Source organism: Pseudopodoces humilis, chromosome 7 (genome assembly GCF_049639895.1).
Source record: "Pseudopodoces humilis isolate 2021_Gansu_Grassland_sample_001 chromosome 7, ASM4963989v1, whole genome shotgun sequence".
Classification (NCBI taxonomy): domain Eukaryota; kingdom Metazoa; phylum Chordata; class Aves; order Passeriformes; family Paridae; genus Pseudopodoces; species Pseudopodoces humilis.
This window is the reverse complement of record NC_142206.1, coordinates 15,380,360-15,957,075: the sequence shown is the minus strand read 5'-3', so window position 1 is coordinate 15,957,075 and position 576,716 is coordinate 15,380,360. Positions and strand designations below refer to the sequence as shown.

At 42.0% G+C, this 576,716-nt stretch overlaps 7 protein-coding genes and 1 long non-coding RNA gene across 18 annotated transcripts; 5 read left to right on the top strand and 3 right to left on the bottom strand.

Annotated features, from left to right (window-relative positions):
* Positions 1–13,756: 13,756 nt before the first annotated feature.
* On the bottom strand, positions 13,757–30,384 carry TH (tyrosine hydroxylase). Its single transcript, XM_005522338.3, has 13 exons — positions 30,295–30,384; positions 25,646–25,849; positions 22,303–22,477; positions 21,442–21,530; positions 21,160–21,227; positions 19,397–19,447; positions 18,453–18,598; positions 17,969–18,104; positions 17,765–17,834; positions 17,408–17,464; positions 16,730–16,825; positions 16,435–16,568; positions 13,757–14,152 (listed from the first exon to the last, which is right to left on the bottom strand). The coding sequence occupies exons 1-13, from the start codon at positions 30,382–30,384 to the stop codon at positions 13,993–13,995; spliced, it is 1,476 nt and encodes a 491-aa protein (XP_005522395.1). The 3' UTR covers positions 13,757–13,992.
* Positions 30,385–87,614: 57,230 nt separating this feature from the next.
* On the bottom strand, positions 87,615–88,136 carry ASCL2 (achaete-scute family bHLH transcription factor 2). The gene has a single exon (XM_088058092.1). The coding sequence runs from the start codon at positions 88,134–88,136 to the stop codon at positions 87,615–87,617; it is 522 nt and encodes a 173-aa protein (XP_087914218.1).
* A 9,243-nt stretch (positions 88,137–97,379) lies between these two features.
* Positions 97,380–128,383, top strand: TSPAN32 (tetraspanin 32). 4 transcript variants are annotated; one of them, XM_005522336.3, is made up of 8 exons: positions 97,380–97,570; positions 99,603–99,717; positions 101,010–101,107; positions 107,823–107,897; positions 120,173–120,274; positions 121,761–121,853; positions 123,919–124,002; positions 126,156–128,383. In XM_005522336.3, the coding sequence occupies exons 1-8, from the start codon at positions 97,505–97,507 to the stop codon at positions 126,249–126,251; spliced, it is 729 nt and encodes a 242-aa protein (XP_005522393.2). In that variant the 5' UTR covers positions 97,380–97,504; the 3' UTR covers positions 126,252–128,383. The 4 variants fall into 4 exon arrangements, with proteins under 4 accessions (XP_005522393.2, XP_087913926.1, XP_087913927.1 ...); XM_088057800.1 differs by lacking the exon at positions 126,156–128,383 and adding an exon at positions 124,936–125,567; XM_088057801.1 differs by lacking the exon at positions 126,156–128,383 and adding an exon at positions 124,451–125,071.
* Positions 128,384–136,718: 8,335 nt separating this feature from the next.
* Positions 136,719–169,932, top strand: CD81 (CD81 molecule). The gene is made up of 8 exons (XM_005522335.3): positions 136,719–136,846; positions 146,844–146,958; positions 158,831–158,928; positions 161,815–161,889; positions 164,801–164,908; positions 165,350–165,445; positions 165,780–165,869; positions 166,541–169,932. Exons 1-8 carry the CDS (start codon positions 136,781–136,783, stop codon positions 166,601–166,603), a joined length of 711 nt encoding a protein of 236 aa, XP_005522392.1. The 5' UTR covers positions 136,719–136,780; the 3' UTR covers positions 166,604–169,932.
* Positions 169,933–176,158: 6,226 nt separating this feature from the next.
* Positions 176,159–180,632, top strand: TSSC4 (tumor suppressing subtransferable candidate 4). 4 transcript variants are annotated; one of them, XM_088058085.1, is made up of 4 exons: positions 176,159–176,252; positions 176,705–176,832; positions 177,658–177,730; positions 178,837–180,632. In XM_088058085.1, exons 2-4 carry the CDS (start codon positions 176,747–176,749, stop codon positions 179,920–179,922), a joined length of 1,245 nt encoding a protein of 414 aa, XP_087914211.1. In that variant the 5' UTR covers positions 176,159–176,252; positions 176,705–176,746; the 3' UTR covers positions 179,923–180,632. The 4 variants fall into 4 exon arrangements, with proteins under 4 accessions (XP_087914211.1, XP_014107645.1, XP_014107646.1 ...); XM_014252170.2 differs by lacking the exon at positions 176,159–176,252 and having other exon boundaries at positions 176,704–176,836; positions 178,797–180,632; XM_014252171.2 differs by lacking the exons at positions 176,159–176,252; positions 177,658–177,730 and having other exon boundaries at positions 176,704–176,836; positions 178,797–180,632.
* A 1,673-nt stretch (positions 180,633–182,305) lies between these two features.
* On the top strand, positions 182,306–205,815 carry LOC148183982 (uncharacterized). Its single transcript, XR_015772968.1, has 3 exons — positions 182,306–182,360; positions 204,646–204,772; positions 205,341–205,815. It is a non-coding gene; the product is annotated as an uncharacterized LOC148183982 (long non-coding RNA).
* TRPM5 (transient receptor potential cation channel subfamily M member 5) lies at positions 182,885–218,125 on the bottom strand. The gene is made up of 24 exons (XM_005522332.2): positions 218,009–218,125; positions 216,875–217,055; positions 215,506–215,672; positions 212,512–212,692; positions 210,033–210,097; positions 207,992–208,183; positions 206,575–206,677; positions 205,602–205,720; positions 204,619–204,969; positions 202,438–202,569; positions 201,210–201,333; positions 199,607–199,752; positions 198,767–198,879; positions 197,330–197,425; positions 194,779–195,037; positions 193,536–193,654; positions 193,030–193,162; positions 190,462–190,636; positions 188,338–188,503; positions 187,480–187,658; positions 186,940–187,072; positions 184,917–184,989; positions 183,999–184,089; positions 182,885–182,985 (listed from the first exon to the last, which is right to left on the bottom strand). Exons 1-24 carry the CDS (start codon positions 218,123–218,125, stop codon positions 182,885–182,887), a joined length of 3,516 nt encoding a protein of 1,171 aa, XP_005522389.2.
* Positions 218,126–240,186: 22,061 nt separating this feature from the next.
* On the top strand, positions 240,187–571,982 carry KCNQ1 (potassium voltage-gated channel subfamily Q member 1). 5 transcript variants are annotated; one of them, XM_088058080.1, is made up of 18 exons: positions 240,187–240,595; positions 281,324–281,414; positions 319,425–319,551; positions 321,326–321,404; positions 322,319–322,415; positions 322,953–323,093; positions 328,856–328,966; positions 331,443–331,538; positions 333,759–333,875; positions 334,885–335,026; positions 336,323–336,349; positions 338,677–338,742; positions 341,034–341,154; positions 462,554–462,629; positions 468,992–469,086; positions 469,748–469,794; positions 470,602–470,663; positions 569,897–571,982. In XM_088058080.1, the coding sequence occupies exons 1-18, from the start codon at positions 240,198–240,200 to the stop codon at positions 570,098–570,100; spliced, it is 2,097 nt and encodes a 698-aa protein (XP_087914206.1). In that variant the 5' UTR covers positions 240,187–240,197; the 3' UTR covers positions 570,101–571,982. The 5 variants fall into 5 exon arrangements, with proteins under 5 accessions (XP_087914206.1, XP_087914205.1, XP_087914208.1 ...); XM_088058079.1 differs by having other exon boundaries at positions 333,759–333,881; XM_088058082.1 differs by lacking the exon at positions 569,897–571,982 and adding an exon at positions 520,774–520,871 and having other exon boundaries at positions 333,759–333,881.
* Positions 571,983–576,716: the final 4,734 nt, after the last annotated feature.

Below are 576,716 nucleotides of genomic sequence, written 5' to 3'. Positions count from 1 at the left end.
AGGTCATCTTCAAACTTCCCATTGCTCAGACTTTTGAGACTGAAAGTGCTCAGGACCACTGAGTAGGAAACATTTTCATCTGTTTGAACTCTCTTGCTTGCTTAACTTAGAATAAGCCTGATTCTCCACACACAGGACAAATCAGAAGGAAGTTCACCGAAATCAGCACAAGGCCTTGAGATTCGAACCAGGCCTTTGATTCCTTGAATAGTCAAAGCAATTCAATCCATCAACGTTTAGGAGGTAGGAAGTGCCATATGCCCCCGACTCGGCTTTGAGTGTGAAGTATCGTATGTTTGCTAAATGACTGTGATTGCAAAAAGGCTCCTGAGAAGCGCTAAATCTCTGATGAGCACACAGGGACGGGACCCATTTGCTCAAACGGATGCAAGGCAAGGTTATCAGTTACATCCCCTGCCATGTCGGTCTTTCAGCCCCCTGCTAATAAATCCAAGTTGTGATGCTCAACTACAGTTAATAGCATTTCTGCACAATGTGTAACTCTATCTCTGACTCTCTTCCCCTCAAAAAAGATATTGGATGTACTTGAATGACCTAGTGGCATACCCATGGAGAGGGGCTCAGGTTTCAGCAAGATAGGAGTTCAGGGAATTCACTTACTGAGACCTTCTTACTACTGGGTAAAGGTGGGGAATTAGCAGCTACATCGGATAAAACCTGGTATTTTACCCCAACTGAAGTAGGTTGCCAAAGCCAGCAGCAGGAGTCTTGTGTGACTCATGCTTCCTCCAGAGCAGGGACCATGCACCTGGAATCTGACACAGAGGACAACCCTCAGAACTGCCCTCCAAATCCCCTTGGCAATCATTTTCCTGCAGTCATCACACTGCTCGAGGTTCAGTGGACCTCAGTCAAGTGATTGCCTTGGAAAAGCTCCTGAGCAGGGTGTTCCCCAGGTTAATCACATGCTGAGATTTGCCATTTAGGGCTTTCCTGCTTGCACTTTTGAATGTCACCTGAGCTCACCTGAACCCACGTTTTATTGACAGAGGGACTTTGTAAGGAGGCTCCTCCATACACTATTGTCTCCCTTCTAGGCAGCTTCCCTGCCGGGCTCTCCCCTTCCCTGAGGCTTACACCACTGATGTCACAAAAAAAGCCACTTTATTTTGCTTTGAAACTGCCATGTTCTTAGCTTGTTTCTTCTCTTACTCTTGGCTAACCAAATCCTGGAGGTAGCTTCAAAAAGCTCGTGGCATTCCTGCAGCATGCCACAGCAGGGGAAGGGCTGACTGTACCCGAGCGTTCAGGAATTCCTCTTGGCTCACTGTAGTTTGGGTACAGAAATAAGCCAGAAGATTTATTGGAAGGAAAAAAGATATCATGCTGGCTCAATGTTCAGCACAGGCTAATTTTTTTTTTCAAAAGTTTCCTTCTATGATTTTTTTCCCCTTCCAAAATATGATCACTTTGATTATTTATTGGAAAATGGATTTTCTTACCATAAATGGTCCTCTGGAATATGAAAAAGTGCTAGCAGTCATATAAATGGATATAAAACTGATACAAACTGCGGAAAGTTTTGTCTTAGAGGGAAAACTCCCGTGTCAGCAGCAAACTGAGAGAGGGGGCCGACAGGGGAGCCCATTTCTAGGTGGAAAAGCTTTTTCTACAGAAAAATCTCCCTTCCAGGCTGGGCTTCCCCATGATTTTCACGTCATTAGGCAGTGATGAGCCAAGCAGTCATCCATTGTTTCAGCTGTGCATGCCTCCTGTGATCCCCCCAGATCCTCACATTGGGCTCACTTGGCTGCAGGGAGGGAGCGGCTGGGTGGGAGTGGGCTGCTCCTGCCCTTCGTGCTGAAGCACCTCCAGATGTGACTCAAAACCACCTCCCTTCCTCACATCCCCCCCAAGCCTGAGCAGTTGCATCAGTGGGAACAAGGTTTAGGCAATCCCCAGTGTCATGTCATCGAGTTTTACAGTCCGCTGCCAGCACAATAAAATCTTTACTACTGTAGATGTCTTGCATTTTCAAACCCTGTCCTGAAAAAATAACAAGCCCGCTACGGGGGAACTAGTTAACAATTACAAGTTTGTGCAAGTCTTAGTGATAGCAAAGGTCAAGGCTGGAGGCAAGCGAGTTCCCAGCACCCAGGGACCCCAAAATGCCACCCACATCCCCCTTGCTGCTTGACTCCTCCTCCCTCTGGGGTGAATTTAGGGCCTTGTGAAGCAAATAGCCCCAGTGCTCCTCTGTGCTGTGCCAGCAGCCTGCTGGAACACAGCCCAAATCACCCTGAGGGGTCTGCATTCCCAAGAGCAGGTTTTGGGGGTGACCAGCATCCTTGGTGCTCTGTGTTTCCATGTGGTTTCCAGCTGCTTTGCTCCCACTGAGGTGTCCAAACATGTGTGCAGTGCCACTGGTGTGACGTGAGGGACAGAGAGGTGAACCTGGCACTGAGGAGGGGAATTAATCCTGAGAATACTTGCAAAGATGCCCTCGAAGGTACGTGGCCTTGGGGAGAGAAGGTGCTGCTATAGCAAAGGGTGAGGCTTTGGCTTATCTGGAGCCACACAATGAGAAATGCCCTTGCTTCAGAGGGGGCATTGTGCAAGCTGGGCAGGGGGATGCTCACTGGGATAGAAGTAATCTCGGCTGTTTCCATAATCTAATCCGGGAGGCTGCCTGGCTGCAGGGCATGTGAGCCACCCCCATTGCTCCAGTGGCCACCAGGCTCAAGCAAAATGCTCCTGCTGGACTGTGGACTTCACCATTTTCCAGGCTCTCCCAGGCCAGGGACACTAGCTGCTTAGAGCACAAAGGATGGGGTTATAAAACAGCAGGGGGTATCCCAAAACTCAGTGTAACCAAGCAGGTCTGACCCATCAGTTCCACTCAGCTCCCATCAGATCCCATCAGTTCCCATCAGTTCCCATCAGTTCCCATCAGTTCCCATCAGCTCTGGGTTGGCTGCAAAGAGCAGAGAGGGCTGTGAGTACAGGGACACCCCTGGAGATGCAGCTCACTGGCAGAAGATGCTCCAGGGAACAATTCCAAAGAGCCAGTAGCTTTCCTTAGGGAAAGCTCCCAGGTGTGCTGCAACTCTGAGAAAGCCTCCTGAGGCTCAAACCCTCTTGCCACCCGTTCTGAGTACGTAATGCCTCTCACAGGGAAATGGTAACCTTTGGCAAGGCCAGCTCACCAGGGACCACAGAATTTGCAAATTAGTTTGGCTGCACCTTGCTCAAGTCCCCCTGGCCTCTGCAGGCTCAAACCTCCCCCCAAGTGCAGCTACCCAAGTGAGCTCAACCAAATTTAATGATCTCCAGGGTAAAGCTCCCAAAATCTTTCCTGTACACTTTGGGAAGAGCATACGCAAGGTTATAAATAGAGATGGAAAAACCAGCTATGCTTCTTTTAACCCTATGAAAATATTAACAGCCACATGTTGTTTTTTTTTAAGGTAAAGAAGAAAATAGCACCTAAGAGCCGTTATTAGTTCCTAGAAACAGCTATTAGCAGACACAGCAGAACAAATTAGTTTGTTTATCAATGAGGAGAAGATTAAATCTGTGGCTATTAATGGCCCAAAAGTAATCCTTGGTGGAGATGGAGAAACATTAGAAGAGGTGATGACACCCTGCCAGAGGACAAGTACTGAGAAACAAAAGTAACAAATAACTTCCACTGAGTGGAGGAGCGCTGGAAAAGTAGCCTGATCAGCACCAATCTAAAAATACCCATTTTCAGCACTGATACCATGTCTGTCCTTCGTGTCGTTGAGTCCATGAGAACAAACAGAGAGGATCTCGACCCAGTCCTCAGGAAACAGCCATGAGAGGGACCACTGAGTGTGTCAGGGAGTTTCTGCCTGTGTCCAAAATTGTAGGCACTAGTCTCATAGTGCCACCACCGTGGCTTCCACAGCAGGTGGCATCACAGGTACCCCTTGGGCATGGGAGAAGCCTTTGGTAAAAGTGGATGAGCTAGTCCTTGGTCGTGGTGCTGGAAAGGATGGGCAGACACAGCAGAAAGTGCTGGGTGCTAAAACTGGATGCTATGAGCAGTCAAAGCAGCAAGCGGGTAAGGAGGGAAGTGCCAAAAGAAAAAGGAATGTTTTTTCCTGGCTCAGACTGGATCTGTCCCAACTGTAAAGTGGTCTCATGGATTGAAAATAAATCATTGTGTCACATACTTGTATTTTTCTCCACTGCAAATTGACCTGAAACTCCATTTTTCCCCATGACTTCTGGAGGTGCTGCTCGCTCCTTCACCTTCACAGGGTACACACTGAGCTTCAGCACTTCAGGCTCCTCCAGCTGGCTTGGGACCTGAGACAGCAGCTGTAATTTTTTTCTTCCTTCCCCATCACTCCTACAGCATCATCCACGTGGCATTTGGTGCTTTGCCGGCTGGTGCAGCTCTGTGCCAAAGCACCTTTGCTAACACTGGCAGTGAAAACAAACCCAGCTCACCATTGCCCTTATAAGCTGTGGTTGCTCCCAGGCATCCATCTTCCTGGCATTGTCATCCCTCACTCCCAGGATGCTCCACAGGGCCAGGAGGTGCCGAGGACTCGCAGAAGGGCTGCCCCTTTTCCTGCTCGTGGTCAGCAGGACCCCACTGCGGAGTGCTCTGATCTCCCCTGCCAGGGAACGGGAACTCCCAGGTCTGATACCATTCATTATCGCTGGCTAAGTGGATTGTTTCGAGCACTTAAAGCTACTTTAGGGATTTGGATGCACATCGGTAACTAGTCCATAGGCTTTCCTATGGGTTCCTAGACAAGGAGGTGTAAATCCTGCTGATAAGGCTTGTTAGTGATAGGGGGCTGGGGAGGGGAAGAAGGGGGGGTGTTTGGAGCCAGGCACAGGGATCTCCGGGGCCGGGAGGGTTAAGCCCACTGCTGCAGCCCCCTCCTCCTGCTGGAGAGCCCCTGGCTGGGGGGAGGCACTGGGGTGCTGCGGGCAGTCGGGGTCAGCCTGATTTACAGCAGCAGAGGAACCGGGGCTGTTAATTCAAAGTTGCCGCTTATCGGTGTTTAGAAAGCAAGCTCCGATCTGTTGGTTAGCGATTTGGCCTTTGCTGTAAATAGAGGGGCCCCGTGCTTTGCTCTGACATTTCTGTCGTATTATCTTGTCTCAGCCTCCGAGGGAGGTGGGAGAGTTATTTAAGGCTGACCTTAGTTGAAGGAAAATGAACAACTCCCTTACCCCACCCTGTTATTCTCTCACAGTCCTGGGTAACAACTGTTGCATTGAAGTATCTGTGCAAGATACTTAATCCTCCACCATCCGTGAAAATATTTGGTAGATCAATTCATCCTGCTGTGCCCAGAGAAAATAATCACAAAGACACCAAGTAGAACTAATGTCAGGAGTAAAAAAAAAAAAAAAAAAAATCATTATTCCTCCAGAAAATCAGTGAGAATGGGCCTTGAATCCATCAGAGAATGGAGTTCACCACTTAGCCTGTTCAGTCTTGCATTGCTGTAGTTAAGGTTTAATTCAAATCTTTGTATCACAAGTTTGAAAAGCAGTTGCTTCATCCCAAGCAACTAAAGATAAACCTCTGAACATAATATACAAAATCATGTATACAGTGGCTGGTTGGAGCTGGATAAAGTATTTTGGATTTGGGAAAATTCAGATGGGGACCCAAACTCTCTACAGCCTCAAGGTAAAGCATTCAGGGGATGCACAAGGAGTCTTTGTGAATCCCACCCATCCCTGTTGGGATGTGCATGGGTTTTGGGAGGTTTGCTGTGTACAGAAGTAAACATGTGCATGTGCCACAGCTGCCCCTGAGTGATCCTCACCTTACACAAGATGTTCAAAGTGAATTGGTTAAGAGACACAGGAAGAAACCCTTGTCCATTTGGAGCACAGCACTTGCTAGACTGAAAAACATCTAATCTCCAAATGCTTGTTTTATTGACCTGTCACCGCCAGCCCCACCAGCTGCACAATGAGAGCTGCAAGGCTACAGTAGCACATCTGGGGTGCAGACACGTGGGGTTTGTCAATCCCTTACCTAATCTTTGCAAACATCTCTATTCAGTTAAAAACAACAAAACCAGAACAAAACAAAGAAAAGAATCACCACCCAAAACCCCCTCCTGATCAGTTTTCAAGGTATTTCAGATAGTTTCTGCTTTCAGCTGTGCCAGAAAAATGTCAAAAGATCATCTTTCCACCGAGAAAACCTAGCGCTCTTCCAAACACTGTAATGAACAAGTGTCAGAAAACTGAAAACAAATTCTATGCAGTGGAAAGTGCAGTACCCATTCTGGTCCCTGGGGAAAAAACCAAGTCTGATTTGAGCTGGATTAGCAGCAGGAATGACAGCTCAGGTCAGCCGCAGCCTTATCCGAATCAATTCCCCTCTCCGGGGAGGCAGTGCGTGTGTGTGCACATACCTGCGGCTATAGGATTTGTAAATAATTGAGTTCTTCTGATCCCTACCACCACGGCACAGGAAGAAAGATTTGGTCCTGAGGGGGCTGACAGAGGTTCAAGCCCCAGATCTGCCACTTAGACGCTTCTTCCCAAAGCTGTTTAGGCATGTAATTACTTTTCCGGCTCTGTGCCTGGTCTGAGTCTCTGATTCTCTGCCTCCTTTTATCTGTCAGCTTTTTACAGGGACAAGAGTACTCCTCTACCTCCCAAACATGTAATGAAGATGAATTCATTACAGCTGTAACACTTTAATGAGCATTCTGAAGATACAGGGTATCCTTACAAGTCCTAAATTGGGAAACTCCCTCTCAGAGTGGGCTACGGTGCCTGGATGCATGGCCCAGATTTGTGCCAGCAATACATTAATCCACCTCTGTGCATGATTCTGGAAGGGATTTTAACAAGAGAAGGGGTCTGGCTTTCATGTAAAAGCCAAGCTTGCAGTAGTGACTGGAATTAGTTTCCTTTAACATGAGGATAACTCCGGAGCAGGAAACACTTATGTGATTGAGTGTATCTTCTGGTCTCCCAATCCCTGGGCATCCTGTACCCCATCCACTTGGATGCAGCAGACACAGAAATAGTGAGAAATGCTGGGAGAAAATGTATTCGGTGAAGGCAAGTCCCCTGGTGTTTTACTGTTTAAAAGAGACCTCCCAACTACTGTTTCATGCATAATTGTGCAATTGGTAATATCCTGCCAAAGAAAGGCTTAGATCATCTCATCTGCAAAGCATTTTCCACCTCCAAATAAACATTTTGCACGAGTGCAAGTTTCAGGTCTTCCACGTTATGGATGTGCCCCAGGCTGGATTTTGCATACTGCCCACAGGCAAGGCAGCTGACCTGAATCTGGACAGCAGAAGGAAGCAAGAGGCAAACTCAGGATGCTAGACCAGAAATATATTTTTTTTATTCTTAATATCATGTGAGCAGCAGCACGATTCCAAAATGAAAAATAATTCTGTTTCATATTTCTTTACACAGAGAGACAGACAGACAGACAGACAGATCCACCCACAGCAGCAGCAGCAGCAGCAACAACAGTGAGACTGCTCAGCGAGGCACCGAGACAGGCACACACCAGAGGGGGTGGTGGGGCCTGGCTCTGAGGAAGGCTTTTTCCCCTTTCTTCCTCCCTTGCCAGCCCATGCCCCATCTAGGGGAGGGTTTAACCTGGGCTGACCCATCACTTTGGTTTTCCCCAGTCACTTTTTATAGAGCTTGCAGTCACGTTTGGTGAGGTCTGGGGGAGCAGTGCGAAGGATCCCATGACCCACCCAAGGGACACGAGCTCGTGCTTAGCTCTAAGCAGCCACACAATCCTACAAATCTGCTCCACGGTTAGGAAAAAGGAATTCATGACATCTTTAGGTGAAGGGTGTGACTGGGTAGATCCTCAAAGTCTTTTTCTCTGAGTGATCTCGAGGCCAAGCTGTATGGAGCTCTGAGTAACCTGGTCTAGTGGAAGGCTCCCTGCCTGCACCACAGGGTTGGAACCCAAACCACTCTGTGATTCCACGATCTCGTTCAATGCAACTCTACAAACCTAACCAGCCTTGTGCACAATACTTGAGGGAGACCTTAAGACAAAATTAAAAGCATGGGAAAAATCCAAGACAACTCAGGAAAAAGCCTAAAACCAGGAATACTGGAGGGCTGCAGGAAATCCCAACAATATCAGAGATTACAACAGGGGCTGTGGGCGCCTCTCTAGCCCACAGGAAGCCGATGGGTGATAGAGACCAAATGTTTCCCGATATGAGAGAGTGGATGAAAAGAGACTCAAGGATTCACCGCTTCTATTAGTGGGACTGCTACGGGAAACAGCAATAATCTATACCAAGGCAACACCAGGACATCAGCTGCTTCAATGGGAAAATTGTGTTTGGAAAGGGTCTATCCAGTGACTTGAAATAAGCTTGTCTTTAGAAAAGGAATACCATCTAGTGGCCCAAAAAGGCAATAAGGATGTACAATGGCAGTTAGAGAATCAGATGAATTTAGAGAAAGAGAAGGAAAAACTACAGAAGTAAGGAGGGTGATTAACATATATAGTGCAGTGATTCGCCCTGGAGCAAGGGAGAGCTCAAAAGGGACCTGATCATAGTAAATGCAAAGCTAAAATTAAACACTTGCAAAAGCAGATTGGGACGCAAAAATTAAAAATAACTGCTGGAGTTCCAGAAAGTGGTGTAGAGAACTGCATCGGGAGCCATCACAGGAAGATGATTGCAAGGATGATATGGGCAAATGGGAAAAGAAAGAGAAGTTGAGAATAGCAGCCTATCCCACAAAGACTCCAAATGCTGTCCCAGGGTAGATGGATATGGCAGATCAAACTGCTGTAGCTGTTAAAATGAAAAAAAAAAATGACCCCAAGGCAGGTAGCTGCAGATATGAAGCCAGTGAAAGGAATCACAACAGTAGAGAAACTGCTTATATTTAGAATTAAATGGGGATTAAGTGGTAAATTGATTAGAGCACGTGCTCCACCAGCTTTTATCTGTTGTACATCGGGCACCTCTTTGATAAACCTTTAATCTTGCCACCATGGGCATTTAATCCAATTGCCCAGCAGGATGATAAGACAAGGATCCAATTGGCACAATCTCTGCCAGTCCATAAGCTCGAGGAAGACAGAGAGGTTAAACTGATAGGGAGTTGCTTGAACTTCATGGATGTGAGCAGCAGGACATGATAGCATGGAGGCACCACCCACTCCCAGTGGAGCACAGGTGCCTCCATGGTCCCTGGCAGCCCTGAGGCTGAGTCAGGCTCCTTGGACAGCGGATGAATTCGGAGAGGCAGTGGCACAAATGCACCCCCACGATTCACACTAAGCTTCCATATGGCAAAATGAAGGGGAAGAAGCAATTGACAGAGTTGCTTTCACATTAAGAGGCAAACAATATACCTTTACTTGCATCCCACAGGGCTGAGCACCTGCCCTGCTGCACCTGCTTGTGTGAGCAAAGGGTTTGAATGATGTGTGCAGGGGACAAAGAAAAGAGATTGCCTTATGGGATGATATTCAGGGAACTGCAGCTACAGAAGAAGAGGAACAAGAGAGATGTAGCTGAATTTTAAAACTGATAGACCAAACGGGATTCAATGTCAACTTGAATATGGCACAGTTAAAACAACCTCAAGTTAAATGCCTGGACTCTGAAACTGGTGAAACAAGAAGATGGATAAGGGCTAGAAAGGTTAAGCTTCCTGTGAAATAAAGACTCCCACTAATCAATCCTAACTCTGAAGAGTGCTGGGAGAATTTAATTTCTTATGGCAGCATATCTATAGCTGTGCTAGTATCTTATGGCAGTGTATCCATCTTTGCTAATACCAGCAGAGCACTATGGAAATGACAGGAAAAGAATCAGGGAGGGAGCTGGAGCAAAGACCAAGGCACTGCTTTATCTGACATGAAAGAAGCTGCTTGAAAAGCTTCTGCACTCTAATTCCCAGTTAAAGGAAAATTATTCATAACAAGAATTTCAACACAAGCTGATACTGTGGGAGCACTGCTATTACAGAAAGGGTGGAGGAAAATGGGTACCAGCAGCATATGAGTCCTCTCCAGTGGCTGGACCAAAATTTCCCTGACCACGAGAAAACCTGGTTAGGGGCATTCTGGGCTGTGATGGAGCTCGAAGCTTTTCCCCTCAATAGTGCAGTTGCTCATAACTCTGCTCTTACACACAAAGGGAAGAAAGGGATATTAATGTGGATATCCTTGAGTGGAAATCAGGAATGAACCAAAGGTACTGCACACTCATGTGTGTGCTACACATGAACAAAGAGGAAAAACAACCCAAGACACTCCTATCAGTGGAACGAGGGAATAAATAGTGGGTACACTAGAGAAAGGATCATGCCAAGGAGCTTACAATCTGGGAGTAGAAGACAAACCCTTCTACAAACATCTCTCCACAAACAGCTACCGTCTGGTAGTAGAACAAAATACTGGTTGTGTAATGGGGGGGAAATCAACTGCAAGCACATGGTGGGACACCTATGAAGAAAACAGGAGTTCTATTTTACAAGCTTAGAGGGAAAGGGAGAGTAAAATATATGTAAAAGATGTTAGAGTAATGTGAAGACTACAAGCAATACTGAGAAATAATTTAGTGAGCAAGTAGATGGATTAACTCAGACTTTGTTTACTGCAGCCCCAACCAGGTGTCAGCTAAAAATATGGGGTGATGAGTGTGGCCAACTGAATAAGAATACTCTACATTTCTTTGTATAGCTCGTTATGACAGTCTAAGGTAATTGTCATAATGAGCTACATAAAAAATTTTCATTTTTGAAAATGGGTGCTCTGAAAAGAGCGCAAAGAGTTTATACTTGGCCTCAAATGAAGTAGGAAACATAGGACATAAATAAAAATTGCTTAAGGTGTACAAAAGTGGATTAGTAAAAGAAAGCTGCCAACTCCACTGCATTGGATAAACTAAAGGCTGTGACAAATACTGCCAAGGGATCACCATCACCTGTCACAAGCTTAAGAAGGGTATCAGTATCAGCTTGCCACAATAAATACCTTGCCTGGGTGGGCTGAGGTTCTTCGTTCTTCCACCTAAAAAGAATACAACTGCTGGAACTGTAACAATGCTGTTAGAGAAAATTGTTCATAGGTGTGGAACAGCACCTGAGACAGGATGAGATGAACAGAGGGGAGGGTTGGGAAGGGGGAGGTTTTAAGTGAAGAATTCAACTCTTAGTAACTATCCTGGGGATTAAGTGAGGACTGTATAACCACCTGCAATCATTCAGAATGGTAGAAAGAAATTAGTTGGACTATTAAAAAGAATCTAAAGATAATTGTAGGACAATATCCAAAATGATGGGCTAAAAAGTTAACCTTGCTATCAGTAGCTTTAAAAGCAGTGATAGATTAGGGATTGGTTTACAATTCTACTCATATTTTTTTTGGATAGCCCGTCTCTTAGTGGCCCTGTGTCTAGGAGCCTAAAATATTATGGCACGATAAAGAAGAAAGCAATGCTGTGGTAGAAGAAGCAGCATGAGGAAAACGTGTAAAACGGGAGAGCAAGGATCCAATTTATAAATGGCTTATGAAATAAGGAGCCAAGTAATGTATTTGAAAACAGATAAAAAGGAACAAGGCTTCGAGACAAAGTGAAAGGGGACCTATTAAGTTACTAATAAGATAAATCCTCTAAGATATTAAATAGATGAGGGCAATAGTAAATACAAACAGGTTCATGTTTCGCAGATGTCTCCCTAAGGGGCCAAAAAATTCCGGAATCTGTCATGAATTTGTCAAGAACAGAGACATCAAAAATAGTCCAGAGAGGGACCTCTGGCGCCTGTGCAGCCAGAGCCTCCACACTCAGAGCCTGCTCCAGCTCAGCCTCGTGTTCCAAAAGCAAGGGAGTGCAGCCCTCCTGGTGCTCACCTTCCCCCAGCTGCAGCACATCTGTTTGTGTGCTTGCATACTCGTGGCACTGGGTTAGGCTGTAAGTTTTGCTTATTTGCTTTTTTTGCAGGACAGCAGATTTTGCTACAGCTCCTCAAAAAAGCAGCAGCTGATATAGTCAGGGAGCAGCAATGCAAACTCCAAGGCAAGGCAGAGGAGCTGAGGTCTCCTGCAGCTGCAAGGATTTCTACATCAGTTTTTCACTCCATGTTAATATGTTTGGTCTTTTCACAAATTGCATTATTTTTTTTTTATATTTATGAAGGCAGATAATGACCGTGAAGTGCTCTGGAGACCTAGAGACCTTCAGACCTTTACTGTTCTGGAGGCCAGACCAGAAAGCAAATGCCTCCACAGAGATTCCCTGCCTGGTCCTGATCAGGAGCCTGGCATTGCTGCAGGGTTTGGAGCATCCCTGCTGCTCTCACAGGCAGCAGCCCAGGAGCTGGACACTACCAAAGGCGAGGAGAAACAGCGACCTGCAGACCAGTAGAGTGGCACTGCTCTTGTTAACAAGGTCATAACCCATGCATTAACTGTACAGACTTAATTCTTCTAGTTTGCTTGTTTTGGTTTTTTTTGTTTGGTTGGTTGGTTTTCGTTTTGTTTTTTTTGTTTTGTTTTGTTTTAGTCTGTTTTACTGAAGTTGCCAGTAGGATTTTCACAGCTAGATAGCTGAACTATGGCCCAGCCTGTCTTAGTCTTGCATAGCTTGCTCCAGCTACTTAATCTAATACTAATATCTGAAGAACCCAAATGAAAAATTGTTACAGCTCTTAAGGGAGCCTTGAGAGTTACAGCTCATGATCTGGATCCACCCAGATTGGGAAATCATAGCTGCAGCTTTGGAAAAAGTGCTCTAAAATGACAATAACTGAATGAACTCAGTAGTTTTATCGGTTTACAGGAAAATCTGAAGAGAAGGAACAGCTTGAGGAAAAGCAGCTAGCCCTGCTGTCGAACTGCTGATTTCAGTAATGGCCTTTTAAGCAATTTAGGAGGAATTTAGGAGGAAGGGTCAAATAAGAAAAGAAACAGAGATTGAAGCAGGCAGGAGACTAAGTGCTGTCAGTAGCTAAGGAGTTAAAATTTGAGAGAACTGGGGGTTAAGCCCATATATGTGGAGGTCTGAAATGGGATAAAGAGTAACGGATTGTAAACTATTATGACTGAGCCACAGTAGAAGTAAAACTGGAGAACAATGTTAGCTGTGTTAATAGCCAAAACTTCACTGCCAAATCTTGCAGTTCTTTAAAGAGGAAATTATAAAAATCATATATCGTGGATAAGGATGGCAAAAGTTGACACAGAAATGTTATAAATGATCATGCAAACAACTCTGTGTAATTCTCCCCTTCGCTGTCCCCCACAGCTGTTTAGCAGCCTCCACACACCCCAAGCTCAGCTCTGATACTGCACAGCTGCATAACCTTGGGCCAAACTTCTGAGCAAACCGCTAAGTTATGAGACAGCCTGAAAGAAGATAAGAAGGGCAAAAGCAGGGGGAGGAAAACCAAGAGCTTTGGGTCAGATCAAGCCATTAATATCTACACTGAAAACTGCATGAAACCGAGTTTGAGCATCCAAACCAGACGTGTACCTTCCTTGGAAATGGCCAGCAATAGCATTACTCACACACCTGAGCTGCATCAGGTAATAGTAATATTAGGATAACTAAGAACAAGACTCATGGAGTTGTTTTGGAAATAAAAAAGGGCAGATTAAATTTTTCTCTCAAATTGCAATTAAAAAAAATTATCTCATTTTTATTTTACTTTTTTTTTCTTCTTCTTTTTAAATAAAGTTGATTTTCTCCTCTTCCTTGCACTCAGGAGCCTAGCACGCAGCTCTTCAACTTTTTAGCTTGGCCATGCTTTTTGTCTCTGTTTAAGCCTCTTCCAGCAGCCAATAGAAAAGCTACCCCAAAAGCCTTGGGTGCTTCCCGCTGCCCTCCTCCGAGCTGGCCCTACATACAAAAGTGGAAAGCTGTTGGGGTCGCGTGGTGACAGGCAGAGGTGCCAATGTTGGGAGAAGACAGGTAGGAATTATCAGCACGGAGCTAGGTGAGGGCAGGGCGGGCACGCTGGGGGCTGGCAGGGGACGGAAATCGCTCAGTTCTTGTATTAACTGATAACATTGAGCGCGTTAATCAGCGAGTGAAGCTCATCCCTTACGCTCTCCAGTGAGTGGCAGATCACCTGAGGGCTGTCCAGGAGCTCGATGCTGTGCGTGTAGGGCTCGTATTTCACCGAGAAGGGCCGCTTGATGTGCGCCGCGTAGCTCCTGCAAGGGAAGGGCGCAGGAGGCTGGGTACAAGAGATGGGTCCTGAGTCTCCCTCCTACTCATCACCATTTACCCAGGAAGATCACCACAAGTTAATGCCTCCCTTAGGCAGAGTTTCCACCTTTCCAGCCCCACTATAGCAGTAGTTGAGATCCCCTGTTTGCCAAGGAACACAATGAGTTTGACTGTGGCTTTCTGTGGGCTGTACCAAACAGGAGGGTACATCAAACTGGTCAGCTCCATGGCCAATGCCAGGTATCCTCTGCTGCAATTCCTTTTTCAAAAAATGCCAAGGAGATTTAGAAGCTAATTGCGGGGAAGCCCGAGGTATTATCGTATTATATTACTAAATCCTTTCTGACATGCATTTATTGACTAATCTCTGCTTGGGGAGGGGAGAGCTAGCTGTGTGGCATATTAAGGGTAGACTTGACAGGCAGTGGCTCAGACCTGAGCCAGAGGATGAGAACAGTGTCACCAGAGCCTTGTGCTTCAGCAAAGCTGCACTGCTGTACCCAAAGCCAAATGCAGCCTAAATCTCAGTGATGAGCTTGACTTTGCCTGGTTTCTCTCAAGAGCAAGACCTCGTTGCTGCTTTTCTAAAGGAGAAGTATGTGGTCAAGTGAAAGCAAATCAAGAGTAGGGTTTTCCCAAAGTTGCCCACACTCACTTCCAGCGCTAAGATTTGTATACTTGACAAGGTAGGGTTTTTTTCATCTGGGGGTTGTGTGAATACGGAGCTGAAAATCTATAGTTAGGTGCTTGTGGCTGCAGTCCCATGCTGGAAAGGCCTGGGAACATGAGAGGACAAACAGCGCTAACAGAGGCATGCTCCTCTCTGCCGAGGTTTCACCCTTTAGCTCCTGAATTGCTGAGCTTAGGCTACCCTCTTGTGGCTACCGCAGGTCTGCTCTGGCTCAGGGCTCGGGGAAGCACAGCCCTTTCCCAGATGGAGACAGATGTTTCTACAGCTGGTACTTCATGCCTAGGCCGGAATTGGAAGGATCTGGAGGTAAAAACAGCACAGAGGGCCAAGGGGAAACATGGCACAAGCTGGCCCTGGCAGGGAGCTGCCATGCCATTGCAGGAAAACAACGAAAAAAGTGTAAACAAAGGAGGTTTCTGCATACTCACATTATCCTCCTCCTAAAAGATGTGATTCCTCTCAATTCTACCAGGCAAAGTCCCGCTCACCCCTCTTGTTAATGTCATGAGCGACAGCTCATAGTGCAGCTGCTAATGGCTAGAAACCTGTCCTCCAAAATGGGTGTACTCACTTGGACACCTTTGGAAGCATATAGGTACAGCATGGCTGCTTGGAAGGACACTGGGGGAGTGTATCCTTTCTGAGAAAAGAGGCTTTTCTCCAGGCGTAACACTGATAGCCAGTCCCGTGGTGGCAGCTGCCAGTAGTGCAAAAGAGACCATGCTTGAATGTTTTCACCTCACAGAGTAGCATCTGTGTGGTCTCTGAGCTCTTTAAAGGGGAACATTTACATTACTTGTCACAGTCAAGACCTTCTAGCCTAATCTTGGTGTATTCGGTGTATTTTCCCCTTTTAAATGCAAGGAAATGACTCATTAGGCAGCAGTTGGGGTTTTTTTAAAGCAGCCTAGTGTGTGTGTGTGTGAGCCCAGGCTCCCCCGGTGCTTGCTTTTGAGCAGCTGGACTCCAGGCTGTAAGAACAGTGCAACTGAGGGTAATAAAAGCAGAAGTTGAAATATAGCACGTTGAAATATAGTCCTCACCACGTTATTTATATTAAATACCTCTCTTGCAGGAACTGTAAAGTCATGTACGTCATGTTCACCTCACCCTGTCTCTTTCCTAAGTGAAGATAAAAACGGTGTAGGCAAAGTTTTCCTCTGTCAATCAAAGCAATCCAAGGACTGAGCTTTCTTCCTGTGGGCAGTTCTGGGTATGACTGAGAAAGTGCCCTTCTGAACAGATGTCTGTGGGTAGAGCTGACCCTTACCTTACTGTTTGCAGTCCCATGGGATGGGGAAACCCAGTTACCTGGTGGGATAGTCTCTGGGGTCCACTAACACTAACACACCAGCCTAGAAGGGAAAAGGTAATTTCTCCCCCTGGACAGATCTATTCATGTCAAACATGTTCCCCATAGGAACTGGAGAACTGCTTTACTTCGGAAGACCTGGTCAAAGTTTTCAGTGCACTTCTGAGAACTTGGACTGAAAGCAGCCATAATGTCAAGCCCTATTTCAATATCAAACATCTTAATTCCCTATTGTTTGGGTCTCTCTTATTGCCCAGCCCTACCTCAATTTATTTTTGGCATCACTGAAGCTCTCAGACACAAAATAAACAGGCTGGTAATTCTGGTCCTGGTAGGGCTGAACAGCTGCAGCATCAGGGTCGAAGTCCCGCACCTCTGGTTCGTCTGACAAGGAGTGCTGTGAGCACGGCAGAAAAAATCCAGCATGAGACAAAGGGGATTGGAGAGCACATATGGGGTAGGCAAAGGTGGAGAACAGATTGAGGAAAGTCACTGTGCAGAAGTAGAAAGTGTTTTTCTCTACAGTCTAGAGCAGAGGCAAGTTATGGCATGACTTACTATGAGCTCCCCATAGGAAGAGAGTAGCCCAGCTCCATAGGCTTTGACTATTCCATTCTGTCTGCAGAGCCCAAACTCCACTGTAAACCAGTAAAGCTGTGAAACGAAAAAGAAAAATTCCTGAGGGACACAGCTCCTCATCTTAATCTCTCTGTCACTTCTGAGCCCTTGCATCATGGCTGGGATGTGGGGTTGTTTAAACAACCTGCTTTTTTGTCCCCCCTCCACACTTTGCTTTCGGATAGAAGTGCTAAACTAAGTTGCTGCTGCACCAGGACAGAGTCTGTGTTCCTGGGCTTGTTCCATCTGCTGTGAAATGCTGCTGTTTGGTGTCCTTGGAGCAGGATGGGTCACCTTGCTGAGGAAGAGCCAAAGGAAGCAGATGTCATTTAATCCTATCCCAAAGAGTCCCAGCAGTGCTGCTGTTGGAAATACGATGCTTGATGATACTACTGGTGCCCGAGAAAATCGGGTTAATGTGCAAGCGAGCTCTGCTGTTTAACTGATCTCTGTTCTGCACAGTCATCATGAAAAGAGCAGGGCTGGGGCAGCTTGGGTGGGAGCTCTGAGCCTGCAAATCTTGGAATACCAGGCTGGACCAGTCCCCTTGATACCACAGAAGTACTGCTGGAGGTGTTGTGCCCCCCCCCCCCCCATCCAGCAAAGGAAAAAACTTACTGTTGCTAGTTTCTCAATTTCTTCATCAGTTGCCCCCAGAGATGCCAGCCCAATGTCCTAGGAAGAGAAGGGAAGGGGCAAACATCAGGACAGGTTTGGTCTGAGGGCCTTAGACATTGATTGCTCTGTTTTATTGCCTCAGGACCACACATATTGCTGCCCAGCAGTGCCAGGCATCTGCTGGGACTTCATCATGCTCAGACTAAAACCACTTTGTCACAGAGAGTGTATTAGGGTCTTGGACAATCACTAGAACACTGGAACATCATAGTTAATAAAAGCAAGAAAGATTGAGGTGGCAACAGCGGGGTTTGGATTCGTACGTCTCAAGGAGGAGAAAGCAGATAACCACCTTACCTGAGAGAACTGGGCAAATGTCTTATCAGCCAGCATCGGGACGTGCCCCAGCAGCTCGTGACAGCAATCCCTGCCCGACGGGAGGGGGGAAAGGAGGAAAACACAGTCAGCAGCAGATAGAGTGTGTCTGTTGGGGAAAAAGGGTGAGTGCTGGCCAGCTGGGACTCAGTGGGCAGGGAGGCCATGGGGCCGGGCGATACTCACGGCTCGGGGGAGTGCATGGGTGAGGACGCGTGGCGGATGTACTGCGTGCACTGGAAGACGCGGAAGGCCAGGCTGGCCAGGAAGTCCCGTGCTGACAGCAGGCCAGCCACCGGCCGGAGCTGGAAGCCAGTCCTCTCTGAAACAGCACACACCCTCTGTGCGAGCTGCACGGCCCACGGGCTGTGCCGCTGCTCCCAGAGCTGGGAGCTACAGGGCTACACCAGCCTAATCTACCTGCTCCTGCTAGGGAACAACACCTGCTCTGCAGCTGCTCAGCGGGATCATTTGACCCCGGGCTTGCCCTTCAGTCACAGCCCACTGTGTTTAGCTGCAGTCTCCACCACTTGGGCTCTGCCTCTGTCCTCTGTGGGCAATGCACAAACCACCAGCTCCCCTCCTAAATCCCCACTCACACACTACTCCTTTGGGTTCAGGCTTCCCATCTGGCAGACCCCGAGCCCGGGTCCCCTGGGCTCGTACCCACCTTTCAGGAAGCGGGAAACCTCCTCCAGCTGAGGGATGTTGTTCTCATTGTAGCCACAGAATTTCTCCAGTAGACTGAAAGCTTCAAGGTACTCCTTGCAGGCATGGGTGGGGTACAAGCTCTTCAGGGTGCTGTATACCTCCTTCCTTCAGGAGGAGAGGTGGCAGACATTCAGTGGTTAATGTGTCCAGTCCTCTCCTGTGCTCTGGCTATGCACTATCAGGGACTCATGTCTCTAGGCTCAGTGTCCTTTTGCCTTTCTCCACCTAAGTCTATGTCTCTGCATATTGATAGAGGTATGTAAACATACAGACACACATTGAAATGAACCTACAAAGGCAACAGCTGTGTCTGCGCAGGCCTGTTTCTCACTTAGAGGTCAGAAGACTGTATAAAAGGTATTAACTGGAATTAAAATATTCCCAGTAGGTTAATTCCTGAAGTTGCACTGTGAAGGCAGTCAATAGAACCAGGAGATGACCTTGTTGAGAAGCCTGTGTACTCAGGTCATATAAGCTGGCCTTGTTTTCAGAAATATTCCTGCAGCAACACTTCTGGAAAAATTCTTGTTCAAAGGGAGTGCTTTCCTAAGTGAGGCCCATGAGACACCACACAGATATATTCACCATGGGCCTTATACTTCCTGCAGCTGCGATGACTGCTCTTTGTTTGAGGCTGCTACTGAGTCAGGACCCCTAGAGAGGTGGGACTCCAAATTATCTACCTTGGTCTGTCAGGAGGCTCCATTGGAGGAAAGTCCTGTTGGCTGCAGCATGAAAGTGTCTTTTACCACAAGCCATTGAGTAGGATGCTTGCACTCCTGACTTGCATTTTGATTGCATTTTTCAAGAGGTTGTGCCTTAAATGTTTGGGTGTTTATTTCCAGCTTCTAGTGGTGAAGCACTAATAGTGAAATCAGCACTAATAATGAAATCAGCACTCACCAGGTAGCTGTCTCCTCCGCCGTGTACTCCACGTGAGGGATCGGGTCCCCACTGCAAGGCAAAGGCACCATTACTGAGCAGAGCCCCAGCCAGGCTTCTCTTCCCTCTGAGAAGGAAGCACTTTGGAGAAGCTCTGCATGACATTCAGCAACCTTCTTTAAAAACCAAACAAGGGGGTGATAGGAAAGACAAAGCCTTAGTACTGGGTCACTTGCACAGGTGCAACAAATACATAGACACAAAGAAAAGCATGAGTCTAGTCAGAGATTATGAATGAACAAGGGAAGAGCAAGAGTTTAGCAGGCATAATATTCATCAGGAAAAGAAATAGTTTTCATTGGAAAAACTGAAAAAAGTTTGTGTGTGAAAATAAACTCATTTAATGTGTCTGAACTTCAGGGAGCTGATGGATCCGAGAATGAACCAGTGGCTGGGAAATAAAAGCAGCTAATAAGGAAAACTAAACACATTTGAGCTGCAGGAAAATATATGGTCAGTAAGATTAAGGATGGCAGGAAAATTGATATAAATGGGCATTGATGAAAGAAGACTGACAATTTTGCTTTTTCTCATCATAGTTATTAATTTTATTTCCTGAATCTTTCTTTTTTGTGTTTGGACAAATGAGATATTCATATACTGTAAAACACAGTTCCTGAAGGGTTGCCTGAAGAATGCTACACAGTGGCTCATAAATGCTAACCTGCAGGTGAGATGTTAGAGAAGACCTCCTAAATTGGTGCCTCATCTTAGGACAGAATTTATCCCTGTGTCACTTGGGACTCTTCCTCTGACACAGTGACTTTCTGTGCATTTAGCATTTGAACAGGATAAAAACAACAGTGTCCATAATCTGGGCTTCAAAATGGCAGAGTACATGAAAACCCACAGCAGAAACCCTTTCTGGGATCACACCAGTTGCAGGGGTAGCTCAAACAGCTGACCCATATAATTTCTGTAGTCTGCTTTCAGCACTTAAAGTCCTGCTCAGAGAGAGAATTCTACAGTAAAAGGCAGTGGCACTGAATGGCATCTAGGGAATATTTTTCAAACCTAACTGAATATTGGACTCTGTTTGATGTTGTAGTGAACACACTGAGTGTTATCACTGCATATATCAGAATAGAAGTATTAAGTAAGAGTACAAGGCATAGTCTTAAATCTATGCAAGACGATGATGAAAACATTACTGGATTTTTTTTAATTTAGCAGAGTAGGAGGTGAATAATTTAGCCTATAAATACCCTCATACCAAAAAAAAAAAAAAGTCTGATAGCAATATTTTGTCTAGTAGATGAAAGGCATGTGTGCTACATTGGGTAATAGCTAAAGCTGTCAAAGTCTACCTTAGAAATGAAACACACATTTTTTCATGACCAGGATAATGGACCCTTGGAACAAATTTTCTGGGCATGGGGCAGCTTTTTCAGTACTTGACACACTGAAGTCAAAAGTAGATGCCATTCTAAAGAGATGCTACATTTCCAAATGAAGATTGAGGTCTGATAGATATATATCTGGCTTTTGTTATGCAGGAGGTTTATTCTTACTATACTCTTACCAATGTATGAATTAATGACCACAGATATTTTTTAGTTCAAGAGAGACTGGAATGTAAAGGGAGGAGACACAAAGGAGCTGGAAAGGCTGAATGGGGAGACAAAACATAAAGGAAGAGAAGTGTCATACAGGTAGCACAATGGCTTCCCAACAGGTTCATGGCACGTCATAATCCCCTCATGAATGTTAGGAAGGAGACTTACTGCTTATAGTGAAAAGCAATCTCTGCTATTGATTTCCTTCTCTGGCGATATACTTGGTCAGAGTAGCCCTGTGGCGACAGATGGGAACAGAGACAGGACTTTTAATCAGTTACTAAAGTTTCTCACCCAGGAAAATTCATCACAGGCTGGAGAGACATCTCTTAAGGCTGCAATGGCACTCCAGTCTCCTGATCAGCTGCACTAATAGGTGTTCTCAGCTCCCTGCTTCTGTGGGACGGCTCTGGAGTTCAGCGTGGAGGGTGCACACACAGACTGACTCACCGGGTGATCCAGATCCAAGTCAGGGTCAAACTTGGTGACCAAATGGTGGCACTTGTCCAACTCACAGATTTTTCTGGGAAACCAGTGAACTACAGGGAGAGAGAAAGTGACAGTCTGACTGTGGAAGTGAAGATCCCCTGAAGAGAAGGGGCTCTGAGGCTGAATAAGATACACCTGATCTGGTGTACCACATGCACACATACAAATGGCACAGCTACTTCTAGGCAGTAGTTTCACAATCTCAAGGCTCTTTCCCTAGATCATGTCTATTGACATGATCTCCAGTGAATGACTTCCTTGCCCGTCTCTCAGCAGAGTTTTTTGTGACAAAATTAAAGAAGAATAAAATTAAGTTTTACTGAATGATTTGTGTTAAAAAACACCCAGAGAAGCTGCTGTTCATAGGTGTCTAGGGATATTTTCCTACAATATTATTCTACAATAATTATCCTATCTTCAGAACAGGATGGCACAGGAAGTGTCTTGTAGATTAGTGCTGGAATCTGTACAGAGGTCCTAACATGTAGATAGGAAACTACCTTGCATTTATAATATAAAATGCTGGAGTAGGGATGGAGAACTCATTAGGAGAGATGTGAGCAAAGCATGAAATTTAACCACCTATTTATATTTTTTTTCAATCTTTCACCAGAAGAATAGACTGTGAACAATGGAATCTATTGAGAACAGGACAAGGAGGGAAATTACTTTCAGGATTCAGAGGCAGTCAATCCCTTCTGGTTTGCTCAAGTTCAGCACACAGCAGCCCTTTCCCTTTACTGGGATTAACAGTCTCTACTCTGTTTCTACAGGGAGAGCTCAGCCTCTCTGCTCAAGTGAAAATGTTTGTAAGTTCCTTACATTTGTCTTCCTTAGTGGTCCTGACATCTTCTGCTACCCTCTTGATGGAGCTAATGAAAGTATTGAGGTCAGAGCTGTAGACTTCACAGCGCACAAAGTATTCCAGTTCAGCGGTCCCTTCACGGGGCTTTCGGCTAAGCCTGGTCTCCAGGTGGTGAATTTTAGCTTCAAATGTCTTTTGAGACATGGAAAGGAAGAAAAAAGAAAGCATTAAACAAGATTTGAAACACCTGCTACTACCGAAGATGTCTATATGGACACAGAACAATGGGATGGTTTGGGTTGGAAGGGACCTTAAACCCATCTCATTCCAACCTCCCTGCTATGGACAGGGACAACTTTCACTAGACCAGGTTGCTCAGAGTTCCATCCAACCAGACCTTTAACGCTCCCAGGGATGGGGCATCCACAACTCTGGACAACCTATTCCAGTGCCTCATCACCCTCAGAGTAAAGAACTTTTTCCTACTATCTGACCTAAACCTACTCTCTTTCAGTTTGAATCCATCCCCTCTGTCCTGACACTATGTGCTCTTGTAGAAAGTCTCTCTCTGTCTTTCCCCTAGATCCCCTTCAGTTATTAGGAGGTTGCAATTAGGTCACCAAGAAGCCTTCCCTTCTCCAGGATGAACAATCCCAGTCTGGGATGGATTCCTACGTGTTGTTTTCTTCATGCCTCCACCTCCCTCCCGTAAAAACACACTTACCCATTGATTCCACATTTTTTTATCTCCTGCACCAACACTGAGGCTGCTCAAAAACTACCAACAGAAGACTTCCACCATGGTGAAGAAGACCATAGAAACAGTTGATGTGGCAGGGTGCCACGTTTCGTTTTCCTGTCCCAGCCACTCCCGAGGCGTGTGATGGTGGGGTCTGTGATGGGTGGTGTGCGGGTCTGGCGGGGTCCCGTGGGTCTGGCGGGGTCCCGTGGGTCTGGCCGGGTCCCGTGGGTCTGGCGGGGTCTCGTGGGTCTGGCGGGGTCCCGTGGGTCTGACCGGGTCCCGTGGGTCTGGCCGGGTCCCGTGGGTCTGGCGGGGTCTCGTGGGTCTGGCGGGGTCCCGTGGGTCTGACCGGGTCCCGTGGGTCTGGCCGGGTCCCGTGGGTCTGGCGGGGTCCCGTGGGTCTGGCCGGGTCCCGTGGGTCTGGCCGGGTCCCGTGGGTCTGGCCGGGTCCCGTGGGTCTGGCCGGGTCCCGCGGGGCCGGCGCTGCCCGGGCGGGCGGCAGAAGCGGCGCTAGCCGTGGTGCTGAACGCCAGGGCTGCTGCGGCCCGCCCGCCCCAGCGCTCGTCTGGACTCGCTACCAGCACCGGTGTCATTTGGGTTCGCTATCAGAACTGACCTCCCCAGGGAATAAGGAGACAAAACGATGTTTGTAGTCTCCCAAAGGGCCCTGGTAAATCTGTGAGTATTTTCTTTAGCTCACTGAAAACTGGCAGTGCAAGCCCAAGGCCCTAGGCAATGACCCAACCGTCCCAAAGTTCCCGCAAGACCTTTGACAGAGGAAGGGACACGATTTCTTTTGTTAATCAGAGGAAAAAAGATGAGAAGGAACAGATGCGATGCCACAGGTAAATTAAATTTAGGGCGGTGTTTTTTAATGTACCTACCAACTTCACTATTATATTGTCCCCACAACAATCGATACCTTTGCATTAATCTGACAGTTGTGATTGCATTACCTATGCTTCAGCTGCATGTAACACATACAGAAGAGTGAAACCAGCTTCCCTGCAGCCTGGTTCACGATGAGGCAAATGTCATTATGCCCGTCTGCTTTCATATCTTGTACCTGCATTGCCAGAGGGATCTGGGTAATGAATCTTCCTCTGTTGGGACTTGACATGCTTGTCTTTTTATTATATTTAAAGCTCTCTCTGTGACAAGCTCAAAGAGCTTTTTAGCTCCAGGAAGAAACAAACAATATTTGAACATAAGCTGCCGCAACTTCTCACTTGATGTTTTAAAAATTGTTTAAATTACAGAATTTGAACGCAGTATAACATAAAATCTACCAAGTACAAGAGCTTACACATCTTTTTCATACCCACTGAGCAGCTGTTGAATGTTACCCTGCTGGATTTGCCATTCTTTGACTGGCATCTGTGTGCTTCTGGGAAGGAGACCCCAGTCATTGCAACACATGGGTTTTGTCTGAAAAGTTTGTCATAAAGGTTCTTTCAGTCTTGAGACAAGAACTATGTCCCCAGAAAATAGCTTTTCTTGCAACAGTCCTCGTAGAGGAATTGTATTTGCTGAAGATCTAAATGTTTTTCATAAGATTATCAGAGGTAATACTAAATGGCAAAGAATAACTAGAATGACCTACAATTTCAAGGAAATACTTATCCCCCAAATACACTTTTGGTATGTTTACAGTTTTTAAGCAGCAGGTTTACATAGAGTACACAGCCCCAAACAACCTGCTGTGACTGAACCTGTTCTGAGCAGGCTGGACCAGAGACCTCCAGAGGCCCCTTACAAGCCACGTGACAGATTAATAGGAACAAATTGTCCTCTTCTCTCACTGCTGAAGTCAATGAAATTAAACTACCATAGATAAAACCTCAGTTTGCAAAACATTTTTGAATCATTCTGAAAGAAAACACACTACATGAATGCAAGCTGTCATGCTTGAATTACTGTTTAAATAGGCAGCACTTATCTCAGTCTTTCCATTCATGACACTGAGATACTATATAATGAAACAGTACATTGGTGGCCAGGGGGGAAAAGCTCAGTTACCAGTTTTCCTTGGTATTAAAGGCATAGATGGGATGAATCTCTGAGGGGAACCAACAGAACCTTTAACATGTGAATTAGAATAATCTTTAAAATAGAGAGATAATTTTGAAAACAATATGCTAGCTTTACACCCAGTGCAGAGTTGTTTCTGTAAATATTTGACTGAGGACCAGTGTGGTAATGACCCAGAAATGAGATGAGTTTGGTCTGTAGACAGGCAGGGCACACAGCTTGCTTTGAATGTGGAATCAGAGTCCTGTGCCTGAAGTGCTGAGCAGCAGGGAGGGCTGTCAGAGTACACTACAAGCCATAAAGGTGTGGACTAGAGCGAAAAACTGAAATTAATGAAGAAAAATAAAGGCCAGAGCTTAACAGCACCGCAAGGCAGAGGTATGCCTTCCTCTTAGTGATGATAAGTGAGGACACACTGGGGCATGAGCAAACCTTGACTTCAGAGATACCAGAAAATTAACTGATAATTTGACATAGGCAGACCAAGTCTGAGTCTTCTTTATTACACTCGAGTGATGCTTCTCACAACCCAGTCATGAAACCTGAAGTGTGTTCCTTGAGTGCCACACAACAGGTTGGGTACTCACCTCAAATACCTTAAGGACACGGGACAGTGGTGAAGTCTTGGCTCCCTTGAGCATGAAGAAGAGGTTCAGCATGGCTCTCCCATCCTTCTCCTCAAACACAATGGTCTCTGTAGACTCTGCGGCATCAGTGGCTGCAGCCGCAGCCTCTCTTTCCTTCCTGGCATCTTCAATGAGGCTTTGACGTCTTCCAACAAACCGTGGAGACTGAGGGCAGAACAGAAATAAGTAACACTCCTCACAGAGATGTAGGAGATCACAGGCATTCCCAGTACCTGGGATGAGATGTGATTGGTATGTGTCACGAGGAGTACCACTGGTATGTGGTATGAGGAAGCAGGGAAAGGCTGGACTGACTTGCCTGGCTTTGTAGAGGAAGATCTGCTCATGAGGACTGAGGTTTTAGAATTGAACTTTCAGAAATGTGGGGATTTGGGAAAAAAAAACCAACTAAAAAACCAAAAAAAACCCAAACCTGTGTAAAATATCTTTCTAGCATAACTGGAGAGTGGGCTTCTCCCCTCACCTCCCCTAGCAACAATTTTCAGTATCCTCCAAAAAACAATCTTATGTGGTTTTCAGGTGTCTGATGAACTCAAGTGGAGAGACATCAGATAAACTTGAAGTTATCTGAGAAAAAATACTTTGTGAGGGACAGGTGAAGCCCACAGCTGTGGCCTGGCCAGGAAACATGAACTGTTTGCAGGTGTATTAGTGGGGCAGCTTAGCAAAACTGCTCCCAGGATCCAATATGACATTTACTTTTGACATTAAGTGGATGCTTATCCATTGAAGTGTAATTGAAACCACAACCATATACCCCAGAAAATAAATTCCTCCCACTTATCTGTAGATTTGTTTTGTCTCAACAAACTCCTGCAGATCTCTGTTACTTGGAATTGAACCTAAAATGTAACTCTGTGCCTGAGGTCATGTTAGGACACCTGTTTGTATTTATAGTGAACTACAAACTATTTCAATCACTGCTGTTTCTTTTGTTATACAAATAGCTCGTATACCAGCTTATTTGTTCTTGGTCTTTTAACAACCAGTTCTCTATTTTGAGGCAACCCATCTGGTTCCAGTTTTCTGTGTTCAAGACCCAAACCAGATGACAAACCTCCAGAGCTTGCTAAAAGAAACCTGGGGCAGCACTGAAAGGATATAGAGTGGGACTGGCTGCAGTTTGCCCTGTGATTACATTGAAGATATTTAGAAAAGAGATACATACTAACTAAGCAGTGCTTTCCCTACCTTATTAAAATTAAAAGTGTTTTCCTTTTAAAAAGACAGCCTGATTGACTACTAAGTTTATTTTCTCTCTGATTTTCAAAGTCACTATCAGAAATTTATGTTTCCTGGGAGAATCCTCTTGAATGCTTTAGCAGTGTAAAGCTGACATTTTAAACACAGCCTCAAGAACTCAGCACATCGAGTCACCAGCCCACGCACCTCTATCTGGTCCTGTTTCAGTAAAGATACCCCTCTGAAATTACGTTTTCTGATCCACCCTTTATTCCTCAGGGCACAGAAAAACACCTTCTAACAAACAAGTGCATGCTGCCTAACTTGGTTTTTGTGCCCAAAGAGAGCAGACATCTAACAAGTGACCTCGGTCTTAACTTTAAAAATCTTGTGAGCATGTGCTCGGCTTTAAGTGTGTGTTTTTTATCACTGCAGTGTTTTTCGCTCAGCTGGTGTTTACCTTAAAGTGCCTGCAATAAGCAGGGCAAACAGCCCTGTGCCAGCCACAGAAAATGACCTCCACAGCCATCCCAAACCAGGCAGTGCCTTACTTAAGGGTGCTTTGTCACACTGTGCCCCGAGGCGCAGCAGGATTTTACTTCTGGTTTGGAGAAGGGGAGTGGAGGGAAATTAGACCTCGATATTTAAGCTGTAAATCAGGTTAAAATCCAGCTGGGTGGAGTTTAAAATGCCAGAGCTGGGTGACTGGAAAGCTGCACCAGGGGAAGCAGACTCAATCAGTCCCACACATGTGCTGTGGACCCTGGCAGGCAGGAGTGGGGGCTTTGGTCCCTGTCAAGGGGTCCTGGAAGTTTCTTAGCTGAACGATGGCATAGTTTAAGCAGGTAAATTGGGAAAAAAAAATAAAATTAAAACACAGCAGAAAAAGGCTGAATTTTGCTTGGGAGAAGAGGGCTGGGAGGGGTCTGCCTGCCTGCTGCCTCCTGTGCCAGGTGGAGGCTGCCTGGCTGCACGTGCCCCACCTCACTGTCCTCAACTCTGCCCCTCACATTTATGCTCATTGGGCTATTAACTCCATTTGCTGGAAATTAAGAATGTGGCATATATAATAACCAAACTGACCTCATGATAAATGCCTTCCTTCCTTCCAAAGGCACCATTATATGGTATTTCTGAATTGCTTTGCAGACTTGCTCCCTGAGTGCATATCTGGCTACAGTGAGAACTGTAATTTGATTTTGCAAAGCATTTATTTTCCTAACCAGGGCCTGACCCATTCACCTCTTCTGAAGGCTAGTTTGCACCTCTTATGAAGGGTTTTTAAATTTTTTCTTCCTCAAGTTTGCTGCCCAGCCTGCATATTGCCATTAAAAATACTGTCTTCTAGCTATTTCGTTGATTTTTTCCCCGGCACATTATTTGCAGCAATCAGGAAGGGTTGTAAAGACTGGGGACGTTAATGTCCCACTCCTGCCTTCCTGGGTGCTTTTTCCTGCTTTTTTGGCACCAACTGCTGTCTCCTGCCTGGCTTTGTAACCAAACTCTGCCCCAGCTACAGTCACAGGGTCTCCTGCAAAAACTATTAGCAGCAGAAAAACTTACTATGTAACCAAAGATTTTTGCACGGAGTTTGATGTTTGGCTGGCCCAGCTGACATGTAAAATACCTGCTGGTGTAGAGGAGTTCTGGGGTTGCAAAGGTCTGGGTTTTCCCCCCAGTTTGCAGTTTTCCCTGGCAAGGGAACACCTCAGACCTGCTGGAGGTGATGTGGTGGTGGGTGACGGCTGTGTGACAGATCACCCACAGTCACAGCACGAGGGCCAGGGACATGTGATGTCACACACAAATGCAGAGTCATGCCTCTTGCCTGGTAGAAGCCAGGGTTATGGAGTTCTCCTGTGCTAAGTGAGAGCAAAGAGAAAAGCTTTTCATGCATCCCACTCTCAGAGTGATCCTCACAGGGCAAAGTTTTCATTTTATTTGTTTTCCCTTTTCTGAAAATTTTCATTCAAAAACAAACACAGGCTAAGGTTTTATGTACCCTCCAGGCTGGAGGAGCCACTCATCCCAAGCAGGTTGCCTCAGTCCTGTCAGCCCACCTGCTGAACCTGAACTCCCCTGGCCCCTATGCTCAGTGGCCCATTTTTTCTTAAAACACAGAGCAGCATCCCAGAAGGTGTAATAACCAAACACTCTTCACTTCTCCGGACACTGAGCTTCTTAAATACTGGTTTTACAAGTTGCCTGGAAAATACCAGGTTTTCAAGGGCCACTCAAGTGTTCATTATTTTGCCAGAATGAAAAGCACCGTGTGAGAGGGAAGCCTCCCCTGATTTCCATTTATTAGAGAAAGCAACCTCTTTTGTTTCCCAAATGTTTCCCTTCTTTTCTGCAAACTCCATTCTCCAAAATACCTTTCTGCCAATGTAGTGGTTGATTTTAGTAAGGCAGAGCATTGCACAGGGTTAAGAGGAGAGTGGGTGAAAAGGGAAACAGGCATAAGGGAGAGAAATGGGGAGGTCTAAAAAGTGACCTGTTGGAGTCAGACTGCAGACATCTGCCAAACATATCTGCTACCTAACCCATCTCTATTCCTAACTTTCCTCCTGCCAAGCATCCCAAGGGGTCCCCTCCTGGTGCAGCCATTGCCACTGGCTGCTCTGACTCCTGCATTGTCACCTGCTGCCTATCCACATCTTTGCCCCACAGGACCATCCAGTATTGGGAGACTTCAAGCTCATCTTGCCTGGCAAGGCTTTGAAGTTAAGAGCTGAAATGTCCCTGTCCCTACAGCAAGTCTGATGTGTTGGCCAGGCTTGGCTTTCTACAGACATTTGACAGCTCAGGGGGAAGTTTTCCTCTCCCTTCCCTGACACATTCAGATCCGGTGTGTGCAGAAGCTTTCCCTGGGCTAAACACAGGGCTGAGAACACACCAAGGAAGACTGGGAACAGAAATGGGGGAAGGATGTTCTGGGAGATAAACTGGATACAGCAGCCATGAACAAACAAGTTAAACTGCCTGTGCCTTTGTGTGCTGTCTGAAATGACAGCCCCCCTTTTTTTGTTATACTAGAAGAGATGAAATCTGCACTTTAATGCCTTGAAACCTGTAAATCCTTAAGATCTTCAAATTGCGTTTTACAGGGGATTCCTTGCTATTCTTGCCTTAGGTCTGTGGGTTATTCATCTTACTTTTGGTTGAGGTGGTTTCATTATTTCAAGTTTTCACCCCCTTAAATGTTTTCATTTCACACGTATCAGTATGTAGAGAGAACTGTTGGAGTCATTTCCCTTTGCCAGTCTTGAGCCCGGATGTGCCCATGTCGGGGAAGTCCCACAAACAAAGTGTTGGTCCATCTATCCCTGCCTGCTTCTGCCTATAGCTGTGGAAGAGGCTGTGGTTTTTGGAGGGGGAGGGAAAGAAGTGGGGTAGGGTTGTCTTACCATGATGGCCTCGGCTTGCTTGGAGTCCAGCTCTGACACCGCCCTGCGGAAGCCTTTGGCTGCAGAGGTGGAGATGTTCGGGGTTGGCATCTTTGCTCTTCCACGAGCTCTGCTGTCTGCTTTTCAGCTCCTTGCCAGCTTTTTATAGGGCAGGGCTGACGTCAAAGACTCTTTCAAATCTTCTCTTCCCCTGCCACCTCCCCATCACCACCTCCCTCCTTTCTCCCCCTCGGGCTGAGAGGAGGAGGGGATGTGAAGGAGAGAAACGTGTCTGTCCCATTAAATCTAATCGCTACAAAGATTGCAGACACCCTGCCTTCACAGACCAGACAATCCCCCACCTGTTTGCCTGCATCCAAAAGATTTCTTCTCTAATTTACCCCTTCTCTCCTTTCCCCCTCCCCCCACTTCTGGATGGAGTTCACTCTCATTGCATGGTTCAGTCCGACACATTTACTTCCCCAGCCTGGGAATTGCATGAAAGGATTTTGATCTGTGAAAGGATGAAATAAAAGGAAGGGAGAGATTTAGCCCTCCCCAGCCTTTTTTCCCCCCTTGTTTGCCTTGTCATGGAGGCAGTAAAGTAATAGGAAAATAACACTGATTCCCGCAAGGCAGCTGCGGGACTGGATGCTGTTCTCATGTGTGCATCTCCCGGTGCCCGGCTACTGACAACGCTGTGCCTTCCAGGGCTCCCCCACCACCTCGGAGCTTGATTTGGCCATGTCACTCTGGCAGCAGGAGGGCAGAATCTGACTCCTCAGAAATGAAAAAGGCTTTAGAAGAAATAACCTGGGAAAACCCTCTCATTCCTGACTTCTTAAGTGCTTTTCTCCTCTTGCAGTAATTCCTAAGAGACCAAATGCTCGAGTACAGCTGGGGCTGTGACAGTGTGCGACAGGTCAGACCCATCCCACAGTCTCTGCCCTGTTGTGAGTAAAACTGGCATTTTCCTCTGGTTAGATTTGCAGCAGCTGTGCCACACAAACAGGTGCTGCAGGAATGCATGGCCATGCTTTCTGTGAGCCACCTCCATCCTGGTGACAGGCAGGCACAAATCCCTGGGGCAGGGAAGCTGGTGGCCTTTCACCAGCTGATTGCCCTATTGCTGGCCACGGCACTGACATCTGGTAGGGTTAGTGGCTCATCCTGCACTCTGCAGGACAGCTGAGTTCATCCCAGCCTGCTGATGACTTCTGCAGTGCCAAAAGCTGCGCAGGACCAACAACCCATTGGCCTCCTTGAGGGTGCAAAGCTGTTGATGTTTACCAAAACCAGGGAGCAGGCAGCGTGACCAACACTGCCAGCCCCACCGAGGCAGCTTGGGAAGCTCATTGGTAGGAGCTGAAGCTAAGTAAGCAGTTTGCAGCAGCTAAAGATTGGTGCAGTAGTGTGACAAAATTGATTTTAAGTCATGTATAGTATCTTCTCCTATTGCAGATGCTGAGGGTGCTCTGCTGTTCAGCACAGTAAAAAACAGAGGAAGGTGTTGAGCAACAATCATGGCTAATCTATCCCCAGCTTCTGTGTCCTCCCATGTAGTATCACCTCACACACTGACAACAGCCCTTGCTTTTGCTTTAATTTCATCCCTAATCCCCTCTGAGTCTCCTAAAGTGTCTACTTGCTCTCTGCTAAACCCTGGATGCTCAAAACACAAGATAAAACCCCACCAAACTGACGGAGGGTAATGCTACCTGGTGTTGCAAGACTTTCTCAGACAACATTTTGGGAGCAGGTTCCAAGGCACTCCACTGCCCAGAAGGTAGTCAAGGAGCAGCGCTGCAGGCCCACCCACCTGCTGTCTGCTGGGGTGGCTTTGGGGACTCTCTTACTGGGGGGTACAAATTAGCAACACAATGCTGTGGTTGGCTTATTTTTGTGTCGCTGGCTGAGGTGAACCAAGGTTGCTGGACAGGCTGGGATGCTGGGAACAAGGCTCTGAAGACTGTAAGGAAAAAAGAAACCACTCCAAAAGAGGCAACAAAAATAACTCTCATGCACCTTGTGTGGTAGGCATCAGCAAAGAGACCTCAGTGGGGATTCTGTAACACCATTAATGGCAGGTAAGTTAACATATAAAGAGGGCAGAGAACACAGCTCTTCCTCAAAATCTAGGATGAAGCCGCAGAGGTATTAAAGATGAAAAGCTATAGTTATGCTAGGTACTCCAGAAATATTTAGTTAAAACTATTCAGAGACTTTGCTAGTGAAATACCCCATCAAAAAGAAGCATTGTCAATGAAGGGCCTTGCCAAGACTGGACCAGCTTTGCTGGGATTTCATTTGGAAAGGAAAAAGGGACTTGGGTAGGAGGAGGATTACAAGAATTGCATTTGAATATATTTACCAAATCAAGTTTTAACTGTGGATGAATTATTCTGGCTTGCACTACCTTTTAAAACAGCATGTAGAATATGGAATTACAACATTTTTCATTTGAAGTTTTCAGTTCAATTTAAGAACAAAGACAAAATTTAAATCAATTGATTAATTTAATCCATTTTCCTTCATGCTGTTTTCTTACCTTAAAGTCAGAAAGAGAAATCATTTTGTTAGACTTATTATTTTTGGAAACTGACTTAGTTTAAAGGTCTCTTTAAAGTAGTATTTGCCTGTGTTGATAAACCTAAAATCAGCCATCACAGCAAGTTCCAGTTACCCAAATCTGTAATGAATTTGCTAAGAGGATAGGCTTAAAATGTCAGTTCATGTAAAGAATTGAGAAAATTGGCAAAATAATAAAAATGGGAACAGAATGAGCCACTCCACCTTCCTGCAGGCTGTAACCTATTCAGAGATCACATATGAAAGTTCTTCTGACAAGCAGAGGCTTTAAAATGCACTGATAACATCAGACAAGTTTTCAAGATTATTGTATGACTCAATGGAATTTCTCAGAATATATTTTGTGTTTTCTTTTTGTCTCGTTACATGTTGTTACCTCCCTTGTGAAATTCAGTACTTTATTCAAGATCATCAGTCCTTCCACTCAGTTATCTTATCCCAAAGCCCTTGATTTTTAATTCCTTGTCTTGCTACTGTTGGCAAATTAGGCATACAACTCTCTACTTCTTTAAGCCCTGCTAATCTGCCCGCCCCATGCAGGTCTGGTGATGAGAGTCCAGCATTGTATGGAAATGCTGTCCAGCATGGAGCTGCTTTCCATGCAACCAAGGGCAAAGCATCCAGCGTGCCATGCAGGAATTGCCATGGTAAAACTTCAGTCTCTGATAAGAGTGGAAAATCAGGTTGGATCTCCTGTCCTGGAGGAGCTGGCACAGGAGGGAAGCTGAGAGAAACCATGTGGCGGCAGGTCCTCCTTTTGAGCAGCAAAGTGGGTGGATGCCCTTCGGAGCAATTATCAGCATGGCTGCAAGAGGACAGGCATTACTTTTTCCCAGACAGCCCAGAGCAAAGCTGTTCAGCATATTTTCCATCTTTTTACCTTCACAGGCAAATTCCCATCTTTCTGGGAACCAGACACAGCTTAGAATTTTTCATCTCTTTGTGTGTCCACATCTCCATAAACCACCTGCCTGGGTCCATGTTTAAGTTCTGCTGATATCAGACATGTCTTTTGGAGGGGTGTAAGCCTATTTGGTTAAACCAAGACAGGTTTGTCTCAGCTTTTGTCATGTTTGACTAATAACCAGATTTGCTAATAGGGAAGAGGAGCCTTTAGGAAGCTTTACAAAAGAAATACAACAGATGGATGGGTCTTCATCACTGCTTTGTTTCTCATACTCCAACCACATGACCATCCCTGAATGTGTGTGGGTGCCGTGTGTATCCAGCTGTGTGTTTCAAGGGATTAATCTGACATAAAGCAGCCACAGCAAACACAGTTGGACACTGTTTCACTGCACTTGTCCCCAGACAGAAAAGTCCATAAGCTGGGATGCTCTGACTGTGCTTCACCTCGAGGGTGAAGCAGACCAAAAAACAATCCAGCAATGGCGTTAATGTACAAGGTAGTGCTGGTCCTGTTGAGGCTCGTTTCACCTGCCACTGGCTGCGGGGTTGGTGGTGCAGAGATAGAAACAAGATGTTCATATCTGAGGCTGGATCCCTGCAGCCAGTTTGTGCACCCTCAAGCACTGTTTACAATAATCACCATTTCTGGGCACCTCAGGGATAGGGGGGCAAGGAGAAACCCCACCTGCCAATCATCCACCCCTAATTGTGGGAACGGGAGAGGTCTCCATGAACCAACCTGTAGTCTTGATGCAAGTCTGTCCTGGGGTTTTCTCCCAAATTTGCCCTAAGCTAGGACAAAGTCCCAGGGTGAACCAGTGGCAAAGACACTGAGGGTCTCTCTGGCAGGTCAGGGAGCTGCAGGAACGGGGTTTGTGCTGTGGCAGTCCCTCAGCAAGGCCCAAAGAAAGGGACGGTGTACTCTGATGTGAGGGCGAGCTGCCATCTCCCATCACAGCCAAGGCAGCCCTGAAAGCCATGAGGGGTACCCAGGCCCCCTCACTGCTCCTCCTTCCACCCACCCACTCTCTCTCCCTCTTCCCCTCCACAGCATGAATAATTACAGTCTGCCATAATTTTGAAGCAATTATAGGGGGGTGAGCCAGCTCCATCAAGAGATGTTTTTTCCTCTTCTCCCTTCACAGCTCCATTCAACATCCCCAAGTGCCACAAAGGAGTTTAATAACCCATAATGACACCTCAGGACTTCACATCATTGCATCCTCCCTAAGACTGGGCCAGCACTGGGAGGCAAAAAAAATAAAAGAGATAATTAAAATCCTCACCTCCCTCTTAACTTTGCAGCCTCCTATTATCTAGAAGACACGGACTTTTGTGCTCACTCTGTCTCACGAGAGATGAACCCTGGAGAAGGGGGGCTGCAAGCAGCAGAGATGTGCTAACTCTCCAGTCAGGGCAGCAAGATGCTTTGTGCCACCCTGGGAGAAAAGCTCTGCCATTCTTTCCAGTGCAGGGGCAACCTGTGGGACACGATGTGTCTCCATGCAGGGGTTGTTCTTCCAAAGCAAAATCAAAACAGCCAACCATGTTTAAAAAAAAAAAAAAAAAAAAAAAAAAAGCAAAACATGCACTTTTTTGAGATGATGGAGTAGGGCTATGCAGCCTCCTCCAATGACATTTTGTCTCAGTGTGTGCCAGTACCTTTCCACAATGTACAGGAGAGATCTGCTCCAAAGATGCCAACCAATAGTTTAAGGACCAAGGCCAGCTGAATGCAAACATCCATGCCAGAGATTCTGTATTTCAGAAAGCCAGATTAGCCTTTAGCTAAACCTGAGAATATTCCTACAACCCACAAAAAATGTCCTTCTGCCCCCTATTTTGAAGCATGGGGCCAGCTGGTCTCATAATTCTGTTTTCATCGTCACATTCAGACACAAAATTCTGTATTCATGTTGTTCAAATCTTGCCTCAAAACCCATTGAATATCCACTCACTGGAAAACAGTGAAAGTAGAATTCTGGGATTTTTGCAGCAACCAACTTTTCAGAGGAAAATAACCTGATTTCCAGGGAAACAGGAAAAGGGTTTGGGGAAAGGGTTTTCAAAGGGACTGGAGGCTACCTGGATGGAGGGGGGAAACAGCCTCTTCCCAGGAACTGAAAATTTAGCCCTGAGTTTTCAGAAGCAAACCCAGCTCTCTCTTTCAGCAAATGGACCTGGAGCAGGAGAGTGAAAATTCAGAAATATTGTATTGATAATTCACGTGCCAGTGCAGAATCCAAAACAACCATCTTGTCTCAGATCAATGGGGAAGCACTTAGGAGCAATTTTCTCTTTGGAAATGTGGCCAGCGAGCAGAGAGTCAGGAGCAGGTGGAGGAATATAATGCACACCTCCTGGAACATGCCATTTAGTGGTGTTGTAAAATTAATTGATGACACCTCTGCCCCATTGTATTTCAACTTGTGGACAATTTCTTCAACAAGATCATCAGGGAATGTCATCTTTGTGCAGAAAGGTAATTTATGTGTATTGCAACAGATTTTCTGCACCGCCAGTACTCCTGATTTTATATAAGTCTGTGACACCAAATATTTTACTTCCAGTTCCTGGAGTTTACTTTCTTTAAAAAAAAAAAAATTAAATTCAACCGTTTCAAGAAGCAAGAAAAGACTGAAAAGAATTCTATGAGCTCCCAGAGAGGTAGAAAAACTTTAAAGGAACAGCAATTATCATATGGAGGTCTGGAAAAGAATTTTTGAACATTGAGTTTGACAATGAATTTTGTTTTTTGGAAAAAAATAAAAAGGTTGTGCAGCTAAAGAGCAGCCAGAAAACATCCAAAACATTATGACAAGAAGAATCAAATGTCCACAGCTAATTCTATTGCCAGCCACAAACACAGAAAACAGGGGCTGCCTTTCTGACAGCTCAGCTCATGGCCGTGGGCAAGTCATTTGACTCACTGCTTCGTTTCCTGCCTTCTGCCACCAGGCTGGTAATTGCTGTGACCTTCAGCTGTGAAGAACCAGTTAATGGTGGGCAAGAGATGCAGAAATCAATAGAAATATTTGTCTCTCACCTCCTCTCACCTGATGTCTGATAGTCCATCAGGTCTTTGCATGAATACATGTGGAAAAGGGATTCCTGCTACTGCTTATTTTCCTCCAGACCCTTGGAAGTCCCAGCACCAAGAGGTTTTCAGTGACCTTAATTCTTCAGCTCTTCCTGTAGATGAAAAAAGAAAGTTAAGGACGTGTCCCCATTTTATTGCCAAGTTCATTAAGTCCCAGTCCTGCTGTATTCTTTCCTGGAAGCTGGTTTTGGGGAATTCAGTCTCTTCATGGCTGGTGACCATGGTGTCTGGCATGTTTAACCTTCTTGCTTATTCACCCATGCCATGGAGTAAGACAGAAATTATGTAACTCAAAGCAGCATCAGAAAGGAGAAAGATGAGTTTTGGTGAGGTACCAAGGCAAGTTCCCACTGCCTTTCCAGTGTCCTTCACTGTGTGTCGGACTGGTCTGAGCGTAGCCAAACCATGATGACATGGGACCTGAAGGGACTTCAGGCCATGATCACCTGTGACTTAGGACCTGACTGCAGGGCTACACAGTGTGTCTGGATGGGTCTTGGCCCTATATCTGCTCTTGGTCCCTTCCTCTGAATGTTGTTTTCCCCTCAGTTTCCTGGGCACCCATCCCACCTGTTCCAGCTGTGGAAGCAAATGATGCTAGAAGAAGACAAGGGTTTTCCATCATCCCTTTGTTGGTGTTTGCCCAACACACTCCATTTTCATGAACATGTAACTCCTTTGACATAGATACATAGATCCTCTTAACCCTTTTCTCATCTTCCGTGGCAACAGCTCGGGTCACCAGGGTGGACCAGTGAAGTGCAGCTCAGTGCTGCTTCCATGTGAACAGCAAATCATCCACTTCTTACCCAGTCAGTTCCCTCTCTCCTCAGGCACTGCAAGATAAAAACCATCCACCTGTCAAACAAAAGGTCTGATGTGATTTTAGCATTACGTGTCACACAAAGGGTCTCAGACCTATGAAAATGTCACCATATTGACTTCATACAAACGTTTGCTCGTCGTTCTGTTTATACACAGAAAGATGTTTTGCATTCAGCATAAAAGAGTGAGATTTATTACAAAGACACCACCAGTTCTCTTCTGAAAACTATCACCATCATTTCACAGCAAAGTCAGTGCTTTCCTACTGATTCACATCTGCTTGGGATCTCATCTGTTATTCCTAACAGATAGTCATCAAGTAAATAAACACATGAAAAAGAGCATGAGAAAATATTTTCCTCTTCTTTTCAGAGGATGAATGTAAATGCATCATCCATGGCAAGGTTCATTCCACCCAGCAGGCTTAAGGGGATGACTCATCAAAGCCCTGTGCTTCTCCTCTGGATCTTCAAGGTGTATCAACAATGTTTTATTGATTCACAGTCATGGAAAGTAAAGAAAGAAAAGAGTCTGGAACAATATGCCTGACTTCAGAACTTCTGCCATTAAGCTGCTGGGATGACACCATGGAAAAGCATTTAGGAGATTATTTTTCATATCCTCTGAAATGGTGGGACTGTTGGTTACACATATGGATCCCTAGGGATCTTTAGATTCATACAGGTCTTAGTGGAGAAGAGAAAAAGATCAATAGCTGAAAGTTAGGCAAAGAGGAAAGGTTCAAGTCCGCAGTAGGCAGTTTGTTTTTAATAGTGATGGCAAGCAAGCCAAACGGGCATTAGGAATGCCATGTTCCACCTTGCCTGAGCTGTCCAAACCAGAACAGGCACCTCACTTGAAGGTTTTGTCTGAAACAGGACAGGGTAGGACTAATGGGGATGGACAGCCTGTGTGCTGTGCAGGAGGAGATCCAGCTGTAATGACCCCCAAGGCACAAAGCTGGGAGAGGAGCATCTACTGTTCCCAGCCAGGAAACCCCAGGAAGGCAAGGTAGACGCCTCCCAAGACCCACTAGCACTGCATGGCTGAGGTCCTTCCACCTTGCCAAGACTGGTCTCAGAAACCTTGCCTTTTTCCTGAGAAAAGCCAGGTAAGAATACATCAGCTCAGCAGAGGAAGTTTTTGGCCTTTCCCTGTGTACCAGCTAGGAAAATTCATCTCTCTGCGTCACTTAATGTGGTAGAAATTACGTAGTTTGAGTACTCATCCTTTCCCCTTTCCCTTTGGTGCTGGCAGTGCCTGCATCAGGAGGTTTAATAGTACTTTCACTTATTTAATTTACATCAGGGACATGCTGGATGGCAACGAGGTGGGATGGTCCAGGAGGAAAAGCACTACAGAGAAGAGGCTAAAAACTCCCCAGATCTTCATTGCTCTTTCTTCCTTCTCATTCCTACTTCTGAAACATCATCAAAAGCAAATAAATACCTTATAGGAGGAGGCAGGATGTGATTTTCTCCTCTTTCTCATATTGCTTCCCTGCCTCTCCTGTGGGTTTGCCTTCCCCCACCTCCCCGTTCCCTTCCTCCCTACCTACATTTGACCTGAACAGCAGCAGAAGCCTGACCATAGCCTGAAGGGATTTGCCTTGTGCCTTTAGTGGGATGGAGTTTGGTTTTCCTTATCTGTCCCCGGTAGGGCCATGTGTTTTTTCTCTGCTCCCCCTCCCTGCAGATCCATGTTGAGGGCAACAAGAGACAAGGGGTCCTTGTAAGTGCCTTATGATAATTGCAGAGCAGCGACTGCTCTGAAAATCTAAATTCCTCCCTGACATTTCCAGTCTAAAGCTCCCACTGACTCAGCTGCTGCTTGTGATATTTAAACAAGGATTATCTCCTTTTCTATTCTTTTTTTTTTTTTTGATAATGGGATGGCAGAAGGTTAGTTTAACACTTTCCTAAGGTTGGTTTGGCTGTTACAGATCCCATACTCTTCAGGACTGTAACCAAACCTCTGCTTCCCAAGTCACTCATTTGGCATAACTGAGATGATCAAAGGCTCCTGTCATATAAAACAAGGATCTTTCCCTGGATTTTCCAAATTTTTCTCCAGAGTGAGCTGTTTTAGCATACCTGAAGCTTTGGGTGTAAGAGGACTCATCCCATTGGCTTCAGCACAACTGCACCTAACTTCCCTCCAGATCCCCAAGCATTCCAACTTATAGCAGCTTTCTGTCCACTAGAATAGATTTAATTTCACAGGGATGCTGAGAAGCATCTCCACAAAAGAACCTCAAAGAAAGTGTAGGGCACTTTTTCAGAGACACAAGTGCAGCATCACTAGGAGAGAACATGCACTAATGAGAGCTCTCCATCAGTTCAGGAATTACCTGGCAGGCAAAGGACAGCACAGCAAGTACGTAATACCACATCCAGCCCCCATTCCCATGCTTAAAAATGGTGTCTGAAATGTAGAAATGTAGGTCCCCTTCATGACAGCACAAAAGAGACAGCCAGCCCCAATTCTTCCAAGAGTCCCCATGATCCCAAGAAAGGTCTCCATGTCCTAAAGGATGTTCTGGGCTACACAGGCTCCAGAAGGCTGAAACAAGGATCATTCTTTTGGAGCTGCAGGAGAGCTGCAGCCTCCTCTCCAGCACTCAGAAATGGGAGCAGGATATGTGGCTGATAACCTGTTATTAAGGCATGCACTGAGTCAGAGTCCCCTGCCATTAGCCAGAGGTTTATTCCTGAAATTGGCTGAGAAACTGGTGAGGATGAGGTGAGTAGGAACCAAGGGGAGCTCAGAGGGGGTCTAGAGCCGGGTCCAATCCCAGCACCACATGCAGGACCAGCTTCCTTCCCTTGTACTGGGGTTTTGCAAATAACTGAGTGAAAGATGAGTGGTCCTTTGTGCTTTATCAAAGAGATTAAGGGGTTAGGAGGTGGGGAGGGGGCTTCCCCACACCCCATTGTGGAGGCTAGGGTGGGCTGGACTGGACAAATTTAAGCAGTGCAGGTGTGTTTGAAATCATGGATGAGGTGGGCACATGGCCATGGTCTGGACCCAGTGAGACTGAGGATGGGAGCGAGGATCTGCCTTTGCACACACTGTCCATAGCACTGGCAGTGGCAGTGGGGAGCAGCAGGGGCCCTGATGTCTCAGCACGTTCCCTGTCACACTGCCACAGTCAGGCAGAGCAAACATCCCTAAATGGAGCTGTTCCCACTGCGCTGCCGATAAGCAGCGCGGGTCAGGAGCAGGGACAGCTGCCTGCTTTTCCCCATGTTTCATGATGCAGGGCTGCTTTTCTGCCCCAGCAGTTCCTGGAGAAGGCCTCTGTTAAGCCTCTGTTTGATCAGGACCAGCACTATTTGGAATGCCTCCCTGCTGCCGGAGGATAGTTTGGGACATCTTAAATGAGAAAATGGTGAAGAGCTGGTGTGGCTCCACTGCCTGTTTTGGGTCACGGTCCCACCCTGGTCACCCCCCTCCCCAAGTGCCAGACCTTTGTCACATGGACTCAGGGACACCATCCAGGGCAGGAGCAATATATTCCATGCCACACCTTGGATGGGCAGAACCTGGTCTCCTTCTCGTGGTCCCCCCCAGTTTGAGCACCCTTTTCCAGTCATGGGGTGCCTCCATGGCAATTTGCAACTGCCAGGCACTGGAGATCATGGCTGAAATAAAATGCTGCTCCCTGGTTTACACCTTGAGGATAAAATTCCAGAGAAGGAGTGCTCTTCTCTTCCAGCCCAGCTTGGGGACTCAGCAGTGGGATATAGCTGTGCACTGGCTGTGCACAAGACCTCCTCTCCTGGCACTATTCTCCCACCTAGAGAGCAGCAGGCAGACACCAAACCACAGTCATAGAAGTGAAGCTCAGGCACAGTGCTATAACGAGTGCTAGGACAAGATTGGTTATCCTTAGATTATCCTTCCTAACTTCTTGTTTTCACAAATTAGCCTCTCTGTCTGGTCCAGATCTATTTGAAAGGCTTCTGTGCAAGCAGCTCTTAGAGCATGCTCGGGCTGGTCAGGTGAGAAGGTGCTTAGAACTTCTCTGTCAGAGAAATCCATGCTCCAAGATGGAAAACATTTTGTGGGTAGTTCCCACTGGTCTCTTTTTTATCACCTCTGCAGACCTCTACAGGCCTGGAGGACTCCTCATTCCCAGGAAGGGCTTAAAAACTAGAATTGAAATGAGGTTATTCTCCATTCCCCAGGTGACATGTGACACACTGGATGGCCAGATGGCTGTGGTGCCCTTCCTAAGGACCTTCACAGGCTGAAGAAGTGGTCAGCTCCAGCAAGTGACAGTGCAAAGTCCTGCCCCTGCAGGGGAATAATCCCACGCACCAGGACACACTGGGAGCCAACTGGCTGGAAAGCAGCTTTGCACAAAAGGCCCTAGGGGTACTGCTGGGCCCAGCTGGCAGTCCCATGCTGCTGCTCTGCCTAAGCAGGGAATGGAACAGGGCAATCTTGACACCCCTTCCAACTTCAACCATTCTGCCATTGTGGGATCATCAGTGGAGAGGGTACAAAAAAAGGAATATATTGGAAAAAATCCTCTTCAAAAGCTCACCTGAAAAACCCCTCCCCCAAAGATTTAAAAAGCCCAAAAGCAAGCAAAATAAAAGAGTGAAAATAGAAAGTCTCCTTCCCTCCAGATGGTCAACACACTTTTCAGTTTGCTGGGAAAATTTTTATCTAAGGAGCACTTAGTGCCCTTGTTAATAATATGACGCCTCACTACCTTCTTCTGATTGCCATGGCACATTGCAGCCTCTTCCAGATCAACCATGGGGCTCTGTACTCAGCCCTGCTGGGTCCCTGATGCCTGTGGGGACGTCATGAGCTGTGGAGATGGACTCTTGGCAGGGCCAAGAGCACGGGAACAGGTGACTGGCTGCTGCTTGTGACGTGCCTGCTGCCATCTCCGCTGGCACAGAGTGACTCAGTGCTCCAGGCTGGCCCCATGCTGAGTCACAGCCAGGGAACCTTCCTCACAGCCAGGGAATCTTCCTCCACATCCTCCAGCCACTGTTAGCACAGGGGGACCGGGACAAATGGTGGCTCATGGATTCTTCAGAAGGTGGCTGTTATTTGTCCATCACTTTAAGGGCTTTGGAGTTCCCAGAGCACGAAGGTGCTGCATTTCTGCTCAATGGTAACATAAAAAGTCATATTGACATCCTTTCTAAGGCTCTTCTGTAATCATGACACCACACACTGCTCCCTTCTCTGTCTCCCATAATGGTTGTTCTATCACGCCTCCACCACAGGGTAAGAAAAATAGGCTGAGTTTCCCAGTGGTGCCTCACCAGCTCTCATGATCTCTCTGTTATTCTCCTCTCTCACTGTAGGTGGTAGGATTGACCACAGGTAGGTCAGTCCCTGGGCTCCTACTCTTGCTAGCAAGGCCTGAAAAGCAGACCAGCTTCTCCCAGAGTACACAGCTGTGCTGTGTGTAAATTCCTGCTCACACCCCCTCCTGCATGGCTGAAAGAAACCCCATTCTGGTGTTTCTTGAGTACTGGCGGCCTGGACAAGTCTGCAAGATGGTCCTAAACCTGAAATCCCCTTCTGAGGGCCAACTTGCCTTAAAATAGGAGCGAAATCTGATGTTTCTGTGTTTATTCTGTATGCAAATCAGATATAAAGTCCCACAGCCATCTCCACCCTGCCTTTTGGTCAGTGTTATCAAAATTCTGTTAGGTCTCAAGGAAATGTAATCAGAGATGCATCCAGGAGGAAGTGAAATCCAAACCATCCTCTCAGCTCCCCTGACTCACCATCCACAAAAGAAATTGGTCAAAAAATGTTCCTGATGTTGCAAGTTTCTCCTCACCTTCTCTCTGAAGCCTCCTTTCTGCCCCAGGTTGCTGGTGGTCATCCAGGGCTTGAACTGGGAGGCAGAAAGCTGGAGCTGCTCCTGAAGGCACTCATGCCAGGCAAGACAGGCAAGCTCTGCTTTGATGGGGGGACATATCAAAGGAAGATTGCAAAACTTTGGCAGCACTCAGGCATGCTCCTGTCCTTTCTACTGACAGATGATTCTTACCAACTCAGGAGATGTCCCTAAAGAAGTGGTTTCCTGAAACAAGAGGGACTTGGAAGAGCTTTCCGCCTTTCAGTAAACATTCATTTGTTTAATGATTGGAGATGGGCATGAGGGAGCCTGAAATCTCATTCCCCTGTTGAATTTCCAGGAAGCCAAGCATGCTGAGTCCAGCTGGACACACAGCCCCAGCCCACAGAACCCTCCTGTCCCTTGTCTTCTCATGACAGCATGTTTGCTCACCCTCTTTCACCCTCTATTTCACACTTCCCGTGGGATCCTGCTTCACTTCAGGGTGACTGTCAATAATCTCTGGGAATGGGCATCTGCTTCTCCTTCCCCATCAGCCCCACCTGCAGCCTGGGGATATATCCTGACAGCAGACAGGGAACAGTTCCAAAGATGAGCATATTCCATGGCCCCGCAGGGCAGGGCTTGCCACTACCCCTCTCCCGTTCTCCACACTCAAAACCCATGCCGCCCAAACAGGTTTCAGTTCAGACCCCAGTATTCTGGGCCCGATTTTTGGAAAAGCTGGACACTTAGGTAACCTTTGAAAAATTATCTGTCTGCTGTGAAAAACAGGGCCACGGGCTTAATCTGAAACTGTTTCTAAAATTCCTTAAACCCCTTTCCTTGTAATGCATTTTTAAGCCTTCTTTTCCCTTCTTTTCTCTGCTGTTACTACTTTTCTTGTAAGTGGAGGCATGGGTCAGTTTTGCTTCACTGCATTTCTTTTCAGCATTAAACAGTGACCTGCTGAAGTGGCTCAGGGATGTGCTGGCATTTTGCAGCCTTTATTAGGCAGCAGTCCACTTGTGGGTGCTGAAGAGGGCTTAACCACTGTGGTTGTCAGGAGGCAGGGAGAGGCGAGGGAAGGGTAATTGAGGGTTTAGACAGCGCTTTGCTCTGTGAGGCATCTGCAATCAAACCCAGGCAGAGCTATTGATCGGCCTCTCAAGTGGTCTGCCTCTCCTATTAGCACTGTCCTGGGCAAGGCACAGGCTATTGAAGAAGTATAGATTTTTGGTTGTGCTTTGTAGTGTCTCCGGAGGCAGGTGGAATTGGGAGGCACAAGAAAATAGCAGGACATGATCTCTTTATGGGGAAAAAAGTGTTTTGTTTTGTTTTTTTTTGCCAGTGCAAAGGCAGGTCTTGATGGTACCATCACCTTGGGGGTAGCAGTGCATCCAAGATGGTTTGGGACAGTTCCGTGGTAAATCCCTCTCAAATAATGTATTCTTAATTGAAAGCACCCCAAACTACAGACTGAAAGCTTTTCTGTTTAGGGACACGAGCAGTTAAAATGCAAAGAGGAGTTAGTTGTGCAGTTAAAAACCATGGAAAATTAGCCCTAAAGAAAGCATCAATGGTAAAAGAGAGGACAGCATCCTCTCTGACCAAGGCAGTTTGATATCTTAACCTTTAATTCGATATCTTAACCATGGGTCTGAAAGAAAATGGTGATGACTGATAAACTTTACAGGTAGGAATGACCCGGGGGTGCAGTAAATGCGGAGCAATCTGTAGTTTTCTGTGTAGTGTTTTAAGGTGTAAAACAGACGAAATAGATGACCTGTGCAAGACAGGGATAATCTGTGCATGTTTGAGGCTATCAGGATAGCGTGGGCTGTGATGAAGAAGTGACTTCCCCGCAGGGGAGCCCCCCTTCCATGGAGGCTGCAAGGTGTGGGAGGAGGAGCCGGGGTTGGAAGGTGCCATCCCAGCACCGAGGAGACCCGCACTAAAGCATTCTTGCTCCTGTGAGCTGCTTCCCTGGGCGGGTATCCCCAGCCTGCTGAGTGCACAGGGAGGCTGTGCGAGTAGTCCGTGATGTGTTGGATCCCCACCTGGACCTCACACGCTTTGCCCAGGTGATGCTGGACAAAATCAGGGGCACAGACAAAACCAGTGACAGACAGGGCACGGCGGGAGCTGTGCCTCAGCGGCAAGGAGGGCTGTTCTGCTGCTCTTTCACCCCGGGGAAAGCGGAGGAGGGGCCGGAGTTTTGGGCGATGCGGTCCCGTAAGGTGTGGGCGCTCGGCGGGGCCGTGAGGAGCGGGAGCAGCAGCGCAGTGCGGCGGTAGCGCACCGGGCGGCGCTGCGGCTCCGCCGGCAGCCAGGGCATCCAGCCCTCGGACCCTTCCTGATCCCCGGCATCCAGCCCTCGGACCCTTCCTGATCCCCGGCATCCAGCCCTCGGACCCTTCCTGATCCCCGGCATCCAGCCCTCGCACCCTTCCTTCTCCCGGGCATCCAGCCCTCGGACCCTTCCTGCTCCCCGGCATCCCGCCCTCGCACCCTTTCTGATCCCCGGCATCCAGCCCTCGGACCCTTCCTGATCGCCGGCATCCCGCCCTCGCACCCTTTCTGATCCCCGGCATCCAGCCCTCGCACCCTGCCTGCTCCCCGGCATCCAGCCCTCGCACCCTTCCTTCTCCCGGGCATCCAGCCCTCGGACCCTGCCTGCTCCCCGGCATCCCGCCCTCGGACCCTTCCTGCTCCCCGGCATCCCACCCTCGAACCCTTCCTTCTCCGGGGCATCCAGCCTTCGGACCCTTCCTGCTCCCCAGCATCCAGCCCTCGGACCCCTCCTGCTCCCTGGCTGTGTGTGTGCAGGCAGAGCCGCTGCTGGCCCGCAGCAGACACCAGCAGACAGGAGCCCCTCTGCCAAGAGCAGCAAGGGTCAGTGCCAGCCCGACCTGGGTCTCCCTGTCTCGGGGCTGAAGCTCTTGTGCCAGTGGGAGGGTACAGCTGCAAAGCCCTTCTCCAGGCCCACAGCAGCCCACACCCCAAAAGTTTCATGGTTTACTGCAAGAAATATGACCTGGCTTTTTTCCTTTGAATGTACGTGCTGCAAACGGGCCATGAAGATGATTAGAGAGCTGGAGTGCCTCTCCGGAGGAGACAGCCTGAGAGAGTTGGCATTGTTCAGCCTGGAGAAGAGGAAGCTCCAGAAAGATCCTAGAGCAGCCCCCCGGTCCCCAAAGCAGCCTACAAAAAGGCTGGAGAGGCACTTTCCACAGGGGCATGGAATGAGAGGACAAGGAGGGAAATGGCTTTAGACTGAAGGAGAGCAGGCTTGGATTACTTATTAGGAAAAAATTCTTTACTGTGAGGGTGGTGAGGCACTGGAACAGGTTGCCCACAGAAGTTGCGGACTCCTCATCCCTGGAAGTGTTCAAGGCCAGGCTGGATGGGCTCTAAGCAACCTCATCTAGTGGGAGGTGTCCTTGCCCATGGCAGAGGGGTTGGAACTAGCTGATCTTTAAGACCAACCCAAACTATCCTGTGATTCTGTGAAATGCCCTAGGACATGGTTTGCACTTGCAGTAATATTTTTGCAGGGGAAACAACCCAAGGAATGAGCTTCTTACTTGAGGAGTGACAGACTTCTAAAATATAATGCAAAGCTTTGGCATTCCTATGTCAGACTCCTGAGGTTGAAATTATTTTCATTTTGTGACAATCTGCCTTAAAATCTCTGAGGAATTTTAATCTGAATTAATTTAAACCAAAATTTCTACAAAATTTGTTTTTTTTCTTTCTGCTCCCCATCCAGCCTGCCCAGGCACCCCATGCCATTGCTGAGCTCTGATGGCTTCTGATCAATGGAGACTGTCAGGGACATGGGAGCACACAGATGACAAGATGTTCAAGAAGGCATCTGAGTGATGATTTGCAGCAGTCCTTTCCCTAGATGCTCAGTGACCCCTCCTTTAGCCTGGAAATGGAAGATGGGATTTTTTTTCAGTGAACAGATCTCATTGGCTCCATCCTCTCTCTTGGGCCAGATGGGTTTGAGGGATTGAACCATGACAATCAGCAGCCCAGGTTTTTAGGAGGTGGGCACCCATGGCCACACCTCAGACATCCCTCACCATGAAGTAAAGATGCTTTTGCTGCTGTTTTGACACTGGTTGAGCACTGACCCAAGGAAGACCTTATCCTTGACTGGCCACAGGAGAACACTCCTGACCAGGCACATCCCCAAAGGACACAGCAGTGAGAGCCATGAGCCATGCCCATGCTCTCTCCTCTCTTGATGCTTCCAGCCCTTTGCAACCCACTCTTTCACACTCTGAATACCAAGAAAAAGAAGCCTTTTCCTGGGACATGGACATTCATGGTTTCTACTCTCTTTGTGACTTTGTGGCTGCAGGAGCTCCTTCTGCCAGCACAGAGGAACTGTATGGTGCTTTCTAAACACGCTGAGCAGATGCACCTGCCCAGGAGGGCACCTTTACTGCCATGATGCTGGCTTCAAAAATATTGGGGTTTTTAAAGGTACTTAGAAGCTTTCAAGGCTGTCTTAAGTGTTTGGATTTCAACTCCAGCAGTCAGATCTAGCCACGTACCCAGTCTGTCCCACACCACAGTTACCACTGCAGGATTAGAACCTTTCTCTCTCAGTGATGCATTTCTCAGCCCATGTTACTGTGCCATGTGCTCCCACTCCTTGTTGGTTGCAGTTTTCCAGTTTCAGTCTAAGTGCTTGAAGGACTGTAGGAATCTCGCCAGGCTGTGGCAGGTGCAGGCTGCTTCTCTGTCTCTTTGCATTTCCACTGCTAAGCTGTGGGAGGGATGCAGCCCCTCTCCTGAGAAGTGACTTGCAGGTAGGTGAGGTGGGTAGGTGAGGGAAGGAGGGGAATTGAGGAAGGAAAAATTACGTCAATGAGAAGGTGTCACAGTCCTTTTTTGCCTGTGGGTCCCTTGTCACACGGCTGGGAGAGGGGACAAATGTTTCCCCCTTGGTATCAGCTCCAGCTGATGAGTGTGCATCTCCTCGGGGAGGAGTGGCTGAGGATCTCCACCACACCATCACCCCCCATGCCTGCCCCTGCACCCACTCCTTTCTTTTAGCTTTTCTGTGGGGAGCAAAGAGCTCCAGCACTGGAAAACAGGAGGCTGAGGTCTAAAGACAGTCATTGCCCTTGCTCTGCTTGCGTTGTATGGGTTTGCACATAGACTATCTCCATCCCAGCAGCGCTTTCCTGGGATGACCAGGAAGAGATCAGAACAAACAGGTTTGGAAACTGTCAGGCAAGCATTGGCAAGGTCATCTCATCTGTGACTTATTCAGGCAAGTGGGAATCAGAATCTGAAAGGAGAAACATGCTGTGTTCAGTAACTGTTACCAAACTGGCACCTGTAATCAATCAGAACTGCAACCGGCATATCTCCAAGACGCACACCACTGGCTATCAAGCCTGTAGGGTAGGGCCTGTCCAGTCCCACATATTTAGCCATCATCTCCTTTAATACATCCCTCAAAGGCAGATTCGTGGTAACCCTTAATAATAGGAATAGCATTAACTATGAAAATGAAGAATAAACCGTTCACTTCAGAGTTGGAGGGGCAGGCAAAGTTTTCAGGTTCACAGAGAAGATGTGGGGTGGGAGAGGTGGGAAGGCAGCAGAAGCTGCAGTGATGCTCCATAGCAGGGACTATGGACAGTCAGTGTGACAGTGAGGGGCTCCAGGAATTTGCCCCAGCCCTGCTGCTGACCTGGGCATGGATGAGATCCAGCTACATTTTCCACAGCATGTGCATCTTGCAGAGCTGGAGGCTGAGATCTGCCATGGGGCAAATTCCCGTCCCATGAGGGAGAATATTATTTATCTATCAACCTTGCAAACTCCTGCTGGGTCTCACAGGACTTTTTACAGACAATATCTTGTAGCAGGTTTCCCTCAGCAGCCGCACACAACTTTTCTTATCACCTCTTGCTGCTGTGTATACCTGAGCAACACGCTCGTCCTCACCATCTGTCCCTGCTTATGGCAGTGCAAGCCCACTGCTCGATCCATGTGGTGGGCTGAATCTCAAAGGTGCTGTCTTTGCAAGGCTGGGAAGCACTAAATGTCACTGCTGCCACAGCCAGTGGAGGGGACTTTGACAGCCAGGTGCAGCAAGGCTTCTTGTTTCACAGGAGCCCCTTGGCAGACACTGCTCTGCAGAGGGGACCCACAACTGAAAAAAGGGCAGGGTGAGAGTGGGAGAAGGTGAGGGAGGTACAATTCCCACCAAAACCCTCCCAGGCACTGCAGCAGTTCCCTTAAAGTCCCTGAGAGCCCTCTTTCTGCAGCGTATAAATGGTGACCACAGGCATCACTGATGTGGGAAGCTTTGTTTCCCAACAGCTCCAGAGGAGCTTCAGCTCCTGCTTCTCTTCAGTCACAAGGGTCCCCGTGGATACACAAAGCAGGGGGTTTAGAGGTCCTCTGATGCCCTGCCAGCCACTTACTTGCACAAGAGATGAGGGCAGCAGGGCCACCTCCTTACCTGCTTTCCATCTGTAAAGAGGCAATTCTTCCACCATTTAAAAATATCTCTGTGGATATCTCTTGGTTGATTTTTCCTGGCACTTGCAAAGTTGCCAGGGAAGCTGAGTGCCACTTCTGTAGATTGCTCAAGCAGATGCTGTGTGTAAAAGTGTCTTCTATGTTAGAATAGCATCCTGCTTCCTTGCCTCCAGGCTTGTTGGGAAGGGTTCAGGCTTCCAGGTGATCTGGCAGACATTTGGGCTTTAAGAATTTCTGCTACTAATGTACAGCTTGCGCCAGAGCAAACCCAGCCAGAGGAGCACAGGGATGCCAGGGGTTGGGCACCTCTTCTCAGGGCTCCTGGTAGGTGCTGCCTGCCAAACAGAAATTTGCATTACTGAACCCATAGTAGCTTTCTCTTCCACATAATTTTTTCAGCCCTTGGCTCCCTTCAAAGAGCTATGGAGAATAGCAAAAAATGAAGAATATTTAGTTTTTACTTCCCTTGGACCTAGATCTGAGCTGAGCAAGGAGTCACAAAGGGGTTTCCTTGAAGACTGACATCCTTTTCTTCTCCAAGTACTCTTCCTCCTCCTTTGTGGGGATCTTACTGCAAATAAACTGCAACTGCAGCACCAGCTCCAGCAGCTGCTGAAAGGAAGGTGAAAGGGGGGATGGATTCATCCTCCAGAAATGGGAAAAACATTTCTGCATGTCTTTCAGGCTGTAAATGGTTAAGTGTTGGGAGAGATAGGAAGCAGCTCAGAGACTCGCCTAGAGAGCAGCACAGGCACAAAATACGATTAAAAGAGCAAAATGACAGCTTGTCACTGGAGGGCTTCAGAAGCTAGAATAAATTATTTAAAAAAAATAAAAAATAGTATATGGATCCATGAGGAAGTTCCCACAACAGCTGGGAGTGAAACCTTGACCCTCTGGCAGATGGGGGGTGTTCCCAAGTGTTTTCATCTGCATTCTGCTGCCCCCCTCCCTTTTCCTGCCTCCTGCTGGATGCAGCGACTGCAGCGGGCGCCCTCCACAGCACCGCAGTGGACAGAGCTTGGCTGTGCTGAGAACTCAGAGACAGAAGGAGAAGAGAAATGTCAGGGTGTCACTCTCCCAGGGTCTGGGGACCCGTCAGCCCATCATGGGAGCAGATTCAGTGGGGGGAGCTCAAGCAATGTGGAGCCTTCTCTCTGCTTGCCCCTTCCACTGCAGTGCTCAAAGAGCAGCTGGGCTGCTCAGCCAGAGCATCCCTAAGGACAAGGACAAGCCCAGCTAAGCCAAGGGACACCCACATACAGCACCTCCCTCTCTGCCACACCATCTCTTAGGAAAGAGCACAAAAGGGGACTTCATGGAGCTGTGCTGGAACTGGGAGGGAGCCCAGGTCAATGGTCAGCCTCTGGAGCTCCTGTGATGAGTCCCTGGAGGATTCCCACTCAGGCCCCCATGCTCGGAGCACCAAACAGCTCTGGGATCAGGACTGTTATGTTCCTGATGCCACTCACCTTTGCACTGTAAGTGGGTGGACACAACTTGTCCTCTTGTAAAAATGGTGTATTAAATCCCATGGGAGGGTTCCTAGCAGTTCTGAGGAAACAAAGGACAGCATGGATGCTGCTGAAGTATAACAAATATTTATTGAGTGTACTTTAGTGGTTACTCCTGTCCCAGAAAGCTGCTTTTTCTCCTTCTCCCTCACAGGCAGCACAGGCAGTTCCTGAGCCCCAGAACCTGTGCTAACACCAGCTGGCTGCCTGCCCCCCACTATTTCTGGGGTGACCCTTAGAGAGTGTTTTGGACCCCAAAGAGGTCCTTCCCACTACAGAAGCACTAAGGTATGTTGCCCAACCTGCGGTTCAGTTAGCAGCTCGAAAGCAAATTTTCTGAGTCCTCTGAGGCTTTTCTCACCTTTTACCAAGATCTTGCCTCTTTTGTAGGTTGCTCTTGAGTCACTGGGGCAGGCACAGGGATGGGCCCTGCACAGAGATGCTTTGATGCCCAACTTCTGCTTTGTGACTCCTCCTGGACAGGTCTGTACTGTGATGGTGGGGGCTGCAGCCTAATTTTAGGGCTTCAGCACACATAGTGAGGAGGCAAGGGCACAACACAGGGGCTCTCGAGGCCACAGGGCAGCCAGAAAGGAGTTTTTCTTCCTTTCACTCTCCCTAAAGTGCTGGTTGTGCAAGGAACTCAGGGCATGGCAGAGAAAAGATCTTATGCCCAGGGACAAGAGCTTTCTTCCCCTTTCATCAAAGGGCAAGTTTTCCCCTTGATCCTTTTAGATTTTCCCTGCTAAAATCCCACATCTCACAATCCTATGGGCTGCCCACAGCATTCCCATGCCAACATGCCTGTTAGAGTAATAAAGCCAAGACCCACTTGTGTCTTTTTTCTTCCAGCTTCACTTCCAGCATGGTGATGGAAATGGGACAGAGACCTCACCAGCAGCATCTGCACAGGCTCTGGGTTTGAGACTATTGATCTTTGGGTATGGCTGGGCTGTTTCAGGCTGGTGTTTAGGCAGGGGAGAGCAGTTTTTCCCCTCAGCTGGTTGGCAACTGGATGCTCAGGAGTTCTACAGCCAGTGCAGGGATCCTGGCCCTGGGCTGCTCTGATCAGGGTGAGTGAGATACAGCCTTGCCTGGGGCAATGTGTTTTTGAGCCTCTGCCTGCCAAGGTACAGGCTTCACAGAGCTGCCTGAGGAGAGAGTGGGAGGGGAGAGTGAGCTTGGTTTTCTTCTGAGCCAGCTCCAATTTTGGAAAAGTTGTGCCTGTATTTCAAGCCTCAAAGCATCCCCTCCCCTTCTCTAGGGGCCTAGAGTGCCCCTGCATTAACCTCTCCCTTGTGAGGAACCCCCCCCCACCCCTCCCCGCCCCAGGTTTTGAAACTTTAATGTCATAACCTGTTTGTCCTGTTTAAAGCACAGGGTAGGGCTGGGGAGCTGACAGACCCTGAGCAAGCTATGCCTCCAGCTACCCTGCATCCTCATGGCTCAGCAGGGGAGAAAGAGGGGGAAGATAACTCTTAGAGCCTCTACATTTTGCTCAGGGTGGGTTTTTTGCCCCTCAAAAAAGCACCAATATGGCATTTGGATGCAGGCTTTGAGAAGGCTCAGTGTTGTGTTTATCTGCACCTTGTTTATCTGCACCTTGTTTATCTGAGGGCTTTGCCCTCAGACCTCAGCCCACGTGTGAAGGCTGCTCACAGCCATCCCTGAGATGAAAAGGCTCCTTCCCTATCTCCAGAAAAAGGCTGGCATCTCCCACTCTGATCCATGTCAGCAACCTGTGCACACAAAGCTGCAGGGTTGAGAGTGCTCTGGCGTAGCCACAGTCCAGCTCTCGGCACCAGCAGACCTGGCTGGGCACAGGCACAGGCCAGCAGCCAGGGCTGGATATGGAAAATGCCCTTCTTGCTTCATCATCTGTCTTTGCACACCCCTGCCACTGCTCACCCTCAGACAGAGCCTAAGGAAGTCCTTACAGCAGACAGCCATCGATGGCAGCACAGCGTACACATTGTTGCTTCACTGGAAGGATGCTGAGCATCGCTGTTCATCCAAACACACCCTGGAAATGCTCACTGTTTCCATAAACCCTGTATTTACACCTTGATGCAGTCGTGGCATGGCTAATGAGGGAGGTGGACTACCATGCTCTTGGCATCTATAAGATAAACAGTCAAAAGAGATAAATCACGTTTTTCCTGGCAGCAGTGCTGTGTCTAGCACACCTTTTCTGGGATTTCTGCTACTTGGGATGTCTGAGATTTTTGATGCAACTTGGCACTTGAAAAAATGATGAGGCTTCAAAACTTTCTTAATAGAACAGAATTTTCATCTTGACATAGTCAAAACTACTTTCAAATACTTGAAGTCCTATATATTTGTAATACACATGTAGAAATAGGGGATTTATGTTTTGTTCTGTTCTTTAATGATAAAGATAGTGGCTGTGTATAGTTTTGTGCCTGGGTGTGATAAAGTCTGTTCCAGGCTCCCAGGTGAATGCAGTCTGGAGTGGGCCAGCACTGAACCCCTGGAGAGTGTCCAGGCACCCAGGCTGCAGGATTTGGTAAGGTCACAGGTCAGGTCAGGTGTAATTCTCCACCTGTTTCTGCTCAACACCAGACCTGAACCTGCTATGAGTAAGATGTCTGAGCAGTTGGCCAGAAGAAACTTTAAAACCCACTTGAAATGGCAGTGGGCAGTAACCCATTACCACACCTTGCTTTCTTCAGCGAGTCCCTCTGTCTCCTCTTGGAATTTGTGTTTTTAGCCCAAGAACAGATATGAAAGTCCTTTGGAACAGGCTCAGGCACGTAGACACTCGAAGCCCTCGGACCTGGCACCTCCTGGGGAGGCAGCTTTTATGGCTTGGTGGCTCAACACATGCTCCAAATGGTGCCAAGCACCTTTACCTTTTGGAAGCAACAAACAGAAAGCCAAGCACTGCCACCACCTGACAGGAAACCAGGAAACATCTGCAACCAGTGAATCATAAAGCAAGCAGGTCAAGTTTTATCCCTTTTCTTTTTTCTTTTTTCTTTTTTTTTTCTTTTTTCTTTTTCTCTTTTTATTTTTTGTTTCCTTTTGGTTTTGGGTGGGTTTTTTTTTTGTTTTACGACAAAAAATAAAGTTATAAGTTCACTTTGAAACTCCTTCTTGACTTTAGTGCCTAGGAACTTAAAACAAACTGGTTTGTGCCGCCCCCCCCCCCCACTCTGATATCTCTGCTCGCAGGTGGCAGAGGCAGGCTCAGCCTGATAAGATTACTGATAGAGGGGCAATGTGGCACAGAGCAAGTGTGCTCATTAAGCAGGAATCTTAAGAAGCCGGGGATATTTGCCTAATGCCCTCCTCCCCATTCTCTCAGGGGCCAGGCCATGGCTGGTGGAACAGGAGGGGGAGCAGAGGGGCTGGAGGCAGAGCCAGGCTGCCCAGGCACGGCCAAAACTCAAGCAGGCACAAAGGGTAGCAGGACTCAATTGGTCCCTTGCCATCAGGACTGCAGCCCAGGACAGATGTGGGTGCCTAAAGGTACTCAGGGCTGTCTGGTGAGCCTGAGCTGAGCAGCTACACCAGCCCGGCTCTGGCACAGCACCTCTGAAGACACCACTGCAGAGTGCCTCCAGATTTGGTGTCATCTGCTTATGCAGTGCAATAACTTGCCCTGGTCCAGCACGTGATAAAGGTCTTAGTCATGGGGAGCAAAGATAGGGAACAGGCCTGCAATAAGCACAGCTCTGTTCCACCTTTATTTGAAGACCAATTGTTAAGCAACCCATTTTTGTTGGCCATTTTAATGGTTTAGTGGTTACACCAGACATGTTTCACTCCTGCCTTTTTCTTTTCAGGAGGGGATAAAACTGTCACGGTGAAAGGAAATTAGTTCCTCAAATGGATTTCTCTCCGCTTTCTGCTTTTTGGCCAAGCATTTCCATACGCTTGAATTCAGAACTTCCTTCTTCCTTATTTATTGTTAATTAAAATAAAAGCAACAGATGTTTGCCATGATGGAAATAAGAGAGGAAGGCACTACATGATGCCCATTATGGGTGGGTGTTCTCTCCCTCCTTGCTCTGCCCCTTCCTTCCCCTGATGGAGAAGGTGATACAGCCAGGGACACCAGGGCTCAGGGGCTGCTCCACCTTGATCAGTTTGAAGTTTTACATGTCACTGGGGAGATACAGTCCTAAAGAGTATAAATGTGGAGTGTTTCAACTAAGCTAAAAGGATCTCAGGGAGAACAGCACCATGTTAGAAAGGACACAGATTTGGGAAGCCCAGAGTCCTTCATGAAAGAGGAGTTCTCAGGTTTCCACAAGTTTATTTGCTACCCAGCAGCAGTAACAACACCGAGAGAGAAATGCCTGGAAACTCAAAGTGGGACTGCTATAGTCAGGTATATTTATAACTTGGTTTGATTGCATTTCTCAGCTTGACTCTAAACTTCCTTTGGGAACTTACCAAGATGTAAGGATATGCCTCAATCTCCATGGCCTCACCCCTCTCCATGCCTTGTGTCCTCTCTCTGACACAGCCTTCTCTCACCACTTCTCATCTGTCAGCTCTTTGGCAATTACTTAGGGCAAAAGATAACATGCAAACACCTAATTAGTATTCAAAGTACCCTGCAACATCAGCTCATGTAACCACTATATAACAAAGCATGGGGACCACAGATCACAGCCCATTGCACAGCCCTGTGACTTGCCCAGGGAAGCAGTACCAGATGTAAACATGAAAGCTGCACAATCTCTTTTGCATGTTAACCAAGCAGGCTGGGCAATCAGGGACACAGGAACACTGCCTTGGTTTCACTGAGCCTCCTGATTTGCTCCTGTGGCCCATACTTGGAGATGTTTCACCTCTGTCTCCTCCAGGCTTATCCTTAGAGTGGTTCAGGTATGCTTCTCTTTCATCTGCACAATCAAAACTACCGAGGTTTTTCCCATCACTGAGCCCTCACTGAAATGCACTGCTTGGTGCCTTGCAAAACCCACCTCCAGCAGCAAGACATGGCCCAAGGGGACCAAAGGAGGGAGGTTTCACAGAGCTCTTACCAAAGAGAGTTGCACCCCTTTATGTGCCATGCCGAGGACTGCACAGTTGAGTTGCAAGGTGGAAAGGAAAGGTGTCATCTCACACTATAAAGCACAACCCTGCAAAAATAAGGAGCAAACAGGGAGGGATGTACGGAAACAGAGTGCAAGTGAGGGATGGGAAAAGGGGTTGGTGTGGCCTGGAGAGATGAAGGACAGCACTGAGCTGGGCAGGGAAGCACAGGCCATAGGAATTTCAGGGGGAGACGAATGGCACAGACCAACTCCTTCCCTTGTTAGAACCTTGCTTTCTGTGTTCACACACGTGGGCTGGTGAGGGAAGCGCTGTATCTCCTGCAGCAGCACAGGTGTGGCAAAGAGCCCTGCAGAAGCAGACCCTTTTTCCTTAAAAGAGCACAGTGTGCTGGCCATAAACAGGGTATCAGTCTGGCCCTTCTAGAAAACAAACAAAAAACCACCCCAAGTGAAACTCACTGACATTCCAGAAATAACAAATCTGCATCCCTCAGTGTCTAAATCACACAGGCGGGAGCTCAAGCTGGAACACGCTGGCTGGTTTCTGCCCTGTGCCGCGTTTTAGCCAACTCTCCAAAGCAAACTGAGAGCCTGGGCTCCTCCTCCCGGGGAGCTGAACAGCCAGCAATAAAGAAAGACACCCTAAATTACTGCAAGCAGAAGAAGTCTTGCTCAAGGCTGTGCGGTGCCTCAGCAGGGATCCATGTAAAGCAGCCGGCGTGAGAGGACGTGACACGACCTGCCGCAGGAATTGTACTGAAACTCGGAGCATGTCAGAGCAGGAGAGCATCAGGGCAATGACTGATGAAGATTAGCCCAGATAGCGAGGAGGAATGGTATGTCAGAGGAGGGGGGGAAACGATATGGCTACGGGGAAGGGAAGGCAGGGTGGAGCCAGCGATTCGGGCTGGTGCCCTGCCAAGGTACATAGATGTTAATTGAGCAATCCTGTTCCTCCGCTTCCCTGGCAGGCAACAAAAGGCGTGCACACCTCTGTGGAAAGGCTGCATGAGGAATGCTCCACCGGCAGCACGGCGCTGGGCCCCAGCAAAGCCAGCACCAGACAGGTGCCCCCTGCCCTAGCACGGACCAGGGTTCACTGCAAATACTGCCAAACCATAGGGGAGCTACCTGGAATAAAAAATGAAATAAAATAAAATAAAATAAAATAAAATAAAATAAAATAAAATAAAATAAAATAAAATAAAATAAAATAAAATAAAATAAAATAAAATAAAATAAAATAAAATAAAATAAAATAAAATAAGATAAAACCATAAAAGGCTGGTAAGCCAATGGCAGATGTGTAGGAGAAGGATTATCAGCCACATATGGCAGGACAGAGGTGGCAGGACACAGGGGTTTCAGGGTCGCTGAGGATGAGGAAGCTGGTCAAAGACTCCTGCTGAGCAAGGAGAAGCTGGCTGCTGCCTCAGCCAGGGCCAGTGCTTCACCCAGACACCTTTACATCCACAAAGGCAGAGCTGTGTGGCCGCTGTCTCCACCACCATTGTGCACCCTCTCCCCGGTGGCCTTCAGCCCTGGGCTGCTGCCTCTGCTCATTAGTTCTGGCCCTCCAGTCTGATGCCTCCACCAAGCAGTGGGAATAACTGGGATTTCCTGGCACTGGGAATAACTGGGATTTCCTGGCACGGAAAAGGAGCTTGGGAACCTGCCCTCTCTGAAGAGCTGTGCTCTGCTGCACCAGCAGGCATAAGGAATATTGCCAGTCTACTGCAGATTAACTCACCGGGCTGCAGCACTCCTCATTTAAATCATTCCCTGTAGCTTTGCTGCTGCTGTGTAGGAGGAAAGGGAAGGGGGAAGGGGAAGGGGAAGGGGAAGGGGAAGGGGGAAGGGGAAGGGGAAGGGGAAGGGGAAGGGGAAGGGGAAGGGGAAGGGAAGGGGAAGGGGAAGGGGAAGGGGAAGGGAAGGGGAAGGGGAAGGGGAAGGGGAAGGGGAAGGGGAAGGGAAGGGGAAGGGGAGGGGAGGGGAAGGGAGGGGGAGGGAGGGGAGGGGAGGGGAGGGGAAGGGAGGGGAGGGGAGGGGGAGGGGGGGAAAGGGAAGGGAAGGGAAGGGAAGGGAAGGGAAGGGAAGGGAAGGGAAGGGAAGGGAAGGGAAGGGAAGGGAAGGGAAGGGAAGGGAAGGGAAGGGAAGGGAAGGGAAGGGAAGGGAAGGGAAGGGAAGGGAAGGGAAGGGAAGGGAAGGGAAGGGAAGGGAAGGGAAGGAAGGGAAGGGAAGGGAAGGGAAGGAAGGGGAAGGAAAGGGAGGGGAAGGGAAGGGAAGGGAAGGGGAAGGGAAGGGAAGGGAAGGGAAGGGAAGGGAAGGGAAGGGAAGGGAAGGGAAGGGAAGGGAAGGGAAGGGAAGGGAAGGGAAGGGAAGGGAAGGGAAGGGAAGGGAAGGGAAGGGAAGGGAAGGGAAGGGAGAAGAACTTTACTGTACAGGTGACTGCACACTGGAACAGATTACCCAGAGAATTTGTGGACCCTCCTTTACTGGAGATATTCAAGAACCATCTGGACACAGTCCTGTGCCACAAGCTCTGGGATGGCCCTGCTTGAACAGGGAGGTTGGACCAGATGACTCCCTGTGGTCCCTTCCAACCTGACCCATTCTGGGATTCTCTGAAAGGCAAGGACAGAGACTCATGATCTAAAGTTGGGGTTTTATCAAGGCCAGCAGCAGCCACTGCAATCATTGATGCTCCCCCACTTCAAACTATCTTGACAGCCACTCAGACTCATAAGTCAGCACATTAAAGATGGTGAAGGAAGACTTTGTAACTTCTATGTCCTTCCATGTATTCAAGCCTTTCTTTGAAAGTATTTTTTCCTGATTGTCATGGCTTGAGCATGTCTTTCCATGGCCACTAAGGGTGCTGAGTGCCTGGGAGGAGGGTTTCAGAGCAGCCCAGCACCTCTCTGTCACAAAGCTGCAGTGCTGGTGCCCTTTGGTACCCAGGCTGTCCTCTCAGAAGGAGAACCACGAATGTCCCCAGAGATGGTTGAGGTCTAGGGCTGTCCTTGAGAGCTGTCATAACGCATGAGCCTCGCTGTCGAGTCTCCTTTAGATATGCACTGGCTTTTGTTGCTGTTGGTATTATTAGTTTTGTTTTCTTATAGCAAATCCTGATGGCACGATTCGGATGGCAGGAAACTCTCCCTCCTCTGAGCCAGTGAAGAAAAGGGTATTAATTTTCTGTGTTGCTTGCCCGCAGCCCACACATCACAGATGATCCTTTCTGATGGAAACCCAGGACTGGGGGCCGTGGAGCAACCCGGGGCAAGACCTTTTGTTGAGAGGCAGTGCTGCCTGCAGGAGGAGTGGGGCAGGGGCCAGCCAGTGGGTTGGTTAGCACAGGAATAATCCCTGGGGCCACTGCTGCTCCATCAGGGAAACATGCTGCAAAGCACAAATTAATCCCAAGTAGAAGGGGTTCTGGTGGCAGCTCCCTTTCCATCCTCCCAGGGATTTCTGCTGGTGTCTGCAAGCTGTAAACAGCTCTTAAGAGCACTTACCAAATAGGAAGCACTTGTACCTCTCCACACAAGTATATATTCCAGACAAGAGGTGCGCAGGGCTCTGGGAGTCTTGCTGCACTTCCGTGCTGTTGGGAAGCACTGAGACAGGTTTCAAGGAGAGGCTGCATCAGGCTCATTTCCAGCTCTGTTGTTTGCCCTTGACTAAGGAGGGCTAAAATACAAATAGGGCACACAGAAATAAGGCATCTGTAGGCTTACACTGCTCCGTTCCTAGAAATGGTGCCAATCTTCGCTGCCGCCTGGCACTGGGAGGGTGAAAGGCATAATGCATGGCAGCAGAGCTATCTGAGACAAGGGGTGTCCTGAGCTGGAAGGCCTCTGACTGCAGTGAGAGTGATGGGTCTCTAGCCCTGTCTCTCTAGCTGGCCAATACAGTATGTGACATTGCTTGGTATCAGGCACAGGCTGCACAGGGCCACTGGCACCTTCTCAGCTAGCCCAGGTCACCCTGAGCAATGAGAGCTGTGACTCACATGCAGGACTCCCGCTGTCCTTTCCTCAAAGCACCGAGATCTGTGACATCCAGGCAATCCAAAACACACCTTTTGTACATGCATTGCAATTTTTGGGGCTGTCAGCAGGTCACCTGTTGGTCACAACATACAGGTGCTGTCACGGGTTTCAGTGAACACCACTACCTCGTCCTCCTCTGAAACAGCCACCATCAGACATTGCTGACACCCAGCATTTGCATGCATTTGATTATGTGGCAAAGTAAACTGGAGCCCTTCTGTTAAGAAGCCAGGGGCAGAACGTCTCATTTGCCTCTCCTCTCATTCACTTCCTGCCTATGTGCAAACTAAATTTGAGTGATGGTGCAGCAAAAGGCACCCTTGGCAAAGCGTAGCCCAGGAGGAGCACGAAGCAAGGGAAATCACAGTTCATTATTTCTTCACCGCAGTGTGCTGTGCTCAGGCTCCTTGTGGTGTGCAAGGCAGCAGGCAGGCCAGGTTCACAGGATCTCTGTCCAGCCACCAGCATTTCTACACCCTCCTGACCCAAAAGCAAAATGGTAGTGATGACTTGCCAAGAAATAATTGCATGAATTTTCATGAGCCCGGTTTTCTTTCCACTCTTGCCTATGTCCACTGTTTGACCCTTGGGGAAAAGGCATAAATGAAGATCCTTCAGACAGTTCTGTCACACTGATGGATCTATTTTGCCATTTGAATGCACAAAGGAATTGATGCTTTCACATTAATGGGGTGAAATATGCTCTGTTCCTTGAAGTCTGAGGCAAGAGCAGAGCCTCTGAGCTGTCTCCTTTCAATAGCTACAAAATACCAAGAGAAAGTGGAACTGACCCTCAATGCAAATTATGTGATACGAGTAAAACAGGAGCACTTCAGCCAGAAAGGTTTTAGCTCTAAGCAGCACAGAGTTTTGTTTGCTGTGAGGAAAGCATGAATATGAGAAATCAGGTGTAGTGCTTCGGGCTCTGCTTAGGTCCTACTGTGGTTTGACACCAGCTCTGCTCCCACTGAACCTCTGATTTCACACACACACACACACACACACACACATCTTTTCCTGCTCTTTTGTTTTCACCTGAGATGAACAACAACAAATGGTCATAAACCAGCAAAACAAAACAGCAAGGGAGAAGGAGAGAGGACATGCATGCTCCTGGTGGTGAAACAGTGTTAGCAGGAAGGAAGGTGCAAAAGGCACCACTGCAAACCTGATAAGAGGGAACTCACATGCTGGGACTGCTCAGGCTTAGGGAGTTGTTTATAGCATCTGTGTCATCATTAGCCCACATGTCCCATACACAGAGAAACAGCATGGAGCAGAACGCTAGCAGGTCACAACTGCAGGGTGGGAGGGAACATAGCAGGACAAATGACAATCATCCTCATGCAGGGACCAAACACACAGGTCATCCACACAGTGAGAGCAGCAAAGGCACGGATGTGGTGAGTGAGCTGTTGGATTTCTCAGTACAGTAATGTCATCACAACTATGCAAAGCTGGATAACTTTAAGTGGCACAAGACTTTGGGCAGTTGAAACATGTTCTGTTCAAGAAACAATGGGTAGTGTGTGCACAGGGCCCAGTGCTCACTGCACAGCTCTCCTTGAGGATGTGCATGTTTTGGGCCCACATTTGAGGCACCTGTTTCTGAAGACATAGCCCCAGGGCTTAATTTTATAGCTACCTTCAGTGATAACCAGTACATCCAAACAGTCAAAGAATGCAGTTACACACGTGGCCAGCTGCAAACAGAGCAATAGCTCATGAAATCTTTCATACTTTGCAAACAGAGACCAACCTTATCATCTCTGTTGGTATATAAAAAAAAAAACAAACCAAGGCAGGGCAAGGTGGACTGAAGTTCCACAGGCTGTGCAGAAATCAGTGGTGTGCAGTGGCACGTTGGCTGCAGCCTTTGGGTACACCAGTGACCTGTGCACAAAAGAGATCTCAGGAGCCACCCAGAGGACTGGATTTTTCCCTGGGCACCTGCTGTGGTTTAACCTCAGCTGGAATATGAGCACTACAGAGCTGCTCACTTACTCCCCCAACCAGTGGGATGGGAGGAAGAGAACTGGAAGGGTAAAGTGAGAAAACTCATGGGTTCAAATAAGAACAGCTTAATAACTGAACCAAAATATAACAACAATAATACTAAATTGTAATAAAATGAAAATAATAATAATAATAGAGAGAAATAAGTCAAGCATTGACAGGTACCTAAAGACTCAAATAAGTCAATATCTAGAATTGCAGACTATAATCTAGAATGCTACAAAAAAGGTCAGTAGGCGTTTAGGTGCCTCATGGGTCTGAATCATCTACAAACCCCAGACCTCAGCCAGCACTGCTAATACATTCTTGGCCAATGTAGCAAGTCTGAAAAAACAGTTTAATGCATGTTACATCAGTAAAATGTTACAGCATCCAGTATATCTCCTTTGAAGAGATCATTTAAGGACACAGGTAGCAAGGGAAGCATAAAACATATCTGCTATTGCAGGAAAGGTTATTGCAGAAGAAAAACATGACAGACTATTGTTACCAGTCCTCTGCTGTGACAATGAACTGCAGCTGGGGGTGAAAAATTTCTCTTTTCCTGGGTCATATTTGGCGAGATCTCAAATCAGAGAAACTAAACCACAGCCCATGGTGAGCTTCCTCCTGTTTCCTTGATTTGCTTCACTCACATGACCTTTCACAATCAAAACTTCACCTTCTGCTCAGCAATACTCTGAAGAGGTGGGCCGGGAGAGCTGAGTGCTCTGCTTTGAAATGTTTCTTGTGACAAAGCTCGGTCACTCGCAGTGGGGTGAAAATCATGCTTATTCTGGTCTTGGCATAGCTTAAACTGAATAATAATTTCACAAAGCTACTATTGGGATAAATTTGTAAATGCAGTGAACAAAGGTGTTTTGAATTGAGTAGATTATGGTATGCATGCTGTCAATAGGGCTTTCCTCTTCTGTTTCCAAAGAAAGCTCTCAAAATAGGTCAAGGTCTGGGCCATTTTGGGGATTCAGCCTTTGTCTCTACTTGCAGAGGTTGGCACCAGGCTTGCACCAAGCCACATTTGCTGGTAAATGACAAACACCTTTGTTGACAATTGGTGGGAGCACGGTGGTCCAGCATCACTCCAGCAGGGCAAGGCTGAAGGAAGGAAGACCACTGGGATGTCAGGACAGGGTTTAGCTTTCCCCCTGTCGATTGGAGCCCTCTATATGGCTCAGGGCTTACATGTGGCACATCCCCAAGGGACAGCTTCCACTACCACGTGCCAACATTGCAACCCATCCACAGGAGGAAATTCAGGGGAGCAGTGAGAGACACGGGCTCACCAAAGGCCACATCCCCCTTGCCTGGGGCAGAGAGGATGAATGGTTGGGAGGGTCCGTGGGGTGGTCGGGAGGTACAGTCAGATAGGTTAAAACCACACATGATCTCTCCAGTCTGACTCTTGTTTCCTGGAAGAAGTTTTATTGCCACTGAAATGCTTCATGCTCTGTGAAGCCCTTGCCAGCTGGAATCGTCTCTTTGCACCTGTCTTTTTGTTTACACAAATCCCTTCTCTAATAGAGCTAATCACTCCGCTTTGATAAATCTGCCAGGCCCCCGATATGAGCTCCCTCCATGCTAAACAAACAGACCATTGTCTCGGCAGGGCCAGCCAGCCTGTTAATGGTTAAACTGGGAGAGGGCAGGATGGGGGGAAAGAGACATTGGCCAGGAGCAGCCTCTTTCTTTTCCTGCCCCCAAACCTGCAGGTTTCCCCATGCATTGTGGGGGCTCGAAACTCTGCCTGGGCGCCTGATGTCAGCTGGGGACACCAAGCATGGTCTGACTGCTTGGGGATGTGCAATTCCCTGGGAAGCATCCAGGGCCAGGATCTAAGGTGGGATGGCCATCCCCAAAAGAGGAGTAATGGGGCAGAGAAGTACATTTAGGACATCCTGAGGAGGACACTAGGCAGGAGAGAAAAAAAGTTAAGTCAGTCTGAAGCCAGAACAGAAGAGTGTCCCAAGTAAGGAATGCAGACTATCAAGAGAAGAAAGCTGGAGACAGAAAAATGAAAGCTTGGGCATCAAATGACAAAACTTAGGTAAAAGCAAGGAACAGGAGATATTTGACTTCACCAGTGCTTTCTTCCAGCAGAACTCCTCCAGCTTTGCAGACCTGGTCAATGCCAAAACCTTGGAGTAATGCAGCACCAACAGAGCACCACATTGCTCCCAGTGCTCTGCTGCACCCACATAACCCTCATTTAAAATGGGTGATGCTACGACAAACACAACTTTGCTGCAGATTTCTGTCCCTTGAAGAAGCACTGTAAGAGCTGCTCCCCATCACAGAGCCTTGGCTGGTCATTTTCCAGCTTGTGTTGCCGAACTGACGAATCACCTCTGGTGACACCGCTATCCAGACTCTTCTGCACGGATAAAGTGAGCAAATGCAGAAGTTTTGACATGTTGTTTCATGGTAATTGAGCAATGCCTGCAACATTTGGTTGTGCCATGTTGCTCCAAGGCAGAGCAGCAAACAAACATTAGCCGACAGCCCTCTGCTGATATTAGCTGCATCTGTAGGAAGATCTTTGCATGCAACAGCCAGGAAAGCTCTTTAGCAAGTTGCAATCAGCCTTGTGGTGTTCAGATGAAACCAGTATACCCTTTACACCAGCTAACAAATCCATCAGCACCGGTGGATGATTTCTGGATTGCTTTGCTTGGGCCTGCTGTGTGCCTCAGGCAAGCATTATTTGTTTAAGCAGGGAGACAGGAGGTGCCCCGGAGGCAGCTCTGGCAGCCTCAGTTACACTCCAAGCACCAAACAAGGACTCAGCCTTGTGTCCCATCTGCATTTGCATCGTGTCCAGCCCACCCACATGCCCACCACCATCCAATAACCCTGTGTGCTTTGATGTCCTTCATGGCTATAAGGGAAGAAGCGGGTCCCAGGTAATTGTTTGCAGATGCCGTGCATAACGGGTACCCTTAAGATCCCAACCTAAAATGTGTGTGTACTTGAGTGTCAACGCTTTAGGTCCTTGCAGCTGTGCTCATGAGAGGCAGAGAGCTCTTCAGCCGAGGCTGGCACAGGCTGCAGGCTGGGAAGGGGTAGAGGGAAATGGCACCAGAGCTGCCACAGCATCATCCTGCCCTGAGCCCCTGCAAGCACGGATGCTGCTTTGCGGGAGGTGCCACTCACTTGAGACCCGGAGATTAACTCCCTGCTGGGAGGGGTGAGGTGGTTTACCGTGAGATTGCCAAACTGTATGATTAGGGACTTGTTCGTGCACGGTCTAATCCTTCTCCGCTGCTTGTGTGGGTGCAGCAGCCTTCCAGCTCCTTTATACCCACCTCCAGAGCAGGACAAAACTTGTGCCTGAGGAACTCGGCGATGCAGGGGAGCTGCGAGGTCAGGAGCCTGGCAGCGCCCGGCAAGGGATTACACACGGAACAGGGAGAGAAAACAATAGCAGGAACCAAGGGTGATATAAGACACTAAGAGGCTTAAACCACCGATAGCTTTAGCAAGCATTCGGATCCTCAGGCACCGCTCAGGAATGAAGCGGTAGAGGCAGGCAGGGAGATGCGGGGTTTGGGTGCCAGAGCTGCCTTTCCTGCAGCACCCAGCGCTGCCGAGCATCGGCCAGCACCAGGCAGCGCCCCCGCCTCCCCAGCCCCTCGGGCACGGGCACACAGCGAGCACACGCGCGGCAACAGGAGGGCTTTTTTCCCTTCTTCCCCGAACAATTAATGTCAATGCGGAGAGGCAGGTGCTCCTGGCGCCCTGCCCTCCGTTCTGTTTACAGAACACTCCTTGAAGATTATTTATGTTGAAATCTTTCAGCTTTTCTCTCTCCCCGTCTTTTTTCCTCCCCCCGCTCCCCGCACCTTGTTAGCATTCTTCCAGGCAGTTTTCGTGCCCCGCGGGCCCTGGGCGAGCAGCCCGGCTGCGCCCGGGCAGCGGCGGAAGCGCCGGCGGGGCCGCCCCTCGCTCTGCCCGGCCCGGGGGCAGCCGAGCGGGGCTCCCCCGCCAGCGTCCTCCCGCCTCTTTGTGCCCGCGGGGAGCGGAGCGAAGGGGGCCATTGTCCAAGGGCTGCTGCTGACCCCGCCATTTCCATCTCAAAAGCCGCTTTCAAGGGAAAGGGGCAGCTCCCGTGCCCTCGCCTCGCCGCCAACCCCCGCCTTCCACCTTTCTCCTCGCCGTGCGCTCAGGCTGCCTGCCCCTCCTCGCCCCTCCTGTCCTTCCTCCTCTCCTCTCCTTCCTGCTCCCCCTCGCTCGGTGCCCAGCATCCTCATCCCCTCCCCCTTCTCCTCCAGCTCGGGGAGCACCCGTGCAGGTTGTCCCGGGTGAAAGAGAGGGGAAAGAGGTGGGAACGATTGGGGCAGCTCCAGCCGAAGGCCTCGGTGGGATGCAAGATGCTCGTCTCTCCTTGGAGCATGAAAAATCCCAGCTGTGGCTCTGCAGACCCTTTTGTTACCCATCTCAGCCATAGAAATCCTTCAGCCATGTTTATAAAGAGATAGCACGGGGTCAATGGAGTAAGCACGGCCTCTTTTCTTCCAGCCCTCTTGAAAGCATGCCCTTTTAATGGTAAAATGCATGAAAGATTAGATAGCTGGCTGTATCACCTTCCTGAGGCATAGGTACAGCAAACCCAGGGTTTTACAAACAAAGAATCACACAAGTTCCTGCACTAAACCTCTTTATTGCCTTTCAATTCCACTCACTTGGGTGCACATTTGTACTCATCACCCCTACGAGGCTGGAGGCAGATGGAGGTGAGGCTTCAGGGTCACTCCACACTCCCATCCATCCCTGGTTGGTCCTCACTCTAAATCCCACTCAGGGACCACAGAGCCACCATCATGGACCTGTGGCATTTTGGAGTGAGTCACCCTGGTGAGACAGACAGTCTATAGGGAGCTTTATGGTCGTCTCCTCACCATTTCAAAACAGAAAGCGGCTGAAACAGGTTTGAGGCAGTGTTTGAAGGTTGCAAAAGATTGAGACAAAAGACAACAGTGCGTTCCTTTTTAATTTTTTTATGTTTTTATTTATTTTTAATGAAAACTGACACTGAAACTGAAATCTTTCATAAAAATTCCCATTGATTTCATCCCCACCAAAATTTTGCTCCACGTGCTGGGGAGGGCTCTGCTCAGCAGCTGCCTGTGATCCCCCTGCAGGGCTGAGGGGGGCTTCCAGCAGCTCCCCATCTGAGAATCCATCACTAAATGCTGAGTGAGCATCCCTAACATTCGCTCAGAGGAGGAAGGTGACCTTGAATGGCATCTGCATCCACTCAGCACCTCCTCTGGGCTCCCAAGCAGCAGTGGTCAGGCTGAACTCTTGTTCCACCCAGTCACTGAGTTTTGATAAACAATGATGAATGCTCTGGTTAAACTGTTGCAGCAGGATAGCTCGGCCAAATATTTCTCTGCCTGTACAACAAGCAAACAACCAACTGTTTAAAATGATTGGTGGCAGGAAAATAAATGGCATATTGCAGAATAAAATCCCGAGGCTTTAAGAAACCATGTGGAGAAACTGTCCAGCACAAAATGAGGCACACAAGCTTTTATGCTTTGCAGTATACAGCCAACACGTGAGTGGGACAGCTGAGTGTAGTGGCAGCAGATAAGAGATTTAACACAGACTGGTGCAACGTTTCCAGCTGGTTCTTTAGTAAGAGAGATGTTTAAATCTTCATCTTGAAATGACAGGCCAAATGACTTTCTGTCACTTCGTTATCGTCATGTTGCTTTCTCTGCTGCTTCTCTTGGTCCTCACACAGCAGTCAGCATTTCTGCTAACAAAAGTAAGTCTAACTGCACTGATTTTGATAGTCCTTTGTCCCATTCATCCTACAGAACTGGGATCAACATCTCTGGCAGATTTGTCATGGCAGAGATATTCCAAGCAGCCAGGCAGTGAGGGCAAATGCCCCATGAGCCCTGGGCCGCTGCCCAGCAGCCAATGCAGCCACAAAAGAGCTGCCCTGGAGACTACAAAGGGCTCCTCTGCTTGGCTGAGGCTCTCAGCTGGGCTTGCAGGCAAGTGAGGGACCTCCAAAGCCACCATCATGTTCCTGGAGCTGCAGTTCTTCCCTGACAACACCAACAGCACCTGAACATGCAATTTCATGGATCAGATTTTTTTCTTTATTTTTAGCTTTAAGTTTCATTTCCTACCCACCCTGGAGCACTGCAGGCTGTGCCTTTGTGGGGGATTGCTGCACAGCTCAGATGCTCCAAGTCACCCCCTCTGGAGAGCCCGGTGCCCCTGAAGGTCCTCGTGGCAGAGCCAAGTCCCCAGCAGCAGTGTGCTGCTTGTCAGGTTGTGTTGCTCACACAAAGCACCCAGAGCTCGTCCCCACTGCCACCACATTTCCCCTGGCAGGAAGAGCATCGCTCCAACACACTGTGCACAGGCACAGCATCCCTCCCTGTGCCAGAGCCAGCATTGTCCACACACACACAGAGGAAATGAGACTTGGCCTCCTCCACACCCTAAGTGACAGTGCAACAGCAGCAGGGACCCTGCCCACAACATGGGATCTGCCATCCTGCACCTTCTTCAGGCATTGCCATGCCAGTGTCAGGATAGGGCTAGAGAGCTGCCCATTACAACGCTCTCCACAATGAGGAAAGCAACTGAAGTGTTCCAAAAGCGGCTTCCTTTTGAAAGCAGAATAAAAGACAGCGAGCAGTTCCAGCTAATCCTTTCCTCATTGTGTATGTTGCTTGTGTACACGGCTGGTTGGCTCTCCACGTGTGCACAGGGCAATGTTAAACCCCCCCAAAAAGAGAAGAAAGCTGGTCAGAAAACAAATCCCCCAAGGAACACTGGAAATCAGTGAATGGGTCTTAGCTGTGCATTTTGTTACCCAAGAAAGGCGGCTTTGCAAAAGAACTTTCTAACTCATCGTCTGGGCCCAAGACTTCCTTGTAAAAGGCTGCTGGGCTTGTTGCAACGTATTCCAGGTGTGTAAGTGATGCCCTGCCTTGTGCCTTTCGCAGTGCAGAGCCTGGGGCCTTGAAGTGAGCAGGGAGGAGAAGGGAGGGAGAGGTGCGTGTGTTCAAATTAAATGAAGCAGAAAGAGAAAGCTGGAACCCACAGCGCCTGGGGCACCACTAATTGAACAGGTTGAACCTGATAGAAGTGCAAAGGAAGCAGCAGGAGGGATCCTCGAGCTGGTGATAGAGAGCCAGAGCCAGCCATGGTACAGGAAGCCATGCTTGAAAAGCTCAGGTGGTGGGAGAGGGGGGACAAGGTGATGAGGCAGCTAATTTGGGGCAGGAGGAGGAAGACTTCAAAAGAAAAGAACTAATTCCTTGTAAGCATGACAAAGGGAGACAAATGAAAGCAAGGACAGGCATACACTTACTCTGCTCGTTCCTGGGGTCCCCAGATGCAGATCTCAGTGGGTGCCCCTCCCTGGGATCAGCTCTGTCTCACAGGGGCACATGGGGATGCAGGGATGTGCAATGAATGAGCACAGAGCTGCTCAGCAGCCCTGTGCCCAGGAAACCTGGGGGCTCCTGCCTGGCCTCCTCCTCTAGAGAGCCCAGATAACAATACGTGCAGTATCCATTCCATCCTCAGCAGTTGCAGGGGTGTTGTCCAAAAACCAGGGCACAGGAACAGCTCTATTCTCCTTCCTAATCTCAGAAGAAACAAAAAGCATCCTACTCTGCAAAGTACCCACACCACCACTTTCTCACCTGCGAGGTTCTCCTTGGTGCTCTGTCCTGTGTGGGAGCCAGTGCTGATGGGGCACTGCAGGGGACCACGCTCACACTTCTGTGATGCCCTCACATCCATTCTCAGTTTCTGCTCCTGTCTTGGCCCCGCTTGGAAAGACAAAAGGATTCCTTGACTCCCAGACTTTGAAATGATTCCAGGGCCTAGAAGATCATGCCTCTTTAATTTTTTATTTTTCTTTCTTTTTTCCTTTCTTTTTTCCCTTCTTCTTCCTGTCTGTGGTGCCTGCATCACAGAACAACGAAAAATAGCCTGAAGGGAGAAAACATAGCACCGTGGAGACCTTTGTTACTGACTGCAACAAAAACAGGTAATGTGGCAACCCAGTGTCCTTTCTGGGCCTGGTTCCCAGCCACTCTGTGAGCTCTGCATGTCTCCCCCACCCTGAGTCCCCACTGGTGGCCACATGGTGGACGTGGTCCAGCGTGGTCCTCAGGACACACCTCTGATCCCTGCTGCTTAAAACAGCACAGTTCATCTGCACCTCAAGGAGAAAAGGACAGTTTTGTTGGGATGAAAAGCTAGCTTGAGGTCCTGCTGACTTTGTGGGTAAGCTTTCAGGGCCTGGCCTCTGCCCACCTGGATGCTTGCTCTCTGGACATTAGTGACTCCAGCATGCTAATTCAGACCTGTAAGCATTACTGCAATATAAACTGCAAATAGTCATAATAATAATTAATAAGCATGCCGAAACAAAAACATTCTGTGTTTAATTAACATCAGTCTTCAGCAGCTTTATCTTGGAGTGAGTGGCTACTTTGTTGGCACTCTGCCTTCACACTGTGCCTTACACTCTGTGGCTGGGGCAGGCAAGTCTTCACTGTGCAAATGGGAAAGTTTCTTTTTTGCTCAAGCTCCTACCAAATGACTCTGAACCAGCATCTTGCAGACTGCCTCTCACCTGAAAGTAAGGCTACAGCCAAAGAAATAGTGGCCAGGGAAGCCTAGTAGCTATTTTTACCTTGCTGTGGATAATCTGAGTACATCCAGGGACAAATGTTACAGCCAAAGAAAAACAAGGAGTAGAAAGGTTTTGAGTGGTCAGGCTCATAAAATAATTCATGGCTTGACATAAGGAGCTGGTAGCACCCTGGGACAAGGGACAATGTGGCCTGAAGGAGCACAGCATTACAGGATCAGGAGAAGGGGGCTACTTGCAGGCTGCAGAGCCTCCTCAGCATAAACCAGGCGCTGGCTCCTGACAGCCAAAAAACCTCAGGTACAGGTGGGGAGCCACAAGCAATAGGTGCTGAGTAGCCACCCATGTCCCCCAGGTGATAGCTAGGTTTTGGATGGGTGCTGAGCAGCACTTGGTAAAGTCTCTGGAGCAGGAGCTCTGTGACTCAGCCTCCTCATGCATGTGTATTCCCAGCCAGGGACGCGGCACTGGCCGTGCCAAAAGCCAAGCTGAGGCAGCTGGAAGCTGGCAGTGAGCTCCAGCCTTGCTCATGGCTCCCTCATACCCCACTTATCATGGGGGATGAAGGCTCAGCCCTTGACCCCTCACAGGCAGATGGGGAGGAAAGGCATCCCCACGGGCTCCCATGGCCCTGGTGAGAGCAGGGTGGGCGTTTGCCTGTCCCATACTCTGTTCTCTGTTGCTTTGAAGAAGCACATCTGTAATCTTTATGAGGCCTTGGAGATAGGAGCATTCCATGTACATGTTAAACCACACTGGCCATCTGCTGCCCTCTCTCTCTGCTTTACCCCAAATCCCTCCCCAATGAACCCAATTCGAGCTGCAGCTATTGCTGTCTCAGTGAGTATTTATAGGGGTGTACCTGCCAACAGTGAGCCAGGTAAGTTCAGGGTCCTGGGTTCCTTGCCTAAGGCAATGGGGAAGGAGGTAAAGAAGAGGAGAACAGAGGAGGGATACGTGTGCTGGGGAGCCTAGCAGCGTGGACAGCCAGGATAGCAGGACAAACAGACAAGCAAGGCTGGAATTTGGATGTCTCTTGCTTGGCTTCAATCTGCTCCCATCCTAAAGCTTTGTGCCTCCAAGAAATGCCCTGCTCTGCTGCAGGGATTTTGGGGAAGTGTGGATTAGAGCTGGTGCCAGGATCCAGGTAAGTGTGTAACTTCAGGGCTCTTGTTGCTGCTTGGTTCTGAAATGGATGTTAAACACATAGAGCACACATCATGTAGGGCAAAACAGGGAGTAAAAGGGAAAACTGAGGGCTCTTGACATCTGAGCTGCCTGGCTTAACTGGGCTCTTGGTCCAAGCTGGACACTGGTGGCTGCAGAGTCATGTTCCAGCAGAACTCAGCCTGGGCAGACAAACAGTTTGGGCTTGCCAAAACAGGGCCAGGACAGGGGTGCTCTGGCAGCCTGATGTGGGCAGGCTCCACCGTGGGCCAGCCATGCCTTCTCCCTCCGTAGAGATGCAGGAGATAGGGCTGCTGCTGCCTATGTACACCAGGGATGAAGAACTACATGCAGGCTCTTGCAGGATCAGGCTTCCTGATGGGCATCTGCTGTCCTCCTGGCTTTTTAATGAGCGCTCCTTGTAAGCAGCCCTGTAAAACTCAGGGTGGGGAGCTGTTACTGATTAACGTTCCTTGTCTCCAGGGAAAGTGGAGCAGGGGATTTGCTGGCAAAATCAGCGTCAAAGGAGCTGCAGCACGGCATGGTATGGCAGAAGTACACACCCCTGCACGTGTGTGTACCCACACACGTCCTCTGGCTGGCTGCTGTGAGGTGCCATCAGCAACCCTGCCAAAACGTCCTTTGGTCTCTGTGGGTTCTCAAAGTTCTTTGCAGCCGCCTGAGAAGTGAGAATGATAGCAGAGGTGCAAAAGTCCTTTCTGGTGATTAATACATCATGTGTACAAAGAAGGTCTGTGGTAAACGGAGGCTGGAGCCGGGATTAATTGCATACCTTGAAGTGGAGAGATTTATGTAAGGAAACAGACTTGGCAAGCTGCCCTGCTCTGGGCTGTGTTTACCTGCCTGTGCCTCCCCACACCTGTTGTGCTGCAGCAGCAAAACATTATTTAATAACATTTGAAGGGAGATCTTAATAATCATGTGCCCTCCCTGCCTCGCCCCACCTCCCCAAGTGCTGTGGAGGAGCGTGGCTTGCTTTGCCAGGCTCCTGGGCAGCCAGTCTGTCCACTTCCCACCAGAGCTCTCCTGCAAGGGACAGCACCATGGCACCCTTCAAGCACCCACAGTCTGCGATGAGGAGGGATGGGATGGCTGCAGAAGAAGATGAAACAGGCTAATGCTGGAGGCCAGCCCCTGAACTGATGGCAACCCGAGTAGTTCCGTGCCAAATCCATGAGCAAAGCAACTTTTCTTCCTCCTGAGCTTGAAAACACTTGCTGGGCACACAAACATTTGCATGCATGCAGGACTGCATGTAGATGTGTGGGTATAAAAATGTATGAACAACAGAGTTCAAAATGTTCATAATGACCATTCAAATGAGAGACAAATAATGGGTAAAACCCTGCTCAAAAATGCTTGAGTATAAGGCTGTTTCTTTAAAGGGATTTGGCTATTAATTGAAGTTCGTTTGTTAATTTGCATCCTTATCTACAAGGGACAAGACTATAAAGGGCCCCATGGGCTTCTAAATGGGAGCACGTGAAGCTTTATTTCTTACCAACAAAGCCTTTTGGTGATTATAAGCAAATGAGGGAGCACTAAGGACTTTTGAAGGAGCGAAAGCAGAAATGTATCCCACTCACTGGAGGATGTCCTCACTCACCAGAGCTTCCCTCCAGGAATTACAAGCCCTAGATTGATCTCTAGTTGTCTCTACTTAAGGTGCTGGCTGTTTCACCTCCCACCCTGCTGCACAACAGGTGTGTGCCCCATGGGATGATCGCCCCGAGCTGACAGCACTGCCTGCCTGAGAAATGCCAGCCCCAGCGATGAGCCACCAGCACGAGCAAACCCTCTCACCCAGAGGCCTAAACCTTGCCCTTGAACACCTCCAAGTCAAAACCACCCAGCGTCAACTCACACTGTGGCAGTGTGTTAAGTGCAGGTGTAGTTCAGATGGTGTCACTGGCTTTTCCTCAGCCTGCTGCAATGTGCCAAACCGCAAGCTACTGCTCTGGGGAGAGCCACACTGGTGTTTGCAAGGATGTTGGTCTGCTCCAGCCAAGCAATCCCAAATACAAGCACTTGACACAAGCAGAAATGGGAGCACCTTCCCTTTGCACTCTCCTCCAGTGGCAGGGATGAATAATCCAAATCTCAGCTGAAGCCATGAAAAGGCATTATAAGAAACTAAGAAATAATTGCCATCACTTTTTGGAAGCAAGGGCTCTATTCCATCCTGTGTCGGTACAGCACTAGCAAAGCCACGGTTTGCTTCACGGACAGGAGAGAAAACAGAAGGAGGTCAAGCGAAACTCTGTCCCCTGTGTGTAACTACCCCATGGTTTTACACTTTCTCTTCTCCCACGAGGCAGGTGAACCAAGTCCTTTTGGCACTACTGTTCTCACTAACCTGACTGTCACAATCCTGACTCCCCTCTGCATTACTGAAGGAAAACACCGGGGTTCGGGATTCTTTTCACCCCTGCAAACAAAGTTCAAAGTAGCGATTGAGAGCTCTCCATTTCAATATGAAAAGAGCAGGGGACCTGTTTTCCAGCCATCCCCCCCCCATACAAACTCATCCCGCCTCATTTCACCCGATAATCTCAGTGGGGGGCTCTGGAGGGGGATGGCCAGGGACAGGGGGACAAGGTTCTCCAAGGTTAATCGCAAACTGCTGCCGCATTCATCGCAGCCGTGCCTGATTGATGGGCACCATTAATCACTGCCCAGAGAGGCTGGAGGTAAGGCAGAAGCAGGGGGGAGAAGAGGGAGGGGTGGCAGAGGGGTGTCCTGTGGGGACAGGGAAACGGTGCCAGGACAGGAGCAGTGACACCAGACCAACATGGGTTGGGAGACATGGAACGACCACATCTGTTCACCTATAGAAAGTACACATGGTAGGGCTTCTTTCAAGGAACAGAAGTGTATCTGTCCCCTCACTTGCCCTGCCATATATACATGCCCTCCTGCAAAGCAGAGGGCAGGAGCAGAGGCAGAGAGATCTCTCCAGCCTTTTAGAAGTTCCCCTGGCTTTCAGTGGGGAATAGTGATTGGGGATTCTGGCAAGGAGGAGGGCACAGGGCAAGGTAGGGGTGGGCTTGTCTTGCAGCCATGAGGCAATTAATGGATTTTCCATCTTCTTTATGGACTGAAATGGCTCTGAGGTTTTTACAGAAACAATGAAGGCAGTAACAGTGAGGTCAGATGAGGAGCTTGTGTGGGCGAGTGACTCCATTTAGAGACAAGATACTGGCATATGCATTTTCTGTTGTTCCTGACAATTTAATATACTCGTTCTTTTGTACTGACCCAAGCTGTTGCTCACATTTCTAGGCAGGCTGAGGGTCTGCCTGTAGTAATGAAATGTGCAGCAGTGTTACTTACCTGGCTGCAAGCGATAGCTGGGACTGGCAGCGGGGCTTCACACGCTGCAATGGGGCCTGCTGCATTACAGGAGCTCCTTGTGCTTTGCACTGCAGACATGGGCAGCTGTGCCAGGAGGCTTGGGATGATTTGCTTGTCCCACTGCAATTGCTTCTGATATGGAAGAACTATGGAACAACTCATACTACTAAATAATGTGACATTTCTTAGTCGTCTTGTTTATCCCACCTTCTGCCACCTCTTGCTTTGGATATAGGAGTCAGTGCCTTGAGAACATGTACACAAACCAGTCCTTCTCTTAAACCTCTTGTCCAAAGCAACAAGAAGGAAAATGTGGTTTATAACAGGAATATCCTGCAAGTAAACTTTTTTAATTGTTTCCCTTTAAACAGCTGATGTGCCATTTTCAGTTTTGCTCTTGCAATGTCAGAGGCAGTGTAACATTTGAAACTCGTATGACTGCTAGGACACAAGAAATAGATCACCCAGCTTTTGTTGGATGCATTTAGTGCCATTTCAAGCTGAAGGGTTGATGCCCAGTGCACGAGGCTGTGGGCTTTTTCAGTCTGTCCCATGCTGATCAGGTGTGGTGACCACCAGCAGGGAACTGGGGTCTGTTTCTGATACTGCCTCAGAGGGTACAGATGCCATGCAAAGGCCACTGGAAGCTACAGCAACCTGGATTTCCATGAACTTTGGGGTGAATAGGTGTTTTTTCAGAGATGACTTCTGGGATGGGGGGAAGTGCTTCAGCCTCCATGAGCACCCAGGTGTATAGGGCAAGAGGCAACCCTTGACCACCTAAAGCTGGCTACCACTGACGCATCTCCTCACCACAGACCCACCTATGGATATTGGGAGGGCCAGGCATCACCCATGTCAGTCATCCTAGGGCAAGCAGAATGAATTCTGCTCTCAGAAAATGCCTCTGTCTTTGTGGGCTGCTAAAGTAGATGAGTAGTCAAATGACTAACTTAGACACCGCACTCCTAGGTGGCTGAAGGGAGGTATTTTGGCTGGATTTTTATCCTCTCCCATTATACCCAAGAGCGCCATTTTCACCAGAGGCTGCTGACTTTCAGAGTTTCTGCAACATCCACCAACAAATAAGAAAAAATCATCAGAAAATGTGGTTTTATTTGATTGTACTCTATTCTTTCCATAACTAAGGCTGTCAGGCTTGTGGACAGGGTCGGGGTTTTTTAAGTATGGCCACCTCTGATCCTCCAGCAGGGCTCTGTAAGTCTGGGATTATGCTGAATTAATTTATTCTCTGGCAGCTATCTCCTCCCAGCAGCACATCTTCCTTTCTCTGCTTCTGGCCATGACTGCATTTAGTTCTTTCACAAAGAGCATCTCTCAGCAAAAGAGCTTCCCTTCAGTTAATCATCAAAAGCTACATTACTTTGAAAGTTTATTTTAATCTGAATTGCATTCCCTGTGTTGACCAGCATTATAAGAGATGTAAATCCCTGTTAAAGTGAGAGCCATCATTTCTCAGTTGCAGCAATTCTGGGCACTTCCAGCAGCATCCACAGCTTTTGTGGACCTATGGAAAAACTCAGCTCCATAAGGAACCTGCACTTAGGCAGCCTGGATGAATGCATACCCTTTGTCATCTCCACCCAGCTTTTACTTTGGGATCTTACTAGTGAATCTACTAGTGAATCCCACTTACTAGTGGGATCTTACTGCCTAGTGAAACCTGCCTGTTGATCTGCATAAACAGGGATGAGGGTGTGCTGCGCATCTCAGAGCGGGCGGCTCCTTTGTGTGAAAGGAGGCATGGTCTTTGGGTCTGGAAACATCTCCAAGTTGTTTTGCCATCCTTGGTGCATGTTCCAACGGCAACATTATTGTAAAACAGCTTTGTGTTTACTTTGTGTACAGAAAAGATAAAATCAGCATTTATATGCAAACATGAACCAACAAGGAATTTCAAAATCCTGCCGTTTCACTCTTCTGAGAAGAAGAGCCAGAGTTATTGTGTAACCAGAAACATCTGAAAGCTGGGGATTTTCTGGGTCTAAATTCAATTTAGATTATAAGGGACTAATTTAGGATCTGACTGTATCACCTTGGGCAGCCAAAATAGGTCTTGAAACACATAGAGACTAGGGCTTTGGGATGGAGAGTTCTCTATGTCGGACAACCTGGGGCACTGTGTGGATCTGAGCTTTCCCTTTATGAATAAAGCTGGTGAAGTAACACAAGCCAGATGCTCAGCCAGGGTGAGCCACCTGTGCCCACTCTGACACCCTTGTCTGCCCTGGGGAGTAGGGGGTGTTCCTGTGTCCATCCTAGTTCTGCCTTTCCAGTGTGCATGGCTGCAGCTGAACTCGGCACAGGCACATCTCCTTGCACGTCAAGGTCTGAAAGCATCAGGCGTGCAGAATAAAGGCTTTTACTGGGAGTTCGTAGCACTGTGACTGCACTGAGCCACAGTGCATTTATGATTGCTTGGGACCATGTGCCAGGCTGGGGGCTCTGTGAGAAAATGTGGCAGCCAGCAGAGGTGAAGCCCCATGCAGGACCCGAGCCCTGGCAGGTGACTGAGCTCTGCCAAAGTGAGCAGGGACTAATAAAGATGGATAAACCAGCAGGAACTGAAGGGGAACATTCAGGGGGGAGAAGAGCCAGGAGCAAAGTGAGCAGCCCTCAGGCACAACAGGATGGGCTGTGAGTAGGCTCGTGCTGCACAGAGCCCAACAAATTTTTTCTTCCTTCCGTGTGAATGTCCCTGGTGCAGGCTGTGGCTGGACATTTGCTCTTCAAAGGCCCATGTGCCCACATGCAAGTGCTCTTGGCTGCCCCAACTCAAGCCTGGCTCTGCCCCTCCTATGGGCCTGGCTGACATGGGCATTTAAGTGAAGTGCAAGTAGGGATGCACTCTCTTTTGGGGTGAAACCTGCATTTCCACCTCACTGTGGGATGCTGGGCAGACTGATCGTCCCTGGTGCACAAACCACTTCCCAATAACTCATGCTCATACCCCCACCTCACTGGGGCTGGTGGGGCTGCCAAAGGAAGCACCTGCCCCAGGGCCAGCTCTCTCCATCCCAGCTTCTATCCATCTCTCGCCCCAGGGTTTATTTACCCTGGGGGCACAGGGATAAATGAGGATAAGAAGGTAGAAAAGGTCATCTGGGTAGTGGCTACAAAGGGGAACATTGTGCCTCCAGGAGGGGGTGGAAATGCCCGAGGAGTCGGAGACACGGGGGCACTTTGATGCAGTCGGGATGAAAGCGGGGAGGGGAGGGAAGGGAAGAGAGGAGGGGGAGCAAAACAGGGGGAGGGGGCGACACCAAAACCCAAAAGGCAACAAAACCTCTCCCAGCTGGGACACAAGTCAGGATGGTCCCTTTATTTAGATGGATAGAGCCAAGCACAATGTGGGGCAGCCGGGGGCCACCCTGCCCCTGTCCCTCTCCAGCCCTTTCAACCCCTTCCTCCCCGCTCCTCCCCTTCCTCCTCAGCCTCTCGTTTTCTTCCATATTTTCCACTTTCTTTTTTTTCCTTTGCTCCCTGTGCTCCACCTCCCACTTCCAGCTTTCTCCCACGGTGAAAGCACTGAGAAAGAAAGTGGGTTGATGTCTGATGCAAAGTCAATTTTAAGTAGAGCTGGGGGGGAGCAGACCAAAGGCACTGGAGAAAAATGGGCTTGGGGAGGACTCTGTGAGGAGAACTCCTCCCCCTACATAAGCTGTGACATCTGTGTCGCAGCAGAGTCTTCTGGTCCCTGCACAGTGTGCTGCAAATCCTACGGCGGGGCTGAATCTGGGGCAGAGAGCACTCAGGGCTGTTAATGCCACACAGATCCTGACCCCTGAGATGTTTTAGGAGAATATTTTGAACATCAAAGCTACCCCCGTGGCTGGAGGACTTTGGGGACAAGATGTCACACACATTCGTACCTCTACTGTTTCCAACTTGCTGTTTTCCAGCTGACCACCTGATTCTTTCTCATGCTGACTTGCTATCATTTTGTTAAGGAAGAAGCAGAGCCCAGAATTTTTCTGGTAGCTCAAATGTCATCACTGCACTTTGATGTATCTATAGTTCAGAGGTACCTTAAAATGAAATTTTAAAGTTGACCCAGAGTGAAGTCTTTTCTTCAGCAAACGGTCTGCTGTACATTTTGACCAGGAAGAAATTTGTCAATCTCAATAAAATATTCAACATTTTGGAATGAAAAATCATTGCATTCAACAACTCCCAGAATGGACCATTTTCTAATGCAAATGCTCCACTTCTAAAATCCTTCTTATTCACTGTATCTCCCTTTTTACAAAGAATGATCCCAAGTCCTGTCTCCCCAAACACAGCAGAAGAAAGCATCTTGTAGGCAGCCTGTGTGGCCTCCTGCCCCAGACTGCGTCCCCAGAATCTCTCATCCTCTGCGCTCTCTCCAGCTTTCTGCTCTGTCCATGATTTCTGCAATGTGCACACTAAATGCAGCCTGTGTCCTGCAACCCCAAATTCCACCAAGGAACATGACACTGTCCTCGCTTTCTCCAGCAGGTTTTACTGCACAGAGTGGGTTGTTTATGATTTCTGCTAGGCCTGAATGAGTGCCCAGAGGTCCCTTTAACAAGTTGTGTGTTTCTCTTTAACAGCAAGACTTGCCTGCCGGCAACCATTAGCACTCTTCAGCATCATAAACAGTCAAATTCAGCTTACACCACGTCTGAACTTGGCTTAGGCACTAGTTTTTCTGCCAGTACATCACTGTTTTCAACTCCAGTCAGCACTGTTTGGAAGTTATTACTGTCTGGTGGCTGGGGTTTTTTTGGTGGTGTATGCATCCTAAATGAGCTTTGTGGTCTCCCCACCTCAAAAGCTTCTCTGCTCTCACCTCCCCTTACTGGCTGTCCTCTAGCAAGACCAAAGACCAAAGGGTATAAACCATCTCAGCAGCACTCAGGGTCTGTGCAGTGTGCAGGGGTGCAGCCTGTGGGACACTCCTGGAGGCTGCTGGAGGGAGGGTTCAGGGAATCAGCCAAGGAGATGCTGCAGAGCTGAGCTGGTTCACCCAGACCTGCTCCCCATCCATGCCTCCATTCAAATCAGCCCCAAATGCAGCGTGTGCTGCAAACTTCAAGCTGCTGGAAGAACATCTCACCCTCTCCATTGCCCAGTTTCCTCTGGTGTCTCCTGGGTGAGGAGAAGAAGGCACAGAAGCACCCTTGGCACTGAATCACATGCAGGTGTTTCACTGAGGGGACCAGTTGCTTCCAGTGACACCAACTGGCTCTCCTTTGATATAAACAAGCCCATGGTGAAAGCAGGCTGGTGCTAGGAAAATGGGAGTCAGCAGCCTGTGCAGAGGGCTTTGCAGGTACTCTGCTGGTAATACTTCAAAGCTACACTTCTATTTATTTTATTTATTTTATTAGTGGGTTTCATCTGCTTTTTCTGTGGATGGCTCTGCTAAAGTGACTGTGGCTCCTTTTGTGGAGTCTTGAAGGAATTGTACGTGGGAAACAGAGTGAAAGGGAAGATGTGTTATAGTATTGCAACACTTCCTACTAGTATTTAACATCTTGACAAAATTCATCTTTTCTACAAAAAAAAAAATCAGAAAAAAAAGTCTTGAAGTACTTCATTCAAGGGAAAGATATTTGCTGTGTTATAAAAGTGTCAACATTTCACTTACAAATTGGTCATTCTTTTGGCAGTGACTTTAACAGAAAATTCCCCTTGGGGCTATCATGCCTCTTTGTTGGTTTCTCTTCCCTTAAAAAAAAAAAAAAAAAGGCAAAACCAAACAACTTAAAAAGCAAGCACAATTTACTGGGTCTGGTGACTGGATAACTGTTGTACTGCAGGCTGTAAGTGCTGGGGCTGAGGCCAGGAGATGAAAGGAGACAACTGAGGCTTCTCCAGCAGCAAAGTGGATGCTCGCAGGTCAAAGCCTGAAGCACTGCCCTGGTCCCTGAAGCCAAACAATTGCCTTACCACAAGTTTCTTTTTTTCTGATGTTTATGCTTCTGCTGTTATTAACATCTACCCATAAACAAAAGCATTTATGGAAGGGGAGGGAAGGGTATCACAGACCAATACTTGAAATCATTTCCCTGTGCTTCTTGCTCTGATTTAATGCACCGTGCTCTCCACTGTTGACCACTTTCTTACACTTGCTTCTCCTTTCCATATCTATGTTTCTCTACTTGACTGTTTATTTCTCCTCTCTTGTACAGCAATACTGATGGCTTTGGTAGATTACAAATGTCTGTCTAGTCTTGGGTTTTCCCTGCTCACCGTGTGTGGATGCTGGTGTTGCAGCCTACCATCTGGCTGGGGTTTCTCTGAGGATCTCTTTCCTGCCTCACCTGTAGCACAGCCATGATGAGACTTGTGAGAGTCACTTCATCTATTCTTTTGCCACCTTGTTGTGCCCGGGGACAAAAGAGAGGGGACAGCAGGAGTAAGGGGACAGGCAGTGACCTGCAGAAAATGAGAATTTAGTTATCCTGATCTGAACAGTCATCTCTGTCTGATTGTAGGGTCTCAAGACCAGGAGAGACTTTCAATTTAATTTATAGCAGAAATCTCAGTCTCTGATGTTTTTGCAACACTTTCCCTAAGCCAAGGATGCTGATGCTCCCTTTCAATTTTCCCTTCTTGAAGATGATGACAGCAGAGGTGCAAACGAGCCTCTCTTACTGGGAAGAGCCTTAACCATGCCACCTCTCTCTTTTTTGTACCAGCTTTACTATTATTCTCAGTAGATCTTTATTATGGGAAAATAATGGGTGGAAGAAAGTACTCAAATATAATACAAAGACTGAGAATCTGTAAGTGTAAAACGCCCCCATGTTCTCAGATCCAGCCACAGGAGCATCCACTCACTTCTCCACAGAGCAAGTCCCAGACACCGGCTTGGAAGACTTGCAGAGAGTCCCAGGGCTGCTCTGAAAGCACCTGGCAGAGTTCCTGTGCTCATGTGTGCCAGAGTGTGCACAAAGCTCCAAAGGAGCTGGGCCTTGATGTGTCCCTGGAATTCTCACTCATTTGTTGTACTGCCCGATAGCTTCCTTAGGGTGTGACATTAACTTGTGATTACACCTGGGGCTCCTTTCATATTGTTAGTCCCATTATTCTCAGGTATGCCTTTGGCTAATTCTTTGTTGGTGGAAGTTTCTGGGAAGCAAATCGAACTCTCGCAGGCCAATGCCCGAGCCGGGCAAAGCCAGGCCAGCTCTGCTTTCTGCCGTCAGCTGTGCGAGGGGCTGCCTTTCGCTCCCAGCTATGCACCCTCCCAAGCTCCTGGCCCGCATCCAATCCAGATAAGAAATGACTGAAAATTGTTGCTGTTAGCCAGCTACTCTGTGACCTGCATGAAAAGAGTGAAATGACCTCGGGACCAGTCTCGGCACACAGCCGTGGCAGCCCAGCAGCCTCGGTGCGCACACCAAAGGCCGGCTGGACAAGAATTGTCTTGGCGGCTGCTCCTCACCGATGGGAGGGGAGGCAGCAACAAGCTGATTCACGGGAGCTCGCCTCGCTGCCTGCCCTCCGGAACAAGATCTTTATGAGGTGTTAATGTAAATGTGAGTTGTTTTACATTGAAACCAATCGTGGGCTATTTTCCGCAGGATGATCTGTGGCAAACAGGGATACCTTGTGGTGGCAGGATCGGGAGAGAGCCCTTTTCTCCTGGACTATTATCTCCTAATGTTCTCTTTTCTGTGTTGCTGGGCTCTGCTGAAGCCACTCTCCCTGCAAGGAGGACCAGCGATGTCATTCTGCCATGGGGATGCTGCAGGGCATGCTCCTGCCTGCTTTCCAGGTCTTCCTGTGGTGTACAAGCCTTCAAGCAGGCTGCACAGGCTCTTCCTTCAAAATTATTTTTAGTAGTATGTGAAGAAATTTAGAAGGAGTATAGCCATGGACCCGAAGCTGAGGTTGCCCTTGAGAGACATCATCATTTAAACATCACCAGGCAATAATGCATGGGATTATTTTTTACCACGTACTGGGCTTTAATTGCTTCTGCTAGCAAGAAAAGCTTCAGTCTGAGCAACAAAAAAATGCCAAGGAGGGGAGAGTGGTTGAAAATTGAAGGGTTCTTTCAGCCTGGGGATGGGGGCAGCTAATCTTGACACCATCCTGCAACTTGTTTCTACTTTATTAGCCATGTCTGAGGCATGCAAAATGCTGCTTGGGAAAATGGGAACCCCTCGGTGGATGGAGATGTGAGAGGTTTACAGAAGTGTGCTTCGTACCTGCACATTGACAAGTGTGTGCCCTCTGGAGTCCCCACCCTTTTTTTCCCCCTTACTTCTCAGAATTCCTCAGCATATTTTCTTTTGCCTGAATCTGACTATGACTCTCCTGCAGCCCTGTACCTTATGGCTGGGTTTGTGTCTTGCTAGGAGCTGGGGTTTCCATTTTAGGCACTGAGTTTCTAGTTGTACATCTAAAGAGAAATGATGTTCTCATCAGAGGCATTCCCCGTCCCGGCCACAAGTGTTTAGTGTAGCAGTTTAGGCAGGCACCCAGGCTTCCTAGAATCCCTCAGGGCAGCTCTTGTCGATGGCAGCTAACCCAGACACTGCGGGTCCCATCATCAAGTGTAGCTGGCTCCTCCAAGCATGGGAAGCACCTGGCTGAGAGACAGATCTGCTGTTACTCTTGCTGCTGACAGGTGACTCTCATGGTCAGAGGGCTTTCATCTCCAAGTCTTTGAACTGGCATATATTCTGCATAAATGGAGCAGATTTCTAGGTGCGAGGTTTTAGGGTCAGAAGTCTCCTCAGCAGGGTCCAAGCAATCTTCAGGTGGTGCTGAAGATGAGTGAGCTGGACTGGCTGAAGGTATGTGCTGCAACTGCCACAGAACCTACCTTGCATCCTCCCTAATGCTTCCTTTAAAGGGCAGAATGATTCAGTACCCTTGTCTCTGGTGTAGCAGAGGTCTCTTCAGCAGGTTGGTCTGAGAATCTGCTAATGACTTGTCACCATGACCATGGCTGGGGAAAGGAGTCCCTCTGTCCATCCCGTGTTTCTAAAACAAACATACATCCTTTTTCCTGCACCTTCTTCCCCCACAGCTGTTTGGAAGACTCATGACCACTCTGGGGTTTTTAAAGGAAAATTGTACCTTCCTGATTTCCCTCTAGTTTTGACTGAAGCACTGACTGACAGCATTAAGGTAACTTGTGATGCTGACTAAGCTCTTTTTTCCCCCCCCCTTAATATTAGTATTGCTAAAGTGAAAATTGCTTACAGCTAGTTTCTTGCCAATAGAGTTACAGTTGATACTGCTTCAAAGTTGCTGCAATGGTATCTTGGGTGATCAGATGAACATGGCAACAATGCTGTGAGTTACTTACTTGACTGAGAGCCAAATACTGCCTTTGGTAATACTAAAATGATCAGTGCACCTTAGGAAAGAAAACAGATGCCCTGCCAAGCAGTAGTAACATGCTTTAAACAGATGCATTCTGCAATAATGGGACACTTCTGCAGACTAATGCAAACGATTTCTGAACAACTTGGAAAAGATGACATGATGCTGGTTTAGGCTGAGAATAAATATGTGGGAATCTCTATGAGTTTATGTTTGGCTAATTTTTTGGAGGTCATCTGCGAGGATGAAGCCCTTAAAGTCTCTCTGGGGAAAGGTACCACATTACTCCCCCATTCCACTAGCCCTCCCTGATGGTGCCAAGCACAGCCCAGGTCAGCTCACAGCTCTTGCACCTACCTGGGGTACTGTTGAAGAGCCTTTATGGCTCTTTATACCTTTATGGGTATAAAACCTTTGCAAGACATTTATTAAGAATTGAATTCCCTGTGCCTTTCAAGGGGACTGTTTATTAGAGCAACTTTTATTAGGGAATGAACTTGATGCACAGTAACTATTGCTTTTGATTGCAGGCTCATAAATGCTGCATGCTCTTAGAGCCTTCATTTTCCCATGACTTGTTTTGGAGGTTTTTCTTTTCCTCTTTGAATGGAATCATGTATGTGGAGTATTCTTACAGATCTGGATTACAGAGCATCCACTGCAATTACTGAACCTGGAATTACAGAATGACACTCCTGAAAAATTTTACCTTCCCCGTACTAAGGCAGCAGAGACTATACACAAGGTCCTCGTAAAGTAGGTCAATTTTAATAACCATTTCTGCTTTGTGTTCATTCAGCGTATTCTACAGGCCAGCCCATTTTGCTCCATTCAACAACTCCTAACATTCATTAGAGCTCTTTAAGGCAATTCACAGTCTCTACCATAGTTTTTCACGCCATCAGCCCTGTGTTTTGCTTCACAGCATTCTTACCTTAAAGACACACAGTTTTTACCTCTGACTCACCTCCTCTGAAGCAGGTCCTCAGCATGACCCCAAACATAAGGGACAGAGCTTATGAGTCTGACTATGGGTTACATGTGGTTTTTAAAGGATAACACTGCTCTCAGAGATGCTGCTCCCGTGAATAAAGGCACCCCAACCTACCTCCTGAGAGCTGCTTCCAGGACAAACAAACTTCAGATACCCACTTCCTCTGTACCTTCCCATGACTCTCCCATCATCCCAGGCAGGGGCCATACAGCCTCCTGCAGCTGCACCTTGTGCACATTCAGGGCAGGGGTTACCAGCACCAAACCTGCCTTGTCTCCTATGCACATCTGCAGCTCCCCCACATATCTTACCTGCAGGACCTGCTCCAAGTGCTGAATTTATAAAACTTGAATGGGGGGAAAAAAAAGTAAGCCTGGAGTTTATGCCATGCCACTTCTTATTCCCTTCTGCACATGAAACCTGGTCCAGGGAGAACTGCCTCTCTGCTGTATTGCTCTGTTACTCCCCTCTCCCACCCCTTCAGGCCACAGTTAAGTCACCTTGGGCAATTCTGGCAAATACACATATTTTACACCCCTTGAAGCCATTTATAAATAGATTTTTATTTATAAAGTCAATTTACATAAAATATGATACTCTCTTAAAAACTGTATGTACAACTTAAGAAATCCTAGCAAGTGCATAGAAAAATGCCTTCAATACATTTTTTTTAAAAAACTTCAGTTTTCAGAGAGGTGGACCTTCACACCAGGCAAACTCAGACACCACATTAAAACACAACATAACTTTACAGTCTTTTACCAAAAAGTTTGGAGAGAATAATTAAAAAAAAAAAACAACAACAAACCTAACAAACACCTTTTCATCTATACCGTCTATGTTCCCAAAACATTCCAGCTGGTAGTGTTCAAGAACAAGTGGATAGGACCCGCTAAAAATAGAACCCTTTTCTCTAAGGTTTCTGGTACAAAAATAAGTCTTCATACACCAGTGTCCCTATAGGCAGTTCAAGTTACATATAAAATAGAATCTGACATGATAAAAAAATTCCCTCCCCCTCCCGAAACAAGGAAGCATCAAGTGTTTCTAATTTCTTTTTTCTTTTTTTTTTTTTTTTTCTTTTCCACCCCTTCAAAGCAACACCAGACAGCAGCGGCGGGGGGAAGCAGGTTCGCTCGCGCATCCTCTCTGTGGGTCGGCAGCTCCCGGCGGCCAAGGAGGGGGACCCCGCAGTCAGCTACCCCATTGCACTTTCCACAGCCAGAAGACGATGGCTGAACCCGGCGAGAAAAGCAGCCAGCGGGGCCCCGCCGGGGTGGAGGTCAGTACCCTCGGGGGGCCGCTGCTGCCGCCGAGACCGCGGATGCCGACGTGCTGCGGGCTGAGCGCGGCTGCGGAGAGACGGGAGGAGAGCCCCGGTGGGTTGGTGCCCCGCTCCCCCGAGCGCCGGGGGAGGAAGCGGTGCCCCCTCCCCGCCGGCCGCCCCTCACCTCCCGCCGTGTCAGTAGCTCCCCAGCCAGCTGGTGAAGTCCAGCAGCTCCCGCTCCTCGGGGCTGAGCGCCGCGTCGTATCCGCTCTCCTCGGAGGAGCACGGCGAGCCGGGCGCGGAGGAGGCGAAGGAGGGAGAAGCGGAGGAGTAGCCGCCGCCGCCGCCAACTTCCCCGACGGCCACCCGCCCGCGGCCGGCGGGGAAAGAGGCGGCGGCGTCGTGCTCGTCGAGGAGCCGCTGCAGGGCGCGGATGTACTCGACGGCGGAGCGGAGAGTCTCCACCTTGCTCATCTTCTTGCTGGCGGCGCCGTGGGGGACGGGCTGGCGGAGGGGGGCGGAGCGCAGGATGACGAGCCGCACGCGGTTGCGCTCCCGCTCGTTCCGACGGGCCACGGCGGCCGCCGCCGCCGCCCCGGTGCCCGGCAGGGCGGCGAAGGCCAGGCGGCGCTTGCAGCGCAGCGGCGGGGGGGAGGCGGGCCGCCGGCGGCCGCGGGCTGCGGCGGGGGGCAGCGGCGGCAGAGCCCCGCCGTTCATCGCCGGGCGTCCACGGTGGCGGCGGGAGGGGAAAAAAAAACAAACCAAACCAAAAAAAAAACCAAAAAAAAACCAAACCAAAAATTTAAAAATAATAATAATAATAAAAAAAAATTCACAACTAAATTTAAAGCGAGACAAAGCAGGCGGGGGTGGGCAGCGCGGGGCAGTTCACCCCCATGCCCGTGCTCTCCCGCCGCCGCTCCGCGTCTCTGCGGCGAGTCCCGCTGCCGGCCGGCCCCTTATCAACGCGCCGCCGCCGCCGCTCGCGGGCCCCCGCCGGCCGCACGCGCCGCGCACGCCGCGCCACGCGCGCCCGCCCCCAACGGCACCCCGCCCCCGCCCCCCCCCCGGCGCGCCCCCCCCCCCCCGCGCGCGCCCGGCGCGTGGCGCCGCCGGCACCCGGCATCCGCCCCCCCCACCCCTCACACACACACAGACACACAGACAGACACAGACAGACACAGACAGACACACAGACACAGACACACACACACACACAGACACACATAGACACACATAGACACAGACAGATGGACACACACACACAGACTGAGACACACACACAGACACAGATATACACAGACAGACACAGACACACACAGACACAGACTGACAGACACACACACACACAGATACACAGACACACACACATAAACACACAAATAGACACAGACAGACAGACAGACACACACACAGACACACACACACAGACAGACACACACACACACAGACTGACAGACACAGAGTCACACACACATACATAGACACACACACACACACAGAGACACAGAGACACAGAGAAACTCAGACAGAGACTCAGACACACACACAGACACACACAGGTACACACACTGACACACAGACACACACACACACACACACAGACACACACACACACAGACACACACACACACACAGACACAGACACACACACACACACACACACACACACACACACACACACAGACACACACACAGACACACACACACCCACACACCCACAGACACACACACACACAGACACACACACACACACACACAGACACACAGACACACACACACACAGACACACACACACAGACACACACACACACACAGACACACAGACACACACACACACAGACACACACACACACACACACACACACACACACAGACACACACAGACACACAGACAGAGACACACACAGACACAGACACACACACACACACACACACACACACACACACACACACACAGACACACACACAGACACACAGACACAGACACACACACACACACACACACACACACACACAGACACACAGACACACACACAGACACACACAGACACACACACACACACACACACACACACACAGACACACACACACAGACACACACACACACACACACACACAGACACACACACAGACACACACACACACACACACACACACACACACACACACACACACACACACACACAGACACACACACCACACACACACACACACACACAACACACACACACACACACACAGACACACAGACACACACACACAGACACACACACACACACACACACACAGACACACACACACACACACACACACACACAGACACACACACACACACACAGACACACACACACACACACAGACACACACACACAGACACACACACACACAGACACACACACACACACACAGACACACACACACCCCGCCGGCCCTGACCCTGTCCTTTCCCAGCCCCTCTGGCCGCACTCCCTGTCCCCCTGCGGCAGCCCTCCCCTCTGATCACTGCCTCTGCCCTGGCGGTTTTTAACATTTCATTTGAATTCCGTTTTTATGATTACTTCGGGGTGGCTCCCCACTCTCCCCTCGCCTCCCCCGCTCCTCGCAGCGGGCAGTGAGGAGCAGCCGGGACTCCCCGCTGCTGCCCGAGATGAGCTGGAAGCCCTGGGTCCTGTCCCTTCAGGTGTGCCACAAGCCGCCCCCTCCCCACACCGGGAACCTGGCGGGCAGTGGCCCGGCAGCTCCCAGGGCTTTCCCTGCGGAGCGGGGAGTGCAGGCACCTGGCTGCCGGTCGGTGCTTGCCTGACAGACGGGACACACCGGGGCTCTGCTTTGTTACATCCACCAAAAATGTGTAATAACAAAGATTTATAGTATTGGCGTGGGTCGTCTTACCAACGGCGTTCTCCATAGACCGGCTTTTTGGGCTTCAGTGGTAGTTTAAAAGATAAAAGCATGGAGGCAAGAAGGAAAATGCAAAGCTTTTGTAGCTCGGGGGTTGTAGACTGGCTTCCCTCTGCCGTGCCAAGCAATCCTACTTGGCTCTCCATCAAGCAAGCCTTGTTTCCAGCTCTAGTGGGAAGAGCAGCAGGATAAGGTGCATTCAGATAGCTGGATGGAACGGGAATGACAAAGGCTCATCCTCTTAGAGTCCTGGGGAAGTCCTTGTGGAAAGAAATAACTTGAATAGTGTTTTTCTAAATAAATAGGATGGATGGAGGGGGAGCTACATGAACCCACTGCCCTGGGGTGTGTCCACTCAGCTTCAGCACAACTTCAGGATGTGCTGTCCTCCGGGCTTTGCTCCTACCCTTTAAACAGACAAACAAACAAACAAACAAACCCCAAAAAAATAACGGTGTGAGGCAGTTCAGTTACAGGGCTTCACTTTTTGGGGGCAAACATAAACCAGTGTAAGGAAAATGCTTCAAGCTGGTGTCTTTGCTACCGTCTTGGTGGTGGGGATGTATCATCACATGCCAGCAAGCCTCTGCAGCACGATATGGATATCAAAGGGTCTGTATTCCCCTGGCTGCCCTGAACCACTTTGCTGCTGGTCCTCAGGTGTATCTAAGCCAAAAATGATCAAAGAGCTATTCCTGATTCCTTGATGTTACACAGGGGGCTTTTTTTGTACCCGTGCGGGGTATTTAGGGAGCAGCTAGGCTCCGTTATGTTGAAGATAAATATTTTCCCTGGGTATTGGTTGCAGTGGCAGTGGCTTGAAGGAGCCAGCCCCACTGCAGTGTCACAGGCAGCCCAGCTGAAATTCCTGACAGTAAGGACTCTGTGAGCACTTTGATTTTCTGGTAGTCAAGCAGCCAGGAGCCTTAGCACCCAAATTCAGCAGCTCCTAAGACATTCTTGGCCATGCTGTAGACTTGGGGCAAAGCAATGAGCAGCCCTACAGCTTCTCTGGATGACTTGACCCAAGAGGAGCAGCTCACGGCATGCAGCGCATGAACATTTTTCCTGGTGGATTCCCAGCAGCGCAGTGGAGCTGCTTGTGCCTTGTTGGGAGTGCACAGACTGCTTGCTCAGCTCAGACTATGTCATGCACTTGTCTCCAGCATGTGCAAAACTGTCCTGGCTGGAGCAGGAGCTTCCCTTGTGCTCACTGTCAGACATAGCTTAGTCAGTAGGGGCATCACTGCAGTGGAGTAATACTGATGTTCTTTTATTACCTTGTCTCTAATTTCTGCTGAAAACCTTTCTCACAGGAAAGAGGAAGCTGCTGCCCTTGAAACTTTTCTAGAGAAAGCCTTCTGTCTCTGCCACGCTCAAGAGTAATAACTGGATTTTTATCATACAAAAATAGCTACAGGGAATTTTTTTTCATTAATAATGCACACCAGTAAACCCAGTCTCAAGGGAGAGCACAGACCCTCCAGCCACAGAGATTCCTCGCTCAGGGATGAACTTGACTTGTCCAAATTGGCTTCAGGGCTGCTGATCATGACTTTTGTTTCCAGCCAGATGAGGCCATTGGGTCTGGGCCTGAGCACAATACACAGCAAGTGCTTATACTTTCCTAGTAGTGCAGCTGGCTTCCCAACAGTCTGCAGGAAGGTAGGTAGGTACATCTTGTACTCAGAAATGCAATCTCCTTTGAAATCTCTTTATAAAGTTAATGACTATGTAAGGATCCAGTAGAACAAGACATCATTAAACACTGTCTGTGTTCACAATCAACTTCCTGATCACAATCTGGGGAGAGAGAGCATCCAGCAATGTGCTACCCATCCCTAAAGAGTGGGGAGAAGAAATTCTCCTCTCCGGGAGCAGGTAAGGCAAAAATAACTGCATGGTTGGTGTGGACACTTTGCAGCTCCATCTGGCTTCAGCCAGTGTGATGCAAGGCAGCCAAATGACGCTCAGGGAGAAGGGACTTTGGAAAGGGCCTCTGCACTACATGTTACTTCTTGCACCTGCCAAAGGTGAGAGCAGTGCTGCCCCTGACTTGGCACATGTGCCAGCAGGAAGGCTGTAGGTGGGGTGCTGGGTCAGTCCTGGTGTCATGCATGCATTGCAGCCAGCTGACATGAGCTTTTTAGGGTATTTTGCCAAATCTTTCTGGACTTCAGTGGAAAGCAATGAGGGTCCTGTTGCTTGAGATAAATAAAGCTTAAGAGGTTGAATGGCAGAAATAAAGGGTGATGGGCAGTTGAGCAGTCCTGTTCTTAGTGAGCCCATTTACCAGGCTGGGCCGTGCTCACGCTGGTTTTGCCAGAAGCAGGGTTAGATGGGGCAGGGTTCACATTGTGTCTTCAGGTCAATCATCTGCACAGCTGGCTGCTGGGCAGTTATGGCTTGCAATTAGGTAGCATGTGAAAAAGAAAAAATAATTAAATTTGAGTAGAGCAGGGTGCTTTAGAGCTATGAGTACAGTTCTTTCACTTTCAGTGGAGAAAGAAGTTATTTGACAGGGAACTAACTCCCTGTCTTCAGCTTATGCTCTTTTCCAATGTAATCTTTCTCTGGCTTGATGAACTATTTTTAATAACTCTTCTGACATTTTATTTGCTCATCTATAATAATTTTAAATTACCTGGGAATCACTAGAGGATTTCTGAGACACACTTTGAAAATAATAAGTAAAGATGTGCTTTGGAAATACAATGATTTCTCTCTGGTTTTGTCTTCCAAGGCAGCCTCCAGCCAGCCTTGTTTCCATTCACAGTGGAGCTGCGTGTTGCATCTGAAGCTTGGCAAAGCCCAGCACCTCCCAATTTTCTCCTCTCTTTCCTTTTTTGAAAAGAGATGGCCCCGGGTTTAAAAGCTGATTTTTAGCTTTGATTGTGTGTATGTGCTATATGAATGCTAAGCAGCCTTTACAATGCATCCTTGTGATGTGCCCGGGAAGGCAGATGCAGGCTGTGAGGTCTCCCTGGCTTCCCATCGTTCCTATGGCTGCGGTGTGGTTTGATATGGACATGTTTTATTTACGAGCGAGCTTTAGGGTGAATCCAGCCGTGTTACGGGCAGTAGCTGAGGGACTGAATGGGCTGAGCCACTGACACTTGTAAATCTGACACATTTGGAGCTGCTTTCTGCTGCGGAGGGGAGGTATTTTCCCCAGTGGTGCTGTGGGCTGGAAAAGGAGGAGGCTCCTGAGAGGCAGCAGGGACCTGGCACAGGTGTGTCCTGCCTGGACGATGGGCGTAGTTTTGGCTTCTGGGTGACATCCTCCTTCTTGCTTACAGCCCATCATTTCTCAGGAGTGTCGCTCTATTAGGAACGGCAAGAACCACACAGACTCTCTAGGGAGTCGATCAGGAGAATGTCTCGTAGTTTATTACTTCAGCTCTGTTTTACAGACTGATACATGGACAGTACAGAAAGGAAACTCTTATTGGTTAGTAAACTACTACATTGCCATCATTGGTCAGTGGGGCACACACCCCCAGACCTTCTCCTGCAAAGAAAACAAGAGACAGATAAACAGCACCTGTAAGGCTGTTTTCTGTCTTTGAGGATTGTTTTGAATCCTCCCATGAATTTCCCAGGCCAGCTTCTCAGGCAAGACTGAGAAGCTATATGGCCTGCAGTTTCACAAGCTCTCTGTTTCAGAGTTAGCATCCACACAGGAGCATGTGTAGTAGTGCCCCAAATACAAGGGGGAAGATTCTCTTCCCTGCTGCATCAACAGAGTTCAAACAGCTGAGGCTGGGGTGCTGCTGTTCCATCACTGGTGGCTGCACTGACAGAGTGAGAGCCAGAAAAGTGGATGTCAAGAAAGCACCAGCACAAATTTAACCTCTTCTCCTCCATTTGTGTTTAGTGTCCCAAGTTCACCCCATGCAGCATTAACACATCAAATCCCTCAGCTCTTTCAGAACATCCCTCTGACAGAGTGGGCGTTGTTTCCCTCCGGCTCAGAAGAGGGTTGGGGGTTTATAGCTTTGCAAAAAAATATGATCTGGCTTTGTTCCCTTTTTAAAATCAATCCTCCCCTTCTGGATGAGGTATCACTTCCCTCTGAGACCCATGCAGCTGGGGATGCTGAGGTATATTTTCATAACAGAAATCAGCAAGCTGCCACAAGGCTAGAAAGAGAGCACTTGTGCTCCCTGGGGTATTTTCAGGCTCACTACCATCTGTCCCTGCTCCAACTGATAACCAGAGATAAGGTAGGAAGCCACAGGCAGGAGCTGTGGTCACCTGTGGTTTTTGCACAGCTTTTGGGAGTGATAAGTTGTGCTCTTGGAAAAGGAACCAATTGATGAACCTGCCAGGGTGGGCAGGAGGCTGAGTCTTGCTGGAAAAACCTAGCTGCCATCCAGCCCACATGCTGGCTGTGAGGGTGGTTCCCCAGCATGCCACCAGCCCTGCCTCTTTTCCCACTGGGCTGAGGCTGAGGGGATACCCTGCTTCTCACCAGTGCTTTCTGGGCAGACAGGTAGCTGCCTGCTGAGGAAGGTGTGTGCCAACAGCAGGGCACCCAGAGAAAGTTTAATCCCACAGAAGGTGAAGTGTTTCACAGATTGCCTTGCTGATGGGCACAGGTAAAATGAGCACAGAGCCCCCTGTTCTCCCTTCAGCAGTGCCCTTCCATGTGCCAAATATGCCTTCCTTAATCACAGCCCAACATCTTAATATCCCAGCTCTACTGATGCTCCTGCTTTCTTTTGGGTGAGGCAGTGACTTTCCTTTTGGCTTTTGAGCGTGAGGCAGCAACTCCTTTTGCTTTTGTTATTTTTGTAATGTTAGAAATCCACATATGCTGTGCTCCAAACAGGAACCTTTCAAGGCATACCTGTATGGGATAGAGGGTAAGAAAGAGGAAAGAGAAACAGCAGAAAATCCCTCCACCCCTGAGCCCAGCAGGCAGAGCACTTGGCGGACAGAGTGGGCACAAAGGTGAGGCACCAAGCACTGCAGGTGGGAGAAGCATCAGAAGATATGGTCAAGCTACTCAGGAATAGTAATTTTCAGCCAAAACAGAGGAAGGAGCCGTTTAAACACAGGTGTTAGAAGTTACAGACCTGCTTTCAGAGCTCCGTGAGTCAGTGAAGGTACCCGTTTTTATGGCTGGAGACAAAGGAGGTAGGACATATTTCGTGGGGAGACTAGCAGCCCTTGCAAGGCACGTAGATGACGATTTTGGGACCTCTCAGGTGGACCTGAGGTGAGGTGTGAGGTTTCTACAGGAACGGAGGAGACTTTTATGGAACTGGGGAGGGAAATGCCCTTCAGAGAGCCCACGTCGATCATCCCGCCCTTCGGGAAAGGGTTCTGCTGGCCTGTGGGGACCTCTAGTGTGAGACTTGGCTTGGCACAGGTCTCTGCGGCGGCAGGTGTTTAGGACTGGGGAAGGAAATGGGATCTAGGGGGAAACGGAGATGGGCTCCATGTTATTTTCCCTGTCCGCCGCTGTGAAACAGGCTCCGGGTGTGCTCAGGCCAGGTGACACGGCTTGGTGGCTGTCGGTCGTGGCTGGGCTGACGCGGCTTGGTGTTACAGAGCTGGGCTCATGCTTTCTTTCAGCCCTTCCATATTTAACCTGTAACTCCACCGGTGGGCCAGCTCCGTTGTCTTTGTACCAGGGATCCCTCTCCTTGAAAATGCAGGTGACAACACCCCCGTCTGTCCTCTAGTACCAGAAGTGATGGGATGCCCACATTTCTGAATTCTGATGCAATCCTAACTCTGACAGTGTCTTACAGGGCATTTTCCCCACCTGGTCTGTTCCCGGGGGTCCTGCTCCTGAAATTGGCATCAGCTGCCTCACCAGCCTGTTGTCCTCTCCCCACTGTCCTCCTGCCCTGCTGTCTATCCCAGCTGGTGGCCAGAGGAGGAAAGTCTCTGTCTGCACATGGGTACCTCAGTGTCTCATCCTGGGCATGAGGGCAGGACTGCTGAGCCTCGGGGACACTTGTTTTTAGCACTGGCTGTGGCAGCTCTCACTGGTGTCTCAGGAGGCTGCAGCCAAGATGATCTGCAGGAAAGCTTACAAGAAAGCTAGTGATGTAGTCAGAAAACCATGACATGATTTTCCCTGTGCTCATGGCTTTGTGCAACTCTCTTTTCTCTTTGCTTTGCAATATGCATCTTCCTTCCTTTTTCACTCCTCTCCTCCTCCTTCTTTGTCATCTTCCTGTTACTGCAGTTACTGTTGTGGGATGGTTTTACTTTTTTACTCCCTTTGCTTGCCACCTGGGGGGAGTGCAGTTATTTTTCATTAGTCTGCTTCACCTGTTCTCCACCAGTCTGGTGGAGAACACCACCACTCAGTCATTCAGGCTCACTTTGGCCAGATAATTCTTGAGGCTTCTTTGTGATTTAAGAAATATGCATTCAGGGAGCAGCTGGTTTTGAATACCAGGAATTACCTGAGTCTTCTGTGGCCGTGGGTCCATGGAGTCTTCAGTGCTAAGAGAAGGGAAAGGAAGAGTTAAAATGTCCATGGACCGTGAGGGTCTCCTGAGCAGGGGGTTATATGTTCATATAGCCATTTTTCCTGAGTTAAGCACTACCAAATGTGTTTTTTTCCCTTATCTGCAAATGCAAGTTCTAATAGAAGCTCAGCCAAAGGTTATTGCCATGTGGTTTTACATGGGGAGAGAAGGCTTTTACAGAGATCTGTCTGGGGAGAGAGTTTAATCTCTTTGTTAAACAATAGGTTTTTTGTTGTTGTGTTTTTTTTAATGTTTTCCTAGACGTTTTCAGAAAATATAATTTATGCAGATTATAAAAAAATGTTGCCAACAATGTTTATTAAGCAAAATTGTATCCCAGTGGAAGTCAAAATCAGGATATTTTGACACTGACTCTTGACTGAACAGTTTAATTTTTTTTTTAAAGGAGTTTTGCTCTAAACTCTATGAAAGGTTGTTTTTCTGTATGCCTTTCCTTCTTTCCCAGCTGGCTGTGCAGGAGCTGACAGCAGCTGACTGAGAGCCTGTGCAGAAGGTGACTGCCCTAAAGAGGATTTAATAATCAGGCAGGAGGAGGTGCATCAGCACGTGGTGGGGACTCCACTTCCTGAGAGGCCCCGCTGTGGCCATGCCTCCCTTTGGTGGAAACCCAGGCTTTATCAAGAGCTGGAGGGACCAACTGCCAGCTTTCTCTGGGGACAAGCTGCCATGGGACTGAGGTGCGGCATGAGGACCACCAAGTGCCAGCTGCTGGTGACCAGCCTCTGTGTCATGGTGAGCAGGCAGGTTTGGGGGGGATGTCTGCAGAACTGAGGTGAGCTGTTGCCTTTCCCATCCCCGCTCTGAGAGGGGATCGTTTTCCCACGTTCTGTTTTTGGCGGGTGGAGGGCAAGCACAGCCAACTGCCTGAGTTATCATTGCACCATGGGCGGTTATCGCTGGCCACCAGCATCGCCCCCCCTCCTCTGACAGACTTCTGGTTTCTCAGGGCTGTGACACCACTGCAGCTCTTTCACAACTCAGCAGCTGCCTCCAAGGAGAAAGAGAAGGTCGCTGCTGGCAGAATGGGTAGTTCTCAGCAAAAAAGGTATTTGCTCCTGTCTCCTTGGAGCAAAAGAGAGAGGATGGCCATGCTGCAGTCACACTTGCTGCTGGGAGGGTGGTCGACTGCAGGTGGGATCAGTGAGGATATGAAACTGCGAGACTTTGGTGGAAGTGTGTGTGAGAAACCTGTGGATCGCCACTGCAAAGGGGAATCAATTCCAGGGACTCTTTTTGTTAACTTTTGAAGCAAATTTAAGGGGAGTTTATGGACATCTGCTGTTAGAGCTGATGGGAAATGGTGGAAACTAGAGAACACTTCTCATGGATGCTTTGACTTGTATGTTCTTGTTGCATTTTCACTTCATCAAATCTTGCCAGCTTAATAATAATAATTGTAACAACAGCAATAACAATTATCTGTATTTAGCTCAAAGAGGGTTGGTGGCTTGCTAAGAGTGTAATTAAAAGGTAATACCTTATTTTGGGCCACGAAAGAAGTTTGTAGTTTTTCCAAATGTCAACATTCCAAGACTGCAGTGGCTGTAAGGTGTCTCTCTCTTCCCAATAACAGAATATGCCACTTGGAGGAAATGAAAGGAAGATTGGTACCAAGCACGTTTAGAGGAGACATTAAGGCACAGCCGCTGTCGATGGTTAGAATCACATTCTTGCTGTTGGGAGGATTTTAGACTGGTGTTTCTCAGAAATCTGAGCTAACTGATGTTGCACTTCATATTTTGCTGGGCGTGAGTCAAGATACGCAGTGATGCACGGTCTGAAAGATCAGAAGGTGCCACAAATTAGGTTAGACAAAGTGCTACGGTTTGGATGGATTTAGTCTCTGAGACCATAAGCCTCCAGCAAAAGCTATTAGAAAATGTCACACAGTGGGGATTATGTTGAGATTGCACTGTCACGTTTGACACAGGTATAGCTGCCTTGTGTTTTCATATTGTAAAGGCACAAAATGATGAAACCTTATCTTTGGAGCTAGGAGTAGGCTTACATTTTGTGTTTTCTAGGATCATTACACTAGATTTGGAGCTGGTTTTGCTGCTGGTGCCTTTGTCACAGCTCTGCCACCAGTCATGCTGCAAGGAGGCCAGCCCTAGAGCCAGGTGCCATCAGAAATTTTCCCTCTCCATCAGCTGGAGAGGTGATGTTCAAGTGGTTACCCCATGGCTTAGGCATACTGGGACTCTCAGGGGAGGGACAGAAACAGACTGAACAGCAAAACCTTGCAGAGACAGAAACCACCACAGACAGCTTACAGTAGTACAGGACTCAGATCTTTGCACTCTACCATAGGAAACAGAGCTGACAGCAGGCAATGACACTGGTATTGCAAAGCAGAGAACTTCACACCTGCTCAAAACCCCTCTTGAAGCTGGCAAGCCCTCACAGCCACACATGCAGAGTCTGCAGAGTGGGGTGGCACTGCACAGGTGTGCTGCAAGAACGTAAATCCTCTCAGTTTTCTTCATGTGATGGGAATTTAATCCATAGACACTAGCCAAGAGATTGTGGGCTGGACAGTGTTACATGCATTCATTATGCAAGAGAGAAAGCCAGTTTTAGTATTTTTAAGTATCTGGGGTTTGTCTTTTATGTGCATTTTGGGGTACATGTGGTGGTCTCTGGATGATGAGGCTGTCTGCATTTGCATGGGGCTCAGGAGTATCCAGGTATACCTCAAACCTTTGCGTATACCCAGCAAGAGCTGCTGCCTTGCAAATCCCTTCCTGAAACCCTTCTTTTCCAGCTGCTGGGGCTCTCCATTGCCACACTGAGCACAGTCACCCACTATGGGCTCCGTTTCACCCTCATCAGCAACATCTCCCTGGACAGCAATGCCTACAGGGCCATCCACCACACAGGTATGTTGTGGTCACATCCCAGTGAAACCTTTGGTGATACCCAGAGCTTCAAAATTCCTTAAAGCAATAGAAGAAAATTCAGGTGTATCTCAAGAGGAGGAAGGAGCTGGGTTTTGGAGGATGCATCAGGACTAACAGTCCCTCAGGCACTTTCTTTCCCCATATCAGACCTGCATGCCTATAACCAAAGGATGCTGTGGGTGCACGGGGTGCTCATGTGCTTCTATATTTGCATGTGTTTCTCTATTCTCGGGCCCCTGTGCTATGGTGAGAGCTCAGGAGGAGGTTCCCAGTCACTTAAAGTGCACTGGCACTGGCAGAAGACTGGAAGCACAGGAGTTACAGGAATTGAAGCAGAACATAGGAAATTGAGGCTGGGAGGAGAAATGCTTGGCAGCACCTCGAGCTTTTCTGAGGAAATGTGTGGTATTCTTGCTTTCACAAGGGAGAAGTATAAAATGAGTTTCAGGTACAAGGCTGGAGTAAAGTTAGCCCGGATACTAAAATACCTTCCTCACCACTGCTGCACTTGCATCTGCTGCTTCTCCTGAGCTGCACTCTGGGCTTAAACACGCTCATATCCTCTCAAAGGAGGACCTCTCAAAGGTCTCCAAGACCCTGGTTCTCAATTTCAGTTTAACAAGGCAGGTGTAAAACCTATGTTAGTCCAAGGCTAAGGTACATTCTTTCCCTGTTCCTACACATATATATTAGCACTGCCTGCAGCCTTGCAGGCTCCCCCACCCCAGCCACCCATCTCCAGCAACACTTCCACTTGCTTTGTTTGCAAGCATTACCTCTGCATGGTTAGGCTAGCAAAACCCTTTTCAGCGCTGTGGTCCCTCAGCCCTGCCCCGGGGAACTGGCTGTGATCCTGCCTGAGCCAGGGGGAAACCAGAGGGTGAGTGTTGCACCAGATTAGCAGTGCTGGAGTCCCGATAGAGGCTGTGGGACAGCTGCTGCACCAGCACCCCCATTTGGGGGGCGGGATCCTTATCAGAATGCTGAAGTAATTGGCAGCTTCTGGTCTGTTGGGTGGACTAACACCATCTTAGGCTGCTTCACTCTGCTGGAGCTGTGGGAACCACTCAGAAGCTTGCAGCCCTGCCAGACACAGATAGCAAAGCATACACAGATGGGGGTATTGAATTAATTACAGAAAAATTTCAGTTCTGCAGCCTGGCCCTTTGGGGCCAGCTCCCCAAAATGCAGTTTTTGGCCCTTCTCAGGGTGAAGCATCAGACTAGGCCTCTGGCATCTCACCACAACTCCCATGTCTGTCTTCCTTCCAGCTTTCTACTTTGGGATCTGCCTGAGCATGACGCTGATCCTGGCAGCCCTGCTGAGCTCCGCCGCCACGGTGCGGGAATCGCAGTGCCTCACCGCCATGGTGCGTACCCACACCTGCAGGGACTGGCTGGGAGGGGCTTTTTGTCACCGGGGGCTGGCCCCCACAACGTGCAGTGCTGGGGGCTGCGTTGCCTTATGGCTGGGAGAATGCACGCCTGGGGAAGGAGGTCCTGTTGTTCCACCTTGTGCTGCAAGGGGACAGTTTTGAAAAAGCGTGACCTTGCAGAGCTCTTCAGGCTGAGGATTGCATCATTCTGTGCCTAGTTTCTTTTGCCAAGGTCCTGTGTAAGCAGCATTCAGAGGGAAGGTGTTTATCTGCCAAGCAACTACAATGATGACAATTCCCAGGGTATTTTTTTTTCTCCTCATCAAGTCAAAACATGATTTGTGTGGGGAAACCTTAGCAGTGTGATTTTGAGTCTCACATGCTTCCCCCAACTTGTGATAGCAAAATTAGCCCCTCTTTTTCCTACCTCACTGCAAACATCCATACAAAGCACAGCAGCGGGCATGGAGGATTTGGGCAGGACCCTGAATTTCAGCCTACAAGGAGAAGGTTGAGAAGTAGCGTAAGAGTTGAAATTCCCCCTTTCTCTTCTCCATCAGCCTGTTTGGGCCTGGACCATGCTGACAGTAGTAAACTGCACTGTGAGCTAAGTTCCATTTCAAAACAGAGCCTGCATGCAGGGCTTAGCCTGCACAGAGCAGCTTCCAGCCTTGGAGCTGGAGGGATGAGTGGTAAAGTGCCGCTCACTGCGTGTTTTCCCATGGGAATGGCAGGAGTTAACAGGTAGGTTGTTGAGCATGAAATCTTGCTTAATATAAAATAATTGCATTGCTGTCATACACTAACTTTAAAAAGATTTATTTAATCTGTGTAATTGGGGGAATTATACTGATGGCAGAAATGAGAAGCTGATACCAGAAAATTCAGTGCAAAGCAGCCACTAAAATTAATGTTTTCACCTTCTCAATACACCATCTTCCTTTCTCTGTTTGAGATTCCCAAAGGGGCCTGAATTAAGGGCCCATGAATTAAGCAGAATATGTGTAACACCCCTCTCTTCTGCTGACGGTGTCTTTAATGTGTGCCTGCAATTACCACATCTAAACCAACAGACAGGTATGTACAGATCAGTGGAGAATGTCATGGCTGCCTGAAAATACAGTCAAAACTTCTCTATAATATTTATTTGTTGCCTTACTCTTTGGTATAGTTTGGGGCATGCCACTCCATAGAACAGGCTATTAACGTACTCACCATTTCCTGAAGCAATTGTTAAAGAGCACCAACACATACTGAGTGAACCCCAGAGCTGCTGTGCAAAGAGCACTGTCCAAGGGCCGCGTGCTGCTGCTCTCCTTTCCCGTCGTAACCTGGGTGATCCTTTCCTCCAGCCACCCATCACCTCCGCCAGCCTGGCTGGTTTGGGGCATCACAGCCAAATTCTGCCTGCCAAAGCAACTTCTGGCTGGCAGACCCCTCAAAGTGGCTATTTATTTTTGTGGCTCCTAGTGCATCCTGTTGGCTTGTCTTTAGCTCCCACAGTTGGGGTCCTCTAGGGGATGTGGCCGCCTGCATTTTGGGCCCCTGATGGCACGTTTGTAGGGAGCTCACGGTATCGCTGCCTTGCGGGGAGCAGAGGAAAGGTGCGAGGTGCCTTCCCCGCCGCTGTGGCGACGAAGCTTCATCGCACGCCGCTCTCGGAAGGGATAACGGGATGTCTCTTGGCTGCCTTGAAGCTCCTTTTCCGCCGCCTCCGTGCCGGTCCGTGGGGTCGGAGGCGGGAAGGCCGGCGGCAGCCGCGTGGGGCCGCTCCAGCGCCGCCCTTCGCTCCCCCGGCTCCGCTCCCCGGGCCCCGCTCCCCGGGCCCCGCTCCCCGGGCTCCGCTCCCCGGGCCCCGGGCCCCGCTCCCCGGGCTCGGCTCCACTCTCCGGGCTCCGCTCCCCGCTCCCCGGGCCCCGCTCCCCGGGCTCGGCTCCGCTCCCCGGGCTCCGCTCCCCGCTCCCCGCCCGCCCCAGGAGGTGCCGCGCAGCGGGAGCAGCCTCACTGACCCTTGCCGGGTGGCGGCACGGCCCCAGCCCTCAGGAATTAACAGGAACCCTGCGAGACACTCAAGAGCTGGCCACTAGCAAGGGTGTTCTCGGCTCCAAGTCGTTCAAGGAGTTCATCGGCGTCTTAAATCACACGGCCTTTGCCTATTCCTATGAATTGCCCCCTCCCCTCCCAGCCGTGTCTTCCACCAAAGGGCAGCTCGCTGCTTGTTTTCCCCCAGTTCCTACTCCCAAGGCACACATTTAGTCTTTGATTTGCCAGCAGGAAGCAAAAGCAGGGAGAGCCAGCCCTGACGGCTGCAGCGAGGTGTATTCGCAGGCAGGAGTGGGGTTTGGCCCTGTGGGGCTCCAAAACTGGTCAGTGTGTTGTCAAGCCCTGCTGATCCCTGCTGTGCTGTAGCTCACAGCAGTGATCAGCCCTGCTGCTTGGAGCTTTTTTCCTCCTTCTGCAATAGAGAGAATATTTCATCTTCCCCTGCTATTGATTTTAAAGGACTTTTCCTCCCTGCATAGAGTGTGTCTTATTTAGAAGACCATTTAATTCACTCTTTAATCAAAGAGGGAAAACAACAGACTATTTGCCTGACATCTGTGGCTGTCCAGGAAACCCAGCCATGTGTGGGGGATGTTTGCATCAATGTGGCTGGTCCACCACAATCTCACTTGGTAAGCCAGCCACTCTGGAGAAAAGCTGACAAGGATGCAGATTTGGTTTACAGGAGCATCTTTTGTCTGTTTGGATTATATATTGTCATGCTGCCTGGAGGTTTGTGTGTCTACAGAGAAGAAGTCTTTGCAGGCCTTACTGCTGCTGTTCTAAAAACAGTAATGGGTGCACAGTGGTTAGAAACCAGGACAGGTCAAACTTGTTTAAGCACACAGGTCTCAGGAGATTGTCTTCTAGCTGCATTAGCAGCATCATGAGACCAGACAGATGCCACTGTGCATCCGGTGCTGCTTATGAGGAAGCTGGTTCCAAGAAAGTAATTGAGAACTTAAGGATAAAAAATTATGTTCTAAAAATCAGAAATTTTACACCTAAAGCTCCTCTTGAACAGGGAGAATAGCAACAAGCTTATTGAGTCTCTTCCAGCCCAGGCAAACTATGCTTTCTGGTGATCTATGGCCCATCATGCAGTCAGTCCTCAATGTAAATATCCCACAGCTCTCAGAGCCCCTGGAGGCCATGTCGCTATTGAAGGGGAGGAAAAGGAAGAAAAACAGCTGTTTTCTTAGTGCTGTTTGCCCAAAGGAAAGACTCTGGTACTGGTGAGGTTTAAAGCATCATGTGCTTTTACCTGGTCAGACAGAAAAAGGGAAAGAAAAAACAGGGAGCAACATGCCGACCATAATATCCCAGCTGAAATTCTCCCATCTGAATTTTACAGTCTAAAACCCGACTAGTATAGAGGAAAATTTGTGTTCAGGATGGAGCAGATGTTCCAAAAAAATCCAGTGGAAAAAGCCTCAGTGAATGCCCAATATAACCCAGTTTTTCATCAAGATTGATGAGCTAGTAGGGCCAGCACACAGAGCTGTTTGCTTTATTATACCCAGGTGTAGGCCAGCGTGTAGAGGGTTCTTAATATCACTGCAGCACACTTCAGCATCTTCCTTTCTAATTTAAGCTGCCTCCTGTGCTCTCCCGCATGGTGCAATTCTGAGTGATGTGTCTGTGTGCCAGTGGCAGAGCTGGTGCTGAGGACAGGTTCCTCTTTGGGACTGATGTCACTGACTCGTGTTAGCTCTGTGGAAGGGCAAACACGTTGTGTGCTTTTAGATGAACTGGGTCAGGCAGGGAGGGACACAACCTGATGGATGCCACCTGAAGTTTTCCCCCCTTTCCTTGCCCACGGGCTCTGTGGTCTGTCAGGGAGCTGGCCTTTGCAATGACCACAGCAGCACCAAAAAGCAGCTGGAGCAGAGCAGAGCAGAGGTCAGCTCCTTCCCTGGAAGTGTGGGAGTTTGGCAAAACACAGCTAGAGAGCACAGTCTGAGTTAAAGCATACCTCCCTCATCCAAAGCAGGCCCCCTTCACCAAAGGGGGAGCATCAGAAAGGTGAATTAAAAGAAACACCAGCTAACACAACAGGGTGCTGTTCCTGCGGATTCTGCCAAGTCTGTCAAAAGAGAAACTGTTCCTTGCAGCAAGGATGGAAGCAAGGTCATTCATAAAAGAGTAATTGATGTCTGCCTGGTGACAGCTCTCCACGGGGCTGATGTGGCTCTTGCAAAGGGAACAGGCAGCAGCCTGTGGCTGGCTCCGAGGAGCTCCAAGGGTCTGGGAGATGGTGAACCAGCCTCAACCCTTCCACATTTTGTATGCAAACTGCACATTGCCTTTTTCTTTTTTCCTCCAAATGTCTTCTAATGTAATTAGAAAGTTGCTCTTCCAAAAGCCTCTTGGCTGGGAAGGGAAAAAGCAGGCTATAATTCATTTATAAGCTGTTCTCGAAGCCATGTAATTGCTGTGCACCGGCTGGATGGAGGGGGAGCTTTCCAAAGGCAATTCTTGGTATTCCCAGAGAAACCAGACAGAAATAAAGGGAGAGCTGATGCTGAAGGACTGAGATGTGGGGTGGAGCTGAGGAAGGGAAGATGAGAAGGAGGATTTTTGTCTGCTGGGGGTTTTGGCCCCAGAGAGATGTAAGTGCTGGAGCTGGTGGGGGTAGGAAGGGAGAGCACAGGGGGAGAAATCAGGGTTGTCACTGGCATCCTGCTGTTCATGCTCTCTGGGTTCATGGTGGGTCACCTGAATTATAACTTTAATGGAATGATATGCAGAAAGAAGAGTGGTCACACTGCTATCAGTGCTGGTTTTTCTACCTGACTTTCTTTTTTTTTTTAATGTTCTTCTATTTGAACTTGATTTTGGTGAAAATGCTGTTTATTTGGTGCGGAAGTTGGAGGCAGTGCAAAATGCAGGGTGTGGTCCTATTGAGGAGCAACCTGACATGCCTGTGTAACTTCACCTCCTCCTTCCAGTTTGTGCAGGGTTGAACCCCCCACTCCAGCTGGGTTTTGGTCTGAGATATCTTGCCCTGTGAGCTCTTTCACATCTTCCTGACTTTTAACTACCTTGTCATGTCAGTGTTTGATCAGACTTTTCCTCTCATCTTCTTTAGGGTCTTGGGTAATCTCATTTTAGCTCCTAGCAAGGCAACCAGTGATCTCATCAGCTATATGGCCAGGCAGCTGCCAAAAAAGTAAATGAAAGGAGAGAGTGGACATACATTATTTAAGGTTTTTCGTAAGAGCTGTACCAGGGTTTTCCCTAGTGTCTGATGCAGAGCCTGAAACAAGGCAGCCCCCAAAAAAAGCGGTGAATACCAGTGGCAGTCTTGTTCCAGGAGCAAAGTCCCTAGGCAGGGCAGAGAAACAGAGCAGATGGACAAGAGCCAGAAAAAGGGTTTTACTGGCACATTCACTTTCATTTCCAGGACTTGAAGTAACATATTTTCCTTTCTTGCTGCTTATGCATGAGTTTGGAGCTTTTATTTTTTGAAACTGCTTCTACCAGTTCTGCTTCACAAAAGAAATTGCTTAAAAGATATAATGTTCTTCTTCCTCTCTTAAGCTTGAATTTGGTAAAATGTCATGAAAGATTTAAACTTTTTTCAAGTTATTTCAGCTATATAATACAATGAAAACAGTCATAGAAAAAAGTTAGAAATCAAAATAAGGTGCAGTCATCTGGGTAAGTTTCCTGCATAGTGTTGTGTTGAAAGAGGCACAGTTGCATGGAAAAACTTGTAAGGGCATTAATTTCAACCGATGCTTATTCATCATCTTTTGTCATTCCAAGACTAAGATGTGGATCCCTGTTGGACGAGCCCATTTAGCCTTCAAACGCTTTACAGGCACTTTTCCCTTCCTTTTTTCTTTTTAATGTGATCATTTGGTCCAGCTGTCACAGCAGGCGAGTGCTTTTTATATCAGGGTGTGTGGGTTTTTTGGTCCAGATTTGTTCAAATAAAAACACAAAACATGTAACTTCCAGCTCTGCAAGCCTAGGGAAGAAGACAAAAGTCAAGCCATGTCCTGCATTGTTGTTACTGTTTAGACATTTCAGGGTCAGTTTCTGCCCTTGATTAGATTTGTGTCATCCTGTTGTCTAACTAGGATGGTGCTGATCTAAGGAAGGCAGCTTGGCTGTGCAGCTGCCACCTTGCTCATAGGATAAGTCCAGCTCCTCTTCCAGAGCAGGTTGATTTCTATCTCTATCCTAGTTATTTGCTTCTTTATGGACTATTCATGTGGGTTTTCCCCTCTTTGATGCCAATAGCCAAGTTTTAAATGCCGGGGGTTGAATCCCATGAGTAAGGAGATGCTATTCTGGACCACAGTCCTGCAGCAGAAGGGAAGCATACTGTAAATGTAATGTTTTTTACCTCCTTTTCTTTGTCCAAGAGGAAATTGGGCAGAATAGAATAACTGCACTGCAGGAAGCTGCCTGGTCTTTTGGTCAAACTCTTCAATTTGCCACAGTGTAATTTGAGGGCTCCTGATGGAGAACCACATTATTGTCCATCTAATTTCTTTTAGGTAACTGACATTATGAGGAATATTAAAGGAGGCGATGTTTAAACTTTAATGAAACTTGCTCAAAGAAGCATATTAAATATGTCCTGGTTGTGTTTGCAAATGGGTATTTTTCTCCCTAGGCTGTAACTCTTGGTATTTTTCCTCTTTATCCTCAGGGATTTTTCTGTTTTGCTTTGGCCTTTTGTGGATTGATCCCAGCTGCCTGCTGGAGATACACACACAGCACGGAGGTAAGTGTTGGCTCCTAGGAAATACCACCAGCATCTCATCAGAGATTTTTTTTGCTAGCAACTATTTCTCCCATAAAAGGGACATCTGGTGTTAATTAAGCCATCCATATTGAGGTCTATCAGATCCATGCTCTGTTGCATCCGTCCTTTGGAAGAACAGGGTCACCTTCATCAGCTGCCTCTTCAGTGGGATCATCTGAAGGGAGATGCCCGTGGAAAACCTCATGCAGGGAAAATGCTTTGTGCTGAAGGCAAAACAAAATTCAAGTCTCCTTAGCTTTGGATTTTTTTTTTCCTTAGGGGATGTTTGCTTCGTTTTGTTTTGTTTTGTTTTAAATGAGATGCATGACTTTTACAAAGTCATTTCCAGCTGGTTCTAATTCCTGCTAACATCAATTGGGAGCCTCTATTTGAAGGCAGTGGCAGGTTGCTCTCCTGACAGTGGCCAGGACAAACACCCAGGAGAGGTGTTGATTAACATGCAGTAGTGGTACATGAAAAACACAAGAGTGAAAAATGGTGTTTTGGGTCACTATCATGCTGAACCAGAAAGAGAAGATTATAGGAGGCTGAATTTGGAAGAAAGTTGGGGTTTGAATTGTTAGCCCAGTGGTAGATGGGTGGTATAGGAAATGCATGGTGCTGAGTAAGTCCATCTTTATTCCCCTTTTTGCATCCCTGCCCCTAAAGAATACAAAATTTAATGTAATGTCAAACATCATCCCAGTGAATTAGGGATTGATACTGCCAGCTCATCTTTTCAGGGTTACATATATAGAGGGTGATCAAAGACCAGTCTGAAGTGTCAGAAGGTTAGCCTTGAGATTTCTTTCTGTGATGGAGGAGCACAACTCCATCCAAGTTCCAGAGACTCAGTCCATACTAGGACTGTGGCAATTGCTTTTGCAGGCACAAGGAGCCCTGTCCTGTAATGGTTCAGCATCCTGTGCATAAATTAAAACCCAGTCCTTCTGAAAGCGGGAGTCAAGGTTAAGGTGAGGGATAAGGTCCTGATTCTCTAGAAAGTTTTTCCAGAGCTGGCCAGTACCCACAGTAGTTGAAAATCCTTTGAAATGTGCCGGTGGCTACACTGGACCAGGCTGAAGTTGTTGGCCAAGGTAGGAGCTGTTGGCCAAGGAGATTTTTGGCTGACCTGCTGTTAGCCAAAGTAGCAGCATAAAAACCCAGCAAGCACAAAGCAATGCTTTTTCAGATGCCAGCAGCTTGTGGCCCAGGTGTCTGCTGGTGGCACCTGCTGGTGCCTTTGCCTTTCATGTTCTCCGTGGGTTTTTCCTCTGTGAATTTGTCCAACTGCTTTGGAAATGGAGTGAGTTCTGATGGCACAACAGCATCTTTTCCCTGCACACTTAACTGGGCTATAGGAGATTCAATCAGAACTGAGATATCCATAAAAAAAAAAGTCTTTCCACAGCCTCTTTTTTTTTTTTTTTTTCTTATTTTTCAGGCAAAACTATTAGCATTTATTACATTCCCACTATCAGTTTAATATGGAAATAATTTGGTTTTCATAACCGAAGGGAGCACACTTTCCTCCTTCTTCTGCAGATGTTAAATTGTAGATTGAAGCAAAGGCTGTGTCAGGAGAAATGGCACCAGAAACTGTCTGGTTGGCATTGTGAAATTGTGTTTTCTAAATAGACTGTTTAGTTCTACTGTTAATCCACATACATGGTGTAGAGCATAAAAAGACTGCAAGAAAAAGGTTGTATTTTGGGTTATGTAATACAGGGATGTGCCTTGTATATTTCTTAATCACTTCATCTGTTTTTACTTCAAATTATTTTCATAGGTTTTCTTTGCTCCGAGTGCCCTGCCCACAAAGGCACCCATGGTTATGGTTAGCTTTGGTAATTGGTTTGGTTTCTGTAAGCAAAACAGCTTCCGCTAGGCAAAATTAGGGGGTTTTGTAAAAGGCCGACTTTCTGGGCAAAGAAAACCAACAGTGTTCCTGACAACAGAAAAAAAATACCATAAGAAACCATCTTGTGTTTCTCTGCTTCCTAAAATCCAAGGAAAAGCAGAGAATTCAAATGAGCAAGATTTAATTAGAAGTGTCACTTACAGAACATATGGAAATTTAGTTTTGACTGAAAAGTAACCTGTCTCACTAGAGAGAGAAATGCAGATATGAAAGAAAAATACAGGTGATGGAAAGAAATGCAGATATGTCTGCCCCTCCAGGACAGGAGCACAGTACAGTGATAGATAAAATTGAATGAAGTAGGGAGAGGACTTCTGAAGTCTCATTATAGTGCTGTTTGTTTGCTTGTCTTTCTCAAAATAAAGAACCAAATTCAAGCAGGTGTCCTCTGCTGCCTACTGCATGTCAGTACTCTCAAAAATAGTTAATTGTGGTAATCTGGTGGGGGGTGGAAATCAAACCCAGCCAAGTGGGTGGGTGTCTTGTAAGCCTGATAGGAGGTGCACAGCTATCGAGAAAGGAACGGAACTGAGGATGTAAAACTGAATATGGATGAATATGGCCATTACACGTGCCTGAATCACTAAGAGCATCGAGGACATTCATGGCTAGAACAAAAATTTCAGTTTTCCCCATGAAAAATACATTGACTTTCCAGTGGAATGCTAGACATAAAATTAGGCTGTTCATTTTGGAGATGCCAGCTGGGAGCTGGTGTCAGTAGTTCCTCCCTTCTGGCAAGGTGCTGAACACAGGCAGCACTGAAAACAGTCCTCCCCTCCCTTTGGAAGCTGGGGATGGGAGGTCTCCCCTGCACTAATCCATGGCAGATGCTTCAGTGGTTTATTCCTGTTGGTAAAAAAAAGAAATCTACATTTTCTTCATAAAGCAGACTCCTCTTACAGAAAATCATCTGAAACACTAAACCCCAATACTCGGTTGAAAAATTGTTTTCATGGTTATTATCAAGAGACAGTAGGTGGAAATGTTGTTTGAACATGATGAAAACGAGATGCTCTTTTTGCCTGTGTGGCTCTTTCAGGGTCTTTTTTACAATACCTCCTACAGAGAAGCTGGGCTGGGAGAAAAGAAGAATTACTTGTAAATATTTTATATTCTCAGACCTGGGCACCGTAAACAAAATTAATCTTCTCCTTTCCCATTCTTTTCTGCTTTCATGACCTTCTGTAGCTTCTGGACAAATTCTTTTAGACAGATGTTGAATGTTTTAATTTCAAGTTATCCGCATTCCAGATGGACTCAATGTCACCATAGTCTGTTTTCTTAAAGTGATGTATGCCAGACATGCAGCAGTCATGAACCTGAGATTTATCATGCTTTTTTTTGTTGCATCCCAATTGTTCCTCCTCTCGGTGGGAGATGTGTTCTTGGTAGGGAAGTGTTGCAATCCTGTCTGAGGAAGGACAGTGATGCAATCAAAGAGAATGAGAGACTGACGTGCATGGGAGTGCAGAGGGGCTGGGAAGACCTCTGTGCAAGATCTTTGCTGGAACTGCTGTGGTAACCACAGAAATCATGAGGTTTTCGGCCACATTGGGAAGTCCTGGTTCCTGAAGCTGAAGAGCTGAGTCTTGTTTTCCAAAGTTATTTTTATGGCAGTTCCTTTCCCACAAACTGCTGTCTAAGTGAGGTCCCTCTGTCATTCACAGCATGGCCAAAAAGAGCCGGGATGTGGAATGCAGAGAGGGATGTAGGAGAGACACGCCACATCTAGCACAGCTGGTGGAGAGGGCTGCTACTTCCTCCTCCTGCTCCCCAGCTTCCTTTCTCTCCTCACCCATTAACTGCTGCTTTACAAACCTGTCTGCAGAGGCTGGAGCAAAGCTGTACTTGCTACTGCCATAGAGAAGACTTGGTACCCTTACTGACCAACACAAAAACAGAATCAATAAGGTTGGAAAAGACTCTTAAGATCATTGAATCCAACTTTCGATGGTCAGCTAGACCAGAGCACTTAGTACCATGTCCAGTGATTTCTTGAACACTTTCAGGGATGGTGACTCCACCACCTCCCTGCACAGCCCATTCCAATGCCTGACCACCCCTTCAGTGAAGAAATTCTTCTTGATGTCCATCCTGAACCTGGAATAGTTTAAGGCTCTTATGCTGTCGCTTGTTACCTAAGCGATGAGACGAGCCCCCACCATGCTATAAGCTCCTTTCAGGTAGTTGAAGAGAGCAATAAGGTCTCCCCTGAGCCTCCTTTTCTCTAGGCTGAACTACCCCCAGCTCCATCTCACTGGATTTCTTCTCCAGATCCTTCACCAGCTCTGTTGCCCTTCTCTGGACATGCTCCAGTACTTCAATGTCTTTCTTGTAGTGAGTGACCCAGAACTGGACACAGGAATTGAGATGTGGCCCCAGCAGCACCAAGTACAGAGGGACAATCACTGCCCTAGCACTGCTGGCCACTATTTTTGATACAAACCAGGATGCCCTTGGCCTTCTTGGCCACCTGGGCACATGCTGGCTCATTGTCAGTACCCCCAGGTCCTTTTCCACTGGGCCCCTTCCCAGGTACTGTTCTGTAAGCCCGTAGTGCTGCATGAGGTTGTTGACCTCACTTGACCAAAGTGCAGGACCTGGCACTTTGCCTTGCTGACCCTGATGTTTGGGGTTATGTTCTGGGCCCTGCTGTGAAAGAGGCCAAAGGAGTTTCTATTCCACATCACCTTCTGCTGTTCCCTTTCACTGCAGCAGCTGAGCAGGTTGTTCCAGCAACTCTGTGGCCCTGGCTCCATAAGCCAAGATGGTAGGGTGTGTCAGTGACACTAAAATTGCTGCAACATAAAAGGAGTTTTACAACAGAATGAACATTTTAATTGCAGCGTAATTAAATTAAATTAAAATTAAATTAAATTTAATTAAAAGCATAAAACAGATTAAATTAAAATCTACCAACTTAGGAATTTGAAACTGGTGCAAATAGTTATCCATATTTCTGTGAGGGCCTGATTCCCCATGTCATCTGAATGAAGAGGTTGCTTGGATTTGCACTAGCTGCAATGATATGGTGATCTCTTAATTATCAGGTGGTTTCTCAGGTTGCTGGGTGATTTCAAAACAAGTTTCACCTGTGACTTTTGGCTCCACATGAGTGGAAAGGCATTAGGCCCTCTGAGCTGCACTGCTTGTACTTCAATAAATACAAGGATTTAGCTTTTTATGGTAAGGGAATGAATACAAGCATCCCAATTCTCCTGCACCCTTTCTCTGCCTCCTTCAGAGCAACTTGGCTGTTCTCCCCTCCTCATGTTGGGAAGTGGAAATGGAGACTTCCATGCTTTGTTAGCAAACAAGGTGGTACCTTTTGATGGTAATTTTCTAACCTGTTAGAAAATTCCAGCCTGGGGTACACTTCTGGAATTAACAGCTGCAGCTGTTAAATAACAAACATTGCCACACCTGTGTCTTGCTCTTGAATAAAGGAGCTTCCCTCCTCCCTTCTCTGCATATGGAACCAGCACTGGTCTTCTGTCTGTAGGTTTCCCTCCCAAGCAGCACCTTTGCAAAGAAAAAGGCAGCATTTCCTGGGTCTCCAGGAGGGAAATCATCTCTTACTGTACATAAAACCAGCACATGCATCTTATTTCTGCAGGTATGTAAGGAACAGCCCATCACTTCCCAGTAAATTTCTTAAGTGGGATTGTAGAGGTCCTTCCTCTGTGAATTTATTAGGGTGTGTTTGTGTCTGCTGTCACTGCCTGTGGTATGTGTTGGGGCAAAGTCTTGCAGGGGCTTAAATGCTTAAATGTGGGCTGGAATCCTAGAGATTTTAATGGGACTTAAGCACAAGCTGAAGTTGTGCTCAGATGTTTTCTGAAACCAGACCTGAAGTGTGAAGGTAGGTTCTTTTTGGGCCTTGATTTAGGAGATTTAGGATTGTAGCCCCCTCACAGGGGTCTTCCAAGAGCATTTACAAAAATCACTGATGTTGCTGTGAAAATGCTGTGAACTATCTGACATGCTCCTCGCTCTTGCTGTTAATCTAGGAGGCACAATCCCTTTAAAAGCACCGAGCTTTTCCCAGTCTCTGAACTCCATGGGAAAAACAAAAATGGGGGGAAACCCCTCCCTCTTCCTTAACATTTTTAAATAGTGTGCCTCTTTCCCAGTGTTTATGTTCTCACCACCCAGCGACAGCCCACTCCCTCCAGCGGGACACTGCTCTCCTTTGTCTGAGCCTGCACACAGCCATTTGCACTCACGGCTTCTATAATTTATGGCTGCCCCGGCGCTGAACCCACGCGGCCCCGTTTGTGCCGCTTTCTGTGGCAGAGCTGGAGCTGCCATCTCCAGCAGGGCCAGCCGTGTCACCTGAGGCCACTCTGCTGGTTGTCACCGCTGCGGCACACCCAGCCTTCGTGCTCCTGTAGGATGCTCAGCACAGCCACCACCCGCTCGGAGGTGACAGCGCTGCCCTGGGACTGGCTCTGCTGCTGATACCGCTGGTTTATAAGCTGTTTTCAGGGTTGTGCAGTGCTTCCTGGGCTGCTCTTGGGAAGCAGCCTTGCCTGACACTGGTTTCGAGTGCCGCAGGGATGGCTGAGGTGATTTTTGACCACAATATTGGGGAGAGGGTGTTCACAAATTGGTGGGTTGTGTGTTTTGAAAGAAGGAGTGCAAAAGCGTCAGTGTGGGCCCTTGGCAGCCTGTTGAATTTACAGTTCTGTTATAAAAATGAATTGAAATATTAAAGTTTTTATAAACAAACAAAAAAAAAAGCCAACAAACAAAGAGCAAACATAAAAAAGCTAATCCAAAAAAACCCAAGAGGACTTTGATATACTGGTGAAATTCACAGATGTGCAGCCACAGACCTGGAGGATTTAGGGGGAAAAATCCTTGTTGCTGTTGATTAACTGCCTGCCTGGGTTTTCTGCACTTGCTTATAAATCATCTGGTGCCCTGACACAGACACAGAGCGATGCTGCATCTGAGTGGCACAGAGGTAGCCTCTGGGTTTTATGGCTTGGCTGAGCAAGAGGCTCTGATGTCCCTCTGCCCATGGGCCAAGGGGGATGTATAGCACACACACAGCTAGAATCTGCTGCTCTTTTGGGGATGTGGAGATGGGAAATGAGGAGGTGAGTGGTGTAACAGCTCAGCAGTTTCTCATGTTTTAAGTGTTTTGTGCAAGAATGGGATGGAAGCGCTGAGGCTGGAGAGAAAGAGCTTTTGCTGAATTTTTTTGTCCCACGGCAGTTTTTGGTCTGTCTCCTGCTGTGCATATGGCAGAAAGTAGCAGGAAGTAAATATGGTTTGGCTTGGGAGTTTTTTTATGCATGTATGTATAGATACAAAATCTGTATGTATATACAGATCTGGGGGGGGAAGGTGAAAGCCAACTGGCTAAAAGCCTCATCTGGATCTTCTGGCATCGGTGGTCTCCAGTGACCACTGTCAGTCAGACAGGGAGCAGCACCTTCTTGTCTTGTGCCATTTTCCACAGGAGACATCAAAGGCTGCTCTGAATTGCAGCACTGGCTGTATTTCTGCATCTGGGGAATGACTAGAGGAAGGCTCTAAAGGAGAGGAGCTGATCTGCAGTGAAGGAGATAAAAACATTCAGCAAGCTGCAATGACTCTGCTAGATGAGGCTTGGTCGAGCATGGATGGGGAAAGCTCATCTTACCATGTGTTCAATCCATGTGGTGGGACTTGCTCTGCAACCTGGCCAATGCCCCCAGAGTGGCTTTCTCTCCTGTTTCACTGCAGTTGCATCATTGCTTTGCCCAAACCCAAGGTGTTGCATCTGTCTCCACCCCTGTTTGACACGCTATGAACACATGTGTTTCTGCACACTGGGGAGGAAAGGGAAGACAGAGACAGCAAAATGCAGAAGTGTTTTCCTTCCTAGAGCAAGGATGAGTTTTGACTGAGTTCACTAGTTTATTCCAGTTTCACTTCTTAACTGACTAGCTTGCGGTTCATAGCTGAGTGTGGGAGTCTGCAGTAGCCACCTCTAGAGGGACATTTCTGAGTGAGGCTGGTGAGCAGACCTCCCTGGTGATGCTGAAAACATGAAGTGCTGAGGTTGCAGTTTCTTCTGAGCTGCATCTGCTCTGTTTGATTCCTCTAAGGCACAAAGACTCAAGGAGAGGAGGATCCTCCTCCTGCTTCCCATGCTTGTCTTCTTCCTCTGCCGTGTCAAGAGTGTTCCTGTTTATCGGAAAGGAGGAAGGTGGGTTTGTCTTTGAGGCAACCCTGACATCTCCTTTCACTGTATTCTCCTCGAGCTTTGCAGAGCGATTTTTACCCAACAGCAGTTGCAAAGGTGGTTTGCTAAGACTCAGACCATTGTTCTTGGCACAGGTGCACGTTAGTTTCCACCTAAGAAACAATTCCATGTTGCCTAGACACAGGCATTCACTGGCAGCAGGATTGGGATTCATTGGCACCTTTGGCTTGCAAAGGCATCAGGAATTGAGAGCAGACCTTATCTCATCTTTCTGTTCCAAATCCAGTTACAGGTAAAAATCATCCTGATAAATAACCTAAGTCAAAAATGTCAGTATTCCTCTTGAAGGAGGTAAGGTGGAAATTTGCTTCAGTTTTAATAGCCAAGGGCAAGAACTCTAATTGCTTAGAGTCTTCCCGCAGTCATACATTCTGCTTCTTGGGGGATAAAGGATTTAGAGATTATAAACAATCTCAAAATTCCTTTTTTCTTTTCCTTACAGCAAAAAATGGTACTTACTGAGTCAGTTGGAGTCAGCTGTATCAATTTCAGTGGTGATTTTCCATTTGTTGTATCCAGCAACCCATCAGTATCATGCCTAAATGAATATTTGATTAAGGAATGCAGACAGAAGTGGGAGGCAGCAATTATTTACCTGATACAGAGCTGGAACATTTCACCCAGCTTCTTCCAGGAAAAGAATTACTGTGAAGTGTGACCTCCATATCACTCAAGCTGGAGATTTTTCTTAAGCAGAGCCCAGCTGTTGCTTTATCTTCAGCTCTTGGTGTTTCATACTGATGAGCACTGCAGGCTCAGTCTGCCTCCAAGGGAGAGCTTTGTCCAGCAGAACTCCTCCAGTGGATCACAGCATGTCACTAGGGACAGGAAAATCCACTTGATTGTTATGTGTGGGAGGAGTGAAAGACCTTTCAAAAAAACAGATGGACTTTGTCTTCTCCATTCTCTCATATCTGCCCATTGCATGCTAATTACTGTTTAAGTGATGGGGCACATCTCTTTATCTTAAAGCATATTCTTAATAGTATCAGTGTAAGCACTCAAACTGAACAGTCATCCTGTTGATTAAACATGAGAGAAAGCACCCTGATTATTTTTTATATTTTTTCCCCAACAACTAGATACAGGAAAAGAAAATTGTCTTGAGGCAATGGACTCAAAGTTGCCCATCCAGGGGCATGTGTGATGGGAATCTGTTGAGGATGGCAATTGAGTACAAAGCAATACTGAAGTCTAGCTCTTCACTGTGTTAGGAGCTGGATCAATGGAAAATATGGGGACAAAGTTCTGCTGGAGCTAGCAATGTTGCAAATAAGTCATGAAACCACCTGGTAACTGCCTCACACTTTCAGGTTTTAATTTTCACATCATCAGGCATGCATGAGAGAGCATGGTATTTTGGGCTGGATAGATGCTGCAGTGCATGACCCATGCTTCAGAGCTTGGCTGCAGCTCTGAGTATAAACATAACTCCATCCCAGGCAGCTAAGTGCGATGTTTTGCTCTTCTGTGTCTTCTCTTATTAAACCAGACCTCTTGTATGCTCTGGGGCACAGTCTTCTGCAAAGAAGGAAACAGCCAGTGATAAATACTGAGATTTTCTGCTGTCTACCTACCTCTGAAGTACTTAAATGAGAAAACTGTCTGCAGTAGTCTTTGAAAGCAGACCACTATATTGTATGAAAACAGCAGTTTTTCCCTCCAAAATCAAATGATCCTAGCAAAAATCAGAAAGATGATGTGGCAGAACTGCAGGCAATTCACTCTTTAAAAAATGAATTTAGAGTTTGACATTCCCTTACTAGGATCTGAATAGCCTGTTTAGATAATGTCTGGATATAAATGCTAGATATAATTGCTAGATAGAAATGCTGAGAATGACTAATCAGCAAATTGTACTCTTAGGCTTGCCCAGACACACATTCTAAAAGGAAATTATTGCTATTAAACATTTTCCATATCATGACTTGTGTTTTCAGCTCTTGGAGGCTGCTTGATAAAATGAGAATAAAAAAATCTGTAGGTAACTGAGAAGTCAGCTCACAAGCAATCTCAGAAATGGTGCAGTTGAAGTCCTTAGTAGTCATTATATACCTGGAGATTACCATCATCATTTCCATCACTGTAGTTGAGCTGGCTGTGAAATGATGACTGCTTGTGGTTTCTTCAATTATTGTTTCCAGCAGCTGAAATAATTTTCAACCACTGTTTTGTTATGGGCATCTTGTTCATTCTTTCCTACCCACTTTTACCTTTCAAACAGCTACCTCTCCCAGTATTTCCTGGCCCAGATTTCAGGAGCCCTTTAAAAAGTAGCTAAACTTCTGGATTGCTTTCACCCTTTGAGCTCTTGCTTGAACATAGGCACTTGCTTGAAACCTGTTCTTTTTTTTTTTTTTTTTTTTTTCTTTTTAAGTCATCCAAATTTAGGCCTTTTGGATGAAAGGTCAGCATCCTGACCCTCGTGGTAAATATGAAAAGACAAATATTGTGTGTGCAGCACTGTTTCCCTTAACAAAACACGTATGTATGTTGTCACGGTACAAAATAGTTTTTATTCCTACATCTTAGACTGGGATCAGGATATTCAAAAGGTAATAATTTCTTATGTTAAGAAGCCTGCTGCTCTGTTGTTCCTTCCTCCACCAGAGGAGCTCAAAAGATTATTCTTCTTTCATTATTCTTAATCCAATTCTTCAGTGGAAATGAATGTTCTTTTTATTGAATCCATTTATTTAATTGCTGCTTCAGGAAAGCTATTTCATGGCCCACAAGAAGTTAGAAAAGCTTGGATGTTTTCTATTTTATTGGGTTATAAGGTTTACTGTGAGGAAGGTTGGTGCAGAAGTCATCGGGAAATCTGGTCTTACTGTTGCATCCACGCCCCTTTATGCACTCTGATATGCCAGAAGGACAAATGGAGCATCCTCCTTCCTCACCTGTGTGGGACAGCTCAGTGTCACACATTTTGCTATGGAGTATTTTTTCTTGCCCCATAATATCAGTGACAGGGAGTCTGTCTGTCACTGGACACTCTTATGCCAAGTTGATAGCCGTAGAAAAATCTTTTGATGTGTGCCTTCAAACTCTGTTCCTGGAGGCACAGAGCCAATCTGGATACAAATAATCTTCTCTCCCCCCTCTCCCTGCCTGGGTGATAATCAGGGGTTATCACCCTTTGCTTGTTGTTTGTGTTTTGGACAGCTGGGCAGGACAGAGCAATATTGCAGTAATAGATGTGACTATTAATTAATTATTAATAGATGTAACATTTAGTAATAGATGTTTTACTCCTGAGCAGAGAGTGTGGGGTTTTTTTTTCCTTAGAGTAATTTCCAAGTGTGAACCCTTAGATTGAGCTGCAAAGCCTCGCTGAGCAATGGCTCTGTTCCCAGAGACTTCTCAGTGTGGCCACCCGCTCTGCCTGTCTCTCCCATTGATTTTCCTTCCTGAAAGACAAGCACTGACTGCAGGCCCACTCAGACTGGTGCTGCTGAGGAAGCGAGGGAAAATGAAAGGAAGAAACAAGGTTTTGACTCCAGGCACTGAAGGCAACTGTCTTTTTTTTTTTTTCTGACACCCGAGTGGGAGTTGGCTGGGATCTGTCAGGCTTCAAGTTCTCACAGATTTGGTAAATATTTAGGATCTGACTCACCACTGAATCAGTCCTTTTATTTTTTTTTGACTCTGTTCAGAGAAACAGCTCTGCCGCTTAGATAACACCAACCCTCTGAGGTCCTCTCACTTTTGTATTTTAGCATTTCGTGGTCATGTATGCCTGTCCTCACAGTACTGCCTTCAGGATGGGAGATGCCATCAGCCCTGGCTGGCAGAGGGTCTCAGAGGCACAGTGGTCACAGGCACCTGAGTTCCCCTCTGAAATCCAAAACTGGCTGAAAGCTCCAGCCATCAGCTGGTGAGACCCCAGCTCCTTAGTGTATGGTGAATCACACACCAGCTCCTGATTCTGCCTGAGGGTCATTTAGTAGCTGCACTGCTTGTATTGCTATACCAGGGAGAGCTTCTGTGGAAATCAAGAAGAGCACAATTCCCCCCCAGAGACGACTGTGATCAATGTTTTGTATGTACAGACCTCTGCTTTCATTGCAGGTGGAAGACAGCATGATGGATGTGTATGATTTTGTGTACGAGGAGGTGAGGAGGAACACCTCCAGCTCCAGGAGGCACGAACTGACTGCCATCCATGAAGCAGTAAGTTGTCTTTCACCTGCAGGGGAAAACCTCGCCCTGGGGTATCTTCCTGAGGGTTTTGGCAGGCTGGGGCTGACATCTGTGCTCTCTCATGAATGCTGCAATGCCATTTTCCCTCAAGAACTGAGTCCTCCAGCCTACCATGGAGTCTGCTCCTCCCTTCCTATTCTTCCTTTCTCAGGTCTGACCAACCAGATTGTCAACAGGGAGAAAGGGTCACCTCTCTGAGCATCACTGTGGCACGAGATCTACAAAGCTTATGCCCTGCAGCTGCCATAGTATTTTCTGTCTCAGCAGCCCCTGTGACTTGCTCCCCATCTGTGGTACAAGAGTGTGGACATGTACCTGGTCAAGTAGAGAGGAGGGGCCAGGAATTCCATGTAGTCCAGAAGTAGTATTTGCATGTGGTTATTCCTATTTACCTTCAAGTTTGTGTCCGAGGAGTACCGGGACGTTCATGGCCTCTTACAGAGCTGGAGACTGCTATCAGGCTCCCAAAAACCACTACCCAGGATGCTGTTGGCATAGGGCACTTCTCTATGGCTCAGCCAGGTAGTCAGGGGTGGTTATCCAGAGCACAGGGAGGACACTTGCCCCCAAAGCCACGGGAGATGAGTGAGAATGTCCCCCACAGGGAGAAACTCCCAAGTCCCTGCTGAGTAAAGGACATGCCATTCCCTCACACAGCAGGGCTTGTTTGGAGAGTGAGTTCATGGCACACAGCAAGGCTGGATGGGGAGGTCAGCTCTGCTCAGCTGTTTCCAGACACCTCCCACACAACTCCCTGTATCCTTCTGTGTTTTCTTAAATCATCATAACAAGTACTTTTCAAAGCTGTTTCTATCTGTGGTTCTGAAAACACAGAAGAGGGCAAGTGTTCCTCTTTGGTGGTGGTGGCCCCCAGAGGCATGACCAGGCATGCAAGTGCTTGCTCTCAAGGTTGTGGAGCAGCATTCCCAGGGTCCCATTTGACAAGGAGAACCAGTTGACTGGCTTCACCAGTTGCTTATTTTAGTTGCCACCTGAATTGATGGAGAAGCAGTCTTTATACTCCTGGGTTTTTTTTTTTTTCCCTTCTGCCAAAGCTCCAAACTGTCCAGTGCACCCCAGCTTTAGGAAACCAGCTCCACAGTGGGTGTTGCTGGGGATACCCATAACAATCACTGGAAACATGAGTTCAGAATCATGAGCATCCCTGGGCTTTCCAGAGCATTAGTATGACCACAAGGGGAGGGCTTTTGCCCGGTCCCAGGCAGCAGTCCTGGAGGAGCACGGGCAGGTTTGAGTGCAGATCCACCCGCCTCCCCTGAATGTAGCCTGCATTGCTGCAGTTGTTGATTCCTACGTGCTTTGCTCCTTGCCACCCTGGGTGGGTATCCCTGCCTGGGGCAGCAGGGGCCCCTTGCCAGCACCTCCTGCTGCAGCAGCTGGTAGCAAGGGGAGAGAGCCCTGGGGAGCAGCTGGCAAACTTCTCCCTCTCTTCCAGTTCCTGTGCTGTGGGAAGCACTCTCCTTTTGGGGACACAAGCAATGTTGAGAACGAGATGTGCCCACCCAGCCAAGTGCACAATGAAGGACAGGTAAGGGAAAGGTTTCTCCTACACCAAAGTGGGGTTGTGCCTCTTTCTAGCTATCAAAACCTCACCAGTGCTAAAGTGTTAATGAGAATTGTGCTTTTTCATGGTTTGGGGTTGAAATGGTTTGGGATTTGTTTTGTTGGGGTTTTGTTGTTTCAATAACACTGGACACAGTATGGGGGTAGTGCCTGGGGTCCAGCACAGGCAGGACATCGACCTGGAGGAGCAAGTCCACCAATATAGTCAGAGGGATGGTGCATCCCTCCTATGAGGGATGGCTGAAAGGATTGCTTTTGTTCACCCTGGAAAAAAGACGGCGGGGAGGTGACCTAATTGTGTCCTGCTGGAAAAGGAGAGAGATGCAAGAAAGAATGAGAGGGACTTTTTGCACAAGGGTGTAATGACAGGGCAAGGGGGAACAATCTTGAAACTGACAGGAGTTTTAGATTAAATATTAGGAAAAAATTCTTTACTGTGAAGGTGGTGAGGTACTGGCACAGCTTGCCCAGAGAATTTATGAATTCCCCATCCCTGGCAGTCTTTAAGGCCAAGAGGGATGGAGCTCTGAGCAACCTGATCTAGGGAAAGGTGTCCCTGCCCATGGCTGGGGGGTTGGAACAGATGGGATCTTTAAAGTCCCTTCCAGCCCAAATCATTCCATGATTCTGTGAATTAGGAGGAAGGACCCTGGTTGATCAGCAGGTCTCAGGCCCACAGGTGCCATTTCCTTCGCTGCTCTAGAAAGCTTTCAAAATGCTTGTGTTTGCAGCCTGTCACTTGCCTGCAGCTTTCTGCTTATCTCCTGTGCTTGCAGAGAGCGTGAGATATCACAGACATGTATCAGAGCACAGAAAAACTGTTTGACTTTTCCACATGACACTAATTTCTGACACTTAAAATGTGTTCCAGTAACAGCAAATGTGGAATTTGATGTAATTCCTTTTTTCCTGAGGCATTAAATACGTATTAAAATGAGAAGCTGATGAATCAGGGTGATGATGCCCAGCAGTAGCTTCCTCAAGCACGCTTCATTGTGGCTCTTTCAAGTATCTCAGTGAGGCTGCTGGAGATGCCACCAGTATTAGACCGTTCTGTGCTGAAGCTACAACTTCATAGTCTCTCAGCAAATCTACTGCACGATCGTTTTTCTTCCACCAGTGTAGCTAAAGCCACCAGCATCAATATATGGTGTTTCTAGGAAAAACAAAACCACACTGCTGCAGTGATACAAACAGGCTGTCAGGTGAAGATGTCAAGTGCTAGCAGCACAGCTGATGCACAGGCACACGTCAGCTCACAGGGGCAGCGTTTCAAAGCACAGCCTCCAGGAATGTCACATCCCAGGGCCGAACTGGGCTCAAGGAGCAGGAAAGGAGAGCAGAACAAAGCTGGGCACTGTATGGGCGACTCATTCCTCCCACTTAGTGGTCTGTGTTTCCCTCGCTTGGGAGCCGAGGAAGCGAGTGGGAGGATGTGCTTTGTGTAACACAGGAAACCACAGGGTTTGGTGGCCACACTACATTCACTCCTGGCCGTGAGTGCTCTTTCCTCAGTCTGCAAACCCCTTCATCAAGGGCATGCTCTTGCATTTCTGAAATGGCTGTCTTGGCTAACACCTCGGGGATTTCTGTGGGGCCATTGGCATGCTTAAAGCTAATGTATATTAATGCTTGCAGCACCTCACAAAAATGAGCTGTTCATTAGTAACCTTGGGGAGTGCATTTGGCACCACGGTGTGCTCTGCTTTCCCATTTCCATTTCCTTCTTTCCATTATTCAGTGGGTGAAAAGAAAAAAGCTTTTGCATGACCACACTTAAGTACACATCCCCCACAGTCCAAAATGCATTGCACCAATAAATGTGTTGTAGCAACAGAAAAGTTATCACAGATGTTTGTCTTCCCAAGCTGCAGCAGCAGCAGAAAAAGGAAGAACTGCCCAGCTGAGCAATGCTGCACCCCTTTCTTGCCTCCTTTTCTCTCTGAGGCTGTGGAAGTGCTGTCATGGGGATAAAGCCCCCCAGCAAGCTGCTCCTGTGCTGCAAGGGGTGTTTGTTTCTCTCTTCCCAGGACTGCCTGCGAGAGATCCAGGACTTTCTGAAGAAGCACATGGACTTTGTCTTCTCGCTTCTGGGCATCGCCATTGGCTTCACGGTAATAGTGCCTGTCCTTTCACATTTTGGCTCTGAAAGGCAGGATCCAATGAGGAAAAAGCAAAATTAGCCCCCAGAGGCTAGGATTTTGGATGTTTTTGGATGCTGGCAGCAGAGAAACAAGCAGTGGTGGACTCTCCACCATGGAAACTGGGAAAAGATCAGGAATCTGGCCAGGCTGATAGGTGGAGGGGTTTTCCTGCAGGACTAGGCTCACTGCATGGTTTTCGTGCCCTAACGAGGCATGGCATCTGGGAGTGGGGAGGAGGAGGCAGCAGCAGCAGCATTTCATCCACCCAGGCTTGCCTGCATGACTTCTCATGAGTGAGGTCCATATCACCTGATGACATGAGTGAGAGGCCGTTTCACCTCGCCCGGGGCTTGTGGATTATGTAGGAAGCCAGCAGCAATGGCTGAAAAGGAGATGCAATAAAGCCTTCATATTTTAGGAAACTTGCTGCCTCCTAGATCAACCTGGGAAGTTGTTTGTGCAGCCAGAGCTGGAAGGTCTTGGAAGCTACTGAGCCCCAACAGTGGAGCTGGAGAGCTGTGCAGAAGGGGAAGGTCTCATCCTAGTCCTCGCTCATTAGTGAACCTGATGAGGTTCATCTTGGGCAGTGTGTGGGTAAATCACAGGCTCATAAGGAGCAGGCTGCAAAGAAGAGGGGAAGAGTGTGTTGTCTGGGCTCCCAGGTTCTGTCTTTGAAGGAGTAACATGCAGAGGAGGGGTGAAATCATCTTCAGATGGTGGCTCATGTAGAAAGGATCTGCAGTTAATTTTGGGGAGAACAAAAGAGAAAATGAAATGCTGTGAGAGAAGCATGTTTGTCAGTGGTGAGGGAGTTCAGGGGCTGCATGGGGATGGTCTCTTTGGAGATGGAGAGGGCCACTAATTAAAACCAGCCTTCTTGTTTGCCCACCCACTGCTTGGCAGAGGTGTATCACTGTACACAAGGACTCTGAACATGTGGTGGTGCACATCAGAAAACAGCATGTGCCAGGAGACTCCTTTCTCCACCGTGAAGGCTGGTTTGATCTGCTGTCATATCTCCATGCTGCTCCCCAGCTGGGATGACCTTTCTTGACTGAAAGTAATTTGAAGATTGTGCCTTGTATCCACCTTGGCACAATTATGGATTAGAAGATTCTTCTCCATCTAAATAAAACCCAGAGGAACAAATTATTTGTATTTAATACTGCTAGCAGTAAATTAGGAAAACCATCAGGCATTGATATGGAGCTGTAAATGTAAAGTCATGTGTGAATATTTGGTGTCACTTTCCAATTTTTCTCAAGTATAGGGAGAATTTTACTGCAGCTATATTCAGATAAAAGTAGGAGCACTTATAATAGATACACTTTTTTCACAGCTTGATGCTGTAGCCAGATAAGGCAGCTGTCTTTGAAGCCTGGGCTAGAGGAAATCTCGCTGCACGGTTCACTATTGTGATGGCAGGATGCAAGGGAAGCACGTAAAGAGGGCTATAGCTGCTCTGATGTCACTGTCCCTCAGCCAACAATGCACACACATCCCCAGATCAAGCTGCAAGCAAAGGCACTAGCACATTAGGGCATACTTGAGGAAAGAGCACATTGTTACAGGCCTCATTATCCTTCCCACAGCAGCCTTACCTTGGACATGTTGCCTTGGATGTGTTAATCCTGATGTGTGATACACGAGGCAGAGTATGACAATGGTGAGGAAATACACTGTCCTCTGCATTCATAACTGTTTGGGGTTGGTTTAGGGGTTTGTTTGTTTGTTTGGGATTTTTACTTCAAACAAGACATGAGTGTTGTGGTTTTTTCTCCCTATGGTACCTTTACAAAAGGATATTATTATGAGAGAGATATGTTTGTTTGTATTCCTGTCTGTGGCAGGAATTGAAATTTCCTGGTTTCATCTTATTTCTTGGTATTTTTAGGGCTAGGTTTGAGCTCTGCTGTGCTAATTCCAATCAGATGTTTTAACCATGTGTTGCTTTTGTTTTTTAACTCCCGTGTCAGAAATGGTGTTCACCACTTCACTGAAAACCAGCTCTCTTCAGAAAAATGTGACAACAGGCAATATTTATGACTGCTTATTTGCACAGATGGAGCATCATAATCAGTTACACACTTAATTGTATGCCTGTCTCATTTATTTCCTTTTAGGTTTATGGGATGATCCTAACTTCGTTCCTCTGGTTCTCCATCCACTTCAGCAGCAACCTGTACCGGAAAGGCAAATATATCCTACGGGAGAGGTAGAAACCTGATGCCTGGGCATCCCTACCAGGCAGAGCCAGCTCTTGGCACAGGAAGATGTCTGAAGTCACCCACAAAATGCCCTGGAAAGGTATTGCGTGGAGTCAGGTGGTGGGATGTGTGTCACACATTTCCCTTTCCTGCACTACTTCTGGGCTCAGAGATGCAGATTCCCTCGATGGGAGATGTACGGGCTGTGGCTCCACAAGGAGGACACAAAGAGTTCTTTACAACCAAATGGAGAGAAAAGCCCAGCAGAAATCACAGGATTAAACCAAACTTCTCTCGTGCTGTCATCTGAGTAGTTCCCTGTGACCCTCAAAAATGCAGTGTTTCTATGAGGATGGCTTTGGATCACAGCCCAGGATCAATGTTGCACTATCAGTAAATAAATGACAGGGAGTATGTCACCACTGATGGAAATGTGCTCTCCCAGCCTGGACACTTGCAATGATTAACTTTGGGCATGTTTCTGATCGTGCTGGGGTACATAGGCATCCAATGACTGTCAGCTAGTTTTCCCATTTTCAACCATTGCCAGATTTATAGAACTTTTGGTAGATATCAGGACAAAAAAGTCAGAAGAAAGTGAATGAACTTTGAAACAACTGACCAACAGAAGGACATATTTCTCTTTTATTCCTCCTTGCTAATGCAATACAACTTTTTTTTTTTTTTTTATTCTTAGGATTTAGTCAGCCTCCTAAATCTTGATGCCATACTGATTTCACCGGCGCTTGTTAAGCTGCACCTTGCATGTTGCGTCTAATTGTGGGCCCCTTAATTTAGGAAGGATGTTGAGATGCTCAAAAATCTCCAGGGAAGGGCCAGAAGGATGGTGAGGGGTCTAGAACACAAGCCTCTCTGTGAAGAGTGGCTGAGGGAGCTGAGGTTATTTAGCCTGGAAAAAAGGAGCCTTGGGGTGATCTTATTCCTCTCTACAACTCTCTGAAAGGAGTTTGTAGCCAGGTGGTGGTCAGTCTCTTCTTCCAGGCAACCAGTGACAGGATGAGAGGACACAGTCTTAAGCTGTGCCAGGGGAAGTTTAGGCTAGACATTAGAGACAAATTCTTCACAGAAAAAGTGATTGGGCACTGGAATGGGCTGCCCAGGGAGGTGGTGGAGTCACCATCCTTGGAGATGTTTAAAAAAAGATTGAATGTGGCACTCAGTGGCATGGTTTAGTTGATAAGGTGATGTTAGGTCATAGGTTGGACTTGGTGATCTCCAAGGTCTTTTCCAACCTGGATGATTGTGTGATTCTGTAACTTCCAGCCCAGCTCTATGTTTATCAGGCTTTCCTAACCCACTGTGCTCCTGTGGTAAAAGGACTTTGATATTACACACACAAACAGAGGTTTAAATCTATAAGAGAGCAGGACAGATCTCCAGCCAGGTTAAACAACATAATGTCCAACTCTATGTCCTTTTTACATCACCTTATCAATAATAAACAGAATTTGTAAAAGGCTGTCAGTCTAGCTGAAACAACAGCTCCCTGGCATGCTTTGCCCTCATGTTGAGGAGGCGGAGCTGCTTCTGAGCTGAAACCCATCATTGCAATATATGTAGCACCTGCTGTAGATTACACAGCTCTGTGAAATGTCTGTTGAGCCAGCAGCAGCTTTCATGCCTCCCATACATAGTGGCTTTTAGGCATGAAAAATGGTAAGTGGCAATTGTTTACTGAGATAAACATGGACAACCCTGTGCTGATGTTCAGTCCTGGCCCACAGGCAGGGGCTGCTGCATGTACAAGAACAGCAGTACACCCTGCAGCACCTGGCTGGCTTTTTAACCTGGGCTGAAAATACATTGCATTGGAAAGAGTTGTGTTGTGGAGGGCTGAGGGAGAGCTGTCACTTCTCATTCCATGCCTGTGGAACCAGCAGAGCTTCACTGTTGACTTCACTGGAAGCAAGAACTGTCCCAGTGTAATATTCAAGCTACTTCCTGGCAGCCACCAACACACCTCAGTCTGGCAGGGAACTGGGTGTCATATGCACTTCCCAGCATATGCACTTTCTAGGGGGGGGAGTATTCACTTGTATGTCTATATGTATCATCTATGTATCATCACATATATTGTCTCTTTCCAGAGATCAATCTCCCTGGTGAGCTCCAGCTGCTCCTGTCAGGCCACTGCTATTGTCATTCCTCAGGCAGCTGGCAGCTGATATGACTCATGGTTGCTTCAATAAAGATTAATTTCTTGCAGAAGGCCATCATTCCTCCTCTTTTTTGTGCTGTGCATGAAGCTGCCTGCATAGCTTGGGGTTTACATCATGGTGGGTGGACTCAGTACTTCTTTCGGTGCTGGGAAGAGATATTCCCCAGGCAGCTGGTGCTCGTTTGTCCCAGCAGTGTGCTGGAGGGAGAGGATGACATTGGTCCTTTGGGGGAAAAGGAGCAGCTCCTCAGCCAGTTGATGGGACAGCAGACAGGTACCTCTCAGGGAGCAATGCAGAGGCGGGAGAAGTGCTTAAGGACATGTTTAAGCTGTAACAAGCAGAGTATTTATATGGAAGAAATGTCTATGGTTTCAGCTTTTTAAGGATTAGGTAGAGGTCTCACACATTGCTCTGCATTGGCTGGTTAATTGCTGATACTCTACCATGTCAAAAAACATCACAGACAAATTGGTGGAGTCAATGTCATTGGTGTGGGTTACCTACTCAAGCCTCATCAACATTGTACTTGTTAAACATCTCTGTTAAAGCATCACCACCAGGACTGCTGAAGCTTTAGGTGCTCCACCTTCCCAGGTCAGTTTTTAATGTAGAGACATAGTTATAGACAGGACTAGCATATATATGATGAAGTTAGCTGCTTTTCTGCTCCTGAAAATTACAGAGGGATCTCATCACAGGGCAGCAGGAGCCCCTGCAGCTACACACAGCACAAGCTCTGGAAGAAGACTGTGTCCAGCCACTGTCAGTCCTGTGAGCTTTATTTCCATTTCACTGGCTGCTGGAGCTCCCCTGCAAGGAGCAGCACCTTCAACAAGGAGGTGACAGAGCCATGCCCAGTTGGACAGAGTCTTCTCCCAGAGTTTGTGTTGTGTGTGGCAGCAGGGGCTCCTGCCACCCTGCCATGAGATCCTGCTGTGATTTTCAGGAGCAGAAAAGCAGATACCTTCAGCTCCTTGATTTTTACAAACCCATTACAGAAATGTGCAGTGTTAACATTTTATTCGCAGTTGTAGAAGTGGCAGCACCGAGGGATGGCTGGATGGAACCTGCAGGGTGGGTGAGTGTTACACAGCGTTTTTACACCTCTGCCAACAAAAAATCCCTGTCCTACAATGAATGTTTTTGCACTTACTAGTCCCTAATTTTCTGCTGGCTAGGGGCAAATTACAGTTCTTGTGCAACCAGAGTAAAGCCCCAGGAACTTATTGATAAGTGGTGCTAAGATTTACACAGTGCTGAGAAGAGCATGAGCATTGGGGATGCAAGCCAGCAGCCAGACTAGGAAACACCTGCAGAGCAGCGAGCCTTCCTGGGGCTTGCTCTAGAGGAAGCTGTTTGTTATAAGCATGTCAACACTCACACTCTGCTAGGAAAGAAATCCTATTTATGTAGGCCTATATGGGAGAAAAAAAAAAAATAGAATTTTCAGACCAAAGGTACAAATATTTAGTTGTGAATTGGTTCCAGCTACTTGTCAGTTAAGTTTTGGCAATTATCAGTTATTTCCACTAAGGTCATCTGGGCATTTGCAGTCTGCTTCTCTCTGAGCATGTGTTAGCTTCTGCTCATGAGTTACCTTTTTCCTTTTACTTTAGACAACCCCCCGTCTCTATCTGAGGACACAAGAGGGACCAGTATATGGCCAGGTTTCTCTGGTCTGTGTGGCCACCTTTGGGACTACCTATAAGCCTGTTGGGCTGGGGTACATTGGCCCATGGCAGCAGCAAGCACCTTTTGTGCTGCTCTCCACCTTTCACTGTCCATGCACTGCTCTGCCAGCAGGGCCATTAAATTCCATCAAGGCCCTCCATGGGCTTACCATATGCTCATGGCTGGACTGACCTCAGCTTGCTTATGAGCCAGAGGAGCTTTCCCAGTGTCTGCTCTGATGGCAGTGCATGATGCTTAGAGCACTTGTGGATAGCACAGGTTAAATAATACAGTAACTCTCTACCGGGATTTGGTGGTGAGGAGAGTGAGAATCCTTCACCCTTATGGTGTGCTGCCTTGACTCCAAACTGGTTTGCTATTTCCTGCCCTTTTGGCCATGTGTTTGTGAGTTCCTACTGTCCTTGAAATACAACTTCCTCCTGCAACAACCCCTTCACTATGCAGCTTGGATTGAAGCCTGCAGCATGCTCCTAGAGAAGACACTGCTGAGCTTGTCCTTCCAAAGCCTTAGAAGATGGCAAATCTGGGTGGACCCTTGCAGTGCTGGAGTGTAAGGAAGCCAAATCCTGCCAAGGTAAAGCTGTGTTTATAAGCTGCCGACACACAGAATATTTTTGGAAGTAATAGTTGATAGACACATGTTTTTCTAACCAGGTGCAGAAATAATTCCTTTGTGGAAGCAGCTGGCTATAATTCTCCCCTAGAAATGCAGCCAGAGGTGGAAGATGCCCCACACAGATCTCGGCCAGCACAGCTGAAAGCAGGTGTGATCAGAAGCTGCTGTGAATACACAGATCACACACATCCTGCAACTTTCACATGAAGTGTCATTGCAGCTCTCTCTGTTAGTGAAACGCAGTTGGGGAGAAAAGTGATGTATTTCTTGACTATGTAGTTTCTCTCCTGGGAGAACAAGCAACTGTCAGCAAGAATCAAAACTGTCCACTGAAAGATGTAACAATGTGTGTGACAGTGGGAAAGAGCCTCAGAGTGAAGAGGGAGAGCTCTGGAGAAGGCTTGGAGGCTGTTTTGGGAAACACAGGTCATATGTGTTTTGCAGCTTTTGGCTGGAGCTGTTAAACCCATGACTGACTGCAAGCCTGCTGCTGAACCCACTCCACTCCCCACCATGCCATCCCTCTCACCCCCAGCACAAAACTACTGCTACCTTCATCCCCTGGCATTTGAGGGTCCATCAAACAGACTTATACCTGGAGGCAAACTGCATAGCTACTCCTGCCAGGAGGGTCAAGGGGGGAAAATTGCACCGCTTTACCTGGAAGTATACCACCTGGTATGTGGTGTTTGTTCAGCTTGCAAGGAAGTGGCACATCATGGGAGAAATAAGTTCAGACTAGCCTGGAGATGCCCACCAACAGCTAAAGCCCTGCTGTCTTCTAGTTGCTATTCCCTTGGACTCAAGCAAGCAAAGAAGAAAGGTCCTTCCCAGGATTTCTTGCCAGGAAGATGCATATCCCTGTGTTGCTCACCCTGGAGTCACTGGAATTCAGCTAGCTGGGTTGTGTTTATATTATCCCAAGACAGAATCCCCCCAGTCTCCCCTCAGCATCACTATGTGCTATTGTCTAGCCCCTGTGTACAGCAGGGACGTGCTTGGTTTCTTTTTAGCCCTGTTACATCAGCAATAAACTATTCCAGTCTTTATTCACCTACTAATGAATTATACATTGATTATACAATAAGAGCTCTCTGCATTGATGGGCTGGGCTATTGCTTTCCCACATAGCACCTCCCAAAGCACAGCTCAGCCCAGCTGTGGCCCAGCCTTCTCTGATGCCCTGAGAAAAATTAATGTTCACTTTCTGGGCTCGTGAGCTGAGAAAAGAGAGTGCCTGCTTGGATGGGAAGCCTGCTTGGGTTGTCTCTCCCTCGTCTGGAGCTCCAGCAGGAGCTGATGCTGTCCTTCCCCCCCACTTATATAACCTGACCTATCACCATAGATACATTGATATAAATATTTAAAGATGGCAGAGAGACAGGCCAGGCAGATGGGAACCATTTGTTGAGTTTATTAGAAACAGAAACTTCAAGCTCAGCTACAGGTCTCTGCTTGCTGCATCCCTCTCCCCTGAGGCTGCAAGGCAAGTGCAACCCCCCACATTGTCACAGTGCTTCAACTCAGCTTGCAGAGATGAGCATGGGGATTTTTGGATAAACTGGTACCATCCACTCCTTCTAGGGCACAGAAAAGTTATTCTGAAAATGTCCATTTAGACATGGGGATTAGATTTCTCATGCTGTTTTTTTCTACTCAAAATGAAGGTATTGGCTGGCTCCCCAGGGGTGTAGATGGGTCTCTCCTGAGGTGTTGGAGCTCCATAGGCCATAGGCCAGTACATACACTGCAGTTTGCCTTTGCTCAAGTCTCTTCCTTGAAAAGCAGCATTGTGGGGTGTTGGGTGCTGCCAAAGAAGTTACCCCTGTGTGCTCTGGGACTATTAGCCTCCCACAGAACAACTTTCTGAGTTTCTTATCATGCATCTCCAAAATGTCCTATTTAAAGATCTTTGGTGATGCTGCTATTTGTTTGTTTGTTTTTGTTTTTAATACCACCAGAGCTAAATTGGAAATTCAGGCTCTTCCTGTTGTATTTTGCAACAAAAATAAGAAGTAGTGGTTAAAAGCTATCTAGGACCTCACCAGCAAGATGATGTGTGTTTTTTTCCTGTGGCATATCCGTCAGTTTTGAGCTGGCTGAGGAGGTCAGGGGGATTGCTATGCAAAGCCAAAGCTTGCAGCCAGGGTATGACATCAGCTGTGGTACCCAGTGGATAAGGGATTCCCATCTGCTCTCCCAAATCTCCTGGAGACCCTGGTCAGTAGGTGTTTAGAGCCTGCCTTGATGGTAATCAATTCACATCCTGGTTGCCAGCTCTTCAGGCCTGTGTGAGAGCCGGGGAGGATGTGTGTCTGTCCTCTCCCCTCATCCCCCTCCCTCACTTTTTATAAAGCAAAAGGGTTTTTAAGGGGAAGCTGCTGGAAAGCAGGTGGGCATCTCTCTGGGATAATCAGGCTCAAAGTCCCAGGGGTTGGGTTTGCTGAGTCCCCCTGGTAATGGATGTTCTGCTAAACTTGGACTGGGAGGCAGCATCTGCTCTAACAGACCCTGGTGAGTCATACCCAGAGGTGCCAAAACCCACAGGCATGACACTGGCTTTTGTAAACAGGTTCACAAAAAACCCCAACAACCCAAGCCAAACAGGCAGAAAAAAACACTGCAAGTGCCTCCACTCTCAATTGCTCCACTCTGCCTGCAAACCCAGTTGCAGAAGCACTTTCAAATAGCTGCTTAGGGATGGGTTTATTTTTTTTAATTTGGGGTTTGGGGGCTTTAGTAAAAAACATTTTTAGAGCTTATTTTTTTTTTCTGTTTCAGGGATGAAAGGCTTGGGGGGAGGTAGGTAGCTTCTTCACAGCCCTGCCTGCAGCTGGCTGCTCTGTGAATGACTGCACGCCCTGAGCACTCGAACCAGCTTTTCCTCCTGAAGAGGGAAGTCATCAGCCCTATTCATAGCACTCACACTCAGTACTGGCATGTGACACCCAGACACGAACTGTATTTTTGCAAATTAGCTTTACTTATTAATAAAGACCTGGTAAAGCCACTGAGAGGCTTGGAAAGATAGTTGTGGTACTTCATGGGCTGTACAGCAAGTAATGCAGTGTGAGAAATGAGTATACGAAACATGAGAAATGAGTACACAACACCTGAAATCACACACAGTCCTGGGAAACAGTATATGTTATCTTGTCACTGTGCTTTGGTGATGGCATCTTTCTTAGTGTACCTAAAGGCCAAAGGTTGCAAATATACCCAGCTGAGCTGCTTGAAATAACAACAAGGAAAGACAAAGCTTGAAATACTTTTCCACTTCCAACTTTTGGAGAAGACTTTGTTGGCATGGCCAGTTTAAGCCCAGTAGGCTTTAGGCTGTAACTGGGAGCTTCTGGTTGATGGTGAGACTGTGCCCCTGCTGCCCCTGCCACAGCTGTCCCTGAGCAACACGTGCTCCAACAAAACCTGAAGGAAGGTCCTAGAAACAGAACTCTGTTGGCTCCAAACCAAATTGTTGCCTAATGCATTTTTTGGAGGATAAAAAAGGGTTTATTTCTTGTTTTCCATTTTCCTTCACTACTCAACATAGGAGGAAAAAGGGCAGAAAGCAAGAAAAGAAAAGCCATGGGGTGGGGGTGGGGGAAACAACATGCAAAAAAAGCAGCCCTAAGCTCCCTGGAAGCAGTATCAACGCCAGCCTTGTGCCAGTGATTGCAGCTGGGGTTGCTTGCTCTCCAGTGCACAAAAGTTGATTTGAGAGTCATTTTCCCTTCTAGGTGGTGGGGCTGCTGCTGCTGAAGGCCTCACTGCTTCTGGTTCCTTCCTCTCCCACTCACAGACTCTCCAAGCAGCATCTCAGAGATTTTCTGGGAACAGCTGCCTAACTGCACAAGAGGCTTCTTACATATAAGTGCATGTTCATATATTCTCCTGTTTTTAACCTCCACTTTTGTTTTTTCCCTTGGGTAGGGGGGATTGTTGTACTACTTATAGCTGTAAAGAACAGAGGTGCAGAAAAGAAGATGTTGTAGGGTGCTGTGATGTGGCATGTGAGCAGCTTTGGGATCCTGCTGTTATTACTTGGATTGATGAGCAGGAGGCACACAGGATTACAGCTATTGCCGTAACCAGATGGGTCATGCTGATAATTCAGGACAGCAGTTACATGCATAAATAGCCTGGTGAACCTCCGGCTTTGTTGGTAAGTCTGGGTGAGTGAATGTGGCTTAGAGACAAAGGGGTTATGAATCCATGGCAAGCCCACAATCGGGGACATACTCAGCATGAGTAATTAGGGAACGGGGCCAACTTCTATTCATTCCTGGTCCCCGCTGCCATGTCGTGCATAGGCGGTTACTGAGGGGCACAGAAAGTTTTGGTGAGCATGACAGAGCCCTGGACCAACTCATCCCTGAGGGTAATGGGATGATTTTGGAGAAAGCTGACTTGATTTCAACATACGGTTGTAGGAAATGTGTGACAGCTAAGAGCTCACTCCTGACTATTGGATGCATGGCTGGGAAGACTCTATCAGAGTGTGAAAATACTTGGCTCAGAAGCTGCGCCCTGAAATCCTTCACTGGCAGGAAGTGCCCAGGCAGGAAGAGGGCAGGTTTCCACATACGACGCTGTGGGCTGCAGCCAGGTTCATATTTAGCTCGGTGAGGTGCCAACCTCGGCTGGAGCTGCTCACTGATGCCTTTTCCAGCTGTCCCCCTCTGCTCTGGTTGTGTCACTTACTACCCTGCCCCTGGAGAGGTGAATGAGCTTCCTGGAACGGTAACGTGGGGTGAGAAAAATTTGTATTTCTAAGGATGAGCGAGTGGGTCAAAGTGGATCTCAGCCAAAAGCTTGGGAAATTTCATCATGTTTCTACTGTGTAGCTTTGAGAGGGGAGGGGGTTAACTAAAATTCCCAAGCCTATTGATATGTGTGACCCTTTTTTCTTTACTTTTTTTGGGGAAAAAGAGGAAAAAAGGAAAAGAAGAGTTACAGGAAGGAAATGGAAACAGTGGGGAAGGAAAAAAAGAAATGAAAAAAAAAGAAGAAAAAAGAGGGGATCTGGTGGGCAGCTCTGAAGCCCCCCTGATGCTCTTGTTACCCAGTAACCAAGGGAAAACATCTTGAGTGGTTCTACTTGATGCAATTGCTTGCAGTACCAAAGCCACTAGCTTAGACAAAAAGTGTTCAGCAGAGCAGATTTAGAGATAAAACTAGAAGGGGAAATGAGGAAATACTCTGAATTTCAAACTGATAGTTTTAACACAAAAGCCCTTTGCTCTTACTTTTTGAAGGGGGAGGGGGAATCCCCTCATGAATGCACCCTCAAACTTTTCTGTATAGAAATACAAAACCTCCTGCAACCTATTCACAGAGGTTTCTCCCTGCACCCCCGGATGACGTTTAGGAGGTGGCAGTGAGATTTAAGGGATGGTGCTCAGGTCTGGGCGGCAGCGCTCCTAAAGCTTCCCAACACCTGGCCCGTGGCTCCTACCTGTGTGTAGGAAACTTTGTTGTGAGCTGCTCCCAGAGAGCAAGAAGAAGGGGAAAACAAAGAAATAAATAAGAACACATATAAAAAAGAGGAAAAAAGAAAAATGGGGGGAAGAGATGAGAAAAAAAATGCGTGAAGATGTAAGAAAGAGGAGGAAAAAAGAAAAAGGGAGGAAAGGAGAAAAGGAAGATGGGGAAAGGAAGAATTAAGTAAGAGGGAAAGAAGGGAAGAGAAAATTCAAAAGAGGAAGGAAAAAAAATTAAAAAGGTGGATAATAGAAAAAATGGGGGGGAAGCAAAAAGGAAAAGAGGAGTTAGGAAAAAATAGGAAATAGGAAAAGTGGGGAAGAAAAAGGAAAAAAAAAAAAAAAAGAAGGGAGAAAGCACAAGAAAGGGGCAAGCAGCCGAGCCCCAGTTTGGGGAAGGCGAGGGGGGCTACATGTGGCAGCCCCCAGCCCTGGGGCGTGTCCGGGGCGTGTCCGGGGCGTGTCCGGGAGGCGTTTCCGGGGCGGGGCTCGGGGGCGGGGAGCGGGGCGGGTTTTCTGCTGCAGCCGCCGCCCCGCTCGAGCAGGCAGCACAGATTTGGGAAAGCCGTCGCCATGGGAGTGGAAGGCTGCACGAAGTGCATCAAATACCTCCTTTTCGTCTTCAACTTCATCTTCTGGGTGAGCGCAGGGGTGCGGGGAGTGGGGGCTGAGTCCCCCAGCCTTTAAATAAGAGGACTGCAATATGGCTCGTCTGCCTGAGCCTGGGTTTAGCCTCCTTCTTGCCCCCCAGCATTGAGATTTGTTGTCTGGGATGTGCCTTGGGGACTGCATCTTTTTTGGTTTTTTTTTGAGGACAGAGGGGCTGATTATACTTTGCTTTTTTATTTCAGTGCATGCGTATGTATGTAATTGTACGTGTATATCTATTTATGTCTGTTTTTTAAATAGATATGCAGAGAGGGAGGTAGAAGACCTTTCGGATGCTCGCGTCCAGCCGCTGCGGATGTTTATGGGCGGAAAGGCGGGGGGCAGAGCCGGGGGGGGCTCCCGCAGCCCCTCTCGCTGTGGGTCTGCGCTGGGGAAAGCGGCGCTCCCCGGCCGGCAGGGAAGGAGGGAGGGATGCAGGGATGCTGCCAGGCGGAGGGAGAGGAGGAGGGAAGGGGAGGGGAGGCGCCGGCCCTGCCGCCCGCCGCAGAGGAGGGGGCGTTCGGCAGACCCGGGCGACCTGGGGCTGGCCCCGCGCCCCCCGCCCCGCAGCTGGCGGCAGAGCCGGGACCGGCCGCCCTGGCCCCGCGCCGGGGACCGCTGCCCCCGCCGCCCGGGGAGTTATTTTAGGATGCAAATTCTATCCAGGCTGCCTTTCTTGAGAAAGTTTCTCGTGAAATAATCCGTCCAGACGTGCGGCTAATTTAGCAAAAAGCGGCGTATCCCGGTTTCCCTGCAAACCGGGTTTGTCCCGGTTAGAAACAGCCTCCGGCAGCCCGAGGTTGGCTGGCAAGAGTCCCTCTCTCCCTGCTCCTGCGCTCGGGGGCAGCGAGATATGCCCGAGCAGGCTGCTGTTTTCGTGTTTTAAATACTCTGGTTTCCGTTCCACGGAGTGCTTTTTTGTCTTGGGAGTGAGTCCAGCCCCACCCTGCCAGGCAAGGCACCGCTTGGATGCCCCTTCTCCAATGCCCTGTGCCCCTTGTCGGACATCCCGCTCTGTTGTCGAGCATTTATTGTTTTGGTTTTTTTTCTCAATGCTTGCTTACAGCAGCAAGAGGGGCTGGAGAAGTGGGAAGGGGCCCGATGGCTTCCAGAGCAATCCCTGCTTTGGCACCTGGAGTTGCGCTGCCTGGCTGGAGCCTCTGCCTGCTGGCTCCTCCCTGGGGGTGCCTGGGGCAGCTCTTTGGCGTCCCCAGCCTTGGGAGGGGTCGGGCTTAACCCAGTGGGTGCTCACTTGAGGCCTGTTCGCCTTGTTTCTGGGTGTAATACTGACCGGGGGACATGACAAGCTCTGGTAACAACGGCGTTAATTGATACCTGATGTGTGGCCAGCTGCGTGAATGAAGGACAGTTCTGGGGTGGTTTTTTTTAACCTTTTCCTCCACCCTTAAAATGGCCGGATGGAGGCGGGTACGGTTGTCTGTGAAATGTTGTTCCTTCCGAGTTATCGTGCTTATCCCAGGTTTTTTTCTTGCCTTCTGCTCCCGATTTCCTGCCATTCTTGTTGAAGAAGCTGCCGGCTGTGCTTGCGAGGGAGGAGGAAGGGTCTCCTGGGTGGTAGGAAGGATGCTGGGGGATCCGCACTTCTCAGCGAGACCAGTTGTTCGCCTCAAAGTCTTGCAAAAGAGCTGATCCTTTATAAATGGGCATTTTTCTTGCAAGAGGAATTGACAATCTGTATAATTTCCCCGTTGCGACTTTCTGGTGCCTTGCCCTGCCCTTTTGAAGGGTGCTCCCCGTCAGTGGGGGTAGATGCTTCAGTTCCTCTCCAGGAGAGATGTCTGTGAGCTGGGACCCACTGGCTCCCCAAAACAGCTCCCAGGGCTGGACTTGCTAGTCCCCTCACACTGCCTCCTGTGCAGGCTGGGAGCCTGGACTTCATTAGAACTAACAATGCTTTCTGCGAGGCTGGCCAGCTGAATGGTGGTTGAATACCAGATCCTGGCGTTTACAAGCCTTTTGTGTTGTTTTTTAAAGTAGTAGTTGAGGGGAATTTTAGGTTTACCACAAAGGCAGGTTAGCTGGGGAGGGATACTGTGGTTAACAGCAAAGTGCGATGGTCCTTTTCACCAGGTGGCATTTTAAGGTCAGAATACGGTGCTGGGCACCCTTGCTGCAGGCAGGCTGTGTTGGGAAACCACCTCTGACCGCAGGGAGGTGTGAGACAGGGCACCTGCAGCCCTTTAGTCCTGCCAGCCGGTTGTTAGGCGAGGGCTGATGGGCTCCCCGTGTTTATTTGCTTATGATTTGCCTTGTGCGCAGCTGACGCTGGGTGCTATTGATGAAAACAAACCAGAGGCAGAGCCCAAAGTTTGGCAGGCGCCATGCTGTGCTGCACAGGAGCTTGCTCTAGTGCCCAAGAGGAAGAAGGAAGTAATTCTCAGCCTTAGTTATTCTGATAACTTTTTTATGTAGCCCTGCTATCCTGCTGCAGTGTAAATAAACTAACACCCCTCTGGCTTCCTCCCCCTGCCTTCCCCTGGCGGCACAGGGGGAATTTCACAAGACAGCTGTGTTGAGAAAGGAAAAGGTGACCCTGCTGCCAGCTCCTCATTGATTGTATGTTTCAGTTTTATTTTATATTTTGAGGTATTTGGGATTGCTTTTCCTTTGTGCATGCATTCTTGAAGAAGATTCCAAGATTGTGCTTGGTCCAAGATGGCTCTTGATGGAGCAGTGGATGCTGCGTGGACCAGATGTACAAACGAGTGCCTGTCCCAGGAGAGAGGGCCCCCACGTGTTTCACAGTGGCACCCACCTACTAAAGTAATAGAGGAGGCTATGGTCAGCACCTGGGGGCTTCACCTGGTTAGCAAAACACAGGGCTGGAAAGACAAAAGTTTTTCTGTGCTGCCAAGATCTCCTGAAACCTTGGGGTGTCTGGTGGTGAGTGGATGCTCTGCACTGTGAGAGGGAGCAGTAGCTCTGGGCAGTTTGGCTGGTGTGATGGGCAGCCCGAGCAGGGCTGGGCATCTGGCAGGTGGAGCTGCTTCTCCATCCCATCCCTAGAAGGTGGCTGGGCTTTGACTGCTCTCCTGAATTTTCCAAACCCGACAGCAAAGCTCAGTGTGTGGGGCTGAACTGACCACCGCTGCAAAGAGTCCCTGGGGAGGCCAAAGGAAGCCAGCGAGCTATTTTAAAATATAATTAAACATAACCAAGGAGGAATTGACTTGCTTGGAGAAGGATCGCTCAAGCTTATTAGCTAATACAGCCCATGGCAGCTTTCCAGGTCGAGAGCACCACTGGCTGCCCTAGCAGAGAGAGAGGTGTCTAATTAAAAGGAAGAGCTTGCTCCTAATGCCATTTTCCAGGCACTGTCTAGCTCTTCTGTGTGTTGAGGGGGTGTCGTATAGTCTGGGTGCAAAGGGAAGGAAGGGCAGCAACAGAGGGAAGGTGGAAGTGAGAGTCTGTCTTGACAGGGGTGGCTGAAAGGGAAGAGGCAGAGGAGCTGCCTGTTTCCTTGTGCAACACCGGAAGATCTGTTAACTGTCCCCTGGAGTGTGCAAAGCCTGCACAGAGGTACCTGGTGTTGGTGATGCGAGGTGACACTGTGGGGAGGTGGCAGCTCTCTCTGGAGGCTGCCCTATGACCCTCCCATGGTGGTGAGGAGGCCGGCTCTGTGCCACTGCTCACAGCTTTAAATGAAGAATGGGAGATCTCATGGTTCCTGTAGCTCTGAAACACGGGACTAACAAAGTAGCACATCATTTTGTTGGGTGCAGGCGGGGGCTGAGCACTGCTCCAGAAGCACTGGTGGTAGTGCCTGGCTGGTTGTGCTGCTGGTCTTCCTGGGAATTGCAGAGAGCCTGGCGAGTAGCAAGGACCTCATGCTGGCCCAGCATCTTCTTGCACAGATTTTGTGTGGTATCCTGGGACAACGTACAGGCCAGCAAATTTCCATGTGTGTTTGACCCTGCAGCTACTTAATACCCATCTTTGAAGGGCAAAGGAGAGGTTTCCTTAGCAGGCTCAGTGCCTACACTCAAGTTATGTTGCTGATGTCTCTCTGAAATGTTTTAGAGCACTCTGTCAAGTGAACACAGTCTTTCCATCACCTGCAAAACCTCTTCTGAAGTCTCTGTGTGCAGAAGGTTTCTCGAAGAGATGGGTGCACCCTGCCCTATGGGGGTACCCGACTGCACTTAATGGGGGGGCTGCAGCTGAAAGGAGGAGCACTGCTGGCTGGAATGGGGATTGCTCTGTTTTCCTCACGTTATTCTCCTACCAGCCACTGTAATACTTCTGCAAGAGCATTAACAGTGAGAAACACTTTGATCCTGCACTGTGGAAGTGCCTTTCACTGTACTAATAAGAAGGGAAAGCAGTTGTATCACTGTTGTAGTTAAATGCTTATGGATGGGGCCAAATTAATTTTAAAGCAGTATCTCAAATTGTTTTCTTCTCTGCTGAGGGCAGTTAAACCCTGGGAAGTGCTACTTCTGTCTGCAGCAGGGATCAGGCTGGGGCAGGCTGGGAGCAGCCTGTGGGCACGATGCTCCCCATCATAGGATTTTGGTGCTGGATTCCCATTCTCCTCCCATCCATCAAGCTTTATTTGGCCTCTGGCATGCTGCTCCTCCGGGACTGTTCCTCTGGAGCTTGTTTTGAAAAGCTCTGCAGTGTTGTAGGGCTGGTAACTATAGGCACCAGTGGAGAATTTGCTCTGGCTGGCAGCTCTATTAATAGCCGTGCTGGAAGGTGTGCTGCTGGGAGCAGAGCAGGGCTGCAGGCTGCTCTCCTCCTCCTGCCTGCAGGGCTTGGTGCTCTTCCCAAGTGCCTTTCCTGCAATTCCTGGGCAGGCCTTGCCTGCAAACTTTCAGGCTGACCTTTAGTGGCCGTGGAGCAGCATGGATGTTGAAGGCAGCAGAAGTGCCTTGCTTGTGCTGTCACAGGGTCCTATCTGCTGCTCCTGCCTGTGAGTGCCCCTGCCGGGATAACCTTTTGTTGTGTGCCTGTCAAACTGCAACTCTGTGTCTTATTGAAGTCCTTTCCCCTGCTTACAGCCTCCCAAGGGGCTCCAGGGCATCCCACAGCCCACTGACATGCAGCACAGCAGTGACCTCCAGCACATCTCACCTTGAAATTTCAAGTGACTTTTTGGTGTGAAGACTTGACATTGTAGCATGGAAATGGTCTCAGCATTGAACCCAAGTTCCCAGGTTCCTGGGCCACCATTCACCTGTCAGCCCTTTGCTGCACCCCAGGCCCTTTCAGCAGTTCCATGAGGTGCAGCTGTTGCAGTGGAAAAGAAATTATTTTTCTGCTTTCCAGGAGGCCAGGTGCAGGCTGTGGGAAGGTGTGGTGCTACCTGGGCACATTCCATGTGTCCCTCTTTTGTCTGCCTCCGTCCTCAGGCTGGTAGTGCAGGACCTGTAATGTGCTAGCACAGATCTTGCAAGGGCTTGTACTGCCCTTCCAAAGGTAGTTTCCATCAAGTGATGAGTCTCTATCTCCCTGCTTTTTCTCTACTCATGCGCTTCACCTAGAGACCCACAGATTACCTGGAAGCAAAGCATTCAACACCAAATTAGCAGTTCATTCCTGGCCGTATGAAGGGCTTCTTGCATGGGAAGGTATTTCCATCTTGGCTAGCCACTTTGCTTTTCTACATCCTGGTTCCCCACACCTGAAAGGAAGAGGATTCACTGTTACTCCATCTCAGCTGCTTTGCAGGTTGTGCTGGAGAGGAGCCATGGGGAGCCCTGGTTGGGCTTCTGGGGTGGGGTCTGGGTGCTGCCCTCACCAAGGGCTCTGCTTCCAGGTGGTGTAAGGGAAATTGCAGACCTCTGCAGCATGAGAAAATTCTACAGTTATCTCTGTTTAAAATCTCCAGTCATCTACCTTAATAATAAACCAGCTCAAGTTCATTAAGCTTTCTGGCAGCATCCTGCTTCTTGTTAGTAGCTGTGGTATTTCCCAGGCATCATCGCGTGTGTTCTGCTGGCAGCATTTTTCCAGCAAGGGGAGAGCCTCTCCCGGCCCTTGGGCTCTCACAGGTTGGGAAGCATGACCTGGAGGCAGGACCAGCTGTGGCAGTGGGAAGTGGCACTGCTGAAATAGAGCATGGTGAAACTGCTGGCAGCTCCACTTTCCTCCTTGGCTGACTTGAGCCACAGGATGTCTGCCTGCTTTGCTTTGGCATGCCCGGCAAGCCGCCCCATAGCCAGAACTTCTTTCTTCTCCTCCTCCCTTCCAGGAACTCTGTTTCAGAGAAAGGTGGAAGGAAGGGAGCAGGAGGAAAAAGACTGGGGGCAGTGGAAGGGACTGGGGAGGTGATGCACATCCTGGCATATGTGAGTTTTGAGGAGCAACAGGTTAAGGTGGGGGCAGCTCAGAAGTGGGGTACATGACCTTAAAAGGGGAAGGGGGTCATTCCTTGCACCCTAAATTCATAAGAATGTCTTGTGGAGAGGAGTGACTAAGCTGTGAAAAATGGGTTTGTTCTGTTGCCCCACAGCTGGATCTGGAAATTTTAGAGTGAACAGCATGTCCATTGGTGAGGCTCTGTCTGGGAAGGAGCCTCACTATGTGCACCATGGATTGGGCAGCAAACCAGGACTGCACACCTGCTTTCATCATAGTGCTCATCTGGTGATACCTCCTCATGTGGGATACCATCGCATCACCTCTTGGGGACACAGGGTCTGCCTTTTCCTGCCCATAGGCAGCATTCGATGGGAACTTTCCCTGCTGTGTCAAGCAGGAACAGCATTCCTGAAAAAGCAAGTCTTGAGCAGGCAGGATCCAGCTGGAAAAGTCTAGCTGTCTGTGGAAGAAGCAATAAATCTCTGGAAGCTGGAAAATAGCAGTAAAGAGGAAACGTCGGAGCCTGCAGCACCACCTCTGCTGTGCCAGGAAGCCGCTCAGGGCGTGAGCTCTGGGGCCAGCCCCATCCTGGGGAGTACCACTGATGTGCCTTCTTTGAGTGCCATGGTGCTGGCAGCAGAACAGCAGGCTGGGCAGCTTGGCTTTTGGAAAGCAGGTCAAAGTCCGACAAACTGCTGGCATTGCTGAAGTTGCAGCTTTCAGATTACTGCAGTCCCCAGAAATTTAAATGGAGAGCTGTGCTGGGCACTCGGAGTGTAGCACAAGTGATGGCCCCAGGCTCTGCTGTCTGACAAGCTGGGAACACAAGGATCAGTGGGATAACCTGTGTGAGATTAGAGATATCCACAGCTGAAGAAACCAGTGATATGTATGAGGATGTGCAGCCTAGAGACCAGCGTGACGCTGCCATCAGTGGCTGGAGCTCTTCAGGCTCTCGTGTTGGCAAACAGCAGTTGTAGGATGGAAGGGGGAGAAAATATCAAGCTTTTATCTGGAACAAGTTGTTCTATTAAAAATGAGATTATCCCAAGAAAGGTACAGCGGAAGGCACAGTTACTGTGGCAAGTTGACAATGTTTTCTCCCTCTTGTTTTCTTTGCTCTGGGAAGAAAGAGCCTTAATTCTGCTTTGGGCTTCTTGGTGGTGGGAGGATGTATGGTTTTCATGGAAAAAGTTACTCATTGTAGCTCAAACCCTGTTTTCATTAGTAAGCGAATGTCATTTTCTCTTAAGAAATCCAGCTGCTATTGGATTAAAGCTTCCATTCAGAGGTCTTCCATGCTCTGTTAAAAATGCAAATGGAGTCAGGCAGTGTGGGAGGGATATGTGATGTTCCTGGGGTGCATTCAGGATGAAACCAGGAACATCTGGAGTTGGTTCAGCTGGCTGTTTTAGGCAGACCTCACTGCTGGGGTGGGTTTGGTGCATTAGAAGAGGCTCCATGCCTCTAGCTGATGTTCCCAAATTATTAAAAAATATCTTGAGGACCACTTGCAATCTGCTTTCAGTTCTGTCAGGCATTTTAAGGCAAATTTGGTTGGGAAGGAGCTGCTGGTGGCAGCCACGGGTGGCAGGGCATGCTGGGGTGGCACTGCTGAGTGTGGAGGGCAGCATGTCAGGGCATAGCAATGTGTCCTTGCAGGAAGAAAACCAAAACAAAAAAGGCTGCAGCCTTTTTTCTTTACCTCTTCCAGCCAGCACAGAAATCCAGACCTTCCTCGGGATCACTTCTCTCCTAGCAGCTACCACCAAGAGAGCTTTACTTCGAGTGGCATGGATTAATTTGGGGACATACTCTTTCCTCTGAGAGTAAAAACACAAACTTTGTTATGCCCTCAGACAATGAACGAGCCACGCCAGGCTGGATTTGGGTAACTTTGTGTGAAGCCACAACCTGCCTTATTTGGAGCTGGACTTGAGCACAGACCGGCTTTCGTGACTTTTCTCCATAGCCAGTGTTTGGAGAACCTCAGGCTGGCCCCAGTGCAGGAGGGATGAGGGACTGTGCCAGCGGGGAAGTTGCATTGGTTCCTGTGGCAGAAGTGCTAAAATCCGATCACTTTGGTGGCAGACTGGGGAAAAGCAAAGATTTCCCTTCCTCTCCTGGAGCTGGTGGGGATTTTCTCCCTCTGATAGTGGAAAAGCCCTGAGAGCAGTTTGCCCTGTGAGTCTGGAAATGGTGTGGGTTTGCCCCAGCTTCAGTGGCAGTCCTGGAAAAATCTTGTGGCTGGAGGAAACCACTAGTTGAGCTCCCAAGGGGTAAAGCCAGGCTCCCATCGACAGCCTGTCTTACAGATCCCAGTCCTCCTGTGTTCCCTGTTGTGCTTGTACAACTGGAGACCTTGCACCTTTACTGAAAAAGCCATGCTTTTTAAAAACTTTTATGTGACTTTCTATGACAGCTACCTGTCATGCCTGTAGCTGACCTGATTCAGACTCTTTTAGAAAAGCATGTTTCCACTTCTATACTCTTTGATAGTTTTCTTCCCTTTCTTAAGATGAATGGCTTCAAGGACTTAGGATGGATGCTCAAAATTAAATTGGCATTTGAACGGGTGGTTTCAACATTTCACAGCAGTGATATTGAAATTCTTAAAGATTTGTTTTTTTACCCAGATGTTTATATTTTTTCCCTCTCATGCTTTTTAAGTGGAAGGGGGATGTCACAGAGGACACAGTGAGTCCTGCTGGAAAAGCTCTACCTTGAGTTCCTCTCGGTGACACCTTCCCTGCTGTAGTGCCCCATATCTGCTCCAGCTTCTGTGGCCATTCCCAGCCCCTCCCTGAAAGAGAAAACTGTGAGGAAGTCAGTCATAAAACTTCCTACTGTATGTACATAAATATCCCAGTGCCTGAGTTGATGTCCCATGTGCAGAATGTCTCCTCCCATATCTGGTGTGTGTTTTTGTCCTTGCCCTGGTCAGTCCTGCATGTGCACACGTGGGTGTGGGTGTGCTGCTCTTCTGATGCTCGACAGTGTGGGCAAGGCACCAGTCTCGGCCTGGAGGCCCCCAAAAGTGGTGTGGTGATGCTTTGGCCTGACCCCAGGCCTTGCTCTGCTTCAATTCCTGTATTAGGACATTAAGGAAAGCTCTGTGTGCCTGAGGGACAGTAGGTGTGTTCGACTGGAAGCCTGACCCTGGATGGGAAGTAGTGTGCATGCAAAACTTGGGAACAGAGGGGAAAAATGGACAGTTCCCCCACTTTCTGTTTGTGTCACAGAGAAGTGAAACGAGGTGATAACAGCCCACTGGAAAAGGAGTAACTGGGACTGGTCCTATCTTCTGTTGAAAAGCTTTCCTGAAAACCTTAGTGGCACATCTCCTGCTTGGGTAAGGCAGAGCCTTCCACTGAAAATAATAATAAAGCATAATAAATACTTTTTGGGAAAGAAATCTCCTTCAGGAACTGGAAAGGGCTTTGCACATCCCCAGAACGAGGAGTCTTCTGATAAAGCAGGGAAGATCATATGGCTCCAGATCTACGGGGCACAAAGCATGTTGCAGGGTTAGAAAGCATGTTCTCATATATTTGTGGGAAGATGAAAAGCAAGTCTTCTGCTCCTGGCTGAAAACTGCTGGTCTGGCCCCGATGTGGCTGGAACAGTGGATAACCCTTGCTTCCCTCTGTTTTCTCCCCAGCTGGCCGGAGGCATCATCCTGGGAGTGGCCCTGTGGCTCCGCCATGACTCACAGACAACAAATATCCTGTACCTGCAGCTGGGGGACAAGCAGGCCCCCAACACCTTCTACGTCGGTGAGTAGCTGTGGGGGTGCTGGCATTGCTGCTTGGCTGTTGTGCCCCAGGGTAGGCTGCCCAAGGGCCGGGAAGAAAGCTCCAGGTGAGCACCAAGGAGATAAAACACCTCCTGCTGCCCTTGTACTCTCCAAAATATCCCCTGCTGTGCCAGCCAAAGCCTTCCGTAAATGTTGGCTGCGGCCCAAGCGCAGGGTCCAAATCCACATCAGCTAAAAATGCAGAGAGACGTGCTGTGATGTAGTGGGTTTTCTCCAGAGCACATTTGGGAAGAGGGGGGACTTCTTGGAAGCGTGTTTTGTTTCCTATCCAAAGGGACGTAAAAGCAGCCGACAGAGTGCCTGGCAGCAGGGAGCGAAGCTTGGTGCGCGTGTGACTCATGTTCTCCAGGAGGGGCAGGTGGAGCCTCCGCGCACTACGGTTAAGCTTAGCGTGATTTTTGTTAACTTGACAGCATGCCCCCTGGTTTTCCCCTGTTCTCCAGTGATCCCCCACAGACCAGTTTGTGAGCAGTTTGTAGGAGGTGCTGGCTGCCAGTCAGAAGCTGGCTTGGAGCACAAGCTGCTGGGGCTGGGAACATCATCTGATCCCATGTCCTGTTCTCACCTGTAGCTAAAATTACTTTCTGGAAAGGGTTTTCCTTTGTGTTTCCCTGCTTGCCTATGAAACAGTATGCCTGAGCCCTCTCCCTGGCTGTCTCTGGTTACAGAAGATACTCCTGCTGTAAATAGCTGTGGGGTTTTCTCCCTTGCTGTCTCTCTTCTCATACCTTACACCCTGAACTCTATTTGCAGCATTTCCCCTTAGTAGATCTCATTTTTAAGAACAGAAAAGGGAGCTCACAAGAAGTTAAACTCTCTCCAGTAACCACTTCAAACCTCTCCTTTTGGGGGGCTAAGAACCAATACCCACCTAGTTAACATTTTCTCCCCAAACCTGGGGCAGAACATAGGGCGGAGTCCTTCCCTCCTGCCTGTTGACCATCTTTTACTCTTCCACCCTAATTTTGTCTTTGTCCTCAGCCTTTGTTGTTTAGAAGGCATTGGGGAAGCACTGTGGGTCCCACCACCACACTGACTTTCCAACACCCGTGAGCAGCCCGTGATTTGAGGCTGGCTGTCTTTTTAAAGTTATATTCAGCAACAGATTGGCCTGGATTCCTTCTGGCAGCTGTTATTTCCATGCAGTAATAACAGCAGAGCATTTCTTTCAGTTTCTGCCTCTCCCAGCCAGACCTCTGGAGTCTGAAGGCTGGGATTTCTTTTTGCTTCCCCCCCACCTCTGCTTCTCCTCCCCCCCCCCCCCCCCCCCAATTTTTCCTCTCTCCTACTACTGATACTCCCTTCTTTTTTTTCTCTGGCATGCAATATACACATGCACACAATGTTCCTGCATTTGGGAACGGGAAACTCTTTGGGCTTGGCCTCCAGAGCTCTGTTGTTTTGGTTTTTTTAACTTCGCAAATGACTTTTTGGTGTCTGGCACAGGGTGCTGGTCCCAGGATTTGTCAGGAGGCTTTTATAGGCCAGCCAGGCTTTGCTGTGGCGCTGCAGGAGAGGGGGAAGCAATAAACACTGTTGAGGGAGGAAAACTTCCATCATAGGGTGGGTAGTGACCGAGAAGGGGGAAGTAGGAAAGAAGGGATTTGGTGTCTCCTGGTTTCTTTCTGTGTCCTTTCCCCTACCCCAAAACTGGAGGTGTTTGTTAAAGACTGTTTTTCCAGGGTGTTTGAGTGTTATGAGAGAGGAAAAATAACGGATTTGAGGGTAATGGCCAAGTGGGAAAAAGAAGCTGTGGGGAACAGCGAAGCTACAGGTACCAGGCATGATACTTCAGGCTGCAGCAGGATGAGAGGAGCAGTCCTTGCCCTTGGCTCCCAGACCTGACCGTCACAGCAGCCGCCCCTGTAGCCCCCCAGAGCACAGGCAGCTGTTCCCCTGCTCTCCTTTCCAGCCCCCAGGATGGAGCTCCTGCGGGCTGGGGCTTCCCACAGGCACTACCCCTCCTCCTGAGCACTCTGGCACTGCATGCACTAATTGCCTTGTGGGCTGGCTTGGGAGGTTATTAAACGGGCCCTTGTTCTTGGGCTTTTCCTCAGCACGGCGTGCAAACCATCTGATCCCCTAACCACTTGTTGCAGTCCTGGCTTTTGACACTTCCATTTTGGCTCTGGTTCCAATGCTCCAGCAAATGCTTTAACTGCTTCAGCAGTGTAAAGACCAAGAAGTACCAGGGATGGGAATAGCTGGAGCACCTTAGTTCCATGCTTTCATAACTATAAAGGAAAATACTTGTTCTTCATCTGAGCTTGGCTTGTGGTCTGGTAGGCATTTATTTGCTTTATTTGAAGTTCAGAAGCGAAAATCCTTCTTGCTCTTGGATAACACTGTGTCTGGAATGCTTTGTCTGTCTGGAGGCTGGGAAGATGTTGGTCACAAGGCTGAGAACATCCTTCAAGATAGCTAGAGGCATTGATAAATTGCTAACAACTGGCTAACCACTTCTCAGATATTTACTGATCCTACACATAAAGTACCATTGTAAAAAACCAAACAAACAACAAAACTGTGATTCAGGGTGTTATGAGAGCCCATAGAAGGCTGAGCTGGTCTCTCTCTGCAGATACCAGTACAAATTGGAACAATAAGTTAGTGCTGTGGTGTAGCTGGTTTTAAGAGCACCTGGGGCTCTTGAAGTGACCCAGGACTTACTACTTTTGCCCTTTCTGTGTGGGATGACAGTGGGAGGAAAAAGCCAGGTTCTCCATCCTTCAAAGATTTGGTTATTATATCCTTCAAAGATCTGATGCCTGGAGATGGCTGTTGTGGATGAAATACTTTGAGGAGGGCAGGAACAAAAACCTCATCTCTTCTTTGCCTTAAATCCACACCCCAGGATTTCCCACTTTCCCCTTGCTGGGCTGCCTGTGTGCTGGGAGCATCACTGGGTGCTGGTTCCTGCTGCTGCCCTTCCTGTGCTTTTCCTCAGGCTGCCCGGCAAGGAATGGAGCACAGCAGCCGGATGGTCTCGGCTTCACTCTCTCCTGCCAAAACCAAAATAGGAAATCTGCCTCCAGCTGCTCACAGCAAGTGACAGGGCAGCACGACCTGTGGCTCTAATTAGCTCGGCCCTGGGAGCGGGGCCAGCCACGATAAAGAGTGCAAAAGCGTCCTGAGCTGGGGTGCGGTTTTCCACGTAGCTTTTGGGGTGAGGAAGGTCTTTGCTTTGCTTCTGTCTAGGTTTTGTGTGTCTTACTAGTAAATCCTCTGCTGGGCAGTGTCTACTCCCTTGGAGCATGGTGGACACAGGAGAGGAGTGTGAGGTTTTGGACAGGCATACAGTGGTGGACTAAGCCTGGCCACCAAGGCTGCTGCCACCGCTGCCTCTCCCTGTCATCCTGCTGGGTGTCACTGTCCCAACAGAAAGGCAGGAGGGTTTTTTTGGTGGGGGAGATCCCTAGGTAATGTTTATCCAGCTCCCAAGCCAGTCAGGCATGTGGGGGGCAGTAATGGCTTGGACCAAGGTGGTGAATGTGCCTGCGAGTCCTGCTGAGGCGTGCAAGGGACATCGGCTAACGGGAACCCAGGCTTCCTTACGAGGTGAATCAGACTGTCTTCACCATCCTCCTTGGAACAAATACAATTCAGGATAATGATTTCTGCCCTGGAAACAAGTTCAAGCTGCTTTTCACACAGACTGGTCTAGAATAAATGGGCCAGAAAGCACAGGGAGGCTTTGAAGTCTTTCTTACAAATGAGTACATATCTGAGTTGAAGTGCAGCTGCTCGCAAGCTTTCATGGGTGTCTTGAGGATTTTGGAAGTCCTGTCATGAGATTTTAGGCTCAGGGAAATCTGACCCTTGCAGAGAGTGGCAGTGCATAGGGTAGGGATGGGGACATTTCTCTGAGCTTTCCCCAGCTTTGCCCATTGTCCTTACAGCACATGAGGATGTCTTGGCCACTCTTGTCATGGGTCCCAGACGTGGCCAGCAGTGCAGAGCCTCCCAGGCTATCACCCACACAGACTTGTGTTGGGTAAGTGGTTGTGGAGAAGCTGTCCCTTGCATCCATAACTTAATTAGCCTTTTTAGATAATTTAGCTTCATTAACCTTTTCAGGACTGCCTGGGATGAAAAGCAGTGATTTCTGGGAGGTTTCCATTGCAGAGGGGGCTCAGCAGAGCTCCAGTGTGTTGCAAAGGCTCTAGAGATGAGCAGTGCTACAATGGCTGTGAACCCACCATGAGCAATGAAAAGTTCTTGGTTTCTGTTCCCACTCCCATCCTTGCCCCCATCCCTCTGGAAATGTTAGGCATCTTCTAGTGATGGTGCCAACTCCCATACATGGTGGGGTTAGACTCAACAGCACATCTTTTGCTAGACTTGCTGTGAAAGGGCTAGAGAAGACCCTGAGGCTCCTGGTCTGTAGGTTCTGTAATAAACACCGGTCAAAAACCACCTTTAGTCTTGGCATGAGTTGCTGCAGGGATCCTTGTGGATGCACACAGCTGGTTCAGGACTGGTTTCTTCTCTCACCCATTTGTGCTCTACTTTGTCAAGGCTCCCTGTGTCGGAGATTTTCCACCAGACACACGAGCTGTGGCCAGGCTTGCGTGCTTGGCAGTGGAAACCAAGGTTTTCATTTGGCCTTGAATTGCACTGAGCAAAATGGATTATTTAAAAAATAATATATGTGGATTTTTAAAAATAGAAGTACATGCATTTTTCTGTCTTGGAAATAAACTAACTTACAGTTAAGGACAATTTAATTATTTAGTCCCTTAAAGGAAAAAAAGCCAAAAAGCTGAGTTTTACTTGTTCTAGATTTTCCTCTAATCACTGTCAGATCAACTCCTTCAATAATACTGGAATTATTTTTAAAATAGTAGTTTTAAGGCAAAACACTTTTTTAGTACTTTCCTTTCTGGCTTACACCATGCATCTGACAGTATAGGGTGGGGTTTTTTTTTTGTATTCTTCTTATTGCAGAATTCAGTTTCTATTAAGAAAACAACATGTTATTTCATTGCATTTCCATTTAATTTCCATTTAATTGTAATTCATTCTACCTTGGTCATGACCAACCCCTGTGCTCCATTTACTCTGCAGACTAAAACTGGTTATGTCTTTAAAAATGCATTGGTAGCATCAGGTTATTTTGGTTCAGATCTATCCAAGTATAACTAATGTAGTTGTTTTCCTTTGTCCCCTCCCATTGGCTTTGCTGCCCTGGACCTGTGCCAGAGGTGGCTCCTTGCTCTTCAGAGCAAGCAAAGCTATAGCTTAGACAGTTTTCCTTAGAAAACCTGCACCATGTTTGAAACTTGCTAAACCTCCAGTGGGATTTGTGGGATCCTCCAGTGGGGTTTGTGCTCTTTTGGTGGGTGAGATCCCAGGGCACATAGAAATGTCCAGAAGTGCTGTAGGCTGGGGCAGCAGAGGATGGACCAGCACATTCCAGCCTGGCTCTCCTGTGCTGTGCCACCATTGTCCATCTCAGTCCTGGAGCTGTGCCATAGACTTCCTCCCAGCTTTTGCAGGTGTGCTGAATTTACAAAACTTGAGCCTCCTTCCAGTGTTTCCTGGGTAGGCAAAGGAGAAGAAACCTGACTGTGGGATCTGTGTGGAGTGGATTTGGGTACAAGTGTGTGCACACAAGGACATTCTTTGTGGGCTTTCCCCACCACCCCTCTATTTTTCTGACAGAGGGGTGCTCGTGGTTTCCTGCCTTGTTCTCGCAGATGAGGGCAGCATGTCCAGGCTTTCATCTCCCCGTGAGAGCTCTCCATGCTTTGTGATCCTGTTGCTCCATCTGGAAGTCATTAGCAGCTACAGAGCAGCAATATTTTCCTTGGGAAAGGGGGTGGAGAGGAATGGAGGGGCTTCCCACTTGTCATCTTCCAGCAAACCCTCTCTTTTTCCAGTCCCCCTCTCTCACCCCACTTTGAAGAAAGCACTGCCAGCTCTGCTGGGCCAGTTCCACCAGGCAGCTGGACAAAAATGTCTGGGAGACCCTGCTTTGCTGGCTGGCTCACACAGACATCTTTTTCCTGCCTCAACCCTGCCCTGGAGGGACTTTCCACTCTCTGCCTGTATCTTTCCCCCAAGCTGCCAGGGAGAACATGACAGTCATTTCTTTGGCTACTGGGAAGGGTATTCTTCCACAATGTGTGGTGTCGGGTAGGAGGGAGTCTCCCTGCCATTGTCTAATGGTCCCACCCTTCCCTGCAGCAGCAGTGGTGATGGGCTCAGTGAAGTTCAGCATCTCCAGGCCAGAAGCAGCAGCAGGGTGGCACTGAAGCCTCCTTCCTTTCCTCTGAGGCTTGGAGAACTCTTGGATGTGCACACTCTTTCTGCAGGAGCCTGTTGGGAGAGTAAACATCTCTCTTTTGTCTATTCTCAGCCCCCTTTTAAAGCCCACCCCATGGGGAGGGCAGGCACAGCTTGGAGAGCTGCCTGGCCTTCCCAGGAAGCATGGTGTCATGTTGGAGGGGGGGATTTCTTTTTTGATTTCTTTTTTGTGTTTTAGAAATATTGCCATGGTGATCTGGGGGCAGTGGCTGGCTTCCATTCAGTCTAATGAGTTAAGGAGGCTGGGAGAGGATTGAAATGGGGGGAGAAGTGTCCAGGAATGCCCATGCCTGGAGCTGCACAGCATCTCTGATGGGCATGCTGGGGCATGGCAGGAGAGCTAGCCAGGGCAGGCCTGCTCCCTGCTTGTTGTAGAGGGACGCTCCTGTGCTTGTTCCCTCTTTTATTTGTTTTTTCATCATGTCCTTTTTTTAAGACTGTTTATTTCTTCTTGGTTTCTTTATTTCTCAGCGGGGACAGGACATGGGTTTTACAACCCTGCAGGCACCAGCTATGCTGCTTTAATGCCAAAGCAAGTATTGACACTGAATACTGCCTTTTTTCTCCCTTCCCTGCTCTCAGAACTGAGCATCCTGCTTCCTACCTGCCCTGCAGGTAAAGGGCCCTCCATGAAGGCATCATCTGCTTGAGCTGGAAGCTAAGGTAGCCTCTTGGTTGTGTTTTTTACCTCTTTCCCACCTAGCATCAAATCAAGAGAAGTGCTCAATTACTTTCAGTTCCCTGGCTCTGATGTTTGGGGGCTTTCCTAAGGCTTTACAAGATCCCTGCAGCCCAAAGCAGCACATGCCCTGGTTGTACTGGGGAAAGAGGGATGGTGTTTGGTCCACTGCTGCCTCTTTCTCTGACCATTATGTCCTGGTCTTGATGCTCTTGAGGGAGGAGATGATGCTATGGTTCCTGTGCTCCTGCTTTGAATTCAGATGAGGAGGTGAAGCTAAGAGTGGTTGGTCTCTCTCCTAAAGCTTTCTGCTCTAAGGCTCCATCTCAAAAGGGGATAGAGGACTCCAGGTAGTATTGACACCACTCCTCTGACTTCTCCAACTCCAAGATGCAGGTCCTGAGGCTCACAGCTTGCTTTGGTGTGTGGCTGGTTATGTGTGGCACTTGTAGCAATCTTTCTTGCTGCTGCTGCCTTATCAGAGCACCATGCCATAGGGTTAGAAATCACAGTGCAGTGCTGCTCAAGGATGTGGAGGTGCCCTGGTGCCATGAGCAGCTGTACATGTGTTTGCTCACTGTACCTGTTGCTGCAGCTCCAGCTGTTCCCAGGGTTATGTACTGCTGCTGTGTGAGGGGGCAGCATGGCTGTAGGCACTGCACATTGCAGTTCATACCTCTCTTGTTTTACTTTTTGTTTACAGCAAACAGAGCTGCTTGCTGTAAAACCCCAGAGAAAGCTGCAGTAAAAATGAGCTGGGAAGTGGCATGTGAAAGGCAGATGGAGCCTTGCTCATGCCAAATTGTGCCAGTTCAGGTGGAGCCCTGAAGGAGCAAATACCATTTTAGTCAAGAGCTGCTCACCCAGGAGAGGATTTTAGGGGTTAATCAGTCTCTGGTGCTTACACAGAGGAGGGGGAGGCTTGTGAGGAATCTCCTCTGACTTTGAGGAGGGTAATGTGCCATTCAGGATGGGGATGGCAGGTGCCTTGCTCACAGACACAGAGCTCAAAACCACACTAGGCGTCATCGTCCCTGTGTGCCAGGAATGAAAGCTAAGATGTGTCAGGCTGCTTTCTGGGAAAAGGGCTTGGTTGTTCCAGTCTGGGCCGTGACTGCTGTGAAATAGTCCCCCAGCCACCTGGCACCCAGTCTGAAAGCGGAGACCCCCCCCACCAGCCCCATTCCTTGAGGGGAAGGATGGGTGTGGGAAAACAAACACCATTCAAAGCATGTGGTTGGGCCCTTGGATTGCCTTCCATTGCTTTCTCAGCCTTCAGCGTGCCATTTCTGTGGAGAAACACCGCTGGCATTCCTCGTACAAGATGCTATTGTTGCAGTAAATATTTTGTGCCTGTTTTTAAATAAACTCTGGTGCAGAGTCCTGCTCTGCTGCCTTCCAGGAGAGGCTCTGGCCCTCGGTAACAAAAGGCAACTCCATAACAGCCGCTTGTTTGTGCCTGGGAATGAAGCTGGCCTTTATTCCAAAATCCTTCCAGGGTTATTTTGTGGTTTGTCGAGCTCAGGCCACTTATTGCTGCCCTCTCCCCTGCCTGGCTGTGCATTCCTGCTGCTCCCACCGCACCGGTCGCATCCGCTGTGCTCCGGTCAGGAAGCTGCACGTGGCGCACGTCTTCTTCCCTCCCCTCCTTTCCTCCTTGCTGTTTCCTCACTTGATAGTGATGCTGGCTCTGATGAGGAGCTGGTGAAGTGAGAGCAGGGAGAGAAGCGGGAAGCCAGGGCCTCACTTGACAGTCCAAGGTCTGCACAGCCTGCTTGGGGTGGGAGTTCAGCAGGTCAGGATTGGTTTTGTTTTATTGAAGCTGCCAGAAATCCCAGCAAGAAGCAATTACAGAGGTCACTGGAAAACTTCTCTGAAACAGCAAATGTCTGTGTTTCCTCTTAGTCTTCTCCATCAGTTGAGGGTCTCACTGGACTTTCATTTCCTAGTTTTCAGAGCAAAATTTTCCTAGTCACCTGTATTTTCCTGATAATCTCAGTATCAGAGAAACATATTTTGCAGTGAGAGCAATCATTCACTGGAAAAACCTCCCCAGGGACACTACAATAGAGTCCCTATCGCTGGAGGTTTTCAAGATATAATTGGGCAGGGTTCTGCATAATCTCTCAATGTTCCCAGTCTCACAAAAGTTGGACCAGGTGATCCTTTGAGGTCCCTTCAGCCTGGGCTGCTCTATGACTGTGATCTGCTAGCAATATTTGCTCACCCCAGAAGGTGCCTTCAGTGTTTATTTTGAAAAAACTGAGAACAAAACCTTCTGTCTGTGGTGACCTGCTTGTTGGGGTCCCAGCATCATGCCGCTTGGTCTTCGCATGTGCTGCATCTGCTTGTTACCCATATACTAGGGTGGTTAGGATGAAGAGTGACTTGTCAGACCTGGAAATGACTTGCCTCTAGCACAGCTTTGTCTTCTCTCTACTGTCCTTATGGGAGAAGAAGTCAGAAACTGTTGCACTCAAGGATGAAGAAAGTTGATTTTCTGACTTGTGATGAAACCTGTTGAACTACCCAGTGTTTAAAATATAAAAATCTGCCATGGTTTGGGTTGAAAACCCAAGCCAGCAGCTTCACTGGTACAAGCTGGAGTGGCAAAGGTTGGTTCCTGGCCATTAGCAGCTTCTGGGGACTGTAAGCAGACCATTTTTTGGGACACCACTACGGATATGTTGTTCTTCGTGAGACAGCAGTTATGCAGCGTCTGACAGTCTCCATCAGTCTCTCTGGGGCTTGGCAGGCATCCAGCAGACAGCCTTCATTGTACAGGGTTCATTAATGCCTTCCCACCACCTCCAAGCCCTTTGGGGCCCCTCTGTCCTGCACAGAGCCCAGCCCACTGTTTGCCATGCTGTCTCCCTGCCCAGCTGCTACAGCTGCTCCACCTCTTGTTATCTCCAGCCTTTGGGTCAAAAGCACCTCCTTCCACTTCAGGCAGGCCTACAGAACTTAATCTGCTGGCCTGTTCTTCCCAAGAAACTCTCCTGGGAGGTTTATTTTGCCTGTTTCTCCCTTTCTTTGCACACCTTTGCCTAGGGAGGTTTCTCATCCTCACTTTTGTGGCTCCTGGGCGCTGCTGAAGCCCCATCAGAGCACATCAGGAGGTTCACCTCGCACATCCGGCCCCCGTTGCTGACAGTGTTGCCGCAAGGATGTTGGTGTCTCCGGCCACAGCTCCCGTCAGGTTTTGTGAAGAGGGGCTTCCTGCGGGGTCAGCATGCTCCATTGTGGCACTTCCCCTGCAGCTGGCTTCCTCCCTTCTGCCTAAAAATAGAGTGAGCTCGGTGCTGCTGAGAAACACCGGAGAGTCCCAGCGCCAGAGCCGCTGGGGCGGCGTTTCCATCACCGCCGCTCGCCAAGTCAGCCCTCACATTGGCGCTTGTGCTTGTGTGAGCTCTGCTTCAAAGAGGGAAGAAACGGGAGCCGAAGTCCAGCCTTTCCCGAGTCTGAAGGATCTGTAAGGGAATGTTGAACAAGTGGAGACTGTTACTGTATATCTGGTGTTTAAGAGAAGGGTTTACTTGACTCTGCTCTCAGTGCATGCCCTTTAGACTTTGCACTTTAATTATCAGAAGATTGTTTAAAAGCTACAGAGATAAGAAAGACCTTAAACATCATGAGCATGTACAAACAGTTTTAATCTGGAGCTCTGTTTATATGTTAGGGCTGTTCTTAAAGGAGGGCTGACAGTCTGATTAATAACTATAAAATATTTTTGCTCATAGCAGAAGAAAACATTTCATTGAAGGGATGTGTCTCCCAACCACTAGTAAGATTCACTGTGTTGCTGTTACCTCGGGGATGCCCCATGTTCTTTTATCCTCATCGTGATTCTTTTTTTTTCTTCACTGTCTATTAGAAATAGTGACTGCAGTCTTACCTGATTTGTAATTTTTTGCACGTATCAAATCGATTTTGAATAGGAAATAAGATTCACTTAGACGGTAGTAGAACCATGATACTTGAGAATATTAGTTAACCAAAAATGCACTAAATATAAGGGAGACCAGTGGAAAGCCGTGTCAAATTTAACTGAGCTGGAAGTGTTTGGCTGAGTAATCACCATGGCTTCACCAGTCTCGTGGTTGGTGAGACCATGGTGATTACTCACAGCAGCAGACTTGAGCCTTGAGCTAAGCTCTTGTTTCCTGAATGAATAAACTTTTATCCCTCTGTTTTCTGAACCACTCCCGATGCCTCATTTCAAGCTTTGAACTAGTTATGGTGCAAGTTGTCTGTGCAAATTCAGTAAGTTAAAAGTAAAAAACGTTTTATTCTCTGTGGAAGAACCTATAACAAAAAAAGCACCAGATTTTAAGTGAGATGCTTAAGCAGTACTTTCCCCTTGGTTTTGTGGTTCATCTGCCTTTAAAATGTTAGCCAGATAAATATTTGTATGATGTTTAGTATAAATAAACCATGTTCCTTACTGTTTATTTTACAAGATATGCTAACTAATCATTTTTATCTCTGCTTAAATATTTAAAATGGCATGCCAGGGTAACTCCACACTACAGCTCTGAGGATGCTGTAGAACCCTTGTCTTGCCTCCTACATCCTCTGCCTAGTGCTACTCCAGCGTTTCCTCTCATTTTGGAGGTGATGGAGTTATTAAAGCTCCAGTGTTGGCAGCTTCAAACGCTTTGAGACCCAGCTCATGTACGTTGTGCTCTACTGTGTCTGCTGCCACCTCTACTCACACCTCCTCAGCCTTAATTCTGCACACCCATAATTATCCTCCCCAGGAGCCAGAATGTCCAGCCAGGCACGAGGGTGCTGCTGGACAAAGCTGTGCAGTAACGCGTCCGCCTCTCACTTTGCCTTGCAGGAATCTACATCCTGATCGCAGTCGGAGCTGTCATGATGTTTGTGGGATTCCTGGGATGCTACGGCGCTATTCAGGAGTCTCAGTGTCTTCTGGGAACGGTAGGAGGCACAAAGCTTTGGAAGTCACTTGGCACCCTGATTTCCCTGCTGGATGGCACGTGGCTGTGCTTCCCTTGCTGGGGTCTTTTCCAACAAGCGGGGCTGGGAGGATGTGTGAGCACGTAGGTGAGAACGAGGTGACCTTTGCAAGGAGCAAGGCAGTGCTGTGTGGCTGAGGGCATCTCTGCCCAGCCTGTGGAGCTCTGGCTGAGCTGGCAGGCGTGCTGCAATGTCCTGTCTGTGCCTGGCTGCAGGGCAGAAGGGGTGAGATCAGCAGGATTCTTAGAGACTCTTTCTCTGTTATATGTGAACCTCCACCTTGCTTTTATCCCCTCATGGTCTGTCTGTCTTACCAAGCACCCACTAAACCCTCTTTCTTACCTGGTGTGCCCTACAGCATCCCTTCTCACTCTGTTTCAAGGGTGCCTGTAACAATTCTAGTTCTTTTAAAGAATCATCTACTATTTTTATCTGTTTGGACAAGGAAACAGCGAAGACTTTCCATAATTTCTTTGTGAGAACACCTAGGTACATCCTGGAAAATCCATTACTGGAGTGCTACAGGCGTCCTTGATGTGAGGCAGCAGCTCAGAATTCCTGGCACAGGATGAGCTTAATTGGATAAACTGTAGCCACACCAAAAGCCTTCACCTTGGGAGCAAGGGAGACCCATTTATTTAGAGCAAGTTCTCACATGTGGTTCAGTTTAAACTAGATGCATAAAAAGTAAAACTGGAAAGGTAAAACATATTTTTTAAATTTTTTTTATTTTTAATTCAAATGACTTTCCAGCACTTGGCTTCATTTGGCTGAAGGAATCTTGGTGGCAGTGTAGCAACTCATGGGTGTGGGCTCAGCTGGGACAGAGGGAAATGGAGCTGCTTTCCCTCACTCTTGCAGATGACTTCACTTCTGGCTGCTGCTGATTCCCAGTAATAAGGGGATGCTTTTCCCCAGTGTTGATAAAGCGCTTCCGAGTGTAGTGGATGGGAACTCCAGCAGGAGTTTGCAGGCATTGTGGGAATACAGGGAGCCTGCACACAAATCTGACAGGGGTTGTTGGAGCACAGTTTGGCAGCTTTGGATTTTATTTTGTTTTGTTAGTGCAAGTGATTACCGACCCTGAACTACCCCTCACTCCCTCCTGAAGCTAGAGGATTAGAAGGGCAGATGGTACAACGTACCTGAGGTCCGACAGGGAAACCGGCTGCTCTGGCTGAAATTAGCAGCTCTAGCTGCTGTGCACTGCCCGTGTTTGCTCACACCTTGGCTTGCCAAGAAAAGTCTGGAGGTGCCCCATGAAGGCACTTTCTGCTGGCCAAGGCTCCCACTGTGTTCCAAGGACATTTCCAGGAAGAATCCTCACGGTGTTTTAGGGAAGCAGCCATGCTCTTTCCTCCACCTAGCTGAAGGGGTGACTCTGGGCTTACTGCAAAAAGGAAAAGTACCAGGTAGCTCCATGCTGTTAAAATCCTGTGCCAAAGGTGGCATGGAAGCTGAGCAGCAAGACCTAAGGAAGACAGGAGGGAGCCACTTGGCATGGAGAAGGCTCTGCTCCCTGGAAAGGGGCTGGGACACAGCCAGCTGCCCGGCCCAGAACACCACTATGTTCCCAATAGCATCAAACTGCATCTCCTGGTGGTCTGCAGCCAACTTACAGAAGAACTGAATCTGCAGGAAGTAGTACCTCCAAATCTGGGATAAATGAACCATCCTTCACTGAAGGGTAATCACTGCAGTAGTGAGCCCTAGAGCTTAACCAGGCTTACAGTGGCATTGCACCCACAGTTTAGCATGATGTGAGTCCCTGGGGGGGATTTGGAACCTAGTCCTTCAAAGGTGTTCCTACAAAATTAGGGATAGATAGATGTTCACATAGGAGTTGAATGTTCAGGGACTGAACAAAGATGTTGGAAGTCCTTTCCTACTATCAGGTTAATAGTCTTGTTTCTATTTTGCTGATAGCCCTTTACTCCTGCATGTGAGAGCCAGGTCATGGCATCATTCTGTAAAATCCTGTTTCCTCTGTTTTTGGAGAAAATGTCCTGAATATATTTTGGACAGAGACTGTTCAAGAGCCAGAGGCTGTTTTCCTACCCTATACTGTAATTTTGTCTTTCCTTGACTGCATTCACCTCTTTTGCTTCTTGACTTCCATTGCAACTTCTCCCACTTTGGGGCTTTTCCCAGGAAGAAGTCACTGAGTGACGTTGTCACAGAGGTGGTGTTGGCCACATGTGGACCATGCCTCTCTGTGCCTTCTCATGTGACCCTGATGTGAGAGTTTACAGCTTCCCAGTCCAACTGACCAACCATCACAATGTGTTCCCGCGATCTGAACAAAACAGGGGGGATGGCAGGGAGGACTGCTGGAATTGCACAAACAGGGTGGGACTGTGGGAAAACGTCAGGGTTAGTATTTATGCAAAAAACTGCGGTAGTCTTGCAGGGCTGTGGATGCCAGAGAGCTGGCCATATATCATACCCTGACACCCCCAGCTCCTCAGCAGCTGAAACGTGCTTTTAACCCTGCACTGGCAATTCCAGTCCTCAGAGCATTTGTGGCAGAGCAGAAACCTTGTCTGGATGGTCCTGCTGGTGCATGAAGCAGAGCAGTGTGTCTCGTGGTACACAGGGCATCTCCATCCCTGCCAGTCCCTTTTTAGGAAAAGTTTTGCTAATCCCTGCTCAACAATCTGGACATGGGGTGATGTGTGATGAGTTACAGGAAAATGTGTTTGGGCTCAGTGCATGTATGAGAGAGAAGATGGTTTGAAGTCAGATGACGCCTTGCTCTGATTTGTCAGTGGAAGTGCTGTTCTACACCTCTCCCCACTTAATTGCTGCAGATGTGTTAAGGATCCCTCTCTTGATTTGTCTTTGCAGTTCTTCACTTGCCTGGTGATCCTGTTTGCCTGTGAAGTTGCGGCTGGAATTTGGGGTTTTGTCAACAAAGACCAAGTAAGACTCTAAAACCTGTCTTTGTGGGCCTGGGGGGCTGGGGCAGAACCACAGCAGATCCCAGCTTGAGCTGTTTTGCTCACAGACTTCTCCCAGACTGAGTAATGGGGCTTGGATTAGCGATGTGATCCAGGCAGGCCACCTCTCTCCTCTTGGCCAGGCTGACAACTTTAAATGTGAGCACTTGACAGTAGCAGCTGCCCCTTAGGGTATGTAGTTTGATGTCTCTAATAAAAATAGCCTGTCTCGCTTGGGTCTCCTCCTTGCTGCCATGCTGTCAGTCACAGAGGGAGTCGATTCACGCATGAAGTTGTGAAGGAAAGCCATCTGCACATCCTCAGTGCCAGGGAACAAAGAGCGAACCCAGCCGTAGTGCCAACGGGTGGGAATACCAAACAGGGAGAGCCTGAATTAACAGGATTGCTTGGTGCTTCCTGCTCTTCTCCAGTATCATATAACCTGCTTCAGGCCGTTTCTCTGCCAGCACTGGGCTTGCTGTGATCCATATGCTGTGTACACATGTGGGGTACAAGTCCTGTATCTGTCCCAGGTCAGGGACAGATCTTATCCCAGATGAGGTTTCCTGGCTGGAGGAGCTGAACTGAAGGGTAGAACTGAAAATTGCAGTTTTTCACCTTCTGTTTCTGCTTACCTTCCCTTCACTACGGTCACATGTGCTCACACACACAGATTTGGTCTCGAAACGCAGATCTGCCTGTGTATGGGAACCACAGCTTGCTGCAGCAAGCAGCGGGCTGGGTGCTGATCACGGGCCTCAGGGGTTTGGAGGAGAGAAGGGGACTGCTTGTGCTCAGAGCCAAGGTTAGACTCCCTGGCAGAGTAGGAAATGTGTTTACTTTCCTAAGAGACGTTAGCCAGCTGTGCAGGTAGGTGCTGGCCTGCTCAGCTGTCACATGCTTGTGGGCGGTGGCTCACAGGCTCGGCCGAATGGGAGCACCCCTGTAGTCATTCAGGAGAGAGCATGACTTCACTGGAATAAACTCTTCTGTGGCTAAACATATTATTATGCAGGCAGGGTGCTGTTTCCTAGCAACTTTAGAGAACTAATTAACCTTTGCAGAGGGACTGTGCCTCCTGCAGATGTTAGTTTGTGAATCCTGAAGACTCCAAGATGTGCAACTGCAACTGACAGCAAAAAAAAAGTGAAGGCTGAGTAAGGAGGGACCCCACAGCTGTTGTGTCCCATCCTGGGGAGAAAACATTTGGCCACCAGAGCATAAAGCTGGGAAATGTAGGATTTCCCAATACAGAACTGATGACCTCAGCCCCTAAAATTAATTTTGCAGTTTAAAAGGAAGGGTGGCAGTCTGTTGGCATCATCTAGTTTTGCAGCCTTGATGATGAATGGGCTATTTTGAAGTCCCTGCTCACAAGGCAGGCTTGCTTCTCCCTGCCTTGGTTGGGAGCAGTACAGGCTGGGAGGGAAGCACTGAATGATCCCAGCCACTGAGAGATGCTTCCAGAAGGGACACTTTTTCACAAAGCTGAAGGAAGGCTCTGCCTCAGCCTGCCTTCTTGGAGATGCTGTAGATTCAGAATGGGGAGGCAATAAATAGGATTTTAAATTTTTTTTTATTTTTATATACCAGTGTGAAATGGTTTGATTGGAAAACATCATCCTCCAAAGCAAACTTTTTTGAGTAGCAATGAAGGAATTCTGGGATAATTGATTGAAATCATGCATCATATTGCTGCACTTTCTTTTTTTGTATGCTAATCCAGCCTGTGCTGCCAAGAGCAGATGTTCTAGAAAGCATTTTCCCTTTCTTGCTTTTATGTTTTTCTTTTGCTTCTCTTGCATGGCCTTCTTTCATCTCTCTCTCTCAAATTACTGAAGGGTGTTAGAGGAGAAGTCACAAGGCCAGTTCCCCTAAAAGTTAGGAGACTTTTGCACTGTGGATCAGGCCCTCATGGGTGGCTGCAGTTCATCAGCCAGGTGCAGGGTTAGAGTCTGGATAAGATGTTTCACATAATTACTCACAGGACAGTGATGTCTGCAGGGACCCAGCCAGGGTTTTATATCCATCTAAATGCATCTAAGCTTCCTGACCCAAGTGAGCTGTCTCACAAGGCTTTAGTGTGCAGTCCCTCCCAAATTCCTGCCATCCCCTCAGAGCCGTTCAGTAAGCCGTGGTGCCCATATTTGCAGACAGCCTTGTCTGTGCACCCCACCTCCTTCTGACTTTTCCAGCATGTCCAGCCTCTGCAGCCTCAGTGGGAAAAGTGTTGCCTGCCTGCTTTGTCTATGTGTGGTTCAAAATGAGCTGTTTCTGCATTTCTGAGCCCAGCAGCACATCCATGTGGGCTGAAGGCTATCTCAACTTGTGGGTCACCCTCCAGGCCTTGGCTGTCTTTATCTCCTAGACAGAGCCTGTGGAGCCCTTGAATAGTGTTGGCTGGAATCTGCTGGCTGGTGGATGGGCTTCTTAATATTTGTGACAGCTGGAGGGGCTGGAGCCCTATGAAAGACAGGCCTTTTTTCATGTGCAGACAAATGGAGTCCAAATCTATTCAATAACTGCTCATCTTACTCTAAATGCCATTAGAGGGAACCTGTCCTTCAGGCACGTCTGCTGGATAGGTTTTCTCCTCCTCCTCCTCCCTCCTCCTCCTCCTCCCTCCTCCTCCTCCTCCCTCTCCCTCTCCTCCCTCTCCCTCTCCTCCCTCTCCTCCCTCTCCCTCTCCTCCCTCTCCCTCTCCTCCCTCTCCCTCTCCTCCCTCTCCCTCTCCTCCCTCTCCCTCTCCTCCCTCTCCCTCTCCTCCCTCTCCCTCTCCTCCCTCTCCCTCTCCTCCCTCTCCTCCTCCTTCCTCCTCCTCCTTCCTCCTCCTCCTTCCTCCTCCTCCTCCTCCTCCTCCGGCTGAAAGGGAGTTTTTCCCATGTCTTTCCTAGATAGCCAAAGATGTGAAGCAGTTCTACGATCAAGCGCTTCAACAAGCGCTCATGGGAGAATCAGATGCAAGCAACGCCAAAGCTGTAGTGAAGACCTTCCATGAAACGGTAAGATGGTGGTGGTTGTGCTGGAGAATTAGTAATGGAGGTCAGGAAAATGGATGGGAAAAGCAGAGTCTAAAGCAGATGATGCTATGTGCAGGTCTGAGCCTATCAAGTTTGCTGTTCTTACATGTTAAGAAGCAGAGTTGTGCTCGTCAGTATTCTCTCCATCACAAGGTGCTGGGACGTCTGGACAAAATTCTGATTAAGTTGTCTTTCATGTACCTCAGCACCCCTGATTTAAGTAAAAATTTTAAGTTAAAATTTAAGTTAAAAATTTAAGTTAAAATTTCATGGAAGAAGAATGTAGCTCTGAGGAATTAATTGTGATATTCCCCCTCCAAGATGCCTCCTCGATCTGGGGTGGCTTCAAGAATATGTAACAGTGGGGAGAGCCTTGCATAAGTGTTGGCTTTCCATTGTTTCTTTTTTCCTCTCCCCATGTAGCTGGACTGCTGTGGTTCTGATATTGTAACAGCGACTTTCACTCCTGTGTGGAGGGATGACCTCTGCCGAAAGGACTCCCTGAAAAGCTTTTTTGAGGTAGGCACAGCTGCTCTTCAGTCAGCACAGCTGCTTCAGAAAACCTTGGCTGCCAAGGAAATTTGGGGATTTATTGGGAAATAGATAAAGGATAGAGATTTCATTTATTTGAGGATGGTGTAGAAGGATGTTAAAGGTTCCCATTTGGTTCTTCCTTTGCTGTTCCTGCTTGAGGGGACTGACAGATGCAGAGGGGTGAAATCTGGTTGGAAGTCTTGGGGCCAGGACCTGGGGAACATAAGTGGGACCAGGGAGATGCTGACCTGCCTTTCTCAGTGCTGGGGGTGGGTGAGGGGGAAGCAGACTGTCTGACTGGTGTGCTTCTCTGCCTCAGAACACGAACTGCCACAAAAAAATAGATGAGCTCTTCTCCGGGAAGCTCTACCTGATTGGTATCGCTGCCGTCGTGGTTGCTGTGATCATGGTAAGTGTGACAGCCTGGTGGGACAGGGAAAAGCCACCTCGGGGCACCCTGGTCCTCTTCCAGCTGGGCTGGATGTGTCCTTCTCTGGATGCCCCTGCAACTCGGCATGCAGCATCAGCTCTATGCTCCACAGAACTCTGGAACATGGCGAGACCAAGGGCTTCATCATCCCCCTGGAGAGTTGGGATGTGAGGGCAGGCACCTGGCAAGCTCAGTAGAGCAGGAGCACCTGCAAGCCCGGCTGAAAGAGTAGAGCACCACTGAAACCTCCTCTAAAGCCACTCATTCTGCAGACTACCATGTTTTGTTGTTGGCGTCTGCAGTGGGAAGGGATTTGCTTGTTTTGCTATGTTGAGTTTGCTCCCTAGTGAGGGCTGGATGCTGTGGGGGTGTAACATGGCATCTGTGCAAAGGCTGAGCTGTAGTGCTGGAGGAATCAAGGCATTTGCTATGTAGCTGGCAGCCAAAAAGCTTGTCAGGTACCACCACTGCTGCCAGTGAGAGATGGGAGGATGGTGCCTTATCTCAAACTGGCCAACTCCATATGACAACAGCAACAAAGACGTAGCATCCCTGCCCTTACCTCTGGCATGAGAGTGTTAATGTGGAGTGGGGGAGCTCCTGCATCGTACTGGTTGTTGCCTCACTGGTGCTCCTGTGTCTCTCAACAGATCTTTGAGATGATCCTGAGCATGGTGCTGTGCTGTGGCATAAGGAACAGCTCCGTCTACTGAGCCGTGAGAGCCGGGCAGGGGAAGGGGGGAGCAGGGCGGACGGCGCTAGAGGGGACCCCAAGTGCCACCGAGTGACCAGGAGACATTTCAACAACAGACAAAGAAAATTATGTATATAAATGCTTCCAATATTACCATACAGTACTTATCATTTTTATTTTGAAGTACTTTTTTTTTTTTTTAAATAAATAAAACTTTCCCGTATCTTTGTGGCTGAGTTAGTTACACATCAGTTTTGTGTGATGGGAAAGCTGCTGTAGCAGGAGATCAACTCCTTTCTCCCCATTCCCCACCCCCAGTAACTCAGAAGTAACATTGGTGGAATATGTACGGAGGAGAAGGGTGCTGCCTGGTCTCAGAAAATTTTGCCTTGGTTTTACCAACTTTTTTAATTGGATGTTGAAGCAGCATTTAGTATTTTTGTTAATTTGTACTCATCTTTTCCAACCATCACCCCAGCTCCCTGGTGTTTCCAAGCTGTCTGTAGGGAAGCTTGCCTGACTGTCCAAAGCCTAGGAGAGAGGAGGGGAAAGGATACAACCTCCATCACCTGGGTGCAATGTATCCCAGGGGAAACACAGGCATTATTCCTCTCCAGCCTGTTTCCATTGGTAGGTCAATCCTTAACAGAAGTCATGCTGGAACTTTTTTACTCTCTAATGTAAAAATGTTTTTTGGTTTTGTGATTTATTTTTTTTTTATTTTATTTTTTTTCCTTAGGACAATTTATATATTGTCTCAGTTCCATTGATTCATTGCATTAAGAGGTCAGTGTCTGGGGGTGAATTTTAGTCCCAGTTTTTCAAATATAACAAACTGAAAATTAAATTACTTTTCTAATGTACTTCAGTGTTTCATTATAGACATATATTTCAAGGAGAATCTAGTTCTATACCAAGTTTCCACTGTTAAGCTAATGCTCACATAGAAATAATATTGGAAAAAGAAGAAATTGTAAAAAAAAAGTCTTTGACTTTAGAAATCCTGCTTTTATGTACTGCAGGACGATGCTTGGGTGTTCCCAGCCATATGCGTATATGCTTAAAATTTCATCTTTGTATCACTCTCTTGTTCAGTGAAGTTATTCTTAATTATAGCATATTGTCACACACTGTAATATTGCTGAGAAATTGTCATAATCTGATTCTGAAATAAAAAAGGCTATTTTTAAGACCTTCCAGTTATATTAACAGCAGATCAGCTTATAAAATCAAGGTAATTTAGCATGTTAGATCGCACCAGTTGAAACACATTCTTGTGATCTGGTAACTTTGATTATCACTTTGATGTCTGTGGCTTATTTTAAATGCCACTCTGTCACCGTGTAGATAAAGGGGGAGAGTGACCCAGGAGCTATGTAATAAAATCAGAGTGTCACTAAAAAGATGATCTATATGTATAGTTCTATAGATATATATTTTTAAGCAAAGCCTTTTCCTTAGCCGTATGGGCACTTGAGCTGGAAATTATAGTATCTTTTGCCACCTTGAAGCAGGTAAGGGGAGGAGTTTAAATTAGTGATCATTTTCCCCACTTCAGGAGTATTTTTGCTTCTTATACTCTCCCAGTTTGTCACAACCAAGAGCTTCAGATCTGATAGGGATCATCAATCATTTTAAACTAGTACCTTGTCCACTGCAGGTGGCTGTCACAGCTGTTGCCACTAGAGAATAGAAGATTCCTGCACTGGGGCAAATTGATCCATTCACAAGTTTTTCTTCCCTTCTACTCCCTCCTTTCCTCTTCCTGCCTTTTTAGTATATAGGGCCTTTAAAAAGTATATAGATAAATATATATAGATATATATATATCAAGTTGTGCTGGGTAAAGAGGAGGAAGTGCTTCAACAGATCTTCATATTGAGGGGTTGGACAAGAAAAGATTCAGCCTTAGAAATAGCCTTAAAGCAACACTGCCCTGAATGTCCATGTTGTGCACATTGAGAATGAGATGAGGTTTTACAGTAGATAACTCCTTCTCCTGCTCCCCAGCGTAGCTCCTTCAGGTCATCTACTCTGTTACGTGGCCATATGTATATGCATCATCCAAGCATGTGTGTTTACATCTGTGTGCATCAGGATTGTCAGCATACAGAATGGATGTGTAACTTGCCACCTTTTTTGTTGACTGTTGGTAAATGTGTATAAATATGCCATTAAGCATTTCAATTCTGTTTTCTTTTCCTTATACCGTATTTTTGATATTGTTCAGTATTCAGTTGATGCTGTGTACATAGCTGGAGCTCTGTTTGAAGACAGACTGGGTCTCGATGCAGGTCAGGTGTGTCCTCAGACACTGTACTTTAAGGGTTTGAGTTGTCCCACGCAGGAGAAACTGGGAGAAAATGGTACTTGGAGAGGGAATCTGAGAGCTGTGAGAGGAGGAAGAGCAGGAAGTTTGCTCAGACAGTGTCCCACAGGGGTTGCAATTCACCCTGTGGCTCATTTCAGAGGTGGCTTGCCATTGTGGAGAGTTCCAGAGGCAGCTTCCTGGGCCATCTCCTGTTTCTGTGGCTGCTGCAGGAAAGGTGCTCAAGGCAGGGAACAGCTAGGGAAGGGTCGTGAGAGCAGGGACAGAAAAATGTTTGCAGAGGGGACAATGCTTTCTTCAGTTATCAGCTGAGTGCCCACACTTGATGGAGTGATCCTGAGCTGGAGGAGTCAACCCTGGGAGAACAGGGACAGAGAGGAACCATCATGCTTAAGAACAAGGAAGTAGTTGAGAAGCCCTCTCTGAAAAAAACTACCCACTTGGGTCTCCCGTGAAGCTGGACCTGAGTTAACACAAACTAGAACGGGAGTGGTGAAGGGCTGAGGGGACTCTCCCCGTTGCAAGCCCTCGGGATCCAAAAGCCACAGAGCTTTTCTTGCCAGTTGGTCAGTCCCAAAGCTGGCTGAGGTGAAAGGGAAAAACCCACTAGTCAGGACCCCTGCTCTGCCCCAGCACCTCTCCTGCATACCTGTGCCTCTGTGCATGCAACGTGGCACTCTGTGCTGCTCCTCTCCATGCCCCAGGGAAGAAAAGGATGGAATTGCAGGCTGTAAATACAAACCCCTCCCTCTCCATGGAAGCATGCCTCCTGGAGCTAGTGGCAGCTGAGAAAATGGTTGTGAGCTGAGGTGGGAATGAGGAGTGTCAACTGTCCAGGTCTGAGTTCAAAGACCGCATCGAAAGGTCAAACAGAGCCACTTACAGCTTAACTGAATGCTTGGGATTTTTTCATACTGTGGAGCATGCCACAAAGCAGTGTGTTTAACTTCTTTCTGCCTTTTTTTCTTTTTTAAAGAAATGAAACAAAAATCAATTTAATAAACATTTCTCATAGTGTGCATAGTGTGATGAACTGCTGCAATTTTACAACCAGTTAACCTTAACAGCAGGATGCTTTGTGAACCAGGCTTCAACAGCATGGGTTTTTACAGCCTCTGGGAGGGGGGCCTGCAGACAGGCTGAGTGTGCATCCGGACTGGTGCTGAGGGAAGGCAGAAAGGTTGCTTGCCAGAAGTGCTGGCTCCTGCAGTTGTGCCCCCCCCTCAAGGGAAGGGGGGCACAGCTGTAGGGGAGCTAATGTGGATTGCAAAAAGAGTGTGCTGAAATTCGGCAGAGGGAGGGGATGGATGGTGGCAGTCCTGCGCACACTTGAGGGGCTCCTCCTAAAGTGAGCTCCTCCAAAAATGACCCAAAGTGCCCTGTGCTGCCATCTGAACAGGGACTGGGCTGCTCTGCTTTCTGTGGATGGTCTGGTAATGCCACCGTTGCTGCTCCCACCTTCCCCTTGGCAGCACCAGGGGAGAAAGCCTGGCTGAGAGCGAGGTGGGAGGCTTTGATCCCTCCGTTGCCTGCCTGCCTCTGTCCTGTTCTGGTCTTTGCGCTGTGTTTGAATGTCCTGCGGCGGCTGCCAGCCATCGCCCGTGCTGGTACAGAGAGGGAGGGGGGTGCGGGAGGGAGGACAAGGAGGGAACACAACGTTGAGCTGCTGCAGAGAAAGGCAAGCCCCACTCACAGCGGCTGTGACTGTGCTGCGAGATCATGTCCATCTGTTGTTCTTTCACTTGTTTACCTGAATGTTAATGGAGTCGGACATAATGACTTCTGGAAAAAAAAAAATAGATATTTAAAAACAATAAACAAAAAATGAAACAAAGCTATTCCCCCTTGTTAGTGGATTTTTAATGATGTGTTGTCAGATCTTGTTTCCTTCCATCACGTACTGATTTCTGCCACGTCTTCCAAGGGAACAGGCTTGTCTCATTCTTGTATTCAGGCAAAATTTGGGCTGCAGGGAAAACCTCAGCTGACCCTCTAGGTGGTTTCCCATGAATGTGATGCTCTTTGCTTCATGCAAAGATGAAATGTTTGGATTGTGACACTGCATTGTTGCTCCAGATGGGGATAAAATTATTCTAGCCTCTGGAGCTAGGATTAAGCTGATGTGAGTCACTGTCAGACCCAAGCTGGTGTTCAAGGGGGAAAAACAATAGTAGAGACTAATTGGTAAAGCACAGTATGTATTTGGCATCCAGAGTGTGTGCCTTGAGACCTCAGCCTGGAATTATAGCTGGGATCTTAAACCTCCCCCAGCTAAATGTGGTCCCCTTTGTTTTGCACTTCAGGTCTGAGTATGAGCATTGATCTGCTTGAAACAGATGAGCTGAATATGATACTGGGAGAGGACTGGGTAAAACAGGCCCCTTTAAGGTTGTGTGGAGATAGGGGTTATCCTTGGAAAACAGCAGTCCTGCCATGTCAGAGCATGTGAGGCCACGTGGATAACCCACTGTGAGGGGAAGGGTGGATGGAGTTTGCAGCTTGCAGCTTGTTTCTGCTCATATTGCACAGACAACCCTGGCTTACACTTCTCTTCAACGTTTTTCTCCAGAGGTCTGAAGGATGTGGAAAGTCACTGGAGACCTTGCTGTGGAATTCCACTGCCTAGGAATGTGACTGTGGAATCTTTTTTTTTTTTTCCTTGTGAAACAAGATTTTTCAGGAATTAAAAATACAAGCATGAATTTTTCTAAACTAGACCACACCAGGATTTTTTCCAGTGGAAATTCTTTTCCTCCTCCTTCCCAAGCTGGTTTGTTTTTTTTCTTTTTAAAATCTCCTAGAGTGTTTCTAACAAGAAATTTTGGAGGTATTTTTTTGCTTTGGCGGACTCTGTTTCATAAGCTTCTTCTGGGCTGTTTGTTTTCTAAGCAGCAATGAGCCTAATTGTCTCGTTCTAAGACAGCTGTGATTAACTTGCATAAATTGCTTTTGCCATTCCCTAATCAGAGGTTGTCAAAGCTGTAACCAAGAGTTGCAATATTCTCACAGGAGGGAATAAAGCCAGCCAGCTCTCCCATGCCAGAGCTGTTTATGGTGGAGGTTTCTTCAGAGGCAAGCACCCTCCTCTGCCTGCCAGCTGCCCTTGCCGGGTTCAGGGATGAAGGATGTGTTTGTGGCTGTGCTCACATCCCTGCTCTGAACCACTGTTTCCTTTGCTGGGCATGACAGCACCGCCCTTCCAGTTAGGGAAGAAAAAAAGGTAACTGTTTAAACAATCTCATTCACTGTCGGGGCTGTGGTGGGGCTGGGAACTGTGAAACTGGGAACTGCACCAGGGAGTCGGCAACAGCGGAATTACAGCCCCGAGGGAGGAAACATCTGCCACCGGTGGTGCTGAAAGGGAGAGGAAACAATGACCTATCTGACCAGTTCTTGGTTAAGTGGTAGACACAGGCTAGGAACCCCAAGTCCCGTAAGTACCACACTGTGCACCTGAACTAGATAGAGGCTGCATATTTTTCCTGACCACTCCTCAGCTGCATCCTGGGGAGCATCACACTGCCTTGCACAGGGCATAACCTGAGTGATGGCACGCACAAGTGCTGTTCTCTGCGACCCCTTCAGCTGAACTCTGGCGGCCTGATGCTTTCACTTCAGTGCTCAGGGACCTGACGCAAACAGAAAACACCTGCCAGGTGCTAAAACTGCAGCAAACTGAAACCCACGTTGTTTTCACACTTCCAGACACATTAGAGGGCAACTACTGCGGACTGCCTGGTGTTCCTCGGTGGATTTAGATTGACTCAGCTCATGTGCCAATGGTTGCAAGTAACACTTCTAACTACAGTTTAATCACACCTTTTACTTTTTTCTTTTTTGGAAAAAAAGTATTTCTTGGCCCTGCTTTGCAAGGGCATTCCCTCATGCCAGAACACAGCTTTGCTGAGTACTGAGAGAGGTGTTGGTGTTGGGCCAGGAGCGATGACATGCACACAACACCCTGCCTGCTGGCTGCAAGGAGGCTGCTGAGATTTCCTCCAGCAGGGATTCATGCTCTTAATGCCAGGCTCAGTGTTGGTTGATGGAGCTCCCACAGGTCTTGTTGGAACAAGAGGTCTGGGGAGTTTTAGGGTTCTGTGGGGGTTTTTTTGTTAATGTTAATTTCAAGGCCCCTCAGCTGGTTCCAGTGACCTTTTTCAGCCTTTCATTACACATTTTTTTAGTATCAGGCACTCTGGGGCAGGGATAGGAGAAAGGAAAAAGCAGCAAGATTGGGAGAAGAGTTTTCTTAGTGCAGATATTCTGTGGTTAAATCAAAATGAACAGACACCCCCAACTGTTTTTGTTTCTTTTTAAAGATTGGAATAATTGCAGAGAGTATTAATTTTGCTCATAAAGGGCTTCAGTTCCCTCCCACACATGCAATGTCTCTAACAAAAAAAGGGGTTGTGGTGTCTCCCTGCAGGTCCTCTATAGGCTGGCAATAACATTGGTATTGTGAAGAATAGAGTTGATAAAGACCTTCATAGCTTGCCTGCATTAAAACTCACTCCACGGGAACTAATTTTATGTAGTTACCTTAGGGGAAAATAGCACCAACATGGGTAAACAGCACTGGAATAAATCTAAGCTGTTTGCAGGACCAAATGAAAGTACAAAGTAAAACAGGTAAGTGAAGCTCAGTGTAGAAGAGAGGTGGTATAAAGCACTGAATTCTGAAAACCCACCCCACAAGGAATTTCAAGGCCATTTGTAGGACTTCATTCTGGTGAATGGGAGAGGACAACTCATTTATTTCCTTCAGGCTGTACCAGTCTGGCTTAGCGTGACTGCCTTCTCCCAGCAGAGAAGGTTGCGGTGGTTATGACTGTGCTTTTCCTTTCCCACCGCACCTCCCCTCAAGAGCTCCAGCATCAGCTGCATGTGGCCACAACTTCCATGCTCCTTCCAGATGCAGGAGATGTTGAAAAATGCATCTTATTGCTCCATCTGGCTTGCAAGATCTGGGTGGCTGCTGGGGAATGGCATGCTGTTTTTTTCTATAGCTGTGAGGAGAGGGACCAGTGGTTCCTGCCCTAGGCTCCTAGGGCAGGAGCAGCAGCAGGAGCCTGCCAGGGAGCAGTGGAAACAGTCACTGGATGGGGCCAAAGGACAGATTTATATGCAGGAAAGGAGCATGAGGCGCCTGTGATGGGGTTGAGGCTGCTGAGCATTTTCACATGCCACCTCCACACACACAGGGACGCGCTGGCTTCCTGCAGACACATGGAGCCATCCTTGCAAATGAGCGGCCCCTCGGAGCCTGCATGCTGGATACAGCCCGCTCATTTGGATGATGGCCTGTGCTGCAGCTCAGTTCCACCTTCCAGCCCCCTCTTCAAGCCACCTCAGTTCAGGCCAGCAAGGGGAAAACACTTTACCATCTGTTGGTCTTCAGACTCTGACTCATTATTTTTATTTCAGCTGTCGCCAAGCAATAGCGAAAGTCCCAACACACCAGCATTTCCACTGCTGCAAGCTGCCTTGTCCTCAGCCACCAGAGAATAAACAGCTCAGCCTCCGTTCTCCACTGCATGCAATACTAAATATCACAGATTCTATCACAGAACAAGCTGAGTTGGAAGGGATCCACAAGGATCATCAAATCCAACTCTTAAGTAAATGGCCTGTATGGCGATCAAACCCACAGCTTTGGGTTTTATTAGCACCATGCTCTAACCAGCTGAGCTAATTTCATGAATTAAAAACAAGGAAGGAGAAAAAGTGTGCATTCAGGTTCCCTAGTCATCAATACACACATCATCCAGGCAAAAAGTGAGAACTTGTAGCTTCTGAAAACGGAGACATGGGGCTTGTCCCTGAAGGAACCCACAGGTGACAGAGACACTGGAGGTGGTGTTGCCCTCTCCTGCCCCTTTAAGCCCATGCTCTAACTATGAACCAAGGTTCAAAAGAAGACAGTGCCATTGCCTGCACCAGTCTGTTGTACCCTGTCTGTCTCCACTCTTACAGAAATGGGACATGCCACCACTTTCTCCACATCCTTTTTCCTGCCTGCTCCTTATTAAGCTCCAAGACTCTACTGCTGTCTCCCCAACAGCCTAGACCGTGTTACAAAGCACTGGCAGCCTTTACGCAGGTTTAGTCTTCCTTTCGTTTGCCCATTTACTGCTCTCCTCCTTTCCATTCCTGCTCACCTACTACAGGATTCATGTTTCCCTTTCCTCCCTCCATCTGGATACTCATTTGAATGCCTGTGACCGGACTACCATATGCAGATACATAAGAAAAAATAGGATCACCAAATGGGGAAGCACCTCTAGATCTGTTCTAAAACTACAGCTAGACAGAAGACATTTTGCAATAATGTCATCACTGCTGCCAAGTGTATTCTGGACACAGACCTTGTGTCATAAATTACTGTAATTAGCAACACTCCAGCAGGCAAAAGTATGTATTTAGAACCTGAGGATGCATATGAAGTGGCTGCAGTTTATATTTCGGATGAGTCACGGCGAGGCCCAGCTTGGAGGGAGCCAGTGAATCCTCTGCAGCCACAATATTGTCTGACAAAACCACTCAGCATAGCAAACCCTTTTTCCTAAACATTGGGAAAACAAGCTGAATACTGAAGCCTCTTGGGAAATGTATTTGCACTGAAAAGTTGAACTTTTTGCTGAAATAAGGGGAAAAACAAAAATCGAGCCTCTTTGGCCAGTGCCAATGAAACATTTTCAGACGGAGCTCCACTTCTTGACACATGCTCAAAAAATGTTCATCTGGGATAGAAAATGGAAACTTTTTTTTTTTTAATTTGGATGGATAGTGGTTTTATTCCTCAAGGGACTTGGGGTTTGGGTTTGCTAATTTTAAAATAAACACGTAAGAGGGAAAAAAACCAAACCAAAACAAACAAAAAAACTTCGGATGTGTTCGCGGTGGCCGATCCCTGCTTTTCGATGAGAACAAAACCCGTGTCCTGCTCCTCACGGTGCCGGACAGCTCCGGGGCGGCACCGCGGCTCTCCGGGGTGCGCGGCCCGACACCGAGCCCCGAGCGCCGAACCCCGCACCCGGCCTGGCAATAGGCACGGCCCCGCGCAGGCCGCGAAATGTCGGCGCCGCGGTGCGCCCTGGGAGCTGTAGTCCCGCCGCTCAGCCCCGCTCCCCAGCTCGCAAAATGTCCCCCGCCGAGGGAAGGCGGCCGCCTACAATTCCCAGGAGCCCCCAGAGAGGTGGAGCGGGGAGGGGGCGGGAGGAGCCGGCCCTTTCCGTGCCGCTCTCCCCGCCGGGAGTTGTGGTCCTGCCGCAGCCGTGGCCGCTCCCTGGAGCCCGGCAGGGACTCGGTGTCCCGGCGCGCCGCGGGCGGCGGGGCAGAGGTGGGAAGAGCGGGCAAAAGGCGGGCGGTTGCTGCGGCAAGTGTTGGGGCTGTGCGGTGTCGGGGTACGGGGGCTCTCCATTCAATTTTCTCCCCCTCCCCTCCCCGGCGGTTCTCTTTGTGCCCGGGCGGGTGGCGGTGCCCGGGGTGCAGGGCCAGCGAGGGCCGCGTGTGGTGCGGGCGGTTCGCATCCAGCAGCGTCCCGGGCCGCGAAGGGCGCTGGGGCCGGAGCCGACGGGCAGCACAGCTGGGGCTGCGCCGTGGCCTTCCCCTCAGCGGGGCGAGTGTCCAGCGGCCGATGTTCTTTCCCTGATCCTCTTCCCTATTCCCTGGCGCGGGGGCCTGTGGATCCCTGTCCCGAGGGACTGCGTGGGCTTTGGTGCGGTGGTCTGCACCGTGAGAGCAGGCCCGTGGCCGTGGTTTGCGGTGACTGAGGTCTCGTCCTCCTCACAGGAGGCAGCAGGAAGACGCACAGTGTGTTTGAGCAGCACCAGGATGGAGCAGCCCACTGGGAACCTTCCCACCCGGAGAGACGTCATTCTTTCCGAGTCGTGCTGGGATCACATCACCATAACAAATCCGTGAGTGAGTCTGGTGTGCTGTAAAGGCCAGCATATTTGGCCACTAACTTTGTTAAGGCTAAAACATCTCCTTAGGAGCAGAATTTCTCTTTTCTGTGTAAGTGCTCTCAGACAAGAGATGCCCATGATGAACACACTTCTATTGCTGTCTGAAAACAGCTATTTTATTTAATTATGCACTTCAAGGCCTTTCCTAAGTTGTAGTCGTTAACGTTTCATGTGTTCCAAAACTAAGTAGAACACTGTATCATTTAAAGAAGATTATTTCGCGCTAGGGATTACATGGAGGGCAGTGTTTTCAAAAGCAGCCGTCAGATCCTTTCTGTCAAAGGCAGCCAGACTTGACATGGAACGCAGCACTCCTCAGAAGATTCTCTGTGTTTTATGCTTCATGAAAATCTTTGAACATGACCTTTCTTTGGAAACAGAAGTCTGTGTTACCCGTGATCTTAATACTTAGAAGCACTTAATGTTTGCAATGCATAACTATTATTATTGTATCTTCTTAGCTGCATTTAATACTGTTTATTTAGTACTGGCTTTCTGCACATGCAAGTTAGAGCTTGAATTTTTTTAAAACCTCTCTTCTGTTCTACAGGATAAAGTTGGCAGTATGAATGTGGAGACTGGGTAAATATAGTGGTGCCTGCCTTATTAGGCTGTCTGCTGTTCTTCTGCCAAAAATTCAGTATCTGCAGACCTTTATACCACCATGAGTTTGTGTCAGATTTAGAACCCAGTTTTACAGCTTTGGATGATTGAGGGGGACAGAATTATTTTTAAAACTACATTTCCAGTATCATGATGGAAATGTTTGTTTTCTAGGGTGGAAGTGCTGAGATCTTTGGTGGCTTTAACTGACCCTCAGGAGGGGAAGCTGACTCAGTCTCAAGAGAAAGTGAGTGACTAACAGACTTTCCATGTCTGTTTACTGCATTGTTTCAGAAGAGCCTATAATTAGGTAGTCAAGCTTATCCTAATAATATGTTGGAACTGTTTCCATAATTCACAAGAGCTGAACCAAAATGTGTGCATACGCCAGCTCTGTTTCCAGTTGCCCAGCAAGTGGTAGCATGATCACCGACCATCTGAATCCAGCAAGGTTCCCTTTGAGCACATGGCACTGTCAGGTATTCCAGCTGCTTCTGAAAATCAGGCTTCAAATCCCACTGTCGTTTACTGACTGAAGGGCCAACTCTTGCAGGCCTGTGATTGCCACCTCTCCTTGTTTCCATGTGTGAGCATGGCATGTGTGATTAGTTTTCTTAATCCAATGGGATTGATTTCTTGAGCTGGCTCGTTTTCGAATTCCTGGAATCCATTAATGACTTGAGAGCTTAAAGCCAGAGGAAGCAGTGGAGCTTGTACTTTATGCCACATTAAAGCAGACTTGAAACAGTGGCGCTGATATTTTTGTGGGTTTTCTGTCACTGATGGGGATCAGTCATAGTGTCCTTTGTAATAGGCAGAACGTGATGGCTATTAGAACAGCAGGTACAGTGCTAGTGCAGTAATGATTGTACTGGCCAAATCAAAGAGTGAGAAATTGAATGTGTTCCTGTGCATTTTTACAGTGTGAATAAACACAGGGTGTAATATGCAGAGGTCATTGCTGTCTCTTGGAAGATCTATAAGACAGCTTTGGGGGGATTCAGATTAACTCAAGAGCTTTATGTTCATCTTTTAGTAATTAGACCTGATATATCCCAGCAACCTCTAATGAAATTTGGTAGCATTACTTTCAATTACTTCATATTCTTCTATTCAGTCTTGTGTAAATCTTTAATTTTAATGTGCATTCATTCCTTAAATAATGTTTTCATTTGAAGCAAAATTGCTTGGGAATCCCTAAAGCACAGCTAACTATTGTATTGCAGTTATAATTACTTTGCACAACACAGAGTGATGGTCTCATCCTTGGTTCTCATTTCACAGTTAAGTTTTTATGCTCCTTTATATTTTAGGCACTAAACTCCCTGGGCATTTGGAAAACTGTATTTAGAGCTGTTCCTGGGTCTGCATCAAAGACCGCAGTGGAGTGACAGCTCGAAGATGGGAGACCAGGAAGGAGGTGAACCTTTTCTGGGGATAGTGGCTGATGGTGCCAGAGACTACGAAGGAGCTCTGCCCTCAGACACGGTGTCACTCAGCGATTCTGACTCTGATGACTTGGGGCTGGCAGGTGAAGCAGAAGTTGATACAATATCTCCAGAGGAGCCATCTGTAGATGAAGGGGATTTCAGATTAGGAGACACACCTGGCTCTTCAAACAGCGGTCACAGATCTCCTGTCCAGCCATTCCATCTGAAGGGCATGAGTTCTACATTCTCCCTCCGTAGCCAGAACATTTTTGATTGCCTGGAAGAGGCAGCCAAGCTGTCTGTGCCCTCAATGCCTGATGATAATGTTGTTGATGGGAGGTTTAAGCGTCCATTGCCTCCGACCACAATTTCAGGTACCCTGGTCCCAGAAAACATGGGGAGGCAAGCCAGACCAGTGCAGGCTCCCAGAACCTCTCCTGCAGTGCCTGACTATGTGGCACACCCAGAGCGCTGGACCAAATACAGCCTAGAGGGAGTTTCAGAGTCCAGTGATAAGACTAACAGGGCAGTGGCCATGGAATTTCTAGGTGGTTTGAAGAAAAGAGGGGAGCAACAGAGCTCGGCTTCCCAAGATAGTTATGCCCCATCCTTCAACCAGGACCCTTCCAGCTGTGGAGCTGGGAGGATTGTCTTCACCAAACCAATTAAAAGAGGTGTTGATGGACTGGAAAAGAAAAGATTGACAGGAGAGGATGATAAGAAACAGATGAAGACAGATCTGAAAGGAAAATCTCTTAGGAAGACTGATGACTTGAAGGAAGAAGATAAGGTTGAGCTGGGGCACTTAGACAGTGACAGTGGAAAAGCAGCAGAGGAGGAAGAGTGTGTGATGGAAGGGGACCTGAACACAGAATACAAACCTGATGCAAGGCTTGGTGATACAGGTGAGGAGCCATCGCTGGGACCAGTTGGATTCCACTGCAGTAAGAAGAAGAGCAGGAAAAACTTCAGACATAAAGTAGATGAAGGGGAGGAGGAAGAGTCCTGAAGGTTGAAGCACATTGGAGACATCCCAGGACTTGTCTTGTTCTTTTTTTTTTCCTTTTTTTTTTTTCTGGCCTGAAAACCATGTGATAGCATTTTGTCCAACAGCTTGCATTATAGCCACCAAGAATATTTTATACTGTTAGAAATTAAGCTGCCTAAAATAAATTCCAGACTTTTGTTTATGAGAAGTCCATGGGCACAGGATAGTTGCATCCTGGCAGGACAGAATAAAGTGTGCTTTGTTTGCTTGAAAAGCTCCCTGGATCTTGCTCTGGAGCTAAAGTATCCAAAGAAACAGAAGTGTTGGCTAAAAGGCTGCAGGGCTTCCTAGTAACTCCCAGTTTTGATATTGTTCCCAAATCCTGTGGAATCCTGGAGAAAAGGTGATGAGCTCATTATGTAGAGATTTTTAAACAATGAAAATAAAACCTAGTCTTCCACTGGATGTGATTTCTCCTTGCCCCATCCCAGGAAGGAAAACCCTTTAATTTTTTTGTTTAAAAACATCCTTCTCTCATTGCCATTGAGGGTGAAAGCACAGCAATGCCCTGTTACATGACATAATGATGTGCATATTTGTATGTGCTTTGCAGGAGGTGCTGCTTCCATATTGATTCTGTATGTGGATTGGGGTGTTTGTGGAAGTGTTTATACCAGAACTGGAGACTTTTTTGTTCTATGCGATACAATAAACTTTTCGTTGTAGCTTGATTTCACCTCTGAACCATGCTGAGTAATGCAGCTGTAGAAGTTCTACCAAACATTTTATTTGATTTTAAAACTGTCTTGAAAACCTTTTAAAGTGTTACTCTAACTTCACCATCTTGTTAACTTCTCCCTCAAGTCTTACAGATTCTAAACCTCACATTTTTAACATTTTCAATAATTTTACAATGTATAATCCCCTCATAGGATGAGTCATTTCATACAATGAATCACATTGTAAGCAATGTCAAATATAGTGGGGTTTTTCCACAGTGCTAGTAAATTTAATAAATAAGGCTGAAAGATTAAATTCTTTGAAAGGTTACATGATTTGAAACTCAGATTAGTTCAGGTCAGTTTGAACTGACATTTTTTTTGTCAGTATTCTAAATGAACCAATCCCAAAGGGTAGTATTTATAACTGTGTAGTGAAATATTCATTCTTAAGAGTTTGTGATGTTTCTTGGTAGATTGTGCTTGCTCAAACTCTAAAGAGTGTTTGAAGGGGTGACTTCCTCTGGAGGGGGGGAGTCCATCTTAAAAATAATTAACTGGGAGGCCCAAATCACTTTTCTTTGTGTTTGAACTGATGCATCATTTGGCAGAAGAAGCAGAAAACAGTGTAAAAGAAGCAGTTATGATCCATTTTTCTAAACTCACGTGTTAGTTTTCAGAGCAGAATGTATTTTCTCATGAGCGTGCAGTTGGATGCACATAACTTAGTGGGTCGTTGTAAATACATTGGTTGTTCCAGTGCATGGGAGTGGACACACACACAAGTCCAAATGGATAGATTTTTGGATTCCAGTGGATAATTGGTATACTGATCATGATGAAAATAGTAGTAATTTCAAAGTAGAAGCTGCTGCCAAGAGCAGGGAATGCTGGTCGTGAGATATCTATTATTTCTTAACAAAAAATGCAGCTCAGTAGTACAAACTTGCTGGGTTTATGAGTTCTGCTTGCCCAGGGTGAGGAACAGGTAGGACTATCAAAATTCCATTGCTGCTAATGGGAGTCATAGGCCTGGGGCACAGCTGAATAAACTGGACAAATGCCTGTTTCATGAGGCCATCATAACAAGATTAATATCTGTTAATAAAAGGCTCATTTTTGTCAGAGCTGAGATTTATTTTTTTTTCCACCTCTGGTAACAGAAAGCTTTTGTGCTTTTGTGCAATTTACAATTACATTGCATAGAGACAATATTATATGGGTGAGGAAATAAAGTTGAAGCTTATCAGAGTCAGACACAGCCCAATACTTCCCCCTTTTGATGCTGTTTATATTATTCCAAAGAAATTTCCCCTTAGAGGATGGTATTGATATTTTATTGGTGTATCTTGCAAAATTCTAATAAAGCCAGTGAGCTTTTTTATGCTAAAAATGTACAAGCCAGTTTAAGTAATGGAAAAAGCCACAAACAGCCCAGATTCCTAGAGAGCAGGATAATTCTTGGTACACGTTTTTGTTTTAAAGTCTTAAGTGATTTCTTTTTTCCCCCTACCCTTGAGAAAGAAAAGTAAAATGAAATCAGGTGCTTAGATGTAGAGGAGGCACTCCATGTGGTGTTGTACATGGAGGCAAAGGCTCCTTTCCAGCAGGAAACTGGCAGCAGCTGTGATGGGGCATGGGAACAACAAAACCAGAGGATTCGTCTCTGAAGCTGAGAGAGGAGCCCTTAAGAAGGAGTACCAGCAAGGAGTACCAGAGCCAGCCTGGGAAGAGAAGCTGGTAAGTGCAATTGTTTGAGAGTTGCAGGAACTCCAGGAACTGCATGGACTGTAATGTCTCAGCATTCAAGCCCTTTCCTTGGAAACTATTTTGTGTTTTCCTTTTCTAAGCAGCTCAGGAGTCCAAGCTTGATTTCTTGGCCAAGGAAGGAGCATGTTTTTAAGTGCGTAAATGATTGCACTTCCAAAGGGAGACTCCCTTGAATTTGGCAGTGATGATGGTGGATTGAGGGTGTGGTATCTGGAGAACAAATGGTATTTAGAAAATAAGGTGGTAGTCACCCTGGAGAAGAAGGCTTTAGTGCTGTTTATGGAATGGCTTTGGAGAAAGGACCAAGTGCTATGGGAGAGCAGGAAAGAAAACCCAAGAAATTGAAGGAGAAAGACCAAGAAATCCTCAGTAATGTCAAGCATACATCATGCTTAGCATAGAGAGTTTGCCCTTAGGCCTTAAAGAGATTAGGATTTTACTTCTACAGTAGTTCAGTAGGACAAAAGGTTTGATGTGAAGAAATAGAATAAAATTTAATTATCAATGTATTCGATGTCAGTCTCAAACTGATCTGCACGCTCTTCTCTTTCACTTCTTTGCGGCAAAGGGGCTTCTGTGTTGGCTCTCTTCGCGCCTAATAGGATTGGAAGAGTCATGTGCTCACTTAAAAGCCTTAGGACAAGGGGCACAAAGTAGTAATTATTTAAGAAACTTTAAAATGCTGAAAAAAAAGACTGTAGATTGTATTACTTTGCATTTGCTCAGTAAATAATAAACACAGGCTTATTTTTCAGCTATTTAAATTTCTGATTTTTATGCAGTTACAGTATTAAAGTGTCTGGGAAGCCTTCTACAAGATGGAGTTTTTTTATTGGAATACTGATCATGAAGCAACTCACATAAATATTCTATAAACTTCTGACAGAATTAAGTAAAGCTTGAGGTTAGCTCAAATCTGAGTGACTTGAAGTCTTGTCACGACTTTGAGTTTTCCAGCTACTTCTTTTTTCCATGTAGTATACATATGTTCAGTTGATGAATTTTGGAAGTTATTTTGTGTAATAGATAGCAATAGGTAGATTAAGAAGGATATCCAAAGTCTTTCTTGTGTTGGCTATTCTGCAGTGAGTGAGAAATAGTTTGTTCCTGTCTCTAATGATTTAAACTCCATACGGTGGAGTCCTGGGACACAGGACAAAATTCTTGACTGACAGAAATAGGTGCAGTTCTAAAAGCAAATGAATTCTGTTAATTAAAAAAAAAAATGAGACTTGCTCAGTTTTTATTTTTAATGATTATTATTATGCATTGTAAACACTTTTGTTGAGGATTGTCTCATGGACTCAAGAGACCTCCAAGGCAATCCTCTGTTGTAAATAGATACTTGTTTATGTGCTTGAACAGGGTGAGATTATTCTAACTCACCCTAAGTGACAGTCCTTGTCCCAAAGCTTAAATGCATTTTACAAAGGGTAATTTTTTTTCATTCTGAAGTAAGAACATTCTGTTCCTTTTTTATATTCCCAGTACCTCTAGGTATCTCCTTATGGGGTTATTTTCCAATTATTTTTTTTCTGCCTTGCATTTTTTGTATTTTATTGTTCAGCTGTATTAATTAGCTTTTCTGTGATTGTTTTCAGTACTTACCTGTATAGTTTGGAGCTGGTGGAGTGCACAAGAGGTTGGTTTTGGTTAAAACCTCTGCCATGGAGGAGATAACAGCCGTACAGTAGCAAATCTACAAAATAGGTAGTGATTAAACACCTGCCCTTTTTTGTGAGTATACTGCATTACCTCAAGCTGGCACAAACTTACTAAAGCATTCCTTGTGTGTTTCTGTTGGACCTGTATAGCCTGACTTTTTTCAGGAAGCCATAAAAGGGATAAGAAGGGAGCAGGAAACTGTAGCAGGAGTATTAAGATAAAGAACTTTCAGTGAGGCCAAAATTATCAGGAGAATTGTAGAGATAAAGAAAACAATAAGAGTTGTGCTACACAGCAGGTGGTTTGACATTTTCAGACTGTGTAAAAAATGTTGTTTGTTTATATTGCAAGGGTTTGTCATCAAAAGTGCAAGACAGAATTTCCTGCTATTATTTGGATTTCATAATTGTATGCTGGACACTTCCCTTTTGAGATGTTGGTACTTGGTAACTTTAGAAAATTAGAAAAACTGATGTACAAGAAGATTAGGTTATATCAGACAGAATGCATTTTCCAAGCTGACATTTAAAAAAAAAAAAGAAACAATGAGAAGGACAAGAATGGAGGGAGGAAAGATGAAGCATTTTGCATTTTGTTCCAGAAGCATCCTTAACAAAGAAAATAAACACTCTCAAGTAAACTACCAAAGAGGGCAATAAATGTTGTATTTTCTTTTCTCCTTTCTACAGGAGTTTAGAATTTTTTCTTTATATATGTTTAATACCAGAAAGCAGTAAGGAAAGTGAAACCATAATACAGATCTGTTTTTCTGTCCCTAAGTAGGGTCTGCCAGACCATCATTAAATGAGAAAGATGGTGAAATCCTAAAGCTGATATAAATGCCTAGAAAATACTATTTACCTGAGCTTCCAGAACTTTAAATCGTTTTTCTTGTTCTTTCAACCCACTAAAATATTTAGACAAGTTATCCACCCTGTGGAAACAAAGCAAACACCTTGAGGAAAAAAAAAAAAAAAAAGGGAGGCCTCAGAAGAAATCATAAAACACAAACCACTTGTAACTTTACTACAGCCACAGTCCTTCACTGCAGTTCTGTGCTTCTTAGACATCCCACAGCCCCTTTAAAAGTTTTGTCCTTTTGAGGTGTTCACAGAAGTATTTTTTGGGCAGAGCAGCACCTCTGGAACACTCCCATGCACCTGTTGCCCAGGGGCTCACAAATGACAGATCAGGGCAGCTATTCAGCTTCTGGTGAGGGCCACTTAGCCTCAGTTGCTGGAGAAATCAAGGACAGATTCAAAATCAAGCAGAAAGGAGCAGCTCTGTCTCTCCAGCCATTTGTGTCTCTCCCACCTGTACCAAATGGAAACTGATCCTGGTGTGAGAACTGAGGCCACAATGCAGATAGGCCACTTAAAATCTATGCAAGCTTTTGTTTCTGCAAACTGTCTTGACAGTCAAATATATTTTTTAATGCAGTCCAAAGGGATTTCTTCATGAACTTCCATACATTGCCTCCAAATTATCCCCTTGCTTTCTGCATCCTTCATCTTGTTCTCCCATCAGTTCCTTATTCTTAGCATCTGATTCCTCATAGGCTTGGCAAATCCTTCCCTGGTTTCTCCTGGCTCCCCTTTCAAAGTTTCCCTCTCACAGGCTATGTTCCAATCCTATCTATGTGAAAAACCTGCTGCTGGGTGGGTCTAATGCATTTGAGTTTGGTTCAGTGCAAACAAAGTTCAAAGAATCACTTCCTGAAGGTTTCCTAAGATCCCAAAACTACACTGCTACCACCGAAGAGCAAAAAATAAAAGCCACGGGGGTAGTGGTGTTCATCTGAATCTCTTTTAGTCTTTCTCTGGCTCTGCTGTAGCTGAAATATTGTGAAGCCAGATGGATTCTCACTTTTCCCCTCCAGTAACTTCATCTGCAGTGTACCATCTTTATCCTTTATTGTATAAAGGATGTAGTACCCTTTGTTGGGAAGCAATTGTACATATATTTATTGCTTTATCTCAACAATTAAGCTCTCGCTCCTGGGGCTTGTCAGTGATCTGCTTATGAGAATAAAGTTTAAAACTATATAATAATTTTAAATTATTGTGAATTAAGAATCTATGTGAAGTAGAGGGAGAGGAGTATATTCCAGGAATGTAAGTATGTTGTTCTGGTCTCCAGTTGTTCTGTGAGTTGGAGAGATGGATGTTTATTTTGAAAGAAAGCAGCCCAGGAACATTTCCATGGAACTTTCTTATTATGGTAACGTTCACACCTATTGTGCCTCTATTTGAAGTCTGTTTGATTGTAAGAGAAAACAGAATAGGTGTTTAAAGCTTCTTTGAGAAGTGATTTTCTATCTTAGATATTCTCCCTGCATATAACTACTTTGTGTTTCACTTAAAGGTTTGAACCTCTGAATAACAATTTAGGACTTGTACTTCATCAGGCTTAACCAATTCAAGTGATATTTATAGTGGGGAAATACAGAGAAGTTCACAAATGGAGACTCAGTCCCATGCCATGAAGGCATAAGTATTTGTTCTTCTGCATCTATGGCTAATTAAAGGTATCTTAAACTTCCATTCAAAATTCTGTGTTGTATTCCTACAGGGGATGAAATTATGTGTGGTGCAGCCCAGCAAACACACTGTTTTTCCACCATTTTCTTCATTAATAAGATTTTCATTGAGCTTGGCTGCAGATTTGGCTGGAACTTACAGGTCTATAATTGTACATACTTCAGGAGTGACAAACACTCTAACATTGTAGTGATGCTGGCCTCTCACATTTTTTCATGGACTGTGTATTTCCTAACTGCATTCCAGTTGGACCATTTATATAAACTTTACAAGAACTTCAGTGCTGAACTCCTTGAAAGCTGAAGGCTTGCAAGTTACTCCTACTGTGGGTCAGAATAACTTACTTATTAGATGTGGCCTTCAGCCTTTCTTCATTGCTTTCTTTCTTTTCTTGCTCGAGGTTTACAAGATAATGTTCTTTTTGCACCAGCTCCCATGTCATGATTTTTTGATCGAGGCCCAGTGGAAGATCTCTTTCTGTAGGAAAAATAACATAAGAAATAAATTTTACCCCTTTTTCTCTGATACTAGTAGTGAAAAGTTGATATGCTAAAGGAAGGTTGTTTTTAGGGTTAATTGCTGAAAAACTCAGGAACAAATTAAGTAACTTCCTTAAACCTATCAATTGTTGAATCTTCAGAAATCAAATCCCTATAACCCATTTTAAATTGCTACCTTTGTTGTAATAACTATGGTGCATCAAGAAATGTACTGTGGGAAACTGCTTATAGTTTAAATTATAAACCTTAATTTTTGGCTTGTCCTCTCCTGGCACTCTTTGTGACTTTTGGCCAAAGGAAATCCTCTCCTGTTTTGTGTATGCACCATGTCCTCAGAGAGAGCCAGGCACTACAGTTGCTTGATCACATTTGTTAACAACTCACCCAGGTGCTTTCTCTTGTGTTCCATTTTGTTGAAGAGTCTTCTGAGAACCAGAGTAATGTGGTTGATAATGATAAATGGTGGTGCTAAGGCAGGCCGGCCATGGTATTCCACAATCAGGTTGTAGCGCTGTACTTTCCAGAAGATGTCTGTATTGCCCTGGACAACTTGAAAAGTGTAACTGTAATATGAGGGGAGGGAATAAAAGCATGTAACTCTTCCCACCACAACAAGCTAAATATGAGTATAACAAAATTTAGTCCTGTATTTACCTTAAAAAAGGAACAGCAAGGTCAGCAAGTAGTGTTAATTTAATCTAAAGTTTGTGCAAATTCTTAGATATTACAGTAGTTGCAGTTTGCAAATGTTAAAAGATACATTTGTTTTGTTTGGCATTTTTTTTTGTTTTCAGAAAGATAATTCTACTTTGCTCAGGAGAGATCAGCAAACATGCCACATCAGTTCTTCAACCAAATGAATCATTATTAGCTGTGTTGATAGCAAGCATTTCCATGATGTGCGAATCACCCACTGTAAAGTCTGCCAAATATATGGCTGCTGTGCACCTGCAGATTTGTGATTCCACACAGCCAGGGACACAGACCCTTCTGTGCATGTTTTGTTGAATTTTTAGCAGTAAAAGAGGCTTCTTTTCTCTTTGTCTCCAATGTGGCTAGAGAAAGGATGATAACTTAAAAGCTATCTGATCAGAGGATTCTCTCTATCAATCCCTGAGTAATATTCATTAGGAAAATTACAAGTGTATTCCAAAAGGAATAGCCAGCAGTGAGGTAATAAATGTGGGCATCCACTTAAAGCTTTGCAGCCTCTATTCTGACACTTAGTGAAATCACTCTTGCCTGAACATAGCAATCAGGAGGTTCATAAGGAGGACATTTGTGACAAGTAGGAAGATGACCAGCAGGAGTATGACGAGCCAGTTGGCGTAGCTGTTAGGGCAGGATGGCGTGTTCTGCAAAGTCTGCAGTGGGTTAAACGTGCAGTTCCTGGGATATGTTCGTGATGCTGCAAAGGAAGATGAAGGAAAAAAAATAGTTAGGACAAATCCTAATGCCATGTTTCTTTCTTTTATTTTGTGGAAGTATAATCGTGTTGTGTACATGAAAAGACATAGCATTGTTGTGCAAGATATTTGCAGCCCTAGGACACTGCAGACCTCCACAGCTTGGCTGCTTATTTAGTGGCAAGATTGTAGTAAGTGTTCATCAAAAAAGGGGATTGTGTTGAAAGGGCTGTATCCTTTTTAGACTAGTTTTGAATTTCAAAGTCAAACCACCTCTGAGTTGTGTTCCTCCACGTTCTTGTGTCCTCGTGCCTGGCATGTGCATTAGAGGAGAAAACTCAATAAAAGCTGGGAATGGGGCTCCTCATTCTAGATTTAAAGTGCTTTGTGTATCTGAGCTTGAAGTTGAGCTTAGGAAGAAGGTCTGGTTCTACTGCATCACACTAGAGGTCTAGTGCTGTCGTCTCTCTCCAGCTATGAATTAAACCCACAAGTTTAGAGCAGCATAATGATATTTACTTTTTTTCCCTCCATTTTTTTCCTTATAAACCTTTTCCCTGGTGCCACAGATAATCCCCTGATTACATTCATTAGAGCATGTGGTTATATCAAAGCTCACCAAGCTGGGATTGCTTTCACCAAGGGTACTAGTTTATACTTATCTACACTGAATTTCATTCTATTCAGCACTCATGAGGCTCCTCTGTCTCTCTTAGGTGTCAATTTTTGTCTTTGCTACCCAGTGATATAGTTTTGTCAGCAAATATTGTCCTCCTCATTACCCCACTCCCTTTCCATATATTTCATAAAGATGTTAAACAGAATAAGACCCAGAGGGCCCTAAGAGAAATTAATCCCTTCTGGAAATTGCCCATGTAATTGGTTCTTTTTTTCTCTATTACTCTTGACCAGTTATTTATCCAGGTGGAGACACCCACTGGAGTTTCAGTGGAGAGAAACACACTTTTCTAGGGAGTGCTACATCTGACTTTTTGGCAAATGAAATTTGAAATTGAAAAATGAATATTCCAGAAATATTTCTTTCAAATTACTTTAATGGAAATAAGAGTGACTGATTGTGCTGTGCATGCTTACACCATAGGTATTTAAAATGGACATGAATCACTCCTGTGTCATTCAGGTTTTTGGCTTTTCTATATTTTTTTCTTATTAAGCAGAGTGAACATGAAAGAATACTGACTGGTTTGCTTCTGTCTGTGTCTTTTTTTTTGGTTCTATTTTATATTACTGCAAGTTTGAATCCCACTTCATTATTGCCAGTGACATTTAGCACTGGCTAAATGCTGTGGTGTTACTTCAGACTTCTTTGGGAGGTGACCTATTCTTTATTTTACCTGCTTACCTATCAGAAATGTTGCCTTTGAACTTTTATGTCTAATTATTTCAGTGTCCTGTGATTATTTTTATGTTGCTTTGTTTGCAATGCTGCACATAAGCAATTACTAGCTTTATTTTATTTGGGCAGCTTTATCCCCAGAGTAAATAAGTGCTCTGGAGTAAATTTTATTCTAAAATACATTTGCTTATAGGCAGAGTAGTACTGCTTTAACACTGCTGCATTACACTACTGCCGAAATATGTGGAGGTGCTGTTATTTATTATTTGAGTTTACAAAGGGTTATCTGGGTCTAGGTTAAACTGAAAGGAAATGGATCAAAGTGAAAGCAGGTATGCCAACCTTTAAAACTGCAAATCCTTGCTTATTTCTGAGACCTTATCTAAATAGGGCCAGCCCTTACAGTCTAGTGTAACTCCACAATGTCCATTATCTCTTTGCAAATACACTATTTGTGTAGCAGTAATGTGTAAGCTTTGGCCTGTAGGACAAAGATTTAAAAAAGCAAAATTAAAAAAGGGCAATACTTGGAAGGAATTCCACGTTCTAATCAGAAGTGTCCGTTCAAAAATGGCCAAGTTAGGGGGAAAGAAATTTTCTCACTGTCTATTTCATCCAGTGGAATCTGGCCAAATATTTGAAGGTAGGGACGATAAAGAACCCTTCTGAATATCCATTCCACTCGGCTGTCATCAGGATGAAGCAGAGCTTGAGTTGTCACACCGTAGGCAATGAGCCACACACTCAAGAAAAATAGAAAGAAGAAAACATCCTTCATCTGCAAAGAGAGGGGAAGGGAGAGAAGGAGGGGCAGTGACTGTGACAGCATAGTCCAGGAACAGTAGTCTTTCTGTATGAATATGGCTCAAATAATTCTGTTTCTTTACAAGCTTGTTTAGGTTAAAGGAGGTGGAATAGGATACAGTTCCATTCACAGAATTCCTTGTCTGACCTTGCTCTTCCCATATTGTCCTTGGCCTACAGTAAGCATTCTTCTTTGATAGCTCATTTAGATAAAGGCACATTTTAAATTAAAATCTTGCTCTCCAATCATCAAACACTTAAAAATGAGAGCATTTAAAAATTAAATACATTTTATCTCTTAAGTGACTGTCACATTATAAGTGCATATTTTCTGTGAGCTATCTCAGTACCATGGACTACTTTACTGTGAATTACAAGAGTTCTGCTGCAGCAGAGAATCCTGGTAGCAGTCAGTGCTCATTGATGAATACTGAGCTACTGATACAGCAGGCAGTGAAGGCTGCAAGGATCAGGTTCCTTCTGTCTTCAGTTTTCAAGCTAAGTGATGCATCTGAAAGATTCTTTTTGGGGCTTCCTGCTTTTAAACATTGTGTTTCTCTACAGAAGCAGAAGTAATTGAATCCTAAAACACTTACTTAAAAAAAAAAAATCTAATATGCATTTCAAGTGCAATAATTTTTCCCTGGTGCAAGAGGAACACTTCATCCTCTCCCCATCTGATCTGGCAGAGTTCATTAGGGACTGTAGATTCATTTCAATTAGATTAGTGGATTGTACAGTTACCCAAAAGTACAGGCATTTCAGAGCTCCAGGATGTTACTTGGAGTTGTGATAAGAAACATTGGCTCTAAGCCAGACAAGACAGAGTTGATGTCTGACTTCCATCAGTCTATTTTGTTTTCTGGATGATGTAAGATTTAGGAATACTGCAGGGCTGTAACTGGATCATGGTGATGGGAGGATGGTGACAAGTCTGGAACTATTTTTTTCCTCTCTGCAGTGTCTCTGGAAGTATGGTTCTGGAATGAACACTGTTCTGGCGTTTTAGAAATTACCAGACCTGTTCCTGCAAATCTGTAGCAAGGGTATAAAGGGGAAAGACCATAAGAGACATGGGATTCGTCTTCAATGTGGCTTCTCCATTAAATAAAGGAGATGATTTTGTGTGAACCCCCTTGAACCCTTTAAGCAGGTTTCCTTTACTGAAGTTACCCTCACTGTTTCTTTCTTTGATGTAAGGTTCAACACTGAAATACCAAAGCTGAGGCATTGTGTTGGCTTGAGTGGGGCAAAGATAAAAGAGCCTATGTTAGGGTTTTGTCTAGGCTGCTGTTTATGTTCCTGTTTGCATCTTCCCAATCCTTGGGTTATCTTGTAGGACTTGTTCAAGACCCTGGTTTAGCTTGGCAGGCAGCGAAGGAAGGGTTAGGAGCTGTTCATCTGACTTGTTCTCTTACAATAGAAGTCTGCTAATGCCATAAGCTAGATAATGAACAAGAACAAATATTTATTTGCCATTTACCCCTTTGCCAGTCCAACCAAATGTCATGTTAGAGTTCCAGTTATTGCATTTATAGACAAAATCCACATAGCTTGGTAGTTATGTTTATTCAATGTATGGGCTTGTTTAGACTGTAGAGCTTTTGCTGAGTTCTGCTGTGAGTCACAAATCAAATATTTGTAGATTCTGTAACGGTACTCACAATTAGATGAACTCTATTAATCAGTTAGTATGAGCTAATTGACCTGGAGGATTAACATGCCTAAATAAAAAGCTACTTTGGCATACCAATGCATACCCAAGCACAGTAACTGTAATCCCAATGTCTCATTTCCCACAGGAGAGTGATAATAAATAAAAATATTTTATCAACATCTTCCAAAATCTGCTTACAAAGTACTAATATGTTTTCATTGTAACAGGGAACTAAAAAGTACAAGTAAGAATAACTCCTGTAGGAAACTTGTAACTATCCTTTTTCAGTGATTTTTCTTTTCCACACTTGCTGCAAAAACCATAATTTGTTTCCCCAAGTCATGCATTGGAAGCCCTGCGCTTCTGTACATGGCCTGCCATCTGCCTGAGGTGTTTGCCCTAGATGCACACAGCTTAGGAAGTAGGTGGAATAGCAGTAAGGCAAAGACTGCTCTTCATTTGACAGATCTGAGGATAGATTATTAGGTGAGGTATAAGGATTAGTAAATTGGGACCAGCTATAGAGGTCTTTGACATGATCTATTTCAAACATTGCATCTTATAAAATACAGAAATATGCAAAATGACAAGCCTTAAAAATGTAAAAATAAAGACAGATTATAAAGGTATTTCCTTTCTAAATACAAGATTTCATATCCACCATTTCTTAGAAGGCACAAGTATTTATCTGAGACAGACTGCACACTTACCATCCTTTCCACGATTATGATCTTTGGTCCAAGTTGTTTGTGAATTGCAAAAATATGGATAAGTCTAAGTGTAAACACCATAAAATCAATGGCAAGTATTGTACGACCAGCTTGAAAAGTTGAGTTCAGCATCCTGCAGAACACATGCAATGAAGTGTCAGCTCTCAGCAAGTACTGCTAATGTCTGTACAGTGATGAGAAATAACCAAAAGATGGAGGAACACTCTTTTCTCTCTCTTGGCTTCAGTGAGATTTATTAACAAATAAAGAGACAAAAGGTACCTTGAGAAAAAGAGATTTTGGAAAACAAACAAACAAAGCAGAGCTTTTCAGTACATGTGTTTGAATATATCAGTTTTAGGGGCTCCTACTGCAGAAGCATGTCTCAAAGTTTGTAAAAATGAATGTGAGAGCCTGTCCTCTCATGCACATGAAAGTCAGCTGTCAGTTGACATACACAGCCCTTGCTACTGATGCTGACCATTTCATGTGGAGCAAATATATACCTGCAGGTTACCCCAATTATGAAGAGAAAGATGGTCACCATATCACATTTATTCCAGTTATCCTCCACGTACAGTTTAAATTTTTTCATTAAGTTTGTGTCTTCATCTGTATAGAAACTCTGAAAAAAAAGAAATAACCATTGGTATTAATCACTTTTCACTTTCACTCTTTCCTTCTGAGTTTTAGCATAATACCTGTTGCCTTTTTCTCTTTCATTGCAAAGAGGAAAAAAAAAAAAGCTGTTAAACAATGCAACTTCCAGTCAGAGTTCAGTTTCTAGGCATTGCTATCTAAACAGCATGAACAGATTTGCCATTTGTATACTGGAATTGTCAGTTGAAGGCACGTCTGATTATCTAGGCAAGGAGTTGGCATTCTTAATTGTGTTTTAGACTGGCAGTCTTCATGTTTTACAGGCTTATAATGAAATGTTTTTTGATCCAGATATTTTCCATGTCCTCCTCTGGTTATGGCCTTGCTGCATAATTTCAAATTGTGACAAATATCCCTGTGTGTTTTGCTTAAATAATGAACACCTACTGTTTCTTCCAGGGTAAATTATTTTAACTGCTTTTATTTTTGTGTCTAAAGAGAAGAACTTTATGCACCCACAATTGGCAACACACTTGCACTGCTGTTATTATTTCAGTTTTTGAACTGAAGTCATTCCAAAACCAGTAATAGGAGACTAATGGAAAAGGGCTTTTGGGGGTTGGTGGTTTTGGTTGGTTGGTTTTTTTTAAAGAAAAGCAAGCCCAAAAGAGATATGCTAATATTTTGAGTTGAAGAGTATTTTAGGAAAAGCCACAAATAATCTGAATTCATTTGCTTGTGATTTTTTAAACAGTCCCTAGCAAGGAAGAGTCTCCTAAAAGGATGTAGAGCTGTCTGCTGTGCCTCCAGGTGTAGAATATAACTTCCAACTTACATTATTTGTGGTGGGAGGACTTAGTTCTGGGGAGTGAAATCAGAGAGGGACTTTACAAAACAAAGAATATCTGAATGCTGGTAGCTCACTTGGCTTGGCTAAGACTGCAGTAGGATGGAAAAACAGAGGTGGAGGAAGAGCTTGCTCTAGGAGAGAGAGGTGAGATATTTAGGATAGGGTAAGTTCTGTATTGTTCACCTGTGCACCTAACACTTGAAATCTCCAAGCTTGTACAGCTACACAGATTGTAAATCTCCTGAAAATATTGCTGCAGGTTTTGCTGTGTTTGTACTAAGGTGATGCAGGTTACTCACCTGTCGGATCTCTTCCAAGACAAGGGTAAACACCCAGAAGTAGAGTACAATTTCTTTAACAGATGGACCCTGAGGCGGAGGTGGTTTAAAGTCCAGTAAAAGGACATAAGTAAATAGAAAGAGAAAAGCAAAATACATGATAACATTCCCCATAAACACAGTTACAGGGGCACTCCAGAATTTTCTCCACCGGGTAGACATGAATGTTGCCCATGCTGTGTTTGCAGAAGGGTTCTGTTTTTCCAGTGTGTCATTTCCTCTGCAAACCAAAAAGAATACATGCTTGGTGACAATCTCCTAAAATTAGTTCATGGGAATAGGCTCAATATTATTCTATATAAAGCTTCTTGTAAGATAGTAACAGGCAGATGCTGGGGCTGGCCAAGGGGGAAGGCTGTAGAAGTCAGAGCAATCACATTACCATAGCAGAAATATTTCAAATCAAAAAGGTTTTGAAAAACAAAGTCACATCAGAAGTATGTGCACATTTTTGTGGTTTCAATTTAGCTGGATTAATTTTATTCGTTAACTTGATTGTGTTCCTGCATGGAGTGCAAATGCACAAGGAGAGGGGGAAGGGTAATTGCTCTTTATATACCTATACAATAGGAAAGAAAAGAAAATGGCCAATGAGATTTTGTGAGTCAGCTCTTAATTATCTTTGCTTTAAGATTTTCTTGCAGTGTTTGCCTGCAGAAGTTCTTGTTGCTGCTGTGACTTTAAACTTCTGACCCAGTCTCTAAGTGCTGGATTGTACTAAGCCTGTGTTTCTTGACTATCCTTGCCGGAATCTGACAGACCTGCTGAAGAATACCTTGCTCCTTTACAGAACTGGCATCTTTCTCCTTTGTGATTAAATTAGAGTAAGTTGCAAAAAAAGCAATATGGAAGCCTTTTAGCAAAAAGAGTTGACTTCATATATTATGTATTTAGGTTGTCTTTGAGCATTGTGGAATGACACAAAAGTATTTTGGTAACTGAAGGGAAATTTGACCTGTACATCTACAGCTGTTTTGCTGTGTTTTGGAACATGAAGTGATATCTATTGGCAATGGAAATTATCCCGTGAAGAAAATGCAAGTCTGATAGCAATTTGATCTTTGTGTGAGATTTGTTTCCACATAAAATGCTCTCCTGTGTAAGCTAGGGATGTTATTGGACCTTTAATTTTGTGATTCTTACTCTGAGAAGTTTGATCTCCAACAAAGGATGTGCACACTAGGGTATGTTTTCAATTTCACCTCACAGAAAATAAACAGTGACTCTTTACTGGTTTTTAATTTCCTCTGACAATCTTGCTAATTATTAAATACATTTGTTACAAGGAAAAAGTTCTCTTTGCGGCCAATCTTTTCTATCTGCCTGATTCAGTACTACCTCTCAATTTATGACATCATGAGATACATTCCCATGGTAACAGGCTAATATCATAAACAGATAATTGCAGCTTTACTGTAAGATGCTGAAATAGATCTGGGGGAGAGAGCCTCTTTGTTAAAATAAATTGCTAGGATAATAGCAATTGGAACGTGGAATGTAATGACCAAACCATGCTGCACTCAGGATATGGAAGTGCTTTATGATATTGCTTACAAATAGCTCCCAAGAGGCAGATGCTTTTACACCTATTTTATAGGTTAGGGAGGGAGAGAAAAGAACTAATGATTTTCTCCAATATACCAGCAGTTAAATGCCAAAGGTAAAAATAGAACCTAATAACTCTGACTTGGTCTAGGACTTCATACTGCAGCTGATGCTTCCTCTCTGCCTCTGTTCACATATTTCTGGAGTTCTCTTTAAATCATGGAAAAGATAAGTGGTAATTTAGCACTCTTTAGCCATTAAGAGGACTTTGTGCCAATCAAAAGTCTACTTATCCTGACTTAAGTCCTTGTGTTCTCTCAGATTTTGGTGATGAGTGTGTGGTAGAGGTATGGGGGTGGGGATTCTTTTCTGAATCAAAGATCTATGACTGACCACAAGCAACTGACAAAACCTTTGTGCTCAGTTACCCATTTGCGTGATGCTGCCTCTAACTCGTAAAGTTCCTCAGGGCTCATCTGTTAAAATATAAATTAAGAGCATGAGAAACTGACTCAGCATAAAATTCCCTGGTACTGACGGGTGTAAGTATACCTTTGTAAGAAAGTACGCAGTGATGTAAGGTTTTGCTGAGAACCTTCTTTCTGTTCAGCTCAGTAATCTGATAACTTCCTAAAGTCCATTGTGTATTGGTCATCACGAGCTGATGGGAATGTCAGGAAATGCTATTTGATTCCCAAGTAAATTCCTTGTTCTGTAGACATTACCTGCTCAGAAAAAGTAAACTGGTGTCTCCTTAAAACAGTGCTATATCCCTGTTTATTTTCTATATTCCTTTGAGAGAGCAACAACAGCAGTAAGCCAAGGGCACAGCACTTCCTGAGGAATAATGACTTTCTTGGCCCTTCAGCTGCTCCTTACATCACTAATTGGTCACTAATCCATGAGAAGTGTCCTGTTCTTTGACTGTTTCATTGAAGTTACATTAGCTGATGGGTTTTAAACTTACCTATCTTCTTCCTTGGAGAAAAACAGAGTCCTCTCTGAATCCAAACTGTCCAGCTCTCTAAATGGCTCTGGCTCATCCTTTGATTGTTTTTCCTCACTGTAAGGAAATAAACTCATTAGTTAAAAGATGATGCTTAGCCATTTTTCACTACTGAATTGGCACTGATACAGAACTGCTAGCATGTACTTATCTTGGATCTGTTCTGCTGGGGAGTTATTAAATAGGGCATAAACTTAATCTTTATTAATTCTGTTTATTTTTAAGGAGGAAGCTGAAGTCACCCACAGGATTCAGAGAAATGGTAATTGATGTGCTTCATAAAAATGGAGCAGGATGCTCAGTTTCTTCAGACTAATTATGACTTGAGCAGAAATAGACCCCTCAGTCAGGCTTAGAAGAGAATTGCTCAATGCTCCTTTCCTAGTTACTCTTAGTAGCAATTAAGAAGGGAAATGCCAGAAGAAGTAGGGGGCATGTGACATGTGCATGTCCAGGGAAAGGAGACAAAAAATGGAAATCATCACATTGAATGAATTTGTGAATCTGATAGCTGAAGATCATCATTAGTGATACTGGCTGAAGGCAAATCTTAAGTCAGCATTGCCAAACTAGTTTTCCTCTTGCTTTTTATGTAGATTGAGTTAAGAAAAATGTATTTCATATTAACATGTCATTTCGTATTGCCAATTCTTATGATTTGTGTATGATTTTCTGGATGTTATGAAGTTTTCCTAAAGTGTCAGAGCCCAAATTTTCGACCATCTGAGCAGCTTGGCTGCTCTTCTTTCTTTTCTTTTCTTTTCTTTTCTGTTTTGTTTTTTTTTTTTTTAATTTTTTTTTTAGTTGGTTGGTTTTTGTGGTGTGGTTTTTTTTATTTTGAGTTGTTGGGGTTTATTGTGCATGGCCTTGTTTTCAAGAAAACCTAAGGTTTGTAAGGCACTGAATTTGAAAATCTTAATTGATTGATTGACTGATAATTTAATGTCAGTCCTGTGTATTGTGATAACAATCATGTGTTATGATTATCAAGGCTTATGGCTGCTAACACTGCTTTGTGATGGCTCTTTTCCTTGGATAAGATACTGAGGTTTGAGCCAGACATCTCCAAATCTACAAACAAATGGTGCTACAGCTGCAAAATATTCTATGCATTGCTGTGAAGAATCTGGAGCTGACAGAATTCTAACAGGCTTTCCTGTAGACTGCAAAATAGAATGATCTCTGTGAAACTGTGGCATTGATATTTTAAGTATGACAACAGGCACTAGCACAGGACACACAAATCACGCAGCCCTGTAGAAAACCGATTTGGTTAGGTGATATTAGGTGATGTTACTGTTTTAATCACTTCAGGGAGAAATTTTGAGTCTGGATACTTTTAATGGCTTATTTTTCATCACTTATTTATCTCTTGGACCCAAATAGTTATGTTTATACCTGAATGATATTAAATTTGTGTAGATTAGGAAAGGACACCAGAATGCACAGATTAACTTGAGGATCTGTGTGCTTGTAGACATGTCTCCCCACCATATTTTTGTCAGGAAGGCCTGAAAGTCAAGAAGAAAAGAGATGGCTTTAATATCACAAAAAGGTACTTGCAGATAAAGTACTCCTATGTTCAGCGACTCCTAAGATGGTGAATGCTCTGAAAACCTCACAGCTTCAGAGCAAACAGGTTCTCTGTGTGTCCTGCAGATGTTGAGTATGCAGAGTTATTTGGAGACCAGTGGAAAAAACAGCAAGTCAAATGGAATTAAACAACATCTGTAGTATTAAGGAAGCCCAAGTCAGTCACTGGGAGATAAAAGCAGCATCACTCTTAATTTAGCTTTGTGTATGCAGAGAAAAGTCAGGTTGTGAGAGCAAAGCTGAACAGTAATTTAATTTAACTTTTATCAGTGAGCTCTCTCTTGAATCTGAACAAAGAGTTACCTCATATCTTGGAGCAGCTTCATTATGCCCCAGGCAGATTTACAGTGCTTTTCTGATATTTCTCTGTGAGCGAGGAAGGAATAAAAAGCAAAATGCACACGAAGGATTAAGGGCTAAACCTTCTCCTCAGCACGCTGGTCTGTGTGCCAACTGGATGAGAGGGTGGGGAAAGGGGGAACTGGGCTGCTTTGGCAAGGATATTGTATAATGTCCTCTTTGTCTATTGCTGGGGGAGAGAAGGGTCCCTTCTCCAAAGGATGGTTCTTAGGGAAATACATTCATTGGGGTTGTTGAGTCCTCACCTGTGTCCAACTTAAGGCCCCGGGGGCGTGTGAAACTTACCTGGACACCGTCATGTGCAAAGAAAGACTTTGTGTCTGCTTCTGTGGCCAGCTGAAGGCATGTGGTTTTACTCCAGTACTGATTTTTCCTCACCAACAGTGCAAACGCTCTCTCCTCACTGTTGTGGTAGCATTCACTAAATAGTTCTGCCATACGAAGGAAACACAGACAAAAAAATGTATCTCTTGGGTGATCCTCTTATACTTTGAAGGGTGAGTTTTCATGCTGTCCTTACTCTCCTGAACAGACTAAAGAAGACAAGCAGCTCAGCTTTGTCTTGTAGACAACAAATCCTTCATTTTAAGACAAAGCTACTTGACATAAATTAATATTAGACCTGGAGGAGTGTTATGGCATAGTTGTTTCCAGAGAAACTGGTCCTGGAGCTTAGAAACCAGGATAAATTTAAACAGTCCAAAAAAAAAAACCAACCAAACCAAGGTCTTCTCATCAGACAAGATCTGACTTCCCATGTCTGTTCCATTCTACTGATTCACTTGATTATCTCAGTACCTTTCCTAAGCTAGCCCATGCCTTGTTACATTGTGAGGCTGGGCAAAAAGATCAAGTACACTTAAAATGATATACAGACATCTTTTCTAGTTGCTGTGGTATTTACCATTCTTAAAGAAAGTATGCTTTGCATAATCCAGGCCAGAAATTAAAACTGAGGATCTGATCTAATACTTATCAAAGCCAAGAAGCAGAACTTCTATGTATTGGACTAGGCCCCATAATTCATGACTAAATTACTTGAGCTCTGTGATTATATGAGAACCTAATTTTTAATTTTTGTAAGTAATAATCTCCCTGTGAGAAGAAGGGAAAATGTGATTTGTATGTAAATAATGTAGCAACGCCTGCATGAGCCTTCAGCTGCTTGATGAACTATCTCAGAGGGAGAGGAGTTTTTTTCCATGTGGGGCATATTTTAAAGCCCTTTTCTCACAGCAGTGAAGGTATGGATTGGACTGAAGTCAGATCAGCAGAGAAGCTTGTGTGCACACATCTGTTTCTAAAGCAAGCAAAGGGGGGAGAGGGCTCAGCGTTCCAGCATTGCGGATGCCTGCTTCTGACTGCTGTAAGGGAGGGGCATCTTGTCTGCTGTGAAACCAGCCTGAGCCTCACTGCAGTTTGCTGTGCACTTGGCCCTCTTCTGGGTGAGGTAATCTCAAATTATTTTTAGCTGCAATGACAAAACTTTAAACTTGTTGCTCTAGTGGCCCTTACAGAGCAAGCTTGATATTGCAGGAAAGGCAGGCTGCTGTGAGCCTGGAAGTGCTTTGGTTATTCTATCTTCCACATCACTGTGGCAAACCTTGTACTGAGATCAGACAATTAAAATACCAACAAGCAGCAGGAGAGTATCCATGCATCCCAGGGGGCCTGTCTTGCACCACAGATTTTCCCCAAATTAGTGGGTTTTAAATCTTTCCTCTGTATCTGAATGTTAGGGACTGCTTGTGCTGCAAGGCTGTTGAATTATTCATGGAAGTTGACCTTTCACAACTGAAACAGTATTTTTCTTTTTTTCCCTTGCTTGCTTTCCAATGGCAGTTGCTTCTTAAATTTTCAATGCCATTCAAAAAGTGCCATTACTTACCAACAGCGAGCTGCTCATACTTGGCCTCTTTCATTATAGAGGCTGCTTTGGTCTCTGTCTCCAGGCGGGACATCTCTTTGAGGATCTTGCAGGCTGCCAGAGCTGAAGCTACACCCTCCTGACCCTGTAGGATTGAAAGGGGTGCTGCTGTCACCCTCCACTGGAGCACATTTCTGAATGGGGAAGGCTCAGCTATGCAACACATTGAACAGCAACAGCAAAAAGTTCATGCCTGTCAAGAAAAATCTTTCCTCCAATACAGCTTTGAAAGTCGAAAGTGCTGATCAAAATGAGAGTTTTGATGATAGCTGGGAATTAAAACCGCCTATTGTGGATGCCCCATTCTTGGCAGTGTTCGAGGCCAGGCTGGATGGGGCATTGAGCAAACCTGTCTAGTGGGAGGTGTTCCTGCCCATTGCTGGAGGTTGGAGCTGGATGATCTTTAAGGTCGCTTCCAACCCAAACTATTCCATGGCTCTTTATTGGTGGTCCTTCTGCCTTGTAAGGCTGGAGACTTCTGGCTCTGATTTAGGATAGCAATGAAGGACTGTAAGGAGAATAATACGCTCTGGAGGCAGAGCACCACATTCTCGCTGCGTGGAGGTGCCTCCAGCACGGCTGTGCTGTGGCACAGATGTGCGAGGAAGGAGGGCGCACAGCTGGCCGAGGCTGAGCGCTGGCACGGAGCGGGCCGGGGCTGCAGAGGTGTCCGCACGCACACAGCCCGGCCCGGGCTGCCCCGGGACAGATGCGCTCCCCTCTCCCTCTCTGGGGGCAGGGAGGCTCCCAGATGCGGGGGACAGCGCTGGGCTGTGGAACAGGAGCCGATTATGCCAGCTCGAAGCTCAGCCTTGGAGAGCGTGATGCTGCTCGCTACGCATGGAGCACGTAAGCGAAAGATGCTGCATCGCTCCGCTTCCCTCCCGTCACGCTCGGAGCCGAACAATTGGCCATTGTCGGAAGCACGGAGCCCGCGGCTGGGAGCCGGGAGCCATCGGGAGCAGCGAGCCGAGCTGCAGCCCGGGCCGATCTACACCTGCTCCGGCTCTCCCCATGGCCCCCGAGGGCTGGAGCCACGCAGAGATAAAAGGCCCTATAAATGCCAAGTTTCGTGTTATGGAAACAAACCTATCTGTCATCTGAGCTGCAAAGCTGAGCAAAAAAACCCATCTCGTAAACTTGAAATATGCCAATACTTCACCTGAAGCGGCCGCAGCTCAGAGCTTACCATAGCCCAGAAATAGTTTGCCATCTTGTGCCGGTTTTGAAGTACTGCCCATATAAACAAATCCCTCCAAGGATTTTCGTTTTTCTGGTTCATGTCCAAGGGCCCAGGTAATCGCTTTGTGTTCGTTTTGTCCTGAAATATGGTTTGTAGAATTTAAAACCTGATTCACAGTCTCGCTCCGTGCAAATGACATGGTCTAAGATGCTCTCGGCCTCGCTGGCTACTTCATATTTCTTTGACTTTTCAGTAGGACATCAAGATAATTAACTCATTCTGTAGTGAGTTAAAGGATCCCTGTGTCCCTGATAGAACCCAATACGTGTGAGAACATTCTGGATGAAAGGGTGACTCCTTTGAAGCCAATGCTAAGGTTTTCATTGACTTGATTAAGGCCAGGGTTTCACCACTGGTGTGTAGTATCAGACAAGACAAACCTGTGATTAACTAATCTGAGCTTGCCTTCAATTATATTGGACTCTGCTCGGCTGCCACAGAGGACACAGCTTCAGAGAAAAGGGAACAAAGGGCATTTTATTTCACCAGAAATAAATCTCACCAAGGCCCTGTACAGGACAAGAACAGAGTACATCAATACCCCTTTTTATTCTTTCCTTTGAGAAACCTTTCCCTCATGCAGAGAGCAGTTCAAGTAGAACACTGCTTATTCCTTTAGCACTTGATTAAAAAAAAAATGTCTAGAGGAAGTGTAGCCACTTAGGTCAAATTCTGAGTTTTAAATATATTTAAAAACTACCTTTTTATCTATTGTGTTGGTTAGAAGCAGCCAGGGTGTACTTATTTTTAATTAAACAGGTTTTTGTGAGAATAATTTTTTTTTATAATTATGTGATTTTGTTCATATTTATTTTAATGGTACTTTTGGGGGATGTTGGGGGGTGTTTCTTCAGTTTGTAGTGAGCTATTGAATCAACTGAATTGCATTGAAAACTTCAGAGGAGACAAAGATATCCTGAAAGTCTCATCTTTGTTCCTAACTTAAAAAAAGACACACAATTTGGCTGCAGTGATGCTGATATCCCAGTACTGTGATGCTCTTTCTGGTGTCAATGATAATGGAATTCAGCCATGGGAAGAAGCTTTAAAAGAATAAAAGCTGGTAGGCAGCAGGAGCTGATCTCTGAATTGGGCCTTATCTACAGCACTGGGCTTTAGCTCACCTGCTGCCAAATGCCAGAAAGGCTAAGTGAGGCTTTGGGGGAAAATTTTTATTTCTGGCAACTGTGTAAGTCTGGAATATGCTTAGTGACTTCAGAAGTATCGCCTCAATTTGTTCATCCTTCTGAATGAAGAAACCCTGAGTAGATTCAAACTTATATTTTCATACTACATACTACTACTAATTAATTTAACTAGGTTTTACCAAAGCAAAAGTGATTTAAAGTCGCAAATAAGATTTTTTTTTTTAAATTAGTTTCTAATTTTAACAATTTTTAAGGTATAATTATAACTGTGAAAATACCAAAAGGCTTGGTTGTTTTCAGTTTGTCTGAAACAGAACCCTACTGAAATATCTTGATACATCTTTGTTTTGAAACCTTGTGCCCAAACCTATTTTCAGTGCTTTTGCAAGAACTTTGGTACTTGGGCTTTTTAATGTTAAATACACTGTCAAAATGCAAAAATGATGATGCAGCTATTGCACCACTGTGAAATACCACATTGGTACCCCCATCACATATTATCCTTATCATATATTGGCCAGCACACTTTCCAGGGCCACGTCACACAATTGTTCCTATTTCTTGCTCTGTGTTCTGGCACTCCATAAAAAGACAAAAATGATCTCAAGGTAAATATCAAATACTGGATATTATTGAATATCAATACTGAGTATGATCTACTCATACAGAGTATAAATCTGAGAATAGTTTGTGTACAAAGATGACCATTTTCAGACCCGGGATTGAAAATCTCCATTTCTTGCTTTTCTTTCTCCTAGAAAAAATTGCCCTTCCAGTACTACTTCTTGAAGTTCTGTATGATAAAAGCCCACTAGTTTTATGTCTAATCCCTCCTTAGTAAATATAAATCTTATTTGTATTCCCCATACATCTCTAACTAAATCTGCTCCCTTCCCCACCGCTAAGACTAGACCTAGTTAAAATTGTACAGATTCTGAATTGGAGGGGAGCAGAACTACAGTGCAAAGCTGAGACTCACAGCCTTCTTCTTGCCTCCATGTCTGAGGTCTTGATAGAAACCTTTGCATGCATCATGAAGAAAATCCTTGAGAACTCTAGAGACCTCACTGAGAGTGAAGAGGGGGCACATCTCCTTCTGCTCATTTTGCTGCTGACCAGTCAGCCCTGCCAAGGTCAGTTTGCTTTCTTCATGTTTCTTCAGAAGAAGCTCATAGAGGAGACATTTCTGAGAAATGGAACAGTAGAGTCTCTGTAGACGACTGTAGGTCAGGAATTCATATATGTTAGCCCCATTGTCAATAAATAACTTTACGAATTCTGGTTTGTTGTTGACCAGAGCATCCATCATCACTTCTTCCAGGTCACAGGACTAGATTGATGAAAGGGGGAAAAAAAAACAAGCCAAAAAAGGGAAATTTTGGGGGGTAATCATGGATGAATGATGAGAGAGGTAAGATTTAACATGAGGACATGCACATTTTGTCTTCCACCAGTCAACAGTGAATACAATGAGAAAGAGGTGGAACTCTCCATTTTTCTCTGACAAAATGTCTATGCCAGCATTAATATTAAAACATCAACATAAACATAAATTGTGTGCTGTAGGACTTGATGTAAGGTACCCACCCCATTGAGTATTTATATAGCAGTTGAAAGCAGTGACATTCTTCATGCCACCTTCTAACAGTAATATCTGCCTGCTTCTTGTGCTTTGTAAACTTTGGTTTGTTTGCTTTAAAGGTCTGTACAGAAGAGGAGAAAGATTGTTGCTCTCCAACAGCACAAGAAAGAGAAGATGACCACCGAGTTATTCCTCTGTCTTTAGCCATTATCATATGTGGGGCAGAAAGACAAACAGCCTCAGGAAGCATAATACCCCTGCCTAATCTCTCAGTAGAGTGTGCAGAGGGTATTAAAAACTGAAGCCATCTTTTGGGATGTTGCAGTGTCCTGTACACATTGGACACACTGGGTGTCCTCTAAGGCAAAAAAACCTCGTACCTTCCACTCCACGTCCCCATTGAATATTTCGCTTTTAGCAATGTCAACCCTATTCCAGGCCACTGCCAGTTTCAGTTCATCCAGATATTCCTTAGCCTCCTGGCTCTGACTTTTACAGGCTGGAAAAAAATAGGAAATGCAAATAAAGTCAGTACTTTACAGTTATGTTTAATTTAATATAGTATTGGTACTTTGATTAGCTGTGCAAGTCCTCCTTCAGCTATCACAGATCCATGGGTTGCTTAACCAGAAACCCTTCACAGCAATGTTTTCCTAAGTTAAAAAATACTAATATTCAAAAACGTTATTTTTTTCTAGATGAACTCTCTATTTAAAGCATTAAGTTTGAATGGCTTTTGGGTGTTGAGAGGGACCCTGGCCTGCAGAAAACAGGGGACAGGACTGGCTGTTGGTTTTGCCTTGTGTCAATTAGCACATCAGGAACAGAATGTCTTTTTTTTTCCCCCTTCCCATGCTAAGTTTAAGCTAACACAAACCATTAAGTTAACAGAAACTGAAACAGATGGCAGCACAAGTAATGTCTTCTTTCAGAAGATATAGTGGAGATTTCTTATAGGAGAAATAGACTGTTTCTGAAATAAAGGTGGTTTTGGTCTACTTGTGAGTTTTGGCTTTGTTTTCATGGAATGGTTTAATTGGAATAATATACTGCTTCTGTATATTTCAATTCTTTTATAACCTCTGTTAATAACAGAGGCAAGTAATGAAATAAAGGAGTGACTAAAATAGTACCATACAATAGCATGAGATTAAAAAGCAAACACTAGTTTAAAGAAGGCTTACAAGAGCTACAGTAACTACCACAGATAATTTGTCAATAAACAAACATAAGAACGGTGCACCAGAAATGAAATCTAATCCAACAGTCAACTGAACTTGCACTGAAAAAAGAAATATATTTATGGCATAGAAGTCAAGACAAACATTGCAATGTTTGTTTATTGTATCTTACCTTTTACTAAAGCTTTTAGAATGACTGTGTCTAGCTCTTCTGAACCATCTTGCTCAAAGTTGTGCAGAGTTAGAAGATTCTGGTGTGAAATAATGTTCTGAATCTATTTAGACTCAAAACAAAAGTAATTTTACACATTGTCCTTTGGATGTATATTAGTGCCCAAATGCCCAGTGGAGATCACCCATACAGTATTTCCCAAAGATATATGTTGTAATTGTAAAGCTGAGGTTTGGCAAGAAGGCAAACATTATTAGTTTCTGATGTATAAAGAACTCCTAAGGCAAGGAGGGAGTTGCTGCCTTTTCCAAGTGACCCACCAGGATAGGAGGAACAGAACATGGATATCCTGAGAACCAGAGCAGTGCTTTAATCAAAAGATCCTTCCTTAACTTACATTCTTATTTGACTCAAAGTCATGTTATAGGAAGCATACCACTAGTTTCATTTTACCTCATCCTGCTTTGACATTTAAGTTTTGTTCTCTGAGTTGTTTATTTAAAAGCATAGTCTCTAACTCTTCTCTGAGTAGAAGTCCTCAAATATTGATATATATACAGTACTCTTTCCTTCTCCTTCTCTATTTATTGAGTTTTCTTTCTTGCAGTGCAGCTGCACTGAGACTTTGTGAGCCTCTGGCAATATTGCTTCTGGATGCCTTTCATCCCCTTTTGTGATCTGGTAAAGTTCTTCCTAATGGAATTAGTATGTGGAACTTTTAAAGCTGAGGATTAAAGCAAGGAATGTAAAGGACAAGTAGTGGGCTAGGTCAGGTGGACTTGGTTTATCTCAGAGGCACCCAATGCTCTTCAGTCTTCACACAAGGATGATCTCAAAGTGGGTATTTGTTTCTAAAAGGCTTATGCAAGTGTACCCCAAGACAAAGAGTAATGAGGATCTCTGAATCTGCTTTGTCTTTCTGTTTTAAGAACAATAATTCTTAAAGACCAAGTAACTGACAATAGATAAGATCATTTCTAAGCACGCTTCATTCTACTTAATTTATTCATGCTTATCCACAACTAGGTTTCCATTTAACAGCTGTAGATCATGAATTAGGTCTCTTCTGTTGCAGCTGCACAAGCTCCACAGCTGTGGATATAAATAATGCTCCTTGTCCTACAAGAAGGACTGTCGGGTTCCTGGATGCTGGCTGTTGCTTGAGGAAGTAATTGAGGAAGGACAGAGCCCTAAGTGTTCAGCTGAATTACTGGGGCAACAAAGTAGCTTGCAGGATCAAATGACCACTTGATTTTTAATGCTAGAGAAGCATTCTATGACACCAGTGTCAAAGCACTGGAGTTCCCAAAACTTCTGAGCAGCTTCTTGCCAAACCTGTACTGAAGGGGCTACCAAAGCTACAGGTGTTAGGAGACAGCTTTGTGATCATGATGACTTATCAAACATACAAACTCACTGTCACTGTCCACTGGAGAATGTCCTTCCACGAGAAGCTCTCTGCCGGGAATTTCTCCTTAAATTGCTTTTCAACAGCTTCTGGCATGAGAAGCTGTGGGTCATTCATGAATGCAGCTAAGATGTCAGCTGTACCTCCAGACCCTGCTAAGATAAGCCAGGGAGCAGAATTTTCCAACCCACTGCAAATTCTCTGTAGTTTAAAATAGGAAATTTTTAGAATTCATAAGTGGAAAGAAAATGTTATTCAAAAGAAGGGCTTCTAGCAAACCAGGAATAAATGTGTCTCTAAGTCAGATTCACTATGGAATCAGTCCAGACTCCTCTAAGCTATTAAGATTTTTTGAATTCTGCTGCAGGTCATCCATGTATAGGCCTCTGATTATGCTGCTTTTCATGACACATCTGCTGAGTAGCTAAGCAACCTGATTTGGACAAGCAATGCATAAAATTTTTTTTGACCCTGACATTTTTTTTTCCCCTTAAGTCTCTGTTTCAGCATAGTCAAGTGCAAGAGTAGCCCTATGCAGAAATTATCAGCAGGCTTTTTTGTATAAGCCTTTTTTTCCTGTCTGCTAAACCTGGCAATATGTTCTGAAAACCAGGAATTTGCCTGTGGGAATACAACATTGGACTACAGGAAAAAAAAACCAAAACCACTGAATCATTGCAACTACAAGAGTTAAAGGCTACTAATTCTATTACTTGTGCAATTAGAATGAGTCAGGCAGGTTGTTGAGAGAGGAAAGCAGAGGCCACAGCATGATAATTGCAAAAATGTCTATTTGCTGCCAGTCTGTTTCTTCCTCTGGAGTTATACAAGACTGCATTGATTGAATTGTGTTGCAGGGGCTTTTTTTCTTCAGTTTAGGTATTGAGGTTTTTTAAAATTGTTCTCTGCTGTGTATTATCCATTTTAAGATATCCATTTTTGAAACTGATATTCTAAAAAAGTGCAGCCAGTTATCCATTCCCAGCACATGTCAGTTTAGAGCAGCTCCAGCCAGTGACATTTTGTCTTCCAGTCACACTGTTCTGTAAAACTTTGTAGAGAGGATTTACATGTCATAACATGGGATTTTTCTAAACCAAAGATATAGAAAACACTACAATATTTAGCTTCTTATGGAAGAAAGCAAGCAAGCTCATGAGGTGATATAATCTTTGTTTAAACACTGAGATTTCTAATATGAGTATGTGTTTTAGTCCAGCTGACAAAAGTTATGACAAGATAGGAGAAACTGAAACTAGAAGGCATCCTCAGAAAGGAGTCATTATACTGAAAGATGTTATCAGGTTGCATGTCACAGTCTCATCACTTGGAAACTTTAAATTATAGCTAAATTATGTCTCTCTAAAGGATTTCTAGACTGAGAGTATTATAAAAAAGAAAAGTAAAATAGAATAAAAATCAAAAACTATCTCCTTGTTAGCAGGCTCTTTGAGGAAAAGAATCAAAACTGATCCTTTGCTGAAGAAGATTTGGGATCATTACCCATTTTGATCATTTTGATCATCAAATGATCATTTGGGATCATTACAACACTCCCACATTCAATCCTACGATGTACTTTTGCTCATTGGAACCAGGACACTCCCATTTTAAATAGCATGTCCTGCAAACCTGGTCTTGTGCTTCCTCTGAGCTCTGTGACAGACAGTTGTGTCATTGTTGTGAAGAGCACTGCAAGATTCCTCTCCTTTTTTGTGGATGTTCTCAAGTAATAACACAGTATTTCTCTTTCCCTAGATCTGGAGCTGGTTTCTGTGGGTTTGTTTTGGATTTGGATTCTTTCTTTCCACTGGACAAGCTGGCAATGGAAGTTTTAATGATCAACTTCTGCCTATTCAAAAGGAAATATTTCTCCTCAAAAAATACTGGCAAATTTAGTATTAACAGAACTCAGTTCTTAACGGTGTATAGATGTGAATTTTGACTTTATGTAAGGTGCCAATGGATGTGTTTGTCATCCAGCCAAATTTTCCATTAATTACTTGGCACCAGTAAATTTATTTTTCTAAAGCTGGAAACATCTTCTTACCTCAAGTGTGCCTGGTCCTCCATTTACCAGCAAGCAAAGCACAGGGATCTCGATGCTACCTGTTCCTGTGAAATAGATGGTTTAATTTTTAAAAAAAAAATTAAAAAGTAATAGCTTCCATTGAAAATATTTCTCCTTTTATGAGAAGATGGCTCTTTTGGTCTCTATGTGAACCCTGCAGAAGGCAGGCAATTGCAGAAAGATGTGCAAAGGAAGAGAATAACACTGTGACCCAGCAGATGGGGTCCTGACCTAGGATTCAGGACAAAGGCACCTTTGCTTTGGAAATTTTGTGTGAACCCAGGCAAGCAGTCCAGGCTGTTCTGACCTCAGCTGCAAAATATGGATGTTGGCACTTCTGTGTGTCATGCCACTGCTGGCTTTTGAAGTTATTTACTGCAGAGTTGTCAGGTTGGGGAGAAATGGAGATGCATTAGGGTGCAGCACAAGGCTGGTGGGTTTCCAGGGAGGCATCTACCAGTGTTTATAGTAAGACAAAGTTAGAGGTGAAAAGCTCTCAGTTTGTCCTGCGTGTTATGCATGTGCCTAGCGTGTGCTGGAAGGGGGACTGGAATCCAGGACAAAAGCCTTAAGAAAGGAGGATTTAAAAATATGAAGAGTCTGGCTGTGAAGACTGGGCAGGATGAGTCAGATGCAAGTTGATAGGAACCATATATTTATTACTCTGCTTAAACAGCTTAAAGTTTCATTTGCACAGCCTGGTGATGTGTGGTGATTAATAACAACACAGTCTGATACTTTAAAAAGAAATGCTAATGAAATATTTAACATGCCATGGTATCAGGGGAAGAAATGAAGTCAGGATCCCTGTCCTAAGCCATTCTCCCACAGGGGCCCACATAGTTTTGGATGGCTTTTACTTTAAATGCTGAGCTCTGTAATGCAAAGGTGACATAGATTGGCCTGAAGGAACTCAGTCGAAACAGTAATACAAGATGAATGCCTCTTTCAGCTGGAAGATAAAAGACATTTGGTTCAAATAATTTTTTGATGTTTCCCTTTGTAGATCTCCCAAAACTCAATATGGATCTCTGCTTGCTATTTGTTGTATCTCTTTTGGGATGACTACAGAGATAAGGTTGGACTGAGCTGTAGTCAGGATATGGTTGGCAAGAAACTTAATTTATTTTATTGAATGGCATAATATTGTTACACCTCTCTAATGTGGTGCTCTTTGAAGAGTGACCTCTGTGCCTACAGGTTCCTCAAGGTATGATTAAGGCTACAAATATTCTTCATTTACCATAGATTTGGATAAAATTTAGCCAGAGGAGAAGTCAGGTGGATTCTGACTTTACACTGTGAATCTGGGAAGTCCTCAATTGCAAAGAATATTCAGTGTATAAAGAATTTCCTCTAAAAGTCTTCTACGTGCTTTTTTTTTTTTTTAATAGGGAAATTCTGCATGACCTTATTAAAGTATTTTACTTCAGTATAGCCACATAGCTTTGCTCAGCTTGTTTATAAATGAGCTTAAATGAATTACATGGGTTTTGTTTATAGAAGATAACACTGAATTCAGTATGTTCCAGCAAAATATTTGTCATATGAATCAGCATTCTTTGTCAGAATTATGTTCCCCTGAGATTTGTTCAGTCAGATTTGGTTTGTGAGCAGAAAGAGGCTGCTTTGTAACTCTCAGCACTGCAATCTCAGGCTACCCTTACAGCCTGCCTGCCGCTGTTCCTGTCTGAGACACCAGGTAAGGCCTCTTCAGGTGCACCGGTGCTCTCAGGTACCTCTGTGCCTCCACCCCATGGGCTGTGTAAGTGGATATTCCACTGATGCACACAGCTGTGAGCAAGTGAGCTCTGCCTCCCGTTTCAGCTGAACTAGCACTGCATGTATGACAAAAACAAAGCAAAGGTAAAAGTACTGGAAAGGAGTGTATTATTTCTTTCCACAAATAGCAGTAGGAGACCTGCCCAATACTCAGTTCTTATTATAAAAAAAAAGGTCACAGAGATTCAGATGGACGTTAGATGCTACGGCGTTTACCCTGGATAAGATTTTATCCTGAAATAAAAAGGGCTTAAAATATTTCAGAGGGCTCTGGAACAAGTCTTTTCTTCCAGTGTGGGAAAGAAAATGTGTGAGAGGGGATAAAAGTATGCAACAATGACTATCAATCTCTTAGAACCACTGGTAAAGGCACTTGAAGCTGGATTTATTTTCCATATGTTGTCTTTTAAGGCAATTTGAGCTGTTCTTTGAAGATCAGCTTTGAGCTACATTTAAGGAGATGCAACAAAAGTCCAGATTTTTGGTTCAAAGAGCAGTTTCCTCAGCTTCAGAAGTTACCGTCGTTCAGCCTCTTACACGATGACGAATGTGTTGACTTGGTCTTGCCTACATTGGCCACTGTCTGATTTGGGAGCTGGAGTTCCCTTTGATAAGGCCAGGGGCAGCTGTGCTGTCAGTGTTGTTCACACTGGGTGCCTCCAGAGACCCTGCTTACCCCCATATCCCGTGCGCTGCTCCGAGATGTACTTTTCCAAGGTGAAGAGGAGCTTGGTGGTTCCATCCGGCTCGTCTGGTGTGGTGTGGTCCACCAGAATAAAATGGGAGTGGTTGTGATCCAGGGAATAGGGTGGGCCTTGGATGTTGTCGTCTGAGTGGTAGTGTACAAGACTTTCACTCTAGAGAGAGGAGGGGAGATGTCAGTGCTCTCTGCAAAGCCCAGCCTGTGTTTTAATATCCTTCCTGTCCATTTCTGTGCTGTCTGCACCCTGACACCACCTGTGAGACACTCGCATAGACCCTCAAAAAAGGGTGAAGATGGAAAATTGTTCCTTCTGAAAGCAGCCAGATTTGGCAGGACTGATAGCTGGGGTCCCTGAAGTTTGCTTCTTGGCCTCTGCAAAATATAGTGATATCAGTCATCACCTCTGGAATGCAGGTTTTGGAATTGTTTATTGAGACCATGAGACCTGATAATAGTGTTTGGAGATGTGATTCCTCAGCTGGTTTAAAGAGGGGCAAACTATTAATTTCAGTAGTGTTTTGTCCATGTTTAGACCTGTGAATGAGTTAGCTTAGTCCATGTCCCTGTCAATTTATACACAGCCTTACTTAATTGACAGAGTTGTATAAAATCTGATGGTTATTCTCAGTTTGGAAATTTCATTCTAAAAGAGAGAGTGGCAGACAGATTTTAGAAAGGGGAATCCTCTTTTATTTTGGGTGCGTAGTGTGATACCTTTAAATTATTTATTAATGTCTGGGTTTTTGCATAACCTCATCTTCTAGGTAAAACAGAACCCCTCCTACAGACTTTTGTCTCAGTATTGCACTACACATGGGCTTCTATACGTACACTTTTTCAAACTTTCTTTCTTAATACAGCTTTCTTTCTCTCTGTTGCCCATCCACTTTGATACATCATTTCAGGCTGTAAATGTCTGATTATTCTTTTTAATTTTCATAATCATTGTCCTCTTGTAAGCAGGTAGATTAACACTCTGTTTAAAATTTGCATTTCCTTCTCTAATGCCTCTTTTCCAGTTCCTGCAGTGTTGCTGGGCCAAGCTCAGACTGTCAACTTGGCAGCTGCCACTGTGTATTGTATTTTCCTCACACAAAAAAGCAGTAAACTTGCATGTTTCTTACAAATGGTGAGTGCCACAAATTTCTTTCACTTTCTTCTCTCTGTCTCTCATTCCTTGGGGAAAGCTTCTTGACATCATTAATTTCCTTCAGATTTTGCTTTGACTCAGGATGTGCCTCTATTCTGCTGCCATGTAATATTAAGCCTTCTCACCAAAGATCTGGCCTTTGATTAGGACCCGGAGGCACAACAACCAATTTAAAAAGGCCTTTGGGAATTTTTGTCTTTATTCTCTGAAAATGTGGAAGTGATCTTTCAATGATGTTTAAAGCATACCATTAACACAGAAGAGATGGGTGGGATCCATTGATTTCAGGGCTTGTTTTTCTCCTTGCTAGTGTGGGTTGTTAGCTCTATTTTATACAACAAGCTGCTTGTGTTAGTGCCAAGTATAAAGAGAGTTGGGTTTAGATCAACATCCCTATCTGTAGTTCCTTTATCTTAAAGTTACTGACTGAAATCCAAAATATCTTTGGGTGGAAGCTGTGCCAGAAGTCATAGGGTCAGGAATGCTCTCTGCAAAACATCCCTTGACAAAGAATTTGGGCTTTAGTTGAGGGGGAGAAAATAAAAAAGAGTGCACTTGTTTTGTAGCTGTTGATAGGGAAAGATCCAGATGCATTTTGATCACTTAGCCTAGAAGGGAGGTGAAATAGTTTGCATTTACAAACTTTCCTAAACACAACAAACCAAATTCTTTCCCTTTTGGCCGGGTTGCTGCACAAATAGGTTAAAGTCTTCCAGCTAAAGAGTCCCACCTGGCAGAGCACACAGGTAGCTGTAATTGGCAAAAAACCAACAACAACAAAAAAAAACCCGCAAAAAACAAACCAAAACAACAAAAAAAATGCCACAAAATGACAACAACAAAAAAACCAAACCCAAACAAAACAAAATAACCCAAACAAACAAAAAAGACCAATGACAATAATTTGTCAATGACAATGACAATAAATTGCTGGTATGATCTGCCAGGCTCTCAGCTTCTAGCTGATACTTCCAGGCCTATGTGAGAGAACAACTGGGTGTGAATTCAAAGGGCTGTCCCTGTCATTTGTTCCTTAGCTTCAGCAGGGAAGTAAAATAGTACAGAGAAACTGTCATTCATTGTCATTAAACACCGATTTTATTGTTATAATATTCTGCTTAGCTTGGACTGTATATCCAGTGACAGGAAGGGAATGCTATATTTTTTTTTGGTCTCCACATCTATGTCTATTCAGCCGCAACACTTTCAGCAACAGTTTTGTTGGGTGAGGTTTTTTTATTTGCTGGTGCATCGTTTTTGTTTTCTTCCCAAGAACTTTGATCCCCTTGACCCAATTTGAGAACTCCCTAGAACTCCCCATATCTAGGTGAAGTCCTGCATAGCTGGTATTTCTGACCTGTTGTATTGAGCAAGTTTTTTGTATTAAATACCAATTCAGTAGCAACTTGAAGCCACTTAAAGGAAAATTTGTCCTGGAATATTTATGTCTGGTGTCCCATCATATAAAATATGATTTTTGCAGTATTTATGTACTAGCTAGGAGTAAGTGCTTCTGCAGTAAGTGGACGAGGGAGAAATCCATGAAAAGTCCCGTATTCCAGGATATTTTCTTGACATTCAGCCCTGTGCTGCTCTCTGGGTTAATGTCTAATGCTGCCACCCGCTGGGCATGGAGGACACAGACTCATCCAACAATCCTTGAGCTCTGTTTCTGTTTCCTCCCAAAACACAGCTATAATAAACCCCACTTCTTTTTGTTTCTTTGTTTAAAGTTCTGTGAAAGCTGTTGTGCCAGCTGCTTACAAATTTTGTAAGGGTGCGGCTTATATGCGGACAATAGAATAAGAGAAAAATACCTTCGTGTTATCCAGAATTTCACTGTGCTGGATTTTCCTGAGTGAAGTTATTCCTATGGCAACCACGCTTAGTGTGGATGAGGTACTAGCCAGGGCAAGATCTCGGACTGCTTGCACTAAGTATCTTGTTACTCCTACACGCAATGCACTGGTGAAAATCCAGGCACCTGAAATTGTTTTTAAAAAGCAGTTAGGTAATTTCTTTGTATTGCAATGTGTTTGTATGTAAGTAACATTACTTGCAGTACTGGATTTAAGGGGTTTTTTTAACATTGATAATGTGAAGACAGGTCTTGATGGACTATAACTTTTAGAACTAAAAAACATGCCAAGTACATAAGACTTTAATAAGGAAAACAAGAAGAAATTATGAGCTCTAGCAAACACTCCTCACATATCACATGATGCAACATTGCCATCTTTACTGTGATATTAATGTGCTGTTTCCACTCTGGAGTTACTTGCTGTCTACATATGAGCAGAAACATCCCTGTTCCGGGAGGGTCTGAGTGTTTTACAAGGAAGAGGAAAGGGACAGAGTCAGGGAAGCTGTTGACTTGAACGGAGGCTTAAACAGTCCTGTGCAATCACATCTTAGCAGAAGAGCTCAGGCATAACCTGCCTAAGCTAGAGTTTTCTCCTGTTCTTGTGGATGCGTGGAGGGTGAATTCTTCAGGATAATAGAATTTACAGCAGTCTTGTTACAGTGACAAGGAGCCCTAGGTAAACAGCAAGCTGGCCTTTTTCAAATATGTAACATAAAGAAACTCTTGATGGTGCCCAGTCTGAAGTACAGAAGGCAGATGGAGATATTCTCTATCTGTGTGGCACAAAAGTACCAAGAACAGCTCTGGTACTGGGCTGTCTCATTACAAAACGCAAAACTGGTACAATCTTGTCTGGAACAGTGAAGTTAAACCAAGAGTTTACTGTGAAATTATATTCTCACTGTATTTTCTAGGTGAGAAGGCAAAAATTCTTACTTTTGACCTAAATTCATTCTTGTTGAAATCAAATTGCCCTGCTCTCCTCAGAATTATTTTGTTATGGCACAAAAGAGGGGCAATTGTATCTGGTCTCATTTTGATGCTATCTTCCTAGTGTCACCTCTGAGGGAATAATGTCAGGTAATTTTACATGACCAAAATGGTTACCTAGAGTAATTTGCTTTGAAAGAATTTATTTCTGCTGCTATAATACAATTGCTTTCATTTGCAGAGGTATTTACATGTAGGTCACATTCAGCAAAGTCTTGAATTTTCAAAAATAATCGTGTGAGCAGTCCCACTGTCATTACCAGATCACTGGGGGCTAGGGGTGGGAATCCATCAGGAATACAAATTCCTTCTTTAAAGACTAAAGCACTCACCTGTGCTTTCAGCTGCCTTTATAAATCCTTTCTTTAAGGTGTCCCGTAGCCAAGGCTTCATCTGAAAATTTTCTTCTCCCCCTACTAAAGAGATAACCAAATTGGGAGCAGGTAGCTTCCATTTGTTGAGCATAACTTCAAATATAATTCCAGGGTGAATGGTACTCTGGACCTTCATAAACTTCAACACAAGAAAAACCCAATGAATAACAGCAGGACAGAAAGATACAGTAGTCTGTTCATGGTAAATGCAGAGGGAAATTATCATCAACTTGGATATATAAAAAAAAAATTATTTGAGCAAGATTTAAGAGATAACTAAATACTTGAATTAATTTAATTCAGACTTGTGTATAATTGCCATCTCACTAATTGGGTCAGCTCCATGGGTTAGTTCTGTGTTGCAGACTGACAAATCATGCTCTCCCTTAGAGCTTCCTCTTGATCTACCTTCAGTTTCATGGCAGCCTAGCAAAGCCAACAAATTTTGTGGTGTTTCTTGTTTCTGCAAAGGCTGAAATATTTACCTGATTTCACATCTGTTTTTCAAGGACACATTAGGTGAATCTAGTGCTTCTTCCAGTTCTGTATATATTTTGGTTTTCTGCTTAAGACTTTATGATGAAACAAAACCTTGAGGCAAATTTTAGGAATCCCTAGGAATTCCTTCTGCTCTAGTACTAACTTGTGCATGGGACTACTGAGGAGGTGAGTTAGTCCATATATACATCCCTCTCTGCATATCAGCAGAACAGGGAGAGAACTTTAATGAAGACCTTGAAACAGCTCAAAAATATGTTTAAAATGTGAAAATCCATAGTGATTCATTTTTGGTGGGTTAAACCAGGGAGAGGATACAAAATTAAGGAAGCAGGGCACATAGCTGATTTTTCTTTCAAAGGGAAAAGTGATCACCTGCATTTGTATCATGTAATTGCAAATCAAGTGATCGATTTCTGAATATTAAAAGGCCATGGTTTAGACCACACTCATGTTCAGGAAGGCATGGTCCCTCCTTGGGGTATAATGTGGTGCCTCACTCTGTGGCACATTGACCCTCACTGTTTCCTGCTGAGAGTAACAGTGAACCAACAGCAATACTGTAAAAGGATTACAACTCCTCAGTGCCCATACCTGTCCATGTTTCTTCCCAGAAGCTGTGAAGTCTATTTCTCCTGTGCAGTATGGTAATTCTCTTTTAAAAGCTTCCTCTTTGTCACTGCTGCAGAGCTTGGTTTCCATTTCCTCCATTGAATCCATAAGGTGACTGAGCACCAGTGGAACAGGATGTTCACTGGGATGAAAGTTGGCAAGTGAGAAGCCATTTAAACCCAAGAGGCCACAAAATCCATTAAAATATATCTAGATGAGTTTTTAGTCAAATGTTTTCCTTTTTTTACTATCATGCCTGTAATGTTTAGCTAAAATTGGAGGTCTTTGTACCAAATGTCAGATGCTGTATACAGAAGGCAGATTCCACACCAACACTATGTAACCTAAGGTATCAAAAGGCATGAAGAAATAAGGCTTCCTGAACTCTCATTCAGCAGACAGAAAGCTGAGTTGCAAAAGTGCAAGACCCTGCAATCTCAGAGTCCAAAGGTGACTCTGATTCTACAGAAGAGGAGTTTCAGCTGCCAACTCTTTCAAGCAAGAGTGGAGCAGTGTCAGCGAGTGTGAGTCATGGTTTCTTGCTGTCACTGTGCCTCATGCTGCTCTGACCTACCTTACCTGGCATGAATGCTAAATAACCAAGTGGTGACGTTGTGTTTGTCTGGAGATGCTTTGGGAGAGGTTTACTCTGCTTCCTGCAGGAATAGGCTGTTTATTTGTGAGCACAAGTATTAGAGCAAAGGTCACACAGCAAGAGTTGCTCTTCTGCATTACATGAGACACTGGAAAGGTCTGACTGCTTTTCCTATGTTCCAGTTCGACTGAACTGACAGAATTATGATCTGAAAAATGCAGATTTGAACTTGTGTGCTTTGTTTCTATTCTTTTCAAAACAAAAGCAATGAAGTAGCTCTCTCCCCTCTGCATTCAGCTGCATGTTGAACTGCACAGTCTTTAAAAAAAATCCTCGTGACACTAAGCCAGCAATGGTAATCAACACTGCATTAATTTTTATTTTCTAGTCTGAGAGCTTTGCTGTGGGGTTGAGAGTGGTTCAAAAGAGCGAGTCTCGTGTGGGTCTATTAGGATGCTCCAGTAGAGGGAGCAAGCTCTGCAGCTGCTCCCTTGGGCTGGGAAGTCTCTGGGGAGCCTGTGTCCCGGCTGTTTCACCACAGCTGCCTCTGTATTTTCACCTCTTCTTCTCTGTTTGCTGTGAAAATATTGTTTTTTCCTACGAGTGGCCTTTTTCCCTATGACCTGCCTCTGAAGAGTGGCTATGGACCCTCTCATGATTTGTTTCCCCTGCAGCTATGTCACACTTCTGTATCCACCCCCAAACTCCTGTCAGAGATCGCTTACTTAAAGATTCTCATTCTCATTCTCCCCTGCATGCTGCTCCCTTCTGGAGAGAGCAGTGATTTCTGTGAACACCGAGATAACAGACTTCTCTGGTGAGAGTCTTACCTAAGAGAACTTCTCTTGGATCTTCAATAGTGGAAGTCACAGTAAAGCCCACCTTTTTGTCTGTGTCCACTTTTCCACAGGAGAAGCAGCTTTATCTCCTAAGAGTGTTGGAAAGAATATTCTGGGAAAAAAATAGTTCAGATAGAGTAATAATAACACATTACTTTTTACTTATTTATGTAGAAATCACTATCTGGAACTTGATGACAGAACAAAGGATTTGATTGGAAAAAAACTATTCAGGACTGAATTTCCAGGGCACTGTGGTCACTGTTCATCACTGTCCTAGATAGTACAGATTTATTTATAGCTACACACAAGCAATGAACTTTAAATACACAGCAATTTACAAAATAATCCAATGGTTAATTTGTCCTCAAGTGGTTCATTTTAAGTCCAGTTATCTGTGAATTCCCTTTTGGAATAAAGACACTAGGCTGCTGAGATTTATAGGGAACATTCTTGCATTTGGGTAATTTATTTAGTTGGGTTTTTTTTGAGAAATAGCACATTATTTTCAGTTTAGGAATTCAGTGGTAGTGAAAAACATTGTAGGAGACAAAAATAGGTAAGATGCAGCAGCTTTGTTCACAAGCTTTTATAAGGCTGGAAAGTGAGGAAAACACCTGTTCACTGGCAGTTACATCAGGAAGAACTTCTTCACTGTGTGGGTGACCGAGCATTGGAACAGATTGTCCAGAGAGGGTGTGGAGTCTCCCTCAGTGGAGATATTCAAGAACCATCTGGACACAATCCTGTGCCATGTGCTCTGGGATGACCCTGCTTGAGCAGGGAGGCTGGACCAGATGCCCCACCATGGTCCCTTGTTCTGTGATTCTGGTTTATTATGAGCATTGCAAAATCAACAGAAGAATCCTGGTGCATAAAATGTGTACATGTGGTTCCTAAGCACATCTGATGTTTCCTTACCTCCCTCTGTGAGCTGTCTCAGCTTCTGCAGTGTGACCTCTCCCTTTTAGGGGCAGAATCACCAAACATTGCGCAGATCTGCTCAGGGGCTGCACCTCGCCTTGCCACCACTTTACTCTGCAGTGCAGCGTCACCCATCAATCAGCACATGGATTGCCTTTTGTCCCTGATGTGAGCTCAGAGCAGGAGATAGTCAGCCCTGTCATTTCCTCCTGGATTGTCAACACTTCTGTTCTTAAAAAGCATGTGGGTATCTCACCCAGAGTCCTCTAACAAGCAAAGTAAGCATGTATCAACAAACTATGTGATATAATTATGGTTTTTCAGAATGTCTTTCTCCTGTGTTTAATTCAGTCTTGTTTGGCTTGGTTTTAGCTTTCACATGAGTCTCTGGTGTTTTCAGGGCCTGCTGCTCTGAGACTTGATGCTGTACTAGATTGCAAGTGTGTCAGGTCACAGTAACTGGGTCGGATCTCTGTGGTGGAAGTCATGACATACCACTGCAGCCAGCTCAGCCCTGGCCAGCTTCTGTCCCTGGAACGTCACAGAGTGTGGTTTAATTGCAAGGGTCTGGGACAAGCCTGTGCCTTGGGAAAGAACAGACAGGCTGCCAGAAAGAGGAGGAGAGTCTAGCCACTTTTTGGATGAAAACCAATGGGGAATGATATTTCATAATTTTCTCCCTTTATGTATACTGGTTTTGATTAAATTTTTTAGAAACTTCCATCATTTATTTTATCCTGTTATTTCAAGGTTTTCCTCCTGCATTATCTAAGAGAATGTCATTGTATTAAATTTAATTAAAAGATTACTTAAATGTAAGAAGTCTGAGAAAATTCAGGGGTAAGGGCAAAAAAAAACCTCACAAAAATCTTGTTTGCTGAAACACGTGCATTCATATTTTAAATTTTGTGTATACATCAAGCAATCTTACTTTAGTTCAGACTTAAGTACATATATTTCTATCTAGGCTGCTGCTACATATCTAAGTTTGTAGGTTGAATTCTGTCCTAGATGTTCCATTGACTACAAATACAAACATCTGTGGAAAGAATGTACCTCTAATGATTACCAGATTTGAAATATAACCTAGAAAACTATTTCTAACTAGTGAAGCAAGTTAAGACAATTATGAGGAAAAGACAATTGCCAGTTCCACCTACATCTGGAAATGTGAGTCAATGTCATTTACATAAGGGATGGCATGGTTAAATCATTCCAGGTGTCAGCCAGTCTCATGAATCATTATTTCTTTAACCTCATAAATGGGAGTTGTGAGAGTTGTACCACTGTATAAACTAGTGATGCTGGAGCATAGGTCCTAATGCTTCTTTATGCCTTCCTTTTGGATGGTCCAAACTTCTGATTTCAGCACTCGAAAATTCTGGGATGTAGGAAATTGTCAGGCAGCAATCACTTCAAGGGGAAGTTTTGGTGGCTCTAGGGAGCTCCAGAAGGAGAATCCTTGCACAGATTCCTTCCTAAAGGACTTAGTCAGAAAAAGTGTTGAGATCAGAATCACAGGGAAGCATTTTGATTCCTGTTCCCTTCGTTCTGGAATTTTCTCCCACCTGTCTCTGCTTCCTCTCCTCCCCCTCTGCCATGCCTTTTCTCCTACAGCTTCTCTCCTTGTATCCCCCAGCTTTCCACTGTCTCTTTCCACCCATTGTCACTGCCACCTACTCCTCTGTGAATGTGCATCTCTGCTTCCTTGTGTGGTAACACAGGACAGATTGCTCACCTCCAGAGGGGTGAGAAGAATCTGGGTCTGCTTCACCCTTCCCTTAGATTTTAACCAGGATTAGGCTGTGTCCATGAAAGGAAGAGAGGTCAAATTTGGGGCTTTTGAACACGTCTTTTGAAAAGATCCCAGTCAAGGCATGGTGTGACCTCAGTTGTTGTCTTCAAGGGCAGTGGTTCCATTAAGAGAGTAGGCGTGCAGCAGTCTCTCATGACTGAGAAGTACTAAGAATTCTCCTTCATACCTGAACGCTGATCAGCAGGCTGAGACACACCCTGACTCTGAATCACATCAGATTCCTTCACCCACTCAAGGTCTACATTTGAATATATAGGTGAAATAATTAAATATAGTAATGCAGTATTGTTGATGTTAAACCAGTCACAAAGTACCCCCTCCCCTTAGCTTCAGTGGCAGATAAGGCAAACTTAGTGATTTATAAACTCTCAAGTATGCTTTCATGTAGAGCAAAAGAGAACTACACCAGTTCCCACATCCTTACTAGTGCAGGCTGAGCTAACAATCCCAGCACAGAAGAAGCCTCAACTATTGGTCAGAAAAAAAGAGGGCTCACACTAATTGAAGTGAATTGGAGGAACCAATACCATGAATTTCACTTGGGCAGGAACAGTCAGCTTCCAACACAAGTAACGAGATCCCTTTTGCTAAACTGCAGCTCTAAAGGGAAGGATCTGAGGGTTACAGGCAGAGCAGATATGAGCAGTGCTCTGCTGCTCTTGCAGGAGAGAAATGACACCTGGAACAGCATAAACAGCCTGTGTGAAGTCACTCAGCTGTTCATCAGAGCAGCTTTATCATCTTTGGGTTTGGGTACCAGGTTTCAGGGTAATTACGGACCAGATGGAGAAGGTTGGAGCTAGAGCAATAAGAACAGCAGAGACCTTGTGCTAAAAGAGAAGGAAAGCTTGGACAAATTAGAATTGTGCTACCAAAAGCAGGGAAAAATGCAGAGAGGAAAAAAGAGAATTTACTAGTCTACCAGTGCAAAAGGATGATAGGAAAGATTTGTCGTTTGTATTTGTGGTTAGGACAGCGAGGAACAGGCTCAAGGGAAGAATGGTGTCAGGGCTGTGCAGGGGTACAGTAGTGACCACATTCTGAGAAAGACTTCCTTGGAAAGAATGAAACCCTTATTCTGCTGGGCAGGGAACAAGGAAAGCAACCAGACAGCAGCTCCTGATTGCAGTGGCATCTCTGTGTTGTGACCCAAAGAACTTGACCTTAAAGCCTAAGAGCTGGATATGCAACTGCAGCTCTGATCCTGGAGATACATGTACACTTATGTAACTTTTCCAATGGAAATGCTCCTGCTGACTTTACTGCAAGTATTCACTCCAGGAAAACTGCTTCTGTGAGTTTACTGGGCCAATGCCAGCAACAATGTAATGGGATTATTTGCTTCAAATAGTAGCTGCATTTTCATTGCTGAATTGAATTAAAACTTACTAAATATGGAGAAAAAAAGCTGATGCAGATGATCAGAATAAAGACTACCAGAGAAGTGAAGGGCACAGTAAAGACTGCAAATTTCATATTCAGTTTCAGCGTGTGTTTGAAAAGTGAATTGGATGGACTTTAACTGGTGTGCACATTTAAGTGTGAAGAAACAAAAACAGTACTTAAATCAGGGTTAAATGCAGTGGAGAAAGGGAGATATAAGAAGACATTAATTAGAATCCAGAAAGGGAAAAATATCTATAATTGTTGGCGGAATATAAAAATATAATGTGAAACAAAAAGAAGTATTTGGTATGGAAAATAAATGCATATATATCTGTGTGAGAAACTGATGTACATACATCTGGGTGCAGTTGTAAACATTATCTTAATTATATTTATGCTGCAGCTTTGGAAAATGTTTGTCAGGAATGAGCACATTGAAATTCTGATAAGAATGCATAAAACCTTTCTGCATCACAGCCTAATGACAAGGCAGAATCATCTGCTGTGATTGCCAAGGACTTGCTAAATAAAGCACAAAGAACTGGGGGTAGTAAAACACACCAGCAGAAACCATGGCCAGCTGTCCTGCACAGGGCTTTGTCCTGCCTGTAGCAAATAAATCTCTGAGAATGGCACAAATAACAAAGGGGACAAAAGAAACACGACTGTCAAGACAAGTCCAACTTGCATTGTTCTCTGCTACACTTCTCTCATGTTCAGACAGGAGGGCTAAGGAAAGCCATTAACTGCCAGAGATGAGACCTGGAGGGACGCAAAAATAACCTATGGAAAGGTTTCTCCATAGCTGGGCTAGGACAGAGACAGAGTGGCTAGTTCAGGCTGATAACCTTGGGAATGTATTCAGAAACCAGAGTTTTTATGAGTTTGCAGACACGGGGCCAGACAAGAAGTCAGGAACTTGAATTAAAATTGTGGGGGGAAGTGAAGCATGGAAGTGTCCTAGAAAAATAGAAGGGGGTTAAGTTTCCAGGTATATTTTTGTGAATTGGCCCCACTAGAAGATTTTAAAAGCATCAGGGTTGATAGTTTCCTTTCTAGAACAGCAGTTGCTAAAGAATGTTCTATCAAGTAATTCCTCTTTACCGTGTCTGTGCATAGTCAAAAATCAGAGCAACTGAATGAAGGAGGGAAAAGACTATTTAAAAATCCCCATCAACAAAAGGAAGCTATGAATAGATGTGCGGGAAGAGAGTCTTGTTACTGAAGCAGTGTAGGCCTTGTTTGAACATTTTGAGGGTATGGCTCTGGAACTGGATCCTTCCTGTAACTGCCAGGACACGAGGATGTGAAGGTAACCAACTGTTGGAAGGAGTCTTCTCATTGTTTTCCAGGAGAATGGGTAGTGCTTTGGTTTGGTAGGGTTAGCACCGAGTCTTTAACAAATGAATGTGCAAAATGCTAGTGCAAATATAGGTACTTGGTCTTTTTTGTTCCTGTCTTAATTTGCTTAACAAAGTAGAGAGAACCAGAGGCTATTTGAATAATGTACTTTTAGTGAATCTGCAGAAATTTGCATATAGATGTCAGCCAGCAAATTTCATAGAAGTGGATTTATTCTGGGGAGAAAACCTGGGAGGGTGGAGAGGTGATAAAAGGGAAATGTAGACTTGGGGGAAGTAAACAATGTAAGGAGCAGATGGATCTGATGAGAGACAACACATAGCAAGGCTGTTCGATGAAAATAAAGGAATTGGCAGGGCTTGCACAGCACTGTTGTATATGGGGTGTGGGGGAAGGTTGACACTGGCTTCAAATGCTCCTGGACCTTCCCTGCTCTGTTCCCACAGCATGGCACGTTACTTTGAAGCTGTGCCAGCACAACTCCTTGTGTGGCCTCACAGTGAATCAGACTGAGTTCACATGAAAAGAACTCATTTTTGCCAGGTCATTTTTCAGCAAAATCAGTTCACTGATGTGGTGTACAGCATGCTACACAACTCCCTGGAAATAATGGGTTGAGAAACCACAGCCATAGTTCATACTGAAAGAAAATACAAGAAATTTGAGGTGGTTCCAATTCAAAACAAGTGCTTCAGGAAGGGCAATGTGACAGACAAAGCAGACAAAAGCATAACTGAAAATTTTAGTTGAAACTGGATTATGTATGAACATGGGCAAATAAGTGCTGTTAAAAGCAAAAGACACAAAAATGCAACTGAAAAGCAAAATATTGGAAAACAAAAAGGACTGCCACTTGGGGAATGGAAAGACTTGAAATAACTTAGAGTGGTTTTATCCAGATCAGCTCGTTAGGATCTTAATATATCATACTTGTAGAATCTGCAAAAGTTCACAAATGTTTCTCCTCATGCTAACAGCTGACTTCACAAAATTGACTCCTAGCATTAAGATCATGCCAATGTTTGTAAACTATGCTAAAATAATATTTACTTCTTTTCCACTTTGTCATCTGTGTAATTTTTTTTTTCAATTTCATGCCCATAGACATGTGTTCTTTTATGGAAAAGGACAGTTTTTACAGTGGAAAAAAAACCCTTTGCTGTGTTTCCTTGTGGGGATATTTTCACGGTCTCTCGTTTACAACAGCTTGCTCAGTGCTTCAGGAAAATTTTGTGAGCTCGTAGAGGAAGTGTATTCAAAACCAAGGAGCCTTTTTGCATAAGCTGTATACAAAATATACTATGAGAATTCAAAACCTTAGGAAAATAACTTAGGTTTTTTTTTTCTCTTAAATATAACAAAGCTGCAGACACAGCTCTGAACTTAATACATTGGGCAAAAATGGTATTGGCAAAATGGTTCATCAACTGTTCTAAGTTTTTCCTTTATTAGACACAAATCTCCCTCTGTCTTTTCCATTAACTGCAGAACTGAAGCTGCATTTGGATGTGCCTGTGATTTGCAGGAAACCTTAGACCTAAGCACCTGAGTTCACTGGGCTGGGTGCACCTTTAGAAATCAGACCCACTGAATGGCCTGTTATGTATTTTTTTGATCTTTTTTTTCCCCCTAGAAATTTCAGGTTCCTGCATATAGAATGCCTGCCAGCCCTAGATTTTAAGTGTATGCCTATTGCCCACTACAAGGAAGTCTGCTCTTTTTTCTTCTGGATAGTAGTGCTGCAGCAAATCACACTCAATTTGCTCTTTGGGTGTCTGCTAAACGAAAAAAAAACCAAACAAAAACAAACAAACAAACAAAAAAAAAAATAGAAGCAAAATCCACAAGAACAAACATGTAACTTCTAGCTAATGACAGAATACAAGCTAAGAAAAAATTAAGAAGTCACTTTCTCACTTGCTTCACCTCTCATAAAACAACTAAAAACTACAACTGTATGGAATTTTGCAAAGTTAATGCAAATTAATACAATGTTATGAAGTAGCTATAGAAATGTGTAATTTCTACCATTGCTATGAATATCCTGCTTCCTATTCCACATTGACTATTATTCCGATGTTGATGAAACTAAAACATAAGTAGCTGCATAACAGTAAATATAAAACTGAAATAGGTTACATATTCATCTGGGGTGGTACTAATTACCAGATATTGTTTACTTTTGTGAAGATCTTAAAAAGCTTATTTTGAAGATAATATACTTAGTACTCTGACAATGCATGTACCTAATTCTATTGACATGAGCAGTTCCCTTGAGCTGCCCCTTGGAACAAAAAAACCCAACAAAATAAAGTTGCTGGATGATTTTCACCTTTATCATTTATTGACTTTAGTTTTCAAAATTCACTGGAAGAAGAAGCTTTCCCAGATGAAGAGTTAATGAAGAATAAATTTAGCCAAACTGTGGTTTATCTGGTTTATTTCTGGCTGTGTTTCCTGGTCTTGCCTGAATATAGAACCTTTACAGAGAGTTGACTGTTTTTTTCTCAGAAACCATCAAGTAAAGGGGGATTATTCTACCTTTATTTTCTTATCCAGAATTTAGATAATCTACTGTTCTGAATGCCACTTTACAAAATAAAAACTGCATGAAAAAATTAGAAAAGCAAATATTAGAGCAGACACAGAACCAGAAGATACCATCTGCACCCCAAGATACTGTCGGGAATTGTCTTCAAAGGCTGAGGATGAGAACAGCAAATACATGAAAGAAGAAGGCAGAGTAGCAGAAAGAAAAGCTGTTAGTGCATATTCACATCCTGAAATCGTGGGGCTGGTGGGAGGATCCAAGGAAACCACAGTGCAGAAGAGCAGTGGTCAGGTGTCTGAGACTTTGCTGTCTCAGAAAGAGCTGTGTGGTAGATGGCTGCCTAACTAAAATAGTTCTGTAGTCGGCTAATATCAGGCCAAAATAGCATGCAAGGTTCAGCTAAATACCTGAGTCCATAAAGATTATTCCTGGTACAAGCTAAAAAGTTGTCTAAGTAGTGTAGAGTGCTCTAGTGGAATGCTGCTGATATCTAATTGAATAGCAGGGCAAATACAGTAAGTTAGCTACCATTTATCTAAGGAAACCAAATTACTGAAAAAACACAGCTGAAAGTGATCATGGACCAAGGATAGCAACAACTAACTTGTGAAATTATTGACAGAAATTCTTCAAGTTTTACATATACTTCATTATTCATGGGGAAGAGAGAGTGGCAATGATTTGTGCATACTGCTATGTGGTGCTGTGTTAGGAACGGCAGCTGAGTTGCACAAGAGAGCAAGTTTTATTGTTCCCGATCTTCTTTTATAGATGGGTCTAAGAAGGTCAGGAAAGGTAAAACTCTCATTTGTTGTTAAACCAACACATCATCATCATTGGTCAGTTGGGTACACCACCCCTTGACCTTCTCTTGCAAGAAAACAACAAGATGACAAACAACACCTGCAAAGGTTGTTTTCCCTCTCCAAAGACTGTTTTGATTCCTCCTTGTGATTTCCCAGGCCACACTTTTCAGGACAGTCTGAGAAAGTTATGTGACTTGGTTTCACGCAGGCTGAAGCTAATGCCTGAAGCCTAAAATCTCTTATCTGACCATTGTCAGTTCCCAGTTCCCATGCTGCTGATGATTACTGAAAAATTATAAAGAGGAAAGAAAATGTGGACTAAGTGATGATCCCCTTCTTGGGTGAATCACAAGCATCTCTTAACATACACAGAATATTTTGTGATCCTACCTGCTGGCTGTCCTCTGCAACAGGCATGGCCATCCATCCACAGGGCTGGGGATGCACTGAGGTGGCTTTTATTTGCTGCTGCTCCCTTCTCCTGTTTGGGAAGATCAAGATGTTCCCCGTTTACTTCTCACACTGGTCCCTATGACAATGAACGTAAACATTGCTAGTGCAGAATGGTATCAACAGCTCGTTGGAATGGAAATAAGCTCTGTGAAATGGATGGAGATGCAAATAATTTTCAATTCTCTCCAGCAGTAGAGGAGCATAGAGGTATCAGAAGCAAACAAGCAGGAGTGGGCTTAACTGTGAATGTATTTGCTGAATTACCTTTCCAAATTTTTGCAATAACTTGGATGTTGCGTAAATGCATCAGTAAGTAATCCTTCATTCCCTTTGAGAAAAGTCATGTGCTTTCCCAAGCTACAGAAATCTTTAACAAATTTCCCAAAGTGCAGGTTTGTAGTCAAGGTGCTCTCTTAATGAATTAGGTTTCCACAGCAACTGTCCACTTATCCTCACTGGCAGATTCAAATTTTGGTGCACAGCATCTCAGTCTTAAAAGTGAATTTGTTTAAGGATTTGTTCTGTATTTAGAGTATAAAATTGCATCACAATGCATAGGTAACTTGCCTGTGGGCTTTTATTGATATATAACAGACCACATTTGGTATAAATTACTGCAGCTCAGTTGACTGCTGTGAATAAAAGCTACTTTGAAGAAATCAAAGATATGCCCAACTCTTTCATAATTACAGTAATGTGTTCCTTCAAATGTTTTTGTCTGTCACTATTAAAATAAGTGGTATGATTTCTGTCTGTTTGTACTGGGGCTTTGGGTTTTCTTGTATGAGCTGATATATGCTCTGATATTCTAATATTCTCTGTCCTTAGAATAGATTTTGCTATTTTCATAGGCTTTAAATTCACCTTTCTTCTGCAAGTGTGCATTCCTTTGTGCTTTTGTTTTCAAAACGTTTGGAAAATGTATCTCTGATATATGCCTTTGATTAGACTATAAAATTACATAAACCAGTGAGATATCCAAACTCTATCTGTTCAAGAGAACAGAAGATTTTGGTTCTCACACAATGACCTATGTAATAATTCTGAATTGCTTAAAATTTTCCTTTGTACATCTATATGTCAGTATTTTTTAACTATCCATGTTTCTGTTAATGTTTATATTTCTAGGAATATGATTGTGTTAAATTCCACATTTCCACAACAGTCATAAAAAGTCTTTGATCTTTATTACAGCAGTGACAGTTGCTTGAAGTATAAAACCCTGAAATGAAGCAGGACTTCAACCAAGAAATGTTCTCAGAAAGTGTTGAAGTTAGTGGCTATTTTTGTCCAGGCTTGAGTAATGGTTTGTCAGAAAGCAGGAGGTGCTGGGACTGTGAAAGTCACAGCACAAGCAGAAGTTTCCCTCCTATTCAGACGTGAGTGGTTTGCTCAGTTAAATCTACAGTTAATGAGCAATACTGGGTCTGAAGCTGAACTGTATCAGATCCTAATTAAGACCATCTCAGTCCTTCCTGGGCTATTTCTCTGCAAGTGTCTCTTTTAAAATCCTGCATGTTTTTATCTTTCTAAGCACTATTTAAACACCAGGATTCTGTCAGGTTAGCTTTTATTTGCATGTTCTCCCTTTTGCTCACAGCAGGTGTGTTTGTTATTAACCCATTCCCTAGATAGTTCCATTAACTTTTCTGGAGAATCTTTGTATCTTTTCTGGGAGAATCTGACCCATTAACACACCTGTACATCTATTTCCCTTCCTGGTAGCCTTCCAGCCTTAATGCCAATCTGCTAAGAGGGAAATAATGCTTATGTATGAAGATTTGTGATTGATTATTTTCTTACAGATGCCTGAGATTAAAAATTTTGTATGCTGCTAAATGCACCTGCAAATTGATAACATTGTTTATTCAGCTCTTTCCACTGCCTTGCTCACCCTGCCAGTGTATGTGAAATGAATTATTACTAACATTCCTCTAGCTTATGGGGTGGAACTTTCACTGGAATATTCATTGCATTGAAGTGTCTTCTAACATAAAATTTGAGATTTTGCATCCTCAGCAGATGCTTTCATTTCTCCCCCTCTGATTATTCAAACCAGACACTGATGTGGTGATGGGCTGTATTTGGGGGGGTTTGTGTGCAATGGCTGGTCTGTAACTTAAAAAATCAGGGTTTTCAGTGACACTGAAGTGTTTTACTATGTAGCTGATAAGCCAGGTGGTGTCCCTTGCCAAGTCTGCTCACGTGGGGAAGTTTCACCAAGAGCAAATGCAAGAAAGAATCTCTGTATGACATACAGCATCAGCCAAAGCATTCATTCAAGTTTGTGTTTCCATTCAAACTGCGATGTCTTGATTAAGAATTCCAGTGTTCTTCATTCCCTCTGCATGCCAGAACTTTTGTGCAGTGTTCCAAACCGTCCCTACCTTTATAATGACTGTTCCTACTTCCCTTCTCCCCCAGCAAATCCAAGTGCTTAACCTGCAACCACATTTATCATCACGGCTACAAAGGGGGACGGTGCTATTATCCCATTTACAAACTGACAGCCTGATGGACACAGATTAAAACAATGACACACCAGAAGGCACACAGGAAGTCCGTGGGAGAACTGGGTGCTCAACTCTGGTCATTCAAGTCCGAGGTTAGAGGCTGGAACTTTCTTCTTTGATGGGGGACTGAAAATACTTTCTTAAATTCAATGTAGTCACAGGAATTTGATCCTCTCTTTGCCAGCTTCCTATTATTCAAATATGGATAATGTATCAAGTTAGTCCAACTATTCTTCCTTTTTTTGTAATGTGAAAAATATTTTAATTTAATTTTAAATGTATTTAGTAGGAGGAATTACAAGCGTTAGTAAAATCTTTATGTCTATTACGAGAAATAGCTGCCAAAGAAAACGAGGCAAAACAACTGTAGCCTTTTAAGCCAGACCAGATAAACTTGACACTTTAGCCACTAGAGGGACCTCCAGGAATAGAATATATAAAAACAGACTACACAAAAACATTTGAAGTATTAGGTGCCTTTAAAGAAAAACAAAAAAGCTTCGCAGACCGAAGCGTTAGCTTATCATGAGGTCTGAAATAATAGCAAACATGACTAATTATATTTTAAATTTTTATCAAGATAAAGCAACTTTTCTGCTGGTAGAATATGACTTTGGTGCGTTTTTTCCTCTTCACTGACTCAGTGAGGTTAGCGCACCTGCTTTGAAGAGGCCTGTCATTTACCACCAAGGTTATGGATTGTTCTTTTGGGCAGTACAAAGCAAATGCAGTTATTCTCATTCCAGAGTTTCTGAGAAGAGTGTGATTTGGATGTGGTGCAGACAGCCTATAATCAGTAACCTCATTTTCCCACTGAGTGGTACTTCAGCAGAGCCCTCAAGTGATGTCAAATTTTAACAGCAGTTTAATAGCTCAATTAACATCTGTTAGTGCCTTGCCATGCACGCAAATGGTCTCTAAAAAGTAGTTATGCTACGCCTGGGTCACTGGGTTTGTAATTAGCCATCAATCAGGGAGATGATGAGGGTGCTCTAATGTTCCCTTTTTCACTTCCTCAAAAATACAAAGGGAGCTGAGGTGTTCATGCACAAAATTTTGGGTCTCCGCAAGCTCAGCAAGCTTCAGCTTTTAACATTTGCACCATAAAACACACAATCCTGCTGGGCAACTGTTCTTTTGAGACACTGGAGATGAAGACACTGAGATAAGAATTGCAGTTAACCCAATTAGAAAAAGGTCATGCATGTCTCAAGAATTTGGCATTAAATTGCAATTATGGTTAAAAGAATTTTTGCGAGACTTTAAATTACATTGCATTGTTTAGCTTTACCTATTAGAATGGTCCTAGTGAAATGAAAATTCTTATTTTGTGAGATGAAAGCAACCTGAAATTCCAGTTTGGCAGAGTTGATTGTTGCACAGGTCTCCTGTGGTCTACCCACTGAGTTTTATAGTTTCCAATTTGTTTGCCTTGAGAGGTTACTTGTGTAAGAAAAGGTGTAGTGGGAGGGGAGGAGACATTGCTAATACTTTTTCTATTACTCTTTGTTGTGTGGTTGGGGTTTTTTTTAGGTATTAGAAAGCTTCTTTATGTATTATTGTTTGAAAAACCTTTGATTCTCCCACAGAGGTAGCGTTAAATTCCTTGCATTGCACAAGTATTACCTCCCACTGAAGTTTTCCCGTGAACTACCTGCAATTAAAGGACACTCAACCACAGGCTTAACTGTCAGGCTGACGATGTTTGACATCAAAAGTGGGTTGCCAAGTGGGTCCTGCTGAAGAAGAATGATTATCTGTCCCATGCCATTCCTTACACGTGAAGTAGGATATTATATGTTACAGATTAACGCCGTCACAGGCAGGAAGTGTTCCTGGACCAGGAAGAGATTTGGCGATAGCTGGTGATTTCTTTCTCAGCCACTAAGAGTGAAATGCTTCCTAAAATACCAGAACACCCTTTCATTAAGAATAGTCCTCTCCATCAGCAACCATGGGGCAAAAATTTGGGGAGTATTTCAGAATTTCAGTTAATTTATTTGGCGCTTACTCAGCGATGTTATTTGGTACTGATTTTAACCTAACAAAGAGAAGGTTTGTGGCTAATGTGAGGAGGAGAATTTGCTTTTGATGCAAGAAAATGATGTAACAATCTCTTCATTTGGAGAATGCTGTTAGTCACTCTGCCCTCAGACATGCTGGCCTGTGTGAATGTGCACTTTGAATCCTGTGTGGCATCGTGTGAGCGAGCAAACGCCCGCTGAGTCTCATGTGCTCCTGAAACTGAAATACTACATCTGACATAATGATGAAAATGAATGTTGTAGGACGTTGTCAGCCTCTTTACTTTTGTCTTTTGGAGAATCCTAAAAGAATCCTTCTCAGTTACAAAAATTGCTGGAAAATTAACTACATTAAAGAGCTCAGGAGGACAGGACACCACGGGCAGCTGCTGAAACAGACTGGAGAGGTTACCTATGGATGCTGAATGCGAGAAAGCAGGCAGGGAGCACAGTGTCAGTGGGAAACCAAGTCACATAACTTTCTCAGACTGGCCTGGGAAGTGTGGCCTGGGAAATCGTAAGGAGGAATCAAAACAGTCCTTGGAGATAGAATACGACCTTGCAGGTTTTGTTTGTTGCCTTGTTGCTTTCCTGCAAGAGAAGGTCAAGGGGTGATGTACCCAGCTGACCAATGATGGTGATGTGTTAGTTTAATGACCAATGAGAGTTTTACCTTTCCAGACCGTCTCGGACCTGCCTATAAAAGAAGATCTGGAATAATAAAACTTGCTCTCTTGTACAGCCCAGAAGAAAGTCTGTGCCGTGCTCTGCCATTCCTAACATAGTGTGACAGTTTCCCATGCACAGGTCTACGTGTGTGTCTGGAGCAAGATCTCCCTCTTAGTTTTATAGGACTTCCACAAGTTCTACATTTTTATTTTTCCTACTGCCACTTTGTTGAAGATTGCAAGTAGATTGGTGGAAGGAAGAACACATTGAGAGGGACGTTTACAAGCTATGATGCACCAAAGAGGCTCAGTTACTATTCTAGCACCGCTTTCTTTTTTTTTCCTCAATGCCCATGAGCCCTTCAAGGGCTCTGCCCTGAAGTCCTGTTCCTAAACAAGTAAACACTTAGGGCCTGAATTCTTCAGACTCTCACATGGAAGATTTTGGTCAGTCAGATAGCAAATAGAAGAGGCTGACATTGTATAAAATATTTATCTTTATTGATGCAAACCAAAATTCCAGTTGGCTGTACTAGCCTTTTGTATAAATTAGTGTTCCTTAACAAGAAAAATGAAGAGTCTGCCAAGGTTTTTCCCTCAGTCTTTAATGGCCACCTCTCTTCTGACAGCTCTAGAGTGGATGGACAGCAGGATGGGGTCTGGGGGAGCAAAGTCCCTCCCACTGTAATAAAGATCAGGTTAGATAACCTGAATAAACCTAGACTAAGGACCACCTGAGGAACCTGAATGTACATAAGTCCACAGGAGCTGATGAGATGCATCCCAGAGTCCTGAGGGAATCGGCAGACACAGTTGCCAAGCCCCTCTCTGGAGTAGTCCTGGCTGTCAGGTGAATTGTCATGTGGCTGGAAAAAGGGAAATATGCACCCCTCTTTAAAAAGGGTAGAAAGAAAGACCCTGGGAGGACCTGTTTTCCTCACCTTTGTGCTTGGGAAGATCCTGGAACAGATCCTCATAAAAGTTCTGCTAAGGCACATGGAGAACAGGGAGGTGATTTGACCAGCCAGGGATAGTGCTGCCTGATCAACCTGATGGCCTTCCGTGATGGAATGCCTATGACAGTGGACAAGGCAAGGTTTACAGGGATATCATTTGACATGAAGGAATGTCATTTATCTTGATTTCTGAATGTAATTTATCTGGATTTCTGATTTCCCAACATTCTTCCCTCTAAATTGGAGGTTGATTCAATGGGTAGACTGTGAGGTGAATAAAGAGTTGTCTGGATAGCTGCATCCAGAGGGTAGAGATCAATGGCTCAGAGTTCCCAATGTGTTTGAAAACAAATTTGCAAAATTGCTTGTGAGGCCTAAGCCTAAATATATTCTGAGTCTTTCTTTACTTTAGGACTTCAAGGCTGAACATTGGTGGACAGTAACATTCTTTCTCAGAAAGGCATCAATATGCTTTAAAATCCTATGAAACAATGTAAACACATAATTTAAATGTAGCCATAAGCACGCACTCGGCTAGCATTCAAACAGATAATGCTAATCAGGGATGTCAGCAGGACTGCGTGGCCTCCATACACCAGATATCTGGTGCGTGCCACTCGCTATCTTCTGCAGGGCTGCTTCTCTCTGCTGCCCAGATTCCTGAGCAGACTGCATCCACTGGTAAAAATAACCCAGAAGGAAAGAAGGGAGGGAATTAAAGGACACTTTAAACTTTCTGGACAGAATACTGTCAGCTCGTTTCTGTCTGCTCCATTTGTCTTGAAAGTGACTGACAGAAAAGCAGACTGCATGAACACCTGTTGAAAGTGTGTCTTTTTGACAGTGATTAGTCTGCTGAGGAGGTGATTCATTAATGTGATCTCCGACTTATGAAAAGCTGATGGTTAGTGTTTTGGGATGTACTCCAGTTTTGAATACACTCTCTGTATCTTAAGTTTCTGCTGGTGTGCCAAGTGGTTTGACTAGCAGTGCCTGCCAACAGGGAAAACCTGCTGGATTTACACATGGGATTCAGAGAATCTTGAATACAGGTATTCAAGAGCCTGAAACAAAGATTTTGCCTAAATTTAAAACCTGGAGTTAATTTGCATAAAAGCATACAACTTGTGTATGAATAGATTTGGGTTAATTAAAAATAATGATAAATGAGATTATCAAGGTGTCCAATGGAAAATGCCTACATGTACTCAGAAAATTGTTCTTAACTGAAATTTGATGAATGAATTAAAATATACATATATCTCCCCACCTCCCTACTGAATTGGCTAAGCCGTAGTCTTCCCAGGATTTAGAAAGTGAAGCAAACCCTTGTGTCTCTTTCCCCTTGCTTTTGTTTTGAATCTTAAAGCTGAGGTTTATTTGTCTAACATGTTATTGTTGTGTTTTCAAGCTGTTCTTTTTGTCTGAGGTCTAAGTATTTAGTTGTTTTGTAGCTTTTAATAGGAATGTTTTTAAAAGCAAAGACAAATCTGAGCAGAATTTTTTAATTGATAGAGAATATTTCAAAAGTTTTTGTCATACCTTGGTATATGAAAGTATATAAACAATCTAGGAGTTTATTCTTAGTTCAGTACTGAGTGACATATACCTACATCATTGACTGTATTTTTATAATGATCTACTCACTCAATTCAAATGTGGATTCTCCAGGAAGTGGAACACAACCCAATATTTACTCTAATACAAGAAAAGGAGTTCAAAAATGGAGACAACACAACTCTCCTCTCCTTGAAAACTGTTATTTAATGTGTCCCCTATTGTAGCTGGGCAGAAATGGAAGTGGTATTCAAAAAAACCCTCCAAACCTATTTTAAACAAAAACCATCCCACAAAGTAATCTAACAGCAAACAACAGGATTTCCATGCCAGAGGAGAACTGGTGCAACCTGTAATTGCAACAGTAAGTGCTAAACGCTTTCAGAAGACAGAGAACATTCAGATACAAACTGTTTGTTTGAGTCTTAGCTTCCACAGGGAAGCAATCAGGCAAAAGATCAAGGTGTCTCTAACTGGCTGCAGTAATTCCTGCTTGTAAACATTAATCAGTGATTTAGCAGTGTGATCTTGCATGGTACTTTGGCAGGCACAAAGTGAAAATACAGCATGTCATGAGCCTATCTAATGCTGCAGGCATAATATTGATCATAACTTGGTACAGAATAACAGAAACAGACGGCCAGGATGGTACAAATATTTTTGATCTACTGTAGCACACAAAAGCCTTTAACTAATAATTTTCTTGTCTTGCTCCAATTAAATTTCTAGAATTGGGAGCTTTGCCATCAGCTTCACTGAATTATCATCATATTATAGTGACTTATGATATCTCATGTTCAGAATCATAGTCCTCTTAAAGACACAAAGATTTTAAAGAGTTCTTGCACACTGTGAATTAAGATATGCTGTGTTGCTCATTTTGCTGCAGTTCTGTAAATACTCAAAGTAGATTATTATCTACTAATATAGTAGATATACTAATTTTATCTATTGAAGTATGGATCTATTAGTAGATCTACTAATATTATCTATTCTAAGGAACAATTCAGCATAGTAGCTTCACCTTAATATTTAAAACCCACATCCTCTTTATTCAACGTGTCTTCCTACCCTCTTCACTATAGAAGAAGCCTAGATAGAAGCCTAGATATCCAGCTCCATAAATATATTTGAACACTCATCTCCCTTCTCTTCCCATTTTTAATTCTTTCATGTATACACCACTCTCTCTTTTTTTCTCTTCTTCCGCTTACATAACGATGTTGTTTTGTAAAATAAACATGATTAAGGTCAAGACATGGCTACTTAAGAAGGGAAAAAATGGGAACTTCCACTACCACGTTAAAATATGCATCTTGAAAATGTTGCAAATTAATATACGATTTTGGTAACTTAATATACATTAAAGATAATGATACCCTGGATTCTCATCACTAAGTAATCATTTATTTGACACTTGTACTTAAGTATGCTCTTACTTTCACTTGTGCCAGACATGTTTTACCATTCAGTACCTTGAACTAGTTGTCAATCACCTAACAATGTGATTTTTGCAACATAAATGTTATAATTTACCAGTAATACATTTACAATCTTGATTTTTATTAATTCCTGGACTCTGGGAAAAGGTCTTTAGATATTACCTACATACTATTTTTAAATACTTTAACAGTCCTTTATTTGTGATGATTCATTGGAAGATTTAGCCAACATTGGCATTCCAACCTTATTCCAACCTCATGAAAACATTTCTGTCCTGAAAAACAACTCAATATATAAGGCTGTGGAATATATTTGAGACTTTTTTTTGTTTTGCAATAAAAAAAATTATTGAAACAAACTTTGATTCTTTGGAACAGTTTCTCACAGAACACTGAAGATCAAATTTAGATCTTACCAATTTTCTTCCTGGTTTAGCCATGTAAGTCTATAATACTCCCTAACTTTTCTGTCGTAAGGAAACTGCATAAGTAATACAGAAATTCCATTTTCCTAGGTTTAGAGTGAAGTTTCTGTTCACTGTTTTGTTAATCAATGAACAAATAACAACATCATGCCACAATATTTTTTAAAGATTTTGAAATGTCTTACAAAGAACAACATCATTTACGTATAAACACATAGCATCTAGTTTGGCTGAACTCTGTATGTTATATTTTGCAGCTGGCTCCAGGATAAGGCTCTGTATAACCCAGACAATGTTATGTTGGTCTATAAACCAAAGTGGAACACTTATATAAAGAAACACATTTGTTAACTTTAATATCGAGACTTTATCATGCTGGCCTTCAAACAGTGAGCCTTCAAGGGTAGCAATGACATTCTTTCTTCCATTAGCCATTTTTCTCACAGACTTGTTTCAAGAAAGAACAGTTTCTCAAAATAGACAAACCAGGCTCTATTTTGAGGAAGGGAAAATCTTCCTTTGAAATGCTGTTTTTTGTTAAGCTAGTTTATTCTTCATGCTCTAATGGAGGAGGGAAAAGCCTGGTTAGGACATTGTTGGTTTAGAAACAAGTTTTGCAAAGTCTCATTTTAACACTTCTGTTTCTGTATTCCTAAGACGGAGCCTGATCCCTCACGGATGTAAATCAGTGCAAGAGCCCACCCATCTTTCTTGTTTACACTGGTGGAGGATCTTGCCCGGTTCCCCTACAATTCCTGCAGCCTGACATTTGAATGGAACTGCAATTAGCAGGGTTGTTTTCGTTTAACTTTATTTAGCACCTTATCTCCTGTAACATTCTTGTCCGGGTACCAGTATCAACCATGAACTCAACATAGCTCTTACTAGTGCTGTTCTATTTTGAGTTGAAAGAAAAAAACCTGTCAGTCCAGATCAAAGAGCACCTTCCCCTTCACTCTGGGAGTAGAAATTGTTAACTAACTAATTGGTGCAAAAGGCCATGGCAAATCGATTCACACCACACTTACAGTAGTCTAACTAACTCCACCACACGGGAAAGTTATCCAGGCCCTCAGAATGACCTGTTCTCCATGGCCAAACATATGCAGCTTTCCACAAAAACCAAAATAGCTGCTGGTGAGAGACCCAAATTGTAGAGGATACAGTTCTGCAGGACTGTGTTTGCTGTGTTCTAGTTTTCCCTGTTCTACAGCTATTCACGCCTTTTGGTTACAATATCACAAAGAACTGCAAGACCTGTGGTTTGGGCTCATAGCTCCTGTTCCTCATTTTATAAAGAGCCTCCAGGAGGATTCCGACTCTGGCAGAGCTCTGCTGCTCCCAGGTGCTGAAATTCTGCAAAAAGGAGTGAGGAGCAGCAGGTCCAGAAGGTTTTGAAGGTCCTAAATCTGAAGTAAGGGGCTGTAGCCCAGAATCTCAAGCCACCCAATGCCACAGTTCTGGGAATCACCGGAGTGCCTGGGAAGGCAGGAAGGTCTGCTGGGCTCCTGTGTTGCCGGAAGGCTGCTCCCTGTCTCTGCCCTGGCAGCTCCTCACCCAGGTGAGAGACCACCTCCCCGCAGCCATAGCGGTGACAGGGCACGGGTGATACAGGCGAAGGGCAGCAATGAGGACAGTGACACTTCAGAGCACGGCACGGAGAAATGGTCCAGGCGCCTCCCGGGGCTGCCGCCGGTGCCGGCCAGGGCGAGCGGGCACCGCCCCGGGACAGCGCCGGGCCCGCCCCCGCTTCCCCGCACCTTTCCCGGCGGAGCCGCCCCTCGGGGGCCGGGCCAGCGGTGTCGGTGGCGGGACGGGGGGCCCGGCGCTGCCCGCAGCTCCCGGGGCACAGCCATGTCCTCCAGCTCCCCGCCGGGCGAGCCCAAGAGCCGCAGCCTGGGCCGGCTGTCGCTGCCCAGGAGAGGCAGCATGACGCCCGGCAAGAAGGCGGCGGCGCTGGAGCTGGCCGAGAGCGCCCCGAACGCCCACTACGCCCCGCTCGGGGCCGCGCAGGGCGGGCAGGCGCCCCCGGGATGCGGCCCCGAGCGGGAGCGGGAGCGGGCACCGCGGCTGCGGAGCGAGGTGGTGGTGGTGAGCGCCGACTGCCCGCGGCCCCCCGTCAGCCTGGACCCCCGCGTCTCCATCTACAGCCTCCGCAAGCCCCTGCTGAGCCGCAGCAGCGTCCAGGGCAGGGTTTACAACTTCTTGGAACGGCCCACGGGATGGAAGTGCTTCGTGTACCATTTCACCGTGTGAGTACCGCCCCGCTGCCGCCGGGCACCTGCTCCGCGCTCCCGTTAGCGCCGCTGGAGCGCTGCCCCGTCCGTGCTGGGGGCTCCGGGGCCGCCCTCAGCCGCTCCCCGAGGGGCCGCTGCCGCCGAGCCCCCTCCCCGCAGGGTGCGCGTCCTCTCCCCGCAGGCGCCTCAGGAACCGGAGCCGTCCAGACCAGCCCGGTGCTCCGGGCTGGAACATCGTGCAGATACGGTCTTTTGGGCTGTGGGCGGTTTGGGGTTTTTTTTTTTGTTATTTTTGGGTTTTTGTTTTTTTTTTTTTCCCCCGCATGTGTGAAGTAAAACAAAAGTCACCCTCTGGGGGAAAGTTTGCCTTTTAGTTAAGAGAAATGCTGTTTCTCAGTGCAGGAGCTGGTTTCAGGCAATTTTCTTCAGAAGGCTACCCAGGGAGTTGGAATAAATTGTCCACACTGAACGTGGAAATGAAGTAGGTAGCAGTGCCACTCATTCTTTATTAATTTTTGATGTATGGCTCCTGATTTCAAGCAGCGACACCTGTGTGATGCCGATGCTCACTGCATAGCAGCAGTTTCTAATTAAACAGGTGCTATCAACTATCAGCGCTGCAGTCTTAGAGGAGGATGAGAAACTCCTTTTCCTTGTCTCTTCTATTGCCCCTGGCTCGAACTTGTGCTATCCATTATGACAGGAAGGAGGTGGTGTTTGGAGGGTGCTGTTTAACTGCAGGTGGCTTGAAAATTGCTTTGTCTGTAGAGTTCAGTGTCAAACCCAGGTCAGCAAGTGTTAGGTCTGTGGTGCCCAGGCATCCCAACAGGTGCCTCCATGAGGAATCAGAGCTTTTCCATCGAGGTGTTGCTGAAGGCTTGTGTGACCCTTGGGCAATCGGCGTGTGTTAAATGTAGGTAAGAAGTTCAGGTAGGAATGTGGTGTGTGTTTGTTGTACTCATGCACAAACATGTATACATACATATATATATATATATATATATCCATTACATGTATACGTGTTTATTCCAACAGCTAGAGGGAAGGTAATCTGTGGTCAAAATCCTATGACAAAAGACACCAAAGTCAGTTCTTATGACTTTGTTATTGTATTCTAAGTTCTATTTCTAACTAACTGCTATCTAAAGTCAGTTCAGATTTTGTGCTTCTGTTCCACTCTTGAGGATTCTGGAGTGTTTAGGTCAACAGGTGAAGTGGTACCAACCTTATTTTAATGGAGGGGAAACAGTTGTCATCTGAGTGTATGTAATTGGGAGATGACTGGGTACAACTGCTGAGATAATTGTGGGCTTCGTTCTCCTTAGTGTTATGATAATGCCATGCGATGAGAAAATGAGTAATGGCCATAATTATGAAGTGCCTAATAGTTGTGGTTGAACAATGTAAAACACTTTTGGGAATTGGAGCTCCCCCCCGAAAGAGAGATTTTTAGGTAGCCATCTTTTATGCTTTTTGATCTTTAAGGTATCTCAGATTATGTTTAGGTGGCGCAGTAAACTATGTTCAATATCTTAACTAATCTCTAAATCTTAACAGCAAGTCTAGGAAAACTCTGAAAAAACAAAAATCAAGGTTACGTGCCTCTACTTAAGGTTCTAGCCTGAATATTTTGGGTTTTTTTTGCAGGTATTAGCACTGTGGATTAATTCTGTCAGTGTAAGAATGAAGATTCTGTAATATGTGTAAGTCATTACCTGTCTCCCCCCCAGCACACACCCATGGTGTAAGCATTAGTCCCAGCATTTCCCCTCTTTCCAGAACTCTTCTGATGCAATGACAAATGACAGTAAATATTCTCAAGACTCTTACCAAGCATTGTTCATATTCCTTAGGGCACTGAAGAGACAGAAGAGGGTACTGACACCTTTGTATCTTTCTCACAAGGCAGTCGTGCAAGTACCATTAAGGCAGTCTCACTCTGATTCTCACCAGCAAAGAGATTTGAGGCTTTTCTGTTCTTAGCCCAACTCCTCCTTTTTTTTTTTTTTTTTTTTATTTTTTTGTAGCAAATAAGCTTTTTGTGCCCATTAAATCATGGTTTAAGTTACTAGTCTTTGGTCCATACTTCTCCATCTCTTTTTGAGCTCCCCAAGCAACTTTCTGCTGTGCCAAGGAATGCTCTGTTTGGAGTACAGTCCCTGCCAGCCAGGTGCTGAGTATTGGCAGATGAATAGTTGCTACAGAGCAGAAGTGTGTTGCTAAAATTAGCTGACGAGGCAGATTTGTCTGGTTCAGAGAAGCTGTCGTGTCCCAGCGTCTCCTCGGGACCTGCTTTGTGCGGACAGCTGGGTACAGGGGATGAGGTGCAGAGCTGGAAAGGACTTGGAGTCATGACACACACACAGAGGCGTGCATGTGCTCCTTTCCCACTGGAGGAAGTACTTGATTGTTCCATTGTCAGCATACAAACAGTCATTCATAGAATGCTAAGCTGGGTTTTACCTTGGGGTGTGCAAGAACTCTGGTGTTTGTCTTTCCTGCCCAAATGAGTTTAAGAAGCTGAACTCATTTTGCCTGTTGTCTTTTTGACTCCCTCTGCAGTCTGCCTCCTGCTTTATTCCAGGGGTTTTCAGCTGCCTGGGAGGTCTCGCTTGCTGTCCTAAATGTTTAGACAGGGAAGGAAAGGAAACGGGAGTGGTGTTAAATCGGGGCATAAAGATCTGAGTAGAGAGCCCTGGCCAAGATCTAGCCCAGTGACGGGAGCAACAAGCACTGGAGGCTTAATTTTCTGTTTTCTGTATGGTGTGGAGTATGTGGCTGTATTCTTAATTATATGCTGTAATTATTACAGTTAGAAACAACTCCTGGAATAGTCCGTGTAACTTGCTCTGGACCTATATCTCTGGCTGGTTGTTAAAACACTGTTTATCAAGCGATAAGAGCTACATCTACTGATTGCCTGTCACACCCTTTTCCTGCTCAGGAATCTTAGTCAGTGGTATGTAGAATACTAATAGCTAAGAGCTGATACTTGGGATTGATTTTCCTTGATTTTATATTAAATTGTTTAGAAAAGGGAAGTCGAACACCAAGCTTTAATCCACAGGTTCTAGGCTGGTATGTTTGTTTCATATTGTTTTGATTGCTGCATGTTCTGGTGAGCAGCAAAGCCCCTTGACTTAAAGGATGGAATCTGGTTGTCTTGCAGAGGTCAGACCAATGACCTGTTTTTCTTCTGAATTATTTCTTTCCTAAGGTGTCTGAAATACCTGTTTTTCACTATGGAAGATGTATATTCTCTCTTGCTGATGTTTTCAGTCTCCAGGGTAATTTGAACTCCAGTCTGATTAAATTTAATTCTACACAGGTATTTTCTAAGAAATTTTCATATTTTCTTAGACTAGTGAGGAGAAACATCTCAAATGAACAGAATAGGGAATGTATTATTGTGCCTCATTTATATGATATTTCTGAAGGCTGGGGAAATAGTCTCTGTGTGGAGAGGGAATGGCTAATCAGCTATTAATTTACCACTCAAAAAACCTGCCTAAAAGTACTAGCAGAGATGATAGAACCTCTTAGTTCAGCTACTTGACTTGGTTTGATTTTGTAATAAATTTAATTTAAATGGATGAAGCATATGATGTACAGACACCTAATTTTACCAGGGCGAGTGAATTGTGCTTGATGGCTGAGGATTTACATGCATGGCTTCTGCAAACACAGTCAATGGTTGCTTGGAGATTTGGCCTTTGCAAGCAAGAGCTTGCCCTGTAGTGTGGCTGTATGGATGGCAATGTCCTGCCAGGGCCACCAAATCTGCCTTGGCTGTCAGAGCTGGGGAATGACTGAGCGCCACTGTTCTCAGTGCCCTTCCAGGCTAGGGCATCTTATCACACTTATCATAGCAGTGCACCTTGAGAGGGCAGCCTGGGGAGGTGAAATGTTCTGCAGCCTGAACAAATCAAGTTTTCAGCCTCTGTGAGGAGAGGTGGAAAAAGGAATTCTGCCCTCACAGTGGCATGCTGAAACCCTTGGGTACTGTCCCACTGTTGGAAATGACTGTACAGAATAAGTAAAGTTGTCAGATGTTAAAAATAATTATTTTAGTTTTAAGTGCTCAAGGTAAGGCTTTTCACCCTCTTAATTTTAAAATAAGCATATTAAAATGTGCCTAAAGAAACTGAAGTTATGAACTGATTTCTCTTCTTCTTGGTGTGGCAAATAATGACTTCTGGCAGCGTTGACTCCCTGTGTTCTTTGAAGTGTTGGCTGTAACTAGAGAGAACAACTTGGAAACTGATGGACCATTGGTTTGTTCTATTGTGGCAGCTCTCCTTTGTTGCTGTGCAAGATAATCAGCTTCTATCTTATCTTTGCATGCCTGTACCTGGTTCAATTTACTTTGCCTTTGTATAAGTTTGGTTTAATCAGCAATGATTGTCATTGAGTTTGTTCGAATCCCAAGTTGTTTACATAAGCTTGGACTGGCCAGTGGCTGGGATTTGGAAAACTGGTCTCTGGAAACAGGCAAACTCTTAGAAGCATGGCTGCATGTGTGTGCACACAGAGATAGGAAGTGAAGGTAGATAGAATATTCCAGTTGCTTGAATCAGGACTCACAGTAGTCATTTATTAAGGGCAACGTGGTGTTTATGCCACGCTCTTTGCATATGTTACGTCGTGAGGAAAAATCGTAACTCCAACTTAAAATCCATTTTTGCTATTGTTTCCAGACATTCTGCAAACATATTTCCAAACCTACTGGTTTATACTTGTGTCAAATGTTGAGGAGGAAAAAAGATCCATAAAAAAATTAGTGTGTGTGTGTGTGCTCACACATGACTTTTCTTTCAGACTGAAAAATGTTGCACATTGAAGTGCTGTGGTTTTGATGGGAACATTTGTATATTTAGAGATTTTTGTAGCTTGGAATCAGACTTCCCGATTATTACTTCTGTTTGTTTTTTTTTTTAACAAAAGAAAACCTAAATCCTCCAAAGTAAGCATGGCTTTTCCAGGTGGAAAGAAAGCAATATGACTTGATCACAGTCATGTTCCTTTTGCTTCTGTCAATAGCAGAAAGACCTAGGTTTAGCTTTTTTTGTCTCATCAAGACTGAGGTAGTTTGAGGCCAGTTCACAGCAGAGCAACCTAACTGTCTCTCAATGTGCTTGGTAACAGTTCTATTTGAGAGGAAAAGGGATTGGAAACCCAACTTCGAGTATTCCAAGGGAGGAGGGAAGACCATTTGCCTGCCCCATGAAAGACAGTGTGCTCATGTTTAGGAGTGGTTGCTGTGGGGGTACCCCTGTTAATTGGGTCATTATCAAGATGTTGATGCTTGGCTCTTGGCAGATTCTTGGATGCAGGTGAGACTCCGAAGTGGCTGAAGGGTTTTGCTGTTCCCTGCTTATTCTCTGCATGCTGCAGTGCAGGCCCTTAGCTACAGTATTTCATGGAGGTGCTTCTTTGTGACCTGTATGACTGAAATAGTATTTTTTTGGGTTGGCCCGTACACAGCTTCCCACTCTTCTCCTGTTTCCCGATCTGTAATTTGCCAAAAGTTTCATTTTTGCTGTCTGGCTGTCTTGTGACAGAGACCAATCCAAGTTTGTGCCATGAAGAGCTCTAAGTGTCAGTCTAGTTGCAGATCAGAAGGGGTCCCCATTTCTCTCTCCCAGTGGGGCAGTGGAAGTTCTTAGGTTAAGAAATGCAGATGCAAATAACTGTGTAATTGACAATAATAATAATAATAAAAAATCCTTGTTTACTTAGTAGTTTGTTGTCAGAAAGAAAAGCAGTATGAGAAACCAGATCCACTTAATCCCAATACCCTGTTACTTAAGTAACACCCTGAAGTGAAGCCACTTTGAAACCACTATCTTTGTATTATGTGTTGCATTCAGTGATTGTTGCATTAAAATTATTGTGGAAATGTATTTTGATTGTTGAAGGGGAAGGAAGGTGAAAAGCTAGGCATCTTCTAGTTAAAATGACTTTTGAAGTCACCTCTAGCAATAATTGGGAAAATCCAGTTTCTGTTCTGAAATTCATAGTGGGATATGGTTGGCTACTTGAAAAAAAAATCATTGGGTCAAGGAATTTTTGTGGGAGAAAAAAGACTTTGTAATTGTACTTTTGTTTAGATGTTTCTAAAACCAATGGAAGCAGAAGACTGTAAACTGGCAAACATTAATGTTCAGTGGAGACAGGTTGTGTGCAGCAGAGAAATAAAGAACTGTGAAACGCACACATAGAGGTTATGCATTTTTTCAGTTTGGGCAGGTTTTCCTGGGAGAGGCCTTCTCTCTTTCCCCATCATCCTTCCAGTATGACTTTTCAAGCCCTTCTGTCATGTTTGCTTTCCTCAAAGAAAAGAATTATCCTACCTTTAAAAGTTGCACAGGAACGATGTTAAAAAAACCCAAAAAACCCCAGTAAGTGCAATATTCACATTTCTGTGTCTCTGTCAAATGGTTGGTTGGGCAATTCTGGCACACTTCCTTGCCCTGGCTCCTCAAGTGCCAGGGAAAAAAGCGTGCAAGGCCGTGTAGATAGGCCTCTTTCAGAACTTCCATTGCAGCTGAATCAAGGCTGGAGTTGAGATTCAATTGCAGTGAACTAATTAGGCTGAGCTCCAAATGCCTGAGCTCTGGATGTGTTACAAACAACGGTGCCAGCATATGCTGCAGGGAACTATGCACAGGCACGGTGCTTAGCTGACTTTAAACTTGGCACTACCTCATTAATTTGGCGGGCTAATAGATTGTTTAATGTGCATTAGTGGCTGAGCACAAAAGCTGTGAAGGCTTGCTCATTCAGTTCCAGATGGAAAACGGTGTCTTGTTGGGGGCAAGGTGTTTTCTGCCTGCCAACAAGAGGTCCAACATGTTTCAGATGTCTTGGAGAGCTGCCAGATGCAAATAAACCTGGTGGGGAGGCTGAGTTACAGCAGAGTGCGTAGACTGGTGAGTTTTTAGGTGGGGTACTAAGCCTCCTCGAGCAGTCATGCTTCATCTGGCATAATGGCCTGTGAGAAGCATTATAATGCCAGTCATGGCAATGGGAGAGCACAGGCATTTGCAAGGCTACAGGGGTAGTTGGTGTGTTTTTTACCTCCTACCAGGAAGATGTGTGTGAGAGTATATTTATCTCTATATATATAGTAAGTAAGAGTATTCAATGCTTTAGTAATCAAATTTAATATTATTTTTACTGTAAATTTTTAGGCAGTGCTTTGTTTTGTAGTGTTTGAGTTGGCTTTATTTTGTTGGTCTTTTTTGTTTGGGTTATTTTTTCTTTTTGGTTTGGTTTTTTTTTGTGTTTTGTTTGTTTGGTTTTTGTTTTTGTTTTTTGTTTAATAGAAAATTCTGAAGTTGCTCTGCATGAAGAGCTGTCTCTGGTTTCCAGGCTGTGCATACCTGCAGGACTACAGGGGTGCTTGGTGTGAGCTTTCCCCTTGTCTGACGTGACCAGTTTTTGAGGATATATGGACTTTCTTTTCTTTTTTTCCTACTTCATGATACAGAATAGTAAAATAACAGCTATTTTCTGTCTTCAAGGAGATGAAAGAAATTGCACAGGGTGCAAAGCAGGGCCTGAGTAAGTGTGTAAGTATAGTGTAAGTAGTTTAAAATAACAAAAACCCAACACCAAAACCCAATCAAAACCCCCAAAACAACAACAAAACCCCAAAATACTGTCCCACGTTTCCTCAGTGGTAGTTTTCTTCCTTAACAACCATATTTTACAACAGAAAATGTGATACCTGGAAACATCACAATAAAAAAGTGACAGGGGAAGCCAGTGTTTTATTAAAGCTTAGTACAAGCATCGTGACAGAAGTCAGGTTTTTTTCTCTGAACTGCTTTAGTGTCAGAACTTCCAGTTGTGTGAGATAATGAACACACATTTGCTCAAAATTGACTGAATTCTTTTTGAGTTTAAGCAAAAAATGTCTGTTACTTTTTGCAAAGAGTACATCAAGCACCAAGTCTGCAGCCTTGGAATTTTATCATTTTAAAAGTGGCAAACTGCCAAAAATAGGAAATCATACTGCAGGTTGTTAGGTGGCCTTCAGATATCTCTAGCAAAGTTCCCAGTGTAGGTATTTTTATTTTATCTCATCTGTTCTTCACAATCACTGTGATGATTTAATATTTTATGAAAAATGTTAACCAAAGTCAAAATAAACCTAGGGCAGGGCTTCTGGATTCTTTTTAATTTCTTCTGCTTCTGCAGATATTGATGTGGATCTTTGAATTTCATATTAAAGCTCTCATTAGGAACATACATCTCACATATGTTTTGCTAGTGCCTGTGGACTTAGGAGACCTCATTTGACAACACAGTTTTGTCCCATTTGTAACATAAGACTTGAATTTTTTTACTCTTAACTATAAAATCCCTCTTTGTGTTCTGCTAAGGTTATTTAAAAAGTAATTGCTTTGTTATATAGCTACTCTAGTATTTACTTCAAATGAGAAACATCCCGTTTTTAGTGAACTGATATCATGGATTAGTAGAAAATATCTTTGGTTATCCTAACAAATTGTGCTCTTGTTCATAATCTATTAATTTTACTCTTACCCCAGAAATAGAGCATACATTTTCTTTTACAATAATAGGAAATAGAATACACTTGTTGGAGTAATATTTGGTTTTATTCTTAAGAAGTTATCATCACGTGTAAAGGTAAAAGGTAAGAACCAGCTAGTAAAGAGAAAAACTTGCATAGCCTCATCTCCAAAATTAGGGAATTTGAAACTACTTTCTAGGCATTGTGCACCAGATGTACAGAAATAATTCAAAATTATTTTATTTAGAATAAGGCTTCTTTTTTTTTTTTTTACTTTGTCCAGATGGCTATTGTCTCTTGCCTGTAGTAAATATGTTAAATCACATAACATTTGTATGCAGGTTTTTTACCATCTCACCAGTAGTTCTGTTGTAGATTTCTAGTTCCTCCCTATGTGTTTTAGACTGGGCAAGTGCATAGGCTCATCCCCTCTGTTAGACCAGAGTGTGGGCACCCTTAAGCTGCTCACTTCAGGCAGCTGGAACTGATACAAGGAGACTGGGCAGGCTTGGATGTGTAGAAATTCAGTGCTCAGAAGTCGCTGGCTTCCTCCGCAAACCTGCAATGAATTACTGAAACCTCAGGGATGCTTTTAAATAATATCAACTTTTTTTACAATATTTTCTCATTGCAGTGCTAATATTGCATACTTTTATATGAATTGGATAGTACAGAAAATTGGGTCATGGTTTGAGGACAGAATGTAAATCACCCACCAGGTAACTTCCTTGGATTCTCTCCAAAGACACCAGGTTTAATAGCAGAGGCAAGGATTACAGAGCTCTTGCTCATCCCTTGTATGACAAAGGCTGAGGTCCTTGTAATGAATGTATTTTCTTTTTTTCCTGCAGAGTGAGGAATTGCCTTCAAATAATGTGTTTGTTCCTGCAGCAGCTATCCCCTTCCCCATGTCATCTAAAAATGAGCTGGAATTGGTCAGAGTCTTCTTTTTCACAATAAGCTGCAGGGCACCACAGTTGAAGTAAGGGTGTCTCATCTCTTGTACGGATGCTGACAAGTAGAGCAAAGGAGAATGAATGCAGGAAATGGTTGCTGCTGCTAATCTCATTCTTACACCCTTCAAATGCCTGTGCCCAACTATTTGTGCAGGTCAGTGGAGACAGGAGAAGAGCAGAGCAAAGATCTTCCATTCTGTGGCTTCAAGAAATAGGGAATACCCTGTGCTGACCCCGTTAAGAATCAGTGGTGTTTGTATTCTGTACAATGGCTTTATCTGATCTTAACAAACTAATTTTTTTCTCCTTAATATTCATGCTAAATAGATCTAGTAGAGGCTATTTGTTTTTCACCCCTATCTTAGAAGACACTAAAATGTGGTCAAACCTGACAATGAGTAAATAATGAAACATGTATTGCTTTATTGTAGTGTGAGTAAACTTCATGTGATTGTATGCTGTTATCTTAGCTGTGACCCAGAAAGTATTGGTAATTGGTTATCCGAGCACTTCACACAAAATAAACCTGCTCACTTGATGTTTTCTGTGTCAACAGGTCATCCAGCACCCTAGCACTAAGCTGTCTGAGCATCCTGTTTCAACAGCATGTGAAGTATGACAGGCACAGGCATTGAAGTGTTACCCAGTCATGTCAGTTGTATGCCTTCATAGTTCTGTTCATTCAAGACAGCTCTTAGTAGATTTTATTTAATTTTATGACATGATCTTATTTGGGCAACTACATATTTGCACCACAGAAATGAGAAAAAAAGCTACAAGAGCAAGGGAGAAAACAGACCTTGGAAATGCCGCAGGTTTTGCAGCACATGCCAGGCTGTAGGTGTACTGTGCTCATGCTGACCCTTCTTGGGTGTCTGAATTGCACTCTGGTTTTCAAGCACTAAGGTTATCTCTTGATGACTTCTGTGGCATTGTTTTGTTGTGTGGCTTTAATAGGCAACATTACACATTCATCAAGTCTCACTGTAAAGTGAAATAGAGAAATTGAACTGACTGTGAAAATGTGATGTACTATGAGAAGAGCCTAAGCTCTAGAAATTTTCAGTGGATTGTATCTGCAGGAGTAAAGGGCCACCTGTTTATACCTCTTACATGAAATAACAGATAACATTCAAGCAGGTTTTGATACCAGCTGTCAGCCTCTGCTGAAACTGCTTTTTCTCAGGGAAGTTTTCTGTCAGATGCCTTTCTCTTGAAAGAAACACTGCTTGTTTCAGGAAACCTGTATATGGGCTGTGTGTGCTGTCATTGAAATAATACCTGCAAAATGCCATGGGATTATTTTTTTTTTTTGAGGAATTCTGCTGAAAATGACTTGGTAAGTAATCAAACTGTTTCTAAGTACTTTGAGGAAATTAGTCTGTTTGTTTATACAATGTGTGCTAGCAGTCAATGTGAGCTGGTCAAAACCCACAGCCATGTGTATATTTAGTTTCCTCCTCCTCCCTGAAACAAATGCAATCTTATGATGCTTCTGTCTGATTGCTAAAGTGCAGTGCTGTGTTTTCTTTGGAATTGCAGTCCCTCCATCCCCCTCAAGCACCACATCTGTTGGTTTGAAGCAGACTTCATTGTCTTTTTTTTTTTTTCATGTGATACTTTTTTTTTGCCCGCTCCCTACCCTCCCTGTGTCTCGGGCGTTTTGGTGTGTAGCAGAGACTTTGTGTTGTGTTGAATTTTAGTGGCTGTGAAATACCACAGCCATGGGAAACTAATGCAAGTTTTGGACAAGAACTGAAGGCAGAAATTAACTCAAATGGAGTAAAGCATCCCATAGCAGCAATTGATTAACCAAAATAAAATTTGGGTTCACCGCTGAGATTAGTGCCTACCTTGGTAAAATAAAACTAATATTATAGAAAATGTCTTTTAAAAAGTATTTAGAAATTGAACTCTGCTTTGAATAAGTGGTTTTTCTCTATAGCTAGGATATAGCATGGTAATGAAAGTAGTTTCTTCACTTTTCCATATTTTGTGACAAATGTAGGGAAGAATGAAATGGTTTTTACAGGATCTTTGTAGGAACAACACTGCTATTGCAATGCAAGGAAGATAAATAGTCGTGGGAAAGCCAGGCAAGGTGTGCTTTCTTTCCCAAAGTGTAAAGAGACTGCTTTATGGTAATGAGCTGAAAAAAATTTGAATTCATGGAATGAAATGGAGGAAAATAGCCGAGACAGTAAGGACTGCCTGTAAACTTACTGCTTCCTCAAAGCTCCTCCAGATGAGTGTTACTGGCTGCCTTGTATCATTTTATAGAGGAATGGACCAGAAGAGCTCCATCCCATGGACCTGAAGGAAACCATGAGATTTACTGACTGTAACTTTCTCTGCACTTCATATCTCTACCAAGTTTGATACTAATCCAGATAGTTTTTAAGGATGCATCTCTGCTGCTCTCCTAGACCCGGGTGTGGATTACAGCTGAGCTGTGCCTGCTGGATCATCCTGGATGGAGCTGTGTTAGGCATGGAGGCAGAGGGGATGCATGTCCCTGCACTTGCTCCAGCTGATGGGTGTGAGCTGGCTCTGGTCCAAAAGCTCGCTAGCTGCAGCAGTGCAGGGTTGTGCCTGTGCTGGCAAAGGGCTCAGTAGCACAAGCAGGCACCAACAATCCTGGCTGGCACTGGGACCAAAGCCTGACAGAGGCTGAGACTCCACCTGGCTGGGTAGAGACACTGCTATATGCTATAGCATGAGCTTCTAGAGCAGGGATCCTCGTGCCTTGTGCCTCCTTACGTCATCTAGTGCTCTGGGGATATTCATGGCCTCTAGGATGAAGTGACAGTACATGCAGGTAGCCGGTCTGTGCTTCAGAGTTTACCCCTGGTACTGCTCTGGTGCCTCAGAGCGCTTTGCTTTCAGCGCCCTTGGATCTGTGTGAGTGCAGTGCCATCAGGGACTGGCTGACTACTCTATCCTAAATAAGGTTTTTAGCCTTCTTACCCCCTGAGTCACAAGTTCAGTGGAAGTTGGAGGCTGTTTGTTCTAGATGTGGTAAATAACACAATCTGACTGCTCTCTCCTCTGGCACCCACGTCTAAAGCTGTTATCGGCATTGCTGTGGCATGTTTGATTTAGGGGCAAATTGGCACCTCTCTGACAAGTGCTGGAATGTCCCAGTCTGTCCTTGGGGTGTTGTTGGCATCTTTCACACCAATAAACCCTCATCAAGAGTGGTGATCATGGGCAAACACCAGCCAAGTGCACAAAAGCGCTTATCGCCTGCCAGGCTGTGCATTCATAAAAAGCAAAGCCATAAAACCCTCCAGTGGCTGGCAATTCCAGAGCTTTCTGTTAGACTTGAAAAGAAGTCCTGAAGAACACAGGCTTCTTATCAATTTTAATTGCTGGGCAGTGGAGGGCTGCCGTTTGTTTAACGTCATTTGGTGTTAGCAGCTCTGACACTGCGTTGCAGAGATGTTTCAGGCCAGCAGCGTTCTGCTGAATGCAAAATTAAATTCAGCAGAAATCCTTTGTTTTCAGGAAGAACTGGGGTTGAACAGTTGAATCCAACAGATAAGGAAGTGCAAGATGGAATGTTGAGAACAGATTGACTGGAGGTACATAGGGAAAAGTGAAGATGTTAAATTCTAGAAAGCTGAGGTTTAAAAGTAGAGATGTTGCTATATTGTAATTGCTTTTCATTGCTGTTGAAACTAAGTTCTGTATTACCTAATCCTTTTAGACTGCCTTTTAAAATGTTGCAGTCTTGCTTATCCATTTATTCTGAAAATAGAAAAACTTCAGGGTTAATGTTCACTGAATGGCCCTGTACTCCTGGCACACACTATTAGTCAAAATTCATGCCACCTTTAGGGAACTGGGCCAGACAAAAAACCACTTGGAACAGTTGCATCAACATTTGTATATGGCTTTGCCTGTCAGATTCTTGTTTTGAAGTTAACTTGCTGGATTTGAGCAGCTGTCAGATTCCATGAGGGCCTATACCTGGACCAGTAGAAACCTGGTAGATGTGCAGGTTTTGGAAATGCCAATCAAGCATTTTAAATGCAATTAAAAATGCATCTGAACCACTTTTAAACAAAAGAACAGTAGGAAAACTCATTGAAAATTACTCTGAAACCACAACTCTAAAACAAGAAGCTGGTATGAAAAAAATGTGTATTTTATGGCAGCTGACAGGAAGCAGATTGACGGCAGTTAGTTAATCAGGAGTAGCTGCAATGGAAACTGCTTCTCTGACCTCAGGTCTACTCCTTAAGTAGCAGAGGTATCTCATCTATCTCTGCTGTGGTTTTCACACATGGCTATGGAAGATATGTTGGAATGTCCCCAGCTGACTTGGAGTGAGACCTGAATTCACTTGTTTCTGTAGCAGCTTTGAAAATCTTTAAATGAGACTTGATCAGAACAAAACAATTCTTGGAGTGTGACAGTGGCTGATTGCATTTAATGCTTCATCCCTTTGGTGAGATGGTCAAGGAAGCCTTTTGGTTTGATGGGTAATTTGTTGGCAGCTGTCTATTCCCAAAGCAATTGGGGAAGGGGAACAAAAATAATATGTAATACTAGTGATTGATAATAAGGACATCCTTATTTTGGTGCCCTCCAAGTACAGGTAGAGAATAGATACCAGTGTCTCTCCTACAAACTCCTACACTTCTGGTTAGTGAAGTAGCAAAGAAATAACAATGTCTGAATTTTTGTTATTGTTGTATATGTATCTGTCTTAATTTGAAATTCTTTTTCCTTCAGCATTTTTGTTTATTTTTTTTTTGTGTGTGTGTGTGTTTCTGAACTTCTTTGGACTCTTGGGAGAGCAGTTGTGTATTAGATTAGGAAAAGCAGCAATGAGAAGCTAGAGAAGTTGTTTACTTTCTGTGTTAAAGTCTATCCACACTTGAAGTGGAAGGAAACTGCTTTTCCTTGTTGCCACTTGCCAGGATTTCTGTTGGTTTTGTTTTTCTTTTTTATTTTTTTTTCCTTTTCCTCCTGCATATGGAATTTCACAGCTGAAACTGCTTTGGCTTATGAAATGCGGAGCTGTTGATGTGTCTATAGTTAATTTATGGAGAGGAACACTCCTGCTGGAGTAATGCATAGCCAAGCTATTACTGGCTGGCTACTTCTGTGTGATGAAAGAGAAGCAAGAGCTGGAATCAGTTGGTTTTCAAGTGGTCATCAGTTCAAGACTTTTAATTCAGAGTATCCTGGCAGTGTTACTATGCTTCTGCCTTTTGCTTGGATGGATGGGAGGTGTGGATTTTTTCACTTCTCACCTTGATTTATCTTGATGTTTCCTCATATTTTTTAGCTTTTATTTTTCTCATCGATTAGGAAATGTTTACCTTTCAAGGAAAAAAAAATATTTCTAAACATTTGCAATTCCAGCCAGAGAATGGATTTGCAATTTTGTCTGCAGCAAGCAGTTCCTGTTACCCATGAAACGGGAGTGGCTTTTTAATAAAGGTGCCAGATCTCTGCTATGCAATTACCATAAAATAACCTGTGCAGCAATTCTGTATTGTGAGCAGCTTGACAACCGAAACACTTTTTGAATTGCTTGTAAGCTCTGGTGAGGAAATAAATTCTGAAGAGCAAACTTTAATGCTTAATGTTTCTAGGCTGGAAAATCTGTCCTTAACCCAGCATATAATACAAATGCATCTGCATACTCAGCCTGGTTAGCCAGGAGACTTGTTGGGATAAGAACTGGGAACTCTCCCGAAGGTACGGTGCACATACCTACGAATATCTATTTTGAATAATTGGGTGAACATTGGCACCTATTGAAAGGCACTGGCTCTTTCAGGCCTGCAGTGATATTAGATGTGCTGTAATCTCCTTTGAGCACAGCTGATCTTTTAAGCAGTTTTACTGTCAGGTTGCCTTTTTTTGTGTGTGTGTGCATACAGTGCTTAACCAAAAAAACCACACCGCTTCATGGTGGAGGTTGCTAGGTACTAGGGCAATGCAAACAATAAATAATAGGGATCATGCTGGAGTCTTCTGATGAAGTGTAACGTGACACAGCCTCCACAGTAATTGCTCTTTTTTTTGCTAACCTCAAGCAGAACTATCTTTAAGGCTGGGACACATCCTTTTAAAATAGAGTGCAGTGTGTGGAATGAAAGGTGTCATAAGCAACTAAAAGACATCAGTGGTGGATGGTCACGAAAGAAACCTTGTTTGGAGCCAGCCCACTGAGTTGCAGCCTGTGTCCTGGGGAGTGTGGAGCCCTGCAGGCCAGCCACCAGGATGGGCCTTCTGAGAAACTCAGTTTCTGAGCTCTTCCAGGGAGTTATGCAGGACAATCCGTTTTGCTTTCAGAGATTTTTTTTTTTTCTTTTTGTGTTAATTTGTGTTTTGGTTTTAATTCTTCTCTGAAGGTGTAAATCTTGCTGATTTCAGTGTAATACAATATTTGAAATGCTGAGTATTTAAAAAAAGAGTAATAAAAACCTTGCTGTATAAGTGTTCATTCAGAGAGTACTCAAGCATACTTTAGCCTCTGATGAGATGCACTCTCATTTGTTTTTCGTCATCTTGACCCGTGAGTCAAGGGCCTGCCAAGTGCACATTTGCTCGGATTGTTAGAAAAAACAGGAGGAGATAGAAAGCTGAGGAGAAATACAGAGTGAGGAAGGGGCAGAGGTTTGTGTAATACCAGCTAAAGCAGTGAGGTTAAACAGATAAGTTATCAGCGTGGTGGTGAAATTAACCCAACAGGTAGGTTACTAATGAAGAGCACTCCAAGCTCTCAGAACATTGTTGGTCAGATAACTGAAGTAACAGACTGGGAAGCACTTGTTTATCCTTCTTCCTTTATGATGTCTGTACGTGTTTCCACAGCATAGAAAGTCCCCAGTGTGTGATTAGGGGCTGAGGCAGGGCTGTAAAAGCTTGGAAAGTCTCCTCAGTGTTTGCTCAATGGGGCTTCCACACCTAAAGACTGCTGTCTGCATTTTTTTATGATCCTCTGGCTTCTGAGCCATTTGAAAGCTGTGATTTCAGGTGTGTATAGAAGGCTTTTATGAATCTATTACTATGCAGTTTTCAGGCAGCTGGCAAGAATCATCTCTCTGGTACGTCTAAAGTTATGGTGAATAAGAGGCCCCAAAAATCAAGCTAACTCCTCCTCCTAGAAAAATATTCTGCCAAGGTTGACCTTAACGAAGTCCAGAATCCATCATTAATTTTTGCCTGTACATTCTCTCGCATCTCTTTAACACATCCCTGCCCCTTTGTTAGAGTGACTATTTATTTGCTGGTGACTGGCCATTGTGTGTGTCCTGTGTGCTCAGAATGGCAGGTGGCTAACCTTTTACTGGCTGGCAGAGGGTTTTCTGAACTCGAATTCAGTGCTGTAAATTTCTCTGCTACCTGGCAGGTAGATTTGCATATGCATGAAATTGCAGTGAAACTCTTAATTAGGTTGATCATCATCTCCCATTACAAAAAAGCATTCTAAGCTTGTTTGCTGTCTGCATCACTACTACGCCTTGGCTCCTCCTGTCTGTAAATGGTGTTTGAGTCCCTGTGTGAACTCATTCTTTGCTTTGCTTGAGAGAAAGTGCCCAGAAACAGAGGGAAGCAATGTGTTTCCTTTTGGGTCAAACTAAAAATCGGGTTGGAACTCAGTATGTACATGAAGTGCTATTAAATCAGGGATATTTTTGAAATTTTTTACTTGAGAATTCATAAGCTGTGGCAAAGATCAGTTACTTTATGGTGTCTGATGCAAAGAATGGCCAGAATTTTTTATGTACTTTTGGGTCAGCAAAGCTTCAGGTCATGATAATAAATGAACTTAAAGTAGTAATTGTACTTTTGTATCTAGAATATAAATAATACATTGTGTGTACTGGACAGATTTTCTAATTGATTTTCTCTGTGTGAAATTTTCATTGCTACTTAGACGACACAGTTCTGCTGGTAATTAAAGATATCTGTGCACTTAGGAGTCTGGGGAAAAAAAAACATCCTGAAAAACTTAAAGCCAAAATACTAAACAGGAAAAGAAAAAAAAAGCATGAAACAAGGCAAACCCCTAAAATCCTCACCTTAGTATTCACTGCTCAGCATTAAAGCTAATACAGGAAAGTAAATAAATGTTTTAGTTATTAATGGCTTCTCTAGTGCAAATACTAAATATCTAGAAGGTCCTTATTTTGCCACATAGTGATTTTCCCTGCCAAGCTGTGCTGAGACTGAAATCATTAATGTTGCTGCCTTAAATCTTGTGAGTTAAAACACTGAAGGTTACCTGTCATTGTATAATCTTTAGGTATAATTTATTTTTCCTGATTATTTGGGAAACAATTTTGTAAAATCTAGTTTCAGAGTGTACAGTAGCTGAGGTTAAAATTGGAGGGAGGAAAAAACTTATTAAAATAACCTAGGGTGAGTGGTTATGGTTTGGTTTTCTGCAGGTATTTAGTACCAGAACACCCTACTGTGGCTCTTGTAAAGATAGTCTTCTAATGGTGAAAACTGACTCAAAATGTTGTATCTTTTTAGCAAATTATTTTTCTAGCATAGCAAATGACCACAGCCAAAAAACTAAATCATATTTTGTCTAACTTTTAAAATCTATTTTCAGCATCCAGTTTTCTTCCAACGGAGGGTACATTGGGAGAGAAAAGGAAAAGCAAGTAGAAAAACTAGCAGCTTTTGTCTCCTGATGAGACCTTCTAGAACAACCTGTTCAGTTTAAGCACTTGGGAATTGAAATCATTCCTAGGTAGCTTGTACATACTTGTGTTTATCTTCTTGAAGAGCTTTGGGTATGCATTCAAGTTCAACCCTTGCATCCTAAAGATCACGAGCAAAAAAATAAACCAACAAAAACCAATCCTCGGGAAAGACAAAAAACTATAGAAAGACTTTTTCTAGGTTTTTTTTTTTTTTTTAAAATGTGCTGGGAATATTTTTGAGGGGAGGTCACAGATAGTAAATTCTTCTTGAGACGAGTGCGATGTTAAATGTTTTCTTCCCAAGGCTACCTTAGTGTTCAAGTCCTTTGTTTTGTATTTTGCTATGTGATGCCTAGAAGAGGACCTGACAACACACAGAAATCCCACCAATACCTAGCAAATAGCATGGTCTTGCTTTGCAATCCCCTATCTCCTTCTTTTTTAGCAATTTTTCTTTTCTTAGACTCCCGAGTTCCTAAAAGGAGAGCATATCTTTATCATAATTTATAAGTGTCTTTTCAAATGACAGAAACAATGAGATGGTGTTTTGGAAAAGCAGCTACAGGAGAAATGGGTAAACTGTCCTTCAAAGATGCTTTGCTTGGTTTGGGACATTTGTTGTTCAGAATAACCTGTTGGTAACACCTTTTGTTTAACAAGTGTTAGGCAGAAGTGACAGCAAAGAGTAGCCTTCTTTATTAATCTGTTTTTGTGCTAAACACAGTAGTCCAGGGATGAGTAAAGAATATAGATAGCAGTCACACACTGAAAATAATTTCAGATGTCCTTTTTTCTGCTTTTTGTTGTGGTGGCTTCTAGGATCACCGATTGTTTGCCCCCCTGGAGCACTTAAAAAAGCCCACCAAAGAGCAAAGCAAAACCACCAAAAAGAAGCAAAAAAATGAAGAGGCAAAAGGTGTCTAAGAACGCTGAGAGCTAGCTGCCATTTCTGGCAAGGCAGTCTTCATTAATAAGCTTGGCACTCATCATTTTATGGGTGTATTTTATTGTTTCTGCATGTGCATTTGATTACCCAGAAGACCTCTAGTTTCCTGCCCTCTCAAGGTGGAAAACCGCGACAGTTATTGCCATCAGTGTAATCGGACATGCAAACAGTGACCTTGAATGCGTTGGGCTCGCTTCCTTGCTTCATTTGGGAGCCGCTGGTAAAAAGCCATTCAAATAGAACGCAAGTTTGAAAGCGATGTAGGGATCTAGGGGAAACAATGTTACGAGCTGCACTTCGCTTATTTACAGTTAATGAGTTAATGTTCCAGGTGTTGTGACGAAGGGACAAAGGCTGTTTGCGTCAAGAGCTCCCACCTTGTGTATTAGGCCCAGCGAGGAAGAAGCCCTGTGTGTGAACAATAAATAGCATGTGGAGATAGCATGGGCTGTTCATCTGGTGCCTGCTCATCAGACTGGACTGTTGTGGAATGCTGTCAACACACCTGGGGGGAAAAGATGTGTGCCATTCTGCAAATGGACGTGCTCCTGTGTTACTCTGTCAGCTTGGAGGGGTTTTTTAATACCCTTCACCCCCCTGTAAGCACGGTGAGCCCTTAGCTCTCTCCCCTCTGCAAGCCTCAGAGCGCACTGCGCTGGCAGTGTGCTGTGGAGTGCTCCATGGTTGCTGTCTTTGCCAGTTTCTGTGTGTACCTGAGCCCTTTCTTCTCCGAGCCGCTGTGTGCACGGCATCTTTGCAGCTGATGAACTCTGTAAAAGAGGAACTCTCTTGGGACCATGAGTTCTGTGACCTAGAGTCAAAACTGCAACGAAGAGAGCTTGAGTGACTGAATAAACAGCAGCATGTCAGAGAGGCAAAACTAGATGAATTACTTTTGATTGCCCCAAAGTTGCATTAATTCCCCAGATATACTGGAAATTGTTTCCCAAGATACCAAACAATAATCATGTGTGGGCATCCCCTTGGACTTTGTCTGCATTTATTTAACCCTTCTTGAAGACTACATAATTCTAAAATATGCTGTTAGAGAGCTAATAAAATTTCAAGACAGACTGAAAACCTCCAAATACCCCCCTGTTGAATATTCTCTTCTTGAAAATTTCTGCTTCTCTCTCTCTTTTTTAAAATTTTTTTAATTTTCATGGGCCATGAAAAAATATTTTGAATTGGATATTTTACATGTCTGCTTGGTCCTTTTGCAGCAGTAACAGATCAGGAGGCAAGAAGTGAGTTTAGAAGACTAGAAAATGGGTGAGGGAGAAAAGAACATTATCACCAACCTTTTCCCTCTAAAGTTACGGCAGAGACAGGATTTAAATTCCACAACTTTTTGGGTAAAGCTGCAAGTCTCTGGGGTAGGATTTGATCACAGTGTGTGGTGGAATATCTCAGAACATGACAGAGGCAGTCCCTGGAAGCCTGGAAACCGAACTACTCTTCAATACCTTTAGGTAGCATCTGCTGCCAAAGGAGTGTGTGTTGGAACATTTGTGACCTGACAGTAACCAGGCTGATCCTGGAAGAATAACTTGTAATTAGGAAATTCTTGATGCAATTTTTCTAACCCCTGCAAGTTACCTGACAAGTCTGTCCTGCTTACTCTCAGGCACTTTGTGAGGCCTGCTGGTCAAAGCACATTATATTGACTCTCTTTTCTTTAGTCTGAAGTAAGGTCTCGTTTTTAAGTGTACTTTTTCTTTTTTGACTTTTTTCCCCCCCTCTTAAACTTCAGTGTAGCAGCTGTTGTGATGGGTTGCCATTAACAAATGATGTCTTTTTTAAGAAAAACATCAAACCACTTAAGGAATATTTTTTTTCTCTTCTGGTCCCGATGAGGACTGACAAAGAACTCCCTTGCTCTTCACTGAGGAAGAACAAGGGAGTGACTGTCACTTCCACACTGTGTTTGTGCTGGGGTTGTGGACAGAAGTAAAAGAACCAGAGACTTTTTTCTCATACTAAATCTAAAAGACTCATTCATGCAGGGATTTCTCTCCTGGTGGAAATAAATTTCCTTTACTAATTCCCAAAATCTGTGGGAAAAGACTGTTAGCATTCTGTGGGACTTGACTGACATCATCAGTCTTGCACCCTGAATTCTCCATATCTTTCACGATAAAAAAAACACCAGAAATTGCAAAATGCCATCAGGGATCTTTCAGGCAGACAGTCTTCCGGATTGCGTGGTGACTGATAAGTCACTCATAGGGTTCCTCCAAATGTGTGATTTGAAGGGAGAAGCTGTTGTATCTTTCTCCCTGATTTTTGGATTTGTGGAGTTCTGTACCATGTCACCCCAGAGATACGGAACAACAGCTTTTCATTCTTTTAGAAATGAGAAGATTAAGTGGGACTAGTTGGAGAAGGATGAGGAAGGGGCTGTCTGTCGTAGCATGGAAAATTGTTACTTCTCATTAAATCCTCCTCTGAACTATATAGAATCAGACAAGGATGTGCGAGTCTATTCTGGGTCAAAGCCCAGGAAACCTGTGAATCTTTTTGCTTGCATTTCTTTAGAAAGTATGCTGTGAACTTTATATCCTGAAAAGTCAATTTCCAGATGGTTTCAGACAGATGAATTTTGTGATGCAAGGGATTTCCTTTTTCCTGATTGCTCCATTGTTGGCTTCTTGCCCTCATGTCTGTGCCTTGGTAGATGTAGCTTTTGTGGGTGAACTTCCAGTGAAGTTGAATGAGTGCAGTCTGTGGCAATCTTAGCTACAGCAGGACACTGGAAATGGGGTGTAGGCTGTGACTTTTCCAGCTGTAGCACAGAGAAATATCTCTGCTCTATTCTTTGGTTTTGGCTGTTTTGAAGATGGGTGCAACACTTATCTTTTTCAGCTGTCAGGGGAACTCTTTACCTGTGTGACAAATCACAGTCACATAGGCCATCTCCCTCAAGACCCTCAGACACAATGTGTCCTGCTATAGGATGAGTTCTCTCAAGTCATCCCTAACTCAATCTGATTTTCTTTCTGGTAGTGTATCTCCTCCTTGAACCTTGCATCCAAGCGCAGAAGTCAGGGAGATGTTGCTGGTAGAGTATGAAGCAAAGAGGGCATTGGGTACACTGGCTTTTCTATGCCATCAAATCCCCCATTCTACTGAGCAATAAGGCTGTGTTTCCCTTTTTTAGTCTTTTGCTGCTGATGTAGCAGCAGAAGCTCTTCTGGATGCCTTTGGCATCGCATCCAAGTGCCAGCTCTAGCCAAGCTTTGGGAGCCCATGGCACTTGGTGTTCACAAGCTGTCTCCTGTCCAAGCCTGACCCCATCTAGTTGCCAAGGCTGCTGATATCTAGGGTGTTGAGGGTGATGTCATGATGTGTATGATGGACCACAAGAGGTAAAACTTGAAGGATGTTGTGTGATTTCAGAGAACAGAGTAATCCCACAGCTTTTAAAAGAAGTGTGTGCCTGCATATAGCTGTGCTGTGGTTTCCCATTCAGGCTCTGTGCAGTTCCACAAAGCAAGGTGTTCTTTCACCTTTTAAGACCAAAGGTGTGTAGCTGAGAAAAGATAAATTTTGACCTGGGACACCAATCTGTAAGTTTTAACATAAATTTAGAGGTATACAGTAATTTCTTATAGAGCTTAATCTTTGATGGAACAAATGGTGTGGATAAAGTTTTTAACCCTGCTTTTCTTCTATCCTTAAACATGTAATAAATTTAGCTTTAAACTTCATTCTGAGTGATGAGAAGGCAGTAGCTAATTGTGCTGTATTGGTGCTACATGATGTGGTAACAACTTGGAATACTGTACTATCTTACACTGAAATGATTGCAAGTCACTCTCTCTTTCTCCTTGCATGGTGTGCAGTAATACCCATGAATCTGTATTTGTACTGCTTTGGATTAAAGATGGTTTTATTGCCGACTTGGGTAAAATACCTGCACTGGAGTCACAACTTCAGATTTTCTCCTTTGTTCCCCTTCCACCAATTTAAAATTGGAAACCCAAATTTCCCTGTCTTTACTAGAAGCAAGACACGTTCGATATTTCACACTCACACTTGATTTCTTGTGTAGCTGATACGTCTTTGAAGGTCTTGGTACTCTGGATGTCTTGGCTTGATCACTGCTTGAATGCTCATTTCCTCATTGCCAAGTTCCACACCTTGCTCAATGTTAACAAGGCCAGAAAGAAATACTGGAAGTTTTGCCCATCATAACATTTGAAAGATCACATGGGTTTGCAAGAAGCTAATGAAGCCTCAGCAGAGCTTAGCTGCCTTATAATAGACAAGAATTAATTTATGTCAGTCCAGAATGCTCCTGTGAGGACTTGTCTTGCTGGAAAGACTGAGTGGTGCGAAGGGATCTGTGTCTGTGCCCACTGCTGTGGTGTGAGTCCTCACCTACATGTAAGTAGAGATCTATGCTTACACAAAATCCTGCATCAAACAATGGGCTTGTGTGCATAATTAATACCTCCTTGGTATTTGGGAAGTTAATGGAATAGAAACAGCTTCTTCAAAGAATGGTGCATTTCAACCCTTTGTTAGCTACATCTCAACATATTAATAAAGAAAAAAAAAAATCACCTGGCTACCGTGCTACACACTTGCTCTGATAGGAAACACTGCTCTTCTCTAATGCTCTAGATTGTTACATGGGGTTTTATCTTCAATACAGATTGTTATTTTTCTAGTATAAGATGCAAGGAGCCAGTAGAGGGTTCTGGGTCCCTTTTGGCATATGAAACTTAGACAAGTTCTTACCTCTTACATTGTATTTGAATTACTACTTTGTTTTATTTTTGATAAATTCAGCCTTGCTCTCCTTGTAAACATACATGCTGCTGCTATAATGCACTTTTTTCCTGTTTTTTTTTTTTTTTTTAATAGGATGACTGCCCTTTTTCTGTTCTGTTATCACTCCCAGTGGTCTCCCTCTTTCAGCTGGTCTCAGGTATAAGCTACATGACTTCAGTTTTTAAGGCCTTTAGCTTACCCACTCTGTATAATTTTCTCAATGTCCTAAGGCTAACTTTAAGGGACTCCTATAAACTTCTGCTTTTTGCTTTCACACCTTTGAGTGAAATTATCAAGCAAATACTTTCTCCCTGTGCTTAGAAGTGACTCTTCTGTAAGCTGCCTCAGGAAGATGCAAATTTCTTACTATTTAAGCAGCTACATAGCTTGTCGGGATGTTAAAGACGAAAGATGGATGTTAAAAATGAGGCTGAGAACCTTTGGCATGGCCAAAGCAGTTTCAGTGTTTGTCCCACATCCTCCATGCCCCAGCCCCTAAGGCAGGATGTCTCCCCTTTGCAAAGGTGGGGGGTGCAGGGATTGCTCTCTGTCACCCTGAAAACGAAAATCTTCTGATAATGTTTTCATAGTTTTAGTTACTTTCCCATGAAAGTTCTATAAACATAAGTTGTTTATCACATTCCTTCTAAGAAGCATCTTTAGATGGATGTTTCACATGACCAGTGTGCTTGGGAAAGTAGTAACTTAATTATCCAATCCCAGGTCATTGTCAAGAATCGATAAATACTGGAGTCAGAGAATAAAGGTTGGTTCTTTCCTGTTCTAACACTGAGAAGTGTTCATGTGAATCATTTCGTGTCCTTTATCAACAGCTCTCCCCATGTGAAGCCCTTCCTCAGGAGACAAGAGAGCACCAGGAATGCAAATGGATTGGGTCAGGGTCTTTCTTGAGGGTGGTTCCAGTTTTTCAGGCCTTCCCCCCTTGAGCTGGCTGACCAGCAGGGTGCTCAGCATTGGGCACCAGAGGAGGTGGCCAGCAAGCTGGTGGTACTGGATTTGTTGGGATGCAGCAGCTTTGTCCCTTCTGCTCTGACATCTGCAGTGTCCATGCTGAGGCTTGGTGGTGGCTTTACTGGGACTTGAGAATGGCTCAGAGGTGCTGACTTCTGCCTGCCCAGTGTGACTTACATGAGTCTGCTCTCCCTTTGCCTGCTGGCTTCTGTGCAAACAGCTGGCCCAGCTGTGTGGAACTCACTCTTGGAAGCCAGATCCTTTGGGATCTATCTTCAGCTCTGCATCACATGTGCTATGTGACCTTGTACAAGTCGCTTAATCTCCCCGCTATTCAGTTTTCTTTGCTGGCAAATGAAGACAATGATTGGTCACTGCAGTGGATATTCACATGCACTTAGGAAGCAGAAAGTATCTGGCATCCACTTTCTTTTTTCTTTTTCAGTTTTTACCCGACCAAAGCATGTGCTCTGTGCCTGCAGACTTGCAATACGTAGCTTGCAGTATGCTTTCAATAAAGGTCAGTCTGGAAGAGCAAGGGAACTATGTGAGATCAGAAAGAATATTGGGGTAGAAGTTATGCAGAACTTTAATTTCTTGGTTTGTAACATATTTTTGAAGTCTCAGATTTTATGCATGACAGCCTCATATCTGGCGAGTAAGAAGGGGTTGGAATTTAAGTAAAAAAGCAGATTAAGAGAACTAGATACTGCTGAATTTCTTTAAAACTAGTTCCCAGAGAAGTTATGGACGCCCCATCCCTGGGAGTGTTCAAGGCCAGGTTGGATGGGGCTCTGAGCAACCTGGTCGAGTGGAAGCTGACCTTGCCTGTGGCAGGGGTTTGGAACTGGTTGATCTTTAAGGTCCCTTCCAACCCAAACCATTCTATGCTTCTGGTGGTCTGATCTGATCCTCTTTATCCCATTGTATCACTAAAAAAAATAAAAAATTGAAAAGTTAGAGTCCTATTTCTTTTTCTCTCTTTATTAAGTTAGTCAGCAAGTTCATTAGTCATCAGTCACATCTCCTTGGGTCCAAGCACACCTTCCTGCATGTGGAGGAAGGCCAGTTTGATTTTTCAGCTGTGATTAGTGAAATATTTTCTAAAGAGATAGATTTAAGGCAGGCACGTGTGTGTGAAGCCTGAAAGTACCATTTCAGAATGCATTGTTTTTTGAGCAATGTATGTGCTTTTTGAGCACGTGTTTTTTTAGTGTTTGTGTTTGGGAAACCATACCTAAGTTTCTTAACAGGGCTTTGAGACAACTAACTTTGGAAGTGTGTGAGTAATGACATGTAGTGAAATATGTGCTCTACCCTCATTGTGACCTTCTATTAATGAGAATTTTCTTCCTAAAATACACTGGAAATGCCTGCCTAAAATACTCTCTACAATGATTTGAAGTTTTTCTAATTACAATGGAAGAAGCTTTTGAAAAGCTGTGCAGCTCTGTAACCATCAAAAATAGAAATACTGTCCTTGGAAAACTTTAAAAAATAAATGTCTGTTTAAGTGATCACAGCTTCTGACCAGATTAAATTTTTTGTATTGGTTTATGTTCTTAAGTAACTAACAGAACTAAATAAAGCTTTTACTCACTTTAATAAAAGAACTGTGCATTCTTAGGTGCATCAGTACCAGCAGACCTAACTGGAGTTGGGATTGTGGTTGCCTTTGCTGAGTGTACAGAAAGCTGCTGGGAATTGCACTCGCTGTGCATGAGCTGTGCTGAGCCCTGCTGTTGCTTTGGGGCCATCTGCTGGAGTCTTCCCTCAGGAGCCTCGATTCTCCCACACCTGTGCTTCTCCAGACATCATTTCTTTCTCCAGTGAATCTTTCTTCTCCCCTGACTCTTACAGATGCTTGACTTGAGGCAGTTTCCATCCCCAGATTGTTTCTGGGCTCCTGTGGTAAGGAGCAGCAGCAATTTGTCTGACTATTTACTTTTAGGTGAAGGAGTCAGTCTCAGGAAAAAAACCAAAACAGCAAAACCTTTTAAACAGGGGATTTCAATTGGTTAAAAAGGAGCCTGTTTCTGGAACTGTCTACTGTGGGTGTGATAATATTATTTTAACTCATGGTTAAGTGGCTGAGGTGAATGAGAAACATCTCTGCCAACTTGAGCAAAGAACAAAAGCTCCATAGATGACTTCTAAAAGTTCAGGGATTGTTTCAGACAAAGAAGCTTCTCACCGTTCAGAATAATTGTGGGTTTCTTTTGTTTTTGATTTTTGTGTTGAAGTCTATATTATGAGGGAGTTCAGTACTCAAACACAAGTATAGTTTTTGCTGGTGTGCTCCACTTTTTATGGATATGCAATACTAGACTTTTTGGGGCTCAAATGTAGGTCTGGAGCCAGAGTTACACTAAAAATAATAATTTTTTTATTACAAGTACTATTCTGCCAGAAGTCTGTGTCAGAGATGGATGATGTGAAATTGCATCCTTCTTCCCTATTAAGAATTGATTAGGATTTCTCAAAGTAAGTAGCATGACTTTATTTTGGTATTTCTTGAGCAGTGAGAAACAATATATAAAAGGAAGTCTGGAAAACATTAGGTTTATAAATTAGTTGTCCTTAGATCAGTTTTTCAAATTTTATTTGAGATCAATAGTGCTAAATACCTTTTCAAAAAGTAATCATTTTATGGGATAGACACCTTGGTATTTACCTTTTTTCTTTTTTAATGGTTGTGGGCCTTTGAGCAGCAGATAGTCAAAATGTGTGTCACCATCTACTCTATTTATCTAAGAAGCATTAAAAATATAAACAATATCTAAGAAACACAAATGCAAGAGGATTTCACTGGTTCTGGGTTTCTGACATTCAGGGTTGCTTCAGGTGAAAGTCTCACGCAGACTGCATGGAGCAGGAATCTGCCCAGCAATTCCTTGGAGAAGGAAAAAAGGAGTACACAGATTAAGAAAGCTCCCTTCCACACATTTTTTTTTTTCCCTTTTAATTAAGCGTATCCTGTCAGCTGTTCAAGAAATTAATTTGCTCCATCAGATTATGAAACAAATGTTTTGTGCTATGCACATTAGAGATACTTTGTTATTTTCCCCATTCTGTTGCCAAAGACTTTCCAAGCAGAACAATGCTTTTGTTTGTACTGACGAAGGTGAAACTGCAGAGAAAAGTATTCTCCAATGGCACAGGTGCCACTTCAGTCATGGCTGTAATCAAACTGTGTCCTTCAGGCTTGTGCTGCACTGATGACTTTGGTGTTCCTCAGTCTTCTGCAGCTCTTGAAGTGCTTTGCATCTTTCAAAACAATATTGATCATTGCAGATTGGGTTTTAACACTGACAGACTGACAGAGCGACCCTTCTGACCCCTCTTTCTCCAGTTAGTCCTGAGGACTACAAAGAAATCAAGCCTTTTTTTTTCTTTTTAAATAAAAATTCTAAATGGTCAGGCCTGGAATTCTGAACTCCATAGGACAGCCTGTTCTGAAAAAAAAATCCAGTAAAAATGAGGTTGTGTTTTAATCTGTGCAAGACTGTTTCTAGAATAATTTGGAAATAAGAAGTAAATATTTCTTTAAAGCTGCAGTTTCAAGAGGGAGGTATACTGTTTTTTCTTTGGTCATTTGCTTTCATTTGTCTTGTGACTTGCAAAGTGACTAGTACGTCCTCCTTATCAAAATTTTTGCCTGTTTTTAGTTAATGTGAATTTTGTCAGCATAGAGTAAGGATCCTGAATCTTCCACTTGACTAACTTTATAAATTCATGAGGGATTGATTGGTCAGAAACAATTAGTACCTGTAACTTGAACTACATGTTCAAAAGGGATCAATGCTTTAAGTTAAAAATTTATTCAAAAGAATAATGACTGTGTTCCTGGATGAAGAACACACCTGCAAATCTGTTCCTTACATTGAAGAATTTTATGGATGATTTGATTCATGGGAAGTGTAATGGTATAATTATGATGCACTTTTGGAATTGCCTTTAAAATTTTAGGCTGCTATTATTAATAGCTTTTATTATGAACATAGAAATCCTTGTTTTTTAAAAAGCAAAGCAGGAAGTTCAGTGTTCTTGATGGGTGATTCTATGGTGTTTCTCTCTGCATCTTTCAGCTCTGCCTTTTCTCTCTCTGCACAGTGCTACCAGAATCTACAGGATTCTAAACAAGAAATTCCCATGAATGAAAAGTCAGCTGGGGGAACTAGCAGACCCTAAGAAATAAAATGACTACCAGAGAGTTTCTTATTGAATATCATGGTTGGAAGCCAGTTGTGTGTGCAGAATGACATACATTAGTGCAGTGTCACAGAGGTGGCTGAACTTGACCCCGTGGTTCCCTTAGGGCTTTGGGTGCTGCTGGAATGTTGCTAAAGCTCCTTTAAAATGACTGGTGTTTCAGGGCCAAGAGTAGTATCTTGGAGCATAATTTTTGCCATGAGGTCATATGTTACTGGAGTGGATGTTGTTAACATGTTGGCGGATCATATCAATACGTTTTTGACACATTCTAAACATACACTTGAAATGGCAGCTTAATCTCAAGGGCACTGAACTTTGACAGAAAGTCAAAGTTTGATATTTCCTGGTAGTTTAGCCTTGAAATGATGACTTCCAGAAGAGAACCCTTCCAGGTCTGCTTCTCATCGAGTCTTGCCCCCTTGTACTTAGCTTCATGTGTAACAAATTGATGTTTATTATTATTATTCATTGTACAGCACCACTTATAAAACTAAATACACACATAGAAATATTGGCACTTTAAAAAGGGATATGCAGAAAATATATGTATTATGGTTTAATGCCCTAAATTTTTCTGCTATTTATAAAGCCTAAAGGAGGTAGGATTCTGGAATTCTTTTGAGTCCTAAATTTGTGTAATTTAATATTTTTGGTATCTTAATGTTGTAGATGTATTGCATGCTTTCCTCCATGTATTTGAAACAATTTAATAGTCAAGCTTTTACATAAAATGTTGGGCCTTGCAATGTTAATAATTAACTAGAATTTCGTTTCTTATTAAAGGCAATGTGCAAAACAATTGTTTTGCCCTTTTCCGACTTCTATCACTGCTTTCAGAAATGTTTTGCATGCTGTTAGAAAGCACTTGCTATATAGTTTGAAGCTGTAACCTAAATAATTTTATGTCTGTATTAACACTGGAATAGCACACTGGAATGCAGTGCTCTCAGGCACCAGACTCTTGCTTCCTCATGCTGTCCTGCAGTGATATATCAGAATTATGGCACTATGGTAACTTTCCCCTCCCTGTGTGGCCTTCTGATGTACCAGAGAGTGTTACCATCTCTCAAGTCTTTTTCACCAATGAATTCTAATAAATCCTTGTTCTGGAAGCTACCTGACAGAATGTGAGATTTCACTACAAGATAAACAGTGTTTCTTTTTCCTGCAGCATCAAAAGACTGTTCCCAGAAATGTTTTGATGCTTTGTGGCTTTTTGATTTGGAGCGTGTGGGCAGGTGAAAAGCCAAGCGCATGTCTGGCAGCTGGGGGCTGTTACCCATAGCACAGCTGGTTGTCCAATTAATAGTTGATTACATTTTTTTTAATGTTACATAGAGGCACTGTATACCTGAGCAGGAGCCCTTCCTGTAAGGTTTGGTGTATGAAGCATCTAACATATTTTATTACTTCATCTTAACTTCTCTTGCAAAGAACTTTGCTCATTGAGTGTTCAAGTTTGAAGTCCCATTTTGAAATGTGTCTTGGACACTGAACCACCTTGAAATGCCTCCTGGATGCAGGCCTCAGAACTGATTATAACTTTCTTGAACCATTTTCTCTTAATGTTACCTTGTTTAGTTCAGTGCAGGTGAGTTCAAATGATACAGCAGAATTTTTAGCCTTGTGATAGACAATTAGAATTTCCACTAACAGCCAACTGGACTGCTGGAAAAATAGAAATAATTTTCCTCATAATTTTTAGTCTGAAAAACTGTCTGTTGCATGGTGAGGGCACAAAGCTAAAGTTCTTGAAGCATAGTGTGGATTTCACTTCAGAAATTTAATCTGTATAGACTTTTTTTGAGGAAATGGAGCACTGAGCATTCCTGTATTTCATGGCATGTATTTATAGAGACTTTTGTATTTACAGAAAGGCTCTCTCACCACAAAATTAAAAGCTGCCTGTGGCTTTCTAGACTCTCTTCATTCTTTTCTTCCAAGGACACTTGAACTTTCCATCATGCTTAAAGCAAACTAAGAAGTCAAGTTGCCATAGCTTTCAGGCGTCACGTCTTTCCCTCAGCAAATACTTTCTCTCCCCTGGAAATGGAAATACGTCTGTTTGCTGAATTCCTCTGCTTTCACCTCAGGAATGTTAACCTGTCATGTAGTTTCTCTTCCTTGTTTCTAAGCTATAATACGTGAAGGGTGCCATGTTTCTCCCCACAGTGTCCCTAGAAAAGTGCTGCCCAGAGCTGAATTTGGAAAAGCTCAAAAGATGATGACAAGACTGATTTCTGTGAAAGCATCTGTCAACTATACCCTTAAATAATTAAAGCAGAGGGTCACAATGGAAGCCCTGGTGAGAGCACTTATCCCAGCTTCAGATCTTTCTCACGGTCTTCATCTTACTTGCCAGCACTGATGAAAGTGCCTTTCAGACACACTGGTTTTTAGCAGAAAGGAGCTTGAAAAGTCACTTGTGGGGGATCAGGTGAGGAGGTTGGCCAGTTGCTCAGGTCTGGTATCACTTTTGTGGCATTTGCAATAAATCACATTAAGTATCTGTCCAGGTCCATGTAGCTCGTGGCATGATTGCTTCTTCCCCATTTGTATGTTTATCTATCTGTTGATTTTTAGTCCCTTTCACTGTTTCACTCTATTCACAATTGAAGAATAAAGGCTGCTGTCAAAAATATCAATATTGCTTCCCTGTCATGGAGGGGCTTTTAGAGAGCTAGAAATGTGGGATTTTCTTTGTGGAATATTTAGTACCATAGCCCTGATTGGTACTGCCATACAGTTAGCCTCCAACTTTTCATGCACTAGTCCATTAGCTGCACTAGATTGTGGCATAGTGCCTTTTCCCCTTTGGTGTGGAGGTAATGTTTCCTTTCTTCTGCCTTGTTTTGCTTCTTTGGAGCAGGATACTTACTTGGCTACCTGCAGTATCCAGAAGCTGCTCCCTAAGCAAGAAGTCTGTGAGCTAAAAAGTTGACCAAGTCCAGTTTTCTGCAGCATTATAAGATGCTCATGCTCTAGAAGTCATGATGCAATGTTCTCTGATCTTTAGAGGGGGAGGCAAAGTGATTTGTAGCAGTGCTGCTGGGATGAAAGTAAATAACAGGAAAAAAACCCAAAACAACAGGTAGTACTTAGAGCCCTTGAACTGCTTTGTCAGATCAAGCTAGAAAATAGTGTTCAGTCAGCCCAAACAAGATAAACTATTGGAAATAAATATTGTTACTTGTTGAAAGAAATATTATGTATTTAAGGAAAGTAATTATTAAAAGTGTTGATTTTAAGAAAGAGTATTTTATTTAGAAAGATTTATTTAATTTAAGTTTGATAACAGTAAAGCAGAGGAATAGCCTAGTCTTGGCAATTTTTCAGAAGCTGCCTTTTATAGTCTTTACACTCTAAGAACTTTTAGTAATTTTCTTTAATATTTGGACACTATATAATTTAAACTCTGCTGCCTTAAATCTGCTGTTACAAGAAAAGTGGGGTAATGATGTAGTGAGTGCTCAGACCAAATGTATGATACTCCAACGACAAAACAAGTTCTACTTGTTGCACAGTATTGTGGCACTCAGTTTCTAGAACATTCTTCTTCTCCCCCATTAAAAGAATGCGTCTCCAGAACTGGCTGATAAAAAAAATGACACGTTTTCCCCTAGTTAAACCAAAAATTCTCTTAATTTCTAGTGTTGGTTGATGCCCTTACTTGCACATGTGAACTTACCCCTTCCATGGCTGTCGTGTTGCTATGCTGGGGTGTCATGTTAATGATAAGGCACATTGGAAACCTGTTGTGGACTGTCTGGGGAGGGCTGGTAAATTTTCTGCAGTCCATCAGTTCCCATCTCTTGTTTTAAACTCTCCCATGCACTTGTTTTAAATGTAGTGTATTCATTTTCCACTCTCTTACTCAGTACCTATCATCTCTTTCCTGTCAATCCGTGCCTGTTCTCAAAGGAACCAATACCTCGTTGCAGGATGCAATAACATTGCTTTTGTGAGTAGTTAACCTTTCCTCTTGAAGCATCTTGACATCTAGTTCGCATTTCTATTGCAATCATACCCTTTGCCAAGACCTTACAGGCCTTTCCTGCAATAATTCTGGTGCTGTAGCCTAAGTGACTTTTGATTCATTGTGTGCTTTGTGCTTTGGTATGCTGCCCATAATTTAAATCATTTTTACAGACTTTAACCTCCCAGAAGAGCCAGGTAAGTGTTATAGAAGCCTTGCCTATTTAGCTGCATAGTTAACTTATTTTTTGTAGTATCAGACTGCCCTGCATCGTATGTGATCATTCTTATCCAATAAATCTGCTTTTCTACGTGGGAGCCAGAAGATAGCATTTCTTAGACAAAGAGTCGTGGAGCTGGTTAAAAATTATGCCATTGTTTCCTTCAGGAAGCACCAAGTCTACTTTGCCTTAGGAGTTGGAACAAATACATATTAACAGGAAGCTCCATCTGATAGAGCTGAGCTAAGACAAACAGAGCATTCGCACTTTGTCTGTTGGAGGGTTTTTGATGGCCAGTGACAGCTGAGAACAGTGACCTGTCTACAAGCTTGACCTGTGTTGGACACAGCAGAGAGGAAGCGTGTGTTGGACAGGAAGCTGTTGTAGCCAGGTCCTGGAGGGAGACATGCTTCTCTGCATGAATGCCAGGGTACTTCCCCCTCTGCTGGGCATCCTCCTGCTGCAGAGAAGCCGGAGGATGGGGAGGGGCTGCACCCCTCCTTCCTTCCCCTGCCTCAGAAACAAAACAGAAGAAGAGATGACAAATCCGTAGAGGAAAACCGTGCAAAGAGCCTGCATGGCCAGAGACTTAAACCCCTAAGGGGTTCTTTTGGTTGTGTGGTTTTGTTTGTTTGGGGTTTTTTGTTTGTTTGTTTTTGTTATTGGCACTAAAGTACTTCTCTATGTATTTATTCATTTTTAAACTTGTTTCATCTTCACGTATGGTTTGTGTAGATTGCTGGTCTAACTCTTTGCTACAGTGATTTTTCTCTTTTTTTCATGCTAATGCATGAACAGCTGCTGTAGTTAAGAAAATTAATGCATTATTAGGATGCATTAGTCCTTAATTAATCCTTAATGGCTTAAGGTATGGGCAAAGAGGAATTGAGTTCAGGGCTCCTCCTTTCCAACCATGTACCTTCACCAGACCATTCTCTTACAAACAAACTTTTTTATTTTTAACAGAGTTAAGTGATGGAGGACTTCTGGTGTCCATCAGTTGGATAATTAAATGCTCATTTAGCATTCTGTCAGTAGCCTGGCACTGTTCTCTGGTATTCCATAGTCATGACAGAGTTAGTGTTCTTTAAGTATTCAGTTCAGACTTGCTAAAGGGTTCAGTGTAACACCTACACGTATGGCGTATTTGCTTGGGTGAATTTCATTAAGGATGAAAATTTTCTCTGCCTTGTGAAATCCTGCTTATTTTTTAAAAAACAATCCTGAGTTTCTCATCTTTAAAAGCACTGGTTGGTATTTATACTTGACACTATACCTTGATGAACCTATAAAATAAATTGCCATCCTGTTTTAGATTCCTAGCAATGCTGTTTATGTTCATAGACTTCCTTTTTCTCTTATTATCAGCTGTCCTTTATTTTACAAGCTCTACCTGTTCCCTTTTACCTTTTCTTAGAATATTTTTTTTTCTCAAGCAATCCCAAAATATGTTGAGTGAAAGAACAAAAACGTGGTGCCTCACTACACTAAGAAATTACTTGGTATGGGTTAGTTCCGAATGTTTTCTTGTTTGTACTGTGGAAATGACTATGTGGTACTTGTGAGGTGGTTAGGGATTTGTGTTGACTCATAGCAGTAAAAACCTGGTGAAGTTTTTCATGAGGATTTTCCTGATGTAAATTAAGTAAGGAGTTTGCTGGCATGGAACGCAGCAGAATGTATGACAAAATGAAAGAGTCTCCAGTGTGTCTCTTACCTGAAGCTCTCCATCTAAATCCTCATTGCAATAACGCTATTTGTAAGCTGGAAAGCTGCATGAAAATGTCATTTTCTGACACCACTGACCTTTGCCTTTACAGTCTGAAAAGTGTCAGCAAATATAAGCCGTGGGGATGAAAGATGAAATAATGATGCTGTCATGTTTTTTAATGAACTAACGTGAACTGGATATGCAGCAGCATCATAGTTTGCAAATTATGATGATTGAGATAAGAATCTGCCCAAGTTTAATCTGTGCACTCGTGTTGTTCATTCTCAATGTCATCCTTCCAGTTCTTGTAAAGCTCTATACTTAGAGGGGATTAAACTTTAAATTACTTAGTTTACTTAAGAAACGTCTCACAGTTAAAGGCTAAATGGCAAAAAAAAAAGTTGTTTACTCTGTGAAAAAGCCCCACAAACTAAAAATCCCACAAAGCCACACCTGAGTTACAGGATAGATGACTTATCAGGTATGTGACTGAACAGAGTTGTGCATTCCAAGAAAGACAATCTTCTTGTGTAAAAATAATGGCAGACAGAGATTCAAGAAGGGAATTAGGTAGAATGTTAAGCACATAGAAACACACTAAAGAAATTTTATTTTTTCACAGAATATTCTTTTTTAGTTACAGTTATTTTCTCTAGTAGACAGTGAGGGTGAACTGGAACTGTCATTGACCTCACACCAAACAAAAAAAAAGCACATGTGCTGGTAACTGCTTTTTAGCTGGCAGTTATCAGCTAAAATAATATTCCCTCTATGCAAGGGCACCAGTAGCTGGATATCTTCAAGACTGATAGCTATAATGAATAAAAATGGTTAGAAAAACCAGACTTAAGGCAGCTCATGACACTGAACAAGGGAAAACTGCCTGTCTTCCTGGATGGTTAGAGCTCAAGTTGATATAAATTGAGCTGAACTTTGGATGTCCCTTCTCATCCATTAAGTGTATTTAAGGTTTCAGCTCAGTTTGTAGCCCAATGGCAACATTTTCCTGGATTATGGAAAGACTCACAGTAGGAGTATGTAAGAAACACTGCAAGAAGGAATGAAATCTACCCACATTTCAGTACTGGTTTTGATGATAACAGCTGCATGTGCATGAGACTGTATTAATCTGGTGAGTAAGTACTTCCAGCCTGTCTCATGCACTGTTTTTTCAAATGTTTCTGGTCATATCACTGGACATATTTTATAAGCCTTTATCAGTTCTCCTACCTGTGACATTCACTAAATGAGCATTGTTATCTCTCGGTAAGTGGTTTATTGTTCCTTTGATCATTCCACACATTGTTTCAAGCCACAAAAAAGACATGCTAATGTTCAAAAATCATAGTTAAATATAGAAAAAACTCAGCAGCTCAGGGCTGAAGGCTGCACAGTACTGATAGCAACCTATAATATGTCAAGTTCCTGCAGCTGACACTGAGGTCAGGGAAAAAGGCATAGGTCTGTCAGTAAGTCAAAATATATCCTAAAATAGTCAGAAAACATTAAATCTACCTTTAGCTCTCAATATGTTTCCTATCTGTTGCTAAGTACAGCACATATGCTGGCTGGCTGTGTTCCCTTGTCTGCTGAATGGTTGTTTTGTGGAAATGCTCTAGCTTCTCAGACCTGTTCGAGACAAAAGATTACCTAAATTGTCTGACTGACAAAACAAAGCAAGACAAAATTTATAATTTACTAAATGTTTGCCCACATCCGCACACCCACGCAGGCAGTGCCTCGTGTAACTCTATCCACAGTGTCTGTGTTCATGCTTTCCTTTTGGAGGGTGGTGTAGCACAGACACGAGTCCAGTTACAGGCTTGGAGTGTCGGTGAGCTCCAAGTGAGACCCGAGTGCTGTGTCCTGGTGCTGCTTCATGCGCACTGAGAGCTCCACCTCCGGGTCTGGCTCCACCACGTATGCAGCTGCCTGGGAAAACTGAGTTGAAAAGACAACCGGAGAAACTGGCTTAGAGTAAAACAGCTCTGTCTGAGAGGACACTTGTACTAGTCTACCAAAACCTGAGTCCATGAAAGAAAACATCTGCCGCTTTGCAATGTCCACGCTGCTTTAACAGTGGTGCTGTGGTTTCACACCAAGAAGTACAGAGATGATCAGCCACTTGCAGAACTCTTGGTTTAAAAGAACCATAGCACTCTTAGATGTGATTTCACCACAAAGCTAAGTATTTCAGAATGGATCTGCTGATGCAGTAGATGTGGCTTATCTACATGCAAGCAGATGCTACTTTGTAACCCGGGAGAGACAGCATGAAAACCTTTGCAGGCTATCTCCTCATCTCTAATGCTTGCTTGGCCCCACAATCACAGAGTGAGATCAGAGCTGACGAGAGCCTGAACTCATCACTCTGCTTCCGTTCTGAACACAGTCACGTTTACGCATAAAGGGTAAACAAGCAGCGGGTTTCAGGAGATAGGAGATAAAAACTCGTGGTTTGCAAGAGATGAAGCCCTGTCTGACTGCTAGAGTTTAGGAAATTCCAGTGTTTGCTGACTATCTCTCCTTTAAAGGAAAAATGTATATTAAAAAACTGTACCAGAGTGGAGTCAGTTGCCCATTAGTTTGTCTGATATTTACTGATTAGATGAAGAGTTTATGTGTTTAGCATCTGTATCAAGACAAGCTTTTTTAATTTCTTTTTTTAATCTAGTAATAGCAATGACAATAAAGTGATAGTAAGAGTGATAAGGTTATTTTGTGAAAATTGTAATGTTTGCTTTTTTGAGGCTGGCCAGTTAAATTGCCCCAGGATGATTTTTTGCATAAGCAAATTCAAGTTTGAGGCAGAGTCTATCCCTGCAACTGTTGTTTGTAACTATCTCCTGTGGACTTTGCTGCCTAGGCAGTCACTGAGGATCTGTGTTCTACTTGTGGCTGAAGAAAGAGGAGATAACTGTCAAAAAAGAGGGGGGAAAAAAAAAAGCCAAACTTCCTGCTTTCTATTTTACTGGTGCCTCGCTCCCTTCTTATTCTTCAGAGGTGGAGAAGGGAGACACTAACACCAAAACAAAAACAAAGCTGAGTTTTGGAAGGCAACAAACAGTAGGCTCGTACCAGAAGAGAACACCATGTGTATCTGTTTAATGTCTTAATTTTGCACCTTCTGTTCCTTATGTGCATTTGATCTAAGCAAAATTGCAATGTCAGTGTAACAGGGTGAGTGGCTCAGCTGTGGTGCTGCACTGGCACCTTGTGGGTGTCATCTCTCTCATGCCAAGGAAACAGACGTGAAGCAGCAGTGCCTGACCGAGCATCTTAGGTTTGCTTGGCATAATGTGTATTTGTGGTTATGAAGGTGTCTCACGCATCAGCCTGGAAAGAGCACAGCAGAGAATTGCAAGAACTTTTCTGGGGGTGGAAAAAAAAAATATTTCTAAGACTGAAATGGGTCCATGTTAATGAAAACCCATAAAAGTAGGTTGGTAGTGGGGTGACTGACACTTGATGCAGTTCTTACCTCGGCCATCAGTTTCTCTAATAGGAACAAGCAAAGAGATTTGGCAAACGATTGACTCGAAGTTTATCTGTTTGTCTCTTCGGCACATGAACTTTCAACTTTAATGCTTATTACGGTTTTGTGTTTGTTTAGGAAAAGGACAGAAACGGGATAGTCTTTGCTTTGTTGCCCCCTTGTGGTTTCGTGAGTTGTTAAACACATGTTTAACGTGAGTTAAACATTCTAGTCTGCCTACTGCTATTAAGGGATGTATGTAGTAAGTGTGAATTGGTACTGCTCATCCCTTGCAACTCATTGCTTTGAACTCGTAGTTCTGTGTATGTTGGACTTTGAATCCGGAGAGCCTCAGCTGTCTCTGTGCAACTGACCCCATTTATATTCACATTGCCACGTGTATTGTTCTTAGGCAGTCGTGAGAATATTGCAGACAGAGGGGCTGGATACTTAGGGAACTTTTATCTTACATTTCAAATGAGTGACTCACCTTTGCATCCTACTGCCTTGTCTGCACATCTTACTTGTGCTAAGAATGCCCAAAGGTAGAAATACAGGGTAAAATGAGAAGACTTTAGAGACGAATCAGACACCCCCATACTTATATTTTGCTTAGGTAAAATATATTTTTATATGTGTTCTTGTATTGTGATAATCTCTACCCTATTAATTACATTATCTATTTGATTTTTGTGCCTAATTACCTACAAACTTTCTCTCCACTATTTGGTAGCACAATCTCAAAGTCTGGACACGATAATCTCAAAGGTCAGATTTGGTCTGAGAGGTCTTTTCCAGCCTTAATGGTTCTGTGATTCTGGCATCATTTTTCTGTGTGTGCTTTGGACTTGCATATGCTGTTTCTTGAAGCAATCATTGAGGGATGTAGCTTATGTCAACCTTAACATGGTTTTGTTTTCTTGAGTGCTTGGTCTTTGAAAAGATTCACCCAGAGTGCTCACTTCTATGAATAATGGTAGAGGCTCTGGATGACTTCAGCTGAGCTATGCCAGTCTGGTGTCCTGGTTTAATACTTCTCTCGAGTTCAGTTTTATTCATTATGTCAATTCTTTTTTGTTGAGGGTTTTTTTGAGTTAAAAAGAATGGTTAACTCTTTTAGAGATGTCTAACAGGATGGGTGATTTAGTTACTGGATTTTGCAGCTGGTTTCAGTTGAGTACAAAGGATTGGTGCTGCTTTTCTCAACAGAATTGTGAGAAACAGCCCTAACAACCAACTTTGTGTTTAACAAGTTGATGTTTTCAGTCTTGCTGATCTCTCATGTTGTGTTTTTAAAAGAAAAACACGTTTCTTTGGGAACCGGAAGCTGTCTACGGCTAATGTGTAGTGGATAGCATCCAATTTGGGTGTTAAAGGGTTTTCTTCCCAAATGTGTTACGTTCCTGTAGGGGAAGCAGCAGTCCCGTGGTGGGCACAGCTGAAGCTGCTCAGGTAAGGATTTGGAGGCAGAAGCTGCATAGCTGAGAAGCCTTGCTGCCTGGGTGGGGAAAGAGGATTTCTGGGAGGTTACAGACAGCTGGGCTGTTTCCCTGGCTGTCCCAAATCTTATGGTGGAAGCCTTAGGACCCCTTCCCTAAGGACGTGTTTGAGTGGAAGTGTTTGAGGCCGGGCTGGGTGGGGCTCAAATCAACCTGTTTTAGGGATAGGTGACTCTGCCCATGGCAGGGGCTTGGAATTAGGTGGAATCAGACCTAGGTTGTATTTCAAATGCCAAATGTCAGCCTTTATTTATTTGGAGCCTTTTAGGGATGAATTATCAAAGACAGTATAGCACAGCCTATTAAACTTCGGCTTAGCTGTGATTTTTTTTTTTAATTTATTTTTATTTTACTTATTTATTTTTCAGTTTATTGGGCTTTGGATCAGCAAAAAGGCAAATATTTGAAACATGTTTGGGGGTTGTGTGGTGATTCAGCCAAGGTAGTCCTTAAAATGGGAAAGAGCAAGGAATGCTCTTTTCATGTGGGGCCAGGAAACAACAAATCTTAGAGGTAGGCTAAAGCTAGTGTTACCATATGGTTTCATTTTTGATAATGTCTAACCTGAAACCTCAGTGTCTGAAGAGAAATAAACTATCCAAAAGGAAGCAGGATCATGCAAAATATACCGTTATTATACAATACCAATGACATTTCAGAGTAAATGGATGATTTGTGGTGGCATAATTATCTATTGTCCCTATAGGTTATTACACTGCATTGTATTATTTTAATTTTTTAATTTCTTTTTTAATTTCTTTTTATTTGCAGCTTCCTTATTGTACTGATATGCCTTATCTTCAGCGTGCTTTCTACAATTGAGCAGTATGCAGCCCTTGCTACAGGGACATTATTTTGGATGGTACGTATGTGGACATTAATGTTATTTATGTGTGTTCTTAATGTGCAAATTCTGATCTCCTGTGCTAACACCATATCAAACAAAATGTTCTTTGTGGCTTAATTAATGGGAGACTTTTCTGCTTTCCCCTAATGAGTCTGTAAAGCTGCAGAAATTCCAAAAGTCATGGTAACCCAAAAATGAAGTGGTACCCTCTGTGGCCCATACTGAGGACATCTGTGATGTTACAACACATAGAGTTATTCTAATTAAGCTTGAATCCCCCCTGTTTCTTGGATTAATACTTTTTTCAGCCATACTGAAGACCAGACACCTGGCCACAGCAGGCGGAAAAAGTGGAAGTCCTTTCATTTAGTTGATGTCATTTCCAGCTTTGTTTCAAAAGTGGAAAACTCATGGTCAGTGACTTTAAGACAACTTGCTCTACCTGTCCTACGCTCTTTCCCTTCAGCAGAGAAAACACAGTCACAGTGTTTATAGTATACCTGTGCTGCAACACAAATGTATCACCAAATGCTTCAGGAATATTTGTGTCCTGCCAGCCTAGATTTCATTGAAGAGCTTTAGTTTTGAGGTTTTTTTTGGAGAAGTATGATTTTAAACATCCAAACTTTCATGAATTTTTTGTACCTCACTAGTGGCATACCCCCTGCTAAATCACTGATTTATTGTATTTATAAATAAATGACCATTATTTAACTTGTGAAAACACTGTCACTATATTGAGAAAATGCTAACTAGCAATTTAAATATTTGTTCAAAATGGGTATTATAGCAATGCTCCAGTAATATCATTATGTATATTATCACTGTTAATATGAAGAAGTTCACTTAAGACTTCCATAAATTCTAATAAATTTTGTCTATCTATGAAATATGCTGAGATTCTATACCTAATATGAATGCTATGAGAATATAGCATATTAAATTTAGTGTCAATCACATTATTTCTATATGAAGTGCCTTCATTCCTGGTATATTATTTTTAAATGGCTTGTAAGATGTTTGAACTCCTAGGTGTAATATAATTAGTGTCAGCTAAGAGCATTCATATATTTTTTTTTGTTTGTTTGTTTATTTTTTCTTTTTGTACAGATTTAATTTGTTTGGGGTTTTTTTACTCCATAACTAGCAGGTATTTTCATCCATAACTTCTGCCAATGTCTGGGATGAATTTAACTCCTGGTAATGTCTCACTCATGTTTGCAGTATGTAACAATATTTTACATGTGTGTTGTCTAGGTGAAACAACCTCTAGAGAGAACATAACTAGTAAGGTTTCATTCTGTGCCCTCACCCTGTGAAATCATGGAGCTTGTTTTGGTTTGTTCATCCTGTGTGCAGTTGTCTCTATCTGGGCAATACAGGCAGTGTAAGGTGTGTGCAAAGCGTTCAGGATTACACACAGTGCATGAAATATCCAGTGTGGATTGTGTATTTCTACTATTTTGTATTGTCTTCCTCTAATAGTGAGGGAGTCAGTGTATGATGTATCAGTCTTCCTGTTCTACACAGTGAGAAAAACTGGGGTTAATTTCTAAAATTGAAGTCCTATTGTCATGTGTTTTATGGGAAATAAGCAGTTCTCTGCTTGTTAAATATTGTCACAGTCTGATATTTTCTTAAAGGATTAACTGTGGTAACTTTAATGAAACCTGTGGGGATTATGGGGAGCCATCCATCCAAAGCAGCAGATGGGTCAATGAGCTCTCTGCTCTATTCAGTTTTGGTGGGGCTTTCCAAGGAGTTGTGGCATCTTGGAACACAAATAGAAATGTCAGAATCTCCCTCCTGTTGGCATCTACACAGTGAAATTTCCTATTCTCTTATTTCTTAAGAGATTTTTCTTTAAGGTAGCATTACAAGTTGTCAAAAATAGATGCAACTGAATTCTTTGGGGGAGATTTAATCACAGAGGATCAGTTGAAGATACACTGCAAAATGGAAAGAAGGAGGTAAAATAAAGTGTAATAGCATGTGGGGATTAAGACACACAACAGGAAAAGAGCAAATTTCCAAACCAAATGGTGCTGTAAGGAGAAATGAAAGCTTAGGAGAGTGCTCTTTCTACTGCTCTGGGGTAGGAGTTAATTTCTTTTTTGTGTCTATAGAAGGATTTTTAAATATTTGACACTAATGATTTTTACTTGGATCCAGACAATTCAAGTAGGTAACACTGTATATTTTAGGGGAGCAAAGGAAGGCAAGCAATTTGATTGACAAACTAATACTAAATGAGGGAGAGCTCAAAGGAGCAGCAGCGTACCAGCAACCTACCAGGACTATGGGAATCCTGAAGATGGCTTTTGCTTGGCCTTAACTGGGCAGTGAGAACAGAGGAACTTTGACCATGTGGAATTTGTGGTTTCAGACCTCAAGTAATCCCATGAAACAGGAGTTGCATGGCACTGAAGATACACATTGGGAAAAGAACCTGGGAATCTGCTCCTCCTGACTGGAAAACTAATTAAACAAGATCATTGAAAGCACTCACAATTAATAGCTAGGCTGTTTTATTTCCTCCAAACAGCCAAACTACTTGACTCTGACCCTGTAAAAGGTCTGAGCACCTGCATAATTTCAGGAGGTAGTCTTTTGGAAAGTAGGGAGCCTGATCACATTGAAGTTACAGATAGAGCTGAGTGTGCCCTTTTTCATGAAAAGGAATGTCATGCTTCACTAATATAGTCATACAGGATATTATAATAATATGAAAATAAAAGCTAAAAACATTGTTGAGATTATATGTATTATGTATATATTATTTTGATTTTATTGTGGAGCTGCTTGTCTTAATGTATCACCTCCTACTACCACAGCACAAAACTGAAGATGTTATTCTGTCAGTAATTTTAAAGCGTTAAAAAACGCTTCTATTTCTCATAAAAGCAAGAAAAACGCTAACTTAACATTGGAAAAATAAACAAGGGCAAGTTTATATGTGTTCCAAGTGGTGTTCCAGATTTAGACAAAAAGCTCACTATTAGCTGCTGAATCTTTCTCTGCTTGTCACCACACTTCACGAGGCAAAGAGCCTTGATGAAAGCTATACCTAAATGCAGTTGTAATGGGAGATTAGGAGAGAATTGGCCTTTTGTTCGTTTCCAGAATGCAGTGAAAACTGTTTAAATTTGCATGTGTTTATTTTCTCTTTTTTTCACTAGATGGTGCTGTCGGAGGGGTTTGACTCCAGTTACTCGCTGGCACTTGCCCAGCGTGAGCTGGAGTCCGAGCCAAGACTCTGAAAGCATCATCATTTTGAAGAGTCCTGTGTGCACTTGGCCCGCGTGAAAGAGTGGTGCGGGAGAGCTTTTGCCATGACTCATAAAGAGAATGCGGTATATCAGTGTAAAAATTGATTTTGAGACTACAGCGTCTAAACTATGGAAAAAACTAGTGCAGAGATGTATGTTCCCGGAGAGGCCATATTTTTCTTTTATTTTCATAAGCAAGGATTTTTATGGTGCCAGAACACAGCAGAATGCTGTTATCTCAGCATGATCTAAGAAAATCCAAGTGCCTGATCCAAGGGGATTAAACATTCTGCTGAACCAAGGGATATTTGGTGTGCCTGAAAAAGCTATTTTCTGGTAGGAATCTCATTTCAATATTGATTCCCGCCAAATTGGAAAAAAAAAAATAAAAAAAGAAAGAAAAAGGCTATGTTTTTATGATGAAAGTATGAACTCTTTCCAGGTTTAAGTTCCTTTTCTACTTTAGGATACTTCTTACTGAAGAGATTAAACAGTATCTAAACTTTAAAAAATACAAATGAAGATTAAAAGGCAATAGTTTCAGTTTATTAACATTTACTTTATAGGCATTGAAATTATTCCTACAATCATGAGAAACTGGCACAGAGTCTAGGCCCATAGGAAATCTAATTTATATTGTTTTTTTAATATAATGTTTTGAGTATAAACCTTGGCTTTTGTTTGCTGGAGTGTTTTGTGGGTCTTTAGAGAAAGAAAGAGGAAAACACCTGCAGGTTTTGCTTCTGAAGGTGGTCTTCACAGAGAACACACCGTTCAAAGAGGTTCCAGCAGTTTTCTTTCCTGATAATATTCCTTGCTTAAGAAGGCCAAAATGCAGACTCATGATCTGCATTGGTGCATTTTCATCCTTTTGAAAAATTAAAATAATTTAATACCTGTAAAAGATGCCTGGTGACAGCTCTACAGATTAATCTAGATTAATTCTAGATTAATCTAGAAGAGCAACTGTAGCTGAGAAAGTGAAAAATTTGTCTTTGCAGCCTTAACAATGTCCCCTGGTCTGACCCAAAGTAAGGTCAGCTGGTGTAGAGGATGTGTCTAGTGGATTTATGGTCTTTAATCTTTTTCCTTTGTTGGACCTGCAGAAAGACCTGTCCAGGGAGTCACTCACTGCAGCCTTTCCTTTCGGTCACTCACAGCTGTAGTGGAGAATCCCAGCTTTCAGTCGAAGTTGCCTTCTTTATGTTTTAGCTTGTAGGAACAATGCCAGCTGTGAGTGATTTGAAGGCTCAGAAGACGTGATTAGAAATTAAAATTGCCCTCCCTTCTTTTAATGAGGTAACAGTATCAGGAGTAGCTGGAACAGGGATCTTCCCCTGAATCTGCACCCAGGTGTTTCTGGCTGCTTTTCAGCTCCTGATTGTGATGTTTATGGCTGAGCTGTGCTGGCAGATAAGGTGAGTGCTTCTAATCCGCCTCACTGCAAACTCAGCTGCCTTGGTTTGAAATGTTGCTGGTAGTAAGATCTTAACTTGTTCCAGCTGTTCTCGAAGCAATCCCTTGTCAACTCCCCTGGCCTGTGGAAGAGAGTTACGCGTTTAATGTAAATGTGATGTTAAAAGGATTTAATTCATTTGGTTCAGAAGGTTGTGTGAACTTGCTTAAATTCTGCTTTATGTCCATTCTGAGCAGGCCAAAGGGAGCCAAATCAGATGCTTCTAAAGTGGAAATAAGGCTGTCTGTTAGGGACAGCTAAACCAATTTCATTAAATGGCTGCTATTTTATTACCAAAAAAAAAAAACACAAGACAATCCTCTTGCTCTGGTTTGGTGTAGATGAAATCTGAGTTAAGGAGGAATGAGGAGGTGATATGGAATGAAAGCATGCTAAGACCAGTAAGGAAGAGATGAGCTGGTTTTGTTTTGACATGTGCTAAAAGGCAAAAACTTGTAGAAAGGCGCTGGAGTTTCCCTTCAATATCTGCAGAGGGCAGCATTGGACCGCGCTGTGTTCTCCTGGGGTGGCTGCTTCTGACCTTGGATGGTGTCCTGAACTAGATAAAAATATATTTTGGAAGAAGTGAACTCTCTTAATAAAGAAATGTTTTTCCACATGGGCTTGGGGAATTTTATACGAGTAATTAGCAATCATAATTTGTGGAGAGAGAGATGGGAGAAAAGGGCTGTGTAAACATCAGTGCCAGAGAAAACTCTGGCAACTTTGTGGTGGAGCCACAAAATTCATGCCATTTGGTCTGCTTTATTGCTCATCATGTGGATGGCTTTTAGAAAAAAAAAAAAAAGGGACAATTAATGCTTTCAGTGGAAATGAATTGGGCAAGTGTTTGCATGGAGGAGAAAGAAAAAGTTCTTAAACTTGTTAAAACACAGATTTCCAATATGTCATGCCCTGCCAGGTACACTCTTGGTATTATTAGATGTTTCCTATTCAGTTGGGATAAAAGAAAAGTTTATTTTTCTAAATTTCTCTAACATTACCACCAAGAATGGCCTTTAGATGTATATGATAAGAATAAGCAGCAGTTTTTATAGAAAAAGCCCACTTTTCCTAGAAAGTGGGCTTCTTTTTATAGAAAAGCTCTCTTTTTACATGTATCCATACAATTCATCTAGAAGGTCCAAACTTTGTAGATTTGAATAATTCTTATTTTAGTCTGCTACAATGGAGTGGCTTGGATGTAGAAAATTGGTTACTTCCATTTCTGCCTTTTCTACAAACTTTGAAAAAAAAAGTTCCTTCTCTGGGATTTCTGTACCTGGAGTTGGGTGGTGGCATAACTGAACACTGTCATTTAAAACAAAGTCTGCAACTACATTGCTGTGCATGAAGGAATCAGAATTTAGCATTTTTATCCTCTTTGGGATGAGGTGACTATGAAGTGCCCAGCATCTTTTGGGACTCAGACTCTGAAGACTAGGATGGGTTCTGGGAAGAGCGACCTTCCTGGAGCTGAGGGTGGGGCTGGTGACAGATTGTGGGCCAGCACAAGCCACTGGTGATGGATTGGTGCCGTCTGCTGGCTGTTTGGTGGCCCACATGATCTGACATGCTGATCTCCCTCCCTGGCAGCGTGGGGGGCTTTGCCAGAGCAAAGAGAAATGAGCAGGGTGGCACGTTGTCCTTTTGCGTCCCAGCTTGTTGTATATGAGCTGCAGTAATGTGGAAGCTTTCAGGAAAAACAGCTTTTAAATCCTATGCAGGGCTTTGATAAATAGGGGATGTATTCTCTGGAGGTACTAGTTTTTCACCTGTTCTCAAGAGCTCATATTTGCCTTCCTAAGTCACACAGTAGACCAGTGGTTTGTTTCTTTATTTTTAAGAATAGGTAGATTCCAATAAATTGTGTTCAAAGGTTCATCTAAGAAAATGCCATCACTGAAAATGGCACATTTCATTCACAGTTACATTTATTATTCACTTTTGCCAAGCTTCCTACTTAAGGGCTAAAGTTTAGTCAAATTTTTTTGGGGTGTAAATCCATGCCAAACTTGGAACATTAGCTTGGTAAACTCCAAAAGAAAGACAGTAAACATATTTTCTTTGAAACTATACATTTTCATCACTATTTATTATTTTAGTAAAAAAACCAAATTCCATCTTGGAAAAAAAAAATATTAAAACTGTGGAATACTGCTGCATGCTACAGCCAAGCAGTGAAAAGAAAGATTTTTAAATTTAGGGTTTATCTGGATTAGTGTGTAATGTTTGCAGTGACAGGTGTTTCCTTTATGCTTTGCCCAAATGTCTGGAAAGTAGTTTGTCATTAAGTGCTACATTCAGTGTGTATCTCAATTTCAGTATAACTGGAGGGTCTCTGGCTTTGTTAGGTCCTTGTTTTCACATCTGACCTCAGCCAGCTGGAGTCTATTGTTTTAAGCGTAATGTAACAGCTGACATAACATAACGGATATCAAGCTGAAAAACTGAAACAGTGCCGTGAACTGAGGCAAAGGGAGGGGAAAGGGAGAAGCTGGGAGGAGAGACAGGGGCAAAACTAGCTTCATGATTCGAAGTGGAAGCTTGCCGGCTTGTTTTCCCAGGGGGAATTAGCTAGGAAATAATGGGATGAGTCTGTTGAAGTTCTATTTGCAATTGATTACATATGATAGACTACTGAGACAGGTTTGAATTTGCCAGCTGTCACTAGCTGGTGGCTCTTGAATGGCTTTAAGTGGCCCTTGCTAGGCAAAGCTGGAATAAAGTCTGCAGGTGTGGTGTAACTGTAGTGCAGAAAAGCAGCGAGTGCCAGTGCCTAAGAGGAAAGGCGGTTCCAGGAGTTAGTAGAGAGAAAATAACTTAGATTTAACGTATTAAGAACTTTATTTTGCAATGTTGGGTTAAGTGGGTTCAATTAACTGGCTAAAAACCCCAAATCAACAGAGCTTCTTCATGGCTTTCTTTTTCTTGGCAGTTTCTAAAGTAAACTTATATGAGTTTGTCTTCTAAAAAGCTTAGTTCTTTTATTTCTTGTCTTCTGTGTTTGACAGGAGCAGAGTGTATCTCAGCACTGAGTGCTAACTGCTCTTGGAAGGGCAAAAAGTAAATGAATATCCTGTTAGAAGTTTGCCAGGCCATGAAAAAGTGACAAGTATCTGACTTTGAGTACAGATAGAGAATAACAACATGGGAGAATACTCTTATTCTTTCATATGTTTTTATGTATATGCTTCATTACATATTTATACATATTTATATATAGAATGTTTCTTTTTCATCAATAATTTGAAAAAAAAATACTACTAGCTGCATTTCATTTGTATTGAGTAGAGCCTCTGGCAATTCTGCCCTACTGAGAGTTTATTCCATGGCTTTAGACAAGGTGGGGAAAAAAGCAAGACTGTATGCTGGTTGTTTTCTTCTTAAATGTATATGTGCTGAGGCAACTAAATTACATTCTACATTTATAACTGAAGGTTTTATGGCATGAGACTTGCAATTGTGCAGTGTGTTTAACTTTGTGTGTATGAGTCGTCATCATGACTTCAGTGGAGCTTCCTGAGTGCATAAATACTAACAGGATCAGGATGTAATAGGAAAGATTTCTTCAACAGAGTCTGCTTGTACTTAGGGGTAACCTAGGAAGCATGAGTTTGATTTATGTAACTGCAAACTGTATTTATCTCACATTTAATGTTTTAAATGTATTTTTATCTAATTTACTTTTATTTTGGTAGTATAAAAAATGTCATCATGACTGAAGCATGCGTTGTGTTAAACTTTTCTTGCACAAAGAGTTTCTAGGATTGCTCCTGTTGTGTTATGAGGCCCAATTCTACTTTATCTCAGTAATCAGAAAGGCCTTGTGAAAGTTTATTAGAGCTGTTGATTCAGTGGCTAGTAGTATTTAGCATGGGCATTTACACTTTATCTCAGCTTATAAAATAAATGAATTTAATTGAGGAGCTCAGAACATGGTGTTTATACTGAGCTGCTGGAGAAGTCTTGATAGCCCAGAGAGCTGCCACGTGCTTCATTTTCTTTTCCGTGTTCGTGGCATGTCCTGTGCCTTGGGAGCAAACAAGGATGGGTGCCCATGTGCCCTGATAGCCACAGCAGTCAGAGGCTCTGCAGCAGAGTAACTTCTGTAGCCACAGCAGTCAGAGGCTCTGCAGCAGAGTAACTTCTGTAGCCACAGCAGTCAGAGGCTCTGCAGCAGAGTAACTTCTGTAGGCTTCTGAGCTCCCTCTAGGCACCAAATATTGGGATAAATGTCCTAAAACCTCTGTGCTGCTCAGCTATCTCGGCTGATCACTGATTTCAGGGACCTTAGTGCATTGCTTACATCGGGTACTTCCACCTAACCCATTGACCAGGAGCATATTTTTAAGATGATGGGGAACCAAGAGCTGGTATTGGTGCTTGGAAACAGCCGGGCTTTGAAGCACTAACAAAATAACCAAAATGCCTGTTTTCACACCCAGTCTGTGAAAGCAGGCTATGTGCTGCCTCACTTTGATGGTTTCCCTTATGCTAATGACACTGAGGCTGGCCTCTTTTTTCCTCCAGCATGTTGTTAACATCCTTATTAAGGTACCTTTCAGAAACTCTCCTCTTCGCTGTTGTTTCTGTCAGTTTGACAGGATGTGTTTACACGTGGAATGCATGCAGAAGGAGTTGATCTACTTGTCCTTTATTCCTCTGCAGCTGTTCCCCAGATCAAGGTGACAAAGGGTGTCTGCTGTAGAGGTGATTTGTCTGTTCCTGCAGCACGGGTGGGTACAATGTGTTTAGATGCTGTTTTGGCTGCAGCATTGCCGACCAGTTCTAAATCGGATTGTGTGTGTATGATGACTGACCTCCGTCTGGCCCACAGGCAGGGAGCTTGACAGCTACCTTCTAGGAGCTGCTCCAAGCCATTGATTTAGTATATGGAGCTTGCAGTGAGTTATACTTAGTGGCCAAGGCTGGGGGAAAGGGAGGAGAGAAAATTAAATATTTACTAATCTTACTTCTGTAATGCCTTACAAACACGAGTGTGCTTAACCTCGCAGCATTCTTGGGAGGTGAATATTAGCACTTTTATGCGTAGAATTGGGTGATCCATAGCTTTTCCACTCTAAGCTGGCTTTGTGAGATAAATCCTTCAGAGAACCCAGGCTGCACTTTCAAGAGAGGGTTTCAGCCTACATAAACTGGCACTGCCACCTGAAGAAATGATCCTGCTGTTCCATTCCTTCTGCCAACACAAGCATTTATGCAGCTCTGTTGTCAATTGCCTTGGAGAACCCAGATGGGCTCAAATTAACCTTTTTTTTTTGGCCAGATGAGATTGCTTCTTTTGGCAACAGTTCTGGCTTAAACTGTTTGTGGAACTGCAGAGTAAGTTTTGTTAGCTTTTGATAGTTAAAAGTGTGATGGAAACTTTATCTGCAACACAATTTACAAGCAGACTTGTGTTATTCTTCTGAGAAAGGACATTATTGTTGTTTCCATTAGAGCCCTGCCTGTAAGATCGAGTACAACACCTAGTAGAGTGTGGAGCCACATTTGCTAAAAGATAGGTCCTACCCTCATAGGCCTTGGAGCCTAAAGAAACAAAGTGGTTGAAAAGGTAAAGGGAAGGAAGTTCTGAGTGGGCTCTTGCACAGTGAGGCACGGAGGCAGAGAAAACATGAAGTCCCAGCTTTGGCCTGCTCCGGGCATTCTGCTTCAGTGATGGGCCTCAGCAGTCACAACAGGAAAATATATTTAACTTCTTGTCTTATTTCTTAACTTTGAACTGCAAAAGTTTTGGTTTGGGTTTTTTTTTTGCCCCACAAAAGCTGAGATTTTGGCCCTTATTTTGAGATGAAGCTTGTGCCTCTCATGTATTGATTTGACTGAATAATGAATTAAGTAGCATTTTATGTTTACTTTTTATCTGTTTTGCTGCAGGACAGCAGGGTTGCAGCCTGATAGCTGATTGAGGTCAGTTTGGCTGAAACTAAATTTATCCTACAGGTCTAGGCCAGCCTACCATAATCCAGAACTGGTTATTGAACCCGAGTTGGCAGCTAGGCCATCTCCACAAACAGAAGCTGGTTTGTTCAAATTCAGCCAGAACAGGCAGGGTGTAGGTTTGCAGAAGCATGTCTCTCTCTGGAAATCTCAAGAAGCAGTCATCCACTAGCTCTTTGCTGCAGCCCCTCCATGGAATTTACCACTGCCCAGAACTGGACTGAACTGTGTTCACTTCCATCATGTGCTCAATGCCCAGCTGGCCCAGAAAGCCTTTTTTATTTTTTGCCACCAAAGATGGTTAAACCTACTGTGGTTGTAACAAAGAGGGCAAAGAGCACTTCCACAGCAGGTTCCCGTTGTTCAGCCTCGTGGGTGGTAATCTCCAGGATGAGAAGTGCAGGAATGAGAAGCGGGGTGGGGCAGTATCTTCAATCTCTTTCTGTCTTTGAAGCGATCGTGGGCACGTGGTTGCACATGTCAGTGTAGCCTAGTCCCACAGGGTATAATTGTACTATTATGTCATCGTCATTATTAGTACAATAACAGGCACATTTGAGGTTGAATTACTGCAATCCTTTTGATAAAAAAAAAAAAACAAACCCCACATAACCAAGCCCCAGCTCCCACATATGTCTACACAGAATACTAAATGTGCGTGTGTAAATAGTCTTGAAACAGCAACTTATGTAATAGATTCCTAATGTGTGTTTCTATATGTAGCTATCTATCTATCTATCTATAAATTTTTTAAAAAGCTCCTTGGATGTGAGTGGGATTTTTCAACTGCAATGGCACGTGTTTTCATGCTCGCATGTTAGGATTCAGCTCATTAGTGAAACAGTTAAATATTTAACCACCATGAGTCATACACCCTTTTAAAACAAACAGAGTTTAAAAGGATGTAAAGAAATAGTTCTTCCCTTACTCCTAATTCTGAACTGGCTTAGGGAGTTTCTATCTCATCCACAAGGAAAAAAAAAATCAAGAAAATGAGGGGCAGTGTTCTGACTTTACAGGTCAACTGTGCAATGGTATGTGCTTACAAATACATTTGTGATACAGTGGGTAAGGTGGAGGGAATAGATCTGGGATCTTGTAGACTTTTTAAGCAGCAGAAGTTTGCAGCAGTAATTGAAATTAATAACAGAGACTATATTAATAACAGAAATTAATAACTAACTTGTTAACTTTGTAAACAGAGACCTATATTTATAATTTGGCAACAGAAATAGGAAACTCCATGCTACAATGTAGAAAAAATGCTTTCAAGTAGTGTAGCAGTAATGTGAAATTTCCTTTACTCTTCTTAATTGATTATGTCAGGTCAATGGCCGATGAGAGTCAGAGGTGAGAAGCTCAGCCATGCATCAAGTCACAAAAAAATGCACACTGGGTCCATTCTGTTGAACAGTTCCCAAAACAAACAGGCAGTCTGTCAATCTTTACTTTGTCAAGGTCAACAAACCGCGGTACTGAAATGCTAGTGAAGACATTAAGAGAAATTCTGATTAAGAGAATATCCTGTTTCATGAGTTGATTTGACTTTTGGAAAGCAGCTGGACTCTGGTTTCTAGGTGTTCAGACACAAGGGACTGTTAGCTTTCACGTCCTAGGCAGCTTCGTTTATTTTGTAGCTTATGTGCAGGGATGTTTCTGTCTTTAAAACCAAGTCATATCTTCATAGGTATGCAGTGAGCACTTGCAGCCCAGAAAGCCAGCTGTGCCCTGGGCAGCATCCAGAGCAGCCTGGGCAGCAGGGCAGGGAGGGATTCTGGCCCTGTGCTCTGCTCTGCTGATTCTGGCCCTCTGCTGCTGCATCAGCTCTGGGGTCCCAGCACAGGAAAGACTTGGACCTGTTAGAATGAATCCAAGATGATGATCAGAGGTATGGAGCACCTTCCCTATGAGTAAAAGCTGAGAATTTTTATCAGCTTTTATCAGCCTGGAAAAGAGAAGGCTTTGGGGTGACCTAATTGTGGCCCTCCAGTACCTAAAGTGAGCCTACAGTAGAGAGGACTTTTCACAAGAGCATACAATGATGGGACAAGGGGGAATGGCTTCAAACTGAAAGAAGGTAGGTTTAGTTTGGATATTAGGAAGAAATTCTTTACTGTGAGGGTGGTGAGGCACTGGAACAGGTTGCCCAAAGAGGCAGTGGATGCCCCGTCCCTGGCAGTGTTCAAGGCCAGGCTGGATGGTGCTCTGAGCATGTGGAAGGTGCTCCTGCCCATGGCAGGCAGGTTGGAAAGAGATGATCTTTAATGTCCCATCCAACCCAAACCATTCTGTGATTCTATGGTCTGTGCCCTAACTGCTGATTTCTTTTTTTGTGTCTGTAATTAGCTTTCACTTGGAAAGAAGGAACTAGTTCGTAAATGTTTGTAAATATAAAGGGTAAGGAGTTTTCTTGTAGTCATTTTCTCTCTGCAGCATTGCTAGTGCTTTTTTTTAGGAAGAGGGAATAAATGATTATTCAGAAAAATATCCTCCGGCACTTTAAACCTCTATTAAGTAGAGTCAGGTAGCAGGGTCTTTTTAATGTAACAACTCCTCAGGTCTGTATTTCCTGTAGATTTCCCACAAATGTGTGGATTATTGCTACTTACATCTGGTAGGATGAACATCTGGAAAACAGCAGGTGAGAAGTGGGATGTTCTGATGCCATGCCTCTTGGAACATAGAATGGAATAAAAGTGCAGGAGGGCATCACAAATAATCTTGGTGTTAGATGACTGTTCATTATGAAGAAAACAAGGAGGCAAGCAGGAGAAATATTTTTCTGATGACAGTTACCTGAGAAGCCTGAGTTGTCTGTTCCTTGAAACAGCTGTTTCTTTCTCCTTGTTCCCTAATTTGGTGAGGCATTGACGAAGTTGCTAACAGGTATTTAATTATTCCTACAATTTAAGGGAGATGTTGAGTTAGAGATTTTTCACTTAGCAAAACCATTTGCTTCAAAGAGTTGGTGGAAGGTGGTGGGTGCTGTCAGTGAAACCTTTCATGCAAAGAGGTGGAGAAAGAAATGTCAGGTGGATTGGATGAGCAATGAAGTGTCACTTCTGTTTATCCATTATCTCTTGGAATAGCGACTTCCTGAGATTTCAAATTTCTTAATGAATTGCAAGTTTCATTGTGGAACTGTATCTTCTGTCATTCTTTCCCTAGCTTGAACTTAAAAATCATTACTGACTGAAGCAGTCTACAAGACATGGAGAATTCAAATACACAGGAAGCCAATATCAATTAAAATTTGGGGGAGCTTGTATTGCCTTCCTGAATGCTCATCTAGGCTCTCACACACAGTACAACTTTGCTTGCCTGTCAGCTTTTTAAAATTAAAATGTCTTTTAATCACTTCTATATAAATATTAATCCCCAACCCTTATCTCAAAAGGCTCCAGAACCCAAGGTATTGTGAACATTTTAAAACAAAAATGAAAATTGAACCACTATGGGGGATTCTGCTACTGTTTTTCTTGCTTATTATTAGTCCTAGATATAAGGCTGAAAACAATCAGTAAAAATCCTGAAAAGTATTTTCGTTTTGTATCTCTTCATTTGTTTTATTTCCTAGTAAGATACTTTTCACATGCTGTGGGAGCAGGAGGAAAAACAATGGCATCTGACTGACCAGCACAGCGGAAGTGATATACAGAACAAAGAAGGCTTCTTATTTGTAATCTCTTCGGTTTTTATTCATCTCAATTCATAACAGAGGAAATCAATAATGTTCAGTTGCTTTAGTAAAGTAGCATTAGGTCAAAATCAAGGAGTTCTTTTAAAAAATGAGCTTTCTGTAATGTTCCTGGCTGTAAGGCTAAAGTTTCAAAGCAGTGTGCTTTTTGCTTTGATTTATTTATTGTCAGTAGCTTATCAGGCCTTTGTTTGAATTAGGAGGCATTGTGGGCAGCCAGAAATTTAACTTTATGTAATATAATCTATATGTCACTTAGCATCAGTTCCCTAACAGTGATGCTAACACATTCAGACTTTAGCATCTGGACCTTGCACTTGAGTTTTCAGCCACGAGGTAGGGTCTAATGTTTCAGTGCTTCCATGTAGTCCCTTCCTAGCTATTTCCCATCTGTGTGTGACTGTCCCACTTCCCTAGGGGTCAGTCACTGGTGCTGCCAATGTCACCAGACAAGACTTTTCCCAAGAGAAATTTTGTTTAAACTGTATCACATGTTAAACTGTTCCAGACTACTGGATTCATTGTCTCCACCTCAAAAGTAAGGAAAATTATAGAAAAGCAGAAAGTTGTGGGATTATGCTTAAGCATATCTCTAAGATGAATATATAGCTTTTTACTTCGTGGGCCGATTCCAAAACAAGCAGTTCTCCAGTCTCCTTTAGTGATTTAAAGAAGAAAGGCCAAAGTATGGAAAGATAAGATGTGTTTGCAGGAAAGACAAAGAACAAGCATTAGAGTCTACAGTTGGGTTCTCACCATCCCTGACGAAGTCAATTCTTGAAAGAAAAATCTGTAATAGTTAATGTACTAAATGTTATTAAAAGTTGCAATCTGCCTTCTACCTCCTGTAGAGCCTTTATGGCTCTCAGACTTTTCTGGGAATGTGCCTGTACTTATTTCACGCTTTCCTAGCTGGAGAAGACCTTGGAAGAAAGCGGGCAAGCCTGTCCTTCTCCAGCAAGTGAAAAATTCACACGTCTCCACCCTGGGCTTCCTGTGAGCTTCCAAGAACGTGCTTCTGTGATTGCTGCACCTATTTCATGTGCTCCTGGTGGTGCCTGGGAGTTGGCTGTAAATGAGGGCCCCTTTGTGCTTTGGGCCCAAACATAATCTGGAGACTTAAGTATTGAAGGATAAAAGCAGTAGGTGGCTGGACTCACTGAAGGACGCTTCCCCACATCTGTGCTCATTTTATACGTCACAAATTACCTGTTGGCACTAATGATAGAAGTCCAAACCATCAGATAAACAGGGTATCTCTTTTCATACACCATCCCTCTGTTTTCTTCTGTGAATTGGCTTCTTAGTTTAGGTATTAATTCAGAAGTTGGAAAGCTCAACTGGAGCCAATGAACGGGAAGCTTAGCCTGGAGCAATACCTTCTCTGTCTCTTGAGCAAGTAGCAGCGAGGGAATCAAACTTCCCTCAGAACATCTGGCAGAGCTGAGCTGTGCAAGTACACCCTTCCTCCCCCAGGGAAGATGACTGACTCCTCGGGTGGGGCCAGATCAAAAGGATGGTGAAGGGAAACGGAAGCAGGGGTGGAAAGGGATGCCAGAATGTTTAAAACATAGCTGCTGCATCTGTCTAGTGGTCTAGCTCCTGTTTGTGGAATAAGTTCCATGAAAGATGCACTTATTTACGTTAGTCTGTGATAGGTAGGTCTAGACCAACTGGCATGTGTTAAGCGTTTGGGAAAGGAGACCAAAGTATTTTTCTTGCACTTTTTGCTTTAAGGTAATTTACTCTGAAAATCTTTGAAGTAAAATAAGCATTGTATTTTAAGTAGCCAAAGGCATTTACTATGTTTGCAAGGACTTTTGCTCTTTGCAGTCTGATTTGTGGAGATTTGGTTTTGTCTAGAAGAAACAGAACTATTTGTAAGCTTGCTTTTGCCTGCTGGATTGCCACGTCTGTATGTGTGTATTGTACACGACTTCATGTTACTCCAGAGGAGAGATACACCACTAGTGGAGGGGTCTGGAAAAGCTACATGAAACTCTTTCTTTTTGAAGGGTTTAGTTTGAAGAATGATGGGTTGCATTTGTTTTAATTTCCCTCCCTGTAGTGCTGCTGCTTGGATTGGCACTAAGAGTGGCCTTGATGCAGGTGCTGTTTAGAGAGGTGGCCCTCATGAGCCTAAACAGGTGACTGCCTCTGTGGCTCAGGAGCTGTCCCTGAAAGTCTCATGTGTGATGGTCACCACCTGACATCTGGAGCACCTTTCAGATCTTTGAAACATTCAGTGGTCCTGCACAGTGAAGTCTGTGTTCATCTGGTTTAAGTAACTCTGCTGGCAAGTACAGATTTATTATTAGCAATGGAAAAACCTGTGAAACATGACAAACCTTGAAGTCAGAAGAAAAGTAGCATTTTTAGCTCATTTTGTTATAATCCTCCCTGCCTGCTGCACCATGACTATATGTGGACAGGATCAGTCCTGAAAATGCATTTGTAAGCCCTAAATGTCAGTACCTGCTGCACTGTTGTTAAGTTTAGTAGATGCAGAGCTTTCACTTGTAATTTAAATGGTGAGCTACAGATGCTTATTCCCTACTCTCATGGAAAGGGTTTTTAAATCCAGGTTTGGTACCTACTGGTACCAATTTCAGTGCAGTCAAAGTTGTGGCCTTTTGTGGAGCTTTGTAATTCACAGAACTATTGAACTTGTCTGTTTCAGTGTGGCATTTCTGCTAATTCAGAGCAAAGATCTCCGTTTTTGTCTTTTTACACAATAGATGTGCAAAAGGACAGAAACATGTTGTGATGAACTGGCCACAACCCCCATTCCTGGGGTTCCCCTGCCCCTCTGGAAGGGGAGAATTTGGATCAGGGGACAATCTAGAGCAGAGAATTTGAGAGTAAAGTTCAGCCTTGGAAGAAGGGAGGGGTGACTGGAAAGTGTTTCAATATTTGGTTTTATTTCTCATTATCTTGCTCTCATTTGATTGGTGATAAATTAAATTGATTTCCCCAAGTGCAGGCTGTTTTGCCCAAGACAGCAACTGGTGACTGATCTCTCCCTGTCCTTATCTTGACCCATGAGCCTTATGTTTTCTCTCCCCTGACCAGCTGAGGAAGGGAGTGATAGAGTGGCTTTGGTGGGCACCTGGTGTCCAGCCAGGGTCAAACCACCCCTACAGGTTATGCAGTAAAGTCAGAAAATACCTTGAAGTGTCAGAATGTGATTCTGGTGAGCAGATAAACACACCAGATTAAAAACCAAACCAACCCCTCTTAAAAGACTTGACTTCAAGGAAACAAGCTGCACAGAAGCCAGCAAAACCTACTCTGGTGTGAAATCCATGATTTTCTGGTAATAAAATACCGAAGTAAAAATTTTAAATGTATTCAAATAGCTTTTACCCAATAGCAGCAAACATTCATGAATTTTTCTACTGTCTTCTGAATTATTTTAAGGGAAAATATTTAGATCCTGGTTTTGCTACTAAATCTTAAAAAAAAAAAAAATCACACAGGAAAGGTTTGTGTACATGAGAGAATTTTGCTTGCTTATGTTGTTAGAGCTTGATTTTGCTCTTTGAATGTCAGGTTATGTTTAAAAGCTACATTCTTCTGGCATCTATTGAGGTTATGTTCTTCAGAACTCTTTATATGGGCTAAAATAGCATTAGTAGTTAAACAAATATGGCACAGTCAGAGCAAATGCTTTGATCAAGTATTGTTGACAAATGTACTGTTACGGAAAGCTTTAAATAACATGTTTTATTTCTGTCTTGCTGTAGTGCATGGCATTAGATGAATCAAAACAGGTGGATTTTAAAAGTTACATGCATGATTTAGAAACTGGTCATTAATCAAGAATTATAGTAGTGCAATGTGTGTGTCTTTTAGTAAGTGCATTTAAAAGCACATTTGGCAATAAATACATCATTTAGGTACATAACCAAACAATTTAAGGAAAAGTTCAAGAGATGATGACGTTTCCTAACCCTTTCTGTGTTTCTTGCACCTAGCTACTTATTCCTGTTTGGACAGAGGTGTCAGCTTTGGGAAGTGTTTATAGTGTCGGGAGCACCTGTACACTGCAGACTTCTGCAGGGGAATATTAAAGACTTCAGCTACGAGAACTTCAAACTGCAGCTTGTCCTCCTAATATCTGCAAGATGCTGTCACGTTGCTTGTCACTTCTACTGCAGTTGTAAGGTCTGCAGTGATTGTTATTCAAAACAGGGTGCCTTTTGGGCAGAGAAAGACATAACTGTTGATTTTGAGCAAGTAGAAACCTTTGCTGTCATATAAATACATTAAGGAGCTTTCCTGTGCCAAAAACTTAGAGCTATGATCTGCTAGATGCAAACTACTTGATGAATTGGCACAAAAAGTGACAAGTTAGCAGTAGCAGCTTTTAAATATGTGTTGCACCACAAAACATAATGCCTGAAGATGAAGAATCTCTGAATTTTTGGGGTGTTTGAGATCTGACCTGTATAAATGCACGAAGGGATTGTAAGGTGCTGATTTGCACTGTGGTGTTGTTGGCTTTTTTTTTTCTGAAAAAGAAACTGTTGAACTAAAATCTATGAGATGGTTTCTGTTGAATATCAGTGAAGCCAAAAATTCACCTGCTCATTCTCTGTGTCTGATTTGTTCCCATGAGAGGTGGGAGACAGTCATTGGCAGTGGCTCTTTGGCTCCTGCAGCTGTTCACAGTCAGAATCATAGGTTTGAACATTAGTTGGTCTCAGATTAACTTCATGCAGTAGAATGAGAATTCTGTGGCCTATGAAGTGCTGGCATACACTCTTTTCATTTATCCCTGAGTTGGACCTGGCAGAAAATCAGTGCATTTATCTCACAGTAGTATGGCAAAGCTATTTCTTGGTGTGACTTGTTTTGGTTTGGGTTTTTTTTTGTGTTTGTACTTCATAGCTTTCAGGAACCTGAGTGCTGCTTTTGCTTGAAGCTCAAGTATGAACACACACCATCTAACCTGAGGCTGAGATGTCAAAGGTAGGGCCTCAGTGTGTTTTTTGCAGATGCCCCTCTCCCGCATCCACAGATTTATGGATGGAGCCATGGGGGTTCCAGCTGAGAGCGGAAACTGAGGTGGAACACACGTAGGCCTAATTGTATTTCTGAAATTAAACAAAAACTTGTAAAATCTCTAATCAGCCTGGGTGAATCTTTCTAAGTTCTAAGTTTCTAAGTAAGTGTCAGTTGACACAGGTCTTGTCACCACCATCTCTCAGACACAAGCATAAGTTTATTCTTAAAAGAATGCAGTTTTTTTCACAGGTGTGCAAATTTTGCTCATAGTGCTTATCAGTTTGGAAGACTAAACTTCCTAAGCCACTGGCATATTTCAAAGTGAAGACTTTTCCTCAGGATGTAATGCTTATTTATAGCTGTTGTGTAACTATATCAGTAAAATACTACTAAAAATGTAGTGCCCTATTATGCATCCCCTAATTTCAGGGTCCGAAATGTCTTAAGGAGAGCTGATGAACTTGCTTGTTTTTATGATTTGAATGAAGGATTGTGCTTTCAAAGCATGATGAAGCAAACAGACTTGATACCACATTCTCCTTTGCTGGATGCAGATGTATTTTATTAAATATACATATTTCTGTTCTGCCCCTGCAGTACAATTTCTGTGTTGTAAATTTTGAAAGAAGGATAGGCATGGTTGTGATGTAGTGTCCAAATATAAATTCATTGTGTGATTTTTCTAGCAAAATTGCTTTGAAATAGAACAAAAAACGTATCCCTTTACTTCTGTGGAATGTAAGTGCCATGATCATCTCTGAAAAGACTAGCCTTTAGAGTTTAAGTGAAAGCCCCTCCCAAAATGGGAAGCCAGCTTCAAGGTTTAGTTGCAGCAGTGGTGTATTCAGGGGTTCATTGAGCACCTTTTTTAGAATCATGCAGACTGACTGCTTTCTGTTCTTTATTGCTTTATGTTTTGTCAGAGCTTTAGTGATCTTTAGTCTCAAGCATCTGTAATCCTTTGCTGTGGCAGGGCTGTGGGGGCAGCTACCTGAATGTAATGAACAAACTCACCATGAAGTGGAAATTGCCATGTAGATAAGGACTAGGGAAATTGGGTTTAAATGAAGAAAGCAATAAGATGTAATCTCCCAGGAGATCTGAAAGGAAATCTGATTGCACCACCTGATTAAGGGGGGAAACACTGATTTTTGCTGATGTAGTTGTTTTTTGTAGCTTTTACTTATCCTACGTGTCACCATACACTCATTGTGCCTGTAACTGCAGCACTAAGGAAACAAGACGTGTAAATGTTTTTTGTTGATAAAGCCCCATATATAAGTCCCTATGTGTCTGTAGATTCTTCATTACAGCCCTGTCCCTCAGCACAAGCCCCAGGGTGGCTGTTACACTGATTGCTTAAATTCCTCAAATGTTCTTCTTGGAGTTCCCAGCACTACAGACTGTCCACAGCAAAAAGGAGAGACATTTTCCTCATTTGTAATTTAAAACAGGAAACATATCCAGCCATGCTCTTCAGTAGAATGCAAAGGAAAATGTTGGTAGGGATCTTGTGGGCAGCCTGAGATTTTGGGGATTTTTCTCCTCCTCAGCTGATCTCGGAGGACCAGGAATGGCTGCCCCCTCACCTGCGATTTCTTTGTTACCCTGACTCTTCCTTTAACCCTTAAGGCAGGTTAATGCTTTTCAGCTTCACCCTTGTCTGATACCTGAACTGGGGACACAAAAAACCCTCTGCAAAATGTACCTGGTGAATGCTGTCTGGCAGGGCTGCTGTGACAGGAAGGCAAGGAGGAGAGTGGCTGCTCTCTCTGTCCTGCTGTAGGCTGAGCATGCCCTTATTGTTATTTCTGGATGTGCTGATTCAGCGTGGCAGCGGTGCGTAATATATACAAAATATGAGTGGCTACATATGTCAGATTAAAAAGTAAACAGGTCAGAGTGCGTCCTCTGATGTGTATTTATAGCACACTGACATCAGCAGGAGTTACGTACATCTGAAGGCGGATTCAGCCTGTGCAGTAAGTGGAGAAAAGTGTGCCTCAAGCCAAAGCAGCAGAGGCTGCATATCGTATGTTTCAGTGAATATCACTTCTAACTGTCCTTATATATACCCTGCTTACATTGTATATCTAATTTCAGCGATTAGTGCCTGTTAGGTATAAATGTGGTGACAGGCTGTACCTTTCTGGAGTTGCTTAAGAGTTACAAATAGGCATGACTGAGTCGTTGAAGGACATTGAATTAAACATGCTTGAATTAATAAGGTAATGATTGGTGCTTCTCAGAGCTATAAAATAAACACTAGCTGGAGCTCTGTGCTATGTGGCAACCAGATCGAGCAGTGGGGTTGCTGAAGTATTCTGAAATGACTCAACTTTGTTAAGTGAGAGAGATAATCCAAAGAAACCTCTCTACGTAGGCTCCCTGTGCAGTTAACGTTTTAAACCCCCCTTTGGCTTGTTGTTATGACTTCAAAGATACTCTAAAGCCTTTGTTAAATTGATCATTAACTCTGCAATGTTATAATTAGACATTTGAACTTGGCTGCATTCAAAAAGAAAATGCAAGAATGAAAATCCTGACCAGCGTTGTTTCTCTGCAGCTCATCAGCATGGTCAGAGAAGGATTAAAGTTCCACAGGAGTTAAAAAGCAATGGGGATTGAAGGCATTAACCAGCCTTGCAGGATGGATAGGGAGCCATTAATCCACAAAGTTTTTCTTTGAAAGTATGGAGTGAGAATAATGTCAGGAACCTGAAATGGGTTTCTGCTGGAGATTTAAATTTGAGCTCATAAACCATCCTGATGGGAATGTTGGGCTGGAAGCGTGTGTTGGGGAATCCTTAAGTTTGCAGCCCAGCAATCGAGCACGTTACAGCCATGGCTGCCCCTGGCCCGTTCCAAGGCTGCAAAAGCAGCAGAGGAAGCCCCGGAGGCGGCTTTGAACAATAGCAACGAGCCCAAGCAGGGGCTGGGAAGATTGAGGGTGGCTGGAGGCTGCGGTTAAAGTTTATGAGGTCTGGGGCTGGGAGAAAATCAGCCCTACGTCTCCCACTTTCTTTCCTCGGTCTCTCCTGATGGAGTACAAGTCGAGACAACAGCTGGTAGCTACTATAAGCCCGGCTGCAGAGTGGATGGGAAAACCTGTCTCCATAGTAACAGAGCAGGCATTGCATGTGCTGCTCCTGCTAGATCTGGGGAGTAGCTGGCTAAAGACATCTGGTCAGTGTAGCCAATTCTCTGGGGAAATTAGCTCATTTCATCTGATAGTAACCACAGAAACTTTTGACTTGGTTTAATGGTATGATGCTGAACATGAGATAGAACCAACTGGTTCAGCAGTTTTGAAAGTCAAAGATTATCTAACTGCTTTAAAATAAATATTTTGGTAAGGAAGGCTATTGCTTGTGCTCATTACCCCACCTCCCTCTCTTCTCTGTGGTGATGTTTCTGTCTAACACGAGGTGATTCTTCAGTGTGGGGTGAGTTCTATGAATTCAAAGATAGTTTTCTCTTTTTAAATATTTATTTCTTCTGCTTACAAGGGCTCTTTTTATTATACAATAAGCCCTCTAAGCCTTTCATCTTAGGGAAGCTCTATATAGTGTGAGATAATGTCTGTGTTAACATACTGTGGCCTGTACTCTAAAAAAGTTCACTCCCCATCTGCAAAATCTTGGGTCAATTAACTCTTAAATATTTTCAAAAGGAATATTCTGAACAGTTATGCAGCTACAAATAAACCTCAAAATAACTGTTGAATGTGTGTCAAAGTCTTGAACTATTTAGCATCAATTAAACCAATTACACATCATAATCTTGCTTATAAGACTCCTGTCTTATATTGCCAACTGATTTTTGTGGAACAAATTCTGCATCCAATAGGCAGAGACTATACTGAGGATATGGTGGTTGGGTATGTTGGCTGTTGTTTTCCTATTTACTGTAAAATTTATCAGCTCATACTATGTGTAACACTCAGAAATTTGGAGGAAATTGAAGAATGGAAACTTTTTTTCCATTTGCACATTAGAACATCATTGCTTATTTGTCATTTGCCAATAAATGATTGTAGTGGATGATAGCTTTTCTGGAAGAATAATGCACGCAAAAAAGTGTCTTTGAAGTGGCCCAAGAGGAGCATCCTAAATGTGTGGGGCACAGAGAAAGTCTTGGTCTTCCACCACCCATACCCACGTCTGACACTTACTCCTGATTATGAATATTTGAGCTGAGTGGGTTGTTGTGACCATCATGATCTTGGAAATGCGAACGTGTGGGGAGGCATGAGCCCGAACCGTATGTCTCTGTTTGTGGAAGACCAGCAGAGCTGTCAGTCTCTGAGAAGCACTACCCATGATTTCTGTTTGAGCATGTGGGGTTGAACGCGAGAAGTGTTTTCAGCTCTGCTGGACAACAGCAATAAATGATTTTATGGAGAATAAGAGCTGCTAGCTGCTGTAGTTTTAACTAAGATCTAAAAGGCATCTAAAGGCCTTAACAGAAATCTGAGAAATGATTATAATAAAGGAAGGGGCCTGAGCTTCCCCAATCAGACAAGTGCAGCAGATGTTTGTGGCCCCAGGTGGGTTATATGGATGTTAATAAACCAGATGAGCTGAAATCAGTTAATGAAAGAAGTTTAATTAATCTGAGTTGATTCAAGAAGTGACTGACTACCTGATGAATGCACATACCTTATTCAATGAAGATTTTTTCAGTTTTCTTTGTCTGCTGGGCTCATGCTCTGATGAACCAAGAGTTACATTTCTCTGTGGAGTTAAAATGATGGAAGTGTGGAAAAAAAGTATTTTATTTTATTTTATTTTATTTTATTTTATTTTATTTTATTTTATTTTATTTTATTTTATTTTATTTTATTTTATTTTATTTTATTTTATTTTATTTTTTCTCAAATGCTTTTATTTCCTACCTGGAAACAGTCATGTACCAATGTGAAGTAGCATGTGGGTGAGTGGTGGTAAAGATGGCATGAAGGAAGGCTTTCCTTTTCCACTCAGGGTGGTTTCCATACTCAGTTTCCATACTGAGTTTCATGGAAAATAAACTGTCCTTGAAACTGAAAAACAAACCTCCTGTTTTAAAACTCTTCACAGTTTTAAATTGCTGGCTACAGGAATCAATAAGAAAAAATTCTACTTAATCAGAGAAAAATTATGATATTATTACAGAAGGACTTAAGGTGCAAGGGTGCTTTGGGGGTCTTGAGGGAGGTGGTTGTTTGCCTTTCTGCATTTTGTTTGCTTGTTCTTATTAAGCAAAATGGCTTTGGTTGGAACTTGCAATAAGTCTTCCTGAAACTGGATGTTGATGGAAAATACGGAATTCCACTCAGTGTGGTTATTAACATGATATCTTTCCTCTCAGGATATGGAGAGGGTATTTCTTTTCCGCTGGGCTCCTTATTTTCACAACATTTTCAGGAAGTTTAAATCTCCTCTGACATGCCTGGTCTTCTGATCTGTCCAGATCAACTCATGGTTTTGGGAGTTTTGAGAGGGAAACCGGAGGTAGACAAGGTAATCACATGGACCTCTCTAGGGAGACCAGCCCAAAAATAGAGACCCCACACAAACATCTCTGTCAAGCGAGAACTGGTAGTAAATTTCCTCTGCTTTTTATACTGTTGCTCCAAGCTGAGTTCCAAGCAGTTCTTCTAGGATCACTGGGGTTTTTTGAAGCTTTTGTCTGTTAGTTAGGTTAGGTAGTATATGACAGTCGTTTATGCTGTCCCTTCATGGAAAAGAGTAGGTAACCTTAAATCATAACCACTTATATCTCGACATGCCTAGGGCACTTGACATGGATTTCCCTTCCTACATCCCTATTTCTCTCCCTTAACTGGAGAAAAAGGCATGCATTTTTACCTTGTTCAAGTACTTGGAGTTTGCAGTCCCCATGAGGTCACATTCTAGCCTGGCAGTTAATGCTAATTTAGTTAATCGGTATAAATATTAATGCTACTTGTATAATTGTTTCATAGTTATGAACATGCTCAAAAACACATCACATGTGGTTGCAGAGGTTTTTAAGAATTTAGCTGGTGTTTGGAATATGGTCCAATTGCATTTCTGACGCCTGGCTACATGCTGGTGGTTTTTTCTGTGTTTCCCTTTCAGGAAGCATAAATTGTTGAAGATGTGGCTCAGTACTCAGCTATAAGTGGTGCAGGGGTGTAATCTTCCCTTTTCAGCAGATAGGTTCAACTCTGCTTGTCTGCTACGGATTGCAGCTTGCTTCAGCGGTCGTCCCGTTGACTTGGATGGGGATGTTCAAGAATAAATTGTTATAGAGCAAAGAGGTGTATGTACCATCAGATCTGTGCATGTACCACAGGTAGCTTAGTGTTAAAGCCTCAAGACTGAAGTCTAATCCCCAAACAAAATGTCAGAAGTATTCTTCCTGCCAAAACTCTGAATAGCTTCTTTTATCACTGGGTCCTGTGATTGTGTTGGCTCAGAGGCAGAGTTGCACAATGTACTGAGAAGCAATAAAGAGGTACAACCTGAGCAAAAGAAGAGCTTCTCAGCTCCCAAAGAGGAATAAATACTTCAGTGGGGTGCCTTTGAGCCTGAGCTCTGAATTATCTTTGTATTTATTTTAACAGTAAAACAAATTTGAAGGTTGAAAAAAACACCCTGCTTTAAAGAGTAGAAAGAACCACAGAACATGAAGTGAAGTTAAAAGGAACTCCTTGAATGTTGTTAAGGATTCCAGAAGTACTCTTTAATTGCTGCCAAAAGCTAATGTGGCTGGAATTTCTGTGGAAAACATCAGTGCAGTAGCCAGTTAGTACACAAATACCTCCAGTTTGCAATAGATTCCCCCTCCCCAAGCTTATTCACCCTGTTCTGCATGTTAAAAAAAATATGAATCCATGTAATGTTGCAGTTAACATTGAAACAGTCAAAGATGATTTCTCATAACAGTGCGAGGAGTGGTAACTGCTTGGTGTTGCTCCGAGAACTGTTTGCTCATTCTATCACTACCATTGTTTGCTGCTGTTCTAAAGCTGAAAAGTCATCAAATTCAATTCCATGAGCCATCAATTATTCACAAAGTGTTAAAAAAGGGGCTTTCTTAGTGTTTTTCAGAGTAATTTAGAACCCGAGATGAACATACTCCGTGTCTTCATAGCATGAAATACCGATTACTATCATTCAAAGGTGTGAAACCACATAAAGGATTACCAGAGAGATTCTATCACATTTAGAGCACCATAAAACTTGATGTTTAAATAGGCACAACATTTCTGGCTTCATCAGCATGCTGTTTGGAAAAAGAAATGATACATGATAGGAGAATACATGATAGGAGCCTTCTCTGATATAGCATGCTAAGGGCAGATATGTAATGAAGAAAGCATTATTGCTGGGCTTACTAAAAACATGCACTCATGTCATCAGCTTTGCTATACCAAGTGCAATAACTTATAAATATTCAAATACCCAGTTATGGGACACAGCTGTAAAGTTCTTTATGTATCTAGTAGGTTTCCTTTGGCCATCCAGCTGATGCAGAAATGCACATTTTACACAAGGCAGTCCTTTTCTAGTGTAATGTAATTGTTATGAATTAAACCCTGAACAAATACTAGTGATTGACAGAGTTAAATGTGAATGGGTTATGTGATGGTGAAAGGGGAAATGTGATGTTGTCACTAAAACAATTTTTAGTAGAGCTGTTACAGCTTTATGTGCACTATTCATGTGTCAGTGTTTGGTGGTTGTGCATCAAGACTCCCACTCTTTATTCTCTCACTTCATCTTAAAAAATAACTCTGCCTGTAATTATTTATTTTGCACTCTGAGGAAATATTGTTATAAAAGAATTTTTTACAGTGTAAAAAGCACTATCACCTCGCAGTAATGGTGTGATGTGAAGAACGTCACATGTTTCAGTTACCATTCACACAGGCTGGTGGTTTGTATCATGAGTTAGTAAACATTGAGGTTGGGTGTGTTTGAAGGAAGGACTCACCTTTCTTTAGTACAGCCTCTTGCTTCACTTCTGTAAGACAACTGCTACAAATGTGAGTTTTCACTAGTTCCATTGTTGCCAAACTCATCTATTTTCGTGTGGGATGAGCATTTTTGGTTCCAGAGGGTAATCTTGGCTCTCTGATTTGTCAGTAAGTCCTTTGGTGTCCAGATTAAAGTTTTTTTTTGTTGATATCACATCTAACATTTCATGGGATCTTGAGAGGCTTAAGCAGGACAGACATACAAAAATCAACTTTTTAAAAGAGTAAGCATTGAAAACTGCAGAGAAGATATAAAGTGTAGGCTAAAACATTGAATGGTCTTTTGACATTAAAAAAAATCCAAACCACAAAACACCAAAAGTTTTATAATTGTTGACAGAATTCATCTAAGTGAAGTAATACTGACATTTCCTTCATCACTGGGGATTTTCTTTGGAAAATGTGAGTTTACGAAGATACGTTTATTTTAATTACTAATTTAAGCAACAGTAAATCGTAGTTCAGAGAGAAAGGCCTAGAAAATTCTGCTATTCCTCAAAAAAATCCTTCAATGAATCACCTGGAAGTATAGTTCACATAAAGAGCAGCTTTGCTTCAAGCTTTAGAAAAATGAGCGCAATTGTATGAAGTTCTGCTCTGCTGCTACCGGTTGGACTTTCTGATATGTTAATGTATTTATAATGTGAAACCAATGCTTTTGTTCTTCTAATAATGTGTATTTTAAAATGTACTCTTAAGTCTGACCTTCATTGCCCAATGTTCCAGCACAGAAGAGGCTCATCTGTCTCTGAACCATGCTCCTTGTGCCCATTACTTTAAGTTGCAATTGTTTTTAACTCCTCAACTACTGCTCTGCAGAGGGGATTCTTCTGCTTGGGTGACTCCAACAATGGAATTCAACAGAATGACTGTGCTGGAAGAGACCTCCAAGATCAAGTCCAACCATGCCCTAACACCACAGCTAGGCTATTTGCTTGGCATTGTGTAGTCTTGAGTTTATTCTTGACATGTCCAGGGCATTACTTTTACAGGGGCCCTCCTTTTCCAAAGAGCTTTGGAGTACAGAGTTGCTGAATTCTGCCCAACACCAGCGTGGTGGTTTGTTGGTGGTTTTTTTTGGTTTTTTGTTTTTTGGGTTTTTTTTAATTTATTTTGTTTTGTTTTTGGGTTTTTTTTGTTGGTTTTTTTGGGGGGCGGGGGTAGGCAGAGCTGTTGGGTTCTGGTTTTCCTTTTGTTTTGTTTTTTAAAAAATTAATTCCATATAATGCCCATTAGTTTTCTGAGGTGTTTGATGTCTTGAAGCTCAGACCAGCTGCTACTGAGAAGGCCATGGCTTTCTTAAGAATTTTTTTCTTCCAGCAATGAATAGTGCACTTGTCCTTTATTTGTAAAGGGAGCAGAGGAAAGGTGATAGTGAGTGAAGGGAGTTTCACAGAGCTGCAATTCTCCTTTAGTAACTTTGAATTCTGCAAAGCGCTGCCTCTGCACCATTTATTTATGTTGGACCCAAAACTGATAGAAACATGAATTCATGTAAAAATATAAGTCTTTGCACATAACGGTAGCTTGGTTAATGGGGTATGCGACTTCAGAGAGATCTGGCTTATATCTTCATTTTGCAAATGTAAGTTTAGTTTGGTCTCTTTGGAACGCTATCAAAGCTTTGAAGAGAGTTTGCACAGCATTGGTCATGTGCTTTGGTTGGTATAAATTAAGTCCCCATTTCGGAATGCTCTAATCCTGATGCTCTGAATGATAGCCACAGCTGTTCAGTGCTCGCTGGCTGGAACGGCCACAGGAAATTGGCACCAGGAGGAAGCTACTTGCCTTCAGTATGTGAAATGCATTTGCCACTTAGCTGAAAATGCTGACTTTGTTGCCTTCAGTTACGTTTATTTTGCACGTCAAATAACTCTCCTCTCCTCCTTCACAAATTTTAGAGGCAACTGTAAAATGCTGACTGAATAGGCTGTGTACATATGGCATCTGAGAGGGTTTTTATTAGCTTAAACTAGCACATGTGTTTTCCTGTGAGGAGTATTAAGTGCCTGGACTGCAGGTTTAGTGTGTGACTGTTTTTGCAGCTGTGTGGAAGAGCATGATGTGTATTCCCTGGAGCAGGCTTGAGAGAGCTCAAGTATGTTGAGGCAAAAGCAGGTTGTGTTTATGGGAATGTCAAACAGAAATATGGCACTTGAACCCTTATCAGTGCTGAGCCTGATGCTGGTAACTGAGTGACGGTCACCCAGGTGTGTGGAAGGATTTTGTTTCAGAGCTTGATGTCTTTATACTGGAACTTGGTCCTGCCACACCAGACAAAAATTAGGTTTTCTTTTTCTCTTTATTTTTTTATCTGGAGGAAGATGAAACCAATGTTAGTCAGTTAAAATTTATTTATTTTTAAACTCTTATTGAAGCGCATGTTCATTGCTCAGGCCAGAAATCCTACTGTGGGAGGATGAATTTGGAAAACATGCTGCTTTTAGAAGAAGAGGATATAATGAGTAAATACAGAATTAATGTCCTGCTTTTGGTGACCTCTCACTCTTCTTACTTGTGGAAATTACATCACATCCCAGAAAGAGTCCTGTAAAACCAAAAGCCACACAGAGCAGAGCAGCAAGGCCAGAGCTGAGAATCCCAAAGCAAGGCTAGCACACAGGACCATTCCATAACTCACTTCTTGGAGGGAGGGCCGGGCCTTGGGGAGATGTTTTGCCTGCACAAGAGAGGCAAGAAGTTGAACTTTGTCAGAAAGAACTCCTCTTCAGCACACTCTGTGTCTGCTTTTGCAGGAACAAGTTGTTGAAATAGGTGATGAATGAATAGCTCATGGGATCTAGATGTGGGGGCCTCATGATGTCTCTGTGCATATCCAGCTGTACTTTCATCCACAGTGCTTCTGGTCTTGAAGCATTCGTGTGGGTGGTGAGTAGTGGGTTTTCAAAACCACTGGAACAAAAATACTTTTTATCAGTGCTCCTTCTGATTTCTGTTTGAAAATGTGTTGATGCTTCCTGGATGCTATTACACTATGGCCTCAAACAGCAAAAAAAGTACATTATATCTGGAACCACTAGATTTCAAGTGTTGCTGTTATCAGATTTTATAGCAGGTGACCAGAACTTGACCATAAAGTCTTAAAAATCCCATCTGCCCTTATATTCCCTTTTAGTTGTACAGAGAGGAGCTACTGCAAGTTAAGCTAGGGAGATCATGGCCAAATTCTTCCATTTGTGTGACTCTGCTTACAGATAAGAGATGCTTTGCAATATTTATTTTCTCTTAGTATGGAGTAGTGTTGTAAAGCCTAAGGGTATAAAGGAACTATGCTTTGCCGGGAGACACAGTGGCTTTTATTGCCTTGTCGTTTGTAGCTGGAAAACAACAGGCATACAGTCTCTTCCTGAGGTCCCTCAATAAATTCCATGTTGGCTGGGGAGCAAAGGCAAGACTTATGAGCTGCTTAGTGTAGGGCATGGTGGGGATGAAGTAGCTTTTCAAAAAAGGAGTGAGAAGGTTGTTTAATAAAAAGCATGCAACAAGATACTTGACAGGATGAAAATGCTCAGATCAAGGAAAGTAGCCACTGTGTAAATAGTGTTATTATGACAGTTCTCTGTAACACAGAAATACGGACTTGCTTGGCTTAAACTGATTTTTTTTTTTAACAGTCTGTAGCAGTTCCTTCTACTCGTATTAGCATATTGTATGTACTAATGAATGAGTTTGCATATTTGTGAACTGTGTTTATGTGTGCTTCATCTCAAGTGTTGGTGAATAGTTCCTTTGAATTCAGTAAGATAAAAAATTAAGCATATGCTGCACTGGGTAGAAGCCAGAGCATTTTTCACGTTGAAAGAAAGGGTCCTGAATGAATTCCTTCTAGAGACTTTTATGAAGCCCTGAATAAGAGGTTCATGAAATAAACAGAAAGGAGTAGGGATTTTTAATCATGTTTGCATCAGGGTTTGCATATTGACACTTTGTCTCTCTTGCCAAATACTTTGGGTTTGAAGTCCACTTCTTGAGCATACTTTGTGATGGGGGAGAGCTCCACATTGAAACGAGTGCTGTGAAATAGATGTGCAAGCCCAGCTTAATTCGCGTCTGCAAATTCCTGGTGGATATCATCAGCAACCACGTTCAAAAGCTAAAGACAACTGCGTTATGAGGAGACTTGTGCAGGGGTGATGGTGTGGAAAGTTGTTGTAAGGCAGCCGTGCTCCGAGCCCGTGCCTTCACGTGCAAAGTTACACCACTGACATCTGAGGCCTTTTGGGGCTGGTGGAAAAATTCCAGCTGCCAGCATTTGGGTTTGGCTGAAACCTCTAGTGAGCAGGGAGCGAAGGAAATCAGCAAAGAACTTTCTAAATACACCTAAAGGAGTTAGGTGCCTGACTCCTATTGAAATTCAATAGGATTTTGGAAAAATTTCAACCCAAAATTGCAGGCCTAAAGTTTTCTTTAATGGTCCCAGTGCTATTGTTGTCTGCTCTCAGCACCGATTAAGGGAAAATAAAAAGCTTTGTCGCAATCAACTCTTCTACCTCTGTCTCCTAGTAAGCATCCCTTTTTTTCAGAGCATCAACACTAATGGAAACATTATTTCATCTTATTTCAAAACATTAATAAGGGAGCTTTAATAATGTTCAGTAATTTGGGATTAATTATGGGCCTCTGAAGGCAGAAATCTAATACTAATATGGTGGTTATGGTTTTCTGTAGCTTGTTTAATCATTTGGTACCAAATTTGCTAGGTAAAAGATTTTAGCAAATGAAACCAGTCTTTTGAAAGAAAGGAACCACCAAGTGTGTTGGCTTTAAACAATTTTTAAGAAACTTAGCATTATTTGTTTACATCTGAAAAGATGTGATTTACAAGCTCTTTGAAAGTGAGGAGGTTAAATCGTGGGGGAAAAAAAAATCTTCAGTCCTAAATAGCATTTTTGAGACTTGCTGTTTCTCAGTAAGTGTTTATATATATGAGAAATAATCTGCCTTTCTATTTTTGTTCTTTGTACTTCATCAGGTTGGGATTTTTACTTTATTGAGTCTTTGTGTGCTTGTCTAGGCCATCTGATTTTGCTGTTCTATGTATCTTAGAAAGCACAGTACAGCTTTCAGGAAAAAATCCTGCCTTTCTCAATAGAACAAAGAGGGGCCTCTCTATACAAAGTGGGTGAGATTAGAAGAAACAGTTGCCTTTGCTGCTGTTAATTTGCATACCCTGCTCAGGCTATACAGAAGTGCTGTCTGAAGCATTTTGCAAGCCCTGATGTGTCAGGTGAACAGTGTGCTGAGAAGTGGACTCCAGCTCTCTCTGAATTACTGTGTAGCCTGTAGCATTTGGGGTTTGTGTGCTGCCTTCTGTCAATGTACAAATGCAACCTGTTGCCACAAAGATGATCAGAGGGCTGGAGCGCCTCTCCTGTGAAGACCAGACTGAGAGCTGGGATTGTTCAGCCTGGAGAAAAGAAAGCTCTGGGAAGACCCTTCAGTATGTAAAAGGAGCTACAAGAAAGCTGGAGAGGACTTTTTACAAGAGGACAGGACAAGGGGGAATGGCTTCAAACTGAAAGGTGCAGGTTTAGATCAGATATTTGGAATAAATTCTTTACTGTGAGGGTGGTGAGGCACTGGAACAGTTTGCCCAGAGAAGCTGAGGATTCCCCATCCCTGGAAGTGTTCAAGGCCAGGTTGGATGGGGCTTTGAGCAATCTGATCTAGTGGAAAGGTCCCTGCTCATGGCAGAGGGGTTGGAGCTAGGTGATCTTTGATTCATTCCAACTCAAACTGTTCTAAGAGTCTGTGACTGCTCTATGTGAGAGACATGCTCCTGCTTTTTTTTACCTTTGAGGAGTAGAGCTGTACCCCTGCTTGTTAAGATGCTTAGCCTGTTTGTTGTCACTGATGGCAAGTGTCCCATTTGTCACTTTACTTTAGCCTCAGCAGTAAATTGTTCCCTCCCTTGGCTCCTTCAGAGACCTGCTTGTCATGACTTCTGTGGCAGTGTCCTTGCTCCACTACTGCTACCTGAGCCTGGGAGGAGGTTCCACCTTACTGCTCTGTAGCAGAAATATTCCATTGCCTTGGCTAAAAAATAGGTTTCAGTGCAAGTAGTGCCACAGGAATCTTACAGCTGAAGTAATGGCTGTTGGCATGCAATCCCTGTATAATCCCTACATGAGGGATTATTTCATTGTTTAAAGAAGTCCATGGGAACTTTATCATTCTTGAAGCCAGATTTGATAAATTGTGGGACTAATGTGATTTATCTCTCCTATGAGGGTAATGTCATAGAACTTGTGATACGACGGACGTGGATAAAAATTGTATTCCCAGTGGAATGTTGAGATGGGAGGAAATTCTTCAGTACAAGAAATGTGTACTTATGAGCTGTCCCACTCACCAATGCCTCTTGTCTTCCTGTGCCTGTCAACTCTCCTTCCTCCTAGGGCAGACACCTCCATGGGAGATGCAGTAAGCTGTATGTAGTCTTTAGTTTTGGGTATTCTATAGCCAGTCAGAATAACATAAAGGTATCCTAGAATGTGTTTTTTACCTCTCTTACATTTATAGAGTGCGTTGAAAAAAGTCTAGAGTCTGAGTAAAGACATTTTTGTTCATAATAGATTTCAGATGACCTCATCTAGCCCTGCCACATCAAATGGTTGCCTGAATGTCTGTGATGCTCCACGTCCAGTTACAGCTTTGAGGTCTACAGGCAGAGCCTCAGGCAATATATTCTCTATACAGATGCCTTCTTGCATCCAGAGACAATATCTGTATCTGCTAAATAGCTGTTGCTGTGGTGTCACGATCTATTTTTTGTAAGTTTCTTTTTTTTTCCCCACAAGTTATTGATCTAATAGCTTAAAAACATCTCTTTCAATTAAGTTTTAGGACCCTGTCATTCCTTTTGCTACTTTATTTCACAATGCAGATATTGGATGCCTCCCATCAAAGGATTGTAGCTCTTTCAATCCAGTGGGGATCAGGAAATAAAGGAAGGGCTTTTCAAGATGCATTTTTTAGCAAAATACCCTGGGAACTCTGGAGGTATGGACTGTGCTAGCAGACAGCACGTATTTGTCAGGCAATTGTGTTTTTACTGATCCTGCCTAAGTTCCTTCATCAGATGGTAAGAGTTGTACTGTAACCAGATGATTAATTTATGCCATATTTTACTTGGCTGTGCTGGAATTATGTGGCTGAGAAGGCAAGAAAATGGCACAATGCATATACCTGGGCTGAGCAGGAGGGATGTCAGTAGTGAGGGTACCATGAAGAAATCAATAATTAAAAGGAAAAAAGTATTTTCTCTTCAGTGAGACAGCCCCTACATACACCCATAGTGTGAATGTACATGATTGTCACATCTTAGAGGGCTCTTTACACCATATAAGTTTTTAATCTCATTGTAGTATTTTTGTTTTCACCTTGTAGAAAGGAGATCGCTGTTAAGCTGCATTGGGTTGAATGGGTCCTTGCACAGTGTAGTTCTTGTGTGTATGTAATTTTAACCAAGAAAACTCCTCAACTGAGCTTTAATTCCCATGCTTACTCATGTTTTTCAGGCAGTTATTTTCTTCTAGTGCATGTAAATTTCATGTTAAGCTGTTAATCAGAAAAATACAGGGAGTGTTTTAGTAGCTCAGGAGAACATAATTTTCTAACATACCTTTTTTTATTGTCTACAAGTTTCTGGGCACTAATATAAGCGCACACAGGCAGAAATTCATCAGCCTCCCCCACCCCCAGGAGACTACTTATTAGATTTATGCAACAGAAGATATTAAAAACACTTTTGTCTGTCACACAGCCACGGGCAGGGGAGGGGGAATTTGCCAGTTGCTAATGGATACCTGGCGTTTTTGTGTATGACCATGAAGAACAGCTTGTGCACTTTCACCCCCGATGTTCCCTGAATAACTTGGGTCTCATTTAGGTCAATAAGCCTTTATCAAAACGTCAGGAGTGAAAAATGTGTCTTGGTGTAAGCCGACTGGTCGTTCCCTCCAGTCAGCGGAGTCTATAGGACAATCAATGTTCTCTAAGCTTGTCTGCATGTCGCGCAAAGAGCTGGGTGACAGTAACCATTGAGTGCGTGTCTGTCGCATTGTCTTTGGGACAGCCCCCATTTGCATACTTGCCGGTGTGCCTGTTAGCCACTGAACCATGGAGGGGCTTTAGGAAACATACGCGCACAGCTCCCATGCAAATTCCCTGCGTGGGGAACGCTCGCTCCTTTGGAGCACAATCCAGGCTTTCTCTTCCTACCTTCCTCCCGTAAAACTGAAACTGCCGTCCTGACAGGCCTGCTCTGCCTGGTCACAGTGCTGTGTGTGGTTCCATTGTGCTAAAACATCAACTTTTGCTCTGGGTTTTTCTTTGCGTACCAAGGTAACTTTTTTCCTCCTTTTGCTTTTAGTAATTGCTTTTGGGGCTATCTGAACAGTATTATCTGTGCTTCACACACGATGTGAAGCCATATATCCCATCCTCAGACGAGCTGTTTTGAATGGAGGACAGTTATTGCTCCCTGTGTGGTTGGAATTGTATTTGTAAAGGGAATTTCCTCCATGGTAGTGAAGGGAAATGTGCTGGTTCTCTGCAAAAGGAAGAGCACTTAGATATTAGGGTTTATTGACTGGGTCTGTGAGAGGAATACAATCACCTGATCAGATAAGATTTCCTCTTGTGCTCTCTTTTCTGTGACAATTCCACAGCACCTCATGTCAAGCAGAGCTCATAATTCTCACATTCCGTTTTGGTTCATAAGTGACATTAGACTGGATAAAGGGAGAATTTCATTGCATTTGAAGCTTCTATCATAAGACACTGGCTTTTCTTAAAGCATCTGGTGCAGATGCTGTTTTCTTTCAATTTATGACATTCATTATGTCTTTAATTTATTGGAAAATATTTAAAAATAGTTCAATTTTAAAGCAAAAAAATGGTGGAGGGTTCTAGTGGATCCTTTCAGAAGGACGCTCTAGAAGAGATTCTTGCCTGGGTTCAAGGGTCTGAGCTTTATGTTTATTACAACCAATGCTCTGGACAGTTCTATTATATCTTAAAAATCTACCTTGAATACAAGTGATTGTAAACAATTATGATAGCCGTTCTACTGCATCTGACACCTTGTACAGGTTATGAGATGTCAAAATTAAGGGAAAGCGTTCTGTCTCATGTTCTACCAGCTTTGCTAGAAAAGTCCTGGTTGAGCTTCAACATTTTCTTGTCCTGAGATGAACAGGTGTTTTATGCCATCAAGATGTTTTAGAGCCACAAAGATATTATAGCAAAGTCAACTAATGCCTAACCCTTTCCTCATTATTTTTACTGTATATAGCCTTACTATTTTGCTCAGTATTCGGGGCAACGTCACATGCATTTTTGAAGGTGATAATGACTCCCATTCATCTTGACTAAACTAGGGCTGTGTCCTGGCTATTTCAGTTAATTAAGAAAATAATCATAGGTAGCATCTTGAGTCCCATTTACCAATTTGTTATGCAAAACAGCAGTGAATGCTGCAGACGTGAGAGGGCTGGATAGAATGTTCAGCAGCACGTTGTGTTCTCTGCAGTTGCTCTTTATGTGAAATCATCCTTTGAAATAAGGAGCTTGTTCTCTTAATCTGCACTAACCTGTGTAACCATGACATCTTGAGACTGGTTTCTTGGCTGCACTCTTACTTTACATACACCATGTGCTGTGTGTTTTCAATGCCAAGCCACTTTTTCCATGTCAATAAATAGATTTTGTTGTTTGCTCTGGTGGAGAATGTGACCATTTATGAATTGAGTTGGCCCGTAAGGAAAGATTGCAGTTCCCTGATACTCAAGGAAGCTTTGCTGGGTATGTCATGTTTGCCTAATCTGTAGAAAACCCAAGGTCTTCTGCACATTGATAACATTCCACACAGGACCTAACTATACATCTGTCCAATCAGCAAGAATATCAGGTGTCTTTGTCATCTGTCACCTTGGATGCATTTCCAAAGTCATACCTTAGTATAGGTTAGTAGTTTATAAGTAGCTTGGTACCAGCAGTGCTGCAGGACTAGATCTCTGTTTCTGCTGAAGTCCCTAAATGCTGACAAGAGGATGGGAAAGGTGTGTTAGAGAGCTCACTTTGTCTTCACTGTACCTGGAGACTAAAATATTGGTGATGGATGCTAGAAACCATGTTTCAATCCACATAAGTTTAAAGGAAGACTGAAAAAGTATAAACAAGAGGGAAGTTGAGCTGATCTAGTAAATGGTACGTGAAGCACACCTCTTCCCAAAATGAAATAAGCCAGGAAAATGCTCATCTTCTAAATACAGACTCTGCTTGTTTTCTTTGGCTCAGTCAAGAAACCTTTTGTTTGAATTGAAAGAAGTGAATTGCACAGCATGGTTTTCAGTTTTAGTACATGCAGACAATCCGAAATGTATGCAATCAAAGTATTTCAATTTACTCCTAATAATTTCTTTATCTATTCTTACAGGTTTTTTTTAATTTTTCTTAAGATCATTTTTTGTATAGTTGATATATTTTCCACCTTCCTAATTTTGCATTTTGTTTATTGCTTTCTGATACATTCTGAAACAAGATAAAAGACATATAGAGTAGAGAATTAACCTAGTTCCCTGTGTGTTTCTTTTAGGAAATTGTATTAGTGGTATTCTTTGGAACAGAATATGTGGTTCGGCTATGGTCAGCAGGATGCCGCAGTAAATACGTTGGAATATGGGGAAGGCTTCGTTTTGCTAGGAAGCCTATTTCAATCATTGGTGAGTATGCAGATCTTGTTGATGTAAACAATGAGTAAAACCTGCCCTAAAGGCTTTTAGAAGTTGAACTTCTGCAGCAGTTGAAGGCGAGCTAGAGCGAAAGCTCTTGTCATTAGTGTGAATGTAGATCTGAATTTCCTTTCAGGAATTCATGGCACTGTCATTTGAGAACAAATGCAACTTGGTTTGTTTTTCAAGAATAGCTGAGTGGTTTTTTTTCAGAAGTGATCTTCAGCTTTGCCAGGAATAAGTCTTGGCTGTAGTCCTGTCTCCTGTGACCTGAGGATCCCAGACACTGTACAAGAGCTACAATTATATTTTTTAAAAAATACTGAACAGCCTATTTCCTCCCCTCAGTAGCCATTTAACTAGTTTGTTATGAGTTTGTTTTGCACTCTAATTGAGTGGCGTGTTGCATGGTAGAGCACAATAGATGAACTGTAATTCTGTTAGTTTTAATTGAATTAAAATATGGTTTTCAGTGATGCATTTGGAGCTGGACACCTCAATTCCCTTGGGATTCGATTGGCTTCCTAAAACGACTTAAGGGTTCTTGGAAATTACATCCAAATATTCCATATATGTCACTAATCATTGTTTTTTTACAATGCTTGTCATTCATTTAAAAGTTTCACCAAAATAAATACAGTCCAAAATCAATCTGTATTTTGTTAGCCAACATTGAAAGAACTGTATAAAGACGCTTTCCCTGTACTTAAGTACTTGAAATATAAATGTACTAAATAAATCAGACATTGGAAGAGGAGTATTGTTATGGAAGAGTAGTAATTCTTGTTCTGTGACATAGATTTTTCCACTACTCATTATATGAGTATACTTATTATACTCATTATATGTTGTTGAGTACCAGACATAGGTTTTCATAGACTATCTACAGTTTTGCTGAATGTAAATTACAAAATTTTTTACCTGGGTATTTTTACAACTATAAAATGGTTTGATTTAGCTCCTCTGTGCATCTGTCCATATAGATATATATAGATATATATAGATATATATAGATATATATAAATAAATATTTATAATAACTGCATCTTAGGTGTGACTGCAGCTATAAAAATACTGCATCTTTGCACTCTGGCCATGATCCATTTCTCTCCAGTGCTAAAACACTAAGCATTCTTAAACATCAACCAAATTAATTCAATTTGGAAAGCAAAATGCAGTTCATCTTTCCCAGATATGGATCAAGAACTATTTAATTCTCAAAAATACAGAGTTCCTTTCCAAAATTTACTAGGCCTGAGGCACGTGGGTTTAGAGTACAGAGTACTGACTGACTTAAACTAAATTAGACTCATACCCTAATTCAAATTTTCTCTCCCTTTCAGACTTGGAAAGATGAAATGATAGCAAGGCAATTTTCTTATATATGAAATGAACCTCAAAATCTCTGTCAATTAAAATCCTGTATAAGCACAGAAGAGAAAATAAGAATTGGAGAAGATAGAATAGATGGAAACTGCTGAAATTCCTCCAGGGTTAAAGCTAATAAGGATTCCAGGCTGCTTCACAGTAACTCCTCATACATCTAGACTGCAGCCAGCTTGGACCCATCTCAGTACAATCTTCTCATCACATCACATGATGAAAGTTTTTTTTACATGCCACAATTAAGATCTTTCAATATATAAACAAAAATAGTAATTAGGAGTGACTGTTCAACTTGTTAGAGTAATATCGTTATAGTAGACTTGCAGAAGTATTGCAAGATGCAGTAATTAATTTTCTTCAATTGACTTTTATTTTCCAGATTTAATTGTAGTTGTTGCTTCCATGATAGTTCTTTGTGTGGGCTCTAAAGGTCAAGTCTTTGCAACCTCTGCTATCAGGTAATTATATGCAATAAAAGAAAGTAGTGCTATCTGAGCAAGATTGTGTTTCTTCTTTTTTTCAAATTTACCTCCTGTTTCAGTCCTTGCAGGAGAAAATGAGTCACTGCCCAGTGTTGTGTAATAGAGCAGATCACTGATCATGTATTGGTGATCCCATAAAAGTGTAGGGGAGATAAAATTTTGTTGCAAATGCTTTTATGGCTAGTGACGATAAAGAAGTTCATTCTTCTGCCCCCATTCCCCAACTAGGTAGGTTCTGCCCAAATCCTGATTTTGTTTCTTAGCTCAGTTTTAAAGCAACTCTTTGATGCCTCATATCTGTGACATCTTCAAGCTGCCTCTTCATAAAATGTCTGTGGTTGTGAATTCCTGATGGACTGAATCCCCCTTGTGCTCAGGAAGGCCACACCACTTGGTTTTCTTGGGTGAATGGCTGGCAGTGTGCTTTGCTATCCACACTAGCTGTAGCCATGCTCCAGGATTGCAGTGACTCCCATAAAAATGATGTTTTAAAGTATCATTGGACTGTCTGTTTCAAATTGCCTATGAAATTCCTCAAAGATGAGGAAATCAGATCTTCAGTTAGCTGGTTCCCATCCTGTTGAGCAGGTCAAATATGAGTTAATGAATGGTTGCTAGAGCATTTACTGTTTGTGCCCTGAATTCCTGAAAATTCCCGAATCCTTGAGTTATCCTTACTAGCCACATGAACAATCTCCCCAGGCTGTCGTCATAACAAGCAAGAAGAAAGACGGGTGAGCGGAGTTAAGAGACACAGGCTGCTAAGTCTAATATAAAATACTCTGCGTATGCTCTTAAAATGGTCCTTTGGAATCCAGAGTTCCCTTTTCCACCAGTGTTTCTTCTCTCGTGTGTTTGGTCTCTTCATTAATTTGAAAATCGTGTTCCAGGGGCATCCGTTTCCTGCAGATTTTACGGATGCTGCACGTTGACCGTCAGGGCGGTACCTGGAGGCTGCTGGGATCAGTGGTGTTCATACACAGACAGGTAAGTTTGGGCACTCTGAGGAAGGGCACAGCTGATGCCAAAGACTTTATATTCAGAACAGCATACATTTAGCCCTGCTGCTGCTATCATTTATATTTAGTATGGAGTCAAGTAGTCATTTATTTTAACCAGGTGTGGTTGTTGCGCCTGATGTTCGCTGCCACTTTGGCAAATTTTGACTTGTAGTTGGACTCAACAACAGAAAATGAGACTTCTGAAAACTAGTCTGAATATTTCCTAAAATATGTATTTAAATTCCAGAGTTGTTTTGAACCTGGCACTGTTTGAAAGTTACCCAACTACTTTTTGGTGGCCAGAAGGTTAATGAGTGCTGTGTGACAAGGTTGTTTTCACTCTCTGTTGTCTGCGTAGCACAGTGAATTTTTGTTAATTTGCACAGCCAACACTCAGTGTCAATATTTTATAACTGCTGAAATTGCATTTTTGTCTTCCAGTTATCTTTTGTAGCCCATCAGTGTTAGGAAATTTAAATGTCTCAGTGAGATCATAATGCCATTATTTTGATTCTTTTTGCAGGAACTGATAACAACACTCTACATTGGATTTCTGGGCCTAATTTTTTCCTCTTATTTTGTGTACCTGGCTGAGAAGGATGCAGTAAATGATTCTGGAGAAACAGAGTTTGGCAGCTATGCAGATGCCCTGTGGTGGGGAGTAGTAAGTATAGCAATTTCACATGTTAACACAGTCCAATGTGGAGTAAGAACAGCACTTTGAAACAGCTTCTAACAGCTCCAATACACTTTCTGGGTTTGTAATTCCATGACACTACAGAAATACTATAGAAGATCAGTAATATTATTTGCTGTTTACAGTCTTATGTGATCTAAAGTGATCACATTACATTAAAGAAATATAGAAACACATATTCTGTTTCTTTATCCTGTCTTCCCTACTGGTACAGTGATTATTTCTTGCTACCTTTGTCATGGCAGTGTTCAACTGTCCAAGATAGTAGGAGTCTTGCTAAATCTAGGCTAGTTTTTTTGAGAGGGGTTGATTTTAGATTTTCTTTGTCTATCTTTTTATTGAGTTGGGTTTTTTTTTTTCCTTTAAACAGCTATATAGCTATGTTTTGCAATTTGACATTCCCAGTTTATTCAGAATGGACTAATTCTGGAGCAAGAAGCATCTAGGATAGATAGGAAATCCAGGCACAGGACTCTTCTGAGGTGGTTATATTGCTTTGGGAGCCACTTAGTGTCTCTACAGGGCATTTATTGTGCTGTATTGTAACCACGTTGTCCTGAGATTTCTCAGCTTTTTTTAAGGCACTGCCACAACTTGCCTGTAGATGTATCTTTGGTTCTGGTAGTAAAGTTCTCCTTTATTGGTCTTACTAGTGACAATTGTCTCTTTGGTTATTACATGCATTTACCAGTGTGGCAGCTCTATTCCAGGATTATGTTCTCATAAACATTTAATTTTGTTGATTCTGCTAGTAACTATTCCCTCTTTTGTCCTCACATGATACACAAATACTAGGTTGGCAATTTTGTTCTGGGATTTCCCATCTGTAATTGTTCTTATTTTTGTTTCCTATTGCAGTTCAAAGAAAGGTACTTTTTGGAAGCTATTTTTCCTTCTCATTAGCATTCAAGCAATGGCTTTTTTAATCTGCTTTAATTTTATTAGTGTAATCAAACAAACTGTCGTCAGTAAGTGCTACTGATCTTTGAAATGCATAGGCATCACTGATAACATGCTTGCACTTTCAAAATGTGCTGGTCTTATAGAGATTTTCTTTGCTGTTTTAAATCAAAAGACATTGTTTCTCTTTTTTTTTTTTTGTCAAAAATAATGCTAACTAAAAGGTCTTCTGTATAGGGGTGATAGGACTAACACCTCAATTTTACTAATAAAATACATATATGTATTTAAGAATATATATTAAGAAATATTTTTAATAAAGTGTATGTGTGCTTATAGAGTTTGCTCTTTACAAACTATCACTTGCTGTTTCAGGAAGGAAAGATCTGTTGATGAGCAAATCCACTGCAGGTCTGCTGGTGCTGAAATGCATATGTAGCCCTTTTTGAATACAACAGGTTTTGTTTTGTTGTATTGTTTTGCTGCTATAATCTGCTGTAGAATTCTTTCTTCTTGCTGTCTGCCATGGTTAAATACAGGCTTTCTTAGGACCAGAAGACTTACTGTGTAGCACAAGAAAGTGGCTTTCTGTCAAGTAGCTTTTTTCAATGCTTTCATGTCATTATGGCATTTTTGTTTTCCACTACAGTGGTCAGATGACTCAGTAATTAACAGTGGCAGATGTAGCTGCATTTAAAAACACATGCTGTCATTGGCGTTGGCATTAAAAACTGAGTATGTGACAGACCAGATTGGCTTACTGAAAATACAGTAAAACCTCCCATAGAAGCAACACGATCTGTCAGGATATTGAAATATTCTCCTTTCAGGGAATTATTGTTCAGTTAATAGGCGTGCCAGTTATTTTGTCTTCCTAATTACAATAAACTTATTTAATCAATACATTTAATTATGATAATATTTTTTCTCTGTTATAGCTTCTATTGTGTTGCAGCATGCCACATGAAGTATGAGACTGCATTCAATGAACACATAATGTAATTTCTTTAATATTAAATGTGGAATTAGGTGTCCTTATTCTGCTCTAACACACTTCCACTAACTGCTAAAAAGATTTAACAGAACAAAACTGTGATGGATTCAGGTCCATCCATTTCTGATTTCTTGATAGTGTAATATTCTTCATTCTTTCTGCTAGGAAAAAGCCCTGTAAAGTTAGGACAGAGAAGTTAGCCCACAGAAGCTGTGGATGTCCCATCCCTGGCAGTGTTCAAGGCCAGGTTGGATGGGGCTCTGAGCAACCTGGTCTTGTGGAAGGTGTCCCTACCCATCTCAGGGGGTTGGAACTTAGGTGGTCTTTAAGGTTTCTTCCAACCCAAACCATTCTATGATTCTATGAAGAGCTGGAAAGTCAAAAAGATTCTCTCAAATAAAGGTCTCAAACTCATACAAAAACCATCTCAAGTGTTAGATCTTGAAAGTTGCAGTTACATTTAGCCAGAATTTTCTGAATTTCTTAAGCAGCACAAATTCTGGCCAATGAAAACCTATTTCAAGCTGAACCTGCAGAAGAGAGTAATTCACAGCTCCTGTTTCAGACACCATCATAAATAAGTGATCTCTCTTCTCTGAAAGCGCACTTACCTTACATAGTAGAGAATGCTTCAAAAAGTCCTTGACAGTGTTTTCACACCCCTTTTCTTGCTCTCCAGCACTGAGCTTTTTTATCTCAGCCTGTGTGTACACTGCAAAACAAGTTCTTTGGGCAGCAGTAATAGAATATATAACTGAATGTATAGCTGAAGTAAACCAGAGAGGTCTGTGTTACCACAACTAAATTGTACCTGGAGTTGGGTGCTTCCATACTGATGTGCTTTGCTGACTATAGGCACACCCCTAGGGTGCATAACTTGTAATTAAATGTTCTTCATTGTCATTGTTGTTATTTATTAGTCTATATTGCTTTTCCATTTTCATATTTAAATTGTCTTCCTGAATTTCCTTGAGAACTCTGGGCTGTAGTTATTTGCCATGTCAGTTATGGGCTTCTTGAAGAAACCTGAGGTTACCTTATGGCATAAAGAGTTGTCTGTATTGTTGCTGCTTTTGAATGCTGTGCAAGCTGTATAAATTCTGCCAGTGGCAGGATATCTGTACATCTTTCAGAAATAGGTTTAGTGTTAGCAAGTAAAATAAATGTAATGTTGTGCATCTTTCAGTTCCCCAGTGCCAGTATTCAAAGTTAGTCTGCTTATATTGTCCATCATGTCCAGACTGACAGTTTTAAAGACCTAGTATAAAGACCAATAAAATCAGGAAAACATTAAAAATAAAATTTAAAAATCAGACACTTAAAAATGATAAAGATAAATGTTCTCACTGAATCTGTCAGAGACTTTCCCAGGTACACAGCAAGGATTTCATAGACAGAACATCCTTAATTACCTGATTAGTTCCCTGTGCTCACTTTAGCCTGATATAGCCTAAAAAAAAAATCATTTCCCTACTCAGTGCTGATGAACATTACTATTTTTTCTTTCTGGGTGGGGTTTTGCTTCATATTCCCTCTTCAGACTTTTGATGCATATTTAATAGGAACAACATTAGTCTTAATGCCTAAATCTGTGGTGATGTTCATTAGATCAAAGTTTTAAAATAGTCAATGGATGAATATGATTTTGTTCCTAAATAAAGCAATTGTTTTACAGGATGCTTTTCAATGAAATTCACTGTGTGAGCTCTTGTATCAATTTAATTTCATTATGCCAGCATGTTTACTGTGCTGGAGTACTATGCTAGAGTTGAGTCAGTATTTCCATTATAATATCCTCTTTTACAACTGTAAAATTAGTATTGTGCTCTTTAGGGAGTTTTAATCCAGATGTAAAGAATGACTTAGGGCAGAAACTTGACATGTAATGTTTCAACAGCATATATTTTGAGGAAAAAAGAAGATGTAATTTCAGAATACAGTGCATTAGTAGATGGTTTAGAGTTATGAGGGCAGAGGAAAAAATTAACTGCACATTTTGATTTCCAACCCAATTTCCAAAAATTTTTTTTTAAAAAAACCCTCCTAGACAACCATCATAGGAATTTTTTTTTTTTTTTTTTGCATGTGTTACTGATGCTTTATATAAATCAATTCAGAAGGAAGGGGCAGGGATATGGTGGGAAAGAGATGCATATGAATTCTTCTTCAGTTATACTTTGGTCAGAAGCACCAGAAGTAGAACTTTACTCAGAAGCAGCTATTTCTTTTCACATTTTTAGTTAATGTATGTATTTCAACATGATTTTAAGACTGTAACAAAAAATAGTTGTTAACATTTTTCACTCACAAGGATTTATAATTTTTTTTTCAAAAACAGAGGCATAAGCCATTATTTTCTCTCGTAATCTTCTCTGTAAAAAGGCATTGGAAGCCATAACTTTCCCCATAATTATATTTCTTTGTTTATTCCATATATTTGAAAGTGAAATTGTAATTAGGCTTTAGGATTTTTTTTTCAAGCCACTTTCCTATGTAGGTAAGGAGATACCATCATCCTTCTGTCGCTCATCAGATCCTGAATTAAGGTGGAATTTAAATAACAATTTCAGGTGGAGGTGCTTGGGTGGTTAACTAACCCTTCAAATGTTTCTGTGGGGTGTGAACCAGTTTTGGAAAAAGGCCACATTAAAAAAACTTGTATTAAAAATTTAAAACTAATACTTGAATGTTCTGAGTATCAGCAACTGTAAAGAACGTTGCAGCAAGCATCACCACCTCAAGCTGTCCCTTTTGTTGTGTGTTTGACTGGCACACAATGACTTTGCTTAGAGGGAGGACAAGTTCAGGACAAGGTGGGATGGCCTGTGTGTGTGACTGTGGGACCAACATCTGTGTCCTGGGCAGCTGAAGCCTGACGCTTCTGAAGTGTCAGAAGAGAGTCTGAGCAGCCACCAACTGAGCTGTCCCTCATCTGCTTGTGGGCTCTGTGTGGTTTCCCATGCTCTGATTTGGTTAGCCTTCCTTGAAGTCACAGATAAAAAATCTCTCTAATGTACAAATTCAGAAATAGCTGGTGACATAGGTGAATTTAAATTGCTCTCAGATGCCAAATGTATCCTTCTAATTCAAACAAATACATTCTTTCCTTGAGCTCATGCAAATAATGACTTACTAAGCCTTGTGATGCTACATCACTGTGGTGGTAATCTTTATTTCAGTGTTCTGAAAGGCAAGCTCAGCAGATGTTTCCTGCATGTGTGCTTTAAATTATCTGTTCCTGCTCTCCTGTGTTTTATATGGCTTGGTGATTAATTTGACTGTTTTCAGGGTCTTTACTACATGGAAAATTTTCAGCTTCTCTTGCTGTTTATACCAACGTTATCTCTAGAAAGGTTCATGCGTGGCCGCAGTCACAGTGCCTGGTTACAGTGTGTGTGCTCTGTCCATGCAGCAGTCCTGCATCGTTCTCAGCAAACATCTCCTGCCCACAAACCAAACCACCAGCTCAGAACTGTTGGCAGCCTTTCCCTAGGGAAAGTGCGTGACGTGGGCAGGCAACCCCTAGCCCAGTAACTTCAGATGCTGTACAGTTGCCTCAGCCACGAAGAATTAAATTAATGGTTTTACTTTGCAGGACTTTAAATGCGTATTTTACTGTAATTCAGTTTCCTGTATGCTTTTCCACTCAGTTTTAGGTGGGGAAGCAAACCTGGAAGGAATATTTAACCTTTATTAGTGTCACACAGGCTGACAGTAGGAGAGTTAGGAATGCAGCTAATGCTTCTTTGAAATAAATAAAAAAGGGAGAGAGAACAACAAGCCCAAAGTGGCACATTAATACTTGATGTAATGCCCTTTTTATTTCTCTTTGCAGGTGACTGTTACAACTATTGGCTATGGAGATAAAGTGCCACAGACTTGGATAGGAAAGACAATTGCATCTTGTTTTTCAGTGTTTGCAATCTCATTTTTTGCACTGCCTGCGGTAGGTTATCTTGTACTTTGTGACAATTTAATGTTGATTCATTGGTTATCAGAGGGAACTTTTGTTACTGATTCTTTAACCTTTCATTTAACCTGGTGTTGTGTAAGCTTTGTATTAAGTTTCTGTATTGTAGCTGAAATTTGTGTAGCATGTAGAAAGAAAGGAGCTTCTAGAAGTAGCTAAATAAATATGCAGTGGTTTTTGTACGCAACACTAGATTTGAGAAGGATTTGTATTTGAGAAAGAGACGTTTAATTCCTAGTAATTTTCCCAGCCTTTCTCAGAGGTGTGATGGAAATTATTTGTAGTTACTTCTTAGTGATGACTTAGCAAGGTTTTGGGTTTTTTAAGGCATTCACTCTTAGTTTACTCAACTGATTAGGTCCAAGGTGAACTGGAGAATTCTCATGTACCTTCTTCTTCTAGAAAAGCTTCCAAAAAGATGTCGCTGGCAAAAAGACAACAATCAGCAGCCAGAGACACTGCTGCAGCTCTTCACAAAATTAATATCTGTCCATGGCCAAAGTCCTGTTTTCCAAAGTGACCTAGAGCTGACCTCTTAAAGCTGTTATGGCACTTGGTTTGCACTGACAACAGGTTCTTGAGTGCTTTCAAAGAAGAAATAAGGCACTTGTGCACCAAGCCTAAATTCAAAATCAGCAAAACTTTGCAGTTTGAAAACCCAAATATTCAGTGTTAGGTGTAGTTAAGGGTATGTTTTCTATAGTTTAGTAATACTCCTGAATTGTGCTGAAATGTTTGTGCCACCTGAAGCATTCTGTTTACATGTTTATTTTTTCCATTCAGGGACACAAGCAGTTGTGTTAGCAGATGTTTGTGTGGTTCTAATGAGGAGGTGGTGGGGATGGTACAGAACAGATAATATGTTTTTTCCAGTACCATCACAAAAGTTCCTCACAGCATGAAACAGTAGCTGATAAAACTCCAGTGACCTTTTAAATTTAGTTGCCTACTTTAAAGGTACATTACTTTTTACAGAGGAGGATAATTAATTTTTTTTAAATTCCCCAGCATCAGTTTGCCTTTAAAGCATATGTTTCCCCCCCTCCTCATTCTAATCTCTTCCACTTTTATTTTAGAAGAAGAATCAGATAAGTGAAATGATTGGTATGGGAAATGCCAAAAGCTACTGTTTTGACTGAAAAATGTTGATGGTGGGGTGTTTGCTTTGTTTGGGTTTTGTTTTGGTTGATTGTTTTTTTAAAATCAGTCTAAAATGCCACAAAAATGTTTTATAAATGATTGTGTAGCAGCCGTGCCTTCACAGCCGTGTTTTGTGTTTACCTGTCAGGTTTTCCTAATCTTTGTTGAAGTAGAACAACACCAAGCACCACTTTATTAGTGGGATTTTCCTTACTGAATGAAGCTGCTCCTGTGAGTTGGCCCAAGGGGGAATTCAGGGTTTGGAGCTCTCTTGCAGGCTTTCTTGTTGGTGTTTTAAGTAAGAGGATCTGGCTGAGATCATAGTCAAAAGTGATTGTAGTGGCTAAATGCAACTGGTGTGGGTTCTGGATGAGGCAATGATCCCTCATTTCCCAAATATGTGGCATTTGAGCATCATCATCTCTTTGATCTTTACTAAATGAACATAATAGGAAGGGCATTTCATGTTCTTTTCAAAATATTTAATGATTAATAGAGTTCTTAGAGGTAAAGCCAAGATCCCTGGCCGCTCTGATGCCTTCTACTATGCATAGAAAAAGAATTGTGCTTTCCTTGTGTAGGTGTAATCATGTAAGCTGATTTATAAAAGATTTCATTTTCACCTCTTACTAAAACTTGTGTTAAATATGCAAATGACCACATAAATGGCTTGCTCTTTACTTAAATTTGGACTTCATACCTATGCTATGTTTGGAGTCTAGTTCAGATTTCACACTATCCAGTGCCATTAATCCATGTCCTGACTGTTAATTAAATGGCTTTGTGTTCAACTCAGTTGACCATTTTGAAATATGTCTTTTTCTCTTCTTCGTTCTCTTTCCTCACTACCACCATGAATTCAGATATGGAAATAGAAGTTACCATACCACAGTTAAAAGGTCTAGAGGCTTACACCATGCCCTGCCAAAGCTTTATTTCTCATAAAAATGTAGTTAAGCCCATCAGGCTGATTTTTTTCCCCCTTATTCTGTCATTCCACTACACAAGCCTTTGTGAGACTTTTAGAGGGTATGAAATATCATTTCTTTTTCCTTTTTCGGGTCTGAGTCCAGCAGGCTTTGCATCAGGGCATGATAGCATTCACAGTTTGCTTCAGCAAGTAATATAATTGAGACTGAAAATTTCACTGTATTAAGTCATTTCCTCTAAATAATTACTTGGGTTTTATGATGCTGAATAGAAGTTCATTTGCACAACATAATTTGGCAATTTTATGTGTGGTTCTTTCCCTCCACTCTTACAAAAAAAAAAAAAAGAAGGAAAAAAAAAAGTTTTTTTTCTCTTTCCACAGGGAATTCTTGGTTCAGGCTTTGCCCTAAAGGTACAACAGAAACAAAGACAGAAGCATTTCAACCGTCAGATTCCAGCTGCTGCCTCACTCATACAGGTACTGAGTTCTTGCATGTTGCATGCTGTCATTTCTTTCCATTTATAGTAGGTTTTTTATTGGCTTTTTTGGTTTTTTGTTGGTTTTTTTTTTTCCCCCCAAGCTGTTGGCAGTTTTCCCCTCCCTGATTCCCATTAAAACTGTACAGGAGTTACAGACACACGTTTTGGAAAGCCAATCTTTAATGTTAACTAATGAGCAGAAAAGTACACTCCTAAATCAGTGTAAACTGTTTAATTGGGCTGGTTAAAATCAAAACTGAAAGCTATCCTGTAATTACTGAACAGTTTACCTGGGAAAAATGTTATGAAATGCTTGTAGTAATGAAAAAACAAAGAGGAGGCTTCATATAGAATTGTGCTTTTAAAAAACACATTGTTGCTTGTAAAGACAAATGTCAAATATGCTTCAGTTGGGACAACTGAATTCTTAAAAATCTCAGATTTAGGAGAAATAAGTCAGAATCTTAAATAGGTTGGACTTGTCAGCTCTAGAGTAGGTGGCTGGGAACCACTGGGATTCTGTGAAATCACTCTTTTCAGGATATGCAGGATAACTGACGGGCAGGAAAATATTGATCCCCCTGTTAAAAATGCAATTGCAGTTCAGTATCAGTATGGTTAAGGAGATTTTGTCCTTTAATGCATTGGAGCCAGCATGGCACCCTGGAGAAGTATTAACATGGTTTCATTCTAGCTTTTTCCAGCTTTTCTCCCTCTACTCAGTACCTGCACATGGCTTCAGAAGCACAGAGATCAAATTTAAAAGAACACTTGATATACACCATATAATTTTTTCATTCTCATATGACTTACTTCTCTAGCTTCATGAGTGAATGTGAGTTTCCAGTCAGGATCTTTATGGAAACAGTAGCTAACTGTGAAGTTTATGCTTGAAACTAAACAGTCCCAGAGTTAATGTGACAAAGACCCTGGTTATAGCCAGAGATTATCTAAAAATCTTGAGACTCATATGGTATGGTTTTGTAAAGAATGGATTTTTTTTAATGTTCCCATTGATTCTTTTGGGAAATTAACACCAAATTATTGGGAAGCCTGAGACTGCATGTCCAGAATGTTGTGCTTGGATCCATCAGAAAAGTTGAGGAGTAGAGGATAGACAATGGGTTGCTGAGTACCTGTTCTTAATGGTTTTAATTATGATTTACTAGTAGTCCTGGACTTCTGAAAGCCCAATTCAGGAAGTGCTCTACAAATGAGTTATAAAAAGATTGTTCTTAAGCCGAGATGTTTACAAAATAGGTACAAGACAAGAGAACAGTCCAGATGAATTTTCTTTCATTGTATTCCTTCTTGGTTTCTTCTAGAGGTCATTTATTTCTTCTAATATTCTGTTAATCATGGAGGGGTTTATATGGTGATTGTCTTTTCCTTTCCAACTGCTGTCCGTTTTCCTCTCTCATTCTGCCTTGCTCTGTTTCTTTCATCTAGGGTTTTCTGGCCTTCCCTGCTTTAGATTGTTTGTGTGTGTGCCCTTTCTTCATGTAGTAAGTGAGGATGTGCCTTTTTAATTTGGAGATTCTTTATAAATGAATTCTGATATTTACACAGTTAAGAGAGAATGCAGTAGTGTTTTCTTGTTTGTCTTGTTTCCTAGCTCTGCTTTTCCTCCCTTTTCCATTAGAACACAGAACTTTAATCATTGGTGGTTGGCAAGGGGGAGGATTGGGTTTGGGTTTGGGCTCCTGGTTAACCACTGGTACTGTTCTGTTGTGCCCTCAGTTTCATTTCTTCATATGAATATAGCCGTACTGACCACATCAGAATTCCTTTTTTTTTTCTGATAGTATTTTTGTGAGGCATGAAAGAATAATTTTTGTCTTTTTCTGAGTTGGGGCCTGTAAGATAGGATGCAATAGCCAAAATGCCTAAAGTCAGGTAGGAAACTGGGGCAGAACATGAAATTTGGACCTTTTTTTGAGTCTAGTCTAGAGTTTTCTCACATTAGTTGTTTGTTGCTACTGAGAATAAAAGTTGCACTTGAAAAGACTGATCTTTGTGTGGTTTCCCAGTTCTAACTATGTGGTTTCTATTTACTAAATAAGGGTTCTAAGCCATGCTGAGTTTGTTTCCAGAGGGCAAATTCAAGAATATAATTAAATAAAGAATGACTGACATGCTTCTTGGAAGTTACTGGGCTGTACAGTGAGCCACTAATCTGATTGATTAATTATTCTGTTGCTTAAAACATTTGTTCCAGACTGCATGGAGATGCTACGCTGCAGAAAACCCAGACTCTTCTACATGGAAAATATACATTCGAAAACCTGCCAGGAATTATCATTTGCTGTCACCCAGTCCAAAACCAAAGAAATCGGTGATGGTATCAATAATTAATGTTTCACATTATAGTAATTAAAAAAATTAAATTCTATTGAGTTTTTGTCCTCTCTAGAGATTATTTGGTCTACTTGTTTTACAGATGATTACTTGGTTTCAAATTTTGATCTACATTTCAGTTTTGTCAGTTTCAGTATACAAACATTATAAACAAGAAATTGATTTGCTGAGTTTCCCCAAGGTTGACTTTTTTGACTGATGTAAGGGTTTGGAAATGAGTAATAATGACTCAGGCACATCCATCAGTTACTTACCGTTGTTGTTTGGAAATTATAAGGACAGGTAGAAAAAAAAATCACCATTTCTGAAATAGTAGCTTTTAATTGATTAAAACGAACAAACCCAACAAAACTTTTATTTCTCTCAGCTATTGATTTTATGATTTTCTAAGCCTTCTTGCTAAAGACTTCTTGTGCCTACATACAGTAATAATTGTCATATCAACAGATTCCATAAATTCGGATTTTTTTTTGTTTTATATGCAGTAACAAAACACCTTTGTCAGAATCTTTAGATTATATAGTACACCATCCTCTGTATTATAAGAGTATTGCACAGCAGTTTCAAGCTAGAAGGAGAGGATCTTGCACAAAAATCTTCACTTGTATCTCCAAGGTTCATCTGAGTTCAGTAGCAATACATCCATTGGCTTTGTGCAGAAGGTGTGATTTATGGCATCCATAAAATGATAAAATATTCTGGAATAGTTTGATTTATATAAGCTGCTGCATAACCAGCACATTTTCTTTTTTTACTGTGGGCAAGGGATTTGGAAATGACAATGTGCAGAAATCTAGTGATTAGCCAGTTTTGGCAGGATGAGGGGCAACATAATGAGAAACACAGTGTAGGATCATGAAAATGTAATTCAGGCACTCTTAATTGGTTATAGCTCATTGGGGACTGTGTCATTATTAAAGACATCACTGAAGAGACATCTCCATATGACTTGGTTTGGGTAATTTAATTTATGTGTGCTTTTTTAGGTTAAAAAGAAGAAATTTAAGTTAGACAAGGACAATGGGCCTTCTTCTCCAGACAGGATGTTGGCTATACCACATATCACTTATGATCACGTGGCAGAGGACAGGAAACCTGATTTCAGTTTTGAACCATTTGAAAATTCTGGTAAGACGCTCCATTATAAAATGCCAGTAACTGTGATGAGTTCTATGATTAGATTTGCATACAGATCCTTTTTAGTGTCTGTATTAAAGAAGGAGAGAACAAGCTCTTGTCATTCTAAAGCGAGAATACTTTGCTTTTTTGCCTTTGGTTGCTGGCTTGTGTAGGTGAGATTTAACCACTGCTTTAATGAGGATGCTCCACTGCAGACAAATAAAATTATCTCTCATTTCTGCCTGTTGGAAGAGCTAGTGACTCTTAGGTTGGTGCATACGTTTTGCAATTGGAATTCTTCAATTGATTGAATTTACAGGGATTAGCTGTCAGCTTTTCCATGTGAAATTTACCCAGGATGTGTTATTATTGTGCTTGTACCTGAACCAAAAAGGAATGGTGTGCCTTGGCTGCACCAAACATAGTCTGTTACATGAAACCATCATGTGCTCATGCCATCTGCTCAGTGCAGTAGGCTGAGAATCAAGTTTTGAAAGCAGAAGTACTTAAGATAAATGTGGATCCATCTGTATTAAATGTCACTGTACAAAATGGTACAGTATGAGGAAAAAGAAGAGAGGACATTAGAATCACCTTATGATTAATAGCTTATTTATATTTGCTTTTGATGTACTGAACTCCCAAAATAGCTCTGAATTTACAATGTGGCATTTTTACAAATGTACTTTGATTGGAAATTTTTTAAGTTATTGTTCAAATTCAGACAACAAGAGCAAGGTTTAATTTTTAAGGTGTTTTTTATTATAGATACCTTAAGTACTTCTGTTTTTTCTCTTCAAAAATTTGGCTGACAGGAATAAATTTAATGGGCTTTAAACTAAGACAGCAACGTGGGCTGCCACTGGGCATATTTTAGTTCAAGAAGACAGTCTTGACTTCTGTGTGCTATTTTGGTGTGCTTTGTTGTGTTTTTCTGCATCGTCCATGCTTTTCCACTCTTTCTTGGCCTCTGCTAAGGAATGGTTGCAAATTGCATCTGGTGGTTGAAATGACATAGCTGCTAAAAGGTGGACAAGTACTGAGCTAAGTGTGTGTCTCAAAACTTTAGTACAGACCTTTCTTCAAAACAAATGACAGAACCTTACAAATGCTTAAAGTCCCACCTTTTACCACTAAGCTTCTGAGATTATTAAGGGCAATTATTATTTGATGGCAGTCTACTGCTGCCATTTCAAAAATCAGCTCTGTAGCTTTCAGTAAAAGGTTTTTCTCTAATTTCTTCTGACACTTATCTCTTTTCTTTTTTATCTGTGTTCTCCTCTATAAACTGTTACAAGTATACAGGACAAACAGGAATGTTAAAATTGCTTGGTAAGTTGAGGAAAATACTTATATTTGTGGCATGCCAGCTTATGACAGCATAATGTTTGCAGTGTTTTTCATGTGTGTCTAGTGCCATATAATTTCTAAGAAATCTTTTGCAGCCAAGGAGATCTAGACAGACATAAAATGTACATTCTCACACTTGTAATCACAACTGCACCTAGTCTCACTACAAGGAGAAACGTGAGCACTCATTTGTATAAGTAGATGATCTCTAATGGATTTTTATACTTGAGAAAAATGGCTCTTATATATACAACCAAGAGAAAAATATAATTTCTAATAAATAAAATCTAATTCATCCAGTTGTAATCTAAGGATATGATGTGAATTCATTTCTAAATAACTATATTAGGACGGGAGAAAACTTTCAGATTTGACCCCCCCAGTGTTGTGCATTCTGAAGTACATGCATCTGTTCCTGTAAAAATGTGCTGTAGATATTTGTGAACAGATGGGGACCCATAAATTAAATAATTTATTTTACTGTTTGTCTGGATTCTGTGATCACTTAAGCAGCCATGTAGACTTGTGGTGTTTCTAATGTGCTTGCTTAGGCACTTTCTTACCAATTGAGTGTTCCCCAAAGACAGTAGGATTAGAGCTAGGTCGGGGCAAAAGACCTCTGTGATTTAGTGAGAGTGCTATGAGCCACCTGTAAGTTTTCTGCTCTGAAACCACTACAGACAACAGAGGCTTCCTTCCAGTGATCGAGTGCAAGGATGCTCAGGCTCGGATTAAATTGACTGAAATGGCAAGTTTCAGTTTCACCCCTGAACCCACATGAGACACAGGTGAAATTAAGGTGTTAGAACAGCAAAACCAGACTGAAGCTCCTTGGCTCCCCCAATCAATCCTTGATTTTTCCAGTTTCCATCATTTCAAGAGGCGCATCTCTGTTGGGGATGGACATGGTGGAACAGGATCAGGAGGGCAGTGAGATCCACCAAACAAATCACTTGTTTTATGTGAAATTCCTTCATCTTGGGAAAATATCAGAGAAGCTTTACCAGCCTTCATAGGTTCAGTTTCTATGTCCCAGCCAGGCAGCCAGAGCTCAGTAGACCGTGGGACTAACACTATTCTCACAGCAGCTCAAAGACAGAGTGTTATTTTACTTACTGTGAAAAAGATTACCTACTCAGAAAACTGGAGCTGCCAAATCAAAAGCACAAAAGGAAGAAACTAGGCAGTACAAGGATAAAGGATACTAATTCAACTTCAGTTTGATCTTCAGAAAGGCTGTAATAACATATCCATGTGATGCTTTCTCACATTCAGTAAATTTTTGGGCTGCCCACTTAATTCTTCAGTCTTCACACTCTTGGATCTCTCATCTTGCTTCCCTGCCATTATCTTTGTGCAACCAGAGATTTCCAGCTTTTTCTCCCTCCTTTCTTTCTCTTGGTATCATCTGTTCAGCAAAGACCAAAGGAGCCATGGCCTATCCTGGCTACTGCTAAAAATAACCCTGTCCCAGCTGGAACATGTGTGTAGCACTGAGAGAACACTTGAAAAACGAGGGTTTTTTCCTGATGTTTTTTTTTTTTTACTTCAATACATGTTTTATTTTGAGTTTTTCTCATTGCATAAAAATAAGGCACCATTCCTGAAAAATATCAGCCTGTTCAAGTGTATGAATTCACAGGCAGTTCTTAATGAGGTAGTTATTAACAGCATATTATGTTCAAAAGAACTAAACATAAGGTAAAGATTGTTTTTTGCTGAGACTCTCATCATTGATTCCTCTTGCCTGCCTGAAACATTTCCCCAAGAAATTCAGCTTGAGGCAGGCACTTGTTTTACATGGTTGAAGTGGGCAGCTTCAAAAACTCTTTATGGGATGTGTTTGGAAGCTTCAAATGTGATGTCAAAACTGCCCCGTCCACCTGGCACTGAGACCTGCTTTGTGAGCAGGGTGAACCAGAGCAAGAGGCGTCTGACCCATGGGAATTTGGACAGTTAGGAAAGAGAAAGACTTGAGAAGCCCTGAAGTCTGGAGGAAAGGGGCAAACAGAGACAGGCCTGTAGGGAGGAATATCTTGCAGCAGTTGGCATTGCCGTGAAAAATGGGCTTGGAGAAGCAATGACTCCTCCATAGTGGCAACTGAACATTCTGCCAGCACGTAATGCACTCTTGCACAGTTTCATACACTGTTTTCCACAGTATTTTTCATTTTGTGTCAGGTAGAACATAATAAATTTTGGGTATGTCTGCATCTCCTCAGCTGTCTGTCTGGACCTTCTTTCTTTTTTGTTGGTTTTTTTTTCTCCTCTCCCATCTCTGTTTCATGTGCATCTTCACTCTGACTCAGATTGTCAGCGCTCCTGGCCATCCTTTTCCACAGACCAGCAGTCTTCCAGCGCTCCTTCCTCTCCAGGTAAAGCTCATAATAATTAAGCACTGTTCCATCATATTTCATCGCCTTTGTTAATTACTAAATCTTAGTTCTGTCTGGAGCTGTCTACTATGGCACAAAAAATTATAAAGCTGGTTTCTAAAAAGAGGTGTTTCAGAAGAATTTTGAGTTTGGAGGTTGTTCAGGTTGTAAATTGAAATGTGTAAATTCACCCACTGTTATCTCTTGAAAACTAGTGTCTAAAGTGTCAGGGGTTTTTCTGTTTAGCCTTCATATTTAGAAATTGTATCTTTTTTTAGTATTTTTTTAACACTGCTTTCTAAGAAAGACTTATCCAAAGTCTAATGGCTGTGAATTTATTTTTATAAGTAAAAATTGAGCTCCCTGGTGTTCTGCTTGAGCCCTGTTTCAAGGCACTTTGAAGCAGAGAAACTCTCATTAAGGCCATGCTCTTTTCTTAGTTATGATGATCTTTGAAATTTTTAAAACAGGGGGAAGGAGATACATTTGCCTCATACTAATCAGCTCCTGCTGTCTGTGTACTCACACAAGAATTCTTTCAAATAGTCTGAGGCTCAGTCTTGACTTCTGGTTCTTTTTGCATTGTGCCAGTCCTTCTTTCCCCTCCCATGAAACTGAAAAGCAATAGGTGTGAGTGATCCAAGGATGTCTGTTCCTGCAGATCCACTTGTGCATGGAGTGTGCTGTGTCTCTCATGAGCACAGTCTAGTGAGTGTTCAGCAAACCCTTTACATGGCTGCAGGTTCAGCAGTTTTTATCACTTGCCATCAGGAAAACAAAAACATTTGTGAGTCCTTATTTGCTAGAAACTGTGAAAGTTTCATTTATGTCTTGTAGAAATTAAAACAGTGAAAATTATTTCAGTGAAAGCCCAAAGAAGTCTATCTAAAAGACATTTCACTGCACATCTCTATCTGGAATTATTTTGCTGGTTTCACAGCCATTTTTTTTGAATGATGGCTACAGCAAAGTGATTAAATAGCATGATACTCTAATGTTAGTATGACACTAAAAGCAAAAATAGAAATTAATGCTTGCTAAAACATAGTACAGAATTTTAAAGTGCTACAAGTGGTTTCTGCTTGTAATAAATGTATCTCCTAGCAGTTCTCTTATTTGTTTGTTTGTTTGTTTATTTTAAACTTTGATTTCAGAGGTCATCCTTTCCTGTTATAACTTCTGGAGTACAAAGACTTTCCTTTTGTAGTTTTGGACAGCCATGTTCTTAATGATTCAATAATACTTTCTCTTCTGTTTTTTTATTTTTTTAAATTCAAAACCATTTCTGCCATATGACAATACCCAATTACCTGAGTAAAGTGGTTGCATTAAAATAAAATAATTTTTTCCTGATATTCTCACTTCTATTCCCAGAAAACATCAGCTACATTTAAGTTATCTATTTCTGTTGTATTCCTTTAGGTTTTGTATGGCTTTTTGGCAGGACATTATTTACTGATATATTATAAAATATTTTATTTGATAGAGTTTTCATAAATTACTACATTATAATTGTTTTATTGGCTATTCCAGCCACTTGGACAGACAAAGGTTTCTGTGGACTTGTCACAATTACCTGTGATTTATATGGAATATTACCAAGTTTTGTTTTCTGTAAATTTGTTTACAGTCATGTGAACCACACCAGTGGTTTTATTTATATACAAATGTTGTGGCTTCTCTAACAAATGGTAGGGCCAAGCTGGAAAAAGCACTTGGTGTTCTTAATGTTAGTATGTGACAGAATTTCAGAGCCTGAGTTTAAAAATGAAAACTGTAACACTCTCCCTGATTTCTTGGCTATGTAAAACTGATGATCTGCAAGTAACTTCCAGTAAAACTTTCAATATCTGAAATTTTGTGAATCAACCTCCCCAGTAAGAACCTCATCTGTGATGAACTGGAGATCTTGCCACCTGTCCTGATTCTGAGCCTCAAGATGAGGTGGCCGAGTGCCTTAACGTGAGAGGGAACCAGCAAATTTTCTCTAAATAATGCATGAAGCCCTCTGCCATATGGATTTTGAACACTCTAGTGTATCAGGAGTATGAATAACAACAACAACAACAAAAAAAGGAATAAAATATTAGTTTTAATCTTCACCGGAAGTTTAAATGCTTTGGGCAGAGGAAGAGTTAAAATTTTTCTTTTTGTGAACTCTGTGCTATGTGCAATTTTTGTAGCAACTTTTCTTTTCAGTATTCTTTTAACATGTACGGTATTTCAGAGGTCCAAATGAGTGGCAGCCAAATGCTGTTGCTTGAACTACTATCTGCATGTTTTTTCCACAGTAAAAAAGAGCCCAGCATTTCTAGATGTGAACACAGGACCCTTCATCAGGACCAGCAGCTTTGCCGATGAGCTTGACCTGGAGGGTGAGACACTGCTGACCCCAATAACTCACATCTCACAGTAAGTCCAGGCTGTTGAACTGTGCAGTGGCTGACTTGGACAAGAGAAGGCAGTTCAGGTGGGAGGAGCTGATAGGGCTCAAATATCTCAGATATTTGCGTCAGACACTTTTCACCTTGACGTTGGTGTATCCTGTTCTAAGTGCCAGTAAATCTTCATGCTGACCTAAAGACAAGTTCACTTGGCTGTGACACAAGGCTTTAGTTTTTAGCTAATGTCTCTGGGCAGCTGGTGGCTGACAGCCTCAGGATTTTTATGTGGAGACAATCTGTGGGAGTACTTGCCTGTTGAAGGTTATCTTGCTCCCTCCAACATTTTCCAGTGGAATAGCTGTAAAGTGCAGATTATAAATACTACTTGTATGAAATACAAGTCTCTCCATTTCAGCAGCACTTTATCTAATAGTCAAACTATGTTCTGCATTGGAAGATCGGTTTGATCATCATGATTATTGTTTTGTTTTATATAGAAAAAAAAGATCTGAAATAGGCCTGTAGGTGGTGGGGTGGGGTGGTGGTATGGTGGCATTTTCCCTTTAGGAAGAAGATTTTCCACTTGTCTTTTATGCTAAAATGGTATCTTCAGGTTCTCAGATTATTCTAAAATAAAAAGAGAGTTGCAGCAGAGTTTTGTTCTCATGCCTTTAAAAATAAATCTTCTGGCATTTAATTCAAAATCCTGAAAAATGTTTATTGTTTGCCATACTAGACGTGTGGCAGTATATTGTCTAGCAGAGGAATTAAACCATTTTTTCCCCTCTAGAAATATGAGGATTTCTGCAGTGAAACCACAGATGAAAATTCGTGGCATAATTGTATTTCTGATGTACAAAACATGCAGAAATGCTTGCTACCAATTTCCAAGCCTTCTTCCCATATATATTATAATTAACAGAGAAGCACAAACATTCTTTTTAGAGCCATTTTGGAAGGGCATTTATTAAAGAAAAAGAAATGTTTTGGTGAAGCCTTCCCTGTCCCCAAACAGAGGTATTTGCATTTTCATCTGATTCACCCAAGTGTACGTCTGTTTGTAGCCAGGGAATTTAAGAGACTTGTATTCTGGAAGATTTCTCAGTGGTACAAGCAGCAGGAGGAAGTAATAAATTTTCTCAAGCCTTTGACAAGAACAGTGGAGCAAGAAAACCAGATCTAGATGTTTTCTCTGTGTAGCTTGTTTAAAACTTTATTTTGCCTCAACGTTGCAGGCTTTTTTCTTTTTTTATATACACTTAGGTGCTAAGAGTTGCCATTATCCTCTCTGGGTTTGGGAACTATTTAGTTATTTATTAGTGACACATTTCAGATAATAAGGCACTCCATCATCTTTAACTCCAACCTGTATAGCAGCTGAGATTTTTTTTTTTCTATTAATTACTTGTGGAAAATTTTAGAATATTGGCAGTGTGTTTCAGATGAAGAACCTCACCAAATGAACACCCTAGGCTTTCAGTAGCTTATATAGTTCTCTTTTACTCTCCTAATTTTTGGTTGTAACCTCCATTGAAATTTCCCTGGATTGTTCTAAATCATGAGTAGGACAGTACAAAATGTGTATCCCACAGCTTGAACTGAGTCTCTGCTGGGGTGGAAGAAAATAGAATTCATTGGTTCTTTTAAGATTTTTGGATTAGATTCACAACTGAAGAAATTGTATGAAATGTATAACTGGATAAAATATTAATTTAAATGTCTCTTTGAAATATAGGTGCCCAAATGTAGATTCTGAGAACTGTTTGCTTGGAAGTGCATTTACTTTGTTTGCAGCTAATTATAAGACCTTAAACAGTGCCAGATCAGCACCAGATATGAGGGTTAGTCAAAAAGTTAGTGAAAATCCTGTGTTTTTAAATACAAACCCAAGTACTCAACAAAACTATAGCACCAGCTATAGTACAGACAAGTCAAATTATGTGTGAATATATCTAGTTTCAGGTCTTGAAAGCAATACTCTATCAGAGAAACAGAAACACAAAGACATTTTCAGAATTGGAAGCATGATGTAAAACACTTGATCTGAGGATGCATGGATTTGGGATTCATAGAACTATTTCCTGGCCAATTACATATTTATTGCTACATGTGAATTAACTTATCCATTAATCACAGAAAAGTGACTCCAGAATAGACATTAATTTTTGAAAGTCATGAGTACGTGAGTAAATTTTATGTAGTTAATTTGAGACACTCAACTAGAAAGTGACTTTTGGTTGACAGTATGGCAAATATTCCCTTTCGACAGGTGCCACAAATTTGTCAGAAGAGTGGGGCACCTGCTGTGGTACTGAAAAGCAAACACTTGGCATCCTTGTGGTTTAAAAGCCGATGAGGCTGAGTTTTTTCCCCTCACTTGTCCTAGAAAGTAAATGCCAACTTTCAACCCTTATGATAAAGGGCTTAAGGCTTCTAGGCCTAAAGTCCCCCTTAAATTAAATTTTAGAGCCCTGCTTGTTCATGCAAAAATTGTTCTCTTTTGGTAAACGTAGATGTGTATTCTCACTGAGTTTAATAGGACTGGTTCTGTGTCAAAAAACAAATGCAGGTGTTGGGTATTTTTTTGCAGGACATATGTCCGACTCGATTTTAAATCTGTCTTGAAATAAACTTTTATGGAATTGCTAATGGAAAATCTTTCATTAAGATTACTCTATCAGTTAACTACTATCACTACCCCTTTGAGAAAACAAAAATAATAATTAAAGGACATTGAGGCCGGATATTCAGACAGGACTACCTATAAAATGATCTGTAACAGTTTTAAAAATGCAGTACACAGTGTGTTGTTTGTGATAGAGCTTGGCCCTTCAGTTTAATGTTTCTTGTGGTCTGTTGTGTTGTAAATGTGAAATAGAAAACTGGACTGCAGCAATACCACCCTTCTCTGGATTTCTCACTGGTTTATTTCTCCCAGTGTGTTTCCTGATTGTCTCCTGTTCTGCTTCACTGTGTTGGCTCTTTTGGTTTATTTGCATTTTAAAGCAGTGGAAAATCGGTGCTACTTGTAGCTGGTCCTCAGTCACCATAAGGCTCTTGTCCTATTTGTATAATTGCTTAACTTCAGCATTAGTGTGGAAGCATTAGTTGTAGCATTAGCTACTGCATGCATTTCTGGGTGTAAGCATTAGCTAAAATGCCGTATTTGTGATCCTGTTATTGTCTGTATCAAAATAACAATAATTCTTGGTTTTTCAATGATTCTTCCCCAGATGTTTCATGGACCTCATAATTGGGATGATGAAAATGCATTTAATTAGTTAAGCATTGGGTTTGTCTATTTACATATATAATAATTATTTTCCTGCAGTGACATATTGGTTTGATCTTAGATTTCATACAGGGGGCTTACACTTAAAGGAAAGCTTTACATTAAAAACAAAAAGTAATTAATTTTTGTTGTTAAGTGTATTTCCATCCTGAAAGCATTCTATGTCATGACATTTTAAAAATAAACCCTTCCTTGTTAAACAGTGTAATAGATGTAATGATTAAGCAAACAGATTTAGGGCTTTTTAATAATTTCCAGATTGAGAAGACATGATAACAGATCGAGGTTTCTGAATGATTGAAATGGATGCTTTTGATTGCTTTCAAATATTTGAGATAAAGTGTGCTGGAAAACACTGAATGCAATGTCCATGGTGCTGGAGTTACCACTGGCTTTTGTTGGAGTTAATGTTTTCCTTCTCTTCTCTTTTCTATTTTTATGAAGTCTTCTATATTTTAATTACCAGTATATAGGTTGTTGGCAAGAGATACAACCACATTGCCTAGAACAAACAGTGTTGTATTTGTCTTATAGCTCTCTCTTTTCTTTGGGATTATCAGTGAGTGGAATCCCTATTTGCTTTGATTTGCGAGGTCATATTGTAAGAGATTCCTGCTTTTATCTTCTTCTTCTATACCAAAATGACCCTCTGAGGCCTGAGCAAATATTTCAGTTTCGCTCTCAAACGGGCCAGATGGAAGACCTGACTTCTGCTGTCACAAAATTCCCGCTGGAATGCTGTTAACAACATTTAAACCATGACTTCCATGGGGTCCATTTTATCATTAATGACAGGGCATGTTGGAAGAACAGCAGTGATAGCAGCTATGTAAGAACATCCTTGAGTTAAGACCAGAGCTTAATGTTCACTCATCGCTGGTTACTGTCATGTGCCATTATTTCAGTCATTTACTTGACTTGCAACAGGAAAGGCTTCAGTGCTTGTTTACTGGACACTGGGCAGCATCCTTTTCCATTCTGTATGTTCCAGTGTGTCCTCAAGCTCCCTTAGGAATTCTGCTTACAATCTGCTGATTTAATAGTTTACTGAAAAGGGGAGGATTGTTTCCCTCAGTTATTTCCTTTGGTATGGAATAGCATTATTAAATCCTGTATTTCTTGTTACAAATTTACAATAAACTTGACCATAGAAATTGACCCTAGAACTCTGGATGTATCAGGAATCTGATAGTTTTATCTATTTGGCTGCTGGGAGACACTTGAGGATATGAAGTGTCCTTAAATCTGCTTTAACAAGAAGTCAGGTAAGTTCCTTTTTTCAGCCAAAGATTCCGGAATCATTGTAAATCAAGTTGCTCTAATGATTTCAGTGTCATCATCCCATTCTGATTTCTTGCTGCTGCTTGTATGGGAGAGCAAAAAGCTGTGGCAGTTCAGTCCTAAAAACGGATGACCCCTTATGTGAGCAGTGACCAAGGCAGTATAGTCATCAGAGAGGACTCAAAGAATCTCTGATGTGAGAAATTATTAGTTTGCTGTTAGCCCCAGACATAGGGGGCTGCAGAGCTTGCCTGCAGCTCAAGAGCTGGGTGGCTGTAGCAGAGCAGGACATCAGCAAACTTCTCTCTTACATGTTGAAAGGCAGATGGATATTTTAGTATGTTTGTCATGGCTTATAAGAATTTTATTTCTGGCTTATGAGTTACTAGCTAGGGGCACTGCCAAAATAGCTACGGCACACTCACTGTAGCAGCGAGCTAATAGTCTGGACATGGTGCATTTCTGTGTGCAGCTGCCCAGATTAAAAATCCCTATAAACTCTTCCCTGCACCTGGAAAGTACCATAGCTACTGCTGCACTGAGACAAATGTGGCATTAGCATTAGCAGGTGCTGTTGCATCTGGATGTATTTATTTGGCCATCCTTTGCCTCACCTGGCAGCCCTTTGAGCTGGGGCCTGTTCTGTGTTTGTATGATATTGAATAGGGGGGATCCCAGCACACAAACTGTTCCCGTGTCCTGCATCCGATGTCAGCAGCAGAGTTGACTAAAGTTGATTGTCTGTGTCTTTGTAATACAGGCAATTATTTACAGTATTTATTTTTATATGTGGACTAACCCGAGATGTGCTGAAGGCTTGGGCAGTTCTTCATGGTGTCTTATTTCGCCCTTGACACTGCAGCAACTGAGCAGCTTCTGACACTGCAATGTGTGGTGTGGCGAACATCTGTCCCTTGTGGTTACTTGCTTCTTTTATCTTTAGGGAGAAGTTCTTGCGTACTGTGGTGGGTGGTTGCTTTTTTCATAGATTAGATAGAGTGTGCAGTTTATGTCTATAGCTCTGAAGACCAGAAGGGATAATCAGATTCCCTTTGATCCTGTAAAAGGCTGTAGCACTCAGTCAAGCTGCAGAATTACTGTGCTGTGCTATTTATATGAGCATAATCACATAAAAGACACGTATCAAAGAATTAATAAGATGAAAAAAATTCAGGCAGGAGCCCAAAGTTTTCAGTTTCTTGTCTCCTTTTTTTATTATGTTAACTTTTTATCTATTTTTTATTGGAGATGGGAGTGCTGTCATACACTGGTGCTGCTATTTGCCAGAAGTCAGTACTGGACAAATACCTTCTGTGTTAGAGGTTGCAAACCTGCATGAAAAAGACTCTCATGGTCTTTTCTCCTTTGCTGCAAATTGTCACTGATTCATTCAAGTGCAGTGCAAAATTACTGTTTGGCTATTTTATGTTACTGACATGGTATAAAAGTAATGTGTTGACTTTTTCTAGTGTACAAACCGTCTAGGCAGAAGCTAAGATAGCTTAGCTATTTCTTTTGTGCTGCAGATGAACATTACATTCCTTGGTCTCCAAGTGCTGGTTTACATCTTGATTGATGTTGAGTAATTAAACCAGACTCCAGCTGCTTAGTGATTCAGAAGTACAGGGCTCCTATGCTGTAAAAACAACAAGCAATTCCCCACTTATTAACTTTAAGCATTGTTTACTTTGGGTATCATGCAGAATGATAACTACATTTTTTTTAATTTTTATAGGATAGGAGAGACAATAAAAATATACCACTTTTATCTAATATCAAAAAAAGTTAATTTTTTATCATCATCTCCAGTTAATTCCAGAATTAAAATTCAAGACAGGAATAAAGTTTTTCTGTTATGAGGATGGAGAATGGCTTTACTTTTTGTTTAGATATGTTGGATATACCAGAAAAAGTTATAAACCTGATTAATTTATAATGTGTGCACATTCATTGGGAGTTTTATGTTTAACGTTTTATAAATTAGCAAAAAGTAAGTTTTTTACTAATGCGGTAACAAAGTTATGAAGTTGCAAAATTTAGTGTTTGTAAGTAGCATTTAGATTGGAATACTCCAAAATCTGTGGGCAGCATTATGCCCACAGGTGCTGTATATACTGTGCTAAATCTGGATTCAACATCACAGCTTTCCAACAGGAAAACCTGGTGTGAGTACAAGGTTGTGTCAAGGTCGGTATGTGCCAGCCAAGAGACATAGTTGACCACTGAGAATTATTCCATGTGCAGATACAAACTAGTAAATGAACATTTTTAGTGAAATTTTTATTCTGATATTGGTCAAAAAGTTAGTATGTGTAAAAAAAAAAAAAAAATTCTTTAGTGAAACCATGGCTGTGGATGTGAGTGTAGTCACAGATATCTGTGTCTCTGCTTGGGGCAGAGCTGGAAACTGACACTGCCTAACAAGGAAATAGTTCATCTGATGTACTTTTGACCTAATCATCGATTCCAGGCTCAGCTATCAAGTCCAGGCGTGGTCCTTAAAACCAATAGCACTGGTGACCTTTGTGCTTTAATACTTGGATCACTAATTTTAATAAGGTCTTGTTAGAGCATCTTTTGTCGTAAAGCACATTGGTTGGAAAAATGGACATCAACAGCTGGTTTAAATATTGCTGAATATGCACCAGAACAGCAATGCTAAAGGAAAATACCTTTCTGTAAAGTGTTAATACACAGGGAAACAATTCCAAGAGGTGTAAATGGGTTCGTTTACCTGGCATAATACTGTAATTTTACAGGAAATTGCATGATATACATTCTGTTGGTAAAAGTGGCTTGAAAATTGCTTGAATGTATTATCAATACATTTTTCTTATTAACTTCATTCACAGTATTTTACCAAGAAATTGTTGCAGGTTTGTTTAATAAGCAAATGCTGCTCGCAGTATGATCAGTACCCAATTCAGACTAAATGTAGCATTTTCTTCTTGCTGTACTTCTCTGGAAATTCAATTACAACATTGACACATTAAACACTTTCTTCTGCAGCTGCTCTTTCTGATCACTACTGATGATTTTTTTCCAAAGTTAAAAACATGGCCAAGTGTGATTAACACCCTACTGGTGTAGCAAAGCTTACTGCAGTGGAAGGTTTTTGGTTTAAACATTTGCCAAATCCATAGCAGAGCTGTAAAGTGGGGAGCTCTCTCCATCATCCTGGATGCTATATGTATGAAGTGTAATATGCAAGGCCTTGGCACTTGCTCTGGATAGAAAGCTCATAGGAGATCATGGAACTCTGAATTGAAATTTGTTTTTGTGTGACTGCAAGGACTGAATATAGTTGTGATTTCATTCAGGGTCTCGAGGACTTTGTCATCCCCATGTGTAGGACTGTATGTTTTGTTTTACTTCCAGCAGGAAGTTCAGCTGGGAAAAGCTAAAGTATTTTCACTGTCTTGCAGACAGAATACCTTAAATATCTTACACTAGTTGTCAGCCTGTTAGCAAACTAAAGCTAAGTCTGTGTTTTTCTCTGGTTCCTGTATCCCACTCAGTTCTGTGGTTATTGAGTGCTTTTTGGGATAAAAATAAACACAGCAACTTGTTATTGCTATGTCCGGTTACTCCTTTGTGTCTGTCTTTCCCAAGGAAAACTGATGTGTTTGTGTTCATTTTTTCCCTTTTTTCTTCCCATGTAAAATGCAGAGTATAATGTCAAAAGGGAAATGGATCAAAAAGTGGTAACTGCTGGTGGTGGTCTGTCCTCGTGTCCTTTTGATCAGGGCCTGCCCAACAGCCAAGCCCCATCTCCTGTGCAGCCAAGTGTCATTGGTACAGAAATGTGACTTCTCCTGAAAAGGGGATTTGCCTGAGTAGTGTGGCTCCCAGGGACTCATCTTTCAGGAATTTTGGGCCCCTAAACATTGCAGCCTTGAAAACAGAGGCAGAGAATGTTTAGCATGACAGTGTCCTGCAGCGAGCTGGTGAAGTGAGCAGAGCACAGCAGAAACTTAACATTCATTACATGAGCCATGGTTAACAAGAGGTTGTGAGGATGTATTTTGTAGGTGCAGTATTTTTTCGAGGGATGGCACTTTCAAGGAGGCCAATTCCATGATCCAGACTGTGTATGATTGGAAAACACCAGGTGATGCCAGAAATGTTCTGTGGTCATTACAGAACAAATATGAAGAGCAGTGAACAGAAAGCTAGATCTTGCATTACTTGAAATTACTTGTTTGTCTATGTCTGACAGCCAGTTCACTTTGCTGAAACCTTTAACACAAGTAGGCAGTGAAACGTACTTGAACTATCCTCAAAACTTGATCTTTCTTTCCCATGTAGTGCAGCTATTAATTGAAAAAGCAGTTGAGCCTTTGTATATTTTTTTTTTTAATCAATACCTATTTAGGCACTGTCTACAACTCGAGAACAGCTCATAGATACCAAAGTTATACCAGGGCTGAAAATACCAGTAGGTATGTAATTCGATTTTTTTTTTTAATAAAAGCAAACAAATTTTGAACCAGAAATTTTATTTTTTTAAAGGATATGTTTTTATTATAGAACTGTAAAGTATTTAAAAAATAGTTCCTCATTTTTATTTGAAGATAGAACCCCAAAATATCACAACATTCCTCACTACAGTGTAAAAGAAAAAGTATTTATTTTCTCTTTCCACACTATACTCTTTGCTATTTTTAAAACTGGGCAACATTTAATGGTTCTTGTTATTACCCATCCCATAAAATAAATGGGTAATGCAGCAGGAACAGGAAGTCAGGTGCCTAATTAAACAGATGTTACAAAACTGCATCTGTGTTCTGACTGTGATAAAAACACTAAAAAGTTTACATGCGACTCATTATTCTTGAATTTTAATTTCTTAGAACTCCAAAAATTTTAGGCTATATGAGGAATGTCTTTATTTGGAAGGAAAGGTAAGGATTTGCACTGTGCTTTGTCCTGGAGGATTTGCAATGTGGTTGCTGTGTATGGAGCCTATGCCAAGAACCGGAAGGTAGTAGACCAGAAATAGCTGTGTTTGAGTCCTAAATTGGCTGCTGGGATAGTAAATAATGGGGGGATGCAACCATAGTATTTAGTCTTCAGTGAATTTAGAAAGTGTTTTCAGTACATCTGCTTTTTATTTTAGAAACCTAAGCCAGTTCTGCCTATGTAAAAATTTCAGATGCTAATTTTGAATTTTGTGGGGAGTTTTGGAGTGGTTATTTTCTTAGTTTTGGGGTTTTTTTTAAGACCACCCACACTGGGGCACCTGCCAGGTTTTCTGGGGTACTTGCTTTACTCTGCAGGATTCTGAGGTTTTCTGTATGTTCTGGGTCTCATCCATTCATCATTATTACATCTTAATGTAGGTTTCAGATTTGCTAAATTATGTTAAATCACTTCCATATTGAAACACATGAGTAATTTTAAATGACTGCAAACAGCAGGATCAGATTATTAGAGCTCTTAATTGTTTCTGTCTTTTTGTCTGAAAGTTTGAAAGCTTTCAGACTTTTGCTGTGAGTTATGAACTGACAAATAATGTATACTATAGACTTTGCAGTATTTCCACCAGTAGTACATCTGAGACTTGGTACAACTAGGAACATTTTTTTCTGAGGGAAGCAGAGCTTAAAGGTATGAACTTCTCACAAAAACAGTCCAATATAAATCATACCTAATGCAGCTGTAGTCAGTATAGCCTGCAGATCAACTGAGAGAAGAACATATTATTAAAAAAAAATGAATAGCAGGAGTCTCTCATTTGTTAATAACTTTTTTAATGCATACAAGGTGTCCCTGTGTCAGATCTAAAGATAACAACAAAAACAAAACAAAACAAAAAAACCAAACCAAACCAAACCAAACCAACAAAAAAAAAAAAAAAAAAAAAAAAAAGAGGAAGGGATGAGAGGCAACAAGCCAAGGGTCTGAAGTCTGAGAATATTCACATCTGAACTGCAGGTTTTGAGTCCAGTTCCTACCTGATTAGGCAAGGCATTTGTGTAGACTGCAGAACATATAAAACATGCAGTAGAGGAAGGAGACTGGTAGCTCTACAGAGTCACACTTTGGTGGAGAAAACATTCAAAGTGCATGTGGCAGTAGTGACAGGTCTAGAAAGGAGACTGGAAAAAATGGTGGAGAGAGTTTTGGGTAGTAGGAAAACAAAATTGGTCTGAAAGCTGTACCTTAGTTCGTGGGTTACCCTTGTCCCGTCTGTGCTCTCTTTGGTCAGCTCACTGAAAGGCTGGAATGAGTTGGGTTTGGGGAGGGTTGGAGATGAAGGGGAGAAGTCTTGGGGATGCTGTGGAGAAGCAGATGGGTTGTAGGAGAATGAGAGAGGAGGAAAGAGATTAATTGAAGGATGTAAGCTTCAGTGAACAGGAATAGCCATATCAGCAGTGACAGAAAGAGGAAATGAGCTGAAGATATGGGAGGAGAGTCAGCTGATCTTGGTGATACCACTGGATGTGTTAGTGTTTGGAATGTGATTCTAATTTAAATTCTGTTGGCAAATTGGTGTGTTTCAGACTCAAATCATTACAGCTGGCTTGGTGGCTTCTTCTTTTTCTGGTATTAAATTTGTGATGCTGCATTCTAGACACCTTGGTTCTCCTCTAGGAACTATGTGGCTGTACGTTCAGAAGTAGTAACTCCCAGAAAATTAACTTTGCCATTTCTTAGCTCCTAGGTTTCCAGCCAAATAATTTGAAAAGTGAATATTTATCCTGTATATGTGTGTCTGTGTACCCACATGGACCGTTGAGGTCCTTTGGGAATTTTCCCTTGGAAGTACAGTTTGTTTCACATGTTGAACTCAGGCTTCTGTGTTCAGAGCTGCCAGCACACTGGGTGCCTGGCCATCTAGTTCAGCTCATAGTCCTGCTATTTGACTTCATTGAATTCCTTTCCTAACTCACCTAAAGGGCTACCAAGGTGATTAGAGGGATGGAGCACCTCTCCTGTGAGGAAAAGCTGAAAGAATTTGGATTATTCACCCTGGAAAGGAAAAGGCTTCAGGGTGACCTAATTGCAGCCTTCCAGTACCTGAAGGGAGCCTGCAGGCAAGATGGAGAGAGGATTTTACAAGGATATATACTCACAGGACACAAGGAAATGGCTTCAAACTGGAAGGTTTAGATCAGATTTTAGGGAATAGTTCTTTACTGTATTTATTGTGAGGGTGGTGAGGCACTGACACAGGTTGCCCAGAGAAGTGGATGCCTCATCCCTGGGAGCATTCAAGGCCAGGCTGGATGGGGATCTGAGCAACCCAGTTCAGTGAAAGGTGTCCCTGCACATGGCAAGGGGTTTGGAGCCAGATGACCTTTAAAATCCCTTCAATGCAAATCATTCTGTGAACAAAGAGACCGCATAAAGAAAACAACTTTTGAGATGGAAAAAGCTGTTTTCTTTATTTCTCTTCCCCCCCCCCCCCACCATGTTGTTAATAAAGCTGACAGTGATTTAAGATCCTATCACTTTGGAACTGTGCAGTGCTGTTTTCCAAATTGCTTTCTATCATCCCTACCCTACATTTTGTTTTGTCGTAGTTTCAAGAACTGTGTAACTCTAGTTTCATACTTAAGAAACTAGCTTAATTTCTTGTTTTAGTGGGTTCTTTTCATATTCAGACACTAAAAAATAAATTAGAGATGTGAGTAATTACGCTTCTAATGGAAGGGGATCTAGTTCAGCACAAGGGGGCAGTCATGTTATACATGAAATTTTCCCTACTTTGGAGTTACTCAGCTATGGGTTAATAGACAATTGGGTGACTAAATTAGCATTGTAGGGTGGCATGAATGCAGTCTTACATTTCAACAGGTTTCACTGATGCTCCAAGTAGAGGGTTTGCTAGAATTTTAGGAAAGATTTATTTGTAATTCTTATTTTGGAGGGTAAAAAAAATAAATCTGAGTGTGTATGATTAATTGTTTCAGTCTTAAAGGTTAAAAATACATATATGTGTACATGTGTGATAAGTGTTAGATGAAATGACTACAGTACTTTCCACACTTGTCACCTACAGACTCAAGTGTTAATATCACCTCAGGATTGTGAAATAAGAGGAAATATAAACATAATATATCTTTTTAAAATTCTGGATACAGAGGATTTTAGTTGGGAAGTGTACTTGGTTTGAAAGTTGTTGACCTCTGAGAATGATTGAATAGGAGATCCCTCCAAATTTGTTTTGGATATGAGATAGGACAGCTCTCCAGAAACCTTATTTCCTTTCTTTCTGAGGCCTGCTCCTTGCATTCCTAAAGACCAGTTGGGGGATTTCAATACAATTACTGAAGAGTCAGTACAATTACTCAGATCAGGGCTTGTTGGGAAGCATTAAAACTCAGTTGGCCAGATAAGTGATAGTATTTTCCCTCAGTCATTGTTTGTTTGAATGATCCAGCTACTTCCAATACGAATTTGAAATTTTTTGATTTGCCTTGCAGCTGGAGTTGCATCAGCACAGGGTTCCAGAACTATAATTTTAAAGTAAGATGATTTTATTCTTAATTCATCATGACATATCATGAAAAAGTCTTGCAGCATAGGTCTTGAGCACAGTTTTGCACACAAGTTTCAAACACAGGTCCATGGTGAGAATAGGTCTCAGAAGAGAATGACGGTGGGCAAGTTAGCAGCTTAACATGTTATCTAACTCTAAGTTTGGAATCCGTTTCCTGTTAAGAGAGAACACATTTAAAAGCTGATATACCTTTAGTATTCTGCTGCTGAACAAGGTTACCTATAGCATTCTGTCACTTTAGCATGTCAGAATCTCCCTGGTTTCTGGAAACTATTAAAAGAAAAAAGAAAAACCCTTGAAAGATGAGACAAAATGGTGATGGAATCACTGAGTATTCAACTGTATATAAACAGGGTGTTAGTGACTCAGAGGGGTGATAATCCTGAAGTTTATGTTGCCATTTCCTAATGTGTCTCACTTGAGGTCATTATTGTAGAAATTGGCTTTTTCCTTGGAAAATTATGATATTTGGGAAGTTGCATATTTTTAATGTTTCCGTATCAAGGCTGACAGCATTTTGCTATGTATATTATTGGGGCTGGTTAATAATTTCATCAGATATGACATACTTTGCTGTCATGAAAGAACAAAAAGATACAGGTGATTTGTCCTTCATGAGTTCCCTTATTTTAACCTCCTTAGCCAGCTTGGATGAACAAGAGAAAAGTGGCAGATGTGCATAACACTTCTGCAAAAGGCTTGTGTGATGCTTGTGTCTCCATGTCACTCATCCCCAGATGACTTTTGAACTTCTTGTCTAGCCTTAATTTCATAGGAGTTAAGTCTAAATGATACCCATTTCATTAACTAAGCAGTTGTGTAGGATAGGAGGAGGAGGAGGAGGAGGGAAAGCTTACAGGTGGCTCCTCCACTGAAGTGAAAGTCTTACAACCCACAAAGGGAGCTAAGAAAACGAGCTTTTGTTTTTTTATTATTTTTATTGTTTTATAAATTCCTCTGTGCATAAAACTATTTCTTTAATTAGAGAGAGGATGAGATGTTACCAAAGTTGAGAACTGGGAAATGGCTATAATTTAATGAAGTGAAGCCCTACGTAAGTAAAGATACAGTTATACTCCACGTGAGCAATGAAATTGCGAGGGATATGGCTGTGACAGGCTGTTTTCTCAGCCTTGTTTGCACTTCTTCTAGTAAGCCAGTATCTTTACAGCCATTAAATGACTGACACCAGGAGACAACCTCTGTCCTCCTGATAATTTTTCTGTTCTTCTTGACAGGTAGGTTCAGTTCATACGACAGTTTGATGGACGCTTCAATTCCGGGAATGAATATTTCACTCTCACTCACAGCGAAACTAGTGAGATTACACTAACCTTGAACTAGGCATTTCCTCTTCCAGCATCTATCTGTCTGCTTCCAATGTGAAATTTTGTATATTTTACTCCAGATTATAGAGGGGAAAAGTAGATACAACAGCTCTGTTTGGGACAGATGGGGAGAAAGGTACTGCAGCAGTTCTTTGACAATGTAAGGCTTAGAATATCAGTCAAAGTAACTAATTTTTCTGACAGCAGTCAGGATGTTTTACTTATCTCCATTAAAGCACAAAACAAGTGAGGTGTACATGAGGTCAGAACAATTTTTTTTTCTTGAAATTACTTATAACAATTTTGTAGGACTCCATCATTGACTCTTCGTCAATACTTGTTCCTCTAAGTTGATGCATCTGAACTCTGTCTTTATACATTCATGAGAGGGAAAGTGCTGCTGCCTCATGGGCAGGGGAGTAAGCTGCAGTGTGTTAATTAGTCTTGGTTTATTAAAGGTAGTTGATACATTCTTAGGAGCCTTCCTCTAAGGTTATTAAACTACATTTTCCATCAAATGGAAATAGTTAAATGTTTTATCATCATCTTGTCATGAGGCTTGGCAAATCCATGGAGAAATAAATGGCTGGATTCCTTTGTCCCTTTTCTCCCTTCCTTTCACCAGAAAGACAAAGTATATAATTTCATAATCTGTCTTGTGTTTTAAAAAATAATTTACATCTACCTTGTTCTTTTGTAAATCTTCACTAAAGGATAAAAGTTGTCAGTTCTGAGGGATGAAATTCAAAGTGGTAACATGTATATTTTCAGAAGTTCAGTTTTAACTTTGGGCAGAGGCTCATTTATAATCGCCATTGGACAATGCGTTTGTTCTCTTCGACAGTTGAATAAGGGGAAAAGACATCTTGAAAAATGTGTTCCTGTCCTCTTTTTCTGTGTGCTTTTCTCTACATCTGTGCTTAGCAGAATCCCTCAGGGTATCCTGGATTGTATTTACCAGGAAGAAAGAATACCTGATTAGACTAGCATTACTCCTCCTGATTATGGTGTCATCAATTAATTTATATGACTCAAAAGTGAAGCTTGCCAGTCATTTTAAAGCTCTGGATAATGAAACTCAGGAAGTTTGTTCCTACGGCACATTTCTTCTACCTTTGTTTAAAATAGTATAAAATAACTTCCTTTAATTGGGGGAATATACTGTTGGCAAAAGGCAAGGGCAAACCATAACTTTTTAAGCAGTAAAACACCAGTCCATCATATCTGACAAGTTAGAACTGGTTTCTCCACATATCCAGTAGTAGACAAATGGCATCAGTGTAATAATTAAAGCTTAATCCATGTAGTCATAAGCTATTATAAGTAATTGCGACTATTGCAGCCTATGAGTTTTGCTTTTCTTATCTTTCAGAGTGGGTTTTTTCCCCCTCCTTAAAGCAGGGGAAATGCCTCAGTGCTTCTGAAGGGCTGGTAGGACAGCTTGACAGTTATGTAAGCAGCTGTCTGCAGAAATTCATTAAATGTCTGATTGTGCATAGCCATGTCTGACCCTCGGTGTGCTCATGCTGAGCTTTCCCCCGCCAGCTACCTTCTTGTCTCTGACTCATATTGTGGATATTCATTTACAGGGATGCAGACTTCGCTGGTCCTCCTCACAGCAAAGTATGCCATGATCCCTTTAACTTTGTGGGCAGGGGTTCACATTTTTCTGTGAAATTCAAAAGGAATTTGGTGTCTCAATGGCGTGGCTTCACAGAGGAGTGAATATGGTAAATATACACATATTTGCTTCTTGCTACTTTTCTTTTTGAGGCTCTTCCATTTTCTTAGGTGATATTCTAGAGATCCAGAAAGTGGGGGCTTTTTAATGTCCAGCTTTACCTGATTCTGTGTTTGAAAGTACTAGTGTTTACCTGGCAATCCTAACATAAAGGAATGGTGCAGATTTTTAGTATTGCAAGGAGTGTTCAAAACTTCTAAAACAGATCTCACAGCTCATGTGCTTCTTAACTCTACCTATGGGATGATGCCATTTATAGCCAAAGGGTCTTAGGATTTTTAACAGCTTGTTTTCATGGTTTGTTTTCGGTTACTTTAAAAAAAAACAAAACATAATCCCCAAGCTTGGTTGTAGCTGAGGCTACAGGACTAAATCGTGCAAAGACTGGAGCCAAGAGACTTGACAGCGTTTGTCAGTAACTAAAGATATGCTACAACTGAAAGTTTTTGGGAAACATTTTCTGAGACAAGGTATGGAGCCAGAAGAGATTTTCTACAGTTTCAGAAAACTGCCTGGCTGTTCTTTCTTCTTCTTCTGCCCTTGTAGCTGCACTGATAATTCTGTTTATTGCTTCAACTGAATATTGTCTCATGCATTTCACTGGACAGTAATTCTGGTCTTGACCATCCCATGCTTCCCCACAAAACAGCAGACACTCTAAGCTGAGTAGGCAAATAAGCCGAAGGAAGAATACACCACTTTTGGGAGTAGCTGTCTTCTGAACATGTAGCCCCCAATTTAGGTAATTGGTTAAGCATGCACTTTGAGTGCTTTCTGAGTGTTAATAGCTTCAGTGGAGGTAATGTTTTGTTTAACATACGGCATGTGCCTGCATGTGTCACTGAATCAGATCCAGCTGAATCCCTGTAAATGATCAGGGATTAGAACTGAGATTCTCCAATTCTCTTGTTTGGACTATGTCTGCCAACTATGAGCCAGGTTGAGTAATCAGAGCATTGCCAGCCTCAAAAAGGTCATAAATTGTGAGTTAGGCCCTGCTGAATCACAAGACTTAAGGAAGTACCAGCATCTCTTTTTAACCACTTGTTTTCTTAGCCCTTTGGCTACACATAGTTTTAAGCCCTTCTGTAAAGCTAGAAGTACGCTTAAAATTTTGAAGGTGTTCCCATAAATCCTTGAAGCTTCAATCCTTCAAGTTTTTTCTTGAATCCTTTCTCATGATCCGTATGTAATCTTTCTCTCTCACACACAGGCCATGTCGTTGTTTACTTCCATTACTCAGAGAGAGGACACCAGATCAGTTGATGGCTTTGGAAAGACAGGAGAGTTCTGGTATCCTGGAGTGTTTTCATCTATGCAGGAAACCCTTATTATTTTGCCAGTTAAAACAACTTTAACAATAATTTTTTGTGTGCTTTAGCTGGTACATATCTAGAATTTTAAATCTATAATGTTTGTGAGCTTATCTTGTAAGAAATTTGTCAAGAATCAATAGTGGTTGTTTCATTGCCTGGGAAATTCAGGCAAAAGTCTTCCATTTCTGCAGTGGTGTAGCAGGGAAGCACGCAGCAGAAGTCAAGGGAAAATCCATCAGCTTGGCCCTTTGAGCTGGGGTAAACTGGAGGACATCTGAGCCCAGAGTCAATCAGACCCCTCAGCCTGGTATGTGTCCAGTGAGGAAGCTTTACTGTGACATTGTGGAAGGCTGTGTGTGTGTATGGATAAACGTGTGTGTATGTTAATTTACAAACTCATTAATTCAAGTGAGCACTTCCCTTTTTCTATACCATTTATTCCTCTCTGCTTTTAAGCTGATTTGTGCTCCTTAATTGCTCTTGTACTTTTGGCAGCTGAGGTGCCTTTTGTGCAGGGAAACCTGATTCTGTTTTCTATCTAATCTATGACTTGGTTTGCATTTTGTTGATATTATGAAGAAATTTTCTGCAGTGACCTATGATGACCTCCTCCCCACAGCATTTTATATCTTTGAACTTTCCCGCCAATATCTATTTTATTTAATCTGGAAAAAGTGTGTCCAGTAGGTTTGTCCTTCCTTTCTACTTGGCTGCAACAGGAGATGTAAATTTTGTAATGCCGTCATAAATTGTGGTTCATTTATTGACAACTTCTACTTAAAACCTCTGTGCCTTGCATGCCTGCTCGCAAACACGCTCCCTTATTTCTCACTGGAAAGTATAAAATGTATTTCTGAAAGCCGGAGCAGAAGTGTTTGTGCACTCAAGCCAAAGGTAGACAGCGGGTAGCTCATTTCCCGCCCAAATCCTGAGGTTTGCTCTGCATTCCAGTGCTGTGCCGTGTGTTTGTCGTCCGAGCGCAGACACATGTTCAGTCTAGCAGCTCCTCTTTCAGCCAGTGTTTGAGCAGCGGTTAAAAGAAGATGCACTCATGTGGAAAATCCTGGCAGCAGGCACCCTGGATTGTGTTACAGCAGCTGTCCTCAATGGGAAGGCATTGATGTTTACAGTGTGTGTTTTTCCATGGAATTTTGTTTGTCTGCCGTATATATACAACACAGGCTATTCTTCTCTGTGATGTGTTTTTCAGTGCTTTATACACAGTGGTAATATTTATATATTAAAGGGGAATGCAGATGTAAGGCAGACATGAGCTTGAAAACATCCACAATTAAAACATCTGATATGTAGTAACTTAGATTAATCAGCATCTTTGCAACAGACAGAAAAAGGGGGGCAGTAAAAAGCCTTACTGATCTGAAACATGCAATCTCCAGAATAATGTTGAAAAATTTTGGTAAAAATAGTAAATGTCTTTTTAAAGAATCTATAGTTAGCAAATTAATCAATAAATTCTTTTTTAATCAGTGAGAGATTTTTATTTTTTTTTTGCATGGAGCCTCAAGATGGTGGTGTAATCAGAATTGTAAATGGTTTAACTGATAGTAATAATGTTGGATGTCTTGATACAGGATGAAAAATCCTTTTTCCAAAAATATAAATGTAAGGTGGTATCACTTTTTCATAGGTATTTTTAATGAACTTGACATTTCAGCATCTACGCTGTAACTGGCACAAGTATAAGATGATGTCACTTCTGCTTCTGTCATACTTCTATTTTTTTTGGGGGGGGGTGGGGGGCAGAGGAAATATTTTCTGGATCTTTTTCACTTATTGAGGTCATGGAATCCATAAGCCTGGAAAAGGCCTCCAAGATCATTAAGCCCAACCTTAGACCAATTATCACCATGACAACTAAAGCACAGTGCTAAGTGCCCTGTCCAGTTGTTTCTTGAGCACCTCCAGGGACAGTGACTCCACCACTTCCCTGGGCAGCCCGTTCCAATGCTTAACCATTCTTTCAGTGAAGAATTTCTTTCTGATGTCCAACCTGAACCTCTCCTGGGACAGCTTGAGGCCATGTCCTCTCTCCTGGTCATGTGGTACCTAGGAGAAGAGGCCAGCTCCCAGCTAGTTACACTCTCCTTTCAGGCAGCTGTAGAGAGAGATAAGGTCCTGCCTCAGCCTCCTTTTTTCTGGGCTAAATATCCTCATCTCCCTCCATCTCTCCTCACAGGATGTCTTCTAGACTCTCCACCAGCTCCCATTTCCCTTCTCTGGACTCACTCCAGCCCCTCAGTGTCCTCCTTGCAGTGAGGGGCCCAGAACTGGACACAGCATTCGTGATGTGGCCTCACCAGTTCAGGGGGACAATCCCTGCCCTGCTCCTCTGGCCACACCATTGCTGATCCAGGCCAGGATGCCCTTGGCCTTCTTGGCCACCTGGGCACGGCTGGCTCATGTCCAGCTGCTGTCACCAGCACCCCCAGGTCGTTTTGTGCCGAGCAGGTTCCCAGCCCCTCTGTCCCGGCCCGTGGCACTGCCTGGGGTTGTTGTGACCCAAGGACAGGCCCCGGCACCCGGCCTGGCTGACCCTCACACCATCGGCCTCAGCCCATCGATCCGGCCTGTGCAGAGCCCTCTGCAGAGCCTTCCTGCTCTCCAGCAGATCGACACTCCCACCCAACCTGGTGTGTCTGCAAACTGCCTGAGGGTGCCCTCGGTCCTCTCATCCAGATCACTGATAAAGAGATTAATCGGGGCTGGCCCCAGCACCGAGCCCTGGGGAGCACCGCTGGTACCGGCTGCCAGCTGGATAGAACTCCCTTTTCCCACCACTCTCTGGGCCTGGCCATCCAGCCAGTTTTTAACCCAGCAGAGTGCACCTTTCCAAGCCATGGGGTCCCAGCTTCTCCAGGGGAATGCCATGGGACATGTATCTAAGGCTTTACTGAAATCCAGGTAGACAAGATCCACAGTGGGCCTTGCGTTGCTTTCCAAAGCCATAGTTCATCAAAATGGTTTGATGTGCTTGCTCAAAGTTAGGCAGCTGTTGGCTTGCATAGGATTTAAGCAGTAGCTTAATTGGGATTTAGAGTATCAAATGATTTGTATCTTATGGATAAGAAAACACTAATTTTTTCCCCTTGGCTGACACCCATAACAAGTTGGATATGATTTAAGTCCAGAGCAATTTCCCCATCTCTTTGACACCCTTGGATCATTCCAGGACCTGTCTGTCCTAACAGCACCATTGTGCAATGCAGTGAGGTGTATAAAAGGAAGAGCACCTCAAGACAATCAGTCCCTAATCTTTTTGGATGCTTGATGAATAAAATGGAGCAGCATAAGACCTGTATGAAATTGAATAGGCGTCACAAACACTATGTAGTTTGTCTGAATATGTTTTTCTAAGCTGAAGAAACATCTGCTGTTGTGATAGGACGTAGATAGAAATCTGAAGTCAAGTACTCTAGTTGCTCTTTGGCAAAATATGCTGTGAAAAAATTGCACAACAATATTTTAAGTAGCATTTGGAGAACCATGTTCGGTATTAGATGTACAATTATCTTAGGTTAACAGAAAGAAATAGAGTCTTTGTGTACAGGTCAGCCAGCCTCCAGAGTCTTCCCAGAGACAAAATCACACCCAGAGGCTTTCAGTCTGGCATAATTAATGAACATCGTAAAAAAATCCCACACAAATGAAACACAGATTTTGTGACAGTCTGCTTTAGCTTTTTATAAGAAGTCAGTATTCAGTACTGGGACCTTAGTCGAGATGCTGAGGTGGTGCCTCTGAACAAATTTTTGTGTTCCACAGTGAGATGGTCTCTACCTGTACTTCAAGGAGCTTGAGTTTCAGTAATTTCCTAGGTTTCTGCTTTAAAAAAAATGCCCCAAATTTTAGTTGAACAAAACCTGTATTTTCAAGTAAAAGACCATGCAAGTGTAGCCAAACCTTCACATCTATTACAGGTATTTATCAAAGACATGTATTGTCAGCAGGAGGCTCTTACTGTGCTGTGGCTGTAACAAAGCCCAAAAAAGTGGAAGGTGTACAGGGCTGCAGTTCAGACAGTCTTCCTTAGGCATAAAAAATAATTTATTTTTACTAGTACCTCACACAGTCAAGCAGTCATAGTTAGCTTCAGCCAAGTCTTCCTTCTCTTTGATCTCTGTGCTGCCTGCTATTATAAGATACTGAATATCACCACCTCCCTCAGGCTGTCTCAGAAGTTTACAGATGCAAACTTTCAAATCAGTTTATGTTCAGCTGGTTTCCCCTTACTCCCTAAAATGGCAAACCAACCAAAGCAGAGTTCACAAATGAGAAAAACAGTAGTGCAAAACACTTAATATATAATCACCCATTTATTTTTAAAATCTTTCCCAAAGGAATATTGTTTACCCTTTCATACTGAGCTATGATGAAAGTAAAGTCCCTTTGCAGCTTACATTTATGATAGGGCATTTATATATAGCCACTGCTAACCGTGATGGTGGTTTCTAAACCATTCAAGGTAATTGATTTGTGTGTTTATGTTTTTGTTTGTGTAGCTGTGTAGCTCTACTTTGTACCATCAGCTTTGACTGAAGCACTAGCTCAGCAAGAGGAACATTGTGTGGAAAATCAGACCTGTGTGGAATTGCATGTTGACATTTTCACTAAATTGCTTCCTTTTTTTTTTTTTTCTTTCTTTCACTAGAATTATTAAAGACATAACCACAGAGCCTCTTTTACAAAGTGCAGATCCATACTGCTGTCAGTTTTCATTGCATTTCTCATATGTGTTGTGGCCTTGAAAGCAATTGGACTATGAATAATGCAACTCCAGTGAGGGAGTTTGGTTAAAAAAAGAGAAGTAAGAAACTGTACTTTTATTTTCAGAGAAACAAATTGCTGCCTTTTCCATTCCTTACTTTGGGAATTGAAACAAACTAAAGTAATAGCTCAAAAGCTTTTCAATTTCCCAAGTGTGTCTTTCATTACCAAGGACACTTCTAAATTCTATTGCTAAACTATCTAATCTTTAAGGTTCTATGACTGTAGGCAACTGTGAAGGAAGCTGCATCATTCAGTGGTGAAGTCATGCCTGACTCATTGACCGTTATTTATTATACAATAATTTCTGTAGTTCCTAAAGATTATAATCCTAAAAATAAGCACTGATGGGAAGTCAGCAATCTTGGACCAGAAATGAGAAGATCAGCATTACATGCTAGAGTAAAATCTGGTAGAAGACATTCCATTGAGAAACACTGTATTTAACACAGACTGCCTTTTTAGGAAATGGGCCCAAAGACCTTTTAGAGCTTATTTTTACCAATTCATTCTAAAAAAGATGTAAAAAAAAAAAGTAAATTTTTTTGTTTGTTTTTTTACTACTTTTTTTTTTTTTTTTCTCCCTGCTCTCCTCAACTTTCCTTATTTTGGTTCATTAATGTAATTTAACTAAAATATGCTCAGGAAATTCCAAAAGCATGGTGCAGGTGGCTGATACAGTCATCCCACACTCAGCTTTTCTGTATCTCAGCAGTGTAACCTGTGTATTCCTGTCCTTCAACCCTTCTTAGCTGGCAATCTGTGACTCCAAGTAGTGACAACCTGTATTGTGTCCTGGAGAAGATGGCAAACGACAGCTGGAGACTGGTTTGGGAACAACTGCATTTATTTTCATTCGAAACCTAATCTGTGCCTCCTCCCCCCACCGTGTTTTGAATAGAACACTCAGGAAAGGCAAGGAGAAAAGAAAAGTTTGGCTGACACTTGTTTGCCTTGGGTTTAGTTCAGCAGCATCTGTGGCCTCAGCAGCACGGGCAGCCCTGGGAGCTGGTAGCTCGGTGCTGCAAAGCAGTGAGGTGTGTTTTGCGTGTTGCAGTGCAGACATTTAAATCCATATTCAGTGGTAGCATTCCTTTGTTCTGAGAGAGGAGGTGGGTAGTTCCTGGCTTCATGGAAGTCAGTGCGGGTTTTGCCAGAAATTTGAGCAGAACTTAGATTTTATGTAGAGTTTTCAGCGTTGTTTTGTTTCCAGATTTGTCCTGAGCTGTAACCTTACGTGGCAGCACTGTCTTTAGTGCCCGCTGTGCTCCGTGTGTGATGGCATGGTCAGAACCTGCTGCTTGGAAACGGTGCTAGTCTAAACAGGATCTGTGTGCTTGGGATTCTGTGTTTTAAACTGACTTGAAAGCGGTGCTCTGTGAATTCCTACAGTACCAAAGCTGGGATTGAAATTGAACATGCCAGAAAACAACCCAACAGCTGTCACTAGATAATAAATGGTGCTGCAGGAGGGGGGGGGTTGATGGGTGGGCTAGAAGTGCAGGTACCCATGATGGATTTGATTCTTAGAAAACCAGCCCACAGAAAGCTGGCTATAAAGACACAGACCAAAATAAAAAGCTTCATATACCCTCCTTAGGGACATGAGAATCATCTGACACATCCAGTTTTCTGAGTCAGGACTTGGCATGGTGTAATTCCATGCAAGGCAGGCACATGCTTTGGAGTGCTTAGAAGCATCAGAACAGTTCAAAGATACATCTTTATTCAACAGAGCAAAGTAAGGACTTAATGCTAAATTAGGAACATATATGATCTAAATACAGGTTTTATTCTTAATAACTCTTCCAGTACTAGTTTGCCACAATTTCCTTAAAATTTACAGCAATTATAGTTCCTTTTGTTCTCGTGATACCTAAATGGTATTTTAAGCTAATAATAGTTTTAAGTTTGTATGTTTCAAAAAAAATTTTAAATCTTCTTGATAGGAGATATTTGGTAAATTTTACATGCCAGCTAAACACAAAGTTACATGAAAAGTTTGCAATGCAGTACTGACCATGCACAGAGTGTTTATTCCAGTTGCTAAGCTGTGCAGAGCTTTCTAGCACTTTAGAATAAAGATATAAAAATTAAACTCAAAGAAATTTAGTATAAGTATTTATTTGAAATGTGAAAAAATAATCAAGATAGTGATGAAAAGGAGCTTGTTTTTAACCTTTTAGTTAAAATCTTAATTTAGCAAATATAAAGTAAATTTTTAAACAAAATTTGATTGAAGTTTTCCTTAAAAGCTATAGAATGAAAGTCTCAGGATAGGAAATTGTGAATGATGCCCTTGTTTAATTTTAAGGAGAATACCCATTTTTACTAACCTTTACATTCTGCTAGTGGAAAACTATTGTAGAGATTATCAAAAGTGCATTAAACCCTGACAAAAAGTTGACAGCAATGTCAAAAACTGTCCTGGACTACTTTACTGTGCATTTTGATGAACAATGATGTTTGCCATTTGTTTTGTAGTAGAATTGTGTATTGTGGCCTCAGGCAGAGAACTGGACGTGAACTATTTTACTGCTTCTCTCTCTTTCCTTTGACTGTTAAAAAATTGTTGAGTCACCTGTGTCTGCTCCAGTGCTTGAACTTTTTCAGCACATGCAAGAGCTTTTCAAAACAGTGTCCTCAAGGAGGAATGATTTTTATTTTGAAAATCTTATTTCCATGATTTTTTCTCTGCGGCACCATTATGTACTTTTTGCTAGTATTTTACCTCCATCATTCTTTCTGGGTTAATTTCTGAAGTGGTATGTACATTTTGTAGGTTATATAGGTGTATGCTTAAGGTTAAGCACATTACAAATCATATCCTTACTGAGCAAACAACTTATGCATCTCCTTAAATCTAATTAAATTTAATGGGATTGTTGACATGCTTAGAATTAAGCACATTCTTGAATATTTTTCTGAACTGAGATGGCTGCTTTGACTGCTTTTGATTTTAGTTGGTTCTGGAAGCAGAATGGAATAAATAATTTGCTGCTGTAAATGTCTCATAATTGTGGTTAACTCTTTTCCATGGAGGATACAGTGTGATGTACAGTATGTATTTGGTTTAGTAGAGATTAAGAATGCTTTTATTGCAATGGTGAAACCAAGTTTGTTGGGTTTTGTCTTATTTGTTGTTGTTTTGGAAAGATAAAAATTCAGGTTTAATTAAAATGCTGACTGAAACCCAACCAAAAAACATCTGTGATGTTTACAAAATAATTAACTTCTGCAAGTTATTCTGAACTAGAGCTCTGCTAGTTCACAGTCTGAGCAGTTCAGAACTGGTGCACTGACCGTTGAATTGAAGACAAGCAAATCAAAGCCGCTTTTCCTGTCACACATACTTGTGTTAATCCTACTACAAGAGAGCAAGCAGAGACGCAGTAGGTGTTAAGAATTGCTGAAAAGTTCAAAGTGTGCATTCCCGGTAGGATGCAGTGACTCCAGGGTGCACCGCCTTTCAAAGGGTGACGTCGCAGCCTCGCAGAAAAGTTCTGCCCCTCTTGGGCTGCTTAAAAGGTACTCTTGTATTTGGTAGACTGTGGAAGCTGAAAGGGAAAGACTAATAGCTGATGTTTCTACTGTGGCTCCTGAATATTTTATTTTAACATATTCCACTGCAATCACTTTATGAACAATTCACACTTAACAGAAACCAAAGGAGGAAGAAAACCCTTCAGATCATATTGACTGATACTCTTGCCAATGCAGGATTGTGTCCTACTGTATTTTATTCTGGTGTCGGCTTTTATCTGACTCAAGTGATAATGCTTTCCCCAAGAGACTGTTTCACAGTCTAGTATTTTTTACTGTTGGGAAATTTCCTGATGCTCTGTAAACTAAATTTAACTTTGCTTAAATTCAAACCATTACTGTGAGACAAATCTCTTGGAACTTAAGCTAAGTAATTCCCATTGCTGTCCTTGGCAGTTTGCATAATTCAGGTACCTGTAAGTCTTATAATTATGCTATTAAAGAAACCATGTTACTGCACGCATTCTTTTTTCACAAAAAAACCCCAAACCACACAACAGACAAAAAAACCCACAAAACCCTGTAAACAACAAAAAAGCCCTCCCAAAACCAATTGAGTGTTCATCAACCTGAAGTTTTTCCATTGTAACTGTGTAAAAGTTTGTGGTGAAATCCAACTCCATGTTTATAACAGCTTCTGGCTCAGCTGTGTAGCCTATGCTGTTTATTTATTTTAAAGGTAACGGTGTACACTGAAATACAGAAGACACATGAAGCTGCAGGCAGTGGTGGTTTGGTTTGTGGTGGTTTTGTTCTTCAGGGTTTTTTTGAATCACACATTGAACTGTTTAGTTTTGTTCCAGATGTTAAAAGGGATTGCAGCCCCTTTACAATAGCCTGGTAACTCTGAAGAGCTGTAAATCTGACTGGCATATTCCCAGTTTTGAGAGATTTACACAGACTCTGCAGCATCTCTGACCTAAGGTATGGAAGAAGTGAAGAAAGAAGGGGTAAAACAAACATTTGTTGACACTGCTGTTAACTCAGTGGGAATCCAGCAGATATCCTCTAACCATCAACCGTGCCATCTCACAGTATCTAGGACACAGGGACAAAGAGACCCAAGTGCAGTTACAAAACTGTGTTATGTTCAACCCCCAGCTGCAGGAGAATGCAATGTGGGAAATTATTCTCTGGAGTCTGATAGATCTCTAACACAGATCTAAAGTAACAGACACAGGAACAGGATTCACAGTGCTTGCATTAGCCCCCATGAATGCCTCTTGCCTGGGCAAATTGCACAGATGTATGGCTGGCCCTGGCCTGGCAGCTCAGCCTTTGGCGGGGGTACCCTTGGCTGTGATGTGACTGTGACTGTGAATAGATAAAGATGTGTGCAGTCGTATTTTGTAGCTGCTTTATAGGAGAACTCCTTTAAAATACTCTTGAAAACACAGTTCTGGCTTCCTTAGGATGTGACTGGTCTTTTTAAGATTTTTTAAAATTTTAATTTTTTTTAAAATACACACCTCTTTGCCTAATAGAGTCCCAGCATTGTGTTTCCTTGATAGAGAAGGAGTTAGGAAGAGATAATTGTGTAGTCCTAAGAGAGAATGAGGGGCTGATAAGAGACCTGGAGTTGTAAGGCTGATGTGATAGTGTGTCCCTGCTGCCTCTCCTCCAATTACTGGCTGAAATGGCTCATCCTAATTAGAAACTTCCTGGCAGCTGTGGATAACCTTCAAGGTTGTAGTGCCTCATTTTTACTACCTTTGTCTCTCTAGTCTGCTATTAAAAATGTGTCTCATTATAAAATAAAAAGCTTTGTCTTCCAAAGTTACACTTATAAAAAGTGTTACACTCCATATTCTGAAATGTCTTTGGATAAACCTTTCCCTTTCTTTTTTTTTTTTTTTTTGCTATGTTTATCTAGTGTATTTTGTGACATTCGTTGTGCTTAATTTTGATAGCAGACTTTTTACAAGATTTCATTTATACCCATGTATGCTTTACATATGTTATACTTTCATGGAAAAAGCTTGGTTCAGAAAGCTCCTTGCAGCTGCTGGGTGAGTAGAACATTGCAGAGCTGCTGGAATGTGCTCCACTGAGATGCCAGAGCTGATAGTGATGCCCTGTTGCTTCTTTGGGAAGATAAATGTTGAATCAGCATTGCAATTAAACACAGTGAATGTGACTGTGGACCTTGTCTTTTCAAGGTAGCATTTGTTACAGAACTCTCTGAAAGCACTGCTGGAGTTAAGCATCTGTAAGTACTTTTATTATAAACCCTTATTTTTATAGCCTTATAGCTTGACCGTAGAAATTTGCCCTTGGCAAGAATTTGGCACTTAGGCCACTGTCACCACAGGAGTCAAAGTTATATATTTATTATCGTCTCCTTCTTAAATCTAATTCATTTTCATTTTAATTAGAGATAGGCTTGCGCTGCAGAATTTAGATCCAAATCTTAAACTCTTCTTTCCCAGGTTGAGAAGATGTCTAGAGTTTACAGTTATTTTTGGGCCTGTCTTTTGTTTAAATTCAGCTGGCAACAGTTAGGCAGTGAGTTAGTGTTACTTTTACTATTTTCTTTGAAAGAACAACCTTTTTATTGTCAGTGCCCTTTCTTCCATTTGGAATGATGTCTTCAGAAATGCTTGATTTCTTTTTTAGTATTGTGTTTTGCAAAAAATCAAGTGGCTTCTAGCTTTTATTTTGTTTGGAAGAAATGAAAAGTTGGAAGACTGATACTGCAACTTATTTGATATCCTGGGTAAACACTAGTCTGTAAAGTTCATATTAATGGCTCTGTAACTCCTGGGTCTGGGTAATGACTTTTAGCTTTGGCTATCTCTGGAAGTGAGGTCAGGCTTCTCAGGGGGATTACAGAGCTGTGGTTTGCCTATGCAGGGAGAAGACACCAAGGGCCAGAGCTCAGTTACAGTTGAAACCAGCCAGTGCTGTTTCAAATAACAGGAAAGGCTTTTTGAAATACATTAGCACCAACAGGAAGTCTAAAGAAAAGATTGGGCTCATCCTTGTTGAAGATGGTCACCTGCCTAACAGGGTTGAAGCAGAGGCGTTCAATGTATATTTTGTCTCGGATTTTGGTGGTACTGATTGACCTTGGCCTGCCCAGTCCTCAGAGCTGGAGGCCCATGAGTGCTGGGACAGTGGCTTTCCCCTTGTGGACACTGAAACTGTGAGAGACCACCTGTATCAGCTGAATGTTCACGAGTCCATGGGGCCTGTTGGGATTCATCCCTGAGTACAGAAGCATCTCGCTGGTGTTAGAGCAGGACCCTTCTTCATCAGCTACCAAAGGCCTTGGGAGCCCGGGGAGGTCTCTGTTATTCCTGTTGACCAGGAGCGTGGGAGGGAAGAGCCAGGAACCTGCAGGGCTGTTAGACCAACCTCAGTTCCTGGAAAAAATATGGAGAAGATTGTACTGAGTACTGTTGAAAGGCGTTTAAAGAACAATGCAGTCATCAGGTGCCATTGACACAGGTCACAAAGGGAAAGTGCCATTTAATTAATTTCTTCTTTCTGTGGTAGAGTCACCCACCCAGTAGGAAAGGGAAAGTGGTGAATGTAGTTTATCTGCATCTTAGTGAGATTTTTGGTAGTGTTTCTCACAGCATCCTTCTGGACAAGTTGTCCAGCTGTGGGATGAGGGGATTCATGGTGTGCTGGGTGAGGAGCTGGCTGCAGGGCAGGACCCCCAGGGTTCCAGTGAGTGGAGTTGTGTCTGGCTGGAGAGCAGTCACCAGTGCTGTCCTCAGGGCTCAATCCTAGGGCTGCTCAACATGCAGGAGTTGAATGCACCATTAGCAAGTTTGATGGTGACACCAAACAGGAATGTGCTGTTGGTTGTCTTGAGGGACAGGAAGTCTTGCAGAGGGATCTAGATAGATTGGCATATTTTGTAATTATTGTGTAATAAAATTCCCCAACACTTTTGCAATGATTAATAGAATGAAATTCCACAAGTCAAATGCCAGGTTTTGCACCTGGGATGGAGTACCACTGGGCAGAAGTATCAATTGGGAAAGGGGTAGCTGGAGAGTAGCTCTGCAGAAAGGGATCTGATGGAGCTTAGTAGCTATTAGCAGTGTGTGCCTTTGTAGCCAAAATTTGGAGCATGGAATACGTGCATAATTCATCCATAGAACATAAAAATGCCATCCAAGTATTAGCCTAGGGACAGAGATACTTGCTGATAAAGTATGACAAAGAGCGTGTTGCATCTGGAGCAGCTGATTAGTCATTCTCAGATATGCAGTTGCTAAATCCTTTGTTTTGCCTTTTTCATTTTAAAAATAAAAAATATTTCATAAAATATAGAAGGAATATTTTTTGGTGTAAATATATTTTTTAAATTTTGACATTTTTTAAAAAACAGTGAATCATCAATTGCCTTATTACTATTCCTATGTTACTTGTTTAAGCAGCAAATTAGCTGCTCAGAAAGTGTCTTGTTTTTATTATAGTACTTTAAGCTACTTACTGGAGGATTCAAACCTCTGTTTAAACAATGGCAAATAGCCTGTATATTGCAGCACTTCACCTAATGCTTCCTTCAAGGTTCATTTTGTTTGCTTGCCTTGCCCATAATCTAGAGTTCAACAATTTGCGCTGCTCATCAAGGCATTCATTATCCCCATCCTTCCCTGTGCATTGACCATACTGAATTTAGATGGTTTAGTATTAGAGAATTTTAATTGCAGTTGATACCACAGAAGGGTTTCTTTTGCCTACTAAGAAATTCTAGAAGTACTTTATCTGTGAAATATTTCAGTGCTGTTCTTATCCAGGAGGCTGAAAACAGTGGTTTAAATCCTGGCATAAATCAGCTGTGTGCTTCTTCAAAACCCTCACACTGACTTCTGTTCCTTATGCCTTTCTGGTTATGCATTCATGTGTCTTCATTTTATAGAGTTTTCAGTCTGTGCACTAAGTCTCCATCCTTATTCCAGATTACTTTGGAACTGGAGATAAATAAATTCTCAGTTAGATAATCCTGGTGTTAAAGTCTGTGTTTGTTCTCTTGTTCCTGCCTTTGCCTCCTGTCAGTGAAAATGCTGTTACGACTTTGTACAAAACATAGGCAGACAAAAATTACTAATATTCCATGTATTGAATAGGTCTTACATCTTTAATTACTGTATAATTGCTTAATTGCTATATAAAGGACACTTTTCCATGAATGTGCAACCCTGTTTTCAGGTCCTGTTTTCAGGTCCTGGCAGTTGCTTGCTGTGCTTGGTGACTGGGATATTGTACAATAATGTGTTTTTGTGTGGCCAAGCACTTCAGAGTAGAGAAATCTGAAGAAATTAAGAGATTGCTTTCCCGCCATGATTCATGTTAAAGAAGAAAAGATTGCAAGCACATACAGAGCCAAGCATCTCCTAAATATTTTGGGCTTGTGTTATCAGAGTTTTTTTGCTGAAGGGAGCTAGATTAATTTTGCAGAATTAAGTGATCACTTTGATATGAGTGGTAGTCTCACATTCCAAACCTTTTAACTCACACACAGGACAAGCACAGGGTTTCTTCTGCTGAGCATTCTCCTCAATACATACTCAGTCCAACAGGACAAAAAATGAGTCTGACCCTTTGTGCATAGGCATAGAGCAGCAGAGCCAAAAATACTGTGCTTGCAACACACACTTAAACCAATCACTTGTGAAATGTGTTATTTTTGGGATGTAAGGTAGATGAAAACAGGTAATGTATTATTATTATTATTATAGCTCTTGCTTCAAGAATATCACCAAGAGGGGTAATGACATTTTGGTTGTACAGCACTGTACTCATGTCCATAGTTAATATGTATTTTCATGAACACTGCAAGCAGCTTTTCTGCTGGTGCTATAAGTCATGTTGTTTCCTTGATGGTTTGGATGTCAGTAGTTAAGAGGCATAAAAAATTAACCTTCTGTTTTTTCATTGGTTTGAGTTTTGTGCATAGCTCCATTGAGCCACCAGGTATGTTTGAGTGGTGTCTAGCTGAGGTTACAGAAGAGAACAAGAATTCCCTAACACTGATCAATGGGCAAGTGGTGTTGGTTGGTGAAAGAGCTAAAAAGCTATACCAGGAGTTACACTGGCTCTTGAGTTACAGGGATGTGCTCTGTCAACTTCTTTTCACGTGCTCAGCTTGGGTTAGTAAGTACCTGATTTCATGTGGTGGTGAAGTGAGCTTCTACCTACTGGCTTTTCTGGTGTATTGCTTCTGTTTTGTACACAGATCAAGCTTATCCTGGTGTAAGAAGAATAGTTTTCTTGCTATCAGTAGCTGAGTAAATTTAGATTAAGGTCTGATCACACTTTCCTGTCAAACCAGCACCTTCTCCTATTGTGCATTTTCATAGGGCTGTGGAATTCCCATTGAATGTCTAAATACAGAGTTTAAACAATAACCTCATCAGGTGTAGAAAAACAAGTAACTAAAAGAAAATAGAGCTAACTTAGAAAAAGTGCAAACTTGAGTCAATATTTCATGTGTTATTGTCGCATGGAAGAATTGGAACATTCTTGGAGGAGATTAGACAAGAGCAAATAGTTCCAGTGCTCAGCAAGAAGACCTATCCTTATGACAACTTAAATGAAAAACTTTGCCCAGCCTTAGTAACAAGTGCTAGTTTTAACATTTTCACAATATCACCATGCTGCATAAAGGGTCTATATATTTGAACTCAATATTTTTCTACAATAGTGACAGTTGAGTCAAACTGTATAAACTAAATACTGCAACCAATGTGCATGTGATCAAAGATGATTGGTCTTGGTTAATGTAGCACTGGGTTAATGCTGAGTTGTTTTGTGTTACTCTTCTTGTAATTTTCTTTTTTAAGAGCATCTTTTATATGTACCTTGCTACCCTGACTATAATATAGAATATTTTTATCTCTAGTTTCAAAATGCAATGTCAAGTGCACTTGGACTTGAGTACTTTATACATACATATTTCCTAGTTGAAATCTTCCTGTGCAAGAAGAATCAACATTTTTGCATTTGTAGAGACAGTCCAAAAGCTTAAAACAGTATGTAGAGCTAGCAAAAAAAGAAGCACCTGGAGCTGTGGTACACAAAGTAGTCCAAAACACAAAAAACACTCTACAGTATTTTCTTTATGTGAACAACAGAGACCAGTGTGTAGGTGGTGTGTACCTAACAATGTGTACTAAAACATATATTACTACACTAAATTTTGGTAATCATAGCTTTATTAATAAATATTGTTCTAAGAACTTCAATGTTCATCATTACCAAAATATTTGTGTTCTTCTCAGAGAGAGCTGTTCATCAGCTTACTCTCCCTCTTTTTCATGTTGCCTGAGTGGAAGTTGACTTTAAATATTATAGAGAAAAGCAAAAAGCCACACTGGAGACTTGCAATTTTGTTTCGAGTGCAACTTCATTGTCAAGGACAGCCTCTTCTTAGGCTGTACTCGTCATGTGAAATCTCCAAAATGCTGACAGAGATGTTTAGTGAGTTTTAAAGCCATTGTGAGCCTAAGTAAACAGTGCAGGGCCTTCATTTTCTAGAAAGAAATAAAAAAAATATCTGTACTGCATGTTCAGTATACCTCCTTCAGACTGTAACTAGATGTGGTCTGTGCTGGTGTTACTTTTCATTCAGCCGATCTTGATGTACAGCCAAAGAGCACGAGCTCATGTTCATTACCAGTTGGACAGAGAGGGGACAGCGTACACGGAGCAATGTTTGCTTCACACGCACAGAGGCACTGACAGCTTTGACCTTACACCTTGTTTTACTGTACCTGAATGTGGTAAAGATTATTTTATCTGTTGTTTTATTGATAGGTTATTTATTACTTGGGGACACAAGTTCATGATGGTGACTAGCAAAACAGACTTAAATGCATCACATTTTGGGTTTCTTGCTAGGTTCTTCTATGCTCTAGTGTCTTTTGCATAGCCCCTGTTCCCCATTTGAGTGAAAACTACTAAATTATATATAGAAATGAAATAGCAGTGATGAACTGTTTACCTATGTATCCTATTAAGGTGATTCTCTTTCTTTGCATTGGCACTGTATGTACATTTAAAATCCTGGAAAATAAAAAATGCAAATCTGCTTTTCAGAAAACGAAATAAACTACACAATTTTCTTCAGCTTTTCCCAGTGAAAGACCATAAAATTAATTAAAATTTATTTTTATTCTAATAGTCATGAATTTGCATTCAAATAAACGGAAATGACCCTCTGTGCTGTGCTTTTCATTTTGCATAAAAGAGATGCCAACTAGACACTACTGGGAATATTTTTATCCCCAAGGTCTATGTTAATCCCTTCTTGCTAAAAGACACATTTCTGAAATATTTATCATAAACCTGCCATGCTGTTGTCACATTGTTTCTTTTGTGGTGTGAGCAGTTCTGGGACTTCTGCCAGCATTGTTCCTTCCATTCAAATAGGAAATTTGCTACAAAGTGTCTGGTTGTCAGATGAACAACACTATGCTTGTTCATCAACCTGACTTTGGTGATTCATAACCTGAATGTGTGATGCCATGCAAAGTAAGAGTAGCCAGTATGTGGCCTGTCAGGTTTACTGACATTATATTTGCAAGTATAATTGTAATTGTATGTGCACATGGAGGGGGGAAAGGAAGGGTTATTAATTTTAAACAGAAATTATTTCTTTGAAGTACTAAGTTTGTGCTGCTTAAGTTTTACAAATAAAAAGGAGAAAAATGGCATAAGACCGACCCTTTGATTTATGTTTTTTTTAAGTGTTATAGCTACAGCATTAGTTCTTCTGCTGTCCTTGTTTTTGAGATTGAACAAGTGAGAAATATTTGTACATACTAAGAGAGAGGGTCTTGAATCTCTTGAACTTGCAGTGTGTCCAAAATATGTTGTGTCCAAAATACCTCTCTTAGAAGTGCCTCATTCTAGGAGATTTCACTTACGAAATATTCATTTCAATTGGTAAGCTAAAAAGTGTCCCTTCAAACGCTTCATTTGTGTGCAGTTTTCAGATTTTAATTTCTAAAGTTCTTAACTTCAACTAATTTTTTTTTCTATATAAAAAAATGGCTTGAATACACTACTATGACTCTGGTTGCATTTAAAATGGAGTTCTATTTTAGCTCTGAGTGTTCTGAGAATAGCAAGAATAATTTGATAATGCTATTTCCTTATGAAATCATTTAAAGTGGAAATGTTTCCATTTTAGGATGGTGGAGTGCTGTCTAATGGTTAAATTAAATTAACTAATGGTTAAATTAGATGTTGCACTTGAATACATAATTAATTAAATTCTTCAACCAAACTTTGACAGTTATTCTAAAATTATGACAAATTTGGAATTATTTTTAATATGTGCTAGAATCTACCCACAGCATAGGTGCACTCTTCTTAAGAAAAGGTTGTGTAGCATTTGTATATAACATTAAATTGTTTCAATTCATTGACAGAGACAAGTCCAAATTTTATAAATTAGGATATTTCTAATAGTGACTAAATCTTATATAAATCAACATGAAGTTCAGCACAAGTCATAGAGAAAATTAGAATTCTTTCAACTTTCAGACCATGGAGCCATTGAAGTTTTTGTGGTCAAGGTGCAGACCTAGGATACATCTGGATCAGGCCACCATGTTCCTTAACTCAAAGCAGGACGCATAGTCTGTGTGCTGGGGGAACTTTTGTCTGAGCAGTAGCTCAAACCTACCTTTATCAACCTCCTTCCACTGTAGAGCTCTTGTCCTCCTGTGTGTTGTCCTAAAGAATCTACAAGCCTCAAACTGTACTCTTTCCTTTCATCTGTCTTATATCAAATTTAGATATTCTCTCATTTCTCTCAGAAATCATTCTGGCACCTCTGTCAGCCTCGAATACGTGGATTTTCCTGTCTCACTGTCTCAAGCTTCTTATGAAAGAATTGGTTGCTGTTTTTGCCACTGCTGTGCTGTCCCCAGAACACTGATTTGTATAGGACCTCTTAAAAAGTATTTCCCTATGATTTCTCTGTTTTTCATTGGCTATTAATATGGCAACAGAAAATACTTATGAGCCATATTTTTGTTGAAAGTGGCTGATGTAAATAAAAACTATAAAAAGGGCATCACCACCTGTTGAGTGTTTTGATTTCTAAACTGTATACTGTCAGTATGTATACTATCAATATTGTAAGCATGTGCAGGAATCTGAAAGTCAAGTCATTTGCTTTACTCCTGTGTCATTGCTGGTGATAAATAAGAAATTATAACCAGGATCTGATATTAATACACCAAAAATAAAGTTCCAGACAGCCTACAATATCATGGCTCTGAGTTACAATAAATAAAACTATCATGGTACAATTATTACTATAAACCTGTAACATTTTCCAAGTTATAATGTTGGCAGAAGATCTTTAACATCGCCTTAAGGAATGTAACAGTATGGCCCCATTGCAACTCTTCTGTGTGTTGCTTTAGGAGTCAGTCTTTTGTTCTTGTTTGAACCAGCTTTCCTCAAAACTCCCTACTTAGTGGGTATCACCTCCCGGTGAGGCTACAGGGAAAGCTCGGGTCATGCTTAGGCCATTGCTAAAACTGTGATCTAGTGTTTTCCAAGACAAACACTTTAAAACTGTATTTTCAAGGGGAAATGTTATTAGATACAGTTAATTAAATTGGATTAGCTATGCATCACCTCTTCAGTCTGAGAGATTCACTTTCCTAAATATCTTCTGGATAGAGAGAAACCAGAGTGAGTGATTCCAGCCTTTCTTGGACTGATGTATTTTTCCATCAACAGCAGCAAGGTACAACATTGCATCTGAGCATGGTGATCCTGTTTTTGGTAGGCCTGCTTGCATTTCACTTCAGAGGTCATCTGCTTTCACCAGAAATTGTTAAATTTTAATGTGGCTGGAAATACAACTGCAATCACAATTATCTATTGCCATTAGTGTTACACAGATCCTTAATTCTCGTGTGTGTTCACAGAGGTTGAAAATACCCCACTGGATGAACCAGCAGCCCTAGTTCAATAAAGCTTAAAAATCTTCTTAAATAATGATAAAGGAGCTATTGTATCACTGAAATGAAGTGCAAGTTTAAATACTTTTCTGAATGAGCAATGGTCTGGGAAAAATATGTGGTAGGTCAGCTACAGCAGGATGTTACAGGATGCTCTCAAGTACAAGACATTTTTTTCAGGCGTGTTCAAGGTGTCCTCATAAACTAGGAGTAATGCCATTGGCAAAACAATAAATAATTTTCAAGAGGCAGTAGATGGCATAGAGAACATTGGGTATATCATAAGAACAAAATATAATGCAGTAAAACTTGTGCTTAAAAATATTTATCTACTGGAAAGAAATTTCTGGACACATAGATCACTTGCTATTTTCTTAATTGTTTGTTTCACTTTATAACTTAGGATAAACCAATTTCCATATTAGATATTGTGTTTTCCTATTGACTTCTAAAATTATTCTATGAATTTAAATCACTTTTAATATTCACTTAAGATAGACAGCTTGGCCTCTTCATTATGCAACCAACCATATTTTCAGATATGTAGTACATATTTTGATCATTTAACAATTGTATGAAAACAGTTGGAGGGTTCCAGGGTTTAACACTTTGGTGGATTTCTGTGAAATTAACCAAAATTAAAACACATTTTTCTGACACACTGCATTATCTGCCTATTCAGAAAGAAAAAATGATCAGAGTAAAAAGCTAAAGCTAAACTTGTTTAGCCCCTATTTCCCAGCTTCTTGCTTTCAATAGGAAAAAAAAAAAAAAAAAAAGTTCTATTTCTATCTTTAAATTTGCTGGAGTCTTCATTCTGTTTAGAGTCTGACAAGCCTGAGGTCTAAAGTTACATGAATTTGGTCAAAGTGACCCTGAATTCTTGACTGTAAACACCATAAATCTTCCCTGCAATAATTAGTTTCACATTGTAAAGGCCATGCTGTGAAGGGTAATCCCTCATGCAACAAGTTAAGTTTCTAATTTGTTTTCCATAGCACAATGAATTCCAAAAGCTTTCACCATGTTTCTAGCAAGTCATTTATCAGCTTCATAATAAAGCTTAGAAGGGACATCACAGATCATCTGCAGCAGAAACCAAGTTGTATGCCCTATAGCTTGAGTAGGAAAGAGTGCCCTAGGGCTACAGTGTTTAATATTATTTATTTTTTGCTCTCAGCATTTGTTTTGTTCTATAAAATTTTAAACTGAGAAAGCTTTCTGAAAAGTAATCTAAATCTGTAAGCTGAATCCAGAGATTCAGTTTCTCAAATTTGCATACAGACAGTATATCAAACAGACTTTATTAATATGCCATACATATTTCTGTATTGAATTATGACTTCACACAGTTGCAAAGGCTTTCCAAGCACAGGGAAACAACAATACCATGACCTAGTTAACACACAAGTAAAGAAGTTTGTTCGATCATGTATTTTTCAGAAATGGTGGTCTGTTATAGTTTTTCCTAGTCTAGAATACAGGATTTTGCATATTGATGATTTAGAGTAGTAAATATTTACCATAATTCCTCTCCAAGTAAGTTTTTAGTAATAGATTTGACAGCGGTAGCGTATATCCCTAGAGTAGGCATTTAAAGTGCAGTTTTTAAAGCACTGCTTAACTCAGTAATATTTTCATCCCATCTTGATTCCAGTGAGACTGTTTTATAGTTTTTCTCAGGTTCATTTGGGTTTTAGATTTTTTGGGGTATGGTGTTGGTGAAATAAGTATTTTTTATATGTATTGATGTTTTTAAGGACATTGGTTTTGGAGAAAATAAATCAGGTACTTTTGACTCAAGTAAGTGTCCCTTTAAACATTATATTGATTCTGTAGTGAAGCAAAATTAATTCAGCCAAATAGCTAAAAAAAAGTCATCAAAAGCCAGCATTAATTATGACATACCTTTTTTAAGGGCAGTTTGATTAGGTTAAAAAATATCTGCCTATCACCCTGAGAGTTTAGCTTAGCATACAACAGCAAGCCAAAAACGTTTATAGGACAATCCCGTTGAATCCCAGCCAGGCACACAACCACATAGATCAGCTCTGCAGTGAATGGTGACTTGGAAACTCTTCCAAGTTTCATTCAGGCACAGAGACCATCTCTTAAATATGTTCCTCGGTTCCAGATGCTGTGCTAAAAAAATACTCTGTCCTGAGGTAACTTGTGTTGGGGATTATTAAACCCATAAAATAAATGGGTTATTAAGGGTTATGCTTCACCTGGTTCCTTGTTTCCCTGCATTTTCAAAGAAAATGTGCAACTAAACATGTACCATGGAATTGTAATGATAGACAAGGCAAAGTACCCAAAGACAGTATACTTGAGAAATGCTTTGTGGCTTTTTGCAAAGATTCTGTGAGCACGCTGTTCCCTAGAGTAACAGACCTTCCTGTGATGGCATTCTAACTCAAGAGCTTTTTTTGTTGCTCAGGTAACTTGATTGAGAAAAGAAAATATCATCTGTCTAACAGTTACCCACTGTCAGTGACCATTATTTTCTTATCAGTTGCGTTTTCAAAACATGCAGATCTGTAGAAATGGTGCTGCCTGGTGAGGCACGTTGTTGGGCTCATGACCTGGAGCTGAGGAGGCAGAGATCTTTGTGACACCCAGAGGCTGTTGTATTTTCTCTGGCTGTGTAGGGGCAGGTGGAAGGGCTGTGGCTGGGTGCAAGAGCTCCTTTAAGGCTGAGCACTGATGATGAGCAGTTTGGTGTGCAGATTTCAGTGCTTTTGTGAATCAGGACTTCATCAGAAGGGACAGTTGCTTGATGTTGGTTATCATGAGCATTCAGTGTACACTGAATCCAGAGCACATACCCTCATTCTGTGTTGTAGGCCTCATCACTCTCTATGCATTACCAGTTTTCTCTCCATTAATATTGTCAGCACAACAGGATGAGTTCTTTCAGAAATAACAAAGTGTATCAAACAAATGAAGATTTAAAATTCAAGATCTTTTAAAACTCTTTTAAGAGTTCCCCTAAATTACACTTCCTTACTGGAAGAGTTGAACACTTACAAGTCCTGCTGGCTTCCACTTGGAGGTCTGTAGTAAGTCCAAGGTGTCTCAGTTTGTGCATCCACAGTTTAGGGCTGTAACCCAAAAATTGTATTGAAATGTTGTGCTCAGTGTTGTGGAGGTAAAGAGGAAATTGAATTTTCTTGGATGAATATACACTCTCGCCTCGAAGGTATATATTCTGATTAATGTAATTAGACTTTCACTTCTTCTGTAATTCCCAGCCTCATTCAGTAGATAACAAGTAGTAAACAAATAATGGTCACTGAACAAGTCTGGTAAGTTCATGTGTGGTATGGGGTCATCCCTGCTGCAAGGGTTTTGTTGGATGGGCCAGTATAACTGCTACCTGTTGAACCCCTAATCCCTGAGATAATATGAGTAAAATATTCTTAGCTCACAGGAGGCAGTGCTGTACAGTTATTTACTTGTACAGGGACTTTCTTCCTAGTGAGGTTATTTAGGGCCTTGTGAGTCTAGGCCCTGCTGAATACTGGGCTGTTGCTTTCAAGCTTCTCTAATGTCCCTACATTTTTCATAACACCATCAGATAGGTTTTTAGCATAGGTGCAGAACAGTTGCTCTCATCCTCTTATGAGCTCTAACACTGACTCTGTCTTCTGTTCATCCTTATGTTCCATGAGGACTGCTCTCAACTCAGGCCTCATCCTTTATCTTCAGCTTCCTTCCTCAGTAGTGTGAAAGCCAAGAGATGTTGACCCTTAGCATCTCTGTGTGTGTTCTTCAGATGCTTTCCAATTTGGGGATGGATTGTTTGAAAAACTACCTAAATCATTTTAAATCTCACATTCCATGTTGAAAAACCCCCAACAAAGACAATCCCATCAACTTAGTCTGAGGTCTAGACTTCTAAGTACAAAGGTCTCCTAAGAAACTTGGTCAGAACTTTCCAGGAAAGAACATGTATTTTCCTCCTGGCAATGATGATAATCCCCTACTGCTCACAGAATGTCATTTAAATTACTCAGGGGCTTTTGGCTTGCTTGTGGATGAAGATTAGCTTCAGCTATAGATTTGGGAAAATTTTCACAGGAAAGTTCAATCATTAGACTAGTCAGCAATTTGTTGTGAATTTCTGAGGGCAGAACTGTCACAAAAGAAACTGGCTCTTCTTCAAAAAGGCTTTTACAACACAGTCTGTTTTGATCTATGGCCGCACTGAAAAAAAAAAGTGAGGAAAAAAAAGATCTGAGATAGTTAAAAAGTCCCTGTTGAGATTTTTTTAATAAAGAGACCTTTCATGTTCAGGCAGCATTTTGTAATGAAGTACAAGCAAACCTATCTTGGAATTTTCAAACCAACTTTTAAAGTGCTTTGACCAAAACTGGAGCATTGTTACATTTTTATTTGAAAATCCTCTTTTGATTCCTTTTCCTCCCCCCTCCCCCCCCTCCCCCCACCCCCTGTTTTCTGGGATGGGAACAATTTCTGAAATCATATATGTTTTCACAGAACAAAAAGATTATCTTTCACTCAGCTCTTGAATCTGTTCACTAGCTGAGGATCTTCCCCGTGCACTTCCACGAGCCCCTTGAAGTGTGAACCTGATACTCTGTTGAAGTGTGGGTTAGCTGTATCACTTTCAAAGACAGCAGAGATCTGGGGTCACTTTCTGCTGTCCGTGCTCACGCTCAGGTAGTGCTTAAAACTATTCATGGAAGAAAGTCTTCTTCAGTGTACACACCAAGATTTTCTTAAATCCTTGTGTACAAATGGTACTCACCATGAGTTTGGACAAAACGCAGAAGTCACTGGCTGATATTATGCTGCTTCATTTCAAGCATCACAAGCTGTAAGAAAATGCAGTCTTTCTCTACCTGCTCAGCCATATGTGCTTATTTATTCCATGTCAATAGTTTGGTAAGAGAACCTTAGAAAGGTAGACCTTAGATGGAGTTTAACGTCATATTGACTTTCAAATCATATTGCAAAAAGGAGCTTACTGTCTTTTAGCTTCAGTGGCAAAAGTATGTATTCTGATACCTTAAAGAATGTTTTCAAAAGACTTTGGAGTTATGATGGATCTGTTTCAGGAGTGCTTCTCCCAAGGGCCAGTCCCTTAGGGAGCAGTCCTCTTCTGAAGAGAGGACAGTGGGCAAAGTGGAGCCTTAGCACTGGTACTTCTGTGTATGTATCACTGTCTCACAAAACCTTGCTAGGCACGTAATTTAAAGAAAGCTGGTGTAACTGAACTTGCTTGGGAAATTTTGTGATTAAGTTTTTTGCATATTGAGCTTCTTTTATGCAATGGTATGTTTTGGTTTCTTAAAATCAGCTGGTCTTTGATTTGCTAAAATTGCACACAAAGCCTCTGTTTATAGTATGACTTAGTTCACCCTGTGCTATGAATGTAGTATTTTTTTTGGACGTATGGCTGGAAAAATTGAATATACTGTTGTATGACAGCTGTTTATAATCAAAGAAATACATTTAAAAGAGTTCTAGGACTTTTATGAACTATGCATGCAAATTACTTTTGGAATTGCTTTATTACATTCAGTTGTGACTGCCATTGCTATGGGTAAATATTCAAATCCATTGTTATGAATTAATTACAACCATAATATAGTCTTTTCATACATTTAACTTCACTTACATCAGCTAATCAAAGGTGCATGCATGTTTATGCTGCCACAGAACACAGTATAATTAATTTTTAATGTTTATTTCTCTAGTGTGTGGGTTTTTTTCTAAAAATAGAATCAAGACTTTAAAAACTGAAGGTATTTAATTGGACATTAAATACACATGAGCTCTTTGCAGCAAGAACATCTAGTGAAATATTTGAAATAAGTTGGCAAGGAAGTGAACTTCTGGTGCATGTACTTTAACTCCCTTGGGAGTGTGCTGTTCATTTGTTAATACACACAACACATCATTTGTGTGGGAGATGCCAATTCCTGCTGTGTTTCTCTGTTTTTCTTTCATACGCATGCAAACATGCAACACTCAAGTTCTACAAATTTAACTGCTGTGATCCATGAGAAAATTTGCTACATTTACATGCATGAATATGTAGGATTTCTAACAGGAAAAAATAATGTAAAAATATACCTGTGTGTACACCCATATCTATTCACTTAATGTAAATATGTACATTGAAAAGAAAAAAGCCAGCGTGAACATAACAGGCATTTCTTACATACCTAATGCTTATCCCTGACATGTGTACTCTGTGGCTAAACAGGGATAGAAAACTGGTTTGAAACATTCTCAATGTTGACTTAGCTGCTGCTGCTGCTATTTTTATCCAGACCCCTACCACATTTTTTGGGGGGCTGTTTTTCTAACAGGCCAGTAATCAGTCCCCTGTGGTTTATACAGTGAACTGAACTGTGCACACCTCTTGCCTGATTTTCAGCCAGAAATAGAAGAGGTGCTTTTAGGTGTTAGGACTTAAGCCTGAAAAACATGTCAAAAAGATCAACCAGTAGCTGATAATGGGTAGGCAAAGCAACCGAAAGCTAAGAGGTTTGTAGAGGGAACTGCTAGCAAAAGCTTAAATGGGTGTCAGCTAGCCACGAATTTACTGAGACTGGAAGAAGGGATGGAAAACCTAACTACAAGAAAGTGAGGCTCTGGAGCTGCTTTCCAATGGGAATTTGAGCAGCAGGAACCAGACTGATACTTGCATAACTCTTGAGGCAGTTGACAAGGTGGTTCTGTGACGTGGTTGCAGAAATCCCTAGAAATGCGAGTGGTCCTTCTTGCTGGTGTGGGCTTTATCAGATTCAGGGACACTGTGCCCTGTGTATCACCTCTGCTTCCACAAAAGGTTCAGCTGGGAGCAGAAATCAAGATGAGCTCTCCTGTTGGTAATATGTTGTGGGATTAGGATTGCTTAAATCGAAGTGGCAAAAATGGAAACAAAAGGATTTAAGTTAATAATTTTTGCTCCTTTTAAATTAATGCATCCTCCTTATATAAGGCTTACTGTCCTGTCACAAAATTGCAGGATTAACTCCAGCCACCACAGCACAAAGCTACAAGTCTGCTCCCATCCCATTTTGCTTTGTCCTCACCTTTCTTACCTCACATTTCCTTTTAAAATGGCAATCATTACTTTCTTTTTGAATGCAAAATAGGCCAAAATCCAAAGCCATACCAGGTTCCTGCTGTTAGTGCCATCGTATGGTTATTAATCCTGACATTAAGGTTGACATAAACTAATAACAAGCAGGGTGACTGCAGGGTGGCTCCAGGTCTACCTTATCAGTATCTTTAAAAATCAAGAAAAATATTAAGCAAATAGATTAAAACTTAGTACTTTTAGTGTGAATCTCCCAATTTAAGCTTTAATAGCACAGTATTATTTTAAAGGCAGAGAAACTAATTTTTAAAAAAATAAATTAAACGTTTTTCAGTGCATTTAAAATTTTTCTATTGTAGATCACTTCATGGTGAGTTTTTTCACTGGATAACCTTTATTTGTTTACATTCTACCCCAGTTTTGCTGTCAGGTTATGAGAATGTGACATTTCTTTGTCTGTAGCTCCTTATCCTAATTATCTATCTACTTTTTCTATACAACCAGTTTACATGTTGTATATAGCAAAGTTGGTCGGTTGAAACTATTGAAGGAAAAAGAACAATATCTGAAAGCAAAATGTATTTCCCTTCGGCAGTCTCTCAGTGAATGCTGGCGTACCACCCAGACTTCAAGAACTGCCTTGCTTATGAGAGCAAAGGCATCACAGAATCAAACAATGGTTCAATTTCATGCCTCATTTCAGACTTCATTAGACATATTTGGTTTCACCTCATCTTCGTCAAGGTCCTAAAAAGAGATAGGAGCCCTGATTAATGTAGATGGCAGGAAAAGAGGAGGAAAGGGAACTTCATAAATCTTTTAAAAATCTGATTTCTTTGGTCCATTGCCTGCCATTGTGCAGCTTTTTATTCCTTAATATTTTTTTTTAAATTTTTCTTCCTTGTGTTTACTCCTCTTTTGCTGTAGAAGACATAGCAGTTATTAAACCCCTGGTAAAAATCAGCTTGGCCTTGCAAAACTGCCTGTGATTGTTTCTTCTACAGATTACTGTTCTCAGGAGAATTTCTGAACTGCTTGGCCAACAGCTTGGCACTATTCCCCTTTGCTTTGTTTTACAAAAGGGTCGAAGACCCCAAATAGAGTAACTGTTTAATTTTGTTTACTTTATTCTCCAGGATAGAAGAAAATAGTAGCACCCTACTTTATGGGTTCTTTTTATTGTTCTTCCCCTGTACGTGTTTACAGCCAGTGGCCAAGGAGCTGAAGACCTTCTTGCACTACTCTGGCACTGTTGAATTCATGGGGAAATGCTGCTGGCTATGATGGAGAGAGAATTTTCACTCTGTAGGTATTAAATGTGAGAGAATCTCATTTTTTCCCTTTACCCTTTGTTCTGGAAAGCTCAAGTTGAGCTGGCCCCAGAATGAAGCTGTTCTGTCACCGTATTAGATCCAAATGAGGGATCTGTAGTGTGTGGTGTCCTGTCTCAGGGCGTGGCTGTCATGATGACTTCCTCCTGATATCCAACCTAAACATCCCCTGACACAGTTTCAGGCCATCCCCTTGGGTCCTGTCACTGGTCACCAGAAAGATCAGTGCCTCCCCCTCCTCTTCCCCTCACGAGGAGGTTGTGACTGCAGTGAGGTCTCCCCTCAGTCTCCTCCAGGCTGAATGGACCAAGTGACCTCAACTGCTCCTCATACACATTCACCTCCAGGCCCTTTCTTCCCCCCTTTTTGGTCACTTTTTTTTTTTTTCTCTATCTGTCTCCGTTCCTCTCCCCACCTGGCAGCCAGGTTCCATGTGCTGGATTAGTTTGTGCTTCAGGACCTGCAATGTTCAAGAGTTCTTGTCCATTGAAACCTCATTCATGTACACTTTAAATGAAATTTTGGAAGCCCGTGGTGCTGGCAACACATAACAATGTAATACTAACCTAGATGAAGTTTTGACTTCTCTTATTTAAAGGAAGTAAGACAAATTCAGTATCTCATGTACCTGCATTTTTTCCCAATAAAATGTTTTTATGTAGTGCTTTTTTGGCTGCTGAATTTTGAAACTTTTAGAGAAACTTTAATTTTAATTTTAAGCTAGTTACATGACAGCAAGCTGTTGAACTGAATTTAGCTTTTGTTTATGGAAAATCCAGAGGAATGAGAGAGACAAGGACTTCTCTAAGGGACATTGTATCAAATATCAAAAACATAAGCTAACCTTGATGATTTACATAAATGCTACAATATGTGATTTAACTGAAAGTGAGGATTTCATATTTTAAGCTCAACCTCTTGCCTCTGTCATGTGGAGATTTGAAGCAAGTCTTGCAAAAATTCCTCAGCTCAGCAAGCTTGCTCTTAAGCTAACAGCTAATACAGTGCAGAGATCAAAAGGGTTGGTTTAGTTTTTTTTGGAACCTGCACATTGTGATAAGATCTACATGAGACCAAGCTGAATATTTTTCATGTTACATCTGTGGTTTACCAGAAGTGACAGTATCATATAATTAGTGATGTAACATTTGAAACATTTAGTAAAGTTGCATGTGGATCTAATCTTTATGCCTAGTGGAGCTATTATATATTTGTGTAGACTGTAACTTCTTTTCTGTAATGTCTTTATAGCTCATAGTTGGTTGGAATTATGTCTATTTTAATAATTCTGTGCCTAAGGATAAAACTTAAGGGATGTAAATGAACTAATATCTCTTGAATTCTGGTTGATTTTACAGCAATAAAAAAGCTAAGATTTGTCACCTGCTAAATCTCATACATATCTAATTCAAGTAGTCAATTTCTTATTCACTTATAATATGTGCAATATGTGGGTTTTTATTGGTAATAATAGTTATTAAATATAATAACTACCATTGGGATAATTAACAAGCAAAAGCTGGAGAGTCATGAAGAGTGGAATTTAAAACGGATTCATTACGTTTGCAATTGGTTTTCCTTATTTTAGACTCAGGCTGTAGATACCCTGTGGCACATTCTGAAGCACCTGGCTTTGTATTGAGAACGGAATTTTCTGGGCGACTTTGGGGTTTCTCTCCATGGCCAAAGTGGGTTATGGCTCACCAGAAGGACAGATTTCTCTGTGGTACAGGAGGGACATATCTTCTGCATGCTGGGGCTGTCTTTCCATGCTTTAATACTCATTGAATCACTATGGCAACAACAAAAGTGGTATTTCTGTGTGTATGTTCTTCTACAAAATACTTCGATCCTAAATGGAAAGAATATTTGTTTCTTAAACTGTCTCTGGATCTCCTGACAGTGACAGAGTGCTTATTTGGAATGTCCTTATCTCAGACATGACAGACTGCAGGTGCACTGACTCTTAGCTCAGTGTCGGCAACAAACCAGGGGTTTGGGTTTGATTTGTTTGTTTGTTTGTTTGTTGGTTGGTGTTTTTGGGGGGTTTTGTTCAAAATTTTTTTAGGTGTTTTCTTTCCAGTTCCCTCTTTAGTAGCTGAATGCCTTGTTTCTTTGGAAATATCCACTATTTTTGTTGGTGCCAGTTAGATTTTGCCATTTGTAATACAAGTTTTGCACATTATTGCCATTAAGAAATACTGGTGGGCAACTTTCATATGGAAGTGACACTTAGTGCTCTGGTCTAGTTGGCAAGATGGTGATCAGTCAAAGAGAGGACTTGGTGATCTTGGAGGTTTTTTCCAACCTTAATGATTCAATTAATTAATTTATCACTGTGTGAATATGTGTGTAAAATCAAAGAAAGGACCATAACAAATTCTCCTTTAATTCCTCATAAGCATTTAAAATATTAGTGAGAAGTCGCATCAATAGGGTTTGCTGTTTAAAGCTGGCTGTGACGTGAAACATGAGAACAGCTTTCAAGGTTGGATTTGAGAGAAGGCCATGATTGTCCTAGTTCTATCAACCATAGTTATGTAAATATTTGTTTGACTTTTATTCTAGGTGTTTGTTGAAAGTGCTGGCAGGTTCCTTGCCCTTATTTTTGCTATTTTCCCCCTAAGCAGTGTGGTATACCATATACAATTGATTTTCAGTCATTCTGAGAACAACTGAACAAATTTTAAGAGTTTTTTGCATAGTATAAATTGTCATATATATATATATATATATACATAGACATATATATAAATATATATTAACAAAAGATTGCTAAAGACTTATTTGTTCAAAGACCAGACTTTAACGACAATTAACATTGTCAAAATAGGTGTAATGTTCACTAATGTAGCAATTTATTTTTAAATTAATTTTATGAATTGTGACATTCAGTGGGACTGCTTGTGATAATGAACACTGTGACTCTCTCCAATAGAAGTTTGCATGCTCTGGTCCTTACAGTTTCTTGCATCAGATAATGAGAGTATTTTATATGTGCAAGTGTCAGAGAAATTTAACCATGCTCTGTGACTAATACTTAGTAATACGTCTAGATATAATCAGTAAAATATCAGCAGAGTTGCGTGCAAGCAAGTATGGGTTAAATAACCCTTTTATTTTTAATTTATTATAGTTACATGGATACAGTCCAGAGCATACATACTCCAAATTTTGATCCACAGAGATGTACATGATAAAAATTAAGGGGTTTTTTTTGTAATTTAGGAGGGCTTTTTCATTCATTACATTGTGAGGGCTTTTTAATTCAGAAGGGCTTTTACATAAGGGCACTTAACCTATGGAATCATCTCCCCAGAGCAGTCTTTGAGATCACTGTGCTTAGAGGCTTTTAAAGTTCAATACTATAAAATATGCATGGGAAATATATGTTAAACATGGGCTGAGAGACAGGCAAAAAAGAAGGCAGGTTTAGATTATATATTAGAAAGCAATTCTTTACTGTGAGGGTGGTGAGACACTGGAAGAGGTTGCCCAGAGAAGCTGTGAATGCCCCATCCCTGACAGTGTGCTGGATGGGGCTCTGAGCAACCTGGGATAGTGGGAGGTGTCCCTGCCCAGGGCAGGGGGACTGGAACAAGATGATCTTTAAGGTCCTTTCCAACCCAAGCTTCATTCCTCTCACCTCATTTTTTCAGCAAGTTGCTTCCTGTCTCTGTTCCTGTTTAAAAGTATCTGGACTCACTGAATCCTTCTCTGCTTGCATAAAATGCTAACAGCAGCATCAACTTCTAGAATGTTGGGGGGCGGGGAAATATCCTGCTTGGATACTTTGAATCCTTCTACAGCCTGTGATTCCAAGGCTACCATGCTCAGAGAGAGAGAGAGAAAAGAGGAGAGTATGAAGGCCTAGGGTGATAACAGCAGCATCACTGAATTGCTAAGGAAGATTGGTTTGTGCCATGATGTATAAGCAAGTCATGCTTCCACACATTAAGCAGAGTAACAGCCTGCCGGTTCTTACTGTGGTTTCCAGCTCTGGTTTCAGTTATCTGTGGCTTTATGATCTTCTCTCCCTGCAATTCATCCAAACAATAAAATGTTCTATTTTGAGCAGCAGCATGGAGTTGCAAATGGAGGCTGGGTTTGTTTGCTCTTGCACCTCTGGGATGGGGCAGCTGTGCGAGGGCTCAGTCAAGGACACTGGCAGTGACATTTTTCATTCCCCAGCAAGTGCCAGAGATGGAGTGTTACTAGGCTTGTCACATTCTCTAGCATGCTGAGTTACATGCGAAGAGCAGATATTTCTAAAGTACTGCATTCATGGTTCATTTGGATGAGCAGGCATTTCTAATTTGGCACCAGCCTAATGAAAAGATGCATTCCATTCCAGATTCCAGCAGCTGCAGACTTCATTGACTCCAAAGATAATGCCTTTAGTTTTGGCTGTGGAACTTGAGTGATACTTCAGCTAACTGCTTCTAATTCCAGTGGTTGTTATACTTAGAGGGAAAATAATGAAATAAAATAGTTGTACTCTAAATTCACCCTCATGTTAATTTTTGTTTGAACTGTTGGTGAATCATGGATTCTTTCTAGTAGATTAACTGAGAATTTATGGCATGTTTTATATGCTAAAAACCCACCCTAGGAAACCCAAAACATATCTGACAGAAGAGGTAATGCAGAGGACTCTGATTTAATATATACATGCTAAGCAGTTTTGCTAGCAGTGGGGTGAGTCATGTGCTTTCATTCTGCATTTCTTTGAATTCTGAAGAGGAGCTTGAAGGGTAGCAGTTGAGGTGGAAATTTGATTTTATTATATATTTGAAGGTAACCAGAGTGAATGGTATATGTAGCCTTGTATGTTTGAAAAAGAAGTTGAAACTTGGACATTGTATTTGATTCAAATCTTTTAAAAGTGCTTAATGTATAAATTTCTCTCTGACATTCTTTCTCTTTCAATGCTCTTTATAAATAATATACCTCGTCTGCCTCCAAAGTAGCAGAAGAAGAAGAAGCCTGTTACTGAGATAAATGTTCTTCTAAGTACAGAGCAGATGAATTCCTACTTGTGCAGTCTGATAGAAACATTTACCTAGTACTTCTTTTGATTGTACTGTTTTATTTTAACCTAAAAATCAGTATTGAATTTACTTTAGTAGATTAACTAGAGGGATAATCCATATTCTGTTGATGTCTTGAAATTAATCACATAACATTAGCTCATAATTTTATACCTAATATTTAGTCCTTGCCATGCTAATTTCAATTAATGGTAAGTTAATTGTCCAGCAAGACCTGTAACACAAGAAAGTTTTGCCAGCTCACTAGGAAAAGAGGCAAGGACTTTAAAAAAGGAGGATGAGTGACATGACACTGTTAACTTTTAAAACCACTTTCCACAGGTCTGGCTTTCCTGCACATGTAACTTCAGCTTTGAAAATCTGGTATTTTAACAAAGTTGTGTTCCTTTCTGTATTTTTGCATTTTTCTAAGGACAGTAGAAGTATTTAACCTTTTTTTTAAAAAAAAAAAATATTGTTTGAGGAAAATATAAAAAACTTTATGCATTATAAGGTTAAGAGCAATATGTTGATATAAGGACACATTGCACGAAGTTCTCATCCCTGAAGGCTACAGAATAAGACGTGGTGGTGTTGGAAAGAGGAGAAGAGACATGTTTTGGTGAGGCAGAGTGTTCAGATCAGGCCAAATTTTCCATGCAACACACTGAGAATGAGAAGGTTTTTGTCATGGATATAGTAGGGTGAAAGATGGGGTGGTAAGCTGTTCTTAGGCTACTTGGAGAAGAGTCATAAAAGAGCAGAGCAAACAATATAAGAAACCTTGATGTTGCCATTTGTTGCAGTAAGATGACCTGTTCGGGTGTTCAAAGGGTAAAACTTGGACGTACTACCTGGAACTTCCCAGGAAATAAATGAGAGTCAGTGATTTCTAACTTGAAATGGAGAGTCAGGTATTTAAACTTTTCTATTGATACTGAATAAAAATAATCTGACTGATAAAAGCTGTGTTTTCCTGACCATTTAGGATTCATATATGGTTGGCTCTTAAATCAAGTTATTTGGGCTTTTTAAAACCCAACCTGAGATTAAGAGGATGTCACTACCAACACCTAGATTTGAGATACTTACCTGAAAAACTTGATCATGAGATATTTTTTTTCTCTCCATTTCCTTTTAGCATGGTTGGATTTATCTTTTTTGATTGTATTTAATTTGTAAAATAAGCATGTTTTATTTCATGGTGAGCCAGGATTCTGTGATAGATGACCTTTTACCAGTAGAGTGGGCATAATACTGAATACTGAAAATTCTTTTTTGTGTAGTTTGAGGTTTAGTCCTGACTTCATTCAAGATACCAGAGTGAGAAGACTTAAGATTATTTATTTTTTTTTCCCCGTCTTAGATTTAGTAAAGTTTCCTTTGTCTTGGCCACTTCTGTGCCACTGTGGCCCATGGAAATTTTTAAGTCAAAATTGCCCATCACTGACTTTTTTCCTGAATGTTGCTATAAGAAAATCCTGGCAATTTATTCAAATATTATCTCTTGGAATTTACTCAAAGCTTAAGTTGAGGAGGTAGCTCTGATTTATAACTGAAGCAGATGATGTAAATTCATTTTTGTTTTTGTAGGCATCTATTCAGAGTAAGTGCTCTGGACTGGGAAAAAAAAAAAACCACAAAAAAACCCCAAAAAACCTTCAATGAATCGTAAATGCAAAATCCAGACCTAGATCTCTGAAGTGGAAAGCCAAATGCGCTTTTTTAACATCTAAATGGCAGTTCTACTGAAGAACAGGTTAAACAACTCTGATGTGACAAGATTTCATAAAACTAGAAGGTTGCAAAAGCATTTCATTTAAAAAAGTCTTGTAAGTCACTAGACTAGATCCTTATTGGGTTCAGTGGCAATAATGACAGAGTAAAAGATGTATAAGGTGTTTTACACTAAGCACAGGTCTAACAGCGGGTTTAAATTAGCAATGTGTTAATGGCACATTGCACTGTAGAAGTATTTTTTAAATGAATACCTCTATTGGATAAGTAAATACAGACTTGCATTTTGTGGAAATCCCCCCAATTACTCCTTTATCTTATGTTTGCTCAGCTTTTAGAAAGTGTATATTAAGTCACAATGCTAACTGAAAAAAGATTAGCTGTGTACTTGTTATCTGATGCTTTCTTTACACGATTCCTCCAAAAATAGTGCTTATAATGCCATCACATTTTTCCAGATATCTTCTTGTGTAAGCTTAATTAACCTTTTGGAAAGACCACCACTGTTATCAGATTTTGTAACAAAATATTGTGCATGTGGGTTTTATAACATTTTTACACTCATTTTTTGGTGCTGGAGTAATGCTAAGGTAAAAAGTTAAACACTGATATTCCAGTTCCTGAATGGAGCACTCACTGTTTTTATCTTGTCTCTATTACTGAATTCTTTTGTGATCTGAACTCTTTCAAATGTAAAGCACTCCCATTTTCTGGAGAGTGAATATGAGATCCAAAGATCTGAACTTGAGAAAGGTTGAAATTGATGGGAGCTGCACTTGACTCTATCAAGTGCAGCTTGATAGAGTCAAGTGATTCTAACTGCATTTTCTTCATTTTCTCTACCAAAAACAGATATTGTGTCAGGTGATACCAAAAGAGACACCACAGAGACATGCTGAGGGGTTCAGCAGAGATGTTTAGTAGATCTTGGTTCTGACTCCAGTAGAATTATCTGAAGTATCTGCAGTTGCCCTCAGGTCGATCAGTGCATGGAAAATGAAAGGTACATTCATTTTGAAAAAATCCAGCTTTTACACATGTAACACTAGTTACTGTTTTTGGCCATAACCACACTGCCTTTCTAGTTCTGATCTTCAAAGTGGGGTGTTGTCATACCAGCCAGCTGCCAGGAGTGTTTTGAAGCTAAATGTATTGATATTTCTAGAGTATTTATAGTCACTCATGGAAAGGGCCTTGAAGTAATGAATCATTCTCTATTTATCATAAGGGTTGAGGAGTGTGAAGCAAATACAGAAAGGATGTCACAATTCATGAGTAGGAGAAAGCAAATCGCTTACAGAATGAGTGGTCCCCTCTGTGAACTCAGTTTTCAGGCTGTGGCACAAAAGCTGGAAGTGAACATTTAGTTAAAGTCTAGATAACACTAAAGGAAGGAGGACTCATACTATAGGCTTTTCAGTTTCTGAGCACGTTTCAGCAATAAGAGATTATATGTAATAACCCTCCAGGCATGCACTTTTTTAACATTTTTTTCACTGTTTACCTGTAGTAAACCCTCTCAGTAAAATAAACTAGTAGTTGATTTCAAGTTCAGATAAAAATTATAAAAATGACGATGTTTGAGGGGGTTTTTTCCTTCTGTGAGGTCTTTATCTCCTGAGTTTTTCTCTTTCTCTCTTTCTTCTTACTACAATATATTTAGGGCAAATCACAGGCACACAGTCATCCTCAGCTATAAACCCATGCTTTTACACAAAATCAGAACAAAGTTATGAGGGGTTTTAGGAGCACACATTTTTTTTTAGCTAATTCAAAGCAGTGATCCAGTTAGATGGAACAGTAATGCTATCACACTGGGTTTATTACAAAGAATGCTACAGGGAAGATAATAGACATAACTTTATAGTCAACCTCTTCACACAGTTAAGGAAAAATGTCACTAAAAACAATGGTCAGAGTCAAGCACGGTTTGCAGGAGTTTCAGGGATGCACTGAAGGGCATCTGCTCTACCTCTGATATTCCAGCAAGGGGCTTTTCCTCACCACGGGCTTCCAACAACACCCATATGGGGTGTGATTTTTGTGATTTGGTCTGGGGGCTGTTGGACTATCAAAATCCATTTTCACTTCTTAACACCTTGGATTTGAACTTTGGAACTAGAGGCAACTGCAATATTCCAGCCAGGCTTAACATGTTGCGATTAAGTCCAGTAATTATCAGGAGTTGTCAAAATTTTTCAGTAATAATTACACCCTTTGACAGATTTGTGCCTTGCTGAATTTTTTTTTTTTTTAGTGTGTGCTGTGATTGATTACTCAGTAATTAGTCTCTTTAATAAGATGAACAAATTCTTTATTTTATTACCTGAAACAAAACAGAACATCTATCCAAATGCCAATTCAGCAATTCAGCAGTTGGCCATATTAGTACCATCTCAGGAAAAACAAATCCCAATTACTGCCAACCATTCCTACTACCTCATAAAGAGGTGTCATTTTTGTGAACAATCATTTTACAAGAACAAATACCAATATAAATACTGGTTTGTTCAGAAAACTAAATATGCCAAGGTTTACTCAGTCTCTAGAAGAATTGTATTTGAATGGCTGTATCATAGTATTTGCTTAGCTCACATTCAACAAAGAACACTGAATTTGATAATATTTTTTTTTAGTTGAACAGAAATAAGAAAAGCAGCAGAATGAACAGCTGTACATGTGCCACAGAGTGCCATGTGGTCACTGTGAGAGCAGAGATAACGTGGCTGGGGATAACAGCTGAACTTCAGCTCTCACAAGCACTTGTCCACACATGGAATTATTTAGGAGCAGTGAGTCTTGAATAACTCCATGTGCTGACACTCTTGTTTCTGTTTAACACACTTTGATGGGCTGAATTAGACCAGAATAAGGCAACTTTATTCTAGAATAAGTGTGTCTACACATGAAATCATTCAGGGATAGCTGTTCTTGAGCAGTCATTACTAAATAATCCCACGTGTAGACAGTCCTTTAATCTAGCAAGTTCTTAAGTAATTTCTGAAAACATGACTTAGTTTCCTGTGTTATTAAGGGACAATCTATATATTTTTATTAAAAGTATTGTTCTGAAAAACAAGCACCATTGAAGTTCCAGCTGGTCTTGAAAGTTGTATGCTGTGTTGGGGGGGTTGGGGGGGGGGGTGGTGCCTATTGTTTTTTTCAGGTATGATTCAAAACAAGACAAATGTATGGCAAAATAGCAATTTTCAATACAACTTGAAAATACTAGTCTGAACACTTCTAGAGTATCTTCACTAGGAAAGTAGCTTGAAAGAGATGATCATTGCTTTAAGGTCTTTTTGCCTATCAGTTTTTCATCTGATTGTGTTTAAAAGTGAAGACAAGAAATTCTAAGTGACAGAATAATATTGGCTATTACACTATTTGAGTGTTACAGTGAAAACTTGGGTTTTATAATGAGGAAATTTTTTCCCTCTGTGTCAAATAGGTAATTCATTGGAAATTCATTACAACCAGGAGTTTCAGGCCAGTGCAACTCAGTGCTTACATCCTAATTACCTGTAAACTGTCTTAATGCATTTATCCAATTCACTCGTGTAAGTTGCCAGTGGAAATCTATTGCTCATCAGACAGCTTAGCTATTTGAAAATAGTGATATTTGAAAGAATATTTGAATATTTGAAAAGGTGTTATTGCTTTGAAAACAGATTACATAAGAAGATTCCGAATTTAAAACATGTTCTTCGAGAAACCATTAGATTATCTGTTCTTATTAGAAACAAATGAGCTTCAATAACAAAATACTCAGAATTTTTTTATAAAGAGATTTTTTTGTAAAGAATGAAAGTTTTATAGTGACTGTTAAGAATTTCAGACTATCTCAGATTTTTTTAAAAAGCCACACTCTGAGTCAGTGTTATTTTTGTGTTCACAAATGTAAACACACAGCTCAGTGTACTATTGTTAATTCAGAGCAGTGAAACAAACGTGCAGAGTTCAGATGGTGGAGAGATGTTTAAATAAGGACTAAATGCGTGCAGCACGTGAATACTCAGATGGACCTACTGCTGTATGAATAGTGATGGTTCTGCTGGGACAAGCTGTTGCTTCCTGTAGCCAATTTCCTTATAGTGTAAGGCAGTAAGCGATGTCTGCTCTAGTTTTTGCTTTTTTCTCTGGCATACAAATCCCCCATTTTCTGTGTGTATACAAAAATGTGGGTTTTGCTGCACTGTTCTCTCCCACTCACATGAATCACATTCTTAACTAAAGGCAGCCAAAATAGCCTTCAATGTAAGCCTTTCTCCTAAACACCAACATTAAAAAATTATCCTGCCGTGAGATCATTGCCGACTTAATTAAAACAAGGCTGATGTGGAGCAGCATTGTACCTGACCTGCCCATTCTATCTATCCCATTCTTTTCTCTGTCATAATGGAGCAGACTAAGAAGAATTTGTAGTTTTCTTCCCATAAACACAAGTGAACTTTGGCAAGATCAAGACATACAGACAGCATTATTGCAAAGTCATAAATGGGATTTCTGTGGATGCTTCAAATACCTTTCTGCAGACTACCAATAGCCTTCTTACTAGGCTGAGGAAATTCTTTGTAGGAGACTTGCTGAATAAACATTGAGGTTGTTGCTGTGCTAACATTCAGGCACGGTTGTTCTCTGTATTGCTGTGTAACCATGAGCTATTGAATCAGCAGTGGGAAAGGGGATTCCAAAAAACCACCTGGTGCTTTCCATGGGACACTCTGTGTGTACAACATTGGGCAGCAGAACTACTGAGACCCAGCTCTTGCTCAGCAGCCTTTGGATTGTTTGAAATCATGGTAAGGTTAGTTTGGCGCATGAAGAAGCCTGAAAAACTCATAAAATTGGAGTTTTGGTTAACAAAAGTTTGCATTAGGAATCTCTCATTCGTGGCTCTGTTAAATGTGTTTTGATCACAGCAGTCCACTGCAGGCTAGGTTTTGGATGTTACCAGACAGGCTTGTAAGTTCTGCAGACACATGGATAGAGCTATCAATCAGGTAGCTTCCAGTCTCTGTGTAAAAAAAGGACAATTTTGTCAGGAAAATGAAAGAATAAATGTTCTGGTTTTCAAGTGAAAAGGCAGTGGTACCTTTCTACTTTATATGGAAAGTCGCTTCTCTTCTTGGGGAGCTGCTTTTTACCCCTTTTATTTCATGGTGTTTCCTGAGAGGTAGACCTCTGAATTTGCACCTGTGTCAAGCCACAGGTGTTAAGATCTGCAATTTAAAGTCTGTTTAGACCTGATCTGCATCTCTTTCTCTTTGTGAACAGTTCTCTCATCAAATGTCCATGAAGCTCTTCCAGACCTGGTGGGAGGCACCAACCAAATGCCCTTATAATAAACAGGATTGCATGTGGTGCACTACAGACCATGAGTAAGGCCCATGTCAGGGGTTTGTTTGAGGTAATCTCAGGCTTTCACATACTTGATCTAAATAAGAGATGTTCAAAGCAATTAGTCCAGATACCAGTACTGGTTTAGGAGCATTAAACTTGAAAACTGCTGCAGCATCCCTTTTCTAGCCCAGGTAAAGCAGCAAATCGCAGCTCAGTTTACTTTGGGATTGCACTGGTCTTTGGATTTAACACTGTGCTCAAAGGCCCCCTTGGATGAGGTAGCCTTCTGGTCTACATGTAGATGCCATTCTGTTAGAGTAACATTCTGCACATCTAAAACCTTAGAGAGGAAGGGACCGAGTATTAGTGAAAAGTTTCTCATGGATTTGTGCTTCCTGCTTAGTGCTCTCTGTAAAACTAAGTGCTGTGTTTGATAGTTTGGGTTTTTTTTAATATTAAATGAGGAAAAAAACCATACATTCCAGATGTTTGGGTTTTTTAGTTGGGAAGTTTGTTAAGAAGAAACTGAAGTGTATATATGTGTATGTGCAGATAGATGTGTACTTTGTTAGCATGTCAGACTGACCCAACTTTTCAGTGTAAACAGGGTTAATGAACCTTGCAAGGCACGGAATTAACAAAAGGAAAAAGGAGCTCAGAGATAGTGAAAATGGCGTCAGCATTAACTGGGGAAATGGATTGCCCTTCAAGTTTGTCCATTTGGCAGCACTTGTGGGCAAGCAACATGACATTTCCTCTCTCTTTTCTTCTTCATTTCATTCCTTATCCCATTCTTTGCACTTTGCCAGCTATTCAAGAAATGGACTTCATTCATGTACGCACAAGGCACAGTTTTGCAGATGCCTCCTGATCCTTTAAGGTTGTTCATTCCAGGGCAATCCAAAACTAAAATACACGTTGTGAATTTAGCATCTTGTGATGTCACATCTGTGAGTGTGTATGATGACTCTAATTAGAATGGGTAAAAAGCAGGCTAAGGCTGCTATGGGTGTTAAATTATTTTCTTGTAAAACTCTCGAGAGCATCTGTGTGACAAGTTTAAGCCATGACTGTAGTTTTAAATAATTATTAATGGAAGTACATGTTTATGAATAGTGGTGCTAAGGGTTTATGTATTATATAAAAATTAAAATGCATTACTATTTTAAAAGAACACCATTATCCTGTCCCTACCCCTTTTCTCCCTGCCCCCTATGTTTTACATTTTCTTTCCTCTAAAAGAAACGCTTTCTGATTAAGGATCACATTGAAAACTCAGCAGTTTTTAATCCAGCTCTCTGCAGGCTGCAGTTCATGCTTCATTTAACTGATCAGTTCCACTGCTACATTACTAGACAAAATCACCAGTTTGAAGAGAGAAGCAATTATAGTAAGTCATAAAAATGGAAGACCCCACATTTTAAGAAATTAAATGAATTTTTAAAACTCTCTACTTCTCATACAAATTATTTGGAGGGTGATTTTATACATGACCAAATTAATAGCACAATTTTTAGTGTTTTACTACACTTTGTACAATGAATTCAGATCCAAACATGAAGTACATGCTCAGCTGATCAACAAAGACTGTTAAAAAGATTATTCTTTGTGCTTTGAAGTAACAGTATGGATGCATGTGAAAAAGTATCACTAAAGTAATGTAGAAAAGCTTCTGTATAGTATGAGTGTCAGACTTGATCAGTAGTTGTTACTGTAAACCTGGAGGTTAGCATCAACAGAGCTTCTAATCGGCAAAACTGAGCCTTACTTTTTTGTGTAGCTGTTGGACAGTAACTGTGTGAACAGATGCACTGACAGGACAACAAATCAGACACTGAGAGATGTTGCTGGAAAAAAAATTTTATACTCTGCTAGCAAAACCCAAAAGGTGTGGGGCCAACCATGTAACCTTAAATACTCCCATGGATTATTGCATAGGATTTATTTGACCTGTTCATCTTATTGTACCACAGTCTCAGGGTCCTTCAGAGTGGGTGTTCTTTACTTAAATGCTCACAGGTTCAATACAGTTGCAACTTGTTCCTTTAAGGTTAAGAAAATACATCTCTTTTTTTATTTGTTTATTCATTATTTGTTTATTCATTTTTTTCATATGAATGGTTGTGATGAAAAGTTTGTATTGGCTCTTCCTCTAGCATGACACTTTTTAAATGTGAAACAATGCTTGCAAGTGAGGGTTTTCTTTTCTCCATTCTCCCCTCATTCACATTTTTCTGTACTGTTTCAATTTCTGTTCTTCAGCAGTCCTTCTTCAAAGACTGCTGACAAAACTCAGACTCGACCACCTTATTATAGTTAAAGTGTAGCAATTCAGGATGACTTTCGCAACAGACACCTCAAATTTGGACATTTGAAATACCCCAGTATTTCACTACTGTTATTGAAATTTGGATTTTTTTATTAAAATATAAATTCACTGTATATTTGCTCAGTGCTTAAACATTTTTACTCCTTTTTTGAATGAGAAAAGCTTATCTTGAGCTAGAACTCATCTTGATACCTTAGATGTTTAAGGCATTGAGCAGTGTGTTAGTTACTTGAATCCAGTAGTTGCTAATCATGTGGAGAAAAAAAATCCACCTTGACTATTTTCACAGTTATCATTTGTACATGTGCTGACATGCTGTAAAAACAGGGGCAGGATGGAAGTTGGAAAGTTGATCAGATAGCCCTGTCTCTGAAGGCTTTTCATGGTGTCAGATTATATTTTGCTGCATGTCAGTGCCATGAGAATCTATTGTGACAATGTGAAAAAAACGGGTTGTTTTGAGATGTTTAGTTGGTGCCCTACAGTTGAAAAATGTGTTCTAGTATTATAGGGATTTATTGCAAATATTCCTAAAGCAATGTGGCACCTCATGGGGGGCATTACAGCTCATGGCCAGAGACACAGGATCATGGAATTTGTCTTGTGAGAGCAGTTTCAGGTTCTGTATGTGATCATTATGTTGCAGCTGAGTCATGTGGATTTTCTTTGCCCTCTAACATGCAAATTTGTTTTCCACAACAGCAAATGTATTTTTCCATGTGGTGCAGGCCAAAGTCTGCTTGCAGCACTACCCATTTAGACGAAGCAAATTCACTCCTGAAATACATTACTTTGTAAAGGTATATCCATTTCTTGTGAAAGCAAAAAAAAAATTATATATATATATATATATATATATATTCATTATTTTTGCTCTGAACTGATGATCAGCTTAGCCCAGTGCTTTTTTTCAAACAATCCTACAGTAAGAAAATAATACAAAACTACAGTTGATACAGTTTAGCTGTGTGTTAGTCATCAGACTAAAAGACCTAAGGATGAGATATTTTCAGGAAGACAGAATTTGGCACATGTAAAGAAAGTTCTCTTCAGGAAGCAGCACTAGACAGCCAAAGTAAGGTTGCATAATTTTCCCAAGCTCTTTTTAACTTGCTTTAAAAATAATGGATTTTTCTCTTGCCAAGAACACAAAAATTTGAGCTGAATTGGACATACTGATGCACTGACTGCTGCCCAATGCATTTTACTATTGAAGGTGTTTCAGGCTCAATGACTGAAATGTCTCTGAAAACACAAGGGGTTCTGGAATTTTTTACATTTTTGTGCTGTAGGTAGGTGACACCATGATGTAGTTGATCATGCAGATTCTGTGTTAGCGTGTAGCATTTCCTTTAAAAGTAGCACTAACAGTCAAGGAGAGATTACTACAAAGTCAAGGAAATATCATTTGGTCATCTAACTAATCCCCATTTTTTTTTGAGGCAGAGGGAGAAAACTCTATGTGGATTGAGGGGTTTTTTTTTATTGTTATTACTTATGAAAAGATACCTTAGGTTAATCCATTTTGAATGTCAAGAGGATAAATCTGACAGGAGTCAGAAGAGCTCCAGTGGGACTAGCACTACAAGTTACAAAACAGCTAACATCATCCAAGACTAATTTCTTTCCCCTGTTTGTCCTACTGTGGAGAGGGAGTTAAAAGGCAATTCTTGGAGAGTTGAAAGGCTCCATAATAGGGCTCCTCTCTCTAAGGGAGTAAAACTGCTTTGTGGCCTTTGTCTTCAGGCTGCTAATAAACCATCCCATGCTGTGAGGCTTTGAGTTCACTCTTAATTCAACTTCAGTTCAGCTTCCATCAGCTTTGGTTTCCCTGCCTTTGTGAGTTGTTTTTTCCTTAAATACACGGTGTATCTAACTCACATTTGAGTTTCCTTATTCATTGCTTGAGTTTATAAATGCACCAGCTTCATAACACCCTGCAAGGCAATTTTTGTCAAAGGTTAGAAATGGCCAGAAGCATTTCAGTAGCTGAGAGTTTTGATGGTTACTGCTGTCCTTCTGTCTGTCTGTCTTTCTGAGTGCGTGTCTTTTGCTGTCTTAAAGCAGTGTATAAATGTAAGGATATCCATGTGGATCTCTAGCAGATCTGGGCCCTTCAAGAAGGCACGTTATCCTGTACAGTTGCAGTTTGGCTGATCCTACTCCTTCCCCCCACTCCCCAATTATCAGACCAATTTAGTAACATTTGCCTATTGTTCCTGCTCCTGCTTCTCCAGATAAGACCAAAATATAGTGTTTGGACTTGTAAATTCCAAGGAATTTGCACCTGGCAAATTACAGATTTGGCAAGAGATGGCATGGGGAGGGGAATGCGTAGTTGCTTTCGCAACCCATGAGGTCTGACACTGGGGGAGCAGCTGCAAAGGGCCAGTGCCAGCCCTGTAAAAGGTTCTGTTTCCTGCCCTTGTACCTAGGCAGAGCTTGGGAAATGATGGGGGGAAGAAAGGGGGATCTCCTGCCTTCTGGTCGCAAGCAGTGACATGCCTGTGGTGGTGGCCAGGGCTGGGCTAGCAGCACTGCCCTCTCCATGCCGGGATCTTTCAGGGCTCAGGGATGGAGCTGGTGCTGCTTAACCCTTAAACTGCCACTCTCATAGGATGGACCATGCTGGGTCATTTGAGAGCAGGGAGCAGGCACAATAGGTGCACCTTGGCATCAGAACAGCTCTCCTGGAAACTATTGGTGTGGCTGTGTCCAGAGCCAGAGGGAGCTCTTAAAATTAAAACAGATGAACCAAAGATACCCCAGTATTTGTTTTGTTTTATGCTGACCATTTGCTTAGTGAATTAAATATCCCTGCAAGTCACACCCTTTACAAATGAGTTTAAAATATTTGCAGTCTCAGTTAGAAATCATTTGAAATATTGTGGAGGTGCTGCCGCATGTCCCACTGAGCATTGCTTGCGTTTGTGCGGGCACACTTCCAGCATTAACAGTGTGGAAAGGAAGTAGGTGGGGGTAGTTTGGGGTAGCACATTACTTTGGGAGCAGGGGAAGAGTCTCATAATCCAGGAGCAGTGTTGGATTAAGGATGAAGTACCATCAATTTAGTACTGACCTGAGGCAAAATCCCGTACTTAAAGGGTTGGGTGTTTTGTACTAAAAGGACTGAAAGCTGGTAGATTTGTCACAGAGATCTAATTTGTGACCTTCAAAGAAGTTTGCAGGGAGGGTATAGAAGCTGGATAGTCAAGGAGTTTCACTCTGTCTTCTCATCTAGTTTTCAAGAAGCACTTTTATTTCTCTGGTTTGGGTTTGATGTATTGTGTGAACCTGTAAGTGCTCAATGGCTTTCTGTTTTGGTAAGATGATATGTGATTGGGCCTTCCCAAGTAAAAAAGTTGGGAGTCTGATAGATATCTGCTACTGTCTTCTCAAAAATTTTACATTATTATTATAAGAAATTGAAACAACACAAAAATTAAGTATACAGTTGTAAGTTAGAAGTTCTGTGCTTTTGTAAAAGTATGAAAACCAGATTATTTTTGCTATTAATTTTAAGGCAAATGAACTAGTCTTATTCTAGGTACTGGAGAACTTAGTCACACAAATTTCATTTTGTTTCTGGTTGAATACTGCATTTGAATCAATAGATACTCAGATGTGGAACTAGCACACACATTTAGCTTGAAGGATGAACTGTTTGCTGTGTCATAAATATGTCAGGAATTTAGGATTTGTTATTTCCAGAGTGCTGTGTGTACACTTACCTGCAGAGGGGTTGGTGGTTTTCTTTTGAGGGTTTTTTCGTTCCTGATTTGCAGCTTAATTCTTATACAGGATGCAGAAAATCAAAATATTCAGTTCCTTTTCAAGATGTGAGATTCAGGTGAAATGTGTTGTGCTGTAAATTAATGGAAAAAACCTCAGTATTCCAAATGGGAAAGGGTAGTAGAGAATTAATGGATAGGGGAAGGCAGGTAAGACAAAAAAGCAAGATCAAGGAAGGAGAAAAGTAGAAATAGGGATAGAAAACAACAGATGGAGATTATATTGAGAGTTTTTTATGCTAAGAGATAATTGAGATGCAGGAAAGGAGATAATGTCAAAAAAAACAGAGGAAGAGGTGTTACAAGAAAGCATCACAAGGTTGAATCTAAATTCTGATTTTTTGATGTCAATTTGTGAGATTTTCGAAATTACAGTGTAAAAGAGTAATGCTGTGCAGTATCAGCTTTCTTTGGTTGCTGTTTTGAGGTGGATTTTTGTGTTTTGAAAAACCTGAGCCTGTTTTTTCTGAGTGATATTTCTAATTTTTTTCCCTGCAAATCCTGCAAACTCTAATTAATAAAACCCACAGGTAGCTGGAGGGAGAGAAAGTCCTTTATTTTAAAATTTTATTATCTGCCATATTCCTACTGTCATTCTTTGCTTTTAGGACTGAAAATCAAACTGATCTTCGCCAGCTACTCAAATGCAGCTGAGAACACATGTTGAGAGGGCAAAGGCTTGCACACGTAAATGTGATTTTGAACCCTCGGTTCATGCCAAAAGAAAGTACAATTATTCTTTACTCAAAAGTCTCAGTGGGAACCCTGGCCATTGTCAGATGGGTGCTTTGTGCACATCTGCTGCATTGCCCAATGCTTGACTTGACTGCTCACCCTTTCATTGAGGATAAACAAGGAAATAGAAACTCCTGCTTGTGTAACTAAAAGGATATGAAAGGGTATGTCCTCATTCGAAGCATTTGGAGCAAAAAGTGGCCTGGCTTGGAACAAGCACAGAGGAACAAAATATATCCACATTTTACCAGGTCACGCTGCCACATCCAGTGTACCATGGACAAATAATTATTCTTCAGACTTTTAAAAATATGCACAGCCAAGCTCTGAGGTATACAAGTAGGTCTCTAAACAAACATGTCAAGTGTGATTAGTGTTGTGTGCAAATGGAATAGTATACAGTCCTTCCTGCCCCTTTCTGGCACCTTTTTAAGTTGATGTTGTCAAATACCAGTAAAACAATTTTCCAAGTTTCAGTTTCTTCAGGCAAAATGGGGTATCTGGCCAACATCTGTAAAAGTACATAGAATTTGTTGTTATTATGAGAACTTTTCTTCCTCACAGAAAGTGGGATTCCAGTAGATGCAAGTGATGTCACTTAGATGTCCATCTGTTGCGTGGCTCTATTCCTGGAGTAATATTTCCACTGAGAGTTGTTTGCAATGAAATGGTTATGACCCAAGAACAACTGTAAGCGTGAAATTGGTGTAATTGTTTCTGCTTTCAAGAGTGCTCACAGAAAAAGGACAAAACCAAAAGTAGCAAGTGAAAAAAATCCATGACCAGGTACAGTAGCAGGAAGTTCAGGTAAGGTTGGCAGCTGCTGTTTTGACAGGCTTGTGCAATCATTCCAAAGTGGTTCAAAGCTGTAGGAGCCTGCAGGAGGCTTGCAAGCTGACACAGCCTCTTAACCTTCAGATTTAGGCACAAACTTTCTCCTCTGATTGGAGATCTTGGATTGGCTTGTCACACCTCCAAAAAAAGCTCCTGTAACAGAGTTTTATATGCTGTGTGAAATGAGCCATCATCTTCAGAAAAACTCCTCGGTTTCTTAACTGGACCAAAGGGAGGGCAGTGCCCAAGGAGGAAGCCAGGGCACCTCAAACAAAGCTCAGCTAGGATTTTGCAAGATGAAAGGTAGGCAAATACCCTGCCAAGTACTTGTGTCAGGGTAGAGCTGGCCTGTAGACACACACACTGTCAGCAGGCTCCCTTCATGTTTCACAGTGCTGCTACACCTTTTCACTTACACCTCCCTACTTTCCCGCAAGGATAGCTCCCACCACTCTCTGATATGGTCATTCCTTACCTGGACTGTCCATTTTCCCATTGTTTCAAGAGACCTGCCCTCTTTCTTGGCAGCCAGCATCCTGTAGTCTCCTCCCAAAGCAGAGAAACTGATAAGTGTTTGTTTGGTCACACTAAAATGCGTGGGTTTTGACCCTTTCATGTGGGTATACTGATGCTAATGTGGGACTTGGCATCATGCAGAAAGCATAGATGCTTTGTGAATAATGCATGTGTGCTGCTTTCCCTTAATAATAAGTGTTGTTGAATATTTTTCATACGCTGCTACTTTAGTTTCTTCAAAATGAAAGAAGCCACCTTACTCCCGCTGCTGCCAGCATCTTTCAGCTTCCCTCTTGGGGTCAGACTCATTTCAATGTATTCTCTGCTTCAGCCCCCTGTTCCCCCTCTCCCCTGCTGCTAATTAAGGAGAGGACTGTATCATTGTCCAGTGTCACACTAATGCCTTCCAATTTAGGCCAGCAGCAAGCCCAAGTACTTTTATAGAGGCAGCTCTTTAAGAACTATATCTCACAATATCTCTGCATAAAATAGCAAGGCATATAGAGTTAAAGCAAGCTGTCCTTCAGCCTTCCAGGCACTGGCAGAATGCTTTCAAAACTGATACCTCATTTTTGCCCATAAATAGGTTCAGTAAGCTTCCTCTGAGCAGCAGCCAGTCATCCTCATTGGAAATCTCTTCACATTAAATGCAAAACTCAAATCAGGATTTACACTTCAGAGAATTTAATAGTAGTCTCGATGGATTTGTAGAAGCAGACTACTGGAACAGATTCAATTGTCAACACCTAGCGCCATTTTTGGTGACTTAACTTTTCTTGTTTGTTCTACAAATACCTCTCCAGAAGGGCATGGGTCTGATGTTGTATCTGCATAACCCCATGCAGGTGTCTTGGATATTACAGAAGTGCCAAAAATAGCACTGTATGCTGCTGTTGCTGCCTCTAAAGCCCGTGCTGCTTAAGCCTCGGCTCTGATGCGTAGGAAAAGGCACTATGTTGCTTCAGGTCTCATTATTGGGTGAAGCATTAAGGGAAATTTTGACAGCTTATGAGCTTTATAAATGTCAAAGGTGGTTTTCAGCAGAGGCAGAGCTAAATGCTGTGTCTGGTATTTTAACATTAAACTATCACCATAATTCGTCCCTTTGGTCAGAATGTTCCTTCTGTAACCGGTTTTAATCCAGTTACACTTTGCCTCAGTAACAGGTACTGTGTGAATCATCAAGTGTTCTCAAATGTTTGGACTATCTTCACATGCATGCACTGCAAGCAAATGCAGTTAAGGTTTATAAAATACCTGTCATGGTGATTTAGTAGCATAAAAATGTGAAAGGTTTGTGTGAAAGGTTGCTGTCTGTACTTCTTGGTGCATCACTCCAAGCATGGGTCACCTTTAGCTTCAGTTGTGTAAGTTTAGACAATGAGACAGCAGTAAGTAGTTGCCATTTTACCTGAATGTGGACAACTGGATCTGCCTTAATCCTGAAACTATTGGCATTCCTTCTTTCAAGTTTCTTCTGTGATAAATGGGCTCACTTGGCAATTCTGGAACTGGAAACTCACTCCCTGATCTTAGAGACGTGCATCCCTAATAGTTTCTCTCAATTTAGAGAAGCCTGAGGAGAATGAGATAAAAATAGTTGATTACTTCAAATCATATTCAGGAGTGTTTGGGTACAAGGTGCATCTTGGTGGATTTGCTGCCATGCAGCTCCGAGCTTCTCCAGCAGAAATGTGTGTTAGTTTCCGTCAACTTTCCGAGCAAAGTACTTCTTCTTGGCTGCTGAGGAGGAATGAAAACAAACATAAAGAAGTCATTGCCATCATGGGAGCTGGGTGATATGATGTCTCTTGAATGAGGTTTTTACTTAAAATCTTGCTGGATTTAGTGACTGGCTGAAGCAAATATTTCCATACAAACATACTGGTAATAAACCAAGTATCTTTGGTCCAGACTCTGAGGGAGCAGGACGGCTTATTTTTTAATTCTCATTTTTATGTGGGTAACAAGTAGTAGATAACAAAAAAATATGTTTCTGAGGACTGAGAATGACATCCCAAAAAAGAAAAAAACACTTTACTAAGTCCTTGACACAGCAATGTAGTGGGTGCATATGGATATGAAGGAGCCAGTGAGAGATTTCAGAGCTCCAAGTGACCATATTTACTGTCTTAACTACATGAGGCATATGGTGGGTTTGTTTTGTAACAAACATTGGTCTGACTTAGCTACAGGAGGCAACTGACACTTCTTTCTGGAGACTGGATCCATTTTCAGTTTTGTTTGACACATTTGGACTAATCAACCCAAATGACATCATGGACATCAAATTGTGCTGGCATACATCCTGAAAATGATCCTGTTGGAAAGTTCCAGCTAAACTTTCATCAGTGGAAAATGTACTTTCAGCAAAAGCAAAACTTTATGTGACATCATGACAAGGTTAAGAGTTTTTCTGTCAGAAAACTTAAAAAATTCTCTATGGTCTCCTATCCTACCTGGAAGCTTTTTAGATTGGATAGTTTGTTACTTGTTTTGTCCAATGTTTTGCTGACCCACGGCACTTTTCATCCTTCTAAAGGATGAAACTTGTAGAATGATACGAGAGTCTTGGACCATTTTATCAGTATTACAGCCCATCCTGTGGAGGAGAAACTTTACCTCATCTTCTTTGGTGGATTCTCTAAAGGGTCCTGGCCAACTTCCAGCTGGACTGCTTCTATGACCTCACACAATTTTCTGAGGCACAAATGGAAGATTAGCAAGAAACTGACCCAAGACTGGAGGCACTCATGGGAATTCAGGACAGAGAAGAATTTTCTTTTTTAAATTTAGTAAGCTTTAAAAGTTTAAGGCAACTTCTGAATAAATACTTGTGTCCTGTTGAGCTGTTCCTTCCATTAGCCAAAACAAAATGCAGAATGTACCTAAACTTGAAGTGTGATGGTTTGTTCATAAAAGCTCTTTTTTTTTACACAATATTCCATTTCCACACCTTATTTTTTCCTTACCATAGCATCTCAGTCTCTAAGATTTGACTGTCAGAGCTTATCCTGTATTGGTTATAGGCCACTGCTTTATATAGTTTTCATCAGTGTTGTTTCCCTGTTTCCCTGCCCTATTTGATGCTCATTTATGTAATTCTTTTTCTAAGCGACTCAACCTCATTTTCACTTTGCAGCTGATCCTCTCTTTTATTTTTTTCTTTACATTTTAAGCAGTATATCATGTATAGCAGATCTGAAAATGCTGCTCATTTTTCATGTGCACAGTATATTTGGTCAGCTTGATAAAACTGAAAAAAAAAAAGTGAATCTCAAAAGACACCTTTGGAAAGAAAACTGAGATGAAGGATTACAATCCTAGTCAGCCCACCCCTCTGTGGAGTTTGCTGAACCACTGTGAAATAAGGAATTGTGGCTAATCTGAGTAGTAGTGTAATTGCATTAAATAAATTTATTTTTCAGGTGCATAAATATGTTCATTTCTAAGCATATATTATATATTGCAGAAATTAAACACTGTGTGAACTGTTTTCTCCTAGGAAGTTTGTTCTTCTCTGGCTTAAACATCATTATACTTGTAGTTTAAAGAATTTTTCAAAATATTTCAATTCCTTGGGAAAGTGTGGGGGACTGCAATTATTTTACATTCTGTCCCTACAGGCAGAGGGACTGAATATTTGTTGAAGGGATTTTGCTACTGTTACCTCAGGAATAATAAATCTTTCAGAAATACATTTCTGAAAGAAGGCTAAGTGATTTTTTGTGCAGTTGGCATCCAGGTAGCCTCAGACACAAAAAAAGCCCCCAAGAATAAAAAAAGAGTGGAGTTACCTGAAGATTACTGATGTAGAGAAATTGTTTAAGGAGAAAATTCAGCAAAATCAATACTTTGCTGTGGTAGAATGGGAGCTGTAACTATCCTAATTGCCTTGGATCAGTTTAAAGTATGTCCTTGGAATGATGTTAGCATAATATTTAATTATGTTGTCCCCTCTGCATGGAAGATTGGAGTGCTAAAGCCAGCAGTGTTCCTCGTGCAGAAGGCGGCTGACAGGAGGAATCTGCGCTGGTGCTGGCTTTGGGTGAGCCCTGGTTATAGCCAGGAGCTGAGCAGGGCTGTTTGGAAAGCAGCCTTTTGTGCCCTGTCCTGCTGTGACCTGTGTGCTCCGGAGTGCCCTGCTGAGCAGCCAGGGCAGCTGCTTTCTTTTTATCAGGTGAGAGAGAAGCAGTGGGAGCAGAGCTGGGCTATCTAATACATGTCTAATACATGGCAGCTGCCCACTGCCTCCAGGACAGTACTGAAGCCAGCATTAATGGGAAATAGCCCGTTACCTGTAGCAAAACACATCATTCTGTATGGCTGAGATGACTAAAAGCAACAGGATTTGATTAGAGTAGGTATTCTACCACTGCAAGATGATGCAACTGTTATTAACATAGACTTATTCTTTCCTGCTAATTTTGTGTTGCATTGAACGAAAAATAAAAGCCAAACAACTCAGCGCAGAATAATGAAAGACAGAGGAATAAAATTACTACTTCTAAAAATAACTGTTTGGAAGTGCTTGTCAGTAACCTTCATGTGATCCTAATCAGGCCTACAGAAAAAAAAAAATGTAGATGAAAGCAGTATTACACCAATGATTACTTAAAGGAATAAATCCAAGCACCACAACATGCACAATAGAAATTTTTGTGTGGAGATTACAGAAAATATATGCAATATGATCAAATTTGCATTGCGTACAAGAGAGTAACTTGTATTTTAAGAAGAATAGAGCACTGTGCCATCTGAGAAGTATATTGAGTTGAACTGGAAATGTATATCAATAAAAAGGGCTTAGAATTAATTACAGAGCCAGTATTTTAAAAATATCCCAAGACTCTAAACACTTGTGCCTTAGGAAATACCAGTTTGCAGACAGCTGTTTATTCTTGGAGTATCTGAGCTCTTGGGAACTTTTTTGTCAAAACTGCCTGGAAGCTAGATTTCTTCCTTTGGAGTATCTGGTTCTGGCTAGCCTGCAAACTAAGTTGTTCTATAATTCCATTCCTCTTTCTAAAAGTAAAATAGAATTCAAACATATTTACAAATGTAGTAAAACTAAGTCTCTTGATAAATGTATAAAATAATAGTGTTATTTGCCAATATTGATACAAAGCAATTCCAAAAATCTTACCAATATAGAACTGGAATAATGGTTCCATAGGCCAGATGTTAAGAGCAGAACCAAAGATACTTTGCCTAACATAAAATTTTGGTGGCTGGATATATATATATATATATATTTTTTTTTTTTTGTACATTTACTCACAATCTTCCTAAACCTTTTCAGGTAGCTTTATGTAACATATTTAATCACTAAGATTCATTGAATAAGGATGTAGTTGCTGATATTTAAATCTAATCTGTTATTACACAGAAAGTTTTCTGAAGTCAAAGTTTGAGTTCTCAAGAAGTGTTTGTTTGATCTTGGAGAAGATATCCCAGTGATTAATGTTAACGATAAGGTGTTGATTGGTGCTCGGGAGAACCTATTCATAGAAACAATAGCCCATTATACTCTACTTTAACTACCATATAACAATATTGAAGTTTTATTCCGTAGAAACAATAGCCTTATTTATACATCCCTGTCTGCCTCTAAACCAGCATTGCAATTTCTGGCTTCCTATGAGGTCCAAAGTGCCTATTAACAATTTCGGGGCTTGAAGAGTTCAGTGCTACTAAAGGTGCAGCAAAAAGCGAGTGGAATTGTTCAGTCCGACTGTCTTCTGAGGCTTCCAGAAAAGAAGCTGAATGCCAGAGGTGCTAGCTGGGTTTTGTAGTTCATCTGAGAGGTGCACTAAGATTTAAGACAACCATTTAGCATGGTTGTCTCAAATCTTAGTGCACCTTTTTTCTTTCAGTAGGACTAACTTTCCTTTCAGTAAGATCAGTAGGTCTTACTTATTAGTAATCTTACTAGTAATCTTACTTTTTAAAATTAAAATTAAGTTAATTTAAATGAAGTAATTTTACATTTTTAAAACTAGTAATTACTAGTAACCTTACTTTTCTTTCAGTAAGATTAGACAAGCCCTCTCAGTGTTTCATGGTGTTGCCAAGGGTAAGCAGCTCCGGGTGCCCCAGATCATCTTGGTACCAAAATCATCCAAGACTATCAAATTTAACAAAAAAAAATAACTACAGCATCTGCTCTTCTCAAAGGTGGATATTTGGTCCCAGAGACCTAACAGAATTTTTGGTGTGGTAACTTTACTTTATCGTTGATAGGCTATTTTGAGTTGTTTTAGTGCACTGAAGCACTTGCAGATTATGGAAGACTCAGGCACTGAATGTATGAACTGAACAGAGCAAAGATTTATCTTATTCATGCTTCTCTCATTTAAGAATGAAGAAGCAAGCCTGAAACCCTTCCTTCTGCTCTAATGTGTCAGTGGTTACAATTTAGAATAACAGATTTCCAAGAAGTGTAAGAAGTGGAATCAATGCAAAAAATTGGGAGAAAAACCAAAATCACCACAGAATCTACACCAGAAACTCTGCTACCTCAGATGTTTGTATTTTGTTCTGGAAATAGAGAATTTTTCTAATTGAATTGATATCGTGCTCATTTTCTTATGCATAATAAATTATTATTAATAATATTTTAAATCAAATACAGAGCTACTACATTATGCTGTGTTTTCAAACCTAAGTTGATACAGAAACACAAGAAAAATTATTGATGATATTGTTATTTCATTAGTAATGAATTTTTGCACACTCAGATTCCTTGGCATGATATTAAAATTAGACATGAGTAGGCAAGAATGTCTTTCAGTGGAGTATGCACAAGATCCTCTCTTGATCTTGTCTTTGCACAGAGGTACAGCACTGAAGGGAAGAAAGAGGATTCTTTATGCTGTGTAAAAAATTCGCATACAAATTAAATGGTCTCAGTGATTTAGACTAGAGTAATAACTTGCATTATGTAACCTTAATGTTTTTCATCTGTTACTAGTCATCTTAAAATGACAATAATGTGGTGCAGCAACCACAACAGTTATTTATTTTTTATTTCCTTACAATACACATACCAGGCTAGGGAGGCTATACCACTTTCTGTACTTTGGAGGTTGAGCTGCATCCTGCTCATTTTTACTTAAAACCTTGCTTCTAAATAGACCTTCTCTGTTTATTAGTACAGGTCATCTTTTAAAAGAGACCCTGCAGAGAGAAGGAAGGAAATGATCCCTCTGGACTGGAAGAACCCTTCAGTTGGGAGAGTAGGCACAGGAGAGTCTGGTAGCTACTGAGACCTTTGATTTTGGTTGTTACCAAGGCTTGTTGAAGACAGTGAGCTCAGGGAACTTGAAAATGAGGGTCTAGCCTAAATACTAACCTGTTTGAAGAATGAAGGAAGGCTTTTAGTTCTCATGCAAGACTAAAACTCAGATGTAGGATCAGAATGACAGGCTGTAGCCAATTGCAGGAGCTGTAGAAATAGAGACCATATAACCACAGACCTATTGAAGGTAGATAGGGAAAGAAGGGATAGAAATTGTAATGACAATGGAATAGGGAAGGGACGTCCAGGCAAATTACTTGTATTTACTTCTCTGAAGCAATTGATTGGGGTTTTGAGGGAAAAAAATTGTTTGAATACAGACGAGTGAAAAAAGCAGATAACATGCCTGTGTTAGTTCAAGTGTAGATTGATTTTTCAGCAGCTTTGTATCATGATTTGTGGGTGTAGAGTGAGAGGGAGGACTACCAATAAAGAGCATTGTGACAGTGGAATCCAACTTGAAAAAAGAGGATTGTTTTCTATAGGCCAAAAAATGGCAGCAGAACAAAAAAGAAAGGAAAATGTAAATAAGGGCAGACCTTTATATATGTATATATTTGAATTTATTAGCTGCCAACATTCTCAAACAGAAATGGAATTTGATACATTATATTCTTAGTTTTATGCATTTCACTCCTACTAGAATTCCTCTGAAAGATGGCTTGTTTGAATGTTGGTCTGGTTTAATGTTTGCTTGATTTCAAAATTCAGAGGAGAGTAAAAGAGAAGACAAGATATTTCTTCAAGCTGAGAGAGCAATCATCCTGAGAGTATCCATAACCAAAGTTACATTAACCCTTGCTAGGGCCTCAGGAAGGCACCAGCCAGTACCTGTACAAACTTCCTGAGGGAATGGCTTGAAGCCATCACAGTGAAGGTTTAGGTTGGATATTAGGAAAAGGTTCTTCATCCAGAGGGTGGTTGGGCAGTGGAACAGGCTCCCCAGGGCAGTGGTCACAGCACCATCCTGACAGAGCTCAAGAAGTGTTTGGACAATGCTCTCAGGCTCATGGTGTGACTCTTATGGATGGTCCTGTGCAGGAACGAGAGTTGGGAGTTTTGATGATCCTAGTGGATTCTTTCCAACACAGAATACTCTGTGATTCTGTGAAGCTGTCACAGTATTTTAAAGTAAATTTTGGAAATAACACAGATTTTTACATTTAGAGAATAATCAAAATCCTGTCCTTCTATCCTAATATTACAAAAAGCAATCTGTCACTGCTGTTCCTTTCCATGTGTATCTGGATCATCTTGGATCTGTTTAATAAGAATTCTATTAAGTCATACTTCTGCAATCTTAGGCAGGCTTTATAAAGTCATGATATGACAGTTCCCTTTCAGGGCTCTTTTTTTTTCTCTATCCCCTGGGAAACCACTTTTGGAGTTGAAGAAATTATGATGTCCTTCTCTTAGATCTCCATTCCTGCAAAGTCAAGTTATATCAGCCCTCATACACAGCAGCTTTCACAACGAGAGAGGCATGGTGGAACATTTTTAATGTCGCGTTGCGCTTGATCTAATACCACCTTAAGTATTTTCTGAGTAATTGTATGCATTCTTCACCTAGGAGTGCATTTTATTGTGTGCTTATTCATTCCACTTCTTCCTCACATCTATGTTTTCCTCTGTTTAAAATGGTGATTAATTAATTGATGGTTTCAGGTGCAGTAATTCTGCACCACAAGATTCTTATCTCAAAGATAATTTTTCTCTAACCAAAGAACTGTACCGCATTCAAACCTATTATTACACATTCCCGTCTATTGAAACAATATGGAGCTGTCTCCTCAAATCCTCACAGGTGTACTGTATTCAGGTTTCACTGAAATCAAATTATTCCTTGCATATCTGATCTATCATTGCTTGGCACCTGAAAGACAGATCACATCCATTGCCCTGTTTAATTTTCTTTTAGTTTGTTTGCTTGTATTAGAATGGGTAGAGGATATAATGTCCACTGTTTAGTGGATTTTTGGGTATTGCAAATCTTTTTTTGACTTTTAACACATGCATCCTGTTGGTCATTTTCTCTGCATATGACCCATCACAATCCTTTTCTTAGAATCCATTTCAAAGTTGTTGGAGTGATGTGCTCATTTCCTGTCTTTTTAAGTTCAAGCCTATTCTTTTTTATCTTGGGAACTTCATTTAGTAACCTAGGGTCTCTTAAGATCAGCAATGAAAGGCTCCACCACATTTTCTTGCTAAAGAGGTGGCGTGAGTGTGACATCATTCATCTGTGCTAGACACTGACTCATAGGCATTTGACCCGAGGGTGGAACCCAGGAACAGGGGTTAACATGAAGTCAGCTGCGGTTGCACAATGCCTTTCACAGTTGTTCTCCCTCTCCTTTTTTTAAACCATCTAAATAATTGCAGAGTGCAGAACATAACGAAGTACAGCAATCAGGGAAAACATTGCTTTTGGGGCTCTTCCAGGGCGCTTTGTAGACCACAATGAAAAAGAGCAGGAAAAAAATTTGGATAGATTATTGGGTTTTACCTTTGGATGTAGAAATAGCTTTGTCCAGTAGCCAGAAAACGAAAAGCAAATTTGTCTTAAAATGTAATACCATACAGCTTGTTGCATTAATTTTTGCTGTGAAATACTAGAACTGGTTTAGAATTTTAGGGTAGTATCATATTTTTATAGGATACCATTGAGGCATTGTTGACATATTAGTATCTAAGACATGTTTTGATTTGTTCTTTGCTGTGTTTTTTTTTCTCCTGAAACTTTTTGGCTATGTTTTCAGATTATTCACAGTTCCTTTTTAGAATTCTTTGCTTCATATTCTGGCAGATTATCTGTTCTCTTCCTTCCTGAAATTCAGCCTGAGCCCACATTTAAGGGCTGAAAGTCACCAGTGATGGAACTTGCAAGAACATCTGTAATATTAGGAGCGCAAGAAAGGTAATTACCTGTTGGCCTCTCCAGTTTCTTACTCTGTTTGAAACTTGGAAGAATTTGTCATTCAATATTATTTTCCCCACCTATAAGTGATACAGGGAGCCCAGCTGGCCTGCCCGGAGGTAATGCCATCGAGGGGAACATTGCTCAGGACTAACTTTTTCCTGGATGTCCCTATCAGCTAGAACTGGTTTGATGTAGGCCCTCTTTATCCTTTTACAACATGAGAAAAAGACTTTTGCCAGCTTCAAAAGTTGTGGAGAGCAGTAAACACGCAGTTCGTTTATTTTTGCTTACTGGTGAGTGCTGTGTAAGTATTATAATCAAAAGAGAAACAGTTGGAATAAACCACTAACTTCCAGATTCTGGAAATCTTCTGAGTCTTGTAAGCAACTTTACATTAGAGTGTAACATGGTTTAATGTAACACTTCAAATATGTTTTTATGTGGTGTGTAATTAGGATTTTTCATTTCAAGTCCCTGAAAATCAGCATATAAATGGGCAAGACAAGCAGGGATTTATATTTGGAAATAGGAATTTCTGTTACAGAACATTTTGTGAGAACAAGTGATTAAAGTTAGGATTCTTAGTGAGGAAGGGTGATAACCTAGGTCTACTTTTGAAAGGTACTCCTTTTTTCTGAAAATAATAAAATTGCTTACAACATATGAAGCCAGACTGCCCCTCTCCCGAAATTTTAAGAGTTGTAGATCACTCCTGTTTTTAATTAGAAAGTGCATTAAGTATTTCAGTTCACAGGTCATACGGGTAAATATATTTTAGTAAACTTCTTGAGTAAGTGGGCAGTGTAGGTCTTGCTCTTAGGAAGGTTCTTGCTGTGTAAGTGCAGTGTCTCCTGCTTGTCTCCACACAGCTGGTTCAGCAAAAGGCTTAAGCACACACTTGCTTTTGTATACATGGTAGGACTTTTAAGAGGTTTCTTAATTGAGGGCCTTTGTCCCTGATGGCTGATTTCTGGTTGAGTAAAAGACAGAAAATCTGGTTCTTGAAAAAGATATGAATAGATGGAATGTGATTCTGCAGCCTAACTTCTTACCAAATGCTGACGCAAAGCCTTGGAGTTTGTGAGACAGTTGCTTGCTGCATGGTACATAAGCAGTTTCCTATAAAATCAACAGAAGCCTTATCTGGAACAGGATGGTGTAAAATCTCTTCGGCTCAACTTGAAAAAAAACATTTTAAGTATTGGAACTTCATCATAAAATAGGGAAAAAGCAGTCTCTTTTTTGCCACAAGCATTGTTGAGTTCTTATGCAAATTCCATGCAAATTACTGACCTTGGAAACACTATAGGGGCAATTTTTACGTAGGCATGAACAATTTCTCCAATGTCTGAGGCTTAAATAGTTTTGGTTTTGACATCAGACAAGCAGAAGTGTTTTTTTCAGGTTACATGTTTCTGGAGAAAATGCATTTAAAGTCATTCCCCACAAATCTGCTTTGGAGTTATTATTCTCTTACCTTTTCTCAACAGATTGTCTATCATTTTTCCAAAGTAGTTGGTTATTTTCTGAGTTAACTTTAGTGTTCGCACTAGAGGATGCAACTTCTATATGATTTGGTTAAGATGGTTTTGAAAATAACAGGGCAGATGGGTGTGTGGTGGTCCCATGAAAGGAGAAACATCTATACCTATAGGCATGCAGACACCTTCTGAACATTTCTTGTCCTTCCCCACCTTAGATTAAGTACTTAGCATCCTGCTTTCTCATAGAAATATGCATTTAGAAATTAGTTTAATTAATCAAATAGTTATTCAGATTCTTCAATTTTAAGATGTATGTGTGCTGTGACTTTTTTTACAGTCATCCCATCCCACATCAATTTAAGTATATTCATAAGCATTCTTTGGATTGATTAAATTGCTTATCTCACCTGAGGTAGTGAAGTGCAGAAACATTAAACATTTGCTTTTTGAATTATAGGGAATTACAGTCGCACTTACCTACAAGGTCTTCCCTCAAGGAAGCACACCAACAACCAGGCTTTTGTTTATGGCAGATGGTAAATTTGCTGAGCTTCACTGATGCCAGAGGGAGGGAGGAGGGGACCAAATAATTCTTTTTATTTCTCTCAAATCTGGCAACTGGAAGTCTAATCTACAAAGAAAATGTATCTCAGAATAAGGGCAGAAATTTTGTTCCCATTTCTTTTCTTCTGTACGAAGAAAACACAAATTGTAGCCTGTGTCCTCCAAATGTTTGGGGTTTGGTTTGGTAGTTTTTTCAGATTTCACCTTGGAATTCTGTATTATTAGAATATAAGTGTATGAAGGAGATTCTGTCAGAATCTTAACTGCAGTGGTGCTCCTGGTGCTACTGCAATTTTATATGTGTTTCATTATAGGTTGTACATAATTTCAGTATATGATATACACATTCCTAAACATTAATATATCCTATGAAATAACAGCACCTCATAAAAAGGGATCATTTTCATACTAATGTATTTAAGTTTTTCAGAAACTAACTGAACTCGCAACTTATTTCCTGAGGCAGGATTTGGGGATATAGTTAATTTAAATGGGGCAGTCATAGTGAGTTAGGAATTGTGAAATGACCACTATGTTCACCACTTAAGAGATGCAAAATTGTTAATTGATACATGGAGTCTTCCTTGTCAAGTAAATTCTCACATGTTGCATGTATGTATTCTCAACAGCTGGATCTAAAAAGTGATCTGCATATGTTTAGAAACGGAACTTCCAGTTCTTATTTTATCGATAATACTCACCTTTTTTTTTCTTCCCCCCCCCCCTCCAATAAAGACCTAATTCTGAAACAGACAGGGGTCATAGAGATATTTTAGTGGGGATTTAGTAGTGTAAAACTTTTCACTACAGCAAACCTCAAGGAAGATCAGAAAACAAGTGTGAGTTGCCAGGTTTCTCATCATATCAAGGTTTAAAAAAATCCTGCGTTGTCACACTTATGTAGAGAATAAAAACTTGGATTTCTTCTTCTGAGAGTTTTCCATCAACTTTGATTTACAGAATTTGTGGTGACTGGAGGCAAAAGAGCTTGGTGTGAGAGCAAATTATTTGTTTGACCTTCACCAGGCACGTGAAACAATTTTTTTCATGACTGCAATATAATTTTTGAAATTGTGAGAGACAGAGTTCTGAGATAATCTGTTTCTCTGAGACTGTGTATATTGAAGAACTTCTTTCTTCATGTGAGAGGATAATGGTCAAGAAATTATATTTATAATGTTGCACCCTTGAGATACTAAAATGAAATTTAAAATAAATGAAATAACATTAAATCAAAGGAAATTTTCAGTGAAGGTTAAACTTTAAACCATTAATCAGATGTGCACTAGTGATCCATTTAGATATAAAATTTATATTCATCAGAACCTGAATTTCCTGCAGTTTTTTGTTGATTTTTTTGGGGGAAATTAACACTCATTTCATGAATTCCACTTCTGTAAGACTGCAATAGACCTTTTATTTTAATAGGGTAAGGGTGATTTCTCAATACCTTTTCTGCCTCACCATCCCTGTGTTTAAAGGTTCCAAGACACGGTGAGAAGCATGTTCTGTTATGCACTATAGGATTCCTGGCTGCCTCACATGACAGCTTTAAATTAGTGCCTCTGCTTTCATTTCACTGTGCTCCTTTCCATCATCCATTTCACTGGTGAAACTTGACTTGGTGTGTATTGCAGTCTAATAATGACTTGCCTTAGGAGCTGTCTGGCCTTGTGCCATGAGCAATGGAAGTGTCATTACTGGATCGCAATATGAAAGTTGCCATATCTCATGGCAGTGATAAGGAAACTTCAGAGGGAGGGGAAGGAGGAGGAGCAATAGGATCATACTGTGATAGAGAGGGCATGCCATGGAAGAGAAGAAAGTGTGTAGGGTTTGGAATACTCATACTGGACAAAAATAGCCCATAATAGTTCAGACAGTTTAGCAATAAACATTGTTAACTTATCAAGCAGAATTGAGATAGTTAAGAAAGGAGGCTTTTGTTTTCAAAAGTGCTGCATGCCCCTCACAGCCCAAATCTTTGGGCAGAGCAGGTACTGGGGGCCTGGTACAGCCCCAGGTCTGAATTCCTGTACTAACAGGTTGTCTTCTTGAGCCTGAGTGTTCTAGTCACAAAATACTGTAGGGTAAGACCAAACTGTCATGCAGAGTCCCTCTAAAGCTGATTGTTTTGGGGAAATACCAGAGAAAACTTAGGAACCTGGCTTGCTTAAGTGGTTTTTTTAAATCCTCTCCAGCTGTCTAGTTCTGTGTCTACAAGCATGCAAGTGCTTTTATGTTTAATCTGGCTGTCAGGGATAGCAGTTTTATTTCACAAACCATCACATAACATGTCCCTTTCACACTTTAAGAAGAAATATATGGGTAAGTAAATCTCTGTAACTAATGCAAACATTGTTTTTGCGTTTTGCTTCAGCAAAAGGCTTTGCACAGCAGTAGATGAGGGTACAGGGTCAGGAGCCTATAATAAGATTTCTGAGTCACAAAAACTAGCATCGTGCACATTGAGTTGATGGAGTCTTGTCATCACCTGTAAAATTTCTGTCAGCAAACATCTGTGTTAGATTGAACTTCCCAATAAACTGTGTTAAAATTGACAGGGCACAAAAGGGTTTCTATGTGAAATACAAAGATGAGAGCCCTAAGAATCATGGTGTTTCCAAACTGTCATCTCAGAGATTTGAATATCCTCAGGAGGGAGATGGGCAGGCCCTGTAGAAATGGACTTGATTTTGGCAATTCTGCATGTTAAAAAAAATATTCTAAATAAAATCAAATCGCTGCAAAAGCATCAAACTCTTGACTTTGGCACAAAGGAAAGGATCTTTGTCTTCAATTTCCATGAGCATCTACAGCCTGCTAAATATAACATGCAGAAAGAGCTGTGTCATTGAGAATGGTGGCCCAGAATAAAAAGCAGTTTAGCTGCTTGGGCTTCTTCTGTGCTACAAACTGCTCACTAACATCGAAGTTGTGAGTGAATTGTAAGTTCCAGGCTCTCACTTAAGTAGCATATTGGTATTGCAGGTAAATGCTGTCAGGGCACAGACCTATAGACAAATTACAAGGGTTTGGTGGGTTTTTTTCCACATGGAACAATTTCCCTGCTTTATTTTGTTCTGTTTTTCTGCCCATAAATATTGTCCAGAAAGACAGGAAATTTTATTGAAACATAAGAAAAAACACTTTTACTTGCTCAAACAGTGAGTGGTTACCCAGGCTGGTTGTGGAGTCTTCCTCCTTAGAGCTGTTCAAAACCATGAGCAATGTCCTCCAGCTGACCCTGCTTTGAGCAGCAAGGTTGAAGTAGAAAATTCTCCAAAGATTCTTCCAGCCTCAGCTGTTCTGTGGTTCTGTGAAAAAGCATGCTTCACACTTAATTTTATTAATGCTTTTTCTTTTAGCACCTCTATTATACTATGAAGTTATTTGAGTGTCTTCACTTTTAAACCTCTGTGTTTTCTGTGTCACTGTTTTTATCTCGTAGTCTTCCTAGGGATTAAGAAGCAGCTGTGTGTCTGCTTCCCATCATAACTGACCTGGAGACTGGTGGATTGGGAATGGGAACAGCACTGGGGTTTATGAGTCTCTGGAAAGATCTAGGGTATGACACTGGAATGATACTGAAACATCAGGAGGATATGATTTGCTAATCCAGTGCCTGGGTGAAAATTGCTTGAAAAATTAAAAGATTCAAGTTCCATTGAATAAAATCCAGTGTTTAAACATTAGTGAAGTTTTTCTCAGGAAAACACTTTTTATCAGGAAAGAAGGGATGAGTGAATGAGGTATAAGGTCTTAAAGAGAGTGAATGAGGTGTAAGGTGTTTTTCTGATTAAAATGGGTACATTTGGTAGCCTTTAAAATAAGCCTCTGGGTTGGTTTTGTTGGTTTTGGTTTTTTTTTTTTGCATTTGCCCTACTTAAGGTGATGATGTGCTCTAAATTAATTTTTGAAAAAATTTGAAGTGCTGATGTGTGACGTGAAATTTGTTGATAGAGGAAAGAGACAAAAGGTTTTGGTGTTTTAGGGATGCATAGTCCTGTTATGGTGAAAATCTGATTTCCGTCTTTATTTCACTGAAATGAACAAGGCTGTTCTTTAGGCACAGGGACTTCTTTTGTCTAAAGCCATGAATGCTTCTTTTTCCCCCAAAATTTGACTGTTGTGACAGGTGTGTTACAATGGCTGTACACAGAAAATCAAGCTGTGCTACTTTGTGAGTCTTGTATTAATTTTCAAAATCATGATGTGTTTCAAAATCATTGATTTCTGCATTCTGTTGTTTTGTTCCAGCTTGCTAAGTTTCAGTTTTAACTAATTTTCCTGCCGTAGTACTTCTGGTTTTCTGCCTGACTCTTAAGTTTCTCCATGGGGTGTTCACTGCACTCCTGCAGTGCTGGTCCCTGACTCTTATCCTACTGAGATAAGAGGAGGAGGGAATTAATTACTCACCATGGTTGTTTGGAAGTCTTTGTCCTTGCCATCCAACTTGCCTCTAAAAAGCTTTCTTTACATTAAATCCTAACAGCGAGTTTGAGAAATGCATTCCTAGTACTTTTAGAACTGTTACTTCAGTAAGAGAGAATGTGCCAGGTGACAAGTGAATATCAATAAAGCTTTCTTTAAAATGCTTTTGGCAGGATGGGATGTGAGCACCTTCTGTCTCACTGTTCCCTCTAAAGTAGAAATAGTCTCCCTGTGTTATATTTTTTCTGGGGCAGATGTCCCAAACAGGAGCAGTATCCTCACAGAACGGTGCAACTGCTTTGGAGACCAAACCTTCAAAGCCTGCTGTGCCCTTTCTCAAAGAAAAAAACCAAAACTAAAAAATAATAATAATAAAAAAAAATCACAACAAAAATCCAAGCACCCCAAAGACAGGTATTGAGCCAGCCTTAAAAGGCTGAGAGCAAAGCAGGAAAATGTCAGAGAACCTCCTATATAAGCTTTTAGGCCGAGTCTTTTTCCACCTTGATTTTGTAGTATTTGGGTGCTGTTCTCAGAGACGAGGCAATGGCCAGGCTGTTTTCTACCTGCTCCAGTCCTTCTCTTTCATTCCTCCCCAGTATTTACTTAGGTTCTCTCTTTAGTAAGCTAGTATTGAAAACTCACTGTAGTTGTATCATATTTTGCAAATCCCAGCTTAGACCAGGAGGGCCATAAATGAAAGCAGCAGCAGCTGTCTGTTGTAGGACTAGGAGATATAAAAACGCTTGTGGATACAGCCCTGCAAGTCGCTTTTGTTCTTCAGCCCCCAGCACCTCCCCACACACACACACACGCTTTTTTTTAGCTCGCTGAATGTCATTCGTGCCTGTGCATGGAACAGGTGTCTCTTGTGAACTCTTTAAATAAACTGAATTTAGAAAAAAGATAGTGATGTCAGTTTACACAGGTGCAGACATCATTCAGGAGAATGCTATTTGCACACAAACACACTACTGTTTACTGTCTGCGCTGCAGGCAGAGCAGTGCCAGAAGGGCACTGAAGCAAGATGGAGCGTGGTTTGCTTTGCTGCTGCTGCTGTCGATTGATGTGAACTTTCATAAAGTTCCCTGTCGGTGGGGCAGTCTTTTTTGCTCTGTGAAGCATTAAAAAGTGGTCTCTCAAAGACTGACTCAGAGGAAAGCAGAAGCTGTTACTAATCACAACATGTGAAATGGAATAGAAAATGTGCCTGCGTGACTCTTCCTGGTTTTGCTTGGGAGCTTAGCAGGAACTTTGTATTTGATTTTGTTTGTTTTTTGCCCTTCAACCCATATTATTGGCGGGAACATGCTACAAACCGTTTTCTTAACTTACATCTCTCACTGTGTGAAAATACCCAGTGGTTGTCTTTAAGATAGCCTGCCCACACCAAAAAAGCCCCGTCTCATTGCAGATGACCCATGAGCAAAGGAGCACTGGGCATCACCCAGCAACGTGCATTTGCCTTCCAGAAATCCAGTGGCATCCTGGTTGCATCCAGAACCCCGTGGGCAGAAGGGCAGGGAGGGGATTCTGCCCCTCTGCTGTGCTGAGACCCCACCTGCAGGGCTGCATCAGCTCTGGGGTCCCAGCACAGGAAAGGCAGGGACCTGTTGGAGCAAGTCCAGAGCAGGTCCACCAAATTGATGAGAGGGATGGAGCACCTCTCCTGTGAGGAGAGGCTGAGAGAGTTGTTGTTGTGCTGCTTGGAGGAGAGGAGGCTTCAGGGTGGCCTAACTGCAGCCTGAAGGGAGCCTACAGGAAAGATGGAGAGGAAATGTTTACAAGAGCATGTAGTGACACCACAAGGGGGAATGGCTTCAAACTGAAAGAAAGGTTTAATTTTAGAGTAGATATTAGGAAAGAATTCTTTACTTGTGAATGTGTTGAGGCACTGGCACAAGTTGCCCGGGGAATTTGTGGATACCCCATCCCTGGAAGTGTTCAAGGCCAAGCTGGATGGGGGTTTGAGTAACCCGGTTTGGTGGAAGGTGTCCTTGCCCATAGCAGGAGGGTTGAAACAAGATGTTCTTTAAGATCCCTTCCAACCCAGGCCATTCTAGGATTCACAGCCCTCTTGAGCTGGTCAGACTTGTCCAGTCCCCAAGGAAGTGATGAGCACATCCTGTGTGTCAAAAGAGCAAGTAGGAGTAAAGCTGCTTTATATAAACCACACTCTGGGATATCACAGCACAGAATAGTTTTATTGATGCAGCTTCAGAGAAGTTAATTTTCCTCAGATTTCCCTGCATTGCTAATGTCCTGTGTGGCTGCCCAAAGCCTACAGTTGTTGGAGCTGCAGGATCCCTACCTACCCTGGTATCTGAGCAGTACTGGGCTTGTCTGCCACATGCTGTCTGTGGTATGTGTGGAAGGAAAATGAGCTAGATCTGTCCAATTTATCTTATTCATCATATGCTTAAATAAGAGCAATGGTGAGATTCCCAGCAGGAGCCTTTTCCTTTGTGTGTGTGTGTACATATATTTCAAATTCAGAGTGAAGGATATCCCCAAAAATGACAGATTTTTCTGTGTCAAGAAAGCCCACAAGCTCTAAATATCAGCCAGTGCCCATTAATTCAGCTTTCTGACAAAAGGCGTGCTTGCCACACCCTCCTACATACTGTGTAATTTTTTCCCTAAGTAGAGCTTTTAGATATATTTCTTTCACTGGAAATAGTACATTTGGAAAAAAAAAATAAAGAAGAAGGAAAAAAAAACTTTTGCAAAATCAAATTAGGAACAGATGTAGCTGAGCAATACTTTTTAACCCAGGAGTAATAAATGTTTGGAATGGACTGCTGTGAAGGTTATTAAGACTGAAACACTGGGGTCATTCAAATAAGAGCTGAGAGCATCCAAGGGGATGGAATTGGAGTAGAAAAGAAGTGGATAACTGAACATTATCCACTGTGTTCTTGATGATGCATAACACCCTGTGCACTTGTTTTATGTTGTATGACTTGAAAATCTATCTGCTTTGGTTAAACATATACTAAGGATTATGCCTTGGTAAAAGCTATGGAAAGTTGATTATAATAACAAATGCCAACAAGCTGGTCTCTGGACTGCATCACTTGGGAAAAGTGGCCTGAGGAGAAGAGCTGTTTGATTTTATTCCTTCTCCAATCTCATGGAGGACAAAGATGTGACAGCTTGAAACATTTAAAAGCATTTAAATTTTATACTGACTGTGGTTACTGAGGAGAGATTTAATACACTGTGAGGAACATCAAGTTTTGTGGAAAAAGTAATATTCTATATGCAGTTTAAGTCCATACTGAATAGATCATTGTAAAGATGGGAAGTAGAGGCTTATGATGGTCTCAGTTGATACAAATAAACAACAAGAAAAAGCCCTACACTGTGCTTGTGTCTGGTATTCCGGGATTGTTATCGATGTTTGCCTAATTAAACAGCTGGAAAAGCTACTGCATATAAACTCTGGAGCCAGCTCACTGTCACATCTGCATTTTTCTTGACTTTGTTAATGTGTTTTTTTCTCTCAGTCAGTTCCATCAAACAGGTGGTTATTTAGTATTATTTCTATAAGTAGAACATTTGTTTGCATGTGTAGAAACTTAGAGAAACTTGTCAGGCACCCATTTCAAAACACCAGTGATTAGCTGGTTGATGTTAAGTGTTTCATGGCATGCACTGGCTCTTCTTCCAAGAGAGAAGGTGAGGGAAGGGTAGGAAAGCTTTTCAAGTTTTTTTAATTGAGCAAACTATTATTTAGTTCTAAGGACATCAAAGAAACCCAGAAGAGCCTCAAGTTTTGAAGCAGAAATGAGAAACTTTGTGCACAAAAATGGGAGGCTATGAATTGACATCTACAAAGCTGAAGCTGGAAATATAAGTTTGGGGTTCATATTTTCTGGGCACATGACATTGTAAGATGTGTTTTAATCTGGCAGGTAAGTGATACATCTTACTGTGCAGATTCACGGCTAGAGTTATTGCCTGTAGCTTTATGAACAAGAAGGGTTTTGTTTATAAAACAAAAGATAATAACAAAATAAGGAACATCATGGCTAAGTTAGTAAATCCTCAGCTATGACACTTTCAGTTTTTTGGGAGGTTTTTTGAGGTCTTTAATACCTTGGAAGATAGTTCCCAGAAGTAACAAATGTCAGTAATGAGTCATCCAGGGGTTTCAGTTATCCACTTTATAAATAGCATTCTAAGTGTTAATTAAGCCTCACAACTCTATGAGATAGATATCTCTTTTATTCCGATTTTAAGGGCCATGTGGTGCTGAGAACCCAGAGATTATGTTCTGTTCTCCTCTTACCTAATTGTCCTCCAGCCTGGGCCTACATACTACATACAGAAGAAATTAGGAAATACTTCTTTGAGCCTGAACAGTGATTACTTGAGAAAATGACAATTGCTTTCTAAGCTGTGCGCTCTTCCGTACATCCCTGTTGAGTACCTGACACGGATCTAAATCCTCACAATGCTCAGAAACCCTAAACAGCTTTTCCACTGCAAACATCATTTATCAAAGCTGTAATAAGAGCAACTTGCACAAATGACTTGAATACAATGGAAAGTCTGTAAGCTTCCACCGCCTCGGTGAAGTTGTTTCCAAAGTTGTTATAAAACAAAGGGTAGCTTTCCCTTTTATTGTCTTGCAAGGATCTCGTTGACTACTACAGACCTGAACTTTGACCTTGTAGGCTATTGTTTTTACCAAATTATAAAATATTTATGAGTGGCTAAAAGACACAGCCTTTTTTTGTTTTCTTATAAGATTCTCACAGCAGAGTGATCAATTTTTTTTCCTAAATCGCAAGGGTTTATGATGTGAAGCATTCTGCAGCTAATGGTTGCACTTGTAAAAGTAACAAAGGAAAAACAGTAAAAAACAAGATCTGCAAATCACATGAAGCCTAGTCAAGTAGCAAATATCTTTGGAGGTGACTTTTAGTCCGAGTGCCTTGACAGCTTGCTGCTTTTGTTCCTGTTACAAGACAGTCCAATGCCCCTATATCAGACCTTTGTTAGCCCAGCTCTGTCCCAAACGGGTACCTTCCACATGTGCCTTAGCCCTGCTAGAAACAAAGGCTACTTGACATGACCTCTTTTCCTGTGCACATTTTAGCCTGGAGCCATTGGTCCAGCCTGTCTTAACTGATGACAGTCTTCCAGGTGCTGTTCTGATCTTAATCTTCTGGCTGAACCACAGGCCTAGCATGGTAAGCTATAAATCTCCCCAGGTCACCAAGAAGTCTGCTGGTGTCATTTCTAATTGACCTCAGGGTAAAGAGACCAGCTTAGTTCTTAATTTCCTTGGTTTACAGATTCACAGGCTGGCCTTTCCAAAGTGGTGCTCATGACTTTTCAGTAATAAATTATACTGAAATGCCTTCAGCAACAATAATTTATGCTCTTTCTGCTGATCTTATAACACATGTTAATTGGAGGAAAAAATTATTTATAGAATGTTTCAATGGAGTATTGAGAGGGAAAAAAATAGCATTGGAAAGCCAGTGTTTTCTACTGAGCAAAATCTTTTGTGTAAATATATTTGGAATTTTCTCAGGCTATAGTAAGAAGAAATGTTGGGATAATGGAGGTAAAAGCCAGTGGGTGCATAGTGGGACACTTTGCTGTGTATTTCAGGATGATGATTGCTGAATAGCTCAGCATTTTTGTGCTGGGGGTTGAGCACTGGGTCTTTGGTTGCACCCACCTGCCCAGCTCTAACAGTTCTTTTAAGTTGTGGTAGTGCTAATAGGTTATTTTCTAGGTGTAGTATCATGAAAAGGTATGAGGAAATACTTAAACATCCAGTAGAATAGAAGTTCTTGGTCAGTTTTACATGAAGTGGTCTTTTGATTGAGTAAGAAAAGGTTTTGCTCAATCCATTACCATACTTGAAATATAATCAGGAGTTAGAAACTGATTCAAAGCTTGTTGAGCGACTCCTGGTAACCTTACTGTCAGCAAAACCAAGAGGGTTTTTTTATTTTTATTTTTAAAGGTGTTTTTAGATGCATCAATCAGAATTTTTTTCAAAAAGAGAATACAACCAATCTTAATTAAGGCACAGTTTGTTAGCAAAGACTTGCTATTAAAATAGTATAATAATCATTTAAATAATTAAGTCTTTAATACTTGTTTTTTTCTACCAGCCTTCTGAATCTGTATGAATTTAAAAAAGCTAAATGTTATTTTGATGTGGAATAAGCCAATACTGAAGTCCTCAAAGTCTGAACAGCAATTTCATACTTAGTCACAATTTCTAGAATTCCTGGAAAATTTCAAAATTTTTAGCTCTGATTCTTATCAAACTACGTTTTTAACTAATGCTGCATAACAAATATCTTACTTTGTGCCCATTTTCCAGCACTGTTCTGGGCTTAGTTACTGCTTCTGAACTAATCCTGAATAACATTATTTTATAATCTTTCCCAAATCCTTTGGCAACTTTTCTAGAAGGCTTTTTGGGAAAGCTGTGCTGTGTAAACATTTCAAAAGTGAAACAAAAGAATTTTCTACCCATTTGTGAAGACTGAAATATTAAGCACAAACGTGGTACTTTTACCTATTAAGTAAAAGAAGCAATTTGAAAAGCTGCCTTTTAACTGTTCTGGTTTTCAATATCAGCTTTATGATATCTCTAAAAAGTCATTTAGCACCTTTCAAAAATACAGCACTAATTTCCTGATAGACAAATGAACTTTACTATTAGGTTTGTTTTGGGAAGAATGACTCATTTATTCAGTTCACTGCTACTGACTGGTTTTAATTTGTTATTGATTCCTTATGGATTGTCCAAGTCACAAGTTATTTCTTAAGAGTTGTGCCACTATTTAATTTGGCATTTCTGACCCAAGCTTAGCTCATACACAAAGCTGTGGATTTAAGACACTTAAATTAATCAGCGCTCAGTCTAGTCTCATACTTGTGGATTACATTTATATTCCAACAACATTACTGGAATGGTCTAACCAAGGCAAAAAAAAATAAATGCACTGAGCCAGGAAAAAATAAAATTCATCTTTCAACCCTCTTTCTGCTCTGGATGTTCACTTTCCTTTTAATCAGTTAATTCTGTAAGAAACTTGTTTTAGAGAAATGTGCAGCAAGGTCAAGTCATGATGTCCCCTGGGGCAGGGAGGGTGGTGTGGAACTAACACATATGTGAGAATGCAGATCCATGTCACGCTCTGAAGTAAACGTCTGCTTCCTTCCCAGTTCTTCTGAGAGGGTTTGTCATAACCTTACCAAGCAATTTCAGTTTTTCCAAGTTAATTCCCTATAGTAATTGCTGCAAATACCTGCTTAATGTTCGTATGATTACAGTATGCTTTTATCTGAGACACACAGGAGTATATCCAAGATATTTTATATCCCATGTGAAGTCCTTGGTTGTATCTACTCAGACTGTTTTCCTATTATGTTTTCTGACAGCTGGATGTTGAATATTAAGAATCAGCGCAGGAAGCAATCAGGAAGATTGCAGCCAGTCATTGTATAACTGTCCCTTAATTTAAAAATTTAGTAAGGAGATTTTGCAAATTTGCAAAGAAAAGGAAATGTAGTCTGGTCACATGCTGCTGAAGCACTAGCAGAGGCTGAGAAATAATATGGATCTTAAATAACAAAATCAAGTTACCTTCAAATATAGAAGAAAAAGGTTCTGGAAGTCAAGTGGTTTCCTAAAGCTGTTTTCCAGCTAAGAAAATTCTTCCCCATTCCTTGATGTTTGATGCTTCTCATATATGTGTGTGTAGAAATGACACAGACATCCTTACCATCACCAGCTCCAGCTCTCCCAAATAATCTGTGTTTCTGCTTCATCTGAATTTAGATCATGTCAAAGGCATTAAGACACTAAATTAAGTGAATATTTAGTTGGGTCATCAAAAATAGTCAATCTAATTAGGTTTTCAGCTTGCTCAGGATCAGGTTATTGTAGGCAGCTTTGTGCACTATGCCACAAGCTGAAATGTACCTTCTGGAGATGCACATGGTGTGAATTCCAAGAACCTTGTCTGACTGCACAGCTTTATGTTGCCTGCTCTAATTTCCAGTTAGAAAGAAAAAGGTGTTTTTGTCTGCAAAATGTAGATGAGTGTGGGTTAAATCACAGATGCTGCTTTTTAGTGCTGTCAAGGAATGCTCCAAGAAAGACCCGAGTTTCTGTATTGTTCTGATGACAAGATCATTTCCCTTCAGTTAAAAAGGAAGATAGTTGCAAGCAGTCTCCTCAATGTGCATTTTTTTTCACCCAAACCTGCTTGAGTGATGTGGGCTGAATTCAGGCAAAAACCCCTGGAGCTTTGCCTCATGTCCATCAGTGTGTGTAGCTCTACTGGGGAAAACACCTATGTTGGCCCATGAGCACACCTACACACAGCCTGCCAGAGGTCTGACCTCTCCTCTTGCAAGATTGAAGCTTGGAGGAGAAAATTCCCTCCAGGAGTGAACATAATGACATTTTGATCCCTTGAGAAATGCTGTCCTAACCCTTCCTGGATTCTCACACTGTTTGGATTTTATTTTTAGCTTTGGCATTTTTGATGATTAATAAGGATAATGTTGCTGAAATTACTCTTCCAGTGTAATGTTACCTGAATAAAGTGTTAGGCAGTTGAGTAATGAAGCTGAAATGATAGCTTAGGGAGAAGCATGTGCTACAAACGGCACCAATTTGTAGAAAAAGGCCTGTTTTGGTTTTGTTCTGCCAGTGGACTTTTGGCTTGCTGTTTCAGAACACTTGATAGCTAGTGAGGCACTAAAAGTGTGTAACAAAAATTGATGGAGTGTTTCCATGTAGTGGGACTCAAAAGGAAAGTACAATATAGAGGTAAATTTCAAATGTACTTTTCTGCTACTCTGGCCTTATACTACTGGAGCACTGTAAAAGAAGATTTTTACCTGTAACATCTGCTGCATAAGCCAGAGAACATCCATTCCTAAGGGGATTTTTAATATTTAATAGCACTTGCAAAAAAGTGAAAAATATCATTCCACACACATTTTCTAATTTTGTTAAATTTTATATTTGTTCCTATCTGCTAGTTTTTATGATACAAAAAACTTGTCAATTTTCTGCTACCTTTATTCTTGATAAATAAGTCACGTGAAATTTTTTTCGTTACCGTATTATAGGTACACATTAAAAATAAAAAGAAGAAAATCTAGTGGTGTAAAACTGAACCTGCCAATTATTTCTGAGAAACTTAACACAAGAGACTTGTTTGTAAATGTTATGAATGGTACTCAATGAAAACTTTGTTTGATTTCACTTATGTTTAGTATAATTTGTTCTGCTCTAGGGCATCCTGAGAATAGGAGATTGTACGCAAATGAATACTGAGTGAAGCAAAGATCATTAAGAGAGGAACTGGGGGGGAACCACACATGCTGGACACAATTATGTGTGTGTGTTATATTATGCTATCTTGGACACATCAGCACTGACTGCTTTGTTCCTTAGAATGACCTTTGATCAAGAGAGACTGCATGTGTCTTTGGTCATTCCCACATCCTAGGCTACTGTAGATGAAGGGAATTTCTGTGGTGTCTTAACTATAATCTCACTGGGAGCTGCCTCATTGTGTGCAAACACTCTGGTAGATGTCTGCCTTGTTGGGAGTTTACAATTGGAGGAAAGGATGGTGGCATTACCTCAAGCATACTAGGCATTGTGCCAGTGTAACTGAGCAGATGGTGACCCGTGGGTCATGGGACTATATTTCTGAGATAGATGGGAAAGGAAATTCTACAGTTTGCAGACCAGATGGAGAGTTCTCACAGCACTGGCTATAAGGAGTGTATCTACACGTGTGTGTGTGTGTGTGTTCGTGTGTGTGTGTGTGTGTGTGTGTGTGTGTAAGAGAATGTCAAAACAGAGTAAATTGGCAGGTGGATATTATTGAGTGTAGGAAGAAAAACTTCTTGGTGGTTTTTATGCAAGAGGATGTCAAGTAATAAAGGTATTTCATGTGGCTGTTAAATGCAGCATTCACAAGTTTCCTACTAGTTTCTGTGCTTCACTCTTTTTTACATTATGCAGCATTTTAATTAGTTCTATATAAAATATCTGTGATTAAAGAGCCCTGTTGTTCTTATTCTGAAAAGATTAGTTATTTATTTCTCTCTAGTATTCACTTTATCCAGTTTTTTCTTTCAAAGTAGTGTTAGTTTCCAAATAATTTTTTTTTTTCTTTTTATTAACAAAGAGGGCACCAGGTGCAAAGTTTCTTTAGCTAAAAGGATATTCTCTGTCTGCCAGGATTGCCTTCTTTCCTCTATTATTATTTCTTGAAGGTTTTTAGGTGCTCTCAGTTGCATCACTTGATGGGTGCTTGCAAAGCAAAACAGATATTCTTCAAGCAGTAAAGAGAGTTTGACTTCCAAGTATCAACATCTGTATAGGTTTTGTTTACACTGAAAAAATTCCTACTATATTGATCTGAAAATAGAGAAAGTATTGAATGTTTGGAAGCAGAGTATGTACTTCACTAGATGGACTAATAGGTGCCTGGCAGATTTTCTGTATCACAAAATAATACATGTATCACTAAAACAGGGAAGAGAGGTGTTTCTTTTTCTGAGAAATTTCCTTTGATTCTCTTTTAATGAGCCCATATCTTACTACATAACCCATGAACCATTCCAGGAAGGAAAATTCAGTGGTAGGGTCTCTTTCTCAAGATGGAAATTGCATAGAAATCAATTTGAAGTACCTCCTGGTCTCTCTGCAATAATTGTGACCACAGGAAAGGACAGTTATTGTGCATTGTTCAGAGTTTAAAAAGAAAGTCAAGTCTTGAGCTCTTTTTGCTTAGTGCTTTGTTTTCCACCTGGAATTAACTTTTAAAGACAACAGTTTGAGAGGAGCCTAAGGAATCCTTTAAAGAATGAAGAGCATAAAATTAATAAATATTCAGAAACATAAACTATAAGGTAGGGCATAAAGTTTGTTCATTGCTATGTTTAAAGAAGTGAGGTAAGTGGAGATAGTAGTAGCTATGCTCTCTAGTCAGTTAAAAGTGTATATAATAAAGGAACTACTGGAATAGTATTTGCCATGGACATTTCTGAGACATATTGTCTAGAGATTTTTTTTTTCCTTCAGTTTCCTTAAAGAGTAGTATTCACTCAGAATTGTATATGCTGACAACATTTATTTGAAAAACTTGAGAATAATTTTTCACCATTGTTTTAATCTTTCCTCTGAATTTTATTGGCATTTAACCCTATTCCTCAAAGGTAGCTTTGTACCTTTTAAACTCAGTAGAGTGGTAAAAGCTTTAAGAGCAGTTGTAGAACTGGAATAATCTCCATGCAGTTTTGTTTGTCCTATGCAAAGTTGGGAAAAGGAAGAGAGAAATATGGCTTTAGTTACTCAGCAAGTGGTAGGAGTCAATAGAATTTGAAAGCCAAGGTCTGGACAAGGTTTCATCAAGTAGTCATGTCCTCAGCAGCAGGCACCTTTGGAGAGGTCAATGGATGCCTACCTGTGGGGCTATATCAGGACATGCTGGCTCATGCATGTGGCAGACTTTTAGGTGTGTAGGTCACATTTATGGGCAGAGACTTTTACCTAGGTAGTTACGTGCTTCTGAGATAAGAAAACATGTCACTGTCTGAGGTCAAGATCCCTAAAGAGGTGATACCTGTCTTTGTGTCTGTGTCTCTAATCCCATGGCCTGGCCACAGGTAGTGGAGCACATGCCTAACTTTTGAGCAGGAATGGTCTCATTAACTGAAATGGGACTACTCATGTGCTTATAAGTTAGACACATGTTAAAACGCTTGGTTGAACTGGGGCCCAGATTTTTATTTTTATGGAAAATTCATATGTGCAAACAGTAATAACATAATTAATCTCTTTTAGTGAAGTGTTGGTTTTAATAATTTTACTCAGGGCTTATTGTGCATAGTACCTTTCATCTTCAAGACCTTTTACAAACATCAGTGTAGGGATTTAAATTGGATGTAGGATTGTGAAAATTGCTCAGTGTTGTATCTGACTTTGCAATTCTGTACCTTCACGTTCTTGGCAGGAGGCTCCTGCCATACAGCTGGGTTGGCTGAACCAGGAACTTTGGCTCTGTCTCCACTTAGCACCTTGGCAAATTATCTTCCAGGTGGAATTTTGGAGTTTGTAAGTGGTTTCAAACTTCTTCCAAGTCCAGATTTTCAAGTTAATGACTTCATTCGCCTCTGAGTGAAGCAGGGGTGGTGATGTAGGCTCTGTTTGGCATGCTTGGCTCTTATCCCTTCCTTCTCTTCACCGCAAGCAACTCAGAAATCATAGAAGGACCAGAAAAGCACATTTGAGGTACAGGCATAATTCTTGTTGGCTTCAGAATGGCTCGGAGTACGTGCTCAGATCTCAGTGTTACCTGTATATTAACTCACCACAGCATTTATGTCAATGTGTAGGACCTCAGCATGTGAGGAGGGAGGACTAATTCCAAAAACATTTCCAAGGCATAAGAAGCATTTGAGGTACAGTGATATTGACCATTGATTCCACACATGATGCTCCCATGCAGAGTATTTTCCCTCACATAAGGCCTGGATTGCAGAGATATTTGCATTTTCTTCAGGGACTCGAGAAAGCTCAGTTATTCTCCACCTTGGCTAGCTGACCTGCTAGAAACACGTTTTCTCATTCCTCCAGGGTGTAGCCAACCTCACACAGCTGCTCCCTCATGCCCTCCATGGTGGGATGGGGGAGAAAATCAGAAGGGTAAAAGTGGGAAAGCTTCTTGGTTGAGGTAAAGACAGTTTAACACATAAAGCAAAAGCCGCAGGTGCAAGTAGGCAAGGAATTGATTCCCCCCTTCCCAAGGTTGGGCAGCTGGGCAGCCAGGCTCCATCAAACGTAACAGTGACCAGGGAAGGGAAACACCATCATTCCAAACATCCCCCTTCCACCTTCTTGCCCAGCTGTATAACTGACCCTTGATGCCATACGGTGAGCAATATCCCTCTGGGCAGCTGGGGTCAGCTGTCCTGACTGTGTCCCTCCCAACTTCTTGTGCTCTCCCAGCCTCCTCACTGATGGGGTTGAGAGGCAGAAAAGGCCTTGGCTCTGTGCAAGCCCTGCTCAGCAATAATGAAAACATCCCTGTATTACCAGCACTGTGTCCAGCAAAAATCAGAAACATAGCCCATGTTGGCTATTATGAAGAAAATTAACTTTACACCAGCCAAGACCAGCATCATGTGACCTTGTTTTTTTCTCTGCAAATCTCAGGAGCAGCAGCTAGGTGAGAGAATTTAGAATTTTTTTTTTTCTTTTTTTACCCCCTCAGGAAGAAAATGTCCTTAAAAGATTTTTTGGTTTAAAAGATTTTGGTTTATGCAGTTTTTTTCAGCAAGAGGGCTCCTCCTACTGTTGCAATTTCCTTTTTAAAGGAAGATGCTCAAGTTATTCAGAGTAAAATTTTGTATCAGTTCACATTGCAGAAGAGAAATGTGGAATGGAGGAATGAGGTTGTGTTTTACGGAGAAGGCGCCTTTTTCACGTGGGTGACCATGAAATAGTCAGGCGAGTTGCTGTCTGTGACGTGGCTTCCTTATTGTGCATTTCCTGATGGTTCCCTTGGAATATACAGCAGCTGAAATATGGGGAAAGCCCTCTTTTCTGTCCCACAGTCATCCTGAGTGATGACGTTGCCCAGTCCTGCTTTTTCTCTTCACCTCTGCTGGAGGTAAGGAAGATGTTTAACTTGTCAGTCGAGCACATTACAAATGCATGACATGAGTCAAAATATCATATGAGTGAAGGGAGTAATTAAAGTGCTGCAGTTGCAAGCAGGCAGATCCTGTAAAAAGATGAACTCCAGGTTATAGGAGGTCCTGGATTTAATGGTGTGCTAGTGTTCATGGCTAATGTGTGTGCTGCTGTGCTATGCTTAAGCGATATACGTGGGAACTCCTGAAAGATCCTCTTCACATAACTAATAAGCCACTAGAAATTCTTTAAAGGATCACACCCTTTAAATAAAAGTATTGCCTCATTAGGAATATCAGAAAATAGAGAGTCTGAACAGAGATGAAAATGGAGCTTGTGACTTAACAGTGTAAATGCAAACCTAATTAGTCTGGTATTTTAAAGTATTAACAGGGAGCCATAAAATAAGATGGATTGGAATGAAGAAATTTGTTGTAAAGAAATTACTGGATAGCGACAAAAGCCCAATTTATTAACACTCCATGATGTGGAAACAATGAAAAGGGCATTAATTACTTTACTAGTACTGATTTTGCACCGTTGCCCAAAGCAATTGGTTTATTGACCTCTCTTTAATCCTGAATAGTTCAAAAAATTAATTTCAGTGGCAAAAATTAAGTTCTGTGCAGGAATGAGTTCCATGAAGGAGATAGTTACTCATAAATAGTGCAGAGTGAAAAAATCTTCTATAAATAATATATACATAAAATAGCCTAAGAGTGAAAGATTGTAACTATTTACAAAAAAGAATACATATAAAAAAAATAAATTACAGACAAACACAGGTGTTTTCAAAGTGGTGCAAATACTGCCTTACAAAAGTCAGGAGAGGTGAAAGGGAGCATTTATAGAAACTAAAAATAAGGAACTTCCTTTTAGGAATTAATTGTTAGGAGTATGTACTTAGAGATACTTAAACTGAAACTAGAAAAGCATACTAAATATGTCTTCTTATAGCTGCTTTTCTTGAAAACAAGTTATCTGGCACTGATTGAAAACTAAAGCCTACATATGCAATTCTAGGGTGCAGAGAATATTACAGATATATAACCAGGTGTGTTTGAAGCATTGTATCATTTATACTCAGGGTCAGATAGAAAAGAATTGATTAGCAGTTTGTGACTGACCGAGACCTTTTTTTTAAACTAATTTTACCATAGAATCTTACTTGGTTCTTTGTCAAGGTCACAATGAACAAGGATGAGGACTTCAGTGATTATATCTTTAGGGTGTCAATCTTGATATGCACCCAAAAGACTGATAGCAAACAAGTAATTTTGGCTACTGTTTGGTTTGGCGTACATTAAGAACAAAAAAGTTCATGGTTAACAGCTGGAAGTGGGTGAAACCTGTATGGAAATCAATATAATTACAGTAGACAAGTGGTCAAAACACACCCTGTTAAATGTCCAAGTAGGAAGGCATGGGATACAATGCAGTGTGTAGTGCTGGTGTATGTAAGGTTATAGCTGGATCAATAAAATTCAGTATACTGTCACTTTCAGCTATATAAAACCAGCCACTATCGAAGCAGAAATATTCCTTCTTTGAATGTTGTTATTTCTGGAATATCTTGCACTCAAATTAGGACACTCTATTCAGGCTGTTTTAAACTCTAGTGCTCAAATACTTTAGAATCATAGAATCATCTGCCTTGGCTCAAGTAGCTACTAGTTGTCATTGAATCATAAAATAGTTTGGGTTGGAGGAGACCTTTAAAGATCATCTAGTGCAACCACCCTGCTGTGGACAGGGACACCTTCTACTTGACCAGGTTGCTCAGAGCTCCTTCCAACCTGCCCTGAACACTTCCAAGAATGGGGCACCCACAGCTTCTCTGGACAACCTGTGCCAGTGCCTCACCAACCTCATAATGAAGAATTGTCTTTCTCTGCTCCTTCCTTTCTTGTCCTGTTTTTACTCTTTACCTTCAATAGGAGACTCCTGCCTTCAGGCATCAGTTTGCATTTTCTGGCTTATAGTACCCATATAAAACAGTGATGTAACTTTATCACGAGAAATATGAGTGGTCCTCACTCCCGTCAAGGTTTATAACATTCAGCTGGTTAGGCAATTTGCCTATATTTAATGTGGAATCTGTAGGGGGTCAAAAGAGTTCAGTTAAGAGATGTGATCAGCTACACTGCAAAATCTGTAATGTTCCTAGGTTTGGAGAACCCTCTCATTTATGTTTTATCTCATTTACCTTAGACATCTAGAGAAGAATATCAGAAGGTACTTAGCGCTTCAGGTCTCTTGGGGTAGATTTGCTGACCAGGATCCTGTCTGAACTACTTGGGTATATTAATGAAATATTTGGTTTCAAGTCTGTAGTGCATATCATCTTGTAATGGGAGAAAATTAAAGTCTACGTACATACTTTTAAAGTTACAAGTGAAAAAAATGTTTTATCTGCATTATTAAAAGAGATAGTAGGAGAAACTGCCTGTTTATATTTGCTTGCAGTTTTGTTACTTAGTTAAGTATTATGTTGATATTTAACATTTAATTTAAACTGCAGTCGTTCTTCACTTCTTAGTGTGTGGGAAAAAAAGAGTTAAAACTGTTCCAAAGTAGATTTTTTGGATAGGTAAATTTTGGTCTTCGTGATGGTAGCTGTATTTCCATATGCCTTCTCTTTGGCCCCTGTGTTTAGAAAAGAAAGGTGCTTAGAAAAGGAAGAGTCAATTTAGTTTTCTATTCAAGCAGAACACTTGGATAAACTATCTAGCTCTGATTTCCATTTATTCATTCACAAAGGATGGAGAGGACTTCATGCAGGAATGCTGGTATTCTGTTACAGAGTAGCTTAGTAACCTAAATTTTCCTAGTGAGTATTCCTGCAGAAACACAAGCTGAATTTTATTGTCTAGAAGCAGGTAAGCTCTTTTAAGAGTTAATACTCTTGAGCAGTATTAAAAATAAGAAGTGATTTCAGATTGGGTATTTTTGAGTGGGAGAGAGTGTGAATAAGTCTTAGATGCTGAATTTCTACCTGCTGCATGAGAGATGCAGGTTGGTTTAGTATGCCTAACTCTTGAAACTGGTCCTGCAGCATCAGAACATGACTGGTGTTCTTACATTCTGGTGTATTCCTCCTTGGGATCCCTAGTGAAAGCACTGTGTGTTACCAGATAAATGTTTTGGGGGTTAGTTTTTTTTTGTTGCTTTTTCACATTTAGCTCAGCTGGTTGTTGGAGGCAGCCTTTTCTGTGCAGAATTTTTTAGAGCATAATAAAGCTTTCATTCATAGGGAGGGAACCTGATGTTTACTTTCTTTGGCAGAATTCGGTAGTCGCTCACCAGTAAATCTAAAGTAAAAGCAGGCACGTGCAGATATCGAAGTGCCTCTGTGCCCTCTGTGCCAGGGTGCCTGGGGAATTGGAGTGAATTTGGACTGAGTTTCTCAGAAGTGAATGTCTCTCCACTGCAGTGCTGACAAAGGATCTATGTGATGCTAATCCCATCTGCAAGGTGACAGGTGTTACCAAACTCGCTCATGGGCACACAAGCACCCCTGCACTGACTGCTTGACAAAGAAGCTGAGGCCGAAATACACATAGAAACTGGGCTCATTTTCCTTTAAAATGTGTTCCAGAGAAGCAACAAGAGGACAACGAAAGAATTAATTGAGTAAATGGTAGAATTGTTGTTCTCATCTTATGCAGAAGGAATCAGGCTTTGCACTTTTTTTAAAAAGTGCTGTAAATCGGCACCTGTTTCCAAAAATGTCACTACAGAAGAATGGAAAAATACCCAGTCGACTTCAAATCAGATAAGTACATTGATAAAACCAGTTCTAGCCACAGGCATATTTGAAATCTCAAACTTCACAGACCTCAGTATCTAAGTAAGCCCCAGAATTTGGGTTTATTGGTATAAATTCAGAGGATAATCTGATCTTCTTTAGTTCACTATTTAAGATTTACCATTTAGGTTTACCATTTAGAAACTTGAGATAAGAAATATGTAAGAATTGTAAATGTAAGAAAATGCAGATCTCATTGTCCCAACAGAAATTGCTCTCACTCTCTCTCACATTCTTCCACGTCTTGTCTTTTATGAGGGCTCAGGAAACCAGAATCTCCCGGGTCTACTGATTTCCACTCCATGCTCTGTGTGGATACGGATATCCTTCTGTCCTGGCTCTGAAAACTTGCCACAGTAATTCAGACCAAAATAATGTAATACTTTTATACTAATATATTGGTACGTTACATTGGTACAGCACATTGCCACCTCACACTGAAGCGCTGGTTCATAGCATCTTTTAAAGAGATTCAAAGGCTCAACAAAGAGAAGAATTTTCTCTCTGTTAATAAGTTCAGTGGCAGCTAAACTTGTTACAAAGACTTTTAGATGATTTTGTAAATAGTAAGGCTTTGAAAGGAAAATGTGTACAAAGCTGTTCTAGATTCCATTCAACAAAGACACTGTATCATTCGTTTCAAAATGTTAATGTTTTTTTGTCTCTTTGACTTCATTTTGGTCAAGCAATCCCATATAAGTCATCTCAGTGTAGCCATTATTTATAGCTAATAATCTCCTTTAGCTGCCAAACCGAAACTAGATCTCCTTCACTCTTGAGCTGAAAGCGCTTTTCTTTCTACAATGTGCTGGAAATGTGCCAATTTACCAGTTCCATTAACTTAATGAGGTCTGACAGCCTGCAGCAAATTTTCTCATAATCTCTCTTGGATTTAAATTTGGTGCTGCACAAACAACTGGGTATGACCAAGTAGTTGCTTTTTAACTCTATATATTCTAAACAAAAGTCTTTACTCAGCTTAAATACAAAGCAAGCTGGAGTCTTTCTTTTTATGGTGGGCATTTTTTTATTCATTCGGCAATGATTATATTTACTGATAAACGTTTTAATCTTAACAGTAATCTGAATGTTGTATTTGTGTTTATCTGTTAAACATCAGTGTTAAAACTGCAAGTGCAAGTGATTTCAAGTGTAATGCTGTTGGTGGTGAGAGAAGGATGGTATTTATTTATTTTTATAATACACCTGAATAGTTATATGAGCTGTGAGGTTATGTCATGATTTTCACAGACTAATAAATAATCACTCTTTTAAGGTCAACAGTAGTTTTAATGCAAGGTTAATCCTTAGCTTCTGTTTCCTAATACTTCCAATGATTACTGTTCACTGAAGGCTGTAATATGTTACTAAATCCACAAGAAACAGAATTGCTTGGCAAATTGAATGGGACAAAAGTAAGGTCTTGCTTTCTCATGCTTGAATTCTACCTCCCTACCAGTGGCAGCCATATGCTGAAGGCAAAGCTGAAAACATGGTTACTTACTCATTGCAAGAATACTGGGATTTTATTTGTATTTTTCCTTTGTATTTTTTAAGTACATCAGGTTTCTCTAAATCTGGTAAACAACTTTAACAACATGGCATTGCAATAGCAAATTTCTACGTTGCACTTTAAAAGTGAGCTTGAAACAAAGGTTTGATCTGAATTTAGAATGATCAGGGCTATTTCACTTCTCTGTATTAAGGCTTGCACTGTGCCATTGTTTCTCGTACCAGCATTTCCCAAGAAGCTGAAAATTTTGTCTTGAACTACTTTGGACATTACAAGACCTCAGTACTTGGGGTAGGAAGTATGTTGGAGAAATACAAAATTTGAAAAGTACTTTAAGTAAAAATATGCCATCTTGGGCTGCCTCTTTATCTGGAGGGTCTCCTGGGCTTCGTGTGTTTTGTATTTTATCATTCTATTTGCAAGTATTAACTTCACTCTATAAATATTATCAAGCTGAAAGTTTGTACCTCAGCCCAGGTACTCAAACCAGTCTTTTGGTTAGCATCAAATTCTGCAAAATTAATATGTTAGTCCTCTGTTTAATATGTTTTTTTCCTGAAACAGTCTTTTGGTGATCTGTTTCTGGTTTATGAGAGGGGAAAAAAACCTTTGGCCTCATCCCTGCAGAATCTTTCAGGGATGTTTTACCTTTTGTGAGGTATTGCCCACTGCACTCCATGGAAGTGTCCATATACTGACAGCAGCATGGAATTGTTACTGCAAGCTCTTTTAGTTAAATTAGAATACTTTCTGTTTCTGACTCCTGGAGAGACTCATTCTTTTAGAAACATCAAGTTTTCCTGTGTGGGGACTTTGAACAACTGTTCCTATTTAGGTAACAAAGGAGTCCAAATAAGCAGAAGTTAAAAATTCATCATATATGTACAGTATTATATTTAATGAATACTAACATCTTACTCTTCATACTGCGAGCTGTGGCTTAATGCTGAGAGCAGGGAAGTCACCTGGATGTGCCTTTTTTTACATATCTGATTCCAACATACTGACAGTATGAACATCTACAAAAGGTTTTAATTTTATGTTCCTCAGCCTTCCCAGAAATATTTCCCCCACCATCCTCAGGCAATATCTTTCTTGAGGCCTTGAATGTGCTTGGTTAACCTTAAAATCAGAGTTTTAGACACTACTGTATATTTTGTTGCTGTTATGATGTCTTGTGCTTACTCAAGCAAGTGCCTTGCAGTGTCTAGGGAAAAGGATATTTCAGAGGTGTGGAGGGGCTTTGTGCTCTGCTGAAGCACTGAACAGTCTTGTAGCAAGGCTGGATGTTTCTTGCTGTATTTCTGAAAATCTTCTGTCAAATTACTCATATTAGCTCAGTGCAAGTTGTTTGAAGTGATTTGAGATAAGGTGAAATATTAGAAGAATGAAAACTTTTTTCAGGGCACGTGCCCTTGAGACAGGCAGGTACTGTTAAGTTTCCTTGACCATCAACGTAGCAAGAATATGTAACCAGTGTTTAATGCCATCTATATATCAGGCAACTGTGCTTTGAACTAATAAACTTAGACTGTACCATTAATTTTTTTATTTTTTTTTTAACATCAGTAAGCCTGGTGTGGCTGGGTTCCTGCCAATGACCCTGCTTTTATAAAAAAAGTCATTTTTAGATTTTTTTTCCCATATAATAGCAATTTAAATGGAAATTAAATTTCCAAAATAATCAGAAAGCATCATTAGGAAGACTACATTAAAAAAAAAGTGAGAAACAAAAAGGAAATGTGAAAAGAGCTGTTAATACTTAGCAGCTGTAGTGAGATCTCTCTAAATTTTCTTCTGTTTTAATATAGATTTTGTATTCTTCTTGTCACTGTTCTATAAATGGTCACATAAGTGTTGCCATTCATAGGCAGACACTTTTTTGTTCCTTGTGCCTTTATAAGCAGAGATACACAAATATTTTAATGTATTTATGATGCATATATGATCATAAACTGGGAAGTAACCTGGCATATGTTTGTGCATGTACAGTGTTTGCCTTGCACTGTAATTCATTGTGCTTCTAGGAAATGCTGAGCTTGAAAAATGTTAGTTCACCAGTATAAATTCCCTCATTTTTTTCCTCATGTTCTCATTCTTGATTGGTACTTCTGAAAAAAAAATAAAGAGGAATATGTTCAAATAATTTCACGGGACTCTGAATATTTTGCTTTTCCACAGGCTTCCCATGTACCCTTGGAAAAATGGTTTACTACACCATGTTTTGATGGGGGTCTGGAAAAATGTGGTTCTGGAAAGCAAGAAAGTATTTGATTATGTTTTCTTAAGTGAGAGGGCTCCATAATAAATCTACCAAACAAGTCAGGCACAGCAACTTCTAATGAACCCTAATTTGTAATTACTTTTTAATGGGATGAAGTTGTCCTCACCAACAGATCATAGTATTTGTAAGAAACTGCACTTCGATTTTTTAGAGACAACCTTGGCAGATGTTCAGGCAGATGTCCAGGTGTCTAAAGATATTAGAAGAAATTCCAACTCAATGACATCAATAGCAAAACTTTTATTGACTTCAGCATGCCAAGATTTTACCCCATCAGATCTGTGCTAACCCTTGTGAAAGGACAGCTCTCCACAAATGGATAAAGATAAGAAACAATTTTAGGCCACATCCTCTTGTATTATGTTGTCTCTGCCTTTTATGTTCTCTTCAAGAACTAATGTGAATGTACCTTTAGTAAATATGTGAGAGAAACACACGTGTGTGAGAAAAACTGAGAATAAATGGCATTTCCTTGACATTCTCTTGGTTCTTTTTCACTGACAGGTAATTATACTGTGATACTTCCAGTATATTGATTTAAGCACTGTCAATGCCAGCTTCTATGCTGTAATTTTTCCTGTTTAAAGATAGATACCACTATGTTGAATATTTTCCCTCAGCTTCCAAGAACTGCTCAATCTTCTCCAAGCACATCTTTTAAATAAAAAATAGTGACTATTGTAAATTGTTTTAATTGTTGAGAGAACAGAGAGCATGTTCCTGCTGAATTCAGAAAAAAAAAAAAGTAATTTCAGGTCAAAAGTTCTCATGTTCAGTCCTCATTGCCAATTATCTACTTAGGTGAGGGTACATTATAAAAACTAAACAATTATATGTGATTATGTAATCCACATGTTTTTATTTAAGGCTGTCTTAGTAACCGAGTAACACACATGAGTAACACACAATAGGGCAGATTTTTTTATTGCACTAGATTCATACCAGTTATTTTTGTTCTTGCACAAAAATTCTCTGAATTGCCACTGACTTAAAGAGGGTTCTTGGACTTCTAGCCTTTAGGCCTTCAAGTTATGTGTAGATCAGCATGTTTTAAAGTGGTAAAGCTTATTGAAGCTTATATATTATATATCAAATCCTTGCAAAAACCAACAACCTTGAAAGGGCCTGACCTCATTTAGAGGATACAGTATTTTCTCTGTTTTGTATTCCATTTCTTTTTTCTTCCAACCAAATACTCTTAATATTCTTCTTCCCTGATAAAGAAGAGAATTAACTTTTTGGTTCAGTATAAGCATTCCAATAATAAGCAAGCAAATATATATTTATTTATATATACACACAGGCAGAAATTAAAGCTATTATCTTCTATTAAAACAGTAAGGATTGTGGTATTGCTACTGATAAAGCATTTTGTGTTGTGCTGATTAATGTGAAGTAAAGTAAGATTCCATTTTTCATCTACAAGTTCACATCTATGAAATTCAAAATAATAAAACCTGTCTTTTGGAAGCCAGATAGGGGGCTTTAGCCTTATTATATATACTTACCTTGTAAGGAGTCAGTAAGGTAAAGGAGTGTCCAGGTATAGTTTGTACATAGCTTAATTTGTGATGCGGCCAGAACTGTAAAAGAAATACTTATTACTGCATTTTAAGATTAACTTTATAGTGCTTTACTTTTATAATTTTGAGTATCAGAATAAAAACAAGCTTTGGGATAGCACTTTGTACTAGAAAATATTGTCTGTAGCCACCTAGGACTTTAATTTTATTGGAATGTGAATCTTAAGCTGGACATGCTGTTCAGAAATTCCACAGTTGCTGTTCACTAAAATACATTGTAACTGCATTCAACCCAGATTAAGAAAAACATTCTAATGTGAAAAATCATTTAGGATTTTATTTGGCCTTTATTTTAGACCTGTCTGCAAACAAATAATTGTCCTAACAGCTTGGTATCAATGTGTCCCTGGAAAACACCTACAGGTATAAGTACAGGCTGCTGTCTAGGATAAAACATTTCAGCACCCTCCATACCTCTGGGGATAAAAAGGAAGTGGAAAAAAAAAATCACAAATTCAATTTAATCACCGACTTATACAAATAAAAATAATTTTATTTGTTTATTTTCATTTGCTTTATTTTGTCTGGTTTGTGCATTTATACACACAGACAACACACATAAATACCATTCAAAAGAGGATCATATTTAAACTTATAAAATAAAAAGTATTCTTAGGTGTATTTAGACTTGCATTTAAACATAGGCAGAGGCATCTGGTTACAGCACAAGTAAGACAAATTCAACAATCTGTTCTAGAGAGCAATGTCATTTTAGTCTTCTCAATAAAATAGCAGTGGATAAACATTCAGAGAACTGAGCAAAAATTGCCTCATGTGGAGCTTCTCAGACTCATCCAAATCTCTTGGGTTTTCAAACTGTGTCATGAAAGTCTTGAGGGAAAAGATTTTGAGCTGATTTATTGTTTGTTTGTTTGTTTTTTCCTGCTTCCAGTTCAGACTGGAAATTCTACAAAAGTGGTCCTTATTGTGGCATTTTATCATTGCTGCTTCATGTCTTGACCTGCAAACAGAAATAATTAGTGCAAAGAAAATATATTTAAGTCTTTTTAAATGTAAAATTCCGAGAGTTTTCCAAAAATCAAAACATTTGTTTCTGGTTTAGTTTGAGATTAAGTGACATTGTTTTTGTTTCAATTAAAGACAGGACTTTTATCGGTCTAAGGCCACTCTGAGATAAATGAATACTTGGTAGGGTTTGCCTGAGTGTTTTTCGCTGAGTGTTTGCATCTTTAGGAATTTATTCAGTGTGTTTAAAAAAACCCAGTGCTGCCAAGAAGTGCTAGAGGCTGAAATTCTCAGTTACGTGCAAAAGGCACATTTGCCTTGCGCGTTAAGCTCTGCTGTTCTCAAGAGATGCAGCTTTTCATAGGCTGTAACTTTTCATAGGTTTTAACTTTTCATTGGCCACTCATTGGCATTCCTACAGGGATAAATTGCCCGTGGAATGAGCTGCAGTCACAGCTCCAGAGCTGCTCCCCAACAGACATCAGCCATGGCTTGAACAAAGTCATCGCTGAGTCCCTGACCCTGAAATGCACAACAGAGCCTCCATCTCGTGCATGGTCATCAGGAGTTTTCTACCCACAAGGAGCTGCCCCTGCCTGGCTCAGCATTTTTGCATAAACTGCAAACAAACACAGATTTTTAAGAGCTTCCCATTAGGGCACTGCAGGATGGAGTCTCTCTGGCTGCAGTCGCTCAAACTTGTTTGCAAGTTGTCTGGGTTTGGTTTTAAGCAGTTTATCAGCTTGGTTTTCCTTATATTCTGACCAGACTGTTATTTAATTTAAAACATGATCAGTGAATCATTTAGGCTGGAAAACACCATTAAATTCATAAAGTTCAACCATTAACCCAACATTGCAAGTCCACCATCAATGGTAAGAAAATATCCTATCAATGATAAGAAAATAATAACAAGCAATGAGTAATTAATGCATTTTATACTTGCCTATGGAAAAGTTGTAAATCTGTCCAGTTCTTCCACAAAGCAAAACATCTGTAAACAGATTGCTGACATTACAACTCAAAATCAGGCTATAAATACCACCAAACTTCCAAGTTTTTTCCTGATCCAAATATCTTACTCACAAAATCCTCCAAAAAAGGCTATATCTTTATAAGCCAAGCTACTCTAAGAACATGCAAAGAAAGAGAAAATATACAACTATATTAATTATTTGACTATCCCATTAAGCCACATCTTTTCACAGGATCAGACACCTCAAGGCCAAAATGGGACTTGCAGACCTGCAGGCCAATAAATATCGGGTTGCCACTACTTGTAACAAATTTTAATGTGACATTTACTCTTATAACCTGGTATTTGCTTAGTACAGGATAAATAATAGGATTTTAAAGTTGAATTCAGGATACGTTGTTTGTTCGTCAGCAAATTCCAGGAAAATCAATAGTAACTCAGAAGTGCTGAGTGAAAAGGCAACTTTAATTTTCTTCTAATGGATGTTCTTTCTTCTGTATTCTAAAAGCCATGCAAAAATTGAGTAATAAAATTATGTAGGGGCAAAGAAAGGGGAGAGGAGGGGGAATATCACCTGCACTTTTGAATGTGGAAAAGCCTAGATAATTACCTGTTTGCACAAATACCTGTGGTGTTGCTCAGGCTCTCATTAAGGTCTCAGTAGACTGACCTGGAGAGAGTATGCTTTCACAAACTGGAAGGAGAGGAAAGTAATAAGGGCATAATAAATAAAAAGGGCACGTGACGGGGGGAAGAGAAGATAGAGCCTTGGAGCCTGGTTTAGCTGAAACACACCATGGAATACCCTTGGCTGGTTTTCTCATACCATCCTAGCCAGGGAGAAAGGCAGCATTAAACTGAAACAGGAATCTCTTCCAGGGGTATGATAAGGCCATGCCTGCTCTTTTTGATGTTGTTTCAAAGCTCATAACTGTTTTCCAGTACCCAAAGTGAGCAGGGCTTAATAATAAAACTGAAATTTAAAACTTGAAGAATGTGAACTCTGCTCTTGATATGAGGGTGGCATTGTGCATTAGTACCTTCAGTGCTGATAAACACTCCATGAAGCTCTAGAGCACAAATGAACCTAGTTTTGTTTCAGTGTTTCTGCATACTCTTAGCCTGCTCTCCTCCCTGCTCTTGGACTGTGAAGAGCTCATGGATATAAAGGCAAGCTGTAAAAGTAGCTGGTAGAAAAGTACTACTGATTTTCAGTGCACTTTTCCCATTTCACACTTCCTCACTTTCTCAGAAGATTCTCAGTGAGGCATCACTGAGGTGTCTATTGAAAGTCTCCTTGTCTTCCTTATCACTTTAAAATACCTTCTCACTTTTGGTGTTTTCAAAATCAAATTTTACACCTTTTTTCTCCAATTCTTGTTTGCTTTCCTAGGCATACATTGTATGTTAATTACTATGTATATTATCTTATATAAATAGATATTTTTATTAAATAATCAGTCAGGAATGGAATAATTTATGGCCTTGTACTGCAGCATATCTGCAAAGTGCTTACTAGGAAGGGCTAATTAGGTTTGGTAAGTCCTTTTTCTTCCAAACCATCTCTGGTCTCATAAAATTTGAAAGAACAAGTTTTTGCTTTGTTTTAAGGCATCTGTATCATTTGTTTAGCACAGAAAACATGGTTGCAAAACCAATAGCTACAATGAAGGCCTAATTTTACTATGTTCCTTTTCAGCATTTGTGGTCCTCAAGATGTGAGGATTGTATGCTCTGAATTGTGTTCAATTGTCACGAAAAAGGTGTGGAACTAATGAGTAAGGAGAAATAGGAAAAGGTTCTGCTGCAGAATTGGTTGTAAAAGGCAGCAAGAGGGGAAATGTGGAAAGAAGTTTGCATGATTATTGAGTGGTGGCACACAGAGTGAAGACAGCTCTGAGATTTGATGTCTGAAGTCACAGTGAAGCTATGAAGGACTGTGAAAATGGGGACAAAAAGCTTGACTGATACAAGAGAGAGGAGGAACCCCAGGACAGATCCAGAAAACATAAAGTAGAAAAATCTGAGTGTAGGAAAGTCAGAGAAGAGAGAGGCCAAGAGCTAATGTGAAGGAAGGTGGGTAGGGAAGAGAGCTGGCTCACAGGGATATGGAGAGAAAGGAGGAGAGGAAGGCCTGATGCAGTGCTCTTCTAATTGCCTAATTAAATTAATGCAGTTCTGATTTGAACCAGCTGAGGCTCTGGCTAACTCCTGATTCTACCTCTTTTGTAGGAAAGACACTTCAAAGCGAGAGCTATGTGTGCGTCTATTTTACACACAGAAAAGGGAAATTCTAGAATGAATAAAGCCCACCTAAAACTTGCCAGGATCAAGGCATTTCTGCTCCCTATGCTGAGTTGTAACTGAGTTGATACTTAACCCTTACTGAGGAATTACTGCTCTGCAAAAATGTATGTTGCAAGGCTGTAAAGTTACAAAGTAATCTGATATTTCTAAAAAAGTATTCAACTGTTAATCGTTCTGTACACATCATCACATATTTACACAATGAAATAGGAATATTAAGAAATACATTTTTTTTCTATGTAACAGAAATTAAATTGAAATATACAGCTGGGCTTGTTAACAGTTTCTTAATTAAGAGGGGGGAAAGTAATTATTACCAGAGGACAATTCTAGTAAAAAAAAAATACATTGTTGAATTGTGCTTGTGCTTTGAAGACGCAGAAAGAAATGGAGTTCACATACCAGAGTAGTCAGTCCCAGACAATTTCTGTCTCCAGCATATCAGCTCATAAAATTCCCTGCCTTTTTGCAAGAGTAGTAACATAGTGTATTCTTTAACTATTAGATTGAACAAGAGAAATTGGATGTTTCAGGTCAGATTTTCCCACACAGAAGACACAAACCTTATTAATAAGTGTGTATCTAGAATCTTCCGCAACATATAATCTACATTTTCTGTCTTAAATGTCTTCTTGTATCTACAAATTTTCCAAGTTGCTACTGATCCCTTGGCATACTGGTATGCCAAGCCAGTGTGTAAGTTCAGGCCTGTGCTCTCCCCTTGACTTCATGCACGTAGTCCTGCACCCACTGTGGCAGGATGGGGACTTCAATGCAACTTGGTACATTTGGGCAGGAACTTTTGCCCTGGATGTGCTTTAAGGAAGGGTTTATCCATCTGTTTGGAATCCATAACTCAGTGAATGTGATGCAGTCCCTATTTTTAGTGGCTTTCAAGATGCAAAGTGCCTCTTCCCTCTTACTCTCAGAATTTGTGAACATACGGAATAGGTCAGGTTATCACAGTAATTTAGACAGTCTCATGAGATTTTTCAGAACTGTATGTCCTTCCCAACCTAGTTAGATGGTCTGATGCACGTATTTGGAAATCCCAATGGCATTTGTATACCAATATCATCATTGGGTTCACAAGAGACAAAGATGATGTCTGGATCTGAGCATCTGCAGGAAAAAAGTGAAGCCTTGGGCAGTCTACTTGAACTTGGACTGTAGCTTGAAAAAGCTTTAGTGATAAAAGGATGAAGATGGAGCCATTGATGATCTTATCTCAAGTTTTCCACAAAGTATGTATTTGTGAATAGTCAGTCTTTGGTTTGAAATTGTTTAAAAATAAAAGACATTACTCTTGTGGTTATGGAGACCTGCTACCAAATGTTGGTCATAAGACAGAATTGGGCTAGTAGCATAATTTTTTTGTCTTACACTCTCTGTTTTCCCCAAATCTTTATTTACAACTACAATTACATAAAAGAGCTTGAGCCATGACTGTACTTTTTGGGTGCTCCACAACATGCCCAGTGGCTAAGATTGAATTCTTTTTCATGATTCATTTTTCTACTGTTCTCAGGTAGCTATTTCTTCACTTGAAAAAGGTTCAGGTGTCCATTCTTGCCACTTTAGAGATATTTTTTTCATCAATTGCAACCTTTTCAGCGAAGCCCAGAGACACCCTAGCTTTTCATGAGGAGACATGGACAAAGGTACCACTTCACTGAACTGCAGCCAATAAAGGGACAGAGCTTGAATTACCACAGGCAAACACTTTGTCTGCGGGTGAGTGATCTTGTAGTAAGCTTAAAATTACTTTTCCTCTACTCCTGTCAACCGTCCTGGGATGGTTGGTTTAGAGTTTTCTCTAAAATATAACACTGGGTAGAGATTCAACATGACATACCATCATACTTTATTTCAATCTGGACCCATTTCTGTTTTTAATCACACCCCATTGTGTTATGTATGTGAGTGAATTTCTGCAAGTACTGGAACTTTGACAAGGTATAGACTAATGCATCTTGTCAATGCTGATATTCCAGTCCATTCTTTTACACTGTGTTTTTTTAATTTAAATGAAAAAAATAATTTCAAAGTCAAGAAGAAGGCTGTGTCTTAGGATTAAAGTTGGAACAGGCTCTGCTGGGTTTTGGGTTTTTTGTCCAGTGAGCCATAGAAGAGGCTAAACTGATATAGAAATGATTTGGGATCTTAAGGAATAATAAATAAACAATATGTCATCTTAATGCTCTTACATATTTTTGAAGAGAAATTATTACTAATGTGTTAGTATTAGTTCTCCTATTGCCTGATTGAGGAGTTTATAACATTATGGTGAGATGACAGGCTGCAAGTTACTTCATTCCCAGTGAAATATAGCCTGACATTCAAAACCAGAGGCCTGTGTTTGCCAGGTCTTGCTCTATAGGAGAGATCCTAATCTCAGTAAGATAAACTGCTTAAATAAAAGTTGATGAAAGAACAGTCCAAAGACTGGATTATGCTCTAACAGTTTTACAGTGCTTTGCTGCAGCACAATTCTGTGCTTGTGTCCTTAGGGAAGTCTAAACTATTCAGTGTTTACAGAATTGTATTAATCTTGATTTTTACCAAGTTAATTTCTGTTCAGTATTTGTATATTCATTTTTATTTTGTACCAGGAAGGAATTATGGGGAAAGGGTTAAGAGCGTGCTTGCTCTTCATCTGTTTTAAATCCATAAATGTGAGCCCCTGTGCTGTTTCTAGGTTTCAGATTACAGTCTGTGATTTATAGGGAAAGGCTGTTCTCCACAAGTTGAAATCCCATGTGTTTCCCCACCATTGTAAAATAACAAATCCTGGAGAATGCCTCCAGTTGCAAAAATTGCAGTTTTGAACTACATTTGTAACTGCCTTTTTTCCCTGAAGTGATGGCTTTGACAAGGAAAGTGAAGTCCCCTTGTCCTAATGCCATCTTCCACCGTTTGCCGTGCTTTCCACTGCAGCTTGCACAAACCACAGCAACACTCTCGTGTTTATTTTTGGAGACTACACCCACTAAAAAGTGCAGCTGTGAGAGCACGCTTCCATCACTGTGCATAAGTAACATCCAGCCCCTGCAGAGATGGCAGGCCAGGAGCCAGGGTGACCTAGGAGTCCATCAGCTCCCAGTCCCTTCTGTTGGCCCATGGTGAAAACGAGAGCAGAGTTTGGCTTCACGTTTTCCAGTGGATTTTTCTGACAGTGGTGGGGGGGTTTGGATACAGTTTGATTTCAGGATTCAGTGCTTAGAAAAAGATCTTCACAGCAGCACCTTCCACCTTCTCCTCATTACCGAGGAGCAGGAGAATTTGCCAATCACCTCTGTAATAAAAAAACACATCAAAAGCGTTAGGACTTCTGAAATAGTATCTTCACTGATTTTAGTAATTATTTAAATATTGCTATTCATATCAATGGCCTTTTCCTTTTCCTGCTGTAATTCCTGTCTCTACAACAGGGAACCTGCTTCATTTTTTCAGTCACGACCGTGCAATGACTTTTGTGTGTGTTGAACAGCTGAGATACTCTCTCAACTTTGCCTGGGTAGAGTAGTTGAATTTGTGAAGATGTATGAGTGACTCTAACCACTTGTCTGTGGTTGGTTTTACGAATAAGAGACAATGGTTTTACATCTATTCACCATTATTGAAAATACATGTATTACTGAGATGTGGGAAAAAACTGAAAGTCATTGTGTGAGGTTTAAATAATGCAATATCGCTTTGACCTTTCATGGATCCCTATGATCTGTGTCAGTAGCTGACCCAATGAAAGCTTATTTCTTTTGTCTCAAAACAAAAGGTTAAATGGGATGACAGCAGTAGTACCACAAGATGAGTCTTAATTAAGATGTGAGATACAGCATATGTTAAATTAGCACGTGTTTTGTAGACTAGAAGGAAATAATTGATAATAGAAACAAATAGTTGAGAAATCTCGATGGGTTACATAATTTTGATGCTTTTACATGTGATATTCAGCATTAGATATTTTTGTGTAGAGGTTGTATCCTGAGGTGCATTCTGAGCAATGCAATTTAAGCCAAATAAAAAAGTCAAACTCAGCCTTGAGTTTGCAGGGGCCTTGTAGTTCCCTACAATGAGCACAGTAAAAAGCTACTGTGTAGTGTGAGCAACCTCTCGAGCATAATGAAGAAGTGTAACATCAGCCAGTTAAATATTCAAAGGTTATTGTAAGTTGAATGGGCAAACAATAGAGAGGCAAGTAGCCAGAGGAAATATGGTTATTTCTTCCTAGTGCCTCTGAATGTAGCCCTGCAATTCCTTGTATAATTCAGTTCTATAAATGAAAAGCTCTGCAAAAAAAATATTATTTTTAATCTGAAAAGATGGCTTTTAACCAGAGGAGGCAAAATAATAATGCCCGTGGCTTCCTGTGTGCGCTGAACAAAAAGCTCTGTTGTGTTCTGAATTCAGCTTCTTTAGAAAAGGAGTTTAATGTGTCAGACTGCATCTGTAAGAGTGCTGCACATTATTATTTACTTATCTGTGATCTCATTTGTGTCTCGCTACTTTCAAATTGCTTGGCCTTGAAACCGTGTGAAAAAGCAACAGCCTTCTAACTCAATAAGATGCAGAGAGTGAAGAGCTGAATAAAGGTTCTCTGTGATTTGATATGGACATCATTATCAACTGGTATTTGATGATGACATCACCAAAGCTGCAAAGCAATAATTGATACTGACAAAATGGGAACTGGCTTGTATATTTTCTTCTTTCTTTATGTGGCTTTTTGGTCCCGTCCAAAGATAATTTTGTCTTCCTATTTTTGTCCCATGTTCTTTGTGCAGCTCTTCATGTCCTAGTAGTAGACATAAGTTAAAATGGAATTGTGAAAATATACAGCAATGGTGATTTAGGATGTACAAGAAATCTTTTGCTACTGCCTGATTTCCATACAAATTATCCTTGTAAGGGTTGTGTTCTTAGCTACCATCACTGTGGGCAGACCACATCTGTTGCCACTTCCATTTGCCCCAGCATGCCATTAATTCTGAAAATCTACACCTGATCTTCATTCCAGCTTCAGCAATTTATTTTGGTTCTAGATATACAGCGAGTTGGGCCATTTCCCCCAAGGAAAGTTAAACAAATTTAAGTGTCACACTCCAAAATCCTATGCTGTTTAGCTATTCTGGATCCTCTTAGGTCTAGTTGGAAAGCATTTTCTGTTTTTTTTGGGTTTTTTTTCTTGTTTAAAACATCAGAATCCCCCCAAAAGATATGTTATGTCTTAAACTTGTTCTTCTTTGTATGTCTGATAAAAATCTGCAAGCCAAATAAAGCTGAGTCAGACTTATCTGTTGAGAAAAGAAGATTGCTATAACTACCTGAAAGGATTTCTCTGTTAAACTCATGACTTTTGAGAAGGGAGACATGAAAGCTGCTGTAGAATAAAATACAAATCCATTAAAAGATGACTGTGGTTTTAAAATTACATATTTTAAATAAAAAAGACCAACCACATATAGTTGGAAAATTACATAGTGGGGGAAGAAGAGTACAAATGTTAATTCAACTTAAGCTAATTCCCCATGGGCTAATGTTCACAATTAGTAAATAATCAAATTGTTTACTAGCTGAAGGCTGCACCAAAAGCCTGAATTTGACATTTCTCCTGCAGAGCAATTTTTTAATTTAGAATCACTAATACTCCTAGGGAAGTCAGCCCCTGCATTCCCCTAGGTTGGGAACAGAAATTACATGATAAGACATGCATTTAAGCCAAAAAAACTTTTATTTTTGAAATTAAACCCTTGAAACATACTTTTATCTAGAAATTATTCCTCAAATGTCTTCATAGAAATAATTAGCTATTGTTGTTGAATTATTCAGTGCTTAGATGAACAAATTCATTTGATGAAACCTTACCCGTTCATAACTAATTTACAAGCATGAACAGGAGTTCAGCAGATGTAGATAAAAATAAACAGATTGTTTGACAGTAATTACTATAATTCCTTTGAATGCTGAGACCAAAGAAATTTTAAAAATCTAGCTTACCTTCTATTTTGTGATTCTTCTTGTTCTATGGGTATCTGTTGTTTCTGTAGTTCTATTGCATTTAAACCTGTGAAGATGCTGGTAGGGAGGACCACAGTGGGATAGATGAATTCATCCAAATTTGATTTGTCTTGTCACTAGTTTCTAACTTTGCTTACACTGAAAATGGTATGGGAACATTCAGTAAATTCCAGTACCTGAAGGGAGCCTACAGGAAAGATGTAGAGAGACTGTTTACAAGGGCAAGTAATGACAGAATAAGGGCAAATGGCCACAAACTAAGAGAGTGGGCTTAGATGAGGTATGAGGAAGAAATTCTTTTCTGTGAAGGTGGTAAGGCACTGGAAGAGGTTGCCCAGAGAAGTTGTGGATGCCCCACCCCTGAAAGTGTTTAAGGCAAGATTGGAAGGAGCTCTGAGAAACCTGGTCTAGGGGAAGGTGTCACACACAGCAGGGGGCTGTAATGAGATGATCTTTAATGTTCCTTTCAACCCAAACAATTCTGTGATTCTGTGTAAACTAAGCCCATTTAATTAAACCTCAGATTTGTAACTGTTTTGCTCTTCAAATGTTTTGCTCTTCTTGCTCATACTTTTCTAACACTTCTGGGCAGCTTTTAGTGGTTTATCCTTAAGATAGTTTTTGCAAATCACTTCTGGGCCAGGCTATGTGTAGAGAGCCCCCACTAAACTCATCATAATGATGGCAAACAACAATCACTGAGCTAGTGACAAATGAAAGAAAAAACTGTGAGAAATTGGTTATTTTCAATATTGGAAATGATCAGTGATTCTGATTTTATCCCTGGGTATGATGATCAAGTATTTCCTGTTTCAGAATACGCAGCAATGCAACCTAATCACTTCCAATTTTCAGCATCTAAAATGAAGCTCAGTGCAGGAAAATTCCCATCAACTGGGAATAGGCAGGGAATGACAGAATAAGCTTAAGCCACAGCAAATTCTATACCTAAAGTGCCTGGAGGACTAAGGATGGAAGATTTCATTAGACTTAAATGCACTAATGAAATGGCTTAATGTAGTTACTCTGAATCTCATCCACCAGATTCTGTGACAAGGAATGTTTTTCAGTGCCTGAACGGAAAAAAATACTTCAGTTCACATGCACAACATATGATTAAAAACTGATGCATTAAAGATAAAGCTCAAATCTAAATAATGATTACTGCCAAAAGCTTCAGGCCAACCAAACTCAGTCTTCTTTCTTAATACTTTACCCTGTCCCAAGACAGAAATTTAAGATGACTGCAGAGAATTCAAATAGGTTTTCATAACTGAGCCTGACTTCAAACCAGTGTGAGGTTTACAGAAAAATGGGAATTTTGTTAAAGATATTATAAATCTGGGTCTCTCTCCAAGTGAGTTTTTGTTCTTGTTAAGCTCATTCTGAATAGATAGTGCTGACCTTTTAGCTCTGATACTATCAGTGTCTGTGTACACTGTGCATTACAGCCCTGATAATGAAATGTTCTGCACATGAACAAAAAAGCAAGTGTTATAAATAAGAAATTAGCACCACCTTTCCTCTGCCCTGTTGCTTTAATGTTTCTGTTAACACTAAACCAATATGTAGAACACCTTCCTGAGTTGAAAAGGGGAACAAACTTCTAATGGAATTACTAAGGGTTTATATAAAATTTAGCAGCTTTGTAAGGACAATAAATAGATCCAATTAATAATTGCTTTTCCTTTCTGCTTCTTTATCAAAATAACTTTGTTCCAGAATGGGGATTAATCCTGTGAAGTTTAATTTAAAAAAAAAAAAAAAGTTTTTATAATTCTTGAATCATAGAGCAACTGAGCCATGCACCTGCTTAGCTCCTTTTTCATAAAGCCACACAGTTCTTGCAAATAAAAAGTTCTAGCCTTTGTCCCAGAGCATTCTTCTGGAGTGGCCCTGCATATCCCCTGGCAGGAAGAAGAAGGCAGGTGGGTGCTGACTAAACAGGGGCATTTACTGTAGCTGTCAGTGGGTTGTGGGACTGGGTAATGAGCCACAGGTTCAGAAACCTACTGAGGTTTTGGCTGATTGTGTTGGGGATAATGAACAATATGTTCAAAATGTACAAAAATATGTTCAAATGTACAAAAGTCTGAACAGTTCAGAGCATTTATTAATGTATAACAACTTTCCAACCAATGGGAATGCTGGTTGAATTGCATGAAGTACTTCATCATGCTTGTTTCCCAATTTAAGGGAAATTCCAGTTCAGATTTGAGGAAGAGATCAGGTTTCCTCCAAGTGACTGGTTGTAGGTTAAGTATATTAAAAACTAAAGGAGGCAGGGAAGATGAAGGATTTCTAGTCATTTAATTATGCCAAGCTTTCTTTTTTGATGTGAGTGCTGCTCAATCCACTGTATTTTGTTGCCAGTTTTTTTTTTAATCCTCATTTCTTACGCTTTGTATAGTGCCTGCATCCACAACAGGTTGTTTTTCAGTGCACATATAAAGCAGACCTAGTTTATACCTGCAAATAATGTAGGTTTGTATGAATCTGTTTGCCCTAGGATGCTCTTCTGTTGTTGAATTCCTACATCCTTCTTCATCCTTCTGAATTCTGAAGGGTTATAACAATGTTGGGGATTCCTTGGTGGCTTTAGGACCTAATTCTGTGAGTTTAAGTCCATGAGAAATGTCACATAGCATGTGATGTAGTCAAGGTGATCTTGATGTCCTGTTCATATTGAGAAAGAAAATTACTGGTAGCCAGTGAAAGCTCAGTTTTTCTTCAGAAGGGTGCAGGTTGAGAAGTTATCCAGTATCAGAAATAATAACCTTTAGCTTGATTTTAATGGCATTCTGTGTATATAACTTTTTAAGGTAACATGCTGCAGGTTATTAGAATCAGTCAAACAGTGCTTGGCAAGTTCCTTCATGTGTCAGTTATGATATTAATGGGTATGGTGACAATGAGGCTCAAAGCCTGATGAATGCTCTGGAGAGGAAAATAGATTTGTTGCCAAAAGGGCAAAAGGCCGACTGACCCTGTTGCTAATGCACTTCTCCAACAAGCTTTCCCCCAAAGTCAGACAAAACTAAACATCTCAAAATGAGGGATTGCAGTTGCCAGAGAGCTTAGCTCACACAGCATCACTGCAGCAGAATGGCTCTCTGGAGTACCCCAGCAGTCCCTGAAAGCCCCTTCTACGCTGCCATCAGAGACTCACAGTGCACAGCAGTGCTTCTCCAAAGGGTGTCTCCCCCCAGCTGTGGGGATGGACACACCAGGAAGGTGAGGTGCTGTGCCCTGGCAGCACACTCAGGTGAGGTCATTTCCAGCCACACTCCTATAAAAATAAAGTATTCACAGAAGTGAGGGCGGTAATGCATTGAGTACCTCTCTGACGTCTAAGCGTGCTCCATGTGCCCAGAGGCTGCAGACAGCCCCTCTGTAACCAGAATTCAGAGATGTCACAAGTGGCTGAACAAACAAATATCACCAGTTAATGGTTAAGCTCTCAATTTACTAAAGCATTTGTTACCAGTTTGCCAAAGAGATCAAACAACCGTGAATCATAACCTTGGCTACTAATTAAATCCTTTATTCCCTTCTCTCATCGCAGAAGCATTTAATCTTGGGGAATCAGGACAGCCTGTTGTGCAGACTTACATTGTACAGCATAAGCAGAAACAAGCTTACTGTAAGGCTTCCTACTGGAGCTGGAAGTGGAAAGGATTAAAATGAGAATATTAACTTTCCCTCCTGGCATGGTAGTTCATGTTAGCACTGAAAAATGATTGATGCTGAATAGCTGCAGTGGAAAATCATTTTGGTTATGTAGCTTTGTTATTTCACTGAATGGCAAATACCATTTTTATTATCTGCCTGCCTTGCTTATAGATGGGACTTGTCCTCTAGCTAGAGAATGCGGGATTTGGTGTGCTCTACTGGTGACTGGCTGTCCCAAAGAAAAATGTTTTACTCAGAAATAATGGACTGTGAAGAACACCCTAGAGGAAATGAGGCATAAACCAAAGCACTACAGGCAGTTTTATGGCAATTCAAATATATTTCTATTTGTCAAAAGATGTTTTTGTGTGCTTTTATGTATAGGATGTATAGCTGCATGATATCATACCTTTGATATTTACTAGAAAATTAAACAGTGTTTACCTTTTTGGCTCCCATCTCTGTGATGCAGTACTTAAAAGCCCAAACACTTTATTTCCTTTGGGTTTGGAGGAAGTCATCCAAGCCCTTAGCAGCAGAATAATGCAGCGCAGGCTCATAGAACAGGGGTACCCTGAACAAGCATTAGGCTGACTGTCCACTGGGAACTGATCCAAACACACAGCCCTTCCAGCCAGGAGAAGAAAATGTCCATTTTTGTAACTCAAACCATGATGTTGCAGTCAGATCTGTGGGAATAGAGGCCTGAAGACAGTGTCTCTAAGACACCTCAGGAAAGTGTTAAGAGGGAAAAAGCTTCCTGTGCAGATCCAACTGCAGGTTTTGTGCAAAACTATTGAGGTACAGATGATTTCTATAAATACACTTAGGGTTAGCTATCTGTAGACCTGAGGTGAAAAGCTGTATGCTACTAGCTTAAAAAGCAATGCATTTTGTACTATTTCTGAAGAAAGCAATCTTTTCTGTCACTGATAAATCTGAACAATTTCTATAACAGAAGGAATCCACCTGACAGGCAATAGCCAGAAGTAGGAAGTGATGGCTTTTATTTTGGTTCTGCTTTTGGCTTTGCAGAATGCTGTTTTCCTACTAAAAAATATGAGTTTTCAGAAGAGGAACACCCCAGCTACACCTCTTCAGAGGACAGACATCCACCATTTGCACTTGCACATGGAGAACTTTTGCTGGGGTAGAGCTATCCCAAGGAAACACCTCAATAGTCACTAAAATTCCAGGTTATATTTAGCTGAAGAGGTTTGGGTGATACCATGCTATAACATACTAAAGCCCCAAACTTGCACAAACTTTTGTAGAATTGAGTATGACTTCTCCATGCCTTAGTGAGTACTAATGCTGTCATTTTCTGTACAGACAGAAAGCACTGCAAGGTGACATCTCAACATGCCAGTCTATCAATATTACTAATAATAAGTTTATAAAGATAAAACATCTGGAACCCCTTTTAGATCTGCTCCCCAAAGCCATCACTAGAAGTCTGTTTGGGATGAGAGTTAGAAGCACTAGATGTTCATACAGTTAAAAAGGAAATAAAGATGATGCTGTAATGTCATTCAAGTGCATCTTGGTAAGAGTAATAGAATGAACAATCTGAGTAATTAGCTTAATGTTTGATAGTATATTTTAATGTTAAGAAGGAAAATGCATCACTTTTGCAAGCTTTGAAAAATTTGAAATAACTGCTGGTTTTAAGGCACTGTTTGAAAAATAATGTAAGGTTCTATGAACATCTGTCATTTAAAAGCACAATGAGCAAATTATTTTCTTTTTATTCTGTTGTCAGATCATATGCATATGCACAAAGAGGGGTATATATGTTTTTTAAAGACCTGTGAGATTATTTTGTCATTATATTAAGTTACAGCTCAATTTGTGGATAAATATGTATGTAGCCGTTGCATCCAGCAACCACAAGATCATTTGGATTATTTAGCAGTCAACAAATCAAAAATATTTCAAGTATTTTTTATTTAAATAATTCTTTGTGGAAAAAAATCATGTAAGTGAAGAAACATGTACAGAAATTGTGAACACCTCAAAAAACCCAAACAAACCCAAAAAATCCTAAAAACTGAAGTGACTGAAAGCTGTTCCTGGCTGGATATGCAGGAACTTGAGAGTTTGGGGGATTTTTTGTGGAAATGAAACTGGGAGGGATGCATGGAGGTTTGCTTAGAAACAGAAGGAGGTTATGTGGACACCTCTTTTAGCTGTGAAATGGGTGCAAACCTAGCTTGGGTCAGATAAGGCCCTGTATTTTCAGAGCCTTCTTGAAAGGTGAGGAAGGTCAGCAGAATGGTGTGTTGTGCTGCCAGGCTGGATCACAACTACTTACACTGCACATGGAGGTGTTGGTGAAGGATTTTGTGCAGGCTGCTGTATTTGCTGTCTGGTTAGAGATGCTCCTTCCCAGCCTCACCCTCCTCGTTTTCCCCACAGGCTGCGGGAACACCACCGCGCTGCCATCAAGGTGATTCGGAGGATGCAGTATTTTGTGGCAAAAAAAAAGTTCCAGGTGAGTTGTGAATAGAAAGCTCCTTTTCTAAATAAACCCTTTTATTCTCCTGATCCATTGTCTCTTTTAGAAACTTAAGAGAGACTAACACAGTTCATTTCAGTAATGGTGATCTACACCCACTATTCTCTCCCTCCTTCAATAGGGTGGTTGTTTTGCAGCAGGTTAGCCAACTATGGATGCACTGGAAATAGCCAAACTCCTTAAATGCAGTCTGAATTAAAATGTTATTTTCTGCTAATGGACTTGACCCTTAGCCCTCTGTTATCGCTGTCTCTTTCTGGCAGTGCAAACATTCTCATATGTCTCCATTAATTCTGGGCTGTGTGCTGCTTTCATGCCGAGTCAGTAGGATTAGAGATTAAAATACTACCTCAGCCTTGTTTCTGTCCCTTACTCAATGATAATGAAGCTCTGATAAGAAACTAAGGTGGAAATTTGTTAGTGTATTGGAAGGTTTCTCATTTCTTCTCCTTTCTCCCCTCTGCGTAGTAGGAGACCTCCTTCCCAGTCACTGAGATACTGATTCTCTTTCCTCCTCTGGCCCTCACTGATACATTTCCCATGTGCCATTCCACTTGCTGTGGTCATGTGATGCCATAAGCATTTAACAGTAGCTAATTAACCATTTTTCCTGGTCTGAATAAAAAATTATGATTGCAAATTTTCAAAAAGTCAATTTCATTAATCCGGCAAAAATACACGTCAACAGCCTTCAGCCTGATTTAAACCAGGTGGATATATACATAGGTAATAAATATATTACATTACTTAAAGTTAATTCTTAAGGAATAATCTCCAGAGAACAGACTTCATAGCTGAAAGTGCAAAGGATGAGAGGGGCTTAACTGCCTACATCCATTTTCATACATGACCTAGCTACTACTGCTTCCAATAAACCAGAAAGTTATCCCACCTTTAATCTAGACCCTCCAAAAAGGAAGAATGTCTTTTCTCCTTCAAATTTGAAGACTACAAAATTTACAATCAAAAAGATGATGATGATGATGATGATGATGATGATGATGATGATGATGACGATGACTAGACAATATGTCTGTAAGGCAAAGTTTGCTGCTACTACAAACCCACAATTCTGATTTCCTTGTAAAATTCAGAAGCACTGCCTGAATTCTTTAGCAAATTTCTACTTTGAATATTTTCACTTTTACTAAAATTCTTGAGCTAATGTATGGCTAAGTTACCTGAGCTTGTCAGAAAATTGCTTTTGTTACGTGTAATGTATTCAGACTGTTACCATTTAGGGTGAAATGTCCCATGTCCAGAGTTTTCTTGAAGAGAGTGCTTTCAAAAAGTTTCTGCTAGCACATTTCACCTTTTATTATTATTAGAAGAAAATCAAGAAAGGCACAATGTCTCAACTACTTGAAGATAATATTTATAGTCTTTTTTTGAGAAGTTTCTTAGCACTTGCTGGTCAGCACTTGAAACTTGGCAAGGGATGTGGCCCATTCCAGTGATGTGTCTGCTGCTGTTGTGTGAATAATTGCCTAAATGTGGCCAGTTCCATTAAAATCTAATTTATTTTCATTCTAAAACTTGTTTGTGATCCTTTTTTCTGTGGTAATTATTGAATCATTGCTCCCATAAATTTAGGTCATAAAATATTTGCCATGGTATTAACTAAACTGCTTAGTAACAAGAAATCCACACGATGTAGATCTACCTCCCAAGTGGTATTTGTCAGAAACAGATTTTGAAAATGCCTGAACACTGTGTGCAACATTATCCACCTGGCAAATAAACGAAACTCCCCTGCGGCAGATGATTTGATAGAAGCTGAAAAAGCATTTGACTGAATAGAATGGGACTATTCAGTTCGTACTTAAAACTTGTTTGTGCTCAGTATCTCAGTTGCTAATCTGGCTTCTCAGTTGTACTCTCACTTTCGCATCTGCAAAAGGCCCGGTGCTGGCCATCCACAGAATCCCTCGACAGGGTTGTTTCTCATCTCTCTTTGGCAGTGTTCCTTCTTCCTGAATGATCAGTATTAGCTGCTACTAAAGAACTAAAAATTTCATTTGGCTGAAGTGGGGTGGATCTTAGGTCTCTACTCCTGTGTACAAGTGATAATGCTGCTGTTTCTTCAGAAGCAGAAACTCCGATAGGAAAGTAGGCGAATATCTGATATTTCTCCATAATTTCTGGATATAGTTATGATGAAGCTTAAAAATTTGTAGAGCACCAAAGGCACAGCTTTCCAAAGCACCCAAGTAACTTAAAGCACGAAGTCACCTTGAAATTCAAGCCACAAGGTGCTTTTGAAAATCTCTCCTAATTAAGCGATAACACTCCCATTATTCTTTCATCGAAAGTATGTTGTAAATCTGTTCTATGCACATAAAATAATCATAAGAAATTAAATTCTTTTAACATATGCCAAGTAATGACTGTACTGTTCCTAATAAGCAGACTAATGTTATGTCTGAAAATAAGGTAAAGCAGAAGATGCATTTTTTAAAAATTATCTTTCAGCATTTAAGAGGTCTGTACAGCTGGTTTCAGTAGGTGTTTTCTTTCTAAGCTTTACATTTATGTAAAATATATGTTCCAAAATAAGAAAATACAGATATTTTCTTCCTGTAACTGTTGAAAAAACCCACAACAAACCCACAACTCAAAGTCCATTGGGCTATTCATGCTTAAAATTAGCTGGAACACTAAGGGAGGCCAGCACTTTAGAGGAGTGTTTTTTAGAGATGCCTATGAACCTTTTGAGTAGGGCAGCATAGGAAGAAGGAAAGGAAGAGGAAAATTTAGCAAAATAAGTCCCAGCATGAACCCAGCATGGTTCTTAAACTATACCAGCTGTTTGCAGGACACACCTGTAGGCCTAAATTTGACTAGATATATTTTTTGAAGGTCTGTTAATAACAGGGGGTGATGGCATCAGAAGGACAAAAGCCAGTTACAAAGCAAAGCCTTCCTGTTTAAAAATAAATAAATAAATAAATAAATAAATCAAATAAAGAAAAGCCAAAAAGGGATACAAAGGTTTCCAAAGGACATGAAAAGCAAGTCTTTGTGAAGTATCATTTCCTCTTTAAAAAGGAGAGAAATTCAGGCTGTATTTCAAAGTTCAGGTTTAGATATAGTCCTTATGAAGATGCCCATGTATAACCCATGAACCCAGCATAATATTATAAAGAATAAATACAATTTTATGGATGTGTTTATGTTCTCGTAAAGTCTGTAGGACTGTTTCAAATTCTATACAAACAATCACATTCATCACAAGTCCTGTGCATCAGTGAAGGTGAATGACTTACAGTTAAGGAAGGATTTTGTAGATTATAGGGAAAACAGACTTAGAAATTAATGCTTTTCTTAGCATTTGTTCACCCTGCCTACCAAAAATGAATTTTACATGTTAGTTGTAAAGCAGATGTTTTTGACATAATCTAGTATTACAAGGGAATTTCAGAAAAAAATATTGTCATACTCAGTTATCCCATTAGCATGATTTATGTAATAAATAATAACCTTTGTTTCCTGATTCTGAAAGTTTCTAGAGGTCTTAAAACAAATGTAGATGGATACAGCTGTGATAGCCATCACAGATACAGAGACCAGGAATTTGTTCTGATTTCCCATTTTCATTTTGAGAACTTTTAAAATTTTCTTTCCATGTAAATTCTCCCAATTGAGTAAATTAATTTCCTTCTAAAATAGCTTTTTAACTTTTGGTATGATTTTTACCATGGCAAATATTCTATACATAGCATAAATTAAAAATAAAGGTTGCAGTTTTACTGATGACATAACTGTTGCCTGATTTGTTACAATTTCCCTGGAAAATATTACATTTATAGTCTTGTCGTTCATCATATTATTTGATTCATGTGAATTGTGTGTGTGATCTTTTCTAATCTCCATGCTGGGCTGTACTAAACTATGTATTTTAGTGTCCTGTGCTTCACAGGGTGTTCTGCCCATTTTATTTGATGTTACATGGTTGCATTTCCCAGAAATTCCCCTTTCCTGGATTCCCCTTTCCCAGGTCTCCCTCCCTGCCCATGTAGTCACTAGGGAACAACAACAGCCACAGCCAGTGGTGCACATTTAATATTTGGCATTGGGTTTTGTGCCTTTTAAAAACTTTAATTTATGATGGGGGAAATTTGATCGTATTTAAGAAGAATTTTGCCATGAGTTTTGCTTAATTAGTAGAGGACCAAAAGTAAGGAAGAGAAGCAGTTAAGGAAATCCGTGGGACTCACTTCTGCTTTTGTCTGTTCCATACTAATTTGTTGCCTGCTTCTGGCTTTTTATATGTTCAGCATCAGGAGTATTTTCTCATAGATGATCAACTTTCAATATGAAACAGTTACAGAAAAATCAGTATTGATTTAAATACCCAGTTTTACTCAGAAGTTTAGCCTCATTCATAAAATATATTTACTCCAGGTTTTCAGTTCTTGGTGTTTTTTTTGGTTTTTTTTTATATTATCATGTTTACAGTACTAGTCCACAGAAAGATTTATAGGGTTATGCCATCACAGAATCATATTTCTTTCTTTGTGGATGTTAGTTATGATTTACATGTGTGTAAGCAGTTGGGAATTCTTCTGTGCTCCTTGGTTAGATTGAATCAATTCCCAGTCCTGCTTAGCCTTCCAGCAGAGAGTGTCTCACATTCACCCAAGGCTTGCAGTTGACTTGGGGAATCTGGGAGACTGAGATATACTTTGATGAAGTGGTGTTATTAAAGGAATCATTCCTGAAATGTAGGAGCCACTTCCCAAGGTAGGTGCAGGAGACTGCATGAAGGTGCCACAGTTTCAAAAGCCTGGTTTTTGTATGGTATCCCACTTTCCTTTGGCTTAGAAAAAAAATGGTGTTTATGGCATGGAACTGAGGAAATCCTGATGTTTGGGAAATAAGATAAAGCAGTGCAGACACATCTGTTTTTGAAGTACGGGTGACAAAATACTTCTGAGACTTCAAAAGGGATCCAAATTCTGGTATCTTAGAAGCTGCCACTGAAAACTCTTTTCCTTGTTCTCAAAAGATGCAAGAAGGGAGAACTTGTAACTCAATGTGACCAAGGTTTTTACAAAACCTTGAAAATTATCTGCAGAGTTTCCACAGCAGCATAACGAATCAGTCAGAAATCATGGAATAGTTTGGGTTGGGAGGGACTTTTAGAGGTCATCTACTGCAAACCCCTTGCCATGAGCAAGGACATCTTCACCCAGTCAGGTTGCTCAAGGCCCCTCCCAACCTGAGCTTGAATGTTTCCAGGGACGGGGAATCCACACTTTGGCCAGCCCATTTAAGTGTCTCACCATCCTCACACTAAAGAATTTCTTCCTAATACCTAATCTAAAACTGCCCTCTTTCAGTTGGAAGGCATTTCCCCCTTGTCCTATCCCTACAGGTCTTTGTAAAAATCTGTCCCCATTTTTATTAAAAGCCCCCTTCAAATACCGAAAGGCTCCAATGAGGTGTCCCAGGAGCCTTCTCTTTTCCAGACTGAACAACACAACTCTCTCACCTTGTCTATACCAGCCCTCTGATTATCTTTGTGGCCTGCTTTGGACTTGTTCTAACAGATCCATGTCTTTCCTGTGCTGGGAACACCAGTTTTGGCACTGACTGGACTCTAGATTTTAGATATTATATTAAGATACCTTTAATTTGTTGCTACTGTTCAACATGTTTGTTCATTTGCTTTCTGGTTGGTCTTGGTGTCTTATAGGCTGATACTATTGCCTTTATCTTGATACTATTGCCTCTATACTACACAAAAGTTGTTTTATTAATAATAGGTCAGATTAAGTCTTTCCTGTATATCAGGTGCAAATTACAGACACGGGGCATTTCTTGCACTAGTGTTTCCCAGCAGTCTTGAAAGCTCAGCCAGTCTTTCTGGTAGAGGAAATCAGTCATGCACCTTCCTCTAGAGCTGTGTTTTAACTTCCCACGGTAAGACCTGAACTGTGAGCCCCAGCTGCTGGCTGAGAACAGGGGTTTGTGCAAGACCTCTATTTTTCAGAGGCCAAGGAGTATGAACCTTATTTCCAGAAGGAACTAGAGTATGCACAGACTTCTGAACACAGTGCCAGATAAACTCTTTTTGGCTCCAAGTTCTTTTGAGCTCCAGTTCAGTGGATTATCTCTTGAAATACATACATGCAGTAACAAAAAGGTGGATGAAATGAGAACTGTCAGAATTATTCCATAAAAAATGTGTATCATGGCAACAATCAGAATAATGCATATGTTTACACAGTGCTAAAAGAACTTACTGATTACTCTTCAAAAATATCTACGTTTCCACAGACCATTCCTCCATCCTTGTGAGTTAAGGGCATGGTTTTTTGTCTCTTACTTTACAGCAAGCCAGGAAGCCCTATGATGTCCGAGACGTTATTGAGCAGTATTCCCAGGGCCACCTCAACCTGATGGTGCGGATCAAGGAGCTGCAGAGGAGGTACGTCAGTGAAGCCCAGTCTTGGTACCCATGAGCAAAAGGATGTTTGTAAATCAGGCAGTGATTGGGGCCCACGGGTTAAAGGTGCCATATTGGCAGGACTGTGCAAAATTATGGCACAACTATGGCACAGTTATGGCATTTGTGTCAAGTTTTCTTTTCACACGTGGAGGAAAAGGCAAAAAGCTAAAATATCTGATGTTTGGGACTTATATATGTATTATCTCAGCCCCTGCTAGCTGTGACTATAGACTGCAGTCCCTATATGATAGGGGCTGTTTTACACCTGGAGAGTGAAGCCACCTGCTCTGGTAGAATTGCACATAAGAGCCAACTAAGAGATGACAGATGCAACAAGAAAGCTGCAGAAGAACAAGGAAAAGACAAATCAATGCTGAGCATGTGGAAAAGTAATGGGCATGGTAAAACTTTACAGTGGTTAAAGAAGCTGTAGAGCAATCTAAGTCAAATTGAATTTTGCTACTATATTTTTCATTTCAAGCTACTCTTAGCATAAAGCAACTGCTTCACTCACAGGACGAACCAGAATTATTTGAATTTCACTTTGCTGGTTTGTGAAGAGGCCTCCCTGCTCCAGCTAGAGAGTGGAGGTGCTGGTTCAGGCTGATAAAAAACAAAAATGTTTCTTTTTGCTTTATAGGTTGGACCAGTCCATAGGAAAGCCATCTCTTTTTATCTCTGTCTCAGGTAAGTCAATACAAAGGATGTGTCTAAAATTAATCTGATGAACATATCATTAATGGAAAATATTTCCTAAAATACTTTTCATTTTATTGCCGAATTTTTAAACTGTGCCAACTGGTTGGCTTCTGAAGATTAAGCATTGACAATAATATTTAGTCATCAACACTTGTAAATTAAATTAGGATTTAAATTAGGATTGTTCTTACTTAGATTCTGAAAGCACCTACTTTCACTTAAATCTTCAAATGTTGGCTCTGGTCTTTCTGAGACTCACTATATATTCAGTAAATTGGTGTGCTAAGATTACAGAGTTCCTGTGAAATTTGTAGTATTCACATAGATCTTTGGTAGCTTTGAAAAAACACCAGAAAAGGAGCACAAAGAACTAAGTTTGTTTGTGACAAGTCTGGGTAATGAAAACTTTTTGTTTATGTCATTTGAACAGTCATTTTTCTATATATAGTGTGAGGAAAAAAAGATAAAATGTTACCAAATGTGTCATTCAAGTTGGCAGATTGTTTTTTAAGTGGCAATTAAAACATTAACTAAATTGGGAACATTTTTGCTCTCTGTGGTTAAAGCAGAAAACGAAGATTATAAATGCCTTAAACTCAGGGCTATTAAAAGCCCTGGCATAGGCCAATGCTATAAAAAGAAACAGAAAAGCACTTTTAAGAAATGGATCTATCAGCCTGGTAAGGGTGTTCAGTTACACGGTGTTGGTGGGCTAGTTAAACACACCCTGTTGTGGTTTGCTGCTATTCTGTTATACCACCATATATTAATTTGAAAATGTTTCTTGTTCCACAGAGAAAAGCAAAGATCGAGGAAATAACACGATTGGTGCCAGGCTGAACAGAGTGGAGGACAAGGTAAGCCTCAGTTGAACTGGCAGTGAATGAGGACATGGTTTGTGATCGAACAGTGCTTGTTTCATAGGATGTGAAGGAAAATTCAACTTAAAATAGAGTTGAATGCCTGGCTTTTCCAGGTGATGGAGTATAATTTTTGTCACAGATTGCATTTTTGGTTCTCGTCATTTTAACAGAATAAGAAAAAGCCCACAATTTAATTGATTTCAGTCTCTTCTGGGACTTGTTTGGGTTTTTTTTATTTTTAATTGCATATATTACATATGTCTCAATACTTTACTTCCTTCCTCCACAATAGATAAAAGGCTCTGTTCCTTTAATAACTCAGTATATTATGGTCCCTAAGATTTGCCTTTGATCTTTGCTCTGTTGTTTACGTAAGTCCACCTACAATTCCTTAGAGAGGGAAATAGCAAACCTTGTTCCGTCCTGGTTTTCATTCCTTATGATAAGTGGAATTTCTCCTTCCAAGTGACACAAATCCAAAAAAGTCAGACTCGTTCTATAATAACAAATTAATAGTTAAGTGCTTTGTAAGCCTTTATTTCAATGCTGGCTGTGCTTGTGAAAATAGATGACAGGTAGAGGTTGTGTCATTGTTAAAAAATAGAAGTTTGCCTATGCTTATATTTAGGAAAGAAAGGAAGAGTTAAGAAGGATAGTTTGAATCTTTTACTCATCTCTTAGAGTGATTTGGTGAGGGAGTGAGAGCATTTCTTTACTTTAGTTATTTCACTCATGTATCTGACCTGTTCATTAATTATTAAGACTGAAACTTTTTCCTGAGGAAAAGAACTCTCAGGGTATTTCTTCCACTACCGGAAATATGTGGTAACCTCATGAAGGTTTTTTTCTGAAGAAATATCGAGCAAATATTCTGCAAACTAAAAGAGGTATGAGCAGTACATCCCAAGGACTACAAATTAACACACTGATCTGCATTGATTTACTTGTGACATGCCCATTCCATACACATTTCTCCTGGATTACTTCAATAAACTTGAATGATAGTTCTCAGGACTGCACTTCATTCTCCTGGAAATAATGGTGTTTTAAAGGAAACAGGTTGCTTTTGATATATTGGGGGACACACAGGAAGAGTAAAGTAGAAGAGAGGAAGGTAGTGTGCACTTAGCACAAAAAAGAATCACTGTGCAGTGCTCCCTCACATCTGTGGTTAATATGTGTTCTTACACATGGAAGCCCTTTCCAGAAAGTTTGGATTACATTTATTTGTTTTCTCTCCATAATGTCAACTAAAAGTGTGGAACGCTAAGAAATGTCTTGTGACTTGTGACAAAGAGCAATGACTTTTCAGTGTGGACAAATAATTCTCAAATGGCAGCTAAAGCAGCTTCTCAGTGCCATTTGTAAAATCTCCAGCGAGCCTGGGAAAGCCTCAGTGTTGTACTGGCTCAGAGATAAGCTGTTTGGGGGTTATTAATTACTCTTTTTTACATCCTTACAAATAAGTACACTGTGAATTTATAGTGACTGGCTTTTTATGTCTTGTAATGGGACTGTAAAACACTCCCTGTATAATTTTAGTATAGCTGGGTTAAATTTTAGCCTTGTTTTAAGTAACAGACCCTTCTTTCTTTGCAGTTCCATGAGGTCATCTGTGGTTTCAGAGCTGTATGTTATCTGCCCTATACAGCTAGTCCTATCTGCAGGAATTTTATCTGAAAGTAGCTGAAAGGCTAAAAATAGAGAATTTCAGTTAGACTCAGCAAACAGTGGTTAACATAAAGACACACTGGCAATGCTAGAATCACATTTTTGCTGCAGATGTAAATGGTGGCCAAGGCTAATTTTTTAGTATTTTTGCTCTCAGAGATTGGTCCTCTCTTTCCCATAGAGTACATGGTGCTTGGTATGCTTTCAACATACAGTTAAATCTTTCCTGAGCTGAACACTATATTAAGGATATCAGGTGGTTTTTAAGGTGACAAAATATTTTAAACTGTTTCATCCCATTTGGTTTGTGAATTAGTTATCAGTCTTGGACTTGAGGAGGAGATATTTTCAGTGCTGTAGGCTAGTGTCAGCATCTAAAATCAGTGCATTTGAAAAATCTCCTGTAAGTCAGAGGAGCATATGTACAGCCAGCAGTGCAGAGGAGATGGCACCTAAGAGGAGTTTTAAAATAAAAAGCTTAAACAGCAGTGTATTGGCAGGACAATGGCAAAAACCTGAATTTTCAAGTATTGACATCATCAAAATGTGTTCTATTCTGTAAATTTAGGAACATGCTTATTTAAGGGAGACTCCTCTAGTCTGTTCATCTTGTGCACTGAGAGAAACTTTGACCTTGCGATACAACACAGTTTGTGATCCTGAACCTAAGGATTGTTTCCTAACATATAAAAGCTAAAGGGATGAATCACACTTGCAGGAACCCTCCTGCAGATTCCTTCCCTCTGAATGCTGTAAATTTGGCAAGACACTGAATAGGTGGTTTTGTGGATGTGACCGCACAGCCTGATAGCCTTTGTGAAAAGAAATCCAACACGTGATCATGGCACATTTTGACTTTGTCGTTCTCTGCTGCTTACAAAGCTGAGGGTGGCAAATGGCTGTGCTCTCCTAAAGGTGTCCTGCCATGCTGGGTGCAGGGGGCTGCACTCAGCCCAATCAGCTGTGGTCCAGTGGGGATGTAACAGCAGGAGAGCAGCACCCAGGTGGGGCTCACACACCCTGCCAAGTGCCAGTGGCCCAAGAGCGTGCGTGTAGGTACCTCAGGGAATGTTGTTGAGCAGGATTACAGCAGCAAATCAATTTATTTGCGGTGACCAGCCTTCTCTTTTCATCCTTGAAACATCTGTGAGTGACTATTCAGCCTACCCTCAAAGAACCTGGCCACAGCTGGCTTGCTACCAAGCTCAAAATCAAAAACAGTTTTTCCAGATGGGCCCAGCTGTGTGTGCACAGTGTCCTTCCTCCTCACACAGCACTCCTCATCCTCACGCCGCAAGCGCTGCCTGCCAGGGCCTTAGTGCTGGGTGTGCCCAGCAGCTCCAGCCAGGAGCAAGCCCACAGCACACTTGGGAAATTCTGCGTCCTGCAGCTCCTATTTTCGTTTCACTGCACTAATTTTAGCTTGGCTATAAATGATTGCAATGCTAGCTCTTTAATTTTCATGTTAATCTGTTCTTTTTCAGCCTTTTGCCAACCATTAATTTAGCTATAACAGGCACAGTTTGCACTTCTCAGGTAATCAGCCAGGCTTGCTGCTTTGGCTGCCCTAAGGAAATTCAGTCTTAAATATGGGCACTGCACAACATCATCTAGAATATGCAGTGAAGGCTAAAAGTGGCCAGTCCCTGGACTCTCCCTGTTGTCTCTACAAACCAGACTGCCCCAGGTAGGTCCTGCCTATGGACCCCCCCGGAGTAGAATAACACAACCTAGATTTACAAAAACAAAGTTTAAAACCATTCTGAGCAGTAGATATTATGCTCTCTTTCTGTTAACTTGTTTTGAAAATAGAACTTAATCTTCTGCAATGATTTGAACAATTTAAAATTTGCCTTTCAAGAATGTTTCTAGCAATTCAAAGCAGTTTTCTGGGCATCCCTTCATATATACTAAGAATTGTTCCTGTATCTGACAGTAAGTAAAGTATTAATATCAGGATTGCCGAGGTCATAATTAAAATCTTATTACAGTCTTTTTCAGTTACAGGAAACATTAGGAGTTACGTAATCTGTTGCAAAATTTTGAATTGTAGACATTTAAATGGAGATTTCTATTTATACAGGAGGTATGTGGTAGTGAGACATGTGATAGCTTTTAATGTGAATCAAACAGTTCTGCAAGATAATGTTAATTCCAAGCTTATACATATTTTGCATACTTCTAGCTGAGAAGGTGAACCCTTATATTCAAACCAGTACTAACCCAAAGAGCAACACAGGCATCATTACATTTTTTCAGATTTACTTGGAAAGCAGATAGCACCACTGTTAAAATCAATCAAAACCAGATCTATCACATGAAAACATCTACCCTGAAATAGGTGCTGCTGTGCTTGTTGAGTTGACTAGTGGAAATCTGAACTGATCTTGGAAACCAAAGCTGGAAGGCAGTGTATTTCTTACAGGCTTTTTGAGTTCTAGTTGTGTTGATTTGGTTTCCTGTCTTCCATCTACCATGTCTGTGATTGCTAAACATATAGAGGTCAGTAAAATTGTACAGATATGATAAACATTTGATACGTCTTTTCCAGTGAGTGCTGATTATGTAACTTTTAAAGAGAAATAAGTGCAAAAGCTTGTTTAATGTGGCTTTCAAAAAGTGATGAAGACTGAATCTTACAACATTTATGTACATGGTATGACATTTTCTTCTAGCTAAATAATTTTCTGTAATTGTTTCACCAAAGTATTGATTTTATCCATACATGTGTTAGAAAACAGCTTGACTGGGACCATGTTGAAGTCAGCTCCAAGGAGCAGAATGACCATTGACAAGTCTAGGTCCAGTTTCTGACTTGATTCTTGCTCTTTTCCATTCTTGCTTCCTACTCAACTAGATTTTGTTGATTTGCTTAAAAAGATATGAAATTGAGTTATACATTGCAGAGGAATCTTACTGTAATGTGAATAAATCTGCTATTTTAGTTTATCATAAGACAAACTGTAATCATGCCATTTCTAACAATGAACTCTCAGCCCATCCAATACAGAAAAGTTCAGGATATGCCATAGAGACCATTAAAGGTCTTTTATTTGACCTGAAGAGCCAACATTTTAGTTTTCCCTCATCACAGTAGGCAGAAGCATTAAGCTTTATTAAAGTTATATGCCTTTGGGAGGACTTCTTTTGGTTGTTGTGACATCGTTTTGCTCAGCATCAGGGATATGTTATTTTTATGACAGAATTTCTGTCATAAATGAAAATACTGGTCTGTGCTTATTTATGTCTCATTATTTGATGCTCCATATTTACAATCCAACAAGCACACATTATATAGTTTAACCTTTTACTTGGAAAAGTATTATACCATCTACATCATCCTGAGTTCACAGGAAAATACCAGGTTTCACATTGACAGCTTGTTCACCTAAAAGAATTCTTCATGGGTGGCCAGTTTTTCAATTTCTGGGAAACTGCTGCATTATCTAACATGGGATCAAACTTTGATGGGTTTTTCTTCCATTTTTAGTGTCATTCTGTCGCCTGAGTTACCGTGCTTCCTAGAGTAGCAGAGCAATTAGTGCAAACTTCAAAAAAGCCCTTGACTGATGTTACCCTTGTTGCACATTTGGCTTTATTCTTAATTGAATAGAAATTAATTGAATAAATATTGACGGTAAAAGACTGACAAACAACCCAACTTTCTGACCAGTGCTGGAAAGCAAGGTTAAAACCATCACTTGGAGAGACGGCTTCAGAAAGTGTCTGGCATAGAAATATTCAGCACTTTTCTGGCTAAACATGCACTAGGCATTTCAGATATTAAATATTGGGAGCTTCTGCAATAGGTGTATGAGTATTTGCCTTCCCAATACTGAGAAACAGAACTCAAAGCTGTGGGATGGCTGGAACTTTTAAAAGATACATGAAATCGATAAAAATCAAAACGAACACCACCAAGCAGTTACTCATCTTGTATGCAGTTCTTGCAATAATGCAGGAGTAATAACCTGGGGGATGTGGAGGAATATTGAGGCATATGGAAGATTAAGTATCCCTATTAATTTAATCCTTAGTCTTTTTCCAGATGCTGAAGTACAAGCATACGGAAGCAATTTCCGTGCTGAACTTCGTGATGGAGGATGCCCATTTTCTATAAATTGGACTATGACTAAGCACATCCTTCAACAGTCTGGGTCATTAGGCTGCCTTACAGCTTCAATAGTTTTTCTCTTACCAATCTGATAATATTTCAGGAGGTAAACAATGAAAAAATACAGATTTCTGTATCCAGCGTCCTATACTTCCCATCTTGTCAGATACAGTAAAATAAGATTATCAGGCATACACAGCAAAAAAATGAAAACAAAAATAATTGTTTGTTGGATTCACTGCTGCCAGAAGGTTCAGTAGCTAGAACAGAAACAAACTGAGAGAGAAATTAGGCAAAGGCATGGAGAAAGACTCACTTGAGGATTATTAAACAGGATGTCTGTATGTAAACTCCAGTTTAGCAAGCACTTTAAACAGTAGTCAGGGATGAGTTGATTAAAAAAAAACCAAAAAAAACCAAAACATGATTTTATGCATATGTACTTTCTTGTACTTTTTTTTTTTTTAAAGATTCTGCTACAAGCTTTGCACTAGAAACAAGAGCAGGGCAGAGAAATTTGTTCAAGCTACCCTTTTTATCCTAGGCTTTATACACAGCTGCTTGCTGCAGGATTTAGTAGCCCACACATCCTCATGGAACATTGCTGTGCCGTGCCTTGGGTCTGATCTATTTACAAAGGCTGTGTAAGCAGCACCCTGTTCCTGTCTAGAGAACATCCATGGGAGGCTTGGCAGAGCCATACCTTGAAGACCACGAGGTCTTTGGAGCGGCCTTCACTTGCATCTGTTTGCTAGCACCAATTTTATCTCTGTGAAGATCATTAGATCCTATCCCTGCACAAACGAAAACCAGTCAATTTCTGCATAAATTTTGAAATGGCTTAATATAAACTATGCTAAGTGCTATTTTTAAGCTGTAGGAGAGTTTCTAGGTATAGTAGCTTAGGTATAGTTATCTGGCCTGCAGAGCAGTGTTACAAGCGCTTGTGGTGTCTTGTGGTCTGTTTCTAAAGTGTCAGCTCTTGCATCAGAGTAAATGTGATTATATAAAAAAAACAACATATCTAGTATTGAGCATAAATACCTGCAGATAGTGAGAGTACTGCACCTTATCAGCTTATTTGGTGCAAATGAGAGTGTACATTTCCTCAGCACTGAAAAATGAAGTTAAGTGATACAAAATATGATCTTTATTCTCAAGAAGACTGGCTGAAGGTAGTTCAAGCTAGCACACAGGCTATCCTAGTACTCAAAAGCAGTGACTAATTAAACTCTAGTGACTCATTTGCATGAGTTGTCTGTGATACTCCTCTGCAGATTTTATGAAGAGTAAAAAGACAAAAAAAAAAAATTACTCCTAAAGAGAATAATTCCTGTTTAAGTGAGTTTTGATAGGTTTTACTGCAAATTCGTAGTGCTCGTGGATGCAGACAGCAGTTGGGAAGCATAATGCTGAGGACATTTTAGAGTGTAAACCTTGACAAATACAAAGTGTTACAGATATGCATACAAATACATATCATTCCTAACACTGGCAGTGGCTGTGTGCTTATGATCCACACAGATGTTTGCTTGCTTATTAAGAGCAGAAATCCCAGAGGAATTTTAGCTAACATGCAATATATCCTATAAAATCTAGGAATTTGGGGATGGGGGTGTGGAAATTGGAGGAATTAAATAATGCCTTACCAGTTAATAATCTTTTAAACAGTCTCCAGATTAGTTTCTGGTTTGGGAATCTGCTGGTGGTGTTTAGATTTGAATAGGTACGCAAGTGGATGTAAGGTCTGCAAATGGGGATGACTCGATCTTTTATCAAACCACATGAAGACTGTTTTGTCTGGCATTCAGAGATAAACCCAAGCAAGATTTGAAACATAGCCTCCATCATTCTTGTGCAGAGAGTGTTTACATTTGATGTGGAATGGAAATGCGTGGTGCGTGTGCCGAGAGTGAATGCGGAACAGTTGTATGGACTGAATACCCTGTAGAGATGATTAGAGAAAATGGGTTTAAGTGAACAACACGTGTGCACAGCATGCTACACAGACAACTTTTATTTGTCTTTCTTATAGGTTAAAGGAAAAGAAATGACCCTAAGATCATCTCTGCTTTTTCTGGGGGGGTATGTGTGTTGCAGATGAGCAACCAAAAAACAGTCCAACATAAATGGCAAATTTTGTGTTTGATACAAACACAAACACTAGGATGAACCTTTACTGAAATTACGTGCATCGAAGTTGAAATTGCTCCTTGACAAAGATCTATTCTTAGAGTCATCTCGCTGGAATTAAAATACTTTATTTTCATTTGTAGTTGAGTATCAGAGAGGGAAAGTGGATGGAGTTGAAAGGACTCTATTCAGACTGCAGTCTTTTCAGGGCTGGAATCTGTTCAGCTCTTGGAAAAGATTCAGAGAAAAGGGAGGTACACTCCCTTTCTTACACAATGTCCATACCTTCTGACACCCTATCTGCTCCTTCTGTTCCCCCCACCCTTCCCCACCCTCAGCTAAAAATTGCAAACCAAAACTGGTCCAGAAACATAAATAGGAGAAGAAGCCTTTGCTGTCTGACTCCTACTTAGGGCTAGGGGAGTCAGAGAAAAGATAAGAAGAAAAATGGGCCATCATTGAAAATGGAGTATGAGCACATGGTTCAAAATATACCTACCACTCGCAGAGCTCAGGCAACCAAGAGGGTAAATATAGTCTCCTCAAATCCATCTCTGTTCTTGTGTCCTACCCACTGGGGTTGTCACAAAACTACAAGTCACCTTTCAACGAGAAAATTAAGATTTGCATGATTAAAAAATCTATAAAAATCTAGAGAAAGTATGATTTCAACAACAATTTACATGTTTTTTAAGTATCCCACTGTCTCAGTAGTTAGCACAGAACTGTTGTGTCAGAGCCATGTCAAAGGCTCTCTTTCTGTGCCAAACTAAGTGATGCTCCACTTGGTGGTTCCATCCAGCAGCCCCACCTGGCACAGGGTGATTGACCTTGTATGCCATGGGTGTAATTGATCAGCTGCCTCCCTTTGGATGGACCTCTGTGGCAGCTTTTTTACTTCCATCAAGGCATGAAAGATCCTGCTCTGACAGGTTAAGCACACAAAATAGAGAAGGGAAGGGCAAAAGAAAAATACTGTTTGCCTCTTCTACAGCTGAGGTGCAGGAAGTGACTTGCCTGAGGTATCACAGTGGCATCTGTGGCACAGCCAGGAATTCAGCTTAAGCAGTGTCTGGGACTTAACCACAAGTCAGCATTCCTTTTTGTTGTTGTGTTTAAACACCCCTCTAGTTTTGTATAGTTATATTGGCCAGTACAGGGTTCAACATAATCATATCCCATTAATACTAAAAGCATCCAGTACTTGAGAACAGCATATAAAAACACATAAACCACACCAACCCAGCCAATATAAATGTCCTGGGACTATTATAGACACTGCATTTTAAATCATCTAGAAATTAATCTACTAACATCATTTTGTAGCCCGGGAACCTTGGGGTGGAGACGACAGAACATGCTTAAAAGACACAGAAACTGTCATACTTACAGATAATTATGCATGTAATTTTGAAAGCAAAACACATTATAGTAAATGCTGTATTTTCACAGTCAAGTAGAGAGCAATATTTAAGTGAGTTCAAATATACATGTAAGTTTCTATTTTAAAAGCCTTGGATCCAACACTGCTCACCATTGACCCTTCTGTGACATCTGTTAATCTTGGGTTTTTTTTTCAGTTCCTTTCTCTCTCTTTTTTAAACAGATGACTCCACTTAAATCAACACTTGGTTTCCATTAGACAGATAGAAGGTGATTCACTTAGTAACATGTGCATCTTTAGCTAGTTAAGTCCTAATAGCCTTAATATATCAAGGAAGCCGGTGTGATTAACAGCACTAAAGGCTTTGTCAGACGCTTCACCTAATAAATACTGCCCTTTGTCCAGTCATAGAAAAAGAGTGAACAAATAGATTGTGTTCCCCAACTGAAAATGTGTACAGCCTTGTTAAGTATTCTAAAATTATCCCTATAAAAATATATGTTGATAATAGGAGTTAGATCTACATCTCTGTCTGTGTTTGTACATGTCTGCCAATCCCAGTGTGCTTTGGCTCTTTGCCCTGCCTGGGCTGTCCTTTTTCTGCTTTATCATTTCATGATGCAGCCACCACTTGTGTATGATTTTCCTCCTGTTCACTTGCACTTGGGGCAGATTCTTTTGACAGTTCTTTGTCTCTGGTTGTCATAGTTTATCTGTCCCAGGGTAGAGGGATGTGTGAGCATCAGTTTTGCCACTCCAGTTAATGCTGGTGACAGAGACATCTGACTTGGCTTGACCATAGTGTAGGATAATCCTGCCAAATGAGGCAATCAAAACAAAAACCCCCAGAGTAAAATATATTTAAAATGTCAGTTTGAATGGAGATGAGGTGCTTGCTTCATCATAGTTGAAGTTGTCTGGAAGCTTTGCAGTTGTGCCACCAGTGTCTGTGAGTGCATGCTGTGGTTGTCAAGGGACTGAAGGAAGCCTTTATTCTGCTTCTACCCCAAGTTTCTAGAGAGCTTCAAGCAGAGGAGTTTTACAGCAGAACACCTTAGGAAAAAAATGGTCAAAGGGAAGTTTTGCTTCTTCTCAAAAAGAGGCTGGCTGAACCAGAATCACAGATCCTCTTCCTCTGTGTTTGTTACAGAAAGTAATTTTGGCCAAGCTTTGAGGTGAACCAGCCAGTCTCACAGAGATTTTGACATAAACTCTCAGCAGAATGTTGGTATCAGAAGAGGGTAGGGAGGAGCACAGTGTCTTTCCACTCATGCAGAAGAGCTGTAGTTTCTGCTTTAGCCCAGAGTTCCTACTCTTTTGAATAACACAGTGCCCTGCAGGCACATTGGCCTGGGCCCCAGGGATCCATCAAGCAGCATTTGGGTGGCACTGCATCCACGTGTGGCTTATTGGTGTGGGCACGATGGTCTGCAAACATCCAGCTGTTTCTGGAGTTAGCACTGGTCCTGCTGTCTTTGCAGAACAGTTTTGACTGTAGCTGACTTGACACCATGCTCTCAATGAATGGGTCACTCAAAAGCTTCTGCAAGATAGGAGTTGACAAAGCTGGTTTTGAATCTGAGCCTTCTGAATCTCTGTGCTGCGGAATTTATGAATCTCGTGGCAGCTAGGGAAAAAAGCAGTGGAAAATATTTTCCTTTGAACAGGGAAAGGGAAGGAGGGGGATTATCAGTTAGTAGTGCTACACTTGAGAATTAAAAAGACAGTGATTCCTACAAACAAAGTCACCTTCATTTTGTTTTCTGTGCACTGGCTGTACAATTTCAGTCAATAATCGGCTAAAGAACATCACAGCAGACCTGAAACAAAATGAGAACTACTTTTCATGGTGGTTTGGAGTGGGTTTTTTTGGTCATGAGTAGTTGTAATAACTGAAGAGAGCCCAGATTGATGCATAGTCTTTTGTCTAAGATAAAACAAATAATTTCCTTTTTCTCCAATTTTTGTCCCTATTCAGTCCTGAGATGGCTGCTTTAATAAAAACTGACCAGGTGCAGTGCTTCAGCAATTTTGATGGCTCCTTTTTTTCCACTGCTAGTGCCTGAGATAAGAGAATGAAAGCCACAGCCTTTAGAAAGTCAGCATTTCTCTATGGAATATCTGAAGTTATAATTAAATTAGGACACAAGCAAATTCATTAAATCTAGCAGTGACCACTACATTTCTATTTTTCAAGGAGCTACATGTTAGAGGAGCATAAATTATACTAAAAGCCCTAAAAACAGCCAACCTAGATTTTGATGCGGAGAGGTTCCTCATCAGTACCCTCCACACACTCTTCCTGAGAGAGGCCTGTGAAGCAAATAAGGGTTAACTTCATAAGTGCAGCAGAAAACCTTAAGAAAAAATGAATTGTTCTGTCTTCAGAGACACAGAGACGTACTCAGGGAGTTGAAGTCTTTAGGATCTATTGCCTTTTTGCTGTGCAGAATCATCATAATGTCATGGAATTAATCCAGCTCTCACTTCATAATAATTCAAGTAATTTTTTCTCTCCAGCTGCCCTGTGTTTCCCCCCAGGCTTTGACCTGTATTGTAACCTTAAAAAGACATCTTCAAACATCTCAGCTCCAGCTCCTGAGTAAAACCGAGGATGCTTGTCTAGGCTGAAAATTCTCAGAGCTCCAGCCTTTTCATGTGTGTGGGTGGGACTGTTCTGATTTCCAGTGGTGCTGGGATTTTGGATAATATTATCAATGACAAACAATGAAACAATAGAGAAGAATATAGTAGATAGCTAGGGGAACTCTGAAAAACAGTAGAGAACTTCAGAAACCATTGTAGAAAAATGTGGTTTTGGTCATTTTTGTAGTATGATTGTAGTGGGGGCGGGGAAGAAAACTGGTTACCAAGAAGTAAATTAAGTTAAATGTTAAGTCCAGAATAATATAATCTCTACATATACAGTACTATTTCAAACATTTTGTTTGATGTTTGATCACTGTTTCTTCTGGAGGAAGCTATTGCTAACCTTGGAAAAGATAGGCAGGTGACTTCAAATTGAGATTCCTTCTAGTAAATAATTCTTAAAGTCTATTATTAGTTCACAATAAAAGTGAGTATTTTGAATAACTTAAGGGATGCCTGCAGAGTAGGTACATACTGGTCACACTCAGAAATGGTTTCCTTTTAAGACATGGGTGGAAAAGTGTCGGAAGAGGACCAATATTTTAGTCAGAAAAGCATGAAGGAAACTCCTGGAAAAATGTGGTATACATTAGTTTAAGGGACAGACAGATATCTCTTTGAAATTGTCTAAGAAAGTTAACACAAATTGAAGGTAGTATGAAGGTAAGGGCAGAGACTGGTTAAATTTGAGATTTAGTTAAGGATGAAATTGTATTGGCTGAGCTGAGCTGGCAATTATCAGACAGTAACTTATGGAATGGTGATCTTCCCTGCTTCAGTCTCACATGAGGCTGAGGGAGCTGGGGCCAGAGTGTGTTGCCCTGCTGTGCTGGTGAACACGTGTGTTGGACCCTGTGACATCTGTGAACTTGCAGCAGCTTGAACCTTGATTCCAGCCTGGATACCAGAGGAGCCTGGAGGGCATTGTGAAAAAACCCAACAACTGATGCCAACAATTAAAAAAAAATCCTTTCCAGTTCCAAAAAAATTTGTCTGGGGAAGTGTCAGAGCACATCCAAAATCTCCTTGGGCATTGTCCTGATTCTTAGTGATGCAGAAGGGAGAATGTAACATGGAAAGCACTTGAGAGGGCTCTCTCTGGCAGGGGGATGCATGTGCATGTACGTACAGACTCTCGCTTGCCTCTAGCAAACCTTGAGCTCAGGGAATTGGAAGCTTTTGTTTTATACCATTTTATACCCAAAAGAAGCAGAAGTCCTTTTACAATGAGAAACGCCATTTTCTTCTCCTTTGCTGTAGAAAATCCCCCTCTCCATTGAACCCAAGAAATTTGCACTCTGTAGTAAATAATAATGAGGTTTAGTGTAAAAGGCTTGGTTTTATTTCCTCCCCCCCTCCCAAGCTTTCTTTCATTTCTTCAGAGGTTTGTTTTGTACTCAAATGAAGCTGCGAGATACACATTGAACAGGAATCAAAGTGGTGCTTTCATGGCAGTGCTGAAGCTAATCACTTGGCTTGCTGCTACAGGCATCTGCAGGCACCTTGAGCTGTGCTACAGTAGTGTGCTGGCTCTGGAGGCCCAGCTATTTTAAATCATAATAGTGACACAGTGTGCATGCCTTCTTTCAAAGAGCCTGGGCAAGCCACGCTGAGTTGATTTTCTTGGCACACTGTGTACCTATAATTTTGTCTTATGTTTTGTAATGTCGGTATCTGGGCACAGAATCAAAAAGCTCTGCTGAATATATAAGATTTTTTTTTTTAAAGAAAAACACAACAACAAACACATTCCTTGTTTTTAGATTGGTAATATTCCTTCCAGCAGCTATAGATGTTTAAGAACAAAGAAAGTTACTGGGGGAAAAAAAAAAAGGAAAAGAAACTTCATGATTGTGGGAAGTGTTTTGAGGCTTTTTTGGCAAGACTGTCCAGCTGTTTTGTTAGTAATTTCTTTCTACCATGATTTTGGTTCTCTGGTAGTATTCTAAAATGGCTGGGTTACTCATGACAGTGAGAAATAAATTATAACCTTCTATGAAATACCTGAATAACCATGCATATGCTCTGGTGAGCTGACTTAGTCTAAGAGAATTGTCTAATGGTCACAGTTTATTCTGTGTTGATTCCCATTTTTTGTGCTGTTCAAGGAAGTAAAAGTAAGACAGGAGGATCTAGGTCTGTTACTCCCCACTTTATGTCCCAACATCCTGGTTTTCAAAGGAGGTGGCAGACACCATGGGGGCTCAGCATCACTGAAAAGTCAGCCCCTCCCTCTGCTCTGGAAAGGAATTTGATGCCGTATTGCCTGTACAGGGCCGAAGAGGCAGCTGCTTTTCACAGTGAGGACACTGAGCACCTGAAAAGCTAAACCTACCCTTGCTAATCTCTATGAAAACAGGAAGAGTAGAGTTCAGCAAAGTTCTCAAACAATCTGTAATTTAGGATAATGGTGTAATTAACCTCATGATAATATCATGAAATGGATAAGCATGGACGGGGCTTCATTCAAGTACAAACAGAAGACCCAACTTCAACTGCAAAGTAACCAAGAAGGACCTTTCTGTTCCTGTTTTCTATTCAGTGGTAAATGCTACCTATGCTATTAGGGATGAGGCTGAGGAAGAACAGCTTCTGAGTACAAAGTAAAAAAAGAGAATGAGTGAGCTGTTATTGGTCATTTTTTTGCTAGAGATTAACTGCAGTAGTATTGGAGTATTACAAATGAGAACTTTTTGTGCATGGATTTTTTTGGCCATCTTTAACTATTTCCTATGCATCAGTAACAAACTGTTCTTAAACACAATATTGAAAAATCGCTGTGATCAAAAGCATCCCTATTTTCTCTGTGATTTTTTATTTCTCAACACTGAGGAAAGGCCTTTTCCCTACCATAGGAATGTTACCATGGTATGTTGCACCCATTTTTTGTTTTCTTCTTTTTTCTTTCCCTTAGATTTTTCTATATCCTGTGACTGCTGGTGCTGATTCTTTCCCTAAGCATTCAGGCTTGACTGTTTCTGTCAAAGGTTTTCTGAAGTTATCCTTGGTTTCCAGAGGCAAGAAGAGGAGGATAGCTTGCTTTGGTTCATGGTAGTCAGTAGACCTAAAGCTGTTCCAAAAGTGTGTTTTGTTTCCACGCAAGAGGATTTGATTTCAGAAAATTAGTGTCTCTAGCTAGTTGTAGGGAGGCAGATTGGTTAAAGTTTACAACCTCTTTTTGTTTAGCCCCTGGAACAGGGCCATGGAGTCTCAAGTTTCCCGTATAAAGAGAGATCTGTACTCGGTCAGAAGGTAACCAGGCAAGGTACATGAAGGCTGCAGGGTGAATGGCTCTTTCAACAATGAAATCAGTTTGGGGTCTTTAAGATCCCAGCAGTGAGTTGTCTCAAGACAGTGTTGAGTAGGCAAAATTCATAAAACCCTCAGAGGGCCAAAATAACCACCCTTGAGAAAACAAAACAAAACTTCAGAAAATACTAAACAGCAAAAAAATTCCTACAAATCTGATAATCCTTATGAAGTTCTCTGGCTCTCGGGAAATCAGAGGAGGTGAGAGCTACTCATGTCTTCATTTCCTTCCCAGTGTGTGCTTTGGCTGTTCACATGCATACCCATGGAGAATGGTATCTCATGCAAAATATCTTGGTGCACTGTTGTTCTGGGAGCAAATGCACCAATGCACCTTGAGTTTGAGGACCAGGGATCTTAAATAACCATTCCTGCAGATAGAGGATTTACCTTGTTCCCTTCTTTGTGATGCTGAAGGTGTCACTATACAATTAGTGAATCATATTCATACATTACTCCAGAGGTCTCAGGCAGAAGAAAAGAGACAGGAAAAAAAGAAACACTCCTAGAAATATAGAGTTCAAGTAACAGCAGACTTGACAGCAGTATGAGAGATGCAGTAGTGAAGCTTTGTGATTTTATAATCTCGTTTTCTTTATTTCACCAAATTAGTGGAAATGCATCACTTGTTTGCTTTGCTCATTTATCTGCTGGTGCACTGTTGCCTTTCTAGTAGCATGCTATTTGATTCTTTTCTTTTGCAGTCATTTACAGAATAAATTCCATCAAGAAGAAAAGAAAATGTTACCCATCTGATTTTGACCATCTTTCCACAAGGTTTAGGGAAGTTTGCAAATTGTCAAGGATGTGTGTGAGTCCATCCTTGAATATCATCAACTCCCCCAGCACAACAGTCTAAACTTTGCCACTTTCAGGATGTAGATTTAAAACATTAGAAAACTTCATGTTGAGAAACATTAGGAAAAAACATTAGAAAACTGTACCTGAGCAGAAACATCACCAAAGCAATGATGCTTTATTTAGAAAACTTAAAAAAGCCCCAGGATTTCTGGAGTACTTGTGGGACCTTGTTTTTGGTGAGACCATGAGGCTGGAGCCTGAATTAATTTCATGTAATCTTAGGCACGTTGAACCATAGCACAAATATCCCTTTCCAGGAAGCTTAGAAATTCTTTATCCTCAAGGCAGCTTCTGCAGGGAAGGTGGGGTGAGCCCAAGCCTGCTGCAATGTGCAGTGGGGAGCAGCAATTGCCGGGTGGCTCTGTGAGGTCCTGGCAATTTTCTGCTTTTGCTCCTGTTACAAGCAGCTCCATTGTGAGCTGGATTTTTGCAGGGATCTCCATAGATGGTCGTTCTTGCAATGAAACTTTTCCAGAAGTAAGCATTTCTTGTGCTCATTTCCCTCTCAGTTTCTGGTTTTCTAAAGGTACATCTGATAGAAAGCTGTTCAAATATTTGTCTTTAAACAAATGGGCTGGACAAGTGCTCAGTGTCGGGGAGAGAGCTCTGGGTTTTCCTGATATTGACTGCTGCCTGTTGTGATTTTTATGGAATACTAATTACTTTTTTGTTGTTCTCTGCTTAAGCTAAGCAAGAAATAGGTATAAAGTCTGGTTTACTAAGTGTGTGAGGTGATGCCAAGCAGTGTCAAAGAGTCCTTTTCTGGCAACAATGGGCTGTTGTTCAGTATCCTCATGCAGGTTAACCACAGAGCTGCTCCTGAGAATCCTTCTGATTTATGATGACATTGTTGGCAGCAGCAGAAAGCCCTCTAGCAGTGCTTTCCACAGTGCTGTGTCAGCAGTTTCTTAGATATACACACACTTAATATACGTATTTATAGCAGGGAATTCTGGCCCAGTTCTAGAATTCATCCTGTTTTTCTTTGCACTTGAGTGATGTTTATTTAGCAGTAATGTATCTACCTACGTCTCTGGTTGCAAATTTAGTGTCTATACAAATATCAAAACTGTTCTAGTCAGAACAGCCCTGGGAAATGAATGAAATTAATTATATTGATCCTAGGTTGCAAATGCCTTGCTAGAAGGAGTCCTCTGGGAGGGAAAGAAGCAAGGAATTCTGGTTCTGCAATGATACAACTTGTCTCAATAAAGCACATATAATGGTATTAGAGGAGCAGCTCTGAATTCACATATGCAATAACTAAAACACAATTATTATTTGTCATAGGAACAGAGCTCCTGTTATGTTTGAAAGGCATAACTTTTCCAAATTGAAGACAAAAAAAGCTTTTGATCTGCATTTAGCAGAATTTGCATTAAAATGTTGATTTCCTGTAGTATCATTCTTGATACCCTCTTTCTACCTTTCCCTCTGCCCCCAGGAATTAAAGAAGCTCTGCCCTGCCTTGGCTTATATATAATTTGTTCTTCATCTGTTTCTTATTGCTGTTCTCTTCTTGGGCAAAAATCCTGTTAAAAACTACACAAATGTGAAACTCATGAGATTTGTATCTTCTTCAACCTTTATCTGAATGTTTTTGAGGTTAGTTTTTATTTTAGTTTTGGGAGACCCTCTGTCTTTGATTTGTCTAGAACAAGCTACAGACTTTTCTGTTCTGAGGCAGTAACATAATGAAATGTTTTCCCAGTATTAAGCTACACACTCTCTAACACCAATTTCTAGAAGGCAGCCTGTGGACTATGCTCAGGTCCAGTCAAGATCAGGAGCAGTCACACAATTCAGGCTCTTAATATGTTCTTCTATTTTTTGAATGCATAAATAAAAAGAAGTGGAAGCCCATAAACAGCTTCTTTATTATTATATTGGTATTTTATTGCATCTTGTAGGCAGTCAGTGCAGAGTAACCAGATTAAGGATAAATTATGACTAACAGGAGGGATAAATGCCCATGATCACAAGTGCGATGGAAAGTACTGGTGAGGCATTCCTGCTGCTAACAGAGATGTGTGGGAATAGCCAGGCTATATCCAGACTATACCATGTTTAGCTCCAAATTCTTCCTTTGGGGACAAATCTCACAGCATATCACGTGCAGGCACCACAGGCCTGGCCTTTTCTTCCATTATGTCACTTCCTGCTATGATGTTGTCCAGGATCTTAATAGACTTCTCAAGGAAATAATACCACCCGTTGAAAAAAAAACATTTCCTTCTTAATTTTGCAAAGCCTATTGCAGTTAATATCTAGACATGCCTAGATTTGGAGCTCTCTGTTTTTCCTAAAGAAATTCTTATAGGATATGAATGACTAATAAAACTCTTTCATTGGATAAAGGAAGTCCTTGATTGATTATCATTCTTCCTTTCTAAGGGTTTCTTCTGAATAACTTGCTTGACACAGTAGGATTTTGAAAAATGCTGAGCTCCTTCATACTCTGGAACTATTCCTGGTCACAGAGTGCATTAAATGCAACATAAAGTCTTCAATAAAGAGAATGCAGTAACATTCTTAGAGAGCTCTATGATTGCAGTTCTCAAGCTCACCTCCACCATAACGTTTTTCCAGGTGCTTCCCACTCATCTTTTTTCACGTTTACCTTTGAATGGGAGGTTTTTTCCTGCATTGTCTGGGCTCAGACAGGATTAATTGGCAGTGCTGGCAAAGACTGCTGCATTCACTTGTGTTGACCTCAGTCTTGTCATCACCCTCACCAGGCCTGAATATCACACAAGGTGAATGTCCTGGGGTTTTGCTGATTGGGAGCATGGGCTAAATGACTGCTAAGGCATATTTACTACTGGCATCTCTGTATTGGGAAGGTAATAGGTATCATTTTCCAGATAGTTATAATGTGGATTTCACATAATTAGCAAGAAATCACATCCTTTGCCAAAAATCTTGTCTTATCAGAGTTTTTTCTGCTTCAGAAGACGGAGGGCTTGAGCTTTTCCTAAAATGTCTTTTTTTCTCTTTTTTTGGACAGAAATTAATTTTTTGTTGACATTGCTCTTAGAAAAGGCAATTAATTTGTCTGAGGTTTCAAAAAAACTTTGATATTCAGCATTAAGGAAATCAGGCCCAAGGGTTGTACTTTGGCAGAACTACTGAAGAGTTATCATTTCACAGGAAGCATGGGATAGACTATACAACTCCTAATGTATTTGTTACAACTTTTCGTATTATCTGAGAGAACATCTGATCCATTCTGCAGTTTTAAATATACATTTTGATGATCATTATAAAACCTTTTAAAATTAAGCACATGTCAAATGCTAACTGAATGAGGAAATGCAATGAATGCCCTCTTCAGGCTTTTATTTTATGAGCATAGAAAGTGAGTTTTCTTTTCTGTCTTTTAAGTCCTGTAATAATTTTTGCTCCCATAAATGCACTGTTGGTGAGGTGATGTTATTTACCAGTAAACAGGCAGTTTGCTGCATTGGGTAAATAGGCATGTAATTCCAGGAAAGCTCGAAAATTAGGAAGTTTTAGTGAAATGAAAAAACAGCTCTCTACTAAGAGTGTGTGTATGCATATACATGTCTAGCTAAGTGTGAATTTGGTTTGGGTAGGAAAAATAAATAGATAAGTAAATAAATATAGCTATGAGCCCCTTGAATCTGTCCTGGTCCTCTTGGACTGTGTCAGACAACATATCCCTCTCCTAAGCACAAGTGTCTGCCAGGGTCCCTGTGCCTGCTTTTAATCAGCCAGACAGCATCTGCCCAGGAGGGTGCAAATTAAAAAGCAGAGGGGAAGCCAGGACATTAAAGAGATAAAAGCAAATTTGCCATGAGCTACTGTTGTGGGTACTCTTACAACAACTCATCTGAGTAAAAGTGCCAGGCTCTTTCCTCAGTATTCACAGAATCCCAGAATGGGTAAGGTTGGAAGGGAGCACAGTGGGTGACCTGGTCCAACCTTCCTGCTCAAGCAGGGCTGTCCCAGGGCACAGGGCACATGGCACAGGATTGTGTCCAGACAGTTCTTGAATATCTCCACTGAGGGAGACTCCTCCACCTCTCTGGGCAACCTGTTCCAGGGGTCAGTCATCTGTCCCTTCATCCAGTTCATTGATGAATAAATTAAACAAGACTGGACCCAGTATTGAACCTTGGAGGACACCACTAGTGACAGGCCTCCAACTAGACCCTGTGCCATTGATACCAACCCTCTGGAATTAAGGATGATGCAATGCAGTGGTGCTTAAGAATCAGTCAGCTGTTTTCAAGATTGTTTTCACTCTGACTTCTCGTGTGTAAATCTCATTAATCTCAATGTGACTACAAGCAGGCTCAAGAAAAAGGCAGTAAGTTTCTGGAAGTGGCTCTGGAAAGCACCAAGAACTGAGCAGAAACAGCTGTATTTAGCCTTAATCTACTAGAGACGTGCTCTTCCTTACGTACTTCCCTGAAACATGAAAAAATAAAGCACACATGAATGGCAAAATTTAACAAAGGTAGAGAGTGGACATCAGCATAATACAGAATTTCTTGGCTTTTGCTTACAGGTTTGGCTGAAGCAGAGGTGAACAATTACACATTTATTTATTTATTTAGGCTGCTTTAACCCACTGGACTCCGCTACCTTCCCTGCAGCAGGTTGCTTTCTCCAACAGGTGTAATACATTTAAGTTTAAGGTGTAGAACATTTCAAGGTTATTTGTTTATTTTTTTTTAAAAAATTGTTTGAAAGAGACTATTCCCAAATTTAATGTTGCACACTTGGCTTTAATTCATCAAGGTATTTAGGTATGTGCCATGTGCAAGTATAAATGGTTACTGTCCACTTCAGTTGGAAGTACTGTTGCTTTAGATTTATGCTCTGCTTGAGTAGCTTGTTGAACAAAGGTCCTCATTTGTAGTTAGATTTCTTTCTTTTTTTTTCCTTACCTTTAAATACAACTCTGACTTTACTGTTTTTAAAAAGCTTCCAGCTTTTACAAGGAGAGTTGAATCACAACTGCCATGGCCCTTTGTCCCTGTATGTATAAATCCTGCTTAGTGTGTGAAAGCAGAGGACCGTAACCACATGCCCAAAAATCCATGTATGTCTAGAAATTTTCAACTTTGTTATCTCTGGTGATAAGGACCAGACAATTTGCCAGGACAAAAACTTCAGATTCCCAAAGATCAGGTCACTGCAATGAAGTCAGGGCTGAACAGCTCCACATTATGTGCCAATAAGTTACATCTGAGAGTGTTGCCTGGTAAAAAGCAGCAGTCTCCCGTGCCCCATTCATTTATGCAGGACTCATGAGATTTTTTTTCCAGTCCTTTACTCACTAATCAGTACTGTTGTACAGGATTTAGGAAGTCACTGATAAATCTCACATGGCAGTACAGACTGATGAGAATGGGGTATAATTAAACAGGGAAGTGCTTTTGAGGTGTCTGCAAGGTACATCCATTTGTGATTTTTCTCTTATTTTATGTAATGAAAGAGTTTTGTCACATTTTAGTCTTAGGACCAGATCCCTCATGAGGAAAATAATTGTGAAGTTCTACTTAGAAAGAAATTCATTACAAGACTAAGAATTTTAGGGGTGTGTAAACTTTAGAATAAGATGAGCTTTAGGCATCAGGATGGTGCTGTAAGGTCTTCCTGGAGCCTTTTCTTATCCAGGCTGAACAACCCCAGCTCTCTCAACCTGTCTTCACAGGGGAGGTGCTTCAGACCTCTGATCAACTCAGTGGATTCCCTCTGGACCTGCTCCAACAGGTCCACATCATTTTTGTGTTGGAGGCCCCAGAGCTCCAGATGGGGTCCCAGAAGAACGAAGTAGAGGGGCAGAATCACCTCCCCCAACCTGCTGCCTGCAATTCTTTGGATACAGCCCAGGGTGTAGTTGTCATTCTGGGCTGGAAGTATCCACTGCTGGGTCATACTGCATTTTTCATCCACAAACAGCCCCCAGTCTTTTTCTCCAAAGCTTGTCTTGATCAATTCTCCTGTACTTGAGCTTGAGGTTCTCCTAACCCAGGTGCATCAAATTCATGGAAATGTTGTAGAATTAAGTTGTCTGGTTATGTGCAAGTTTACAGTGGGGGGAAAAACCCCATGAGCTAAGTTATTGTGAGCTTTATGTTTGAACACCAAAAGTCTTTAATTGAAAATGAAATCCCTATTTTACTGAAAATATGAGATTCCTTCTTCCTAAAGATACAACCCACAAAGGCTTGAAATAGTGAAAATTTTAAACAATAATAATTACAGCTATGAAACGGGTAATTCTGCATTTAATGTGATTATATCAATATCTGTCACTTCTTCCTAAGCCAACCATGACATCTCTTTCTATAGTTTTCCAATGAAAGCACTCATCTATGTGCTTGTATGTAATCTGGCATTTCTCCCATCTGTTCTTTGGATAATGAGTTGGGGTTTTTTTTCTAAATGTAGTAATTCCTTGTCCATCAAAAATAGTTTTGTTAAATACATACTGAGTAGGAGCTACGATGCTCAGTATTTTTCACTGAATATTATTACATGAACATTTTCATAGCTCAACCTCTGATCTTTTCTAGCTATCTTAGAGTTGAAAGAGAAAGATGGAAGAAAAAGTACAGCTAATTTACTAACTGCTGACAAAGTCTCCAGATATGCAGAGAATGGGAGTTGCTTCAGGAAGGGAGAATTTCCATTTTTACAGGGTGTTTCCAAGGGCACTGCTTCTGCCATCTTCCCCTTCCTGTAGTCACTTTGATTTAAAGGAGCTTAAGTATATCCATGATTGCTTTGAGCCCTACTTCAGCTCACATCAAAGTGTGTAGGAAAACTGGCAATTAACTTTAAGGTTGTAGGATCGTGACCTTGCTTCTAAGATCAGAAGTAGGATCACAAGTAGCAAGTTAGGCAATGTTACACTTCAGGACAGTAGCACCTATAAAGCCAGTAAATTTCAGTGCTTGTATTCAGCTCTGAGGTGAACTGGACACTGATTTTAAATGTCTCAGTACATTTTTCAGATTTTAAGTTATTTTTACATTTTTGCCTAATGCTATTTGAGCATTTTGTGCCAGGATATTTTAGTATGGTACTTTTCCCATCAGAAAAAATAAACGTGAAATCCTATTTTACAATGCAAATTTCTTATTTGTAAAAGTATGTACATTTTTGTAAAATCACTTTAGTTTCCATTTGAGGGATCAGTCTAAAATTCTGTTGACCAGGCAACTCTTCCTAGACACATTTAGAATGTGTCCAGAGGTCAGCTAAGTTTGTGCTGGTATGTGCAGGTGAGCTGCTGCCTTATCCAACTGCAGTTAGGAAGGCACATTTTCGTTCTCCCAGCTCATCAGGTTGACCCTATGAATTTTTGTGCTGTGCATAAAGATGAATGTATTTCAGCTAAAGTGCATGGTCCGTCCAAGATGATGGGGGGGGTGGAGCTGACCATCAGAACTGCTTTTGCCAAGAACAGCCCTGCTGCTCCAGGTGTACGTTGTGTCATGTCCTGTCAATCCTAGAAGTAGTATCCTGACAGCATCTATTTTACTCTTTCAAAAAGGAGTTTGTATTCAGATATGACACTGTGGCACTGTGGCACTTTGTGTTCAGGGCTGGTATTTGGCCTGCAAGATAAATGCAGTGACAGTCTCTTTTCCCATGGGAATTGTCATGAGTGGACTCACAATCATTTCTGTGCGAGTGTGAGAGCTGCACGAGTTGGATGCTGTGTTTTCAAACCCTTACACTGCTGTCTTGAGGACAAGCTGCTTTTACTGGAGGAGGTGCAACACCACTTGAAAAGTATTGGTTTCTTTGGTGACGTGCAGTGCTAACATCAAAAAGTCCCTCACTTGGGCTTGATGTGCTTTTCATTAAAGCTCCTTGGAGGTCAAACTGTGCCAGACAGGGTCCCAGAGGCACAGAGCAGAGAACAGAAGAGCTCTATGAAGTTTACATGACACAGAAACACTTTCTGCATATGGCTTTGCACAGAATACTCACTTTGAAATATTTTTCTTTACATAAAAATCACCGTTTGGTTTTTTTTGGTTTTTTTTTCAAAGCACCATCACCTCTAAGGAGCTGTGTGATATATTATTTGTCCTGTACATTTTCTTTGCTTTATAGAATATTTAATTAGCAAAGGTCCTTCTGTTTCTGAGACTTTTGAAATAAGCTCAGGATCTCTCTGACAGCTGCTGTTTTTTATACCCTGATAGCATTACCTGCAGCAAATATCTGCTACTCAAGCTTGCTTTTCTCCGATCCTACTCAGTCACGAAAGGCAGTGGTATCCCAGCATATTCCTTTCCTTGTCTGCTTTTTTTTTTTTTCTTAAGCCAGATGGTGCATGCCACATATAATTTGTGTCAAAACCAGTTAATACTGAGCTGCTGCAGCACTTTTTTTGTATATGGTGGATCTCATCTCGTAACAGTTGATGGATTTCACAACTGGTTTTGTTGTAGGACAGTAAGTGCACTCTGAAAGAAGCAGGTACTCCATCACAGAGACTCAATATGGTAAGACAGCTCTGTCTTATGCTATCACTATAAAAACGGTGTTTACATCAGTATAGTTAGCATTAGTTTCTTCCTGTAATCCCAGCACGGAATGTCTTGGTGTGAGTTGGAGGAAGGTGCTACTTCTCTCCCCTTCTGGCACCTCAGTAGATGCAGAGAATCTGAATTGTCATCTGGTTAGCAACAGCACCGGCATAAAACAGATTTGTTTCCATTGGGCAAAATCTATAAAATTAGACTTTGTTTTCATTAAATCTGTTATTTGGGTTTGCAGCATGATGGATGACAACAGTGCAGCTGAAAAGATGATATTAAAAGACAGTGAACCACAACAAAGGCAAAAGCTTGCGTGGAAGACATGGTTGGCTTTGTGGCAGGAGTTGCGTAAAGGAACAGTATATTCATGCATGACAGCATCCTTTTCAGAGGGAAAAGACAGGAAGATTAAATAGAGTGGATGTTACAACATGTGTTTAAAGTACTAATGTAGGCTCCTTGCCTCAGTAACACATACTTTGATGAGAAGAATTTGAGATCATTTCAGACGATAGAAGGTGAAATGTTCATGGCAGAGACTACAAAGCAGCGACATTTCTTTTGCAGGTGCTTGAGCGTCAGTGTTTATTAGTCAGACATCACAGGAAAATCCATTTTGGTAATGTAAATAACTGGCTGTATGTTCAAAAAAGCAGAGTAAAGTTATAAAATCAAGATGTTTGTGTAGCATTGCTTTGTGGTACATCTAACATGTTTTCCGGTCTGAAGGGATGTACTGGCATTTTTTTAGTTTCAGTCTTACATGTACTTAATTAGATGAAACACATTGCAGTTTTCTGTGCAATTACACCATCTCAATTATATGAAAAACTAAGAACCCATGGACTTGTATTGACTCTTAAAACCATTTTTCTACCAGTGTATGTGTAACAGATGAGAATGGTACGTTAAATTAATTGGTACTGCAAGGTGCTAATCATTTCTTCTCTCTGATTATCAGAATCAGAAAAGTGATTATCTCTGATAATCAGGAAAGTGCCTTTCTCTCCTGCTCAATCTGTTTGCAGAAGAAAAAAACGTATCCAGTTGTATCTGTTCTGTGCAGTTGGCCACAGAAGTTGTAACGGGATTAAAAAACCCAACATATGTGACCCGATGTGTGTCACTGGTGAAATCGACTCTGGAATCCTTCAGGACAGCATGGCAGGCTCTGATATCCTTCTAAAACTTGTTATCCAAAAAGGTGTGTTATCAGCCTGAAAGAGGAAAAGAAATTCACAGTATTCCTTGGTCACCAATGTTTATGAAAATAGGACCTTGAACAGTCAGTGTGTGTTTGACCTTTTGACTTCCAGAGAATTCCTGGCAGCTTTGTACAGCCAAAGGACTGTTTACGCTGGGGGTACGAGGCATTCTGAGATTGAGCTGTGATACTGAGAAATACCAGGAGTTACTACATAGATGATTCAGATTAAATAAAAGAACAAAATGCCAAAATAGACTTCAATGTCTTAGTAAAATTTGTAGTACACTCTTTCAGGTGTCTACATCTGCATCCAACTGGCAGAACTTACGAGGTACCTTTTGCAGATAGCTACATTTACCTGCATATAGTTTTATAAAGTAAATATATAAAAAAAAACTATGTATACACATATATATATTTATTTCAGTGATTGAATTGAGAACATTTGTGAGGGATGAAATTAGATCTTACTTCCAAAAAAATCTCTTTTTAAATCTTACAGCTTTGTTATGGTAGTATGTTTTATGTTACATGAATTACGCTCTTTAATGTGAATATCTGGAAGATACATTCACCATCGTATTTAACTTGCATTTTGGAATGTCCACAGAAAAAGGATCAGCAGAGCAGTAATAAAAAACAGGCATTTAGTAAATTTTTTTCTGACACATCTGTGAGCAGTAAAGAGACACAGGGTTTTACCAGCCCTGAACATTCAATCATAAGTGAAACTTTACAACTGCAGTAACAACAGCACTGTGAAAACATTCACTGGATTGCCACAAACTCTCTACTTACTACCGAAATCCTTAGATAAATATTGAATGAAATTTCTTATTGCAAGGCATAGCAAAGGAAAACAAACACACTTTCATATCCACTTTTTTCGCCTCCAAGGTACATCAGGTGACACAGAGGCACGTTAATTGAAGTTGATTTTTAAAGGCTTAATTTCCAGGCTCTGAGTTGCTACAGGTGTATCTCTCCTGTGGTTACTAGGAGTGAAGGGCTGAGGTTGTCAACATAGCAAAAGAAAACATCATGAATACACAAAATCTGTGTATGTGGCCACATACAGCTTCTGTATTTTTCTCTTTAGCTTAGCATCTCACAAACGCTGACAAGTTAATTTAAAAATTGGAGTCTGTTTTGTGTTTTGACAGTATTAGAAAAGGATGTTTATAAGAGAGGCTTTAAAAGATGCAGACATTCCCTTAGTTCGTAAAGCTTCAGTTCTGCATGTCTAGGTAAACAAAGTTTTTGCTTCATAGAACCACAGGATCATTTAGGGTTGGAAAAGACTTTTAAGATCATGAAGTCAAATCATTAACCCAGCACAGCCAAGTCTACCATGAGGAATGCTGTCTTATTTATCTTTCTGTGGATTTTATTTTCTGTTTGGTTTGGGGTTTTTTTTCTGTTTAATCACATTTTCTAAAAATATTTTCAGCATTTCAGAATTGCCATAAATTTTTGTCTGACATGGGATGAAAATAACACTACAAAAAGAAAAGCATGTACTGAAATACTAATATGAAAATGTTTCCTGTTTTATTAGTTGTATTAATATAATCTGAATCCAAAGTGATTCTATCCATGAAACAGTTTCTGTATTCTTCTACTTTTGTCCTTTAAAAAGCCAAAGTATAAGAAAATTGTCAGAATGTTGATGCTGTGTCCAGAACACTTAAATTTACTTAATGCTAGGAAAATCAGATATGCATATCAGCAATTGGTCAGATGGTAACACAGTTCACTGTTTTTACCAGTGAGACACACTGCAGTGAGTGTGGAAAGACCTTTGGACAATATCCACACCATAGAGAGTTCACCATAGCATGTGAATTCCGGAGTGAACAGGATTTTAACACAGGTACTGCTAGGCTGGAAGCAAGTCATACAATGGCAGAAAATACGGTCAGAAATAGGCAGTAAATGTCATTCTATGCATTAAGGCCTGGATTTCCAAAGAAGCCTAAAGGGCTTGGCTTGTTAATGGCCTCTGAGAGCAGAAGTGTGTACGTGAGACAGTGATCTGAGCACCATCTCACAGGCTGTGATGAGATCTGTGCTTTGCATCAGAGGTGTTACTTCCAAGTTCAAAATGGAAGACTGGCCTCCATACCATTCACCCTTCACTAGTGCTCAGCAGAGAGCCTCTGGCACGCATCCACTCTGGGCAAGCCTGGTCAGGTTGCAGTAGAGAGAACTCTGTTTTCTGGCCCCAGCAGCCGATAGCTGCAGTTCAACAGGGTCACATTTGTTCCAGGGCCAACATGATGGAGCCCATGTGGCACATCAGATCCATCTGCTGCTTGCTTTCTGGATTGATATTGCTTGTAGAAGAGTTAAAACTTGAAGAGAGTAGTGAGTGGGAATGCTAAAAAAAGTCAGCCTGCTTTCTGAGGGAAGAGTACCTCAAGAAGAGGCTCTCCAGTATTTCTGGGTACTTTTCAAGCTCCAGGCTTGGGACATCAGAGTTGCATACCATGACCTCAGCATTGTTCACTTTGGGAACAGACAAGTAATGTGCATCCTAGAAACTGAATTAGGGTGACATGTTTTCTGCATTTAGCAGCAGGTGCTGCAAAGTAGTGGGCCAAAGCCAAAACATGTGCTTGTGGGCAGTGCATTCCCAAAAACGAGGACAGGTTTTTGTGAGTGCATTGCCCATGGGTGTGTCATTCACAAAACCATTCACAATAATGGGCTCAGGATTTGTCATAACAGCAAGAGCAAAGACCAGAGGTAGCAAGGGTTGACTAACCCAGATGTCACCAATGAATGAGCAAGGCCCAGCAAACAGCAGGGCTTGTTGTGATCTTCTCACCCAAGGCTATGCTTTGGTTCTTTGATTTCTGCTCTCTATGCCTTCCATACTAGCCACTAGTTATCACAGTCACATCTTTCCTTAGAAAAATGTGATTTTTCAGGGCTCTGGAATAAGTGAATTGCAGAGCCTGTAGTCTCTTTGGAATCCTGCATATCTGCAGTGTATAGTTACCAGCCCCTAGATCAGGTTCCCAGCACAGGATCACCTGCCTCCTGGATTGTTCCTGCTCATCCTGCACTCAAAAAATATAGCAATCAATTGAATAAAATCTTGTTCTCAAAAGCAATTTTGCATTAACATTAAGGGAATTTGAAGACCCTAAGTGAGGTTATGCTTCATTTAGTTTGGATGAAGACAGCTACTCTATAATGTTTTTCTGTTAACATTTCCTTATGAATTCTGTCAGAGTATCAGGCTAATTTTGAAGATTTGTAAGCAATTAGGTGGTGATAATAGGATAAGTGAAATGTGTGACTAAACTTGTCTGGTCAATAAAAGGAAGGGATGAACCCTTCTGTTTGGTTTCCAGGTAGGTCAGAGCGAAGTAATTGCCGTGTTGCTCAAATTAGAAGCCAGAACAGTTGTTTTGGTGTGTTCAACCTCAGCCACACACAGCATGTCCTTACAGTAACCTCCCCATTTGCTTATGAATAATACCTCATCAAAGAGCCAAGTGGCCACCATTTTATTCTGAATTTTAAAATACAGCATAAAATTAGTAACATCAAAGAGACCACTCAAGAAGCTAAGGCTGGCCCTACCTACCGCATGCAGAGGTTGTGTTTCTGTTAAATCTAGCTTCAGGTGGTGATGCTGAGTTGACTCCAGAGAGGCTGCCTCAGTTCGCAGTTTCTCTGACCGGACTATTCTTAAGATCTGAAAGATTTTTAATTTACCTGAGTGATTTTTGCATGTTATTGAAAAAAAAAATATTTTTTTTCACCGATATGCTTCCTTGTTTGAAACGGAAAAAAATTAATGTTATTCTGTACTTTTAGCATTGTTGTTTTATCTTCTTATAGAAGAGCCCTGCTGTGCAGTGTGACAAGCATGTCTTGACTCTCTAGAAGGATGACCTCCCTTTTCTTCATTTTGCCTGTCTGTGCAACCAAGAAAGCAACACTTTCCTTGCTAAAATTAAAGCTAAATGCTTGCTGCTGTCCATTCTTTTTAATCTAGCTTTAAAACTACACCACTACATTCATCAGAAGCTCAAAGTTTCTGAAGGCAAAGGCATTTTACATCATGATAGTAGTGAAGAATACTTTTGTCGTGTGTGAATGAGTTTTATTTTTGGATTAAGACTAAATGGGTGCTGGCATCTATTAGATGAACATAAAAATGAAAGAGACTAAATATTTTGTAGCACTGCACCGTCATTTGTCAATAGCAAGACACAAAGAAACTCCCCAGCTTGTGTGTAACTCTCATGGAGTTCTGGCTGGTTTTAGACTTCCCTGTAGATTTGTCTGTCAGAGTTCAAGGAAGATTCAGAGATACTCAGTACATATTCCCCAAAAATGTTTAGAAAAACTGGAAATTATTAGAAGTCAGTGGCAAAAAGAAGTACAGTGACAGTAAAAGGGAATTCGACATGCATGTTGAAAGGCACAAGAAACCATATTTTATAAACTTGGACTCTAATAATGTGTGACAAAGCTATGGTCAAGCTCTAGTCAGTCAGATGTCACTGACAAAACTCATCTTTAATTCAACTACTTAAAATATATCTCAAAATGGAGCATATAAAAATTCAGGCATATTTTGGAAAAACACTATAACATATTTTATATTAAGTACCATGTGTTTACTGATCTATCAGTGTTTCAAATCTCACTCAAAAGAGGTATTTTGTGTGTATTTGGTGTCCCCAGGATCAAGAAAAGTCATAAAACCAACTGGTGAGTGTGTAAAGTCTCATCTTTTTCCCTGGTGTGGTCATTTCTAGATTCCCTTATCAGCTCGGTTGGCTATTTGATTTTGGAATTCATCTATGACCTAGATTTTTGGGTTCAGCAAACACAAAAAAGGAGGAAATCTCTATCAAAGTATACAGGTACAACAGCTTTACTCCCTCATCTCTGGAACATTCTTCTAGCCCTGATGGTAACTAGGGAATAAAAAGGCCCCAGGGAAAAGGTTCAGACCCAGTGGTCCTCCAGGCTTTGGTGTGGACCTGGGATCTAAACCCATATGATACAAATTTTGCTACTTTTCTGAAATTTTGAATTTAAAAAGGAGATCTTTATAGAAGGGAATCTTCTTGCTTTTTTACCTGGAAATCTTTTCAGCTTCCCGTACCAAAACTTTAAGGTAGGATGAAGTGCCAGAAGACTATGCCAGACACCAAAACAGCGTTTTTAAGTCTATGAAGGAAAAAATGAAAGGCCTCTGAATGGAGAGGTCTGGAGGGAAAAAAAAAAGAGAGGTGATAGATTTACAGTGTAAATGCAGCCTTGTGTAAGTGACCTAAATATAGACAAGCATTTAATATTTCCTTTTATAAGCCCAGTGAAATTTTGAAAGTACTGAAGTATTGAAGTGTTTTGGTCTTTTTTAAACTTCCATGTGCTTGAGTTCAGCCCATCCCTTTCTGTATGCCAAGCCTGTGTGGAAGAGAGCTGCCACCTTGAAGAGGGTGCTTGGCCAACCCAGTTCCCACCTCATTACTGGGAGCTGTCATTTCACCCAGAGGCCACAACTGCAGCAAATGAAATCAATAGGAATGTTACACGAGTGTGTGTACATACCAGTCCTCTAAGTGATTTATTTATAGTCTGAGCCGTAATGTCTATTCATTAAAATCTCACAGAAGTTGTCATCCCCTGGCCCTTACGCTGCAGAATTCTATTTAGTACCCTCTTGCTCAGAAATCAGCAGCTCTCCAGACCCTGCTACACAATGCAAGTTATGACAAAATCTCAGCCTCGAGCTCCCGTCGCTGGAGCTTTTGCGTTACCAGTTTCGGCAGCATCGCTGCTGGGGATGGGGGCACAGCTCGGGGGCACCGTTTGTTTTCCATGTAAGAAAATCCTGTGGCATTCCCTGCAGAGGGCTGAGCTGGGGCAGTGGTGGTTCCTGGCAGAGCTGGGGCATCGTCAGCCAGAGCATGTCATACATCACTGTCCTCGTTCATAGCCAGGGAACGTGAGTAGCAAAGGGGAAGGGATTTGCAAAAGCCGTGCTTGATTTTTGGTAGCTGTGGTCTAAAGAAAGTGAAATATCAGGATTCTGGAATGGCTGGGAAGACAGAAAGACAGAATAGTGCTTGGTATTGAGTTTTGAATTATTCAAGCAAGTAGCTGTCATTCATGTCAGGAAGGTACTGTGAGGTATTTAAATGCTGCTGTAGTCAGTGGGAGTAGAACACTTAAATACCTTTCAGAGGCTAATGTCAGAGTTCAAGAGAAGGATTTCAGAGACATTGAACTTCACCTCTCTAGAGCAAACGAGTTGGAAGCTTTTGTCTCGAGGTCAAATTGAGTGAGGTGTCTCCAGCCTCACACCTGTACCTGGCACCTGCCAAATCTGCACAGTCAGCTGGTTGCTAATGGCCATTGGGCTGGTGCTCCCCGTTGGAATCCCAAACTGGGAGGTTCCCTCAAGAATTTGCAGACAGGACATGTGACACCATGAAATACCATCACCTGCTACTCTGCCTTTCCCTGAAAGAGCAGCATATACAAAATGTTGTAGGGAGAGAGGTTGTTTTTGTTTTTGTGAATTTTTTGTGAAAGCAGGCCAAAAGTTTATATGTAGGGAGAGGTTTCCCTTGACTCCCAGTTAATTAATAAAATCTTTTGTCGTTTTTTGGTACCAGTGACAGGTCCTGTATTTCAAGTAGGACAAAAATATCTTTAATGTTATCTCTGTGGTTCTCTCTTCTTTTAGAGGATTCTTCCAAGGTTTTTCAAGCTTCTAAATGCCTGCAAGAGTTGCTATTAACTTACCACAATGCTCTGCCAGCCATCTGTTGTGGTTTATATCATTAAATATCAGTAGGGGCTATGTATTACAGAACAGGGAGAAAAGCTCTGACATAATAGAACTTGTCTGCCAGAGGAAATGATGGAGAGCCAGAGGCTACATCTTTCTGGACATTTAAAGCAGCTCAGACTGAAGTATAGGAGCTTGTACTGCAGGGCATTTTTGCAATCCTATCTGTGCAAACATAGGGGTCTAAAGTCTTCCTGGTTCTTAGCGGGAAGAAATCAGGATAAATTCTGTAAACTTTAAGTTACCTCTTTCTAACTGTAGAGCACAATATTTTCCCATAATAAATTTGCATTGCAAATGAAACTGCCTGAACTATGAGTCTCTGGGAGAAGCAGAAAGAATATACCTTATATGTATTTGCATTTCAATAGCACCTGAAATGTGTTGCAGGTCTTCTGTTTGCATCTGGCTGTCTTGAATAATCAGAAACCTAATACCCAGAGGAATTGCTTTTTAAGGGAACAGTTCACAGCTGGGTCATGAGATTATAACAGATTTCACCGAGACTGACTGATGGAAGAATTGCAACCAGTTTGGGCTCGTGGAGTAGCTCTGCACATTTTTATCTCTGCATGGTCTGGTTTTATCTGCTTTACCCAAAGGAAGAACATACTGAATGTTTTCTCCTAAATAGCCTTAGCATCTGACTTTGTAAATGCCACTTTATTTCTTCCACTGCAGTACATATGCAGCTTCTCTGGTGTCTGTGCTGTCTTTCCCAACTTCTCCAGCTGGAATAGGCATGGCAGGTAAGAAACAATTAACAGCATAGTGTGCAAAACACCCTTAGGAACTTGCAGTTAACCCCCAGTTATTCACCAGTCCAGACTTCTGCATTCAGCTGTGACAGTGTCCTGTGGGGACAAAGGAATAACAGACCATACAAGAGAGAATGATTAAGGTGACAGAAAATTATGCTTCTCCAATTCACTGCAATTCCTAAGGATGTGTTGAGACAAGGAGCCATGGATTGCCAGTGGGCATGTTCATACACAAAGATACCGAGTATTTTGTTCAGACATGCCTAAGCTCATACTGATAATGACATATTAAATCCAGTGAGTGTGCTCTATGTCCAATACACATGCTATTTCATATTCAGAAATATTTTACTTTGCTTATTGTTGGTATGGCTTTTTTGTTTGTTTGTTTGTAAAAGCAACCAAAAACAAGAGAGAGTTCAGACTTTCAGTCCAAATACTCTGTCTCATTGCAAATCATGTCATGGCTTCATTTTTGTGAAGAGAGTGTTTCTAGAAGAAATAGTTAAAAATGTCAATTTCATTTACTAATATTTGGCCAAAATAGAAAATGTCCTTTAAAAAGAGAAAATAATTTAAAATATTTGCCTTCTATTTTATTTTTAGCAACTGACATTCACTTATTTGGTGCCCAGTGTACTCAGAAATCTAGAGTACCAATTTATAAGACTTTCCTCAACATGGCAGGAAAAATTATACAGTGCACAGATGAACTCAAAAAATGCTGTGCTTCATCTGTGGGTATAATCCATTACTACTTATCTGTCTTTATTTTGTTCCTGTACTTGGTTACTTCACAGATTCCTTCACTTTGTCCTCATTAGTACCCAGAAATGCATCCTTCATGAATGTCACCAGTGTTCTTTGTTATCAAACACAGATGTGAAGAAACCACTGAGATTTTCTTGATACTTTTTCAGTCCTTGGAAATTTCTTTGTTGTTCTCTTTGGTCCTGCTCCAACACTGTAGGAGTCAGTGATTCTCTTTCCACCAACTTCAGTGGGATTTGGATCTTGCCTTTAATAGTTCCACTAAATTCATTTTATTTTCAACCTTCAAGTATGTCTCAAATATATTTTATTTTTAAATTATTTATGTTTTACTATTTGACCTTCATGGATTTTATGTATAAATATATACAAATATAAATACTGTCTTTATTCCATCAGTTGCTTCTTGAAAAATTTAAACCCTGTTGCAGCTCTTTACCCATGCACTAACTCTCCTACTCTCTCCCACTCTTTTCCAGAATTCTGTTTTTACTCAACTAACAATAAACTACTTACGGTCTCTTCTTATGGGGGTTTAGTTTTAGGTTTCGCTCTCCAGAAGTATCTATGTTCCTCCCAAGCCAACTCTACCACCTCTTTCAGCTTCAGCAAAACCTGTCTGCTGTGCCTCTTTTGCCAGTACACATTGCAAATTTCCCTCATGAAAATAGATTTCATTTAATCAAATCAGGCTGTGTATTCACAACCATTTCTGACAGTGAACTTTTCATGGAATCACAGAATTTTAGAATGGCCAGGGTTGCAAGAGACCTTAAAGATCATTCAGTTCCAGCCCCCCGTGCAAGGACACCTTGCACTATACCAGGCTGCTCAGAGCCACATCCAACCTGGCCTTGAACACTTCCAGGGATGGGGCATCCACAACTTCTCTGGGAAACCTGTGCCAGTGCATCACAGTAAACAATTTCTCTCTGATATCTGATCTAAACCTCCTTTGTCAGTTTGAAGCCATTCCCCCTTCTTTTGCCACTACATGTCCTTGTAAATAATCCCTCTCTATAGGGATTTTCCTGTAGGCTCCCTTCAGGTACTGGAAGGCCACAATTAGGTCACCCCAAAGCCTATTGTCCTCCAGGCTCAACAATTTCAACTCTCTCAGCCTTTCATCACAGGAGAGGTTTTCCATCCCTCTGATCATCTTGGTGGACCTGCTGTAGATTCATTCCAACAGGTCCGTGTCCTTCCCACACTGGGAACCCCAGAGCTGGATGCAGCCCTGCAGGTGGGGTCTCACCAGGGCAGAGCAGAAGGACAGGATCACCTCCCTTGACCTGCTGGCCTGCTCCTCTCTGTTGTTCAAAAGCCAGATCTCAGCAGCGCCCAAGACCAAATGCAGAGCAAGGGCAGAAGGACTCTGCTGCTAACAGCAGGAAAGTTATCCCCCCTGACTCATGTCATTTAATGTGACTTATGTTAGGAGGGGGCTGGCAAGCACATTACTTCGTTAGTTTTGGTTGGATATTTTTTTTTTTTTTCTTTGAAGGACTTGGAGAAAAACTGTGATGTTACACAAGATCTGAAAGTGTAGGCAGTGCCAGTAATGTGGCAGGATGTAGAAAAATGGGAGTCAAAGCCAGATGTGAGACAGCCAGTATTGAGATAGCCAGCATTTCCCTAAAAACTTGCACCTATAGGAGAAATGCTTGGCATTAGAGGAAAAAATAAATTGGCCTTTATTCCCAGTTCTAGTGGACGCAGCACAAAAAACACCATGATTTTTGCAGGTTTTTGTGCTGCCCTTCATAAGAGGAAAAGCGGTGGCAAAGGAAGTATCCACTCACTCTTCCATGCCATGGTTAGGATGACTCATTGAAGCCTTAAGAGGGGATTTGGCTGCTGTTACCCAGGTTTTCTCTGCCCTGTGTAGAAACAGGCTAAATTATTTCATTCTCCAGTGCTTTCAGTCCTGTACCTTCCTTGAGCAGGAAATTAATATAAAAATGGAAAGTAGTTTGCCATTAACATGGCAGTGATTATCTGACAACCAGACTCGGCATCTATTGAAGTCAAAGAGAAAAAAAAAAAGCATCAGCTTCCAAGGGCTTTGGCTCAAGGCCTAGGAGAACCTCTTCAAATTTCTGAGGATTGCTAGGCTACTGAAAAATAATGTACGTACAGTGCTTCAGTGTACATATGTTGCTTTGATTATTTCATGGATATCACGTGCTTTGATGTTGGAGGCTACATAAAGACCGCCAAAAAAGATCTGTTAACTAATGACTGTTTATGCTGTAGTAGGCAAGTGCTGAAACTGAGTTTGGCCTTTTTCCCCTGGGACGGAATCCAAATAAATGTCATGAAGTAACTGCACAAACAGCACTCACTGGAAAAAAAAGGTCTTTGTTTCACTAATAAGCTCTTTTAAGGAACAATGGATACAGTTTCTCAGTTTTCTTTGCATCTGACAAAATAAAGCAGGCAAGAATTCTATTTTAAGGCGGTTTGAATGAAAGCAATGAAAATTGGTTTGCTTAACAAAGGTAACTTGACTAACTGTTTGTTGTCGTTAGGAAGATGTGAGAACCCCTATGAATGTTTCTTAATTCCTGAAAGAATTGCGTGGCCAAGGAGGTTTGCTTGTTTGCTTGTCTGGTGAGGGCAGTTGGGTTCCAGCACATCAGGCAGATTTCACGGGCCAAAATATACCCAAGAGTTGTAAAGTACTCAGAGGACGCCAATGCTCAGGAATTTACAAGAACATGTTTTTTGTAGGGAAGTTGCACTGGCATTAATTTACTTGTGATTCCTATTGAACTGCAGCTTGGGTAGCTGTTTTCTGTAATTCCTAGTATCTTTCAGTGTCTGTGATACCACTTCCAGGACAAATTCTCTTTTAGCTGAACGTCTCCAGATGAAATCTGGACCCGGATTCCTTCTGATATCTGGGTAACTCTGCATCCATTACATACTGGAGGAACTGCTAGCTTGAGCCACGGACAGACTCCTCCAAATCCAGCCATGTCACCAGGATAAGTTCCAGTCTTTAGCTACTTGCTGTACTTCCCTTGCCAAAGGCTGCTGCCCTCTCCATCCACTCACACCGCTTGGGCAGGAGCTCCCTCATTTTTTTTGAGCAAAATCCAGCTCCATTTGTTTTGCTCATCGTTGGTCTGTACCAAGCTAACAGGCTCAGCCTGAAGCTGCGCCATGTAGGAAGTGTTCATACAAACTGTTCAATGAGCACATCAGTGGGGGTGATCCTTAATGAGGAGAGCATGGAATGGTGCTGAGCAGCTGAGAGTAGTAACCCCTTCCAACTCACAGCAGGGTCCTGAAGAGGACATCTGTTCATGGCTTCTGTCTGCAGCTCCTTTGTAGGTCTGACCAAAGTGCTTCTGGCAAAGAAAAGTGATTCCTACTGAGGAGGGGGGGGAAATAAAAAAAAAAAAAATTAAAAAAAAGAGGGGGTGAAAAAAGAGGTTTTTTAAATATTTTCTATAGGGAAATGTTAATTTGAAAGAAATTCAAACAAAAAGTGGTACCTCTAGTGAAGGAACTGATGTTTTATCCACTGAATTCAGTGAAGCTGGGACTTTACACAGAAACATCTAGTTTGAGCTTTCTCACAAAAAACTCCTTTTGAATTGAGATTTCAGTTTGTAGATTTACATGTTTTCTATGACAAAAGAAAATTGTTTTCTTCACTTATAACACCTACCACTGTACTGCTACAGAAAAACCAGGAGCACACTCTACTCCCACTCATCCTATAAAGACTTCAGCTCCAGATCCTTACTGTAGATTTTGGCCCTAGCTGTTTAAATGGTAAACTGCATTAAAATTGATGGATATGACTGTAACCTGAAATCTGTAGTGGTGGAAAACCTCATTTCCACATGGCTCTTCTGTTGTAAAGTGTGAAGAACAAGATGTTTACTGCCAGCTTTTTGTAGCACAAAGACTTGCCCTTGCCATCAAGTCAGACACTCGGTTTGCTGCTCACTCCAGCTCCCACTTAGTGCTTCAGAACCCAGCGCTAATGTGAACGCACATCATTGATTCGCTAAAGGATTTATATTTCTTAAAATAAACACATTACTGTGAGGCAAAATTGAAGTTTTGCTGTTTGAGTTTAGCTCAGAGCATTGTTTAATTTATTTGCCCTATAAATATGTACTAAAAAACCCTAATTTGCAGAGTGCATGCTCTTAGTTACCATATTTCAATAAATATCTCTCAGCAGATTTTCTATGTCAAATAATTTGACAATCTGTTGGTGTAAGACTTTATCAAGGGAGTTTCAAACAGTATGGAGTAGATCACCCCAAAATGCAGAGCTTCTCCACAATTACCCCTGTGTTGCTTAAAAAACATTTTCAGAACAAACTGCATAGTCTGTCTTTAAAGCACACCATCTCTTATTTCTTCAAAACATGGACCGTAATTAAGGCATAAATCCTTGGTGCTTAATCTTTCTAAAGAAATGCAGTAGTGTTTGCACAGGGAGGAAATTACGAAAAAAATCAGTAGCTACTGAAAAAGCACAGAATATCTCAATATCACCATTTATATAAACATCAGAAGCTGTTTTCTTTATAGTAAAGAATACAAGAAACTGATTTTTATCTCTTCCTTATTTATAAATTAAATTATAACTACATAATTAATTATAAATTAATTTATAAACTGACTTTTATCTCCTACTTATTTCAGTAAATAGTAGTCTCAGAATGAAATTATCTTCAGTGTCAACTATGAAACCATGCTATGATGCTGTAGCATCATATATATATATATATATATATATATATATATATATATATATATACACCTCTGCAGAATAAGCAAGAAATATAAGTAGGGCCTGTTAGAAGAGGAAAGGGTATAATTTAGGGATCAGTATATAAATAAGTTGTAACTTTTTTTGAATCTATATTGCTTTTCCTAAATGTACTAAAACTGTAAAGTAATATTGGTGGAAAATTGCAGCAGAATTATTTGTTTTCATAGTTCATTTATAGTTAATTTCCTGTACTAGTAGTACAGGGAAAATGATTTAGCAGTGAGTCTAGTGTGAATTCCTTACAAGAAACCAAAAGATAAATAGCTTACTCCCCACTGCCTAAAGGTTTGAGAGTGCGGATGAATTGAATTAATAAAATCTTTGGAGCCTTTGTGTGCTCCAGTATGGAAGGCATGAAAGGTATTCCTCCACTGTTCAGTTTATTTTCTGTATGTGTTCTCCAAGAAGGCAGCCTAGAGATAATACAGGACAAATTACCTTCAGCTTTGAAGCTTTTAAGCTCTCTTCAGGTGCAGCAGAAGGCTGTGGGCTTCCTACCCTGTGCCTGGGGAAAAACCAAAGGTGCCCCTGCACAACTAAGGCGTTTGGCAATCAGATGAGTGCAGAAAGGGCTTTTGCTGTGCTCTTTCTGTTCCTACAGAGATACGTGCTGCTGTCCTCCATGTACATGAGCTCAGCTGTGCTAGCTCATCCTCCTAATTTCTCCTTTGGAAGCCTGGAGGATATTTATTGTGGGGGTCACTCCTGTGTCTGAGTTCTTGACTGCTGTTACACTGAGGTCGTTTTGTGCTTTCTTTGTCCATCTCTCAGCTGTTGCTCAGCACTAACATGCTGGCAGTGTCCATTCAAGGGAAGGAAGAGGAGCAGGAAGGGGGAGGACTTCTCATCAGAACTTGGCAGGAATTTTATTTTGGCGTAATTTGTCCCTTTCTTAAAACATATATGTACAGTAGGGTATATAAATACTCTACTAAAATATATTTAGGTAAAGAGTAAGAGGCACAACATGTCCCACTCTTTTCTCATTTGTGAACTAATCAGACTAGCAAGTAGATATTAATGGTTCGTGGCTGCTCCCCACTTTTCCTGCCCTCCAGCTCTCTGCTTTTGAATAACAATTTGCATTTCCTCCCAAACCTCTCCTAAGATCTCAATCTAACTGGTCCTGAGCTACTTTGACTAGAGAGGCCTGGACTGAACCTGCTGACCAGCTGCTGTTGTAGCTCTGAAAAACAAATAAATTCACCTCCCACACATTTTCTTTCATCAGTTACATATGAGGTACAGTAGAAATGGGATGCTCTCAATTATAAACATTAGAGGAGTTACATGATTAAGGCTGCTTCTCTATTTCATTGATATCCAAAAGTAAAATACACATTATGCTTTCTTACCAAATTCACAAAGCTTTTCTATACTGGAATATAAGTTTACACACTCAAATCAAAACATGAAGGGAGAAAATGCATCACTATAATAAGCTACTAAAACTTTGTTGTTCATTTTGTAGAGGATAACTTTGGCTCTTCAATATTGTGTATAGAACAGAGGTTCATACTCTTGACTAACAAAATGCAGTTGAAGTTACTGATAAACCAAAATGAGAACTGATAACAGAACATTTTTCATTGGGTCTTTTCTACTTTATCCACCTGGAAAAAAAAGATCAACCAATCTGGTATCAAAGAGTTGGAAAGTTTAACAATGCTGGCAGCTCATTTTAAAAGGATGCCTAATGATGAAGTACATTAAGGGATGTTATTTGTTATCTTGCTGCTGTCAATCTAAGATAGGAGCTCAGTGCTCACCATGTGATCACAATGTTGTTGTGCAAGGAAAAGGCTGAATGTTGAGCTAAGTAGCAATTAACTGTGTTTGCTTTTAATCTTTTCAGATATGGCAGTTTGAATTATTAGCATACAGGTTCATTGCATGACTGTTAAGATGTTGGCTTAACTCTGGAAGGTGCTGAGAGTTGTAGCTGAGCAGCTGACAAGTTTCACAGTACTACATTTATACTTCCGTAGTACTGCTGAAAACACTGCTCTTGAACTGAATAGAGTAGGATCAGGTCCAAGTCTGGATGTTGTCCACAGTCTTCATGGGCAGACGTGTGAGAAACTCAGTGAGACTTGGTGTGTGGCTGGGTGGGGATAGCAGTCAAGTGAGGAATCTGCTTGGATGACCTGCTGTAAGTATTTAGTGTATTCAGCCACATATATATGGTCTTATTAAAATTATGCAAGTAATTAGACTGTGAGGATAAAGAGATTTGCAGTGAATGTACAAATAAAAAACACTGGCTGCTTCCTACAAAAACAGATGGCAATAATATTTGTAAATTAATTGAAATAAGTTGACGATGACTTCCTAGTGAAGGTCAAGGAAACTTAGGCAGGTTTGGATTATCCAGCAGCTGGAGAAGGTTATCTTATTTGCACTGTTTCTACACATAACTATAAAATTACTACAGCTGAAATCCATAGCAGCCCTGTTTATTTATTTTAGAAGTGTAAAACTGACATTTATATTATAGTAGGCAACAATATTTTAATGACTTCCTAGTCAGGGAATAGTGTAATTATTGGACATGCAGGAGCCGCCACTCACATGGACAAGAATGACCTGTTTGAAATGCTGGGTATGGATTGCCAAAGGAGCTTGACAAGTTCCCTGCTAAAGGATTCTAAAACCCTGTCAGAACAGTCTCATTGATCCTCCATGGATCTGAAAGATAGGAAGCAATGGCTGTGGAGAAATGTCTGGGAAGGTAGTGGTGCATTCCCACAGGTATCTGGCCTGGAGCTTGAGCTGTTCAGCATACTCATGAGTGATCTGCACAACAGTGAGCTGACAGTATTTTCTAATGATCAAAGATTATTTTAGCTAATGGCATCTAAAATTAGTTGTGTTCATGACACTGAATGGCTGGTGAAATTCAGTGTAAATAAATGAGAAACAACACATACAGAGAGAAACCTTCTTGCCCTGTACAAGGCTTGCACTGAGTTAGCTGTTACCACTCAGGGAAGTGATGAGGAGTTCCTGTAGATTAAAGCTTCCTTTCATTCCCCAGATGCCATGTAGAGAAGAATTAGGAATAGCACAGAGAACAAAACATCTTATACATAATAAATATTTTATTAATATAATACAGAACAAATGTAGATTTCCAAAGCAGTGACATGGTGCAAGGGTGTGCTTAATCAAGTATTTGAGTACCTACCCTGAAGAAAGATCAGGGCTTTCAGCCACAGTGCCTGTATTGACAGGCAAATGTCCCTGGAGCGGCACAGTGCTCCCTTCTGTCTATTTTGCCTTAAGTCCAGCAGCATCACCAGAAGGGGCAGTTAGGGTTAGTTCTTCTTCATCACCATAGCAAGACTTGTCAGCAGCCTCTGTCCAAAAGGTTTTTCATGAGATGTAGAATTTGCAGTTCTTGAGTCCATTTAGTTAATGGTACGTGGATTCCTGAGCATCTCTTGTTAGTTTATATTACACATTTATATGAGTTTAATACTCAGATACCGGTTTTATATAAAGATATACATTATTTTCCAAATACATTATACATGTGCACCACAAACATTTCCATTATTTGTGTATTGAACAGATGGTGGACTGAGCAGCTCTGTCACAAGAGCCCAGGCAGCAAATCCAAGGCCTTGCACTATTCTCAGTATTATTCTTTCTTGTCCAGGAACACTGTTTACTTGGAAAATGTTTTTCTCAGTAAAATTTCTCAACTACTTCTATTTAAATGCTTTTTTTTTTTTTTTGTAGTAACTGAGTGTCCAACCTGCCTTTCTGTGTACTACCATTCTGTGCCAGCTAAACACTCCCCTTGCAGCCCCGCCTAACTCAGCTTTCCCTTTCTCTCCTCGTTGGTGCTTTTCTAAGCACTGATTAGAACCCTCTGGTAACACCGGGTTTGGTGAGCACTGAAATGGTTCCTTGTGTGTGTGTGTGCACTCCAGCACACGTAGGTGTGGAGGGGAAAGGGGCCACAGGTTTATCCACTTAACAAGCAGCTCTTGGGTTCAGTTTTATCTTGAGCACTCAGGAGAGCAAGTAGCTGCAGGAGTTGATCACATTGCTGGTATGTTTATAGTATAGCATGGAAGGTGCTATGTAAGTGCCAATTACTCTATTACTATTAGTAATTAGTTTTTTATGCCCTACATTCATTTTATGCTCTCCATAAGAAAATGTAATCAGTGCAGACTACCTTAACTTTCAAGTATCTAAATGTGGTTCATTCCAAGGGTTAACCATAAGTGTAGTTTACTGTATTAGTCCCAGTTGTATTTGACATAAAAATGTTTTTATAGCACAACCAAATACCAGCATATTTGCGGTTGCAGTCAGATGTTTTTAACTATATTGGATATAACCCACAATGGTTTCAGAAGATATTTCCATTGTTTTAGCCAGATTTAGAGAGGTTGGATTAAGCTATGGCCCAGTGGTGTTTACATATGTGAGTATCAGTCTTAAAGGGCAAAGAATATGATGTTCCATAAACCTTTATACAGAAATAAATACCTCGCAGCAAAAATGTTTTTCTAAGATCAGTTACTATTTCAACTATAATGACCTGCTTGGAGAAGGTCAGGGGCCAAATTCTTCTCTGATTTACACTGGCGTAAATCCACAGTAATGTAAGTGCAGGATTTGGGCTTGAGAGTTTAAAACTTTGGAATTAATTTTCCCCTGACCCACAACATTTAATGCAATCTATTCTGTTTGAGCTGTTAATTTAGCAAACTATTCCATGGATAAGATCCTGATAAACTACATAACATGAGAAACAAATTCAGTCAGAGCTTCAGGGCAGAATGTAGTCCTGGGCAGCCCTTGTTTTAATTCTCTCTTTCTAAAAACAAAACCCTCCCAGTGCTGATCTGCCAAAAGGCTTGTTCAGGTTGGAGATGTTAATGTTTAGTCAGAATATGCATATGTATGTGCATGTATTTATGTATGTCTGTAATTTACTGAGGTTCCGATCCAACTTTACAAGTGTACCAGTCCACAGAAATTCTCAATTCATAATTGCCAATGCAAACATCCCTCAGTCTTTATCAATCTTCTTATTGAGCCAAAGCTCAGTTCATGTATGTTCCTAATTTTTGCAGTTCAGTTTCATTTTTAAACTTTATGAACTTTCCCCAAATCATCTGTAACTTCCCACTGCAATTAGTATTTCTGTGCTTTACTGCTTGCAGTGAACAGCTTGTTAATGAAAGGTAATTTAGTACCAATTTGAACATCAAAACCTGTTAATATTATGTAAATATTAAACTGTTAATACTATGTAAATATGTTAATATTATGTAAATATACAGGATTTATTTTTTTTAATCACGTACTTGACTTCTGTGAGTGCAGTGCAAATCCGGTGTGTGTATACAAGGCAGTCCATGTTGCTCTTAAAAAGGTAGCAAATGTTTTGTAGGTTAAAACAGTCAGTTTGATGTAGCATTGGGAAAAAAAAAGTGAACTCCACAGGCTGAGATAGAGACAAGTGATGCACAGTGCATTACTCACCACCTGCCGGCTGCTGTCCAGCCGGTTCCCAACAGCGATTGGCTCCTCCCAGCCAACTTCCCCCAGTTTATTTACTGGGCATGGCGTTCTATGGTGCGGAATGGCCCTTTTGCCAGCTGGGTCAGCTGTCCTGGCTGTGTCTTCTCTCAGCTTCTTATGCCTCCAGCCCACTCGCTGGTGGAGTGGTGCAGGAAGCTGAAAAGTGTTTGCTTTAGTGTAAACACTGCTTAGCAACAACTAAAACATTAGTGTGTCAACATTATTCTCCTCCTAAATCCCAAACACAGCACTATAGCAGCTACTAGGAAGAGAATTAACTCTGTCTGAACTGAAACCAGCAAAGTTTCCTTTCTGCTTTTCCTTTTTTTTGCATCCTTTCCTGTCTTTGGATATATACACACAGGCATCATTCCCTTTGCCCATGGGCCATCTCTTTAAAATTTCCATTGAGTTTATTTAGTCAATGATTTTGGGATCCATCTGTCATAGCAGTCCAAAGGGCAGGAGAAATGGTCTGTGGTGTGGGATAGTTGCACGCTGAAGCCAGTTCTAGTTCCATCACCATTGTGCTTGTCTGCTTCTATTATTGCCAGAGTTTCTTCAAATTTCATTCTTCATTAATTGGGGCAATAGTTACTGTAATGCTGTTGATACCATATACGGCAACGATAGGGATTACATATAGTATTATATAATTATACATACATATATATAATTATTATATATGTATATAATACATATAGTATTATATACAATTAGCATCATATAAATCAAATCATTGGCTATTCTCACCAAGATTCAAATCCCCCGGAGGAGCATATCAGACTTCCTCATCGTCCATCACCTATCACCCATGATGTGCCTCTGGGTCCCTGAGCAAAAGCAATCCCATGGATGGGTTTGCCTTTGCCTAACAAGAATAACCCAGCCTGTCCTCCCCAGCATATTTTTATGAGCACTATAGGGCCTTTATCCCTTTCTTTAGTATGTAATAAATTGGATTGGGCAGATCCCGTAGCACTGGCTGAGCAGGTGGCTTTCCCTAAACGTGCACCCCAATGTTTCCATGTCCCCACACCCATTTCTCTCAGTGTAGTCTTTAGCAGTCCATTATATCACTCCATTTTCCCAGAGGGTGGTGCATGGTAGGGGATGCAATGGAGCCAACCCAGTGCCATGCCCTTTGGCCCAATGAGCAGCAATTTTCATGGAAGAGCCCCGTTTTGAGGTTGTTTCTCCTTGCAACTCACATATCCATACCTCTAGGGTCAAGGTAGATTTGCTGTTCCACTTCCTTATGAAAGATGATTTAGTATCAATTGTAACATCAGAAACTGTTGTAATAGATATGATGCAAATATGAAGGATAGATTTTTAACACTGCATACCTGACTTCTGTGAGTGCAGTGCAAATCCTTTGTGTGTATACAAGGCAATCCACATTGGTCTTGGAAAAAAGTAGCAAATCTTTTTTTAGCTTTAAATAGTAAATTAGTAGATCCTGTGTTAGGAGCATCTCTTGTAGCAACTAGTTGCACGGTACTCTGTATATCATCCAAATTATATTGGATGTAATATAAATATATTATATTATTATATATTATATAATCCTTATATTATGTCAGGCTACACATGCACAGAAAATTAAGGGCCAAAATATTTCAAGAAGCCTAAAAACTTCTCTGTATATCTTCTACCCATGGCTCTTTCACAGGTCAGGAACCTGAAACAGGATCCTTCTTATTCTAGTGACACACATCTGTAGCTCTTGTGTAGTCCAGTAACCTCCCAACATTTCACTTCTCAGGTGCCAGAGATTTCCATTGGGAATGTAAAGAGAGCAAATGATTGTTTGAAGCACAAAATCATTTTAAGCTATCATCCCACCAAGAAGATTTTTATACTTTTTTTATGAGTTCTTGTTGTCTTGGGCAGTGGGGGAGTTGACAAGTCAGAAGCTCTATTTCTGCCTGTCTTTGACATTGAGCAACACAGATCTGGCTGAATTTCCCCACTTGACCATGGAGTGTGTAAGTAGATAGCTGCTCTATTAAAACCTGATGTGGTTTCAGATGTGCATTGGATTAGTTTCTCTCAAATAACCCTTCCCATCTAATTTGAGTGCTACACAAATACAGTAACAAGTGAGAAGACTTTTATTGTAGTTTTAATTCAACACAGAGCACAATATTATATATAACTACTGAAAACAGAACCAGAGCTTGACAGACCCAGAGCTGGCGCTTCCCTAATCCTGCAGGCTCTGTGCAAACCCTAATGGAAAAATACCCAGGAAGAGATGGGATGGGATGAAATCAAACTATCTACAATTCTTTGGAGATACTGCTGTCTTTGGGGAGTCAAAAGTTCGTCCCTGAGACTTTGAAAGGAGTCAGGATGTTTTAGGAAGCTCCATGTTGAAAAATCTTCCTTTGTTTCAAAGTTCCCCACCTCCCATTCTGGAAGGAAGACTTACTGCCGAGCCCCACTGTTGTTTCACATTCATGTAACTGTGCAAAAGGAAGGGGACTCTGAAAGTTTATGGTGGTGTTTGCTCTGCTAAGCACCAGATGGATTTCTATCCAGATCTCCTAACAGCTGCTGAAAAGGCATGCACTAGAAAATTACTACTTCCCAGTTACACATGCAGTTCCTACATGCAGAAAAGACATGGAAAGGCACTGCTAGAGCTAGGGATAAAAGAAGCACTTGGTTTACTTCCCTTATTTCCCACCTACTGTGGGAAAACTTGGAGCTTTTATTCTTCTTTAGGTCACTATGGATTATATAGTTCCTTTCTTCTTGTTTTCCAGTCCCATATTCTGAAGGTCAGGTTTGAGCTCAGACGTGTCAGGGAATGCACTGTTCAGCAAAATGTGTCAGTCACACTTCTTCCACTCTGATTTCTCCTACTCCCATTTTGTGCCTGGCAGGTCCAAATGTAAGTAAATTAACTTAAAGAAAAAAATCTTCTATCTTCAGTTAGACCAGGGTTTTACTCTTATCCCTTTCTCAGAATAAATTATTACAAGACTGTGCAGGTGTAAGCACCTACCAGCAAAGGGCCTGAGCTACCAAGCATTTGGCATGCATCCCAACATGCTGAGCAGTACCAGTAGTTTTCCTCTCTAGTGGGAAAGATTGCTCACAGAATACATTTGAGTATTTGAGGTAGAATTAAAAGCCCTGGGAAAGGCTACTACTGCACTATGGTATGGGCTAAAGAAAGTTGATGCTGGAGGTATCTTCTTTCTGGAAAGGAAAATATCTAAGGAATGTGATATTAGCTGCTAACTAGATGCAAGCTGTATGTGAAATGGGCAGGAGAATAGGACTTGGTTCCATTTTGCAGAGTGAGTGTGTTTTTGAATTAGATTCTTGTAATCAAATAGATTCCGATTTTTTTTTTTAATCTTTTTTAATGAGGGGAGGATGGGAGGCCGTGTAGTTTTTTTTTCTAGGATCTAGTCAGCATCAGGAGCCCATTAGGAGTTACTCAAAGGCATAGAAGGCAGTTACCCTGCCTGAAGAAGCCCACAGCACACAGAAAGCTGTTGTACTTGTTCAGAAAAAGTCTGCTCTCTCAGCACAATGGCTTTTTGCTTTCACACTAATCCCTTATTTTTGGATGTAATCTGAACAAAAAAATAAATTGCTTTTATTAACCAAGTACTCAGCTACAATCATTAACTAAGTTTAAAACTTCATTTATTTTGTATTTTTGATTTTGTTCCCTCAAAATAAGTGGTTTTTTCCCCTCAAAAAGAGTAAGAACTAGCAGCTGTACTTAAAATGTATTTTGTTCAGTGTGTGCTGTAATTGCTTTTGTTCCTCATCACATCAAGTTTTTTTTTAAAAAAACAATCATTCCAGTGAAAGCTCAGCCTCTTTAACAATTGATATATTTCTCTCTTGCTCCATTAGGGAGCTGATCCAGCTTGAGTTTCTGAATATCCTTGTAGTGTCAGTGCACACGTCTTCTGTCAAGTTCAATTAAGAATAGCTCAGATAGCAGTTGAGTATTTTTCCATTGCAAATCATAACTTCTTGACCTTTTCAAAACTTCTTCTGCAGATGTTCCTGTGACGGAGTGTCAGACTCCACTTGGGCATCATTCCCTCATTAATGTGAAAGAGTGTGACTCTGTCTTCTCTTACACAAGCAGCTTTGTTTTGTTTTCTCTGCTGTTATTTGAGTTTCATTTTGGAGTGTGCATACGCTCAGATTTCCCCTCTAGCAGCACAGCTGGCTGTACCCAAGAGTATGCAGTCTCAAGTTTACAGCTAGCACTGCTGGGGTGGGGGCAGTGCACTTGATGAGGAAAGGGGAAAAGAGGCAGTAGCACAGCCTTAGCAATGTGAAGATTACGGATTTATTCTGTTTAGATGTATATATCTCAATAGCTTGCTCAGACTAATAAGGGAATGGTAGTGCTGTGTTGTAGTTAAGGTGTAGCTATGCTGCTTCCAGTGGATAATTACATCTTATTTATGAACTGCCAAACCTGACCAATTTTCTCACTGAGACCCCTTGGCAGATGTAGCCACATGCGTGCTACAGGCCAAGTATATTAACTCCTGCTGTACAATGGAATTACTCTGGGCCCTGTACTATTTTTTCTGATAAAAGGTGTTGATAAGTATTGATGCAAAAAGACAAACCTTCACTGTAGCTGAGCTGAGCCCAGGACCAGTCCTGTGCAGGACAACATTAACAGATGGCAAATCACAATGTGTCTCCTGAACTCTTACATCCTAGAAATGACCCTGCATCTTGTTCGGCACAATCTCCTTCCTGGTGTTCACTGCCCCCACATGCCTTCTGCTTCTGGGAAAAGATGGCCAAGCCCTGCTCAGGTGGGAGGCTGCTCAGGTGCCAACTCTTGGGGTCTTCTCTTGTCCTCAGCCTAATGAGTCTGAGCCACATAGCCAGGATATGAAAGCAGACAAAGCCTTGTGTAAAAAGACTACTGATAAAAAGGATGATTTTGAGGAGCAACCAAATTGCCATGTGGAGCCTCATCTTTATGGAAACCTATGAAATACACAAAAAATACTCTGTGATATGTAGCTCTCAAATTTTAGAAAAAAGACCAAAAAGACAAGCCCCAAAATCCTGTTAGCGTATTCTGGCAAGAGGCCATTTACAAGGCATTTGACCATTTAGCCTCAGTTAAGACCTCTTTGAAGGCACAGTATAGGTTTGCATTGCCTGGATTTTCTCTGAGTCCCCAGTCTCAGTTGTTGATGGAAGATATGGTAAATAATGCTGGACCCTTGAAAAACACAGATTAATTGTATGAAAATGTCACACAGGTCAAGGGGAATTGTGTTTCATCTTATTTACTGATAAAGGGCAGCATCACCACTGGAATTTGTATATCCTGTACTCTAACATGCTCACTTATTTGGCACTCCTTAATGGAAAACATGGAGCAATTTTATGCAGACAATGCTGTAATGGAAAATAATTGAAGACAGACATGGTTTGGGGTTTTGTTTTGTTGTTGTTTTTTTTTTTAACAATGCATGCCAGATCCTGAATGCAACAATCCTTTTTTTTTTCCCAGCGTAAATGCAGCCAGTGCTTGAACCACATATGAAACCACAGTTCTGAGGCTCTAACTTCACAGCCAGCTAAAAATGACCAAAACAACATCTGCTACAGTTAGAATTTGAAAGTGCTTTTTTACTTTGTGGAGTTCCTTTCTCTGCTGAAGTCACCCTCACTAGAGTTACTGTTTTGTACCTGGATTATCTGAGTAAACAGAAAACTCAATGGTTTTCTGAACTTCAGCAAAGGATTTGTGTGAAAATCATTCACACAAAAATGGGTGAAGTAACACGTGTGCTTGAATCTGTATTTAGTATCTGAAGCATTTCTTGTTATGTCTTCCACAATGCTGTAGCAGTTAAAGCTTCTTTTAAGTCAGTGTACACTTTGACATTCCCTTGCTTTTTATGGTTTTAAACATCATTGTTTACCTCTGCATAAGTGAAGCTGTCAACACAGCACTTCTAATATTAATGTGACATATATGTCTATTCTTGTTGCTCTTGTTGTTATTAATAGTAATCATAATATTTGAGTTATGGTAGTACCTCAAGGCCCAGCCCTCTTCTCACTAAGCTTTTATAATAAAATAAAGTAAAGGGAGGGTCCTTTCCTAGACAGATCAGTTGAAAATCATGGAGAGGGAGAACAGTGAGCTGGGGCAGGTCAAAAGAGATGAAGTAAAGGTGATGGTTACACATGTGTCAGAGGAATCAGAAATAATCAAGTTTAATTGATTTGGAAGGTCAAATACATTTCAGTGCTCTTGCACATGTTGGAGCATTAACTTATGGATATGGGAGTGGAATGGAAAGCAAATAGCAGAAAACGGATGCTGAGACATAATAAATTTTCTTGTACTAAGTCATTTATTGTCATGTTGCAAAAGGTGTCACATTGCAAAAAGTTACTGTCTTTTTCTTTATTGATAAAATATGAATATTTCCACAGTGAGGTCAGAAATCATGGAAAAGGTATAATATGAAAGGCTTTGCTGTTTGATCATTATGCCCTACTGCTGCTGAGCCTCTTTTTAGGTATGTAAAGAGTAATTCTATGGCCGTGTTTTAATTATTTGACCATTACTGATAGTGCTGTGAAACAAATATCTCTGCTGTTCATTGTCGCAAGGTTACAGGAATTGTGGGCAAGCAGGCATTAAGAAAACTTTAAGTATTCTACTTGCACTGCTATGTATTGGTGGAGTAGAAGACAGGAAATCCAACCTCCTAAATTACATATTAATAAAAAACAGCATAATTTTGAGCTGGTGAATATGAATATGGGTTGTTTTTTCCCCTTCAAAATCTGACTTGCACACACTTGCTGAAGGGGAAAATGCAGCTTTGTCGTGCCTAACTGGCACAGATCCAACGTGCTGATGACACAGTTTTAAATCCTGCATAAAGTCAAAGATGCAAATAATTAAAGATGGGCTATGTTAGAAGTTTTTAAAAATAGCTGTATGTGGAAATGGACCACAGTTTTCAGATGACTCAGGAGTGCTGCCTCCATCTGTCCGCCTTGCTGATATGATAATGGAGGCGATTAGTGAATTGCCAACATGGCAAGTAACAGCTTCCCTGGTGGCATTGGCTTTGATTGATTTTATGCAGCAGTGAGAGGCTCCATGTTTCATTCCCAGAGACTCCACGTCCCAGATCAGAGGTTATAGGGATGGGAGGGCAGAAGCAGTATGATGTCTTCATTACCCGGAGGAAAAAAGCCAATTATGCTGAACACTGAACTGCCCCAACTGCCATTGGCATCAGCTCCTGAGACATGGGGTTGCCAAGTGTCTTGGCCAATATCTGCTGTTCTGGAAACTGGAGCCATCAAGAAAAATGAAAAGGAAATAAATAAATAAATAAAGGAAGAAGATTAAAGGAATTATAGGACTGACGAAGGAAGACAATTCTAGGGTCTGGTTCTCCAGCTAGTATCAACTGCCTGTGAACAGCAAAGACTTCAACACTTTAACAAGATTATTTATGGACTGGACTCTAACAGGATAGCTTGGGAATACATCAGCTTGCTATTAAACAAATATACATGTGAATATTTGTATTTGTGTGTAGCCAAATTACCTGGGAGTGCATGGGATTATCCAAACATAGAGAATAGGAAATCCCTCTGCAGTTATCATGAGCTTATAGCTGTACACAGCAGTGTCTCTGTAGTGTCGAGGTGCGTTTCTGTGCTCATTAGGGGAAGGACAGCATCTCACTTCAGCTTTCCCTGCCAGCTCTTCCCACAGTGCCAAGCAATGGCTCTAGCCTACATATGTCAGCAGCTTTTTTCTCTCTGTCATTATTCAGCCCTTCTTAAGGTTTATGAGGACATATATGATGGTTGAAACCTGAAGGAAGTACGTGTTTTCAGAACCTGTGATATCCATATCCCTTCCACCAAGAAACAGTGAGCGTGAATCTGCCTGGTTGTCACTGAAATATCTTCCCATAACCGCCACTGAAAAGAGATTGTGCTCTCACCCCCTGAAAAGAAAGCATTAACACTTCGGAAGGTCTCTTTAGCAGTATGATAAGCTTAGTACATTTCAGGCCTGGAAGTTATTTACAGAATTTTTATGGGAAGCCAAGTACATCAATAAGCACATTGAAAGTATCTGCTGGGACAGTGGATTATAGGAAAACTGAGAGTGCCAAGCTTCAGAATTGTGAAAATATTTTGAACTGTGCAAACAATGAATGTGATGCCCTATTATGCAGTTTGAGTTGAGGCATCCATTTATATGAGCTCACTTTATAAGATATCATTTGATACCATATGGTGAAAATAACCAAGTAAATAAATTTCTTTTGTACAGGTGAAAGTACTCCTTTCTTTTCACAATCATGCTATCAGAACACATTTTATGTTGTTGTTTAAAATTTTAAAATAAAATTTAAAACAAAAGGGAAAAAAAATTGAAGACATTCAAGTGCAAAAGCTATCTTTCTAAATTGTCATTTTAACTTAGAAGGAAAATACTTCTTATCTTTCCAATTCAAATTTTCCCCCTTATTAAAAAGAAATTGAAATTAAATACCTCCTCCCCCATTTCTTTCGTTTTTCCTTTACCTTTCTTTCGATGTAAGGGAAAATGGAGTGGAGAATAAGCAGCTTTCTCAGTTTTTAGCCCCACCCCCCCCTTTCAAAATTCAGTCTTAGCTGATTGCTCTTTCTTTCTCTCCATGCTGAAAAGTGAAAGTGTGTTCTTTCAGCACCCAGCCCTGACTGGGAAGGGGGCTGGCTTCTCTGGGAGAGTTTTCTTCTTGACTCACCTGTAGCATGATCCAGCTGCTGTCTCCAGGGAGTCCGGTGCAGGAGAACTTGGGGGACAGACCGTGTCCCCCAGGAGAGACGCGTCAGGCTGAGCTCACCCTGACCCACCTCAGCCAGGACTGAAAGCGGCCAAGAGCGGGGTTAGAGCCAGGCAGCTCCTCAGGGATATCTCCAACCAGAGCAAGATGTTTCCCATCTCCTCTGCAAGTGGGGTGATATTGTGTATTTAAAGATCTGAAGTGCCTGGCGTCACAAGGAGAGCAGGAGCATCCAGACAAACCGGAGCTGGTTTTGTGGCTGGTGCTGTTTTCAAATTAGAAAAACAGTCAAGGGCTTTCGGATAAGATGTGCGTGTCAAAAGGCAATAAAGAAAACAACTGGTCTTAAAAGCTAATCGCCATGCACCATTGAGATTGGGACCAAAAAATGTTAGCTAATATTTTAAACGTGAGTGAAGGGTCAACAGATGAACCGTATTGTAAACATACATGTCAGCAGCAGGGCAGGGTTGAAGATAAAATTGGAACCATGTGCTTTTCCATTTCTCATAAGGCACAGAGGTCATGACCCCAATGGCTTAAAAGTCCCTCAACAGGGAAAAATATAATAATGTCATATGTCACGCAGGGAGATGCTGTGCTTATTAATTTTGTAAGGTACATACAATTGCTAAGAATAATGTTTTGCACTGTGAAGGAGAGAGTCTCTTTTAAGAACATCTGGTTTTTATCAAATAAAACTACTCTTGAATCAGGTCTTAACACAATACATGGAAATACAGTTAGAACTTACAATGAACTGCAACTAATCCCACAAACTGACGAATCAGCACAAATCAGTAAATATGATATTTAGAGCAAATGAATGCAGTCGTCTTATAAACCTTGGAACTGCCTCGTTACTGCCACTTATTCAGTCATTAAAGAGCTGTACCCAAGTTAGCATCCACCCTATTTCCACCCTAATACCTGAGGAAGCTACAAGCTTTTTCTTTCATTTTTCTTTCCCCATTGATAAATTCTACCCATTTCCTTCCATGGTGCACTTAGGTGGTCATTGTGCTGCATTTTAAGCTAGACAGGGAAGCACAGAGAAAGGATTGACCATTGTGCTCAACCCAACTCCCCTCAAAAAAGTCAAGGATGGCAAAGTGGTGCTCTGAAGGCAGAAGGCACCTGCATGGATTGGCTTATTGATGGCAATGACAGTGTGCTGCCACAAAGAGGGAAACCCTCATAGTGCCTACCCAGACCTTCAGCAACTTCTCATCCCAAGAAATGTAAATGTGTGGTGCAGAAATTGTTCAAGAGTGATACTTTCCTGGGATACAGATGTTCATGTGTCTTGCATCTTAAGGGGAAAAAAAAAAAAAAAAAAAAAAAAAAAAGTGTTTCTTTAGCATTTACTGTGCATCTGCTCTTATTAAGCAGTGTCCACCAGAGGAGTAAATACTGGATTGAGAGAAAAAGGTTCTGAGTTCTGATTTTTGCTTTGGGTAGGTTTCCATGTCTTGGTAGGAAAGTCTCTCTGTTGCTTTCTCCTAGCACTAAAATGAACATACCTGTTTCAAAGCATATCTCTGAATATAACTAGTTGCAGCTTCTCAGTTTCTTTGAAGATTCAGAAAGGAAATTTTTGTGTTAGTGTTACATCACAAAATGCAAGGCTCTTCCTGGCTTTTCCATTCCTTAGGGTACTGCAGTTCCAACCTCATTTCTTCCCAAAGCAGACTTCTCTCTCACTCTTCTATTTCCTATCATTGTTCCACTTGTATTTCTTGCCTGCCAGATAGCTGTCTGTTTTATCTCCCTTTATATGCATTTCAAAACTGAAGCTCTGAAATGTCTGGGATGAAAATTGCCCTCCAAGAGGCCAAAGTGAGGAAGGAACTGAATGTTCTACTTAATTCAGATGAATCCATGCTAAACCTGTTTTCAACTGTTTTCTCAAATGAAATTACCAAATGCTACCGAAGCAAAAAAGAACTTGTCTGTTGACTTTCTTCCCAGTTCCTATGCTCATGATCATGCAGGTCTTTTGTAGTAAATTGTGTTCAGGAGCATCAGGTTAGAAAGAGCCTCCTTCTGTCTTTGAGACTGATCTCCCACAGTTGCAACCATGAGACAGATACCCAATTCAGGAGTGCACAGATCTTTCATTCCTGCAATCACAGCACACAAAACACTACTTATTAGCCTTCAAAAATACATATTTATAGTGGAAAGTCAAAAGTCATGCTATAATGTGCCATAGGAGTATAACAGGAGAGATCAAGGGTATTGAAAAACAAGATTGTTTGCAAAATACAGCTCCCAGGTGGAAAAAAAAGCTGACTAATAAGCATTGCTTCTGAGGAAACAGGGAAACCCAGTAAAGTACCTGCCAGTATGACCTGAAGGAAAAATGTGTGCTGTTCCATTGAGTGCCAGTGGGATGTGCCAACTAGATGCTGAAGGGAATGTAATGCCTTGAAGCATGAGTGTGTCTGCATCTTATTGTAGTATCCAGTTGTTCAGCAGAGGGAGGAAAATATCAGAAACAAGGGCAGGCAGCAGGGTGATTAATTCTTCACAAGGCATGAAAGCTTGAAATTAATTTGGTATAACTGCACTACAGAGGTACAGTCCCCTTTCAAACTCCCTTGTAATGTACCAATACGCTGGATACCTACAGATCTGCTTCAGAGTCCACTTTCTGGGAATTTCTCTCTGTAAATTTATTATTGCCTTCCTTAATCCTCTCAAAATCCATCTGAAAGCCATTTAGGCAACCTGTCACCGTGAGCCTCATGTGTAAGCAGCTTACAGAATTTCACTCTTCAGACAGCTAGAAACCTTTTTCTATCTTTAACTGCATTTATTCATGACCAGTTTATTGCAATTTGATCTTATTCTCTATTGTCACAGTTATACAGGGTCATGGTATCTTTTCTTTGCCTTTCCTTTATGAGGCTGAACAAGTCAACTTCTCCTGTTTTCCTATCACAAGATACATTCTCTCTCCCTTAATAAATTCTGTGATCCTTATTTAAAACTTATTTTAATGCTGTGGTTGTCCATAAATATTTAGAAAAATAGTATCTGGGAATATAGCATGAACATTCAATAAGTTGTCTGTGTGCATGTGTTAAATCATAAATGATGCACTCTCACATGTATCTCTACACATGTATTTTGAAAGAAAAAAAGTATCAAGGTTCAGGCTCTTGCCAAACTCTTCCCCTTTTGCTTGGGTTCAAAAGACCACTTGGAGTCCTTCTCAGTTTAAGTTGCAAGATGGAAGAAGATGCAGCACAAAGACAATCAAAGCAGATCTAAATACAATAAAAAATAGCTACTTCCTCTCTTCTTCTGAGAATTGTGTAGCCTGACCTAGTTATGTTTTTAGAAAGTTATGTGCCCCTACATGAATGGCTACCAGCATAAAGAAACCCTAGAACCAGGCATGTTGTTGTCACTTTTCATACTCCAGTCATCTTAAGGGATTTCATAAATCATAAGGGTCTTGTTCATATTTAAAACATTGTCAAAAGCACTTAACTCTGTTACGCTATTCTAATTTTAATTTTCATTATTTAAGCCTCTTATAAATGCATATGGCTTAAATGCTCATATAGCTGTCAGTACTCCCCCCAATTTCATTACCTACAAATTCTTGATAGAAAGCTCTGCACTGAAACCGCTGTGTTGTGGAAGACTTAAAAGGGTATTTTGAATGACTTCTCCTGGGTCACATTGTTAAGGCAGTCAGCACTTACTTGAGGTACCAGCCTTGTATTTTCTTAAATATATCACTATATTCTGTTCTATACTTAGAGGCTATCCAAATTCTGGGCCTGATTCTGCAGTCACATCTGCACAAGCCTAGATGTGTAATTCTGCAGAGCATCTTTGACTCTAGCAGTGCCTTGAGCAAACAGCAGTTCTATAATCTTAAATAAATTTAATAGCCAAAAGAAGAGGCTAACCACAAATCAGTGATGGTGAAACATAAGCTTTGCCCACCTCACAGAAATAAGAGAGTTCTGTGTTCTCATACCCTACCCCAATCATACTTAGATCTGTTTGAAAGCCAAACCAAATTGTAAATTAATCCAAAACCAAACCGCAAATTGGCTTCTGGCACTTTAAATGCTTTTATTTAGGTGCCACCCAGCTATGGAGGCTCCACAAAACCAAACTGCTGTTATTATCATCCTTTATTCTACTTCTTTGACTGCTTCTGGCACCATCTAGGGCAATTTAAATCATAATTAACAGGGTGAAAGGCAATGAAATTTTGATTGAAAATGGTGTATTCCTGTGATCCCATAACTTTTCTTTCCTGTATACTGTGTCAAACTTTTTCATTATAAAGCAATTTTTTTCTTCTTGTAACTCACCATAGGCTTTTCCTTAGACCTCAGTCTTCACAAATTTATTATGCTCAATCCCATCCACAAAAGCTTTTATAATGAATATTGGGGAGAATAAGAATAGATATTTTGACTGGAGAAAAATTAGTCTGTCTTCATGGTTTTTTTTGGAAAGCTGTCATAAAAATGTCTGTCCTTTGAAAGTCCACATTTGTGTCTTTCATTGCTGCATTTAATCTGCTCCAGTTAAAGAACTACCAAAAGCCAGATTCTTGGAGATACTAGAAAGTTGTGTTGGTAACAGGGTTCCTGTAACAGGGAAGAAAAAGGGTGAGCACTGTAAGCTTCTTCAATTTCAGCTGAGATGCAAAGGTTTGGAATATTGTTTTTGAGAGCTATGATGTTTTAACCTTGGCATTGACCCCCTGTTGTTGCCTCCCTTTGAGGTCCAGGTCTGTAGGAACCATTGCCTAAGCCAAGGCAAATTAATATTGCTAGAAGCTCATCCTTGTTCCCAGGTTTGGACAACATGCTTATCTTCCTAAATGGAAAGGCACAGCCTCCAAAGGTTGTTGACTCTTGGCCTGGTGACTGTGGTGTGGCATGGTGGCTGAAATGGAGGCAGAGCAATGGTAAGTGTGATGCTGGAAACAAAGCAGCAGAATCCCATTCACTGCAGCAGGGCAACGGGTTCAAGCCAGAGGGATGGTAACTCATCTTGACTCTGGTATTTTGCTCTAAGTGTTGATCTCTGATCTTACCAGTCTAGACTCAATGTTGCTTTTTGGGAGGAGGGGGGAGGAGAAAAATCATATCTAGAGCATGATGCATCTCATCCTAAAGCAGACACGTAAAATAAATCGTGTGGACTACAACATACTTGCCTGTTTCTCTCTGCTGACTATAAAAAGCATCAGTATGACTGGCTCCAAAACACACATCTGTGTTGACACTTACAGAAAGATCATTTGCTGGAGAGGACTGAAATGGCATGGGAAAAAAAGAAAATCCACAGTGTTTGGGTGGAAATCCACCTTTTACCGGTGTTGTTACCTTGTGGACAACAATTCAGTACATATAGCAGTATTCTGCAATACTGCTCTGTGAGACCCAGGAGTGACTCAGAGATCAGGTTTCTTGTGGTTCCTGACCCCTCCATTTGCAATCTCCCCTGTGCTGGTAAAGCAGGAGGGATGGGAAGGAGAAAGGTATTGAATTGATCTTACTGCTTCCTCCTCTGTTTCTAACTTTCTGCTTTCATTTAACCCTTTTCTTAGTGTTGTGTTTCCCCATTTCCAAATATTTAGAATTTAACATTGCAACTTCCAATGAAGAGTGCCATTCCCTCCCTCACTTCTAAATAAAATAATGAAAACGTTTTAATTAATTTGATTAATAATTATAATGGATAGCTGAAAGGTTGTAGTAGAATATCTATTTAGATATTCACTTCCAACAGTTTTTAACTATTTATGCTTTTAGGTATCATGGTTTTACAGTGGCAGACTTCTGTACAAAATGAAAATAATGCTTTTTACATTTCCAGTTCAGTTTTGCTCAAGCTTTCCAAAAGGCTACAATTTTTTTTCTGTGTGGGATGGAAAGTTGATAGTGGTTTACCATCCCCAGGGCTTTAGAAGATATCAGGATGTTTCACTGGTGTAATGCCTGTAGATACAGAGGCAGCTCATTCTCTAGCTGTTATTGTCAATTTCTGACTTTCTGCTTCACAAGAAGTGCTTGCCATAGCACTAACAGGTGCTATCAGCCGTTTACTTTCTGATGTCTCTTTATGTGAAGCATCTCCAATTAATTATTAATAATAATAATAATAATAATAATAATAATAATAATAATAATAATAGATAACTTTTACTTTTCTTATGGCAAATAGGGAGGAAGATGCCTGTTGTTCTATCTGCTCAGCACAGCCTGATTTGGGGGCATATTTCCAGGTCCAGCATGCTTAAGGCCTGTGCACAACATTTGGACTGCTAAAATATGCTCTGAATTTAGAGAGATAATATCTGCAAAAGAAGGCTAACATTAAAAAAAAAAAATTGTAAGTTAATAAATTCATTTAAATTTAAATTTATTATTTAATAAATAATAAATGTATTTAAATTTTACCATGCATAGGGAAGTATCATTTGCAACAGAATTTTTTCTTGCCCTGTGCCTTTTGAAACGCTACCTGTATTCCTACTGCTGAATGCCTGGGCTTCTTTGCTAGTAAGCACAGGGGTTATTTTCTGGGTTTCATTTTCAAACCATAATGAAACTGAAAAAGCAACAAGGGCAGGATATAAGTGCAAATTATGAAGGCCATAAAATACTCCCAGTAGACAGAACTCTATGGCAGAACTTGCAGGTCACATCACTTGGTAAATACTTAGCACTACTACTACAAAACAAACACTGGGATTAATCACAAGAAAAATCTGCAGGTTGAAAACCTTGAATGAGCAACTGTAGAAGGATTTTCAAAACTGCTTCAGTCTGTTGATGTATCTCACCATAAAATCTTTCCATATTCATATTTATTTTTTGGCTGAAGAAGTTAAACAGTGGTCTGGCTGCTAGTACAAAGTGTTCTGTCTCCCTTCCCCTCCTGCCTTCCTGTACTGCCGTGACTCCAAAGTGAGGGGAGGAGTCCAGAGCCTGAGCAGAATCAAATGCAGGTGGGGATTGAGTGCTAACCAGCCAAGACAAACAGCGCTCCTGCTGTCTTCTTTTTCTTTTTTTTATTTTTTTTTTCCCCCCTTCCCCTGAGTTGTCCTACATTTGAAGCTCTCAGCCTGTTTGCAGCTGCTGGTGTGTGCTGCGATACCGATTGCTGTAGTGCTGCATCTCCCTCTTGCAGGCAAACACACGCTCTTGCTTCTTCTACATTCTCTCCTCCCCCTCCACAAACCTCTTTTCCCTAATGGTTCGGCTTTGAAAGAAAAAAAAAAAAAAAATAATGCAGAGAATAATAGATCTGTGCAAATAGCCCAGTAACACAGCCAGGAGAAACTTGGCCAGCTTTCAGCTTTGTTACAGACTCAAAGCTCAGTCCAGGTGTGTGGAAAATTTTGTGACTGTTCTCCAGGCTGCTCAGCAAAACTGGGTCCTCTCACACTCAGCCTGGAGCTGGTTCCTGGGTTCACATGGCAATGTGAGGAAAATCCAGGTCCCATGTTGTTTGTGGGTCAAAATCTCAAACCGAAACAAGGGACACCCAGCCCTCAACCCACAAACCCAACCACAACAGATTTACACAAAGGCTGTGTCCCTCAGTGCTGAGATAGTTAAATACCCCTGTAAGCATCAACTTTTAATTACAACAATCTGATTATTGATTTTTTTTTTGGTCATAAAATCATACTGAAATTTTGTACCTGAAGTACAGTTAATGTCTCTTACATCATCCATAGACATATGGTGAAAATGTTAAACTGCAGCAGAAGAAACTAAAACTAATCTCACCTTCTGTTGTCTAATTTGTTCCTTTAGGCAGCATTTTGCCACATGATCTTTCTCTTGGGCCCAGCTCTGCCCCTACAGGTCTGTCTTTCTGGTTATTGAGTTTAACCACACATTGAAGAAAGTAGTTTCACTGGGTCCCAACAGCAGTGGACACAGAAGTACAGCTCCCAGCAAGGGGTGTGTGTGTGTGTGTGCATGTATCAAATTCAACCCTGCAGTCACTTTTATGGGTTCTAACATAAATACCAGATATTTAGTAGTCTGCCAGATATTCTCTAAGCCACCACAAGGTGACTACTCTTGGAGAGACTTGCCATGCCTTATTACAAAAGATGGTTCCTCTCCATCTCTTTGTTACCTCCCTGAATTTAAATCGCATGCCATAAATTTTGAAAATCCGAAATCGATCCTGGCACTTTCCTTGTTTCAGTGGCACAGGATGGAAGTAGAGTCATTCGGGCATGATCTGTGAGTGGTGCCTCCCATCTGACATCCTGCCCACCCATCCTCTCCCTGCTCCTGCTCAGAGGAGCTCTGCATAGCTCCCTGCCAGCTCACTGTGGTATCTCAGCCACTCCCCAAACAAGATTAAGTGAATCTGAGGATCACCTTAGAGAAACAGAAGGCATTATCAGGCTGTGTTTTTTAAACTCTGATCCTCAAAAAGCCTCACAGGCTTCCTTGTCATCAGCTAGATAAAAGAAGCCTTCTGCTATCATAATGTACTTGTTGAGAGGTGATAGAGGATTTAACGTCTGTGGGTGCAGAGGAAAGCTTTTGCCAGCACTGAATCAACACCCAGCTTTCATGCCAGCAAGAAAATGCTATCCCATAGCCAGCACCCACAATCTGCTCAACATTTCTTGCTAGAACTCAGATGCCAGCTGCCTTTTGGGCTGCAGGCAATTACAGAATATGGTTGTTCCTCCCCTTTTTCTTCTGGCTCCATAGCAATTTATAGATTAAAATCTGTATCTTTAATATTTCTCTCCATGAAAAGCTGTTCAATGCACAGCCAGTCATTTTCTGCATTATTAGAGGTATCCAGAGGCTTTAAAAGTACCCAAGGTGGAGCACAGGGTGAATGCCCAGCCTGAAAGTGCAGCAGTTGCAATACATGTGTGGCAGTGTCCTTACATGAAGAGAAGGGTCTTGCTGCCTTCTAGTAAGTGACAAGAACAGTCCTTTTAAAAATAATTCAGGAATGTCTAGTAATAGCCTAATACACTGCAAGAATTGCAACACTAACTGGCAAAACATCAAAGAAATAAATTACTGCTAACTGAGAGCTAATGATCATTTGTAAACTCTTTCTGTTGCTTTTGACACTCTGAGTGGAACGTTGGGATGGGCAGTCCAGTGTATAGTGACACTGAGACATAAACTTCCCAGCAAGACGTGCTACCAGTACCCATAACTGGGTTTTTTTTCTTGTCATATCCTGGGATATCCTTGTCATATCCTTGTCAGGCTTTATTATAGTGAAGATCCTCTTTCCTGCTTCATAATTGACTGCAGTGGGACTGCAAATGCTCTAGAGGGAAAGTCAATTAAATGAGCAATGGAAACTAAGGATATTAAGAATTTTTTAATTAAGAATGTTTGCTTTCTGCTTTTAACAAAAATCTACTGTCAATTTGAGCACTAAATTACTTGATATTGGTTGGTTTTTAAAAATTAATGGTTCTAGTACCATGTAAGTCTTGCTGGTTGGCTTGGTGCTTTAGCTCAGAGCAGGAATGCACTTTTGGAGCAATCATGTGACAATCCCCATTTATTAGTGATTTTTTTTTGTTGTTGTTGAGAGCAGTTTTGAAACCTGGGAGAGTTATGAATGAAATCAAACTGTGCATATATGCTACAGGAGTACACTCAGCACACTCCTAAGTGGCATTCCTTCCCTGGGTCTGAGTCTGGGTCTGGGTGTGGAACAAACCCAGCTCCAGAGGGACATGGGGATGATGGTGGCTCTGCCTCACCAGCAGCTCTCCTGCAGAGATCTTCACCTGCACTGCCTCACTTGCTGAGGCAGAGACAACCCCAGGCTCTCAAATTCAGGAAGCTCACTCGGAAGGGTAAGAGAGAGAGGGTGAGCATATCTGTGTCTTGTTTTGTCAGGTCATTGACCACACTGGGCATCTAAACCAGTTCCACTTCTGGGTAGGATGAGTCCAGGCCTTGGTGCCATCATTCCTCGGGTCCCTATTTGCCCTGAGACATGAGAGAGGATGGATTGATCAGAAAGGAAATCCATCCAGCTGACAGTCCTGCTTGCAGCAGGAGCAGCGTGGAACAGAGCAAGCCTACAGTGAAATGTTTGAACTACACTTGAATTCATTAGAATGTTTTTCATGAGGTTCTGGAAAAGCAGCTGTTAAATGACCTCTGCTAAAATTCTGATGTAAAAAAATAATTTTTCTTATTAGAAAAATTTATTTTCTTATTCAGAAAATAAATTGTTCTGAGTAGAACACATGTATCGTGGAATACAGTGGACATCCTTGCAGTTTGCCATTTGTGGCTTCACATCAGATTACAGCTCAGTTATTTCACATGAAATATAATGCCTTAATTGTAAAACAGTTCTTTTAACCTTTAAAAGATGGAGGCTTTGTGCACACACTTCTGCATCTGCTCAGTATTTTTATGAATGCATGATATAGGAAGGGTTAAAGTGCATTTGGCCACTTCAGTGAACCTGGTATAAGAGCAAAACACAAGAAGGGAAAGGGTGCCTCAGCCTTTGGCCAGATGAGTTTATACAATATTTGGGGTCTGGTGGAAGCAGGCATTTTCTCTAGCGCTCACTGTCAATTGTATTTTAATGTAACTTTCCATCCAAAGTTGTTCTGATGTGATAAATAAATAAATAAATAACCCCTTTGCACAGCATTTTTCTGCTGCTCTGGGAATGATTATGTCCTCTGTGCAGTGCAGCAGCAATGACAGCCATCTGTGCCATGCTGGTGAACTCCTCCTGGTATCTTTGTCGGAAACATGAACAGAGTAGCTATGAAGCAGTGAGTTGCATTCAAGTTGCTGGAGGCTCAGCAAGTGATTTAATGGTCACAGCTGTTTGTTTGCAGACAGGATTTGGACAAGTGGAAGTATACTGACCTGTGATGTGAGACCTACTCCAAGCTCTGCAAGTTCTTCCTGTGTGACCTTGGGCAAATCACTTCTCTGCTTTTTCTCCCTCCTTTATCTGTCTTGTCTATTTAGTCTCTCAGGAAGCTGTAGAGAAGCAGAGACTGTATCTTACTCTCTGTTTGTACAGTGCCTAACATAACAGGGCCCCAGACTTCCTGAGGTCCCAAAGATGCTGTTGCAATGCAAGTTGTAAATGTTAAAGAGGTGTAAGAATCTGGCCCCGTGCACCATCATCACCATCTGTTTTCCTATGACAAATTAGTAGTAGGAAAGCACACAGCTGAATGATTAGAGCTGTGACCATTCCCAGGTCCTGCTCCTGGCTTTGGCACCACAATGCTTTGTAACAAGAGATGTTTAAAAATTTTCCAGCAAAATTTTCCTCTTGTTTTTTCTTCCTTAGAGAGTGTCAAATTAGTTAAAACTGAAAATAAGGAGAAAAAAACAAAAAACCCAAGAGCATGCCAGTTTTGACAAAGGTTTACGGGGAAGATGATTCAGATGATCCCAGATTGGAATTCCTGGAAAAACAGAAAGCAAGTGGCCTCCTTTTCCCACCTCTTCTAGAAGAGCCAGTACAGTTCTCATGTGGTGGTGGAGGCTGTGGTTGAAATCTCTGCTCCAGCAAAAGTTTTGCATAAAGACAAGCTTATTCCACTGGGTAATGTCATGATGACTGGGACCGTCACCTGGGGTGCCAAAAGGCTGGTTCTTTGTTGGGACTGCACAGAACACAGATGGGGATCTGGCTTACTCACTTCTTAATAACTTCCTCACCAGTGGACTCTGCTGTCCCAGGGAGGAGGGGGTTGAGATTCTCACTGTGGCATTACATTCACAAATTTGCAAGGTTTTGAGGTTGTTCTCAGGAGGAAGGAAAACAGAAAAAATATTTTATGTCCTGAAACAGGAAAGCCATTTGCTGCCCAGCTCCTTCTGAAAGCAGTGTAATTTTGTACTGTCTTTGTGTGTCCTCTAAAAAGTGGGTACTCTGTTGCTTTTAAATAACTCCTGTAACATCTTTTGTGATGTTTAACCAGTAATCACTTCTCCTTTGGGGCTGGTACTTCCTCTGATCTGACTGGAAGTGTGGAAAGGCAGCTGTATGAAGGTGCTTTGTGCCCTGGAGCTGGGGGCATCACTCAGAGAAGCCATCAGGCATCTTCTTCCAACCTCAGCTGCAGCAGCAGCCATGGAGCTGTTTGCTCCACAGATAATAATTGGAATTTGGTTGTGCTTCCTCCACACAGCACTTCCCTGTAGTGATATAATCAGCTGTGCCAACTTTCTGCACTTCCCAGGACTCTCACGGAGAAAGGGAATCCCCCAGCTGGACAGGGAATACCAGCAGCAAGCAAGTATACACTGCTGCTCGACAATTTAATTCTGTCAGAATGGAATATTCTGAAATACTACGGATTTGATTATTTTTATATTTTAAAGTATACCCTGCTATAAGTCAAATTGTTCTTGGCTTCTTTTTAGTAATTCCCCATTATTTATTGGAAATTATGTCATCCAAAGGGCTGAAACAAATTGATCATGGGAAGTCACATTTAGTCATAAAACTACTGCGTTTAAGCTTTCTAATGGCATACCAGGTGGGGCAATGACTGGTGATGGTAATTGTTGTGTTGATCAAACCACTGAATTACTAAATTATTTCTATGCTTTTATTCCATTATTTTTGGAAGAGGTTTCTTTGACAAGCAGGTGTTTCTTTTCAAGATCATAATCAGTGCGGAAACATAGGGTGGCTTGGAGCTGTCACATTTCCACCAAAAGTATTTCATTACCACTATGTTTATGTCTATGTCCACTTAATGAGATTTCTATAGATCACGAGACCCACTTAGTATGTCCTTAACCCCATAATGATAGGAAATGGTGCTCTTGACTGCCAGACTGATTTCCCTCATGAGGGTCATAACGTTAAAATTTCCTTTCCAAAACCAAGAGCCATATGTTGCCACATGGAACTGCCGTCGGTTGCTTGAATGAGTCAGTGCCCTGAATTTTATGACAGCTGGAATGGCTACTATGGTTGAAATGAAACTTTTCAACTTCAGGGGTTGGAGTCACAAAGGAGGTTAGTGTCTGGACTTATGTGGAGAGTGCCGGTGCAGAACTGAGCTCATTTCCTAGCTCAGATCTGGCATTTCTTCAGGAGCTGAAGGAAGAGGATTTCGCATCTGTTCCTTCTTGCCTAGAGGAAAGCATTCTTATTAACTGTATTTCTTCACTGAAAGGGCTGTCAAGAGTTGGAACATGCTGCCAAGGGAAGTGGTGGAGTCACCATCCCTGGAAATGTTCAAGAAATGATTGGATGTGAGTGCCATAGTTTGGTTGATACAGTGATGTTCAATCAAGAGTTAGATTTAATGATCTTGAGGGCCTTGGTCCAAATTTAGATTCAATGATCTTGAGGGCCTTTTCCAAACTTTATGATTCTCTGAAAAGACTCAAAACCTTGAGCTGCAATAATGCCAAAGTAATTTTGTTCACTGAATCTTGTAAGACACAGTTTAATAAAATCTGTCACTACTGCCAATATTTGCAAAGAGAGAAAAGAAAAAAATGTATTCATGGAAGAGATTTATCTCCCTTTATTTGCATTACTATCAAACTGAGATATTCCAGGATGAGGCAAAGATGGGGGAGTTGTTTGTTTTGGGGTTTGAATTTTTTATTTTTATCTCTCCAGGCTCAGGCAATTTTGTGAGCCTTCAGGTGTAACTCCAGGAAGAAACAGGTGAAATGAAAAGTAAATTGTCAAGTAATGTAGAAATAGCAGAGTACTGTTTTCCAGCCCCAAAGCAGGAGTCTTGAGAGACAGATAAACAGGAATGAAATCCTCCAAAATAAGTCATAGTACTTGTCTGTTGTGGTGTAATTGTTGTTATATATTCATATGAGGTGTAGAAAAGCATTTAGTATGTTTTTGACCTTAAAAGAATTAATGATGCAGATCCCCATTTCCCAGTAATTAATTGCAACTCCTTCTGCTCTGGAATGTTTGTAATGCTTAACTGACATTCCAAGAAAGAAGGAGAAGCTTAGCACAAATTCTGACTGAAGAAAAGTAAATTTTACCCAAGGGTTTACTTGGCTTTTGGTTTGTGACGTGTAATGATACAGATTTGGTAATGGTTTATTGCATAAAGATGGTGCAGTACTGACACAGTCTATTTGACTTCAGAAACTCAATTCACTTGTATTGATTGCCTGACTGTCAAAAAAAAAACCCCAAAACTTCAAAAGAGAACCAGGTTTTGTTTAATCCCTGTAAATACATAACCTTTAGACTTTTCCTCCATGACTAGACTTTTAGCTTTTAAAGCCCACTGTTAATATTATATTTCTTCATATATTTCAGGCCATTGGAGGTTTTTTTTTCCTCTTCCCCTCTTCTACTCCCAGTCTCTCTCACAGTCTAACATTCAAAGTATCTACAATACCAAAAATAAATATACTGTTGTGTTGTGCATGTCGTAGCTCTTACTCTGAGGGCCATGAACTCAGTAATGTGTTTCTCTTCTAACATAAAAAGATGGAAAAAGGTAAGAACTTGTATCATCTCTGAGATGAGCTTTGTGGAGCCATGCCAGTGCTCTGCTAAACAGAAGCCTATAATGCAAAAATGTATTCCTGCAGGTAATTTTGTGATTAGGGGGAAGACCAGAGATTGATTGATTATAGGTCTGACTTAAAATTCATTGAAGTCAAAGGAGAGATCTTCAATGATTTTAATAAATGCTCTTTCTTTAAGTATGAATTGGTGACAAGCCAAATTTGGGCTTGAACTCTCTCAGAATTTGGGAATCTGTTGCGATATGATGTAGTTAAGAGCCATGAGTAACATATGGCTCTAGAGCCCTAAATTCAAGAAATCACTGTGTCATTCAGCTCTAAAGTCTGCTTTAGAGTCTCTGTTGTAAAGACCTGTGGTATTTTACAGGGCTAAGTCCTAATTTTACAGTAGGAATTTGAAGGCTGCGTCACAATCAATTTCTTTCAGATGATAAAGGGATAGAAACTCAAACTGCCAGTAGGTTAGGTTTTTTGGGTGATAATGATGTGACTTGTCTGTGTGAATGGCCAAGTATTGTAAATAAGGCACATAAAATGGCCTGTTCAAACTATGATGCTTTACTCTGTAAGTAGTCACACAGAATTTCAAAGCTTCACTTACTGTTCCAGTGATGATTTTCCATGTGAACTATAGTAGCCAATGTGTCTGGAAACACGATCTTGTAAAAGGAACAGAGGTTACTTCAAGGTAATCTCCATTTTAAAACAAGTTCCACCACGCAAGAAGTTGCATAGCTTGTGCTGTAAGTCATAACATCAACCTTTTTTTAGTTAAATTTGGGGTTACTGAGGGCACAGCTTTACACTCTCGAATGCTGGGTCATTCAGAAGTAGGTTATTCTCCAATTTGGTCTTGGCAAATCATTCAATCTTGTTTATACAACTTTTCCAGTAATCTAGACAATTTATGTAGCACTGCCCCAAAGGTGCTGAATTCTGTCAGTATCAGAACAAATTCATAATGTACCAAGTACAATCCACCGCATGTTTACCTGATGTATGAATCTTTCAGTGTCCTCAAAAGTGTGGAAACAAAATCATTTCCTAAAAGCATGCACTGTGCAACATTTGGAAGTGTAGAATTGTTAATATATATTTAACATATGTAATACTTATTAATGTATATAAAATTAAGACATGCAACATCTCTGGGTGTTTTTGTTAAGAATTTGAGTATGTGGGACAAGAAGTGTTTCTTAGATTTGAAAAGTAAGGCTTTATGGGACAAGCCTCCATAACTTATTTGCTAGTTTGTAAAGTTTGGAAGGATGAAATTTGTTCTGCATTTCAAAAACATCATGTTTGGGTTTTTTAATAGCTATTTCATCTGTGGAGCTTTCTCAATTAATTAAGTTTAACTATTGGTGTTTTTTAGAACACCAATAGTATAAGGTATAGAAAAAAAGGTATAGAAAAGGATACATTTTGTAATTTTTTTAAGTAAAATAGATATTTCTTAAAACATTAAATACTTGCATGTGGACACAAATATTTGTTGAAATGTGCTTTTAAAGTCCAATACTTATTCACTGTAATGTATTAAATCCAGTCTTTCTTATGGAATATATTGTCCTGAGACACAAGTATAGATGATTTTAAAGACTGTACTTAACCTGTCAAAAAGCACAAGCCATGAAGAAGATGGTGAAATCTTCTTCAGAGCTTCAAATCTTTTGCAACTGAGCTTTCAGGTTATTAGAGAGTACCTGTGCCATTTCCTATTAAAATCAAATTCGTTATGAAGAACCCATAAGTGATTCTTTCATGCTTTCATTTCCCTTACTAATAGCCATCACAAACTGGATAAACTAATGATGAAAATTTTGTTTTTCTTTCTGCATCTTATTGTCAGTAACATAAAGCAGTTCCACGGTAAGGAGAAAAAAAAAAGAAAAGTGAATACAGCTGTAATTGTAAACATTTGTAACATGAGTTATAGACATGGGATGCCAGAATTTGTAATCTTTAAAGAGTATGTTTTTATAGTCCAGAACTTAATATTGCAAAACTGAGTAGTAGCATAGAAACTCATATGACTTCTCTTCCACAATGTTAAAAGCATACTCAGCCTATCCACTTCCAAAGCAAAACAGAGTAACTTCTTGTAAAGCTTGATACCTTTTCTGAAATGTTCTTATTTTGTTGAATTGTGAGGACACAGGTTATTGCTGTTACACCATTTACTCAGTGGATATAATGTTTTGGAAATAGCATTTTGTTCTCACTTGGGTAGAACCATATTAATTATTGTTCTTAATATTAAGACTTGTTTAGGCCATTACCATCAAAGTTTCCATTATTGCAACATTTTTTATTTGATGATACATGCAATAATTTCACCCTGTCTTAACTCACTGAGGTATCTGTTGCTGTTTCCAAGTTCCCAAGCCCTCAGCTCTGAGATTTCGTCATTCTCTTTGCATCCTTTTAACACTTTTTCTATCATATTGAGTGTATGGCCCTTAGATTAATTTTAAAGATCTTTCATGATCCTTCCTGTCTGTCACTTTGTTGGCTCATGGCTTACATCAGCTTGTATGACCGGCCTCCTAGAGAAGCGCATTTTTACTTCATCCCACACACAATAATATACATATATATACACAAACATATATCTGTGTATCTGCTCAGAATGGGTCTCTGTAAATACCTGAAAGGTTTTCTGCTTCTTCAGATCCTTCTGTAAAACTCATGCCAGGATAAAGAACCCATCATGCTGCCTATTTTGTCCTGTCTGTCCCCCATTTGTTGTCACTCTATACTACTTGGTCTAGAAGACACCTGGACCAGGGTCTTTCTTTTCCCTTATTCCCTTTCCCCTTTTAGTATGGAGTCTAACATGCATTAAATCCTAATCAGATTCCTCTTTCCTGAACCTGTGATAATGAATACATAATCCCAGTGATTATAATGGTTGCTGTTGCTCATGCGTGTGGTGTAGGTGTGTGAAGGACTCCTCCAGTGTACATTCACACCGTGTTTTCACACAGCACTTTTCCCATCGCTTCTTCAGCTGCTCCAGGTTTACTGTTGTTGGGAACAGGCTTGCCAAAATAAGAGGTCATTGCAGTCACAAGAAACTGAGTTCAAAAGAGAGCTAGGTTAGACATTGACACATAGTCATACTTGTGAAATTAACTTTTAAGAAAGTATTTGAAATCTAAAGTATTTGTCACTGACAGCATCTTGTAGATATTAACTTATGATTAAGAAGGGGTTTTCCTCTATGTCTTTTAACTAAGATGAAAGTAAATGTAGCTTTGGTTTGAGCTGTCATGTGGAACCAGAACAACTTCTGAACCCGCTCTTTGTCCTTTAGAAATTATATACCTTGTTGTATGTTGCTTAATGTATGTACTCACTGCAAAGTTTTCTTCCTCTGTGGGGTTTTCAATTATTAGTTTTAATTTCCTACTCTAAGTGTGGGGCTACAATTTAATTTCCATTTACTTCACTTGTAGCTGTATTAGACCCTATGAAATGGTCAGTCACGGGTGCTTTGATTAAAGGAAAAATAAGTTTTACTGTCAGGCGAGTTGAAAATCTAAGTGGAAGGGGCAGCATGCTCGGGCTTGTACGAGGTTGTTTTCTTCTGTATGGTTTAAGGAAAAGATTGGCTGGAGGCTATTACTTATCTGACTAACTCCACAATGTCTAGCCATTAGCTATATGAGCAGGGAACTTACAGTGTTATTTCCCACTCTTGTATTTAGTTAACGCAAAAATTTACAAAGTGGCTTGTTCACGACATATAAGTGTGTTGAAGGCAGAGTTTGGTGTGAAATACATGAGCATTGCTTGTGGTCTACAAGCCTCAGGACTCAGCCCCTGTATCTGTCACCTCTCTGCTCCTGGAGTTGCAGTATTTTCTGACTCTCTTGTCCCTGTTCCTATGATTAAACAGGAATCTGTTTGCTGATGGATTTCTACAGCTGTAAAATGAAGCAGGACACATCTCCAGAGAAGTGAACAGCACGTCATAAATAAAGAACAGTTTATACACAACCTCTCCAGCAGCTGATGAACCTATCAGGCACAGGAGGGCTTTCAGAATAGGAAACTTCTGTGAAGGACAGAAGCTAGTCTGGGATCAGTGATTTATCATTCCATGTTGTGTAAAAACAGCAGCATGTTGACACATCTGCAGAGCCCGATATACAAAGCTGTTGAACAATTTTTCCCAGAAAACCTAAGAATAAGAAAATATTGATCTCTAGTTGAGTTCTGCTTGCCTCTGACTCATATCTAGGTAAGCAAGGAATCTGCTGGCCCAAGAGATGCCACAGGAGGGAGGTCTGGTCAGAAGCCAGGACCCTGGGCTGCGTGTGGAAACAAAAGCAATCTTCCCCGCCCTCAAGAAATGTTTGTCAGCTGCATAGTGTCTGATCTGCTTGTTGGAGCAGCATAAAGGGATAGGGACATTAATCCTCTCCAAACTTCTTTACAGAAGTTGTGAACAGGAAGCTGCTATCAGCAGCAGTACAAACTGATGCATTCCTTTGGCTCCAGCTGAACATGAGCCAGCAACGTGCACTCGCAGCCCAAAAAGCCAGTTGTATCCTGGGCTGCATGCAAAGCTGTGTGGGCAGCAGGGCAAGGGAAGGGATTCTGCTTCTCTGCTCCTCTGCCCATCTGCTGAGACTCCCCTGGAGCACTGCATCCAGTTCTGGGGTCCTCAGCCCTGAAAGATCACCAACCTCCTGGAGCAGCTGCGGAGGAGGCCACCAAGATGAATAAAGGGATGGAGCACCTCTCCTGTGATGAAAGGCTGAGAGAGTTGGGATTTCTCAACCTGAGAAAGATAAGGCTTCAGGGTGACCTAATTGTGGCCTTCCAGTACCTGAAGGGAGCCTACAAGACAGAGAGGGACTATTTACAAGGACATGTAGTGACAAGATAAGGGGGAATGGCTTCAAACTGAGAGTAAGTTTAGATCAGATATTAGGGAGAAATTGTTTACTGTGAGATACTGGCACAGGTAGCCCAGAGAAATTGTGGATGCCCCATCCCTGGAAGTGTTCAAGGCCAGGCAGCAAGTCTGGTGTAGTGGAAGGTTCTCTGCCCAAGGCAAGGGATTGGAACTGAATGACCTTTAATGTCTCTACCAACACAAACCATTCTATGATTCTGTGATCAGTGCCAAAGGTCCTTGTTACTCTCACTATCTCTGTGGAGAAAGGTCTGTGTGCATCAGATGCCCAAAAAAAGCCCTTGAAGTTGTATGTGGCTGTTCCTTAAAGCCATGAATTTTTTTCTGAAAATTTTTTGGATGGTTTTTTTTAATGAGTTGGGAAACTTAAAAGAAAAATAAGGCATATAAAAATTATTAGTAATTTTGAAGAAAATTAAAGTAAAAGCTTTTCAAAAAGGGGTATGTGAATTCTCAGATATTTTTTAAAGGAAGAATGTGTGAAGTTTCTTCATTATGTGGTAGATAGTTTTGTCTATGAGATCCTATCTCAGCCTGCCTATTTTTTCCTTAAATCACTAATCCACAGTAGTAACTGATTAATTTGATTAGGATTGGTGAGAGGTATATTGTCCACTCTACCACATGAGGAATGCTGAAGTTTACCTCATACCTGGTTTTAACCATGTAGAAGAGCAAACTTCTGTCCTTGAGATAAAGAGCAGACAGGATCCGAACATTTTCTTTTTTCACCTCACCAGAGAGACGGAGTAACACACACAGTAAATTTCAATTTTAGACAGTGAGACAGTGCAACCTGGCAGAGGCACGGTAAAATGATGAAGATCATTGGATAAACAGCTTATGCTTATTATTGGCTGCACATCCATTTAAACTGGAAATTTCCCCTTTTCCCCCGGCTAACTGTAGTTTTCCTGATTGTTTGTTTTGGCGCTTTTTTTTCCCTCTTCTGGTATGTCTTAAAGAGAAAAGAAACCTGATGTAACAGAGTGGCCTAGCATAGCAGGATCCAGATTAGCAGCATGGGTACCTTGGAGATTAGGTATGTATTTTTTCCCTTGGAAAAATGTCTAAAGCAGCATAGGAACAGATTCAGGGATTGTTATTGAAAGGATTAAGTCCAGCTCGTTTCTAGAACAAACTTGAACAAAGACCAATCTATTTAGTTCATCTTTCATAAAAAGATTAAGCAGCCTGCTTTATTCTGCATTACAGTAGTCACACATTAAAAAATTCTTTCCAAAGCAAAGGCACCTTTTTTATTCTATTAAAAAAAAAATTGAAAAATTTGTAAGCAGGAATGGACAGGAACTGCTACGTTCCTGGGCTAATCCAGTGTGAACACGTTGCTCTGCAGTTTGAAAGCAGTTGGCAACTTTTTGGCAGGAATATTATTTATTTAATTAATTAGTGTGAAAAGAACAGTTTGGCTTGTTTTTCCGCTCTCTTCACAATCAAGAGCTTTTCCCTGCTGGATGCTCCATCACTTCTTACATACCACTTTTGCAACCCACTTTAAGCTAATGCACGATGTCTTTCCTTCAGTTTTGTGAACCAAGTTAAATCATGAGTAAACTAACTCTCTCTGACTGTCAGATGCTCTAGCAGATCCCATGGTTTTATTGCTAAGCCATTAAGAGACTTCTTTTTTTTTTTTTCACTCAAACCTTCCCTGGACTGGGTTCTGGCCAGAGGCAGTTTCCCCAGCTCATAAGTTTCATACTTTGCGTGGAAGAGAACCTTCAAATAAGCACTGGCCCTCCCCTCTGGGCCCCGCAGTCCATCAGTTTTGAGCACAACAGCGTGATCAGCAGAGATTGTCAGCTGCACTGGGACACTCCATCAATTTAATGTGGAGACAGAAGCCCCTTTGGGGGTACCTGGTGGTGGTGTGGGGGAGAATTAGAGACCAGATTTCTATTGGACTCGATCATCTTAGAGGTCATCTTCCAACACAAATGGTTCTATGATTCTATGAAACCTAGGGAAAAAAAAGTGTAGTGAATGTATTCCTACAGGGAGGGTCTTTTCTTGAAGAGTTATCTCATTCCTAATGGGCACCAGAAGCAGAGGGGAGCACTCAGAGGGTAGGCACAGCAAGCAGAAGGAAATCATTATGTTGGATTTTTTTTCTTATCAGTTCTGCAACTTAAAACTACCCTGAAGAGACGTGTTTCGACAGAGCTCTTCACACTTCCAAACAAAAGAGCTTTTCTCTCTTCCTCCCCACCCCGCCCTCCCCCTAGTTTGGATGTACGGCTGGAGAAAAATGATTGCCGGCATTGTCTGGCAACAACAACCGCAGAGTCTTCTGGAAACGTGTTGGGTCAGGTTCATGAGCGCGCACAGAAAGAGAGAGAGAAAGGGGAAAAAAATTCTCACTGGCCAGATAAATAACTCCCTTTTGGAAGATGCTTCACCAGTGTTCCTGCTGTTCTGTAGCAGCGTCAGCCAAGATCCTGCTATGTCAGTTGTTTAGTCATTGGTACTGGGAGAGGTGATATGCTAACAAAAATATGCAGTAACAAGCATTTAAAATGTGATGTTTTATTAGTTTTTAAGTAAATACAGGGAGATGCTAATGACTAATTTCTGCTCTTAATGTAATTCATGTTGTGAACATGAAAATGAGCAGAGGAATAATTTCTCAGAGTCTGGATCCTTTCTGATCTGACCCTGTGCATGTTTGCATTTAAACAAAAGAAACTAAATTTCTGCTTATGCATGGCTGAAAAGAAAATATCTATAGTCTTGTCTGGGTAATGTGACAAAAGGGTTTAAGGTAACCTGAGGAAATAATTTGAGTATAAAATGGGGAGCTGATTAGAGCAGTAAAATAATCAGATGTTAAGGGGAGCGAATACAGGAGAACGTAACGGCTAAAAGCCCGGGAGTGGGAATCAGGCCAGCTGGGGTTCTGCTTCCATTCAAGCATGCTGTGCAACTCTGAGTAAGTCAATAAACCTTGCAGTGCTTCAGCTCGACCATCTGTAGAATGGAAATAATAAAAATATTATTCCCTGTCTCCCCAAACTGCAGTGAGGCATTGAGATGAGTATTGAGTCAGAGTGCTGTGAGTTGAGAAAAGACAGATTTAAACTTTCCCAAAGTTCAGAACTTTGCATCCCCTACATTTCTATTTGGGAGGCTCAACTCCATTTCTGCAATTGTAAATCTGTTCTGCCAGCTCTGTAGCTGGTTGGAGTCTGTTTGCTTTGTGTGAAGATGCATTTGTGTCCATAACAGTGTCACTGTGAGTGAGAGAGGTGTGTAAACACTTGGGGAGCTGTGGCAACAGGAAAAACGTGCACAGTTAGGGATGAAAAATGGAACAGAAACCATGGGACTAGTAGTTAAATTCTTTACATATTTCAGAGCTCTCTCTCAAACAATCCGCTCAAGATCCAAATCTCATGAGCCCATGCTGTATACTTTTAATTACTACAGCATCTTTCTTCTTTGGGTTGTTTTGCAGCTGTGAGATGGAGTGTGCTCTAGAGCCCAGGCATCACCAAGACATATCTTTGTGCTTGTCCCTCTGCTCCCTGAGAAATGGGATGAGGAATGTTCTCAGTGCACGTATTTGCTCGCAGCCATAAGTCTTGGTTAGGGCTTAAGCATATGCAGCAAAGGGACAGTTGGGACACATGAAATACTATACAAGTGAGCCTTGCTAAATTAGCTTTGAGTTGTTTCTAGCTATAAATTGTTTTTCCTCTTAAATTTCATCTCTGATTCTGGGTCGTAGCTGGAAACAGAAGTGCTGAAATACAAATCCAGGCTTCCTGGTGTATTTAGCTCAATGCTGGAGTCTCCAGAGGTTGAGATAAGTTCCAGAGATTATTCCAATGGTTTGTTTGCTCGTTGAAAGTAATTTCCAGATCTCTGAGTAGTTCAGAAGGTGAAACAATCAATTAAATACACTCATGTGCATACTCACATGCTCAGAATATCCCCAAGGTGGTTAATGGGGCAAAATGTTTAAAAGGCACCAGGAGCCCAGTTTAGGAAAGCTGCAAAAACCACAGCAGTTTGGACACCCAGCCTCTTCAGAGACTGCAGCTGGAATGTCCCACGTCTTTTGTGTGTTACATGCACGCCAAATAACAAGCAAAAGAGCAACATGATTATTTCGTCAGAGTAAAATGTATCTTTTCTGTAATATTCATGTTGCACTCCAAAGTAATTCCAAAAATAAAAATACGCATGCAAAGTATTTTCCTTTTTCCTGTGCTCAGTTGGCAGTGGGTGGTTTTTTTTCACATAAACCTCACTAAAAGTCAGCCATATGGGAAGGGCTTACAGTGTGTTGTAAACAGCAGGTTCAAATCAAGGCTAAACCAGTGCTCTTGCTCCAGCCAAAGCCACAGGGTGCTTCAAACTCCCATCTATTGCAATATTGGAAACAAACTACTGTGCAGTAAATTGCGAAGACTGTTTCTTCGTGTTGCTACTCTTATATGAATTCTTTTTCTTGAAGCTATGAACTCAGGTGAAAAATATGAGACAAAACAAAAGGAGGAAGGAAAAGCTTTTTCAGTTACAGAACAAACTTTTTCATGTTCTTAAGTTCACATTGCAAATGAATAACTTGAGGAGATCTTTTATTCACATATCCTAAAATGATTTACTTCTTGATATGTATTTTGTTTTACGTTTGGCAAGATGGCAGCTGAGTCCTGAAAATCAGCTTGGCTTAGATACTTCAAAGGAATTTTATGGTTCTGAAATGACTTTGAAAAAAATTCTGCCTTTTTTCTAATTCTATGAGTTTTAATCCTGGTCTGTACATGCAGATTCTGTAACAGTCAGTAGAATTTTTGGGAATTCTCTGTGTATTTATTTTCCCATGAAGTTCTGAAAGCAGAGTTTTGCCTTTCTTTTATTATTGTCAAATGATTAAATATAGTTTTTTATTTTATTTTAAAGTTTTTAAAGCAGTAGGAATTTTAACACCTAATAATCCATGTGCCATTGAAGTTGGGAAATATTAAGGCTCATGTTTTACTCAAAGACATTATTTTTTCTGCTTTAGATTCACAAGACTTACCTATCATCCCATTGACTGATTTCCAGTGTATGTCCCTGTCACTGACAGAGCTCAGTGCATCCTGTGTATTACAGTGGCAGGACTCCAAGGCAGTATTTGGTTATCAGTTTATTCACTAGATTTTTCATTTTAAATCCCTCTTGAGCTTTTCAGTATGGCTCAAATAAATTATTAGTTGGCTTAGAGTGCTAGCTGTAAATGTTTGGGCCTTTATTTGAGCATTAAAAAAGGCCTGGGAACTATTTCAGGGAAAGTATTATTAACAAATTCTGCATGATAAAAATCTACTATTTGTTTTGGTTTCAAACCAGGATTTTTTATTTTGGGGAAAAGGCAGGGAGGAGGTTGGTGGCAAGGAGAGCCATTCATATCAGCAGCAGTGTCATAATTACACAGAGGGCCTGTCTAGAAAACAGGATTTTAAAAATTATACAGAAATCTTTATAGCCAAAGAGGGAGATGCCTATGGATTGTTGAGGAGGGTGTCCAGCAGCTGGGTCAGCTGGTACAAGAGTCCTGCTGGAAACAGAGGTTAAGGTTTCATTAAGAAAGCGCTTCAGACAGTTAGAAGGCACACCCTGATTTCCAGGAAATAGGTATTATCCTTATTAACATTTTGAATGCAAGTCAAGGTGCAACTGTTCCTGGGAAGCACCCAGAACATGCTGGAACATGAGCAAGGTTCCTTCAAAGGGCAATGCCCCTCCATGTTTTCCAGAATTACCCTGTGCAAGTGGAAATTCCACGCAGTGATCCTCAACATCTTCCTTGCATATGTTAAATGCCTTTTACATGGTGTTTCTGGTGGTACATTGGTCTTGTCGGGAGAGGCTGAGATTCTCAATTGGTATTTCCAGGTGTGTCATGGAGAGTGGAGTTTCCCTGTGCAGCCTGCACTTCTTTAGCAGGGATATCCTTCATAAAGCCGAATTTCCTACCATCCTCAAGAGGCAACCAAGGCTTAGACTTTTGATCCATGTCTCATAAAACCACATGATCAGCTCTTACTGTTTTCTTTTCCCTCTGTATTTTCCCTGATAATCAGATCAATGTGTACAAGAACTGGCTTAACAAAGTGGGCTATAGGGTCAAGATGGTTTCTTGTATCAGTGAAACTGAGTGAGGCAAGAGATTAATGGAAAATTTTCACCTCTAATCACTGGATGGATTTATATTTTCCATCCATTTCTACAACAAAAGTCTTGGAGAGACTTCTTTTAGTCAAAATTTGAAAAAGTAGACTAGCACTGACACTAATTGACTGTGCAGACTGAAGCACTTCCAGGGCCAGCCCTGATCTGAATGCTCCTTGGAGTAATCCTAAAGTGTGTTGTTGATAAAAATTAATTATTCTTGACTGTGCTTCTGCTGCTTTTAAAATTAATGGCAAATGTCTGGTTAGCTTTAGAGGACCTCCAACCCGCTGTATTTTCACACAGTGATCCCAAAACACAGTCTGCATGTCAGACTCCCAGGTAAAACATGCTTCCTATTCACCTTGAGCAAAGCTGGAGATCAAAAAGTGTGCTTCAGCCATCCAAAAACCATTCCAGGTTTTTTGGCAATCTTCTTACTCCACAGCATTAACAGTTGCAGTTCTGTACAGGGAAAACAAATTTGTCTCCCCAGGGATTTCTGCTGTAAAGAGGTAGTTAGAGCCACTTAGGGAAACAGGAGATTGTGCAGTTTTGTAAATTGTTTTCAGATTGATAGCCCTTGTGGCAGGTGGTTCTGCAGAAGCCTCTCCAAAGTGCTTCCCCAGTGTGCAGGTACTTGGGGCAACATCTCAGGAGGGCAAGCTGGTGGCAAGTAAATACAGAGAAATGGACAGGCTTTGTCATGGAGAAGGGATGTTATTCAAATAGTAAGAAGTCCTAAACACCTTATTTTAGTTAGACATGGCAAAAATCAGCTTTTTTGGGAGAAGTTCCATTAGAAACCTCTGTGTTGTTGTTTTATGTGAAGAGGACTACTTGAACAATGTTTTCCATCAAGACTTCTTGGAATCATTGATTTAGACCTTTTCATTGTGGTCAGCATTTTAATCCAAGCACATCCACAGGCTGAACTTAGTCTGTTTTGTTGTCTTTTTATTCCTTTCAGGCCCTTTGGAATGGTGATAGGGTTTTTACTTTTTTAATGGAACATTTCAGTACTGTCAAGATTCATTATTAAGCTAAAGTAATTTATTTGTTTCCAAATTAAAATAGTTTTCCAATTCCAGTCCTTGAAATATTTCAATATTTTTAGAGGTTGAAAAAATTGTGATATGCCATCATTTCCCATACAACAGAAATTCTGTTTTCTGACCAAAGCATGTAATGGCAGCTCTTTTATCTGTAAAAGTAACCAAAAGTGGGGTACTGAAGCCAAGTAGTGAAGCAGTTTGTCTTCCATTAAGTATATTCCCCATTGTATTTTGGGGTTTATTATGCATATGCACCTCTTGGGTTTTGCCATCAGGAGTGCTTCAGATCCTTACCAAAATCTTGTAAGACATTGCCCACTATAAGACTTTGTTTTAATTGTGTGCATATTTAGCCACCTGACCTCAAGTTTTCCATTTTGGGCATCTCAGATTAAAATTTATAGGAATGTTTCAGCTGAAAAGCTTCAGCTATTCCAAGCAAAGAGATGGGAAGAGACTCATCATTTTCTGCATATTATTGTGGTTATTTTTAAGCCTAGCAAGCATTTTGTGGTGCTCCCCTATATCCATATTTTGGAATGAAGATGTAAAATTCATCTAGAAGTTGAATCCCAGGTACATTTATTCTTTCTATTAAAAAATAGCCCAAAAAAGACCAACCACCAACAAAACAAAACCTCGACTTTTTATTTGACCAAAGTAAGAATATCTAAAATCACACATTCTTAGCGCAAGAGGGGCAGCAGATGAGGAGAACACGAGGAAATGGAATGAAGCTGCTTCAGGGGAAGTTCAAGTGGGACATCAGGAGAAGATTCTTCACCCAGGGTATGGTTGGGCACTGCAACAGCCTCTCCAGCTAAATGGTCATAGCACTAAGCCTTTTTAAACTCTTCTGAAAACAAAGTAATACAATTCTTTACTGGAACATGCATAACTACTCTTTCTTTCCTTTCCTCTTTTTTTTTTTGTAAGAATGTGTGAGCTGCAGGTCAGATGTTCAGAGAAATCCCTTAAGTGATTATTTACTTTCTCCCTGAAGCATGGCACAGTTTGTTGTTTCTGTGGCTGCTTGCACAGAGGACTCTGCAGAGAAACAGCAGAATCCAAACTTCCTTCACCAAATAAGAAATCAAAATATGGGACTTTATTTCCTAAGCTGGATTTTTCTAAAGCTTCGAGTGACAAGTTCCTGAGTAAAAACTGCTATATGAGCATCTATATTCTTGCAAGAGGTTGGAGGGGTGCTGTTCCCCTCCTGTGCTTGGAGCCTGCATGCCCAAAGGCTGAACACAGCTCTGAGATCTCAGCTTGCAAACACAGGTTGGAGTAGATTTGTAGTTAGTAAGTAAAGGGTTAATGAAGGAAGATGAAGTTGATTTGAACTGAAAAACATCGGTTCAGTTCCTAGGTTTAGCCCCAGATATTTTATGTGTGAGCACAGGAAAGACATTTAATCCCTCCATATCTCAGCTGCATATGTATAAAACAGGAATGAAAATCTGATCTTTGTCCCACCCCTTATTCTTATCTCATCTCTTTAGAGCATGCATTTTTCAAGGCAAGGGCTGTTTCTCTGCGTGTGTGTGGACCTCAGACAAGGCTCCTAAAGTGTTATTATCATGTAGTAGGAATAGTAACAACAACAACAACAACAACAACAACATATGGAGTTCAAATTCTGACAGCCAGCTCCGAGCCATTGCACATTCAGAAGAATGAAACACAGTCAAACCCAAGACAGCAATTTTCATCTGACACCAAATTTAACAGTTTGGCAGGGCAACCAAATTTGGTGTTATGTAAGCTGGGCTTTGCCACTTCAGCCCTGGGTTTATTTATGTTTTGGGGGGATTTTCCTTCCATTTCCATATGGTTCAGTCTGCAACTGGCACTGTTTTAGGGCTGGCTCGCTGTGGGTTCTACCCTGCTGCAAACGACGTTTGGAAATCTGAAAGGAAGGTTTCTTTAATTAACTGAAAACCAGAGCCCATAGTCTACTTGATATGAAAAATAGACCAAATTATAGTGGTATTCATAGCCTGCTGGAATGGTTGGTTGTTTTGGAAAAAAATTGTTTTTAAAGGAGGCTTGCCAAGAAACTGTTCTGTCAGGAAATGATAAATGGCAGTTCGGAGACTTGAGTGGCCTGCGCTGTATGTATGTGCCTTGGTAACTGCTGACTCAATCCTGTGTGCTCCTGATGGCTCCCATATTCGCAGCAAGGGAATTTACAGTCCTGATTCACAAACTCATTACTGTCCTGCACTTCAGGACTTTTACACATGGCCTCAGGATTGTTTTATATGAAAACAATGCAAACACATTTCTTTAAATTACACTTCAGATAACCTTTTGGTTTTCATTACTTTTACAGTGTATGCTAGAAAGCTTGCAATTTCTTTTCCAAAACTATAGTTTGTCTGAATATTCCCTGCCAAGTTTGGTGTTTTCTGTTCAAGTTGGACTTTGTTTAATGGTAATGGTTTTCTGTGAAGCTGTGAAGTTTTAAGAAATTTAAATAACAGAACAGTGAAGGCTTGGCTAGAATTTGCATGACAGGGTTGGGTTTCAAAAAGTAAAAGAAAAGACTGTCTCTGTGCACTGAAGAAAGGTCTGCTTTGCACAATGCACCATTTAGTCACAGGAGTTCTTTGCAGTGACATGTGTCATTTACTAGATTCTATTACTGTAGGGGATATGTTGCGTGCAAGTGGACAAACCTTTGGAGTGTGCTCTTCTGAGTGCTAACTGTGATCCATCTTTTCAGGGCATTTATATTACCTTAATCCCATTGACATCAATAAGTTTACTCCTCATTTACTCTGGAATGAAAGAGGAGTGAACTGGGACTATTGTATATTTAGGCGACATTGTTGCAAAACATGTCCCATTCCTGAGTCAGCGGAGGGAGAGAGAGAGGCTCATGCAGTACACAGAGCTCAAGGCATTATTGTTTTTCTAACGTTGCCTAATGAATCTGGCTGAAAAGGGTCGCACAAATGGTGGAAAAAATTTGCATCTACATGTCCATGAAAATTTATGCTGTGTTCTTGTTAAGACGAAGTACAGATTAAAGAGTTTGGAGATAATTTGATAGAAAATATCATTGATTCATTGACTTTAGCTTGAATATTAGAATTCCTAGGCACCTTAGGAAGAATTTGTGTATTTGGTCATTTGCATCCTTGAAAACCTTTTTAGCATTCACATAGGAGGCAGTTGTGAAAATGCCAGATACTTCAAGGATCTCTTCTCTGCCCTGGCTCCATTATTTTTCTGCCCTGGCTCCTGTTCTTTGCTATTTCTGAACAAATCCTGCCTCTGCTTCCCTTTTATTTACCCCGTATATGGCACTGGGGCGTAGAGCAGCTGCAAAAATCTGCAAAAGGATGGAGAGCTCTGCCCACGCCCTCAGTGCTCCTTGCCTTTGGTAGATGCTGTTGTTTGTGTACTCAGGGCAGCATGACACCTTGGGGTGTGTTTAATTGGAGGCAGCACCTATCTCAAGTAACCCTCTGCTCTGTGATTTCCCAGTGACAAACCCGCTGAAAGCTTTTACATGCAGCGATTAGGAAAAGAGTAATGTGAAATGCAGATATCTCTGCCCCCTACAGCCACTTAGATGCTGGTTTCCACATAATATGCCATTGATTCTGCGAGTTTTGCATATTGAGCTAGGGGAAGTACCAGTGCTGATTAGCATCATTGTGAACAGGGACTCTCTGGGAAGAACTGAACATGACTTCATGGGGAACTACATCAGTGAAAGAAATGAATGCTGACCTTGGCCTTTGAGTTCCAGCATAACTGTAGGTGCATAAATAGCACATGCAAATCACAAAATGAGTAAAATTAAATTATTTGACATTTCTCACATGCTTACAAGTTTTGCTGGGTCAGGTATTGGTATACAATGAGAGATGGGAAAAAGCGTTATTAAGATGAAAGTCAGAAGAATCACAGAATCACTAAAAATAGTGCTAAACTTGAGATTTCAATAGCAGTTTCTGATTACTGTCTTAATTTCTTCTATTCATTTCAATATTATATGTCCAGCAATGGGGTATCCCAGTCTTTCACCTTTAGAGACTTCAGAGTGTGAATCTGTTTCCAGGGCTGCCTACTTTTGCAGCACTGGAATGACTGCTCCAGAAATATAATGATGTCTGTCTCCTGGGGTGGCTGATTTAAAACCTTTGCCATGAGCAGTGACCCCCGAGTGAGTGAAGTGCGTAATTAGTACAGGTGTTCACTGTACTAACAAAAGCATTGATAGGCTCAGGGACAGTCTGCAAAGATTGAGTTAATGTCATTTTCCACACAGGGCAAGCTGCTTTGTCCAGCAAGGACATACAAGCCCTAAATTAACTGTAGAGTTATAAACAGACCATAATTACAATACATAAGTAGAGAAACCTCATTTTGACCTCTTGTATTGTGCTTTCACTTGTATTGTGCGAAGTTACAGACTATGTGTTTCACTTCTATCCAAATACATGGATCTTCCTCAGTGAAAAGCTCACCAGGAGTCGAGGGCACTCAGAGAGTAAGGGAAGTGTGGAGCATTTTGCAGCAATGCTTTGCAAACAAGCTTGACAGCGTTTCCTCTGTGTGAAATATTCCTGTAGAAATGGTGCCCTGGAAAATGGCTCTTATTTCTACGTGTCAGTTGCACTGGAGAAACGCTGTGATTTAAGCAAGCTTACGCTCTAGCCAGAGGCTTGTTTTGCTATTGTAATAGATGCTCTGTTGTGCAGCAGCAGGGGGAAAAAACACAAAGAACCAAGATAAAGTTATATTTGTGATGATGTGTCTGTGTGTCTGCACATCATCTGCAGGCTGTGGATTTATTAGTTTTTAAGTCAGTAGAATTGTTGTATAAATAATGCATATCAGGGCTGGTCACACACGGTCTCCTACTTGTGCATGTGCACTGTGAGTACTCCCTGAGCCAGAGAGGAGTAAGTGCAACTAGAGCTCCTCTGTCCTCTCTGAAAATCAGCTTTTAAAAGGCAGAGTCAGACACTTGTGTCATCATGACAGTCCATGTCCCTTCTAGAAAGATGCTCTGGTGTGGTTATTGTGGGGATTTCAGGTAGTGTGGGTGCTGTTCCTGGCTCAGGCATTGTTTTCTGCAGAACCTGAGGCAAGTAATTTCACTTTATGTTGTTTGCATTTCCTCAGCCACGAGTACTGGGTATGATAAATATTTTGATGCTTGGAAGTCAAAAATGAAAACAGAAGCACTCGGTCATGTTTATAATTTTTGTTATTCCCACTGCTGTTCTGGATTTATCTTAAAACTTAGATATAACTTGAAAAGTTTATTTCTTGATGGCTCTGGTATTTTTCAAGTCCAGGCTGGCTGGGGTTCTTCTGAGCAACCTGGTCTAGTGGATGGTGTCCCTGCCTGGGGCAGGGGTGTTGGAACAGTAAGATGATATTTAGGGTCCTTTCCAACCCAGGACATTCTATGATTCCATGAAAATATAAATCAACAGTTCAGGTGCTGTGAGCAGAAGCATCTTACATCCTAAAGGAACTGTGATGTTTGAGACTGAAGTCTCAAAGAAGCCCTTTCACATTTCAGAGCAGATGTGTCAGAGCTAAAGCTATTAGTCAAATCACATAAAGCCATCCATGAAAATGGATGAAAAAAATCTGTATTAATTTTGAATAATGTAAGCATTTTAATCTGTGAAGTCCTTAGTAGGTACTGTGTGACAACTTTTTTTCAAAGGTTGCATGATTAGGGCTGAATGAATTTCTCCTGAGTAGCTGATTACTCTCTCTATTGGACTGGGGCAAAAATATTACTTAACAAAAAAGATTAGCAGAAAAAAGAAAACAAATTAATCCAGAGTAACCTCTGTCAGTCATTCAAGGAAAATACGTAAGGAGAAAATAGTAAATGTCTGCAGCTAAACCAGTTTGTGTGGTGATACCCAGATCTTCCAAGTAAAGCACGGTCTGGCTCCTGTGAACATCAGTGATCAATCTCCAGGAGGAGCAGGCTGCAGCTTGCTTCAGACTCAGGGTGCTGATTCTCTGGCGCTCCCTTCCTGGCATGCCACTGTCAATGAAGTCTCCCTGGCAGGAGCCCAAGATGAACTTGGTCCCTCTGTTGAGGACCAGCCTTTATGTGACAATTAAAGGGGTGTCTCTCATGACTTGAAGCTACTGAAGGTCCTGTAGAGCTCTTTGGCTGTCTCAGACAGGATTCAGTACTTCTGCCACCGTGATGCTTTCCCCTGCTTTCGTTGTATCGCTGCTTTTTGTTCCTATCTGTAAACGCTGAGGCGTGTTACCCTGTGCTGTGAAACAGATGCTGCCTCCCATCACTGAGAAGCTACTTTTTGTTATTGATTAGCAGGGGTTAGTGCAGCCCTCGATGGCAGGGGCTGCATGGGAGAGAGCCAGCCACGTGTTCATGCTCTGCCTTTGTGCAATTGATAACAGTCCTGGTTGGAGGTGGAAACTGAGAAGGGAAACGTCACAAAGCCTTATGTTCAATACTGTCACCACCCCTGCCTGAAGAGTCTCCCAGCATTTCATCATGTCTAGACTGTATGTGCTGTGTGATCTTGTGTAGTAGCCTCCTCTGTCATAATATAATATTACAAAGCCCTAAGCCCTTTTTAGTTTTGAATGGAAAATGGTCATCGTTATCTTCAGAATGAGCAATTCAGGCTACTGCCTAAGAACCAGAAGAATAAAAGGTGGATGCACATCTAACATCTGGAGCTGGGCAGATCATTTAGTCTTCAAGCCTGTCATAATGATTAATCAGCTAGGAAAGACTGTGAGCCTTTTATCCTTTTGCTTCCACCACGGAGCAGTTGCTTATGCTGCTACGAGATCCGCTTTTGAGTCATGGTTTACCAGTCCAAACAAATGCCCAGCTTGGCTGTACTGCTAAAAGAAGTTACTGACAAAGAAATGCACTGAGGATTTTTTGTTATCTTTGTCATCCATTTAATTTTTCAAGCATGTTATTTTATCAGAAACATTTGCTTACTTTTGAAGGCATTATAGCTTAAAATGTTATGGAAAAGAGCCTTGGTATTTTAACTGACTCAAAACCAGAGGGAAACCTGCAATGTTAGTAATTGGGAAAGTTAATCCATGCAGAACTTGTTACGAATAGTAGCCAAATTATCTGTCTCTTGGTTTTCAAAATGTATGAAGCCTCCAAAGTGTTGGAAAATTGGCTTAACACCATAAGGTTGTATTTAAGCAGTAGGCAAAATAGGAAACAGATATAAGTCTTTAAAATCTAGTTTTTGAGACCTTGGTGTATACAGAAGGTCTGTTTTCAGGGTTTCCTCTGCAAGAAAGTTGGTCAGAAGGTAACTCTGGAAATTGAAGCCAATATTCTTGCATAGCTGGTTGGCTTCAGAATTTGAAACTTTAAGCAAAAATGTCTAAAACTACAAAATGTGTAACAAAATAATCACTTAATTCCCTCTGAATTCAACTGGCAGAGCTGTTGAACTCCTGCAGGCATGGTAATGACTTTGTATGACCCATGAAATTTGACTGAAAACCCTTCTTCATTAGCAGTTGGTTGTCTTTGTTGTAGTTTTGCTCCTGGTATCCATATGATCTCCTAGTTTGCCTTTATGAATAACACCATGACAGCCAACAAGCAGTTTCTTTTCCTTGTAAACATGGGTTTCCACTGATAAATATATTACATTCTAGTTCACTCGTTGGTTATTTGCTGAGTTGTGATTGATTGTATCTGCCTCCACTTTTTGAAGTGCTCAGTAAACAAATTAAATGTGCTTTTGGGATCCCCATTGATTTTAGAGGGTGCAGAGCACCTGCATCTCCTCTGGATTTCAGTGGTGTTTTGCTGGATGCTTAAATTTCTACAAAATGCAAGTGGTTTTACTTTTAGAGGATTCTGAAGGAGATATTTCCAGGGATATGATTTCAGCAGAATTGAATGATGGCTAAAGGCTGAGGGAGTAGAGTGGGCTCACAGACTTTTTATCACCACTGAATTTCACCTCTGATCTCTGCAGCCCCTGGGAATGAAAAGTGCCTTTGGAATTGTGTGTGGTTTTCTTTCGTTCCACTGAGCTTTCCTGCTGAAATTTTCTGTCTTGCATCTGTGTCTTTGGAAAACTTAATGCAATGGCAAAACAAGAAGCTGCCTCCTTTCTGAGGAGCAGGCTCAAGCAAACAGGAGCACAGCCCTGGTTTTGAGTGCTCAAAATGGGTGCAAACTTAGCACCTTATTTATCACCAGGATTTCTAATCTTCAGATGCCATGGCCCATAAATGACTTCTCCATAATAATATTTATCAAAGTATTTCTTGTCTAATTATTCATGCTGAGCTTGTTCTCTAAAAATTTCTCTTGAAAGAATCTTTTAAAAGTTTTTTTCTTTTGAAAACAGGTTCATGACCACATCAAACAGAGATTCATGTTGCCGTTAGTTTAATTACCAGCAGCCCTCAGGGAAAACTCACTCAAAACTCACTTTGTTGTAATTGCTTCTCTCCCTTTCTCTCCCCCACTCTTTTTACCTTTCCATGTTTGATTGCTGCAGAAGTCATCATATGGTTATGCATTTTTAAGCTCATTTTAGGTACTAAAGGGTTTATGCCCTTTTTTTGCCCATAAACTATCAAATTATAAATAATTAATAGATTACGGATGCTGGAAAAGGAGCTGGCAAAAAAATCCACTTTTTTTTTGAGATAACAGTTGAAGTTATCTTTGCTTTTTAACTTTAAGCAAAAAGGCAGATAGTGGTGTCCTCCCCAGTGCCATGCCATGAGATTAGATCCATAACCTGTGGATCTATTCCAGGCATAAAAGCCACTGCACCTAGTCTGGCTTTATTCCCTTTGAAAAGCAGCATGGATGCCTCATTGGGATGAAGTGCAAAACATAACATAAGCAGTGCTGACCTAACACGACATGATACATGGCAGATTTGCTTTAAAAAGAGCAGCATTCTCAAATCTGTTTTGAATTAGAAAAAGCGTTTGAGGGAAAGAAAGGAAAAAGGGAACCATTTCGTAGCAGGCATCTGAAAAATAACAGTTTGGAGGAAGGAGGAAAAATTGTCAGGCAAAACCTTACAGTTAAAGCTGAAAAATATGTTTCTAACACTGGGGATTATGAGTGTATATCTTATTCTTTGTTTTTATTTAAATAAAATCTTGGCAACTTTAGTGCATACTATGATGGTCCAGCATGAGAACAGCTACTCAACGGTGAAATTTTCAGCAGTGCTCTGGCAAGAGGTTATTAGTCATAGTCCCAGTATCATACAAGAGCCAGAGCCAAGGATTCAAGAAGCAAAACATTCCCCTTTGGAGATAGGTCAAGATTAGTCACTTTTGTTTTCTTTAATGGGGGGAGGGGGACAGTGGGGGTTGGGTTGATTTGGGGTTTATTTTGTTGGGGGTGAAGAGTTTTGGACACATTTTTATGCCAGTTGGGTCTTGTACTCTTCACTTTTTAACCCTAAAGTGCTGTAAATATGCCACTGTTCCGCACCGGGAACGAGAATCTACAGCTAGGGGAAAGCTTTTGTCTGACAGCCAAACTTCTGACAACGAAAATATGGAGTGATAGTCAGAGGCTGTACTGCTGCAGTTAAGCCAGCAGAAAGGGTCCTCCAGAGGCAAGAACCACAGGGAGTTTTCTTCACATCTGTGGAACTGAAGCATCTGAAATACAAGTGCCTGTTAGCTGAACAGAGCCTTTCTTTCCTCTGCAGATAGGTATTGGGGTGCTCAACCATGAGGACCCCACGGAGAAATATTTTGCTAAATAAGAATGTGATTGAGAATGAGAAAGCAACCTGTTTTCAAGCCTCCTGTCTCAGTAATAAAAGAACAGAAAAGTGCTGTGAAGTTTTCCTTGAGACTGGAAGATGTGCCCAGGACAGGGAGAGTATTTTTAAGGTTTTGTTAGAGCCACTCATCCAAGCTGATGTTATGAATGTTTATTGTCTTTGAAGGTGGGAGGATGCTGCCTCAGTTTTCCCCACGTTGTGCTGGGAATAACAGGACTTACCTGCTGTGCTTAGGTGCACCAAGGTTTGCACAGTGCTGTAGATGGCCTAAACATGGAATCATAGAACTTCCCGAGTGGGAAGGGATCCACAACTCTCATCAAAGTCCAGCTCCTGGCCCTGCAGATGACCATCATTTATTCTACAACTCTATTCAAACTATTACACAGAGAGAAGGGGCTTTTTTCCTAGTTTCTTTGATCGATATTTCCACTATATTTCTTGTTATCTCAAGCCTGTTTCCCATACTCCATAAGGCTGGATTTCAATTTAAGCATAATTTGGGAAGCTGTTTATGATTATGGTGCTGGATGGATATCCAGCGATTTTTGCAGATGCATTAACTTCTAATACTTCTGGTAATATTGATTCACTTGCAAAGAAAGAATCTCTCCCTTCTTGCCAGCTCGTGTCTTATTTTTAAACACAGAGGGAGAAGAGTTGTGTCTGGTCAAGGAGATAGTGTTTCCTGAAGGTGGGGCTATAGTTAATGGAGATCAGCTAATTCTTGAAAATATCAGAGTGCTCAGATAATAGGATAGGGGGATTTGATCATCTCTGGCAGTTTCTGACAAAAGTTATATTTAGAGACAAGACCCTCACCTTCACTTTCCTGGCTTCATGAAAGGGGGGAAAAATATTCCAAACTCACTTTTTTATCTCCTGATACACTGTTAATTTAGAGGAAAGGGTTAAAAAAAATAAATAGCTGTCCTTTGTAATATTTTAGAGGAAAAAAAATGTTCTATCCTGAGGCAGTGCTGGGCCAAAGACTGTAGATTTTGGATGCTGTTCTAACTTGAAAATTTCCATGTGTTTTAAGTCTCGTCTGATTTATCTAAAACAAGAGTCAACCACAAATTTTAATTGCTTGGCTATAGGCTTCTGGATGCCAGATAGATCTGTGAGCGTTGCACACATCTGGGCATGGACTGAGCACTGGGAAGCCAGCAGGAGTGGCCCGGGAGCCTGGGGAGTGGTGAGCCAGAAGATAGGCCTCATGGCCCAAGGCTACATCTAGAACTAAAGAAAGGCTCTCAGGAAAAGCTGATTTCCAACAGTTTGGGTGCTTTAAAGAAGCCAAATATTTTTACAGGTTGTTAATAAGGGGTGACAAAGCACTGAACCAAGACCACACTTCTCTGCTCTCTCCTCTTCAGTGGCAGCTGTTTCTGACTGTCTCCTGCAGCCACACCCATCATGGTCCTCATTTCTGTCTTGACTTACTAGCATTTAAGTCACCCCTTCCCAACATTTTTACCCTCGAGCCTTTCTGAATCCACTCCACTTCTAAAAGAATCACAGAATCATCACAGAATGATTGTCTGGGTTGGAAGGGACCTTAAAGGTCATCCAGTTCCAACCCCCGCCATGGGGACACCTTCCACTAGACCAGGCTGCTCAGATCCCTATCCAGCCTAGCCTCAAACACTTCCAGGGATGGGGCATCCATAACTTCTCTGTGCAGCTTGTTCCAGTGCCTCACCAGCCTCACAGCAAAGAATTTCTTTCTTACACTTAGCCAGAATTTCCCCACTTCCAGTTTGAACCCAGAAAAAAAAAATATTCTTAAAAGAAGTTCTGTTCCAAAATCTTTCCACCTTTTGAGGTCTTATACTCCCTAACAGTCCATGACCAAATGTATTTTGCTCTCCTGTAATTAATTCTCCCAACTGCCAGCATCCTACCAACCTGTTTGTTGGAATGAGTGGTTTGTATTTATCTTACCTTGCTTTTTGTTAGTCAAGCAGCAAGTTATCAACAAATAATCTTATGAAGGTGACCTGTAACAAACCAAACCGACTTGTTTGTAATTTTTGATTTCTACTTATTCCTCAAAATTTTTAAGATCTTAAAGGAATTGATCTCTTACATAAGCACAATATCTGTTGATGCTGCTTGTAGGGAAAAGTGGCAGCATCATAGAAGAGAGTTTTGATAACATGCTGCTATTCTGGTATTTGGTCTGCTGTATTTTGTAGTATTTATTTCATCACATATTACTGAAGTGGCTTTTTCATATCAGTTTTTTAGTTTTTGACCCATCAGAGTGTGTCTCTTACTACCATTGATTTCAAATGTAATTCAGGGAAGACACCTAATCTGAAAAATAACATTATAGTTGTAACCTACACTCTTCTAAGAATAATGAAAGAAACGGAACTGAGTGAATAGTTAACCAGAGATGTCATATTTCCAGAAACTTTGAGGAAGCTTTTAGAAAAACATACTTTTCTTTGAGAAAAAGAACATTTGGAAAAGAAAAATAATTCTCTGAAGTTTAGGTACTTGCTAATCAAAATTGCTTTCCCAATCCTAATGGAAAGAACAGATGCATAAATCAGCCGTGTAATTTCTCCCATTTCCTATAGCTTGAGCATTTGCTGCCCTAGATCTTACACTGCACAACCAGAACAAAATTCTCCAAACAAACAAAAATTACTTTAAAGTGCCACAAGTGTTACAGTCAGTAACCAAATGGCTACATGCTGGTGTTGCCAGTTCGTTTTAATTCCCAAAACAATTTTTAAAAAACGTTGTGTCAAAACTGAGTTTCTTTACAGTGCATTAGGAACTCACTGTAGAAGTCAAGCCCTTTGTAATAGTTCACTGATATCAAGATAACTTCTGGAGAATCAGAGCCAGCAACTGGTTTATAAATCCTGGTTGTTGCTGAGCTCTGATCCTGACTCAACAGCTCAGAATTTTCTCCCCAGGGTCATCACCCTCTGTTGGATGCACAAGCAGCGCACCCTGATCAATGCTGAATTCTCAGCAGCTGTTCAAGGCTCTTACTACAAAAAAATAAGTGGATTTTTTATGCTTTTGAGAAGTGTAAGATAAATATTTTCCTATAAAAATACACAGCAAGATGAGAACAGCAACAGTCTCAGTTTATTGAAAAAACAGAACAATTTTTAGTATCCAAAGCAGAGATTGTCACTGATAGCTTTATGCAAGAGAGCTGGTTTTAGAACTCAGGGTGCAGCAAGTGCCTTTCTTTCCAAAGATGCTTCTTGTCTGAAAATTATCCATTTTATTTGCCAGTTAAGACAGTGGTTGCAGTATTCATAGATAATGTTTTCATTGACTAGAAAGAGAGTTATCCATGTAACCCTCAAAACCTGTCAATTTTGTTCCTCAGAAGCTCAGCCCTCCTGTTTTTCGAGCAATGATCAATCTTACAGTAGAGTGGCTTTTCACTGGTTCCATTTCTTCTATCCTTTCCCCAGACACCACACACATACTTTCTTCTTTGGCCAACTCTCAAGAAAATCTGCAGATAGTCTGGAGAGCAAGTCTTCCTCCATGCAAATTACATTCTCCTTTAAACACCTCACTGGCAGGAATATAACCTCCAACAAAACTGCTGCCTCATCTCAGGCAACAAAATAAACTCATCAAAGCCAGTTCTGATAGGTGCTTTTGCAAAAATCTGGGATCTTGGGTATTGCAAATGGAAGGGAGGCACATTCCATGATTTTTGAAGAATCATGCACCTGAAGAAAGAAGCGTTCCTTAATAATCCTGAAACCATTGGTCTCTCCTGACACTATTATGGAGAAATCTTTAAAATAAATTCTCTGGGAAGATTCCCATACCTATCCTTGAGCTCCTCTAGAAAGCCACTCCTAACATCGTACCTGTTCCTGTCCTCAGAGCCCTCCAGGATAAGGCATTAACTTGCTGAGATATCAACATGTGAGAGGACTCAGCAAGAAGAGGAGACAGGGGAGCTTCTCTCTGAAGCTTCCTCAAATATTGTGAAGAACTTAAATAGGAAGAATCCCATCGAAGACAAACGTGATTTATAACCACATGTTTTCTTCCAGAACAGACTCACTGTTGTTAAGTACCACTGGATACTGATACATTCCTTCATAACATTGCCATTAACAGGTATCACAAATTCTGGAATATTTGTTTGCCTTTCATCTTTTCTCCAGATGAGTCACTGGTGGGCCTGGTGATTATTTTGTTAGCAGAAAGGACTTTTTTGTTTGTTTTTATGAAGGATAAAGATAAAGCTAGCTTATTACTGAGTGTGGCACTGAGCAGAAAACACTTTAGAGATTTGATACAACATGGAGAGATGTTCAAAGAAAGCATCATCTTTTGCTACACTACAGAGCAATAGGGTCCTCCTCAGTAACAGGCCACCAGAAGTGATAAATACATGAAGGTCTCCCCAGTCCTCTTTGGTTATTTTGAAATAGTGCCTTAAAGAATTAGTTCACTTTGAGACAAAAAGCTGCATCCACAGGAATGACTGCTACTTCAGTCAGCGTAGCTGACTTGGAAGTTTAATGTTGTAAAAGCAGCTGAAATCTTCCTTTATCACATTTTCATTCAGCCAACTGTTGTTTGCATCCTGGCTTCCCTCTTCTCCTTCAGCAGTTTCATGCTTGGCTTTCTTTACTGAGAACAAGGACAGCACCCCTGAAGCCCCTGAGGGAGCAGTGATCTGGTAAAAATCCTCTTCTTTATGGACAAAAAATCTGTTTAATCAGTCAGCCATGTTAAGAACATAGGTAGTTATAAAACACCATTCTGTTCAAAGGGACTATGATTTTTACCCTTAATATTTGCTTTTAAAATTCCTGAGGATGAGAATGGAGGGCAGATGACGCAGCTTTAATCAACAGCATTAATCAACCTTTATGTCTCCAGATCAAGGAGCAATGCTTGGAATAACCTATTAATAATTTGTGGTCTTTGTGGTTGAAATTATGTCAAACTCAAAATTTTGTCCTTCAGCTTCCTGTGGCTGAAATACTCTTCCACTCAGCTCTGTAATTGTGTCTGTCATTGCCTTTTCCTGGTAAATTCCTGTAATTAGTTTTGGGAGTAGGTCTCCAAAGTGCTACCCTTTAGTTCTCCATTTCAGGGGAGCTTAAAAGAAACTGTTCTGTCCCTGGAGTTGTCCCTGGAGCCAGCCAGGCTTCTGTGTTTTGGTTTGGTTTGTTTGTTTTGTTTTTAAAAGCAAGGAAATAAATTCATTGTTGCATATTATGTTCCAGATCATACCATGAACTTTTTATGAAAGCTTAAAATTACGAAGTGTTGCAAGTTAATACAGTGTGAAGATTTGTGGAATTTTAATAGATAAAAATAATAGACTATTTTAATTGAAAATTATTTTGTTCTTTCAGTAAGAACAGTCTCTGTTTTGTTCAGTAGCACCTCCTGGAATGCTTTTGATCCCTCTACAAATATTATTACCTTTATAAACTCATGTCACTAAGGCTATGAGAATTGGGATTGTTCAGCCTGGAAAAGAGAAGGCTTTGGAGTGACCTACTTGTGGCCTTCCAGTACCTGAAGGGAGCCTACAGGAAAGATAGAGACTATTATAACAGCATGTTACAATTTTCCTCATGATGTGCATTTAAGATTTATTTGTGTGCTAAACTTTCAGCCTTCATGAAGAACTGTTTGGTTATGGGTTGGTTTTTTTCTCAGTGCACTGCATGGATGGGATTTTATTCCTTTCGAAGAGATAGATTCAACACTTGTTTAAATCTTCTCTCCATCTGTGCTCAGTCTATGATCCTTGGATTTTTATTTTTTTTAAACTTAACTCAGAGGATGGAAAAATTTTGTATTCATACAATATTTCAGTAAGACTTAGGAATAACTGTGGTGTGTAATTTCTGAACTTTCAAACACTGCTTCCTCTTCCCAACAACTGTGAAATACAAAGGAAATTATTTGCATATAAAGAATCTGATCATCCAAACATCATGCTTCTAATGAAACATAAATCAGCTACAAAGAGCTTACTTAGTTTTTCCTAAAGGAAACAAATCAGTCTGAGTTATTTTTCTATGTAATTAAAAATGTTTGCTTTTTTTAAGTAGAGAGATCAGAGTTGTTCAAAGCGGTTAAGATTAGAGCAACATCAGCAGTTTTTCTGTTTGCTTTACTTTTATTCGTTCTGGCATCAGAGCTAATTTCTAATCAAGTAAATGTGTTTGAAAGTATGATTCAGGGGAGATGATACATTTCTCCATGCTAACTGTGTAAGGCTGGCTTAATAAAAAGGATATTGCACACAATGACATTTTTCTAGTGGGTATAATTATCTCTGCAGCAAGCAAGTGAATGATGTATTTCAGGATGTGTGTTTGGATGATGACAGGCAGATTGGGCACAATAATAAGCCAGGCTGTTCACGAGCAAGCCTCTTTTTCTGGTATATCAGAGGCCTGTGATGACAGTAGAAGTTGCCTTCTGGTGGCTTTTACTTCTCCTTTTAAAATATCTCATACTTTAAGCAGATACTCCTTTGGCAGAATCAAGAATAGGGGCCCCTCATCCCACTTCTGCCTCATTTGCCAATGTCATCTTTCCTGATAGAGCCCCAAGAAGCAGAATATTCATGTACAGAAATCCAGACTGCCCGTTCTCTTGTAATATCCAAAGAACACGTTATTATTTGGGATTGATTCAGTCCAAGATTGGTACAGAGCCTACTGAAGCCACTGGGAGTCTGTGCTTGCCAAAATCTACCACTCAGTTCAGTGTGTCTTGGAGCAAGCCCTTCATGGGCACAGAACCCCCTGGGAAATGGAAAGCAAAACTGATTAAACAACAGCTAAACACAACCAGCCTTCTGGACCTCCCTCCACAAAAGGCTTTAGAGCTCTGCCCCAAAAAGCAGGAACATGGGAGACGAAGGTCTTTACTTTTAATCTCATAAGGCTCAGATCAATAACAATTAGCTCCTGCCTCTGCTTCTGTGGCCCTCCTGCACATCACAGCTGCAGCAGCCAGACCTTGTTGCCTAGAAAAAATTAGACAATTATCTCTGGGAATTTATTTCCCAGCAAGAATATTCACTTCTCACTTCTCCCCAGTACTTCATCACCAAGATGCACAGCTGTTGAAGGACTATCCAGATCTCAGTCCAACCTACTGTCATGTTCAATAGTTCATCACTGCAAGATTTTCATGAATGCATGTTTTCCAGATATATCTCCAGTCTGTGTTTCCTCTGGTAATCCCTGCCTGGAATCACAACTTAAGAAACATATAGCGAAAAGACATTTTTGCAGAAGGAAAAGTTGTCTTTTGGATTCTGAAGATAGCTGTTTGTCTGGAGGTTTTCACTGCAGTCCTTCCAGCACAGTTGTCTCAGAAAACAAACAATACCTGAGCAGTGGGGGATGCAGGAATTAAGTATTTTTGTAGGTTTCACTACCACTGATTTGTACTGTGACACTTGGATCATCACAAGTTTGCCATCTGTAATGGGCACCATTTTGGCAAAATGTGTCTTTTTTTAAAGGAAGGAATAAATAGTGATGAAATGAGAACCTGATGATCTGCTCAGTTTTCCATCTGCATTTTCTTCTAGAAATATTGAACTTATCTGTTCTTCAGCTTCCTCATTTCACAGAATCTCATCTTTCAACAGCCATTTCCATCCAGAATTACTAGTGTTTCATGTACCATCTAGGGTGCTTTGCCTAATGTTTTCAAAACCAGCTGCAAAGTATAAATCTCTGGCACCTCATATTTTTAAATCACTGTATCTGCTTCCCTACCAGTTGTACAAAGTGTTTGAAAAAACCCAGCATTTTCTCTATGGTGGAAAAACATTTTAGTCTCTGCTGAAATCCTCCAGGTTTGTTGATGTTCTGCTCAGCCTTACTGTCTTTTACTATCCTGTGTGATACTTGGATGACAGCCAGGCACATATAAATTGCTCCCACTCATGCTCTCTCTGGCAGTTTTATGTGCCTTTCACTACTTTCTAGCAGATATTTTAGGCAACAATTTATTCCTAACACTTTTTTTTTGTTTGTTTTTTTCTACTTGCTTTCTTTTCCCTTTCTAAAAAGTATTACATTTTTGCCTAGAATTTACTCAGTGTTTTAGAATCCCTCTGGATCAATGGGTCAGAGACTTTAATGACAAAATTGAGGCTTTCTTATTATGCTTGAAGAAGGGAGTAGAAAGCCATAAGGCAGAGTGTTACTGCCTAATTTCAATGCTTTTACCATGCCAAGGGTCAGAGAGTGGTCAGGACTTTGAAGCTGGAAGTGCCCATCTTCCCCTTGGAATATCTTGCTCAGTACTTAGGATTCAGGGCAGAGAGGATGCTCCCAATGCCAGATAAAAGGGGTGATATTGGGTACTTCTTGACTGGGAGATGCAAGAAACCAGACGCTGGATCTGTGGTGCTCCTAGAAACACCTTATTCTGTTTTCCTCTGAGTACCACAAATATATGCCAAAATACATCCATAACATAACCTCTCTTAGGTATCAGCATTTTCTCCTAAACATTAGAAGAAAGAGCAGAAAAAAGGGGAGAAAAAGAGAAATTAAATAATTTAAGGAGCCTCTATCTAGAGAAGAAAATGAGCATTATGGATACAGGCTGAACCCCTGGTGTGCCCCAGTCAAGAAATTAATTTTTATTTCTTATAATTAATTAATAAGATTAATAATCTTGGAATCCTTAGCTTCTGTCTTGCTGAGGATCATGTGACTCAGATAGCAGTCCTAGGGAATGCTGTGCCCACTGCGTTTTGAGAGCATAAAACTGACTCCCAGCTGCTATTCATCATAGCAGCAAAAAATACCTATGGACATTTTCTGGCCTGTTGTTAATTGAGCACAAATTGAGCAAAGAGCATCACTCAGTCCCAGCTTAAGAATTGATTAGATCACTGCAAGTCAAGTAGTTATTTACTAGAGCATATTGGTATTATTAGGGCATAGAAGCATGCTAGAAGTTTGTAATTAAAAAAAAAAAAAATGGACAAAATAGTAACCAAAAAAAAAAAAAACCCAAAAAGAAACCAAAAAACCAGAATTCAGTTCTGGGACTTAGTTCTCCATTCCAGCAGATCTCTTTAAAATCCCATTTGTCATGTTCACTCAGATATAAAATGAGTGTCAAAGCACACACCAGAAGTGAGTATTAACAAGCTTGTCCCCATCCAACCCTGACCTATAACATGAAAATATCTGATGATCTGTTTGATGAACTGTGGATCTGTGGTATCTTCACAGAGGTTGTTGTGATCCTAAGTAATGTCACACGTATATCACCCGGTTTGTTGCAATTTTCTTGCGTGCTGCTACTGAACAACTTTGCCCTTGTAGGTCACACAAATGGACCAGAAGCTGAACCTCATCACGGACATGCTGCATCATCTGGTTTCCCATCAGCAGGGGGATCAGGGCAACAACAGATCACCTCAGAGAGGCAACAACAACGCCAGTTCAGAGCTTTTCCTCCCTAACAACACCCTGCCCACCTACGAGCAGCTGACAGTACCGGGAGGGAACGAAGACGACATATCCTGATGTGGTGCAAGTCTGGGTTGGGCTGATCCTACTTTTCTCCTCTGAACGGGACTGAGTGTTGAGAACCTGGGAAAAATGAAGTTCATCAGCCAACCAAGAAATCATGCAACTGCTATATCTACACCACTAGTCTCCAACATGCTCTTCCAAAGTTACCCACAGTAGCCAAAGGATTGCCAGGCTTTCTTCCACCAGGCAAAACTTCCAGAACTTCCACGCTGATTTTGTTCCTGAGCAAATGATCACAACTTGCCGTTTCTCAAAAAGACCAAAATGATGTAAAGACAAGCAAAATGGCAAGGATTTAGAGCTCCTGTAATAATAATAATAATAATAATAATAGTAATAATAATATTCTAATAATACTTGAACTTAGATGGAAAAAAATGCATTCTGTTTAAGAATCTGCAGATAGCAATTTATTTCTACTACTAAGGTTTTTAAAACAAACTAGGATAACTTATGTTGTTTTTGTTGTATAAACATACACTAACATTCTAGACAATAACAAACCATGTACTGAATGATTTTCTTTTTCTGTTTTATTTTAGTGTTACTACATAAACAGTTATCAGATAATGACCAGATTTTTCAAATCTGTTTTTCTTCAGGGAGGAACTAATCCTTAATCTGGAACAATACTATTTATAGTGGAAAGTGCTATAGATTTTCAAAGATACCAGTTTTTCATGGGGAGACAATAAGGTATTATATAGCAAAAAATCATTCTGGTTTCTAGAAGACTGTTGCCAAAGAATCTATATATAAATAGAAAATGCAGTGGTCTGAATGTACTTGTCCTGAGCATTTTAAAAGGAAGGCATTCTACTTCTTAAATATGCTGGGTTTTAGCTTACAAATACCAAGAATAATACAAGAGGCTGAAGTGGCTGGACTTCACTGGTCAAGTGTTTGAGCTGGCCACTCACAGAACATCCATAATCCGTGCAGGAATTGAGGCTTCAGTTCAGGAAAGCATCTCTAATCCACGCAGCACATATGACAATTTTAATGTTTTCATGAATAATCTCTTGAGAAACTCATCTCCCTACAAGATTCAGTTGGTATTGACAAGTGCCAGCTCTTTATTTAAAGACTTGAGGGCCTCAGCTACAACCCATGAGGCTGAACCACACTTGCCCACATGATGACTGCAATGAAACCAACAGCGTTGGCTCAGTGTGAGTCCTCACACACACCACGTGAGCAGGAGCTGGGCTTTGATTACTAAGGCTGAAATTACTAAACCCTTGCAGGGACTTAGCACCTGAATCATATCAGTCTTTAAAGCTGACAGCCTCAGGAAAAGCTCTTTGGTCCAACGTGGTGGTGGTCCAATGTGGCTCAAACTGCTGGGGAAAGGAAAGATGTAGACACATTTATCAGCTCTTGCACTTTGAGCATCCTACACATCCAGTGCACCCTGTTCCCCTCACTGCAGAGCCTGTAGCCCACAGTGGTCTCCCTCTCCTGGGGGATGCCCTAAAGCCTCATACCTTGGCACAGCAGTTAGTGTTGCCAGTCTTGTGACCAATATTACCAATCTGAAATACTGATGCATAATGAATGAGATCACAGGGAACTTTCTCATAGGGAACTCTCACATTCTGAGTTTCTTTCCAACATTTTGTCTCTTTCACTTGGACTGCAGAGAAAGTCCTGTATTAAATATTCTGTATTTCCAGATTCTGATACAGTTATCCAGCCTCTCTGTTGTACAATACATAAATGTTAAGGCTGTAGAAATTTACAGGCATAAAGAAAAATTGTATCAGGGCATTATGTTTTCATAGAAATCAAAATTATTCTATGATTTTAAATATTTTTAAAATGAGATTCACTATGTAATTTCAGGTTATCTATTAGCCTGTTAATTTCCTAATAAAATACAGGACAAGAGTGCCATGTCTTTTGGTTATTCTAAAATCCAGACGCTTGATATACACAAGAAAGTGGATGGCTTTTCTTCTCCTTTCTCTCTTAGCCCACTCTACAGTGTAAATATGCCTTATTTGCAATGCATGACTGTAAGCCTTCTGCTGATTCTTCACTAGAGAAATAAAGAAGATTAACTTTATCAGCTGGGATGACTGGAGAGAAAGGTGTGTCATGTAGCCCCCTGGCTGAAAGCAGACAGGTCTGTGTGTTTCTAGGGGCATTGTTTTAAACAGAAAGTATGTCCATTCCTGCCTGTTTTTCCAAAGACCATACCTCCATTCTCTGTTTGACACCTAATCTTGGTGATAACAGTCTGGCACAGCGAACACTTCATGCAAAACATAATTTCCCTTTCTTGTCAGTTGGTCTATAACCATCTGAAAGACTCCATTGGAACCAGATTCATTGGAATCACCAGATTTTGCAGTATTTTGAGGCTGGTGGCCAGTTGTGAGGTCAGTGATTCCTCACCTGAGTCCAGCTGATCCTTTCAGAAAGTACAAAGCTCTGAGATCTACTACTTCAAGCCTTACAATCCACCTCACCCTAAGGAAAAGTGGACAATCCATTTTCCCTACTGAAGAGAGATGTTATAAAATGAGCCATCCAAATTTGCTGTGCAGCTGCCTGGAGCCAGCCATCCCCAAGGGCTCACCAGAGACAGATCTGGCCTCTGCTTAGAGGACTGACTGGAATCATCTGTCCTGCTGGGGCTTCATATCTCAATGACTTCTCCTCAAGCAGGTGCCTCAGCATCTTTCTGGCACAGAGCAGCAGGGGGAAGATGAGCTGAGCAGTCCAACACTGGAGCAGCCTGCAGTAACCAGCGTGCAGTGAGTATGTGTTCCTGCTGAAACCTTTCCTACTGGTGTCTCCTGTTCAGCCAAACTGTCCAGAGTAGGGTTTCTTTAAGTGGGTAGGAAATGTTTGTAAGTATCTTGAAGGGGAGGAAAGGAAACTGTAAGGTAAACCAAATATTGACTTTTTAACTTCATGCCCCATTTTTGTGAGCCGTGTTAAAATAAATTAATCTGAAGCTGCAAAAGAAGCCTCTTAGAGCAGCTCAGTAGCAGTTTGCATTTCAAGACTGCTGTAAGCTAGGCCTAGACCCTCATCCCTGCTGAAAAAAAAATAAAGGTCAGTTAAAAAATAGTCATCTAAAAAAATAAGCTAAGCTGGCTTAGCTTCCCCAGCCTAGCAGGGGGATGCCAAATGGATGCCAGATCTGGAAGGTAGGAAGCCAAGGAATAGGGGAAGAGGCAAAACATGGGGCTGCCCAACATAAGGTCACCACCTTGAAAGAAAAAGCTTACCCTGCAGCAGAGGCAGACGATGTACAAGTCTGCAAAAAGGAAGATCCATGGGAGGTGGAGAGGATTTGTGCAGGGGAGGAGTTTTAGTCCATGAGCAAAAGTCTGGGTTCCTGGTGAGGGAACTGTATTGGGATTCAAAAGACAGAAGCACTGCCTGGCATCAGCATTAATCTGTAGTGTGACCTCAGGGCGAGTCATTTCACCTGCCTGGCCACATCTGCCACCCCCTCTCCTGCACTCAGCCCACTTGTTTGTTTAGACCACAAATTCCTCAGGAAGGGAGGGCCCCTTTCTGTGTGTTTGCTCAGTGCTTACACAAAGGGACCTGCCCTCTGGGGACTGGAGGTACCACTCTCAGATAAATAATCACCCACCCTGGAGTCCTGCTAAAGGCAAACCCTTAATTATTCCGAGCCCAAGGAGTTTCAGCTGAAAGTGCCTGCTGCCAAACCAACAGAGTTAGAGGAGGCTGAGTTTTAGGTCCCCTTCAACATAGCATATTACAAAAGGAGATCAGGAGCCTGGCCATCACTCACTTTCACTCTTCTGCTTTAAAGCAAGTTCATTTCAAATAACACAATGGGCTACTGCTATGATCAAATACTAACTAAGGCAGAAATCTTTGGATGTCAGTGGATTAAACAGACATTTTACTACTGCAAATTAAGGTTTGTTTTTGCTAGCAGATAGCTCTGGGCTGATTTAGCACCCATCAGTTCTGAGGAAACTGGAAATATTCCAGACTGGTGAACTGGGCAAGAAATAAGCTGCTTTTTTGAAAAATTAAAAAGTAAAACACAGGAAGATCTTCTTTTCTGGGAATTTAAAGGAGAGAAAGTTAAAATAGTTTTAAGCTAATCCTCATGTACCCTGCTGAGATGGGTTTTACTGCTGGGGTGGTGGTTTGGGAAGAGGAGAGGCATTAAGAAGAAAAAAGGAAAAAGATTGAAGGTATGATGCAGCTCACATGAAAATGTATGTGTGCACTTGATTTATGTTGGCTTGGAGTTGGGTATTGCCTGCAGTGGGACTGCTCAGTCCACACAGGTCAGTGTAAGCCTCTGGAAGTTGAAAATGTGTAGTAAAGATGCCTTTCCATGGCCTTTCAGTGGAAGCTGGGCTGAGTCCTGTAGACAGCATTGCTTTCTTCATGGTCACAGAGCCACTGAACCATGTGAATTCACAAGTTTCTGCTTCCCATTTCTGTTTTCACATTATTGGTTTCTAATATTCCTGCATGCCACTTGTGTTTTCAAGCCACAACAATTAGAGGTATTTCCTTCCACTTCAGTGATATGAATCCCACTGCACACACACAACACAGAGCAGCCTTTAAAATGACCTCCATTCCATTTAAAATAGCTTCTGTAATGTTTTGCATCTTGGGTGTCCTGAGCAGCAGCTGCAGCTGTGATGAAGGCAGCAGGTTGTTATGCCAGTACGATGTGGAGGTGACACTTAGCTACATCCCAAGATGGAGCTATGAAATTGCCAGAAGGTGTAGGGTTTAGGTTGAAACCAGCAAGGCTTTCTCTGAACTCTGGCTTTTTTGGTCTTGTCTGTGGTCTAACTTTGATGTCTAAGAAGTGTGAATTTCAACTGAAGCTTTTCTTTTGTGGTTGCAGGTTTGTTTTCTGTGTCATTCCCCTAATGCTCAGCAAGACGTGGATTCATGATTCACCCTTTCCTCAGTGAGGATGTTGACAACACCAGGACACTCTGTCTTCCACATCAGTGCCTATTTTCACAAAACTTCTGAGAACTCAATTATTTTTTAGACCTCTATCCTTCTGTCAAGTTGAATTGAACAAGGCCAACAGGTTCAGAAGTTATTAGGGGGAGGCAAAACAAACACAGCATGAGTGCATTAACCTTGTTTTCACAGGAACTGGGCTGAAAGTCCTCTCTCTCCCTACCCAAACACAGAGGTCTGGAAGAAAGGTAACCCCTCACTTTGGAGTAGAAGATGACTTCCAACTCCTGGGGTGAGGAGGAGACATGCAGAAGGCATGCTCTTGGGATTTGTTGGCTCCTGCAAGGCTTGATGCACCTTGCCTTTGGATCAGCTATTCAAAGATGCTGGAAAATAGCCTTTTCCTCACATTGCTTCCAATGACAGTGACTTAAAACATCAAAATGCTTGGTGCTGCAACAAAGAGCACGCAGGTGCTGGATGGGGACACTAGGAACCATGCCCACATGTGTTACGGTAACACAGCACGGTGTCCAAAGAGAGATTGTCTGCATGGCTGGCAGGGGAGCACTGCTGGGGAAGGGCTGGCCCAAAAGAGTGGCATTGTCCAAGTTCACGACGCTCCCGCGTGAGCCGGCAACTGCTGCCTCTGGGAGAGACTTCCCGGGGATCTGACATGAGGCATTGTGCTCTCTGCCTGTGGATTTGCACCTAAGAAGAGCTGATCTATAAATCCAGACTTGAAACCCTCGTGGAGCTACATTTGCTTCAGAGCTAGCGTTGCTCTGGCAGGCTGCCCAGGGATTTAGGCTCGGTTAATCCAAGCTTGGCTCTCCGTGGCAGACACCCATGGAACAAAGGGAATAAAGCTTCCACGACCCCATCAAGCTGCTGGTCAATCTCTCAGCCAGGTGCAGAAAGCGGGCTAGGCAGCCCTCAGTGAACTGTCTTGGATCAGAGAGGGCCAAATTCCCAGCAGGGGTGTGCAGACAAATCTATAGAGATTTTCTTGCCGTAATTTCCCAAGTCTGGGAGCCTCACACACCGAGCCCCCAATGTCTGTGCATTTCACACAGTCTTTAAGACCAGCTCTGCTGAAATTCATCACTGCTGCTTTCTGCACAGCCAATCTAACAGGGAAATAAAAAACAAGAATGCAAGGAGAAAAATAAATTGAGTTACCGGTTTTGCTATATGTTATGTCCTTAGGATTATACAGATCATTAATTTTTAAATATCAACATGCTAGAGTTGATACAAGCAGTACCAATGCTGTAAGAGTGATAATCACATGTGAAGGATTAGGGTTACAAGCAGTTTGTGAGATGCTATCACCTGGTCTTTAAGCATTGCCTAATAATTTGTTAGTCACCTAATTGGATTTTTAACTGGGTTGTCTATACATGGAAGCTAAACATAAATGTGATTCAGTTTTTACTCCTTTTGCATCTTTGGCTGTTATGCTGCTTATAAATTTCCTTTGATTATGTCTCTTTTCCTAATTCCTTCTGTTCATTGAAGCGCTGTATGCAGGTTTGATTGCCAGAGGGATTCATGCCCTTCAGATCACTTTTGGGAATGATCAGGTAGGAGTTACCCCCATGAGGACTGGTCACAACTGCACCAGGGAGTCTTCTGCAACCCACAACATCTTTTTAATCATGTCTAGTAA

Excerpts from the sequence above, each read along its gene's own strand:
- TH (XM_005522338.3), bottom strand. The coding sequence starts at position 30,384 with ATGCCAACCCCGAACATCTCCACCTCTGCAGCCAAAGGCTTCCGCAGG. Across the intron at positions 21,228-21,441 it reads ACTTGGATCTGGATCACCCG|GGCTACTCTGACCAAGTATA; the intron begins GTGAGTCAGTCT and ends CTGTCGCCACAG. Across the intron at positions 17,835-17,968 it reads CCCATGCACTCCCCCGAGCC|GGATTGCTGTCACGAGCTGC; the intron begins GTGAGTATCGCC and ends CCCGTCGGGCAG.
- ASCL2 (XM_088058092.1), bottom strand. The coding sequence starts at position 88,136 with ATGAACGGCGGGGCTCTGCCGCCGCTGCCCCCCGCCGCAGCCCGCGGC.
- TSPAN32 (XM_088057800.1), top strand. The coding sequence starts at position 97,505 with ATGGGACTGAGGTGCGGCATGAGGACCACCAAGTGCCAGCTGCTGGTG. Across the intron at positions 120,275-121,760 it reads TGACTGCCATCCATGAAGCA|TTCCTGTGCTGTGGGAAGCA; the intron begins GTAAGTTGTCTT and ends CCTCTCTTCCAG. Across the intron at positions 121,854-123,918 it reads AAGTGCACAATGAAGGACAG|GACTGCCTGCGAGAGATCCA; the intron begins GTAAGGGAAAGG and ends CTCTCTTCCCAG.
- CD81 (XM_005522335.3), top strand. The coding sequence starts at position 136,781 with ATGGGAGTGGAAGGCTGCACGAAGTGCATCAAATACCTCCTTTTCGTC. Across the intron at positions 164,909-165,349 it reads TGAAGACCTTCCATGAAACG|CTGGACTGCTGTGGTTCTGA; the intron begins GTAAGATGGTGG and ends CTCCCCATGTAG. Across the intron at positions 165,446-165,779 it reads CCCTGAAAAGCTTTTTTGAG|AACACGAACTGCCACAAAAA; the intron begins GTAGGCACAGCT and ends TCTCTGCCTCAG.
- TSSC4 (XM_088058085.1), top strand. The coding sequence starts at position 176,747 with ATGGAGCAGCCCACTGGGAACCTTCCCACCCGGAGAGACGTCATTCTT. Across the intron at positions 176,833-177,657 it reads CACATCACCATAACAAATCC|GGTGGAAGTGCTGAGATCTT; the intron begins GTGAGTGAGTCT and ends TTTGTTTTCTAG. Across the intron at positions 177,731-178,836 it reads TGACTCAGTCTCAAGAGAAA|CTGTTCCTGGGTCTGCATCA; the intron begins GTGAGTGACTAA and ends CTGTATTTAGAG.
- TRPM5 (XM_005522332.2), bottom strand. The coding sequence starts at position 218,125 with ATGGAGGAAATGGAAACCAAGCTCTGCAGCAGTGACAAAGAGGAAGCT. Across the intron at positions 210,098-212,511 it reads GCAGCGCACGGGATATGGGG|GAACAGGTAGCATCGAGATC; the intron begins GTAAGCAGGGTC and ends TCTATTTCACAG. Across the intron at positions 202,570-204,618 it reads ATGGAGGCAAGAAGAAGGCT|GACAAAACGAACACAAAGCG; the intron begins GTGAGTCTCAGC and ends ACCATATTTCAG.
- KCNQ1 (XM_088058079.1), top strand. The coding sequence starts at position 240,198 with ATGTCCTCCAGCTCCCCGCCGGGCGAGCCCAAGAGCCGCAGCCTGGGC. Across the intron at positions 336,350-338,676 it reads AGGAATGTTAAAATTGCTTG|ATTGTCAGCGCTCCTGGCCA; the intron begins GTAAGTTGAGGA and ends ACTCTGACTCAG. Across the intron at positions 341,155-462,553 it reads CCAATAACTCACATCTCACA|GCTGCGGGAACACCACCGCG; the intron begins GTAAGTCCAGGC and ends TTTTCCCCACAG.